The sequence below is a fragment of the Xyrauchen texanus genome, chromosome 43 (genome assembly GCF_025860055.1).
Source record: "Xyrauchen texanus isolate HMW12.3.18 chromosome 43, RBS_HiC_50CHRs, whole genome shotgun sequence".
Classification (NCBI taxonomy): Eukaryota; Metazoa; Chordata; class Actinopteri; order Cypriniformes; family Catostomidae; genus Xyrauchen; species Xyrauchen texanus.
The window spans coordinates 25470990-26046393 of record NC_068318.1 but is presented as its reverse complement, the minus strand read 5'-3'; the positions used below and the strand labels follow the sequence as shown (position 1 = coordinate 26046393).

The following is a 575404-nucleotide window of genomic DNA, read 5'->3' as shown; positions in this document are numbered from 1 at the left end:
GGCTGAGTGGATTTGATGTGAAATGTGTAAAGACATTATGAAGGGGTATTGGCAATGCATTTAAACTAACAGTTCACCCAAAAATTTTAATTCTCTCATAATTTACTTGCCCTCATGCCATCCCAGATGTGTATGGCTTTCTTTCTTCAGCAGAACACAAAAAAAGATTTTTAGAAGAATATCTCAGCAAGGAGTGGTGGTGGCGTAGTGGCAAAAGCACAGGGCTGTTAATCAGAAGGTCGTTGGTTCAAACCCCACAGCCACCACCATTGTGCCCTTGAGCAAGGCACTTAACTCCAGGTTGTTCCGGGGGGATTGTCCCTGTAATAATTGCACTGTAAGTCGCTTTGGATAAAAGCGTCTGCCAAATGCATAAATGTAAATGTAAATCTCAGCTCTGTAGGTCCATACAATGCAAGTGAATGGGTGCCAAAATTTTGAAGCTCCACAATCGACATAAGGGCAACAGATGACTCTGGTGGTTAAAGCCATGTCTTCTGAAGCTAAATAGTAGTTGTTGGTGAGAAACAGATCAATATTTAAGTTATTTTTCCTTAACTTTCTCCTATTTTTGGTGATTCACATTCTTCAAGCATTTCGCCCCTGCTGGGCTGGGATAAAAATTGATGACAAAATGAATTTAACCACTGGAGACATATGGATTACTTTTATGCTCCCTTTATGTGGATTTTGGTACTTAAGAATTTTGGCACCCATTCACTTGCACTTTATACTTTTTAATTTGTGATCTGCTTAAGAAAGAAAATCATACACATCTGGGATGCAGGGAGGGTGAATCAATCATGAGAGAATTTTCATGTTTGAGTGATCGATCATGCATGCTATTACACATTTCCAAGTGACAGAATATTCAGTGGGATTTAATGCAGTATGGGACTTGATTATATCAATTGGTCTTTATTGGATTGGTTAGTAATATTATTTTTCCCTGCTCACTTGGCCTTGGTTACATCAGCAGAGGCATAACAAAATTATTAAATTGTGATGAAAGGTTATGATAACTTTAATGGGGTCCAATTTAATTTAATCTTTATTGTTATTAAGATATCACTTATTGTGCATGTGTGAATTGCTGACTGTCCTTTTACGTTTTCTTAGAGGAGTTTGATAAAGAGACAGGGCAGATGCTCAGCGGTTTGGACAAACTCCCTCCTGACCTGAAGGAGTATGTGGAGGTAGATAACAAGCTCTTTGAAAAGGAGATGGAGGAGTGGGATGCTCTACAGGCCCATAAACTCATGCAGGAGAAGCTGGCTCTGGCGGCAGCCTCAAGTATGACCACCCAGCCCATGAGCACAGAGCCCTGCCCTCCAGACAACACAGGTGAGCTTTTTAATCTCGCCCATGTCCAAATATGCATACAAATATGTGTTAGATGTCACAACCATGACACATCGACGTATTTCTGCTGATATTTGCATATCAACTCTTATTCAGTATTCAATAACTTGGTGTGGGCATTATTACTACAAAACTAGGTCATTTCACATGCAAAAAGGTTGGCCAATCATAACAGAGGTCTTTACATAAAGTAGTGGCAAAAGCAGTCTGTATAATTCTAAGGGGGAAATGGTCATTGGTTTTGGTGCATGGAAACTTGAACAACAATTTAAGTAGGAAAAAATAAAATGCACTTTTCACTTATACCTTGCTTTCCCTGGCAGACTCCCAGCAGGACCCAGAGTACATGGAGCAGCAGTCACCCACTGGAGACTCCAAACACCTGCAGGAGGATACAGAGAGAGCCATCAGCAAAGCAGCAACTGAACATGATGAAAAGAGCCCAGAGGCACTACTCAACACAGTAAGACACACTCTCAGTGTTGTTATACAGTGTGTATAAATAACTAGGTCTGGGTCAACTTCTTTGGCGATCACTTTCACTGTTATTTGACTGAAGGTTGGAAGACTCAAAAACACTTTGAATGGTTTTGCATTAAAAATATACTTTCTGAATTGTGAGAGTCTTTAGAGGTGTTTTATAGCATTCTGCTCTTCATTATTTTGCAATATATGATTAAGTTTTATGTCTACAGGTAGTAGAAATTGTTTCTTTAGATTTCAAGATGTGAAATAAGAATTTTTCTTATCATCTCACGCTGTTCATGCTTTTTCATTTGTCTAATGAGCATCTTTGTCTTTGAATATATTTGATTCTGATTACTGTGAGATGTTCAAAGGAGCTCTCTGTCCATGCAGCATGTCATCATTTTCCTCTCTGTTGAAAATGTTGTGGTTCCGAGAGTTTATCACAAGCAACATTTGCACTTTCTTTTCTCCATCCAGATGACACACATTTAGCATCTTTAAAGCACCTAATCAGATCTAGAACAAATTAGTTTATCTGGTATAAAAAAAATAGATATTTGTCACAAAATAATTGAAATATTAATAAAGTACGCTTACTCTGTGCTGAGAAAGATGAACTGGATTTGCTTCCCCATGAGAACGCACACTTTCTCTCTGTTCTTTTGCTCCACTTTCTCTCCTGGCGAGCTCCCTCTCTCTTTTTCTCTCTCTGTGTTTCTCAGTCTCCATCTCATCCTGACCACCAGGTGTCCTCTGAGCCCTGCCCTCCCCCTGACCCTGAGCAAGAGGACTCCACCTCTGCTCCACCCGCAGCCCATCGGGTGGTGGAGGTGGCCATTCCTAATGTAGGAACATTCGTCATTCAGTCGAAGAAGGGAGGTTATGATGACGAGGTAGACGTCCTGGAGGCTCAAAGCCCCTGGGTGTTTGGTCATGAGTTTCTGTGCAGCCCTAAAACTCCCAGCATCGCCTTTATGACCCGGTTTGACACGCCAAACCCATTTCAGAATAACAATATTTGCAAGATGCTCCCAAACTACTAACTGTGCTTTCTTTTTTCCATGCAGTCATGCCATGTCAATGACTTTAAGATAAGAGTAGCCCCATGTTTTAAAAATAAGCAACATCCTTTCTCTTTGCCTAATTTAGTTTTTTCCCCTTCATACAGCATTAGCTTGTAGCATGAGCATCAGATCATTATATTAATTATTTTCACAACTACACAGCTAAATATAACTTTGAAAACTGTGTTAAAGGAACACAAGGCACAATAATGCAGCATGATTCTCTGAGTTTTGTTTGAAGATTTAAGTGCTGTGGGCATGATGAAAATTTTGCTTTTCTATTGGAATCTAACTCCTTAATTTCAGAGGGTTGGCCTACGTATGCGCGAGAGATGCATTTATTGGCTAGTGGCTTAGCTGTGGTGTGATTGGCCCGCGGACTGCCCAGTGAGAGTTTTGGAGGTGTGGTCAATGTAGTAACATCCTTCCCTCCTTGGGCAGGCAATGATGACCCCAAACATGCAGGGTGTCATAATGGCCATTGGCAAATCCAGGAGTGTTTATGACAAGTGTGGGCCTGAAACTGCCTTCTTCAAGGTACAAGATCTGCTGCATGCCACACAAACCTGTGCATCTCATTAAATGTTTGACCTCACCCCTTCCCTTTGAGCATCTCATTATATCTGAGCTCAGCTTTACAATATTTTATTCTTCAGATTGTAGAAGGTTGGAGAATATGCTTTTATAAACACCAGAGATCCACAAGAATCCACTTATTAGAAAATGGATTAATTGGTTAGTTGGATAGGATTCAGGATAACTTGCCCTAAACCCAGTTTATCAGCTTTGTTAACAGGGTGACGCATCCAACTTCTTAAATCTGCTTGCTTGCAGGCTAACTATTCTTGTAGATTATGCCAGGTTATCTTTTAACTTTACCAGCAAACCAAATAAAGTATGTTTGAAAAACTGTATGTAACACTTCTGACCTTGTTATGTTTTTTGTTTTGTTGTCTGCAGGTTGCATAAAACTCACCATATCTTGTTTTATTATTTTGGTAATGGTAATTACCAAATGTAATGTGTTTGAGTTATGCTTTATAATGTTTTGCCGAAATGGAAAAACACACCTCAAGGTGCTTTGGGCAATATGTTGCCATCCACTATCAGCTTAACATATTAAAAGTATTTTTACTTCTCAACAAATATTGTTTGGTAGCCTATGCACTATTACACAATATACAAACTAGAGGTAGATATATTGGTTTTAGAGTAAACGTGCCGATAGTTACATTTTAGAACTACCAGTTATCAGGCATGATATGTCATGTAAACAATGACTAACTGATTCACTTCACGTCACCAACTATATATATATATATATATATATATATATATATATATATATATATATATATATATATATATAGTTGGTATATATATATACACAAACACACACCGATCAGCCACAACATTAAAGCCACCAGCCTAATATTGTGTATTTCCCCATGCTGCCAAAACAGGGCCAACCAGCATATCAGAAAAGCATTCTGAGATGCTATTGTTCTCACCACAATTGTGAATATTAGCTGAATATTACCACATATTTCAGGTACCATGTCTGAATCACATTTAAGGTGCACTAAATTTTGTTTTCTGATGATCTTGTCTGGATGAAGAGATTGAATTTGTGAGGTTTTTAATTTTCTTGCTCTATTCTGTTCACTATTTAACGTCTCGCCACGTATCTAATTCTGTCTTTATCTCTTTCTTGCTTTCTTTGTCTTTCCCTCTGTCTCTCTAATAGGCAATGAAAGTGGAGTACACTCGTTTACTGAGGCTTGCTCAGGAAAAAACGCCCCCTGAGAAGGACTACCGTCTACAGCACGTCATTGTTTACTTCATACAGAACCAGGCGCCCAAAAAGATCCTGGAGAGAACTCTGCTCATGCAGTTTGCAGACAGAAACCTGGGCTTTGATGAGAGGTACAAATTATATCTCTCTCCAAACCATCTCTCAAAGTCAAAATGAAAATTAAATGGTTGTTTTAAAGATATTGTCACATTTGCATTAATTGCCTGCTCATGAACAGAATTTGTACCATAAAGTCAGTGTAGAGTGGAGGAGGGTGGGGCCGGGCTGGAACAACGCACGCCCGGTCCCCAATCAGCCTGATGGAATGGAACATGTTTCGAGCCTTGTCCTTTCCTAAAGGCCAATTCTGTTTTTGAAACTTCCAGACTAACACAGTCACAGTCATTATCAGTTCATCAAAGCGTCCGCCGCGGTTTCTGATCATTGTGTTACCGAACAGGTTCCTGTCTGCTTAGCCGACAGCCTTTAGTCTCGGTACACAGTCTTGTGCATCACCAGAGCAGACTGCACGCCCCAGTGTGGGACGTGATCTATATTCATAAGGACATTGATTTCTTTTTCCTCTATTTTGAGCAACGTAATTAGATTGATGCAAGAGCGACTTCAGATGTGACGCTCCAGAGAGCGTTTTTCCATTTTGTTTTGGGTAATAATGTATGATTCATGGCCATGGCCTGTGAGGACTCAGCTCCAGGTCTCGTCTCTTAGAGCAGCTCATGAGTCACACCAGAGCTCTAATGTGGTGGCCCTGTTGTTCCCTGCAGGTGTAAGAGCATCATGAAGGTGGCACGTGCTAAACTGGAGCTCATTAAGCCTGATGAAGTGAACATGGAGGAATACGAGGTGAGCAGTTTGTAATGATGGTTAGAGGTTACAAACAGTGGTATGCAAATGTCTGAGACCACAATGAAAATCTTATTTAAATTGGGAAATAAAGCAAGTTTTAGGATTTTAAACAGTTTAAAACAAAGAAACTTTATCATATAATGAACAGGATCAAATGAGCACATCACTAATCAAATGAGCACATAAATCACTTTATACAAAAGGTCAGATTTCCTTGTTCCATTGAAGCACACATGGTCTTTGAGACATTCTTAAATCGTGCTGGATAATTTGGATCATCAGGTTTCCAGAGTCCATACTAGCTCAGGTGCTTGCTTTCATTAAAACAAAAAGATGACAAAGCAAACACACAAAAACAAAGCAAATTAAAAAATATATATATTTAAAAATTGAGCTTGAATTTGTTCTGCTGACAATATAAATTGCAATAAAAACATTATATAAAATAAACGCACTAGTAGTCACTACACACTAGACGACTCAATCTTTTGGACACCATTGGATCTTCTGTTTTCACTTTTTCCACATATAGGTGTTTTACTTAAAAAATCGAAAATGACCTGAAATTAATTTACTTTTTCAATGCATGTTCCTGATATTATTGTAAAGGAAACATTGGTGCATGTTATTGCAAGGACAATGTGTCTTGTTGAATACGTTTAACTGAGTATTAACTAAATATGTCACATTATGTGAGAAAAATGTGTTGCAAATGTTGTTTCATGTTGACTAAAGTGAGTGATTTCCTCTTAATTTCTTTTTAATTAAACATTTCATTTACGCTTTTCTTGGTAACAGATGTGGCATCAGGATTACAGGAATTTCCGTGAGACGACAGCTTTCCAGTTGGTTGGCCTGGAATTATTCCTAAAGAAAAGGTGAAGCTTTAGTCTTTTATTTCTTAAACTTGCCTTAGAAGACATTCATTCTCTTTGAAAATGAGTAAACTGAAGAATCAAACACTGACACAGCCCTCAGGAGAGCTCTTTTCTGTCATATCACCACTAGATGGCAAAATACCCTCACTTCATAGCATAGCTTGCTTCAAGAAACCTATAACACTAACCATTTAATGATTGGCATACATTTATTCTATTGGTAAAAATGAATTGCCTCTTTTATTGTTTGTATTTAAATTAGGAATTAGTGTTGTGCAGTATTAAGATGCTCTTGTTCTGTTCACTGCAGTTACATGGAAGCGCTGATATACCTGATCTACGCCTATCAGTATAACAAAGAGCTCCTGGCAAAAGGGCCATACAGAGGCCATGATGAGGAACTGATCGCCCATTACCGCAGAGAGTGCCTGCTGGTGAGTGAATTATCCTCCCCATATTTGCCCTGATTTATGACCATCTGTTTCAGCACAAATTGTGTTCCCAACAGTTATTAGAGAAACAATAAAACTGCAATCAAATCAGTGCTAAAACAATACAAAGTAAAATCTCTGCAACCACTGCACTCACTTTGATGTAAACACTATAGTGTTTTTCATGCAGCACCGGTGACGAATCTGGATAGCTATTGTGTTCATTAGGGGCAATAGTTTGCATATGTTTAGTTTTGTAACGCAACTATGAATAAATATTTTATCTTTCCAGTCCAAGCACTATTCATTTCCAGTCAAACTTTCGATTGTGGGAAATGGAAGTTTTTCAAAAGCTTTTGAATAATGCCATTCAAGTTCATTTCAGATTTAAAATCTAAAAGTCAAGGTTTAAAAAGGCCCAGTTGTTGCTGTCACAAAATCAACTGTAATCAATTTTCAAAGTTTTGATTCCTATCTACTGCCATTCTCCCTGTATGAGTGTCTATGTCTAGTACCTCTTCCCTGCACCCGATGACCCCCATACAGCCATTGTGCTCATATTGTAATCATCAGTCCTGGAATAGGAAGCATGCAGTGCTCTGAGTGTAAACACATTAGTGGGAAGCACATCGGTGTCCTTGATTCACCTTTTTTTGAGCACTGCAGAGGCCTTGGCTACTTCTCAAGCTGTGCTGTTTACCCTCTGCTTGCTTTTAATTGAAAATACTGCTAACACTGACATGGCTAATGCACTGCGATGTTTTTGCGCATTGTAGCTAGTTGATAATTCCAAAACAGAGCGGCGAAATGGGTCAATGAGTTTACTGCTGCTTAAGCTCAGAGCATTTATGTGCTTCAGCAAGAACATCAGCTTTTAAGTCAATAAAAATGGTCTGGAACAGTCTTGTACATGGAGGACACTCGAACATGGAGGACACTGTTAAATAGACAAAGGCTTGTGGTGGCTGTTGATTGAATTTTTTTTTTAGACATACAGATTTCTAGGGTTCCCACGGGCATGGAATACTCAGGGAATTAAGTTGTATCTCAAAAGTAATGGACATTTCTACAGTTAGTAAAGCTATAGTATAGTTTTTTTCCAGCTAGATATTGGTCTTGTGAAGAGCTTGTGTAAAAATATTCATGTTCGATTTGTTAGAGAATCATTCTTATAAATTGGTTCTTTCAAATGAGTAAACATGTTCACAAATTATTAGTGAATCTGTCTGAATCATTTACTTTACAGGTGAAACTCGAAAAATTAGAATATCGTGCAAAAGTTCATTAATTTCAGTAATTCAACTTAAAAGGTGAAACTAATATATTATATAGACTCATTACAAGCAAAGTAAGATATTTCAAGCCTTTATTTGATATAATTTTGATGATTATGGCTTACAGCTTATGAAAACCCCAAATTCAGAATCTCAGAAAATTAGAATATTACATGAAATCAATAAAAAAAAAAAGGATTTTAAATACAGAAATGTCGGCCCTCTGAAAAGTATAATCATGCATATGTACTCAGTACTTGGTTTGGGCCCCTTTTGCATTAATTACTGCCTCAATGCGGCATGGCATGGATGCTATCAGCCTGTGGCACTGCTGAGGTGTTATGGAAGACCAAGATGCTTCAATAGCGGCCTTCAGCTCTTCTGCATTGTTTGGTCTCATGTCTCTCATCTTTCTCTTAGTAATGCCCCATAGATTCTCTATGGGGTTCAGGTCAGGCGAGTTTGCTGGCCAATCAAGCACAGTAATACCATGGTCATTGAACCAGGTTTTGGTACTTTTGGCAGTGTGGGCAGGTGCCAAGTCCTGCTGGAAAATGAAGTCAGCATCTCCATAAAGCTTGTCTGCTGAAGGAAGCATGAAGTGCTCTAAAATGTCCCGGTAGACGGCTGCGTTGACTCTGGACTTAATAAAGCACAGTGGACCAACACCAGCCGATGACATGGCTCCCCAAACCAACACAGACTGTGGAAACTTCACACTGGACTTCAAGCATCTTGGATTGTATGCCTCTCCATTCTTCCTCCAGACTCTGGGACCTTGGTTTCCAAATGAGATGCAAAATTTGCTCTCATCAGAAAAGAGGACTTTGGACCGCTGAGCAACAGACCAGTTCTTTTTTTCTTTAGCCCAGGTAAGACGTTTGACATTTGAAACCCATGTCCAGGACCCATCTGTGTGTGGTGGCTCTTGATGCAGTAACTCCAGCCTCAGTCCACTCCTTGTGAAGCTCCCCCACACATTTGAGTGGCCTTTTCCTGACAATCCTCTCCAGGCTACGGTCATCCCTGCTGCTTGTGCACCTTTTTCTTCCACACTTTTCCCTTCCACTTAACTTTCTATTAATGTGCTTTGATACAGCACTTTGAGAACATCCAACGTCTTTTGCAATTACCTTTTGAGGCTTTCCCTCCTTGTGGAGGGTGTCAGTGATGGTTTTCTGCACAACTGTCAGGTCAGCAGTCTTCCCCATGATTGTGAATTCAACTGAACCAGACTGAGAGACCATTTAAAGGCTCAGGAACCCTTTGCAGGTGTTTAGCTGATTAGAGTGTGACACTTTGAGCCTACAATACTGAACCTTTTCACAATATTCTAATTTTCTGAGATTCTGAATTTGGGGTTTTTATAAGCTGTAAGCCATAATCATCAAAATTATATCAAATAAAGGCTTGAAATATCTTACTTTGCTTGTAATGAGTCTATATAATATATTAGTTTCACCTTTTAAGTTGAATTACTGAAATTAATGAACTTTTGCACGATATTCTAATTTTTCGAGTTTCACCTGTATTATTCACTATTCATGAATGACTGGAAATGTCATGGACATTCATTGATCAAAAAGTGTGGAAACCTTAAGAGTCCGTGTTAACTCGTCAACGATAATCAAGATGAGATTAAAAACGGGCATCATAGTTTTTTTTCTCCCAATTTGGAATGCCCAATTCCCAAAGTCCTCGTGGTGGAGTAGTGACTCGCCTCAATCCGGGTGGCGGAGGACGAACCTCAGTTGCCTCCACGTCTGAGACCGTCAATCTGCGCATCTTATCAAGTGGCTTGTTGAGCGTGTTACTGCTGAGATATAGTGCATGTGGAGGTTTCCCACGCACAACTCACCACTTTATTTTTAAAGTAAGAAAAATCTAGAAAGAATTGATTCAGGATTTCAGTCAGAGTATGTTTGGGATTTCCTTGCTTGAGCTGTGTGATCTGAAAGAGCTGAACACCTGTACAAGAAACTTGACTAAAGGGTTCATTAGCTCACTCAAACACATCCTACATCTGAGATTAATCCGCTATATCACAACATAAACGAATTAAGCAGATTAACAGGTTAACTAAGTCACACGCTAGTCAGAATGTGAAACTTGTGTTTTAAATATGCTGTTTCCTTAAAACAGGCTACTTGTAACGCACATAATGCAATATCCTTAAAGGGATAGTTCTCCCAAAAATTTGTAATTCTCTCATCATTTACTCACCCTCATGCCTTCCCAGATGTGTATGATTTTTTCATCTGCAGAACACAAATTAAGATTTTTTGAAGAACATCTCTGCTCTGAAGATCCACACAATGCAAGTAAATGGTGACCAGAACTCAGAAGATCCAAAAATTACATAAAGGGGGCATAAAAGTAATCCGTATGACTCCAATGGTTCAAGCCATATCTTCTGAAGCAATATGATCGGTGTAGGTGAGAAACAGATCAATATTTAAGTCCTTTATTACAATCAATCTTCAATGTAAAAATGAAAGTCATTTAAACACCAGCATGTGAAAGTGAAAGTGTAGATTTACAGTTGAAAAAGGACTTAAATATTGATCTGTTTCTCATCCACACCTATCATATCACTTCAGAAGAAATTGATTTAACCACTGGAGTCTTATGGATTACTTTTATTCTGCCTTTTTGGCCTTCAAAGTTCTGGTCACCATTCTCTTGCATTGTGAGTACCAACAGAGCTGAAATGTAATTTTTTTTAATTATTGCGTTTGGCAGAAGAAATAGTCATACACATCTGTGATGGCATGAGGGTGGGTAAATGATGAGAGAATAAAAAATGTTGGGTGAACTATCCCTTTAACTGTATAAACCTAGAGTAATTTCTACATCAGTAGATTAATGATATGCTTTTTATTTCAGGAGCGCATGTTTTCAGGACAGTTTTCCTGTGCATATTAATCTTTAAAATTGTATTAAAAAATTATAATGAATATTTTGTTAATGTTTGTTCTGTTACAGTTTGATACTGATTTGTCATTTTGCACATTATTGTCAACTAAAATGATATTTTTGGTGATTAAAATTAAATGACATAAGTAAATTTGTCTAAAATCGATGAATTTGATATTATGAAATATTGACAAAATTTTAAGGACATTTTCATCAAACACCAAAAAATTACTAAAATAAATAAACGGTGAAAATGATCTCTGCTTGGAATTTCTTCTCTCGTGTCGCCTTCCACGTCTAAAGTGAATGTAACTTTTGTTTCCTTTTTGTGTTTGTCCTGCAGAAGTTGAACGAGCATGCAGCCGCCCTTTTTGAGACCGGCGAGGAGAGTGAGGTGAACTCTGGTCTTACTATCATGAATGAGCTGGTGGTGGCCTGTATTCCACTGCTGCTGGTGGACGAAATGGAGGAGAAAGACATGGTGGCCGTGGAGGATATGAGGAACCGATGGTGTTCGTATCTGGGCCAGGAAATGGAACGTAAGTCTACGTTAAACACAGGCATAGACTAGCTGGTATGTAAAGTAGCATTCGCAACACACTTCCGTAGAATGCTTTGTAAGGCAAGCGTCACTAATACTGTTGGTTGTACTTCATTTGTACCTGAAATCATGGGGTTTGATGAAGAGAGGTGTGTTTTACATTTTTATGTGATCAGATTTTTGGAGAGCGGACTATAAAACAGAGACTTAAATGTCATAAAGGATAGTTATGTTAAGTAAATGATAAGTTATGTTAAGTAGATGTAAGGATTTGAGCTATTTTTAATGCCTCAGCAGAGAGAACAGGTGCTGGTTTATCCACACTGTACCTCACAGACTGTGACATCAGCTCAAACTCTCTCCTGCTGTTTTCCCGCTCTCCCCCAGCTAATCTCCAGGAGAAGCTGACTGACTTTCTTCCCAAGCTGCTCGACTGCTCAACTGAGATCAAAAGCTTTCATGACCCACCCAAACTGCCATCTTACTCCACGCTGGAGCTGTGCGAGCGTTACAGCCGGGTCATGATGTCGCTCACCCTGAGTCGGACCCCTGCAGATGGCAGATGAGCTGCATTGTTGTCCTCTCCCTCCACTAACACGCCTTCCTTAAAGCAGGGCTTTCCCAAACCCACCAACCTGTCCTCTATCTTTTGCTGCTAGAGATTTGATCTTTACCCTTCTTGTATTGTTAATATTATTTTGAGAATTTTGTTATATTTTAAAGCTAATGCAACAGAAATAAAGGTGTGAAATTGTGGAAGAAAAAAGCATTTATGGGATAGTTCACCCAAAAATGACAATTTTATCATCATTTACTCATCCTCATGTTGTTCCAAACTCACAAATGATGGCAGATCTTTCATTTTTGGGTGAACTATCCATTTAATGCGGAAACTGAAATTGTGACATTGGAGCATGCAGCTTTAGCTTTGTGAAACGAGGTTTAGGATTCATTTGAATATTTTGTTTTATTTAAATGTTATCATTTTTGCCCCCCACCAATCCTTTTCACTTCAGGGTCTGAACAACTTACTGCTCTGCCCGCCCTAAGTTTGTTACAGTGTTATTGCATTTTTTTTTTTTTTTTTATTGTTGTTGTTGTTGCTTTTTCCTAAGGACGATGAAACAAAATGCTGGAGGTTCTCAAACAGGTCTTTTGATCTGACGACTGGGTCTTCAATACAAGTTTTAAGTGCTGTGTTTGCCGGCCACGGGACATACTGTGGCTTGTTAATACTTTGAGAGAATAAAGTTTTATTTATGGCTCTTTTAGGCCAGATATATATTTTTTTAAATGTTCCTAATCATTATTGAATTTTGCATTGAATGAAACTGTGCTGCTTTTGGTATTTCAAAGAGAACAGAGTATGTTTTCTCCATACATTTTGATAGATTTGGTTGCACCTAAATCCTTTATATAGTCTTCTTGAGTTAAGTTTACCATAAGACATTTAATGTAAAAAGAAATAGCCAGGTGTTAAGTAAAAAGGTAGAAACGCTATTACTTTCCCAAAGAAAATGGATTAGGATACAGTAATATACTAAATCTGTATTTAACAGTCCATGTGCAGACATTGTATAATGTGCAGTTAAAATGCTTTGTTTTTAAGTTTGTTCAAGCTGTTCACACTAGTGTAATTGGAAATTTGATGCCAAGCATCAACTAGAACTGAAATTTTATCTTTGACACTGGTGGAAGTTTCTTGGATGGGTGTTATCATTTTACATACCTAAACCATTATGTTTGTCTAAGAGTGTGATCATTTTATTTTCTGTTTTTGGTCAGAGCAGCTTGTTCAGTGCATTTGACTTAAAAAGCTCTTAAACAAAGCTGACACAAATAAAGAAACCAAAACCCTCTATAAATGCATGATTCTCTTTGAATTAAAACACTTTCCCAAGTGAGAACTTTGGTGGAGGAGTGTCTGACAACAGCCACATTCGGACCACACCCATTTCTTTATTCAAATTTTCCATTCTGCAAAGACCTGTATTATACAATTAATCTATATACATTTTTAGGCATCTTTTGGAAAACAAGTCATATAGTTTTTAACCAAATAAAGTGATGCCTACTGCAATCTATTACTCCCATTCATCATGAAAAACCCAGATTATTTCACAAATGTGAAGGTACAATCTGAGATTAATAAACTTCATCTGTTTCAGTAAAGCCATATCCAGCACTCCTACGCTTTGAAAATCCTATTTATGGTCATATCCTTTAGAATAAAATAGAAGTCGATTTGGAAGGAAGGAAACGCTGCCAGTGACGTAATTTTGTTTCCAAACACTGCAATCGGTAGGCCGCGGGAAAAACCAGCGCCTTGACCTCGCTAATCTCGCGATAGTACTTGATTTTCACCTTTAACGAGGTTTGATTATTTAACAAAATTTGGTTGTTTACCTTGTTTGAACACTATTTAGTCGTTGTGATGAATAGACATTTCTGCTCTGACTGACCTGCACATGTCATGAAGGTTTGTACAAGTAGGTGAAGAGTGAAATTTGTCGTTTGTTTACATTCTGAATTGAGAGAAATACTTGCATTGCTTACTTAAATGTGATTATAATACTTAATCTGCAATTCATTTAAAAGCCTTCTAAAATACAAACTCTTAACAAAATAAACAAAATATATTTCACAAATAGTTTATTAAACCCATATCATAATGCTTAACATATCAGTACTTGATACGTTCAAATATAAGTACGAGAACATTAAGCAGAGATTAGCCTATTGTTCCTTCTGACTATTTGAATGTACATTAACAAAAACTATTTAATGCATTATATTCTGTTTGTTAATGTTATTAAAGAAAATTATGCCTTCTATTATCCAGTATTTATTTGCGTGATTTGGCCACTTCATATAATTTTTTGAATTACTACACCTATTATTGCATTTTAACCTGGTTTTGCCATGTAAAAAAATTATGGAAGCTGGCATGATGTTAAATCACATACAAATAAGCGTTATTCTTTAAAGGTGCCATGTGTACTATATTTACTATACTAAAGCATAAAAATTATCATTATATGTTATCAGAGATTTGGGAAACATGCTAAATTGAAATACTGGCTTTGAAAACAATGCTACAGCCAGTAAATTCTACTTTGAAATGTCTGGGCTGGAATTTCTGTTTGTGTTTTGGCCTGTGAGATCCCACCCACTGCCCATTTCCCAATATTATTTCGAAACTCGGTGTTGCCAGATTTGAAACAAGTTAGCAGGCAAAAACAGTGTGCTGCAGCCATGGAAGCCAGCAATACATCTAGCTAACATTGACAGAGTTATAAAAAATCCACACGAGCAAACAATAAAAACATTGTAAACAAATACATTAGCTGATAAACTTAGAGTAAGCCTCGTTGCTTGCCATTATCAGTTTGCTCGTTCCTGTTGCGTGTCCTCAACCTGGCAACCCGCATGATCTTCGAGTCTGGGGAGGAGGGGGCAATGGAGATAACTCTACAATATATTGAATTTGGACTGCAGTACCCATTTTAAATGCTTGATGCCAATGTTACATATTGCTCCTCTGACAATGACAACAACAAAGAAAAACATACATTTATAAGTTGTAGTTTTTTCCCCATTGGATATTTAGGAATAGAAGTCCAGATGGAGATTGTCATCAAGAGAGACACATTCCCCCTTAATATTCATTAAATTCATTGTAGATTAAATATGGCATTTTCAGCAGTAGATTCTTGAGTTATTGCATTTGTTCCTCCCAATCCTGCATGAATAGGTGGTGTTTTCCTCTATAGATTAGTCTATAATATACATTTCCTGCAGAGAAGTTTTACTGGTACATTCTAATCTGCTTAAGTGTCATTATTCAACTAGTCCAAACAAGCAAAACGGCTACTTGCCTAGTTATTAGGCTTTTGTGTCTTTGTCGTTTTTCTTCACTTCAATGAATCATTGCTTTCTGATGCCTGTTGGGGCTTTTTTATTGGTTTTGTCTTCAAAAGGTCAGACGGAGTATCTGTTAAACATGACTTGTCCCAACTGTTGACTGTCACACTTCACTGATAACAGCCTGCTTGTTTCCATGGTGATATTTCATTGTCTGGCTGTCTAGACACTTGGTGACACCTGACACGAGCCCGGGGGTCGCGGTTGGCCATACAAGTCAAAAATCGAAGGCTCAGCTGCCCTCTGTGTCTGCTCTTCTGATTGCTTTTGTAGGTCCACAGAGACATTACTAAATATACTGCAAAATGGATGAGTCTGTTTAAATTAGTGCTCCTTTAAATAACATGAGGACAATTTTATAGTTTTAATTAAGGACATGGTTGTAGTGTTTGAATGTTATAGTAGTTCACCCAAAAATTAGCATTCTGTCATATTTTACTCCTCATCATATTGTTCCTAACCCATATGCTGTTATTTTTAACATGGAGCACAAAAGAGGAATTTTGAAGAATTTTTACAGTTCTTTTCCATACAAGGAAAGGTAGTTTTGGACCATGTCAAGAACACATTGGACATGTCTGTCAAGCAAAACAACCACCTTAACAACCACAAAACCACATTTAAAGAAGTCTATTTGATTCATGCACAATATACCATTACCAAGCCTTCTTAAGCCAGATGGCAACTTTTACTATAACAAATATGGTGCCATTGATGTCAAGGACGTTTAGTCGCAAGACATGCAAGAAACAACAATGTCTGACAATGTTATGTTTTTTTACAAAGCTGTTGTAATGTGCTATATTCCAGGGTTTCTCACACAAGAGTCATATGGACTGCTTGAATATTTGTTCTTTTGTAGTTAAACCAGCATGATCATTCACTGGATTACAGTCTGTACAGCTGAAAACAACTTGCTTTACAGCTAGCTTTTGGTACCCCTCCGTGGACATTTCATCTGGAAAATGGAGCTCACATGTGCCCATAAGTCCAACAATGCTTACCACTTTGGCTACTGGCAGCACTATTTTGAATTTTGGCAAGCAAAGACCAATTATGCCTAAAGAAAAGTAAACCTACTGTTTCCATTTTCACTCAGAGATCAGTCTGGTTGTTGTAAGGGGAAAAAAACGCTATGTGAAGACTTAAAAATGATCCTTTCTTGTTCCACTGAAAAACAGCACACAGGTTTGGAAGGGTTAGTAAATAATGACATGATTTTCATTTTTGAATGGACTACTAGTAGGAATGCCCCGGCTCTGATATAGATTTTTAACCGGATCAGTTATTGATCCGACAAACCCAATCCAAATCCGATACTGCATGTTAGTGATTGTTGTTACTGTCAAGCTCCGAAATTTTTATAAAACAACCAAAAAAAGCACCATTAAAGTAGTCCATATGACTCATGCATTTTATTTAAAGACTTTTGAAGACATATGATAGCTTAATGAATCTCAAAAGGCTGTGTTTAATAAATAAATATATAGGCTGCATGCACAGCATGCTTTAGTAAATGAGTGGTGTTCTGTTGTGTCACACACACACACACATAGATGTGGCGTGCAACATGTGAGCACTACAAAGGTACAATATCTCAGATGTATATGCTCAGTAGTTTTGGTTTGCTTATAACATACATTGAAATTGGAACTGGGAAAGCAATTCACCAGATTTTTTTATGAAAAGCATATTAAACTACTGTGAACCATCCCACAAATAGACTAACCCTCTTTCTGGAATGTTCCAGCAAAACAAAAGCCCCAGGACAGAAATTACAACCGTAATACTATTGTATAATACAATTCTAATATTTATTATTATTATTACACTTACATTTATGCATTTGGCAGATGCTTTTATCCAAAGTGACTTACAGTGCACTTATTACAGGGACATGCCCCAGAGCAACATGGAGTTAAGTGCCTTGCTCAAGGTTGTGGCTGTGGGGATCGAACCAGCAACCTTCTGATTAACAGTTATGTGCTTTAGCCCACTATGCCACCACCACTCAATATTATTAATATCATGATGATTGTTTATGTTGTTATTTAGAATAATTTTTATTCTTATTTTATATTAAATTACAATAATATTTACCATGACAGGGTTCCAAAAATAACTGTGTGATTGAAAAGTGGACTGATATCTTATTAAAATGTAAGTTTAAAAAAATGACAATTTTTTTTTTTTATTTTTTTTTTTAAAGAGATCCAACTTCTTTTTTTTACTGAAGACCTTCACTGGAATTACTGTACATGTTTTCTGCTGCATTACCAAGTAGAATACAAATAGGCTACAAATTACAGGCATTATTATTGTATAAAAAAAATTCAGAGCTACGCAGAATTATGTTGTCTGATGTATGCAAGACCAGTAGGGGATACAGAGCAAAACTGGATACTAAAATATTCCCGGTCCCTTGAGGCAGCCAATGGCTGTTCTCTGTGAACACAGCAAGCAAAAGCTTCAGAGGACATTCTGTTCAAAGCTTTTCAGTGGAAATATTTTTTGTTCAGGAGAGTTTTTTTTTCTTCTTGAACTGAATATCAATCAACGGGTGTCTCTTTAGTGTGCTAAAGCTTGCGAAAAGAATCCCCCCACCTCCAGATGAAAAGATAAAATGTGAAAAATAAGCTGAAATTGCCAGCCATCTGTTTTCTTCGTGTTTAATTAGTCTCGTTGGGTTAGATCTTGGTGTCAGAGACTGTAATTTTAGTGCAGACATTGCAGCCCAATGGGGTGCAGTTATATTGAGATGGGTCAGAACAGGGGGAGTCTGGGACCCTCTCAAGTTGCCCCTTCCATGGAAACGTGGCTGGTTAAACAAAATTCCCTTCAGCTGACAAATAAGAGACAAGCCGGCTCTGTCTTTACTGTTACTAGGAGCCCACAGCCAATTGGTACGTTTGCACCAATTCACTATTAACTATACACGCCGGTGTGTTCATGTTGACTTATCTTAACTGACTGAACGGGAATTAGCTATCAGCCTCAAAGTAGATGGAGATGTTCCTCTCTCAAGGTGCCCCTTCCATGGAAACATAGCTGGTGGAACAAGATTCCCATCAGTCGACAAGCCGGGCTCTATGCTTTACTGCTACTAGGAGACCACAGCCAACTGCGTCACCCTGACGTCCTGTTTCAATAAATGACCCTTTCCTTCGACCAATCACCGGCTTCGTTAATGTGAAGAATTAAGGCCTCGGCACACTTACATAGAAGTTCTTCCTAGTTATTCGTTCAGAGGTAAAAAAGAAGTTCGAAAAAGCTGGGCAACGACATAATGTTTGCGAACATTCAGACACTGGACACACCGCTGGGGGAGGCATTAAGAGGAACATTTAAATATGAGGACTCTCAAGACTAAATGTAAAACAACTAATATGATATTAAAATGTGTTATCAATGACTTCATGCCTCATTCTTTGAGTGGAATTCACAAGAGATCAGTAAAATAATCTGTTTTAACTACTCAATAATTAAAGTAATATATTTGTGGTAGGCCTAGGTAATTAGAGGTCTGCACGGGCCTTGAAAGGAGGCCCAAAACTAACTCGTACCTGAGAGAGCATCACCCGAACCGAAGATTTTAAACCTGATCGTGACCCGAACCCGAATTCACTCACTCTCTTTAATCCTTCACTCTCTGTCAATCCTCCTCATGAGCGTGGTACTTGGCTCCCACAGGATTGAGTTAAAAAAGCCTTCTCAGCTCTGCTGACAATGCACCAGTGACTCACCAGTTGACTATGGTTGGCCGATTTATTGTTTCATTAGTTACAAACCTGTAACCGACCCGAATCATACTTGGAAAAACTAACCTGAACCTGGCCCAAAACCAAAGACCTATATACGTAGATGATGTGTCATTTGTCATGTTTAACTTTCTGCTTTCTTAATATGTGCCGGTTACCTTCTGTTATTGTAATTTATGATGACACTAATACAACTGCAAAGATGGGTATATAAACGAGTGTTAATGGGTAGAATACAGACAAAATAATTATTATAGGCATATCTTACTTTGGGCAGATGTGTGTGTGGCATTCGCTTCACAAGGCACATGAGAGAATGGGCACTTAATAGTTACTGAGTATATTGGATTCCTTTTGTAAAATAAAGAAACATGCAAAAGTTTTTAAAGATGAAGGTAAGTTTGCACCAACTCGCTAATAAATCTTCACGCCGGTGTGTTTATGTTGACTTAACAGACTCCTCGAAGTACTGTAGGTGAAACTCAATGTCACACCTACTGATGCAGCTGGTATATTATTTTTTAAAGTACGCCTTGGCGATCTGTTTGGCCAGATTTAGTTCAAAACGAGCGTCACGCATTCGTTCTTCGATTTCATTGGAAGTGTGCAGGGGCCTTTATGACATCACGGAATAATACATTTCTTTCAAAGTTAAAAGCTTTTCTCAGCCATATCAGCTCTCCAAATTAGTGACATCGTTGACGAAAGGTGATCTCTTTCTGAGTTACGGGATTGCACAGTTGGGGCTTTTGATCAGGGTTTTGATCAGCCCCTTGTTTCCCAGATCCGCATTTGGTTTTACTGTGTAATTGTGCCAATCCTGGCCAATCACTTTCAATCACCGTTATTCTCTGATTACAGGAAATATGCCATGTGATGGATGAATTGTTCTTAGGTCATTTCAACCCTGGATGTGTTCCAGTGTTTCACTTACCTCTGACATCCCGTCAATCTCGCTCTCTTGCTCTCTCTCGCTCTCCCTCTCTTTCAGATGCATATATAGTATGGCAATCGATTCTTCTCCAAATAACACTAGAGAACTTTGAGACATTCTATGCTGAATTTTAGTAATAGACAAATAAAATGTTACGGCTGATTAATTGGCCGATATTTGGCTATTTTGAGATTGGCATCGATACCTGCGCCCATTTGGCAGGTTAACAGAAGTGTCTATGTCTTTTAGCAGCCTTGTCAAAAAAAATTCTGAAATTTGAGTAAATATTTGGATTGTTGTGTTATGTAAATCATTGTTATTACAGACGACCACCCTGCTCTCTAGATATAGCATTGGCATCAGCGGATGAAAAATCTATATCCTTCGACCACAACCAAAATTCCTACAGTTAGAAAATGTTGCCTAAATCTAAGCTAAATTCAAGCACAGCAAACCTGACAAAAGTTCTCTACAAAATCCAACATCTTTAATATAGGAGCTAGTATGCAGGGGTTCAACAAGGGCAAATGTGTCCTTTTGACAAAGGTGACAATGTCCATCTTTTAAACAAACAATTAGCTGAAAATGTGTTCCTTCATTTATCTTCCCAACTTACCTCAGTTCTTTTATCCCCAAAGTACCCCAATGCTTGGTTTTTATGGTTTAATTTGAAGCCTTTTCATTTGAACATTTTACAATGCATAAATGTAATTTTGCCAGCCAAACTGCACCATTACATGCATTAGTTAATTATGTTTTTAAGCACCTGCTTTTCTCTTTAAAACAAAGAATTGGGTGTCTTTATTTTAACCACATCAATAGTGACCATCAGTTCCAAGCTATTTTCTGCCAGAATATTCATTCATCTCCCTGTAATGTTTCACGTTTGACATTTTGGAATCATTCTAAGAATGTTTTGGGCAAAATGTGTGCAGCATTATATTGCTCAAATTTTAAAAGGGTTTTAAATGAATGTATCACGTGCTCAACTTTATATTAGATGTGAAGTATTTTAGTCTAGAGAATTGTTTAGGTGATCTAAATGATCAAGAATAACAGAAACAGAGGAAGAACGAAATGAAGAATGTTGAAGCTGCTCTTTTTTCCATGCAGTGAAAGTGAATGGTGATTGAGGCTAATATCTTTTGTGTTCACAGAAAAAAAAGAGTCATATTGGTTTGCAACAACATTATGGTGAGTAATGAGTTTTTGGGTGTACTATCTCTTAACCATATATTTTGTAGAAGCCTGCAAGAGGCCATATTAACTAAAATCACTCAAATTAAGTTATTCCACACGTTTAAAATTAATTCCAGTGCCAATATATTGCTTTGAAATGTATTTCATGTTATAAAATACTACCTTAGTATTTGGTCAGGAATTTAACAGCTTTTTTAAATGTTGATGTGTGTGAAAGGACCCACCGTCTCATTAAACATGATTTGAAATCTCCACATTCTCAAACTGGCTCTCCTCAAATGACCCAGCCAGCACAGGAACTCATATCTGCACATAAAGAGCTTCTGAAGGTGACTGAAACACTGAACACATTTCCTCCTTTTGTTTCAGTTTTACTACTTTTATTAGTTACCTACTTAGTCGCCATGAAACTATGTTTGCAACACTTTTTACTTGTGAAATGTGAGTAAAACAGGATTTGTTTTTGTTTTGGAATACCCAAATCCCACTACTTAGTAGGTCCACAATGTGGCGGGGTTACTCGCCTCAAGCTGGGTGGCGGAGGACAAGTCTCAGTTGCCTCTGCTTCTGAGACTGTAAATCCATGCATCTTATCACATGGCTCGTTGTGCATGACACCGTGGAGACTCCCAGCATGTGGAGGCTCATGCTACTCTCCACACGCCCCATTGAGAGCGAAAACTACTAATCATGACCATGAGGAGGTTACCCCATGTGATTCTACCCTCCCTAGCAACCGGGCCAATTTGGTTGCTTAGGAGACCTGGCTGGAGTCACTCAGCACACCCTGGATTTGAACTCGTGACTCCAGGGGTTGCTAGTCAGTGTCAATACTAGCTGAGCTACCCAGCCCACTTAAAACAGGATATTTAAGAGAAACTAATAAAGGTGAGACTTGATTTTATCTATTAGGAGTTGATTGGTTTATGGATAGTGGTAATGTGTATAATAGGTGTTGGAGGGAATTGAAAAATAAGAGGGCTTGATGATTTCAGCTGAAAAGGAAAGTCGTTTCAGAGGCAAAACAGTGACTGCGTTTAAAAAAAAACAAATCTGCATCTGTAAACTTTAAATGTGTATATCTGCTAAAAGTTACTTTTGGAAAGCTCAAAGCTAACAGATATGAACATTAAGAATTTCATAGAGAATGGGTCCAGTTTTGATTTCATGTTGACTTAAGTATTTTGTAGGAGTTATTAAAGAATTGTGGCATGTGCTTTGCTAAAAAAATTCTCATTCAAGCATAACCTTCAGGGAGATTTAGTTTCTCTTGACACATGTCTCTTTAGCCGTTATGCCTGCTCAAACACACACACACACACACACACACACACTTACACACACAGACTCTCTCTTACATACACTTGCCACGTCTGACCCCCAGGTCACGCTGAAGTGACTTTGTACCCTGTGTGGAACTGGGCCTCAGTTAAAAAAGCAGGCCTTGCATTCCTTCTCGCTCCGATGGGGGATGTCCTGCTTATTAGCATCGAGAAGGAAGTTTCTGCCGATAGGGATTATGCGCAGTTTCCTCGGCCAGAAGGTTTGGGCTTGTCCCCTCCCACACTTGAGAAGCAGCGAGTCCAGAAATTGGAAAATGTTGTGAACTAAATACCTGCCTCTCCGACCACCAGGCTTACCTCTGTGCCTCTGCTTTTCCGCCCCGCTCATCTGCGCTTGTGTGTTTGCAAGGAGGAGGCAGCCGTGCTCCGTCCTCTTTAGTGTGGCTGTACAGAAGTGCTCTGGGTGGGAGGAGGAGGAGGTTGAGAGGGAACAGCTGCTCCCCACACAGAAACCGGTTTCCCTGCCTGACAGGCACCGAGAGGCAGCCAGCGCCGGGCTGTTGTTCCAGGGGCCCTTGGTTGGTTCGCCGACATCTCCCCTCTGAATTTCAGCTCTGGCTGGAGTTTTTATAACAAAATCTTAACCCCAAATGGACCAAAACGAGCAGGATTCTTTCCCTCTCAAGGCCACGCACTCGCATTCTCGGTAAGTATTTTGTTGAAATCTTCCGAAATCAGGTTTCCAATTGTTCTCTTGTGGCTTTTGTTGTTGTTTTATTTTGGCTTCTCTCTGCTGCGTTGAGAGAATCTTCCAAGAACTCTTGTTTCCTCTGAGAAACAACTCTGGCAGTTTATCAGTCATACTGTGCTGCAGGTTTTCATGAAAAGAGAGCTTTGTTCATATTGCAGTTGGGCTAAAGAATCACAGCCAGAGGCATCGGAGCTGTGTGTGTGAGTAAGTGTGTGTGTGTGTGTGTGTGTGTGTGTGTATACATACCAAGTGCAGAATACAATCTTGTAAAGCCGGTTTATGAATCGTTGTAAGGCCTTTGGTATTGCTTTTGTGTTTTCACACATCTGAAAGTAACGGGACACAGCATCATGCTTTAAGCTTAGCAGTAAATGAAAAACTGTTTGAAGGACTGTATGTGGGCCGTTTACATAGTTACACACCTCATCGCTGCCGGGCATTGAATCAGTGATGCTTTTACAAAGTATTTAGAGGAAATTGTTAAATAGTCTTTGCACTAATTAATCATTTTGCTAGACTATTTTGCTGTAATTGGAATTTAGAAAGTAGTATTAACCTTCTGGAGATGAAAATAAACATTAGCCTAATATTTATAAATCATAGATTGAGGAACACATTGCAATAACTGATTCTTAAACTTATACATTTGGTCCCCCTAATCTTGAACATTTGTTACATCCTTCCTTAATGAAGTATTATTTGTTTTGTCTTCTTGTGTGATGGGTTTATTGGACCAGGATTTAGTCATTGTCAAGTCAAAATGTTTATTCATGCAAACAAATCTTAGTTTTTGTATGTTATTAACAGTCCAAAATCTGTGGTTGCCTTTATTCACATTTAGTGTTTTAGACAACTTGTCTGCCTGATGGACAGTGACCCCTTCACCTGTTCTTTCAAATTATTGTCAAATTTCTTTGTCTCTAAGAAAAGCTGCGGTTCACCTTTTCTGTCGCCCTCTTCAGACGACCTCGTGTAGCAGAAATGTGATATTTGGACAGGCATTATTGCACAGCTTTCTCTTCTAGAGTGCCATTTCAAAGCATGGCCAGAGGCATGGAAAAAGAGGGAATGCAAAAAAGGATAAAAAAGTAGCTTAGCACGAGTTCTGCTGCTGCTCACTGTTTCTAGGACATTTTGTTTTGTGTGAGATTGGCTATTGCAGTTTAGTTGTTCCAGCGTGCAGAAAGAGGGAGAGAGAGCAGCCACTGCTGAATCTAGTTCTCTATTTTAGGTATGTAGGTCACTATCCTCTAAAGTAGCAGATCTGCACACCTTCTTAATGAGGGCTTCTGAAATCTTTGTGGCAGATGTTTTATTTTTGGATCTTTGCTGTTCTATACTAAAGTTTCTTCAGGGCACATCAAGTTGATGCTTTAAAAACCACACACACACACACACACACACACACACACACACACACACACACACACACACACACATGTTGTGTTTCCATGTTTTATGGGGACTTTCCATAGACATAATGGTTTTTATACTGTACAAACTTTATATTCTATCCCCTAAACCTAACCCAACCCCTAAACCTAAACCTCACAGAAAACATTCTGCATTTTTACATTTTCAAAAAACATAATTTAGTATGATTTATAAGCTGTTTTCCTCATGGGGACCGACAAAATGTCCCCACAAGGTCAAAAATTTCGGGTTTTACTATCCTTATGGGGACATTTGGTCCCCACAAAGTGATAAATACACGCTCACACACACACACACACACACACACACACAAAAATCTCTCCTCTGTTCAGAACTAAGTATTTGCTAATTTTTGCTTATGCTGAGCAAAACATTTTTCTATTGGGCCACCTGACCAGAAACACCAGACCCATGCAAAGAAATAAAATGAAAAACCATAATACACAGTAATTACTTTATATACACTACCATTCAAAAATGTGGAGTCACTTGCTTGAAATGTTTCTCATGATCTTAAAAACCTTTTGATCTGAAGGCGTATGCTTAAATGTTTGAAATTAGTTTTGTAGACATAAATAGAATTGTGCCAACATTATTTATTTACAAAAATAACATTTTATTTTAAAAATAATTACCGATATATATATATATATATATATCGGTAATTATTTTTAAAATAAAATGTTATTTTTGTAAATAAATAATGTTAGCATAATTCATTTATGTCTACAAAACTAATTTTAGACATAATATATATATATATATATATATATATACCAAATAATTGGACCGAATAATTAAGAAAAGCAGCCACTAAGTGCCCAGCATATAGATGGGAACTCCTTCAATACTGTTTAAAAAGCATCCCAGGGTGATACCTCAAGAAGTTGGTTGAGAAAATGCCAAGAGTACATTTCTGTAAACCTAGGCAAAGTGTGGCCACTTTGGGATTTGTTTTTTAGTCACAACATAATTCCCATATTTCCATTTTTATTATTCCATAGTTGTGATGACATTACTACTATTATCCTTAAATGTGAAAAAAATTAAATAAAGAATTAATAAGTGTCCCTAAACTTTTAAACGGTACTGTAAAAAAAAAATGATATATATAATACAAATTTTATATATATATATATATATATATATATATATATATATATATATATATATATTAGAATAACTGTTAAATAATTATAATTATAATACATATTTTTAAATATTTATATTTTATTTATACAATTATATATTCATACAATTGTATATAAGTAAAATAATATATATATATATATATATATATATATATATATATATATATATATATATATATATATATATATATATACACACACAACATATTTATTATAAATATTATAATATTTATATAATTATTTATTTTTCAATTAGCCTAAATATTGATTTATATTTTATTTTACTTATATAAAACTGTATGTATATATAGATATGTATTATAATTAGAATTATTTAAGTTACTCTGTTTTTATATATATATATATATATATATATATATATATATATATATATATATATATATATATATAGCAGCCAAAGGTTTGGAATAATGTACAGATTTTGCTGTTTCGGAAGGAAATTGTTACTTTAATTCACCAAAGTGGCATTCAACTGATCACAAAGTACAGTCAGGACATTACTGATGCATAAAACAGCACCATCACTATTTGAAAAAAGTCATTTTTGATCAAATCTAGACAGGCCCCATTTCCAGCAGCTATCACTACAACACCTTATCCTTGAGTAATCATGCTAAATTGATAATTTGGTACTAGAAAATCACTTGATATTATATCAGACTAAAAGCTAATTGGTTTGTTAAATGAAGCTTAACAGTTTTTATTTTTGAGTTGCCACAGTATGCAATAGACTGGCATGTCTTAAGGTCAATATTAGGTCAAAAATGGCTAAAAAAAGAAGCAGCTTTCTCTAGAAACTCATCAGTCAATCATTGTTTTGAAGAATGAGGGCTATACAATGCTTGAAATTGCCAAAAAAGATTTCATACAAAGTTGTAAACTACAGTCTTCAAAGACAATGGACAACTGACTCTAACAAGGACAGAAAGAGATGTGGAAGGTCCAGATATGCAAATAAACAGGAGGATAAGTACATCAGAGTCGCTATTTTGAGAAATAGACACCTCACATGTCCTCAGCTGACAGCTTCATTGAATTCTACCTGCTCAACACCAGTTTCATGTACAACAGTAAAGAGAAGACTCTTTACTGCAAAAATTGCAAAGAAAAACAAACTTTTGAAACTGATATTGGACAACAGATAACTGAAAAAGAAAGTTGGTAACTTTTGTCAAAGTAACTCTTATGTTGATCACAGCTTTCTTATATTTATCATTTAATATTTGTAAATATATTATGATCTTGAGGAAACAAGACAGAAAAATAATAAAGTGTGGCATCTGTGGGCTTCTGTATGTTTAGAGAACAATCATTATTTTCTGTGATTTCATTTGTTGCTGCCATGAACCTAAAATCTCTGTTCTGTTATAGCAAACTTTAGCAACCAAATCAGTGCTTTATATTTATAATAAGATTTTGCAAGGTTTCTGTCAGCTTCAATTCCATACTGAAAATGAATGGAGATGTGGATGGACTCAAGTATAAAAAGTGTCCATTGATTTAGCTCGAATTTTAGAAGTCATTTTTTGCACCCACATATTTGAGTCTGCCTTCTATGCAGAATTTGTATTTGGTCTGTGCTGGAGCAACATCAGAATTGGTGCAGTTTAGAGGGAACATTGGTTTAGACAATAATGAGCAGTGCTGCTCTTAGCTTTACTGATTTTGACAGGAAGGAAAGGGACATTATTTTGTGTGTGTGTTCTCTGCGGTCTACTGCGGGTCTAACGGGCTACTTGGTGCTTTCAGTTGACAAGCAGAATGCTGAGTGCCGCATATGTTTAACTGCCTCACTGGCTGTAAATTTGTCACACTGTCATTTGCCGGTAGGAGAATGTAAACCACAGTTTGCCACAGAGCTTTATGAGCTTTGAGCTTCCAGGTGCTGTGTGGTCAGACAGTGCTGGTGATCAGGAACTGGGCCTGAAACATGTTTTTCTAGGTGTTGGGTTTCCTCTGAAGCTCCTGGCTTTGAGTGGCATGTTTTAAAGGTAATTTTGGATGGGACTGTGTGGATGTGCATTGAGCTGAAAACGTTTCACTGAGGGATGGAAATTCCAGTTTCTGGTTTAACTTTAGGAAAACATGCAGAACTGTATCTCTGCCTATTTTTTTTCTTTCTTCTAACAAAATATTTAGTTTTATTAGCTATCAGTTCAGTTCAAAGAAAGAAATGCTTAAAATCAAAATACTCCAACCAATTTTCCTGATGTCTCTTTATTTAAAACAGATTTATTTTCCACATACTAAATTCAGTTTTATTCTGTTTATATTTGGGGGGGGTAAATCCATGTTTATCTTAATTAAACAATTTTAAACAATACCTTGATACATTCAAAAGTTCAAAATAATATCCTTCAAAAGAACATAAATATAACAATGCTATAATTATATACTATTACCCAGCATATACTGGTTTAATGGCATTTTCATTATTGGACATAAATACTAAAGTTTCGATTTAAGATTTCAAGTGTTTACGTGCCAGAGATCTTGTTTAATAAATTTTTCCTTCAGGATTTAGTTCATTTGGATTCTGACACTCCTGACTACACAAATTATTACTCTGACAACATTTCTTGCTGTTAAGATTTCCAATTCTCAGTTTAGTGGGATTTATAGATGAAAACACACACGCATACACACACACACACATACACAGGTTTTGTTATCGAGAAATGGCACTAAAAAGCTCTCTCTCTCTCTCTCTCTCTCTCTCTCTCTCTCTCTCTCTCTCTCTCTCACACACACACAAACACACACAATTTGTGTCCTGGAGCGCAATAAAAGAGGTGATGTCATGTCTGAACTGGAGCCTGTGTGTGTTTGCACTGATCCGTTTCTCATTCAGAACCGTTGAATGGCTCTGATCACAGTGAAACACAACCAAAAAATGCCTTGCAATCCCCTACAAATCATATATAGTTAATAGTTCCCTATTCTGGTCAAATTCAATTTAACTCAGGCGTCTACAAAAAAAATAGACCCAGTTTGTGCATTTAAGGGATTATACCTTTTCCTGAATGATTTATTAAATGAAGGCTCATAGGAACATAAAAGAAGGATCGTAGGAACTGAAACATAAAAGAAATAGAAAAAATTTATGAGAGAGAGAGAGAGAAAATAGAGAATTTTAGAATAATTTTTCAAATAGCCTTTGAATATTGGAAATTATTTTAACTGTCTAAAACTAATGCCAATATATTGAAGTAGAACATTCTACTTTGTTACTAATATATAAAATGTAAAAACAGATTAAAAAGATTTGTCACAGGAAGACCTTTTAAAAAATTGCAGGTCTGATATATATAAAAAGGATAATTCTAGGGTTATATAATTCAACCTGATAAATCTGTTGGGAAGATCAGTATTATTGCACTTAAAGGAACGTTTGCATTTGCTTTAAATATCCTGGAAAAATGCAAAACAAACAAACAAAAAAAAAACTTAAAGCATTCTTTGTCCACGCATTCCAAGAATCTTGACAAATGTTTTTTAACGTAACTTTTACTGATATTTTTGTGAGTGTGAAGACCCTTGGTAGTGTGCCTGCATGTTAAAGAACAAGTGAAATAGTCTGTGTTTGATTACAGTTCCTTCACATGACATAACTTTCTCCTCATTGGCATGCTGACAAGCTGTGGAGGTGAAACACATCTACTTGTTTCTATAGCTGATGAAGTCCTTGTTTTGTCCTTGTTTACTTGTTTAATGTCCAGCAGTCTTTCATTCTTGCCTTTCTAGTGTACTAAAGGCACTGGGGTGGGACTGTCTTGAGAGCTGGTGCTCATCACAGGATTTTGACTGCTGTCTGAAGAGAGGGGAGTACTCAAGATACAAAAGACAAACACAAATATTTAGTGGGAGACAAAGACTGGCCTGAGTGGCCCAGTGAGGGGTTAAACTCTCCTATTGTTTGCATGTAATTAGAAGATTACTGGTTTGTCTTGTCGTGTCATCAAGACATTATATACAAAGCTGCTGTAAGCAGCAGGAGCAATACATCTCCTACAGTTGTCCTTTCTTCAGCCGTGCTTAGGACAATATACGGGCTTGTTTTTAACTGGATGGCATTTGGGGTGCCTAACCTTTACCTTACTTAGTTAGTAAGTTAGTTTTGGTTTACCCACCTCTAATTACTAAACCTTCTAAATTAAAAAAAAAAAAAAAGCACGTTTGCATGATGCAATTCTGCATGTAACAAATACGTCACATAAATAACAATTATGTTTTTTTTTGGTGGGGGTACACAGGGGAATGCATTGGCAAAGTGTATGTGTTGGACTAAAGCACCCTTGAGAGGCTGGTTTACAGGCAATAAAGGGAGATCTGGGGACTGGAAACACTAGCGACAGGTTCTTCTGTTGCTATTGTGCTCATGAAGTCTGCTGCATCTGTAGACAGCAGCCTGTGAAGTAATGAGTCATTTAGCTTTATATTGAGCGGTCTGGTGTGGTGGCCATGGGGACGATTACGTTTGCTATTGAGAAAGGATTACACATCTAAAATAATTGAAATGCAGGGAATGAATAGATTGAGGTTTAAAATGATGTGGCCGCTCTACTAACCAGCCTTCCCACGTCATCTCGCTTTCTACTTTTTTGTTTTTTGTTGTCTTCTGTGACGTCTCGAGAATAGAATGTTGAAGATTGTTGTTGTTTTTCTTTTTAAACATTTTTAAAGTGCAGATGTTCTATAAAAAGCAACATCTTGATTATCAAATTGTTTTTGTACTGATATATAAATAAAATAATAATACTGAAATATTCTTATATTTCAAAATATAAAAGTAAACTCATAATCATTTGTACGACTTGGCTCGTATGAAAGGCATGACTTTGCATAAAGACCAACCAGTCAACAAACAGAATAATACATTTATATAATACAGCCATAAAATATTTGTGCTATCCAACACTTTATTTGACGAAAGGAAACGTCTTAACAAATGTCAATAAACTGTAATACGCTTCCCTGGTCTCGTTCTTATCCCTGATGTTTTCTTTCTTTCTTGGTTCACTGAAGTTATTTTTACATTTACATTTTACATTTACATTTATGCATTTGGCAGACACTTTTATCCAAAGTGACTTACAGAGCCCTTATTACAGGGACAATCCCCCTGGAGCAACCTGGAGTTAAGTGCCTTGACACAATGGTGGTGACTGTGGGGATCGAACCAGCATCCTTCTGATTACCAGTTATGTGCTTAGACCACTACACCACCACCACTCCTGTTTTTCTATCAAAATAATAGTTAGGTTTGGGTAAGGTTTAGGTTGGGTTTGGGGTTGGGCCTAAATTTAAGAAAAATCTTAATAAAATTGTTCATTTGCTCATTTATTTTTATCTGTGGGGAAAATAAATGATGAAAAACTCATACTATGTCTTCACTTGTACTGTGAGACAGGGTTGTCTGCAAAAGTAAATTACAAGTATTCACGAAGTTCATGATAAGTTTCTTTCGTTGTGGAAGAATAATCTGGGTTAAATGCAGGGCTGGACTGGGAAGAGAAATCGGCCTGGGATTTTACATGGCAACTGGCCCAACTGTTGGGGGGTTGGTGTTCGCTGTCCTTTTCTGCATATCGCGGCGGCATTTTGTGGTCCATTCTGCATAACGCGGCGGCTCGTTGTTGCTTAACGCGACCCATTCGGCAATTTCGCACGATGGTCATTCCACCCCTTATCACCCCCAAAAGTGCGTCGGCCCAACGGGAAAATGCCCATATGCCAGATTACCAGTCCAGCCCTGGTTACATGCAAAGAACGCATTTGGGGCATACTGTTGATAACCACAGAAAAGTATTTTGACTTTTGCATCCTTTTTACTTTCTTTATTTAAATTGAATTAGCAGTCCTTTCTTTGAGCCAGAGAATTGATAACTAATATAAATGTCATTGCAAAAAAATTTGTTAACACTTATGTTCTATTATGTACGTTGTTAGTGCATTTCCATTCACACGTTTTTTTTGGTTTCACAAACTGTATAGCCTCACACATTTCTGTTAAACATGTAACCACAATGTTTGGATCATGTACGCGTATCTGATTTGATCCATAATTAATCTCAGGCTTTACCTTTTAAACTCAATAAAACTTGATTCCTCTCCGGAAAACAAAGTTCCTTGTTTGGACTAGGGCAATGTGACACAAAGTCTTTCTCTGTGAGTTGGAACCCGATCTGGGCCAGGACGGGCCTTCGGAGAACGGGGTTGGGTCTCCGTTTACGGGCTCTGTGATTGGTTTCACTCAAGGCTGGGCGGAGAGGCAAACATATTAATGTGCTCATGAGACTGAAAGCTCTTGAGGGGTCCGTCAGATCAAAGGGCAAGCATAATGCATCTGAGGGGTTCAGAAGTCTAACCGGAGCCACCTTTCAGCAGCCGAGTTTGGGGAACCCTGTGCCCCAGTGTCAGGGGGGAGAAAGGGGGATGGGACGCATTGGTCGAAATCCCCAGACCACGCTGTAATAAGATCAGAGCTTAATGGTGGTCAGTGTATATTTGAGCTCTGCTCCATATTGGCTATGTCTAGAGTGTCAGTTGCATAAATCAGGCGTTTGGGCCATAGAGGTTTGAGTGTATATTTGGGTTAACTAAGAGCTGATGCCATGTTGTTATTTTGTGTTTGTGTGTGCTATATCGGACCTGTTCCATCTCAAGATCGACACAATATTTAATGTGGGAGGAAACACAATCTCAGGGTTAGAGTAATCTGCATTTTCGCTTAACAGTCTCTTTGGTTCAATCCACAAACCTTTTTAACTCCCTCGTCCACAGAGCTGCCGTTGGGATCCTTTACTGTGATTTACTCTGACGTGCTCCGGGTTTTGTAATTCTTATTTTGTTATTCACACGATGATTAGTTTGGTTTGTATGTTACATTCAGAATTTCACTTCAAATAAACTCTGTCGTCTGTTATTTGCTTTAAGTCCTAGAAGACAGAGAAACAAATAGTTCTATTTTATTCCACAGAATTGTTCAGAAATGTATTCTCTTTATTCTTAGGGATAGGCCTTTTCAAGTAATTTTGTAGTCAGGTACTCTAACCCACAAAATATGAGTACCCGATTACTGGTAAATTAAAATGCACATTAAAAATAACAAGTGTGACATGTACATAAATATTATATTTAGAGTTATTCACAAACGTTACTGAGAACGGTTTCAAAATTAGATAACTATGCTTTGGTTTTTAATACTCAAGTAGCTGAAGGAGTACTATATTGCTTGATTACTCATGCACATACCTACATTTTCTATAGCAGTAAGGTTATGATCGCATTACAGTTCCATATCACTTCGCTACATTCTTTACATATCGTTGCAAAGCTTGAAACTAACAGGACTTTTAAATTAAGATCCATACAGCTTACCATAGCAAAAGAACCAAAAAAGAGAAATGCACTGTTTAAGCAAATCGGATAGCACTGACAATTTATGTACTATAAATATTTATATGATTATTGAGATTTGGTCATATATTTTTCTGCCTCGGCTTAATGGATCCAGAGGGAATCAAAAATAAATAACAAAAAATGATAGAGACAGACATGATTGATCACTAACGTTTATGAGTGTTTAAATACATGAATATGCAGCATGAATTGTGTGACTTGATGTGAACAGAGGTTTTAGAGACAAGTTAATGTCCCTATTTTAAAAGCTACTGAAATATTTATGTATATGGATACGTTAAAGGACGTCAGATTTATAGAATGAAGCTTCTGAATATTTCAATTGTTTTTTAGATTTATTACTCTTTTAAAAATGGTCTCTTGAACTAATCATGACACACACACACACATTGGTGTGGCTGTCCTTATGAAGACTCTCCATAGACCTAATGATTTTTATACTGCATGAAATATAGATTATATCCCCTAAACCTAACCCTCATAAAATAACTTTCTGCATACAATTTCCAAAAAACATATTTTAGTATGTTTTTTTTTTTTTTTAAAGCGATTTGAATTATGGGGACACTAGAAATGTCTTCATAAACCACATTTATAGCATAATACCCTTGTAATTACCAGATTGTAACCTAAAAAGATGTCCTCGTAATCCAACCAAACCCACACACACACACACACACCTCTGGCAGCTGGTGTTTAATGCTGTTTGGACCTAGTATTCGAGCCATGTGTCCTGCATTTAGTTCCACCCCTCTCATCTAAAAATTTTATTTAACTCTACATTCCTGTGCTTTCCAGGACTATGGCATCGCAGGAAATTAGGTATATTCCAAATAACACGGATGTGTCAACCAGATCAGCTCCTTGCGGTCTGGGCTATAACATGAATTCTAATTGTGTGTGTTTGTACAAGCATGTGATAGCGAAATTCATGTGCACGTGTGTGTGTTCATGTGGATTTGGTTGACAAGCTGCTCTGTTTGACATGGGGTTTGAGCCGTGTGTGTGTGTGCGTGTGTCAGGCTTACGTATGGCAAAGGTATTGTTTAGGAGAGGGGGTGCATTGAATGTATTCTATATGTAAAGACACAAGGCATTTTTTTGTGCCTTTTTTTTCTGTTCTTCATCCCTCTGTTGACTTCTGTGGTGACAGGATCTTGCACTGTCAGGCGCTGGTGTTATGAAGCATTCAGATGGTAATTGGAGGGGGTCAGATTCTCACATAAACTTGATTTGTCCATGAATAGCTGCTTGTGTTGGCCTGACCTCTCCACTGCCCAGAGACACCAACCACCCCGACCCATACAGATTCCCGGGATACACACAAACACAGATTTCCTCTTTTTTTTTTTCTCTCTCTCTCTATCTCACATACACACACACATACCGGTACTCATTAGCATTCTTGAAGACATACCACAACTCTGCTTCTTTCTTATATAACGTCGGTTTCATTATCCTTTTTCTTGTTCTCGCTCTCTTGTCCGATTTAAATGGAATCCTTTAGCCTTGCTTTACCGCTTTTTCTTCATCCATTCTTCTTTGAGCTGAGGATGGCTCTATTTTGTGGATTCTGATCAGGTTTCATATGGGGTTTTTCAATTGTTCTCCCATCACTCCTCTAATTATGGTCTCAATTAATGATATGCTTCTTGTTTTATTTGATCCCATGCTGCTTAACAATAGAACTTTAGGAGTTAGGAAATATATATATATATATATATAAATATAAAATACAAAGGGTAATCAATGTCAGTATGGAAAATAGTACTAAAATAAATGTTTACAATAAATGTAATTATTAAACATAAAATAAAATAGGTTAAAATATATATATATATATATATATATATATATATATATATATATATATATATATTATTATTTTTTTAACAAGATATTATGTCCACAAATTCAGCAGGTCAGAGTTAAAAAAAAAAATCCATTATTAAAATATATATTATATTCTAATATTCTATGATGTAATTCTTTTCCAGACACATCCAGAACAGAAAATTCAGAAGGAGTTTTTTTTTTTTTACATTGGCATATCATGTTTGTGCCTTAGGCTAAGTAAAGTGTTCCAGAATATAAAATGTTGCCTCAGGCTATATTTTTTTCCTGAATAATAACATTTGTCAACATTTGTCCACCGATCTGCTATGTTCTGCCACGTCATATTACATTTCTCTCTCTCACACACACACACACACACGTTGGTGCGGCTGTCCTCATAAGGACCCTCCATAGACATAATGATTTTTATACTGTACAAACTATAGATTCTATCCCCTAAACCTAACCCTTCACAAAAATGTTCTGCATTTTTTCATTTAAGCAATTTAAATTATGGGGACACTAGAAATGTCAAAGCACATTTATAGCATAATACCCTTGTAATTACCAGTTTGTAACCTAAAAATATTTCCTCGTAGATGATATGGGCTGAACCAGACATGAATCGTCACGACTGCAGATGACCCCAAATACCAAATTTTTCTCTGCCTACAAAGATAAGTCTTACCTTATTGTAGTAATAACCCGAGACATCCTGTCTATCTGAAATCAAATACACAGAGATGTCACTGGAATCCCCCTATAAATATGACAGTGAGATTATATGTGTGTTTTGACTGAGGGTATCTGGATCGTTTCACTATAATTCTAAAGGGGAGGACACTTTGCTGTTTCTCCATCAGTATATATATATATGAGTCAAACATTTTTATCACACACTCTCAAGGGAAAGAACTGTGCTACAGCGTTACTGCCTCCTAAAAATGTGGGTGTTTAGACATGGCAGGAGCTTTAGCATCCCGCTGTCTTACAGGAGCACATAATTAAAAAGCTCTTTGTGCTGTGATGATAGGCCAGCTCTTTTGTTCCTGTTGAGCAGAGCTCTGATCGTGAGGTGTGGGTTTACTGGAGTTTATCATCTCAAACCGCTTGCTTTGATTTGATCGTTTCATGGGTTGAACTGCGCTTTCCTGTCAATCTAATTGAGGAATCTCCCGTCTGTCTTTAGAAGTAAATAAACACACGGTTCCCACAGTCATAGAAAAAGAGATTGTAATTTTCAGGCCTGGCAAATCACAATCTTTAGAAGTCATGGAAATTTCTTTTTTATTTATTTTTTTATATTATTATTATTATGCTCTGTTCTTCTTTTTTTTTTTTTTTTTTTTTAAGCAATCCCTGTTAAATTAGTTTTAAAATATCTATATCCAATAATAATGACCAACTGGAAAAAACATGGAAAATGTATTTGGTCAAAAGTTCAAAATCTTGCATACAGTAAATGTATTCATTAATTTGCCTGATGGCTGATTTATTTTTATTTTTTTTCCCCCTTGTAAAACGTTTGGTTAATTTGACAGCAGTAATAAACTGTGTTAATTAGCTATTGTGTGTCATTAAGTTAACAATACGGCTTTTTTACAATACGTTAAAGAACAATAGAGCTGCCGCAGCAGTGTCTGAATGCAGGTGAATGAATGTGTGTTTGACCTGTGGGGGGTGGGAGGGGCTCTAAATGTCAAACCAGAGAGCTATTATAAAGTGAAGGAGATGCCGAGGGTTCTGAGTGTTGGCCCTTTCCAGCCCAGACAGAAAGGATAAAAATTATGTTTTTGTGGCTACTCTACGCCTTTAAAGACCAGTTACCAGAAAAGGGTTTCTTTTCTCATCTGTTCTTGTGCATTTGTTTGTTTCTCTTGCATTTATTCCTTCCAAAGCAACACATCGAAAGTATGTATAAATTGTCAGGAATGATTATTTTAGCAGGTAGCTAAATAAAACCACAAGTTTTGCTGTTTGTACTGGGTTTATGGTGCCCCTTAAAATGTCTCACTTTTACTCTCACCTCTCCATTCCATTGAATCAGTTTTGTCATTCAAGGACAGTGAGAAATAGATGACAGGCCATATACACATGTAGATCAGTATGCTCTTTCATTCTGTCTGGTCATTATTTGTCCTGATTACTTTATATGTTATCAATTTGCGAATTCCAGTCAGATTTTTAGTAGATTTTAAAATAAACACACACACACACACTTTAAAATGTTTCTGGAACATGTCGGTGATTTTTAATGGTCTGTGCATTAGTGGTGATTTGTATGTTGATGTATTCATGCGTCCGAGCGTGTTTGCTGTGTTTCTTTTCACCCAGGTGGATATCTGCATGTTGTTGTCCTGATTTCTCACAAATTAGCAGGAGAATTCTCCTTTAAAAACTCATTTCCTATGCTTTAGTTTTTTAACTGCATGCTACATGCATACTAGGAGTTAACAAATAGTACAAATGCTATTTTAATTATTGTAAAAATGTATAATAATTAGTATAAAATCTAAATAAACTAAACAACGCTACAATATAACAAATCTTAATAAAAAGAAAAAAATATAATGATTATTTTATAATTAAAATCAATTTGTTAAAATTGAAATAAAAGATGTTGAATTGTAAAGAATGCATACATTTTCTATGGTGATCTTATCAATCTGCAATTGCTGATATTTAAATAAATGTGAAGAGATGTAAATATGATTATGGTTATTATAAATGTGTTTATTGTGTTGGGTGAGTTTTTAAATAATGAGGTCCCTTAGGATTCTATTGTATAATTATTTTACAAAGTATATTTGAAATATTGTATGAAATAATTTTTTTTAAATATAAAAATGATAATTTTCCTCCCTGTATCTTGTACATGTAGACTATTTTGTATTTGCATGAACTATTTGCTTTGCATTAAAATGCTGATGAAACTACATTTAGCTGGTTCAATCATTCAACATATTTGATATAATTGAATTGTAATTAAATAGTGAATACATTTATTTTTTAATTATTAGAATATCAGGCTTCTCGGCATGATCCTCGTTGCAACATATTATTTATAGATGATGTGTTTTTAGAATAATACATGTTTTATATCATAGCTACTATATATAATAATATATTATTTGTATAAACAGAACAATTCATACTGCAAAATCTAATTTATGCTGTCTGAAATAAAAGATTTGCATTGCAATATTAAAAAAGAAAAGAAATAATAATTCCGATGCAACAGAATACATTTTATGTATCTAATTCTGTTTGCAATTTCATACCTGTATCAAATAATTGGGCTACAGCATATAGAGAATTGAAAAATGTGTAAGCCTTATAAATAACATCCACAATGTGGCTGCAGGGCAAAGCCTTTTCCTCCATTTAATTAATCCCTTAGAAGAATCAAACAGCAAATTCTATGTAAAAGAGCACATTTTTAATTTAATTCTGCTGTCTGCTCATATCTGAGAGAGCTGTGGTAAAACTGCTCTTTATTGTCAGTGCTTGTCTCTCCTTAGAGCAGATCAAATATTTTCCTTCTCTGCTTTTGCGGCATTGATTTTCTGCGTCCTGACAACAATGACATTGTCTTCTCACTTGGCTGATCTTTTTCCTTCCTTTGCTTTTGAATTTGCTCACTTTCTGCTGTGGTTTTGTCCTCAGTCCTCCACGTCTATGTGTCATATGGACAGCGAGCATCTTCGTCTCTGTGTCTCTAAATCATTTGAATAAGAACAGAAAGATTTCACGATTGACTTTTCTAAAAATCTTTGAGGGGAAATGCAACCAAAGAATAGATAATCAAATATCTCCCAAAAATCTTAAAAATGATATATTCGTTATATTTGTGCAAATATGGGTTTTTCTTCTTCTAATGTAAGAATTTAAATGGATTTAATAGGCATAGCTGTTCCTTAAGAAAATATGTAAATATCCTATTTGTGAAAATAATAAATATAGTGTTAACAATCAACAAACTAAATCATTAATGCATTTAGTTGAAGGATTTCAAATCCTACAACCAAAAATCTAATAATGCATTTAGCAAAATAAATATGTTTTTGTATAGGTATAAAACAATTCTGGCCTGTATTTGATACTAAGGAGGAAGTCTAATATCAGATTCAAGTATGTGTTCACATTCATATTTCTAATAATGGACATTTAAATAATAGTAGGTTATTTACTATCACGTTGACGTGTGCGTGTGTGTACGTGTACGTGTGCGTGTGAACTTGGAAAGTGAGCCATTTAAATGATGTTTAAATGACACATCATTTACATTGCTCACTTTCCAAGTTCACGAATGCAGACTCTTCTTGTTTAGTAAGAAAATTGAAATTTTTGTAATCTTTGCATTAATCAAGGATTTCAAATGCAATATAATGTTTGCTGGATGCATGTGCAGACTAAATGAAATATTTTCACTTAACCCAAAAAAAAAAGTACAAATTGTGAGTGTTATCTGGTGTAATAACAGGCAGGCAGGTGTTATTTAATGCTTCTACTTTTAAAACTTTGTCAATCTTACCTCATTTTATTTCCTTAATGTGTTTGTTAATTGCCCCTTTCTGCAATAAATAAGGAGGAAAATATAAAAGAAGATACAGATTTATTATATACTATTAAAAAATTTGAAAATATGATTATTTAAAACAAATTGTATTTAATACATTGAAAAAAACTCATAAGGCAGACATACTGTAGAACATGTCTCATCATTAAATTAAATTAGATATAAGGGCAAGAAAGAAGCAGTCCATCCTGACCGAAGGAAAAAAAAAATGCTGCCTAAGCTATCTGTTTCACACATGCACCGACAGAAGGTTCGATATGCATGCGATCGATGAATGAAAAGGCACAATGGCAAAATCGGACAGGGCTTCTTTTCAAATCCACGTCCCCAGCGTTCCCCACAGTCTGCATTTCCATGGCAGGCAGAGAGCAAGGGTTACATCAAGGCTGCTCTGTGGACCGTGCAAACAAGTCTAGACCAATAACCTGCTGAATAGCTCCTTTAGAAGAGCACGCAAGTTCGGTCAGGATGAAGAGAAATTGAGGCGGACCCTCTTTTGAGTGCGGAGCAGCCCGTGGCCGCTAGAAGGTAAGGGGCAGGGGAGATAGACAACATCTGCTTCCATGGTTACTGGCCGGGCATGGAGACCTTGCTATTGTGGAGAATCGGTTCTCATGCTCCCACCAAGGAAATGTCACGCATTTTAAGAGCGGCTAGTCTCTCTTCATCGGCCAGGCACTTTTTCTTTCCGACTGTAATCAAATGATAGCACATGGCAGCTTAGAATAAGCAGGGAAAAGGAGGGGGTGCGGAGAGGAAAGAATTTGTCACGTGATCAGAAAAAGAAAATCTTATTTTGGAGTAAGATATTTGGAGTGAGATTTCTGTCTGGGGGTGATTTGAAAGGGGGTGGGGTTTTTTTTTTTTTGTCTACTGCCTCATGTTGTGATGAAGGATCGCCATGGAACGGGCCAAAGGTCAAGGTTTATATTGTGAAGTCAGGGTCTTTTGTGGTATCGAGGTAATATTTATGTAATTTGGTTTCATTGCGGTTCGTTTGGAAGGTGGCGCTAAGGAGGTTTGATGGTTGACCGTGTGTTTCAAAGAAAATTGTCCCTTTTCTGTCTTCAAAGCCTGTTTTTAGTAGCAAAATTATAAAAGATAATTCACCTAAAAAAGTTTAACGATTGCATAATTGTCTCACCCTCTTTTTGTTTCCTAATGACTTTTTTCTTCCGTGACACACTTAAGGAGATTTTGGGCAGAATGTACCATTTACTTTCATTGCATCTTTTTCCATACAATGAAAAGTTAATAGTGACTGAGGCTGTCATTCTGCCTAAAATCTAATTTTGTGTTCCACTGAAGAAAGAAAGTCTTGTTGGAAAAACACGAGGGTGAGAATTTTCATTTTGCCGTGAACTATACCTTTAATACATATTGCACAATTGAAAGGCAGGTGAATATATATCATGATGGTGGATGTCGGGTGTGTGCGGATGGTTTTGGGCTGGGTGTTTGTCTTTCTGTGGGGGTTGTGGTGGAACGCTGAATTTGGCCGTGCAGCTGACGTCTGCCCTCCCATAGAGAACACAGAGGAGCCAGATGGCAGCACTCTGCCGAGGTTTCAGGGCAGAGGATTTGCCGGGGGATCGTGGGAAAGTCTTAGGCTGAGTTCACCTGCATAAAGAACAGCCTCGGGATTAAGATCAGCACGGATTTAAACCGTAGTCCTGAACACAAATAGATAATCAGAACACTGGAATACGTGTCTCATTTACTCTCTATTTGAAATTGTTCTAGCTATATTTTCTTTTTTTTCTTGGAAAAATCTCTCAAAGACTCTCAGAATAGATTTGATGAACAGGTTCAAAAGATATAGCTGCAGATCTGTTGCTTTAACCCTCATTTTTGAGATGTGAAGAATGGTGTTTTTGTTTATAAAACAAAATTGTATTGTTGCTATTATTATTATTAGCATACTATTCTGCATATTCCTGTTATTATAATTTTTTACTTAATTTTACTTAATCTTTTATATACAATATACATAGAAAAACATATATTAAAAAATGTCATATATATATATATATATATATATATACTTTACCGGTCAAAAAGTTGGAAAAACCTTACCTGATCTTAAAAATCTTTTGATCTGAAAGCATATGCTTAAATGTTTGCAATTAGTTTTGTAGACAAAAATATAATTGTGCCACCATATTCATTTATTTCATTATATAAAAAAAAAAAAATGTTTAATTAATGACTTGGACCAAATAATTAAGAAAAGCAGCCAATAAAAGCCCAACATAGATGGGAACTCCTTCAATACTGTTTAAAAAGCATCCCAGGATGATACCTCAATAAGTTGTTTGAGAAAATATCAAGAATACATTTCTGCAAATTCTAGGCAAAGGGTGACTACTTTGAAGATGCTCAAATATAACACCGTTTTGATTTATTTTGGATTTTGTTTAGTCACAACATAATTCCCATACTTCCATTAATGTTATTCCATAGTTATGATGACTTTACTATTATTCTAAAATGTGAAAATAATAATAATAAAGAATGAGCGTGTTTCAAACTTTTGACCGTGTGTGTGTGTGTGTGTGTGTGTGTGTGTGTGTGTGTATACCACCTGGTTTTTGTCAAATTTGCTGGATTTATCTGGATGATTATCATATTACTGTTATCTTCTCAAATTATAAATTATGTGAACATTAAGAGGTTAAATTATTGACAGATTTACAGCCATTTGGATGATGTTTCACATCTACTTGTTTGTTTTTTCCTCTATTTGCAACATTATTTTACTTCATTTGCATCATCCTTGTTATGTCTGTACAATGCCCGTAAAATCGCTTGTCCATGATGTTAAACATTTCAGAATAGCTGTTTTCCTGCCCTAGCTCAACTCTGAAATTAAGCATCCGTTTGATTGCATCGTAAACTTAAATGAGATTTGTGGTATTGTCAGAAGCTTGGCTAAAAATTCAATCACAAAGTCATTTTCAATATTTAAATAGATGCAAATCTAACCTGTTAACAAAGGTTTGCATCTTAGCATGGCCATTAGATGTTTGTGTTGGCAAAATCATGTTCTGAACAAGCTATCTTTCATTTGACTGGAGAGACAGAGGGACAAGTTCTTATCTTGTGTTTGGTCTCATGCTGAAGTGATTTCTTCAGCAGTTCCTCAGGGTTTGTGCTCTTCAGTGTGAGAGGTGGATCTTGGCGTGGGCTCAGGCATTTGGGCCAAGAGGTGAAGACAGAGAGCGCTCTGTTTGCAAAACCACGTGAGGACACTCATCTTTGTGTGTTTCGTCCAAGTCCCTCATGTTTCATAAAAGCAGCTGAACGCAGGAGCTATGACGGGGAGTTTGCCTGCTGACAGCACAGGGCCATTGTGGGTCAAACACAAGAACTCTCCAGCAGCTGAGAGATCAAACACATCCGCACGATGCTGAGTAATGATATACTGCTCGACTTATACTTTGAACTCAGGGAGTGTTTAAGAAGCCTCTTATGAGTTATGTCATACAAGCATTCGATTTGTTGGGCTTTAGCTGTAGTTGAGGATTTATATTGTGTTCCAGTTTTCGCTGTCAAGAAATGTGATCATTTAGTGGAGTTTTTGTTGACATAAATCATACTTAGTGGTGGGTGGAAACTTTGCGTTTTGAAATATGTATGAACCTTTTTTTTTTTCTCAGTTCTCTTCGAAACTACTTTCTGTTTTTTGGAACTCAGCCTAAGTTTGGTTAGAACGTTTTAGCGAGAACCTCTAGGGGTTCTTTCACGTATGGGGTGAAATCAGGAGAGGGTACTAATTGGGCAAGGTGATCTCTTTAGTATCAGTACACAATTTCGGACTATTTGGAAAGACACTGAAACATACAATATGAACATATTGACAGTATCTTGAACATAAACACTTTTATGTATGTACAGCTTTAGGGGCATATCTTTACGAATCCTCTGGTTACTGTTCAGAAAAGAAATTCCTGGAAACTTTACAAGTGTACAGCTGCAGGGGAACGAGTTCAACACTTCCCATAGCAGAACTCTCATTTATCAGTGAATGATAGAGAAGCTTTGTCCAGAAAAGGCAAATTTATTTTGAAATGAAAGCCAGATGGGAATAATAGAAAACAAATTACATCAAAAGTAAAGTCATTTGCACTCTTTGTTGGGCTGAATTTAATTATAATCAAACCTGAACTATTGTTAAATAAGTCAAATGTAGTTAGTGTTATAATATTAACGTGTTTCACTCATTGACGGTTTTGTGTGTGTTTGTGTTTGGTGTCGTCATAGGTGTAATTTTAGGCAGGGATGACCCAATCAACATTCAGAAAACTGGAAATGTCCCGACCAGATTTTACAGGCCTTGGATTTTACATAGCACCTGGCCCAAAAGTTGCTGTCGCTGTCCTTTTCTGCATATCGCTGCGCCATTTTGAGGTCTGTTCTGCATAACGTGGCGGCCCATTCTGCTTATTGCGTCCCATTAAGTCCGTTTCGCGGCCGACCAACCGGCCCGCTCGGTCCTGCCGATGGCCAGTCCGCCACTGATCAGCCCCAAAGTGTGTTGGCCCACCGGGAAAATGGCCGGTATGCCAGATTACCTGTCCAGTCCAGCACTGCGAAGAGAAATCGGCCCGGGATTTTACATGGCAACTGGACGATTCTGCTTTTTTGGCCAGTAAACGCGCTCTTGAGGAAGACCCCTTAAAATGTTAACGATTGTGCCAGAGGTGCAGGATTTTAAGATGCTGGTATAACACCTTCAACGGTCTTATTTTTTACATTGGAGAAGAGCATCGGGATTAGAAAATCGTTTTTTGTCAATACATGAAGGCATTTGTGATAAAAAATGTAATTAATTGTAGGTTAAGCCTAAAGCCTACTTTTTCCAGATAAAAATAATAGAACATATTAGCAATATGAGAAAAGATGATGTGGGAGTGAGGGGAGTTGGAAATCAGAAATTGGGGGAAATGTCAATGTTCCAATCTCCCCATAATATGTTTGTCTTGTGAAGTCCTTTTGCACATGTAAATTGTTAATTTACCCTACCCTTTGTTTAGATGTCCATTTGTTTAATGCTGGATAATACATATTACAGTATGTCACTTTATGTCCTTTGGATATTATTTTCTCGAGGTAAACCCTCTTAAAAAAGATAACATTTTATTTTGACCCATTAATCTTGGGTATATCGAATCGCATATTGCTGCATATTATACAAGTTCATCGCATATCACATTTTTCCTACTAACTGTGCATCCCTTGCAGTCAGTTCTTAATTTGTTTTTTCCTTGGAAAATTTTTAAAGGCTAATTTTTAATATGGTGGAACAGAGAAATAAAACACGAGACTTGTTATATAAGGTAATAATGCTATTTGTCCTATATTGCCAGAATAAGTTTTAACATTTTCTTAATACCAACATTTTGAATATTATCCTTGCTATATGTCCCTACCAACTTTCAAACCAGATCTACACCCTTGGTTGTCACAAATGATGACTGGATCAGAATGAATCCGTTATAATGTCCAGTTAGGTCAAATGTGTAAACTGTGTTGATGGTGTTAGACATACTGTATTATATAATCTCATTTACAATAAATACACTAAAATCAATATATTAATTCCATGAATGCAATATTCTATGACCCTCTTAGACGTAAATATTGTGAAATTAATGTGTTTTCAAACGAAAATGTATTAATGTGGACGTGACCTTATTTTGTTCAAACACAAAAGGGTTTACATTTAAGAAGCTGTTAATACAGAGATAAATGTTTAGTTCCAATTCAAATGGACGAAAACGTAGGTGTGCCTGCCTATAAATACATGCACCAATGATTTTTATGGTGATTTTGCAGACCTGTTTGCAACATGAACTGTATTTTTAACACCATAATTTGCCTCCAGTATTTGAACTTGGGATCATCCATCACATTGACACAGCTCTGCAGTGATTACAGTTGTGCGGTTACCTTTGGCCGCATTGGTTGAAAGTCAGTGCTGTATGCCAACAGCTAAACTCATGAAGAGGCAGACATTCCAATGGAAAAACTCCAGGTTCGATTTGACAAATGAAAGGCTTTTTCTTGACAACTCAAATTTCCTGCTTAAAGGAATAATTTACCCAAAAAAGAAAATTTGGCTTTTCAGACCCGCAAGGTTGACCAAAGTTTTGAGGAATATAAACGCTTCCTTTTTTTATACAATATCTTATTTCTCCCATCCAACATAGTTTACAAATATCATTCACATTTGTGTTCCAGTCAAATATTGCATCTTTAGATGCTTTGCACTAGGTTTGATTTCACTGATGTCAAACAGCATTGGTTTCGTATTTTGCTGCCTAGTTTGAATAAGCGGAATCACAAATCAGCTACGATGGAGTTGTATCAGTGATTATCAGATTATCAGTGAATAAGGATTTAAATTAATTTTACGGGTTCAATACAAGTTAAGCTCAATTGACAGCATTTGTGGCATAAAGTTGATTACCATAAAATACATTTTGACATGCCCCTCCTTTTCTTTAAAAAAAAAGCTCAAATCTGGGTTTCAGTGAGGCACTTACAATGGAAGTGAATGGGGGCCAATTTTTGAACGTTAAAAATACTCACTTTAAAAAATAATTATAGCCACATTATGTAAACGATATGCAACTTAACATGATTTTTATATGATAAAATCAATTACTAACCTTTTCTGTTGCCGTGACGATGTAATGTCAACAAACCCTAAAACGACCATACAAATGACAATTTAAACAACAGTACAGCTCAAATAACAAGTGCTTTAATAAAATGATAAGCTTCACATTTCTGCCTTTTAAACCCTCTAAAAATTGGCCCCATTCACTTCCATTGTTAGTGCCTCACTGTAACATCCATTTTTCTTTTTTTAGACTTGAACTACTTCAGTTGAACTACTTCAACACTATGATGTTTTAGGTGAATACTTGTCTTTGTTGATCACTCATAGCTTTGAAAAGTCACAGCTTTCTTGCATGTCAATAGATAATGGATAAGGTTTTTAGAGCAATAAGAATCCGTAAGTGTCTCGGCCCACTGGGGACCCATTGCAATGGTGTGTAACTCCTTTAAAATCATTGTTCTGAACAAAATGGCTCCCCGAGGTGTGAGACACTTTTCTCAAAGGCCTCTCACGAGGGGTTTAACGGGTTAACGGCAAACAAAAGAAACAGTGAACATGTAACTCAGCAGGGGTCCTGTGGAAACTCCAGGCAGCCATAATCTCGACCCAGTCATTTCCTGTTTGCTTTACCCACAATCAAGATTCTGTCACAGAGCTGAATTAGAGATAGCAGTCACATGTTGATTCAGAAGTATATTTACGTGCACATGAACTATTCTGGATTTTATTTAATTGAATCATTTTTTACCCCCAGTCCCTTTTAGTGCAGAAAAATATTGAGACAAACTCATTTATATAAGCTGTCGCTTAGATGCTAACTAATAAATAAGATGATGCTGATTGACTCTGTGTGTTGACTCTACCCATTTCTCTCACCTTCATAGGACTTAATAAATAGTTGTCAATGTCTTGTCTCTTTGATAATCAATAATTCACCCTTTAAGAGTTTCATGCTTCCAAATTCTGTTAGTTATTTTTAAAAGAATTGGGTTACTTTTTGTAAGCAAATGAGAGTTCAGTCATTCTGTCTTTGTGCAGTCAGAGGTGGACGTTTTTGTGTTGCACAAAAATAAAAATACATTTTGGTTTGGCAATTTCTTGCACGGTGCAGAGGTGAATCATAATTATGCCTTTCCATATCATTCCTGCTGTGCCCTTACAACGTTCTGCTGAATCAGCAATGGATCAGGCAGCGGAAAATGCCATGATTTTCATGCTTAACGCTTTTTATCATAGCTGCAGAAAAGTTAGTTTACAAACTAGACAAGACTGTATGTGTGTGTGTGTGTGTGTGTGTGTGTTTGTGTCTGTGTCTGTATGAGCACCTTCAGTCTAAATTGCACTGCAGTTCATATAATTTTTCAGGCTTTCATTAAACGTCCGAGCAAAACACATCCCGCACAAGCTTTATTCTCTCAGTTTGTAAAGCCAGTGTTGATTTTGTCTTGTCAGGGAGCAGAACTCTACAAAACGTTCTTTTCATGGTGCTTTTAGAAGCATAGAATTTTATATTCTTCTTGATTGTAAAGTCTAGCTTTTCGCTGGCTGCTATAATTGTAGATGATTGCCTCAAATGAGACTTAAATGTGTATTTTAACTGTGAAGTTTTTTTTTTTTTTCTTCTAAAAGCTTAAACACATTGGAGCTATGTCTGAGGTCTCCTTTCCATGTCTGTTGTGTATTTTCCAAAACAACAAAAGGCAGGGAAAAAATCTAAAGGGAAGTACCCAGAAATGACAGGAAGCAGAGAGTGCTGTAATGAGCTCTATCACCTTGTTGGATAAATGAAAATGAATTCGTGTTGAGGCACGTTTCAACGACCGACTATTTATCCAGCGCTGTCACCTTATGAAGGTGGAAACATTTATTAAGTGATGAGGAAACATTTTCACTTGCATTTTACTGATATAATAAAAATGGAGTTACGGCATGCCGCATTTTGTAAAATGTTTCCAATATATTGTTTATAAAGAAATGTGGAGTTGGGAAATTAGTTTTTGTTCTTACTTTGAAAGGAGTTCTATTCAAAACAAGTTCTGTTTATTAATAAATAATGGAACTGAATGATTTTCATGACATCTATTTCATTATGTCATGTTGCAAATGGAACATTACTAAAATAATCTGCAGTGCTATTTGAGTTTCTGCTACAAAATATATGGTCACAAAACAGGGCCCATTCGGCACGTTTCGTGGCTGATCCACCGGCCCGCTGGGTTCTCCCGCTGGCCAGTCCGCCCCGGATCAGCCCCAAAGTGCGTCGGCCCACCGGGAAAATGCCCGGTATGCCAGATTGCCAGTCCAGCCCTGTTACAAAATAATACAAAGACAATGAATGAACTGCTCCTCTTTCCATTGTGTTGTCCTAGCTGATTGCACACAACAACAACTACTGAGTCCAATACTGAGATATTTGTATTGAATCTGTCAATCGTTTAAAAAAAATTACTGAATTGGTCAAAGTGGTTCTTGACTTATTCACTGTGCTGCAAATTATTACCGTTGTCCAACTCAAAAGGAGAAGTGTTAACCGTTACGTAAGTATACTTAAGGTTCACGAGAGTTCAGTAAGAAATTTGTGTAATTACTCACTGGTTGTTCATATGACGACGTGTAGATAAAGATACACATTTATAACAGTTTTGCCATACAAAATGGTACTTTAAGAATAAAATGACATTATATGATGTGGTCAAAATGTAGTATGGTGTTTGTTTGGCAAATTTGATGAGAACATACAGTAGTTTGGGCCAATTATTATTCAAGTGCTAAAAGAGTCATTAATGGAATCATTAAGTGGAAACATAATCTGAACCAGAATCATTAAATTCCTTACGATTCCCATACCTTCAGAAAAATTGTTGTTAGATCTTTTGAGATTAGCCAATATCAGTCTGACAACCTCCTTTGTGTAAAAATCTTAGAAGCTTTAATGAATGTGAACTTCTATTTGTCTCCAGTCTGTTGAGTTCTAGAAGATTTGATGAGCTATGTTGAGATTTGCATTTTTCCTCTGGCTCATTACCTGGGGGTCTTGAGAGTAAGCAAGACCAATTAAGCCTGAAGTCATTTGAAATAATTTTAATGGCCCTGGTCAATTAACATGACGGGTTCTTAAGTCTTGTTTAATGCCATTTTTATTGATCTGGTCCTTTGTTGTGACATGCGGAATACTTTTGACTCTCCAAAGTTTAATATTCAGAATTCATAATGTATTGATTGTTCTTGGTAAACAAGTTCTATGCCTGCTTATCGCTCACGCTTTGTAGTGTTTCAGTAATCGATGTGTGCTGTTGTTCACGCATTACGTCATTTAATTAAAAGCCCATTTACATTACTGGACTGCTTAGAGTTTCTGCTTATGTTATTAAACCTAATTTAATAGAGAGCCCAGCTAAGGCCAACACAATCTTTATTATTTGTGATTTTCTTGAATTAGCATAATTGAAATGTAGTTTCATTTCTTGTGCAGTTGTATTAGTTCACAGAAACTCTAAATTAACATCTCAGATGCATTGTGGGCATGGTGCGAATTATGAGGGGCTAAAAATCTAATATGGGAATTCTTTTAGGGTCTCTCTTAGAATTATGTTAGTGAAATGCTTATTATGTTAGATGTCCTTACATAATTTCAGCCTCATTGTGGGATTTCCATTCTTGTTTTTAAGGAGGTGAATTGCCTTCAGAAGCTTTGAAAACGTAAGTTTCAATAAGTTCAGCTGATGCATCTTGGATGTCTTCATTTTGCAAATCTCAGCAAATTAGTGTTTGTGTTGTGATTGGTTAACCTGTTCCATGGTTGTAAAGCTGCCTAGCAACATACAAATATATTACAATTTCTTATTCTATGTAAAGACTTAATATTGTATTTATTGATTAAAGGTTAGCCCCTTGCCATAAATAAATTCATGAAATCAGCTTTAGTTTAATCAATGCCTTTTAACCATTTGTTCTATGTGTTATGTTGCTCCATCCTATTGGCTGTTTGTGTGCTCTGCACCAGCTCTCTGCTTCCCTTTTCCCCATCAACAACCTAGGTTCTTAACCCTCCCATCGAAGGCAGCTGCAGCCAATGAGGCTTGCCGAAAAACTGATTGGCAGTTGGGTCAAACAAAGTCATTTTCTTGGCTGGTTGCCTGGCAAACCTCTGTAAGCATTTAAGGAAAAGCAGAAAAAAGCATGGTCTCTCCGCACTGGGAAACCTCAAATCTCACTGCACAAATCCTATTCGTGCCTTCAACTTTATTTGTTAGTTGCCTTCATCTCCTGAGAGGTTAAAGCAAACTAAAGCACGAGTCTGACAGCTCAACACCAACTGCATTGAGACTAGCAGAGTTTTTTATCGTGTTTGGATTGATTAGGCTTTGCTTCCGCAGTTAGTAGTTGGCATAAAAATTATCTGATGAATCTGTTTGCAAATGAATACATCTCTGCTGTATTTGTTTTGTCATGTTACCTAAGATTAAAACTGATATTGGGAAAAGTTGGAACTTTTGTCACCAGTAAAGTAGATTCCACACTGTGCTATGACTTTGCACAATGTTGAACATTCACAACATTTTACATTTACATTCATGCATTTGGCAGAAGCTTTTATCCAAAGCGACTTACAGAGCCCTTATTACAGGGACAATCCCCCTGGAGCAATCTGGAGTTAAGTGCCTTGCTCAAGGACACAATGGTGGTGGCTGTGGGGCTCGAACCAGCGTCCTCCTGATTACCAGATTACCAGTTATGTGCTTAGACCACTACACCACCACTACGTTTTTTTCCAGACCTTTTTTCATGATAATTTTGCTGATGAGATGTAGAATATTAATCAACATTTTGAATATCACAATCATTTTAAAGGGGTTTTTATTTCGCCATTAGGTTTCCAAAAGAGCGTCATTGGGCATTAACCTTCCTTGTGTCGCAACTTGCGAGTATGAAAGTCATTTCATGGTGAGGCCATTTGAGAAATAATTTGAAAAGCAAAAAATGGCCTTGATTCAATTAACTGTTTAAAAACAAACAATTAAAAAAAATATTTTAAATAACAATGCAAAACATTGCATCATAGACACCTTTTTTTATAGCTGTTTTTTTGGGGGGGGTGCGTAAGCATGTAACAGACTGCGTACGTAAATTTCAACCCACAATTAGAAATTGCAAGCCATTGTATGTATAATTTAGTAAATTCTTGAATAGTCCTTAATGGGAAAAAGGTGACCCACCCCTGTTTAAGCTATTTCATTCACCCTACCATACGCACATATGTATTTTTTAACACATATGGTTCATCTTTGTGGCTAGAGAAAATACTATATCAGTTTCGATGAAGACCAGTTGCACGTCTGCTTGGCTTTGAAACAAAACTAACAGTTTTCCCACAGTGAGTTCTCTGGAATAAGAAATGGACAGTATACAGTCTTTGCCTCTTGAGCTTAGAGTCAGTGGTGCAAGTTTGCGGTGGAGATTAACAAGGCATGTAGAAATAATGTTTGACATTTCACTTTCCGCAGTAATAACTGGGCTTGGATATTCGGGGTGGTCAGTGGTCTGTAGGGGAGGTTGGCACTGCAGACAAATGCTGCTCTGGTTGCTCATCCCATATATTTAATCAAAAACATGCACCAGTAATGTGGAAGATTAAAGTCAGGCTATTCTACTGTGTACCTCCATCGGCTGACAGTGTTTATAGAGCCAATGAATAATTGCCATTAAGAATGAGAGCGGCGAGTGTTGATTTTCCATCTGGTTCTTTCAACCTTGTGCTGTGAGCAGCGTGTGCAGTTGGTTCACCCCACTGAAGGGACCGCATCAGGACTGTTTCACATTACTGTGACGTCTGTCTGATTTCCCCCCCGTCTGGTTTTCAGTGGTTCGATCTGTCCTGCGGGAAAACCTCTCTCTTTTTATGCAATTTGTTGCTGGGTTCAGTTGAACTTTGACCTCAACATCCTGCTTCTCCGGATATGAAATGGCCCTTCTTCGAGGTGATGAGGCGGCATGATTTCTGGAAAGACTGTTTTAAGAGAGAATATTTTATCATAAACATGTAAATGTTAGGAAGAATGTATAATATGTTGTATCTCAGTTATTTACATATACATATTTCATGTTATGGTGTCTTTAAGGCTTGATTTTGGAAATTGGGTAGAAGGTCTTTGTGCGTTCTTGTGTGTTGGGGGGGGGGTCTACACTTCAGATTTTGTACTGTAAATCTACACTCCAAATTTCTCTTTTTCTAAAGGCATGAAAAAAATGCCATATTATTACCTTTTTTTTTTTTTACGTGTATCTTGGTAATACCATGCAAATGTTTTGGTGTACCTTGTATATACTGTATGTACCATGTAAATACTATAGTACACAAATATGTTAATCATTCAGTTTTATGCTATATATCATAATACCATGGTATTACCATCTGATATGATTAATGCTGTATTAAAAGGGAGATCAGCATGCTGCAACAGAAAATCAGAAGAACATCCAAATGACATAACAGACATGCCCACCTTGCTGTGTTTTTCAATCATGCATGGATCTGATGCAGCCTAGTGATGTTTTAAGGCTAAATGATGTGAGAAAAACACATTGAAGGTGGTTTTGGTGCATAAATTAGATTCCCTGTTGAATGTAGGCTGTGTTTTAGTCCTGTGGTGCAACTGAGCGATCGCTCTGAACTGTTTGACTCCAGCATAAGGGGAGTATCTCAAACCCTGTGTGAGAATTTATTGGCCATGCAAGTTAAGAGTGACGTTAAAATAGTTTATCCTGCACCTAGGTCTGCAACTTCACAGCATATATCTTCTTACTGCACACCCTCAGAAAACACACACACATACACACAGAACTATGTACTGTACCTTTTTTCATTAAGTTTAGTATGAGGGAGAAACCTGGACTCTGATGTTCTGCATATGTTATCAGGGTGGAAGGTTTGGACATGTTTTGTTTAACAATCAAGCTGGCATTTGAATGTGATGTGCCTTTTAATCCATGTGCTATGTTGGATGCCATTTTTTTCTTTTCTTTCTTAAATGTGGTCCAGCATTCTTTTTTCTTCTTGTTTAAAAGATTTCAATATATGCTTCAATAAGAAGACGGCTGATAGTGGATTTTGCTAAGGTGGTGGGAAGGCTGATAACCAATTAATAGGGTGATTAGTTTTTTTAAATTGATTTATAGAATGTCAAAAACAATAAAGTCTTGTTCTTTTCTTACTGTGACCAGCACAGACAAAGAGTCCTAAATGAATAAAATAGCAGATGCGGTTTATTATTCAACCAATATCCCCACAAAAAACTGGAAAAATTAAGATTTGGTGCATAACACAGGACTTTTAAGTATTAACAAGCCCAAAATACACTGTGGACTCTTATTTTGAAATTACAAAATAATGAAAAACTATCGGCTAATATTGACAAAAAGCAACTATTGACACAGATTAATCGGTAAAACCAATATATCGGTCAACAGTACCTCTAGCTTCAATATATAATGTTACATCAGGTGCCAAAACATTATAATGTACAGTAGATAGATGGTACATAAATGTACTGTTTGAAATAGAAAACATAAGCTCTAATATTTCCCAGTTTGAACCTAATCAGGCTGATGCTAATAATAATAAAAAAACTCTAATATCGACTGAAATAATATGGTGACATCATATGGTATATCATATAGTATATTGTGCATAAAATATACATACTGTACATCTTCTGTAGCTCCCAGATTTGTTTATTTATAGACCTGTTTTAAATAACCCAATCATTTATTAGTGGCCCTGAACTCTTACAAGCAGTTTTATGTACACAACTTAATTAAGTTGGGTCTTTAAACTAACTTATTCTACAAACTGGGATTCTTCAATTTATGGATTTAAATGTAATCTTGGACCAGTCCTGCATCCTAGTTTTTCAGAGCAAGATACACTCACATGCATGAACTTGAACAGATCAACTTTTGTCATCAGAGAGTGTTGTGAAATGTACCCAGAAAAAAGGGTGAATGAGTCCATGGTGATCAAATCCAAACATCTATTATAAACTGATGATGATTCAGGGTTGTGTTTTGGGTGGGAATTTTGGCACATGGAACGATCGTAATCATAACCATTGACTTCAGTGAGAAGCATCCATCAAGTATACTTGTGTGTCAGAGAAAATGTTTTATTCAAAAGTCATGGCATGGTCTTTAACCGCATTAGTTCCAGCAGGTCAGATTTCTAATCCAGAGTTCTTAATGTTGATGGTGAAGCTTACAGTGGCCCCATGAAGTATTTGGATACTTAAGCCACACTTAAAATGCATTATATAATTTAACAAAAATTTCAAACCGAGTGAGATCTGCAAACAAATAATGTTAGACCCTTTTCTCAGAACTAACTTTTTCTCAGCCATTTTTGCAATTACTTTTAACCAGATGGTCCCTAGGTCATTTTTTGAGGATGTATTGCGGCCTTCAAGTCCTCCTGCGAAGATCCTTCAGAAGTCACATTCAATTAATATTGGTTGGGATAAAATGGATTGTGGTGATGGGGGTGTGGTCGTGTGTCTGTTTGAACAGTGATGGCAGAGAGAGCCCTTAAAAGCAGCCAAACATGCCAGAGAAGGGAGAGAGAAAATGACACGAGTGTGCAGCAACTGGCTTGTCTTATTGAGTGTGCTATTGTTTAAGTGTTGTAAAGCTGAAGATTTCAAGAAGTTTATGTTGACTGAGAGTTTTAGTTACACTAAACTGATTGGACTAAAAAAAAGCACAGCGAAGAGTGCACACAGAGTGTTGAAGGCAGAAAATAAAAGCCCACCTGAAGCTTTTCACTGCTCCCCGTTTTCTCCTTTCCATGGATATTCTGGACCATTTCATAATTCCTTCTCTCTTTTTGACATGGCACTAATCCAACATAAGAAAGTGCAAAGGATGTGCATGACACTTGTTAAAGAGGCTGAATCCACAGTATATTTTGTCATTCTTGTGCTGCCACTGAGACTAATGAATCTGTTGTTTTGTCTCACGAGATTATTGTCTCAAAAACTGGGAGTAGGATTTTCTGGCTAGCTTTAACACTATTGTACATCAGCAGAAGGTACACAAAATGCATACAAACTAAATTGTCTGGTCAACATTCACAAATAAAACGTAATTACTACCATTACCATTTTGCTTCTGCCATGATTGTTTAAATGACACACCTTCATCTCAGAAAGTATGGCATTAAAGAATATCTTAAGAAAGTTTCCCACTAGTAATTACGACATTCTGGTGGCTTTAATGGTTCGCTTATCTCGTAAATACAATAATTTGCACATGACAAGGCAGCATATAAAATCAGTTCCTTTAAGTTTACACAGGTGTCCGAAAGGAGTATCCATTGGTATAGTTTGAGAACTAGAAAACCTCCAAATACTTTTTTGTTATTTAAAATCAAACAAACTTCTTCTTGCTTGAAAAGTGTACTTGTGCTATCTCTCTTAAAAATAAATGCACCTTGCTTTTCTATTTTGTTATTTAATGCAGTGACCCTTTGAAACTGGGGTTAGCAAGTGTAACTTCCTCTTGTCCTTCAGTCCTTGCCTCATTAAAAAAAGAATCATTCTATCCATTAATGTTGGTGGTAGAGATGCTATGCAAAGGTCATTAATGACCTCATATGTGTGGTTCTAACAAGTGATGCAGGAAACGCCCACATGTGTGTGTCCCCATCTATCACACTTTTAAAGTCCTGGAAGGAAACTTTAGCAGCCCACTACAATCTCTAACCTACAAACTATGAGAATGGTTCACAGTGAATGATGAATCGATGTCTGTGTTTGAAATAAAGCTAAACTGTGTAACTCCATTCAAACGCACAGGCAACAAGAGGCACACACCCTGATAGGACGTCCTTCAACCATCTGCAACCAAATGCATTCTCAATTGCATTCCAGTGTGGCTTCAGATGAGAATGACTTTAGCAGTAGTCAAAAAGCGATATGAGCATCATTAAAATATACGGAGACGTTTCCTCTCTTGTAGAGTGACTTGCATCATTGTTCAAATTCAGCTCATCTCTGTGTACTCTGCACAATATTTCATCCTTGTGATGGGCATCGTGCCAGGTAGAGGTTGCCATGACTGCCAACGCAACCCCTTCCTCCCTCAGGAAGGTGGCGAATTTTCAGAGGTGTGCTCGTAGAAAGGTATTATTTGAGACAAAAGATGTCTACTCTGTGTCAGCTGAATGCTTTCGGTCTCAAGCAGAGCAGCATGTGACTCGCTGGCGAAGATTTTGTAAAGGTTCCAGGACAGAGGAAGGGACAAACTTGGAAAGCGATTCTAGTGAGAACTCCTTCTCCTTGTTTCCCTCTTGTATTTGCTAGCTGAGAAAATGGCGGACAAATCTGTGCTTCAGTGTTTTTACCTGATTTGACCTGGTTAGCAGGACTTAATATTGTTTTGTTTATTTGCTTGTTTGTTTATTGTACTGTGACCCGCATCTGTCAGTTCATTTTCCTCATTGTGAATCTCTCAGGTTGTTTTGGGTGGGTAGAAAATGTTGCCAAAGAATATTTCAGAAAATCAAACCAAACTATTTAGGCCACATCCACACTAATCTATTTTCATATGAAATCTCTGTTTTCAGTTTTTAATGTTATTATTTTCCAAAGCATGCAGTAATAGAATTTTTAGTATAGGTGGAGAAAATTGCTGTTCCAGTGTAGACTAGAGGAGTAAAACAAGGCAAAACCAATGCATTTTCAAACTAACCGTATTAGTGTGGATGTGGCCCTAAATTCTGCACATGAATGGATGTAAACGTTTCGCTCACTTTTGCATGGCTCAAGTCGACCAAGAGCTGAGCGTTGACTAGAGGTGTGATGGGGACTGGGGAATATGAAATTATATTGATATCTGTGTCAATATGATAATATTCCAATTCTTTGTTAATTATATTGTCATTTAAACTTGTGATATATTGTTTCTTTACTTCCATCTCTAATGTTGACATTTGATGAACACCAGTAAGCAGGGGTGGCAGTCAAAGGACAGCAGCTGTTTTTGAAAAGCGCCGTTTTACTACCATGACAGCTCTTTGTGTTGCTTTTTAAAATCAGCATGTTCTTGTCAAAGCTCACCCTCACTAACAAGTCACATATTATGTTCTTTGGCAGGGATGTGTTTAAACAAGCTGTTGACGGCAAACTTTTTGATAGTTTCCCAGAAAGAGTGGCTGTGTAGCCATTTAGTCATTTCACTTTTGATTATAGGATAAATCTAGTGGGTGAGTCATGTTTTCACTCTGATTCACCATCTCCATGTCTTAGACTTGTTAATCTACTTTATGCACATACTTAAAGTCAACATAAAAATAAAAATGAACCCCATTTAATGTCTTAATACATTTTCCTGGTCTTATTGTGAACCATTTATTGGTGTGTTATTTTAAGGAAAAAAAGATTTGTCCTCCAAAATTTTCATCAAAATAATAATAGAAATTATATCTTGCTCTACCTCTGAAACGATTTCACCAAGCCTTCTAATTTTTCAGCCCCTCCTGTTCAACCACCTGTCCTGTCATCAAGACACAATCCAATAAATGAAATCAAGTCCCACCATACAGTTTTTCTCGTTGAATATCCCGTTTCATATTATGGAAGTTAAATGGGTTTGCGAATGCCATTTCATATGGACTTTAAATGAATTTTTTTGCTGTATACTCTTAACTATAGATGTGTTTTCTTATGTTGTGATTTCTTTCTCTTCACAGCATGAAAAACAGGAACAAACTTGGATACATTTCAGCAACTCCACTGAAATTTGACCAGGTCAGTTGAATCTGTTTTGTCTTTCACGCTCTTTCTATACTTATTGAGATTCTATGACACTGTTTTCGTCATGCTGGGAAATATAGCTGTGGTTTATCTGATTTGCAATGGCTCATCCACAAAGACTCTGAGACATGAGTATGACTTGGGATTGGGTTTCATATGAAGCTTGGACCACTTGTCACAAACCCGTAGATTCGATCTTGTGGCATAATCAGCAACCCAAGCTCGATTCTGTGGGTCTCTGTCATTGTGGTGAACTCAACGAACTTTATGAACATTCCGTTTTTAAACACAGCGAAATCTCTCTAAAAGGATAATCCATTTGGCGTCATATCACTAATGTAAAAATCAGAATCATACCTTCCCTGAAAAATGCAGAAGATGATGTTTTGACTCCTGGAGCAGAAGAGAGGACGTGTGCATCCAGGCTGAGGTAGTAGGTTGTATGGTTTCGAAAGACAACATGGGAGTTAACTGTACAACCTTCTAGCTTTCCTTGGAGTACACTCATGTCATCAAGAAAGACTCCTTCTCACAAAGAGGAAGCCCAAAAATTGCACATAAACTAGAGTCCCATGGATTCCTAGACAGATGCTGGCTTAGATATCTGGTTTAGGACGTTTTGCTATTTTTTTATTATCCAAGTATGAAACAGGTTTGGGAAATGGTTGCGGGCTAGACTTCATGAGCACGTGAGCCCCATAGCTCGATGGGTCTAAACATGTGTGCTAACTGCTAGGCCACATAATACATCTTTTACTAAAAAGAAAAAAGATATATTAGGTGGCATCAGTAATCTTGTTTAATTCCATTTTCCTGTTTTAAAAATCTATAGTCACGTGTAAAGAAATATGTTTTCAAAAATAATTCCATTAATCATTTGTATTAATCAGTTAACGTCAGTTAATTACAGTATTCTATTTAGGTACATTAAATGCATCAGAGGTGTTTAAACACAGTTGCATGTAAGTAATGCTAACTATCTAAATTATATATTGTATAATTTATTCAAAATGTAAATAACACTTTTTGTTTACATGCAATTAAAATAATAAAGTGATTCAGGAACAGTTATTAACCTGTTCTGGATGTGTAGCTTACAAAGAATAAGGCATGCAACAGCCCCACTCAAAATAAGCATTTTAATGTCAAGTATATTAATCGAAATTAGTAATCGCAATTACAATATCAAAGGATATAATCAACAGTTATGATTTTTGTCATAAATGTGCAGCCATGGCAGATAAATTGTTTCAAGCAGCTTGGAGAAGTTTTATGTATTTATGTATTTTAGGTCTTTATTACTTCTGGCTCTTCATGTAATCCCACACTGACTCATTGATGTTGCGATTCGGGCTCTGTAGGGTTTTACAACTCCCTGTCCTACCGCTATTCTATTTGCAAAAGGAATGTTTAGAATTCTAAAATGTATAGTTTCTATTGACACAAATCTGTGTATATTTGTGTGTAGTGTATAATCTGTATATGTTTTGAAAATGTTTGTGAACCTATATAGATAATAGTCTTAAATCATTGAAAGCAGCCAAAGCTTTATAGCACAGGATCTATTTTCAATGTAGTTTAGCACACAGATGATTTATGCAAATTGACTTTTCCTATTGCTCCATGGGACAGACTGTCAATTTCTTTCTAGTGTTGTTCTTATGTTTTGTTGAAGAGAGGACATATTTTTAGATCTGTAATACACCACTGAAATGACTACATGAATGACCACTGAAATGATAGTATCCCTTTCAGCTAAGAGCACAGAGTGTGGCGTCAGATTATCTTTTGTATTGCCATCAGTGCCGAAAATCATTCCCAGATACATTTTATTATGGTAATGTTTAGAATCTTTGCCCACAATAAGCTCTGCAGATTCCCTTGGAATTTGTATGTAATTCATTATATGATGTAATTATTAATCATAATCATGAGTCATTTGAATGGTTGAAACAAATTTAAAGAATAATCGCATTTTCAAATTTCTTATAGATTATGTTCTATACAGCATGGTCTCATGAAACTTTTTCACAATGAGACCAGGTTGCTTATATTGCCTATACCAAATTTTCTATACCAAGATTTCTGTGTTAGGTTCATGTTGTTAGCATTAAAGATCCATTTCTTATTATCTGCCCTCTGCCTGTCATCCGTTTACCAATTTGGTTTCTGTGGCCCCAGACATCCACTGCAGCTTTATTTTGTCCCCTGAATCAATTGAGGATTTAAGGGATTTTCAGATGCCTGGGACATAAACAAAGTATGAAATATAACATCCAAACTGTATAATTTGGGAACAGCACCAGTGTTATTGGACCAACTTGTTCTTGTTATTATCAACTCTGATGCCACCTGTGAGAGATGTGGTGATGTGGGTTGATTTGGTCAAGACCCCAGGTTGACCGATTCCACACCTGAAGTGTCAATTTAATACTGATGTGTTGCTTTTAAAGCGGTTTTGAAAAATCAAAGAGGAGGGAGTATGAAGAAGGTTTTAGAACAATGTATGTCATTAAGCAACTTGATTATATCTCTTGAAATAAATTATAAAGATAGTTCACCCAAAAATGAAAATTGCACTCATGTTGTTCTGTTTTCCTTGGATACAACCACTCAGTAACTAACCAACCAACAAACAACCACTAATTAACCAGCTCACCAACCAACCAACCATTAAGAAACTAGCTAACCAACCAATAACTTAACCAACCTAGTTAATTAGTAGATCATTGTTTAGCTAGTTAGTTTGTAGATGGTTGGTTTCTTTGCTGGTTAGAAAGTAGCTGGAGTGAGTTTCCCGTACAACGATGTAACTCACTGCTTTACCACCAAAGTGCAATGCATCATTGGAGAAATTAACTAGCTAGTCATGACTGTTTTCCAAAACCGTCCATCCATTTTCCGATCCATGTAGGTTCAACAACATACTGTAGAGCCATTGTTAATGACTTTGATGATGTTTCAGAAAACCACTTTCTGCCAAACCCAGGAATAAACCGTTTTCTTAAATGCATAACACGTTCAAAGTGTTGACAAAATAATATGGAATGAAAGAAATAGAAGCCTCAGCAATGTCAAATGATGTCCACACATCAAACTAACAAAGAACTATGCTTCTAACCACAGGTAAAGAGCTGTAGTTCCAACCACACAATTTTGCGATGCTGTTTGCGAATGTTCATTGGAACTACGTTTTCAGGAAACACTAAATCGTTGAACTGTGTTGGTAACGATGTAACTTGTGACCATACTTGTCTAACAAGGCTTTTGGAAAACACACCCCGGGTTGGTTGGTTAGTTTTTTGATTAGTTGGTGAGTTGGTTGTTAGCTGGTTGGTTAGTTTGTTGGTTGGTTATTTAGTTTAAGGGTCTTCAACAGGGGGTCCACGATCTTCAGGGGGTCCGCGGTGGTACCACAGGGGGGCCGCAAATTATTGTTTGACCCACTATTGGCACTCATAATAATCACTCAACGCGAGCGATTGTAAGAGAGAGGACTCGGGAGTATGCATTTTAATCCATCGCATCTGCATGCCAATATGTCCTCTTTCTTTTAAATCCTTGCACATATTCGTGCCTCCTGCTGTATTTAGTTATGAACTTTTGTTATTAGTTGCATTTTGCTTTCAGAACAATAGCCTACTTGCCTGGTGTAAATAAATAATTACCGCTGAAAGTATCGAGCCAGCAAACACGGTCCTTAACGTTCCACTCACACACAAGACGGTGACTCTCAAATCAACATAATTAAAGGTGCACTCAGTCATTGTTTTTCTCCTAATTACATTTTATTTTAAAATATGTTAATAAACTGATCTCCACATGAGATGAAGACTCCATATTAGTATCCTTAAAAAAGTTGTTTTATTCTGCATGGACGGGGTCTGTCTGTATGCTTGTCTGTCTGTCTGTCTATCTATCTCTCTCTCTGTCTGGCTGGCTGAAATGTCATTTTTGGGTAAAAGTCAGAATTCTATGTTTGGGAATGTTAACAAAGTAACAAAAGTAATTTAATAAGAATTGTTGGGTATTTGGCAGCAATGCCAGACATATTCTTGGCATTTTCAAATCAAAACTCTTAATTTGTGTGTGTGTGTGAAGTTATATTTCTACTTGGCTTTAGAACTGTGCTTCCAAAACTTCTCATTTCTCAGTGGCGTGTAGCAGCTATGCAGTTAACGGCCTCATATATCTGCCGCACGTCTTGTTTTGGTGGCTCTCCAACCTGCATGCCTGTAGTCTTTGAGGCCCAGTGCTCATGCGGTATTTTAGTGTGGACTGAAAGACCCTGTTAGCACACATGGGCCCCACAGCAACACAACAACCAACATGGTGAAAGGGACTTAACCACTATCAATTAAGCACAGACAAATGAGCAGCATGTAAACTAGGATTCAGTATTCTGGCATGAGAGTTCCTGTCATTGATTCCCCTCTCACGTGACGACAGGCTTGGAGCAGGCTTAGCGTGGCCCCTCTGAAGCTTGAAAAGACGCGGGCTCCTCCACCCATGGCTTAAGTCCCCTTTAGTCTTGAGTCAGCTGTCTCTCTCGATCAGCCAAACCTTCATGCAGCTTACATTTGAATTTTGCTAGGGCTTTGTTGGGATTTAATTTACTATATATAAAAATTGCTGGCTGCAAGATGAACTCCTTAGATGTGTCCCAAACGACACACTATACACTATGCATTTACAAAATGTACTATGCTCTCAGCCATGTAGTGCATGAATTTTCAAAGAGTAGTATCGTCCCAAATGGAACACTTAATGTTTTTTTACTACACGGAAGCGTTCGCTGTTTAACCGCTGACAGGAGTGACGTTTCAAACCCAAGCGTTGTGTTGCCGCTAGCTTTAGCATGCTGGGTTTAACACTTATATCTCAATTATATACATATTCACACAGCATGGTATGATGGTAAAGTGTTTAACTCACTTTTGTAAGGTGCTGTTTGAGCAGCACTGAATTGAATCTAAGGGTGTGTTCACACTTGGCAGGTTTGGTTAAATTAAAACAAACTCTGGTGCGATTGCTCCGTTATTGCAGTTTATTTGAACAAGTGTGAATGCTGCCATCCGAACCTTGGTGCGCACCAAACAAGCGGGACCGAGACCCCCTGAATAGAGGGTCTCGTCCACTTCCAAATGAGTTTGACTGATATATGAATGCAGCATGGACCAAAGACATCTAAACTTACCAATAACATGATGTTGACACCGTGGATCACAACATCTTGCTCCATCGTCTCCAGTTTGAGGTAGGACTCTAGGGGACTACACTAAGCTGGTTCCAGTCATACCTCACAGGCAGGTTGGAGTATGTGGCTTTAGGACAGTCCCAATCATCACCTCACACGGTCAGCTGCGGAGTGCCACAAGGGTCTGTCCTCGGTCCGACCCTTTTCACCATCTACTTACTACCCCTTGGTCACATCATCCATAAACATAAAGTTTCATTCCATTGTTACGCAGACGATACACAATTATACATAAAAATGGACTCCTCACTCCCCTCAGCACTGCCGTCTGCACTTCAGGTTTGCCTGGAGGAGATAGGGGCATGGATGTCTGACAACTTTCTTCAGTTAAATAGCAGTAAAACCGAAGCTATTCTGATCGGTACACCACACCAAACCCAGTCCTCCTCTCTCAGCAGTATATTCATTTTTGGTCATCACACCGCCCTGTCTACCTCTGTTACAAACCTCGGAATCAGATTTGACTCAAATCTCACATTGGACAACCACATCCGCCACCTCTGTAAGGTCTCCTTCCACCACCTTAAAACCATTGCCAAACTCCGCTCTTCACGCTCCCAACTGGATGCTGAGAAGTTGATCCATGCCTTTGTCTCCTCCAGGTTGGACTATTGTAATGCCCTCCTCGTCGGGATCCCTGGCAGAAGCCTGCAAAAGCTTCAGCATATTCAGAACTGCGCTGCCCGGGTCCTGACGAGGAGGCGCAAATACGATCATATCACACCTGTCCTGAAATTTTTACACTGGCTGCCCATTCAACACAGAATTCAATACAAAATCTGTCTCCTTACCCATCAGTGCATACATGGAACTGCCCCTGCCTACCTCACTGAACTTCTCACACCACAAATCGCCACACGAAACCTCCGCTCCTCTACCTCTACCTACTGCCTGTACCAACCAAGGACTAAACTATTCTCTATGGGAGACAGGGCCTTTCAGGCAGTCGCCCCGTCTGGAATGCCCTCCCAGAGACCCTAAGGGTTCCACAAACTGTGGAGGTTTTTAAGAAGGGCCTAAAGACATTTTTATTTCAAAAGGCCTTTTAACTTTCACGATTTTTATTTTATCTTTGTGGTGTTTTATTGCTATTTATTGATTTTGTGATATTTCTCCTGGAATTGTGTTTAAATTCTTTGTTACTGTAGCACTTTGAGATTTAGTTGAAATGTAAAGTGCATTATAAATAATATGTATTATTATTATTATTATTATTATTATTGGATGTTCAGCAAGATCCGTCGCAAAATATACGTCATACAAAACTGTCCAATCAGGTTGTGACCTTATCTCCTATGCCTTTTGTTTTGTCTCTTTAGGTTCGATGTTAAAAATGTCCGTGTGAATGCTAAGCGCACCAGGACTAAATGTATCATTTTCTTTTTTGGTCCGGACCAAGAGAATCAAGAGAACCGAAATACAAGTGTGAACACACCCTAAAGGAAAGCCCATATATATTTAGTTTCCTGTTTAAGCTGATGAGCTGCTTTTATTTTAGATAGGATTTTTTTTGTCTTCACCTCTGCACTTGGATGTCTCTTCCAGATGTAGCAGAGCAAACCCACCTTAAAATCCTGCTTTTTCAGCAAAACTGTGTCCAGCTGGCAGCCAAGTCGAGCTGCAACTCGTTGGTTACAGCTGTGCTTAGATTTAGGTGATGGCTGAAAAAATAAATAAGTGGATTTGATCTAGAGAAATATTTATTTTTTCTTTCAGTGAGGCCCCAGAAAAGCAAAGAGCGTCCGTGTCCTCAGAGTTTTTCTCAGTCAAGTCAAGCGCTAAATTGTTGTTTTTGCATTTTCCAAATCTCCATGAATAGGCAGGGGAAACATTGAGTGTGTTTACATTACGATTACAGTTATGCTTAATCAGCCGGCAAAGTTTTAGATCATGTTAGCTCTTTAAACTGTGTTATTTTATCAGGGAATGATCATAACAAGTTTAAGCACAACCATAGATATCTGTTTGTTAGTTTAACTTCGCATATAAATGCCTTAAACAAATAGTCCTCCCAAAAATGAAAATTATCATTCGCATATCATTTACTCACCCTCATGCCATCCCAGATGTATGTGTATGACTGTCTTTCTTCTGCTGAACACAAATAACAATTTTTAGAAGAATATTTGAATAGTGAATGGTGGCCATTAATTTGAAGCTCCAAAAAGCACATAAAGGCTGCATAAATGTAATCCATAAGACTCAAGTTGTTAAATCCATGTCTTCAGAAGAGATAAGTTTGGGTGAGAAACAGAATATTTGTCCTTTTTTTTTTTTACCTGGTCTGACCAGTAGGTGGCAATATGCATGAAGAATTTGATTAAAAAACAAAAGAAGAATGTGGAAGTGAAAGTGGAGATTTATAATAAAGGACTTACATTGCCATTCAAACGTTTGGGGTCACTTGACTGAAATGTTCTCATGATCTTAAAAACCTTTTGATTTGAAGGCATATGCAAAATGTTTAAAATTAGTTTTTTAGGCAAAAATATAATTGTCCCACCATATTAATTTATTTCATTACAAAACAAAAAAAGTTTTTGAAATGGATGACTTGGACTGAATAATTAAGAAAAGCAGCTAATAAGTGCCCAGTATTGATGGGAACTCCTTCAATACTGTTTAAAAAGCATCCCAGTGTGATACCTCAAGAAGTTGGTTGAGAAAATGTCAAGAGTACATGCCTGCAATAGTTTTGATTTATTTTTAGTCACAGCATAATTCCTACAGTTCCATTTCTGTTCTACCATAGTTTTGATGACTTTACTGTTATCCTTATATGTGAAAAATAATAATAATAAAGAATGAGTAAGTGACCCTAAACTTTAAGTAAAAAATGTATTGTAAATATTGATCTGTTTCTCACCCACACCAAGTGTATGACCACATGGATTTATCCAATGGAGTCTAGGGCTGGATTGGTAATCTGGCATACCGGGCATTTTCCCAGTGTGTCAATGCACTTCAGGGCCAATCAGGGGAAGACTGGCCATCGGGAGAACCGAGCAGGCTGGTGGGTCGGCAGCAAAATGGTTGCATAAATGCATCACTTTTGGCACATTTCAAGATAAATTCAGAAAACTCAGAATGCATTTAAATTCTGTTCTGTCTTAGTTCTATGTAGGAGATGGGACTTTATTTAATCCAGCAGGATTTGATTGAATCGTGACACATTAGCTATGATATTATCGGTTAATATTATTTTTTTCCCCACTCACTTGCCTTGGTTACATCAGCAGAAGAGAACGTTATTACTTTGTGATGGAAATATTAAAACAAACCATTTTTTGTTCTTCTATTTAGGAAAACGTGCAGTAATGAATCGTTCACAATAAGACCAGTGACGTTTATTGTTAAAGTCTATAGGGTCAATTTTGATTTCACGTTTTTCAGACATATCTTCTGTTGGACAATCTGTCCTATTCTTCCACATGTGTGACTTAACCTTGCTCATCGGTTCTGATTAGAAGGACTATGATTGGTCGTTTACCCCGTTGCCCCCTGTACAGAAGCGTAGATGTACATGACCTCCTGGTCCCAGTCTGCTCTCAGTCTTACCGGGGCCACAGCTGCATCAAAAGCTGCCAACTGTTACCGTGGTGATGAGATTTATGACAGATGAATAAGAGTAATCTAAGTGTGGCAGACAGAGGTGTTATTGATCTGTCTGGAGTCAGGCCTGCACTGCTGCTGATGACGCTTTTTCCCGTTGATACGCATTTGACCTCTGACCCTACAAGGAGATCAATGAGTTCGATTGAGAGGGGGGGGGGCCTGCACACCATGCCGCCAGCCAGTCAGATGAGATGTTATAGTGGTTAATGTCCTGCATTCAGCAGACTCTTAAACTGTGTGTGTGTTCTAACTGTCTTTAAAAGGTTCTTTGAGTTCCTACGTTTACTGTTTTTGGATCTAAAACCAAAGTGGTCTGTATTTTCAAGTTAATGAGATGATACCTGTACTGTTGCTTTGCATAAGAAACAGAAATTTAATCTGTTATTCTCAAAAAGGTGTTGACATCCACCCTACGTTTCCATGGCATGTTATTTAGATAAGGAGCGATGTCTGATTTGTGAAGTTTTTTGACACCAAGGTACACAATCAATTCAACTGACTGTCTCTCACAGCATCGTTTAATTTTCATCAAATTAAATATGCTGTTTAACCAGACTAGGGTCCATTTCTGAGTGGATCTGAAGGCTTGTAAAGACAAAGTAACATTTTAAATGGACATCGGTCTCAAATAGTTTTTACTTGTGTAAGCTATCATGCGTTGTGTGTTGTTGAGTGTCTGTGTGAGTTGTTGTCTTGAAGTGTGATGACAGCCCTCTACTGATGGTGTGTGTGTGTGTGTGTGTGTGTGTGTGTGTGTGTGTGTGTGTGTGTGTGTGTGTGTGTGTGTTGATTGATCACCATCATCCATGCTTGGTCCCTGCTGATCCCAGCAACCTTCCCCCCATGACACACGCACGCACGCCTCTCAGTCCTGCGGTGTAGACTTGAACCTGTATGCTGCTCACTTATATCAACAAACCTGTGTTGAGACATTGCACAAGATGATGTGACTTTACAACAATCTATGTTGATTTGTTAGCTCTCGCACTTGACGTGTCTGTGTGCATGTGTATATGTGTGAGTTTGGAGCTGCATTGCAGTAGGGCAGACATGGTAGTTATAGCATTAAGCTCATAATCAGTGTGTGTTTGGTAGGCAGCCGGCACCCTGCACTCTTTCATGGCAGGGTCACGACTCTCATCACTGCAGCTAGAGGGGTTAGAGGTCATTCAGGGCCACTGCCAGACAGATTAAGATGCGTCTGGTGCTCGAAAACCCCCACAGGGCATGTCGCATGAATGTTTGTTCATTTTCGTGGAATATTTATTTGGTCAGTTTTATGTTTTAGCAGTGCATATGGTTTAATCACTAGAAAATATAATTTGTGCTTTTATTGTAGATAAATGGCAGGTTAGATTAGGCTTAATTAATTAAACCGGAGTAGCTTTCTGTGTAAATAATATGTAAAACTATCCTTGGAACAAATGACACCAACATTTTTTATGCTTTTGTTTAACCCTCTGGGGTCGACGCTGGATATTTTCAACATTACAGCAGAAACAACTTAAAATACTCTGTCATTTTGGGGCATAATAATAAGTGTAAGACATCATTAGAGACTATAAAGGGTCTACTTTTATTTGTGTACACTCACAATAACAAAAAAACCTTGTGATTTTGTAAAATAAAGAAAATAAAAAGGGTGAGCTTTCAGCAGTCTCTGTGTGCACGAGCATATTTCAGTAACACGTCACAAAAATTAACTGAAACTCCGCGAATACTTATCACACAAACATGAGACATATGTCTAAAGAAGGCTTAAAATGTATTTTAAATAAAACAATTCAAATTTAAAACAAATATTCTCATGCAATGTAATCTGTATGAAACAAAGCGATGTACATTTTTTACAGGCTCAGCTCATTATAGCTAATGTGATCACTTCCACCAGCAGAGCGCGCCATTCATACACTAATGTGCTGAGACGATCAAATCAAATGATAAACACCCCGACAGTGATGTTTTATGTAAACACAATTCATTCACTTTACTGCGCATTTGTAACAATACACAGGTGAGGAAACTCCTGGATAATGATGAAGAGTTAACATTTTCCTCAGAAGAAGAGCGAGACTCCGATGAATGTTTGTATTTTGAAGAGAGACTTGATCCAGCCGAGGATACAATTTCGGATGAGTGAGTCATTTAGTTTTCATTAGTTGACATGCTATTTTATATAAACGTGTACATATTTTACTAGTGGGACTGTTTCCAGACTTGCCAGCCAGGATTCAGAGTATTGAAATTTGAAATATGTCCTAATAGGCAAGTTTTAGTTACATTTTAAATGCTGTTTTGGCTAAAGCAGGTATTTAAATTGCAAGCTGTATGTAATATGATATAAAAATAATATGAATGTTTAGATTATATTTTATCTAGTGTTTATGCTGCCTCATTATCATCAACAAAGCTTGTGCTTGCAAATATGTGTTCAGGTTAAATGAGTAAAATGCACTTTAAATATGCTCATATTAGAAAATCAGCATATTATAATGATTTCTGAAGGATCATGTGACACTGAAGACTGCAGTAATGATGCTGAAAATTCAGCTTTGATCACAAATTGCATTTTACAATATATTCAAATAAAAAATTCAAATAGAAAATAGTTCACACAATGCTTTTTCTGTATTTTGGATCAAATAAATGCAGTCTTGGTGAGCAGAAGAGACTTCTTCTAAAACAGGTCTAAACTTAAGTAAACTCTTTATGTAAAGAAACTTGAAACTTGCTCCTCACATTCATTCTCTTTCTGTCACATTCCGCATTGATGGGCCCAGGGGAGGGGTCTTTTGTCTCCTCAGGTGTAAATCACCTCAATATTCATGATAGTTCACGTCTCCTCGCATATGACATTTCAACACTAAAATTGTCTAACAAACGTTTAATGAATGAGTGATCAGGATGGTTTTCACATCATTTTGTAGCAAAAACTCTAGGCTACAAGATCCAGTTCTCAAAAGGCTTGTGGACAAATGTTTAGTATGTGTTATATGGCCTTATTTCAATTACTTAAAATTTAAGTTTTTTCAAAAACCATGCATAAACGTTATTTTCTCAAAAATAGAAACCTGTACATACATGTTGCTCACGTATTATTGTAGCCCAGTTTGTGCTGAATACAGTGTTATTAGACTTTAGCCATTAATATGTTTTTAAGCAACTGAAAAAAGCACAAATGTCAAGGCATGTCAAAACTTCTCCAGGGCCCAAAACACCTCAGACCTCAGAGGGTTAATATATGAGGGCTATTCGGTTTTATTTGCATCACACACTTTTAATCAATTACATATTTTTGTATTGTTTTGGTTTATTTTGGCTTTTTGTTTTTCATCTCTTATGTTGTTTAAATTGAAATTGTTTTTGTTGCTTTGTTTCATTTAGTTAAAATGTTTGTTTTATTGTTTTACGTCTCTTTATTTTGTTTCAATTACCATTGTTTTTTTGTTGCTTCATTTCATTGTTTTGTTTAAATTGACAGTTTTTTCTTTGTTTCCTTGTTTTGTTTAAATTGCTATTGGTGTTTATTTTTGTTGCTTAATCTCATTTTTTTGTTTAAATTGCCATTGTTTTCTTTTCTTTCTCTTTTTTGTTCCTTACTTTAATTGTTTTTCATTTTTTAAACTCAACATTGATAAAATGCTATAACAACTAATGTATCGCTTGCTTATCTGTGCATGTTGTATAATTTCACAAAAATCGAGAAATCGTTTCACTGTTTGCTTGGGGGTGTCACATGAGTTGCGAAAATGTTGTCACAATATTGTGACAGACAGATTGTCGTGTGACTGTAGAGAGCGCTGTGGAGAGCCAGACACCATGTTTGGATGCTGGCTGGCTGCGTTTTTTTCGAGCCTTCTGAGAAAGTGAGGGATTGATCAGTGCAGAGGGGAAGAGGAGGGAGGGAGAGAGAGAACGACGGAGGGGGAGAGGGGAAGGGTTCTCGCTGCAGAATCCACTGCTTGCTGGCACTCAGTCACACAGAGAGAGCGAGAGAAGGTCTCGCAGATGGCCCAGGTACACAGATACAGAGACGCCCAGGACAGGTATCTGGACCAGAGGAGCAAAAGGAGGAGGTGTTTGGGTGAGTGTGTCACCAGCATAAGGTGTGTATCAGACGTGTATGTGTGAGGTGACAGTGACAGGAAGGATGTGCATTAATCTTGATGAAGATGATAATGATGGTTTTGTCAGGAGGGTTTCCCTTTGGTCACATCGGTCAAAAGTCGAGGACCTCTTGCTCTTTCCGTCCTCTCTTTTACTCAATCTCAGTTTTCATTTTCTTGAAGAAAGCAGATACAGGTTTGAAGGTAGACTGTGTGTGTGTGCGTGTGTGTGTGTGTGTGTGTGTGTGTGTGGGTTTGGACTTTTTATGTTACAAACTGGTAATTACAAGGGTATTATGCTATAAATGTGGTTAATGATGACATTTCTAGTGTCCTCATAATTCAAATCAGTTAAAAAACATACTAAATATTTTTTTGAAAATTTACAAAAGCAGAAAGTTTTTTTTTGAGGGTTAGGTTCAAGGGATAGAATCTATAGTTCATAGGTCTATTGAGAGTCCTCATAAAGACAGCCGCACCAGCGCGCGCGCGTGTGTGCGCGTGTGTGCGTGTGTGCGTGTGTGTGTGTGTGTGTGTGTGTGTGTGTGTGTGTACATGCACCTACATTCACTGTATGTGTGAGGCACGTGGCGGCCGCTATCATTTCCGGGAGTATCCACACTGTCTGCTCCCTAAGGATGAGCAATGCTGCTTGTTTGTGAGGGGGAGGAGTTTTAAAGGTGTGTGTGTGTGTGTGTGTGTGTGTGTGTGCTAGACGTGCATTTGTAGTGTAAATGACATGCAGGTTTTGGCTGCCGTCTGCACTATTGGATTTGCTTGCGGTCCAGCATTGTGTGTGAGGTTGCATCTCGACTGGGTTTCCGCACTCACAAAGTCTCAACTTATTTCTGAAGCTGGGTATTGCAGGTGCTGTGCATCTGGGTGGGGGGGGGGTGTCTTGCAGGGAAGACAGGGGGGTGGGGTGGGGTGGGAGGGTGTACATGGAGCTCTAACACAAGCCTTGTGGCGGCATTCGATCCGATTGTGCCATTTCTTTGTTCATTTTGCCCCAACTATGAATACATGGAAACAATCGCAGCTGATCAATTGTTTCTTTTCTTATGTTTTTTGGTGTAATGGTGTCAGTTGATGGAGACTAGAATGTAGACACAGACAGACAGACAGACACACACACACATAGAGAGACACTCATGCCTGAAGCTGCAGACAGAGTCCAGCGGTTTTACTAGTAAATGCTAACCAGATACCCTGAGGATGAGAATCACTTTCTAAGGACAAAAAGGACTAGGAGAGACAGACAGAGAGGGAGAAAGAGACAGACTGACCATTTGACCGGAGGGTTTTCTCAACCAACAAAGGCTAGTTTGAGCCGGGCTTCTCCTCCTGATCACTGTCAGCCCTTTTTAATGGACAGCTTTGAATCCGGTTTCCAGTTTTTTCTTTTCTGATGAAATTATGTTTTTGATTTTGCTTTTGTGTGCATGCCGTTTGGTGTATAACATATAACTGTTTGTGGCGCAAATCTCTTGTTGATCTACTGTGAAAACTGGGTGAACTTATTTGCATAGGCCGAACTATATTAGACGGAGACTAATAATTGAGCTGGACGGACATTTGTCGGACCGATAGGACAGACGAGGACGTGCGTGTAGGTGTAAACGTAGGCATACGTGTGTGTGTGTGTGTGTGTGTGTGTGTGTGTGTGTGTGTGTGTGTGTGTGTGTGTGTGTGTGTGTGTATTAACCTGTGCAGACACCGCTGCACTCTTCCTGGTCCCTGAGACCCTAACTTGTGAGCTTTATGTGCTAAAATCACAGGTTTGGCTCTCGGGACCTGGGCAGAGGGCAAGAGCACGCAATCCCTGACCGTGTTCCATCCGAGACAGACGTGGGACGGATGTCTGTGAAAGATAAGAAAGAGAAACAGGGAGCAATCCAGGAGGGAACAAAGATACTGCATTGGCTTGTGTCTCAGAGACTGACTGTTCACCATCATAATGATGATGGTGGTGGTTTCGTCTGCAAATTTTTCAATAAAGACTTGATCTTGTACTTCTGATATTTTTTGCTTGATCTCAAGAGGAGTACAGGAGAGGATCGACGTACTAATCGCACTGTCTGGCTGTCTGATCACCACTGCAGCTCATCTATAACGGTCCTTTATCGCATTGAAGGGAGGAGGAAGGGTGGACTTTATCAGTTTTTACCAGACATTACAGTCATTACTTGGGCAAATAACAATAGCCTTTTGGTCATGCTAAAAGTTTGTCTGATTTGTTTTTTTAGATTGTGTTTCCTTGAGAAAAGATACCTGATATTTTTATTTCAGTAATCTTTTCTCCTTGATTTCTGGAATATTGAATCCAGATTTCTTGCATTCCTCAACTTTGTAGAGATTTAATTTTAAACGAAGATGATAATTGTTAAGATATAGCCCTTGTTATTAACATGCTCTTCACACTACAGCATTTACAGTGTAATGAAATGCTTGTCTATATTCATACTGTACATATCCATAAGATGACGTTTTTTGTTTAAACCACTGGTGTAGCATCTGTCTGTTGCACGTACAAGTTTCTCATCTGTTTTATGTTGTTAAAATAAATGAGCAACATATTGCACCAACATATGCTGACTCCTCTTATACGTTCTGTTTTTTAAACTGTCTCTATGAATTGAGTTTGAAGTTTCTTTTTTTCAGCTTAGCAATTGAAGAATCGAACTGATGCTGAAACCATAAAGCACATTGGAAATCACACAATAGATGTGCATTATACGATTCCGGACCGAAGTCTGCAGCTGAACAGAAAGCTAGCAGATTATTTTAGTTATAGGCACACCACACAAACGTCCATGTTTATGAATTACAATGTGTCGACAAATTATTCTATCTTAGGAAATGACACTGAGGTAGTTTAAGGGGGTTCGGATGGCAGAGCACTGTGGGCTCCTTTCTGTCTTCAAGATGTGAACTCATTAAGTGTTATGTCTGGCTTTGTTCTTCACCTCCCTGGAGTGTTTAACTTTTTCAAACCTAATTTTGCTAAATTACCCACATTAGAAACGTAGTTTCAAAACAATTGATTTCCCCTATTACTCTATTTTCTCTGTTTCTCTCTCTCTCTCTCTCGTCTCTGTCTCTGTCTCTCTCTTTCTAATTATATTTTCCCTTGCTTGGTTTGGCGCTGAACAATGGCGGTTGCCAACTAATCAGGCTGGGTTGGTGCCACGAGGCTCCCGGCAACAGCTGAAGCTCTGCAGTGCTCTGTGCATACCAAGCAGTCAGCTACGACTGTTAAGTGCCAGCCTGGTGCCCACCGCAGTGCCAGACAGTTTTATTGGGACCTGTCTGACACTCGGCACAGGATGGCAGTGCCAACTTAAAGATGAAATCTTCCGAGCTGCTCACACTGTAGCGGTCAACTGAACAAGGCCATAAATACTCCCTCATCCAAGCAAACACACAGAGCCATCAGCCAGATGAGAAAAGGAACAAAGACTGGATCCAGCCAGGAAAAAGATTTTGTTATTTAATAAAGGGGCGAGCTCTGCTATGGTCCAGCAAGCGTCGGTTCTGATGTCTCGGCTTCAGTGGCATGGTATCATATTTACATTTTTGGCTGACAGCGCATCAGATTTGGGTGTATCAGAGCAAAAAATGGTTAGTTTTCAGGGTGATCATTTTGGCTGGCATTTTCAGACAGACAGACGTTCAGAGATAGATAGTCAAACCTGCTGACAGACAGATAAATAGGCATGCAAACAGACAAAGAGTCAAATTAAACAGCATACTCTATGTGCAGACAGGGTGAATCAATTAATGTAAAATATGAATTAACCCTGAAATGTAATTAAGCCTTATTGTAGTGTTACCAGAATGTACATGGAGAAACACAGCATGTACCGCCAGATCGTAAACAGTTTGAAATATGAAACTTGCATAATCTGATATAGGATTATTTAGTTAAAGGATCACAAAGTCGTCTTTGTTTTAGTCCACAACAACAATTTGCGCAATAAATGTCAGGTGATAAAACCAGCCACAGAGGATTGCAAATTAAAAGAGCTTGCAGATGGTGTGTGTGAGTGTGTGTGTTCTCCCCAACAGCATGCTGTTTAAATAAATGTAACATTTGTCTGGAATAAAGGTACTGAAATTAGATTAGTATCTGAGAGCTGAGAGATGGGAGAAACTGCAGGATCTGTATTGTATGAATTGACAGGATGTTTTTCTGCCGTTGGTTGTCTGGAATTGTTGTTCTGCATGTTATCGGTACAGGTCAGTGGAGAAAATGGGCAGTTCTATCTGCAGGTGTAGAAAAAAAGCAGGTGTGTATATGTACGGAGATGGGCTACAATGTCTGCATGTCCAGACACCAAAGGATAGACGAATACTGGTCTGCTGAACGAATGCTACAGGACTCACTTGCTTACAGAACTAGAGATGCATGATATATCTGTGACCATATCGGTATCTTTCAATATTAGCTTTTTTTCGGTCAAATTTCAGACGTTGGGCCACATTTGCTTACAGAACTAGTGATGCACAATTTATCAGTTACCATATCGGTATCTACCAATATTTGCTTATTGGATTATTTCAGATATCAAAATGCATTTGCTCGCATAACTAGAGGTGCGAGATATATCGGTGGCCACATCGGTATCTGCCAATATTTGCTTATTATCGAGTCAGATTTCAGATATCGGGTCATATTTGCTCATAGAGCCATATACATAAACATGGATGCCTGTGCACTGTGCCTATACCTAAAATAATCTGCTAGCTTTCTGTTCAGCTGCAGACTTCAGGGGCGTACGGGTGTTCAGTCATCGAAATAGTTCTTCAAAAACAAAAAACAAGATCTCCGTATCGGATACTATGTCAGAACAGAGAGAAAATTTTGTCATTATCCACCAATAATCTTCACTTCTGCCAAAGCTCATGTCTAGTCCACATCCAAAATTTCTAAAACAATGGTGCGGTGACATTATTAAAGCCAAAATGACATTGATTCTTATGTGTGTAGTAACTGAATGCAATGTGGCAATGTTTAATTCTCAACTCATTAGCTGGTTAGACAAAAGCTTTGATTGTCAGTGAATAATGGCTTGAAATTCAGTCTGTTCCTTACACAAAACCTATTGTATGACTTCAAAAGACTTGGAATGTAGCGCATGAATCCTTTAAGTAATGGTTAATTTTTGGCACCGCAAGTCCAGAGAAGCTATGTCCACACGGCCTGTCACTCATAAACTCTTTCGTCCCAGATTTCCCCTGCACTCTATACCTTGTGACTGCCTGCCTCTCTCTGTGATGTCTGCAGTACTGCTGTGGAGGCGTTGCCTAGGAAACGCAGTATCTGTCTGGGAGCTTGGTGGAGTTATTGAACCACAACTGGCTTTTTGCTTTAGAGGATAATTAGACTCTGTCTCACAGGTTTCTCTCGGCTGATGGGACTTCAGCTGCTCTGAGCGTCTTCCTCCCATCATAGCTTTTATCCCGTCAGATGGTGGTTAGCGGCGGCTGCAGGTGCTCCCTTTACCTGGACGAAATGCAGTGTGAGCCCCCGCTTTCCTCAAACACACACACATATACACACACTTTACACCAGGAGACATCTTTTTGTTCTTTAGCACAAATTGCATCTTAAAATTCTCTCTCTCTCTCTTTCTCACTCTCTTTGTCGCTCTCTCAAAAACAAATAATATATTCTAGCCAAACAAGCTCATTCCCTATTGTAAATGAGTGTCTGAAATAATCAGTCAGATTAATTTGTTACTTTGGACTAATAGCTATAATTAATGGTTGTAATTGCTGTAATTTTCTCATATTTTTTTTAGGTGTAGAGGGTTGATGATGCTTTATTTTCAGCATGTGGGTAAGTCATAGCATTTGTTTCCGAGGTACTGTGCAAAACATAATTTTGTTCCTGACCAGCTGCTGTTTATTACATTGTTTTTGCTTTTTTAAAGTAGGCATTTTTGTTGTGTACTTAATTTACTAATGTGCATTTGCGGGACAAAAATATGTATATATGTACTGTATGTTGACACAATGGGTTAAATAAAGACTTCTAAACCTATCACTGTTTATATATTATTTAAGCCGAATGTGTTTGTCTTTTGTTGTGAATTTGTTAAAGATCAAATAAAATTAGATGACCAATTTATGCCATGTAAACACAAAGGGTGCATGTTATTTTCCGGCAACTATATATATTCTTACATTACAATAAATTCATTATGAGTCCATAAATGGGGGACTTTTAGTTTGAATAATGTTAATGTGTCAAGTTTAGACACCTACGTGTGTTTGTGTGAAAGGGTTCTGTAGCAGTTTCAGTAGGTGAGTGAGATGCGCGCACACACACACACTAACACACTCCTGCATTAAAAGAGGCGGGGAATTGAGACAGACTCTTTGACATTCTGTTTTAAGACATAATGTACACAAAAATAGACCTTCACGCACATGCACTCACACAAATGCATGCAAACACATTTAAACACTCTCAAACCCAAACCCAAAACATACTCTAAAGCTGTTTAATATTGTGCATATTTGTGTGTTTTTTAAAGGTTGTAGGTGTTTAAGTCTTCCTAATAAATTCTATCGAAATTGCTGTTTAATTTCTTGTCTCCTTTTTTGTGCAGTTTTTTTGGGAGGTGCATGGGTTATTAATTTGGCACTGACTGAATATACACATCTTTGTAGATTTTAGTATTAATGGTCAAAGGCATAAATCAAAAAGGGGAAAGAATTTACTATTGCATTTGGTAACAGTGTTGTCTCCCTTCTTCATTAACACTTTATATCTGATCATAAAATATATCCCTCCGCATGTTTAAAGTGGAATATGTGCACAAATGAAGGTGGATGCGAGTTTGTGCGTGTTTGCACATTAAAGGTTGTAACAGCGACAGCACAGCATTAGTTACATGTGTGAGTGTGTGTGCACAACCTTGCTGGCTTTGGGAAGTTGTGTGTGTGTGTGTGTGTGTGTGTGTGTGTGTGTGTGTGTGTGTGTGTGTGTGTGTGTGTGTGTGTGTGTGTGTGTGTGTGTGTGTGTGCTCAGCGTGTCCCTCTCTCCCCACGTCGAGCGGCCGGCCAGGCTGCAGATATCATCCATCTCCTTGTCACAAAGCGCCGAGGTTGCTGGGTAGGCAGCAGACAGCCACTCGGCACTGAGGATGGGAGCTGAATCCTAATTGTGCCACTCCTCTCCCCCGCCTCCCACGATGGAAAATCGTTAACCTCAGGATTGGAGAACAAAGCAGAGAGCTTTAGCCAGCTAGCTGCTGTTGATACAAAACACCCCCCTGTAAGTCTCAGAAAAATACTGTACAAAAAACATGCAAAGTATCTCAAGATTTATAGCTTTTAGTTTGAGTTTTTTTGAAGACGATATTGCATCACTATTTTTAATTGGACATTTGAAAGCTGATTATGATGCTATCAACAAAGTTAAAAGTGGATATGTGCAGTTGTTACCTTTTGTTATTTTTACTGGATCTAATTCATCTAAATTGGGGGGATTAACTAATGCACTGGTATTGAGGCTCTTACAATACAAGTTAATGGGGCCAATTTTTTTAAGTTTTATAGGCAGAAATGGGGTTTATAATTTTATAAAAGCACTTATATTAACCTACACCTACCCTTAAACCTAATCTTAACCATCAAAAATTAATCATGGTTTTACTACAGTAACCATAATATCCCCATGATATTTTGTATTAAAAATCATAGTAACACCAAATAAAACATAGTTACTATAAAAAAAATATAAATATATATATATATATATATATATATATATATATATATATATATATATATATATATATATATTACTGTAGAAACACGATTAACTGCATTAAAACTATGGTTTTCACCAAAACAATATGGTTATTACACTATTACTAAAACCATGGTTAATTTTCAAATCCTTCTTTCAACTCCCCGAGCTTTACAGTGACAAAATCACTGCAAATAATACCTTTATTTATTACAAGTACTATTATAGGAAATATTAAGATATTTAATATTAAGGAGACGTGAGAAAAAGTATGACAAAAGGCAGGATTAGAACCCTGGTCCTCAGTGTGAAAAAACACATGTGCACTATCATTACACTCTGAGCCACTACAAAAGAACAAGGGGGGACAGTTTGTCATTAACTCAGTTTGTTTCCACCAGACTATTGTAGCACAAATAGTCCCTTAGTTCTCGGTTCTCTTAACCCACTAAACGTCTAAGCCATTAACCAGTTCAACGTCTCTGCCAATCATGAAAAATTCAATTATAAATATGCCCAACTTCATTTGATCAGCAGTGGACCAAAAGAAATTTGTTGTGGCCTGAGCAATGGTGGGCGGAGTTAGTGTAAATAGCCTTTGCCAACCAGATGGGCTATTTGCATTTAGTGTAAATAGACACTCCAAATTTGATTAAAAAAAATATATATTTTAAGTTTCTATTTATTTCTTAAGTTCTAAAACTTAGTGTGGCAGGGCGGAGGGCAGGGCGGGTCGTGATCATACACACCCGGTCCCTTATCAGGCTAATCAATCCTCCGCAGTTGACCTTTATCCCTCTCGGAGGCTTGATTAGCCTGATAAGGGACCGGGTGTGTATGATCACGACCCGCCCTCCGCCCTGCCACATTTAGTTAAAATTGCTTTGTGTAGCTTTATGCTAATGAGCTACTTGCGGGAAGGATTGCTTTCATTTTGTTGCATCGTCTCACCCTTACTCATGTCTGTTTTGGAGTGAGTTGAAGTCTCTTTTGTCATAGATCCAGTAATCTGTTTGCACAGGTTGTTAAGCGGCTATCTCCGTGCAGCTCTCTGCACTAGGACATGAATTCTGTTATAGCTCTTGGAAGTCTCTAGAGGCAAAGACCACTTTGTTGTTTTGAACTTGATGGTCCCTCCTGAGTCTGTAGGCCTGGGAAACAGATCCGGTCCACACACAAAGGAAACTTTGATTCAAGGGTGAGTAAAACAAATGCTCTGCTTATACGTTATCAAAATCTACTGGCCTTTCAAGTTCAATCCCAAAGGATCTCTCATGAAAAAACTGAATTATCTTCAATGCAAGCTAAACAATCATCTTCTAACAAACCCAGTGCATGAATCCATCCTGGACGTGAGTCCAAAATAAACAGCTGCAAGCAAGAGGAGGAAGAAGAGTTATCGGGGAATTCAGGTCTGTTTACTATGTAATAAACTCTTTAACCCGAGTGTTCAAATCCATATCAAATGACGCCTGATTGGGCTTGCTATAAAAAAACAATAAGTTAAAAGAATAGTTCACCCCCCCAAAAAAAACATTCATCATTTACTTACCCTGAAGTCATTTCAACCTCATATTACGTTCTTCTGTGGAATAATGTGATGAGGAGAAGAGCATGGCCGGGCTGTGAGGGTGCATGGCCGGCGCTGAATCAGATGATCAACAGGAGAGCGAAATAAAGGGGAGCTGGAGATGCCAGTTTGGAAGAGCATGTGTGTCTGTGTTCATCTTATGTTTTATGTTTTAAGTTAATTTATATCATTATAGTTTATGTTGACTGTTCACCTGGTTCCCGCCTCCTCCTTGCCCACCTTTACCTGTTACACTGGTATCGAAACTCGGGAGAGAGGAGGGATGCGCTTTCGTGGAGTCCTCAACAGAACCGCTCCTCTCCTTCTCGGCGTACAGCTGCGGTTCCTCTGGCTCTCGTGGCTGGCAGCGACCCCTCTGTCCCCTGGCAGATGGCCCCACTGCCTTCTGCCGAGAAGGGGAGGAGATGTTCTGTCCGCGAGGGTCGGAGGGCTCGCTGCCATCCACTGGGGGAGGAGCGAGCTGTCGTCCGCCAGAGGGGAAGATTTTCAGGGAAAGTTTACTCTCTCTTGTCTCTCTCTGTCTGTTTGTCTCTCGCTTGCCCTTTCCCTCTCCTCATCTCTCCCCCAGGTTCCCAGGAGCCGGGGTGGACCTCCAGCTGACAGGCAGCGTCTCCCCACCAGAGTTGGGGGGAGGGAGGTAGGTCAGTCCAGTGGCATCCCGGCCTTAATCGGGCAGGGGAGGAGTGTAATGAGGAGGAGGGCGTGGTCGGGCCGTGAGGGTGCATGGCTGGCGCTGAATCAGATGATCAGCAGGAGAGCGAGATAAAGGGGAGCTGGAGATGCAAGTTCGGGAGAGAGTGCGATGCACGTGACCGCGCTGCATGCGTGTCTGTGTCCTTATGTTTTATGTTGATTTAAGTTCATTTATTTCATAAAAATTTATGTTGACCGTTCAGCCGGTTCCCGCCTCCTCCTTACCCACTTTTACCTGTTACAAACACAAAAGGAGAAGTTTAGCATAATATTTACACTGCTCTTTTTCATACAATGAAAGTTAATAGGGACTTCGATGATTTTTTTTTTTTTAAATTGTCCATTTGACTCACAAATGGATTTTTAGCTGTCCGTCTATGCGCACACAGGTACGTCACGTCGATTCCTGAGTCCTTACTCAAGCGAAACTAGCCAAATTGACTTTTTAGCTAGCCATGACATTATCAGAACGATTTGACTTATCATAGACTGGCTTGGCCACTAATTCTATCACACCAATCGCATGCTAACACATGATGATGTCTTATGCTTATATTTTCAATACAGCATGATAGCAGATGATAACATTAACAGCCCCAGTTGGCATAATGGAGGGTTTTCCTTCGTTCCATGAGTCTGTACATGGGAAGAGAAGCTCAAAGGCCATGTGATTACTGATGCATGTTCTTCTCCTGGAGCTCTAATACAAACGCTCATACAGCTGTGTGTTAAACATGAGCACTCTCGTCTGCCGCAGCCCAGGATCTGACAGCAGAACCCAGCCAGAAGGAAACAGATGGAGCCGGCCAGCTGTGGTGGGCAGGCAACCCGTCTGATGGACAAGATGCTTGTTGGAGTGAGTGTCCTCACAGGACAGCTGTGAAAGTATAATGGTCTGTGAGATGAGGTCCATCATCATGTTGACTCGCACCTTTAAATTGCAGCTATTGGAAATGAAGCCTTGCTAGCTTATCCTGAAGGTTTATATCCAGCTTGTAAAGAGTCATAATTGTATGCCCCCCATTCTCTCTTCCTAAATTCTTTGTCCCTACTATACTATCTCTAGCAATAAAATAAAAAACATTTAAAGGGATAGTTCATCCAAAAATGGTAATTCTCTCATCATTTACTTTCCCTGCCATCTCAAAGTTGTATTGTATGACTTTCTTCTATGGAACACATGTGAAGATATTTTTAAGGATGTATGGGGTATTTTAGTCCATACAATGTAAGTCAGTGGGGTCCAAAACTTTCAGTCACCATTAAGAATATGCTGACGATTTAAGTGGTTAATCCATGACTTTTGAAGCAATACGATCGCTTCGGGTGAGAAATAGACCAAAATCTGAGTCATTATTCAATATAACTCTTATAATAATCTGCATTGATGAATCATATACAATATGACCTTTAATTAAGAATGTAAATAAGGTTATGTTGAATTCAAATACTTTCACATTTAATTCTATACTGGCTGTACTACAGAAGTCTTTTTAATGTGCAAATGTACAAGACATGGGCTACAGTGTTGTTGCCTGAAGACCGTTGACCTACGCTCCCACTTTTCCAGATTTATTGTTATGAAGTTTCTGTTGCCATGGCAATGAAACTGCTTTAGTGCTATTGGTCAGTTCAGGTGAGTTATCTGACCCCCAGGCTCTGGTTGACCAGTCATACCGATGACAAATAAGCTCTTTACACTTCAAATTCTACCTGGAACATAACCTCTGACCAGCAATAAAGCAACAGAGACCTGCAATGATATGAAATTGCAGTTGAATCATTCTCCGGTTTAATAGAAGTGACATTTAATGCACACTGATCAATTAAGTCTTAAAGGGATAGCTTATCCAAAAATTAAAATTCTGTCATTTACTCACATTACTTTCTTCTATAGAAAACAAAATATGTTAGGCAGCATGTTAGGGACTGACAGCATGAGACAACATTCACTTTTATTGCATATTTTTCTATACTTCTGCCCAATAACAAGAAAGTATTACAGGTTTGAAGCAACATAAGAGAAAATAATTGTTAAATGAGTTTTGAGTGAACTATCTCTTTAAAGAAAGCTATTGTTTCATTCCACTGACACCTGAGCACAGTGAAATATACATTAAATATGTTTTCTGGAAGATCACTAACAGAAATTCAATCATCTGCATCTTTCCTGTAAAAAGGCAGCAATTGTTTTTAAATGACATGCTGATTGTGTTCTTGAAACATGATGGTTATGACTATGCCACAGCAAAACTACAGGTAAAGCAGTCTTTGCAATGTGCATGTGTCTGATTTGACTGTCCATATGGTTTCACAGTAATGCTGTTTATCATTAAATAAAGTCACCAATATTTCACTGAAGTCATCTTATAGAACTCAAATCCAACATAAAGGGGAAAATATAAGCACAACTGATTGCAGTTACTGCTTTAGAAGTCTTTCTGTGAATAGAACATAAATAGGAAAGAAAATCAATTTAAAGCCTCATGGCTGGACAAATTGGATCTTCTCTGCCTCGCTTGGGCTGCTCACAATTAAAGGGAGGGTAACTACATTAAACTCACTGGTTTATTATAAAAAGGGGGATATAATGTCAGTGAGTATGGACTACAAATAAAATCTACCCAACTCTCCAGTGGTTTGTCGAGGGCACTAGAGCGTTGATATGTTCTTTTCTATTATAAAGAGGCTCTACTGCCATCTGGTGCATAAAAGGTTTGATTACAGCTGTTATAAATAAGGTCAAAGCCCACAGCTAAATAGTCCCGGCCATGCATAACCAACATTTATATAAGACAATTAACTCTTTCTATTTCTAACATGTCGTCTAGACATTGACTAAGATTCAAATAAACATAACTTGTAATAATAACTTTAATTAACACATTTTTTTTAATTGCTTCATAGATGAGTCAGAAGCTTATCCACATCTGTCTATATGAATATGCCTATATATGAACATATATGCATTTCTGAATGTTTTATGAATGTGTGTGTGTGTGTGTGTGTGTGTGTGTGTGTGTGTGTGTGTGTGTGTGTGTGTGTGTGTGTACATATATATATATTCTATAATATAGGAATGTTTGGCATTTCTAATTTGAAATTAATTATATAATGTAAATGTTAGTTAACGAAAGCAAGTTCAGATATGACTAATCTTTAAGCTCTGCTGGGATTTTGTGCTGCACACGCTTGTTCTGTCCAGAAGGGGGTAGCAGCGCGTCAAAATCTGCCTTCAGTAATTCATTTATAATATAGAATAATGTTTAATCTGCGAAATTTGGAATGAGAATCATGTTCCTTGTTCTCCATCATTGATAATATGACACTAATGTTAAAGGATGGTTTGATAAACCAGAATTCTGGCGAAGACGAGAAATTGAAATTGTAAAATTTAAATGATTGAAATTGTTGATGAATGGCCAGCAAACCTTCACATAAACACGCGCACACAGATACCACACACATAATGTCTCATCATTTAATCAAACATATTCCTCAAATCTGATCTGCCGTTTATGTGTCCCATGAGGTCTCTGGCGGCATGAGAAATGCTAAACTAATAGGAATTGATTAGAGACGGATCACTCTGGCTGCTCCTGATGCCCTGATAAATGCACCATGTCTGTCTCCAAGATGAAGACAGATGCACTCAGAATAACTGCGGCACAACTTCGCCTCAGTTTGCTGCATTTTAATGACTTTAATTCAAAGAGGAAATTCATATTATAATGACTGATTGAAGTGGTGGCAGATGGTGAACACAAGTGTGTGTTTGCGCGCGCATGGTTTGTCAACAGCATTGAAACACACAGGTTTTGCACCAATGGTGCAATGATGTCCTTCAATAGAGGGAATAGAATATATAAAATTACTTTGGACATGTCAAGGACAGATGAACGACTTTTCATTCTGTTCACATGTGTTGCCACAAGACATATCAAAGACTATAGCCCGAGACAAAGCACTTAAAATGAGGCAGTGGTGGCTCAGTGGTTGAGGCTCTGGGTTACTGACCAGAAGGTTGGGGGTTCAAGCCCCAGCACCACCCAACCACTGTTGGGCCCTTGAGCAAGGCACTTAACTCCAGGTTGCTCCGGGGGGGATTGTCCCTGTAATAAGTGCACTGTAAGTCGCTTTGGATAAAAGCGTCTGCCAAATGCATAAATGTAAATGAATAAGAGAAATTGGAACACTCGAAATCGTGAATTAAGAAAAGGAAGTCCTTACAGGTAAAAGAGCCAATCACATTTTAGATTCAGATCTCCTCTGTCAGTCATCTCTAAAACGCGCATGCGCATTAGTTGGGCCAACCTGGGTAAATAGCATTTTATTTATTTATGTTGAGTTAATAAAGCACGATTTATGATACTATTGTTGTCAGATTTTACTGCTGATTTGAAATATGTTCTTTGATCGTTATCTTGACCAACCGTTGTGGAGATTTCTGTCTTTCCCATTCAAGTAGATAGGTATACTTAGCATGCAGCCTGCTAACATTGCAAGCTCCCAGTCGAGTGGACTGACTTGCCTTGAAAGACACTTTGCTGCATATGAAAGCGATTCAGACCAACATAGCTACACTGCCTTTAGGATCTGGATGCAAGGGAGGAATAGTTAGGCTAACTGCCAGGGTAAAAATGAGCAAAATTATAATTTAATTGCAAATAAGTATCCAAATTATCAAACAAGAGATCAACAAACTGATTACAGAGAATTCTTCACACAGAGTGATTCCAGCAGCTTGCATTTGGTATATTTTGATTCACAAACAAGTGACTCTGAAGGGCCAGTTCTTTGAATTAATCACTCCAAACTTGTGTCGTGAGTTATCGGTTGGAATCAGTCTGATGAATCCTTCACTGAACGAACTCACTGAATCAGTCATCCAGTTTGCTGGCTGCACTTATAAGCAAATATACAGCACATGACAATCATATTTCCATTCCCAAACAATGAACTGGTTCTTTAAATTAATCGCTCCAAACGACTTGAATCAGTCTGACGAAACCTTCATTGAATGAACTCACTGAATCAGTCAGGCTCAGCCAGTTCACTGGGAGGGTTAGGCAGCGAGTCAAATTAGTGATGTGATTGTTAGGTTTTGATTTTTGGGAAAGCAACATCTATCCGTGGGCCAAACCACAAAGACAACTCTGAGAAGGTAAAATTATCATTTTTTTTTCTTCTTCTTTTAGCTTTGTTTGTTGATTGATTCCAAAGTCTTTTTAGCGAGTCAGTTCACTCGGCGGCCATCTTTGTTTGAACCGCACCCTGGCAGCTATTTTCTATGTAAACAAGCAGTATACAAGTGCAGCTTCTATCTAATTGAATGGGGAAAGACGAAAATCTCCAAAACGGTTGGTCAAGATTACAATCAAAGAACATATTTCAAATCAGCATTAAAATCTGACTACGCTGGTGACATAAATTGTGCTACTTTACGTCAGATCACGCTAAAAAATTATGAGTCTAAAAGGTGATTGGTTCTTTTACCTGTAGGGCAGGACTTCCTTCCTATATCTGTTGGGCATTACAATTTCTTCCATTCAGTTTCATCTCTGCTAAATAGATTCTGATTAATCCAAATTAAAAGAGAAAGAAACCCAAAATGCTTTCCAACCAAACAGCTTTCTGTCTGTTCTTGGACACACACACACACACACACACACACACACACACACACACACACACACACACACTAAATAGCATTTAAATAATTAGTATTCCATTTTAATTCTGTTTTTTCATGAAAGAGTGAGTTTTAAGATGGATTTGAGCACCTCGAAAACTATTTAAGACCTCCTCTCATAACGCAGAACATCTTCGAAGTCTAGACACGTGGAGTGACAGATGATAACCTGTTTGGATCAATGATTCATGCAGTCAATCTTTCATGAGCAGCTGAGCTTCTCATGCTGTCCTAAGTCAGAATGCCTGTCCTTTTACTGGGAGAATTTCACATTAAAAACTGCCTGCCATTTCTATTTAGAGAGAAATGAGAGTCCTCATTAATAATTCTATCAATCTAAAACCTTTCTGAAGTGATTTTATGAGCTGTTTTTGATTCCCACTCATCTGCAACAGCACTGGATGTGTTTTCTAATGATAAATGTGTCAGTATAAGGCTTTGCTTCCTGTGATGGCTGTCCCCAGTTTCACAAGGTTGTCATGGTGATCAAACATCCGTTGTGGTGCTTTCTGATGGTGGAACACAGCAGACAGCTTGCCATGACTGAAGTATGACAAATGCTTTGGTGTAAATTTCACAAGCTGACAGATGTGCTTTTCATAAAAAAACACAAATCTTCTTCAGTTCTATATGCTAAAACCTTCGGTTGCTGCATTTCATTGCTTATGTTTTCCCTGTGTTGGGATCTGAGATTGAATTTAAGCAGTTTGTACTTTTGTGTTTTGTTCCGAGAGCTTTGTGTAGCCTCATAGCTGATGTACACTGTTTACTTTTCTGTCCCTCCTGAACTGAGCAGAACTGAATTTGTGGCTTGCCTTGATGAGCTGGGAGCTGTTTGGTTTAGAGATGATTTCTTTGTTGTGTCTATGTCTGGACCTCCTGGCTCAGAGAGGAGAGAGGTGTTTGTTTTCTCTGAGGTGATATTGCCTCGTAAAAAAAAATCTGTGAACGAGAACACTTATCGACCATCTAAGTGAGAAATGTTTCCTTGCATTATTCTGCTTGAGGTTCTGGAGTTGGCTTAATGGTTCTTTGGGTTTAGATATTACTAATGTTCCAGAACTTTTATATTGTACATTCTTCAGATACTTCATATTGGTTTCTAGTTTCTTTCATTCATCTATTTTTTTTATAGAACAAGTATGATTTCCTAAAGAACTAGATTAATAAAAATAATTTTATGAACTGTAAAATGTTCTACTTTGGCATCAGAACAATGTCACATCCACACTAATACATTTTCATTTAAAAATGCATTAATTTCACAATGTTTGGTTCATCCTCAAAAAAAAAAAAACAGTGTTTTTAAAAACACTCTCCATCATGGTAAAAAACTGTAAATAGTTTTCAGACAAAAACGAATCGGTTACCTAACGTAACCTCGGTTCTCTCTAGATGAGGGAACGAGTATTGCGTAAGCTAGCTTACGCTCACGGGAAAGATTAATCTTTTCTGAGATATTGAAGCCAAAAAATTATCCTTAATTTTGTATCATTTGTCAACGCAGTGCAGCAACTGCAGACCTTGAGCCGGGCTAGCTAGCGAGGCTCATTGGTTGCTCTGCGGCAACTGCTGCAGCCTATAGAGCGAACTTGAGCGAACTTCGCGTCCAATGAGAGAGCGTCCAGCGCTACTGCATCAAAGCCCGCCAAAATGGGCGTGGCTAGAGTGCATATAAGCATAGTTCAGTAGGCTGGAACCCTGGTTTTCATTGAATGAAGCGAAAGTCGCTGCGTAGGCGCGAACACGGCCGGCTACGCAATACTCGTTCCCTCATCTAGAGAGAACCGAGGTTACGTTAGGTAACCGATTCGTTCTCTTACGAGAGGTTCTCTCGTATTACGTAAGCTAGCTTACGCTCACGGGAACCCATTGTCAGCGCCGTCGCGCTCAAGCATCCACTGCATGAGCCCGGGGGTGGGGGACCGGGGAGCCCTTGTGAGTGGGAAATAATATTTGGCCGGCAAGAGTGCGGGCCAGTGTGTGTGTAATACATAAGCACATAGTGGGAAGGAGCGACAAGCGGCGGTGCGGTCTGTGTGGAATGAGTCCCATCAGTGCAGCTCACCAGGGGAGCTGTAGCGTGATAAACCGCTAGTAGTTTTGCCTGCAGGGCGGGCACTTCCAGATTGTAAAATCTGACAAAGGTGGAAGGAAGCCCAGCCCGCTGCCACACATATGTCGTGAATGGAAATCCCGCTGGACCATGCCCGCGATGAGGCCATGCCTCTAGTGGAGTGAGCCCTAATGCCCAACGGGCATGGCAGATCTTTGGCGCATATCGCGGCAGCAATAGCGTCCACTATCCATCTAGACAGTGTCTGTTTCGGCGGCGAGACCTTTGGTGCGCCCTCGAGCGAAGCGAAAAGCTGCTCAGAGCGTCTGAAAGAAGCGGGCGCGCAGTATACAATCTCAGTGCTCTGACTGGGCAAAGGAGATTGGCGTCGCGTTCAGCTATCGGATGCTGGCAGCGCCGATAGGAAATGACCTGTGCTCTGAAAGGAGTACCGATCACCTTGGGAACATAGCCGTGTCTAGGCTTTAAAATGACCTTGGAGTCACTTGGTCCAAACTCAAGACACGCTGGCGCTGACAGACAGCGCGTGAAGGTCTCCCACGCGTTTGACTGATGACAGGGCAGTCAGAAAAGCGGTTTTGAGTGAAAGGTATTTCAAATCCACGGATTGAAGCGGTTCGAAAGGGGGCTTTCATAGTTTGAGAACTATAGAAAGATCCCAGATAGGAACCGATGGAGGCGTGGGGTTCATCCTTCTAGCTCCCTTGAGGAAGCGGATGACCAGCTAGTTTTTCCCAGTGACTGGCCGTGCAGGGGTTCAGCGAGCGCGCGACGGCCGCCACATACACTTTGGCGTGGATGGGGATCTGCCGTTATCCAGCAGCTCTTGTAAAAACACGAGCAGCGGCGACACCCCACATGTCCGTGGGTCCAGGTCTCTGTCGGTGCACCATTTTGAAAACACAGACCATTTTGGCGCATAGAGTCTTCTCGTGGAAGGGGCTCTAGCGTGTATGATGGTGTTTATTACCCCTTCTGGCAGAGCGGCGGGTAGTCGTTGATCACCCGCGTGCAGCGCCAGCTCTGGGTGGGGATGCCAGATCGTGCCGCGAGCTTGAGAGAGGAGATCTGCTCTCACTGGGATGGGCCCGCGGCTGTCAGTGACAGCTGCGTAAGCTCTGGGAACCATGTCTGATTCTCCCAGCGGGGCTATGAGGAGCACCGAGTGGCGCGTTTCCATGATCCTCTGCATTACCTGTGGCAATAGCGAGGCGGGAGGGAAGGCGTAAAGCGGGCGGTTGGGCCAGTCCTGGGCCAGCGGCGTCCTCGCTTCGAGAAAAATATTGGGCAGTGAGAGTTCTCTTCTGGCGCTAAAGAGGTCTATCTCTGCTCTGCCGAATATGCGCCATAACTTCTGGACTGTTTGGCGTGCAGGAACCATTCCCCTGGAGGAATATTGTCTCTGGACAGTCTGTCTGGGCCGTCGTTCAGGTGGCCTGGCACGTCGCGTCGCCCTCAGCGGCGCAGGTGGCACTGGGACCAACTCAGTATGCGTTTAGGTCAGATGGAAGAGGTTCCTGGATCTGACACCGCCCTGACGGTTTAGGTAGGATACCACAGATCTGTTGTCTGAGCGGACCAGGGCGTGGTGACCCTGAATGACCGGGAGAAAGCGCTGCGCGTACTCGACCGCTATAATTTCCAGACAATTTATGTGAAGGAGCTTTTCCTGAACTGACCATAGGCCAAAAACCGGAGAGCCCTCGCAGACCGCGCCCCAACCCGTGTTGGGAAGCGTCTGTCGAGATGACTTTCGGCGAGATACAGCTCCCATCGTCACTCCCCGCTGATACCATTCGGCCACTGTCCAGGGCTGCAGAGCTGAAATACAGGTCTGAGTCACCTTGATCGGCTGGCGGCCTGTGGCCCAAGCCTGGCGAGACGTGCGGGTGTTTAGCCAATGCTGAAGCGGGCGCATGCGCAGTAAACCCAGCTGAAGTACTGCTGCGGCTGAGGCCATGTAACCTAGCACTCTCTGAAATTCAAGAATGGCCTTGAATTTCAGATTCTGAATCTCAAGAATGGCCTGTGACGGGGATTTATCTGAATCTGAAAGTAGACATCTTTCAGATCGAGAGAGATAAACCAGTCCCCCTGGCGCGTATGCGCGAGGAGTTTCCTGATTGTAAGCATTTTGAACGGTCTTTTTGCAAGCACCTTGTTCAAACCCCTGAGATCTAATATTGGTCTGAGGCCGCTGTCTTTCTTGGGAACAAGAAAATAACGGCTGTAAAACCCAGACTCGCTCAGCGAGCGGCACTTTCTCTATGGCCCTTTTGCACAGAAGGTTTGCTATTTCTGAGCGAAGCATGCAGGCTGCTTCCGTGTTCACAATAGTTTCGAGCCGTGCTCTGAAGCGGGAGGGCGGCGATCGAACTGTAGCAAATAGCCCTGTTTTATTGTGCTTAACACCCATTTGGATATCCCTGGGATAGCTTCCCACGCTTTGAAGCGTAGCGCTAGAGGGTGAATGGCCAAATCACCCTGATTGCCGCACTAGCAGCTGAACAGAATGTGTGGCGCTTACTGTGCTTATGCATGACTGCTCGCAGACAGCAGGGACAGGCTGTTCTGTGAGTGACTTCCCGATTGAGGTGAATGGGGAAAGAGTCACATCTGTTAAGTGATCTTGCGAGCACAGTCACGAGCGCGGGACTTACATACAGAGAAGTGTTTGCTGGCCATGTGACAGAGCGGGCAGAGAATGGGCGCCGCGCGTATTGCGTGAGCGCGTTTATTGACTCTAACACTCGAGCGGTTTGTGTCCGCTTTATGTGAGTGGGCTCTGATCAGGACACGGGAAGTGTAATGCTTGTGTGTAGAGGTGAACACTGGATTGTGGGCACATTTTCTACACATAAGGCTGGTCGTGTGACAGAGCTGCCAGAGAAGGGCCGCGCGACGGATTAGGTGGGCGTTTATTGACTCTAACACTTGAGCGGGCTGTGTCCGCTTTATGTGAGTGGGCTCTGATAGGAACACGGGAAGTGTAATGCTTGTGTGTAGGGGTGAACACTGGATTGTGGGCACATTTTCTACACATAAGGCATGTTTGCTCTTTACAAGATTTCTTTGGGTCGCCGTGAAAGCGGCGTTTGAGTGCAGAGCAAGCGGGCAGTATCACCGGCTTGTTGGCTGCTGAATCCACCACTGTAGTAGCCTGAGAGAGGGGACTGACAGGGGCGAAGCTTTGACGGTGGTCCGGCCGGCGGACTGAGCCGTCGTTTTTTCAACAAGGCTAGGAGGACTTCGGTTGCTCAGGTTTCAAGCGCAACCTTAGACCGAGGCCCGCGAGGCGGCGGTCTCGCGGCGGCTGTCTGAGCCTCGATCGAGGCGGCAGCCCTGTCGGCGCTGAGAAGTCTGACTTTGTTGAGCTGGGCACTGTGAAGAGGCTGCGTGCAGGAGGCTGGTCACGTGGGCGGCCTGCAGAGGAGCTAGCGCGACGCGGCAGGAAGAGGTTCATGGCTTGGGTGGCTTTCTGGACTTCTGAAAGCGGTCAACAATGCCACTCACCGTGGAGCCGAAGAGACCGGTCGGAGAGAGCGGTGCGTTGAGGAACGTGGAGCGCTCTGCTTCTCCCATGTCGGCTAGCGTTAGCCACAGGTGTCTCTCGGTCACAGTCAGCGAGGCCATGCACTTCCCTAGAGCTTGGGCTGCAGCTTTGGTGGCACGAAGGCGAGGTCCATCGCGCTTCTTAGATCCTGGCCGAGAAAGGCGCTTCCACTACTTTGCAAGCTCAGTGTGGAGTTCGGCAGGAAGGGGCGGCCCGGCCGCGGGTGTTGCGTGGCGGCGGCTCTGAAGAAAGCAGCCGTCGAGTCTGTTGGGAGCCTGCTCAGGGAGAAGTGACCACTCGAGCCGAGGCGGTCGGCGGCCTGTGTGAGGAGGCGTGTTAGTTCCCCTCGACTCGGCGCGGGTCCTGCTGGATTCCTGGGCCGAGGAGGAGGCGTGGGAGCCTGACCACTCCTCGCTGTCCGAAGCCATGACGGAACAGCCCTTATCCTCCGCCTCGTCCTCCGAGAGGGCGGCAACTGCGCGTCCCGGGGGGGCGGGGAGGGTGAGAGCGATGCTCGAGGGAGAGGCTCCGGGGCTTTTTCCTGCGCGGCGGAACGGAAGGCGGCGCGGCGGCTTCGGTTCTGAGCGCTTCGAGTCGAGCCCGCAGGGTCGACATCGGAAGCTCCTCGCAGAGGTCGCATCCGCCTTCAGCGGGGCGAGCTCTGCATGCCCCAGTCCCAGGCAGAGAGCGCAGATGATGTGGCGGTCTCCGGCGCTGAGAGGGCGCGGCATGAAGCGCTAAGTGGTGCAAGGCATCTTAAAAGAGCGCTCGTTACTCTTTTGTGAAGTTCGTTAAGAACTAGCTTGCTCTAAAAAGGATACGTCGCCGGATGGCGTAGCTCGCAGGATGGCTGAAGGTGGCGGAGACGGCCGGCTTCTTCGGCGCTGTCCAAGCTTGCTAGATGCCCCTCGAATGGCGACGCGGCTTCCAGTTCAGAGATGCGAAGAGCTTCGCTGAAGAGATGAAAATCAGGGTTCCAGCCTACTGAACTACACTTATATGCACTCTAGCCACGCCCATTTTGGCGGGCTTTGATGCAGTAGCGCTGGACGCCTCTCATTGGACGCTAGTTCAGCCCAAGTTCGATCTATAGGCTGCAGCAGTTGCCGCAGAGCAACCAATGAGCTCGCTAGCTAGCCCGCTCAAGGTCTGCAGTTGCTGCACTGCGTTGACAAATGATACAAAATTAAGGATAATTTTTTGGCTTCAATATCTCAGAAAAGATGAATCTTTCCCGTAGCGTAAGCTAGCTTACGCAATACGAGAGAACCTCTCGTAAGAGAACAGACTGGTATGGATGTGTTCTGCAGAAAATTGTTTTCCTATTCACACTAATCAGTTTTCAGTTTCCTAACGTCATCGTTTTCCAAAGGATGCAGTAATGGAGAGTGTTTTCTAAATGCTCAATTTTCGGTGGAGGAAAATGGCATTCTAGTGTGGATGAGAGGCTTAAACGTAGCAAAATGAATGTGTTTTCAAACGAAAATACATTAGTGTGGACGTGGCCCTTGATCCTTTTAAAAAGATCCGTTGGATGAATTGCTTTTTTCTTCAGCTGGTTTGTAGGTTGCTTACTTGTTCACATGTTCCCAAAAATGTCTTGCCTTCAAATATTGTTATGGGAGATAAAAATTAAGCTTGGCATATTTATCCTGCACAGACCCCTGCACCTAAAGAGATTATGTGCAGAAGATATATATACTAGAGATATACAATAAGCCATGATCCAAAACTTAGTGATCTGCCTACCTAGACAGTATTTTAAGTTATCATAATGTATCACCATGTGAGGTGCTAAAAGTTAGTTACATTTTTTGATGCAGATGAGAACAGAGGTTTTTAAGGGCATTGCTCTATCGAGTTTAAATCAACAAATCCTACCTACCTTAAACCTAAACCTAACTGATAATTTAATAAAAGCAAATGTGAGATGAAAAAACCGATTAGGTTTTAAGGTTAATGCTCTATTGAGTTCAAATCAATACCACCCTAACCTAAACCTGGCATGAAATGCCTGGATGCTGAATGTCTTTGCTTGAGGTTTTTTTATTTTTTAAGATATATTGAGGTTTAGTGGCTCTAAGGTTTGAGATGCTCTGTGGCTCATGTAGGGTGTAACAGTCTCTGGTGTGGAGTTTGTGAGCTTGAAAAGGGACATCTGGAAACAAGTCACATATACAGTATTTCAGCGGAGAGCTCAAGGGAAACCTATCAGCTTAATAACCTTCAGGCCATAGAGAACCATAACAGTCAATTCCAGTACAGAGTTTCTTTTGCCAATATTCCGGACATCAATAACGTCCTACAGGGGACATGATAAAAAGAAACTATATTGATGGTTCCTCTCTTGTTGTAAAATTACTACTGTTAGGGTGACTCAAGCAATATAAATAATGCACTCTCTCTCTCTCTCTCTCTCTCTCTCTCTCTCTCTCTCTCTCTCTCTCTCTCTCTCTCTCTCTCTCACACACACACATACACACACTCAATAATGGTGGCAGTTAAATGTTACATACTGAAGGTCAATAATGACTGTTTAGCTGTTGTGTTTGCTCTGAAATGAGTTTGGCACCTTTGTTCCTTGCAGATGACCTTAGTGGATTAAAAAATTATCTGAGCTGCATCTGACTTTCTATGAATTAAATAATTGTTTGATATTTGAATTGTTGTTTGTTTGATTGATCGACTGGTGGTTTACTAGGGTTTTGTGGGTGGTTGTTTTTGGAGCTGGTAATTTACTGGCCAAAGTCTTAAAGGACTATTCTTACAGGCTCAATGAAAGTTATAAGGTCAACAGCATTTTTGGCATTTTGGTAATATTGTTTAAATGTCGATTTTACGGTCATTTTAAGGTTTACACTGTTACATTGTGTGAATTAAGCTGTAAAACTGGATATAGAATCAGTTAGTAAGTGATTTTATTACAGAAAAATCATGTTAACTTGCAAATTATCTTTTGGCCATACTTTTGAAACAGTGAGTGTTTACAGAATGGCCACATTCTCTTCCATTGTAAGTGTCTCACTGTAACCCAGATTTTTGAAAAGTCCAAATAAATTTTTGCGGTAAAAAACTTTGTTACAAATGCTGTTGATTGAGCTTAACTTGTATTGAACCCAGAATATTCCTTTAAGAGCCCACCTCCCCCAAGTCTCTATATATCCTGGTAACTAGATTAGGCTTGGGTCCATTCTTCTATATAAGTAATGATTTGTATTGTTTTTTTTTACCCAGTTTTATCGTCCATCAGGGTAAAAGTTGTAAGACTTATGGCTTAGAAAAGTTATAGCCACACAATTTTAAGTATTATTCATGTCCATTGCACAAATGATGGTGTATGTGTTTTTTTTTTTTTTTTTTTTAAACAATAATAATAAGATAAATAAATTCATTAAAAATCTCTTGTTCTATACCCATACTGTTTATTATGTAAATACTACTGCAATTTTGCTAGGACACACCATGCTTCAGACCTCTACCACCTGTCTGTTATTTATTTGGAAATAAATTAATTTGTATTTATTAATATGGATAGGACAGATCCCACGGCTCATCTGATGTTTCAGAGGCTGCAGCCCCCCTACTAGGTTTTTCTCTAATAATATCTTATCTGTTCTGGCTCGAATGAGGAAAACACATGGCAGCTCTCAGGATTTGCAGACCTAGCACACAGCCTGTTGCTGTTTTGAAAACTCATGGTTGTGTACATACACAATGCACAAGTCCATACTTTTTTAAACGCTTTTGCTGAAGGATTAGTGCACCCAATTTGAAAATTGAAAAGTCCTTATTCACGCTAGCGCCATCTTTGATTTTGAATGGGAATGACAATGAGGCTGTGAGGGATAGACTTAGGTTGTACTAGGCCCGGTTGCCCAAGCACGATTGTCCCCACTCCCTCGCTGGCCTGCACTCACATTGCACTTACCGTTCCGGGCCTGAGTATGCTTACATCATTACGATGCAATTTGTTGTTTTGAAGAAAACAGGAAGAAAAGCACTCTTGCAGAGCACAGTGTGGACCATCCTTGTAACATTACTTGATGGCTTATTTTGAGTCATTTGGTGCATGGTGACACATGGCCCTCTCACATGCCTAATTGTCGACAGCATCGTACAACTGGAATTTATCCTTTTCTTCCAACAAGCTGCCAGATTTACGGAGTGCACTCCGTACCTTCAGATATTGAACCTGCTGTTTTTTCAGCTTGTCATGTAATTGCTCAATGGTTCTTTGGTATCCACGAGCACAAAGATAGTCAGAAATTTGACCAAATATCTCGTAGTTCTTGTGTGTTAATTTGTGTTGTATCCAGTTGTTCCTGTATACTCTCATCTGGCCAAATTTCCAGTACCTATGCCATAGACCAAAGTGATCCTTTTGCTCAGTCGCATCATTAACGTCATGTCACACTAGATGAGTACCGTGCCTGAGCCAACTGAACCATGCCCGAACCCATCTCTTCAGCAGAGCGATCACACTAGTCAAACGAACTGGACTTTGGGGGGGTCAAACATGCTCAGGCATGGTACAGATTGCCTAGCGTGAGTACACCCTTGCAGTCTTTTCAGTTGGCATTACTGAAGTTTAAAGTGTTTTTGGATCATTCCCTAAACATTGATAAAATATCTGTCCAAGAACATTTAGTATACAAAGAACTCCAGACAACCTGAGTTGTGGAAAATCAGATGTGATGTAGGAGCTTTATACAGCTTTATACCAGTGTTCGTGCCATTGAAGAGACTGTAAGTCTATCCCTCACAGCCTCGTTGTCAATCCCGCTAATGATCAAAGATGCTGCTAGCATGAATAAAGTATTTTTCAAACATATTTTTGCCATTGAAAGTAAATAAAATTCAATATTGTTTAGATGGTGGTATCTGTGGTATTGAGCAGGTTGCCGAGCTGACAGGGAATCAGCTCAGGGAATAATGAAGATGTACTCATGCCATCCAGTGTCCATGATCAAGGTGACATCAGCAGCAACATCTCTCAGGCTCTTATCACAGTCCTCAGAGGTTTATAATGTCTGGGTGGTTAGCGAATAGTAGTAGAGTATGGGGAGATCAGTTAATGTTGCCCTCAGTAACTTTTTGTTTGTGTCATCTTGGATTTACAGTGACATCTAGTGGTGTGGATGCAGCATAATTCAAAATCAATCATTTTTAGTTAAAGATGCCATTGAAGAAATTCACTAGTAACAGTCAGCCATGATAATTGAGTCCAAGAGTGAAAGTGTCCTGTAACAGGTTCTAACATGGTAGCCTGCATGAGAAGACCCTCTCCATGTAGAATGCAAAAGCTTTTATAAGGTTACTGATATAACTGGACTCTTCATCTAATGTGAATGGTCATGAGTTTATACATGTGTCTCAAAATTACAATACATTTGATTTAGGAGCAAATCTTATAGATTTAATTATTATTAAGCACACCTATAAAATGAAAGGCTAAATGCAGTCAATTCATATTAGATTATTTATATTCAAATAATACATAAAAATGTTAAACAACAAATAGCATGTTTTTAATCTACTTGTATTTTACAACAGAAATAGCTTATTATATTGACATATTTAAACTTACTATATGTTAAAGTGACATGTTGGCTAAACTAGGTGTGCCTAGCTACTACTACTACTACAGTATGACTAGAAAGATAGGCTGTTTACGAACAATATGTGAGCTACTGCTCTAATGCATGGTATTATATTGGTAGCAAACAAGAGAATACTTTAAACCCTAATTCCTTATTAAAGAAACATTTATTTCAAAATATTATAAAAATATTTATTTCAATGTGTCAACCATTACCATGAAAGCATCATATAATAATCAGATTCTGTAATATGAAGGACACATTCTGTAATATGTCCTTCAATGAGTTGAGCCAGAAAACTCCAACTCATGATTTAATTTAGTTTTATGTTTTTGACATACAGTATGTTATGACAAAATGTAATGATTTTTAAAGGCCTATAAATGCTATTGTTAGCCATATGTCCGTTTTTACATTTCATGGTCGTATTACTCATATTAAACTATTCAAAATAAATAATCCATCATTGGTAGCCTGACTGTTTTGCACACGTTTTCACTTCTTTTGTTTTAAACATGTATTATTAGATCTGTTCCTCTAGCCCAGAACTGCACTCGTGCTCCACAGGAGGTAAATTACAGCTGGCCTTTATGAAATCATTGAGTTGTGTCACATGGTGATTGATTGTTTAAGCAGGCTTACCATCACATAATATTTCACAGATGGACAGACTGCTTGACGTGTTAGTGTGTCATGGATGTGTTTGGCAGAGAGCAAACAGAGCAGCCGTATGCCATACATATTTATGACAGTATCTTCGATTTATACATGCACCCTGCAGGAGAGAGCAGATAAACATGTGCACATATTTTAATGCAACAGCTCCTTTCAGAATGAGAATTTTAAGGGATAGTTAAAATCCTGTCAACATTCACTCACCCTCATGTAGTTCCAAACTCAAATTACTTTCTTCTGTGACACACAAAAGGAGATTTTAGGCAGAATGTTAGCCTCAATCATTTACTTTGCATATTTTTTTCATTTTGGGTGAACTGTTGTATCACTTTAAAGGGATAGTTCAGCCAAAAATGAAAATTATCTCATCATTTACTCACCCTCATGCCATCCCAGATGTGTATCACATTCTTTTTTCTGCCGAACACAAATTCAGATTTAATTTTTTTTTATTTCAGCTCTGTCCGTCCTTACAATGCAAGTGAATGGTGACCAGACCTTTGAAGCTCCAAAAATCACAAAGGCAGCATAAAAGTAATCCATAAGACTCCAGTGGTTAAATAAAATGTATTCAGAAGTGATATTATAGGTGTGGGTAAGAAACAGTGATTTTTGGAGCTTAAAAGGTCTGGTCACCATTTAATTGCATTGTTTGGACCTACAGAGCTGAGATATTCTTCCAAAAATCTATGTGCTCTGCAGAAGAAAGAAAGTCATACACTTATGGGATGGCATGAGGGTGAGTAAATTATTATTATTTTTGTATTTTTTTCATTTAAACTATCCCTTTAACATTTTAACGCATACAAGCACCTTTAATCTTCTTATTTTATAGTATAAAAATACATAGATGGAATATTTGTATTGGTCTCTGTGAGAGCTTTATCATCTGGGGACATTGTGCTCACTCGTCTCCTTCCTGAAACAGCTGGATTGTTTCTGTTTATGAAAGCAAGTTGAATGAGTTCTCATTTATTCAACTGATCAGCCACTGATGGAAACTTGAGAAAAAGTAATTTAGTCCAATCAACTTCAGCTATATACTGACCATGTAATGTCACTTTGCGTGAAAGTTTTTTAGTTTGATTATGTGGCAGAAGCCAAAATGTTATGTTCTATTGGACCATCCATTCGATTATTGTCCATTAGCTTTTCTCATCACAGTTGCAAATTGCATAATTCCGCTTTCTCAAACCAACCTCAGTGATTATGTCCAATCAAGACTTGAATCATGTTCTGTAGATGACTTGCAGATTTCAAAAACTCCATGAATTACAGTGAGTAACAATTCTGTACATCATGGCCCAAACTCACAGAGCAATTCTGATTTTAGTGTTTTCTTGCATCTTTCATCTTTGCGGCTGCAATCAGTGACATTAAACACTAATTGAATCTATAAAACACTCAAATTTAAATGATCTCTGTACCAGTTTATGCGTAAACTTCTCCAAAACATCACAGCGTGAGCATGCTACGATATGTTGGTTGCCAGCAAAACAAAGCATTCGTTTTTTCCCTTGACTTACAATTTTCAAAATAATATTAAAAGGGACAGTTCACCTAACATTCTGTCATTAATTACTCACCCTTATGTTGTTCCACACCGTATGACTTCCGAGGAGCACTAAAGGAGATCTTTGGCAGAATTTTAGCCTGTCACCTTTCACCTTTTTGTCTTTATCCACTCAATAAAAGTAAATGTGACTAAGGCAAGCATTCTAACTTCTTCTTTTGTAGTTCAAAAATAAATAGATACACAGTTTGGAACAACATCAGGGTGAGTAAATGATGAGATTATGAATTTTTAATGATCGGTTTTTCTATGTCTTGAAAAACCAATAATCTTCTATAAGTGCCTTGCTCAATGGTGCCTTTTATGGTGAAAAGAAACTTTGGGTTTCCAATACACCACAGCCTCTGCTACATGGTGGGCTGTCATATTTGTCCAGTCAAACACTGTTTATTTATTATTTTTATAACTGCTGTTTTGCAGTTTGTAGTTGCATTTTTTTTTTTTCAAAGGGCCTTTCAATCTAACTGAGGTCCTTTAATTAAACTACTGTAGTGCTGTGGCCTCTATTTATGTATTGGATTCATTATAGTAGGCTAATATAATGTTGTGAAGGACACAAGCTGTTTGCTGTGCAAGAACAAAATGTTTCATCTTTACTTATGAAGGAACATTTTCCGTGAAGCATCCCACTGAAATTATGCATCGCTATGGAATGAATGTACCTGTGCCCACATGCATCTTGAAAATCCAAAGAAACACAGGCGACAGAATGTTATTGACAAATAAATACAGAAAATAAACTAAATAAACATGCCTCAGTATTTTATAATACTTTAAGGTTAAGATTACAATTTATTTAAACTTATACTTAAAATTATCCAAAGTAATCACCTTAATGACACTATGTACTAACTAGACATGGGCTCCTTGGGCAAAAAAGACATCAAACTGCTGACAACAAAACTACAAACAAAAGCTCTTGCAAATGGTGGACAAACTAAACCATTCCAAAGGCATCCAGGCACTTCATGGTTCTGTTTTTCTCCCCTCTAGTAAAGGGCGATATCTGTGTATCATGTAGTCTCATCTGGGCATGTAGTCCTGTGGTAGACCGCTGAGGTTTCTGTCTTTGAGGGCTTTATCTACTGTGTGGATGTGTTCATCTATACTAGCTCTCATCTCGGTGGTGAAGGGATCAAAGTTTTGACCACGAGATCCAGAGCGTTTAAAATGCCCATCTCTGTTGCTTTCCATACATACAAGTCTTTCCTCTGGAATGCTGATGTTCAGGAAAGCAGTAATAGTCTTTAACTGAGGGACAAGATCTTTTTGAAGATTCTCAAAATGTACCACAAGCAGGCGATGGGCAAATCGCAGCCAGGCCAGAGCATGAGACACCCACCAGGAGGAATAACTATCCACAAACTCAGACCATTCTGTGAATGAAATGGTACAATACTTAAAACCAAATCCAACAGACTCTTTAACATGCTTAAAACAATTGCTATCAGATGTAAATGTAAGAAATAAGTTATAAGTACACTGTTCACTTAAAGGGTGAACCAAAATGTTTAATTCTGTCATCATTTACTCACCCTCATGTTGTTCCAAACACACATGTCTTTCTTTTGTAGACTACTGAAAGGGGTTTTAAAGGATGTCCCGTTTGTCGATTTTAATACAATGGCAGCTGATAGTGAATCACTTCAAAGATGAAAAAAGTGTCATAAATGTAATCAGTGTGGCTCATGTTTCATATTCCAAAATGTAAGTTATTTTACTGTGAAAATCTTTTTGCTTTCTCTTTTCACCCATGAACGTGCAAAGGAGAGCTATGGCAGATGTCAAAATTTTTACTGTAAAATAACGTGATTTTCAGCATGTTTATGACCAAAAACGTTTGTATGCCTTTTGAAGTCTTAGAATATGATGCATATGTCACATTGATCCTCTGTAAGCTTTAAAGTGAGTCACTCTTATATGTCTTTATATTGAAGTTAGCAAGTGGGATCCCCTTAAAACGGCTTTGCTTTGCCTTGGCTTTTGTGTTCCAGAAAAAGAAAGAATGTTTTTTTTTTTTTTTTTATATATTATTTTATTGTCCAAGGTTATACAGCTGTTGAAGTAAAGAGATTTGCTGCCAGACTGTTTTTTAGCCTCTTGTGCCACGAGAGTTATGTTTTTAAGATGCTAAGGGTGTGTTCACAGTTGTAGTTCGGTTCTCTTGGTCCTCTTGGTCCAGACCAAAAATTTAAATGATACATTTAGTCCTGGTTTGTTTAGCATTCACACTGTCATTTTTAACACCAAACCTAAAGATACAAAACAAAAGGCATCAGGAAAAGTCACAATCTGATTGGACAGCTTTTATGACGTATATGTTTTGACGGAACTTACCAAACATCCAAAACAATGCTGGCGAAATGCGCTCGTTGGATATGTATATATGGTTGTATTTTTACCAGCTGAGAACAAACGAAGAGTTAATAAAATGTGTAAAGGAGTCAGAACAACACCAGGAATTCCTCCGTTGCACACACAAACGAAGATATGCTGCAAGGACAGCTGACGGGCGGTTCCAACACCAGTACCGAAATGTAATGGGAAACATAGCTCCTATGATGACAAGAACCAGGTATGCTTGAGGTCAGTATTAGGCAAATTACTTCCTGTTTTTGGTCCATTTAGACGTCTTTGGTCCATGTTGCATTCATATATCAATCAAACCGTACCAGAGTTCTTTTGGAAGTGGACCGAAACCCACTTTTCAGACGGTTCTCGGTTCGCATGTTTAGTGTGCATCAAGGTTCCGGTAACAGTGTTCACACTTGTTCAAATGAAGCGCACTAACAGAGCAATCGCACCAGAGTTCGTTTTAATCTAACCAAACCTGCCAAGTGTGAACACACCCCAAGTATAGAACTCTGTGTCGAAACCTCTGTTGTGTCCCATCTACCTTATCAACACATTCAGGGGCTGTACACACAGGTTGCATTCTTGCATTAAAAAAACACTATACAGAGTGCAACAGAATGGAACAGAACAGAGGTTTTGACACAATGTCTTAAAAACACAACTCTAATGGTGTATGATACTATGAAAAGCATGACGTGATGCAACGTGTAAAGATGTGCATACAGACCAACAATCAATACTAAAGCCCAGATGGAACGCAAGAATGCTGGCTGAATTTAAATTCTGCTTCTGTCCTTGGTACCTTTGCCTTTCCAGTGAACATCCGACGCATAGCCCAGGTGTCCGGCACACTTGCGGTTGAACTCTGCCATCAGAGAGCGATAGGGGTTTCGCATTAGCAGAATGGCAGAGTCGAACGTTTCTATCTCTCGCTGGCCGCTCTCATGAGTCTTGATGCAGATGACTCTCCCACTCTGCCAGTAATCCTTCTCGCCTTTAAAACCTGCAGCAGGGTGGAAACACACACCTGTGCATCAAAGCTCCACCCCTTAATTGAGGTTACTTTTTTAACAGCTTGGGATATTTAATAAATTAAGTTGTTGATTGTTTCATTTCAGTATCAACTTTGTCTCAGATGTTTCTCCAAAATTGTAGCAGTAGGTTACTCTAACTTGTACAGGAAGAGTATAGATAAAAATAAGGTTATCATAGCTCAGATAATTTGATTGTAGAAGTTGAGAAATGTTTGAGTTCACACTGAAAGCTCTGACATGTGATGGCAGCTTGTGTTATCTTGGCAAATCTGTGCCACATTGTTGAGCACTTCTATCATATCACATTTCTTCTGAAACTTTAAAGAAGACACATTTGAGATTACCATGTTTTTTTTAATGTATTTTTTTTATGAAAAATCCAAAAGTCTCCATTTGCTAAGCATGTTTTTTAATTTCTACGAGAGTGAAAGAGAGTGAGAGTGATCCGTTTTTTCTGTCCTTAATCTAAATGTTCATCAAATATCTAAAAGAGCAATAGCTAAAAATCGTGCTTTTGAAGTGTTTTGTCTCTCATTCATGATCACAGAAAATCTCACTGTTAAAAGTGTTGAGAAAATTAGGGTTTAAACATGTGTTTGTGGAATCTCACCTTTGTTGTATAAAGAACCGTCAAAGTAATAACTGCCAGTGTAGAATCCAGTGGCCAACTCAATCAAATGACGTAACCAGGTGTTTCCTGCCCCTGGAAAGCTAGAGAGGGCTACAAGGGTGCGGGATTTCTGGGGCAGAAACGTCCGTTCTTTGCATTTTTTATCTGAAAGAGCAGATTTAAGGTAAGATGAATTCTTGAAGAGCAACAAGAGTAAGTTATGTGGCAGGTTGGAAATGCTCTATCTTTACAGTACCTAGCACAGGTGTGCTGTAGACCCAAAAGTAGTCAAGGTCATTAGTGGATGCACGATTTGTTTGGTTGGCCCTCCCACAAACGTGTTCCTGCTCACTCATCTGCATTGTTAAGAGAAAGGGGGTGTAGCTACAAAAACAGTCCCGCCCTGTCAATAAAGCCAACGGCAGCTCCTGATAAGGTCAGAAACATTTTAAAAAGGGTCAGAAAAGGGTTCATTTAAAAACAAAACATATGTAATGAGGTCTTGTTAGCCAACAGATGTTCTTATAGTGTTTAGACTTCATCTAAATAAATATGTACTTTAAATTTGCTACAGATTTACTGATATCAAGGAAGTTCCTGTAGCTAAACTGGCAGAGTATGGAGCTAGCAACATCAAGGTCATAGGTTCAATTCCAGGATTCTTAGGGCATCTATAAATTTACCTTGCTTTAGAGAATAGCATCTGCAAAATAAATAGATGTAAATATTTTGAACATCTGTGAATTAAACCTGATCTGTGCAGGACTCTATACAATGCAGAGGCGTATGTGTCGTCCCAAAGGTCTGAATCAGGAAGTCAGCGGTAGAGCTCTTTGACCTCTTGAAACAGCCATGGTAGTGGACCGTTCTGTCTGAGAAATATTGAAGAGAGAACATCGGACAGGCTTTCTTTTCCAGAGTATTTTCTGTACTTCTCTGTATTGCTGAATCACAGCACATTTAAAGAGTGAAGTAAATTGCAAAAGAATGAAAGAATGTAATAAAAAATAAAACATTTCTGTGCATAGCTGAGGCTACATGAGAGCGGTCAGTCTGCACGTGCATTCACAGAAACAGTATGTGCGCACATGCGCAGTCTGTCAATCAAAAATGTGAGATCTCAATGTCACTTGATAGTCACTAATCAGCAGGAATCGGTGTCAAACCCATTTGAACAGCTCATCAGAGATATATGCTTGTCATGAAAACAGACATGAGAGGAAAACTCTAATAGTTAATGTTGAGAAGCCTACGTGCAAATGCCTATTAGTGATTTGCATTACTTTAATGCAAAACGCCAAAGAGGGTGAAAATAAATCTTTAGTACTTCTCACTGGAGCAGTTTTGGAGTTACAAAGTTGGATCTCTCTCTTTTGTTTTTGAATATATCTCTGGTGAGTGTGATGTTTAAAACTCATGGTGTTTATTAGTTAGTTGGCAATATCTTTGACAGTGACAACAGAACTGATCATAACTGTTTATTACTGTATATTGCAATGAATGTGGCAAAAAGTGGCTCTCCACCAGGCTCTGCTGGTGGAGCCAGTTTTCTGTCTATATAGCATGAATACAATGCCAATGTCAGTTAGCTACTTTATGTGTAATTCAAGTCATGATTTCATTGGGAAAATGGAGTAGATTTTTGGTGCATTGTTTAAAAATAAATAATATTGATTGAACAGTAAGTTTCATGAAGTTTCTTCGAAACATGAATTACTTGTAGTAATATATACTGCACGTATATGAAGTGTCCTTTGTTCTTTGGCTGGTTAAGGCATGAAGTCCACAATCTGACACAGTCTTCTGTTTTATCTAATCTTTCTGAATCCAGGCTGGTTTTTGGCACAAGGTTCTGGCCTGCATCCAATGAACAACTTCTAAACAAAGTTCTCTAATCCATTAAGATATTAAGAATGCCATATGATTGAGGCATGTCCTATTCCAAGGACATCTGTGTGTGGCCTATTCAAGCAGATCTGTGATTATCTGGGTCTGCCGGCATTCTGTTCTCATGCTTGTTATATTTCTGCTTGAATGTGACTTACATCTCTTCTGTCCTGGAAGCCGATCTTCAACTCTGTATACAGACAGACGGCCCACACCGCCGCAGGGGGAGCCCTTCTCCCCCCTGCATTCCAGATTGCAGTCCTCTCCCCGAGCCCGACGGGCACAAACGCGATTACCACAATGGCACTCCGCTCCATATTCCAGCCCAGCGTACCGAAACCCACTGCAAAGAGGAAACAGGCTTCACTGTGGAGATATTACAAGCACATTCTATTCTGTTCCATATCATTCTATTCTATTCTGTTCTAAATTTGTGTGTACAGTTATCAGCATTAGTGTTGGCCCTTCACACTTCCCACGTCCACGTCCACTCTGTTTTCAGTTGCAAATGCATTGATTTCACAACATTTATGCCTCAAGTCCCGTTGACTACCTGCCCTCTCCAAATATTGGATAGGCCTAATTTGATGCACTTGCTGTATGCACATTTATTTTACATTGTTTTTTAATAGCATTTATTAATTAATAAAATGTAATTATTAAAAAAAAAAAATTATTATCCACATTGGATTTCTTAGGCTATTCTCTGACCGCCTAATCCCATCCACATCTCATGGAAGTACTATCAGCTCTCGCCTTCAACTTCCCAACAAGAAATCTAATCGGGTCACATAGATCCTGCGGTAGATCCACGGGAATGCAGACCTCTTATCCAAACTAATACATTTTACATTCTCTCTGTGGTTTCTACAGTAAGATGAATGTGAATCTTTCTGTTCATTTTGGAACTTTTATACAATTCACCTGAACGTTCCTGTTGGTATTTCTTAGATGACCTGTGTAGAAGGACAATCAAAGACAGAGTCCCTCTAGTTCTGAAAACCCCAGTCATCATAAAATTTCACTTTTATATATATATTTTCTGTTTGAAATTTTGAATATTTCTCTTTGTTAGATGGTCTTAAGTGTGTAGCATTCATATTTTTCTCACTCTGACTCTTAGTCTTAATATTTGGCTGGACTCCTTGTCAGCCAAATCAGCCAACTCTCAATTTGCCACCTGCCTCTGTGCATGAACACTAAATGCACTCTTCTGAAAGCACAGAGTTTCTTTCATTTACTCTATTTACTTTTTTTGGATTATTATAGGCATTACCTTTCTGAGCAGGTGTCCTGACATAACGCGCTGGTCATTTTTCGGAAGTCATATAGGACGGTCCCACCAAGTGCATGTTCCGTTTCGTTGTTTATGAAACACCCAATATAGGTCCCTAGTTTAAAGTGATTCAGAAAAATAATATTCAATTATAGACACATCTTTAAAAATAAATAAATTCAAGGGTAGGATCAAGCCTTACCTTTATGTCTTGCTTCCTTTTGTAATCGATTGCGTTCAGCTGAGCTTTCCTGTTCAGCTCCATTATTGTGGAACCAATGGCGTCTCAGATGCCTGATCTCCAGGTTACGGGATACGAGGTGGCTCTGGTCCATTCTGCTGCCTGATGGATCGAGAGGTCTGTTCTCCACATCCTGAATTACTCTGGCACCATTCCTCCTGTAGAACCATCTTGCACCAGGTACCTCCAGGGCTTGAGGTGGTGCCAGTAGGTAGGGGAGTGCGACCGTATCTGTTTCTCTCTGAAATGTTACCATACTGGATCGCTGAAGCAGTAACACACTTCCTGCCATGATATAAGCCACGCCCAGGAAGAGAAGGAACAACTGAGCCTGCCTTAAGAAGTGCTGTAGTCTGTAGAACGGTTTGGCCATACTCTTCTTGTACTTGTTCAGACCATCCAGATTGATGCCAAATAAGACTGGACAAATAAATAAGAAGTTCTAACAAAGACTCTGATCTTCATTCTCTTGAACTCTTTTTGCCCATTTGGGTCAAGAGCATCACAGTGTATTCACAGGACAGAGCCCTAAAATAAGGAGAAAATTCAGAATTAATACAAGCATTTCAGCCGTGCATTAAAGTCATGATCAGACAAAAACAACCACTGAACTTGAATCTCAATTTAATCTCAACTCAAAACAGCAATGCAGTGACAAACAACAGCCGCAAGGAATGAGATAAAACAGCCAGGCTTCTGATAAAACCAGTGACAGAAATCAAATAACTTTCAGTAGGCTGTAATATATTTTTATATTTGTCATATTTCTACACTATAAGCAGAAGGAGCTAAAATTGATATTTGAATTGATAAAGGTTCTGGTTCTTATGTTTTCTTTTTAAAATTTTTGAGAAAACAAGAAAAAAAAAGGTGTTAATCTGAAGAGAACAGCTAGATGAAACCCAAAATATTGATTTGCTTCTCATGTATCAATGTAAGAAAACAACTGCTTAACATCTACTAAAGAAATCACTTTCTTTTAGTGAATTTGCAGTGTCTCCTGGTCTTTAGTGTTGTCTGGTGGTTTATGGGATGTGAGTTTTCTATCAGAGTAATGGGCCAGAAGACATTTCTGCCTTTAGGAGGGAAACATCCTGCCAACGTCATGTCACAGATCAAGAGAGCTCCCTCGTACTGCAGACACATGTGAAGCATGTTTAATTAGTAATGATGACTTCGATTCCCATCAGAACTTTACAATGATGCATGCAACATAAGGCAATGCCTGTTGAAATGTATCATCCAGCCTGCAATGTTCGACAGTTTGTATAATCTCTGGATTACTGTCTTTGCTGTAAGAGAAATCTCCAACCATGGACAGGAAAACAACATTGGTCCTGGACAAAGACTAGTGTTTTGTGTCTGCAGACAGGATGGAAATCAGATGTTTATCATATGATCATATTCCAAAAAGACAGTGCTGTATCTACTGTTGTAGGGAAATCAGCACATGTGCCTGTGCCCTAATATCTGGCAGAAGCAGACCTTACAGTTTCATACATGATACTTTATTGAATGCTTGTTTGTTCCTTTGGATGTTTGCTGTTTATGCTCTTTAAAAAAACAGTTAGAGTGTACATTCAGAGCTATATTTAGTCTACTTTTTTAATTTAGTCTAGACTATTCTAGCGGGAAACAACAGAACAGCAGAATGCCAGTAAATATAGCTGTAAAGCACTCATTTGTTTCCATAGTGAACTACACATTAGCAAACTACACATTTTACCACATGCAAAATCTCTCATCAGTGGAGAGGGTTTGTGGACCATTAGATCTTAAGGATTGTGATTTTTAAAAACTCTAAACCATTTGCTTGTTATATTATTAAGGCTTTACAGTGTCAAATAGAAGTCTCATCAGAAATGTGTTAATTAAATCAGTCTGAAGTATAAGAGCAAAATACAAAAACATCTGAAACAGTAATTGTCTAAATACATTCAATTCAAAGAAGCAGATATTCTGAATAGCCTACAAGATATTAACACTAGATTGATCAATATGATTACTCATAAATGCATGAAATCCGCCTTTAAAGCCATCTTGAAAACTTTTCTGACGCAAACTAATTTCAGAGCGAGACTAATCATCACAATGTGGTTCATCTTTGGTCAAGCGCGTTGAGTCCGATTCCGGTTTCAGCACTACGGACAGCTCCTGTAGTTCAGTCCCAATAGACTTTTGTTCATATCTCTCTTTAAATATTGTTCGAAATATTTAATATGAAATCTACATGAAAGATGAAGCGAAGGAAATGTTATGTTCCTGGTATATCAATAGGCTATCTAGACGAAATCGTGATGGTTTTATAAGAGATTGAGACAAAACTTGCACATGCTCGTTTATGAAGAAAATACGATATTTGCAGGAAAAATATACTGATTCGGACACTGCGTTCACAAACACTACTCATGTTTTAGAGTATAGAGAGATATGCAATTTTACCTTTATAGTACGGCGTTTTTCGAGGTGATACCAACGATCAGGTGCGATTCTCGTGGACGTGGATGTGTCGAGCTCACGAGCTCTTTGCATCTCATCTCCAACGTTGATATGCGCTTTACAAGTCCAGTGTTTCCTCGTAAATTCGAGGATAGTCACCGCATTGTAAAAGTTTTGAGTTTACAAAATATTCAGCTGTTTTGGACGACTTTTTGTGTTTGAAATTTCCTTTGAAGCTTCCTTTGAAGCGTTAGTATTAAATGAGCGCGAGAGTTCTCTCTCAATGAGGCTCGTGCCGAATATTTCCCGAATAAACCGTGTGTAATGCCAAAATTTGACTCCCCAGTATTTTTATGTTTGGGGGTGTGTGTAGGGATGGGCTTTATTGGTTTGGACCAATGAGGTTTGGGTTAGGGGGTGGCTGTAGGGGTGGGCTTTAGGGATGAGGGCCAATCAGGTTGAGGGGAGTCAGAATCTAGCGGGCAGTAAGTTTCGGCACAGCACCTGCCCCTGTTGTTTCCTGGCAACGTATAAAACATGGACTGAATTAATGCGTTTAGAGAGCGTATTATAGAAGAGTCGAAGCTGTTATACTAGTGGATTATATACACCTAGAGCAACTTCATGTAGATTATTCCTTCTACTAATTTGTTTTATTGGTCGCCCTCTAACATTGTCACTAAACAAGCTCTCGATTTGTGTGACGTTTCTTTCACTCATTACTTTATATATATATATATATATTCATCCCCATATATGCTCTGAAAACCCCTAATAAGTTGACTCTATTCAACTGATTGATTAAACTCGTTGTTCTCTTAATTGAATTGAGTAATTTTGTCTCCAAAACTTTGTGTGATTAAGTTCTCCTCACTTGGTGTTCATATAGAATTAAATTAAATATTTAATTTAAGGTAACTAGATGCAAGTAGACTTAACTCAGATCTGCTATTTAAATACCATTGTTTCATCTTAATAATTTTAATTGATTAGACATAATTTAAAGTCATACAATATTATAGAATAAACAAGGAAAATTGTAACTGATTCTAGGTCAGTCATCAAATAAATTATAAATAAATACACATATGGCTGTACTTAAGTTGCAGATATACACAAGGAGAATGGCGATAGTGTTAACAGGGTCCAACTTGACCAAAGGGGACACAGATCATGTCTGCTACTGGGTAGTAATTACATTTTAAGCAGTTACAGAAGTATCATGCTATACATATCTAAACATAATCTCCAATTATTATTTAGTTGAAAATTATTACTTTGTTTTATAAATATGATGTATAGCATGTCACACAGCAGGGATTGGTTGCAACAGCTATACGTAATTTAAAACTTAACCTAGTTGTGTCGTAAATGTGCACAAAGTCACAGTTATAACCATGTATAAACTAAATATTTACGGAAGACTCCGACCAAGACTCTAATCTTCAAACCCCTCTGTGAGTCATTAGACATTTAGATTAACATGTTTTGCAGGCTTTCATTATCATTTCTAAGGTTTACAGGCTTATTAATACAGACAGAGAATGCATAAGGCATTAATGGGGATGTCAGTTAGTGTAGCCATCAGCTATGCAGTGTCATAAACACATGAGACAGGCAAAGGCTTGCTGATTTTGTTCTCTTGGGTTCTAGAGTTCCTCTGGAGCCTGAGATCTGACATATGTGACATATCCTTTAGGACATATGTGAGGTATCCAAAATGTGGTGCAAATCCAAAATACATCTGCTGTAAAAAAAGAAAAAAATATATATATGCACAAATCTACACAACAACTAAGTCATTTTATTCAAAATAATTCTAGGTCTGCCATATATCTGCCATTTATATCTACCATAACAGTAGCCTACTCTTGCTCATTTTACATTGTTTAAAGCAAATACATGATTACATTTAAAAGGTTGTAATATTATCCAAGCCTCTTGTTGTTGTTGTAGTAGGCCGTATGATGTTCATAAAACTGTCTTCTATGATCATTTGAGGGACATTGTTGTGTCCAGAGCACATTTAAATGATAGGCATCTGTACGAGTGAGTCATTGTGTTTTCCACTAGGGGCTTGTGACACATTGTGTTAATCTGTTTTTGAGGTTTGTCCCTCAACAACACTGACTGCAGAGCATTGCAGCATGTTTTCTAGTAATTATATTGCACTTATGTTCAAGGTCAGGGACCAATCGACAAATTTATTTCATTTGGTGCTGGCGACTCGGCCCAGTGGTGGAAAACCAGATTAAAACATCTTGCTTTCCAAACAATTTAGGCCTTGTGGCAAATCACAGATACAATCAGCACTGCATTGAACACCTATCTCTGATGAGAGCCATCTTCATTCCAGCTGGCTGTCTCTCTCTCTCTCATTCTGTCTGACTCTCACTTTCTCTTTTTTTTTTTTTTTTGCACCTGTTTCATTCTCTTAGGCTGATTAAAAAATCTGCTGTTAGTTTCACAATCCGTCAAACAGATTTAGTGCTCTGGCATGCAAGAATTTTGCTGGATTATCAACTTCTGTGCATTTTTCATGGGTGGTGGTTTATTAAATGATTTACATGTTCAAATTAAATTTTCAAACATTAAAACATGATGAAAAATTCAGCAGGACTGAATTTATAGAGAAATCTGATCCAGATGGGATGTTAATTAATTTTCAGTTTTTGTATGGTTGAGTTTAATTACCACTGAAGCTCAACAAGTATAAACTGGATAGGTGAAGTTTGTCCAGCCTTGTCTAGGTTTAAAAAATGGAAGATGGCAGACTCTTAGCTCATTGAACATTCTGTCAACCATAAGTCTGATTGATTAGAAAGATCATAGCAACCTGAGTCTGAACAGGTTAAAGGTCTGTGCAGAGTTTGGTGTGCTTGAAAGCTTGAAAGAGTTACAGTCAGAACTTTTGGTCTTGGTTTATGGATTTTAGAAAAAAAAAAATTTTCTCTAGAATAACAATATGTTAGCTTTGTCAAGCCAAAGATATTCCCCATGTCACCCTGGAAGGAAACATAAAACTCAAAAGTTACCCAACAAAAACAAAAGTTAACACTATAATGCATGCTGTATGTCAGACAAAAATGACCTAGTGTCTGTTTTTTACAAGAAGCAGCCCTTTGATCTTCCACTCCAGGTATTCCTTAATCAATGTGTCTTCCATCATGTGAAATTTATTTTAAATGTATTTTTATTTAGTAAATTATTTTTTATTATGAGAGAATTTGTATCACTACCCCTAGAATGCATACAGTATGTGGTTCCTATAAAACCCAATTGCGATTCAATGCATTTAACAATAGGATTTTTGTAATAAATTGATTGTTTTCAGTTTCCATTTATTATGTAATTAAATATTTTTTAAAAACAATGTTCATGTTCATGTTTATGTGTAGTATGTAAGTAAAGAAAGGAGTCATTCAGCTGATGCTTATATCCAAAATGCTTGTCATTACACCAATTACAGGGACAGTGCTCATGGAACAGCATGATGTTAGATGCCTAGTTCACCACAAGGGTACAATGGTTATAGCTCCTGGACCACTCATTTTTCAGTATGCCCGACCACTACAAACAATAAATACATAAAGGAATATAGAAATATAGAGTCATACGGCAATATAGAGTACATAAGCTTGTCATTTTACAAGTTTATAAAAAATGTTTTGTTGTTGTTGTTGTAAAAAAGAAAAATGTTTTATCTTAGTTTATTGCTCTTATTTGTATGTGTTTGTTTGGGTTGAGTTGTTGAAACATTTCGTATTTTACCACCAAACATGGAAATTGCCCAAAATGGTTTAGAAAGTGTTGTTAAGTTAAAGTTATTGATTTTCAAGTGCTTTATTTCACTCAGTGACCACTGAGAAAATGACTGTAGTGGCAGCCATTATTCCAGAATTTTCAGTTGTCAATTACATTAAATGCAGTTTATCTATTTATTTATTTTTTTAAATAAACAAGCAACAAACAGCCTTCATGTTGGGCTTTCGGCAGAAATAAACACCTTTTTTGTGTGAATAAATCCAGTGGTGGCATCTCTCTCTCTCTAACCTTTTTTACTCTTTAATGATGGTCCACTGTATGGAACCAACAACCACACTAATGAACCCCACACGAGTGAGGACATGACTGTCACGGCACAGACTAACACTAATACTGTGGTCATAATGTATCACAACACATAAAGATTCACAACATATCCTATTGGAATGGATGTGTTATGAAGTTCTATAATCTAAAACTATTAGAAATGTCACAGTTATAGCTGGACTAACATTACACAGACAGAACATCACTACAAAATTCTGTTGACCAGTGATGCATTATCAAGTGTTTTTAGAAAATCAAATACAGAACTAATATCATTCATAGAACAGTAGTAAGTTGAGGCATTAAATTCTGACGAATAAATAAAAATAAAATAAATCCACTAATGCATCTTACTGTAACCTTCTGGAAAGGCTCTAAAATGTGTCTACCTGGTGGTTTGTGACTAATGCATATTTGAACATCACTGTACTGGGGTTTGTTCTGGAGGATGGGCCAATAAAACAGGTGAAAAAAATCACAAATGCTTACGTTGAAGGACCTGAGCCATATCTAGGAACAAGAATATCATATTCCATGATATGAGATATTTTATGAGATATTCCCTTTGACTTGGGCCAATAAGCAACCACACAGAACATTTAGCGAACACTAGTAACCACTCAGAACTACCTAGAAACTGCAACGCAACATGCAAAAGCAACAACAACAAAATATTCATAACACTTTAGCAACCACAAACCAATGCCCTGGCAATAAATTCAGGTCTGAAAGAACCTTCTCCAAACTGCAGATTCTTTAAAGATTCATTATCTGTTCTTGGGTTGGAGATTTTGCTCTTCAGACAGACTGCCTTATGCATGATAAATATCCCTTTCTCTGCTCAAAGTGATCCTGCTGTAAGTGTCTCTCTCTTATCTGGATGACAGTCATGCTTTGACTGTGTTTTATTCTCTCAGTCCTGGAGGAAAAGCCTAAGGTCCTTACACACACACACACACACACACACAAACACACACATGCATGAAGTCACCTGGAAAATAGAGGCTTGGAATTTAAATGAATGAACGGGCCAGGCGGAAGTCTTTGGCCACTTCTGCGCAAATCCTTTATCTGTGCGGCATTTTAAAAAAAATCAAACCTTACATTTCTTGTGGGCTCCTGGAAAATACAAACAGTATGTCTGCTTTAAAGTCAAGCAAGTCTATGAAATCTGTTGGCATCATCTCCCCTTTTCAAATGACTTAAGGGCTTGGCTCTCTTAATTTGAAACTTTTTGGGTTACAATGAATGAAAATCAAATCCTCCATTTAAGATTAGCAGTTAGAAACAGTACACATTATTGTGCTTCCAGCAAACTCTTTGATTTCTGCAGCTGGTTGGAGAGATAAAAGTCTTGGTGTTCTTCAGATGATTCTCTCCAGAGACAACAAATAAGAAAAAAAAAGGCCATGACATTTTCACTTTTATAATTGTTTGTCCTCTTGTGATTGTTTTTGTGCCTTCAGACCGAAAGAAGTGTTTACCTATAAGAAGGTGCAACATTTAGGAGTCTGCAGGCCGAGTGCCGTAGGTAATTACAGCAGTGCTGATGTAGGGCCATATAGCACGATTGCGTGTGTGATATTGCTTATATACAACAGTTCAATAAACAAAAAATTAGGAAAACCCGAGTGTGGGCATAAAAACTAATTTGTGCATGGAACTACTTTCTTACGTGACGAATCAGAATCTGCCGTTGCTGGTTCAAAACATATGATGCATTCAAGCCTTCATTAGTAATTCAAAAAGTTCACCTCTGAAATAGTATCACGGCTTGTGCTGTTTCTAACAAGTTATTGCATAAACAAGGATGATTGATGGGTGCGTGCGTGCGTGTGTGTGTGTGAGAGAGATTGTGCGATCACCTGTTGCCACTCCCAAGCAGAAATACTGTCAACCTTCTGAAGGTCAGCTTTCTCAGTGGAAAAATAGCATCCAAGCGGGGGTTTCTCTCCCTATTTCGTGGTAGCTGCGCAAGAGTCCATCACCATAGAAACAGCGATGTCCTCCGCCATTTTAAACAGTGTGTATCCAATGTGGAAACTCGGTAAGTGCCTCAAGTTCTGTAATCAAACAGTCTGTTGTGTCTCTCAGCTGCGATGAGCCTTAATCCTGAAATAGTTCATTTAAAGCTGTTTAAAACAATGTCCAAGCTTAAGTAATGCAGTAGTAATACCAGCGATCATGGAGTGCTGTTCTATGTAAACAATGACTAATGGATTCACTTTATGTCAGTAACTGGCTCATATTACACACAAAAATTATTTTTTGCCACCACCTGCTGGCTAACATATGTAATTTAAAAAATAAAGACAGTAACTCCTTACAGATATGCACTACACTTACAGTTTAGTTTAGAACAGAATGAACACAAGCAGAGATACACACACACACACAGTAAAGTGTCCGAGTGCTGATGCTGTTAGACCATCAGTGCTCATGGAACGGCTCTCGTCCAATCAGATTTGAGGACCGGAACTAACTGTTATATATATCTATCTATACATATATATATATATATATATATATATATGGCTCATGTGCCACATTCTAAGTCTGGATTCAAGTTGAATTTATATATATATATATATATATATATATATATATATATATATATATATATATAACTTGAATTTACTCCGAATGGTGCCAAAAACAAAAAAACACCCAGCGGCAGTTCTGTGGACGGAAATGCCATGTTGATAAGAGAGGTCAACAGAAAATGGCCAGACTAGTTCGAACTGACAAAGTTTACGGTAATTCCGATAACCGCTTTGTACAATTGTGTTGAGAAGAATATCATCTCAGAATGCTACTCTCAGATGCAGGTTGGCGCTGTTTTGGCACCACAATGGGGACTACACAATATTAGGCGGGTGGTTTTAATGTTATGGCAGGCTAGCACCTTACATAGCAGCTCTGCCGCCATTGGTGTATGAATATGTGTGTGAATGGGTGACTAAGATGCAGTGTAAAGCGCTTTGAATACCGTTAAGTCTTAAAAAGGTGCTATATAAGTGCAGACCATTTACCATTTATTGAATCATAAAAAGCAATGTGGAAATTCTGCTCTTTTGTGTTCCAAGGAAGAAAGAAAATCATACGGGTTTGTAATAACATAAGGGTGAGTAAATTAGTTTTGGGTGAACTCTCCCTTTAAGATTCACTGTCATTCTTGACTTCTTTGAAATGTACCTGTCGTCCTGTTGAGGGTGTCTTAATTTCTCTGAAAATCCTCTGATGAAGAGTTGTGTTGGGGCATCTGACACAGGGCATCTGTGGGAGCTAAGACAGTAGCTCTGCTACGATGGTTTTAATATCATAACGCACAACTGCTTTACGATTGTGCTGGGAAAGTGTAATTGCAATCGTTTCCGTTTGGCTACTTGCTGCGTTTAATTGGTTTAGTTTATTAATTAAGTGGTTTGAGAACAGCTCTGCGCATGAGTGCATTTTATTCTGTAATTGAGACATTTGTTTGACATTGTGAGATCCCCAGGCATGTGGCATTCATACCATGTCTCACTCTTTTGAAAGAGAAATGATTGACAGTGATGGCAGTGGGTGCCGTGAGCTGTCACTGAGCTGCTTATGCGAGTGATTATCGATGTGCAAAACTCAAAGTTATGAATGTAGGGCTGAAGATGTGGAAAATCTGTTGGCTGCCAAAAAATGACAAATTTGAGTGTTAAATGTGAATAAAACCTCAGGTATGTTAAAGGGGTAGTTCATCCAAAAACTTGACCCCCAGTGAGCAAGCCAAAAGGAGACTGTGGCAAGAAACACAAAATGTTAGTTCATGTAGAATAATTAGCTTTTGTATTTATAAAGATAAATATAAAATAAATAATAAATAAATAACCTCACAGCCAGTTCCCCCTGTGAGGTTGGCATTGCATGCAGTATTAATTTTATGAAACTGTTAGTACGTAATAAATATAAAGGACACAAAATGTAATTAAAGAAATACTTTATTAAGCAAATTCATTAAGTGGTATCATTCTGCTAGATTAGAAGATAAAGGCCCTGACATGTAAATCTATTTAATGATATCTTTAGTAGTTCATTTCTATGGGTGCTACGCAGTGATACACACAGTAATTATGTGGTTCATATCATTGTTGTTACAACATTGTGTATTTTAGCACTGCTGGAATGCTGTAATGACCAATCAACATCCAGGACCAGAACTATTAGAGCAATATAGTCTCATAGAATGATTGTTAAAATAATTTTGTAAACTTAGTTTTACGTGCCGTGATCTACGTACTGCCACAATTTCCTGGTTAAATTAACACTAGAGGTGCTATAACAACTGTGTGTTTTATTCACTTTCACACAAATCACGACTACAACGGCTGATTATGACTTTATAAACAATTGTCCCATCTATTACACACATACTGCAATGTTACAATATCAAAAACTCTGACACATCACTCTAAAAACGATACATTTGAATGCTTGTATTACAGACTCACCTACATTTACATGCTTATTCCAATGTTATTAGCTTGTGCGGTAGATCACCAGATAGAAGACCAAGGCTCAAGCCCACTTCGGCTGAAGTGATGGTTTAGGGTAAGGATGTCTATTTTATTCACCTCTCATTTGCTTTTAGGACACTATTGGTTAGGAAGTTTTACTCATCTAAACCATCATATATCATTCACCTTAAAAACCTTGCCTCATTACAACACAATTTCACTCGCTTTTGGTGTCACTCACTGGACATTTAACTGGGAATCTGCAGCAAAAATTGTGATGAAGCATGTCATTTTGCCATGGTTTTATAATCACAATTGAAACATTTATGACTAAATGTCTCTATGGTATACAAATAGATTTAGCTAGCAATGTCCAAGCTGCATATTTTCCATATAGTACATGTTGACAACAACTGCTAAGATTTTCCTAAATGGAAAAAAGCACCATAAAAGTAGTCCATAAGTCTATATCACTACATTTCCAGTCTAATAAACCATACAATAGCTTTGTGTGTGGAACATGACATTTAAGTTGTTATTCACTGAAAATCTTGCCTTCTGCCTAAGCTTTCAAATCACATTTATGTTTTTATTAATGTTTATTAATGTTGCCATTTTTCACTCACAAGTGCTGCCAATGATGGTGAAGCTACTTGAATGAGAATATTAACATTAGTGATAACAGCAGTTCACCATTTCAATTCTGCACCCATTCTTCATGGCCGCTAAGACTGTAACCTTGGATTGGAAGATCAAATGACACAGACATGACATGACTGAGACAGATCTGTTCTCTGTGATTAATAGCCTCATATTGAGTCCTATTTAAATGATGGACTCAAGAGAAATGCTGTATGAACTTGCACACACTGTTCTGTCAATACCCACATCATCTCACAATTCAGTTCTATTGATTTATTGATATTCTGTGGACTTTAATTAAGAGATTAGATTTCTAAAGAAATACATTACTTAGGAAATGCCAGCACTAGTTTTCAGTTTCTGGTAACAGAATAAACTAATGCACAAACACATGTGTGAAAACATGTTAAATGAACATAATTACGAATATTTGTGTTCATACAGAACAAAATGGAAGAGATTAAAAGGATAATTCACTTCAAAAATCAAAATAATAATTCGGTATTCAATCACCTGCACATTGTTCAAACTTCGAAATGCACAATGACCAGGGGTGCTGAAACCACAGGAGAAAAAATCTAGCAGAAGAAAAGACCTGCAATATTGTTGATAGTTTCTCCTGTTAGTAAAGCCATTGATCACATGATCTATTTTAGCCATGGGAGAAGGGGAACCTGAGTTCTCGGTTGGTGGTTACTGATTGATTATGGCCTGTAAATCCAATGTTATGACAGGAAGAGTATATAATTCACCTGTGTGATCTGTGCATAAGCCACCCTGGGAAAATCTACAGGCTCTCTTATCTCCTGGAAGTAGCCACAGTAAATCCTATAAGGATGGTTTTGAACAATATAAAACATTTGGACAAATGTTAAGAGCACAGTCATCAATTATAGACAGAACTCTTGGGAGAAATAGTGGAGCAGCTGAGACCATCCATCCATCCATCGCCATACATCCATCCGTCCATCCATCCATCCATCCATCTGAAAAAAGTTATGCAAAATGATTGTTTTATGAGTATATGCATAAAGTATCTCAATGAACTTTATACTCATGTGTGAGCATTCCCTAATTAATGGCCTTCCATCAGATTCAATCTTCCATAATTTCATGGCACCGTGTCATGGAATTAACACCTCAACACTCTATGCAGATGCAGTGCAAAGCATGCAAATGCAGTTTTCATTTTATGCCTTCATGGCACATGCCATAAATATTTTCTGTCCCACTTGCCTTTTTTATTAGAGGAAATTTGATTTGATTGGCTGAAGGGAGAGTATATTAAAACTGTATTTCCTTGGTGCACAGTGTAATAACTGTACACCACATTTCTGGCGTTTGTGACAGATCCTATTATGTTTCCTCCTTTTTTCCTCTTCTCTGTTGACCGCTGTCCCACACAATGATGGGAGTTCATGGAAGTTGTCATCTGTGACTGATAATCCTCTCTCGTCCTTTTCCTATTTTAAAGACCAGTTTTCATATGGTTTTGACACAAAAAGGCACATGAGCAGAAATACATGACCCCTGACCTCCTGACCTGACCATGACCTACAGTAGCTCTCTTCCAAAACGTTTCAAGCTACCTCTATAAGAAGCATTTAAAGGCATTGTAGATGTGATGACAGTTCCAAAAGGCAACTTAATTATGCTGCCTCCTAAAATACCTGGTTTTAGGGAATATCACATGTATCATTGAAGGCAGCTGCCTATGTAGGCAATATCTGCGGCTGTTGTTTATTCAGACATATCAGTGCATTGGTCAAAAACATGCTGGGGTTTTCAGTTGATTTTTAATCCAACATCACAAACATTCTGTTTGTTGAACTGCTGATATCTTGTTTTGTCTGTGCAGTCAATGCTGATTGTGTCAGCTTGTGAATGGCAGAGAAAGTCAGAACTTTTTTTAATGAGTCGTTACACAGTTTCTGGCCTTGGGTGGGCTGTACACCTAAGTGTTCATCTACCTTTTTGGAATGTTTGTAATTATTTGCTGCTTGCACATTGTGCATTGTTTGATTTCTTATGTTTGGCATGTGCCAAATAGTATGCATGGCGATGTGCCACATTTGAACTCTTTCATGTTAAGTTCTAGGATGAAAGATCAGGGTGACATTTCATGCTCTATTAATGAGACATGTACTGTAGTGTGAAAGAGATGCTGTCTTGAGTCTACAAGGGAACTGGCCTTCATTAAAATCCCTCTTGACTCTCTTCATTTCACCCGCTTCAGTAGAGATTTGCTGTTCACAAGATGCTAAACATAGCCTGAAAAATAACATATATTCACACATTGTTGCAACGTGACTTTTCTAAATTTGGCTAATTCGTATGATACTGTGCGACTGCACTCGTTTAAATTCCTACAACTTTCACTACAACCGATGACATCGCTGGACATCGTTTCAGTCTATTAGGCAACAATTACTTGCTTCTGTCACACACAACAGCTTCCTATCAAGTTTAGATAAGGGGTTTGGGTAAGGTCATATTAATAAGTACAGTATGTCCTTAATGCCTCCTGCGCAGAACTAGCACTTACTTCCTCCTTACACATCCAGGAATTTGCACGTGATGAAGTCATACGAGTGAACAACATCATGCGATACTGGCACTTAACTTGTCCCTCATCATTTGTGCTACACATACAAACGATAACTCAAATTGTGTGGGTTATTGAGGAGAGCTGTGTTATTTCTCTTCTAAGCTATTCTCACCTGAAAGATAATGAAACAGGTAGAAAAAATCCGCTAGAATTACATTGTTGGAGGCACCCATGTCATATCTAGGGACCAGAATATCAAAGAGACATGTAGGGGTGGGCCCTGCCACCTGGAAACCACCCAAAACGCCTTGGCAACCACATCAAACCAACACTGACAACCACCCAGCACAACCTCTTCCTGGTGGGATGTTTTGTTCAGGCAAGCATTCATTTCAGAAAATGTACAAATCTGGTTTTATATATGGTGTCTGATGAATTTTTGAAAGAATGCATTCTGGGGAGTCAGGGGTGGAAATGTGTGCCATGTATGTCTGCTTTGAAATATAACATGCATTCAGCTCTGCTCCATCACAAGGCAGTTCTGTATGTATAACAGCTTAGGAAGCATTATCATTGACTCTCTTCTCTGAATCTGAAAGCTGTTTTTAACCGTGAGCTGTAATGATGTGATCAGCTGAAGAAAAGTGCACACAAATCAGTGTTATCTGTAAAAAGAGACCCACTATGTTTAACTGTAGACATATTGCTCATGAACAGCCCCATCTAAGGAGTTAATGGTGTGGAAAAGCTTATCATACCTCAAGGTGGCAAACTTGTCTTAATGATACAACCTTTTCTCTTCAGCTCTAATTAAAAGGCCACTTTGTCTGCTTCATTAGCCATGGAAGGCAGAAATGAGATAACTGATATGTCACTCTTGGCTTATCAACAGAATGCTGTGGGAAGACAATGGAGTTTTGGGCTCTATGCCTTCAGCATTTTTCAGATGTTATACTGTATGCATAACTATTTACCTCTATGCACAAATCTCTATTAAAATCTGATACAGTGTTTGTTCTTTTGATCACTTGCAAACTCAAAACTCAATTTCAAATTAATTATGTATTTGTTGATTTTGTTGTCAGTTCAGGAAGAATTGTTACTAATATAATCTTTTTGTTTGTGTTTTTATATGTACATGTCAAGCTACTTTTAAAAAATAAAGATTTTTATTATTACTAAAGTCAGCAACAGTCCAGCACAACCATGGTTTAACCTTGTGCGACCCTGCGTCTACATGTGGATGTAGTACTTTGTTAAAATTATATTGCACAGCATCACGTCAAAAGCATGACATCGAATTCCGTGAATCACTTCTATGTGAGCAGCACCAACAAAAGAATCTGGTAAGAAACCTCTTTAAATTGTTTCATTGTAACCTGTTTGTTTGTAAAGAGTAGCATCTCTATCATCTCTTTGGGTGATTCCACTTCATTTTAATATACATTTAGTTTTGTTTTATTTTGTTATCACTGTACAATATGGTTGTAATCATTATTAACATAAGAAAATGCATTCCTATATATTTACTATGCATTTCCACATTGAGAATCAATGGGTTCATCCAAAAGCTGAAATATTTAGCTATTGTTGTACTGTTGAATTGTGTGTGCTTTCTCTTAAGACCACATTACTTCTGGCTTTGGCTTCAGTAAAACGGGTCCATGATTTGCAAGCACTGTCAGTCGACAATTCATGTCTGGAGTTTGGTCGGGTCTTTCAAAAGCAACATTCAAACCCAGAGAACACTATGTGACTAAGGTTTTACCATGCCCTTCAGAGCGCAGGTGGTTTACCTTCAAGCCTTTCCCCCCCCTCCATTTAATTTGGATGAGGAACAGTCTTTGCATTTGTTATGCCCTGTGCAAGTGCTACACACATACATTGAGCGCATCTGCCAGTTCAGACTGTCTGACCAGCTCTTTGGGTGCTATGGAGGAAGCACAGAAGGAATGTCCATCTCCAAGCAGCGACTTTCTCACTGGATCATTGATGCGATCGCCCTGGCTTACGAGTTACAGGGGCCGAATTACCCAATTGTTGTTAAAGAACACTCAACTAGCATAAAGTATCAAAAAGGCATGGCCTCTTCATGGGCATGGACAAAAGGTGTATCCTTACAAGACATTTGTTTTGCAGCAGGATGGACTTCTCAAAACACATTCGCAAGGTTTTACAACCTATAGGTAATTTCTGTCTCATCGCAAGTCCTCTCTGTCTAGAGCACTTGCTATTTCATTGGACAAAAATATACTTATGTCCCTCTTTTTAAGTATGGGCTCCCAGTAATTTTACACAACTGCCTGAATTCAGACTACTGTATTTCTCAAATTCACATGCACATTCATTATAAATAAAATTTCTTCCCGACTGGGTTCATGAAGGGATTAATTCATACTAAAGTTCATATATCCATTCTGAGTGTTCCCCTCCTGGCTCACTATAAAGGTCATTCTTTTGCGGCACACTCATTTCAGTCGCCGTCCAGTGGGACTGCGGCATCATGTTTCCACTCTGGGAGGGTTATGTCATGTAGTGCGGCGTGATGGGACTGTGTTCCCCACAGCATCAGCTTAGTGACGCAATGTTAAGTGAACCGAATCAAAAAGGAAAGAGACTGCGCTCTTTGTCCCTCAGTCAGAGAATTCTGAGGAATGGTGTTCGCACTCGCTTTTATACCGGACAGCTTTGCACCTAAAATTTCGGGGCTTAAACGCCATAGCCAAATTTAGAACTGGCATTATTGTAGAAGGGTTTCAACTAGGTCATGAAGAAGGACACTGCCATAGCTTAGTGACGCAATGTCTTGTTCCCTTCATCTCAGGAAACCAAGGTTACATACGTAACTGAGACTTTTTTCTTTCACTGAAAACGGAGACTCTCCATAATCACATAATTTGGAAAACAATAACATTTTGAAAATAAAAATTTAGGTTTTCTATGGATTTGTATGGACGTGACCAAAGTTTTAGGGGTTTGGAACACTCTTAGGGTTAGTTAGTGATGACAGAACTTTCATTTTTGGCCTACCTATTACTTTAATGTGTGTATAAGTTTATATAAAGAATAAAAACCAAGAGAATCAGATTTTCTGTCTCTATTTCTGCATGTTTCATTTTTAGAGGCACCAAAAGTCCACGTGTTGATTACAATATTTGTTTCCAGTTTAGCATTTTAACATATTAAAAAACTCAAATGATAGATTGAGTTAAGCTGGGGCATGATAAAGATCTTGAAGCTACTGAATCATTTTTTCATGCACAAAAACTGAATTTGAAAAATGAACGCACTAAAGGCATGTGAGAGCTGTGACTCATAATTCACAATCTGAAAGAACTGTTTGTTTTGATTCAGTAAATCTGTAATCAGTCTTTAAGTAGAAGCCAGTCTCAGACATTCAAGAATCCTGAAATGTAAAATTCATGTGAAAATAAAATAGACAGCAGTTATGATTTGCCAATAAAACAGATGGCTTTATCCATTTTGGATGTATTAAATGCACATACATCAATCATTTAATTAATTGTGATGTGATGCTCTAACCGTGCAGAGGCTGATAAACCTACTGCAGGAATTTGATTATTTGAACGTGAGGGACTACACTGATGTGTCTGGGCCTCTGATGAGAGAGATTTGCATGTTAACATCAGATTTTATTCAATATCTGATGCTCATACTGATGAAAACCTCTCTCCATGGGTTTGTTCTCTCTGTCTCTGTCAAACTCATTCAGCAGAGCGAGAAGAGAGATGCATATATAGGTAATACATTGTAGCCTGCCATATTTCTGTTGGTGATGATTGTTTTTATTGCTTATTTAAATAAATGCTTCTTTAAATTTAAATGTAATTGGAAGCTGAATGTTTGGACACATGTTGTATACATAAAAAATTATGAATCTTTGTTTCTGCATAATGTTGCCCAAATTCTTGTGTTATGATGTCATGACGTTTGGTCACAAAATGAACCAATGAGGTTTGATGTTACTGAAATTTTGCCATACTTATTCATAATTTATTATTAATGATCTGAAATGAGAGTGAATAATGGTTTAAAACAATATTGCTGGTTTAATTCAAATTAAGACAGAATTTGTAGCGCAATGTTGTTTACCACAAAAAATTATTTTGACTCTTCCCTCCTTTTCTTATATATATATATATATATATATATATATATATATATATATATATATATATATATACTGTATAGGTTACAGTTGAGCCATTTACAATTGAAGTGAGTGGGGTCAGTTTTTGGAGTGTTTAAAGGCAGAAATGCGATGCTCACAAATTTATAAAAGCACTTACATTACATTAATGTGTTGTGGTTATACTTTATACTATAGGACTATAGTATTTTAATGTTTACTGTCTGGCCCCATTCACTTCCATTGTAAGTTCCTCACTCTAACCCAGATGTTTGCTTTTGTAAATAAAATGAGGGACAAGTCGTAATTCATTTTTGTGGTAATCAACATTATGCCACAAATCCTGTCGATTGAGCTTAACTTGTGTTGAACCCGGAATATTCCTTGAATTTTTGGTCTGTTCATCATACAGTGTGTTTAGATGCCTTCAAAAGACAGAATATGACACACATGGACAGCTTTTGTTGCACTTCTGGGTGTTTTTTAAGATTTAAAGTGAAACACTATCCACTGTTATTGTATGGAAATCAGCAATGGCACAATACTTTAAAATATTCCATTTTGTGTTACGCAGAAGAAAGTCATATGGGTTTAAAACGACACAAGGAATAATTTTGGGGTGAACTGTTCGTTTTAGCACCTGCTAGCAAAACATACTGCACAACATATGGACCACCAAACATAACTAAATTCAACAAGCTCAGGTGACCCTGTTTTCCACCATTATTGTCAGTTATTCTGCGGTGTTCTGTTACCACCTGCTGGTGTGTCGAGAGATTCAACCCCAAAAACTCCTATTATTAAAGTGTTAATAAAGTGATAGTTCACACAAAAATGAAAATTATGTCATTATTTATTCACCCTTATGTCATTCCATGTATGTTCTATATATATATGGGTGTCAGGCATTTCACTGCTGCATATTAATTGGACTGTGTACGGTTTTGTGTGTGTTTCTATATGTGTACAGGTGACTACAGGTGAGTCATCTGCTCCTATGTATCTTCGTCTTTCTCTCTCTCTAATGCTCTCAGAGTCTTGGCATGTGCCCTTCTTGCACATTCTTCTGTGAACAGTACCGCAGACATCATGTGGGCGGTGCGGTTCAGTCTGCAAAGCATCGTGGATCTGAAGTTTACGAGAGGTGTTATTGAGCCATGAATGACTCACTATGTTCTAAATCAAAAATAACATTCATAATATGGAGCCGAATCAGCCAGCCCCACTCTACATTTATTCAGTCATTTGTCTGAGCTGTGCCAGAGATGCCCTAAAGTCAACATGAACTCAAAATGGACCATATTTAGTATATGTTCCTGGTCTTATTGTAAATAATTCCAAAGAAAAAAAATACATGTTCTTAGTGATAATTTTTTTCATAGTGTAATATCATGCTCCATTTCTGAACTGGTTTTCCTTTTTGGCTGATGTCACCAAGCCCTCTTTTTTTCAATCCCCACCCATCCAACCACTTGTCACATGGTTGTGTCTAGATGGTAACCCTTGTTCTGTGAAATGTCACATTCACGTTCTAAATTCATAAATATATATTTGGAGTTCTACAGCAACCCTGGCCCAAACCCTAACCTTAGTAGTAGCTAATGCAAACCTTGAGAGAATTTAGCTGAATTAGGTTTACCATCTAGACACAATCCTATCCTATCAACCTAATCATATTGCCCAAGATGTTTTTTTCTCATTTACTATCATGTTTTACTTGAAAATATGTCACGTGTGTTGGGAATGCTGTTTTATGTTGACTTTAGTGTTTAAAGGGATAGTTTACCCAAAATGGTTATTTACTCACCCACATGTTGTTCCAAACCCATATGACTTTCTTCCATGGAACACAAAAGGAAATGTTAAGCAGAATGTTAGCCTCAGTAACCAATTACTTTCATTGCATAGTTTCTTTTATGCAATGAAAATTAAATGTGATTGAGGCTAACATTCTGCCAAACAGTTCTTGTTTTGTGCTCCATGGAAGGAAAAATCCATACAGTGTTGGAAAAATGTAAGCGTGAGTAAGTGATGACAGAACTCTTTGGGTGAACTTTTCCTTTAAAGCCCAGGGCTGGTAACAGTAAGGTTTGCTGGAATGGTTCTCACAAAGATTGAACCATAAGCCATCAACATTTTACCCCTGAGCAAGGCTTTTAGCATCAAGTTGCTCAAGGGCTATTGTTCCTGTAATAAGTTCAAGTCGCCATGCAATGGCAACTAGTGGTAGAAACAAATTCCACCAGCCAATACATGTCCCAGTGGCAATAAATAAATATTCCCCTGGATTCATATTCCGTTATTGTCCAGCCTCAACAAATAATGTGTATTGCCCTCTAGTGTTCAAATGCTCACATTCCATGGCTAATTATTTAAAGGGATAGTTCACCCATAACTGAAAATGTTGCCATCATTTACTCAACTGTGTGTCGTTCCAAAGCCATATGACTTTCTTCTATGGGACACAAATGAAGATGTTAAACAGAATGTTCATTCTCAGTCACCTTTCACTTTTACTTAATGTAATGAAGGTGAATATGAGTAAATGATGACAGAATTTTCATTTTTGAGTGAACTATCCTTTAAACTGCTGCTATTTGATTCTCAACTATTATGACAAATACAATGGTTTATAATCAAATGAGCAATGTCTGGTTTGATGGAAAAGATTTGCTCACTGCAGAAAACAACTTGAAAGCCTGCTGATGTGTTCGAATGAAGCCTGACTGGCTCGTTGCCACAGCAGATGTCGTCACCGTCACTCAACACATTCAACATAACCGTCACTCTGCACACGTTAGTCAGGAATATCTATGATTCATGTCTGTGGATGAAATGAGAGGATTAGAATTAATCCCTCCTCAATCTTACTCACCTTCAATCTTGTTTGTGTGCCCCTAATCGGCCACACCTGCAGCTCTCTGAAAGTCCCTGTGCACAATTGGTAGACATGGGGCTGCCGGACGGACCCAGGGGATTTTCTCTTTCTGTAGGACAGAGCTCACTCTTCCTTCGAGGTCATAACTCTGTCCCCATACAGCTTTTATATTCAAGCACTCTGGCACAGGAAGATCCCACTTGAGGCTGCTCTGCATCTAATATTTCAAAAATAAGGAAAGCTGTTCTGTAGTTCGCAAGTTAATGTAATCCTGCCATGAGGATAGTGTAATCGTGTTTGGCTCGCTGTCCCTGGATGAGGACTCGAGGCTCGAGACTTAACCCGTTATGAAATTTGAGTTATTAATTAATCGAAGGGAGCAGTTGGGGTGGCAAATTCGAACTAAGGGATCTCAAGATGTGTTTTAATTATTGAACTATATTTAACTTGACACAGTGACCTAAAAATTTTATGTTTATGACACAACGCACCCGAGACGCTACACAAGCTTGTTGAAATTGATGGGTCCTTAAACAAGCCCTTTGTGAACTGTATGCCAATGATTGGCTTATGTTCAATAATATGGTACAATACATTATATTCTAAAGCCCTAAACTTTTTGTGTTATCTTATCAATGATTAACTCATCTGCCACAAGAATGTAATACATTTTACATTTACATTTATGCATTTGGCAGATGCTTTTATCCAAAGCAACTTACAGTGCATTTATTACAGGGACAATCCCCCCTTAGCAACCTGGAGTTAAGTGCCTTGCACAAGGACACAATATTGTGGTGGCTGTGCAGTGGATTGAACCAGCATCCTTCTGATTAACAGTTATGTGCTTTAGCCCACTACGCCACGACCACTCCCACTCAATTTAACTATGTATAATTATTTCATTATCATATATTGAATTATTGTTATATGAGGGGCTTTCTCAGCAAATAATTGTATATGGGATTTAATTAATTGGGACATCTTGTAATTAATTCGATTAAAAATGTTAATCGATTGACAGCCCTAGTTTAAACTATATGCAGCTGAATTTATAAACTCATTATGAATACTCAATGGTTACTGAATATGAATACTCAATGACAGCAATATAAACCCTCACAAGTATGTTTGCATGCTTATGTGCATATACACTCATGCAGACACATGCATGAATGGGATTCTTACTGCTGGTTGTCTTGAAAATTAGAATGTCTTTTCATCCTGTTATGAAAAGAATAAGCAGTTTGGACAAAGATCAAAGCTCCATTCAACCAAAAATTAGTAGTGGTGGACAGACACTTTGTCTCTACACAAACACACACACACACACATGCGCGCGCGCACTCACACGCGCGCGCGCACTCACACGCACACACACAGTATTTAACTATTACCAGTACATTAACTCTCTCTCTCTCTTTCTCTCTCTCTACATGACTAATTTTAAGAATGAGAGACATCTAAGTGTCACTGTTTTGCATATTTTATTACAAAGCTGAAATGCTGAAGCTCCATTAATGCCGTGATAAGAAATTCCACTGAGACAGTTTGGATCAAACAATCTACAATCTTCAAGAGAGGCATTTATATATATATATATATATATATATTAGTTCTGTTTACCATGCCACATGGACAATAATGATACTTTGAAAGCACAAATGTCTTATCTGACATAAGTATTTTCTGTTGTTTTACATTTAACATTAATTCAAATTACATTCAAAATATGTACAGTGTGTGTCAATGGAGACCCTCACATAGGAATCCACCTGTTAGCTGCAAGGGTTCAGGCAGGTGTTTGAAGTTTTTCCCAGTGCTTGCTCTTTGTTTTAGATGAATGTATGAATCAGAATCTGTCCTGGCAATGTTGAGTTTCCTGCAGGTAGCTCATGTGCCAGGGAAGATGGGCTGTCTGGTGTGGGTCTCCATAATTGTCCAATTGACTTGGAGCACAAGAGCCCCAAAATCCTGGTTGATACCAGCTAAAGTCACCTAGCCTCCTGTATCTGGATGGGCTGGCTGTGTTGCTGGGAGGTGTCCCACATTGTCCTGCCTCAGGAAAGAAACAGGGGTAGTGAGGGGATGGGGAACAGACAGGGCCTGTGTGTCTTTGTCCATCAATTAAAATGTGTTGCTCTGAGGACAGTCTGTGCAAGGGGTTTTGAACATGGTGGGGGAGCTGCTGATGCCAGGACAGAATGTTCTGGAACTCTTGACGGAAAGGGGGCGATGACTCCTTCTCTGGCCACAAGCTGCTGGGATGACCGTGGCACTCTAAGTGGGTGCAGGCTTTTGCCACACTTGCTGGTGGGTTGTTGGTAAGGAAGACTGATAGAGAAGAGATTCGATTGATGGCCCTCTGGAGCGTGGCGATCTTTGATAGTCGTTTCCCGCTGAGGTCATGATGCAGTGTCACCCGAAGTGCGTTGAAGGCCTGGTTGTAATCCATGATGCGTTTCCTCTCTCTCACGTTGGCTGCCACTCTGCGGGCTTTGGAACGCACCGGCCTTCTGCGTTTCTTAGTCTGTCTTTCCTCTGACTCGTTTAGGGTGCTGTTGAGGTAACAGCTTTTTGGGCTACTGCCATCACTGCTGTCCAGACCCTCAGATCCCTGAGGACTCACCTCCAGTTCATCCTCAGAGAACTCAGAGCTGAAGCTGCCTCTGCTCGCCATGGTAAACCCGTAGACCGTTTCCATAGACTGTCATATATCTGCACACTGCGTCTCAGTGCTGAGAGTCTGGATGGCACTTCCTCACACAACTCTGACGACCTGTGATTTGCTGTGATGCCTCTCAACAGGTCCGCTCTTTAAAGCAGCTTGTTTAGGAGTCACATGGTACAGTCACCTATGAGAAATACTGCTGTTTATGAGCTCCCCAAGGCAAATTCACCTACTCCCTCACCAGACACGCCTTCTGCTGCAAGATATGAACAACCTCTTAAAGACAATGAAATAGTGAGTTAAAAACAGAGGCAGACAAATAAACATAAAAACAGACACATGGCAAGCTTTAGATTTGTGCATCCCATAGACTGTCGAAAAAAGTGACAAAAGTTGACCTTGAACTGTGGCAAGGCCCAAATAGAGAAAGTCTGAGTAACTTACAGTTTCTATGATTTTCTGTTGTCTTTGCAACACATACAGTGGTCACAAAAATCAAACTAAGAAGCATCTGCTAAGAAAGGATGCTAGAACTTTTCTTCTTATTTTCTCTTTTCGAGGCATTTTTGCAATGAATTGTAACCAACTAGTCCCAAGGTCATTCTAGTGGACATATTAAGGCCACATCCACACTAATACTTTTTTGTTGGGAACACATATATTTTGAATTCTTTAAACCTCAAATCCACACTACAATGTTGTTTTCCTTCACCGAAAAATACTTTGGAAAACAACAATGCTAGGAAACTGAAAAAGTTTCCAAATACTGTTTGTCTTATTTTTGGACATTATATATTTTTTATCATTTAAAACAAACTTCATTTTGTGAAATGATTTGCTTAAAAAAATTGCTTTTACTATCTCTTCAAATGACACTTGGTTTTATCTTTTGTTATATAATTCAATGGCATTCATACATTTTAAAGTGTTTTTTAAATGTTGAAATATTCATGTCCAAAAAACATAATTTACACCACCCTTATTTTTACCCTTAATTCTCTACTGATTTCAGAAATTGTTTTAGTTATAATAGCAAAACTTGCTAGTCTGAAAGGAGAGTGTCTAGCAGCACATTTTCTTGGTGTGTCCTGTGTTTAATCACATGGGGAGTTCAATCTAAATTTGTCAGTTATTGCTCATGACAAATTGTAGATTTATCAAATAACTAGCATTTTGTGGATATCCTCTCACGAGTAAAAGAGGTGAGGCCTGCTATCCATTATTTACATTTGTCCACAGATTCAATTATTGGTTTCCAGAGTGTGATCATGGTGCTCTGTTGATGCTGGGCCTTGTGGGCCGTATAATTTGGGTGTCTTTGTAACAAACCATAAATCAAGCCTGAACATCCCCTGAGGAAAAAAGCAGAAAGACACTTGGACTTCAAAGCCAGCAAAAAGAGAGCAAGTATTTGACAATTATAACATTCAGTGGCTGCTGGCTGCAATAGCACAACACTACACGCTGTGGTTAGTACTGACATGGGGAATGCATATTTTTGTTTGGTTTGTTTTTGACCAATTGCTTGATGGTCAGGTGTCTGGTTGTTCTATGAGACATCTGGTCCATATCTCTGCAGATCTCTGTCCTATTAGTGGCCCCAGTGGCATCATGTTTTTTTCAAATGTGTTGAAAAGCAGTGGCTACTTTTCTAAGTCAATAGTTCAGTGGTAAAGCATTACTGACAGCCTGTCACAGAGAGGATTGCTAATGTCCTCCCAATTGGCTTTCTTTTTTTTTTTTGCATAAAGTGGGATGCAAACAGGGCTGGATCATAGTCTTATGAGGCCCCTGGGTACATGTTTTTGGAGGACCTACCACCCCCAGTGGCAGACATTTGAGTAGATATCCTACTTAAAAAATATAAAAATAATGTGTCAAGGTGCTTGGAGGCTTTGAAGGCCCCAAACAGTTGGACACTCCATATTCCATAATCCAGCCCTGGTTCCAAAAGTCTGAGAGCACTTGTAGCAATGATTTTTTATGACATTTTTATTATTTAATTAAATGTTTTCATTACAAAAAGATATTATCAGGATAATAATTTGAGTGAAAGATGTACATTCATTTCAGTATTTCTTAGTATGTAGAAAATGACCCTTTTGCTTGACAGTATGACACTCGAGCTGGCATGAACTCCACAAGTTTGTGTAAAACCAGATGATCCATGTTATCCCATCATGATTTGAGAATGTTCAAAAAAAGCATTGGTGTGCTTTAATGAAAATAAAATAATAATATATGACCTTTTGTACAATGGAGTTATCATTGTAAATGTCAAATATTTCTTCATTTTGCATCATAACTCATCCTAAAATAATTGTATTATTTTTATGTTTCAATTTAAAAACAAATACTAGATTTTAATTGGGATCTCAAAGTTTTGGATCCTGCTTTATGTACTGTACATATGGCTAAACAACTAGCAAAGTACTATTTTGTGTCATCTAAATATTATAATAATTTTTTTTTTTTTTCCATCAAGAGGTTTTGGTACTTGTTCTTTTTTGTGAGACATTTTTAAAGCTGTATGATTCCAGAAATTATGGTTTTGCAGAAATCGCTTCTAGGTTTGTAGAATCTATATGAACTTTGAATTGTTATAATTTTTTTCTATTCTTAAGAGATAAACAGGAGGCAAAGTAAAAGCCTACAATACAAAGCACAATCACACAATGATTCAATGTATGAATAGCAAGATTATGTCACACCCCTGAATAGAATTGATTCCTGAGTGGAGTTGTCTTTATATTTTCCACAGTATCATCTGAAATCAAAGATTCTTGTTGCATAATGTTTCTAAAAATATCTGGATCCTGTTATAATTTTTGGATTTAATTAATTGTGGCACCTGTACTTTGCTCTGGGTTAGTTTAGGGCAGAAAGACAGAGAGAGGTCAGGCATCTTTCTCTGCTCCTCTTTTATGGAGTCTGTTTAGGCTGATTGACGACAGCTCCTAAAACAATTACACTACTAACAGTTTACAGTGAGAGTGTTGTTATCTTAGGACTATTAGTGTTTTTGACCATGAGAACAAAAGTTGGTAATTTTGTAATTAACATATGCTTGTCTTCATTAAAAAATAGCCTGGAAATGTTTAAATGTGTGCGATTAATGCATTCGATCCTAAACAAAAGCTACATTAAATATCAGTGTTTATTATTGAGGTCTTAGGGCCCTGTCTGATTGACATTACTCAACAAAATTCACATGAAAGACATGAAATGTCCTCTTACAGATGTGAAACAGTTTTTGTTGTTTTTTTTGTCAATGCCAAAAACAATTTTATTAATAATGAGTTGGTATCATGGAAATGTCATAATAAAATGTTTTACAGTCAAGTTCATCTGCGTTCAGCTCTGCAGACAGTTTCCATTGAGTAATCTGGCCCAGGAAGAGTTTAGTGCTCCACTTTGCCTCTGATTTATGAGGGGCCCCTTGAGAGATTTATTGCATTTCGGACCATCCAAATCGCTCCCCTTCTGACAGATGACAAGACACTAGCAATTATCAGCCGCCAAGAATAAATCAAAGTCTTTACTGTGCGTCCTGTGACGCCCTTAAAGAAATAACCGTTTTCGGGATGAGGGGAACCAACCCAACCACACTTTCCTGAGATTTGTAAATATCTGGCCTGAGCCCCTGTAATGAGTGGTTGTTACCTTCGTCTTATTAGAGGTCTGTAGAAAGCATTATAGATATTTATTTCCTGAGAGAACGTTAGCATAATGACTGAGCACAGCTCTGTCCACTAACCTTGGCTTTGAACTGGTATGTTAATGCATGTTTTCACAGTTTCCACAGGAATTTTCGCACCTCTATAAAAGCTGCTCTTTCAGAAAAGGATTTCCCCTTCCTCTTCACTGAAGCAAAAATATAACTTTTTAAATCAATCAAATATATTTGTGGCTTGAATTTAAGAGATTTCCCAGATTTTATGGGAAGTAACTGGTCTGCACTTATATAGCGCCTTTTTAACCTTGACGGTATTCAAAGTGCTTTACACTGACTCATTCACCCATTCACACACACACATTCACACACCAATGACGGCAGAGCTGCCATGCAAGGTGCTAGCCTGCCATTGGGAACAACTAGGGGTTCAGTGTTTTTCCCAAAGACACTTCGCATGAGTCGTGTGGGGCAGGAATCGAACCGCCAACCCTGCAAGTGGAAAACCCGCTTTACCACCTGAGCCACAGCCGCCCGGCAAAGTAGCTGGAAAACAATGAATATGATTTTACAAAAATCTAACATGTGGTGGTTCCTCTGATTGAAAAATTAATCTGTCTTTAATTAATCAATTTAAAAACAAATACACAAGAATGACAAATAAACAAGTATGACCCATGTTCCATTATCATAACTGCAGAACCAACAGACAAAATCAAAAAGGCCCTATTATGATTTTTGGGATTCTACCTTTGCTTTCGTGTGTCATATAGCTGTCTGTGCATGTAAAAGGTCTGAAAAGTTACAAAGCATAAAGTCCACTCCAAAGGGAGTTACTCTCTCCCACTGAAAACACTGCTCCTAAACTGCCTGAAATGCTTGGTTTGCAGTCCAGCCATTACTTCCAAGACATAGATCACTATGTAAACCATTTGCATAATGCAATTTCTCAGGAATACACTGCTTAGGTAGCCTCGGGAGCTAAAACTCGGTTATGGTAAGGGGTGTTACATTTCCAACACACACACTAAGTGGATGGCCAATCACAATAGACTGGGCCAGCTGACCAATCAGAGCAGACTGGGCTTTTCGGAAAGGGGGTTTTTAAAGAGACAGGAGCTAAAACAGAGCGTTTCAGACAGAGGGTGAAAAGAGGTGGTGCAGCAATGTACAGTATGAGAAACATTGCTGGACTATTTACATGGATTTTACATGTAAACTGGCCCAAAAGTTGTTGAGAGTCAGGGTGTTCGCTGTCCTCTTCTGCATATCGTGGTGCCGTTTTTTGGTCCGTTCTTCATAACGCGACGGCTCATTTTATCTTATCGCGGCCCATTTAGCACATTTCGCGACTGACCCACCGGCCCGCTCGGTTCTCACGATGGCCATTCTGCCTCAGCCCACTGGGAAAATGCCCGGTATGCTAGATTACCAGTCCAGCCCTGATGAGAAATGTTATGTTTTTTGTACATTAAAGCATGTAAACCTTTTCAAGTAGACCACCAAAATGTAATTATGAACCTGTAAATGAACATAATATGGGCTCTTTAAAATCACTCATTCTTGTCAACTGTCATAAGAATTATCTGAATTCAACACTGAATTGTCGCAAGAATTAAAATTAATTTACATAGTTCAGTTAGAGCAATATATCGGTTTTACAGATTAACTGGTGTCTATAGTTGCTTTTTGGACCTATCGTTATCGGCAAAAATCTGTGGCGATTGTTGCTGATAGTTTTTCATTATTTCACCATTTCAAATTAAGAGTTCCCAGTGTGTTTTGGGCTTGTATATAATTAAAAGTCCCACGTTATGCACAAATCTTCATCTTTTGTGCTTGTTTTTGGGACTTTGGTTGAACAATAAACTGCATCTAGTATTTTATTCATTTAGGCTCTTTGTCTGTGCCATCATAGTAAGGAAAGAATAGGATTCTTTTTTTTTTACATTCTATAAATCTCTAAAATCTATTGGCCAGTTAATCAGTCATCTGCCTTTCCCACCACCTTAGTTATCGCTATTGGCAAAATCCACTATCGTTCGACCTCTATTACTGTACATAAAAACAGCATTTGCATTTTTCTTCCATAATGTGACATATAAGTAAAACAAGTTTTTGCTCAAGAAAAATATCCATGAATTAAATTATGAAAACTGGTCTCTGTCTAACTGGTGGTTGGAGGGACAGGTTTGAAAAATAAGAGGGCTTAATGATGACACCCAAAAAGGAAAGTTGTTGGGGCAAGTTGATGACAAAGATTTTTTTTTTCTACATATACTTTTACAACATTTGTTAATCTGGATAAATGTTAATTTCAGCATTTATAATACATTCTTAAAATTAAAAGTTGTATATGTTAACATTAGTTAGTGTGATATAAACAAACATTTTTATCTGTTAACCAAGATAAATAATTGCTGTTTAAGAATATTGTTCATTGTTTGCTCATGATACCTAATACTTTATCTATTGTTAACAAATGGAACCTTATTGTAAATGATAACAGAGAGTGTTCATATGTTTTATTCTTCCAGTTCAAGTAACCTGACTCTGACTCAGTCATCACATTTTCCACTCTCTCTGCCAAGGTGAGAGTCCTATGAGTCACCATCAAGGAAACACTCGACGTTCTCATTGCATCATCACAGCCTGAGATCTTCTTACTGTCTGTGTGTGAAATTACTCAGGAATGTCTGTGGAAAATATCCTTATATCCTTTAACAATTATCAGTGTAAAATAATGTAAGTAGTCATCATGTGTGGAGTGCGTACCTCTTCAAGAGCTTGCAGGTATTAAATATGAAATGCCCTTATGGAGTTCATGTTCACACAAATGGCATAAACAAGGATTTGAAGTGTCAAGCTGTGACACATTTTTATTTGGTAGTAACCAACACAAACAATACAATATAATGTGCTTTACCCTATTTAACTGAGACCATAACCTGATTTATTATTTATACTTTTATCAGTGATGTGTGCATGGTGAAAATATAAGCATAACAAATATAAAACATTAAATTAGCAATTTGCCAATCATGGGTATATGTCGATTCTGTAGTTATTCACTTTTACTTTGTCTATGTGCAAGAACAGTCTCTGAACCATACCAACATGACTAATTCCTGTTTCGCAATTCACTCATAAGACACCTTGCTCTTCTCCAACAATACGGCCCTGAGTCTGGAGAGTACTGAGCTGTGTCCCAAATGACACACTGCAGTATACTCTATGCACTAACAAAATATACTATGGACACAGCCATATAGTGTATGAATTTTCAAGTGTTGTATCATCCCAAATTAAACACTTAACGTTTTTTTTACTACACGGAAGCATTCGCCATTTAACAGCTGATGGAAGTGACGTTCCAAGTGCACATAATGTGTTTCAACTAGCTTTAGCACGTTAGCCAAATTCAGTTCAACACATTTATCTTAAACAACATACATATTCACACAGCTTGGGGTGATGGTAAAGCATTCAACTCACATTTACAGAATAAGGTGCTGTATCCACTGAAGAATTCTTCATTATTTACAACTGTTTTGTCAGACCAGCAGCACAGCTAGGCAACACCACCACTTCCGCTATCTACGGCAAGCCGAATGCGTTGAGTGCATGAAGTGTCCAACATTCCACACTCCATTTTGACAAAAATGGAGTGTGGAAAAGTGCAGTTGAAAAAGTTGAAAAAGTGCATCATTAGGGTACTTAAAGTACTTGCATTTTCAGTGTTAACATACAGTACTACTTACACTACAATATGGCGCAGAATAGTGCATATGCGTGCAGTTTGGGATGCACTTTATGAATTTTCAAAGTGTGTCAGCCCAAATGGAACACTTAACATTTTTTTTTTACTACAAAGAAGCATTCGCCATTTAACAGTTGATGGAAGTGACGTTTCAAACGCATGCAATGTGTTGCCACCAGCTTTAGGTGTTAGCCATCCTCAGTTCAACACCTGTATCTCAAATAACATCTATAATCACACTCGTGGGGTGATGGTAAAGCGTTTGTCTTATATTTGGAAGATGCTGTCTTCACTGTAGTTTCGCTACATTCTCCATTTTACAATTGTTTTGTCAGACCAGAAACGCAGCCAGGTAACTACACCCCTTCCACTATGTACGGCAAGCCACGAGCACTAAGTACATTAAGTGTCCAGCATTCCACACTCCATTTAAAAGGTTGTTGCATCTTATATATATATATATATATATATATATATATATATATATATATATATATATATATAAAAATAAAAAATAAGTGGCTTTAGAATACAATGTATTGTTTACTACCATACTATTGATCATAAGTCAATCATTGGTATACAGTTCACAGCAATCCATTTCACAAGTGAATTTATCAATCAGTTGGAGATTTATTATGAGGGCTTGTTTAAGGACCCGTCAATGTTCACCTGCATCAGACATGTGTAGCGTCTCGGGTATGTTGCTTCATAAACATAATATTTTTAGGTCACTGTGTCAAGTTAAATATAGTTTCATACTTAGAACACATCTTGAGATCCCTTAGTTCCAATTTGCACTCCATCAAATGTTTTGAATGCAAGAATGTAACGCATGTTTGTGTTGTTGCTGCTGAAGGTTGTTTTCTTCACTGTATAAACTGCGCATTGCCACAAAGCTGAAGTTTCATTTACTGCCCTCTGGAGTAAACAGGTGGTACTACAAGCTTGCTTTTCTCAGGAATCTTCCATATTACAGTCTCTGGGGCATTGCGATTAATTGCGTACATTTTTTAACCCGTTATTTTTAGTAAATTAATATCAGTAATATATCAATATATATATATATTTACTTTATATCCTTTATCTTGTAACCTCTAACTGTTTTATGGCTATTTCATAAGTTGAATTTTCTAACTTACATCGTCACCGGTCATGAGACACGCGAGAGCTGATTGTGTTCAATGCAGTGATGTCCAGTTCGTGAACGAATCGTTCTTTCGAACCGGTTCTTTTTAGTGAACAAGTTGAACTAGTTCACCAAATCGAACTGAATCGTTTCAAACAGTTAAAAACTTAACCTATCTCTCGGAAGTGCCTCACACTCTGAATCAAAATGAGCCTATAACTGATAGTAATATGATCCTAGAACTGGTGATATCTACTTTTGCCAACTCTTCTTTGCAATCCGCTCCAACTAGTTCACAATAGTGATGGGAAGTCCGATTCTTTCCACGAACCGGTTCTTTTAGATGGTTCATTTCAATGAACTGGTTAAAAAAAATTATTCACCAGTTAATTTACGTCATCACGTAATGATGTCACAATATATAATACTAATATGCAGGCGTCGTAGAATACACGCACAAACACATTCAATAAAGCCATATGTAAGGGCATATTGCTGATTATAACATTTGATTTAATTAAGTTATAATAATAAGAGTGTTTATTGTCATCAGTGTTTCGTTCAGTGATCTTACAATACATCCTACATTAAAGTTTTGCACCTAAAGCACCCAATACTGACACTGATATACAAACGTGGATGTTCTACACATGTTTACAGCATAAAAAGTGATTAAACTAGTCTTAATCAGCTCACCCTTTTTTACAGAAACCACGATCACGTTACAGTACAATACAACAACAAATAATTATAATAATAATAATGCACTAATACACGCAAGTGTAGTTGTAACTATGCTCTTGGTAGATGTTTAGGAAAAATTTAATATCGCCAAAGTATTTACTGTCCCCGTGTCCAGTGAGTAACAGATATGAGTGCTGTTAGACTTAGTAATGCGATTAAAAATGACGAAAAGAAACGTTAACAACATTTATATAGCAGAAATCTATAACCGAAGCTATCTTTTTTCTGGAATTTCTCCTCACCTGAACGAACACTCTGGATGCCCAAGTCCAACAGTTTTATATATTTAGCATGTGTGTGTCTTAATACTATACTTTTACATAATTCTCGTGTTTTACACAATGAAAAGCTGAATAGTATCAGCTCTGACGGGGAAAAGCTTAAAAAAATCCTCTGTTATGAACTCTAAATTAATACATTATTTGTACTAGCACCCAGAGACAGCAGATGGCGCTGTTGTATACGAATGCTGAGTCTACAGTATTTGACAAAACATGCTTTAACAGTCTGTTTTTAGCTAGTTGGGCACAACTAACAGGTTGTAAGTGGGATATGTTAATGTGCATTATGACATACTGTATTTGTGACATGATTATCCTACTGAAAAAAAGTGTTTTTGAGACCTGTCTTGTCTTATGATTTGAGTTGAACAATGTCTGTATGGGCTAAGCCTTTATAACATCTTGTGCCTTTAACAGCAGTGTAATATTCTTATTTTTTCTTTTTCTTTTATTAAAGCATCATTACACTTGTGCCCCTGACAGATGGTGACCGTGATGACTCAAAATTCCTGAATGACCCCAAAGTGATCTGGCTTTGCTTCATCCTCCCTTAGATTTGTTGATATATTACACAACATCACAGCAGCTGTGTCCTTGTTAGATATGTCAAGGTGTTACCTTATTTTTTAAGTTAGTAGTTTTTAAAACGTTATCTCCACAAAAAAATTACTCTGCTTCTCTTCTGTACTCTGTTTATTTTTGTATCCTCTGAAAAACTGTCCCATTTTCTGTATGACAGCAGAAATCATGCCTTACTGGAACCTACATTAGAGATCAAATGTAATGGTCTGAATTAAATGGGAACAGATGGACTCAAATCTATTTTTGGAGGGTGATGCAAGAGAATCTGAAGGGTGCTTTGAAGTTTTGTGTTGCAATCATGGGCTCTTAACAAACCTTTGTTCACCATAAATAGTAGTGTTCAAATCACATTAATAGCAATTACCAGGACAGGCAACAGTAACTATAGAAGCTAGACATAAATGCCAAGGAGAAACAATCTAAAAAATATCCCTTGAACTCTATATGTGTTGACTTGTAACCTAGCCTTGAGTACATTTAATTTATTGTGGACGAGATGGTGTTCAGTTAAAAGAAGGTAACCTAAGTGTACATTTTTATGCTTGATTTCCCACTATTTCTCATTTCTGTTTGGTAGAAAGTCTTGATGGACATAGATGGTCTTTCAGTTTTTCTGTCTTGAGCATCTCAGTGCAGTGACGTACACAGACCTTAGCAGGGACAGGGGCGGAAGGAAAAAAAAGGCACTGATATATTTATTTATTTTGAATGATTAATTATTATATACTTAATTATTCGATATACTTATATAAACATTATTATGTACTGTATATAATTTATCACAAGTAATAGCCTATTCTGTTATATTTCTCACAAAAAGCACCATGCAATTACACATGTTTATTTATTTATTTTCAGACATGATCTGTGATAACCCCATGTTTATGACACCTGGCACATCAATGAATATGGAGTGGTGGTGGCTTGGTGGGCTAAAGCAATGAACTGGTAAGCAGAAGGTTGCTGGTCCGATCCCCACAGTCACCACCATTGTGTCCTTGAGCAAGGCACTTAACTCCAGGTTGCTCTGGCGGGGATTGTCCCTGTAATAAGGGCGCTGTAAGTTGCTTTGGATAAAAGCATCTGCCAAATGCATAAATGTAAAAGTAAATATGAGAATCATTCAGTACCATGGTATTACCCTGGGCTCTAATGTTTTCTTGTCTCATCAATCTTTTCTTTCTCTCATCTCTGCTCCCTCACTTCATCCAGTCATCATAACTGACACTTTTTTCTCCCCAAGTCCTCATGGTTGTGTAATGACTCGCCTCAATGCGAGTGGTGGAGGACAAATCTCAGTTGCCACCACATCTGAGATGTCAACCTGCGCATCTTATCACATGGCTTACATGGCGCGCCCCACCGAGAGGGAACAACATTATGGTGGCCTCGAGGAAGTTACCCCATGTGACTCTAACCTCCCTAGCAACCGGGCCAATTTGGTTGCTTTGGAGACCTCGCTGGAGTCACTCAGCACACCTTGGGATTCGAACTTGCAGCTCCAGGGGTGGTAGTCGGTGTCAATACCTGCTGACCTACCCAGCCCCCCTTAACTGACACTTCTTATATTACTTTGTCTTTATTTCTTTAATGTTCAATATATCAAGGGCTCTGCACTTCGGAGTGAGTATATGGCATAGGGAGGATCACTCCCTATGGTATCTGCCACTAATCTGCTATTGCACGTGCTCTAAGGCACCTCTGCTTGATTGTCATTAACACGCCCGCGATTTATAAAGAAACCTCTTAATAACATATCATTAATATTATTGTGAGATTATTACAAGATTTTGATTTAGTTTTAACTATTTTAATTTAATTGTTAAAATTTCTTCCCATTTTCTGGACGACTAAAAGGGCACCTTGTGAATGAAAAGGGCTTGCGCCCCTGCTGCCCCCGTTCTGTGCACGTCACAGTCCCAGTGGCACCTTGATTTCTTGATTACTGTTGTAGTTGTTCCAGCTTCTCAGTGTCATGACTGCATGTGTCCAGTAGGTGGTGCTTTGTGTTTAGTGTCAGTGTGGCTGTATCGTGAAGCCATAAAAGCAATAAAAGTCAGTCTCTCAGCTTTTCATGGAGTTTTCGAAGTAATTGTTTTAGGACTGAAAGGCAATAGTTTTAGCAGCTCTCTAACAAACACTTGCCTCATACGTGGGAGTGAAGATCATGTGAGACTTGGAGGGACAGGTATTTATTTGAGTGATAGAGGGGACTGGGAAATGTTGCAGTGCAGATTTAAACCTGCATCACTTAAACACTAAAAATGAAACCCGCCAATTGCATGAATGTGTTATCACTTCATCACAGCACTGACAGACTCAGAATTTCTCATCTGAGTGAATCTTCACCAGATGTCTTGACCCTTCTTTTATCAAACTCATGCTGTGAAATGCACTTATTAAAACCAAAGGAGCTTGACAGGTGCAGCCACTGTTATTGTGTAAGAAGAGCTGTTCTACATTTGTGATCCACTGAAAAAAAAAAAACATAAATAGCAGCTATGATGGAGTCAGTAAATAATGTTTTTTTTTTTTTTTTTTTTGCCAGTACTATTCATTAAATACTAGACGGACATTTTTGGGAGACAGTTAGCATGCAATGTCCTTTATCAAAGAGTGAATGTATTAGGCTGAAGTTTTTGAATTCTAAATTAAAGCATCTGTTCAAGGAACAGGTGCTTTCATCAGTCAGCCATGTATCATCACATGCTCTCCTGAAGGAAAAAGAAAAGTAATTACTGTAGTTTAACAAATCATGTTGCTCCAGCTTATTATTCAGTGGTACTCTCTTCATTCTGATTGCAAAGTCTGTGTTGTCAGTGTAGATGCCCTGATCTTTCCCTTGCATGAAGACGACCGAAGCCTGTTCTCCTTTTTCCACTCAAGTCCTTCCCTTCAGACGAGAACTGACAGCATCCCTCCTCCCTGTGCGGTCTTTCCGCTGACCTTTGCTGTCTGTTTTCTCTGTCCAGGCAAGAGTGATGAAGCCTCTCAGTGGGCAGGCCAGTATGACTAAGACAGAACAAGATTACCTTTGACATGGATGGGAGAACAGAGGCACCGGAGTGTTTGTTTCAGTGATACAGGCTCAATGCAGTGCTTTGTGGAGGCTGAGTCAAGGCATGTTCTCTCTTCCTAATGGGTGGGAATAACTGTGAAAAAGAACAGCTCACTCTGGTGTCACCTATTATTTCATTACCCTGAATGCTGACGTGTACAGCATTGTGTCAACATGGAGTGGATGTGGCATTTATTACAGGACCTAATCAAAAAGAAAATTATCCTGATGCTTACCACACAAAATTGTGTGATATGTAGATACACAGTGTTACATATATTTTAGTGGATTTCATACTGAAGGGCATCTGCATGTAATACAAACTAGAATTCCACCAGCTTATTTCACAAACTACATTTTTCAAACCAGCAATATTTTTTTTAATCTGCTTTAAAGTCAGCATCAATGATCTGTAATGCTTTGAGATAAAAAAAACTATTGGCTTTTTTAAAAGGAGAGATTCCTGCAGAATAAGGCCTTCAATTTACCAGGTGTTGGTCAGGATGGTTGAATAGTTGTCCAACAGCCGACTTTTTTTGGAAAAGTCTTTTGGATATTTCTGCTGACAAAAGATCTTTCCAAGAAATTTTAGTAGACAAAAAACTCCAGAAAACATGAGTTGTGGAATACTAGATGTGATCTAGGAACATTAAACAGCTTTATACAATGCCATTGAAGAGAATGTAAGCCTATCCTTCACAGCCTCATTTCTATTCATATCAAAAATCAAATATGGCGCTACTGTGAATACGGTATGAAGCAGCTATAGTCAGTTAGGATTGTTAATGTCCCTCTTAAAAAATACATCTCATAACTTATCCTCTTTGATAACAAATTCATGGCCCCAGACAATACATTTTAAGAAAAAATATATCTCCTGCTGTGAGCAATGTTCCCTTTAGTATGCATAATTTCCATCTTTTTGTGAGGACTATGATAGTTTTGTGCAATAAAAGCAATATATATTTACCCAGTACGTTTTTTTTAAATCTGACAGTTACCCTATTTAAGGGCTGTACTCAGCCGAAATATATCTCTAAAATACATGTTTCATCTGTGTCTGGTAGACATGAACCTAAACCAGACTAATTATACAGGGCTTCCTTAAGACAGTGTAGTTGTGCAGACAAAACACCGGCTAGTGGATTTTGAAAATATGTAGTTTTTCACATCCCTACTTTCAGTGAATATTGCCACGTCCTTGTGAATTGCGCTATTCCTTGCACAGCTCTCATTCTAAGTACTTATTTTTAGATTGATCTTACATATTATAGGATCAACATTCTGGCTGTATTTGAAAAGAGGCCATCGAGAGAATGGTAACAAAGCCAAAGGGTTAAACGTAGGGAGCTTTTTTATGTTGCTCACCCCTGAGGGAAAGCCACAGATTTTCCCTCCATTTTCTTCTGCCCTGTGCAGCTAACAAAAGAGGTATTGGAGATTTGGTTTGTTGTCATATGAAAGCGATGACCTTGCCTCTGCCTCTTATAAAGGGTCACACTGTTTTGGCACAGAACCACTCATCTAGATGCCTCGTCTCAGCGGGGCGACCCACAGAAATACCTTCATAATAATGGAAACAGTGATTGTTCACAAACAATCAACTGGAAGGCAATCTGGCTGATAAGAGAGATGGCTTTAGCAAGGAGATGGGTTATGAGCATGGCAATGAGAGGTGCTGGATCTGAAATAGGAAAGGCAGAGGCTGTATAACCTGTAATCCCAAAGCCCTCGGCAGTCAAGAGTGGCAATCACTGATGAATTACCTTACTGACCTGCCAGTCATGGCATAAATGGGAGCAGTGGTATTTCTTGCTGAGGTGCATGTAAAGTTAAATGTGGGCTGCTTGTCACCTAGTGGTTTAGAAAGTGGTCTAAAAATACAAAGATCATCGGTTCATCGTTTGGAAAGGGCAACCTAAAAAATTGTGTTCTATCAACATAGTCTTTCAAAGCGCCAGTTAAACAGCATTTAACCCTGTGTACTGTGGGTTTTGTGGTTAAGGATCTGTGCTTTTAAGGAGCAAAGCTTTTTAGCCACATCCTACTCAAGGATACTGTTTGAGAAAAGTATGTATGAGAGAAATACTAGTATAAGACTAAATGTGCTGACTATCTAGCACAAAGAAAAGTGTATGTAATTTCCTTCCAAGCAATAAATCCAAAAGTAATTTAACAGGAAATTTGTACAGGATTCCAAATGAAATTATCAGCACAATCTGCTTTCAATTCTAATGTATCCTAGTGGAATTTATATATATATATATATATAGGATTCCAAGATAACACAAAACAAATACATTATTTTTAAGAGCACTTGGTTACAAATAGGACAATTTTGACTACCAATAGGATTAATGCTGCCCTGTAGGACATCAAAAGGAATTAAAGAACATATAGCTGGATTTTAAATCCTTTGGAGGTCCCCCTGTGATTTCTTTCAAGATATTAGTCTAGAATCACACAGTTAGGTTTCTGTAAATATTACCCAGAATCCAATTCCATAAATAAGACCTTACTTAGGGTTAAGGATTTAAATAAAATGTAACTCATTCTGCAACATTTGTAGTACAGATGTGAATGAGACCTCAAATAGAGTTGCACTCGAGAGAGGTGTGATATTACTTTTATAAATGATCCGATTTTCACATTGTGGACGATAAAAAGGGTGTAAATATTCCATAGACTTACATTGAAGAAGATTGAACTTGAAATGTAAAAACGCAGTTTCATATTGACATCTTCAAAAGCCAATTAGTTGATAAATTGATAGCAATTGAGGCCAATAGACTGTCTTGAGTGCCAGAAGTAAGCCAGAAGTGAAAACTGAACAACTGAGTTGAACATCTTGGCACACCACCAAATGCTTTCAATATATCATTTTAAAAACACTTTCCAGGGAGGTAATTAAGTGTTCCGCTCAACTCCTGGCAGAGATATGGGACTGTAAATGATTCTAGTTGAGTTTGGACAGGAATTTAATTGATTGAAACGCAGTGCTCTCTGTCACTCCTGGAGACGGTGCTAGAATGAAGAGTTTATATCGGCTGGCTCACAGCAACATGCGGCGCAGGACTGAGAACTATTCCAGTTAATGTGACTTGAGCCCTTCTCTCATTATCTGTTTGAGCAGACAGAATTTTAATAGTTTGATCTACATTTCTTCTCTTTGACATTCTGCAAGTGCTGTTCGGCCACCAGATTGAGATCATCTCTGTACCTCCATCATGTTCATCAGTAACACTGATGAATGTTCTGTGTATTTCAAATGGCAGTGTTTGACTAGTTACATTAAGCATATCTGTTTTTTATCGTGTTTGTCATGACAGGAGTTCATACCCCCTGAGTTCATCTTTCTAAATGTGAACAACATTTGTTCTTAGCTTGTTCTGGAGTCTTAAACTCTCTTGTTCTAAGGTGGTTTCGTAACCAAATACTTGGCACGTTTGCTTCTGTCCGAATCCAAGTGCGATTTGTCCCGGTGCCCCCAGTTTTAGTCTGGTTTTAGACTTGTGTATGATTCTGTCAAACCCTGGTACTTCTCCATCATTACTTGCGTCATCACCAATGTAGTCATGATGGAGAACACAACACGAGTCACTATGAGTTTTTTATGCAGACCAGATTGAACGACACTTGTATCTCTGTGCGTCGATTGCCCTAATTCAGCAGTTACATGTCCAGGAGAAGGTGACCATATCTGATGCTCACAAATTGTGTTTTTCTGAGTATACAGCTGGTTGCATGCTCACTCACACATGTATGTTTGAGTGTGTTTGCTTAAATTTAAACTGGCAAAAATGCATGCGCAAGTTATTTTACATCCTGATCAAGTGTGGACCCAAGGACAGGATGCTTTCTCCCTCATGAGAACCGTGCCATAGTTCCATTGAAACCATACTCAGACCACCTTCTACATGTAGTCTCGGGTTCGGTACTACAGTCCGCAAAACAGCTTTCACATTATGCATTTTCATGCAAACCGTGCTCTGTTTCGGACTAAACTCCCTGTGTGAAAACCCTCTAAGAGTCCTAACGGTGAGAAACTGCCTGTCGTTTGCTTCCTGAATGTATACTGTTGCCTCAAAAAGTATTTTGACACTTAAAGGAATGTTTTCCTTACACTTAAAGGAATGTGGCTTTGAATGATTTTTAACCGAGTCGCACGGCTCACGCCCGCAAGCAGCTCTGTTGGAAGACAGAGGCAAGATCTTCGGATGACATGCAGATCATTTCTTTGTTTCTGTGAGTTACCGAAACCCCACATACTGTAAAACACAAGCGACACGCAGGTACAGTGCAGCAAGGCTCTCCCACATTATATGAAGTGCCAGACAACTAGTTGTCCAGTACGGTTCCCGAATAAAGAATGCGTTTGTCACTCTCCTAAATAACCGAACTGTGTGAACATAACTGTATTAACCACTCAAATACAGGACTGACAATCATATTCTGCTGCTTTGTGAACATGACCAGTGTATATTTAAATTTTTATGGACTGGCCCAACTGTAAGTGTTTTTGTGGTAATTAACGTTATGGCACAAATGCTATCAATTCTTAATTTGTAAAACCAGAACATTCCTATAAGCCACACTATTTTACAAATATCATTACATTAGAAAACAAAATATCTGTTACGATCCTGTGTTGTCTGCCCCGTGTTTTCTGTTTCACTCGTCACTGATCACGCTCCATGTCACGTTTTCCTTGTTGTCCACCCCGTGTTTCACTGTCCTTGTATAAACTGCACTTCCCTTCATTCCCGATCCTCTTCACTGCCGCCTCTGTGTTATTGTCCACACCTGTTTGTTATTTTGTTATCATCGTGTCTGGTTATTTAAACCCCGCTGTTTTCCCTTTCCTTTGTCGATTGTTGAATGTTGATGTTTTGTTCATGTTCGCTGCCACTGTATCTTCTTGTTTGCTCAAGGTTTCCTTGTCCTTGTGGATGTTTTTGCCCCTCTATGTTCTCCCGTGTTTTAGTTTCCTTTTCCCATTGTGGACCTTTTATTTTGTTCCTGTGTTTGTATAGTTATTATTTGTTTGTTAATAAAGCCGCGATTGGATCCGCACCTCCCGTCTGCCTTCTCCTCCTTCCCACACACGCATAACAATATCAAACCAAGTGTCATTTCATTTAAGGAAAGTTAAAGGGTTAGTTCACCCAAAAAGTAAAATTCTCTCATCAATTACTCATCCCAGATGTGTATGCCTTTCTTACACCTGATGAACACAAAAAAAGATTTTTAGAATAATTTCTCATCTCTGTAGGGCCATACAATGCAAGTGAATGGGTGCCAAAAGGTTGAAGCTCTAAAATCCATATAAGGGCAACATAAAAGTACTCCTGACGACACTGGTGGTTAAATCCATATCTTCTGCAGCGATATGATAGGTGTGGGTGAGAAACAGATCAATATTGAAGTCCTTTTTACTATAAATTCCCCTTCCTGCTCAGCTGATCTCCACTTCACTTTCACATTCTCCTTCTTCTGTTTTTGGTGATTCACATTCTTCATGCATATCACCCTCTACTGGGCAGGGAGGATTTATGATAAAAAATATTCATCTGTTTCTCACCCAAACCTATCACATATTGTCTAAACACATGGATTTAACCACTGGAGTATATGGATTACTTTAATGCTCCCTTTATGTGGATTTTGGAGCTTCAAAATTTTGGCACCCATTCATTTTGCATTGTGAGGACCTACAGAGCTGGGATATTCTTCTAAAAATCTTAATTTGTTTTCTGCTGATGAAAGAAAGTGATACACATCTGGGATGCCAGGAGGGTGTGTAAATCATGAGAGAATTTTCATTTTTGGGTGTACTGTCCTTTTAACGCAAACACACTTTTCAAGTAAAACATTGCAGAAAAGGTTTGTTAGGTTTCAAATTATAGAACAATAGATAATACTGTCATTTTAAAGTACAAATAAAAGTGCACCTGTGGTACACCTTGGCTGCCCATAATAAAGTACAACTGACTTCAAGCATCCACTAAAATTACCTTGAGCCCAATTAAAAGAAACTGGAAACAATTGCTCAGAAAATGTAGTTCATTTGGAGAGAAGGTCTGGCATTATTTGTGTGCAGATGCCATTTTGGTTTGATATTTTGTTATCTAATTAAATTAAATTAAATTCATACATTTTAAGTGTAGCTTAAAAGACCAAATATTTAAGAGGCCACTGTAAGTTAAATCAATTAAGTCATCCTAGCAATCTGTGTGTACTCAGCTATGCATAGTCTTGTCCAACTAAATGTGTGTTCAACAACCTATTTGGGTTCCAATTTTTCATTACCATAAAACAAAGTATCTGCTAATAGGCAGAAAAAGCCATAAAACAAACTTATGTGTGGAAGGGAACTATGTTGATTTTATCTTGTTTAAAAACAATGAGACAAAAACATATTTGGAATGAATGCAGACAGGGAGGGCTTAAACTATTTTTTGTGACTCGTTGATAAGGGAGTGCCTGTCACTCAGTTTGATTGACACCTCTGAGATGTAACTGTAAATCTGCATGTGCGTGTGTTTATTGGAGAGGAAATGGCTTTGAATGACTTGTTTTATCTTCAGGCTTATATTCTGCTCATTTTCACTATGGAGTCTCCCCCGTCTCTATCACTCCATCTCACTCTCTCTAAATAGCTTTGTCTGGAATGAATGAAAGAGCATCTCTCTCTTTCTCTCTCTCTCTCTTTCTCTCTCTTTCGCCTTTTCTCTCGGGGTTCTGGGCTGATTAGCTTATGAACTGTGAGTGACATTTGAGTGTTTGATATAAAGACTTTTGTGCACTTTTGTGTTTGTGGGTGTTAATGTTTTTCGCTCGACTGATTTGCATTGCTGCACAAAGAATGCCCGCATTCTCATGCATGAGGAGATCGTATCGAGGTATAAATGTCTCTGATAGCTATGGTGAATTTGATAATGAAATAAATTAATAAACAATTTGACATGTAAATGGTCTTTCTGGAATGGCAGTGAAAGAGATGATGTGTACACGCACACACATAAACCAAATGACATCTGTGCACTTTGAGCTCTTGCTATTTCTGGAGGATTGGATTGGGCCCTGTTGCTGCCAATGATGAGGTATTGATTGGTGGAGAAATGTCAGTGTTGAATAACAGCCTGGAGCTCAAAGGGAGACAGAAAGAAGATGTGGTGATTCTCATCAACCACTGGGGGAGGCTGTGAGCATTCAGTTCTCCAGGAAGTCACTCTGGAAGCTAGACCAAGGAGCGTATGGCCCACATTACTGAAGGGCCTTGACAGGCTGCTCTCCGAGGAACAGACGCTTTTCGCAGAACCTGTTCTCCTCAAGGCCTTGGCTGATGTGATCGCCAATTGGGGTGTTATTTCTTCCAGCTTTGCCTCTGAACATTCATTTACTGGGAGAGAGGAGATCAGGACAGTCATGAGAGCAGACATGCAGCAGTCACACACTGTTGGAGGTGAAGGAATGGGAAAAAATTGCAGGAATGATTTTTTTCTCTGTCTCGGTCTCCAAGAAGCCCAATGGAACACAAGTCACAGCTTTGTGTTTGTGTCAGAGCGTGTGATAAACCTTTTTCACACTGACAGTGATTTTATCACTGAAGGTAACCAGAAGGATTGTTTCTATTCCTGGTTGCTCTTAAGTTATAAGTGGGCTGCAAAATTGGCCATACTGTAGCTTTTGAAAATATGTTCACAAATGTGATTTATTTCTGGTAAAAACAAGATGCCATTCTGTTTTGATTGTCATTTACTCACTCACCATCATGTTGTTCCAAACCCATATGATGTTTTTTCTTCAATGGAACACAAAATGAGATGGAAGGAAGAATGACAGCCTTAGTTACAGTTCACTTTTATTCTATAGATAAAAAATGATGCAAAGAAAGTGAATGTTGTCTGAGGTGTGACATCTCCTTATGTGTTTCACTGAAGAAAGAAGGTTTGGAATGACATGAAAGAGAGAATGATGAAAGAATTTTTGGGTCTTCACTGCGATTGATAGACACTACACAGTATCGCTGCTCATTTGCATTAAGTTAAACTTCTAATCTTGGTCGCATCACTGAACAATGCCACATCACATTGCTAACAAATGTTTTTTTTCTCATGTTTTCACAAATAGCCAAATCTCATTGAAAATAAATGACAGTGTGAATGTCCCAGGGATAGTTCACCTAAAAATTATAATTCGGTCAGCATTTACCCACACTTATGTATCTCTCTGTTGAACGCAAAAGGAGATGTTAAGCTAACTGTTTGCCCTAGTCATTATTTACTTTCATTGCCTGATTTGTTAGTGTCTAACGTTCTGTCTACCATTTCCTTTTGTGTTTCAGGGAAGAAAGAAATTCTTATGGGTTTGAAACAACAGGAAGATGAGTAAATGATGACAGAATTTTCATTTTTGGGTGAACTATCCCTTTAATATGAAGCAGAGTGATAAAACCCATATAATTGTGACTGAGACGAAAAGTAAAGAGGAAGGCATTTTTAACACTAATGCTTTTTTTTAATGCTGCCCCTCGGCCTGTAATCCCTGCTGCCCCCCACTGTAAACCAGAATAAATAAATCAGAATACCCGTGACATCACAGGATGTGTGGTCGGTGACTGACATTGTCATTCATTCATTTCTCGTAAGACCACAAAAGGCAAATGCCAGAAGATACAATATTCATGCTGCCACGCTCGGAGCTCCACTGACAGGCAAACCCAAGGCCCCCAGTTCACTCTTTCTCCCTCCCTCTTTCTATTGAACAGTCAAACAGCCTTTTCAAGGATTCAAAGATGAGCATTTTGCAGCAAAATGTCCCCCTCACATGCAGACAAAATCTCCTGGGAAATATTTTAGGTCTGATTTTATGAAGAGATGCACATTTCTGATTTGGCTTTTGTAACCGAGCTCTCCTTAGCTGGGTGCTTTGCTCCCGGGAGATGATTCTGGGTGAAGCCAAGATTCACTTCACTGCATGGTAGATCTTCTACCAGCCTGAGCTCTCTCCTGAAAGAAGATTAAGCATTTTTGCAAATAAGTTGAATCATGTTAATGATGAATTATGCGGAAAACTCCCCTGGTGAGGCGACATGTGTGGGCCGTATATGAGAGCCCGCTGTCCTCAGCTGCTCTCTCCTCGGTCAGAGCTGAAAGTGTGTGGTATTAACATAATCAATGTTGGGGCAGCATGCTCAGCGCTCTACTGGAGATGCTGTTGTTCCTGGCAGTGGGCTGATCGCTGAAGGCTTTGTGGCAGTCGGCTGGTCAGTGTATTACAAGGGTTATTTGTCACGATTAAGAACACTTTCCCAAGTATATCTTGCAAGGAGAGCTGTACTACACTAAACCCTCACAAGCTGCTCCTCTATCTCTGTTAAAATAATGTCATTTTTGACTATTTTCATGCAAAAATGTCTAATTGGAGATGGTGCTTGTTGGTGAGTCTGCATAATGTGCCCAATCCTAGGGTACCAGAAATCTTGGAAAAAACTTGCCGACCTTCTGTGTGATCATTTTGCCATGAAACATTAACAGAATATGAAAAATGGCATATCATTACTTACAGAAGACGATCCTGATTAAAACGATTCCCAAAACAACATGCATAGACTTTGAAGTAATACTCTTATAGCAACGCGACATGCTAACTTGGCTTTAAACACCATGTTTCCTGGTCACACATGTTTTGTTTGTGCATGAATCTGATTAGGAGACAAGCCTGTAAACTAACAAATTATCAGCTAAAATATTGGTGGGTAATCGGGTACTCATGCAAACTTAAAAAAGGGAGCTCATTATTAGTTGGAGGACAAATTTAGATGCTTCTTGGATTTACATGACACTAACAAGGAAATACAATACTTTTCAGTACTGCTTTATTCTACAGCAACAGAAGAGCTAGTCATTATGATTGAGACTTTGATTGAATTTGACATGAAAAGCTAAACGGACACTGTGCCAAAACTCTGTTACGAGGTTCCTGTCAGTGGCTCTCTGAAATTAGGTTGACAGGTATTTGACAACATCTATTTAAGAAAAAGAGGAGGATTAATGAGTTAATGAATGAATGTAATTCTGAAAAAGACCCATGAAACGTGTCACACAGCACACTGCCCTCTTTTTAACATTTTCTTTCTTTTTTTGGGGAAAACATAATAGTTTTCAACAATATGCAGCAGCTTGTTATTTTGGTCATAGTTCTTAATTATGATTGGTGTTATTGCTCTCCAGAGCAGAGCAAATTGCTGTTATGTTGTTTGCCTGGGCCTAATCTCATTGGCACGTTGTCACAAAAGTAATTATCTGTCATTTAAATTGATGCCATAAGCTCAAGACAGAGGCACACCTGCTGCCACCAGCTAGGCAGAGAGGAGTAAAGATCAGCCCCCCCCACCCCCCTCCATCCATGTGTGCTGCTGTCTCTTTCTCCCTGGCTGAATCCCAAATCATATTTCTACAAAATGTGCATACTGTGCTGGTGACGATAAAGTATGTACTTGAAAGTAGAGAGTAAGCCAATACAGCAATATTGGAATGTAAAATTGTTAAAAAAGGATACAATTTTCTTTACACTGCAGCAGATAACCTTTGCTGATCATTCCTCTTGCACAAATAGATATGCACCAGAAAAAGTGGTTTATGTACTTATTAGGGCTGTCAATCGATTAAAATCGAATTAATGACATGGTGTCCCGATTAATTAATCTCGATTAATCGCATATACAAATATTTGCTGAGAAAGCCCCTCATATAACAATAATTAAATATATAAAGTTTATACATATTAATATCAATATATAATTATACATAGTTATCTTTAAATATTAAAAATTATATATATATATATATATATATAAAATAATACAAAATATTCAGTTAATTAAAATGTATTACATTCTTGTGGCAGAAGAGTTAATCATTGATAAGACAATGCAAAAAGTGGCTTTAGAATACAATGTATTGTTTACTACCATATTATTGATCATAAGTCAATCATTGGAATACAGTTCACAGCAATCCATTTCACAAGTGAATTTGTCAATCAGTTGGAGATTTATTATGAGGGCTTGTTTAAGGACCCGTCAATTTACACCTGCGTCAGACATGCTTGTGTAGCGTCTCGGGTGCGTTGCATCATAAACATCAAATGTTTAGTTCACTGTTTGAAGTTAAATATAGTTTAATACTCAATCTTTAAACACATCTTGAGATCCCTTAGTTCGCATTTGTGCTTCTTCAAGTGTTTTGAACACAAGAACGTAACACATGTTTGTGTTGTTCTGCCTACTGAAGTGTTTTGTTCACTGTAATAAACTGCGCATTGCCACACAGCTGAAATTTCACTTACTGCTCTCTAGAGTAAACAAGTGGTACTACAAGCTTGCATTTCTCAGGAATCTTCCTTATTATGGTGCGATTAATTGCGTAAATTGTTTTAAAGTGTTATTTTTTGTCAAATTAATCGTACTGAATTAACGCTTTAAATCGACAGCCCTAGTACTTATACTAATTTACCTGAATACCATATGAGGCATAATATTCTTAATGTGATTTGGAAGATTCCATTAGGCAAAGCATTTAGCATACACCTTTATTCAAAGCAACATAAAAATGAGCAGTGTTGGGTAGATTACTTCTGAAATGTATTGCATTACTGATTACAAATTACAAAACTAAAATTGTAATCAGTAATAGGATGGTGTGTATTACACATCTTAGGTAATCTAATCTGATTACTTTTGGATTACTCATTGCATAAAATCTAATTAATTTTAAATGTATTATGTACCAAATGTAATAAGTTTCATCAAACATTCATTAAACATTAGTAAGCATGTAATAAAACAGCAACACACTATTTGTTAGTTGCTGAGTAAAATAAAAAAAAGGGTTGCAAAAAATGAAACAGTTACGTTTAAATGAAAGACAATGATAAAATACATGCATTTTAAGCTTCAATAATGAGTGAATGTCTCTGGACAAGATTTTGAGAATTAAGTACTAGTTATTGTCGTTGGCTATTTAGTAATGTAATGAAAATATGTAATCATTTAATGCATCAAAGTAACTAATCAGGTGGCACTTTGTATATGGCAGCCTGTTGCAGCAGCTCTGTGTAGTTTTACATTTTGTTTGATGCTTTTTGTGTTTTAGGGTGTTTTTAGAGTGTTTTTTTGTTTTTAAGTTACTACAACTACCAAACACACTGAGCAAACATGACTCCATTGTTTACACCAGAGATCAGCTACTCAAGTTGTGGAAACCAGCAGTATTTATGGGACTAAGAATGGAAATTCCCAGCGAGTTAAAAATGTACAAGGGTATGCAGAGCTGGGGTAAAGCGTCGGAAGCAGAGAAGCAAGTTTAAACCCACTCTGCCTTCAGTTATTACTGGAACTGTAAGATGCCTCAATAATGAGATGGAAGTGTTCACAACACTGATGAAGAGTCAGTGGGAATATCGTGAGTCCAGTATTGTGTGTTTCACAGAGACATGATTGAATGGACTGGTCCCCGATGCAAACGAGGCCATTGAGGGCTTTCAAGTGGTGCGGACAGATCGGAAACCTAAAGAAAAGTGGCAAGAGGAGAGGAGGTATAATCCAGGGTGCATCGCTGTCAAAAAATAACTTTGTACAGTGGACATTGAATGGGGGATTTTAATCATGTTTCGCTTGCATCTGTTCTGCCAACTTTTACACAGTTTGTAAAATGTTCAACCAGAGACAATAAAACTTTTGACCAATGTCAATCTCAGTGATGCATATAGTGCTTCTACACTCCCATCGCTTGGCAAATCGGATCATAATTTGGTTAATTTGCTATGTAGATATAAGACATTTGTTCAGCAACAGCCAGTTATGACCAGAACAGTGAGGAGATGGTCAAATGAGATGAATGATGCATTAAAGAAGCTTGAGCCATCAGGGCCGGATGCCTTCCCAGCATGGAGCCTCCTCAATTTTCTCTCCACCTGGTCAGTTGTAATACACAAACCACAAGGAGTGTGGGGAGTGGGGTAATGAATGGATCGTATTGGTAAGTGTGATGTCAATATTTGAGAGGGGGAGGGAGGTGGCATTGCTAGTGGAATATTTGATGGTAACAGCATGGTTGGTACAGAGACAATAGATGTATCAGTGCTGAACTGATTAAAAAACATATTCAGCTCATTGGCTCTGTCCAGACCCTGTTCTTGTTGCTGGCTGCTTAATACTTTATATCCAGAAAGTTTTCTCATTCCATTCCACACCTCACTCACATTGTTGTTCTGAAGCCTCTCCTCTAGTTTTCTTCATATGCTTCCTTTCATCTTTTACTCTCACCTTCAGCTCCATCTGTACTCTTCTCTGTGCCTCCTTATCACCTACTCTAAAGGCCCATTTCTTCTCATTCAAAAGGGCCTTAAGTTCACTGATGACCCATGGCTTGTTATTTGGGTAGCAGCGCAGTCTTTGTTGGCAAAACACTGTCCACACAGAAGTTTATATATCCTGTGACACATTGAGTGAGCTCATCGATATTATCTCCATGAGAATCACAGAGAACGTTTCAGTCCATAATTCCAAAACGGACTCTTAAGGTATGTGCAGAACACCTGAGTGGAGTGGTTCTGATGATGTTTAATATGAGACTTCCTTTGTGGTGCCAGTGCCAAAAATTGGGAACTGTAAATATATGAATGACTTCAGACCAGTAGCGTTGACATCGCATCTGATGAAGACAATGCCCCACCTTAAATCCCAGGTTGGCACTTTCTTGGATCCCCTGCAGTTTGCCTACAAGTCACAAGTGGGAGTGGAGGATGCTATCATCAACCTCCTACACAAGGATTTCTACATTTGCCTGGGAGTATGGTGAGATATATTTTCTTTGATTTCTCACATGCTTTTAATTCTATATAGCCACGCTTACTTCAAGATATGTTAAGATCTGACTGGCAGACCGCAGTGTGTGCATCTACAGAACTGTATTTCAGGTTTGACAGTCAGCAATGTAGGTGTGCCACTGGGGACTGTTTTGGCACCATTTCTGCTCACTTTTTACACCTCTAATTTAAATTATGACATGGAGATGGGGGCCTGGGTAGTTCAGCGAGTATTGACGCCTACTACCACTCCTGGGTGTGCTGAGTGACTCAAGCAAGGTCTCCTAAGAAACCAAATTGGCCCGGTTGCTAGGGAGGGTGGAGTCACATGGTGTAACCTCCTCGTGGTTGCTATAATGTGTGGTTCTCGGTCTTGTTGGGGCACGTGGTGAGTTGTGCGTGGATGCCATGGAGAATAGTGTAGTCTTCCACACATGGTACGTGTCCGTGGTAACGTGCTCAACAAGCCACTTAATAAGATGTGCAGATTGATGGTCTCAGATGCAGAGGCAACTGAGATTCTTCCTCTGCCACCCGGATTGAGACATGTCACTATGCCACCATGAGGACTTTGAGTGCATTGGGAATTTGGCATTCCAAATTGGGGAGAACAGGGGCGAAAAAAAAGTATGACACTGAGGGATGCCACCTCCAGAAATTTTCTGATGACTCTGTGATCATGTGGTGAATTAGTGAAAGAAAGGATGATGTGAACAGGAGCCTGGTGGAAAAATGTGTGGACTTGTGGAAATGGAACCTCTTCCTTTTCAACACCAATAAAATCAAAGAGTTGGAGGTTCATATCAGGTGGGCAAAACCAGCACTGTCTCCTGTCAGTATAAATGGGGAGGATGCTACCTCCTATAAATATCTTGGAGTGCACTTGGATAATAAGTTGAGCTGGGCCACCAACATAGACATTGTATATAAAAAAGTCCAGAGCTGACTCTATTTTTTGAGGATGCTGAGATCTTTTGGAGTTCGGGGGGTAATGCTCCATTCCTTATATGTGCTGGTGGCTTGAACAGACTGATCAAACTGATAAGAAAATCCTGCTCTGTTGCGGGGATCAGTCTTGACCCAGTAGAGGTGGTGATGGAAAGAAAATGCTGGCTAAGCTCTCAGCCATTATGTACAACACCTCTCACCCATTGCACAGCTTTGTTGATGCACAGAAGAGCACATTTAGTAAAAGATTGAGGCCTCCTCAATGTAAGAAAGAATACTACTTTAGGTCCTTTATATCTGCAGCAATATTAAGCACAATGTTTTAATTGTGTATATACTGTGCAAATTGTTATAAATGTATCTATTTTTTTTTTATATTATGGGTTGAATGCATTGAGTAGCGCTATTATGAGCGGCAAGGTTGTTGGATATATATGGAATGACATTGTGTGTGGGTGTGTATGCGTGTATGTTATGTGATTTATAAGCATTGTGATTCTTACAGAAATTAATAATGTCCGCCATGCTTGCATAACATTTCTGCAAGTTAATTTTTTTACATTTATATTATTAGGGTCCGAGCACTGAAAGTGTGGAGCCCTATTGTTCTTCTAAGGATTAATTGTTCTTTTCAAGGTTTTCAGTACTTTTGGGGTACATAAAATGCGTGAAAACTCTTGAAAGTTTGCACACACACATCAGAGTCGCTGGCTATTAGGGCTTGGCAGAGATACAGGTGGTGGTGGGGGTGCAGAAGGGGCTCTTCGGCGCCACCTAGAACATGGGCATGTTTGGGGGTGGTATCTAGCACATCCCTTTTGCGGTACAGTCACCAAACTTTGTACGCATATAGATCTTATAAAGCCAGACAACTTTCGCGCTGACAGTCGTAGGCTCTGCCCAAAAGGAAGTTGGCCATTTTGGATTGTTTGAAAAAGGTATGCTGAGGAATTTGAAATACTCCTCCCAAGGATTTAATGTTACAGGTACCATATGTGGGCAACATCATGCCAAGATACTGACAATGCTAAATTGCAAAGGGATTTTTGATATATCGAACGGTGTTGCCATGGCGAAGCGACAAATTAACATAAAAAAAATGGAATAAGGAAAAGTCTCATATCTTCTGCGTGCTTAAAATTAAAAACATCAAAATTGAGCCAAATGTTTGTCCTTGCAGGCTGATCACATTGATGTGACTATTGTGGGTCACGTTCGTAGCGCCACCAACTGGCAGAAGGAAGTGTGTCACTTTTAACAGACGTTGAAAAATCCCTATTATGTTAGCCTGAATTGCATATTAATGTCAAGGCATTTCACATTTTAAATTCTGATGGGTTTCTTGATATCTTAAATACTGTTGGCATGGCAATGTATTAAATGTCCTGATTCCTTTTTGTGCATATTCACATGTTTTGAGGTATTTGGCATAATTACATTTTAAAGTTTAATGTTAATAAACGTACTTATTACATTTTATATAAATAAAATATAGTAAAAATATAAACTGAAATGTAAAAATACAAGAAACCCCCTGTCTAATCCACTGTCTGTTAATTCTCTGACTGGCAATTACAAGAAATGTCCAATAGAGAGAATCCAAGCTCCATTGATGAATGATTCCCAACAGTTCTGATTCTGAGTCCAGAATGGGCGCGGACTGAGTTCATGAGTTGGCTGAGGTCTTTTGCAGTCGAATCCCATAAAAAAAATGCAAACACATGTGTCCCCACTCAATATATACATCAACTGAGGTGCGGATGCAATCTTTTTTAATTAAAACATATCGTTTTATATGGACCGATTAGAACCTTTAACCCTTTCCAGCCGGAGCGTTCAAATTTGGGAACAATTATTCCCATGGTTCCTGTCTCAGTTTCTTCGCCGACCAATCACCGATTTTATTTCTGAAATCTGCCTAGATACTCATAACAATATATGCTAAAGGCACATGTGATTGGTTAAGGGGTTACTGGGCAAGAATAATAAATGTCTCGCCATCACCATCATCCTTCATTTTTCCTGGGAGGAGACAGAGGGGAAATCACAGGAGATTTACTGCAAGGTAAGAACGTTATTTAACATGTGTTTTCTATATTTTCTATTGAAAGTCAAAAGTCTTTTTACAAAGCATTTGTAGTAGTAATGCTAGTTATTTCTGGAAAAAAATTACATGACTGTATTTGTTCATCGGACAGGCAGCTAGACTTTTAAGCACATTTCGGTGAAACTTGCTAAATAAACATTAGCTAGCACTTTTTTTGCCAATGTTGTCACTTGTGAAAAATCCACCTGAAGTAAAGTGAGGCAGAGAGGTATGTTCGGAATTCTTGGTTTTGTGATTTATATTTAAAGAGGCCACAAAACATCCAGACATGTCGACTGGTATCTTTATGCCGACATATCTCAAGTAGCCTATATCTTCATAAAATCTTTTAATATATGATTATATAATATTATATAAACCATAATATCTACTTCATCAATTCACCTGGCACGCTAACAATTTCAGACCCCTTTTCCACGTAACGTTTAAAAAATAATAATAAATGTATATCCCTGTAAGCATTATCATATATTACAATATAATAATCAGTTTCTCCTCCTGGCTGCCATAGAAAATGAATGACATCCGGTCGATTTGACGCCTCTGGTCTGAACGCACCATATTTCTTATCCCTAGTACTCTGACATCAATTCACAGGCAACAAAACCTCTCCCATTTAAACCTAGCCATCAATTCTGTATTCACCTAGTTAGTGTGCATCAGGCTGTACAGTCAACCTCCAATATGATGTTGCGAGAAATTGACTTTTTCATGCTGTTTTTATACTCGGGCTGTAGTTGCTGAGATATGCAGCTTTACAAATTGCCAGGGGTGGGAGCTTGTCCTAAACTGTAGCGCCACCAACTGGTGGAAGGAAGTGTGTCACTTTAATAGTGTTGTCATGGCAGTGGATTAAATTACATGAAGTTGTAGTCAAACTGGAATGGTGGCATATATCTATTACACATTGCATGTTTAGATGTTTACATTCATTTTGAGTTGTTGCTGTGTCCATGTTTTGTTTTCTGAAAGTTAGCGAGTGGAAATAGACCTATGGTGCTTGGGCCCATCATCGCTGCTTGCAGCTATATTTATTATTATTACTGCAGTATGATTTTTTTTCCTTCATATTTATTATTGTATTATGTTGCATTTACTGTATTGCTATTGTTCTGTTTTGTGGTATCTATGTCTTTGCTGCTGTAAGGCCTCATTTTCCCTCCAGGGATGAATAAAGTAGTATCGTTTTGTATCGTGTCATATTCAAAATAATAATATCTTGTAGATGTCTCTTATTTCAAGCAATTTGATAGCACAGCAAAGTCCTTCATTTGGAATGTAAGTGTCCCAGATTACATTTCAATAAATAACACAGGCTGATTGAAAATGTTGGGCTACGCGTCCCCAAGATTTTATTTTATTATGAATTCGATCTCCGACGTTTGGCTCTTTGGTCTTTTACCTGAGAGAGCCCCTACATGGTTTTATATTAAACAGGAAGTTCTGGCCCCTATTTTGCACTGGGTTATCATGCATTTACACTAGGTGTGGACAAAAGAGTACAGAGTGTTTACAAACTTTACCTTAAAAAAAAAGGTTGATGACTTTTTTTTATAGACTTGAAGACTCATCTCATGAGCCTTCTGGTCTCCTCATGCCAGGGTCGGCAGGGGCAGAGGCTATAACATTAATGTGAAGAGGGAAATAAAACAAGAAGGCTAAACTGTTAATTCAGCCAACCCTAAGGATAAGTATGGTTTAACAAGATAACTAATTTAATGTGAGTTAAACTTTATCAGTTACTGTCAACCTTATAGCATTTTTAGCATCGATTTAGCTAGCTAACTATTGCCATACATCAAAACAATATCTAACATTATATAGGTCCCAGTTTATAGGACTATGTCACCGTGCACAGAAACGTTAATTTAACAAGTACACAAGCATGTACCACTACAAGTTAGACGATTTTGGTTGTTGGTTTGTTTGCTAAATGTTAACCTACCTGTCATAGTCCCAGTCATGGCGCTGCCTCATTCATCAGTAGTTTTGGAGGAGGAATTGTGGTGGGCATGTTCAAGGAAGCTCTGTGGCAGGAGGACACTGAGAGGATGACTGCACTGGCTCGGACATTCTGCAGTCAAAGACGGAGCAACTTTCTTCTCTTTAAGTTTATTCCGTGCACTCTCAATTCATCAGCTTCATCAGATTTGTCGTGTTGCCGGTCTTGGCAGCAAATATTTCATCACGCGTTGTTGGCATCAAGCCTGGTGAAATGTAGCCACACTTTTGATCTTTTCCACATCTTTTGCATCTGTGGGTGTTAGGACACATACACACTACCGCCTCTCGTGTGAGACGCATCTCTGGGCGTAACCCTTGGTCCCTAAACACAGCCAATCACCGGCACGTTTAGATTTGGGCACATCTAACATGCTACATGCTTTTCACTGATGTTGATGAGATTAACCCCTTAGGTATCGATATTTGGTACCGAACGACAAGACATTTTTTGATACTCGATTGTTTAGAGGCAATTCGGTCGGTGCCTAAAATGTATCGAACTCGATACTCAGCCCAAGTCATGAGGCATCAGTGTATTACTCTCTGTTAATTCAGAGTCTGGGGGATGGAACTTCAACTTGGTATTGGAGGAGGAAGTGTGGGCTAGGATTCTAAATAACATCAAGTCTGCATCTAGAGATTCAAGGGTGTGCCTTATACAATTCAAGATTTTACAGAATCTATTGGACCCCCTCTAGATTGTATAGGCTTAGTCTTAAAGACACACCCACCTGCTGGTGATATCAATCAGAAGATGGAGACACAACCCATGTCTTTTGGGGATGTTAAGATCCAAGAATTTTGGTTGAAGATTCAAAGTTTTATGTGTGAGGTTTTGGCTCTCAAATTTTATTTAGCCCCTGCCTCTGTATTTTAGGTGACAGGGCAGTCATTAATATGGAGAATAAGCACATAAAAAACTGTGTCCCACTAGCATTATGATCGCCAGACAAAATCATTTTAAGGGGTTGGCTGTAGCACCCCACTTTCAGGAGAGGTGTTCGGAGATGGGCAGGGTGGCAGCTTTTGAAGAGCAGTCATCCAGAAGATTGTGGAATTTAGACTTGGTTGTGGGGAAATGGGGCAAATATATGGCTTTTTTGGAGGGCTCTCTGGGAGTGACAATGGAGAGAGAGGTGTAGTGAATGTGTGTGATTTATTATATATATATATATATATATATATATATATATATATATGTATATATATATATATATATATATATATGTGTGTGTGTGTATATGTGTGTGTATGTGTATATATATATATATATATTTATTGTTTTTGTTTGTGTGTCTGTATATTTTGCTTTTCTTTGTTTAATAGATGAATCAATAAAACATTTTAATTAGAAAAAATCAAATAAAAATAACATCTAATATAATAAGTTCTTGAGTTTTTTAATCTGATTTCATAATTAAAATGATATGTAATCCGTTTCTACCCAACACTGGGAATTGAATATCCTACAACACAAGCAATTCATCCTATGAAATGGAAAATAGCCAACTTATTATAATTTCACATAATATCTTTTTTGCTTCATGTTTCTTATTTTGTTAGTTGCTTTGGTTAAATGTGTCTACTAAATCATTAAATGTAATATAAACAGTATGCGATATTGATTCACCCTCAGCTTTTTGTTTTCACAGAATTTGCAAAAGAGAGGACATAAATGCGCATATAGAAGCTCAGTACAGGTTACTGCATTTTAAGATGTTCTTGTGTACAGGGGAGTGTTTGGCATGAACTCCGGATAAGTTAATCCTTTTCAGACCTGAAGCTCTGTGAGGGATCAACTCTTGATGGATAATCTAACTCAGTCAGTGAATCCTCTTTTCAGCCAATGAATAACATAAAAAATTCAAGCAGCAGAAAAAGGAGACAGTGATGAATCTGACCTTATTAATTTTAACTTTGGATTAATAATGCAGGGCTTTCTGTTCAGCCCTCTCCCTGTTCCTACACCTCCTCCCACCTGGTGGCAGCGCCCCCGTCTGATCTCTGATGATCTATTAACTTCCTTTTCACTGCAGCCGAGTCTCTGTCTAAAAACAGCCACGTAACTTCAGGGTTTTGTGGAAAGGACTGTGAAAACAGGTTTTGATGCTGAGAGCATGAGGGTGTTCAGGTGGACAGATCTTTTCATTAGGTGGAAGTTTGTTTTTCTGTTATACAGAACAGCTGGTGTGCAAACATCTTGTTATTTTACGAATTTGCTGACCTTCCTATGCCATTTTCAGATTTCATATCTTTCAGAAAACATTCCAATTAATGTTCAAAATCACAATCACAACAAACTAGTAAAAAAACCTCATCCTTGGTTATTAAAAACACGGGAAATACACTTGACTGTAACACAATATAAAGTGCTTGTATTGACTTTAACAGAAATTTATAAGAAATGTATAAATAAGAAATATAAAGCATTTTAATAGATATTTTCTGAAGAAAATAGGTGTTGGCCAAAACTTGATGCCAGGTTGTTACTACTGTGGTTGCTAGGGTGTTCTGGGTGATTTCTAGGGCATTTCTGGGTGGTTGCTTGGTCGTTGCCTCTGTATTCTGATAAATGAATTTGAGGTATAATTAATATCTGTAAAACAAACATGTGTGGGAACAATTGTACAACAATTTATTTCTTACTCAGGTTAGGTGTTTGTTATGTTCCAACCCTAAGTATGAGCAGTCAGTAATGGTGATACTTGCCTTAGCAAGCAACACCAAATGTATAACCTGTTCTCTGGGAAAGTCCTCCTGGAATGTCCTGAGGTACACTGTCCCCTTAAGGATTTTTGAATAGCCCATATAAAAGACCTTATTCACAGTAGCATGTTTAATTTTTGACAGGAATGAAAATGAAAGAAATTATTGTGAATGAATGAAAATGTAAAGGAATAGACTTACAGTTTTTTCAATGAGTTGTTCTGAAAGGTTTTGGATCATTCTGCTGATGAAGAAAAAAAATTGAGGAGACAAAACTCTTGTGGAAAATGATTACAGCTTTATACTGTGCTTGCCACTGAAAAGAATACAAGTCTATCCCTCACAGCCTTGTTTTTTTATTCATGTCAGAATCAAATATGGCACTACTCTGAATAAGGTAAATTCACTCTGGTATCTGGTCTAAGCTGGCAAAGGTGTTTCTGTCAGTTGCTCTGAGGTCCACAGAGAAACGTGGTTCACCCTTCACAAATTGGGTTCTAAAAGACGATCTCTTTATAAATGAAGACTCTCAGCTTGACGGGAAAGAGACCCTCTGCTTGAGACAGTGACATAATAAAATGACAATGAGGGGAAAAATATATCTTTCTCGTTTCTTGTGCAGCTGAGGTTGTCAGTGAGGCTGTTCTGTTCTGATGACCATTTGTGGGATTGGACGGAGGCAGCCATGCCTGACTCGGGGGCTGATGGTCTACTGATTGCCCAGATGTCCCTAAGAAGGCGAGCTGCTGTGGAAATGATGAATGATGCGTGTCCTGCCCTTCTGCCCTTGGCTATCAAGCGCTGTCTGGAAAACAGCAAAAAACTTCTCAATCAACAGAGTGTCAGGAAGTTTAAAATTAAACTAGTTTGTAGACAGAAAGGATGTGCTGCTGTAACCCATAGAGAGCTTAAGCTAGGTGTCTACAGGAAGTCAAGTATACCCTTGCAGGTTTTTAGAATAAAGTATGTAGTCTTCATAGCAGAAAGATGAGAGGAAATGAGGGTTAGAAGAGGAAAAACGTGAATTGCAAAATTTTATGAGCTGGATTCTCAAGGGGCTTTTACACTGATATTTTCTCTGTCTTCAATCCAATTGGTAATCACATCGCAGCATTGTGCTTTGCTAAATTTTGTTGCATTTGGCAACACTAGCTATGTTTTCATCAAGGTTTTTTTATGTGCATTTTGGGATATTGCATAAAAACTGCTTTAAGGAAATGCCAAGATGCGACTGTGCGAACTTTAAAAGTGTATCTAAATGTACTTGGTGTGTTTGCAAGTGGTGAAGTCTTACAGTATATGTGTATCCAGACCCAATGGGTGGCAGTGTTTTCAATATGTCTCAACCGGAATCCATAACATCTCTGCCAGTGCTTGACTGTGGCTGCCGGGCTCCCAGCAGTACATCTGAATTCTGACTTATTGACCATCTTCTTGGCTAATCAATATTTAATGCCTTTTTTGACAAGATCACATTCACCAGAGAGAGAGATTTTACCCTTCTTGGCTGCCAGTCCAGCATACAATGGGATCTTTTCTGTGTTATTACATAAAAGAACAGTGTTTGCAGGCCCTCTCTTCTTGCCTCGCTGACTTGTGTGATTTATTTTTAGAGATGACAGGCAATGTCAGAGCCACAGAGTTAGTGGTTTAGACCACACAACCACAGATCACTGACAGTACATGCCCACAGAAAGGCTACTGTACATGTTAATTATATAGAAGAAATTCTCTCATTGGGACCCATGACAAAATAAAGTTGTTTCCTTTTATCATACATATTTTAACATTTTTCATGCAATAAAGAGCTAAAGAAATAGGACTAATCTTAAGAGAAAAATGTGATGTTTGACTGGTTGTTTGGCAGTCACGTTGCAGCTGATGAAAACAAATATTTTCTTGCGATATGAAAATTGTTATCTTTTTCTCACCCTCATGTTGTTTAAAAAAACAATAGTGTTGTTTTTTTTTTCTGTAGAACACAAAAGTAGTTATTCTGTAGTTTGTCCAAGTTGCTCTTTTTCATACAAGGGAAGACTGACTATGACAGTTACAAAAAATTACCATATAAGTAGACTATGTTTAGTGCACTATATTCCAAGTCTTTTAAAGCCAAACAATATCTTGTTGCAAGGGCAAAATCTTGCAACAATAAAAACAATTTTGTTTGCAGAAAGTCAATTGATATCGATTCTTAAAATCCAAGATCTATCTTTTTTAATCTATGCCTGCGAGTAAAGCACTCACATACAGGATGTGACTAAATTTCATCTTTGTGACAAAAAAAAATTGGTAATTAACCACTGGCTGATAAATTTTCAGATTTAATTCACTTACCAGTGATTGAGTATAGTGGCAAAGAAGGTCAGTATCATGATCCTTTCATATTTCTTTCCTTTTTTGTACCATGTCACCTGACACAAGGCTCAGAAAGAGACCCAAGCACTGGCTAACATTACATGACAGTGGTGCTCTTGTATGTGTCAGAATGATAGAATGATTTTGCCATGTTTTGCAAAGAGAATTCACATGGAGTGGCGTAACAGAGCAACTCTGGTGCACTAGATGACAAAAGTAGCTGATCGCCTCATATTTTATTGTTTCGCAGATCATTAGTTTGAATAAAACTAGCATGCTGAATTCTCTTGAAGCAGAAAAAGATTCAGGGTGCAGAGATTAGAAAAATATGCTCCATTTCAGTCTATTGAAGCATGAGGAAAGTGCAGAATGCCGTAGGGGAGGGACACTCCAGTCATTTAGCTGAAAACACGAGAGGGATGGACTTTGGCCCAAACTAAAGACCAGGAGAGAAATCTTACTGAATCAGGGCCCAGAACCAGACACTAATGGAGTATTAATGCTTATCCAGTAGTGTGATGAAGGCGATGAACCCTGCTGTAAAATCCAACTAAAACTGTAACACGACTACTGATTTTTGATAGTCGGCTAGTCAAGCCCATTACTCGAGTCGAATTAAACTAGTCATAATGTAATTCCTCCAACCATCATTTTATCTCCCCATAAGCATTTTTGATTAGAAATGGAGTGGTGGTGGTGACTGTTAATCAGAAGGTCGCTGGTTCGATCCCCACAGCCACCACAATTGTGTCCGTGAGCAAGGCACTTAACTCCAGGTTGCTCTGGGGGGGGTTGTCCCTGTAATAAGGGCTCTGTAAGTTGCTTTGGATATAAGTGTTTTCCAAATGCATAAATGTAAATGTAAATGCGCAGCAATAGGCTGGCAAACATCAAGCTGTACTGTATCTAAAAGTTAACATAAGTGTCTGAATATATTTAGTGTTGCTTAGGCTACCTGTTTCTACAGGCGGTTCCCCCTACTCTAGCAGCTTGTTCGGATTATTACGGGTGGCCATAGGATTTAGCGAACAGGCTAGAATGGGGATGCATTCTGTCATCAGATGTCTTCTGATTACAACTTGAAGTACTTCTCTAAACTGTCACTAAATCATGTTCTTTAAGCGAACAGCAACCAGGTCAGATTTTAACCTCAATCAGAACACACACAGTCGTGGTGATGATGTTGAAAATCAATAATTAGCACCATCACCTTTTAAATGATTATGTATAGCACAAGTATTTCTGCTAATTATCTGAAGGCCACTTTGCATATATTGAAGGTTACTGTGGCATTTGTGTTGTCTTTATCAAACTATATTTGAACCACTTCGCTTTCCACACCCACTGGAGAGTTTTTGAAACATAGGACGGCAACTGAGGAATCGTTTATTTTCATGAATAAAGCAATAACTGATTTGAAGATTCAGTCATATTTATCAGGAATGTGCTATTTTATTGGTCAGAGTAACTATAGCCCAAACCTAACCATAACAGATCAGGTAGCTTTCCTCATAAATTAGACTTTTCCTGACATTCTAACTTTCAGAAATCCACCACCCTGTATTTCCTACAGAAGCGTTTTGTAAATCACATGGAAAGCATTGAGTCAACTTTAGGCTGACACCGTTGAATATACTATAGTTGACTAGTCTGTGCAACCTCTACTAGCATCTAATGGTAGCTGGTGCACGCTGGATTATGAATGAATGAATGAAAGTTACACTTATTTAGCACTTTTCCAACACTACACTTAACATGGTGACCACGGGACAAGAGGATTAGATGGTTGATCTGCTGAATTACCAGCTAGAGGTCTTTGCTTCTACTAGACCATCTTGGTCAAGCTGGTTAGAGCTGGTAGAATTGAAAAGAAAATGACACCGAGTGTGTGTGTGGCTTGCCATCTGCTCCTCTCTCTGTCTTAGTTTCTTTTACTTAAAATGTTGTTTATGTATTGTTATTCTTTGCTGGTTTATGATCACCAATCACTACTTGATATACATAACTCAGTAACTAAGATTTCTACACAGAACCTGAGTGGACCTCGCTTCTGCTTGCCTCCCCTCACCAAACATCCCTGATTACCTGCATTGGAGGGCTTTTGATCTTCCGTGGAGGAAGCACCACAGGAGACGTGGCAAGCGAACAGGTGTCACGGTTAGGTGGAAGTACGGCCTGGTTTCAGATCTTGCTCGCCCATCCGGTTCGGCCCTTCCAACACCGGATCTCTACTGCCGACGGTGCGTCGTTCTCTCACTGAAGAAACCTCATCGGTGTATTCGCTCACTTTCCCCTGACTCACCTGCTGGGACCCCTTGGTGCATCTCACCCAGGACACGCCAAGGAGGAGTGAACCACCTGAACCACCAATCTCCGCCCAGGAACCACTAGTGAACCATTACCGCTCAGGATTGCACTTACCAATGGTCTTTGGTAAACAAAAATTTTATATTACATTAATTTTTTATTTCACAAAGTTTGGATCTTCTCTTTGTCACAGAGACTTTGATTAAAATAGGGGACTTAAATCAGTTTTCTGAACTAGTCCCTCCGTACTGCTCATTTTATAATTCCCCTCGAACCACTAGTCGCGGCGTAGGTCTGGCTTCTGTTATAAAAAACACACTTCACTGCTGCTATATAGCATAGCTTTGAGGTTTTGTTGCTCCATATGGAATTTGGTAATCCAGTGTTGTTCATATTGATCTGCCGACCTCCACAACCAAACAAGGATTTTATCAATGAATTCGCTGACTTTCTGGGGGGGATTGTGACAAACTATGATAGCATTATACTTTTGGGTGATTTAAACATTCACCTATGCTGTGCTTCTAACCCACTATCTAACCAGTTTTCAACCCTTATCTTGGATTTTGTTCAGTGGATAAATAGCTCCACTCATTCACATGGTCATACCCATGACTTGGTATTAACGCATGGAATATCTGTTGACGACATAGAAATCTGTGACAATACTTTTTCTGATCACAATCCGGTCTTATTTTCATCCTCTCTCTCTGAGTCCCATCTCAGATACGTTTGTCAAGTATATTTTCTCCACGTTCCTCTACAGACTACTCAAATGCATATGAGGTCTGGAAACCTCTGAATTTTGCATCTTCATCAAATAACTTTTTCAACTCTATTGCTCCACTAAAGGCACATCACCGCTAATCGAAATCAGAGCTCTGGTTTAATGGCACTATTATGGAACATAATAATGGAACATAAATGGAAAATGGAACATAAATGGAAAAAGGACCATCAATATGTATCTTACAAAATACTAAAGAATGCACTATCCACCTTCAAAAAAGCTGTCAAATCTGCTAAATCGAAATATCTGAGATTATAACTAAAAGTTTAAAACCATAGACTCAGAACTCTTTTCTCCACCATCAATGCAGTTTTAAATCCTACTACAACTATTTTTCCTGAGACATCAGCAGATCTGTGAATTATTATTATTATTATTATTTTCTTTTTTTGTTTTACCGAAAAGGTTACCAGTATTTGATCTCAGCTGCTGCCAGATGTTGAGACTCCATCTTGTTCAGCTAATTGGAGTGAATTTGATCCTGTTTCTCTCCAATTATGCAGAGAAATCACTGAACATCTAAAGCCTATCATCAACCAAATGATGTCGTAACACCACGCTTTTTCAAGCAAATATTTGACACTATTGGTCCAGATTTACTGTCTGTTATCAACAATTGTCTCTGCACTGGGACTGTCCTGACTTGCCTTAAACTTGCAATGGTGAAAACCCACTTTGGATCCCGCTATCTGTACTAATTTTAGGCCTATCTCTAACTAGCCTTTTATCGCGAAGATGAGAAGGCAGTTTTAATCTAGTTGCAATCATTTTTAAATATGAACTATCCTTGAACCTCTCCAGTCGGGTATCAAGGCTTTGCCTAGTACAGGATCTGCTCTACTAAAAGAACTAAATCATATGACTACAGACTCTGGGAATGCCATGGCCCTGGTCCTCTTAGATCTTAGCTCAGCATTTGATGTGGTTGACCACAATATCCTTATTTCATGCCTTGAGTATTGTGTTGGTATTCGAAGTACAGCTCTTAATTCTTACCTGTGGTGTTTCCGCTGGGCTCGATCCTCGCTCCAACCCTATTTTCTTTACATATGTTTCCTATGAGCACTATCTTTAACAAATATGGGGTCTCATTTCTCTTATGCTGACAGCACACAGGTCTATGTATGTGCATATAAAACGTCATGACAAGCAAGCTCTTGACCCTCTCTTAGTTGGTCTGCAGGAATTCAAAACTTGGCTGAGAGATAATTTTCTACACCTTAATGAGCGTGAAACAGGAATTATCCTGTTTGGACCAAACAAGCTTAAAACAGTGAACAACAATGACTAAGGTATTCTCACGCTAAGAACTTAGGCTTTTTCTTTGATAGTAGTAGGGTTGCAACAGTATGAGATTTTCACGGTATGATAACCGTCTCAGAAAATATCACGGTATACGGTATTACACAATTACTATTATCAGTGAAAACGGAAGCGTTATTTTATTTATTTATTTTTGAGCAAACGCTTTATTATAATTGAAACTTGAAACCATTTATTTTATTGAAGTATGTGTAAAAAAAAAGTCTCCCTTTTGAAAATAAATAAATAGAAAAAATTAAGAAAGCTAACAGAATTATAAGAAACAGAATTATAAACATGATAAAAAATATCATGTAACTATAACATGTTATATAACTAAAGCTTGTTAGTTTACATGTTATCATAGCATGTTAAACTACTAAATGAAAAATAACATCAGCTGTGTGAGCTTTTGAAGTAATGTCCTATGATTATTAATAATTAACATATACTGTAGGTGCACGACAGCGAGGCCAGACTGCTCCTGTCTGTACATTTAACTCGGTGCTTATCAACTGGTTTTGCTTCAGGAAACATTGGAAATCAAGTGTCGACCTGTCATAGATTAAACATAACTTGTATTTAATGTATCCTGTGTTGCATTTCCTTTTATGTTGCATAGTTTTGTTCATGGTTTCCAGTACAAGGATATGCCTTAAGTGACATTTATTTTTGTTGTTGATGTCAAAATCTACAGGATGTTGTCTCTCCCGCTTTTAAAAATTGAAGAGCATATTTACTTATATGGGCCCATTATTATCCCGTTTGTTACCTAATATTACATATTTATACATATATTACACAGAAGGAAAGGCTCTTCATTACCATGGTCAGTGTGCTAGTCTTAAATAATAGTAATAATTTATGTATTTATGAAAAAGAAATACTAGCTGAAACACAACTACAACTGCCTAAAAATTTAAAAGGTCTAATAGATTCTACCTTTTAGATTATTTCATATGAAACTGAAACATTTTGTCAAAATATAATGGCTACTTTTACTCATGTAAAATCCTGAAACAAATTTGTAAAGGTGATCGTGTGTAATTGTTTTATTTATTAATTTTTTGGCACATAGCATAGTTTTGCTCTTTTCCTCCTCAGTGCTGTTTGGCATGTCAGGGCTGCTACTGTTTGAGAGGTTCGAATTGACAATCTCCGTAACCCTTTATACTAGAAAAGTCTCGCTAGGATTGAAATTGGTCACAGTTTTGATATCTGCGCTCCGCAATATCGAGGGAAGCCCAGTTGTTGAACGCGCGCGCCAGAGAGAAGAGCAGATCATTAGCGCGAGCTCGTTACACTGTGCAGATGAGAAGTCTTTAGCTGTTTGCGAGATTATCATTAAATCTGCCTCGGCATAGTCGATCACTTGGGCGGCCGCCGAAATATCTTCAATGGGAGAAGTTACCATGGCATTGTTATTTCCCTGCTGTCCGCGACCCGTTGAGAAACACTGCTTTAACTCACGCACTCATGTCAGAACCCCTCTCCTCGCTTCTCTCTGACATCTGCTGCATGTGTGTGTGTGTGTGTGTGTGTGTGTGTGTGTGTGTGTGTGTGTGTGTGTGTGTGTGTGTGTGTGTGTGTGTGTGTGTGTGTGTGTGTGTGTGTGTGTGTGTGTGTGTGTGTGTGTGTGAGCGTGTATTTATCACTTTGTGGGGACCAAATGTCCCCATAAGGAGAGTAAAACCCAAACTTTTTGACCTTGTGGGGACATTTTGTCGGTCCCCATGAGGAAAACAGCTTATAAATCATACTAAATTATGTTTTTTGAAAAGGTAAAAATGCAGAAAGTTTTCTGTGAGGGTTAGGTTTAGGGGTAGGGTTAGGTTTAGGGGATAGAATATAAAGTTTGTACAGTATAAAAACCATTATGTCTATGGAAAGTCCCCATAAAACATGGAAACACAACATGTGTGTGTGTGTGTGTGTGTGTGTGTGTGTGTGGTGCAAGTTGACGAGTCTGACAGACAGTCGAGAAGGAAAGGAGATGCGCACGCGCATATGAGAATCTTCGTCCGGTTGCATTTTTTTCTCAATACCGTAGATAAGTAAATGTATATGGTATGATAACCGTCAATTTTCAAACCGTGGTATACCGTGAAACCGGTATACCGCTGCAACCCTAGATAGTAGCCTAAAGTTCGACAAACAAATTAACGAAGTGGTTAGATCGTGTTTTTTCCACCTATGTCGCTTAGCTAAAACTGTAGATGGTCCAAAATACTGCTGCATGACTTTTAACGGGCAGTCGTTGGTTGTTTTTGCACAGGTTGTTTTTATCAGATTTCAAATTGATTTTAAGATTTCTCTATAAATCCTTAAACAATCTGGCACCTCATTATCTCTGTGATTTGGTTCATCTTCATAACCCAACCAGATCACTCATCGTGGACTACTGTCTGTTCCTAGATCCAGGATGAAGAATAGAGGTGATCGTGCTTTTTGTATCACTGGCCCCAAACTTTGGAACCGTTTACCAGATTACCTCAGAAACGCCCCCCTCTCTATCGTCGCTTATAACGTTCTTATTTTCCTTAGATTTTAATTTACCATAAATCACAATTAAGCTGTGAAATTACCCTTCTACCTATGTTTTATTTATGTTATACTGTCCTGCCTGTGATGCCACTGTACACACTTTGGTCAACCATGGTTGTTTTTAAATGTGCTATATAAATAAATGTGATTTTGATTTGATTTAGACAGACCAGATTTTCCCCAGCAGGCAACAGACAGATACATAGGTATGTTTTTCAGGATCTTTCAAAAGAGGTGTTTCATTAGCAAACATGCTGCTGTATGTGACATTGAGTTGTTTTTAAACATTCACAGCTGTGAGAATAAACACAAGGCAATTGCTTTATTCCCCAGCTCTATCATCTTTTCCCTTTTACAGCTGCTGTGTCACGGAGTGAAACTCAAGTAAAATCTGTCTGCTAAACTCTAACCTTTCTGTCTGTCTCCAAGTATGTGCACATTTGCTAACGAGATACAGAACTGTTACACCCGGTCTACACCGGCCGCATCCAGTGAGGTGTCGCAATGGTTTGAGGCAGTGGTGTAGTGGTGACTGAAGAGGTGGGCATACTGCGGTTTTAGCAAGGTGTACAGTACACATTTAAACCTTGATATTAAATATTGATTAAAATAAATACGTTTGATTAACTGTTCTTTTAAGTAACAGTAAAACAGGCTTTATACTTTAATTAATCAACTAATACATACATAACCTTATATATAATAAACTGTTAAGCATTTATTGGTATGACTGAGTTTATTAATGTTAACTTTAACACATTAACTTATATTACGATATACAGTACATAAGAGTTAATGATCAAGCTATTTTTTCATTTTTGTACAAACATTTTCTTTTCTGCGTATAGTGAAATAGCTATCCTATTAAGAAATATGATTGGTTAGAAAATATCCTACCGCATTTAAAACGATCATTCTGATTGGTAGCTCAGCTAAGTCAAACTGTCTTCTTATGCCTACAATTTCGGTCCCGCCTCACGCTGCTCTGTGAAGAGAATCTCTGTACACTTATAACATTTTTTAAAAAAAATGCGTCGACGTGAACATTAAAAACCGGTTATTTGTCTTGTTGGCACAAGTAGTGCCAGTGTGTGCAGCACAAAATGGAATGGGACATCCATTTACCGTCGCTCACGTCCAGTGTAGCTGTGTTATGTAGCTGTGCAAACTAAGATCGTCAACCATTTTTTGAATATTTATGATAAAATAAATAGTGTTTGTGGTAGCATGTTATAAGTAACATGTGTTGACTTGTTTTATTTAAATAAATGCTGGGCTTATATAACAAAAAATATTGTTATAAATTTTAAATGCAATAATAATTGTTTTTTGCTATACTTTACTAAGTTGACCCTTTGCTAAGCCCACCTTAACATTTCTGACCAATCATATTTTAGCAATTCTATTTCACCGACAAGCATTTGCTTTTTCCCAACAAAGTATGGGAGTAATATGTGTTTTGAGTAGTTTTAATTATAATTTGTATTGCTATTGTTGCCATGTCACTTGTAGTAGTGACACAACATACCTAGAGAGGATACATGCAGGTTTTTATTTATTTGTATATATTTTATTTATAAATACCCAATTTATAATGTGCCCTAAGTCCTCGTGGTGGCATAGTGACTCGCCTCAATCTGGGTGGCCGAGTACGAATCTCAGTTGCCTCTGCATCCGAGACCGTCAATCCACACATTTTATCACGTGGCTTGTTGAGCGCATTACAGACATAGCGCGTTTGGAGGCTTCACGCTATTCTCCGTGCCATCCCCACACAACTCACCAAGTGCCCCACCGAGAGCGAGAACCACATTATAGTGACCACGAGGAGGTTACCCCATGTGACTGCCCTCCCTATCAACCGGGCAAATTTGGTTGCTTAGGAGACCTGGCTGGTGTCACTCTCAGCACACCATGGATTCGTACAGGACTCCAGGGCTGGAAGTCAGCATCAATACCGCTGAGCTACCCAGGCCCCCTTTTGCCCCATAGGGCACCAACTCCCTTAAAGGACACCATCATACCCTTAGGGGGGCACCAGAAACTCCACCGGCTACCCTTACTCACATGTTATACGTTATTAAAGGACCCGGTATTATTTGCGGAACATAGTTGATCGCCTTGTGGGTGTGCACAGTGCACACATCACACCTTTGATCACTGAGCTCTACATAGGACAGCAATTTGACCAGCAGTGGCCCTACACCTACATTTGCTCCAAGGTAATTTAAAATAACATTACTTTAATTAATTTCTGTATTTATTCAGGTGATAGTAAAGACGATAGTAAATAAAGAGTTCACAGAATCACAGTGATTGTTTTATGAGATGTTATGAGTGGTTCTGTTCACTTAAACTAATGTTATTAGGTGTGTTATCACTGTTCAATGAAGCTTTCTCTTTTCAAGTGACTGTGATTTATATTTTGATTCACAGTCTCCACAGTTTAGAATACAATTACTTTGTAATTTGACAATTTATTTTACAAAAACGTCAGACAAGTATGCTTAACAATGTCACTCTTCATTCCAACCAATGTAAGAATGTTATCAGTTCCAATATTTTGCCCAAAACAGCAGTGCCATTCACTGCAATCTCCCATTCATTGCCATGGGAAGTTCTCCTTTCCTTTAAAAGTGATTTGTCACCAGACAAAATGTCATCATGACAAGGTATGTTGTGGTAGATTTTTGGCTAACTGACTATGGTGTAATGGCATTAGTGGATTGGTTAAAACCTTTGCTATAGTATTAACAATAGTTTGTTTGCTGTGTTAGCTTTAGCAGTTCCTTGTGCTTTCACCTGCACTTACATCGACTGCTCAACCCTCAGGTATGGTTTATAAGTTTGTTTCCTGTATTCGCCAGTGTTATAGTGATGTTTACGGGGCTGAGTGAATTGTGCTTTTAGCAATATGTAGCCTCATGTATACCAGTTAATCGTCGATTTGGATATACACATTGAAGTACTTGCCCTGGAAGGACTGCATCCTTGGGGTGTCATCCTTTGGGTTAGTTTACTTCTCTTTGTCTTATGCAATCGTGGCATTATTGGGTGATTGCATGCGTCTGTAATTTTTTAGATCTCTTGTAGGTTGCGAGGCTGACGGGATTTCCCCCTGTTGCTAGTGCTACACGGCCATCCTTGCAGTGCATACATGGATCGTTGCTCTCTTGCTCCATTATAGTTTCATTTTGAGTTGACTCTTCAGTTGTTGAGGGGCTTGTTTTTTGTTGTATGTTTTGAATCTTTGTCTGTTTTTTGTTTTGTGTTTAGATCTTGTGTTTCCTTTTTTTTTTTTTTTAAGGAGCTGAGGACCCCGGACAGAAAAGTATTTTTGGTATTATGAAAAATGTAGTGTTTTCTATTTGTATTTTGCACCCACGTCTCTTGCCTTCATTTGGAAGCGAACCTGCGCGAGATCTAAGCTTCTAGCAAATTATTCCCAGGGTGGCGTAGTCGAGTATCCTCACTTACCTTAGCACCCCCAGTACTCCGCCACACTAGGGATGGGACGAGATATTGAATTTCGAAATTGGCAAAAAAAAGACCAACCATATCGAGGCAGAACTCGATATTTCAAAATGTTAAACCTTGTTTTCAATCCCTGTGATATTAAATTAAATGACCCATCAAACATCATAATCTCTTTTTCGCTTAATTTGCAGCACTTTGTTTCTACACTTTTTACATATTTCGCACAAGGTCCCTGAAGTGCTTAATGTTCCTGAATTTAGCTTTTGAAATTAAGTACTGGAATACCTGGAAAATTGCTTTGTTTTGTTAAAGTGCTTTGAGATTAAAACCATGTAACTGTGTTCAAAGATGAAATCCCACACTCCTATTTCATTGAATAATGTTTCTTTTAACATCCTTTCTGTTCTTTACAGTCAGATTAAATATATATATATATTGATCACAAATAGCATACATGTGCTAGAAATGTTCTCGTTAATAAATGAACTGCAACACCTGGGTGGGTCTGTGAGATGCGCATTAAACTTTTAAACTGACCATACCATTATAGCGCTTGTTATACCAATGAATGTAAACCTAATGTGTAGAATTTACAAGTAATAACATTATTTCAAACATTGACCGCTCATATAATTATATATACAATTTCAAGAAATAATAATATTGATAGAATTTGGAATTTTTATATTTTTAAAAAGTTAAAATGTGATTGTTATAAAGACAAAAAATTATTAAAACCAACAATTTTCATACACTTTTTTTGGTACTGGTTCTGTTCAGTTCTATTTCTTGTTCTGAACCTGATCAGCCTAAATGTAGTCCACTCTTTTTGAAGTCTTATTTGTTTGTGATATTCTTATAGTGAAAGGCATATGAGAAACTCTAAACTTTTGAGCATTTAAATAGTGTTAAAAAGAACTTTAATGAGAAATTGTGCATTTTGCGCTTTCATACTTCGTCATTTAAGAATTATTATTTTGAATTGAGAAAATTGAATTGTGAAGCTTATATCGTACCGAATTGTGAGAACCATATCATCCCATCCCTACACTCTACTTATACAAGGTAGCAATGCCCTGAGTGCTCTTTTTCTCAGGACACATTTACTATCCCGTTAGGGGTTGTCATAGTGGTTTTACACCATTTACTATAAATTAGAAACATTTGGATTCCCTTTGAATCTTGTTTCCTATATGTTGTTTAAATTAGAGGAATTATATTTGGATAACTGTTGATACAATATTTGTAATATTCCCATTAGTTTTAACAATACTTTCTCTGGAAGTAAGTGTCGTGTTTGTGTATGCAAGAGTAGAGCTGTTGCATTCAGACAATTAAATCTGCACTTTTATAATCACCTCTGACCAAGCAGGGGAATATTGTTATTCAGGGCTGGAATTAATTAAACTTGTGCCATGGGACAGGATGACACAGTTTGATAATATGTTTTGAGTGATATGGGCCATTGACTGCCTTTCCATCACTCAGGAACAATAATGAGGCAGACAATAAATAAAAAAAGAAATAAACTATAATATCTCTGGATCCATTCACAGCGCTGATTGTTTGTGGGTATTAAATTGTGCGTACATCTCTGAATGCCACTGAAAAGAGAATCCATTGTCAAAACGTTTCTTGGTGAATTGCTGTCGCTGCCATTGTGCCCAGTTTGATAGATTCTGTTTTTTAAACTAGCAGAATAGAAAAGGGAAGATTCTTCTGGCTTGGTCAGCTGTCCACTGCAGGGATTTGATTTGGGTATTTGAAATGCTGATTGTTTTTGGCAGATGTAACTGGAGGTGAAAAATGTAACAAAAAGATTGTATCACTTTATCAAGGTTCTTTAAGGCATGAAAAGGGGCTTTGAAAGAGGCAGAAAGGGCTGGAATGGGGCGGCAGTGAGCTTTGCTGATGCTGCATATTCAAACACACGCTGAACTCCCCAGCTATTTTCTTGCCTTGAATAAAGCATTAAAATAAGCTGTTTTAAAGGCTGATTTCGTATATCAGCACTTGCATGGCATCCCCAGGCTCAATGTATTTCCTGTGCTTTATTGTGTAGAGGACACATAGCTGCATGGGACCCCTGATAATGTATGTATGTAATATATGGGCTGGAAGGACAGAAAGCAAAGCAGTACAGTAAACTGTAAAAAAGATTTGTATTTTCCATTTTAAAATATCTTAACATCCTTAAAATAGGTAAATTTATTTGATGCAAAATGATGTCCTGTAGAAGCAAAAACGGTAAGACTTGTTTTCAGAGAATACACTATATGAATCTTTCTTTTTCTCATCCTGTTGACAAACAGTTTTTATCTTGTTTTAAGCATAATCACAATTTCTCAATGGTTTTAAGAAATACATTTCATTCAAAATAAAAATTAAATGTGAATGTATAGATAATTTGGAGCGTAATAAACACAATGATTCCGGTACATTTAAAGATCTTGAAGCCTCAATAAAATCTCACTCAATAGAATGTCAATCAGGGTTTCTAAACTTACCTATGGAGTGTTTTATCCCTGCGAGAGGCAGGACCACTACTGCTTTAAGGCTGCTTTGAACTTTCTACTTTCAGGATGGCATGATTGATGCTCTCTCAAATTCCTGTGTGTGTGCCTCAGTCATGTTTGCTCCAAGGAAAATATTGATTTGGACGAGAGAAATCGTTCAGGCCGATAACGTTAATGAAGGAGCTGGAAGCTTTATTTGGAAGTTCAGCCGGAATTATATAATGTTGAAAAAGAGGAAAGTGAAGAGAGACTGAATGTTTGTGTTTAAATAGTCTAGTCTAGTGGACCATTATGTGAATGCCGGACCAACATTTAAAGTGAACACAAGCACTGGCATTTTGTTTTTTACTTCCTGCTGAAGAAGAAATTGAAATGCATCAACTCCAACATCCCTGTTGAAAAGCAGGCATGGCTGGTCACTAGTATATGTTGTATTTTTAATGCTGGTGTGTTGGTGTCACCATTAGGCTGGTAACGAGCTCAACCAGCAAGACATATTTGGTCAGGCAGCATCATCAGAAAGGTAGAAAGAACGACCATGTTGGTTGACCTGCTTCACCAGTCAAGTGTTTTTGGAGTACAACATGGTTATGCTGATCCACCAGCCAGACTACAACCACCAGCATTAAAATTCATGATTTTCTTATCAGTGGGGATATATTTTCTTAAATTATGCATTCTTACCAAAAACATTATTTCAGCAGGAAGCCAAATGTACAAATCAAGAACTGATATGAAGTTATAAACTGCCAATGAAAAGGTGACTCTCTTTGTGAAAGTTTTGCGTTAATCTAAGTTCACACTCAACAATTATGGCCACGATTTTGACGTCTGAGAGAAATTTGGGGATGGTGAAAGATTTCTCTTGTTATAGGGCAAAACTAACAGTCTTTAATTGCTTTGTATTAAAATGTAAACATGGTCACACGAAGTGTTAGGCCTATTAGTTGCTTGGCAAATACTTGCATTCATTGTCCGATCTCACAGAGAAACCATGAGCACACCAGTTTTATATGAACGCTACATTACAACTAACAAACATGCTCTCCTGGGCTGATTTTCTGTGATAAAGGTATTCATTTACAGATGAAATGGATGTTATATTAAACAATTTGACAACACTTGTGCTCCATTGATTTTAAAGCTTTCGAGGGAGTATAAATTTTTCAAAATAAACAGCTATGAGACCTTAATTATTTCATTGGAATAGGGTCAAGGATGAACTGCAACAGCATAATTATATTAGATCAGCCAGAACTCAAAGGTTAGTTTAAACATTTGGCAGCATGGCAGCAGGGCTGCTGAGCCAAAGTGGATACACTTATTTTTCGAGTCTAAAACCGCTCATGTACAAAGTAAAAATGTATGTGGGAACGGCAAAAACAGCATAGTACCAAAACACATTTTAGAACATTTTTAAAAGAACAGAAATTATGTTTAAGATTCAGTTCTCCATAACAGGAGGGCTGTTGTTGTACAGGAAGGGGACATCTCTTCCCAGAGAACTTTGCCATCACTTCACTCTGGCGGCAGGGCTGTTTTTCCACTCCCAGAAGGTCATTTGGTTAATACACATTTTGGTCTTCACAGGCTCTTAACGGCTTTTTAATCAGTGATTATTAGAGAGCTGGAAGGCTGTGCAGGAGCCGGGGCCCCCAGACGCAGGAGAGTGCCTATCAATATGTCATGTCAATTAGCCCACTGCGAGATGGCCCCCTCCATACAGATCTCATCTAACACTTACCTCTGCCTGCACAAGGAGTGAAATGATCTCATCTTTGGGTATGATTGGAATGACAAATTAACCACTATTTTGAATAAAAGCAGTTTGCACTATGTATATTGTTCACATTATGGACATTTACTCTATGAAATACCAGTATGACCTACTATATTTGCCAAACTGTGCAGTAGTATGCCAGGGGTTTTCAACATTTTGGATGCTAAGGACCCCCATATACAGTATGTTGATACTTTTGTAAGGAACTCCCTTCCTAAAATACATATAAAGGCAGCTTTAAATATACATATCCATTCATAAATATTGGTTTTGATTTGTGAGAAAAATAGTAGGTCTAAATGTGATATTATAAAGACAACATGTAATGAAATGAAATAATTGGCTTTTATATTGTCCCGGCTCAACTGGGCCTATGTGGAGTTACCATGTTCTCCCAGTGTTTGTGTGGGTTTCCTCTGGGTGCTCCATTTTCCAACAGGTTAAGTTAACTGGAGACCCCAAATTGCCCGTAGGTGTGAGTGAGAAAGTCTGTGTGTGTGTGCCCTGTGATGGACTGGCCACTTGTTCAGGGTGTTTCCCTGCCTTCATCCTGTGACTGCTGGGATAGGCTCTAGCACTACCTGCAACCCTACATAGGACAAGCGGCTGTAGAAGATGAATGAATAACTAAAATGTTATCTGTAAAACGTTATGTATATCTAGACTGCGTGTTTGAATACCTGTGTAGAGTATGTTTCTGGCCTGGCTGTATGTGAGTGGCTCTGATGAGGTTGGTCTGCTTGCTTATTTACCTTAATGTATTCCTAAACATAAACCTGACACACTCACCCTTATCAAACATATCGTTATTTGCTAATTAAGCCTGAGCTTCAGACGGATGCTTAATTACTGTTAACGAGAGCGGAGTAGATGTGCGGTCTGCACACCTCCCACGCATCTTTACTGTGGGTAACACTCATAAACGCACCATGGCCACAGCTGATCCAACTGTAAAGTGCATCATAAATAGTCATGCTAAATTGGACACGCCTCTTAAGCTTTGAAAGACGAGGTCCTGGCGGGCCACCGCAACTTGACGTTGGCAGACCTCGGACCTGCCGCATATGTGCAGTTACTGTTGTGGAAGTTAATGTGTTTTTCAGTGCAGTGACAACAGAAACAGGACAGCTGTCAATACACGCTGGGCTGTGACAGAACACCAATCTCATGATACACTTATGACACTTGCATATGCAAATCACAGCACTGTGGGCCAGTGGAGAATATGTCATCATGAGCTCAGTTTTAGAAAAGAAGAGATTTTTTTTTCTCCAGTTTCTGACCAAATACATTAGTTCAGTTATTGTCACTACAGTAAAACTATGGCATTAGCAGTCTATGGCAACAGTCAAAAATAAATGTATCTTAATGACATAGATTCTAAAAGCTTTTTGCAACTGTTTGAAAGAGATGCCATAATAATTTATTATGAATTTAAAGTAGTAACTATAACTGTAGTAATGATGGTATTTTTTTTTTTTATACTTCCCATGGTACATTTTTGTAAGGGTTGCATTATAGTTGCCCTCCAAACCTGTTGACACATGGATTTCTATTCTAGAATATCATATTGATTAAAATCACAGCAGTTAATTCATGTGGAATTGTTTTTCACAGTATGCATCATATGGCCAATATATTTCTATAAATTAGATTATGGGATGGGTAAGTCATTAAATTCCGGTTATGAACATCATCTAAATTCTATGTATAGTATTTTAGTATCCTACAAACACAATTAATGCAATGGAGATAAAAATGTTTGCTTTTGTATTATAAAAATAACTGGGTATCATTTCAGGAAAATGTGTATAAAAAAACATTAACGCGCACATGACGCTAAAATAATATTCTCTTTACATAGGAGCGATGGTATTGGTTTTCTCATTTTTGAGATTACATCTCATTAACCCTCTATTGCACTTTGAAATATATTATTAAACAGTACAGTAATAGAGATATCTTAGCAGGATGAATAATCTGTATATCTGATGGAATAATATATTTAATTTGTCACCTTGCCTATATGAATAATTCTATAGTCTTGTGCAACATCTATATTTAATACTGTTCAGCTATTTTGGTAAAGCTTGACTCAACAAAGATGAAAGTTTAATAAGGCCACTTTGACAGCATATATATGAGAACTGTTGATCAGAGGAAATATTTCTGAAGCTAATAAAATGTGTAGCATTAGGTTTTATATCACAGTCGATTATTTGCGGAGTTATTGTTCATTTTAAGCTAAATTAGAATTTCTATTATATTCCACTGGCAAAGCACAGCTAAGCGTTAATATCTATTTATGAAGATATTGATTTCATATTCACCAAAATTCATGAGGTAGAAAAGCCAAAATGAGCCAGTTGAGAAAGTTAGCATGTGGGCTAATGCTACGACTGTGCAGAGCAACATGGATTTAAACACAAGACAACAATTCAACAACTGAAGAGGGAAAAAAAAGCAAAACAGCTGAGGAGACCTCCCAGAAGAAAATGTTATTGCTCAGAGGTAGCTCTTTCAAAGCTCAGACTTATTGGAGATCTATAGTGTTTCATTTAACTATCATCTTTGCCTTTGTTTCTCCTTGAAAAGAGACACAAATGAGACAGTTGTTAACATATAGTGAAGTATAGAGCTAAAAAAATCAATGTGTATAGCATAGCACAGATAATGTGGACTTTTCTGATTAAAGACATTGTTACAGAGTCACAAACTATTATAGTATCATGAGATTACTGGATCTATTTCTCATCTGAGAAACACAAGACTTCAATCGGACCTCTGTTTAGTCTCATTGTCTTAAGAGACTCATTTGCAGACTTTGGATCAATGCCTTTTTCATGCATCAATAATCAGAACATTTTCCAGATGATTATCGATCAATATCTGCATTTTTTTCAAAGATAAATTGGACTACTCATTGCAAAATAGTCTTTGTCTCTTCATACATTCTCAACACAATGTAAGTACAGTGTGAGCAGCAGGCTTCGGTGTAATTTCCTCTAACATGTTTCAGGAAACGGGACTCTTCACCCCATTAAGCGGTTGCACTGGAAGATGGATCAGCCCCCCATGATGGTAACTGTGTGCTTAGGACAGGATTTATACAGTATAAGGTATAGTTCAACCCAACATTAACATTTTGTTATCATTAACACTCATTTCGTTCCAAACTCATATGACTTCTAATGAGGAACACAAAAAATATATTTTAATGAATACAATTTTTCATTACAATGGCAGTGGATAGTGCTTCACCTTTAAAACTTGAAAAGGACTCAAAAAGTAACAAAAGTAGTTTGTGATTGCTGCGTCATATTTCAAGTCTTCTGAAGCTGAACTATCCCTTTAAACACCACAGTCTGAATGTCCAAATCAGACCCTCATAGACCTGTGTCTTAATTGTAACTGAAAACAAAAGGCATTATGGAGGCAGTATGATGTGTTTGCTTGGTGTGCATCTGCAGACGTATTATTGATCAGTATCATCTTTGCAGTAAATGACCCATGCTTGGGTTGATTTAGCATCTGCAGTCTGTTCTGAAACCCTGATAAATCCAGGGCTCCAACACCAATGATATGCTTTCAGGCAAGTTTGAACAGAGTAGAATTAGATCTTTTAAAGAGATGGAAGAGCTGCTGGTACTGGCAGCACAAAGACAGCAGTTTCATTGAAATGAGGATGAGGTGGTCTTGACAGAGACATGGGCCGCTTGGTGAGATGAGACAGCTGTACAGGCTCCGTGACGTGTACGTTATGAATCAGAGCTGACAAGACAAAGCCAAATATAGTTACTGGTTTAAAATTCATGGCCACTCAAACTCCAGATAGCTGAAAGTGTTCACTGGCTGCTGTCTGACCAAAACCACATCAATTTCGCTATTTAAAATATTCATTTTTAAACACAAATCAGTGTTTGCAATCTTTGACTACAACAGATAAAAAAAAAAACTATAAATGTTATATTTAAATATAGGCCTATATGTTATATAATATACACATTTTAATATATTAGTATTTGAATTAATGTAAGAGGTGGGGGTATTTCAGATATTCTATGTATATTCAAAGCTTGTTTATGCATGTAAAACTACCATATCAGATTTCTCATGTCTTGGGGTTTAAAGTTGCCTCAAATGAATTAATTTGGATGAAACTGGAGAAATGTTATTATGAACATCTGATGCAGGTGATTTTCACAAGCTTAGGTTATTAAGTGGTATATGCATATGTGTAGGGAACAAAAAGCATACTCTGGGAATTTCACTGCGCTAAACTGACATTTCACTATGAATCTTTTAAGGCTGTGAAACACAAATGACCAACATAATAAAGATGTTCAGTTGCCTGTTGACAATTTAAATATATCACAATCAATGTTTTTTTTTTTTTTTTTGAGTTTGATACTTTTTATATTTTTTTTATTTTTTAAATAAGCTTAAGCAAGCAGTACAAGAGGACCTGAAAAGTGTTTTTAGATGTTTGTCAGCTCCATTTGCCTCTTGTGATTCTAAATAATTTGAGAGAAAACAGAAGTGTTCGTGAGACAAAGTCAAGTAAAGGACAAACATGAAAACTTTACACCGCTATACAATGCTGTCTGATATTCCAACATGGACTTTTAACAGCAGCTGAACAAAGTACCAGTTTCTCTCTCTGTAAACCTAACAATCTATTTGAATCATCTCTGTCTATATCCATATCTAATGCAGAGCAAAATAAATAGTGTAAAAGAAAAACTGGTAATGACAAAAGCTGATGGATTCATCATATTGAGAGCTTTGATTGGTCATTGCAGAGGGTTTTACTGATTCTTTAATGACTCCGCTAATTTAACTCAATTGTAAAACTGCTACTTAGTATTTAAATTGTATACTTCATAATGAGACTGAATAAAAAAAACAGGTCAGTTCAGACAAGCGCAATCCTGAGTCTGAACGTTTACTGAAAATTCAAAGTGTGTGAATCACAACATCCTATAAAATGGTTAAAATAAGATACAGTTCTTCAGGGAGTATTCTTTCAAACCTCTGCTAAATGATACCAGGATTTCTGCTGAACTTACACTTAGAGTAGACTAATAAGACCAAGATAAATAGAGAAAAAGAGAGTCATGTCTCTCTAGCCAGTTTAATGGATTACACAAAGAAAATAATGCACATGGAGAGAATGAATAATTGGATGAATGTGTGAACCTCAATTGTAGAATTAATTCATAATATCAAGAACCACAAAAATAAATTAATGTGTTGAAATCGGAGAACATTTTAATGTTTTTTTTTTTTTATTTCATTTTTGTTTACATTTGAACTTTACAATAGTTTTCCTCTGTTCTGACCTTTTGTTCCTTTCATTTGTTTAAATATTATTAATCGACTGGATCTGTATATCTTTTAGAGGCTTCAGCATTTAGCATGTGTGCCTCTGACCACCAGACTACATCAAATAAAACAGAATTCATGAAACAAAACAGTTTACATTGGCAGCAGGAAAAAAGACACATTTACATCAGAATATACATATCAGATCGTTAACATTAAAAATCAGCATTTTTTTTTATGCATTTGACCTAAACCAGCTTTTAATCATACAAGAAATCAGAACAACAGTGCCAACATTTTTTCAGTGTCTTCAACTGGCTGTATATTAAAATGTCAATATTTCAGATAAAAGGTTGGCTATATCCGAGAAATGAAATGTGAGCACATGAGTAATAGATTGCTTTTTCTCGACCTGCGTTCTGGACGCCAGCGGCAAAAAAATAAAAAGCAACATTCACTAAACAATATTTCGTACGTCAGCTCTCCGTAAGGTCACTCATGACAGCTAGCATGTGCAAAGAGAAAACCTTCGTTCTTACAAACACGGTGCAAAGCTTCATCGTACACTTATCTGCACATTTTGTCTGTTTGCTCTCTGAATAAATTAAATCTCACAGGACTGAGGTATGATTCATAAAAATGTTTGTTTCCTTCACTCAAAAGAGAAATAAAATGCTTTGTTCATGTACAGTCCACAACAGGTTCCAAAATCAAGAGGAACTTCCTCTAATAGACAACACTGACAACAACAGACAACATAGCAAGTTTCTTTTTTTTTTTTTGTTCGCAGGAGTATAAAAGTGTCAGAATGTGCAGAACACAGAAAAATGTAAGTCCTTTCATTGATCACTACACAGTGTGCTTTGAATGAGTGTTCTTTTTAAAACTCCACAGCAAACAATATAAAATTTGACGCTGTGAGTGGTGTCCTGTAATCACGTGTGAGTATATGCTGGTATTACGGCTGTAAAATGATTCAGCTTGTGTGTTTAGAGTAATTGAGAAATCATGTGTTACCAGAGTTCTGTTTATACCATAATTTTCTTTGATTATTTGAAACCTGAATTTTTTTTGACATACCATCAGAAAAATATGTTTGAACTGGTTATATGCAGTGAAAGATATTTACATTTACATTTTTTTCTTTTATATTTGAAACCACAATGTTTTCATTTGAAAAATGTTTACAGTATCCATTTTTCCCTAAACGACAACATCAACGACACCGATATATATACGTATATAGGTATATAAAAAGGACCATAAAAATATTGGAGTCCTCTCCCTCTGTATTGCCCAAAAATAGGTCATTATGATCAACAATGAGACTTCACAAGAATTAAAAACAGCTACTAAGCTACTTTTTTTTTCCTTTTTTTTTTTTTATGGATGAACGGCATGGTTTCTTCTTCTTTCAGAGCTGTGTCTGTCCATGTGGGTGCAAAAAATGATCATGTTAAATCTGCTTCTCAAATCAACTGGCACTGAAAGTGAATCCAACAAGATTTGCAAACAATTTGAACTAAAAATGCACAACAAAACCACTTTTGACTCATAAAAGAATCCTAAAATAATCGCAACTGAACAAAAGAATTGCTTCACTCATCAAAGTATTTTTCTCAACTAAAATCTAAAGAAATTTCAAAAAGCGTACAGAAAGAAAAAAAGAATGAGAAATGGGAAGGAGTCCTTCAGTGACAGGAGGGTGGGATTACGGTAACAGCAGGGTGATGTTTTCTCAGATGATCTTGAGTTTTCCTTCTTATTTATTTGGTTCCATCCCTTTGTCTCTTTTCACCAATCAGAGCTTGTAGTGCTTGAAGTCTTATGACATCAACTGTACACAAACCTATCAGAGACTCCGGCCATTTTCCCAGGGCCTCCTGACAAACTGGCGAATCAGAGTGGAGACGAAGATAGTTAGAGAACAGAAGCCAATACACACTTCTGGATCATTTAATATCAGCTACATGACAGCTTGAACTATTAGAGAATTTCTGTTGAACCTCCATCAATTTTTTTGCTCTGCAAAACCCCCAGACAAAATGCAATACCAGCACATATGGGTCTGTATTCAGATCGAGAGGCAATATGGCAAAAATCATGTCATAAACGAATGCAGTTGCAATGTATTTTCAGACAAGAACAGCTGGTGATTTAGTTGATTATCAGCAGATCTGTTTATGGCATTATTGTATGTATTCTTCCGACTTTGGTAACAGCTGACTGTATCTCTGCTATTGAAGGAACAGTTCAAAGTCTTACATCATAGTTTTATACCTTCAATTTTTAAAATATAATTTTTTTTGGACCAGGTTTGACATCAGTGTTGCCAAAAGGCTCGTAAACGTTCACAATGAGCCACATTGGAATATGTGAAAAAGCGAATGAGTTTTGAAAGCTACAGTGGGGAGTGCAAGATTTTCAGTGAATAACAGCATATATTTGACACATTTCAGTCTGTTCGTACAGCTATCATGTGGCTTCATAAGACTTGGAATATAGAACACAAGTCATAGACCACTTTTATGATGTGGGAATTGTTCTTTTTGGAGCTTTAAAAAAGCTCCTGGTCACTGTATGATTTTTTTTGGATGGAAAAGAGTGTTCCAGATATTCTGTAGAACATGTACATTGGTGTTCCATGGAAGAACACAAGTCATACGTGTATGAAATGAGACTCTTATGCTTACTAATACAACAAACAGCAACTTAATGCTGTAGTGAATGCTGCAAACAAATCAAAAGTTTTACTATTTAGCTGAATTGGAGCATGAAAATAATAGGGTGAATGACTAAATTAAATGGAAAAATGTTCTCAGAAGGGATTTAGAGTGAAACAAATTCTTTCAAAACAGACAAAATGAAAGACACAATACCTCCAATGAGATGGTGCTGCACCTCCGGTTAGCGTTCAGTGGTATCCATTTGTAAATGCTGTGGCGATCAAAGGGCCCTGAAAACACAGAGATAATGTGTGTAAGCCAGCGTTCATTTGATCAACAGAATCATTCAAGCAGCATGATTCAGACAGTCAGAATAATTCACTTTTCTCTTTTATGAACAGATTGAGGTCCATTATTCTCATTTACAAAACAAAGAACATTGTGAATGACGAAATTCATTTTAGGGGCCATTCTGTTGTCTGTAAAGCAAATGATATTGAAAAAAAAAATTTGAGATCTGACCGATATCATGGGGAGAGATTATGACAGTAGGCCACTCTGCTGAAAAGGCTAATAGCTAAGAATCAACATATGTTGTGTTTTGGATGCTGGTGTGCTGGTTTGTTACCAGCTAGTCTCTGCTCAGATGACATGCCCACGGACTACCCACAGTGGTCCTATCTCATGCGTTTATAAAAACTTTTTTTCTTTTTTTTAAGCAATGGTCACACATCCATCTGATGCGTGTTTACACACACAAAAAAAGTGTAAACAGCCCCTTAGTTATCTGTTCACATTCATTGTTTTTTTTTTTAAGTACAAACATGAAAGTTATATTTTAACCCGAAACCAACTCAGGCCAGTTAGCAGACCTCAAGCTTTTACTAGTCTGACAACATTTTTGAGGGAAAATTAATCACTGGATTTGCCAGAGTTTGCAAGGTTTGTGGAGTTATTATTGTGACATAAACAGTACTTATTACTTTTAGATGGACAGAAATTCTAAACAGACTGCTGTGCAATTATTTGAATAAATTATATGAACTCTGATCTCTGATTGTAGCATCAATGTTTTCAGATTTACCCACCTCTGAACATCACATAGAAAACAAAGCCAAATGTGTTTGGTCACTTTTAAATATCAGCCAGATGGTCTCTCCCTATTTAAAGCCTGGTTTATACATAACATCTCCCTTCGTTCATGCACACAAAGTGATGTCATCGAGGCTGTCGCCTAACCTTTGCCAGGCTCCATTTCACGCGGTCATGCACATGCCAATTATTTTTTGTTTTTTACTTTTCATGAAATGCTTCAATCCCACTGGATGAATCCGAGGAAAGGGGCAGGGCAGGTGTCCCTACACTTTTGAGCCAGAGTAAAACAACTGCATATAGTATTAAAAGAACAATGTTTCACTGAAATTACCTGTTGCAGCTCCTCAGTCTTTGTTTAGAATGTTAAGTAAGCCTGTTTATCCATCCTCCTTTGCATACTGAATAAAAAGGTCTAATCAACACATTCAAGTTTAGCTTCAGTAATCTATAATTAAACAGCTCTTGTTCATTTTGTGCTGTGTAAAATAAAAGCATTTTTATTAGTTTGTGATTGACAATTGTTTTAATTGACAATTATCTTATATGTAAAAGTCATCATCCTGACTAGCTCTAACTATTAAACACTAGAAACTTAACTGTAAACTTAAGTGCATGATTTTTGACTGGTTTTGTTATGTTCCCTTTTTGTATATTACCTGTGAACATGAAGTATTATTATTATTATACCTGGCTAGGTAAATATAAAGTTTAGCAAAGCACTTTTTCACTGCGGTTTATTGCTGGATTAGTTGCTATTGTCTCTGTACTGGCATCTATAGTTTGAAGAAGACTTCAAACAGTACACACAGTACACAGAGTACAAATGCCTCTGATCATCGAGAGCTGTGTGCGAAGGAGATGATGTGGTGCCAGGCAGAAGTATAAATAAGGCTCAAGTGGGCGGTTCTTGGCCAGAATAAACTGAAAAATGGACCAGATTTATGCTGATAGTCAAAAGTCTGCAATATACTAGTCCTCAGCAGACTGCTTTATTAGCAAAACTTGGTCAATCAGTTTCACCATAAAGACATTGCAAGTTGACAGTTAGACCAGCACTAACCATCCTTCACCAGCATGGAAAAAGTTCATTGCAGAATCTAGTTTAGTCATAAGTCGCAATAATGGATTTGTGCTCTCAAGTTGTCATCAAGAGGTTCGTAAATTTGTCAAATCTGTTTTAGGATATGAAAGCTTTGGGCTTTTGAGCTCAATGTGGCCAAACATCTGTACTTCATAAATATTAACCATGTGCATGAAAACATCTTTAGAAGTCTGTTTAAAAGAACACTTTCATTCATGCTACCAGGAATTAAACCAATACGGCCACAATTCACACCAGAGCAACTTGAAGGCCTTCAAAAGTAAGGAAAGTGTAGTAGAAAAAAAAAAATGGTTTTGCCTGATCCCTCTTCTGTAAAGCTGATCAGTCTTCAATACATAAATCCTGCCCATTGTCTGACTGCATTTGTGAACTCGCAAACCCATACCACTAATTTAGACGGCAAAACGGCAAACTGTCAAAATGCTTTTCGGGGAAACGCAGCTGCTTATCTGGCCTGTCATCGGCCTATTGTGTGCATGGCAGGAGCGGATCTGTCTAATCCATATGAATAAATCAAAGTCAGTCTCGCACCAGAGGACAGGAAGGAAAGGCTTTCTTAAGTTTATATTGGCTTTCCTTCCATGTTTCCTCATTTAAGTAGTGTTGGTATGAAAACTTTATTTCATCTTAGACGTGTGTTGATACTAAAAGACAAGTTTGAGATGGGGAGAGTGAAAGAGAAGGGGTTCCAGTAGGAGGTGAACTGGTGACACATGTCAGAAAAATAAATGGAGAGGAGCATTTTAGTTCTGCGTCATTTCCTGTGTTAATGTTCTGCACTGAGATATCAAGAGCTATACACACACACACTAGCAGTCCAGCTGAAATAAATCAAACTAAATTTAGATTTGATCACACAGGCACTCACTCAGAAACATGCTAATGTCAGTCATGAATAAAGTTATGAATTCATGCACTGACATGTTTTATTTAGATGCCAGGAGGCAGTAATAAAGTTAAAAATATCAGGTTTTTGCTCACTTTATAATGTTAATATTTCTGCGTTCACTGAATAGCTTTGTGTCTTTATGCAAAACAAACTGGAGCAGTTGTTTAATATTGCCATTTAACAGATGTTTTGTCATTTTAAAAGTAACAAATTCCCATGGAGCAACCTGAGGAAAGGCACAATGTGGTCTTGAAGGGGTCTTCAAGACCACAAGGCCTTGTTAAGGGCACAATGTGGTGAGTCCATGGATCATCTCTTGTGGATCTGAACCTGCAACCTTTCAGTTATCAGTTATTATTGTGGTTGGTGACGAGACGTGCAAAATCCATATTTGATGTCAAATCTGGAGACACAACATCAATTATCGTTATGCAGAAGTGCAAATCAGAGTTAAAAGCTACACTACGACTTAGATATCATATTAAGTGTCTTTTAATAGACTTTAAATATAACTCAAGTTGTTGGACTACTTTTAATGAATCTTTTTTTTTGTTTATATAATCCTTTTAGGAGCTTGAGAGCCCCTGGTCATTGTATGCATTGTATTTGAAAAAGCAGCATGAAAATTCTTCAGATTTCTCTTTTTGTGTTCCAAAAGTCATACAGATTTGGAACAACATGAGGGTGAGTAAAAGATGACTATGATGATCATCAAATATTTTTATTTTTGGATGAACTGTTCCTTTATTCACTTACCTACCACCATATCAATCTCTATTACAGTTTAGGAATGTTCTGGGTTCTAAACAAGATCCAGGTTTAGTAAAAATGTTAAGACGTTATTCATTACATATAAAGCACTATATGGTTCGGCACCAGAATATTTAGCCGAACTTTTAAGACCTTCCGAAACAGTAAGACCTCTTAAGCCCCGTAAACACATGCAGTGACTTTATCGCTTGATGTCGCTAGTCTCTGTACTGTGAAATCTCTCGTGGGTGTTCCTACAGCTGTCATTCTAATGTTATTTGCGGGCTGCACGTCTGGCCATATCTTCAGAAAATCTGATCACAGATTAGACATTTTGCCAGTAAAAATATGATATTACTCTAATTTTACAAGGATTCAGTTTTCTTGTCCCTAAAAATGTACATTCTGCAGGGGAGATGCTCAATGCATCGTATAATTAACAGCGAAAGAAACGCATGTTACGTAATCAGATTACTATTTTCAATAACAAATAAAGTAACACAATATTTTTTATTTTAGACCATAATATCTTTTAAATAAAGAGTTACTTTTTAAAGAAAGTAATGCGTTGCTTTTTTACACCTACTGTCCCTGTATTGTGAGAAATGAGGAGTAAAAGTGTGCAAACTTGGGGGAGGAGACATAGGGCATGATTGGCTTTGTTGTTCTATAGAGTGTGAGGCCAGAGACTATTTAGCAGAGAGAGACACGTCACTTCTATTTAAATGAATGGGAGAAATTGGAACACCCAACCAAGTAGCTCTAGCACCCAACAGTCAATGGATGTAGAAGGATGTCCCTACTTGCAGGGAAAAGAGCCAGTCACCTTTTAGATACAGACATCGCCTGTCAACTAACTCGATAACATGCATTTGCATTTTGTGTTTTAGAGTAATATGAGGTCAACATTCAGTTGAGTGAAACGTGATTGATTCATGTGTTAATACACACTGCATTTAAAAAAAAAAAACTGTAAACACGTTTAGGCCGAGTGATTATAAGACTAGTCTTCCACTGGCCACAACATGATACACAAGGTGAAATACTCGCTCAATTCACTTATGCAGCCAAACTGCTCCGTGTTACAGCTCCCTGTAAGTAGGAGAATGGGATGAGAAAAGTTGAACCTGGATCAGTGACTCCAAGCAACATTCTACATCGATTTTGTACGCAGAAAAAATGTCTTGGTTTCTAAAAAGATTCAACATTTTTGTTTAATCCACCTTTTTCCTGTCCTGTGATGCTTAGCGAGAAGTATGGGCATTACATCCGTTGTCAAGTTAACACAGCAAATAGTCACTTAGTTATCCAATCTCTTAATCCACTAAATGCCTAACCCATTAAACTGTTTAATGTCTCTGCCCCATCGCGACAAATTCAAATAAACCTGCCTTCATTTGATCAGCAGTTGACCCCAAATAAATCTGTCGTGGCTGTCTTGAGTTTGGTCTGAGCAGTGGTGGGCAGAGTTAGTGTAAATAGCCTCTGCCAACAAGATGGGCTATTTGCACTTAGTGTAAATAGACACTCCGATAATTTAATTTCAATTGGGCACCTCATTATACATGCTTTCTCAGTGAAATTAAGATCAGCGCTGACACAGAGCAGCAACCTGATGTCCATGACATCTGCAGACAGAATCCGTGAGCTCCCCGCCAAAAGCCAATTAAAGCAATTTTTGTGCAATGCAGGGCTTTTGTTTGGAGATGGTGTCAAGAGCATCTGCTAGTTACAGGGACATCTGATTTGGACAATTTGCTAATTACCAACCGTGGAAGCTTTTCACTTCTTTTAAACTATTTGTTATGCTTTTATTCCCCAAACAAAACGTCAGTGACAAGGAAAGTGTCAGTCTAACCGAGGCTCATGACTCATCGGTGGGAGAGTAATTTTGAATGTGTAGAATGGAACTAATTCCTCTGATATTCATATTCGGAACATAATTTTTAGGTTGCTGTGCTGACAATCAAATGTTTACAGAAAAGTGAGTCATATCGGATGAAGAGCCAATCAGAATCAGACTTCTCAGCTGGAGGTTGAATATAAATAAAGTTGACAATGGACAAAAAAAACCCCAGACAAACCACAACAAATAGGAAACGGTTCCTTAACTCTTTGGATCTTTTGGTCACTCATCAAGTCTTAAAAAGAGTGAAAAAGGGAATAAGAGAAATATACTCACCGCAATACTATGATTGAACCCAGAGCCCGGCTGGGGGCTGGCAGCACTGATGTAATTTCCCACAGCTGAGTCCTGACTGCTGGGGCCGTACAGGTCTACCACAGGTCCAGGACTGTTGGCACCGGGAAAACCTCCAGGCCGAGGAGGGTTAGCACCTGTAAAGGAGAAACCAAATTTCTGATAAATCAACTTTACTAACATGATTGTTGAGGTTGCAGAGACAGCAACTGTCTAGATTCTACTAGAGAGAGAATATATGTCAATGGACACATGTGGCCTTCATTGTATAAAGTATAAGCAGTGTATAGATAACAATCATATTCTAATAGATAAAACATGCACACAAGCATGCAAAAGAAGCAAACGATAGGGCAGGGAGTATCCAGACTCTCCTACTGTGCTGAGCATGCTATGTGCAGATTTAAAAAGTGTGAAAATGCATGTAAAGATCTAGCTTCCTTCGTGTTTTTCCTTTTTATCTCTTCAAAGTGACAGAATACAGCTGGAATAATAAGGAAAGACACCAAACAACTGAGCATCAGCAACTGCAGGTGTATAAACCTGCAGTAGATAGAGGATAGACAGATCGGTCATGAAATCACATGCATCACAACTTCAAGCCTGTGTCAGATAGTGTTGTCACGGTACCAAAATTTCAGTAGTCGGTACCAATACCAGTGAAATTTCACGGTACTTGATACCATTTTCGGTACCAAAGCAAAACACAAAAACAGGTTACTGAACAACACTCTTTTATTAATAAAGTTAACAAATTAACAGCTGAACTAAGAACAAAAATATACCATTGAGCAACACTTCCAAGTTAAATATATTATTTTTGAATTATAACAAAACTGTACAATGTATGCTTCAAGTATTTTTGAACACTTATATAAGATTTGCTTCAACTTTCATGTTTTTACCAAGTACAAAAAAAACCGAAATAAACAAGAATACTATAGAATGAATAAAAAACTATTTCCAAACTAATGCGCAAAGTGCTCTCATATTAATAATGCTGCATATTGCCAATTTTCTTCACGTTAAGAAATGCACAGTGACATATTATAATTAAATAAGCCGCAAGCCATCGCGTTCTAATCTAGCTGCATTAAGCGTCCACGCTCGAGGGATGAGTGTCCCTGAGGCAGAGTCTCTCTCAGCAGGGTGCAATTTCAATCTCTCCAACTTAGATCGGGACATTTTCTTTTCGACAAGATTAAGTTGAGACTCTACAGCAGCAGCTACTTTGCTTGTCATCATCTTGTGCTTGTTGTGAGCGTTCGAAGGTTCCCGTACCTTCAGAAATTCTGGTATCGTGCTTTTTTTATTTTTTGTTTGAGTACCGACTTGGTACCAGAGTACCAGTATTTTTGACAACACTAGTGTCAGATATGTCTTGTTTTACCCAAACCACTTTACAGATAAATTTTTTGCAATCAGAACCGCTTGAGAGCTCACAGTCAAAACAGGCCTATGTTGTGAAATAGGCCACACAAGTTAAAATATACTTTCTCTGATTCACACACAGCAAAATCTGATAAACCAGCGCTGAATATCCGAATATCCACACTTCTCTATGATATAGTATGACAAAAACAGTATGCAAACGGAGTAGTATGTCAGAATCCACAGTGTTCGTGAAGCAGTAAGCAAGATGTATCCAGATGACCTACTATTTCATGCGTGATTCTGAAATGCGGATTGACTGGAAACTTAACGATCCCACAATCCCTCGGGAGCTGAGGCGCCATCATTTAAAAGAATGCCGGTAAACAGTGAGTCAGAGGGCTCTTCTCAACTAAGTGCTACATATACCAAGAAAATTGTTCCTTGTGCTTAAATGGTGCTTGTTTAACAACACAAGCAGATAATTTTTGCGGTTGTTGTTCTTACGTCATATACAGTATTCGGGGTCACGAGTCAATGCCCATGTCCCCGGATGAAGTATGTCTGAAATCTGTTCATACTACTCACATGCATACCTAAAATAAAGTACTGTACCGTCCTCCAGAGGTCACATTTGTCAGCCCCATACGTCATCGAGGCTGTCTCGTTCCAGAAAAGGGAGTAGGACACTCCGAATGTGACCTTCTTTCATGGAAATTTGGAGGATGTATGAGGTGTATCCTTCATGGGCACTCACAACCCACAATTCTTTGCTTCAATGGAAATGAATATAATTTGTCTAAATAAAATTACACCAATTTGCTCGAAATATGATATTCAAATGCAAGTAATGTTAATTCCCAAGTTGAAGTAACTCAGTAGACAGGAGCGGAGTATATAATATGTATAATTATAGCAATATATGATTAAAATAAAAAAGTATTATAGACCTGTAAAATCTATTTTCTTTTCGCTCTACATCATTATATATCTCCTAAAATGTACCTCATACATTCCCTTCCAAATGGACTTTGTTCCCTTCTCATTCAAAGTGCTCGTGCTGTTAAAGAGTGGCTTTCTGTCATAGCAACCACGTTCTGTTTCCGCTTGTCCTACGTAGGCCATCCTGTTTAAAAGAGGCTTGTTTAAAAGGAGGACGCTCGGTATACAGCAGCCTTCAAAGGATGCGTCCTACCTAGCGCACTGCCATCGAAACGAGACACATCTAAAGTGTCACTCAATAAGATGTCTCCTTGCTGCAGTTTACATAATTTATTATTTTTATTTTTTTGACTGAAATTTAGCTAATTTCTGCTATTTATTACTGTTTTCACTAGGTTAATTTAACTGATGTTACAGCTTACCAAGATTTTACAGCGGTTTTATATTTCTACTGTACTCCTTATTCCATATAATTGTTGGATTCTGTTAAGGTGAATGCCATTTTCTCCCTCTCTCTGCCAAGAAAAGTATTTATGCTCCAAATTAGACCCTGGGGCTAAACCGTAACTGCTATTAGCTTTAATAGCTAAACATGACTTATATTTATTGGCTTTGACTGGTAGCTTAGCAGCACCCATGCTAATTAATCTCACCGGCCTGTGATTACACAGCATGTTTTTAAGACACAGGTGACTCATCTGTCCCACTCCAGCACTGGGTTTTAATCAATGTCACCCTCTACATTCTTCTGTGCTATAACAGTGTTTTTGCTGAGCAGGGACAGATATGCAGACATAACACAAACACAAAGCTACACATCAACATTGCTAATATTGACCCCTGAAAGACCCACAATGTGTTTATGTAGCCACAGCAACAAGCGTACAGAAGACATTTGGACAAATCCTCATATCAAGTTTCACCTGTATTTAATAGAGCTCTACCTTTAAACTCTCTAAACCTACACTAAAAGCAATATTACGGTCATATATTGCAGGACTGGGGTAGATGAGTTTCTGCTTTCAACACAAAAGATAAAACTAAGGGGTGTTTTTTGTTCGCTTGGTGAAAGTTGTCAAAATCTAACAGGAACCATCAGAGAAAAGACTGCCATTGGGAAAAGGGAAAGCCAATATCATTAAAACCTGCAGCAAATCAATGCTTGATCTTATAAACTCACAGACTGATAAACGTGAGACTATTGCAGAAAACTGCTTACTACAGCCAAAGAAAGGATGTCCATTTAGTGATCTAAAAGGGGTCATAACATAACATTTTTATTGTTTGATTTCAAAAGATTAAGAAAAGTTTCTCATTAAATTACTCATAATTTTTCAGAGTTTCTGGTTTGGTGTGTGTACATGAGCAGATACCCTTTGTTCAGAGCTCTCTGCATTAGAATCAGCACAGGTTGGGCTAGGGTCCAAACCTGGATATACATGATCTGGTGTATATCGGGAGGACTATAGACATTTTCTTGTTGGCTGCCAAATGAAATGAGGCAAAAGAAGAAGGACAGAATGAGCCAAATCTCAAAGATCCACGCCACTTGGTCTGGCTCGAGTCTTGTCGCCACAGTGATTAGAACCGTACCGCAGATGGGTGACACAATGCATGACTTCACTTGCTCTTTCAGCAGGCAGCAAGAGAGCAGACTAGAGGGACAAACGACAAGACAATGAGGCTTGACGTGCTTCAGAGGATTCACAGATTCAAACCGCTACTGGAGGGTGGTTTTATATCAGATTTCTCAAATAAAGGCTCAACTTACTAGCACAAAAGCATCTTAACATCAATGGAGGAAAATACTGCAATGACAGTCAACTTCACATTACACTTAACAAAATGTTCGGCAAATTCCATTTTAAAGTGATTATCATTATTACTTACTCTGGAGGGAGAGAGTAATTCAAATGAGTGCTCTTAAAGAGTGCAGGGCATTACTTTATCAAATGTACAGGTTTGGAATACACTACACAAAACTATACGTTACTGCCACTTAAATTTTAATATTTATCTTGAAAGATGGCAATAAAATTAAGAGTTATCATCTTATATGTACTTTACTAATGGCCTTGTAGAAGGGTCATTTGTTAAGGGATTCTATTACTCACCTTCATTTGGAACAAACCTAACACCCTGTCTACAACAGATGTGATTGTCACAGTTAAATGCAACAAAAGCAGGTCACTCCCTTTCTAAACAATGATGCTGTCTTCACTGGATGTGTCTGTTGCATCAAGCCAACAGTAAACGGATGCTCTGTTCTATTTTGTGCTACATGAAAAGCACTTTTGTTAACAAGTGAATCTAGAAATTATCATGCTATCACAGCACGCTCCTGAAACAGGTTTAAATTTAGATATGTTGAATTTATCAGATGTGAAGAAATGAGTGATCTCATTGAAAAAGAAAGGAGATAGATGGACATTCAGCATGCAATGTGACCAAACACTGGGATACTCATACATTTATGTTTTGAGATTGAAAAAAAAAAGAATGTTTGAGAAGGATATTCAATTTTGTAATCCATCACAATGAATGGGACGTGATCAGCGGGTGTTAGAAGCAGAACAGGACAAAATGTACCATACACACCTGAGCTCTTAAAGTGGTCCGGGCTTGGGTGGTGCTGGGAGGGTGAGTTGCAGGTAGAGGTGACGTGCTCGCTTTGCAACATCTGACCTGTATGGGGCCCCAAGGTGGCATAGTCGGCAAAGGAGCAGGGAGCTCCCCGCTGGTCACCGGGCCCAGAATAAAAGTCGTAATCGGGGAACCCTGGGAGATATGTAGAGGTTGGATGTCGTCATTGAAGGAGATGTGCTACTATGATATACCAAGGTTAAGTGACTGATGTGGTGAGATATGGTGGTTTGTTTGACATGAGACTACAATTTATAATGAGGCTGAATGTTGCGCACATACTGTACACACTAACACGGACAAACACAAACAACTGGACAGAAAAGCTTGCAAATGGTTCTTAGTGGTTACCCAAAATGAAGACCACTAAACCAAGCTGACTGTATCTCGATGATTCTAGCAACAACCTGAGAAAAGTAGTGTGAGGTGAGACTCAGTAAACTCTCAGAATGATGGATCTACAAGCAGACAGTATCTGTCCTGAGAAAGCACTTTATCTGAGTTTGAAGAACAGTGATTTAGAATGACATTAAATGTGTTCCATTCTGGTCACATTTCAAGTGGCTTTCTCACCCACACACAACATCATTGATGTTTACAGGCCTTAAACATTAGAACTGGTGAGGGAAGATGGACATCAACACACAAACTATCCCTTTCACCAGGATGGTAGATTATGAACGCCTCAGAGAATGTAATTTGACGGCTCCAACTATGCTGAAATTTATAGCTTATGTTAGCAGGTTTGATATAAAAAGGGCATTGAAATTCTTCTTTGCCCGTTTAGAAGCAGCAGACAATCTAATCAAAAAGAATACCCAGATCCGCTGCATGGAATTTTCATCTTCTATTTCCACACCAAACGCTTGCTTTTCATTGGGGTCTGGGACCTGAACATCACAGCGCTGATTACACACTCAACAGCTGCCAAGAGTAATCAGAAGCTGTAAGTAGTTTCTCTGTCATCAGCTCTGCAAACTTCCCTCACCGTTCACGGTTTGTGGGCAAAACGCCTGCCTGTGAAATGACGCTCAAGCACTTGAGGAATGGCACGACTCCAATACTGCCTCCTTACTGTAATATGTGACTTGACAAATCAAATGATGAAATGTGCAGCTCAAATTATTCCATTTTAATCTCTATCTAAACTGAAGGAATTGTAGGGGTTCATGCATATAATTCAGTTAACACCTAAACCCAGGCAGGGAGAATCTGCTGACTTTTTAATTAGCACTTTATAGACAGATTTTGAAGAAAATCTGGGGAATTCTGCAAAATGCAGATCTGCAAATATTCCTCACTCTCCATCTCTTCCCACCCACCCTGTTGTTGCAGACTAAAATGACTTTCACACTCAATCTCAACTTTCTGTCCTCTATTTACAGGCGAGAAACAAAAACATACTAGCAAAACAATGGCCAGAGACACCCTTTTCTTTTCATAATCCATTTTTTCAATGTGCATTCTAATCTTCAGTCATTCTTGAATTTCAAAGTGGGTCTTGTGCTCCTCACTAATTACACAAGCTTCCGCTGGCTTTTCTGCACTCTGTAATTAGATCTTTAACAACAAACAAGACTCGACCTCTACAAAGGCTCCTCCATTTGTTAAATGGCTTAGTAGGGCACGGGTTGGTGCACACACAAGTTCCCTCCTCCCATGCCGTCTTAGCGGAACCTTGCCACACACATTCCACAAGTCTGAAATTGCCAGGACACCACAATGGTGGCTTCCTGTTCCATCTGCCTAATTCTGTCGATTATAGGATACTGAGAGAGGCAGTACACAAAGCTGGCATTCACACGCACAACGGATGTACACAGCTCCTTTGTTTATGCTGACACAGACAATTAGCCCTCAGCTGCACAAGGTGCTCAATTGGGAAGGTCTTATCTAATAAAGGCAGGGGAAATTACCTTTATTGTTCAGGTAGATTGCCTCTAATGATAGTGCCATCAGTGTAAAAGGATATGAATAAAATGAGGCTGAAAAGAGCTCTTCAGTTGGATGGCAAGACAGCAGAAGCAGCCATCTGGGAGCATGTGGTTGCCTGATTATCTTCCTCTGCTCATTTTCTTTTCAGAGAATACAAATGATTTACTTTCACTTGAGCAAAGGTGAGAAATAGAGAGGGATCAGGCAACATTTTTCTGACATCAAAGTTAGAGAAATAATAGCTTTCCTGTGATCTTTTTAAAACAACACATGTTCAGAATGCATTCAAGAGGCAGCTTGCTAATTAACACCAATCAAACTCTGTGTTTTAGTTGTAAGGACATCTGCTGTAGCGCTTCATCTATAACCATATTCAGGCACATCATGGGCTCTCAGCTTTATGCAAATGAACATGTAAATATTTTGAATATTTATTTATTGCCACATGACCAGGGCAAGTGTAATTTGTTTTGGTAACTTTTACATATGGAGGAAAAGAAAAATTCCATAAAACACTGCCATGAACTTTATTGAACAATAATTTAACCTTGAAGAAACATGGGATTAAGCGCCTTGCTCAAGTGCAGAATGGTGATGTCTTGCTCTGTATGAAGATCGAATGAGAAACCTAAGAGCTACCAACGCTGAGCACTAACTTTTACATCATACCATCCCATGGACAGCATAACGAGTCTGAGAGTCCCAGAGTTGACATACCAGAATAATAACTGAATGGGGGCAATAACTGACAGCAACTACACAAATGCCATTTTAAACAACCATGCATCGGCCCACATTTAGCTCGATACATCTAGGTAAGGAGAACAGTGTGGAAGAAAGTGTGTGTGCATAAGTGATGCCCTCAGGTGTGAACCACTGAAGAAAACTGGAAGAATTCGTCTCCTCTCCCAGATACTGTATTACTGCAGATCATATCTTCAGCCCAATTATTAATATTCCAGCTATCAGTGCGAAACAAAAGACCCCTTCTTCCATTTGTTATTTTTTTTCCTCTCTCTCTGTATTCTAATTGGATGTAATTACTCATCTGCAAAACAAATGAGTGGGTCGGCGTTGCCGTGGTGACCAGATCAGCAGGCCCAGCAGTGCAAATCTTTCGCCGAGCCTCATTTCTGACGATAATTACCCCTCTTTCACTCTTCCAGTCTCACCAACTCTCTCTAGAAGAGCAGAGACAGAGAGGAGGCGACAGTGGAAGTTCTGACTCCACTTATCACAGTTTTGCTCGTTTTCATTCTCAATTTTTTTTCCCTCTCTCCCAGCATGCGGCCATCAGTGGGGTGGCTCTCAATGAGTGGATAACGACTAACGGCTCCCCTCGTTTCCACTTTACCAGATGATAGAAGTGACCTCAAATTGTCTCTCTCACACACTAACTCCAGAGAGGAAATCCACTTGTCAAACAGTCTAAGAGCTTTTGGTCACATTCATGATAAAACACAGGCCAGTGTCTCTCCCACTTACTTGACTGAGCTGGTTTAGAGTGCATCACCGAACACACACACACACACACACACACACACACACAGACACACACACACACACACACACACACACACACACACACACACACACACACAAATACTCTGCTCCCATTGAAATCCCTGGTGGCCATCAGAACAAGCAACTTCATGATGGATGTCAGTAAGTCAATCATATTGGCCCCCAAATTAGATTTGAATTTTATAGCAGCTGTAATTAGCCTCTCCATTTCCGCCTAAGTCTAGTTAAAAGGGGTGAAAAAAAAAACACCCATGCCCGGTGTTAGCTTTCACTTTCCATTTAAAACAGTCATTATTGGCCGAACGGCTGGCTAATTAACGTCACTAGACCTCTCTTTCAGTAAGTTCTGACATTTAATAAATAATACATATTTAATGTCTTGTCATTTTGGTGCTCAGAAAGGCTTTGCTAATGAATTATAACACGTGATTTATTTTGGCATTTTCTGGCATATACTCAGGTCTCTTTGCTTTTATCTTGTTGAATGCCAAAGTATCTCCAGAAATCAAGGGCAGTAGGTCTGAATTAGTGACAGCTCAGTTACAATGCTTTTGACACTGACTGTTATGATCTGTAGATGCACACAACAGGAAGAGGCTCAGAATGTTTTAAATATAAAAAAAGCTGAGATCTGACAAAGATTCTAAAGTTTTCTTTATAATTGAGGAAAAAAGGCCCTCCTTCCCCACTGTCCAAAGCCTCTTTACATTGGATTTTTGAAAAGCAATTTATTTGTGTTATTAGTTTGAGTACCATCATAAGTATTTGTGCCAGCTGTTTACCACTGCAGCTAGGGAATGTCTGATGTCACGACTCGTGTCTGCACCAAAAATTCTTAAAATCTTTTTCAGAGTAGTACCATATTAAATTTTTTATGTGGATGAAAACACAACAGCCTGTTTTCATTCCCGTCAAAAAAAAATCAAATATGGCGCTACTCTACATAAGATCACTGTGAAAACAACCCCTAGATTCACAGTGGTTTTCCCATTGTGCTCAGCTGTGGGGATCTGATCAGTGTGACTAATAAGATGGGGGGGGACTCACTACTGTAACCTTAGGTGCATTATTTATTTTATTTTGCAGGAGGCCTTGGGAAACCAGAGCCTATAGGGGCCAAAGAGCCAGTTTTATCTTACCTCTAAAACATGAGCCAAAAAAAAACCTTTCCGCAGACATGCTTTTCAAGGCTTGAAAAGCTTGTTGGGATGAAATGGATAATGATCTCAGATAATGTGAGGTATTTTGCCAAACAGGAGTATATTCATGCCCAGGCTGGCGGGGGGCAGCTCACCGCAGCAGAGCGGAACGCAACAGCATAGCTCTCATCTGTTTACTAAGATCCAAACAAATTGTGCAGAAAACTGGGACTGGAGGAAGAGGAGAATAACAGAGATGGTTTCCAAAGAGCGTTACTCACTGAAAACATGCTGTATCTCTACCATGCTTCAATTTGTTAATTATAACGAACGTACCTGACCCCATTTGTTGATTTGTTTCTCAGTACTGAGTGTCGTGTGAAAAACTCGAAGACCAGCAGATTTAGTAGGACACTGGGGTTAAACGCATCAACTGCTGGCCATTGAAAACCCCTGACAAAGGATTACTTATTCAAGATAACACAGCACAGCAATGTTGAACCTTTTGCAGACTCCCACAATACACCAGGGTACAGGAAACTGCCTCCACTGCACTCCATTTACTGAGCAAACTCATCCCTTTTCACTGATCTGTTAGCATCTTACGCCAACTACCAATTCACCAGGGAAAGAGTAGATAAAGACAGACAAAAATAGAAGATGTGCAGATGAAGGAGAGACTGAACATGGTAAGGTAAATCAAAAGAGAAAGACATGAGTCCTTCCTGCCTTAATGATCATGGATGGATTGATCCGCATACAGCAACCTCATGGAAAAACAAGAAATATCCCTGGCTCCACCTCTGAGAGACCAGCTCATTGCTCTAAAAAGGACAGAGAGATCCAGAGGGAGATGTCTCAGCAAAGAAGGAAAGGACAATGCACATCAGTTGGACACACACGCTGCAGGTTTGTGCACCTGGGAGATCAGCTTCCAGAAGGCTGGGCGCCTCCCATGTCTCCTGTCTCTCTGTTAGCTCCAGGGAGACAGACCTGCATCTGAATCACTAAAACTCTCCTTACCACAGAAAACAGTAGGGGGGAAAAACTCCAACTAGAGTCAAGTCACTTAGATGTTTAATCATTAATTAGTGGTATCTAGTGCCATGACATTGTTTATTCACACAATGCACTGCTTGTGTATGTTAATGTCAGCCACCAAAACACACACACACACACACACACACACTCCTCCTCCTCCTCAACACTTTCCTGTAACTTTTAACTGTCTTGTCTAATGATAGCAATACAACTTATATAATATATTATCTGCAAATATGTAGATATTTTGTTTTAAAAAAAAAAACTGAATTTCTTTCAAAGATTTACTTCACTAACCTCACAAAACATGCGCAAATCCAGCAATTTCTTCTTGTGAAGTGCATAATCCTGTGGAGCGCTCATATTTCTTCCTCTGAAGCATGTATTATATCAGTCAGGATCTAAACTGTGTACGTCTGGCTCACGAATGATGTGTGACGGTCAGTCTGACACTCAGAGAAGGCTATCCTGGCTGTGTCATGGTGAAAGCAAAGTGCTGCAGGTTCACTCCTTCACACAGTTCCAAAAGTCTGTACCTCTAAAATGTATTATACAAATCTAAAAGTTCACACAGTGGGCCTATCACAGAAAAGGAGGCAATGTCAGCGTTTCACCAGACTTACAATGAGGAAAATTGTAAACTGTCAAATACACACCACGCTTTCATTTTTCCGTCAAAATAAAAGCTACAGGAGGTAAAGTAAATATGACAGAAATATGTTGCATAAAACAAATCTAATCCTCAAATAATGAGCTTATAATCAAACAGTATTATATTATAATAATAATCTTCACTGGGTCCCACGTTAAGAATTCAGTATTATAACAACATTAAACTGACTTCAAAGAAGTGAGTTAAGTTGTACTTTTTGCAAAAAACAAAACAAAACAAAAAAACATTTTAATAAAAATATAAGTTGGTAAATAATGTTCAAATGGTGAAAAACTGCCATATATGGCTTCAATGTTTTTAACTAGATTTTTATCACATTCATTTAACATTTAAAATATATTCAAAAGGCTGAAAAATTGGGAAATATAATTTTTGTAGCCATATCGCCCAGCCTTACATGACTAAGCAAACCAGGAGAAGCTGCTATCTACCATCTATTTAAATCATTAATATTTATTTTAAATTTTAATAAAGGTGAAGTTGAGTGAAATTGAGTACAAGTAATGATAAATAAAAGTTAATAGAATTTTTAGCAATTTTCCGTACATGTCATTTACTATTATATTCAATTATGTGATATCATATTTATCGGCATTTCATGAGTCTCTCAAGATATTGGCATTGGCCATTAAAAGAGCATGATGAGTGAACATACACTATGAAGAATGTAGACATTTATAAAGGACAGATGGTGAGTGTGTGCGCATGTTTTTGAAGTGGTCGGCTGGGGAGAGCAGTGGCCACTCAGAACACAGGTGGTAAAGAGTTTTTACCTGGCCCTGCGTTCTGTGGGTACGCCATGTAGCCGCCTCTTCCCCGGGTTGCCCTACCTGAACCTCGTGCCGCTGCCACTGCTGCTGCTGCCACGGGTCCGTACGCTGTTGCTGGGAAACCTGCCGATAGAGGAAAAAGGATGATTTACTGGAGCTCTTCATCTCAATAACATTTACAGCCATATGACCATAGCACAGCTGCAGGGAACAAATCCATTCAGACTAAAGCAACACACACAAGGGACAAGCTACATCATCTTTCAAATAATTAAATATAAATCTAAAGATCTTAAAAATAATTACTCATATAAAATCACTTAGAGCATCTGGCAAGACATATTTATTGAGATAGCTGGCCTACAGCACTCTCTATCTTTCTTTCTCAACACCATAATCACACGCAGCACAGGAACATGTAGGGACCGTTGGCTTGCTTTTTTTTTTTCATACACAGGAAAATGACTGCAGACTAAAGTTCAGTTGAGCTCACTTTCACAAAAGTCTTTCACAATACCGCTTTAAATGTGAGGCAGGCAGCATTGATTTCTCAGTATTTGTAAAAGCTATCACTCCACTAGGAAGAAAATGTACTTGTTTGCCTGAATAGGAGATAGAAATCATATGATTTAAAGGAATAGTTCAACCATCTGTTTGGATGAATGATAGCCTCACTTTCATTGAATGGGAAAAAGATACAATGAAAATGACTGAGGCTAAAATCTTCTTTTCTGTTCTATGCAAGAAAAAATGTAAAATAGGTTTGGAACAATGAGGGTGAGCAAATTAAGACTTAGATGAAAATTAAGGGTAAAATATCCCTTTAATACACATGGTGCCTGTCCACTCTCATGAGTTAGTAGAGTTGATGGCTAATATCAGATATAGCCTGATTCATGAGTGTGATTATTAGTATGGTGGATATACAGTATGGCTTCAGCGAACCAGGTAGTAAAAACATCCTGGAGGATAGGGGCATCTCAGTGACTCTCTATGGCAGAGCTCAGAGCAGTGGATTGGTGGATTAATTGCTTGTAATGGAGTGCCTATTATCACACTGAAAACCATTAAAGGACATGTGGCTCTCTTTAAGGTCCATAATGGTAGGTAGTAATATGTGTGTGTGTGTGTGTGTGTGTGTGTGTGTGTGTGTGTGTGTGTGTGTGTGTGTGTGTGTGAGACTCATTTCAGTGAGCAGCTTATGCAAGCAGTGACTAGCTCTTCCATACTGCTCATCTTAATGTGCTTCATGTGTGTAAATGAAAATTCATCAGTTGGGAGTCAATGACTTTTATGCAACTAAATACTGAACGACTACACAAAAGACAAATGCAAACTCAATTGCATGACATTGTGATTCACAGCATGCAATATGTTCGTGGTAAACCACGGCCACTGAAGAATCTACATATTTAACAACAGCAGTGATTTTACAGTGTTCAAACAATATAATCAAACATAATCATCATTATTGTGGAAGCCAATTAAAGAAATCCACTAGGCCAGAATATCTCTGTTCTATTATTCCATAACAAACTTAATTATAATCTTGGCACCTTAATGAAGGCATATATCTGCCTTTGACTGCTGCTCATCAGAGCAATAAAGACTTGAAAGACCCATCTACAGCATATTGGTACTCTGCCTTTTAACCTATATTTCTGGGGGTGTCTTGGTAACCCAATGTTTGTAGGTTAAAACCCCAGATGGGGTGATCTATGATCACCATTATACCCTTGAGCAAGGCAGTTAACCCTTGGTTACTCAAGAGGGACTGTCCCTCTATTACACCGTTTCCTAACAAGGCAAGACACAACAAAGTATCAAGCAGTAAATCAAATCTCATCTAAATATTTTGACTTTATTTAATGTTATAGGTGTTTGTGAAAAAGTGCTCATTCTAGAACAAATTCTTACTTCGTATCATCAAACAGCCAATGAAAAGAGGCTTAAGGAAAAAAATAAAACAGGTACAGATGAAGGATGGTTACTGTTAATCCCGAACCTCTGTGGTCTCTGTGGTTCAAATTACGCATGTCATTTCCTGTTTCTTTCCTCAGCTCATTAATCTCTTCACAAAACACAAATCAGTATGCTAATGCTAATAGTGGTCACACGTCCTTGCCTCTCTTTCGTGTTGCTCACTCTTGCAGAGCAGAAGTGTCCTTCACCAAAGTGTCACAAGTCATTTGTTCCCCCCACCTCCACCCTTTACTCTGCACAGCATCGTCTGTCCCCCAGTGGTCTCTCCCTGCTCCAAAGTTAGTTCAGGAACAAAGTTCTTGCAAGAGATTAATTTTGGAGGATTAGTTGGGTTAATTATTAGATCTCTGAGGCTCATTGTTTGGTGTTTCCGCCGTGAGAGGCTGCTTGAGAGAAGCGCTGCAGCATTAAATCAATTTCATGGGCTTTTCATTACAGAGATAACACCAATATTTAGCATTCAGTTTCATGGCGTTATTTGAATCTGCTCCAGCGAATGGACTGATGGGAGAGAAAAACCCAGCTGAGAGGGCACAAGGACACAGTGCTCTCCCTGCTGCTGCCTAAACCCCCAGAGCACCGTAAAACTGCACACATGGACCCGGAGGGACCCAGAAGGGTTCAAAGAGGCTGAATTGTTTTACTCTGTGATGAGAGAGGAAGAGGGTCATGGACAGGAGGAAGAATGATGACATTTAATATCCAACATGAGGCCTGGGGAACATCAACCGCTGCATATGACAAATTTATGCTTTCTAAGACCGGTTTCTTTTTGTTTGTGAACTCCCAGGTGAATGTGAATATTTTTCAATGTTTTATATTACATATTTTCTATATTTTTCAATGGGATAGTCTGTAAACTTTTCTATTCTTCTTTCATTTATGCTGTTCATCTGTCCTTCCGTAATAAACAGCAGATTGCAGAGCAGTGAGGGAGTTGGAAAGAAAGCTTGTTCTTTGGTCAGACTGGGCTCGAGCACTTTAGGAAAAGGTACTAAAATTAACCATACGTCCTAAAATCAGTACCTAAAAACATCTCATATGAGTTCAAACACAGTGTTTGATTCCTATCAAGCAACAAGGAGCTTTGAAATGACAAAATTTGTTCTATCATCTTTCTCTCATTGCTCACTTTGACAATGAAAATAAAAACAATGGGGAAAAAAAATCAAACAGCTCTCTTCATCTGTGCAGTGTGTGACCTGTTTTTACTGTTCATCTGAAAAAGTGCTCCTCTTTTGTAGTTTTACAGAAACCTTTTCATGACATATCAAAAATGGAATTAAGGTAGCTGTCGACACAGTAGGTGGCATCTAAAACAACATGTGCATGAGTGACCATGTGTTTTGGCATGTTTGTGGCCTGCAAGGAATTAGGTCTGGGCGATATATAGAATATTAATGATATAATCAAGATAATTTTGCTGACGATGTAAAATTTCCAATATCGTGATGATTTTAATGTGCTTTAATTTGTCCATTAAGTTTCACAAAGAGCACATCAGTAGACTAATTTCACAATCCTTCAGGGCTGCACATTTAATCAAAATAACATCAAAATGGCGAGTTGGTCATATGTGATTATTAATCCACAAAAGGCTGTGATTTAAAGACTGATAAAGATGGTCTGTGTGTGATTCAGAATAAATCTGCGTGCACGTGCATGGCAGCGCTCTCAGATCACTTCACGTGCATTGTGAAAACACAGTAATGCAGGTTCAAGCATTTGTGCAATTCCAAACATTAGTAACTGCTACAAGATATTATATAATTCTACTGTACAAACGCGGCATCATATAACAGAGGAGGAGATGTGGAACAGCGTTTCAGGAAATGCGGAACATTGTAAATGGTCAAATACAATTAGCCTTTTCTAAAAAGAGCCTTTTATATAAAAGCACCTTGTGAAGTTGAAGTGAATACGAAAGAACATTTGCTGTCAAAATAAAAGCCCAAGTTGGAGGTGAAGTAATTAAATTACTTTTGTATAACGCAAATCTAAATCAGAATAATAATAATTCAGAATTATATTATAATAATAACACCTGACGTGTCCCACAGTAATAATTTTGTATTATGCGATGTTCAACTGGGGTTTCAAAAATAAGTCAGTGAAGTAACTTTGCACACCTTGTTCATTCACAAAAATGTATTAGTAAAAAATATTTGAATAATAATTTTAAATAATTCATATTTAAACTTATGCTTTTTATTAAGATAAAATGTATCATTTGAAATGAAATATAGTTATAAAGTGCATATATATGAAAAATATTGAATTTCATTCTCCCTTGTATATTTTTAAATATATATTTTTTAATGTCTTTAAAATATTGAATCTACTTGGCCTCAATGGCTGTTTGGATGAAATGATGGTTCATCTGATTAAAAATAACCAAAACATTTTAGAGCAAATACATAATTATTGAGATATAGATTAGATTGAGAATATCATCAATAGGCTAAACAATATTGAGATATATTTTTATTAAGACATCGTCCAGCCCTACAAGGAATATTATGCATATTTGTAGCACGGTGCCCGTGAATCCAAACTAAAATCGAGCTTCATACTTGCATGGTTTTGCCCAGAATAAAACTATTTGGTGCACTGGATCTTCATTATGTGAGTCTTCTGCCATTTGATTAGGGGACGAAAAGTAATTTCGCCTGGCAGATTGAAGGGCTCAATCTTTTTTTAGCCCTTTCATACACCATTAAACTTAACGATGAAGACAGGAGTACAAATCTCCAGACAGATCCCTGTATATCACAAAACCCCTCAAACATCACCAACCAACTGCAAGCTTCACCCTACAGCATAATGAGGGATGATTTTATGGGCAGGAGGACAGCCGTGACCGTGCAACCCCAAAAAGTCTACGATCTCACTAGAGAAAGGTAAAGCACTAAAATCTGCAGCATTAGTTCAGTTCTGGACACATATGGGCCGTGAATCAGGTGTGTAAGCTTGTGTGTAATGGAGAGAAGTATAGTTTCGCTTCTATGGCGTAGTTACAGCTCTGAAGCAGATGTCACGGAATTGACACTTGTTTCCTACCACTCATCAAATCGTTAAACAAAACCATCTCTCTGCTTCCCTTGACAGATTGGGCCCTTGTGTGTCGTAGAGCGAACAAGCCGCCCAAACTTTGTTGTCAAAAATATATCATTCCTCACCCATCCACAAAAGAGACAAAGCGCTTGGCCTGTTTCTAATGTAAGTTTTTTCAGGTTGATGATCTCCTTCGACCTCTCCGTCCATCCTTCAGTGACTATTTTAGATGTGTGTACTATAGCTCAAGATCACTTCCCAAGAAATAAAAGAAAAGAAAAAACTTCTTAATCAAAACACCTGCTATCTTGGGAATGGAATACTAGCATGCTGCCTTGTCTCTGCTTTGCAGCATATACTATATACAGCTTTTCACAGTTTATATCGCTTTCAGTTCATGAGTAACATTTGAATTTTAAGGTCATTGTAAGGCATTCTGGGATACAATATTCCAAAGAGTGTGCTCTGGCCATATACTGCACTTTTTGGCAAATGTAGTACATCATTTTGTCATTCCATGCATACAGAACTCACATACTGTGCACAGTGCAGCCCTACATACCGCACACTGTTTTCTTTCTAAAAACAGTAGGTAGCATGCCATTCTGAACATTCCAATATGATGGGATTTTTATGGGAAATATCTCAGAATCCCTCTTTGTATAATTTCACATTTACTTCCATAGATACATAAAAGAACTGAATAAGGCTGAATATGACAGAACTAGGGCTGGGTATCGTTCAAAAAAATTTGATATCGATACCAATATCTTGACTTCGATTCCTAAACGATACTTTTTCGATACCAATTTTATGAAATCTGTTTTAACAAGATTAGAAACATTACCTAAAAAAAACATTGGTTTTATTTTTTCAGTTTGTTGACTTTTTTTATAGACTCAAAGACTCATCTCCTGAGCCTTCCAGTCTCCTCATGTCAGGGTCGGCAGGGGCAGAGGCTATAACATTAATGAGAAGAGGGGAAAAAAAAACAAGAAAGCTTATCTGTCAATTCAGCCAACCCTAAGGATAAGTATGGTTTAACAAGATAACTAATTTAATGTGAGTTAAACTTGATCAGGTACTGTCAACCTTATAGCATTTTTAGCATCGATTTAGCTAGCTATCTATTGCCATACATCCAAACAATATCTAACATTATGCGCTGTTGGCACTGAGCCTGGTGAAATGTAGCCACACTTTGGATCTTTTCCACATCTTTTCCATCTATGGGGGTTGAGACACATACAAACTACAGCCTCATGTGAGCCGCGTCTCTGGGCGTAACCAGCGTAAACCAGTGTTTTTCCTTGATCCCTAAACAGCCAATCACCGGCACTTTTAGATTTGGGCAAATCTATCATGCTACATGCTTATCATTGACGTTGACGAGATTAAGCCCTTAGGTATCGAAATTTGGTACCGAACGATAATTTTTTGATACTCGATAGTAATGACGCAAATAAGGCTTGATTTAGAGTCATCATTGGTATAGATCCTGACGTTTGATCCACTGAGCTCAGGGTGTCAGCAGAAAGAACTCCACCCTCTTAATGAGCAGCCTGTCTCGTTAGCTAGAAGCACTTTGCATTAATTAGCCTGGCCACCTCATTATTACCCATGTAAACACTTCTAATTTGTTATGCATTTTAATGGACTTTACCAAACACTTAGGAAACACCTTTAGGCTTTGGAAAAAACTAAGATATCAAGACTGCTTGGACATAACTGGAAGACGTTGACACCTTATGCATCTTAGCTGTTTTTTAAAGATGTGTTCTGGGTTCAATAATAGTTGAACTCAATTAATAGCATGTGTGGTATAATGTTGATTACCACAAAAATAATTTTTACATCTCTCATAGAATAGAATCCTTTATTTTGGTCACACATTATACACACAGTTTTTTTTTGCATATATACAGTGAAATTTATTAGTTTTCACATATCCCAGCTAAGCTGGGGTCAGAGTGCAGGGTCAGCCATGATACGGCGCCCCTGGAGCAGATAGGGTTAAGGGCCTTGCTCAAGGGCCCAACAGTGGCATCTTGGTGGTGCTGGGGCTTGAACCCCCAACCTTCTGGTCAGTAACCCTGAGCCTCAACCACTGCCCCCAAAAACCACCACTGCCCCCAAAAACCACCACTGCCCTCATTTAATAATAATAATAATAATAATAATAATAATAATAATAATAATAATAATAATAAAACATGCAAAAAATAAAATAAAAAAATAGCTGTTACAGTAAGGTAAAATGTACATGAATGGAGCCAGTCAATAAACAATAAAATAATGATCGTTTCAAAAGCATAGCTTAGCCACAAGATGTAAACATACATGTTAAAATGATTTAAGTGTCAAATTGATTTAAGTGTGATAAAATCACTTTTAAACTAATCTATTTAAATTTATTCATGATATTTTAACCTTGCTCTGAGGTTAAGCGATACAATAAGCCCCTTTAGAAGTCACAAGTCATTGTGATTTAGTATTTAATTGCATAATTCCCAGTAAAGCACTACATTACCCACAATTCTGAGGTGGGATTCACCAATCAGAGAAGCTACCATGGAGACATTTTTGCAAATGAATATTTTACAATTAGTAAATAGTTTTTTGCATCAAAACACAAGTTCATTCAACTGATTTTGGTCTGAACAATATGGACACGTTAGGCAATTTTATATTTACTTTTCTTATTCTAAACAACCATACAAAAACAGGATGAGTGTGTAATCTTGAGGTCATCATTATGTGTGTGCATAAATAACCATAAACTCTGCAATCAAAATGCAACGCACAGACAAGATGAGAAAATGACAAGATGAAGAGCATTAAAAAAAGAAGAGGGGCACAACGGCTCTCCAAAACTCTCCTTCCAGATGGCTGATTTCCATAATGACAGCAGAGAGGATGAGAGTGAGATCACCAGATTTTGTCAGTGGCTCCATTCATGCTCTCAGAAGGATTCAGACCGACTTCATGTGTGTCGGATTGAGAATTACTGACTTTAAGATCTATGTGTGTGAGTCGCTAACCACTGCACTGTTTCAGTGTTTATATCTAGTTAAGAAGGAAGACTAGGGCAGCTATACAATTTTTATTAACGTTTGGCCTCATAACTCAAACACTCCTGAAAATCTACCTGACATTTTTAGGTATGTGAAACATACACATGCGGCAACAATAATAGTACCTACTTTAATAAAAGGATGTTCATTGCAAGATTCAAAAAACTAATATTTGTGTTACAATTGCTTCAAGCCTCCCCTACAAATGAAAGGTGGAGAGGGAGAGAGAGAGACAGATGTTGTTGTATTGTGATTTGGTGGTATTTCAGTGTCAGGTGCTGTCACATAAAGATGAGTAACTGTGTGAAGTGTTTGAGGGTGACCCCAGAGTTACTGACTGCCAGCACACACACAAACACTGACAGTACTCCTCAAACCAAACAGATCAGATCTAGTGTGAATGATTGTGTATGAGTTAATGTTTGTGTTTATGTGAATGTGTGACTGTCAGTTGGCATGTTCTGCCACGTGAGTGTCTTTTCAGGGTTATCCCTGTCAAATATAGTTTGACACATCATTTCTGCAGCACTGAGATGTTTCATAACTACATAGAATGAGTAGACAGATCTGTGTGAAAGAGAAAGTTTGGCTCACAAACACTGGATATTTGATTCAAGCGTTTTATTAATATGACTTGATTTGAGAGTAAATAACGACTCCATTCTGTTTATTGCACAATGTGATAATAAACTTGGAAAATTGATTAGGCTGCTTTTACTGTGATCTTATGAGGTTTTTTTTGACAGAGTCTCTATTCACGTATGTTAGATTAATAAACCCAGTGAAGACTTTAAAAAAAAAAATCGCCATAGGTGTTTCACTGAAAAAAGTAATATAGTAAGGAGAAACATTGGGAAGTAAAAATAATGACAGAGTTTTCACTTCTGGGTTAACTATTGCTTTAATCTAAAAACATATATTTACACATATACACAATCTGTGAAACATGATGGGAAAAGACCAGCATTCATCAAAACATCCATCTCACTCACATACCCCCCACGCACACACACACACAGAGAATAAACCCATTCCAGAGGTGTGTGCTGCTGTTACATATTTTCCAGCAAGTCTTATCAGCTCTGCTCATGAAACCTGCAGGCAGGTGGCCATCCGCAGGCCACTAATATCAACACTAATATCTGCCAACAGCTGCAGAGCAATGTACTCACCTTCACGCCTCTGACACGACACCCAAACACGAGCCTTTCACTCACATTGTCACACACTCGTATCATACACACCTGCATGTAACAAGCTCCCAATATCTCAAAATAATGCTGAATTATGTGTCAATTTGCAGAGTTATAGCACAGACAGACAGCCAAATGTAACTATAAACACACTCACCTGGAAACTGGTAGCTGTAGCTAGGAGAAAAACCTGCGTATCCTCGACCGTACGTTGCCACAATGTTAGGGTAACCTAAATGCACACAAAACTATATCATTGAACATGCTGAGGTCCAATCCTGTTCTATAGATCTCCCTTCAAATCAATATCGCTTTAGTCTGGGCCCAATAACAGGATATAAAGTGTGTATACTGTATGTCTGTTCACACTATCAAGAGCAACAGAACATTCAAAAGGAAGATGAATATTACAACAGTATGTCTTCAAGCACATGAGCAGCTTAAATGAGGCAACTTCAGGGAATTTCACTGCCATCTGTTTTTCTCTGAAGCTGTGTGGCGAGACAGTGATATAGTCAATGTGTTATTCTTGGCCTGATTTTCTCACTTTTCCCTCTTAGAAATGTACATGCTGTATTAATTGAATGTGTTTCCAAAACAAGAATGTGAAACACCAGTCACTGCATCTCAGTTATCACAATACATACAGATTTCAGAACACAGTCCAAACACCTCTGTGCCGAGCTTGCACGTGTGCAGTTATGATTTACTGAACCTGTCATGAGGCACTCAATATCAACTGACAGCAAATTGTCAGGATAAACTGCTAAAAAAAAAGAGGATTCATCTAGAGAAGATGAGTTCACACACACAGAGGTATCCAAAATATTTCACTAAAAAATCTCCCCTTCCCTGAATTATTAGGACATTTTCTGGGTAATGTGTCTAGATGTCCAGAAAACAAAAGAGAAGAGATGAGACAAGAAGTGAGACAAAATGAGAAGGGAAGAGAAGAAACAAGACAAGAGGATATGAGATAAAGCACAAACAGACAAGAAGAGAACAAAGGAGAAGAGACTGAGAAGAAATGAGATGAGAAGAGAACAAAAAGAAGAGACGAGACAAGAACAGTACAGAAGAAATGAGACCAAAAAAAAATAAGAGACAAGAGGAGAAGATGAGAACAAGAAGAGAAGATACGAGGCAAGATGAGATGAGAAGAGTACAAAAAGAACAGAGATGAAACAATAAAAAATAGAAGAGGAGATACGAGACAAGAGATAAGAAGGGACAAGTGTTGAAGGGACAGTGTTGTTTTTTCATAATCAGTTTAGAATATCTATACCTCACTCTGTGATACTAATTGGGGGTACTCTTTTATATGTACAAAATGCAAACCTTTGATTACACATTATTTCAATATAAATGTATAGCCTATTATGAAAAACGTTATCATTTAGTCCCACCAGGAATTTGCTATCTTGCGGTCGGAAGAATTTATGCAAAAATGTGCATTATTTGCGGTGATATTCCGATCGATTTTATCCATATTGACAGCGGCAAAACAATCGCTCAAAAAGCTCGAAACAGTCAAGACATCTCTATTTGCACATGCAGCCACCAAAATCTTCACTAAGATTTTCACTAAGCTCCGCCCCCCTTGGTTACAGTTGCTTGCGCTGACAAGCTCTGCAGAACTCCCCATAAGAATGAATGAGAGATTGCCATAAATGATGCAGTTTATGGCAAAATATTCACATAAACGGAATGTATAATATTTATGTGGGCTGGTATGATGAGTGACATTGTAATGCTTATTTATCTGAAGTTTTTTGTAAATGAAATTGTTAAATTACACAGCAATTTGATAAAAACAGTAGACTGTGAATCAGAATCAAGGCAAACGATTATTATGGTCACTTGAAAAGAGAAAAACTTAATTTAATAGTGATTACACATCTAATATCATTAGCGTAAGTGAACAGAGCTGTTTAAAACATCTCATAACACACTCATTTTGATACTGTGAACTGTTTATTTACTATCGCTTTTACAATAACTTCAATCAATACTTAAATGAATTAACGTTGTTATTAGCTTTAATTTACCTTGGAGTAAAAGTAGGTGTCGTTGCAGATGTTATATGTTAAGTTGGGAATGAAGCCTGACAATTTTATCCATAACATGCTCTTATCCAGATTTATTTTAAAGATTATTTTGAGAGAAAAAGAAAGAGAAACACTGCATGTATCCTCTCTGGGTAACTCGTTTCACTAGTACAAATGGCCCGGCAACAATGTGTTTTACATTTTTTTTTTTTATTATTTTGAAAAAATCCCTCTTATAAGTACTCAAACACACATTACTTCCATAAGCTGTCATTGGAAAATAGCAAACTTGTGTCAGAGAAATGGTGGCAGGGCTACAGTTGATAAGACAGGATTGTTCAGAAGTGCTTTTAAGGCGGGGCTTAGCAAAGGTTCAATAATCACAGTTCTCTCAGATGATCGCGGTTAGAAAATTATCAAGATCATGTGAAGCAATAATTGCAACAGGCCTCATATGTGTTTTTAGTTTACAGTTTTATTGTAGTTCTACTATTGTAACGTTAACAAAGTTAACTTGTATGAGGCAGAAAACTTCCATTTAACTCATATTAGCCATATATCGGGTTTCACATCTTAAATGTATTGTACAGTATTTTTGTGCAGATTTATTATTTTTGCTTTCTGGCTGCATTTTCAGTTGCTATGCAGCAAAATAAATACAGGCAAACTTATTCCGTCACTGACATGAATGACACAAGTATACTATGATTATTTGAGTTTTCACTGCACAAAAACACCACAAATGGCAACATCATTTTTGAGCAAAGCCACAGAAAATTCTGTCATTTTGGGCCGCAATAACTGGGAAAAGGAGCTGTGAAATCCTGGTGGGACTGATTGTTAACTAGTCTACTGGATAATTTAGCTGAGAAATTAACAGTAATTCCAGTGAAAGTTTTCAGTCCTTTAAAGGAATAGTTCACCCATAAATTAAAATTCTCTCATCATTCCCTCATCCCATCCCAAATGTGTATGACTTTCTTTCATCTGCTGAACACAATTGAAGATTTTTAGAAGAATTTCTCAGCTCTTTAGGTCCATACAATGTAATGAATGGGTGCCAAAATGTTTAAGCTCCAAAATCCACATAAAGGCAACATAAATGGACTCCAGACGACACTGATGTTAAATCCATATCTTCAGAAGCGATATGATGGGTGGTGGGTGAGAAACAGATCAATATTTAAGTCTCAGTCAATCTCCACTTTCACTTTTACATACTACTCCTTCAGTTTTTAATGATTCACATTCTTCATGCATATCGCCACCTACTGGGCAGGGAGGAGAAGTTATGATAAAACTTACTTGAATATTTATCTGTTTCTCATCCACAAATATCATATCTTAAAAGAGTCATTTGAGTAATTTGAATTACTTTTAAACTCCCTTTTTGGAGCTTAAAAAATGTAGCCCTCATTCACTTCCATTGTGAGGACCTACAGAGCTGAATTTGTTTTCTAAAAATCTACTTTTGTGTTCTGCAGAAGAAAGAAAGACATACACATCTGGGATGCCAGGAGGGTTAGTAAATCATAAGATAATTTTGTGTGAACTATCCCTTTAAAGTCTTCTGGACTTTTTTTTTGTTCACATTAGTTCTAAGATTTCAGTCCACTTTTCATTCACAGTTATTTTTGAAACCCTGTCAACATAAATATTGTTGTAATTTATAAACAAATAATAAAGATGATAATGATAAATCATTATTGACTTTAAGAATTTTTTAATACAATAATAATATATTTCAGTCATGCACCTTTAACTTTAAAACCCAGTGGATACAAGTGGATTTTTAAAGGGGCAAGTGAAAGAGAATTTTACTTGCCCGACCGGTCAAGCAGACAGATTAAAACATCAATAACTAAACAATATCCGGCCATATCTGTGATTGCCTACGCCTGTGTCACTTATTAGGAAGTTCATATTTGTATTCTGCTGTTGAAAGTAATCCAGAGCACACAATTATAGAATTCCCTAGCGATCGAACAGCTGTGACCTGTCTGATTGACAGGCAGCGTATGTGTGTGTGCCGAACATGCACGTGTGTTCCTAAAATGCTTGTGCTAATACACACCTGAACGGTCAAATACATTAAAAAATTCTGCCAAAATGCCCATCTTTGTGAGGTATTAATGTAAACAGAGAAAAATGTGGATTTGTATTAAAATGTTGGACTTTAAATGTAAGCTTACAGACCTACTGCCGTCTAGTGTAGTGTGTCAATATAATAATCAAACAACCATAACAAGGAGAAGAAAGACTCTTGACTGGGTAAATTTAGTAGCTTTAAAACATAATAATATTTTATAATCATACAGTAAAGACCAAGTTTTATGTTGCATTTCATTCTGAATGTTTACTTTAATACTTGAAACCGCTGTTAAAAACATTTCTTAATTATTTTTTGTTCTATTATCTTTTATTTATTTCTATTCATTGATGTTTTTTTATTGTTCTTTAATTACTGACTGTTTACTAGTCTTGAATTATTACTTAAGAACTTGAAACTTTCATAATTAACATATTAGTTAGTGTTATTATTTATTGTGGTTTTGAAGCTGGTATTGAGAATCGTCAAATTAAATGCATGATGTTTCCAACGTCAATGAATAATCATGTTAAATAGTCGTGATCTCAATATTGACCAAAATAATCGTGATTGTGATTTTTGCCATAATCGTTCACAGTAGTTCGCCCTCGTTCGCTTCATATTCAAAATCTGGTGAAATGCACATTCAATGCCGTTCTCATTGCATGTTATGTGTGAACCAAATGTATCGGATCGGTGCACCCCTAATGAGAAGTGACTAGATGAGATGAGCGGAGATAAGAAATGAAATGAGAAAACAAAAATAGGCAAGAAGTGAAACATGAGAACAATAGAGAACAGATGAGACAAGAAGAAGACAGAAGAGAACCAGCTATGTGCAACATTACTGGCACATAATGTCATTTTTATTGTTATTACAGATATTATTATTATTATTATCATTATTGTCAGCATACAACTTTGGTTGTATGTAAAGTACTATGAATTTGAACAATTGAACAAATGAACAGAAGAGAAGAAATGAGACCAGATGAGAAGAGAACAAATGACAACATGCAAGATGAGGAGACCTAAGTGTATTGTGGATACAAAAGGCTGTGTCCTCCCTAGCTGCTGCTGTCTCAGCCTCTGAATTGCATTATTAATGTTCAGGCTAATATACCTATTTTATGCCTCAACAGCTCAGATTCACTTTAAAATCAATTATACATCTGCTGCAGCTGAAGCGAGCACCAGCTCAAATGTGTATTAATCTCAGCAAACATACACACAGCTCCCGACTATAAAGATAAATGACACGATTAGCTGCGGTAAACAAAAGCTTGAATGCGGCAGCTTTAATGAGATCTGGCGTCTAAGAAACTTAAAGTTCCTTAAATAATGAGCCCTGATCAGCAGCATTTTTCATATGCAAATTATACAAAGTTCTGTCTGGTCGTCCTGTTCACTCCAGTTTCATTTAGATAAGACACAAGTTAATATTTTCACATGAGTGCTTCATGCTCTCATTCTCTCTGTCTCTCACTCGCTCTCGTTCCTCCTCTCTTGTATTCCATTAGAACTTTTACCATGTTAAAAGTTGAGTATAAGGGAATAAACACACAGGAATATTCTCCTTGTTTCAGGGTCAGATGTTAAGAAACCGCACAGAGCAGCAAAGAAAGAAAGAAAGAAAAAGAATGGAAAGAAGGAAAGAAAAAACACTTAAACATTTATAAGTTAATGAAAAACACAAACAAGTTAAACATTATAAAATGTTTCACAGACAATTATGTATGTGTGTTTTATGCTGATCTTGGCAGCATGTTTGGCTCCTGTAGCTGATGGTTTATTCTTGTTCGGTGCTGCTGTCATTAGCGGGTACAGAGGTCAAGCAGATGGCTGCACTGAACATTAGCTTAATTTTCCTCTTCATTTGAGCCATTAATACAGATGTTTATCTGCTCATCAGGTCTGAAGGATCCCATAGCACCTGAGCTGGACCGACTCGACATGGTGAGACACACATTACTCTCTGATCAAACAGCCAATCAGAAGGCATCACCATGAGATCTGCCCATTAGCCATCCCTCAGTGCATCAGTGTGTTTGTTTGTGAGTGACTCACTCAGCATGCCCATGCCCAGCATGAAGGCGTCCATGGTGTAAGGAAGACTTCTCGCCCTCCCCCTCGTTCCAGGAGGAAACATCACTTCTTTCGGCTGGGCCTTCTTACATTCTACCTGTGGACAGATGACAGGTGGGCACCATTTTAAGAGTGTTAAGCCTTAAGCACAGTGCTATGTGATACATCATTCATGCAAAGTCAGTGGGCATGGCCATGAAGTTTTGATATTTTGATGTGAGCATGCGCTAAGTGTAGGTGTAAGTGGATTGCAAAATCGTGCGTGCAAAGGGCTAATGTGCTGGGTCAAGTGCAATCATACTATGGGGTTCTTCTCCGGTTATTGCACATCTGTGTCCTATTATATATTCTATTCCCTGTCAAGCAATGAAAAGCCTATTTATAATTTTGTAGTGTACTGTAAATTGGCTGTGCGCAAAGAATCCCCTGCCCTGTGACTGTGTTGTCGCTTGCACTGCTCCGGAACGCAATGTATGTGTTTTATATGTTCTCTATCAGCCTCTTTGGGACAGTTGGCTATAATCCTGCTTGCCCTTGCCTCACGTGTTTGAAATATGCTTTGCTTCTCTCCAATTGTTCATTGTTTTGTAATGTATATTTGTTATGTTTCTCTGTTGAAAGTTTTTCTTCATGTCTGTACAGTGCCCTTGAGCTTTGGAAAGGCACTATACAAAATACAAATGGAACCTTATTGTAAAGTGTAACCAATGTTTCTAAGAACAAGTTTAATTTTCTTGAAGCAAAAATGTTTCCTTTCCTTTTATTTTATTTTTATTTTTATTTTTTTCATGACATTTACCCACCTATTGTTTGGAAAAGCCAATCCCTTTATCTTTCAGTTTTGTATTGCCAATTTTTTTTAGACAACAATAGACAATAGTGTAAACTAAAACAGTGAAATATGAATAATAATAATAATAATTTAACAGTGCAAAATAAATTCAGTCTGTTTTTCTGGTTCCACCCAGTGAGCTAATCTGTGCCCCCTCCTCCTATTCCCTCGTTTACGCTCCCTGTCTATGATTGACATTTTAACCTCCAGAGCGGAGCACATGAGCGGACAGCCGACAGCAGTCGCTGCCTGAAAGACGGAGAAATATTCCTCCAGAGAATTACGAGAGGAGAGACAACATGTCTCTAGCAAAGGGGAGGAAAAAAACAAACACACAAGCAGAAAACATCAAACCCAAACAAAAACGCAGACGCTCACTCTCTCTGGTGATATGAGCAGAACCGGGTCAGATGAGGAAAGGACTTTCCTCCTGACAGGCCTGACAGCAAGAGGATCCTATTTACCAAACACATCTGCATGTTTATGTGTGTGTGTGTGTGTGTGTGTGTGTGTGTTATAGAGATGTGCTGACTGTGCCTCTATGGTAAGAACAGGATACATTTGCTGTTGGCTGAATTTGTCTGCCCTCTGCATTGATCGACTTGTCTGCGTCCCGTCCATCTGTGTGTGTGTGTGGCTCGGCACTCCAACAGCCCCTTATTCTCCATTCAAAGGCAGTTAATTGTGCACCTGTGAGCATACTAAGTGATCCACATCCATGTTTGATTTTGCCCTGATTTTGGCAACTTACAAAGTGCAACTGACTTTAGCGTGCAGGAGGGTTATTTCGGCCAACCTGTTCTACAGCAAGTCAATTTCAACCAGTCTAATTCTGGATGGCAAACACTCTGTCCAGACATCATCGAAGAGATAGCATCAAGGGCCATTATTTCCACTAAAATACACAAACACACACACACACACACACACACACACACACACACACACGCCACCTTTCTAATGTGCAAATAGAAAACAAGCATAGATTTATAAGTGCACTTGTTCAAAAACAACAGCCTCAACAACAACAGCCTCTACTTTGCAGATGAACCACTGCTTGTAGAACAACTTTGAGCTATTTTATTACTACAACCAACTCTAAATACAAAAAAAACAGAGCTTTTTCACCAGTCTAATGTACTCATTCATCCACTCCAGCTTTATGTGTTTGTGTGAGAGACAAAGAAAGTGAGACAATCATCAACCAACTTTTTAGGATTTAGGGCTATCACAACAATCTCAATTTATCCTCAAAACATAAATACAAATACAACTAAATCACACATAAAAGATGTGTTCAAAGTTCAAAGTCCCATAAAAAATATGAAGACAAATAAAAGACAGACAGCATCTACTGGTAGACTTCCCTTTGGGAGCCACAGAAGTGAAATATACTCTCTGGGCTGTAACTGGTCAGTAGCTGTATGAACGAAATGGACTAGTAAGATAAAATCCCACTGAAATAGATCATAAATGACACGTTTGAGAACAAACCAGTTTTAAACCAGTATGTGTCCATTTACAGGCAATATCAGTTCCTCCTGACTAACAGAAAGACAGTTTTATCAGAAATAGAAAAGCTTACCAACTGTGATATTACAAGCAAGAATGATTAAGCTAGAATTAGTTCTCCCTATGTCTCAGCCCAATCATGCACAGAACATCTGAAAATGACAAGAGCTGGCTGAAACTGACAGTTTCAAATCTCATTGGCTGGGGGCTGGGGGCGGGGGACTACAAGAAGGACTTCAGAGGGAGCACTAGATGCTGGTTTTGTCAAAGTAAAAGGTCTTTGTGACATTCTCTACTATTTTCTTATGTGTTGGTGTTTACAATCTTTCACAGAAATGCTGGTGGCATTACTTGAATGAGTTAGCAGCATGCTTGCTATTGTTGTATCATCAATTTCAGTTTTACCTGCCCGTAAATGGCACATAAAGACATGTTTGGACATTTTACATATTGGCCAGATGGACCTTTCTTGCCTTCTTGGGCTAGAATAAACAGCAATATGGATCAGACATATACTGTCAGTTAAAAGTCTGACTATGCAAAATAGTTTCTGTCAAACTGGATACAGTGAACAAGTCACTTCTGCCACTTCACTTAGAAAATATTGTAAGCTAAACAAGGCATTCCGATGATAATATCAATACCCCCTAAGAAAATATGAATGGAGCTTGTCTGTGTAGAACTCGGCACTATGACACTATGTTCTGTATGTTTACCAAGGCATTGTTAGATGGCAGAAAAAAAAAGATCTCCAAAGAAAAGATTAATACTTATGGTAAGGGGTGGTTAACAAGCACTGCTAATAATAATAATAATATGCTAAACCACACATTGTGATAATATGTTCATGAGTTCATTCATCTCTGACAACAACTCAGAATTTTACAGGCTTTTAAAACATTTGAGAGATACTCCAGTTTGTAAGCCATAACAGAGTGTATTGACTTGAGAGGTTTGGGACTGAATGGATTATGACTGACTTGAGGAAAGCTGTGACAGAGACATTTTTTCATTGTTTTTAAGAAAAATTACTGTGACAGAAGCTTTTATTATTTTCATCCACCCAACTCCAGAACACAGAGAAGAAAAATCAACAGGACCAGTAAGACACATCACTTCACTGACCATAGGAGTTTGGACTGAGCCAAAGAAAGCACTCGGCAAAACACAGTCTCCACTGTGTCACAGTGTGACAAACGTGGTAACGCAGGAAGTTTCGAAGCTGCGTGCCATCTCAAAATGTTCACTAATAATAGGTCAATCAGCTTTGAGCTTAAGGCTAGACTTCAGCAACAAGAAAATAAAAAGACTTAAAAATATCTTATTTTTAACAGAAATTAATTGGAAAACATTGGAAATTCCAAAACAGACTTTTAATTTTGTATTACAGAATAGCCAAATTATTTTACACATAATTTACACCTTATTCATAAAACACACATAGAATTTATAATTTTTTATGTAAATCCTTCATGAATACATTCTTATTTAAATGTATTTGCTCGCAACTTAGGGCAGTGGTGGCTCAGCGGTTAAGGCTCTGGGTTACTGATCAGAAGGTCAGGGGTTCAAGCCCCAACACCACCAAGACACCACTGTTGGGCCCTTGAGCAAGGCCCTTGAACCTATCTGCTCCAGAGGTGCCGTATCATGGCTGACCCTGCACTCTGACCTCAGCTTAGCTTAGCTGGGATATGTGAAAAATAAATAATTTCACCATGTATATGCAGAAATGTATGTATAATGTGTGACAATTGATCAATTAAATTAATTTACACAGATTTCTTTTCAGCTTGTGCTTCGTTGATTGCTACAACTGGGAATACGTGTTGTTAAACAGATATTGTTAAAAATAAATGATTAAAAAGGTCAGAAACCACAAACATCGCAAGTTGCTTTCAAAGTAACAGTCAGAAATATAATTTTAAATATAAAAAAAAAAAGAAATTCTTATTAAAAATGTTACATGTTTGATATTTATAAAAAAATCATTTTCATTCAGAACGACTGGGAAAATTATGTGGCTGAAGGAGCTGTCAAGGGCATAAAAAATAGAAACAGGGTTTCTGTCACATAAACACTTTGGCACTTGCCGTGTAGACAGCTCCATTGACTATAAAAGGAGCAAACTAGTTTTATGGCATTAACTGGAAGCTGTAGATAAGGTGTACCCTCCGTCTCTTCCGCTCTTTGTCTGTCTTTCCTTTTCTTTCTGTTGTGTCATTTGGTGTTTAAGGACTAATTTTTCTGTCTATCTTTTTGTCTGTCTACAGTGGTAGTGCTGTGTTTGGGTTCTTGATGATGGGCATGTGAAGGAGGTAATGAAAGAGAACAGGCCATCTCTCCATGGAGCTTCTGTAGCCCTGGAGAGAGAGACAGCAGGACTAATCAGACTTGAAAAGCCAGTGGATTGATGGAGAGATCTCAATTTTTTCACTTCTCTCTCTCTCTCTGATAGACACCTGAGATGTTCAGCCAGGTAAACAAGTTCAGAATGGCATGGACTCCTCTAGTGCATTTCTCTGGGTCAGGGAAAAGTCCACATCTTTGTATTCTCTTCAACAGGATGTAAATAATATCTAGTGATTAGAGAGAGAAGTCTGAGCAGGAAGCTTGTGTGACTGTGGTGGGTTTGGGGAGTACGTGTTTTGTGTTCAGGAAGCCTGCGTTGAGGTTTGGTAAAAGTGTGTGAGTTTGTGAACAGGAAGCTGGTGACAGGTAATATGTGAATATTTCAGGTGGGAACAATCACAGCATGGAGTTCCATGGAGAGCAGTCAGGGGAACAAATCGTTCCAGAATAGTGCAGGTCAACAGAGTTTCAGAAGAGATCTTCATAATGTCTAAAACAGTGCTCAAATATACATCTGCATCCAAAAGCAGAGATTTCAATATGAACTAAAATATCTGAGTTATGCATGTCATCCTAATTTTATAGCTTAATACTCTTAAACCATTGTTTTATTTGTGTTTATTTTTTACTTCTCTAAAGGAATTGTAGGGAAAACATTGTAGGGACAAAGCTGATACTTAAAGGAAATGTCATTCAAAATGACATTAAGTCTCCTGAGTTATACAAGAGTAACTAGGAATGTTACTATCGATTATTTTGGTAATCTAGTAATCTGATTATTATTCTGATGATTAATCGAGGAATCGATTAGTAATCTAAATTATTTCATGACTCAGATTGCAAGTTGTTGAGGTGATGTACCATTTAGCTAAAATGCATTAATTAGCCTAAGTTTTGATATATTTTACAGTTGAATAACAACAACAAAGCAATTGTGCAAACAATATCTAAAGCCAACAGACACCCAAAGCTGATCTATAATATAAACAGATGTATACTCAAGCTGACATAGATTGTTTTCTCCAGGTATGCCATACTTTTTAAATGCAAGATATTCTTTTTACTTTAAATAGTTCAACATGATCTACCCATTTAGTTTAGAACTCAAATTTGGGAAAAGAGGCCATGGAAATAAAATATTCTATCTTTTCAGAAACAATGTCTGCCCACCAATCTTGTTTATTGAAAATAAGTTATATACACCGACCAGCCAAAATATTAAAACCACCTGCCATCGTGCCATCAAAACAGTGCCAACCCGCATCTCAGAATGCTATTCTTCTCACCACAATTGTATAGAGTGGTTATCTGACTTACCGTAGACTTTATCAACAAGGCATTTCCATCCCCAGAATTGCCCCTCGCTGGATGTTTTTTGTTTTTAGCACCATTCGGAGTAAATTCAAGAGACTGTTGTGCATGAAAATACCAATAGATCAGTAGTTATAGACATACTCAAACCAGCATGTCTGGCACCAACTATCATTCATGCGATTATCTAATCAGCCAATCATGTGGCAGCAGTGTAATGCATAAAATCATTCAGATACGAGTCAGGAGCTTCGGTTAATGTTCACATCAACCATCAGAATGGGGGAAAAATGTGATCTCAGAGATTTGGACCATGGCATGATTGTTGGTACCAGATGGGCTGGTTTAAGTATTTCTGTAACTGCTGATCACTTGAGATTTCCATGCACAGTCTCAGAATGCCTTTGTTGATGAGAGAGGTCAACAGAGAATGGCCAGACTGGTTCGAACTGACAAAGTCTACAGTAAGTCAGATAACCACTCTGTACAATAGTGGTGAGAAGAATATCATCTCAGAATGCTATTCTTGGGCATTGTTGCGCTTATGCTACAGGTAGATCACAAAAGCTTGTCACTTGCCACATACCATGTGAAATGGCCTTAAGCATCTGGACATTCAGTTCCTTACTGAGTAAAAATGTAATAATTTCACATGATGTGGCAGTGGCTCGCGTTGAGCTTTGACTGACAGACCTGCTGTTTTATTCAGTAAATAAAGTTCTCTGGATTCCCACAATGAGTTTTACCTATAATAATGGCCACAAACTATCAAATATTTATCGGAAGTGGGGCAATGCAATCTATTTTTTTTTTTTTTAATCATCACAAAATCTAATTTACATGAGGAGAAGGATTGCATTACATTCAAATGGTAATTAATTAAACAGAACAGAAATAAAACAATAATTTGCTGAAAATAACCAGAACTCAAATGATAATTTTCTTAAATGACCTACTTAGATTGTCTGGATTCAGTCAGACTTATTGAACAGAATGTGTTTATGTATCCGTAACTGCATGTGTAACTTTAATCAAGTCCGACGGACATATTTTATGTTGCTTCATAAAAGCCTATATTGCAAAACGATTGTTTTGATACATTTGAAGTCAGAAGTTTATATACACTTAGTTTGAAGTCATTAAAACAACTTTTTTAACCACTCCACAGATTTAATATTAGCAAACTATAGTTTTGGCAAGCCATTTTGGACATCTTCTTTGTGCATGACAAAATACATTTTTCCAACAATTGTTTACAGATAGATTGTTTCACTTTGAGTTGACTATATCACAATTCAAGTGGGTCAGAAATGTACATACACTAAGTTAACTGTGCCTTTAAGCAGCTTGTAAAATTCCCGAAAATGATGTCAAGCCTTTAGACAATTAGCTTCTGATAGGAGGTGTACCTATGGATGTATTTTAAGGCCTACCTTCAAACTTTGCTTGACATCATGGGAAATCAGGGGAAATTAGCCAAGACCTAAGAAAATAATTGTGGACCTCCACAAGTCTGGTACATCCTTGGGAGCAATTTCCAAATGCATTAAGGTACCACAATCATCTGAACAAACAATAGTACGCCAGTATAAAAATCATGGGACCACGCAGCCATCATACAGCTCAGGAAGGAGATGCATTCTGTCTCCTAGAGATGAAGGTAGTTTGGAGCAAAATGTGCAAATCAATCAAAGAACAACAGCAAAGGACCTTGTGGAGGAAATGGGTAGACAAGTATCTATATCCACAGTAAAATGAGTCCTAAATTGACATAATCTGAAAGGTTGCTCAGAAAGGAAGAAGCCACTCCTCCAATGCCAGACTGTAGTTTGCAAGTGCACATTGGGACAAATATCTTACTATTTGGAGAAATATCCTCTGGTCTAATTAAACAAAAATGTAAATGTTTGTCCATAATGACCATTGTTATGTTTGGCGGAAAAAGGGTGAGGCTTGCAAGCCAAAGATCACCATCCCAACCATGAAGCATGGGAGTGGCAGCATCATGTTTTGGGGGTGATTTGCTGCACGAGGGAGTGGTGCATATATTGATATACATATTGGATTGAAGCAACATCTCATACATCAGCCAGGAAGCTAAAACTCATTCGCAAATGAGTCTTCCAAATGGACAATGACCCCAAGCATACCTCCAAAGTTCTGGCAAAATGGCTTAAAGACAACAAAGTCAAGGTTTTAGAGTAGCCATCTGAAAGACCTGACCTCAATCCGATAGAAATTGTGTGGGCAGAACTGAAAAAGTATGTGCTAGCAAGGAGGCCTTCAAACCTGAATCAGTTACACCAGTTCTGTCTGGAGGAATGGGCCAAAATTCCAGCAACTTATTGTGAGGAGCTTGTGGAAGGCTACCCAAAACATTTGACCAAATTAAACAATTTAAAGACAATGCTACCAAATACTAACAAATTGTATGTAAACTTCTGACCCACTGGGAATGTGATTAAAGAAATAAAAGCTGAAATAAATCATTCTTTCTACTATTATACTGACATTTCACATTCTTAAAGAAGTGATCCTAACTGACCTAAGACAGGGAATGTTTTCGATGAATAAATGTCAGGAATTGTGAAAAACTGAGTTTAAATGTATTTGGCTAAAATGTACTTCAACTGTAAATACTGTAGGTTTCATTCCAATGTGTTTTTTGCTGAGTTCAGTGTGTCCCACACGGCAATGAAGGGCTGAACTTCTCTCACGCATCTGTACATGCAGCACAGCAATCACATGCAGATGAACTTACTGGGTGTTTGTGTCTGGATGGTTTGGGAAAACTGGATGTCATAATTTTATGTGCTGTTGCATTGCTGAAGAGAAGTTAGGCCCTGTATTGTTTTACAAATCTAAAGTGAAACGCTGTCACACAGCTGAAAACTCTCATGTGTTCACACCCATTTTTTTTTATCAAACAATTGAATTAAGTCAAGTAATCGTGACAGCCCTAAGAGTAACTTTGAGCAGTAAAATTTTCCTTCATCTTACATTAATGGTCCAGGGGCCTCATATTTAAAAGTTTGCGTAGATTTCAACCTAAAAACTCATATTACAATGCCTTATTTTTTATGCATAACCTCATCTAAATATCATTTCCATATCCAGACACTAGAGCAATATTTAATGTTACAAAAAAGTAGGGAAATAGGAGATACTATTGATTATAAGTGCTGCCAGTGTCTGCAAGATAGATATTACACTGCTAAAATAATTTTCTTGTATATTTGTCTTGTTTTAGAGTAAAAATATTTAAACATCTTTAAAAGAATCATAACTGTATACGATATTAAGACTTGTTTTCAGAACATGTAAAACATATAAGTGTTTTATTCTCACTGCATTGGCAAACTATTTCTTAAATTGATATTTTAAACACCCATTTTGTGTGAAGGCGATGTTTATACATCAAGCCCTTGGTATGCGAGAAAGGAGTTGAATGGATGGTGGGGGAGAGGATCAGAATAGCTGCAGAAATGAGAAATCATTTTGCCCTCTGAACGATAGTACTGCATGCTGGACTATCACAGAAAAATCGATCACATGACCCCATGCTCACGGATCGGCAGCCAAACACTGTCCGTTTATGGGCTCAGGAACAAGCTGTCTGTGATGGTACAGGATCTTGAGGGGTTTGATTCACAGCACCTGATAATATGTGCTGCCAGGTCTGTTCCATCCTCTCGGGACCTGACTGCTGTCCTAGGAGCCCGGGGTACTCATTGACAGCATACAAGAACAGGTATCAGTGAGAGAGAGAGATTCTCAGAAAAAAAGAGAGGATGAGGAAAACCAGTGCTTTCCACCTCATGGCTCCTGCCAATCAGCAGAGAGCCCTACAGGAGCAATATACAGCCAGCTCATCTTTTTCATTCTTCTGCTCATTCAGGCATCTCTATTTGCTGACTATACATTTAAATACAGTTTGCAACTTCTATCCAATAGAACAGGGCCAGTACTGACCTCATATAAACAGACCATCGGTATACAATCTGGTCCACATTGCAGCTCCAAATGCTACTAATGTCCACATGTCATTACCCTGGCAAACTTTGGCAAATCCTGGGACTAGTTCTTTGTCATAAGCACTCAAGTGTCTGGACTTAATTTCCTGACAGACTGCTAAAAACATGTTTACTCGTACTCAGTGGCAATAGAGTAAAGCCAACTAATCGTATCGGAACTGGCCATTTTAGCCCGTTCTTGTGGCTTTTTGTATACAATAACCATCAGATGTTCCCTGAAAAGTCCATGAACAGTTTGAGACTAAGTCTGAGGCTGAGATTATCGCTGCGTGGATGCGGAATATTCCTACATGATATCTGTAATCTCTGACTATAATGTTGTCCAGAAAAGTTCCAATTCCCAATATTTGGAAGATGACGTACAAGGAGACAAAACTGCAAAGCTTAGCTTAGCAGGGTCTTTCATTGTCAACGGGTATATCTCCTAGCAACCAAATGGATGAGAATAAACAATGGTATGCATTGTTAGCATTTGTTCTTCAAGTGTATGATTACAGAACATAATTTTCATTATTTTACACAACTGATTTTTTTATAATCTATTATATTAACTTGACTTATTGATGCTTCTTTATTTGTTTATGTAACGTTTATCATTAACAGTTTAAATCTCCTTGGGTGCTGAAATGTTTGCATGACATCAAGCACCTGCATTTTAGCAAAATCAGATTTCTAGATTTATGCATGAGTTTCCAAGTTGGAAGTCTGAGGTGGTGTTCCATTGCACTTTCAATGGAACACAAGTAGGAAGTTGGAAATTCTGAGTTTCAGAGTTTCACTGAAAACAGTATATGTTTGAACTGGTTTTTCCCATCTGATTCCGAGGTGAAACATTTATTTGAGAACTGAAAGTTTACATTGGCAGCCCATCTGCTGGTTCTGCTCAATACTGGGGGGATGTCTGCCACATACCTCACTTCCTCTCTCTTCCTCTCTCTCTAGCCCAGTCTGTCATGATGTTGGGATTTATATACTTGAAAATGTGAATAGGGAAAAGTTTTGGACTCTCCTGCTGATAAAATAATTTACTCACACACACACACACACACACACACACACACACACACACACACGTGCAATTTCAGGCTTTCTGGACACTGCACAACACTTTCCAGTGTTTACACACACTGACAGCATTTACAGACGCATGCAGTTGAGATTTCGCTAAATAGGAAATAAAATATTAATCCCACAAACACCTTCAGAAATTGAAAACTGGAGCACTTACCATTTTATTATTGATTTCATGAAAATGAATTTCACAGACTTTCTCGACAATTTCTTCATTCTCAAACGTTACAAAGCCAAAGCCTGCGGAAAGAGAGAAAGAAAAAGAGGAAGAGTGAGTCGTGTACCTTTAGAAGCCAAAGTCCGACAGATTTTGGCCTCTTTCAGAGGAGAACATGAAGAGTTTGTGCACTAGAATTCAGACCTGAACAGACATTGTCTTTTTGAAAGCAGAGCGCTGATGAAATCTCTTTCATGACTGGGTGGACGAGGGGGAAATCGGACAGCCGAAAAGCACAATGACTGTTAATGAGATTCATGGAGCCACATCTGAATTTCATTAAATGCGTTCTGTGGGCCCTTCATTGAAATTTCACTGTATAACAAGCTCCCATTTTAATGTAAATGCAGAGCTGGAGATCCCTGAATCTGTCTCTGACCATGGGATTGTCTTCTTTATTCATATTTATGAAATAAGAAGTTTAACCTGTTCAACTTATCCAGGCTTAAAATCTGCCTGTGCTTTTATTATAACAATAGAAAAAGAAGTGCTTCTTTGAAAGCTTGCAAACTCACAAGATAAAATTATTTTCTATTGCTGGGTGGTAAGAGAATGCCAACAGTTAGAAAACAAAGGAAAACAACCCAGAGAGGAAGATAAACACTTTACTCACTGTTTGTTTATAAAAAGAGGATGCTCTTTTAGTCGCACAATACACATACACACTGACATATGATCCTTCACAAGAACGGTGTTACAGACATAAGAGACTCACAAAAGAGGAAAACAGAGTGAGCGAGAGTGAAAGAAATGTGTGTTCTGAGGCTGCTAATGGCAGACCTTATCTGAGATATGGTGTCCATATTTATTTTATATTTCTTTACTATTACTATGTCATTGTCAACAATTGACTCATTTGCCTATTGAAACATAACTGACAACTCCATTCAAGTCTCATGAATTATGAATTAGTAACCATAGAGCAATACAATTTTCCTGTGGGATGGCTCTAGTTTTAGACCAACTGTGATGTGTGGGGTCCATATATACAGAAGCACATACTAAAGGACACAACCACACATTTCTTGCAGTCCACATGGGGAACCTGCTGGAGTCATTTTTCATAGGCAGTGCTGGGTTTTTCCCCGACCCTAATTCTTATCTCAACTTTTTAAACGATGACTATTCTATGCTGGACTCCCCTCTCCTTTCAGCAGTCAGAATAAAAGCACAGGGTCAGAGGTCAAGCGCAGTAGACTGTAGCAGCATGAGAAACACTTTGGAGATGTGAGATAACAAGACAAACACACAAATATACACTACTCTAGATAAAGAGATGAAAACAAAAAAGAGACTGTCTGTGATTTGTGTGCTGCTTTTCTTTTCTTTTTTTTTTTTTTTTCATTTTGGAGCTTGACAGCCTGGATCCCAAATCACCTTGATAATAAGGAAAAGAGTAGCCATTGCATTCTTAAACATTTCTCCTTATATGTTCTATGGAGGAAGAAACCCTGCATTCCAAATAAATCAGCTTCCAAAGGGCACTCCAAAGGGAGAACAATTATGGCCGCAATGTTGAAGGGCCAAACTGAAGTGTTCATAAATAGCTGCTTCAATGGGCCCTTCGAAATGAACATTTCCATACGTTTCAACTGATGGACACTTCGCTGTCAAGAGGGCCAGAACCAGACAATACATAATAAATCTGCAGGCTTGCCAAGTGTAATGTACATTAAACAGCTGCAACTGCAAACACAGTCTGGTTTTATCACTAAAAACATGTGATCCATTAATCTCCGTGGTTTATAAAAACTTTGAATTATTATAATGAATACAAATAAAAAAAAAAAAAAATCAAACGCTGGCTTTTTGTTTGAAACTGGTTGTTACTTGTGTTGTTTTACTGTGAACTTGATTGATCTGGTATTCTAATAAGACAGAAGTATACACTGTCACATTTTCTTTATAATGAGTAAAAGTTTTAAAGCTTTTTTTTTTGCATTCTGAAAGATATTAATAGTGAGGCAAAATCATGTGTAAATATTTTCGATTAGGTACAATGGATGTTCATTTGCATCAGCTTTTGTGCGATGATAACAGTGGCTTATTTGGCTTGGATAGATGACATTGAAGTGTGTTCCGAATGACCAATATTTTGAGCCCTTTGAAGCTCTCACTCTGGAAGGGATACTCTTTGAACGGATTAGGGTATATATGTATGGATGAGCCCTTCGGAATGGAACACACCCAAAGTATTTCAACAAATATAGGTACTGTAGCAAAACCAGCACTCTCTTGTTTATCTCTCTGATTTTTTCTCTGCCTTTTCTCTGAGCCTTTGTACAAAGCAGCTTTTGCCTATTTTGTAAAATTGAGAGCAGCAGAGAGCGCACATGTGTGTGTGTTTGGTACCTGGAGGGTGGTGGTAGGGGTGTGATCTTGAAAATGAAGAAGACTGCTGACAAATCAACCATCAGGAGCCATTTTTCACCATAGTTCTCAGACAGAGAAGCACACTAGAGGTCTCTAGAGAACTCTTATGTCACAATGTGTCCACAACACACACGACTAAATCTGTTCGATCACAGATTTTATGCCACTGTGCAGTTCCATCAGGGGTCTGAAGGGGGCAGTGCTGTGCTAACTGCCTTTCTGGCTCTGGGACAGTCTGACCTCTGTTTTAACAGTCACCCACTCACTTTCACACACTTACAATCTCACAAACAAACCGCAGAGAGTAGTCCAAGTCCCTGCACACATTGAAGAGCTAACACTTTTGAGAGGAACCATATGTACAGCGGAGTGTGGTGTTCTCTCCGTTCCCTGGTGTAGCAGAACCCACTCGCACTTAAACAGACAGATGTGAGAGGGTTTCAGAAAAATTGGAGACATCTCCGTTTAAGTTTATGATGATGCAAATCAGCTACAGGACAAGAACAAGATACACATTTTATCCCCTCTCTATAGTGTCAAACATTCAGACACCAGTCTCAGCCTAAGATGGCATGTACATGGACTGCCCAAAGGTAATTTATGGACCGTTTGATGCATATGGCTCACAAAAAAAATGACAGGAGTTTTCTTTAAAAAAGGTTCACAGCCTAAAATTTTGAAAGACATTCAGAGTTTTGTTCAAATCACTTAACATTAAGTAAACAGTACATCTTTGATTAATCAGCCAATATTTTGACATTTTGAGATCAGCTATGCCCACTCTGCAAATTAACAAAATGTTGATGTTCATTTAACAGTTGCTTAAAGGATGCCTGTTTTCTGATTTTAAATGTTTTTGAGAAAATATTATGAAAATAATTGTTCAATTAATTTCAGCAATTTTGTTAATCTCAATAAATCACTGTCATTAAATTGCATTACATATTCAGTACTGTGCATTATATGTTTATATTAGCATTAAATAAGCCAATATCCACTGTGATCTCAAGATATTGTATTGGCATTATAAAAAACCCAGGTCGACTAGTGGTGTATCACCGATTTCTGATTTACCCTCCCCTTCAATGTCATGTAAAAAAGACAAGCTGTGGTCGGTCATTTTTCATGTCAACAGGGTGCAACATTGTGTTTCCAGAAGTAAAAATACCATTGATTTTCTCCATTGGGAAGTAAATCTTTAACAATAACTTACAAACCTTTAAAGACAGGCCACCTGCGAGTTTGCAAGGTTGTTAATCGATGGCATATGATTCTGTTGAAGCAATCAGTCTTAATACATTTAAAAATAGTGTTTAATAGAGGAATTTCTGCTTATGAAAGACAAAAGATTTTTTTGCTTCAAATCAAAGCTTGTATACTTATGATTCACCTTGGAGCTGGCTGCTTTGATTCATGGCTTAGAACGCTTGTGTTAAGCATTTTATGGAAAAAAAATTAATGGGAAAAACACTACCGGAACCAATGTGGGCAGGTACAGTTGCGCTCTATGGGCACCTTCCTGTGGGTGGTTCTTGGACAGAACAAGCAGCAAAATAGATCACACATATATCAACAGTCAAAAGTCTAATTCTGCAACACTGTGCAGACACATCTCAGATGTACTCTTGCATTAGCTCGTGTGTGTTTGTGACTCACAGTGAAACCAAACATCAATTTTGCTCTGTCCTCTGCGCTTTTGACCCATCGGCTCTGCAGTCTGACCTCCACGATTCCTGCTGTGTTCACCCCCTCCAGGGCCTCTTCATCACAGCAGATGGCTAAAGCCCCAACCATCCATGGTTATTAAGACCAAAAACATCCCTGTGGCTCTGAGCACAATCAACACCTCTCTCTCTATTTTTACAACTTTCCCTTCACCTTAGACAATCTGCTTTGACTCCAGCACTCCTTGTCCGCTGTCGCAAGTGGCAAAGTCATTTTGACTAAAATGCATCACACACAAGCTATCTAAGAGCAATCATCCCACGTTCATCTTTCTCTCTCGGGTTACCAGGTTTCCTCCTCGGCACATAGCGCTAAATCCATTAAAATGCTAAATCAATGAGACATTAAGTGATCTTTACATAAAAGCAGATTTTTCTGGCAGCGGTTCAATGTATTTAAAGTAGAACACTTCAGAGAGAAAGTTCCAGAAGACCATAATTTGCTCGCATAAGATGAAGAAGAGAGAAAGCAGCAGCAGCTAAAGTTCATGCGCTGTCAGACTCCATTTTAAAGCGTCGACTCTCTCTCTCATCTGGGGATTTTTAAATTGATTTAAATTCTAAATAGCCTCCCAAGAACATTTACAAAATCACACATAAGTTGGCTAGTGTGCTCATTAAGATAGTAGAAGTTGTCATCTGTGAAAGCACATCAGAGTGTGTAAAAAACACACTTGTAACACACTCAAGTTTAGTGTATAGTATAGTCTCTGGTGTGTGCAGGCGCAGATGGGGGGAGAGAAATCTAATAAACACTGAGGTATGGAGATCCATTATGCACACAGGACGATCACTGCTGTGGGACAGTTTTAGATTACACGCATGGAAAGAAATCATTAGTACCTGTTGGAAGCATGGGGTGGGCTGTGTCCTCTGTTCCGGACACAATGGCAGCTACATGAACTAGTGAATGGCCACAGTCAGAGATTAAGTTTTGGCAGTTAAAGGTGCACTCAGCAACTTTTTGTTTGTATCATCTTGGACTTACAGTAACATCTAGTGGTGTGGATGCAGCATCGTACAAAATCAATAGTTTTAAATTTCAGATGCCATTGTAGAAATTCACTATTCACAATCAGCCATGATTAGTTTAATCCAAGACTGAAAGTGTCCAATAGCAAGATGGTTACTGAGATTAAGCGAGTAGTATTCAGCTGGTCATGTGATTCTAAAATGGCAGCACCCATGAGGGCACCCCTGCCCCATGTAGACTAAAACAGCTTTTATAAGGTTACTGATATGACTAGTCTTCATCTTGTGTGAGCGGTCATGATTTTATACATATGTTTCAAAATAATTAATTTCTTTAAGTGTAAATCTTTTATTAATATGGGGAAAACTACTAGTGCACCACACCAGGAGAAATAAATAGACAAAAATAGAGAAGGACCATTAATGTTTCAGTCTTTCAGAGATTGCAATATAAACTTCTAAGGACTGGATTAACCTTTAAAGTTAACAGGAAATCAAAATGGACCCTATTTACTTAGTTAATACAGACAGACAGACAGATATGGGATTTTTGATGGCCTGTTATTAGAAAACTGTTAGCCCGATAAGTTAGAAAAGATATTAGGTCTCTCCAAACCGTACACTTCTGCACTATTGTACTTCATTTTGAAGTCTAAGTAGTGCTAGTATTACACTGCAAATGCAACAAAAAGATGTGTACTACGATGATGGACTTCTTCAACCATAAAAACAGAATGTGGACTGTTGGTCACTTCATACACTCATGACTTGCTGACTCGAGTGGACTTACCTGGCTGCATAACAGCGCCTTAAAAATAAGTTGAATGCTCATCCCACGCTGTATGAATATGAAGGTCATTTGAGATGTGTTTATCTGAGGATGGTTAATGCACTAAAGCTAGCAGTAACACATTGTATGTGTATAAAACGTCACTTCTGTCAGCTGTTAATAAATAAATAAATAAATGTTGAGTGTTCCATTTGCGACGATACACTTTGAAAATTCATACACTATCAGGATGAGTACATAGTGTATATTGTAATTGCATAGTATATGGTGCATCATTTGGGACACATCTATAGCATCCTAACACAGAAAAGCCTAAAGCTCAGTGCCAAGTTTGGTGGATGTATTTTTAAACCTCTAGGAGCAGTTATAACTGATAATTTGTAGTGGTGCATCAATCAGAAAATTTGAGGCAGATCACTGATATTTTAATGTCAGTTTTATCAGATCACCAATATATATTCACTGGGGGCCAAAAGTTTGGAATAATGTACAGAAATTGGTACTTTAATTCACCAAAGTGGCATTCAACTGATCACAAAGTACAGTCAGGACATTACTGATGTAAACAAAACAAAAAACAGCACCATCACTATTTGAAAAAAGTCATTTTTGAACAAATCTAGACAGGCCCCATTTCCAGCAGCCATCAATCCAACACCTTATCCTTGAGTAATCATGCTAAATTGCTCATTTGGTACTAGAAAATCACTTGCTATTATATCAAACTGAAAGCTATTTGGTTTGTTAAATGAAGCTTAACTTTGTTTTTGTGTTTGTTTTTGAGTTGCCACAGTATGCAATAGACTGGCATGTCTCAAGGTCAATATTCGGTCAAAAATTGCAAAAAGGAAACAGCTTTCTCTAGAAACTCATCAGTCAATCATTGTTTAGAGGAATGAAGGCTATACAATGCTTGAAATTGCCAAAAAAAAAAAAAGAAAACTGAAGATTTCATACAATGTTGTAAACTACAGTCTTCAAAGACAATGGACAACTGGCTCTAACAAGGACAGAAAGAGATGTGGAAAGCCAGATGTACAACTAAACAGGAGGATAAGTACATCAGAGTCGCTATTTTGAGAAATAGACACCTCACATGTCCTCAGCTGACAGATTCATTGAATTCTACCCGCTCAACACTAGTTTCATGTACAACAGTAAAGAGAAGACTCATGGGTGCAGGCCTTTTGGGAAGAATTGCAAAGAAAAAGCCACTTTTGAAATAGGAAAAAAAAAAAGAAAAGGTTAGAGTGGGCAAAGAAATACAGACATTGGACAACAGATAGCAGATCAGCTAGACTGTAAGGTGTGTGAGAAGTGCCCGACAAGACAGCCACACCTATGGCAAGTGCTACAGGAAGTGTGGGGTGAAATGTCACCTGTGTATCTGGACAAACTGACAGCTAGAATGCCAAGAATCTGCAAAGCTGTACATGAAGGATTGTTTGATGAGAACTCTTTAAAGTAGTTTAAGAAGTTCTGAATTTTTTTAATTTTTATTGTGATAGTAATGTTTTACATTATTAATGTCCTGACTATAAATTGTAATCAGTTGAATGCCATTTTGGTGAATAAAAGTACCAATTTCTTTCCATAAGAGCAAAATCTGTACATTATTCCAAACCTTTGGCCCCCAGTGTATATATATTTTTAAATGAACACTGGTTTATTTTAGGGATGTGCATAAGTAGTCGAATACTCCAGTATTCGTTCTGCAATAATTATTTGAATAGTAAAAATACTATTCCTATTTCGCCAAGTTTATCTTTGCTGGCCATATATACAGTGAGATGCATGTTAAATCCTGAACACACAAACTAAAACTGGCAGTTATAACATAATGCACTGGGTCGCGCTGTTGAGAGTGGACACAAGTTGATCACATTTGATGAGCAAACGGTTCTGTCAGTACATTCAGATGGACACCACAAAAGCGGGTTATTGTGATATGTGGCTTACTGTGAGAAAGCTGGGTTTGTGTTTAAATGTATTGGATAAGCGGTGTACACTTTGCTCTCGTATATGTGCAGCTCATCAGAAAGCAGCATCCCGGTAGCAACGTAATCCCCTCAACGCTTCTGTAAACAACAAACATGGCATCCAAGAAAGACTATGCAAGCTGAGGTATGGGGCATTGCTTGTTTAAATATATATATATATATATATATATATATATATATATATATATATATATATATATATATATAAAAATAAAATAAAATAAAAACAACACAGGACAAGATATAAGCTTGTTTAGATATAATTATAAGCCTGTTTTTGGTGGCAACCTTATGACTAAAAAAAGTATTTTACAATGTCTCTTTCTCATTAATTACTTTCAAAAAATAAAAAATTATATAACATTGAAGCACTTACAATGGAAGTGAATGTGGCCAATATTTGGAGGGTTTCAAAAGGCAGAAATGTAATGCTTATTATTTTAGAAAAGCACTTACATAAATGTTTGTTAAAACTTGTGTACAGTATTATTAGCTGTTAAGTTGTTTAAATTTTAATTTCTACAGGCATTTTAGGGTTTGTTGACTACATCATCATGGCAAGAAATTGGCTTTAACTTTACACAGAAAATGTTAGTAAGTAATTTTATCATACTGAAATCATGTTTACTGTTTGCCATGTGGCTATACTTTTTTTTTTTTAACTATTTTAAAATTCAAAAATTGGTCCCGGTTCACTTACACTAGTTAGTGCCAGTTTCAGAGTGCTCATAATTCCTTAAATTGTCTCTTTCACTTCACAAACCTCATGACTATCGCCAGAGGTTACATCACATATATGCCTCTGAAACAACATTCTTTTTTGGTTGATGTTACCAAGCCATCTTACTGAATTTTTCAACTTCCTCCTCCATCTGATTATACAGATTTATCATTGATTTTGGAGACCAACAATATCAGCAGTTTAATGTCTGTTTGAAATGCTTGTTCTAGATTAAGACCCAAAAGAATGTTACCAGTCATCGTGTTGCCACGTTCCAACCAACATTTCAAAACTACAAATAAAATAAAGAAAATAAAACAGGAAAACATGGTTTCATGACAATGTGAATTGTCACACTCACTGTGAATGGGGTCCGCAGGGATGCAATGTTTTGTTATAACATCGTGTTGTGGTGAAAATATGTGCTCAGTGTGAATAGGCCTGAGGATGTCGAAGGAGACAAATTACACAGAGAGAGAGAGAGAGAGAGAGAGAGAGAGAAAGATGATTCCATCAGATGATATATCAGTGCTGTTACTCTGGCATGTAACGACTGTTTCATTAATAAAAACAAAAGTGCAAATAGTCTGCTAATCAGAGAGACCATTGGCACACCATCCGTCAGAGTTCACCAATGGTGGGCAGTGGTGGTAACCAGCAGATCAGAATAGGGCCATGACCTACATGTGTATCAGATTGACATGTGCTGCTAAATATCACCTATGACCCACTGTCAATCTAACACAGAACACAGTGACCTCAAAGCACTGCTGGAAATAACAAAGACAAAAAAGGAGCAGCTTCTGAGGAGGAGCAACAAACTGCAGCAGATATGAATTAATAACGTGGCAGCAAACAGCTCCATTCAGAACAAAACGCTGATGTAATGGAGTGTTTTGTCTGAGGATGTCGAAGGAGACAAATTACAGAGAGAGAGAGAGAGAGAGAGGAGAGAGAGAGAGAGAGAGAAAGATGATTCCATCAGATGATATATCAGTGCTGTTACTCTGGCATGTAACGACTGTTTCATTAATAAAAACAAAAGTGCAAATCAAAGCTTAGAGCTCAAATAATCACCCGCAATGTGTTCTGTGGAATCCCCTGCGATGAACTACTCTCTAACCTTTCACAGACTAAGAGTATTAACTGTGCTTTTGGTCATCAGATTCATTGACTTCATCAACATTAGACCTGTGGCCTCTACAGCCAATTAAAAGGAGAGAGAGAGAGAGAGAGAGAGAGAGAGAGAGAGAGAGAGAGAGAGAGAGAGAGAGAGAGAGAAAGCCTTGGGTGTATTTATTTCCCTGAAAAGCCTCCAGTGAATCCAGGCTATTTAATACAGATAGCTGCATCAGCTCAGATCAGAGCATTGATAAATAATGGCTTGCAGAGGATTTTATTGAACACACACACACACACACACACACACACACACACACACACACACACACACACACACACACACACACACACAAACAACATTGTCCTGTTTCACACTGACACCTGGTTTGACTTTTGTTTGAGAATGTTAAAATGTTCGAAAACAAGCTATGCTAAGCCAAGCCAACTTCATTACACTTAACATATTTCGATATTGCATTATATTTCCAGGTGAAAAGATAGGTGAATAGGTCAAAGAAAAAAAACTTTAGGTGGGACTTGATTTGATTATGAAAAGGGAGCGTTCCATACCGTAGTCTATTGTGAAGGGCTTTTACCCTCAAAAAAGACCATGACACACATTTGACCGGAACAAGAAAGCTGAAGTTCAAGTTAACCCTCAAGAGCATCTTCATGTACCCCAATGGTAAAGATACAATAGATCTTTTTCAAAGCATCATTTGCTATTTTTCACAACACTCTGGAATGCTCGATCACACCATTGAACTGTTCAATTCAGCTGTTTCTGGAGTCTCTTTCTTCTCACATAATTCATTTATTTACCTAATTCGTAATTTCAACTCAAATAATTTTTTGATGCCCATTTATTTACTTATTGGGAAGGTAACTATTTAATAGGTGAAATAATGTACAGTCAGCCAGTAAGGCTGAAATGATTAGTCGACGTTATCGACAACGTCCGCAATAAAAAATTGACGACAAAAATTTTAATTGTTGAATAGTCGTTTGATCTAGTTTAACGTAACATGAGATCATATTAAACTCTAATGATGACACGTGAGAGCAGCACTGCAGCCCGCGCCTGATTGAGGAGCAGAAGGATTTCACGGATCACAGACCAGATGCACTCTAAACTTTCCAAACAGCTTCAGGTGATGTAGATTGAAAAGTACAAGGGAATTATACAAAAATACCAAATAAGTAAATACAGAAGCACTCTCGTTGTGGAATAAGTGGGGTCGGAGCTTTTTAAAGGAAACACCCCGGTGTTACATCTTAAATGCAGTTTTATTAAAGTTCAAACAATAAGGAAGCAGGTCATGTAATTAACACTGGCATTTGTCTGTGCGGTCAGCGCCACTTCTATGAGTCTAAGGGGGAGAGATTGAAACTCCACCCGGCTGATGCACATTCTGTTACGGAGACGCTCATCCCTCGAGCACACACTTGCTGCAGTTAGATTATAACGTGATGGCTTGTGACTTATTGAATCATAATATGTCACCGTGCATTTCTTGCATGGTGACATTGTGAAGAAAATTCCCAATACTCAGTTTTATTAATAAGAGAGAGTTTGTTTTTTGTGAGTTAAAGATGGAATGAAGTGAACAAAAAGGTTAGAGAGGGTAGACTTCGACCCATTATACACTGCATCAAAATACGTTTATGATTTGTTTTGGCTTGTTTTTCCAATAAAAATATCTAAAACTAATTTTAAAAAAGTACATTTACGTTAGGAACTATATTGCAGAAGAATTTTCTTTTATCTGAGAATGTTGAATATAACATTAAAAATACATATATTTTAAAATATCTAAAAATCTTTAAAAAAAAGTTGCATTCACCTGAGCAGCAGCATATAAGATATTTAGACTTGCTTTTAGAGAATAGATCTTGAATATATGTATATTTTGTCTTTACTGCACTCGCAGAATTATAACCAATTGAAAAAAATACGCTTATATTTAAGATACATCCTCTTAAAGCAAGTCTAAATATCTTAAATGTTGCTTCTCAAGTAAATTTATCTTGTTTTAAGGATTTTTAGACTATTTCAAATGGAAGTCAAGGCAAAAACACTTGATAACAATAGGTTTATTTGCAGTGAATTTCTTTACTGAATTAAACTTAATCAACAGTATTTTTCCCTTTAATTCAGAGAATGTCATTTAGAGGTATTTGTAAAATATTATTTTGTCCTCTTTATTGTTAGTACATTTAGCACATTTAATACAACCTTTTAAGTCGGGGCACAAGCTGAAAAATCGGTAAAGAGCTAATGATTAATCATTGCAATAATTGCTGAATATTCGAATAATCGTTCTAATAATTGTTAGATTAATCGATTATCAAAATTATCGTTAGATGCAGCCCTATCTGCCAGTAATTATTACAAAACAAACCCTGTGATACAAGACCACTCTGCTCCACATCTGGGTTCTGATCACTCTATCAGGGTTTATTTTATGATAATGACTAGCTGACTGTAGATTGTGCCATATTTATAGCCGTAACCTTTATTATAACATTATTACATTAATGTTAACTGACATTAAAGTGTTGCATTAACTAGCAAGATTTTAGAAAAGCTGCATTACTTACGACAGTACACTTTAACAATGCCAAAAGAGCAATTGAACTATTGGTTAACATTATTTCTAGCCTAGGCAACATCAACTGAGTTTGAAAAATAACAAAAACAAATGTTTTTTTCTTCTTCTATGGAATAATGTCCACAGATGAATTGTGCACAAAAAGACCAGGAGCATATATTCAGAAAGTAAACTAATATCAACTACAAAATAATCCTGATGCCACTTATAATTAAATTGAGCTCTTAACTAATAATGCCCCTCACTGAGCAGCAGTCAAAAGTTACAGGTGGGAAGGAGGGTAGGGTGCAATGCTTTCTGTTTCCTGTGGCCTGACCCTGACTGGGATAAACTACTGTATTTTATGCATGTGCAGCTGTGTGTTTTTATTTGTCTAGGTGGAAAAACAGGTAAGATCTTGTTGCTTTACCAATTTTATGTATGTCTGTCATAAGAAATCTGCCAATAAATCTGTGTTTGTTTGTATGTGGGCCACCTGCTTGCAAATTCCCTAGAAATTTAATGACTACCTCATCTTGGCTTTCATCCTGTCGGCTTCAATCAGTGTATTCCAGATTCACACATGTGAATGTGCATGTATTTATGTATGTGAGTTTAGCAACAGGAAGCTATACTTGTAAAGGAAACAGCTTTCTTTCACACTTTCCATATGTTAAAGTGTGTGTTTTTAATGCTTTTGTCTATTCAGTAGTTTAAAATGTATTGTATACTTTGATAGCTCCCCAAGTTACAGTCACAAACACAATACAGTAAATTGCTTTGATAAGAAACTATCTACCAGGAACATTATGGTAAAAGCAAATGCAAATGTGTATGTTTGTACTGTATGTTCTGCAGGTGAGGTTGATTTTGTCTATGTCTCAATGTAGGTCAGCTAACAGCACAGGCCATTCATTCCTGTGTCCTACTTCCAAACTCTCTCTCTCTCTCTCTCTCTCTCTCTCTCTCTCTCTCTCTCTCTCACACACACACACACACGCACACACACGCACACACGGTTCTGCCTCTCATTTGAGCAAACCCTCCTCCTAAGATCATGAGAGTGAAGAATAGAAAGAAATACAAAATTAAGAACATAAACTAACAAAAACAAGTGATCAGGTGAAATGAACAGAACTTTGTTCTCAGCAGTTTGAATCAAAATGGACTATTCTACCTTGCATAATAAATGTCCTTGGCCTTACTGTGCACGTTTCAAACTACCAATTAGACAAGCTACATTAGGGATGGGACGATATGGTTATCTCACAATTTGGTTCGATATATGATATGAGATTCAGGATTCGATACAATCTTGATTCGATATAACACTTAAATTCCAAAATATTACAGAAGGTTTTTTTTTATTTTCTGAATTTTTTTTTTAGGAAAAAACATGAAATACATCAAAATAAAGTTTTTTAATACACAATATAAATGCTCAAAGTTTAAATAATAAGAGTTGCTCATATACCTTTCTCTGTAAGAAAATATCATAAACAAATACGTTTTTAAAAATAGTGGTGTACATTCAGGCTGATCAGGTGCAGACCAAGCAATAGAACTGAACAAAACTTGTCCTGAAAAGAAGTATGTGAAAGGGAAAATGTTATTTGTTTAATCATTTGTTCAGCTCAAAATACCCTACAGATCATTTATTATACCAAATAAATGGCAATTTATGGGTGGGAATAAAAATTAAATGCAAATGAGCTGGTGCTCCCTGTCCCGTATCCAGAATAGGGTGGAGTTTTGACATCTCTGCTTCGGATAACTAGACATCATAAGCAATATGACTGACAGTGAAAATAGTGCTGTTCAGCCATTTATGTTCGAACCGGAGTCAGACACTGATGACTGATGTCAGAAGTAACAACTTTGAGAATGAACCAGGAAGTTTCCGAATGGTTATTTGATCAATTTATTTATTTGCTGTAGAGTTTTTCAGCAGTTTTTCAATGATGGATGAGTAACACACACACACACACACACACACACACACACACACACACACACATACACATACATACAGACACACACACACACACACACACACACACACACACGGTAGGAAACTATCCATTTTATTCTCAAGCACTTTTTATCAAAACAAGGTGATTTTCCAGGTATTAGAGTACTTAAATTTCTAAAAGCTAATTCAAACTTGTGTGAACTATGTAAACAGTGTAGAAAAAAAGCACTGTAGTCGTAAAATCAAGCAATAGAGAGATTATGATATTTGACAGTCATTTAATTTATTATCACATGGACAGAAAACGATTCTATAAATTTCGAAATATCGAGTTATGCCGCAATATGGTTAGGCATTTATTTGGTTTGCGATATATTGACATTTTATATATTATCCCAACCCTACTCTACATTATTTCCCACTGAATATTGTTAATAGCATAGATCGCCCAAAAACTTAAATTATAATTTCCGTACCCTCATGTTGTTTGTTTCTTCCACTCAAAGCTCAATGTTAGGCAGAATGTTAATATTAGTCACAATTCACTTCAAGTGTATGGGGCCAAAAAGATGCAATTAAAGCAAATGGTGACTGAGAGACTGCATTCTGTTTAACATCTCCATTAGTGTTCCTTTGAAGATAGAAAGTAAATGTTTTAAACAACATAAGGGTTAGTAAATCGTGACAGAATTTAAATTTTTGGGTGAACTTCCCCTTTATGGTAAATATGCTATATATGGATAATACAAAATACATTTATTCTATTTTAAATAAAATGTACATTTATGCATTTGGCAGACGCTTTTATCCAAAGCGACTTACAGTGCAATTATTACAGGGACAATCCCCCCAGAGCAACCTGGAGTTAAGTCCCTTGCTCAAGGACACAATGGTGGTGGCCGTGGGGATCGAACCAGTGACCTTCTGATTAACAGTTATGTGCTTTAGCCCACTACGCCACCACCAGGAAATACAGGCATATTGTACATCTGTGCAGAAATGTTAGCCACATGGAAGAAAATATACACCAATCAGCCACAACATTAAAGCCACCTGCCTAATATCGTGTAGGTCCCCCTCGTGCCATCAAAACTGTTCTGATCCGTCAAGGCATGGACTCCACAAGACCTCTGAAGGTGTCCTGTGATATCTGGCACCAAGACGTTAGCAGCAGATCCTTTGTCCTGTAAGTTGTGAGGTGGGGCCTCCATGGATCAGACTTGTTGGTACAGCACATCCCATAGATGCTCAACTGGATTGAGATCTGGAGAATGTGGAGGCCAAGTCAACACCTTGAACACTTTGTCATGTTCCTCAAACTATTCATGAACAATTTTTGCAGTGTGGCATTATCCTGCTGAAAGAGGCCACTGCCATCACAGAATACTGTTGCCATGAAGGGATGTATGTGGTCTGCAACGATATTTAGGTAGGTGGTATGTGTCAAAGTAACATCCACATGAATGCCAGAACCCAAGGTTTCCCAAAAGAACATTGCCCAGAGTATCACACAGCCTCCTCCGGCCTGCCTTCTTCTCATAGTGCATCCTGCTACCATCTCTTCCCCATGTAAACAACGCACATGCACTCAGCTGTCCACATGATCTAATAGAAAATGTGATTCATCAGACCAGACCACCTTCTTCCATTGCTCCACAGTCGTTCTGACACTCAAGTGCCCATTGTAGGCACATTCGGCGGTGGACAGGGGTCAGCATGGGCACTCTGTCCGGTCTGCACCTACCCAGCCCCATACGCAGCAGGCTGTAATGCACTGTGTGTTCTGACACCTTTCTATCATGGCCAGCATCAAGTTTTTCAGCAGTTTGTGCTCCAGTAGCTCTTCTGTGGGATCGGATCAGAAAGGCAAGTCTTTGCTCCCCATGCAAATCATTGAGCCTTGGGCACCCATGACCCTGTCGCTGGTTCACCGGTTGTCCTTCCTTGGACCACTTTTGGTAGGTACTAACCACTTTATACCGGGAACAACCCACAAGACCTGCTGTTTTGGAGATACTCTGATTCAGTCGTCTAGCCATCACAATTTGGCCCTTGTCAATGTCGCTCAGATCCTTATGCTTGCCCGTTTGTCCTGCTTCCAACACATGAAATTCAAGAACTGACTGTGCTGCCTAATATATCCCACCCCTTGACAGGTGCCATTGTAATGAGATAATAAATGTTATTCACTTCACCTGTCAGTGGTTTTAATGTTGGCTGATCAGTGTAGGTCAAAACTGATGTATAAAGTTTCTTTTCTATATGATAATCTAAAAGCAAGACTTTTAATTTGTTTCCACTCTTAGAGAACCTCACAGCAAACATCTGTTTATGAAAATGTTGTTTCCCCTGGAGCATTAAGTAGCTTTGATTTGCCATTCCAACTACACAAGATTGACTCTCTGTTGAGAAGGCATAGCCCCTGCTGCACATATCCCAGACCCCACAGATTTCCTATCTGACATCTCCATTCCTCCGCAATACAAAGACTAATACGGCATCATTAAAGGACTGTGAAATTGTTGGGCTCCAAGCCAAATGCACATTCAAAGTTCTGATGAGGTTCTTTTGGGATGGAATCCCTTTTGAATGCACATCTTTTGTGAAGTTTGCTGCCGGATATAGATATCGTACATGTTTTTTATTCATTTGAGATAAGGAACAGAGAGAAGATGGATTCTAAATTAGAGGAACAGAAAGATTCATAAAAGTAGATGATGTTTCAGAGGCCATGGAGGAGAGGAGTGGATGAAAGGAGAAAAATGAGACAAGAAAATGAGAAATACAGACTGAGCAATCACACTCTGGCTATAGAGACGGGCAGATATTGACAGAACTGGCAGCCCAGAGAGAGCAGAATATGCCCATACTGTCGCCAAGGAGATGTAGAGACAGAGCAACAATCACCATCTGCCCTAACTATGCGGAGGTTCGGAAAAAATATATCCCAAATTTGAAACAATTTGCCCTGACTTCAGAAAGTTGTACAAAACTTCAGAATTCATTAGGTGAAAGAAGAGATTGCATTTTACTAGAGGCATGGTAAATTGATGCCTGCCACAAAAATATGTTGGAGACGAAAAATCTGTGATACACGCACGCACGCACGCACGCACGCACGCACACACACTCAATTCTACATTATACTATATTGATCTTTTATTTAGTCATTTTATAATTTGTTGTCATCTGTTCAAAATTAATTGTAAACATTGCAAAAGCTTTGGCAATACATTGCAGCTTTTCTCATAGCAATAAAGCAAATTTGAATTGAGTTGAGAAGACAAGACAATCATAGAAGAGGAGACAAGATGAATGGAGAGGAGATGAGAGGAGACCAGATGGATGAAGAGGAGATGAGACGAAAGGAAATAAGAGAATGACAGAGAAAAGAGAGGAGACAGAGGAATCAGATGAGAGGATTCAGACAAAAGGAGAGGAGATGAAATGAGATGAGAGGAGAGGAGATAAGAGAATGGATGGAGAGGATACGAGATGAGACGAGATGACAAGAGATGAGACGAGACAAAAGGAGATAAGAGAATGAGAGGAGACAGAGGAATCAGAGGAGAGGAGACTAGATGAGAGGAGACGAGATGAAAGGCAAGGAGAAGAGACAAAAGAAGATGAGATGAGACGAAAGGAGAGGAGACATGAGGAGGAGATGAGACGAGATAAACGGAGATAAGAGAATGAGGAGAGAACAGATGAGAGGAGAAGAAAAGAGACAAGTGAATACGAAGAGAGGAATCGAGACTAAAAGAGAGGAGATGAGACAAAATAATATGACAGGACAAGAGAGGAGACAAGAGAATCAGAGAAGAGGAGATGAAACGAAAGAAGAAATGAGAGCAAAGGAGATGAGAGAAGAAGAGAGGAATCAAGAGAGGGGAGAAGAGATGAAAGGAGATGAGACATGGAGACAAGATGACGAGTATGAGAGTATGAGATGATAGGAGAGAAGACAAGGGAATCAGAAGAGAGGAGACAAAACCAGAGGAGATGAGATTAAAGGAGATGCTGAGACAAGATGAAAGGTAATGAGAGGAAAAATATTTGAAGAGAGAAGATGAGACAAGACAAAAGTAGAAGAGACAAGACAAGACAAGTTGAGAGAAATGAGGAGAAAGGAGAATCAAAGGAGATGAGACAGGAGAATCAGAGGAGAGGATGAAAGAGGTATAGAGGATACAAGAGAATGATGACTAAATGAGACAAGAGAATGAGAAAAGGAGAGAAAAGACAATGGAAAGAGAGAGGAGAGGAGAGAGACTTCTCCATTTATGCATTCAATCTCTCTTTCTGTAATTACATTAGAATTTCAATGATGCTTTGAAAAGCACAGAAAGGGAGCAAACCCTTTAGCTGATTCAGACAGCAGTGAAAATTTAAAGTGAATCACATGCAAGCTCGCCATAAAGTAGCATTAATTAAACTTAATTAGGCTTTTGGTGGGCACTCAGACTCAACTCTGTGTGTGCGCGCATCGTAGCTTTTAAAAGCCACACAAAGGATCAGTGTATCTGTAATGAAGAACATCGACGTTGGCACTCGTGTGCAATCAATGGATCTAGAGAGATGACCTCCCAATGCCGGAATGTGACAGTATTAAAACAATAACTGACTGGAATGTATTAAAAATTAGGCCAACACAGCGCAGACAAACAGAGAATTAGTGCAGGAAACGAGAATTAATTTGGTTTCACAGACCAGACCTGATCGGAATGACCACTTGAGCAAATACATGCACACCCGGGAAATGGCACTGGTTGTTTGAAATCATAACTTCACAGCGTTCTCAGCTTGCTCTGTTTTTAAGTGGAGTGGAGTGGAGTGTAATTGGTATAATTTGTTGTTTAAATCAAGTGCCAGAAGAGTCCCAGAATTGGGAGGTGTCCATTCTGCAGTCAAAGCAATGTGCCTGCCGGCCAGGAGGAAATAACTCCATTTTAACTGATCTAATTCTTCAAATAGAGTGAGATTAGTCAGAACATCCACATATTCATAACACACACCACAGCCTCTGTGCATTCCCAAAAACTCTTGATTTCAGGTTGTCACAAACTCAAAATGTTGTCATGTCTAATAAATGTAACTGTAAACAAGTGCAGCAAAAAACACTGATACAAACTATGATATATTTGCTGAAACAAGTGCACACAAATGTGTTTTTAACGGTAGGACTTTGATTCAACATCCCACACTGGTTTCACTTAAATACAAAAAGTAGAGAGAAGAGGGCAAATTAAATGGCAAGTCAAGTGGATAATCGTCATGGGTTCTCGCTAGAGATGGACATTTTCATGTAACCTTGTAATGAAGTTCTCTAACCCACAAAATACACAAACTATCTTCAATAAACTGCATTTCTTTTGGGAAAAAATAAATGAACAATATGTATTAATAAAAATTGAAAAAAAGAAGATTTAAGAATAATAGTGAAAACATATTCTCTTACTCAGAGTTTACATAGAAACCAATACTGACGGCATGAGGGTTATGCACAGATGAGTTTAGATGAGGCCATCATACAGTATTTTTATCATTTCACATGTTATTATTCAGAAAAACAAGTAGTAAAAGATTGCTTTTTATAAAATGTGCTCTGCTGGTGTTCAGAGATGTAACATATACTGATCTGATCAGCTTCTGATTACGCTTCACATTTTCTTTCCACCATAAAATCAGATCCTCGTCTGTTGATTTGCATGACTCCAACAAGAACCGAATACAAATAGAGCAGAATTAAATAAGAATATTTAAATATAAATAATATCAATAAGTATTGTCACACTTCACTTTTATAAGCACAGAAACCATTAAATCTTCTCTCATCCAACAACTCAACGTTACATAATTTACACTTAATCCAACAATGAGTAAGAATATGTAAATTAAAGAGTTTTTCTTTATCAGGATATGGTCAAACTGTTTTATAAGCAAAAAATTACCCCGATCTTGCTCTGCATGTAAACAACTTTACTGGCAGTCTTATTGGCTTATCCAAAGTGCACAAGTATTGTATGCATGCCTGTTTACGTTTTTGATTTAGTCTCTTAAGTTATCAAATTTTTTTTTATTAAGCTGATTATTTTAGTTAGCAGCATATTGGTGTGCTTATAACTGCACTTTTTATTGACAGAATTTTCATTTTTGAGTGAATAATTCCACTAGGCTACACCAACAAGAAGCTACACAATCAGATGTTTTCTCATTATCTTTTTCTAGGAGTGGTTTGCAGGTAAGTAGCTACTCATCAGACACTTTCTATAACATACAGGCACAACAAACATCGTCCGAGCAGTTCAAGAGTGCCACTGCCATGATGCACAGAATTAAAGATTCAATACAGCAGCCGCTAGGCCACTGGAGTGAATCAGAGCCTCCATTCACTTTCCCTTTACAGACCACAAGACATTACTGACAACGAGAGATCAACGGTACGAGAAAAAGAAATGTGGAATCACTCGAGTGACATTAGTGCTGGTGTGTGTGGGCTTTAAATGTCAGCTCTGTCAGGGATCAGGCTCTCTCTTTTCCGGAAGTAAAGAACAGAATAAAAATATAACAATGCCTCAATGTTACATTCCTCAGATTCAAGAGGTGGCCTTTTCTTAAATAAGTGTTAAAGAATAATGGAGCCCACTGTGCAGTGAAAGAGGAGAGATAATTCCAGTTAAGTTGCCTTTTCACTTTTATAGCGATTAAACAGTACTTTTTTTTTTACACAGATCATTGTACAGTATCAATCAAAAATCACTGGTGATCAGGAACCACCTAAACAATAACAATTACATGAGGGATTCACATCGCTCTCAAACCCCATGGATCAAAAACCACCACCACAACAACAATAAACATTTGTGGTAATTCATGGCATCCACTCATATTATCGCTTTGTGCATTGCATGCCACATGTTTACTATAGCTTCTTCCATCAGCAGTAAGAGATTCACATGTGATAAATGCAAGGAATTAGTCAGGCTGACAGAGAAGCTAAGAGATATGCATCCGAGCAATACACACACTTTGTTTCTGGCTGAGCCACTAGAGCGGTGTGTTTGAGGTGACGTCTCGGTGGCATAAACACCACTCTCCCATTCCTGTTACAATTCGATTCTCCCCACTCAGTGATGCACCCACTGAGAATCATGTTGAAAGTGACCTTGTTATTGGTGACTCTATTTTAAGGAACGTGGAAATAGAGACTCCAGCCACTATTGTTTAATGCATTTCCGGTGCCAGAGTGTCTGACATCAGATCAAATTTACAAGTGCTGGCTAATGCTAAATATACATATTCTAATATTGTTATTCATGTCATCACTAATGACGTCTGGCTTTGCCAGTTGGAGATCACTAAAGATAATGTTAAAGAGGTGTGTGAACTTGCAAAACTATGTCAGACAATGTAATAAGATCTGGCCCCCTCCTACTCATAGTGGCGCCGATGTTTATTATAGATTAGTGTCACTGAATGGGTGGATGTCTGAGTGGTGTCCAAAGAATAGCATAGGATTCATAGACAATAGGAAGACCAGGTAAAGAGAGACAGACTCCATCCCTCCAGGGAAGGTGCCACTCTCCTCTTTTGTAATATGGCTCATAGATTTAATAGTGATAATATTTTACTAACTGGGGCCCAGATCAGAAAGCAGACAGACTGGCTAATCTGAACATCTTCTAGCTGCCTTGAGACATCACACAGGTCACACAAACTACAACTTATAGAGAATGAATCACCTGTATAATCATATAGAGACTGTGTCTGATCCCTGAACTACCAAACACAAAAAAATAAGTCATTTAGAAATGTTTTATTGATGTCAAACTTGAAAAAACAAAACTGAAGATAAACATCATAAAATGTAGGACTACTAAACATTAGATCGCTTTTATTCAAATCACTAATGTAATGTAAAAGTAATTCTTATGAACTGATAATGACGTCTTTTGTCCTTGCAACAGTATATTGACCACCAGGGCCATTTTCTTAATTCCTTCAAGAATTTGCTGATTTTCTGTCAGATCTAGTGGTTGCAGTGGATAGAGATTTAATCATCTGTGACTTCAACATCCACATAGATAACGAAAATGATACACTGGGATTAGCATTTATCGATAGTATTCTTAACTCTATTGGGATTAGACAAAATGTGACAGGACCAACCCATTGCCAAAATTATACACTTTATCTAATTTTGTCATATGGAATTGATGTTGATAATATAGAAATTCTGCCACAGAGCAATGATATGTCAGATCATTACCTCGTCTCTTGTATGCTGCGTTTAGCAAACTCAATCTACACAACGTTATCATTCAGGTAGAACTATTCTTTCAACTACTTAAGATAGTATCACTAATAATCTTCCAGACTTGTCTCAAATACGCAGTACACCAAAAGGTTCAGAAGAACTTGATGTTGTCATAGAAAATATGGATACAGTCTTCTCTAGCACTATAGATAGTGTCACCCCACTTCGATTAAAGAAAGGTAAAGAGAAAAATCCCACACCATGGTAAAATGATCACACTCGGAAAATGGAGAGTAAGTAGAAGAATATAAAATTTGGGGTATTTCACAGTGCATGGAAGGATAGTGTCTCTAACTACAGACAGGCTCTAAAACGGCCAGGTCTGCATATTTGAGCAAACTCAATAATCGTAGGTGTTTATTCAGTACTGTGGCTAAATTGGTTAGGAATACAAATTCTATTGAACCAGATATTCCATCGCAGCACAATAGTATGACTTTTTGAATTTCTTTACTGATTAAATTGAAATCATCAGAAACAAAATTGGAATTAAACATCTGTCAACCACAGCACACCAGAAGACTAAAATTATTCCCTATGAGCAACTTCAATCCTTTGCTGTTATAAGTCAGAAAGAACTAATAAAAATTATCAAAACATCAAAATCAACAACATGTATGTTAGATCCATTACAGACTAAACTCTTTAAAGAGGTGTTTGCTGTAATCTCAGAACCTCTTCTTAATATTATTAACTCCTCATTATCCAAGAAATTTCAAACTGGTAGTTGTCAAACCACTTATCAAGAAACCACAGCTTTATCCAGGAGAATCGTTAATAATAGACAAATTCATTCTCCCATTTATGTCGAAAATGTCCTCCCAACTATGTTAATTTTTACAGAGAAATTTCAGTCAGGATTTAGGCCCCATCATAGTACAGAGACTGCAATTATCAGAGGAACAAATGACTGCAAAAATTGACCGGTAGATCGAGAGCTTTGCCTTCCGGCTCAGCTCTCTTTTCGTGACAACGTTGCGATAAGAGCGAGTGCAATACCGCCCCCGCTGCCCTGATTCACTGGCCAACCTCCCGCTCCATTGTCCCCTCACTTGTGAACAAGACCCCGAGGTACTTGAACTCCTTCACTTGGGGCAATACCTCCTTCCCTACCTGGAGTACGCACTCCATCAGTTTCCTGCTGAGAACCATGGCCTCAGATTTAGAGGTGCTAATCCTCATCCCAGCCGCTTCACACTCGACTGCCAAGCGATCCAGTGAGAGCTGAAGGTCACGGACCGATGATGACATGAAGACAACATCATCTGCAAAAAACAGCAATGAGATCCCAAGCCCACCGAACCGCACACCTTCCCCAACCCGACTACGCCTCGATATCCTGTCCATGAATATCACAAACAGGATTGGTGACAAAGCGCAGCCTTGGCGGAGACCAACCCCCACATGGAATGAACTCGACTTCGTGCCGAGGACCCGGACACAGCTCTCTGTTAAGTTTCGTATTCATTTTGAATTTCTGTGAATTACTTAAAAAGCTTTGAATGGTCTAGCTCCAAAGTACTTAAGTGAACTTCTGTCACGCTATAATCCATCTCGCCCATTAAAATCGCAAAACTGTGGTTTGTTAACAATACCAAGAATATCAAATTTCACAAAAGGAGGGAGATAATTTTCATCTTTGGCACCTAAACTATGGAATAGCCTTTTAAAGTCTAGACTAAAGACTTATCAATTCAGACAGGCATACACCTAATTTATGCCTAAATTCATAGCTATGCTGCTTTAGTAAGGTCTGCCAGAACCAAAAATACTTATCTTATTCTTTAACCTTGCTTTAAATTGAAAGGCATCTACACTAATTTTAATCTATTTCTTTCCCTGTCTAAACATCTGGTTTATATCCTGAGGTTAACAGAGACTGCCAGATCCATCTCCGGTCCTGTATGATGTCTGATTCCCACTTTTTGGTGATGATGGAGTGGATGTGATGATGACCAACTGCAGCATGTGCCAGCCAGACTTCCCTTCAGCCAACTAAGATGGACTTCACAGAGGATGAATTGCAAACTCAAAGAAATGGGACTGTTCATGAGCCACTGTCTGAAGCATGGGCTCAGGGTGGAGTTCACATAAATTACCTGCCATAAGGTTCTAGCTGGACTGCGATGCTCCTCACTGAATGATACCTATATCAGCTTGGTTAAAGTAGGGACAACACTGTCTAAATCTACATAGAAAATGAATTACCCACAAAAAAAAAAGATTAATCAGCCAAAATCAAAGGACAATGCATCTACGGGATGAGTTCAAGGACTTTAACACTAAAACTTATAGTTTATATAAAATAATTGTGTTTAATCATTGATCTACAACAATTAGTTTACTCATTTTAACCACTAATAGTCCTAAACATAAATAACTAACATTAGTATTATATTCATTCATTTTCTGTTATAGCATAATTTCATGCACAGCTGCTTTAAAACAACGCCTGTTGTGAAAAGCGCTATACAAATAAATTTGACGAATTTAATTACTCATAAAACACTATAATTTGTTTTTAAAATCTATTTATTGATGATAGAGAGATCAGTCACTTCAGCCATCCAATCGTCCTGTTGTCATGGACACTGGATTGTTCTTAGTACATATGTGTGTGTGTGTTTTTCTGATCTCTGTCCAAAAGCAGCAAAAAAAAACTGCAGCACAAGGAATCTTCATGCTCTTTATTTAAGGTTGCTGGGCCATTGAGATCACAAAACACACAAACCAACAAATAATGGGCTGGAATCTTCAGTCACATAAAAAACAAACAAACAAAAAAATAGATAGATAAACAAACCTGCAGGATGATTAGCAGAGAATCTTGTCCTGAGATCCACACATACACATACACCACAAGCTAAATTAGAGCCAGGTGAAAACGCTGAACACGTCCAGAGCTGCACGGAGCCTCTCAGGTTCAGCAATTAGCACTCAAGAGGGACATTTCTGCTAATTAATTCTGAATGTAATTAGTGAGAGAAACAGGGAATTTGTTGTGTGCATTGAGAGATTATTAGTGTACAAGTGTGTTATACAGTAGGGCGTTGATCAATTTCATTCCGATTCACAAGCTCTCAATTTCAGATTCAAATACGATTTATTTGGGTATATTTCAGTCAATGCCTATTTTGTCTTCATATGAGAACAATTTGACATATCTAAATATATATATAAAAAAAAAATGAACTAATTTGAGTAAACATTGTTTTAAATTGAAATTAATTATTCAATACAAGTAAATGGTAGGGGTGCAGGGAAAAAACTATTCAGTTACAAATTGTGATTCTTGAGACAAACGATTTTAAAATTGTCTACCTGATGAAAAATCGTAAAAAAAAAAAAAAAAAGAAAAGTTTTGACCGGTAGTGTATGTATATATATATATATATATATATATATATATATATATATATATATATATATATATATAAATTACACATTTAGCTTAATGCTAGTAGAATGATTGATAGATAAATATAGGAATATATATTTGTGCAGATTTTAACACAAACAGGTTTTTGCTCGTAGAAATTTCTTCTCTTTAGTTAATGCACTGCAGTTGCGACCATCAAAGTGGCGCTTGTTAACCGTTGGACGTAAAATCCTCTGCTATGGGTAATGTTACTATTACTCTGCAAAATCCACAGATTTATTTGTGAGGTGCTGTGGAGAGTATTTGTATCAGGAGTCATTCTGCAGATTCTGTTTGACACTGCTTTAATAAATAGTTTAGCTGTTAAACTGTTGAATGCCATGAGCAACATGTTCAGCTGTGTTCAGCTGTGTGAATGCGGAGGTGATTGCCATGTGACTTCAAGTGCTCCGGTTACTCGAAGCACGTCATTCAGCATCTGGGATGCGCATAAGCTGTTTTGTGCCGCTCTGTACTGGAGATTTCATGTTTCGTACTTCTCTTACTTTAGTAGTTTTGTGGGATATAGGTTATAGATATTTAGCCCCACACAAACTCATGCATGTAGCTAAGCACCATGCCAAAAAAGCAACCAATAATAATAAAAAAAATTAACACAGATCAGGTTTCTTGTAGTTTTTGCATTGATTTGCAATGTAAAAAAAGATATAGATGAGGCAATGGCTGGAAATGCATTTTCTACATAGTCATCAAAGTATTGATTCTTTGAAAGATATATAAAGCAGTTAGCATCAAGTGAACAAGATAAACTTGAGCATATAATCAGGCTTATATATTTCACTTTTATCTTAGAATTATCCCATTTGTAACTCAGATGGGCATCTTCCTGCCTAAGTAGACAGCTCTTGTCCTGAACAAGTTGTAAAGTGGACCAAAGCTTATGTTTACAGACAAAAGTATCTGTTAGACTATACAGGCAATAACAAAGGTTATTAAAGAAAAGCAGATGGATTCCAGTAATGTCAAACCATTAACTACATCATCTCTAGACCTCTGAAATCATCCTGATACATGTACAAGTTTTTGTCTCCACCTCTTCCATCCCATCTCTCTCTCTCTATCTGGGTTTTGTTTCAAATGGGTTCACATGTCAAAGCCTTCATCATCTCCTCTACTGCTAACGAGGCTCTTCATTAGACCAACCTGCTCATGTTCTCACCTAACCACACACTGTTGTCACTCTCAGCTCTGGACGTATTTATCAGCTTCAGCAAGAAAGCTTTTGCAACAGAAAGCCCAGCAATTGACGTCTTATCAGAACAATCCCTTAGTGTAAAAATAGAAAATGCGTGTGTGCAGTATGTGTGTGTATGTTTGAGAAACCTGAATCCATTCTCCATCTCATGACATTCACACAGCACAGAAAAATCTCACTTTGAGTAATGAGCCATGGCTGGAGTGACAGAACATGCCACACACACATGCTCAGTTGTTAATGGTGATTAATGCTGTGAGGGTAGGCATTTCATAAAAGCTCATATTGGTCTTGGTCATGTAAAGTAGGTCATGTATGTGTGTTTTTGAGAAGCTAAATCATATTCAATACGTCTGCACCATAAATGTCAATTTGTCTGCGTCCAATGCAATGTTGTGTTAATTATTTCAGTATTTTATTACTTTTAAATCCAATTTGTGTAAAAATGTTGGGGTTCATAAATGTTTGGGCTCATTTCTCATGGTGTGTTTGTGTATAGACCATTTCAAGGATGTAAACAATAACAAAGGAATTAGTACACTACTGACCCTCAAGCATTTCCAGTGTCATTACTGGATCCTTTAAATAAGGCTCTGTGTTAATATATTTTTCAAAGAACATTAAACTTTTACCTGAAGTGACTTATCCAGAAGTATTGTTTATATTATTATTATATATATTTTTTGCTATTAACATTTTTAGTGATTCTTATGTGAAATATAGAATAAAAAGAACATATAGAAAGAGAATCAACTTAACTCCCATTATATACCCCTCCCAAAACCCACCCTGTCCCTCAATAAATTTTCCTGTGGTCAAAGCCTAAATTACACCATGCACAAATATAAGCAAACAAACAAAAGAAAAATTTGAGAATCAGAATCAGCTTTATTGCCAAGTGTTCACACGTATATAAAAAGAGAAAATAAAGAATTTCACAAATAGAATTTACAATTACACCATGATTCTGTTTCTCTCCACATGGTCCTCACTGAGAGCCCTCCAGAAAGGCCAAATATCTGTGCAATTGCTAACCATACGTGTCTATTTTGCCAAACTGTTTATATGACATCTTTTGAAATGCCGCCACCATGCCCAATTCGGTGGACCTTTCTTGAAATGAGGGAGTGCAAATTTACTTCCATCCTCAATAATTATTTCTCTGCCAATCATATCACTAGTTTGGACCTAGCTTTTTGTATATTTGTCCCCTATTTTTATGACTGACCCAACACCCAATACACTGGGGCAGAATGAAATTTGAGTATCTAAAACCGCAGATAAAATTCTGGACCTGATAGCTGCGTACTATCACCAAAAATAGTAAAAAGTAATTGGCATAACGGTAAATACCAGAAACATTGAGACCCTAGAAATCGCAAATTGCTGGTTTATATTTTCAAATTATCTAAAAGCTCAGTTTTCATAAAGGTCACCAAGTGTATCAACACACCCCTCAATCCATTCTTTCCAGCAAAAGGGGGACTTGTAAATACATAATCTGGGGTTCAGCCATATACTTGAGGAAACATTCAGCATTGAACATGCGACAAACCTTTGTCCATACTGAATGCAAATGTGAAATAGTAGGATAAATGTTTTCTTCTCTAAGCAATTTAATAGAAAGATTGGGGCAAGGACAGTTTTTACAATGATTTATCAGGGATGGGCTCTCTCGTGTTAAAGAGACCAATGGGCCAGGTGTCTGAGATTAAAATCATAGTAATAAAAATTTTTTGGGGGAGGCCCAAGCCTCCTTTGTCAATTGGTTTATGTAACTTACAGAAATGCAACCAAGGTTGTTTACCATTCAAAATAAATGACTTTGATATTCTATACAATTGTTTAAAATAAGAAAGAGGAAATTCTAGAGGGAGAGACTGTAGTAGACAACTGAATTTGGGAATACAATTCGTTTTTATAACACTGACCGTAACACTGACATAGACAGATGTAATGAAGCCCACCTATTCACGTCATACGAGAACCTTTTCATTAATGGGTCAAAATCAACTTGCTAATTCTCTCTAATTTGCTGGAAATAAAATTCCTAAATACCTAATACCTTGCTTGGGCCATTGAAAGGTGCCAGGTTGGAAAGCCATGGCCGGGCAATATGCTGTCAGAGGAAGAGCTTCCGATTTAGACCAATTCAACCTATATCCTGAAAATTTTAAGAAAGAATTATAATTATATGGAGGATAGACATAGATCTTTTAGGGTCGGACACAAATAATAATATATTATCTGTGTAGAGTAGAACTTTATGCACAACACCTCCTGCTACAACACCAGGAAAATCATTCTCTTTTCTTATTGCGGCTGCTAATGGTTCCAGGGCAAAACAGAACAAGAAAGGGGAGAGACGACAACCTTGCCGGGTCCCTTAACAAGAGTAAAAAAAAATCAGAAATGAATCCATTAGTTTGCAATGCCACTACTGTAACTTAGTCCACCCAATAAAAGTGTTTCCAAAACCATAATTTCCAAAATCTTAAAAAGGTAGTCCCATTCCACCCTATCAAACATCTTCTCAGTGTCAAGAGAGATTGCAGTGATCGGGGTCTGATCATTCGCTACTGACCACATAATATTTATAAAATACAACGATAACTTTAACATTCATTTGGGTCTTTATCTTTTTTAAGAATGAGACTAATTGTGGGCCTGGGTAGCTTGGCGAATATTGACGCTGACTACCACACCTGGAGTCACGAGTTCGAATCCAGGGCATGGTGAGTGACTCCAGCCAGGTCTCCTAAGCAACCAAACTGGCCCGGTTGCTAGGGAGGGTAGAGTCACATGGGGTAACCTCCTCGTGGTCACTATAATGTGGTTCTCACTCATGGTGGGTCACGTGGTGTGTTGTGTGTGGTAACACGCTCAACAAGCCACGTGACAAGATGCGCAAACTGATGGTCTTAGATGCAGAGGCAACTGAGATTTGTCATCTGCCACCCTGATTGAGGCGAGTCACTACACCACCATGAGGACCTAGAGCGCATTCTGATTGGGCAACCAATTGGGCATTCTGAATTGGGGAGAAAAGAAAAAAAAAAAAAAAGAATTAGAAAAGTACTGATCAGGGCTTGCGCCATGGTTGGCAGAGGTTCACCTTTCTTTAATGACTCTGTGTAAACTTCTAACATAAGTGGAGTCAGTTCTGTGACACAAGATCTAAAAGATTCTGTGGCAAAACCATCTGGCCCCTGTGCCTTACCTGTTGGCAAGGCTGTAATTACCACAACAAGCTCCTCAAAAGTAATATCTGAGTCAAGAAAGTCAAGTCAAGTAATTTTTATTCGTATAGCGCCTTTCACAACACACATTGTTTCAAAGCAACTTTACAGAAAATCATGCATTAACAGAAAATTCAACCGTAATATCTAGAGTCATCATTGTGCAGTTTGTTAAAATATGATTGTAAATTGTGTTTAAAGAAGTCTAATTGACCATTCATCAATTTAAGAAGTTCTAATGGCTCTACAAAGTAGCTAATATTCTTATCGGAAGGCATGGGCATGGAACTATAGAGATCGAAATAGAATTATTTTAAGGCTTTTTTCCACCTCCCCTTTTCACCCCAATTTGGAATGCCCATTTCCCAATGCTCTCTAGGTCCTCATGGTGGCATAGTGACTCGCCTCAATCCGGGTGGCAGAGGACGAATCTCAGTTGCCTCCGCATCTTAGACAGTCAATCCGCACATCTTATCACGTGGCTTGTGGAGTGCGTTACCACGTAGACATAGCGCATGTGGACACTTCACACTATTCTCTGCGGCATCCACGGACAACTCACCAAGCGCCCTACCGAGAGCGAACCACATTATAGTGAACACGGGGAGGTTACCCCATGTGACTCTATCCTCCCTAACAACCGGGCCAATTTGGTTGCTTAGGGACCTGACTGGAGTCACTCAGCACGCCCTGGATTCGAACTCACAACTCCAGGGTGGTAGTCAGCATCTATACTCGCTGAGCTACCCAGTCCCCTAAAGGGTATTTATTAATATCTGTGGGAGAAGTAAATATATTGTCTCCAGAAGACTTCATTGAAGGAATGTTGGGGAAAAAAACACTCTGTTTTATGTATCTGGCAAGAAGTCTCCCTGCCTTGTCCCTCGACTCAAAATATGTCCATCTTGCCTTGAAAATCCAAAACTCTACCTCTGTGACAAAATAGTATTATACTCTCTAAGACCACTGGATGATATTCGGCGCTTCAGCTCTGTTTCAGCACTTTTAATATTATTTTAAAATTCTATAAATTAATGTGGTTTGATCTTTTTAATGAATGAGATATATCGTATGATCCGCCCCTAAGAACTGCCTTAAGTGCCTCCCATGCCATGCCCAAAGAGGACACTGATATCTAATTGGTTTCTACATAAGCATTAACTTCTATTTTTAACATTTGTTTAAATGGAGTGGTGGTGGCGTAGTGGGCTAAAGCACATAACTGTTAATCAGAAGGTTGCTGGTTCAATCCCCACAGCCACCACCACTGTGTCCTTGAGCAAGGCACTCCACTCCAGGTTGCTCTGGGGGGGATTGCCCCTGTAATAAGTGCACTGTAAGTCGCTTTGGATAAAAGCATCTGCCAAATGCATAAATGTAAATGCTGGGTCCTGTAGAAGGGATCTATTAAAGCGCCACCTATATGATTTCCTTTTCTCTATATGTGGCAACATCTAAACACACCAAAGCATGATCTGAAACTAAAATGTTCCCAACTGAGCAGTCAGTGGCAGATGGAATAAGTGATTTAGATATAAATTAAAAATTAATAAAGAAATAAAGAAATCTATTCTAAAGTAGGGCTGGGCGATAAGCAAAAATCATTTTAACGATAATCGCCTTAAAAAATATTGCGATATCCGATTACATCATCAACCCCCCTTCTGAGGGTTGATTAATTTTTTTGCTTCATTGATTTTGTTTTACTATTTTAATTAATTTATTGAAACATGAAAAACATTAACAAAAGGCATTTCTAAATGATCAAAAATATTTCAAAAAATCTTACTCGCCTCCACAAACCCATATATTTACTGTCTCTAACAACTCTATTTGCCATCACGTAACCATCCTTCAATGACAACAGGTGGAAAATGACTAATAGCCTAAGATTAAGAACTAAAGACAATAATAATTAAGTCTAATACATTCCCTTGTGTTCCCAAAATACAGCTGCCAAATGTGTGAAAAAAAAAGAGTGAAAATTCTTTACATGCACTTGTTCCACGAGACAGGCTTGCGCTGCACGCTGACATGCATGTGTTCCACATGACAGGCTCGTGATACGCGCCTCGCCATCGTTCATTCTTGTGATCAGGGTGGAGACTAGTCTGTCCATTTCAAAGTTTATTTACAATCCTATGTGTGGAGGATTCTTAGAACTTCCCGCACAAAATAGTGCATGTTTAATCATGAACTTTTATATCTTGGATACAACTGACCATATCAAAGATTAATTAACGTAAACATTCCTGAAATGCAGAAAGAATTTCAACAATATTAAGCATGAGGTTCTTTATCCTGAATAGTTCCATTCTTAGTAAAAATGCATGACATGAATAATACAAGATTAAAGATAATAATCATTGATTTGTCAGTTATAAGTTATTACAAATCCTTAAACATATTTTAAAATGTACACTGGCTATAATCATTAATTTGTCAGTTATAAAAGTGATCATAGGTCATAGTCATTTTCAGAATTATCTAGCAAGGCTAGGTTTTGTATACATTGTGGGTCCATGCGGTCCGAGCTAAGAGAGAATGTTTTTGGAATGTGCTGATGGGGAGAGGTGTCCCGGGGGAGGAAAAAGTGTCACTGTGTTAGGTCTATGTTGATTTTGGGCCTTGGGACTGTCTTCACGAGCCTCCATTTCATGATATGGCCGTGGATTTATGCATTAATGTCACAAGGTGTTATTTGGCCATTTGTCTTATAGAGGGTTTAAGTTAGTGGAACAAAGTAGGGTTTTCTTTATTGGTCAGCTCTGTCATTACAAACCCTAGTTTGATATTAAGCAGGCATGGGAGAAACTGTCTCCTTCAGCAATATATGCGCCATGGATTTGTTTTTATGACTCTCTAATGGCTCGTTGAGGGATCTATTTGATCAGTGGATTGTGGTGTTGTGTTCATTTGATGGCTTCATTCAAGGATATTCCTACAACATTCAGCAACTTGACCCACTCTGACGACCCTTAATTTGCAGGTGCGTGGAGGTTAGTCAATCATTAATCAATCATATCAGGTCATTTATGCATGTTTAATTCTATTCACTTTAATTCTAAGACTGGAACACCCTATTTTCCCTGATCCAGTCGATTTCTGATGGATAAAATCCCAGCCAATATTTTTTTTCTTATTGAATATTCTGTTTCACTTGGAAATACAATACATAACGGAAGTAAAATGAGTTGTGAACGCGGTTTCATGTTTAATTCTATTAAACTTTAATTCTTTTAATTCAGAGTCAGAATTTTTTTTTAAACTAATTTATGGCTGTTTTGGTGCATGAAACCTTAACTAATCATATCAGATTTCTAGAAAACAAACATAAAATACTATAGTGTAGAATATAATGTGAGAAAAATAGAACAAAAAGTTCTGACAAAGATAACTTTATCAACGATAACTGCAACATCAGTAAACACAAAAACAATTAGATATCAAACAGGTGAGTAGAATCTATCCATGGCCACAGCTGTGTGTGTGTGTGTGTGTGTGTGTGTGTGTGTGTGTGTGTGTGTGTGTGTGTGTGTGTTGGATCTGTTGAAGAGGAGGATGGAGAAAAAGGTCTTCATCCTTCAGTCCATCAAACAGCTCTTGACAGCTCTCTCTAGACAAAGAGTGTGTGTGTGTATGTGTTATACGTGTGTGTGTGTGTGTGTGTGTGTGTGTGTGTGTGTGTGTGTGTGTGTGTGTGTCTCTCTCTCTGATAAGGGCCAGTGGGCTGCTTTGTCCTCTGGAGATAAAAGACCTGAAATGAAATCTGAAGACTGACAGGATGCTGGCCCGCCCCCAGAGCTTAGAGAGGGAGCGAGAGAGACAGAGAGTAAATGGTCTATTGGGGAAAAAAGAGAGAAAAAGAGAAAGAGAGAGAATGCAAAAGCATGTGAGAGAGAGGAAAAAAGAACGAAAGTCTCAGGTACTTTCACAACTTATCTATCATCTATTTAAGGTGGCGACTTGATGCTTCCTGTTCAGTCAATCTGGATTAAACACCTGCTATACCAATCACTGGCACAGCCGATGTAAAGACAAAACACACACACAGATAACCTATAAAACAGACCACTTTTCACATTTGGTCAAATTCCATTTAATACTGTGCAATGTAAATGCATTAACCTGTTTGCAATAAACCTAATAACAATAAACCTGAGAAAAAATTCTGGCTTCTATAAATCCTAGTAAATAACTGTATTTCAGAATTCTGTGACATGAAAATTCTGAATATTCAGAAAAGTCCGGTAATCGATGAAACACATTTCAAACAAATATCAATATACAGATGGGTGAAAGCATCATAACAGTCTTATGGCCTACATTTTCCACTTTGTAATGCTCTTGTGTGTTTTTAAGGATATAAATAAGACTTGAAGTTGAACTAAATTGACGAACTTTCTGTGCAAAATAAATACAATGCATCGTAATAAATGGCAAGAGCAAGCACCTTCATTATTTCATTAGAAGTAGAATTTTGGAATAAAGGCTTAACCAAAGTTTGAATTTTTTTATAGGAAAACATGGACAAAATTGTGGTCAGTAGGAGTGTGCAGAGCCGGCCCAAGGCATAAGCGAACTATGCGGCTGCTTAGGGCCCCGGTAGCCACCAGGGGGCCCACAAGAGCACATGAAATGACAGTTTTATTTTTTATTTATTTATTTATTTTTTTTTGTGATTATACTGTCAATGGACATTTGCAGACAGCAAAACAGCAATGTCACAAAAAAGGACATATCCTCTGGTGCAAAGAAAAGGAAAAAGAAGAAAACAGAGGAAGATAAAAAAAACAGCATGATAAAAGGTATGTTAAGTAGCTAGGCTAATTTACGAGCTAACATTAGCTGGCTAGTTAGTTAGGTAGCATATCTTCTTTTTTAGGAAAGTTTGATTAAACATCCGTAAATAGCCTTGACATCTTAATATATTATTAGTACAACATATTAATTAGCAAGTTTTAGATTCAAGTTTTTGTCTTCTATGTAAAAATAACTTTCCTGGGTGTATATTTTTGTAATAAAAATAAGCTTCTGTTCCATAAACTTGATACTGATAACAACTTAACATTATTTACATTAGTCTACCATTTTGGGGTCTTCGCTATTATATTCCAATATCATTATGCCTCAATTAGCTAGTTATAGATTAAGAGTTGTTGTTTAGGTGTACAGATGGTTTGCTGCTGTGTATAATCATTTGTGTTGAGAAAATAACATATTTTGTCAAATATTCTGTCAAATATGTACTCTTATGAAGCTTCCCTAGGTGCACTGTTGAAATATTTTGGACATGGGGCACAACCAACGGCACCTGCCCCAAGTTCCAGTGCTACAGCTGATGATGATTTTTTAACAATCCCAGATCATTATATTTATATGGATAAACCATGCCTTTGTTTTTGACAGACAGTTGCATTACCTTCTAATATGACATCTAATATATCTTTTATTATTATTATTTTCATCTTTCATCAGGTCCATCCTCGGCAGACGAGGAGCACTTCCCAGCACGTACATCCATTGATGTGGTCATCTATCCTGTCTGACTCAGAAAGGACTGATCTGGTAAGTAGTGGGCCACTGCCTATAAAGGAAAACTTCACATTCCCTGAAAATCCTGATGGCCGAAGCTTCCACTACACCTCCAGAAAGTTAATTAATGGGGAAAAAATGTAAGTGGAGCTGCTCACTTATTCAAAAAGAAATGATGCAGTCTGCAGCTTCTACTGCAAATTGTTCTCTAGGAAGTACACAAAACTGGTAACAGAGGATCAACAGGATTGGGTAAATATAGGTGTGCTACTGTTACATTTAAAACTGTAGACGGGTAAAATCATGCCAGGCAGACATTGGTATGCTGTAAGCAACACAGATACAACTAATACAATTGATAAGGGGTGTGTTAGATTTATAGTGTGCGAATAATCAAGCATTGACAATATTCAATCATATTGGCGGCACCGAAGGGCCCCCAAATCAAATTCTGCTTAGGGCCCCATAAAGGCTTGGGCCGGCCCTGGGTGTGTGTTTGTGTTAATGGGACAGTTTACTACCACCCCTTTGTGTTCCACAAAGAAAAGAAAGTTTTACATGTTTGGAAAAACATGGGAGGCAAATAAATAATGAGTGAATTTACATTTTTGGGTGAAGTATCCATTTAAGTATGCGTTTGTTGTGTTTTCTAGTGTAAGGTAGGGCTGGGCGGTATACCGAGTTTTGACAATTTATCGATATTTTTTCTCAACGCGATACAGGATGAGACAATATCGTGTATATCGATATGGTTTGATGCAAACCTCTCCCGCTCAAGCTTCAGTTAACGCGCGCGAACCGGACCACTCCCACTCCATCACACAAGTTCGCCTGACAACATGAGAAAACACAGTGACGATCAAACCATCCGAAGACGATCTGGTTTGTAAAAAGAAAAACACTGGTTCGTTTATTTGGAGATGGTTTGGATTTAAAAGATCCGATGAGCAGCAAAACCAAGCTATCTGCAAAGAATGCCATAAAACGGTCGTGTCAAAAAGTGGAAGCACATCAAATCTCTTCCACCACTTACAACGACACCATAAAGTGCAGTACGATGAGTGTTTAAAACTTCAGCTCGTCTGCTACAACCTCAGCCACGAAGAATAAGCAGCCCGAAAAGTTTTCTGTCCCAAAACAAAGCTCGTTGGAAGCAAAATCTGTAAGTAATATACACTATAAAATACTTTGTTTATTAAAGAATGTTCTACCTCAAATAACCTACTTGTTCTGATAAAGTAGTTAAGTGTTCTACTGTTCTGTTTACATTATTTGCACATCAGACTTGTGCAGCTGTAAAGCTTCAAACAAGTAAAAAACTTTGTTTTGTATGTTATTTTGATCATCACTGCTTTAATAAAGGTGATTGTGAAATCTCACATAAGGCTTTGACTTTTAGAATGTATTGTGATTTTAACTACCTTTTTGCACATAATATATTGCATAGCCGCCATTACATTCACTATATTTGTTTCCATATTCTTGAATATCAACATTGTTTTGCAGGATATCATTGGGCAGGATGTGAAATAATAATAAATAAAAAAATACAGATTTTCTTTATCCAAATAGGAAAAACGTAGAAAATACCGAGATATATATCGTATATCGCCATTTCACCAAAAAATACCGAGATATGATTTTTTGGCCATATCGCCCAGCCCTAGTGTAAGGTATGTTTTTCTTATAAGGAATGAGTCAATCAACAACCACACACACGCACACACATGCACACACACGCATAATGGAGGAAAAATGACTTACAGAGGAATAGATGATGGAGAGGGATATGAGAAAGATGGAGAGGGATATGAGAACAAAGGAGCAGAGGAAAGACGAAAAAATATTTTGTAAAGGGGCACAGAAGAGACGTGATATTTACAGAAATAAAAAATGAAATATGGAGAGAGGGAGAGAGAGAGAGAGAGAGAGAGAGAGAGAGAGAGAGAGAGAGAGAGAGAGAGAGAGTGTCTCTGGGGAAGACTTTGAGAAGATACGAGAGGTGGAGCGTTTGAAGAAAGGGTTATAGAGAGAAAAAGAGAATATAGTGTGAGTGAGTGTGTGTGTGTGTGTGTGTGTGTGTGTGTGTGTGTGTGTGTGTGTGTGTGTGTGTGTGTGTGTGTATAGATTAAGGCAGTGCTGGTATATAAAAGCCATTCCTTCAACTCTGACAGCAGTAAAGAGAACAGAAACCGAGACCTCCCTACATTCAAAGACCTTTCCTCTTCATTCTCACGGCACACATATGTATCAAATAATCTCTGTGATCTGCTGTGATTCCTGCCATAGACAGAGAGGGAGAGGTGGGAACGTTCAGAGAGACAGGCAGCCGAACACATTTGTGCCGCCACACTGAGTCCTAAACATCCAGTAGAGGAGATTGCAAGGTAAAACTTGCCTGCTGCTGCCAGAGTGAACATAGAGCAGCTTAAAAGACAAACTAGTTGATTTTCTCATCTGGGCAAAGACCCTCATTCAATGTTGGGGAAGCTACTTTAAAATTGCAGCTTGCAACTTTCTTTTTTTCAGATCCTCAGAGAGTTCTTTGCCATGAGGTGCCATGTTGAACTTCCAGTGACCAGTTTGAGGGAGTGTGAGATCGATGACACAAAATTTAACACACCTGCTCCCCATTCACACCTGAGACCTTGTAACATTAACGTGTCACATGACCCCGGGGAGGGAAAATGGCTAATTGGGCCCAATTTCGACATTTTCACTTAGGGGTGTACTCACTTTTGTTGCCAGCAGTTTAGACATGAATGGATGAGTTATTTTGAGGGGACAGAAAATGTACACTGTTATACAAGCTGTACATTGTAGCAAAGTGTAATTTCTTCAGTGTTGTCACATGAAAAGATATAATCAAATACTTACAAAAATGTGAGGGGTGTACTCACTTTTGTGAGATACTGTGTATATATACACACACTGGCAGCCAAAAGTTTGGAATAATGTACAGATTTTGCTCTTATGGAAAGAAATTGGTACTTTTATGACAAAATGTCATTCAACTGATCACAATGTATAGTCAGGACATTAATAACGTGAAAATTTACTATTAAAATTAGAAATAATTGTGCAGAACTTCTTAAACTACTTCAAAGAGTTCTCATCAAAACATTCTCCACATGCAGCAATGACAGCTTTGCAGATCCTTGGCATTCTAGCTGTCAGTTTGTCCAGAGAGACATTTCACCCCACACTTCCTGTAGCACTTGCCATAGATGTAGTCTTGTCGGCACTTCACAACGCACCTTACAATCTAACTGATCCCATAAAAGCTCAATGGGGTGAAGATCCATAACTATTTTCCAATGATCTTTTGTCCAATGTCTCTAACCTTTTCTTTTTGTTTTTCTGTTTTAAAAGTGGCTTTTTCTTTGCAATTCGTCCCATAAGGCCTGCACCCCTGAGTCTTCTCTTTACTGTTGTACATGAAACTGGGGTTGAGCAGGTAGAATTCAATGAAGCTGTCAGCTGAGGACATGTGAGGTGTCTATTTCTCAAACTAGAGACTCTGATGTACTTATCCTCTTGTTTAGTTGTATCTGGACCTTCAACATCTCAGTTGTCTTATGTCAGTTGTCCTTTGTTATTGAAGACTGTTGTGTACACCTTTTAATAAAATCTTCTTTTTTTGGGGCAATTTCAAGCATTGTATAGTCTTTATTCCTCAAAACAACAGTGAAAACAACTTTATCATTAATTTTAAAAATGTGTATTTTTTTATTTTACAATATGACTTTTTGAGTCACAAATATCAAAGGTTTAGGTTACTCATAAAAATGCCAAAATGTAATAAAAAAAAAATTTACAGTTATGAGGGTCCCTGTAATTTATGTTTTTTGTCACATGACAACAAAATGGCTACCTGCATGTTGGTTACACCACCTGACTTTGAAATGACGCACAAAAGTTTTTCAAATAGTAATAATATTTTAAAACAAGAGCTGTCAAAATGAATGAGTTAACTCATGCGATTAATTTAAAATTTTTAGGGCGTTAATTTTTCGTAATCACAATTAACACATTTACCAATTTGACATTAGATTCTGACATTTCATTCAGCTCTGTGTGGGTTGTAAAAACTGATTGGAATAGGGTAGAACCTTTGCGAAGTGTCCGTCAGGGGCACAGACTGTATATAAAAATGGACAACATGACAACTTCACAAAGTGAAGCCAAAACATCTCGATCACCCCCTAGTTGCTGCCTGCAGTATGGGTCATAAACTCCACCCCCCTCCATGTTAGCGGTTGGGACAATCAGTAAATGAATGCTATTAGCTAAGACAACAAGCAGTCTAACATTAGCTATGTGGAAAAAGCAGGTGATCAGTAGCTAGCAGTTACTAATAATTTTTTATTTTAGAAAATAATATGGTAAAAATCTGAATTATACTCTGTCTAAAGATACCGCGTCTCCACCCCATGATCACTACTTTGCAGACTCTTGAGTAAAATTTCTGCACTTACAATATCTGTGATTTATTGCGATTAACTATAAAAAAAATTATGTGATTAATAGTAATTAACATTTTTAATGAACTAACAGCACTGTTTAAAAATTGTTTTCAGTGCTTATATTATTTAATATTCATCTCTGGAGTCTCCGCCCCATTCTCCTCCAAATGTGCATACAATCAAGCCACTTAATTGCTTCATGGAATACAATACTGTAGATTTTTCCACTGAATCACTCTTACATGAAAAAGAGACAAGTGGGGAGTGTCCTCATCAAAATGTAAATGACAATGAGGGGAGATCCCAGAGAGACCACACACTCACGGTCTGAGAACCTGTCAATCAAATCCACACCATTGACAAGAGTGCAACAGACTCACTCGGGCAAGAAAAAACCCATTCACATCCTGGTCAATTAGTGGAGCATCACCATCGTCATGCCAATTGCAATCACCATGCTGATAAGACATAAAACCTCAAAATGACTGACAGCCTGTCATGTTTGTGAAACAATATTACTGTTATCAACAACAGAGAGAGAGAAACCGAGAGAAAGAGAAATTATGTTTTAACAACAACTTTCAACAGTCGTTAAAATGAGTTCATTTAAAGATGCAATTATGGAGCCAGAATTAGATTCCTAAGCAAATCAAGGCTCCATTAAATGTTGAATGAATCTAAGTGTGCAAACATAAGCAGTCTTTTTAAAATCTCTTGATACTGATAGTCTGACAGCTCTGAGCAGCATAGCAGATCTTTCTCTAATGAAGTGAGTAAAACTCCCATCCTCTAGATCTAATTTAAATTGTCTATCAGCATTCACAACAGGTCCAGAAGATGAGCTGATGAGTGAGGTCCAATTCTACTGATTCACCCTCATCTGATATGTCTGTTTCACTGAAGACCAAAGACCAGAGGTCCAGTTCTCTCAGAACCACCCAGAGCTTTCCAGCTCCTCTTGCAGGATAGAGATGTGTTACACATGCATTTGCTAAAGAGTTTTAAGAGATATAAATAAATTAATATAAAGTGTATCCAGAAAGTATTCACAGCGCTTCACTTTTTCCACATTTTGTTATGTTACAGCCTTATTCCATAATTTATTAAATTCATTATTTTCCTCACAATTCTACAAACAATACCCCATAATGACAACGTGAAAGTAGTTTGTTTGAAATCTTTGCAAATTTATTACAAATAAAAAATGGGGAGAAAAGAAAAATCACATGTACATAAGTATTTTGTATTGTATTTGCTCAATACTTTGTTGAAGCACCTTTGGTACCAATTACAGCCTCAAGTCTTTTTGTGTATGATGCTACAAGCTTGGCACACCTATTTCTCACCAGAGATGTTCGATCGGATTCAAGTCTGGGCTCTGGCTGGGCCACTCAAGGACATTCACAGAGTTGTCCCGTAGCCACTCCTTTGTTATCTTTGCTGTGTGCTTAGGGTCGTTGTCCTGTTGGAAGATGAACCTTCACCCCAGTCTGAGGTCCAGAGTGCTCTGGAGCAGGTTTTCATCAAGGATGTCTCTGTACATTGCTGCATTCATCTTTCCCTCGATCCTGACTAGTCTCCCAGTTCCTGCCACTGAAAAACATCCCCAAAGCATGATGCTGCCACCACCATGCTTCACTGTAGGGATGGTATTGGCCAAGTGATGAGCGGTGCATGGTTTCCTCCAGACATGACGCTTGTCATTCAGACCAGAGAAATTTGTTTCTCATGATCTGAGAGTCCTTCAGGTGCCTTTTGGCAAACTCCAGGCGGGCTGTCATGTGCTTTTACTGAGGAGTGGCTTTACAATTTATTGTCATAATCGTGAAAGCCATAACACAGAAAATTAATCGCCATAATCTCAATTACTTGTTTGACAATAAATAGTCAGACGAATTTCATAATCATGACAGCCCTACTCTGTACTTAACGTCTTTGATGAGGAGAAATAACTACAATCCCTTGAAGCATTGTGGATGATGTAATCGAATGAATAATTATGGAATCACTTGTGAGCTCTGTTGATGCGCTTCGTTTGCCACAAATGTTTGATTAGCAGTTCTTTCTCTACATAATCATGCAGTTTAGTTATTCAGCACAAATTCCACTATTAAATGTGACTGATGACTTCAGCAGACGCATGTACAACTGACCATTGATTATTCAAAAAATGTATTTTACAGAGATTGTATGGAATTGCATTAAATTTCTACTTCCTATACCACACTGTTTTACTCTATTTCTGCTAGATAGCTCCGCCCACAATACAATCTCATTAGTCCAAAATCCTGCTTCACAAAACTGTACATTAAGAGATTCAAAATTTGAGATTTATCTTGAAAAAATGCATTAAATGAATTACAATTATTCAACTCACAGGCATGTTCAAATTGTTAAATGTGTATTGTTAAAATGTATTCATAAAAAGATAAGGAGACTAGACCTTTTATATTTGGATTTCATCTGGGGCCATAGTACAGAAACTTTAGTCTAATTTAAGGTCTGATTCCTGGTCTACTTTCATTTTTCCAATATTTTGGCAATATTTTAATTTCTTTCTAACGAAGGAATCATATGATGTCAAGAGGTGTGTATTTTCACTCTCTTTCTGCTGCTGGTAGGGAACAAGTGTTAGTGATGCTCACTGCATTAGAAATGTATAAGATTTGCCCAGATTAGCTGCCAGAACTTGTTTAATAAGAAAATGGCTCACCAAAGTCTAAATGCACATTTCCACTGCCTAATATTTACACACTCCTCGATCAACAGAGTCCGCTTCACCAGCAGAGCAGCGCAACCGGATGCACGTCATCAGATAGATGGATAATTTTGCACTCAAAACAGACAAACACCATTTTATAACTAGCTGTACAGACTTGTATGATGCCACAACTACTGTCCCTCTGTCCCCCTGCTGAAATAACTTCAGTAGCAAAGACAAAAATCTGTGATCTACCAGCCATCAGCAGTTCCAACAATGTGTACGGGCAAAGTTCAGCCATGTTGAAGAACAACAGAGCAGGAAAAGGAATAGTTTTCCCTTGGTCAAATGTTCCAGGCTAACCACTGCAGAATTTAAGGCAATATAATGTACTTACTCCCAAGCAAACATACTGTACAGTATATCTCTCTGATGGCATATATGCATTTCAGCAAACAGGGATTTGATGGGGCATATTGGACAGGTCAGTAAGCTATTAAAGATACAGCACAGAATAAGCCAGGAATGTAATGTGTTTGCACCAGCAAGTATTTGATAAACTGAACACACTGTAGACTCAGCATTCCTTGATGCTGGCCTCAATCTAAGGGAGACTTTAACCTGTGTTAAGGTCCCTGATTCCTTCCCAGACGTCTGTCTATATACAGCATATACATTAGCTCCAGGAGATTAAAAGGTCAAAAGGTTGCATACAATGACAATTGAGAGGCAGTATTTCAATTTCCTGAGTAGATGGCTCCACCACACAGCCCGTCTTTACTCTTCTTGTCATATCTTTTCAGACACTCATTCAATTGTAACCAGGATCAGAGGAAACTGGTTATAAATACAACAGGCATGTATTTACTTCATGTTGATGCAGAGCAGAGGGAAGCCCATTTCTCTGCTGTCTGTCTGAAGGTGATGAGAGCAGCAAGACAAACCCTCAGGTAAGGACATTCTCAAGTGGAGGTTAGGTAATGTGTAGAGATTTTCATGAGGAGATGAGGTCTGGAGATATTCTGGTAGAGGTGAAATCTGGAGGTTTTCAGTTAGAGGTGATGTCTGGAGGTATTTAGGTGGAAGCTAGGTCTGGAGGTTTTCAAATGGAGATGATGTGAGGATGTTATCAGGTGGTGATGTATAGGGCTGGATACCACTATACAGTATATTCAGAAAGTATTCAGATTTTTTCACATTTTGATATGTTGCAGCCCTATGCTAAAATGCTTAAAGTTATTATTCACATCACACTCCATACCACATTATGACAACTTTACAACTTTATTAAAAAGAAAAAACTTAAATATCACATTGACATAAGTATTCAGACCCTTAACTCAGTACGTAGTTGAAGCACCTTTGGCAGCAAATACAGCCTCAAGTCTTTTGGGGTATGATGCGACTAGCTTAGCACACATGGATTTGAGGATTTTCTGCCAATCTTCTTTGCTGATCCTCTCAAGCACTGTCAGGAGACAGTCAGTGGACAGCCATTTTTAGGTCTCTCCAGAGATGTTTGAAGGTGAACATTCAGCCCAGTCTGAGGTCTCTGAACTAGGTTTTCATTAAGGATATTTCTGTATTTTGCTGCATTCAGCTTTCCTTCAACCCTGACCAGTTCCCCAGTCCCTGACGCTGATAAACACCTCACAGTATGATGCTTCCACCACCTTGCTTTACGGTTGGGATGGTATTGCACAGGTTAGGGGTGGGTGACATGACAAAAACGTATATCACGATATAACTAATTTCATATCACGATAACGATACACTGTATATCACGATATACACTCACCTAAAGGATTATTAGGAACACCTGTTCAATTTCTCATTAATGCAATTATCTAATCAACCAATCACATGGCAGTTGCTTCAATGCATTTAGGGGTGTGGTCCTGGTCAAGACAATCTCCTGAACTCCAAACTGAATGTCAGAATGGGAAAGAAAGGTGATTTAAGCAATTTTGAGCGTGGCATGGTTGTTGGTGCCGGTCTGAGTATTTCACAATCTGCTCAGTTACTGGGATTTTCACGCACAACCATTTCTAGGGTTTACAAAGAATGGTGTGAAAAGGGAAAAACATCCAGTATGCGGCAGTCCTGTGGGCGAAAATGCCTTGTTGATTCTAGAGGTCAGAGGAGAATGGGCCGACTGATTCAAGCTGATAGAAGAGCAACTTTGCCCGAAATAACCACTCGTTACAACCGAGGTATGCAGCAAAGCATTTGTGAAGCCACAACACGCACAACCTTGAGGCGGATGGGCTACAACAGCAGAAGACCCCACCGGGTACCACTCATCTCCACTACAAATAGGAAAAAGAGGCTACAATTTGCAAGAGCTCACCAAAATTGGACAGTTGAAGACTGGAAAAATGTTGCCTGGTCTGATGAGTCTCGATTTCTGTTGAGACATTCAGATGGTAGAGTCAGAATTTGGAGTAAACAGAATGAGAACATGGATCCATCATGCCTTGTTACCACTGTGCAGGCTGGTGGTGGTGGTGTAATGGTGTGGGGGATGTTTTCTTGGCACACTTTAGGCCCCTTAGTGCCAATTGGGCATCGTTTAAATGCCACGGCCTACCTGAGCATTGTTTCTGACCATGTCCATCCCTTTATGGCCACCATGTACCCATCCTCTGATGGCTACTTCCAGCAGGATAATGCACCATGTCACAAAGCTCGAATCATTTCAAATTGGTTTCTTGAACATGACAATGAGTTCACTGTACTAAAATGGCCCCCACAGTCACCAGATCTCAACCCAATAGAGCATCTTTGGGATGTGGTGGAACGGGAGCTTCGTGCCCTGGATGTGCATCCCACAAATCTCCAGCAACTGCAAGATGCTATCCTATCAATATGGTCCAACATTTCTAAAGAATGCTTTCAGCACCTTGTTGAATCAATGCCACGTAGAATTAAGGCAGTTCTGAAGGCGAAAGGGGGTCAAACACAGTATTAGTATGGTGTTCCTAATAATCATTTAGGTGAGTGTAGTTACATTAAAAAAAATCTATAATATATTTTTTTATATATTAAATAATCATATTGTAATGACAATTTTTTTTAAATCCAGTCATTGAAGTAAATACTATAAATCTTGTTGCAGAACCATACCCAAAAATCTCTACGTCACTCTAACAGACTGAGTTGTAAAATTTCTGTCATGGTCTATTTTTATCTGTCATACTTGTTTTAATTTTATTAGGACTACATTCAGGGGTGTAGCATCCATTCTATCCAGTTCTACCTGTCAATCAACCATGCTATAATACGATTTTTTTAATTTATCAGTTACATGCAGCTTTTAAAGAAAATAAACATCCGATTTGAAAATGCGCATACATACATGCATACAATTTCACAGAAATTTTAGGTAAGCCTGATATCATAATACATTTTCACAGATGAGAAGCACACAAATCTCTAAAGCTCTAATGCAGATACTCCTCTGAAATGACTGACAAATTTATATAAAAAAAAAACAAATAGCACTTTGTTAAACATATTAACACTCTAATCATGCAGAATCATACTAATGTAATGACTGATGAATGCAATCATTAATTAATTCAGAAACTCTCTCTCCTCGAAACCCGAACAAAATTGGTCAAAAGACACGCATCTTACAAAGTGTTGATGGTGATGGTGATGGAGCCTGTTAATACATATCTTAATTCTACTAGGCAATAAAAAGGGCACACACACATACTGCAGTGTGCGTGAGAGAAACAGTGAAGTAAAAACTGATGCATAAGGTTAAAATATTTTTGTTTTTTTTGTCTGTCAAAATAATGGACAGCATTTGAAATTATCTGTCAATGTTAGAAAATGTTCCATTAATGCAAACCCTGACCATACTGTTTTGAATCGATTGGGCTCGTTGGCACAATTACGGTTTCTTTTTCCATTATCGTACAGCAAAATCAGGATTAGAATGGACTCTCAGAGTTAGTGACCAACCATGGGTCACCATGTTAGTAGAGCTGATCCACCAGAATGGTTCTGTTGAGTATGGTTAGATATCTGTGTTCAGAAATCTGTGCTGGGGACGGTTCGTATTCGTACTGGAACCATTACTCACACTGCTCACAACCGTTCAGCCAGATGGTGGAAAAGTACCTTGAGTCCTACATTTCCGATTAATTTATCCAAGCTTTTGAGAGAAAGCATTATGTACCTTTACAATGGCTATATCACTCTTTCAAAAGGTGAGGAAATGGAAGGAATGGAACCAAAAAATAGTAAACCGATTTGGTAAACAAGTCAATCCCTGTAGTGGCAATTGCAGGCTGTTTTTTTGGTTCAGAGATGGTAATAGAGAAAGATATGCAGAGATATAAATAATGACACTGAGAGCTAAAAATTACCCTCTCTTGATTGTGTATCTGACCGTCTTGTTCACCACAATCAGTCCAAATGAAACCAGAATATCAATGACACAGCTAACACAGCACACGCAAACAAATACTGTAATAGGGCACAAAGTTATCAGTCTCAAACAGACTGCCATACACACACACAGGCTGGGGACTGTGTTGAGTCCCAGGAAAGTAGAACCAGGTAAGTAGATTACAGACACACACAATACAACCTTTTGTTCATCTTCCAGGAACAAACCAGTCCTCTGAAGCATCCAGGAAATTCACACATAAAACAAAACCTCGTCCACGGCCAAAAATTCCTAACTCAGACTAACACCTGCTCCGTTCTCTCCCTCTTTTTCCTCGCTCTTTCTTCACTACACTGCTCAACAATAAAAATCATAATTCATGCTCTCTGTTGATCAAACCGAGACGCTGTTACTTTTACTTACATCATTTGAAAATTACAAAGTTCCAGCTATAATCAGACGCTAGTTCAGAAGCCTGTTGAACGGGACTATCAGCATCCATGACATTACAGCAGCTTTCATCATCCAGGCAGACTTTTATATTCAGCGAGATTGGGCAAGGAAAAAGCACAAGAACTTCTGCCATGGAAATTACAGGTGTAACTGTGCTACACTGTTGTTATTTGGTAAGGGAATAAAGTATGTTCCTTTTAGGAAAATGTTTTTGAGACAGATGAACAAATGTGTTACAGATTTACAGAAAAATGTTAATGCATGTATTATGAGAAAGTGAGATTTATGAGAAAATAATGTTTATACATGGTTTTTCAAAAAACAAAACATTTTAGTCATTGAAATAAGGCCATATAACACATACTAACCATTTGTCCACAAGCCTTTTGAGAACTGGATCTTGTAGTCTAGAGGTTTTGCTACAAAATTTTATGAAAACCATCCTGATCACTCATTCATACAAAACAAAATTGTCATTTAACTTTTGTAAGACACTTTTAGTTAGGGTGACCACCTGTCCCGCATTTTGCGGGACAGTCCCGGAATTGGAAGCTTTGTCCCTCATCCCGTAAGTCATAAGTGTGTCCCGCATTTCAATTTTGTCTGTATTACTTATTATTATTATTATTATTTCTGCATCATTCTATGTCATCGTCCTTTAAATTACAATTCCACTATTACATTTTTTTAAAAGAAAACGCACCGCAGCCGTTTTTGGTTCTGGCCAGAGTGGAAAACACTGAAAAAAACTAAAAAAACTAAACTGCAACAGAAAAATGTATCTATCTGGGGCTCCTGTGAAGACAAAGCTTCTTTGTTTGTATAAAAAAGAATGGAAGAAAAAATATTCATGGTTAAAACCAGTTACAGGTGACCCTTAAAAAGGAGAGTGCAGTGTATGCCACCGAAGTTTCACGGACAGCTCTGCTGAAGCATTTCAGTGCTCCAAACATGACAGCTCTGGTATCTTTGGCTTTGAGCATTCCTGTCACCAATACGTTCGTGGAGAGGGTGTTTTCTCTGATGACCGCTGCGTGGACAGAGACAAGGAACCGAGCAACTGTGGACCTCATAAAAAGTGAAATCCTGGTGAAAATGAACTATAGCTACACCTGCCAGTAGTTCTACAGTCATGCAATGAATGAGAAAGCCCTACTCAAAGCTGCCAGATCAGACAAAAAATATATAAATTCAAGATGCACTAAATCCGGTAAGAACGCATTTATTTTTTCTAGTCTTTCCTAATGGAATTTATGTGCTTATTTGGAAATGTGCTTTTTAACGATAAGATTATTACCTTATGCCAAACTGAGTGAGGTTCACAGCGCCGGTCAGCGCAGTCATTAACATTTTATAAAGCCTATTAGCGATTTTAAACAATGTAACATCACTGCAAAAAGACATCTAATATAAAATCTGTATTTATTCACCTAGTACAATAATACTAAGTTATCTCTCCCTCGTTTCCCACATTGTCCCGCAAAATCAGGTCTGCTGACCTGCAACAGAGCAATAGCCAGGTGGTCACCCTACTTTTAGTGTTAGAAAGGTCATATGCAAGGAGGCGTGAACTATCATGAATATTGATGTGTTTCACACCCCTCCCCTGGGCCCATCAATGAGGAATGTGACAGAAAGACTTAATTATCAAAATCAAGTTTTAAGATAAAAGAAGTAATATGACAACATTTTCTTTACATAAAGACTTTACTTAATTTTTGACCTACACTACCATTTAAAAGAAGTCTCTTCTTCTCACCAAGACTGTATATATTTGATCCAAAATACAGTAAAAACATTGATCTTGTGAACTCTTTTTACAATTTAAAAGAACAGATTTCTATTTTAATATATTGTAAAATGCAATTTGTGATCAAAGCTGAATTTTCAGCATCATTACTGCAGTCTTTAGTGTCACATGATCCTTCAGAAATCATTATAATATGCTGATTTTCTAATATGAGCATATTTAAAGTGCATTTTACTCATTTAACCTGAATGAGGTTAACCATTTGCATCGATCGCCTCAGCGCATTACCGTATGAATAGCGCCACTGCCCATGGGTGTGATCATATTAGTGATAATTAGCAGAGCCAGGAGAAACTGTACATCGTTATGTTTCATACAGATTACATTGCAGGAGAATATTTGTTTTAAAATTGAATTGTTTTATTTAAAAGTAGACATTTTAAGCTTTCTTTAGACATATGTCACATGTTTGTGTGATAAGTATTCGTGGAGTTTCAGTTCATTTTTGTGACGTGTTTCAGAAATATGCTTGTGAACACAGAGACTGCTGTAAGCTCACCCTTTTTATTTTCTTTATTTTACAAAAGCACAAGGTTTTGTTGATTTATTTGAGTATACACAAATAAAAGAAGACCTTTTATAGTCTCTAATGATGTCTTACACTTATCTGTATACCCCAGAATGATGGAGTATTTTATGTTGTTTCCACTGTAATGACGAAAAATCCAGCAGGACGCACCGGCACGTCCAGCGACCCCAGAGGGTTAAAGGGGTCATGTCATGCATTTTTCTTCCTTGAGATTCACTTATAATGTTAGTAAAGTTTTTCTCACAAATATCATAATGCAGTATCATCATGTAAAATTACATTGCTTTATTTTTTTGACCTTGTCTGTTGCCCTCTGTCTGAAACACTCTCTATGATTGGCTAACCTCTTTGCAGAACAAACGCACCTAACCTTTTTTCCCCTCAAAAATAAAAAGTGCAAGCAATTTACAAAATCACTTAAAAGCACTCAGTTCATGTAATCATTGATAGTTATACAGTGTGTCCCAATTTATGTGAAGCACACAATTAAATTTCAACAGCTTTTAGACTGAAAAGTGTTGGCACACTGTTGCTCCACAATACTTGTATTATTAGGCATGTAAGATTTGGTAATTATAAAATAATGCTATATAAACAGTGAAAATAGTCCTGACCAACACATGCAGCAAATGTGAAGGATTAATAAATCTGTATCCTGCTGTAAGGAGAGTTATAAGGGATGGTTGGCCCTCTGGTATACCAGTCTCAACTCATCGCTTTAATACGCATTCAATGTTGGGAAATATGAGATTGTTCAAAGGGTAAGGGTTTCATTTGATGGAATCGCTGCTTAAATATGGGATAATGGGCATCAAAATGCATTCATTGCGGCCAAAATACAGGTCGTCCTGGCAAACACCAGACATTTACAAGCGTATACTTCACCATTTTCTTTCGTTGTGCTATGCATTTTTTTCCATAACAAAAATGACTTAATCTCAAATCAATATTTCATGAGCAATACTTTGTTTATTTGGTAAGTAACCATGTAATAAGCATGATTCACTTTGCAATAAAATGGATGAATAACTCCTTACATATCCAACAAACACAGGCACATAAACAGTAGTATTAAATTTGATACTCACGAGCATTACTGTCATATAGCTACCACTACTCCATCTTTTAATATAAGTTTCTTTGCAAAGTCTGAATCATAATAGTTCTGGTAATGGAGGGATCCTTCAGAAAAGCTGTGCAGACATGCAGTTTTTCGACAACCAGGAACACAACAAAGTCTGGGGATCTTGATCTGCATCTTAATCTTTTCGTTGGTCTAAAGCAACCTATAGTAACAATAGTACTACTTACAGTGTTGGGTAAATCAGCCACTCAATCGGTTAACAGCAACGATAACGTAATTTGTGGAGGTGGGAACTATTCAAATGAGCCCTTTCCTATGTCAAAATGGGGCCGATTTCAAAACAAGTGGCTTTTGCAGGGTGGAAACAATAAATGCTCTTTTGGGGTAGAAAATGTGTTCTGAAACTTAGAATGTGTTATACAGTGCAATGAATTCTTATATGTCAAAATATCCAGGAAAATTTGATTCTTCATGCAATGACCCCTTTAAAGCAGTATCATGAAATTGCAATTACTTGTTTGCTACGATCATGATTCAGCACTGCATCAAAACTGTCTTCATACACAAACAGACAAAATACAAATCTAGTGTAAACCACCTCTAACAAAAGTCAACGGCACCTTCTGTCAGATGCTGGCGGGGTGTTTGACAGGGAAATGAGGGTTTGGATTGCACAACTATTTTAGATGCCAAGCAGAAATATCTGAAGTACTTCAGTAAATAGATGTCCAGAGACAGAGATGCTGCCTTCAAATCCTTCAGTGAAGTTCAACTTTTGAGTTTAAATATACATTATCTTGTGCAATTACATCCCTAATTCCGAAAAAGTTGGGACAGTATGAAAAATGCTAATAAAAACAAAACGGAGTGATTTGTAAATGATATTAACCTTTGCTATTTGTAAAGCTCTACAACTACATTATATGATGTTTATCCATGTGAATTTCATTGTTTTTTGAAAATGTACAGTAATTTCAAACCACATGATTGCAACACACTCAAAATAAGTTGAGACAGGGGCAATTTAAGACTAATAACAAGTTGAAAAAACAAGGTGATTGTAAAGCAGTTCAATGGAAAGGAGGAGGTGAGAACCGGCCTGGCGATATAAATAATATTTTAATGATTAACTTAAACAAAAGACAAACACACACGTATGACGGACATGTCCGTAAACGATCTCTCTCTCGACGCGTCTCCGTCTGCAATTCTGACTATTGACAAAATGACTATTTTGCATTCATCTGTAATGGATATCATGAACATGGGCTTGGGATAACTTTAGTAAACCTTTGTTAGTCAACACCGCTCGCCGCTAAATCCACAGATGCAAGTTAAGACTATGCAAAGCAGAAGCCCTACATCAACACTGTCCAGAAGTATTGCCGACTTCTCTGGGCTCGGTCTCATCTTAGATGGAATGTAGAACAGTGGAAGTGTGTTTTTTGGTCCAAAGAGTCCACAATTCAAAAAGGTTTTTGAAAAACACAGCCATCGTGTTATCTGGGCCAAAGAGACATGGGTAACTCACACATCTGTGAGAACACCATGAATGCAGACAGATATGTAAAAATGTTGGAGCAACATATACTGCCATCCAGCACCATCCCTTCCAGGGACATCCATGCATTTTCCAGTAGGACAATTTCAAACCACATGCTGCCCGGATTACAAGTGCATGGCTGTGTAAGCAAAGAATGTAGGTGCTAGATTGGCCTGCCTGCATTCCCGACCTGCGCATTATGAAGCACACCATATTTCAATGAAGACTCCGAACAATTGTGCAGCTAAAGGATTATTTGGGGAAAATTCCACTTTCTAAACGTAGTCTTCAGTGCCCAAATGCTTAATAAGTGTTATTAGAAGAAATGGTGATGTTTCTAAAAATGTCAGGAAAAAATCATGTTTTATTTTAATTTAAAATTTTAACTTTTATACTTTTTAAATTTCTTTAGGATGTTTTATCTTTAATAACTGCCTGAGGACTGAAATAATGGTTGTGCATTGAACCTAAACTCTGACTTCTCTCCCATGGGAAAAAACGTCATGTAGACAACAACCTGACTACGGTAAAGCATTCATTGTCGCACATTGTGAACTTTATCACAAACCATTTTAAAAATAACATGCCATAAATGCTGGTTTGTATTACGGCATGCTATTTCAAACACAGTGTGAGTTTAGGCATAGCCAGGGCTGTAAAGCCTTTGGGTATTCACAGTAACGGCACACAACCGGCTCACAAAAGCAACCAGCAGAGCCCTGATGAAAATCACACCATTACATCTGTAATTAACAGCATGAAATCCTGCCATAAAACCCCTTCAAATGTCTAAATAACATCCCTGATCCACGTGCCCACAGGAGAGTCCATGCATGTTCCCACAATGCACTGGGACAGCAAGTCTGATGGAGCTTTGGAGCTCAATTTCTAACACAATCATCCTCATTTCAGCCTGCAAATGCCAGAAAAAAATCTGCTGCAGTATCTTTAGTGAAAGGAGAGAGAGAGGAGAGAGAGAGAGAGAGAGAGAGAGAGAGAGAGAGGGAGGGATAGTTCAAGAAAATATATTAATTCATTCATTATTTACTCAATCACCATTCACCTTCATTGTTTGGAAGGAAAACACTCATTAAAGTGGGGACTGTGGCCAACATTCTGCCTTACACCTCCTTGTGGGTTCACAACAGGTTTGGAACAATATTGGGGTGTAAATGATGTAAGATTTTTAATTAAACTAACTTATTAATTTAATTAATCTATTTCAGACCATTTTTGAATCGTCTGTGCTTTATAGATCTCTCTTTCTCTCTCTCTCTCTCTCTCTATCTCTCTCTCTCTCTCTCCAAATTAAAATAAAATGTGCTTTATTGGCATGTCAAAAGGTACAATGTATTTTGCTATGCATTTGCAAGGAATACAAATAATAAGAGGGAAGAAAAATAATAAAATGAATAAGAGCAAAGAGCAAACATTGCCACAACAGCTTTTGTGGCGTTCCGCTGGATAGCTTCACCCACAGTGAAATCTTATTGGTCAAAAATCTCGCAGCACACAGCTGTATTTAGACATCAAAATTGGCTGTGAATTTGATGCTCATGTCATTTCGCTTATAGTGAACACAGAAAATTACTTGATGCATCACTCATAGTTAAGACGAGGTGTTAGTGTTGCTCTGCTTCAAGTCTGAGCATTAGTAAAGACCATAAAATCATCTTCAATCTTTGCATTCAAGAACATAATTGAACAAACTGAACAGTTAATGCAGTCAGTAGGGTAGCAGTACGGTCCATGAGTATTTCTGTACACTAGAGCCTGTTCCCATGCTATCAGCACTGTGGAGATCTACAGTATACAGTCTATTGCACTGTATTCCCAGAAAAGTGAAGATCAGAGACAGAAAGCAGACGGTTCTTCTCAGCAGTTATCACAGACACAGCTCTTTGTGTCAATCACATTACAGAACACACAAACATCTAATACAGTATAATTTATAGTCTGATGGTCTTACCTCTATGTCTGTTTGTAGTTTTGTCGAACATTAACATGGCATCTTCTACCTGCAAAAACAACAAACACACTCGTGAGTCATCAGCAGTATTGCCAACTATTTCTCAAGGGAAGTCAGCAAAGGCTCGCTGAAATGTTGCTAAAAGTAGCTAAATCACATGATGACATAATTTATTATTCAAGACATCAAATTTACATATGTAAATTAATTGACATAAAGAGCTATTGCAATTCTTTAAAGGTGTAGAACCATTTTTTTTTTTTTTTTACAAATGATTTACCTATTAGTAGTTTACTACTAATCATTTTGCGAACTTGTCAAACAGGAAAGACTGTCATTTTGGGATTTCTTTTGTAATTAAACTGCATTATCGAACTATGTCAAAGTCCAAAATTATTCTAGCAATAGGTAGGGTAGGCAGTCGTGTAGTGTTGGGGATGTTTTTATTTGTTTATTTATTTTTTTAAACATGGATCTATATGCCTAATAATGCCTCATGTGGAGCTGTTTTGGAGATAATATGTAATATATATATATATTTTTTTTTTATACATATCTGTTGTGTGATGCTGAACCATTAGTGTGTATTACTTGTGCCAGTGTTACTGTGTCACAATTACTTTTTGACAGTGACACCTCATCTGTTCATATCACTTATCTCTACATTTTATTATAGATCAGGGGTTCATATCCATTCTCTCTCTCTTTCTCTCTCTCGCCCTGATAAATCATTTCTCAATGCTTTCATCGCCGTAGGCTGACTTTTCTTTTCTAAACGGAGAGCATGCAGGTGAATTGAGGTTGAGATTATCGCAACAAATATAAACAAAATGTCAGCTCATCAGTCATTCCATTTATTGAACATCCGTATGCACATAAATTGAACTCCTGATGGCATGCATGTCAGTCATAGTAAAGATATTAAAATTGTCGCTAGTCGCTAAATGGCTCTTTTACACGCTAAGGGGGTCAAAAAGTCATTGAAACTACAGATAAAGTCGCTAAGTTGGCAACAATTTTCTAAAAAATAAACAGATTTTTCTCCAGTAAAAATGGAATATTTCTATATGGTGGAACTGAAACCTCACTGTATTTTAGTTTCTAGGCTCAACAGGACAAATGCATGACATGAAAACAGAAAAAGGAAACTTAATTGAGGGAATATCTACTGTCATTATATATATGTACATGCACCAACAATCATACCACAGTCCAAATCACTGAGATCACATTTTTTCCCCATTCTGATGGTTGATGCGGACATTCACTGAAGCTCCTGACCTGTATCAGCATGATTTTATGCACTGCGATTGGCTGATTAGATAATCGCATGGATGATCGTTGGTGCCAGACGGGCTGGTTTGAGTATTTCTGTAACTGATGATCTGCAAGGATTTTCACGCACAACAGTCTCTAGAATTTACTCAGAAAACATCCAAATACATACAAAAAACATCCAGTGAGCAGCAGTTCTTTCGGACAGAAATGCCTTTATGAGAGAGGTCAACAGAGAATGGCCAGACTGGTTCGAACTGACAAAGTCTACGGTAACCCAGATAACCGCACTGTGCAATTGTGGTGAGAAGAATATCATCTCAGAATGGTTGGCGCTGTTTTGGCGGCACGAGGGGGAGCTACAAAATATTAGGCAGGTAGTTTTAATTTTGTGGCTGATCGGTGTGTGTGTGTGTATAATATATATGTGTGTGTGTGTGTGTGTGTGTGTGTGTGTGTGTGTGTGTGTGTGTGTGTGTGTGTGTGTGTGTGTGTGTGATTTTCAGTCTTGACTGGTAGATTATGAGCACATCCACACAATAAAGAGAATCCTGTTGAGAAATCCAAAACATATTTTCTATCGAAAGAGACAAAGTGGTCCATGTGTCTGTGAACCACCTGCCTCCCAGATACGGTTGCTAGGTAACATAAGGAACCATTTGAGTGTAACAGACAGACTGTCCAGCACAGTGGTGGACCCCAGCGTGAGGGTTCGTTCACTGTGTCCACTAAGTCCGATATCAGCTTTCAGTCAAATACCAGATATGCCCAAACCAGATCAGCTCATATATTAAACCAGATCAGACTGGACCAGACCAGGTCAGTTCAGACTGGACCAGATCAGATTAAACCAGACCAGATCAAATGGCTCAAACCAGAGATTCTTATCTGACAGCTCTGTGTGCATATAACAGCTTAAATACCTTAAAAATAGGAATGGAGTTCCCATTTACCTGTATATTCTCTCTTACACACATATAAACGCGTCAGACAACAGTAATCTTTAGAAATGCGTCACGCACAGCAGCCTGGTGAAATCAGTGTAGTGCTGCAGGTCTTTTCAAAAGTGTCTTTCAGTGGGCTCAAGACACTTCTATGCTTCTCTGCCTCTATCTGATGGGAGGTTAAGGACCTCTTCACACAAACACACACTCGTCAACCTGTGCTTGTGAAAATAAAGCAAGAGAGGTAGACAGACGGTGCATCACTCTTAGAGGAGAAGAGAAACTCAACTGGACTCTCTAGTCTTTTGTAAGAAGTCGTATTGGTAGCTAAATAAAATAGATGCTTCCCTAACACACGCGCGCACGCACACACACACAGGCCCTGAAAGGTTTTTGGACACTTCAGTGGCATCTAAAAATATATAAATAAATGTAATTGCATTAGACCAACAAAATATCAAACCAAATGGCATCTGAACACAAATTATGCTAGACCTTTTCTCAGAACTAAATTTACTTTGAGCCATGTTTGCAAATACTTTTAAACAATCACATGGTCATTTGTAGTGGACATATTTTATAATCTGAAAACAAACTTTTTGTGAAATGTTTTCTTTGAAAAGTGTGCTTGTGCATCTTTAAATTAAAAAGTTATAATAAATGGTATTTTGTTTGATAAAAGGTTAGTATACGATTTATCACACTAAAATAATTTTAACATGTACAATCTTATGACTACACTTTTGGTTTCAACATTTTATGCACTGGGCCCCATTCACTTCCATTGTAAGTACACTCCATTAACTCTCAAAAAAACTACCCCAGGGGTAGAAGCTTGAATTGTATCTGTCATACATCAAGTGGGCTGCTGTGGCTTAGTTGGTAGAGTGGGTCGGCCACTAATCGCAGGATTGGGTTGGATTCCTGGCCCACATGACTCCACATGCCGAAGTGTCTTTGGGAAAGACACTGAACACCAATTTGCTCCCTGGAAGGTTAAAAAAAGCACTATATAAGTACAGACCATTTACCATCAAGTTGATTTTAAAAGCTTCTAAAGTAGAGCAAACACAATCATACAAGTGAGATCAAATATGAAGCACACCAAACAGACAGGAATTGTGAATAATTAATCAGAGAAACTGCAGTATTATTAAAAGAACAGAGGAGAGATAAGATTTTACAGCCCAGGAAACACATCCTGACAGCTGAAAGATCAACACACTAGTATTTACATTCAACACAGACACACACACACAAGCACAAACGCACGCACACACGCAGTGCTTCCGAACATTCGACTTCCACAGAGCGAGTTGTCTGCCTCCACAGTATTTTGGGGCATTATAGGCGCATTCCTAAAAAAGCTCAAAAACAAAACAAAAGGGCAGTTGAGACGAACGTGTTCTTGTGCAGAAAACAGCTAGACACTGTGCAATGCATACAACAGAGACCAGGTATTTTGACATTTATATTTACATTTATTCATTTGGCAGATGCTTTTATCCAAAGCGACTTACAAAAGAGGAAAACATAAGTGAATCATCTTAAGGAGACAGTGGTACTAAAAGTGCCATACTACAAAGTTTCACTATCATCAGAATAGTATACAAAACAGATTTAAATGCAAGTTGTTTTTTTTTTGTGACCGGTTAGGCGCTTTTGGAAAAGATGTGTTTTTAGCCGTTTTTTGAAGATAGAGAGTGAGTCAGCTTCACGGATTGAGTTGGGAAGGTCATTCCACCAACGTGGTATGATGAAACTGAAAGTCCGGGAAAGTGTTTTGGTGCCTCTCTGTTTTGGCACGACAAGGTGACGTTCCTTAGCCGACCGCGGGCTTCTGGTGGGAACGTAGCTCTGCATAAATGTTTTTAGGTATGCTGGAGCAGAACCAGTGACTGTTTTGTATGCCAGCATCAGGGCCTTGAATTTAGTACGTGCATGAACAGGCAGCCAGTGGAGAGAGACAAAGAGTGGTGTAACATGTGCTGTCTTAGTATCATTAAAGACCAGACGTGCTGCTGCATTCTGGATCATTTGGAGAGGTCTAATAGCACATGCAGGGAGGCCTGCAATGAGAGCGTTACAGTAGTCCAGTCTAGTTATGACAAGTGACTGAACAAGCAGTTGTGTGGCATGTACAGAGAGGAAAGGTCTTATCTTCCTGATATTGTAGAGTGTAAATCTACATGATCTTGCATTCTTTGAGATGTGGTCTGTGAAATTTAGCTCATCATCAATGGTTACCCCTTGATAGTTGGACCCAGCTGCAAGGTGATGTTGTGTTCAACAGCAGGGATGGCTGGAAAGACAAGGAGTTTGGTCTTGGCTGCGTTGAGTTGCAGGTGGTGTTCCTTCATCCAGGCTGAGATTTCTGCCAGACAGGCAGCGATTAGAGTGGTCACTGTGGTGTCGTTGGGCTGGAAAGACAAGTAGAGTTGAGTGTCATCAGTATAGCAGTGGTAAGAGAAACCATGTGACTGGATAATGGGTCCCAGTGATGTTGTGTGTATGGAGAAGAGAAGTGGCCCAAGCACTGATCCCTGAGGTACCCCAGTAAGTAACTGATGTGGCTTGGATACCTCCCCTCTCCAGGCTACCTCAAAGGACCTTTCTGAGAGATAGGAGTTGAACCAGCCAAGCACAGTTCCAGTGATGCCCAGTTTAGAGAGGGTGGAGAGTAGGATCTGATGGTTGACTGTGTCAAAAGCAGCAGAAAGGTCCAGCAGAATCAGAACGGATGATCTGGATTCAGCTTTCGCCTGTCTCAGCGACTCCGTGACAGACAGCAGGGCAGTCTCAGTGGAGTGTCCACTTTTGAAGCCTGACTGATTGTCATCCAGCAGCTTGTTCTGTGAGAGATAGGCAGAGATCTGATTGAAAACTGCCCTTTCAAGTGTTTTTGCCATGAATGGGATGAGAGAGACTGGTCTGTAGTGTTCTATCTGTGTGGGGTTAAGTCCAGGTTTTTTCAGCAGTGGGGTGCAGTGAGGAGTGCTTTTAAAAGTTTACTTTCTTTTTAGCTAACACATGTCTAAAAATAATGCACTGGGTTGGGAGCCGAGAACTAGTTCTTGTTCAGTGCCGGTTCCATTCTTTAAAAAATACCAGAATCGTATGATCTTCGTGACTTTCGGTTCCATTAACGGTTCTCAAGTGTGCAGTTTTCCGCCTATGTGGCTGGAACACCATCCTCAATTCTTTGAGAGTGTTTCCAGGAGCGATGCCCTCTAGGGCGTAAAAACACAGTTCTACCAGTGTATTTAATTCCAAATGGAATGAATGTCGATCCGGCTATTTTTACAGCGCGAAACATACGCACTTCTGGTACAGTTCGATTCACGAAATAATTATTCAAAGGAGCTGGTTCTTTTGAATCAACAGCGCAAAACATATGGTGCTTCCGGTATACAAGTAATCTTATACTGATGTGCAAGTTATGATTGTCCAACTCAAAATTAAATAAGAACTGTTGAAGTCTTACAAGCCAGAAATATAACATAAGGCTACAAAACACAGTCTAGCTGTCTCTGGAACTGTTCATGTTTATTTAATGATGACCTGTGTGTCTATTAAATCAAGTATTGCAGTTAGTGACTGGTTGTTCATATGATAATGTATAATTAAAGATAAACAAGTTTTGTTGTAATAAGTGGAATTTTATAAATTAATAAATGAATTAATGAAATATGCCATCACATTTGAAAATTAGCTCATGATTTGGTAACAAAAAGCAGAGGGTCGTAAATGCAATTAGAATTGCATTTCTCATTTCTAAATAATACTTTGTTTTAAAAGTACTTCCTTACTATTCACAACCCTACTTCTGCACGAGATGCTGAAAAAAAACAGCTGAACACGCTGCAACAGTCAAAGATGTCTGTTAATGGAAAAAAAGCAAAAAATGTAAACGATAAAGTTATTTTTGAATGATCTATCCCTTTAAATGTAGATTATCTATGTTCGTGGAAAGAGAAACCCCTCACTTTCCTCTTCCTCTAAAATCTATCAGCCTCTTCAGGGATTGCAGCTCAAATATCAATAATTCACCTTTGTGAAAGAGAAACACATTTGCGATTTGTATTTGAAATAAGTACAGGAGAAGCACTGTAATTAAACCAGACTGGGCCGGATAGATTTCAGAGATGCCCAGGAAATGAATGCTGAGGAATTCCCGGTCTTATTGGCTCAGGGTGAGAATGTAACGCATGAATGAATGATCTCTCTTCTGATCCGAGATCAGGTCGCCCACATTCCTGAGCATCGAGGCTCTGCAGAGAGCTCAGCATGTGCGTGATACAGAAATCCACTTCCTGTGTGTGTCTCCTTAAGAGTGTACCGGTAGAGTCACAATGAATCATTTTAAGACCACACAAACAGGTTTGGTTTCCCTCAATGAAACTAAAATCAGAAGGGAGGAATAAAAATCTTTCTTACACTCATTTATTTGTTTGTTCGTGCATATGCGTCATTCTTTTACATTCCGTTGTTCATTAATTTGTTTTGTTCATTCTTTCACTTTCTTTCATTTATTTATTCATTCATTCATTCATCCTCACTTTCATTTTTTCTTTACATCGGTTTTCTGTTTTGGCTAGTAGGTGTTAGTAGGAGTCAATGACAAGTAAAGTTGTCCGAGATAATAAAAAATAAATGCCCATTTTGATTTCATTATATTTTGCAAAACATTTATAGCATTTTCTTAAAAATAAAATAAAAATAAATTATATAATATATATATATATATATATATATATATATATATATATATATATATATATATATATATATATATATATATATATATATCATCAACCATCAAGAAAAAAATGCATGAATACTTATCTTGCACTTTAAATATTTATTTTACTTTTTTGTTTTACAAATATCATGAATTTCTGAGATGCAAACATCAAGATTACTTATCAGTGGTTTTAAAGTTGGTTACACCACCTGACTTTGAATTGGTGAAAAAGGGGTTTTGAAATAGTAATAGTTTATAAAAAAAGTTTCACAGCTTATTTTTTAAAGAAATAATAGCTTAATCCAAATTCCAAATTGACATTAATTGTGAAATGCTAACATTTATTTAAATTAAAAACCGTTATGAATAGTTCTGCTGTCACTATTAAAGATCATTTTGACACACTGGCAACCAGTAAACACATGAGAGCATCACCACACAGCAAGGATACATTAAAAAATAAGAGAAATATATGCTTCAAAACGGCTCCAGCGAGAAATCATTAGTATCAATGAGTTAGGATTTGTACAGTCTTTTGCTTATTTTTAAGAATCTGCGCGAAGATGCAATGCCATACTTTAAGGTTAAACTGTTATTGCTGTTATTAGTGAGTAACATACAGATATATCTGATTTAAATCAGGGTTCTCACAGAATAGAGCTGGGATGAGTGACTGATGAGCGATTTAGTGACTGATGTTTGATTGAGCATGATCGCTCAAGAGTCTCTTTCGTTCTCCACACACTGTCTGATTGTCATGATAACGTTACATCAGTTATGAGGGTATTATGCTATAAATGTGGTTTATGAGGACACCCCTAGTGTCTCTGTAATTCAAACGGCTTTAAAAACATACTAAACAATGTTTGTTTGAAAATGTCAAAATTTTTCTGTGAGGGATAGCTTTAGGGGTTAAAATATATAGTTTGTACAGTATAAGTGTGTGTGTGTGTGTGTGTGTGTGTGTGTGTGTGTGTGTGTGTGTGTGTGTGTGTGTGTGTGTCAACAGAACGGTGCACGTACAGTGAATTACGCTGCACATGCAGACTGAATACGTCAGTATTGGAGAAGATACCCATCCTGGTAATGCACGTTTTTAAAACAAAGTGGCAAAGTCATCTGAATTGCATCATGTCTGAAAGTGTACATTTGCCTCAGAACTGCCTACAGCTCACCCTCCAGTGGCCACAATGTCATGCTTTGAGGGCTAAGCAAATGCACAATTCATTAGTGTATCAGTGTCCTGTATGTGTGATATTGACAAAGATTAGACCTGAATCTGACCTGATCGACGATCACAGATTTAAGATGAAAATTGGCCAATTTAAATCAGTGGTCGATTGATCGGTGCTATTTCCAAACTACCTACACCAACATTTATTTTATCAAGACTTGACATTTGTTTCTATTTTTAAGTCTCCAGAAGATTACAACAGTTGTAAATGTTTTACTTTTAAGCCCCAGAAAATCAAAAATCTAAACTACAAACTTGAAAACATGATCATCATAAAAGAGGCCTGTTGCAGTAGTTATTTTTGTGAATTGCATTTTAATTCTTTTTGAACTTAAAATACACTAATGGTGTATCACAAGACAAACATTCTGAGTGTTTTCTGTCTGTTGCAGTAATCAATATTCAGACACCGGTGACTGATTCACTAAAAACTTGCTGACCATTGTATCCGCCAGAGTCAGACGAGACAGAAATTACAGTCCTCCCAACAGACTCTCAAAAATAGACGGATTGCATTCAAACTCAGACTCTTGCAATCAGTTATTATAATAGCCAATTATTCTTAGCTTAAGGTAATCAATTAATAGAATAAATGAAAGGAAATTTAAAGACTCTAATATTTTCCTTTCATAGTGTTAAAAAACACGTGTGCTTTTTAACTCCATTTTAAATATTCATGAGCCCTGTGCTCCTCAACCAACCAAGGTAAAGATGAGCTGGTGCATATTCTATAGGAGACCTTGGCATGTCCATTGTTACCAGGGTGACAGAAGGCTAAGGAAAGGCAGAGATGCTCAGTGTGAGGTGTTTGACTGGGGCATGAGGTGAGACAGCAGTGGGGGGTTGGGGGCAGAAGTTCTACTCACAAGGGTCTATAAGGGACAGATCTGCATGCAGAAAACGACAGAACCATCCATCAGTGTGTCTCTCCTGCCAAGGAAGATGGACAATTATGCGTCATTTTATTAAAAGGCCTTTAATGTATCTCCCATATCCTGAGCATACACATACACTAGGGGTAGGGTTGCAACGGTATGAGATTTTCATGGTACGATAACCTTCTCAGAAAATATCACGGTTTCACGGCATCACGGTATTACACAATTATTATTATCAGTTACAATGACCCTTAATGGAGTGAAATCAGAAGGTTTTTTTTGCTTTGTTTTGGTTTTTTGGGCTGAAGAAACGCTTTATTATAATTGCAACTTGAAACTTTTTTTTTTTTAATTGAAGTATGTGGAAAAAAAAAAGTCTCTCTTTTGAAAATTAATAAAGCTAACAGAATTATAATAATAAACCAAATTATAAACATGATAAAAAATAGTATGTAACTACAACATGATATATAACATGTTAGTTTACATGTTAGCAGAGCATGTTAAATTAACTACTAAATGAAAAATAACATCAGCTGTGTGAGCTTTTAAAGTAATTTTCTATGATTATTAATAATTAACATATATTGTAGGTGCGTGACAGCACAGCCAAACTGCTCCTGTCTGTACATTTAACTCAGTGGTTCTCAACTGGTTTTGCTTCAGGACAGATTTTACATTGGAAATCAAGTGGCGACACACCATAGTAAAAACTTAACCTGTATTTAATATATCCTGGGTCGCATTTCCATTTATGTTGCATAGTTTTGTTCATGGTTTTCAAGTACAAGGATGTGCATCAAGTGACATTACTTATGTTGTTGATGTCAACAACAAAATCTACAGGAAGTTTTCTCTCCACACTTCTAAAAATTGAAGAGCATATTTACTTATATGAGCCCTTTATTATACCATTTGTTTCCTAACTTCAAACATAATTCAATCAGAACATACATATTACACAGGAGGAAAGGCTCCTCGTTATAATGGTTAGGTCAGTGTAGCTAGTCTTAACTAATAGCAATAATAGTAATCAATTATATTATTGATGAAAAAAATAAAACTAGCTGAAACACATCTTGAAACTTGAACTACAACTGCCACTGCTGATATAAAAGGAGGTCTAATAGATTCTACCTTTTAGATTATTTCATATGAAACTATAAAATGTTGTCAAAATATAACAGTTACGTTTACTCATGTAAAATCGTAAAACAATTTTGTAAAGGTGAAGAAACTAAAAATAGTGTATAGCACAGTGTTGCTCTTTTCCTCCTCAGTGCTGTTTGGCATGTTTGGGCTGCCTACTGTTTGATGGGTTCGACTTGACTTCCTCCGTAATGCTCTGAACTTGAAAAGTCTCACTAGAATTTAAATTGGTCACATCAGTTTTGATGTTTGCAGATCATGATCGCGAGCTGGTTCTGTTACACTCGTACGAAAGTGCAGATGAGAAGCCTATAGTTGATTGCGAGATTATCATTAAATCTGCCTCAGCAGTACTAAATAGGCTATCACTTGTGCGGCCGCCAAAATATCTTCAATGGGAGAACCATGGCATTGTTCTTTCCCTGCTGTCCATGACCCAGTCCAAACAGACCCGCTACCCAATAGTGACCCACCAATTCAGAAACATTGCTTTAACTCACACACACACTCACTTATGTAAGACCTCCTTGCCTCTCTGACATTTTCTCCGCTGCATGTGTGTGTGTGGCACAAGTTGATGAGTCTGATGAGGAAAGGAGATGCACACGTGCAGGTGAGATTCTCCATTCGGTTGCATTTTTTTTCTCAATACCATAGATAATCAAATGTACATGCTATGATAACTGTGAATTTTCATACCGTGGTATACCGTGAAACTTGTATACCGCTGCAACACTAACTAGGGGTGGGGTCTCTGTAAAAAAAAAAACTAACTGTGCAGCTTGCCACGCACGGTTCGGTAAGCATCGGCACCATGGTTCACATCAAGTTTAATGATGCGTCTGAAGCACAAGATTTGATGAATAAAACAAAGCGTCAACAAAACAAGCGCAGTTCCAACCTCCGCTAACACCCCTGAATGGATCTGTAAATGGATACGCTCCACGTGTTTTTCACGTGGGTCAACTGGATGAAAAACAAAATACTGCACTCCTATCACACAATTGGCTGATTAGACAATAGCATTAATGATTGTTGGTGCAAGATGGGCTGGATTATGTATTTCTGTAACTATTGATCAGAAAATGGTGCCAAAAACAAAAAATAGTTTTTGAGAAGAATTTTGATACCTGGAGTTCTTTTGAACTTTTTACACTGTGCCTGTGAGACACTGAAGAATGGCGAGACGACGTGCAGCAGGTATGGACGTTTGTCCAGTGTGTGTTTACATAGGAAAACAATGGAAAAACAGAGCAGACGTGGGCAAAAAACACATTCGGTATGAATGGCCCCACCTCATCCATTAGCATGTATCTGTGAGTGAGAGGGCGTGGGCAAAACAAGTTTGGAAGGCCTGTATATTCTTTTCATAAATTACAAAACCAAACTAAAAAGTCCTACTTGAAAAACGAACCCAATCCGGTGGAACTCTAACATGAACAGCTCTGAGAGCACTGGCAACAACGTATTCGCGTGTGAAAACAGAACAACATGTGACATGCCACCCTTCAAGTGGTTAAAACCGCTAGTGAGGGGCACAAATGGAAATGCATGTTGATGAGAGAGGTCAACAGAGAATGGCTAGACTGGTTCGAACTGACAAAGTCTACTCAGTCAACTCAGATAAATGCTCTGTACAATTGTGGTGAGAAGAATATAATCTCAGAATGCTGTTATGAGATGCGGGTTGGCGATGTTTTGGCAGCACGAGGAGCACCTACACAATATTAGGCAGGTGGTTTTAATGTTGTGGCTGATCGGCACAAGGAGCCACAACACTCCTCGTATGTTGAGTTGAGATTAAATGCACTTCTTTTGTTACGTATGTAATCATACAGGTATTGCGTTAAAATGTTGATTAAGTTATAAGAGAAAAGGTTTTTTTAGTGAAGGAAAATTAACCATGGTTTTACTATAGTAATGTTGTAGTAACCATGACTATAATAATGACTGCTGTCGCAATGATTTTCTTAGCAGAAATCATGGTTATGATACAATTAACCATGTGTTTACAACCATAATACTGTAGTTTCCATATAGTAACCTTGATTTTACTATATATTGTAACCGTGACAGTAACCATGTTGATTTTGTGGTTACTATGATTTTACTAGAAATACCATGATTAAACTATGGTTACTGTAGTAGTAAAACCATGATTTTTATTAAGGGCAAACCTGTTAAAGTGTTTACCAAATAGAGTATTCTTACTTTGGATTTGGCAGTAATACTTTTTTTTACTGAACAAAGCAAATACCAAAACTGTGACACCAAAACCGTCATACAAACCGAACCATGAGAATTTTGAACTTTTACACCCCTAACATACACACACTCTCAAAACCCAACACACACATACCATCCTTTTTTTTTAAAGGTGAATAAAATGTCCTTTCTGGCAGAGAAAAGTAATTGGAGAGGTGAGAAATTCCTTTAGCCATGAGGAAACGGTTTAATATGAAATCCTCATTCTGTTCTGCTTCAGTAATCAGGATTTCTTTTTTTATTTAATTCTTTTTATACACATCCATCCCTCCCCTCTCACTCTCTTCATTTATCTGCATGCTAATTATATTAATCAATGGAAAAGCGCTTAATAAACCTGCTAATTGCTATGTAAATAAGATCCTCCTGACACTCGCGGTGCCACAACAGTTTTAATTTAAATAAATATAAATATGTCAGTATTCATTTAGCTCTGTGATGACTGCCAGCAAGCGGTAAAGGAGCTGATATCACCCCCTCCTCCCCCTGCAATCTATTCATCTCATTTTTCTTCATTCCTCCATGAAAATCGTCTGACAGTATCCAAGAGCCTGAACCGTCTCCACCAGCAGCAGCCAGTAAAAGCACATTTCCATCAGAGCTGACTGATCGATAGCATAGAGACAGACAGATGTAGAGAGAGACAAACAGACACGTGGAACGGACATAGCAAAGAGACAGACAGATGGAGAGACAAACAGACACATGGAACAGATAGAGGCTGAGAAAAAAGATGGAAACGGAAAGAGACAGAAAGACAAACAGACATCCAAGAGCAGAACAAAAGAGGGAAATCTTTCTTTCTAGGGTATTTTCCTCAGCTCCTGAGGCAGTAATATGTAAGTTTCAGATCTATGTACATGTTAATGCATACTCTCTAGGGCCCCCAATATAAAAAAGGTAACACTTTATGATAGCTTTTAATTAATGACATTAAACCATTAAGTCTACAAAACAAATTCCAAGCTATGAAGCGTAAGACTGCTAACAAGTTTTATTAAGATAATGAGAAACATCAATTAAATAAAACTTTTGACTCTTGACGTTTTGGGAGATCACAGGTCAGAAGGCTGACGCTGACTCAGACTCACAGACAGACAGACAGACAGACAGACAGTAGGGCTGGGCGGTATATTGACTTAATATATATTGATATATTTCCAAATGAGTTATAGGATGAGACAATACTGTTTAAATCGATATATTTTGATGTTGCGTTACATAACCCGTTTCTTCCGTAAAGCCATGCCAGTGTGTGCATCTCTCCTCTCTCACAATCTCCGCCCAACCTCGTCCCCAACTCTCCCTCTGCGTCTGCTCGCAGACCCGGCCTGACACGCACACTTGCTCGCAAGTTCTCCTGCAACATGGAAGGAGGCAAAGTGCCGGTCCACACTGCCGAAGAAAACTCATCGTGTCTCAGTCAGCTCAGTATATCATGAGCATGAATTCTGGCACTGGTAAGGGTACTGATGAGATGAATGATCCACTGAACATTAGGACACTTATGATTCAATCACTCGCGACACGTTAACGAGCTTGCACATTGTAGCGAAGCTGTTATTAATCAGAACCATCAATGTATAAATGACACTATCATTAATTTTCGTTGAAGATATTCAAACGTACATTGTTATAGACCTTTTACACACTCTGGGTTTTGGAACGCCGAAGTAAATGTTTGCAGGGTAAACTTCTACAGAGGTGAATGGAAGATCACAGCAAATATTATTTTCACTTACCCATTTTCTCCAAGGCCAAAAGAAAAAATCCACTATTATGTTTGAATGACTTTCCAAAAGAGGAAAAATATAGAGAGTGGTGGATTAAGACAGTAAAATGGGAGAAGATGCCAAATTTACTTTCACTCTCTCAGCAGCTGTAATAAAAAAACCCTCACAGCTGTGGTAATTAATTTTTATAAACTAATTCCAGTGTAATATAACACAAAGCATTATGTTTTAAATTTACACTCAATACAAACAAATTATAATATAAAAACAAGATTTACACTGATAAATATGATGCAAACACCTCATCACAGTCTACGAAAAAGGTCTATTATAACAAATAAATGGCATAAAGAAATAAAAATATAAAGTGTACTTTAAACCTTCTTTTAACAACTTAAATATTTTGTATATTTTTTGACTTGTATGGTAATTATGAATGAAAAACATTACAAACAACATCTCTTTTTAAGAGAAAATAATGTTTGGACTTCATAGTTGTACACTTGTGCTCATCATCTAAACACTTGAGACTTCAGAAGACACAAGGACGTTTCCGGTAAGGGAACATAGAGAGCAACAATGCTCTCTTGTTTTTACAGTGCATTGTGGGATTTTTTAGAGCGCAAACATAAACTGCAGCACGGTGTTAAACTTGTAACACCGCGTAGCCTTCGCAGTCCAAAAAGTAATCTGCTCCAAAACAAAGCGCGTTGCAAGCTTCATTTACAATCTCACTTGTGGCTTTGACTTACAACTGAACATTTCCTCACTTTGTAGGAAATACAGAGATTGTATAACGTGTATTGCCATTCATCCTAAAAATAGCCCAGCCCTAACAGACAGACAAGAAAAGAAATGGAAAGATAGCAAAAAAAGGAGACAGGCAGATGGAAAAAAGATGGATAGGAGAGAGACAAACGGAAAGAAGAAGAGAGACAGAAAGAGTAAAATAAATTGACAGATGACAGAGATAGACACATGGAGAATGAGAGAGATGGATAACAATAGAGAAAGACCAATGGAAAGAAAGAGAGACAGACAGACAAAAACAGACATAGAAAGAGAGAGACAGATAGAGAAAGATAAAAAGACTGAAAAACACACAGAAAGACATGGTCAGAGATGGCGAGACAACCGTAGAAAGGTAAAGAAACAGCGAGAAAGAGAGACAGATGCGAGAAAGAGAAGGACTTTGTCATTTTCTATATAATGAGAAAAGTAATGGCATCTTTACTCTTTTCTCTCAAGACTGTGATTGGAGTTGAGGGCCAAACAGTAGAGAAATACACATCAATCCTCTCTCTCTCATTGGTTCTGTACCAAAAGGATGAGAGATGCCTACTTTAGCAACATTTTAGGCGTCATCGGCGCAATCCTGATGGAAAGGCTTTTCCAAACAGTAGTCAGCCTATAAAATACCTCATTATATCCAAAATCTAAAACAGCATCCTATTTATCCATCTCAGATAAGGCAATTGCAAAATGCATTGCGACAACTAAAAACGCTCATCCAAGGTGTTAAAACTGTAGCTAACTAGGTAGACAGTAGTGAGCGAGGCAGCTCAATAGGGTTCGGAAAAGCTTCTCTCTCTTGTCGGAAACACCTGTGTTCCAGTGGAATCCCTCTCCAGCAGCCATCTTAAACAGTTTAGATCCTTCAAGACCTATAAGAGGATCACAATTTTTATCGTCTAGATCATGGACATGCAATATGGCTCGAGACAAAGCAAAAATAAACTAAATCTCTCATGTGTCAGTCAGATAATCTGCTCTAAAATGGAAATGCATAAAGAGCTTAAGAAGAAAAGCATGAAATTCAATTATAACTGCTTAATTACATTCATACCCAGTGTTCTCTCAAATTTAGTCCTAACCTCTTTTAAATGCCGTTTTAATAATAAAATGACATTTTCCATCACAGTGGAAAAGAATAAATGTCAGTCAAATCTTTTCTTTGCCGTCTTTGACATATGGAGACCGTGCCAGCTGCTTTTTAATTGCACATCCCTCTTTGTCACGGCAGACACAGGAGTTCTTATTTGAATCCAGCATGACGTCGCTGTATTTATTTCATCTTGGATTAACATGACAGCTAGTTTTGTCAGGGGGGTCTTTAATACAACGGAGAGGAGCCGTTTGTGCTGCTGTAATACACACCGCTAATATTCAAGAGTGATGTTGCGTTCTCTGCCAAGAGTAGAATGATAGAAGGAAATATTTCTTTCAAGCCCCTGAGGCCGTAATATGTATGTTTCAGATCAGTGTGTATGTTAATACAGACTATCGAGGACCCCCAATATAAAAAAGGAGCAATTTGTTAACGGGTGTTAACGAGGTCCAAAACATTTTTCCACTTCAACCTCAATCAGAGGTCGTTGAATGTGGTCAAAAACATGTGACCACATTGGGCGTGTAGTGTAAACATTCATCTGTTTAAATACGTTCAAACCACTGAACGTATTTAAATGCTTTACGATGGCAAAATTCTGGGCTGTTAATAGTTCCTAGAATATCAAAATCCACAAAAGGAGTAAGATCCTTTTCATATTTGGCTCCTAAACTATGGAATAGTCTCCCTAACACTGTTCGAGATGCAGACACACACACTCAATTAAAGTCTAGACTAAAGACTCATCTATTTAGCCAGGCATACACATAATTCATCCTTTATCTCACAATTAGGCTGCTTTAGTTAGGTCTGCAAGAACCAGAAACAGTGATCATGATCTATAACTCTGGAATTAATTGAATGGCATCTATGCTAATATTATTTAATTTGTTTCCCTGTCTCAACCACGGGACTCCTATCCTGAGGTCACCAGAACCAGCTGGATCCAGCTCATTCCTGTTTCGTGTTGGACTCCACTGCTACGTGTCGCTGTGTGATGATGACTAATACCAGCCGGTCAGAACACAACATCAACAACATTGCCAGCCAAACATCACTTCAGTCTATTACGATGGACTTCAGAGGATGAACTGATGCCAACTCCAACCATAAGACATGGTACACTTCATATGCCATTGGCTGAACCTTGGATTTAGGATAGACCTCACCGAAATTACCGGCCAGGTTGAACTGTGGTGCACCTCACTGATCTCTGCCTGCATCACCTCAGCCTAATGATGGACTACACTCTTGAAATGGAATACATAGTCTATCAATTAATTGCCAACAAAACCCTTCATCAGCCAACTAACAAGAACAGTTGCATCTATGTGAACTTCTGCAGTTAATCCAGGATGAAAGACATTAATCTTACAGTTCATCCAAAATCTTTGTTTAAACACTGACCCTTAACACTTACTTAGTTGTTAAACTATGACTTGCACTACACATAAGTAATACTGGCATTATATTCATGTTGTTTAGCCAGAGGGGAACTGGCCTCCACAGTGAGTCTGGTTTCTCCCAAGATTATTTTTCTCCCATTAACCAACATTTTATGGAGTTTTGTGTTCCTTGCTACAGTCGCTTTGGGCTTGCTCACTGGGGTTATAAATACAATTATTTAATTACTTATTTTTATACACAATTCACAATCGTATTTTATCAAACTACACAATGATGACTCTAAAACATTATAGATATTACAGTTTTATCTTCTGTTAATGCCTGATCTTCTGTAAAGCTGCTTTGAAATTATGTGTGCTGTGAAAGGTGCTATACAAATAAAAATTACTTGACTTGACCTTCTAAACATTTAAGCGTTTGCACTTAGATTATATCTAAATACAATTTAGAGAAACAGTTTACACTTTCCTGCACTTTCTTTTTCTTCTTGTGTCTTTTCACGCTTTATTATCAAGCAATAATACACTGATGTATGCCATGAAATCTGACATCCACCTCTTGAAATACAAACAGCAATGGTCAAAAGATATTATGACCAGGTGTAAACAGTGAGGTGTCTTGCCTTACCGCTTGTGATCGGATCACTCAAAACACATAATATCAGGTGTAAACAGGGCCTTAGTATGGTGAGTATGTGTGTGCCAAATTTGTTTCCCTCAACAGGTTTGATTGTCAAGCGTGTGTGTGTGTTGCTTCTGGACTTCTCCTGATAAGCTGTAATTCACACCCGTTCTGTGTCACATGATTCCACCATAAGAAGGTTTATCATCTTCTGACACCCCCAATTACCATGACAACATTAAAATTCTCCCACCAGACAACAGCTTTAACCGGTGTCATTTTCTCTTCAATTTATACGCCATGTTAGACTGAAGACTGAGTGTTTTCTCTAGGCCCACCCACTGCTGGCTGTGACTGAATGGGTTTCAATGTCTTTCATCAAAGCTTTATAAAACAAATACAAAGCAAATAAATAAAGAAGATCAGTGTTTAATGGCAGGAATGACGAGAAAACAACAGTGACCATGAGTGCATAATATTGTTCTCTGAAGCCTGGAAGCCTCCAGATTTCAATGCCAGTGCATAATGAATCTCTGTTTAATTCAGAGGCTGAAGAGTCTTGGAATTTTATAAAAGATGTAAAAAAGAAAGTGTATTGTGTAGGCCATGTCATGTATCTCTGTTAAAACTTTCTTCTGGGTCAGACTTAGCAAATCAAGATTGTTGGAGTCACTTAGTAGCAAGTTGACTAGTAGATATCAACCAGCAAAATATTCACTAAAAGGTTTGAGTCATCTTTGTGAAATAATCAGTGCTTATTACGTTTGGAAGAAATGAAATTCAGATGACAAAATCTACACACTTAAATCGCTCACTACTTTTATCCATTCTGCATCATGCCACTTTGTTCACTCAGGAAACAAATACATCAGTCTCTGCACCACAAAAACATGGCAAAGAGTCACACATTCCCTCTTAAACATAAACACTTAATTTTAAAACATATCTTCATAAAAAAACTATTTTGTGAATTATTCACACAGTGAAATTTACATTCACTGTGAGATCTACCTGCCATTAAATGAGGCGCTGTGACTCAGAACATCTAAACACAGCAGGTGTCCGAAAGCTTTCCAGACGTTTAAAGGTGAATTAACGAAGACCAAAGCAGAACATTTTTAAGATCATTTGCCTCTCAGCTGGCACTTTTCTTTTTTTTTTTCATAAAGAGAACTCGTCAAAGAAAAGAGTGTGTGAGTGTGATTCGCTTACATCTGGCCCACTTTTGTGAACCTGCTTATAGGCAGGTTGCTTTCAAAGAGAACATTCTGTGCTCTGAAGTTTCTCGCAGATTAATCTGAAACATTAAGCAAATGCAGCGTAAATTGTAAAAGCAAAGCCGTTTGGATAACCTGCGAGAAGCAAACAACTCCCTTGGAATATAAGAAAGGGAGAAAGACAAGTTGGTTGCCGGTTGCTTATATTGCATTTGATCATACATCTATAACACACAGCCGATATGAATAAAACTCATCCAAGCTCAATCCCTTCCATACAGCTTTGGATCAATCCTGACATATACCTCTAACAATGACTACATATGATCCACAAACAGAAAAAAAGTTTTACAATATTCCAGCATATTCCTTCATCTGAGATAAACAGCTTAACCTTGAGGAAATCCCTAGTGGTGTCAATAAATTGCAAGGTGTTCAAGGAGTCAAAAGTATTCCGTATTTTTATATTAGACAGATAACGTCAAATTCCAGCAGAGAATTCTGAAAAATAATCCTAGGGAAGCATCAAGGCCGAGACCTTAAATTACCACACACATATCACACAGATAGAGGCAGTTACAGATCCTGTAGAAGAGTGTCTATATCAATTTCAGTGTTTCCTCTTCATGCATTCTACTAAATTATGAGTGCCATTTCTGAAATTCCACATGGTCCATTAATATTCTTGAAGCAACACAAAGCTTGCTAGTTTTGCTCAGACAGGTTTGTGAACAGCAGGGAAAGAACACTGCCATGGTTCTCCCTCCATCGAAAACTTTTCAGTGGCCAACCAAGCGAAACTTCAGGCCATTGTGACAAATTGAATGATAATGTTTAGTTTGGTATGATTTTAAAAAAATGTTTTCCCGTGGTGCAAATGAAGTCTGGTTTTCACACAATCCCATCACAAAACCACTCAGGCTAATGATCTGCTCTGCGTTTTATCTCTGGAACGCACGCATTGGACGAGCAGGCTTCCATCAATATCGCAGCGCAGACCACAAAACTGATGCAACCTCTTTGAATTCTAGTGAGTATTTTCTAGTTTGAAGCATAATGGAGGAACTCAAATCTCTCGAACATTAACAACCCTCTACGGATACGTTGGAGAAAGGATTTTTGTGTTTACTCGGCAGGATTTTGACAACTAAGCATAATGAAACTAGAAAAGATATTAAGCAAACTGAGAAAGGGGCATCTTCTCAAAGAGCGCACATTAACTGGAGAGAAGTTGTATGGTTGTTTTTCCCTCATCCGCACAATGTACAGGGTTTTTCCTACATAGAGAATTACGTCAAATTCCGTGCCGCCTCCGGCTATCTACAAAATTCTGGTGGGTGTCTTCATGGAAAACAATAACAAACATTGCTCTCGGTGGATTATCATGTGTAACAAAAATCTCAGCAATAATAATAAAATAATTCCATTGTCAAACAGTCGCTTGATGTCATTTAACATAACTTGAGATCATATAAAACTATAATGATGACATGCGAGATGAAAGAAGTGCTGCTGCTCGAGTGACTGATAGAAACACAGATCACAGCTTGGCGATATATCTTTATTTCGTCCTTAATTAACCCTCTGGGGTCTGAGGTGTTTTGGGCCCTGGAGAAGTTTTGACATGCTTTGACATTTGTGCTTTTTTCAGATGCTTAAAACATATTAATGGCAAAAGTCTGATAACACTGTATTCAGCACAAACTGGGCTACAATAATATGTGAGCAACAAGTGTGTACATGTTTGTATTTTTAAGAAAATAACGTTTATGCGTGGTTAAAAAATAAATACATTTAAGTCATTGAAATAAGGCCATATAACACATACTAAACATTTGTCCACAAGCGTTTTGAGAACTGGATCTTGTAGTCTGGAGTTTTTGCTACAAAATTATGTGAAAACCATCCTGATCACTCATTCATACAAAACAATATAGTAATTTAACTTTTGTAAGACACTTTTAGTGTTAGAAACGTCATATGCGAGGATGCGTGAAATATCATGAATATTGATGTCTTTCACACCTGAGGAGAAAAAGACCCCTCCCCTGGGCCCATCAATGAGGATTGTGACAGAGAGAACGAATGTGAGGAGACTTAATGATCAAAATCAAATTTTAAGTTAAAAGTAGTAATATGACTATGCATTTTCTTTACATAAAGACTTTACTTAAGTTTAGACCTGTTTTAGAAGACGTCTCTTCTGCTCACCAAGACTGCATTTATTTGATCCAAAATGCAGTAAAAACATTGATATTGTGAACTATTTTTACAATTTAAAAGAACAGTTTTCTATTTGAATATATTGTAAAATGCAATTTGTGATCAAAGCTGAATTTTCAGCATCATTACTGCAGTCTTCAGTGTCACATGATCCTTCAGAAATCATTATAATATGCTGATTTTCTAATATGAGCATATTTAAAGTGCATTTTACTCATTTAACCTGAACACATATTTGCAACCACAAGCTTGGTTGATGATCATGAGGCAGCATAAACACTAGATAAAATATAATCTAAACATTCATATTATTTTTATATCATATTACATATTACACATATCATACAGCATGCCATTTAAATACCTTCTTTAGCCGAAACAGCATTTAAATGTAAATTAAAATTGCCTATTAGGACATATTTCAAATTGCAATACTCTGAAACCTGGCTAGTCTGGAAACATTCCCACTAGCAAAATATGTACATGTTTATATAAAATAGCATGTCAACTAATGAAAACTAAATGACTTGTTCAAAATACAAATGTTCATCGGAGTCCCGCTCTTCTTCTGAGGAAAATGTGGACTCTTCGTTACTATCCAGGAGTTTTCTCACTTGTGTATCTTGCGATATTTCAAACGCACAAAAAAGCGAATGTACTTGTTGTTTTTAAGGCACAGTCGGGGGCGTTAACCATTTGCATCGATCGCCTCAGCGCATTACCGTATGAATAGCGCCCTCTGCCCGTGGGTGTGATCACATCAGTGAGAAACTATACATCGCTATGTTTCATACAGATTACATTGCAGGAGAATATTTGTTTTAAATTTGAATTGTTTTATTTAAAAGCATTTTAAGCTTTCTTTAGACATATGTTTCATGTTTATGTGATAAGTATCCGTGTGATAGTATTACAGAGACTGCTGTAAGGTCCCTCTTTTTATTTTCTTTATTTTACAAAAGCACAAGGTTTTGTTGTTATTGTGAGGGTACAAAAATAAAAGTAGACCCTTTATAGTCTCTAATGATGTCTTACACTTATCTGTATGCCCCAAAATGACCGAGAATTTTATGTTGTTTCCGCTGTAATGACAAAGAAATCCAGCAGGACGCGCAGGCGCATCTGTCGACCGCAGAGGGTTAAAGTTTATATAATACAGGAGCGTGACGTGTAAATAAGCACAAACTCAAAAACTGTCATTCTCTGTGCGGTCAGAGCCGCTTAAACCAGTCGCGGAATAGACCTGATCTGAGCAGGAGTTGAGACCAGGAGAGATTTAAAGTTCCACCGGGTGATGCGCACTCTAACATGAAGATGCTCGTCTCTCACCCCAGCGCTGTCTACAGCTCGCAACATGTTGCATCATTGATGAGATCATCATGATAAGATCAATCTTATGTGAAAAATAACACTAAAATGACAACAACAATAAAATGTGTGTGTGTGTGTGTATGTATATATATATATATATATATATATATAGGTTTTGGATAGACAAGATTGACAAATGCTTATCAATAATACTCTTATGGCTAAAATGTTTATATGACTAAATGTTACTAAAATGTCAACAGTTTTCATTGACTAAAACTACATTAAAAAGCCCAGACTTTGTCAACTAAAACTTGACAATTTTTTTTTAAATAGGTTAAGGTTGACTAAATATGATAAAAACTAAAAAGGTTTAGATTAAGACTAAGACTAAATAAAAAAAAAAAAGCTGACAAAATTAACACTAGTATAGAGTTGCAAGTTCATTAGTAGTGTATTAACGCAAAGCCAACACTAATGGCACTTTCTTGATGTATGGTACCTCCTCCGCCTCATTTTGAGCCAGGAAAACCCCTTTCTTTTTATCTTTTGATCACCAACTGACTGTAAATAAAAAAGGATATTAAAAGAGATTTGAAATGAAAATGGAATGCCTGGGTCTCATCTCTGAACACACAACACACAGAACGAAGCAAAAGGAAACTTTTTACTTGCATAATGTGTATGACTTGCTTGTACAAGCTCTCAAATTCAAATCTACAAGCTCTCAAGTTTTTCAAAATGTTTTACTTTTTAACAGACGTCCAACAGGTGTATTACACTGGTCTCTTGCCATGATATAAAATGGAGAATGTTGTAAAAACACTTAGAGGAAATCAGAGATGATGTTGATGGAGTGTAAATCTAATTATGGCATATCACGGCTCAAGCAATGGTGGCAGCATGATTCACAACACCTCAAGACCCACTGCAGCCAAATAAGTTACATTTCCTTCAGGGTGTGCACTCACGAGACAAAAAAGGCAATAAAGACGAGGCTGAATCCAGCTTCTTAATCGCCACCTTCTTATTCAGTAAAAGGATTGTGATGCTTAAGTTCTTCTTCGTCACTACACAACTTAATCTCTGGCGAGTAAAATCGGAATATTTACAAGCCAGTGGCTAATAACAGATATATTTTAGTTGCATAGTGTGAAATTTAGTCCCATATGATTTACTCACAATGTAGAGGGCTGAATAAACAGCCCCAACATGCTAAACAAGACTGAGGTGGAAAAGAGAAACACTGTGTTATGCATCAAAATAAAGGTTCTTTCAAATTACACATCATCATCATTATTACATTTTAACAAGATTTTACAGTAGTAACAGTAACCGTGATATTTTGATATAAATCTTAATTTCATTTTAAATAATCTACAGATAGAATCTATAAGACCTCATTTATATTACAACTGTGGCAGTTGTAGTTAAAGTTTCTAAATGTGTTTAGGTTACAATTTTTTTCGTAACAAACACTATAATTGATTATTATTATTATTACTACCACACCACAGTAATGAGGAGCTATCTATGGTCTTGCCTGTACTTATGGCATTGCAGTGTAAATATAGAAGTACAAGTAAAAAAAATACTGTCTCTTGATACAGGCCCGTACACTTGAAATCCACAAGCAAAAATATGCAAAATAAAAGAATATGCCACCATTAAATGCAGGTTACTTTTTTTACTATGTTGGGTTGCGACTTGATGTCCCATGTGAAATCTGGGTCACAAAGCAAAACCAGTTGAGAACCACTAGTGACGTGACTGAGTAGTGATAAAAGTTGTTATATATGTGTATGTTCTGTTAAAATAGGCTTATATTACCCATTTGTATTTATGGTGATAAGTGTCAAGTGTCAAAAGCTCCCAGTAATTAAACACACATGAGAGGGTGAACATGATGATTCTAAGGTCATTTTAAGCTATTCCTCTACCGACATGTTTAAATAAGGTACTGGCATTGCAGACTCGTGGACACGCGCACAACAGCACAGCAGCTGAAAGAATCCTTGGGGAAACACTGCCTTGACAGATGCCAGTAAACATCTGATAATGCGTTCTTAAAGATAAAGGATTGAAGGTTTGTGGTAGAAAAAGCGAATGAGATGTGAGAGAGATGGAGAGTGAACATGTAAACACCAAAATATTTAAATGCATTTAGAGATGCTCAGAATCTCACCACAGTGATCTCTTTGTCAGAGAATTTTCAACTCAATTGTGACTCGAAAGAAGGTAAAGAAAGAGAATGATTTGTGTGAAATGAGTTTCTGCAAGGAAAAATAAACCGTACAGTCCTGATCAAAGAGACTAATGGCTTTTATTGATCAGATTTTTTCTATCTCCATTCGTAACTGACATCAGATTAATTCATTAATTGATTAACTCAATTAAAGCAACCTCTAACACCCCTGAACCAGCTCCACCAGCCATCTGGCTGGACTATGTGTCATTACCCTCTCTCCGGTCTAATGGCATTTGTCAATCAACTCAGAATGATGTGTCCATGATGGAGGACACAGGTGTGACACACCAGCAGCATTTCTGAATTCAAGCAGCAGCATTCTCAACTACAGAACACAAAAAAACCCCACATATGTTTACTTCTATATCACAGTGGGTACTATTAGCGATAGGATGCAAACAAATAATTATTTGAAACAGTATAAACCATACAAATTAACGATTCACTAAAATGAAACTGACCCAGCAATGCTACCTCCCACTTACTTTTATATTGTTCTTAAATGAAGCTAAACAAAATTACAGACCAACTCTAACAAAAACCATGACAGAGTATCTAAACTTTTTTAAAACATGTTTGCAACAATAAAATTAGTACAAACAAACCTCAAACATTTGGTTCTTATTTGAAGCCGTTTTCTTCATGGGAACGTTTTATTTTTATATTACTACTTTTTATATTTTTCATCTAAAAAATAAAATAATAGTGCAATAGGCTGAAAAGAACTTTAAAATGCTTCTTCAGGTCAAGAGTGAACTCATCACACTATTGTTTCCTTCATCCATCAGAAAGTGCTTCAACCCCTCTCTTATTTCCTGCAATGGCTGAAAAGATCCCGAGACCTTGGGCGGGTAGCCATCTGTTCTCTCGCACAGACAGAGGACACATGAAACTCCCTCAGCTGTATGGCCTGATTAAACTACAGCACAGCATCTGCACACAGAGATCAGATTCATATACACTGTTAGTCAGCCCTGCACCCCTTCCTGACTGTTATATTGTGAAATATCAGCTCGTTAAGAGTCAGAGCTATCTGATTCTGATGGCATTGGGGCCTCTGCCAGTAAAGAAACAGCTCTTCGTTACACTTCCTTGTCACCCCAGAGAAGCAGGGTACTGTGGGACTGCTGACATGAATGCACAAAATCCATAATTCATGAGTCATGCTGAACAGACTGGCAAACATGCTGCTCACAGCAACTACAACCCACCACTGAACTATGCTTCCCTGCAAAAATTCTTCGTCTGTCGGAAGAGAAGCAGGAATTGTGCCGCATGTCTGAATGAGTATGAAGATGGTTGTTGTGAGGGGAGATCTGTTCCTCACCTGCTCCAGCCACTGACTTCTAAAAATCACACTTTGTAATGCAAGCAGACAGACCATGCTTTTTGTCTTCTCTGCGATTTAAAATTTTGTAGGCCTGTGAATGATCAAGAGCATCAATAGAACGAAAAGACTTTCATCTTCTGACAGAGAAAGAGAAAGAGAAAGCGTCGTATCATGAGCACATGGTAATTGTACAAAGCCTTCCTGTCCTCTCTTTGATTTTTGCCCACTCTGACCACTGCCCTTACCACCTCTTTATCTATCTTTGGAGCTCAGACTCCCAGCTGCAAAGCTTTACCTCAGTGCACAAGAGATATCAACTCCACTCTAAGACACAGCTGGTGAGACAGACCAAATATCAGAAAAAATAAGCAGCAAACCAGCAAAGGATGCATCAGAAATAATCCACTGTGATCAATATATCTTGGCTTTCATTCAAACTGTCTCTTTTAGTTAAAGCAGATGAAATCATCGCTGAAATACCGTCTTAAGTATTTGAATTAAGTCATTGTCATTAATTTCCACACAAACACATCAGCTTTCTACATGCAAATCATTCTTAGTGAATGCCACCCTCAAATATTTGTTTAGGTAGTTAGAAGCAAGTACTTGCGATATATCAGAGCACAATACATTTAACTTTGTTAAAAAAAAAAAATCTTTTGTAAAAAAACAATAAATAAAACTATTATTAATTAATAACTTCCAGGTAGTTTTTGTTGCAACTCTCCATCAGTGTGGATGACCTTTAAGTGGGTGGTTCTTGGCCGAAAAAAAGCTGTGGATCAGACGCTATGTCAAGAGTCTATGCCATGCAAGATTAAGCCCTACCTATCTCAACTAAAAGACTAAGCCAATCAACTAACTGGACCTTTAATACCCTGACAGCATTGCCATAGACCTCCCATTGAAAAGTGATAGTGCTAAACAGGCTCTGAAAACAAAACACCATTTATAATTTCTGAAATCCTGTGTGAATAAAGGCACTGGAGTTCAAATACTGTTGATCATAAGACCAAGCCTGTAGCCACAGTCTGCTGCGCTGCTACCATGGCAATTAAGGCATTTAATAAGATGAGAATTTTATGATAAGAATCAATTAGAGCCCTTTTAACTGAGGAAGAGTTGAGAAAGTGCCACTCAGCTTAGATCAACAAACTCTCAACTCTCACAGGAATGAGTTGGGAGTGATTTGTTTTCCTAGTTTAAAAAAATAGAAGCTCTTCATAAATAGAGAGAAAAGGGGGCCAATCAGAGACAATATCAGCCGAGATGGACCACTCATGAATAAATGAATTTAAGACACCTTAATGCTAACTTCTGCAGCTGTAATCCCACCTTACAGTTAAAAAGAGACCAATCGCCCATATAGCCTAATTTCCATCCACTTTCCATGCTATTTTTAAAGTGATAATGCATAAAACTAATTTTGTAAAATTTTCTGTCTTCTGCCTGTTTCCATTAAAAAGGCCTTTCATTGATAAAAAATGGTGTGCGTGATGACGTCATGCCTACAAAATACAGTTTGTCGCACAAGTTTTGGTTTATTGCTAAATAAATCTGCCCATAAGCCGTTTCCATACAGAAATGAGTGTCCCTCATTTTTTTCCTCCAAATTTTGGTAAAATGGGGAGAGTATTGAGACAATTCATTGAAATTAGCCAGCTTACTGTCATTTTAATTTCACAAATAAATTCAATTATATAAGAGTGGGAGAGTGTCCTACTTGTGTAAAGTGCATGTTTACTCTAATCTCCTCGCACATACAGTAAGCATCCACAGAGCCTGTGCTGAGGTCTGCCTGTCCTGTTTCCGGAGCAGTTTGAGAAAAAAAATCACCACCAGCAGGTACGCAACAGAGCAGCATCATAGGAACCGATGTACATGGGAACAGAGTGGCCTGGCTATCTCACACAACGTTAGACAGGTACACAAAATTAACCTCAACAGGAGTTCAAGAACACAAACTGGCTCTCTAACGTCTGATCAGAATCCGAAATGTTCACTTGAACGTTTAACATTTAAGAGTTGTTAAGAGTCTAGACACGAGGGGAGGAAATATTAATACTAAAGCAAGAAAATGTGTGAGTATATGCACCTCATGCTGAGAAAATTCGGCCCTCCATCAATATCTCTGTAGTTCATTGATCACTACTAAATGCTCCAGCTGGCAAGATATGAAATATTCATATTTCAATTTTGACAGCTGTTTTTAGAAGGCTTAAAATTATCACCCAACTGCTCAAAATAAGGCTTTTCTTCTCAATTCAGGGCTACAGAAACTCTCTCCTAATTTTACCATTTAAACCTGATATTAACATTGGTTGCAGAGAATCCGATCGCACATAGACAGCACTAAATACAGCCACATTGCAATTAAAGTTTAAACAATAATGCATCCTTATGAACCCTAGACAGCATCAAAGGACCGCCTTCTCACCTAACATGTAATTATTGTGCCAAAACAAGGACTTTTTACTGAACATTTTCAGTATCCCTGACCAGGGCACAGAACTTTTGCATTAAAATCATGTTGAAAATCATGAAAAACATAAATTCAGTCAATTGTGTCCAAACTATTGGCTGATAGTGTATGTGTGTGGTGTGAGATTTGTATATTTGTGGCCACAGTGTTCAGTTACAGCTGTCTGGTAATTCTGATGAAGGCTAACAGTAATTGCAGCTACAGGCTGGAAGATGCTGTTTACGGCTCAGATTTTTCTTTCCTTTCTGCATGCAAACATTAGGCTGATGGAGATAATGCCAGGGTATGTGTTGCCTACGGTAGTTCACTCTCTCTCTCTCTCGCTCTCTCACCATCTCCTCTCATGCTGGTCTCAATTTCTTTCTCTGACTCTCATTAAACATACACAAACCAGCTACTTTACTCAGAAATTACTCTTTTTAGCCGTCTGATATCATTTTCGCTTCCTGCTTATCCTTTCAAACATACTGATTATAGTAAAACAACCAACAAGCATCTGATCATGTGTCTACAGTTTCTCTGTGGTGTGGAAGAGAGTGCCGTTTGCCTCATCTCTGACTCCTCTAGGAGTGACTTGCTAAAGAGAGGCTGAGGGTTCTTCTTCCTGAGAGAGAGTGTTAAATCAAACCCTCTGAGAATTCGCACAGCACCACCCACATGGCAAACAGCTTAACAGAGCGACTCATGGCTGCCACTATTGACATGAATGTGTTGCATCCTGATTTAATGCTGCCAGAGTTCTAAGAGCATACAGAACACAATGTGAGAATAAACACAGCTCTCTCTCACTTCTGCTAAAAGAGTTTTATTTGGAGGACAGTGAGTGATGGCAGGCGATGATGGCTCCTCGCCCTGCGCCTGGTCATGTTTAGTGTTGCACAGCAAACTTAATTGTGTCCAAAAACCCAATAGTATTGTAGATTCCTCTCACACACAAATTAATCTTTCACCTTAAATCACTCTTTAATGCTTCTGTTTTAAATGCCCTTAGTGTTGGGGTCTGAAAAGCATGGAAAGGTGGGGCCAGAGGGTGTGCTGAGTGAGCCCTCAACCCTTCATTTACATATCAGCTTACTGAAATCACCTCATTTGATTCAAAGTGTAAGGATTTAAGAGACAGACAGACAGACAGACAGAACAATAGATCCCACTCCTGTTTTACAGAGGGACCATCTCTCAATCTGCAACCAAGACAGATGCTCAGTACCATGGAAAGAGACAGGGGACAGACCCAGCAGACTCCAACAATATTAAAGGGATATTCATTTTAAAGGGATAGTTTACCCAAAAATAAATGCCATCCCAGATGTGTATGAGTTTTTCTTCTACAGAACATAAATAAAGATTTCTAGAAGTATATCTCAGCTCTGTAGGTCCATACAATGCAAGTGAATGGTGACCAGGCCTTTGAGGCTCCAAAAAGGAGATAAAGTCAGCATAAAACGTAATCCATAAAACTCCAGGTGTTTAATCAATGTCTTCTGAAGCAATCCAGTTGGTTTTGGGTGAGAACAGGCCAAACTATAACTCCTTTTTCACCGTACATCTTGCCATTGCTGCCTCTAGGCACGATCATGATTTCAAGCTCAATTACACTTCCTAGTGTTTGCTAGATGGTGCTAAGGAAGCATAATCAAGATTGAAATCATGATCCCCAAGGAGACTGCTGTGAAGATGTTCAGTAAAAAAAACAGTTCAATTTTTGTCTGTTCTCGGTCTGTTCTCTTGGATCTCTTCAGAAGACATTGATTTAACCCCTGGAGTTTGATGTATTATGTTTATGTTGACTTGATCAGCTTTTTGGAGCAAGTAGGATTGAACGATTAAGCGAAATAAAATCAAAATCACGATATGAGTGCGATTATCAAACCACAATGGCTGTGATTTATTTAAATAAATAAATAGTTTGCACATGCTGCTCACTGTATGTGAAAAGCTTAATTCTCTGTAGTTTATTATATATCCTAAAAGCATTAAAATCTGCAGCACTCTAGATTAAATTATTGCACATTTGTGTAATTTCAAATGTACTTGGCTGCTAAAAGTTATTATCCAAATCTAAAATAACAATGGTCTTCCTGTGCCACCAAAATAAACTTATAGCAATGCAGCATGCAGGTTAAGTAAATATTACATAAATATGGTACTGTTTTATAATAATAATAATAATAGTAACAATAGTAATAATAATAACGTTGTTGTTGTTTTTGTTAATATTATACAAAAATCTATATCCAAAACTTAATAATTGGGTGTGAACACTAGGGATACTACTTTTTCTCTTCCGATCTGATTTTTTCAGCTTGTATATGGACTTAAAAGGATTCACATCTCTTTTTTATTCAATTTATTAGTAAGAAATCAGCTCACTTTTCATTCACAGTTATTTTTTGGAACTCATTCAACTTAAATATTATTATAATTTGTAAACAAATTATAATAATAATAATAATAATATATTGTAATAGTAGTAATATATCTCAATCGTGTACTTTTAACTTTTAAACCCTCACACTTTTTTTAGACATTCTGAACTCTCCAGGAAGTCCTGTAAGTGTGTCTGTTTGTAGGCAAGTTCACAGTTGTTTAATTCACCTCCGATGCTGTTCTAAAAGAATATTATAAGTGAACCAAACTTTTGAGCATCTACATCTGAGATGTTGTTCACGAGTAGTGCTCAAATATTGCGCAATGCTGTGAAGGCTAAAAATAGCTGCGAGTGTGTGTAAACAGAGCAGCGCCATTCACCGACGTGCTGGAGCTGCGTGTGCATTTTAGATATTTACTTATTAAACACAGCCTTTTGTGATTCACAGAGATAATGCACATCTTCAAGTGGCTTTGAATAAAATGCACGAGTCATATGAACTACTTTAATGGTGTTTTAATGGTTCTTTTATGTCATTTTATGAGCTTGACAGCAACGAACATGACTAACACACAGTATCGGATTTAGATCTGGCTCGTCGATTACCAATACCCAATCCGTCTAAAAGCTTCAGTATCAGAGCCGAAACCGATCCAGGTATCGGATCGGTGCATCCCTAGAGAACACCCTTTCTTGAACAGTATTTCTATTGGCAGTTCAGCATGTATGCCCATGGCTTAATTTTGGTCAAAGGAAACACTTACTAGGTTTTTTTTTATGTGGATGGATGGCCAGACGGGCAATCATAACAAGATAAAAGTCGGAATGCCAGACAATTTCTGTACTCTCACAAACACACAAAATGATTTGTGCTCATTTTAGGTTCAGCGGGTGGCAAAAGCTGTGTAGAAATGATCTCTCCTCAATGCCATCATTTTGGCTGAGTCAGTGTCTGATCACTGGCTCAGGTGTAGCCAAGGGGACATCGCGTGTGTGAATTTCATAAATAAAATGGCGTCATGCCTCGTTGCTGTGCCTACTAACATAGGACAGGCACAAGGACCCTCCGTCACTCCCTGAGGTCACAAAGAGGCCCGGCTCTCATTCCCGTCCGTGTGATGATTTCATCCTCAGGCTGAGATGCATCATCCTGTGCCTCTCAGAGAGCAGATGGCTTGATGAGTGGGGAGGGGCCTTTTTCCCCTAAGAATGAGAGGACAGATCTCCGTCTCCCTATCCAGAAAGAGAGAGCCTTCATCTCCGCTTGGCTTGATGAGTTTTTAAGAGTCTTAAATGGGTTTCTGGCTCTGTTGCTACAGTGGAAGCAGCCCACCTGAAGCACAATTGACTAAACGTTTAAACGGAATGGAAATCCCACATACATACTAATGTCTCCGACACAGATTTGGGTCTCTGTTAGTCTCGGGAAGCCAGGCTTTTGACACTTGGTATACATTTTGGCAGAGAACTACCCAATTAGACAGGGAGGGACCATCTCAACATGTGAAATGAATAAGCGCTAAGGTTGAGAACCAATAATTTTCACGACTCTCAGTTCAGTTAACTGTTCTCAAACAATCATTCTTCCACCTATTTAATGGAATTGTTAAATTCCTTATGATTTCCATCCCTCCCAATGCAGAAGAATCTGAAATCAATAATATTAAATAGACCGGCATTCAACAAATAGTCTCTACAAAATGTTGTACAGACAACACCTAAGAAATTAGTGGGAAATGTGTGTCTGTGTTATAAATTTTACATCTGTCCAAAATTATTTGGTGTAAATTATATGACAAAACATAGATTGCTTTTTCTGTAGCTTTTAGGTGCAATCTAACATCAATAATGGGGTCATCAGGTTTGTGAGCTGATACAATGACCATGTTTACCCTATTAAGAGATTCACTCTGAGAACTGTAAAGACAATCATGTCGGAAGGCTGAGTGAGCCACACCCGCACAAAAAAAAGAGGATGACATCACCGGAGATATGAGAGCAGCTGAGTGTAGATCTGAGTGAGACATTAGACAAGTTTTTCTCCACAGAACACAAATCGCTCCACAAAGGGCATCTCAGCAACAGCTTGTGTCTCTTTTGATTGACAAGTAGCTAAAATAAGAGAACATTTTTGGTATCCATGCTAGAATTCTTGCATACACAAAAGCTGCAGTTTTCTATTTAAATAAAGCAATAAACAGCATTAACATTGCATTTAACTTAATTAATTCCCGTTAAAATCAAAGCTGGCGTTACTGTGAATAAGAGCTATTTTGCAATAATAAACGTTTTGTTGAGAATTAACGAATGTAAGAATAAGCATTTCGTTTTTCTTTAGAATAATGTAAACTGAGTTTAGCAAAGAAACTAAGCGTCAAATAGACAGGCACAGTTACAACCTCTGCTAATGCATCTGTATGGCTCTTGAGTCTCTGCCTGTGTCTCAAGTGGGTCAACTTTAGTATGCTACAATTAGTATGTTAAATCAGATGATGACATCACAGTTCTGCACGCTTTGGTGTCCATTTTAATGGCAAGCAGAGAAAACGATTTTAGTTTATGATTAAAACACTCGAGTTGTGTTACAACATCCCTTCTCGTATCCATTTTAACAGCCAGGTTATTCCCTCAATAGTGATGTACAGTTTCTGAATGTTAAATATTTGTTGAGTTGAGTTTGAAATGCACTTTATGTAGATGCATGTAGCATAATAATGCAGGTATTAAGTTAAAATGTTGATTTTCTAATTAGTTAAGTTAGTAAAGGTTAGTAAAGACCCTAATGAAAATTAACCATGGTTTTACTATAGTAATAGTGTAGTTTCCATTACAGTAGTAACCATTTATTGGCCGAAACAATGATTTTGATACAATTTACCATGGTTTTGCTACAGTAGTACTGTAGTATCCATGTAATAGCCATGGCTTTACTATAGTACCATAACTATAAGCCGCAACTTTTTTCCCACGCTTTGAACCTCGCGGCTTAAACAACGACGCGGCTAATATATGGATTTTTCCCGCTTTCAAAAAAAAAAAAAAACATTCTGTGACGTGCTCAGTTTTTTGGCGGCATGAAGCTTTCATAAGACCAATGAAATTGCCGAACGGGTTAAGGTCAAACAACTTTTTTGTTTACTGTTTAGATTAAATTGAGCGCACTCAAACTTCCCATCATTCTGATTACGGTAGTCATTTTGTCACCCTCATCATGGCAAAGACACGGAGAAATGCATATGATGCAGCTTTCAGTTGAAGGCGATTGATCTGGCTGTTGGAAAAGGAAATAGAGCTGCTGCACGGGAGCTTGGTCTTAATGTGTCGATGATAAGACGTTGGAAACAGCAGCATGAGGAATTGACTCTAAAGCTAAAAGACAACTAAAGCTGAGGCTATTCAACTCCGACACCGAAGGAGATGACTTCAGTGGTTTCATGTGCACAAGAGAAGGAAGATTGTGACCAATGACTTTCTTGCTAGGCTACTGTTTACTGCAAATTTTTTATTTTTTGTTACAAGCCGTGTGTGGCAGCGGGGGCGTGGTCAAGCACCCGTCCGGGAGAGAAAAGCGGTAAGGGCGCTTACACCTAAGCTAATGTCTAACACCTGTGTCTAATTTCAGTAAGCGTGGGAAGAGCGGCATAAAAAGGCAGCAGAGAGTGAGTGAGTGAGTGAGTGAGTGAGTGAGTGAGTGAGTGACAGACACACGTCAGTCTAGTGTTGGCGCATAGAAGACTAAGAATTGAGAAACTTTATAAAATTGATTGTAAACATTGCTGTGGCCATTAAAAGCCTTACCTGGAACGTCAAGTGCCCTGCGTCACGTGTCCTTCTTGGGAAAATTGTCACACTTGCACCAGTGTGACAGTTTTCAGCACTTGATCTAAGCGCCCTTACCGCTTTTCTCTCCCGGATGGGCGCTTGACCACGCCCCCGCTGCCACACCATGTTTCATTAAAGCCTGTGTAAAGTTAATTTGTTTCAATGTACTGGTAAGCACCTGCGGCTTATAGACACGTGCAGCTTATTTATGCTCAAAATAATATATTTTTTTAAATTCAGTGGGTGCGGCTTATATTCAGGTGCGCTCAATAGTCCGGAAATTACGGTAATAGTAGCCTAACCTTGACTGTAGGGTAACCATGGTTAAGTTTGTGGTTACTATGGTTTTACTACAAATACCATGCTTTACATTTGGTCATTGCAATAAAACCATGGTTTTTCATAAGGGCAAATCTGTGGAAGTGTTTTACTCATTTACTTTATTTATTTTTTCTTCAGAACATATCAAGTACCAAATCATACCAAAACTGTGACCCTAAAACCGTGATACAAACCAAACCATGAGAAATTTTAACCTTTACACCCCTACTGACTACGCAGACATTTAAAAGTTTTTTTTTTACTGATGTGTGAACAGACAAGCTTTCTACAGAGGACTATAAGTTAAAATGAGAGATGAAGAGCGTATTTGATACGTCCTTCCGTATAGACCTGCTGGCCGAGGCCAAAACTCACCCCTGGACACAAAGGATGGTGGAAATACAAAAGAGCCAGTGCCGAATTTTAATTAGCCACTTAAAGAATGAAAGATTCTGCTCCCAGTTGCCCTTGCCCTCTTAATGACAACAAACTTTGAGCAGCTTTTCCCAGGCACTCCGCCAAAACACTGTCTTTTCTCTATCTATTCTTTAATTAATCTTCTTTTCTCATTTGTAAGGTTTTGTTCCAGTAGCTTCACTGTTTGTGCTCAGAGAAAGAGAGAATGTCTCTCTAACACGAGAGAGAGAAAATGCCAAAACCACAATTCTCCCTCTCTCTCCTCTATTGTCACTCATGGCATCCTCTCTGTCAAAACCATCTGTTCTCAGAGAAAACGGTGTCATGTCTGTGAAAAACAGCCCAATTCAAGGCTTTTTATCATTGGTCGTAAAACTTAATGTGGCTGGAATGCTCTCAAATCAGAGCAATGCTGCTCACCAAGCAGCATTATTCCAGATAAAATGTGGGCGTTCTATACCAAAACTGAGTCAGACCTGAATGCAAATTTGCAGTCAATTGTGGAGAACTGCCCCATACTGAAACAATGCCCAATTTTGAGGATACTGTCTGACGAGGACCAGGCTGAAGATCAAGTTCACCCTTCAGAGCATCTTAAAAGTATTCCAATTGTAACACTTCCAAGTCACATGAACTCTCTCTCTCTCTCTCTCTCTCTCTCTCTCTCTAACCCCACTGTTGTCCTTCTCTCTGCTCTGATGGAGGGATGATGGAGAAAGATGTATTTATTGATATGTCCTGTTGATTACACACTTCACATCTTCTATTCTATTTGTCAGCATAAATATTATCACAAATAAACACAAACCAATCCAAACCACCAGGCTCATGAATGACCTCACTTTCAGCCTGCTAGAGGACACAGCAGAAAAGATTATTTTAGACTGATCAATGGTAAAAAAAAATAAATAAATAAAACGCAACCAGAATCATTAATACAAATGGAAATCAGAATGCCCTGAACTACCAGCCTCTCATTAACTCCTTAATTAAAGGAGCTTCAAATCTGTGGCATAGACAGAATTTCCAGTATAGCTAAAGGTCTCCTGGAATGAGAGGAAGTGTCAGGAAGGAATGAAGCGATAATATTTACACACTTTCTTTAAATTAATTTGTTCATGAGTTTAAATGTCACAATTGTCCAGAGTGCTACACACTCAAACACTCATACACAAACTTAATGTAAATACTGCTGCAAACCAATGTTTAATAGTTATTCGATTATTTTTAATTCCTTTTTGTATTAAGTGAGTGTTTTAAGATTTATTTAGTTTTTTCATGAACTTTGCTTTTATATTTGTATGAAAATTGTTTATATATGAATATGAATAAATACAAATGTAATAATAATAATAATTATTATTATTATAATTATACTTAACTCCAGGTTGCTCCAGGGGGATTGTCCCTGTAATAAGTCCCTGTAAGTCGCTTTGGATAAAAGCGTCTGCCAAATGCATAAATGTAAATGTAAATGTAAAACACTTTAATATTTTTTGTTTCAGTTCAGTTTTATTTACAGCAATGATTTTCAATCATTGTTTTAAGTTACAGCTTTACTTTGTTTTTGTTTTTTTTATTTGCATATATCATAAAGTATATATATATAAATATTAATATATTGCTATTAAATATATTATTATTAAATAAATAATATAAATAAGTACTATAAGTTTTATTACTTTTGTTTTAAAAAATGAGTGTTAATTTTGGACACTGACTTCAAGTCTTCCTGGCCTTTTTTTCGACTACCTCCTGTCCCCTCTGAAGTGGCTGCAAGAACATTCATGCCAAGGAGACTAATGGTACACCTTCCCTGTCTGTCTTTCTCCCAGTAGCTGTGTTAGCATTGCCCTCAGTGTGTGTGCCGGGGTCAAATCATTCTGCATCAATCAATGTGGCCACTTCTATTCCTCGTCTCAAAACAAGCAAAAAGACCGTCCAGTCCTTCAGAAAATGAATCCTCGTAAATTATGAAACTGTAAGTGGTGCTTGCCCATGCACAAAATACCATCTTAATGATAGGGTGTTATGGACGGTGACATGGGCACTGCTGTACTGTTGCTAAGGTGTTCTGAGAGTTTTTTAGCATTCTGTTGTTTACTGGCCCAAGTCAAAAGAGCACACCCTCACCCGTGAAGGATACTAGCAATGCTGCCTTAGATTTAGGCCAAAATGAGAAAACTCATTAGAAAGTATAGTTTTGCTGACTACTGTTTGAAACAACCAACGCAGCACACCTACGGTACATAAATACTGTCTAGGTAGGTAGCTCACTAGGTTTTAAGACACACCAAGTGTGTCATTCCTGACAGATCTGCAGTCTGGTGCGAAACAGCCTAAACAGACTAAAATTTGAAGGGGTAGTCTCTCATCATTTACTCACCCTCATGCCATCCCAGGTGTGACTTTTGACTTTTATTCTTCAGCAGAACACATTTGAAAAAAAAAAAATAGAAAATATGTTAGCTCAGTAAATCCTTAAAATGCAAGTGGATGGTGATTAGACTTTTAAAGCTCCAACAGACAGTCAGCACAAACGTCATCCACATTACTTTAAATAGTACATAAATATTGATATTTTTCGTACCAAAAGTTATCGTGTCACTTTAGAAGACGTTAATTTAACCGCTGGAATCATTTATTCTGACTGTCTGTTGGAGCTTCAAAAGTCTGATGACCATCCACTTGCATTGTAAGGACCTACTGTGCCAAGATATTTGTATATTTTTCTCTCTCATGAACAACGCGTTTCCATCTGCAGAACTGTCTCTCACTGGATGTGTTTTGTTTTTGGCACCATTCTGAGTAAATTCTAAAGACTGTTGTGGCTGAAAATACCAGGAGATCAGCAGTTACAGAAATTCTCAAACCAGCCCATCTGGCAAAAACTGTCATCCATGCGATTATTTAATGAGCCAATCGTGTGGCAGCAGGGCAGTGCATAAAATCATTCAGATACGGGTCAGGAGCTTCTGTAAATGTTCACATCAACCATCAGAATGGGGAAAAATGTGATCTCTGTGATTTGGACTGTGACATGATTGTTGGTGCCAGATGGGCTGGTTTGAGTATTTCTGTAACTGCTGATCTCATGGGAGTCTCTAGAATTTACTCAGAATGGTGCCAAAAACAAAAAACATCCAGTGAGCGACAGTTCTGCAGATGGAAATGCCTTGCTGATGAGAGATGTCAACAGAGAATGGCCAAACTGGTAAGAGATAACAGCTCTGTACAATTGTGGTGAGAAGAATATTATCTCAGAATGCTATTCTGAGATTCAGGTTGGCGCTGTTTTTGCGGCACGAGGGGGACCTACACAATATTAGGCAGGTGGTTTTAATGTTGTGGCTGATTGGTGTGTGTGTGTGTGTGTGTGTGTGTGTGTGCGTGTGTGTGTGTGTGTGTGTGTGTGTGTGTGTGTATACATATACACACACACACAGGATGAATCGAAAGTATTATTTTGTGGTAATCAACATTATGACAAAAATGCTTGTATGCAGTTCTTGAACTGCTGTGACCTACAGTGACTGACCATAAAAACTAAAGGATGGAAACTAAGCAAATGTTTTAATATGCATGGCAAAATTGTACTATTATTCCAATTTTCATGGTGTGTGAGAGTCTCTGTGAGTGCAATGGCCAATTAGAGCAGCTTACACAGCTGAGAATAAACTCAGTTTCACTCTGGAGACCTTTCAATTACACCGACCAGTGCTCTCTCTCTCTCACACACACACACACACACACACACACACACACTCACATATGTATGCATGGTCATCTGGGAGCTCAAACCAAAAACCATACTGGAGTTTATAATCTTTTCTCTGTCATTCCTCTCAACACACACACACACACACACACACACACACACACACACACACACACATTGTCCACAGAGTGCAGATCGAGGATGAAGAGTGTTCATGCCATTAGAGGGGTGGGTGTGTGTTTGTGTGTGTGTGTGTGTGTGTGTTTGTGTGTGTGTGTGTGTGTGTGTGTGTGTGTGTGTGTGTGTGTGTGTGTGTGTGTGTGTGTGTGTGTGTGTGTGTGTGTGTGTGTGGATACTAAGGTCAAGCTGGTTAATGAAGCAGTCTGTTAGCTTTAACAATGATTATCTTTCCCCATTTAAACAATCATTCACTTCAATCACCACACACACTTAAAATGGGCACCCATGCCCCAAACATCAAACAAAAAAATATTTAGCTAAAAGGTTTAGGAAAATGTTGTCAACATTTACTCAACCTCATGTTGTTTCAAACCTTACAGACATACATTGTTCTAATAAACACAAAAGGAGGTGTTACGCCTGATTCACACATACCCTGTGAGCGGGGCGTGAGTGAAGCATGAGCAGGCGGTTGCGTTTGGCTTTCACATTTGCTGCATCTCTAATGCGAAACAGAGCTGTGGCTCTGCACAGAAAAAACTGTTATCACTGGGTTCTTACAGCAAATATTTTCTTACATTATAATTTTTTTGAGAGGCATTAATTGGTAAGTATAACACATTTGGTCTTCATGAAATGTATCTACATGAGTAGGACCATATTTTCATCGCAATGTTAAATAATTTACGGTACCTAGACGCCCATCCCATACAGTATAGGCTGCTTCAATCATCTGTATTCAGTCAGAGAAACAGTTGTGTGTCCCTGCCTTGAGTTTCCATCCAGCCCGACAGCCCATCAATTATTAAATAAGTAAAAAATTGAATAAATAATAACAACATTTCTTTGTTAAAACACCTGACAAAACCGTGTTAGGTAGACAATTTTTACAACATGATGGCATTACACGCATAACAGTAAATTGAAACATTAACTTTTTACTGCACATAACTGCCAAAGCTACTGCTTCCCACACCTTCTCCTTGCTAATAAATCATTGTATAATAAATGCTGAGGGTTGTACTGCACTTTTTAATTCTCTACCTTCGCACTCAGTCACGTATCGTCCATTGTTGTTGCCTATAAAATCTGAATGAGGTCAATTGTTGCTTCAACGACAACGAAGGGCAGTCACTTGTTTATGTTTATCAGCATATTTGGTCATGACTGGTTAATGTTGTATGTATCTTAATTATGCTGTCTCCTAAGATATCTAGATTTATAAGATATCTATATATAAGGTTTCTTCATAAGTATCCTTTCCCATGTAGTCGATCCCTGAATGCACTGTGATGAGCTCGGTGGAAAAATAATTGCAGAAGAAACAAGATACATTTTTATTATAAATATGCTTATAATCCATTTAATAATGAAAAGTATTGATAAAAAACTGTTTAATATGATAGAAAAATGTGTGTGCTATGCATGTCTTTTAGCGACTAAAATGCACTTCATTGTTTCAAACACATGTTTTTTCCAGATTAAGCCAACTTCTGGGGACATTTCTCAGCCATTTTATCCCTAAAGTATTGTGATGTTAGAAAAATACACACACACAGTTAAAATGTTCTTTAAATGTCACACTAGCACTTAAGCAGCAGGAATAGTCAGATGCCATCTTTCCGTTTTTCTCTCTTGCCACCAGCTGCTTCAGGTCAAAGACAATCTAGACCATTCCAACATTCTTAACACACAAAGACACACGCATATCCTGTCAGTGTGATTATCTGAATAACCGACAAATTGAGGCAGTGAACAGAATGCTGAAAATTACTGAAATGATCCAATTGTGAGTGACATTAACCCTTGAGGGAGGCAGAGACAGATTGCATCAGAACAAAAGGGCCTGGAAAAATAATGGAGAAAACCAAATAATGGTAAAATGATTTTGCACCCGTAGTTGCAGAGCTTTTATCAGTGAACTAAAGACCCAGCTTGTGTGAACAGCTGTTACAGCACAAAAACCTTGTGGAGAAGTGCTAATTAAAGATGTTGAAACAGGCCTTATCCCTCTGTCTAAATAAAGAAGACAGAAAAGCTTTCAGATACCGTGTTTCTCAAATATCCAATTTTCATATTTTCAGATTCACAAACTAAAAAGAGTCATCAAGACTTTTGAGGATATAGCGGCACTGGCTGCAAGTACACAAACACACAAGCACATACACACTCTATGGTGGTCAGGTAGCTGGACCAGCAGGAGTTGGCCTTGTGCTCCACTCCCAATCGAAAATCAATTACCCAGAATTCTTCTGACAGCCTCTCACAGCCACAACACAAAAGCCTGTAACAGGGGTCCGGGCCCCCAGAACTGCATGGGTCGATTTGGGAACAATAAAGAAGAAAAGGAAGATATATTGTAGGTGGATGTCAAAAGTGCACATTGAAGCCACACACACATATCCATCTCAGAACGGCATACCATCTTAGTTTTGGACTAGTGATAGTAGTCACTCCTATCTAATCTCTATGAATTGGACTTCACATGGTATTCTACAATCTTTAGTAAGATTCCAAATTGTAGGGAGCATGAATGTTCTGTCCAAGAGGCATTGTAAACGGCAGAGGGAACAACTGTACATTGATATATAACTTCACAGGAAGTGAAGAGGGAAATTAAGTCACCAATTAATGCACTACGCCTCAGTATTACATAAAGTTTAGCTAAAAATAAATGCTTAATTCAGTGTAATTCATCTCAAGAGCGATTGTCACACCATGGCCTAACCAGACCTGACGTGACATTGTGACATGCAATAAATTGTATTTTTCCTAACCAGCTGCCACACGAGACAAGCGAAAGGGCATTCTAGTTTTGGAATGGTGTCTATATCTGCGACGTAGCGCCAGGCAACAAAGTCAACAAATGGATCTAAAATCTTTCTCATAACATTATCTTAAAGAGGTCACATGGATATTGGCAAAACAGGAGTACCCCGTGAACATAAACATTGGTAGAAGACTGAATTTTGATGCAATTCATTCATTTGTATTTATTCCCTCAGGGTTTACTGTAAAGGTATGTCCATATGCAGCTTCAGTGAGAAATTAGTTACATTCAATAAACAGACCGTTCCATCTGACTGTTCTGATTTGGTCATCATCATTTTAGTGTATGAATATCGCTGTGTAGTGTTGTGTCTAGTATGGACAGACAGATTGCTTGTTGCTGGAATCTTATCGCATCGCTTCTGGTTAGGACAAGTTGTCAGGCAGTTGTGGGCACAAATGAAGTGCACAACAGGGTTCCCACCCTTTTGGACTCATGAGAAAAACAAGATAAATATATATTCACTATAGAAATGTCCATTACTTTTCCATTACTTTTAGTATTGTATCATTCTCCATGGATTTTCCAGGCCAGAAAATCACAATCTTAAAATTCCCTGAAATTTCCAGTATTTACATGACCGTGGGAACCCTGGCCCAAGATATGTGATCATTACAATGCATCACAAGGACATAGGTAACATATACAAATTGATTTATAATACTTTCATTTTTAATATCACAACACTTATTTATCACTAAATGTTGAAATATCTGAATATAAATCAAATTTAAGTTTTGATTATGAAGAAAGATACCAACCATTTACATTGTTTAGACATTAAAAATATGTTTTTCCAGAAAAGATTATAGTGGACAAAAAACTATGGAAAACATGAGCTTTTTTAAAAAAAGGCCCATCTTACAAATAAAAATGAAACTAGATGAATTACATCTCAGTATGGGCTATGAATAGAGAGAGTTAAAATTATTTCCCCTGATTGCCTTCATCTAAGCTGCATTAGAGGATCAGAGGTCATCTCAGACACAGAAATGAAACCTCACCCGCAAACTTCACCATAATTAAAACCTTTTCATAGTCACAGGGGCCACAGACATATTGAAGCCATCTGAAATGTCTCCCCTTGGCAGAAGATCCCACCAGCATGCATGTTATTTTCTCTGCAAGAGACTGCACAAATAATTCAATCGTAAGTAAAACTTAGTGACAGCTCTTTAAAATGCCTAAATAAGAAACCATTGCAGTTTACCTGCTTACTGACAAACGTTTCTAAAGGAATAGTGCAGCCAAAACTAATTCTGTCATGATTTACTACATTTGAAATGCTTTCTTTCACCCATGGTGCACAAAGAGAGATATTGTGAAGAAGTTATTCGTTATTCGTTATTCACTGAATTGCTCTCTGCAATAGCTCTCGAATTTAATTTGTGCATGGCATGCACATATTCAGTTTTCAGTGAATGCTGACTTGAAATATAATTTGGACTATATTTATTATCCTTTTACAGTGATTTGGTGTAATTTTGAACTTGACAGCCCCTAGTCACCATATGCTGTATGGTTACAGTAATATTTCTCATTTTCCCCTTTTGCATTGGGTTTGGAGCAATATTAGGGAGAGTAAAATGATGACAGACGTTTAATTTTAGAGGGGAACTATTACTTTAATGTCTTTGTTCATCATAGTTATTCCAATAACTGAGGAAAGATGAAGCGTGAATGACTGTGAAAGGGTTTGTGAGACTGAGGATGTTACTTAATAATGTCTTTAAACTATGTGTGTGTGTGTGTGTGTGTGTGTGTGTGTGTGTGTGTGTGTGTGTGTGTGTGTGTGTGTGTGTGTGTGTGTGTGTGTGTGTGTCTCAGCCCAAATTTTCTGATATTACAGGGAAGGGCTCCGTTTACTCTAGATATTTACACAAAAAAGCATATACATACAAACACGACAGCACAAACACAAGCGTGTTCTAGTATGGGAAATAAGAGTCTTTAGACAAAATCCTCCTAATCTGGAGCAAGATGTTAATTCATCCACTCTGGCTTTTACTCTCTCCCCTGATAAACACACTCACTATTTGACCCCGTTTACACCTGGTATTAAGATGCATCTCGGGTGATCCGATCATGTGGTCAGGTGAGATACATCATGTTCACACTTGCTCGCTTAAATGCTTCTCCTATGATCACTTGTGATTGGATTTTACTGCAATGTATGACATTAAAGCGCAACAAAGTTAGAAAAGACAAAGCGCAAAGAAAAAGGCATGCTGTTTCTCCCAGATGCAGTTGAAATTTAATCTAAGCACAAACGCTACATTTCAAGCAGAATTATCCGTTATTTTAGTGGATTACCTGTATTAACAAGAGCTGCAGATGTTCATGCTTCTCTAAAGTATCAGACATACTGAAGAAGATCAGCAAAGTTCTCGTGCTTTATTTTTTTCTGTATTAAGCGCTGATTACAATTGAACGGATCACCAAAAATGCATCTTTTCTTTTTCTTCCCAATTTGGAATGCCTGATTCCCAATGTGCTTTAAGTCCTTGTGGTGGCGAAGTGACTCATCTCAATCTGGGTGGCGGAGTACGAATCTCAGTTTTCTCCGTGTCTGAGACCATCAATCCGCATATCTTATAACGTGGCTTGTTGAGAGCGACATCCACACACAACTCGCCACACACCCCACCAAGAGCGAGAACCATATTATAGCGACCACGAGGAGGTTGTCCCGTGTGACTCTACCCTCCCTAGCAAAAGGCCCCTTTTTGTTTGCTAAGGAGACCTGGCTGGAGTCACTCAGCACGCCCTGGATTCGAACTCGCAACTCCAGGGGTGGTGGCCAGCATCAATACTCACTACCTAGGAGCTACCTTGGCCCCAAACTTAAAAAATGCATCTTAATATCAGATGTAAACAGGGTCTCTCTCTCTCTCTCTCTCTCTCTCTCTCTCTCTCTCTCTCACACACACACACACACTGAACAGAGGAAGAGGGAAAACAAAGACAAAACTCTTTGCCTTTTAAGAGGACAGCCTAGAGGTGGATGTCATCTCAGGAGAGGCAGTGAGTTTATGTGCCAAAGTACGTGACCAAACAAGCCATATAGGTTGAGACATATTTTCTGCACAGTCAGCGTACACACACACACACACACACACACACACACACACGGAGACTCTCACTGAACACAACTAATTTTCAGTTCTGTCAGAATAGTTCAGACAGCCACACTTCAGCCGATTCTAAAAACATAATACAAATTAAAAAACATCTCTACCTTTCAAAGCTTTGCAAAACCTTAACTTTGAAAAGACAGATGGATTAGAGTAGATTCAAGAAAATATCCAAAATCAACAATTTGGAATGTCCCTCAGTTTGTAAATAGACTGTTTAAGGGACTACTTGTCCTTTCAAGGAAGTGAACATTTGTTCCATGAACATGTCCTACTAGTTGTCAAACTCATTCAAAATAACAGCAGGAGGCTCTTCATTCATATTGTCTTTGACACGATTAACGTTCCTAACGTTAACATGATTGTCATAAAAATGTCATTATTAAATATTGGACCATGTTGTTCGGTGGGTGGCTGCTCCTTGGATGCCTGAAACTAATGGAAATTAAATTGTAATTTCTTTTTATCCAAAACTTCTTACAAATTAGGAACACCAAAAAATGAATCTTTACCTTGTCCGCAGGTATCGCAGACAGCTTCACTGAACGGTTTCATCGATTATAATAGGATTCATTCAATATTCCCGTTCTCTCAGCAGAGGAAATAACTGTGAGCATCTAAACTACGATGCAATTTCATAGCCTCACTTACGTAGACACTAAGCATCGACTGCATAAGTCACTTCATGTAAACATTTTATGTTCTTTGAGAAATATGTTAACTCCTTATATAAAGGATCCTGTAATGATACTGGAAGTGGTCCCAGGCCAGTAGCATTGTAATTCGTTTACTATATAGTTTACATCCTTGAAATGGTTTATAGAAACAAAAAATGGCATTTACAGTAATGGACTTATAATGGAAGTCTATAGGGCAAGGCATTACAGAGGGTTTAAAAGCAGAAATATAAAGCTTTTCAGGGCTTGACATTAAGCATTGTCATTTGCTTGTCCTTCAGACAAGTAAATTTGACATTCACTTGTCCAAGTAAAAAAGTGACTTGTCCAGAGAGAAAAATATTTCTGTTTTCTGTTGACAGATGCCCAACCTGCAAGTATACCAATGCAATTACCTATAATGTTGTGCGGGGGTAAAATACAAAAAACAATTACATAATTTTTTTTTTTTAATTACAAAATTTCACATTAATCACGAGGTGGGCTACTTTTCTCAATTCTTACCTCGTTTTATTCTGATGGAATTATTTTTAAAGTACTGTATGTAGCCAACATTATGGAGTACTTCTGGTGCATTACAAAAAGCATTTTTGATATTACTGCCCCTCTTGCAAATGTGCTACATAATGACTTATGGGATGTACCACGTTATGAAAGGCAGCATAACGTGATCATACACGCCCAGTCCCGTATTAGGCTCTGCCACAATCACATAATAAAATATTATATACATAATTAAATATATATAAATCATTTACATTTTTTTATAAAAATGTTGTAAAAATGTAAATGTAATATTTACCAAAAAGAAAGACATATTGTTAGTATATAGAAACATTTTGTTATTTAAAACATAATAATTCATATTTAAAACATCATGTCATTCTTAAGCTTTTAAAGCCTTACAGGAAATCCCATATCCCTATTTTATTATTTAATTTATATATTTCAGGTTAAATGTGTAAAAATGACTTCTTAAGGTGTATGAAGCACTCATGCAGAAAAAAAAAACCTTAAGAAATATGACAATTAATTGTGAAAGCCCTTAAAGAGACAATCATCACAGCCCTAAAACAGACAATTAATTGCAATTATATGTTAGACAATTAATCGTCAGCCAAATTTCATAATCGTGACACCCCTAAAGACAATATTATTTATTTGATTTGTTCATCTGTTTGGATTGGTTTACTAATTATCAGCTTAAAGGGCCGAATTTCAGGCCTTGTAGATTATTTTCAAAAGCAGAATAATAATGTGATTTATTTTTTGTTCTTGATGTTTTAATTACTCTACTTGTACGGTTGGGCAAGTACAATTCTCTTTCACTTGCACCTTCAAAAATCCACTTGTCCCGGAGAAGAGTTAAGGCTGAGCCTTGCTATTTTTAAAACAATAATTATTCCATGCAAACTGTTTTATTTGATTTGTCTACACAACAAAAACCCAACTTTGTACCACTAGCTGAAGCACAATAGGTATAAATAGTTACTTGAAATTTGTGTCTGGTTTTGGTTGGAGAGCTGCTGTCAGTCACAGGCCAGTCATCACAATTCTCAAAGATACATCTTGGTAGTGACTGCTCCTCAACAAACACATGGGCCAGAGAGCTACCACTGTGTATTATAGATTTCTGCTGTATCACTGTCCCTATTTTAGGATCAGTATTTTACTGAAGAATCAAATTTTACAAAAACATCTGTTTGAATAGGGTTGACTTAATCTGTCTAATGCAGCAGATTGGGGTCTGGTCCTTTAGTCCCTCTGCACACACAAGAATACAGGTGATGAGTAGATAGGTCCTCCTGAAAGCTCTTCTAAATGTCAGAGATCTGAGAGAGGGACACCGTCTCATGTCTGTCTAGAAACCCTGACACTCTGAGCGCCCGTAGGAGAGAGCCGCTTGAAATCCTGTCCAAACAGAGTCTTTGTCTTTACCTTTGTATCATTAGACAAGACAGTTAAAAGTAACAGGGAACATTTGAGGTGAGAGAGGGAGAGTGAAACACGTAAACACTTTAACATTATGATCTCATACGCATCTGTCACGGCCATGATATTTGGACCATTTAAATGAGACTGTGTTGCACAGTGCTATTATTGTGGTAACATAATGGCACATAACAACAAAACTGTGATTAGTCATATACATGCCTCAGACGGCTCCTTCACATGCAAGCACATGATTCTCTGCACCATCCCGGCCTTAAGAAACAAATGGCCAATTTATCGGCCGATGCTGATATTAAAATAAATTCTGAATATCGTCCAGTTTATCAGACTCTGCGATATATCGGTCAACCACTAATAAAAACTTGCACCTGTACCTGAAGCAAAATTAAAGCTCTCCAATGCCAGACATCAGTGCTGCCCTGCAACTCGTGATATGCAAATAAAATGACACCCCTCCAAACCAAAGAATATGAGGATCTTAAGCATTGGCTTGCATGTTTATCCATCTTTTTAGACCTCAACCATACAAATAAATCTTTAAAATTGTAACTCTCCTGAATTTGTCCTGTAGTTCACTGTTAAAAATTTAGTTTGTAAGTCATTTTGGTGGTAGCTGGGGACAGTGAACATCTGCTAATGGTCATTATATCCATTTGTCTTAAGTTATTATTATGCATTCATTCCACTGAATGAACGGATACACATATTCAGATGCCACACAAACAGAAGTAGTAATTAGCTTTTTTTAATTACTGGCCTGCTATTAACAAAAATTAAATGTACAAAGCATCTGCCATGATATTAGAAAACACATTTCCTGTCTCTAACCTCAACATCTATATCTCCTTCTGAAAAACATTTATTTTTCATTCTCTGTTTCCTCTAAGAAGAAGAATACAAGCACCCTGAGGTGGCAGCAGTCTCTCTCACTCTCTCAGATTGTCTCTCTCTCTCATCTCTGAAGGGAGTCCTTCTCAGCAGTGCAGCTATGTTTCGAAGTGATGTTCAGAGCTGCACTTGCGTGAACTCTCTATTATGCACTCATGTATGTTCTTTTCTCTGTCTGATCACACATCTGAGTGAAGAAAATGTGTGTTTTCTACTCAAAGACAACTGTAGGGCTCCAGACTAAAAAAATGGCTTAGGAGCCATTGGCTCCTAAACTGAAACATTAGGGAGCCAAATGGCTGTTGTTAGTAGCCAAATCACATAATTGCTCGATTTATATTGCTGTTCAGAAACAAGCTAGAAAGCAGAAGAAAAGACAGATGATAACCCATTCATCAAAGATTTAATAAACAGTATATAGTTGAGAAGATAAGTGTGCATTTCCTATTGTCTCATAAATATTCACAACCCTTTCATAATTTATGTAAATATATGAGATAAAATATATGTTTTTATTTAGTACTGCTCTTCAGAATCTACATTACAGATAATTAAATAAAGTATTGTAAGCATATAGTAGTCTGTGAGTAAATATATACGATTTTTACACAGAGACTACAAGAGTGCCAATTGAATTAAATTGCAGATGCAGTTTATTATGCTACTCCAATGCTAATAAATAATGTGGTCACAATATGGGACTTTTAATTATAAAGAAGCCCAAAATACACATGGGACACTTATTTTGAAATTTCTACACTCCAAGTGGTGAATAGTATTCAAACTGCTAACCTGAGCTCCACAGTTCAAACCCTATTCTTTTCGGGTGATTCATGAAAAAGACCTGGTTCAAAAGAGTCATTTGTTCATTACTCTTTCTTGCTGTGTTTGTTGCTGCATGCGGTGCAGCGAGCTCATCAAGTCAAGTCATGTCAAGTGGTTCAGAAACAGAATGGGTGAAAAGCAGCACGAGACACACTAGTGTGTGCTCTAAAGATGTATTTAGAAAACTCACGAAACCGCATACGAACACACAAGCCAATGGCGACTAGATTTAAAATTATTCTTTTATCAATTATTTTTGGTCGCATTTGTGACCATTTTAGTCACAGTCTGGAGCCCTGAGCTGCTTTCATCTCTCCTGTACAAAGTCTGAACATCCACTCCTTCAGACTGGGCCAAATGTACCAAACCATTTAGAGCAGACCAATATAACTCACAGTACACATTATGTTTAATTTGAACTGAAAAAAGAAATGATGCTTTGAGGGATAGAAGTCAACATGTTCTAAAAATTTTTACCTTGTTGATCATTCAGTCAATGAAATGTGATGTTTCAGCCAGTTATATGACTTTGCACAAATATCAAAGACACAGAAAAGCAAAAGACATACACACTGCAACATCAGTTTTGCTCCAACAGCCTAAATAACCAACTGCACAACTCTGTGTGTGAGTGTGTGTGTGTGTTTTATCTGAAAGAGGTAGGAAAATGTGATTTGTGTAAAATCACCACCTGTTTCCTCTTCTCAGTTCTTAACCAACCGACACAACTACTCAAAACACACAGATACAAACAAAGACATCCATGCAAAGACAATTTCACCTTAACAAGAGCTACACACACACACGGACACACAGACATGCAGACACACAGATACACACACACACTTACACACACACACTAAGGCCTTGTACTAAGAAATTCCAAACATATCCAATCCAGACATTTAAACGGCCTGACCGCATGCTCTCTCACTCTCTCTATGTTTGTCTCTCTTTCTCTGCAGACAAGTCTAAAGGATTGGGTTACCGTTTGAGGGAGTCTCAATGCAGCACAGACAGAGATAATGGCAGAGTGCAGCGGAAGGGTATTTTTACTTAATAAAAATATAAATCCACCTGACACACAGCCTCAGAGAGAGAGAGAGAGAGAGAGAGAGAGAGAGAGAGAGAAAGAAAGAAATGGAGCAAGAGAGGGAGAGAGAGAACAGAGGAGGTAAAGAGAGGCTCTGATTTCAGATGACATGCTCAATCACACTGATTTGTTTGTGCTCTTAAAATTTTCCATGAGAAGATAAAAAGACGAGCCACAAGAAGCTAGAAAGCTTCATCTCATATAATCAAGTCAATCAAATCCTGCTGAGCCTCGATGATTGCGGCCAATTTGGGGAATATTTAATCTCTGATTCATTTTTATTTATATAAGCAGTCAGGTAATAGCAACAGTATGCAGTCTTTTATCCAGAACTGAAATTTCCATAATTATGCAGTCAAATATCCGTATAACAATCAAGTCAATCTCTGCCTTTTTGCTAACCCCAACCAATCAGGCCCCACTACAATACCTAACCCTATCCAATACAGTCCCAAATGTCCATAACTATGCCATCAATATGTGTATAATACTCCAGTCCAACTCCACCCTCATCGCTAACCCCACCAAATCCAGTCCCACCACCACAACTAACCCAACCCAATCCATCTCCTACCACCTTACCTAACCTCACCAATTCCAGACTCACTGATAACACTATCACCACCTAATCCAGCCACCCCCCACAAACCCCACACAATCCAGCCCCATACACATCTAATCCAGTTGCATCCCCACCTCCTAAACTCCACCCAATCCAATTTTATCCCCAGCTCTCAATGCATCCAATCTAGCTCCATATCCAGCCTTTACACTACCCTTTCATGCTCCTCCCCTGGCCTTAACCCATCTTTACCTTAAAGGGTTAGTTTACACAAAAATGAAAATTATCCAATAATTTACTCACCCTCAAGCCATCCTAGGTGTATATGACTTTCTTCTTTCAGGCAAACACAATCGGAGTTATATAAAAAAATATCCTGGCTCTTCCAAGCTTTATAATGGGAGTGAATGGTACCTTAGATTTTGAAGCCCAAAAAAGCACATCCATCCATCAAAAAAGTAATCCATACAGCTCCAGGGGGTTAATAAAGGCCTTCTGAAGTGAAGGGATGCGCTTTTGTAAGAGAAATATCCATATTTATAACTTTCTAAATTATAATCACTGGCTTCTGTAACGGCCGTACGCACGTTCACAAGAGAGTCAAGTTCCGGCGTATGACACAGGAATAGCGTAAACTCCGGTGAGAAGTGAATAGAGCAAAACAAAACACCGGTCACAAATTAGAAGACAACAATGTGGATTTTTAAAGAAAAATGTCACAGGATTTCGATATAAGAGAAGAGGAGATTGAGTTTTTTGCCCGGCACTATTTGTTTGCAGGAAATGCGAGGTAATGCCAACAGAGGCTGAGAGTGTTTGCTGCCATGAATGGATGAATGGAATGAATGGATAGATGCATGAATGCACCATATTAAGACTTATACAAATCTACAGTATAGCTAAAACAACTCACTTCTTTTCGCCGTTTTCCTTTGCTGTTAACAATGTGCGCTTCAGCATTTGTCACTTCTAACCAGAGTTTACATTATGCCTACATCATACGCCGGAACTCGACTCTCTTGTGAATGCGTGGACGGACGTTACCGGAAGCCAGTGATTATAGTTAAGAAAGTTATAAATATGGATATTATTCTTACAAAAATGCATCGCTTCACTTCAGAAGGCCTTTATTAATCACCTGGAGCCGTATGGATTACTTCTTTGATGGATGGATGCGCTTTTTTGGGCTTCAAAATCGAATGTACCATTCACGCTTGGAAGAGCCAGGATATTGGAAGAGCCAGGAACTCCGATTGTGTTTGGCTGAAAGAAGAAAGTCATGTACACCTAGGATGGCTTGAGGGTGAGTAAATTATGGGATAATTTTCATTTTTGGGTGAACTAACCCTTTAAACCCCACCCAATCCAGTAACATCCACAGCCTCACCCAATCCCTTTTACATATATTTTCCTTGGTGGCTGCAGAAGTGTTTAAATCAATGTCAGCTACTTGGCAGTAAATGTTACATTTTGTAAGTTTCAACATTACCAAAAACACCACTGCAGCAGAGCAACAGTTTGAATCAACCACACCATCTGCACACATCTGTGCCCTCATTTCCAGCACTGTAAAAATAAAATCCGGAGTAGACATGAGTGTGTGTATGTCTTTATGTGTTCATCTAGGCATGGAGATTTGAAAATGCCCATACTGGGACCTCAGGCTGGGAGAGATGTGCAGGTCTTACCTTTCCAAACTGTTCAAAATACTGTTTCACGTCTTCAACAACTGTGCTCGCTGCTAATCCACCCACAAATATTTTCTTTGTTCTTGTGACCATCTGGTGAGAAAAAGACACAAGAAAGAGAGAGAAAAAATTTGCAAATCATTACACCTTAAGACCCAGCTGATCAATAGTCAGACTACTGAATGATCCAATCACTTCATCATGTCCATTCATTTGATGGGTATCTAGGTAAATAAAAAGAAAGAAAAAACAAACATAGAAAAATAACAATTATGTATGTGTACACATACCTGAGGGGTATCCCAGAAAGCAAGGTTAACCTACCTAAGACATAAACCCTGAACTCTTGGTTGATTAACCCAAACATTGCCTTATTGTGGTATTCCGGTTCCAGAACACCTGTGAGGAGTTAGTTTAATCAACCTCCTATTGGTAACCCAGAGTTAATGCGAGCACATTTTGATTACAAAAATTCATTGTCAATGGAGCGTCGATTTCAGGAGTCACCATGGAAACAGACGCTAAAAAGGACCTTTTTATGTATACTGAATTAATGCATGACATTTTAAACTATAAAGTTTTACCGTACTTTTAAAACTTTAATTCAACATTAATATTAGACCATTCGCCTACATTAATGTTTAATAGGTTGACTAGGTTATTTTATTTGTTTGCATTGGACTACATAATAGGTATTAACATTCATATTCTTTTGGTTTTATAATAACAATGTAGGTATTTTAGCTATAGATTTGGGTTTATTATATTTTTATTTTAAGGTTAATTAAAAAAAGCAGCCATGGTGGCTCAGTGGTTAAGGCTCTGGGTTACTGACCAAAAGGTTGTGGGTTCAAGCCCCAACACCATCAAGATACCACTGTTGGGCCCTTGAGCAAGGCCCTTGACCCCATCTGCTCCAGGGGCGCTGTTTCATGGCTGACACTGCGCTCTGACCCCAGCTTAGTTGGGATATGTGAAAACAACTGCATTTCATTGGCTCTGTACCTGTACTCTGCACAATGCCAATAAAGTTGAATCTTAATCTTTTACTAGTATTTAGCTTGTAATATGCATGCTAATTTTATGTACTTCATTTATTTTGAGTAGCATTTGATGTACCCAGTTTAACATTGGGGTTTCTGAAAACATACTTTTAATTATCATATCATCTTCCATTTCCCACTGATAGTGTCATTGTATTAATAGACCCTATGTCATTTGTAGGATCTCCCACAATTGTCATAATTTTCCATGGATTTAAAATGTAATGTTTTTCAGTAGGCCACACATGAATATTCATATGCATTATAAGATGAAGATCTGATGTGGACAATGATAGGAGTTATATGTCCATTATTTTATTTTATTATTTAGTGTGGTATTAAAACAAGCTAGTTGTCTTGTCCCCTAAAAGGCCATGACTGGGCATTATCATGTAGAGGAGGGTCCATTATACATTAGAGGTGTTCATGATCTCAGCATTAGGGAACAGTAACTAGGGAACAGTAACTAATCTCTTCCTTGTTAACAGGAAGCTGTAAAAGATCCCTACTGAAAGGCAGAATAAAAATGTAATTTAGAGAAGGACCATGTAAATCTTCTGATGGTGTAGAGGAGCCTGATCACAGAAAAAGATGCATCTTTTCATTGAATCACTTGCCCACCAGCTAAAGGAGGGTGACTAAATAACAGCATGTTCATTTATATTTCAGATAACAGAGTACAATGAACAATGAGTACAAGTCTGGAAATAATTCAGTACATGAATTAAAGTGATAAGAAATACAATCTGCTATATCTGTGGTTCATGAAATTATCACATATCTAGTTTGTGAAGAAGAATGACTGATTTGTTGCTTAAGCTTTTAATTGGCAGATATTACCTGCATATTGATACTATTGAATGTCATTTTTATAAATAACCTTAATATTCATTGGCTGAAGGAACTGTAAATAGAATGTGGGTGCTATAATCATTTTATTCTATTACATTTAAAGAATAAAAATGATTTATTAGAAGGGCTAAACATAAATACATAAAGCCCTGTCTTTACAGTGAAGAGTGTAGAGGCCTTTCCAATGTGTTCTATGTTAAAAATATTACTCTTTTAATTACTCACTTTTGAATGCAAATCTGTGGTGTGTGAGACTGGAAATGTCAGAGTAAAGAAGATTTGTGACAAACTAAAGATGCAGTTTTCTGTAATAATTGCTTTAAAACTATAATATTGTGCATAATCTGAACTTCCATGCCCACTGTGAAAGCTATTAAAAAAGGCACACATGCGCTGACATCCTCTGAATCTACCTGAAGTAAACTAACTCTGGAACATAACCTACTCTGGAGGAGGTTATGTTCAGAAAGTAATTTGCTTTGGCTACTAACATGCCCTGAAAGTTACAAAGGAACCAAAAGCTGAGGTTATCCGCTTAGCGTTCCAGCGTTCTAGTTTACATGACGTTTCAGAACGCTGCTTTTTGCTAAAATCCTGGAATCACTGACGTGCGGTCTGGGTAGGCAAACTAGGCACTGCCTACCCTGCCAAAATTCAAAAATAAAATGTTTATTAAATAATAAACTTGTATTTGTATTTTTACTTTTTATTCTTGTGATTTATATATGCAATATGTGTGTTATTCCAATTGTTTAGACGTTATGATGACAAATGTAGCAGTTACGCATAATCAACTAAAAACAAATGGTAGAATAAGCAGTGCTTTTACGGTCCATTCATTGCAGACGACAAGCGGAAAACCCATGTTGCGCATGCGCACTTCGATCCTGTATTCTTTAACATGTACGGCAAAAAGCACAAATCTGCTGTGCCTTTTGACGTAAATATGTTATGCCCGTAATCATCTCCGTTACGTATCAGACATGGACCAATTAAAATCGAGATATTCCTGGACATTTGCGTAGCTAACGTCATTACACCACAGCTAGCGTACATGCCTAATCCCCGCCAAATTCAAAATGACAGCACACCGGCCGTAATCACGGAATTAGGAAATTTTATAACCAAATATGCGTTAATTGCAAGAGGGAGGTCTACGCCAGCCTTAGATGGACTAGCACAGCAAAAGGGCCCAAAAATTATCCGATCATTTCAAACTGATTGGTATGTAAGAAAAGATTGGCTATGTGGCTGTTCTAACAATCAGCGGCTGTACTGCTATCCCTGCCTGCTTTTTTCAACCTGTCAGACTGTTTGGACTTCAGCGGGATATTGTGATTTGAACAACCTGCCAGCAGCTTTAACCAAGCATGAAAAGTCGTCAGCTCACATCCAGTGTCAAATTACACTGAAAACCTTTGGAAAATCTCGGATCAACCTTGCACTTGATGAGCAAAGGAAGCTGAATATAACCTACCACAATGAAAAAGTAAAGGAAAACCGTGAGGATTTGAAGGATCTGATAAATGCGTAACGTTCACTGTTTACGCGCTTGTGTGTGTGTGTGTGAGAGAGAGAGAGAGAGAGAGAATACACGATATACATCCTGATTTGTACATTTCTTGATATGCCGCACTTGTGCGTAACGTTCACTGTTTACGCGCTTGTGTGTGTGAGAGAGAGAGAGAGAGAGAGAGAGAGAGAGAGAGTGTACACGATATACATCCTGATTTGTACATTTCTTGATATGCCGCACTTGTGCGTAACGTTTACTGTTATTACGTATTATTAGCTTAAACAATAAATCAGGTAATCTGGCTTTCATAACTCAGTGCCTAGCCTCTTTAAGACATCACCGCACGTCACTGCCTGGAATAAGCATCTTTCTTAAGTGCATGTAAATGTGGTCAGTGACTTCATTTTTGAAGTCGCTAAACTATCTACTTCCTTGCTAAATGAACTATTAATGAAAGCTTTAGTGCAACAGTGATTCCCGTCAAAACAGACATACCTCCACGAGAGTTCACTTCCAATAATGCTGTTGCAAACACTTTCACTTATATCACACACGCACACGCACGCACACACACACACACACACACACACACACACGTTTGGCACCATTAGCGCAGCCTTCCATTCAGTTAAACCCCTGACATGTTTACTTCTGCTCTGACACACATCCAGATGCTTTTCAGCTCCAGTCGCACTTAAAAACAATAACAAAGAAAGAAAATCCTTCCTTTTCCTCTCAAAACACAATTAAGAGACGTGGAGGGGAAGGAGGGGGTGCTTTAAAACCTCAATTAATTCCTTATCAGAGTAAATAGGAACGATATTTACAGCACCCAGGGAAAAGTGACATGAGCGAAGAGCTAAAGTGCAAGAGAAGATAGAGACACAAGAATGAGGAGACAGAGAAAAAGGAACAGAATCAAAAAGAGAGTGATTTCATGACAAAAGGCCAACCAGTAAAACAAGACCAGCAACCAGACAATGAACCAGACACAATGCTTAGACTTGCACAGAAATTCTTGGAAACCTGGTGGGGGATGTGCAATGATTTGGGAGTGAAATGCCATCACGACTAGTTGAATTCGAATGGACTAATGGGCTCAACTAGTTGTGAAACCTCTAATATACATCCCTTCCAAGAATATATACAGAGTCAGACACATTAATAGAATCAATAGAGTGAGAAAGGAACAAAGAGAAAGAACATTATAACAATAAATATACTGTAGGTCTTCTTTCACTGAATAAGCACATCCACAACCCAACACACAAATCAAGAGTGAACTAAAAGTTAAAAGTTCACTCACATGGGTGTGAAGCAGAGAGGTGACTGTCTGTCCATCTACATGTATATTTGCATCAGCGCCACAAGCTTGTATATGACACTCACTTCCGATACAAATCAAATTTAGCGGGCGCAAATCAGACCCAAAAAGCAGAGTATATCCGCCCGGCAGCCAGAAGGCTTTTTGGGGTCATCAAAGTTGTGTCTAACTCCATCATTCTGCCTGGATATTAACCAACATCCCTGTTTTATCAGCACTGATCTCACTAAGGGAAACAACAGCTGACTCAGTTCCTGCACTACCAGCAGCCATTTCATCTACTTGCTGTGACAACTCTGCTCTATGCAAGAGGCGTTTCCCAACCTGCCGCCACTGCTGCTGCCCTGTCGGTAGATGCTTACGTTTTTAGCCAACACTTTATGTTGTGTGACAGGCCTGCCCAGAGGGCTGATGGGAATTCTACAAGCACTGCAACAACGCAATTATTTTCACTCTTGCTTTCTCCATGGTGACAACTCAATACGACTGTCTCAGTCCTCCTGGAAAAGAGGAACACTTCTGTCCTCAGAGAGAGAGAGAGAGAGAGAGAGAGAGAGAGATACAGCATGGTAAACAGACAGCGAGGAAGGAAGAATGTGAGCCTTTTTGCTAATATGATTCTCTCTTTATTTGTGCAGAATTTGCTTGTGTCACTCATTAAAATGGGATCTGAGTTATGAAGATGTATTCCCAGCCCAGCTCAAACAGACAGGAGTACTGACGAAGGGCTCCAGGGAGGAGCTAGAGAAACAGAAGAGACAAATAACTTTCGTACCGATCTGCTCACACACCTGCTGGTGTCTTAGAGCAGTAACACTGAAGGAGAAAACAACAGCATGAAAGAGGACACGCTCAGAGATTAAATGACCTCTCTCAGTTTCCCAGAAGATCACTGTCTCCACTGCAATAACAGGTAATTTCTCATAATTATGAGGACACCACTAGTGATATCAAAAGTACAAGTACTTTGTGTCCAAGTCCATACTAAAATAAATAATTTTGTCATGACACCAGTGCTTCTGCAGTACCAGTAGTACAGAGCACAGACTTAATTCGATACTGCACGTTGTCTGACTGACACAAAACTGCTTTCAATGCTCACACACTTATTTGAGCATGTTCTCTGTTACTCCTTTTACACCAAGATTGACAATTAATCAAATTAAAACCGTGATATGTCCTAGTGTGATTAGTAAACCGCAATCTTAGTCTGCATGAGCTGCATGCTTAAAATAAATGTGTGAAGCTGACCTCTCATCCACTAGAAACTTCACAGACATTGAGAATCATTTGCATAGAATGAGATAAAGCAGAGCACTTATCCATGGTGAAGTGCACAGCACATGTAGACTATATGTTTATATAATTAAGTTACAGCATTTATAGTTGGTGCAAACTACATTTAGTTTTGGTAACAAGCACTAAAATGGTACTCTCTCTTTAGAGAACCGGCAGCTCTGAAAAAGAAGTTGCACAGTGGTTTTTCCCTCATCCATGCAATCAATGATTAGAATTAATGTTGATTTTTTACTTTTTGATCACAAACTGACAGTAAATAACAGAAAGGTTATTAAAAGAGACATGAAATGAAAATGGATTGCGTGTATCATCTTTGGACACCCCTTACATGGATCAAAACAAAAAAAACTTTACTTGTAAAAAGTGTATTGACTTGCTTGTACGAATATTTATTGAACAAGTTCTCAGATTCAAATCTACAAGCTCTTGAGTTTTGAAACACTTTTAGATATTCGCTAAAACTGAGAATGCTGTGAAAAATTTTACCAAAAGAGTTGATGTCATTAAATGGAATATTATTTAATTATGGCATATCATGGCTAAACTAAAGCAATGGTGACAGAATGATGAACGACACCTCATGACCCACTGCAGCCAAATAAGGTGCAACATGCAGTAATTAAAAGGCGGACTCCAGCTATTTGCCAGCTTCTTATTCAGTAAAACGATTGTTCTGCTTAAGTTCTCACAACATAACTCAATCTCTGGCATATAATATCTGAATATTTACTAGCCAGTGGTAAATAACAGATGTATTTTTGTCGAATAGTGTGAAATTTATTCACATATGCGAAAGGTTTACTCGCAAGGTAGAGGGCAGGCACATTACCATATTAGCATATTTTTGCTGTGGTATTACAATTGGTATCGAGATTTGGGAACTTTCTCTGGTGTCGTATCGACTGCTGACATTTTGGTACCATGGCAACACTAGTCACAACCATTAAAACATCAACATACAGTACTGTGAAATGCATTCGCCCCATCCTGATTTCTTTTCTTTTTGTGTATATCTCATACTAAATTGTTTCCAAAATTCAAACATAAGGCAATCAGAGTGAACACAAAATACAGTTTTTAAATTATAATGTCATTTATTGAAGTAAAAAAGTTATCCAATACCTATTTGGCCTGTATGAAAAAGTATTTTTTTCTCTAATTTACAAAATAAAAGCAAAATCTATGAAACCGCATTCATAATGGGGTTCACCCAGGCCTGACTACTGCCAGCTCCGTTCAATCAAAAAAGGAATAGATAAAATAAACAGAACTTTTTCAGCAGCATGAACTTGGCTAAAAGGTCTCACCCAGTAGCACATTATGCCAAGGTCAAAAGAAATTCCAGAAATTATGAGGAAAAAGTTGTTTGAAATACATCAGTCTGGGAAGGGTTACAAAGCTATTTCAAAGGCTCTAGGACTCCAAAGAACCACAATTAGAGCCATTATCTCCAAATGGAGAAAACTTGGCACAGTAGTGAACCTTACCAGAAGTTGTCAAAATTCCTCCAAGAGCACAGTGAAGATTCCTCCAGGAAGTCACAAAAGAGCCAAGGACAACATCCAAGGAACTGCAGGCCTCCTTCGCATTAATAAATGTCACTGTTCACGACTGCACTTTTTAGAAAGACACTGGCCAAAAATGGCATCCGTGGAAGCGTGGCGAGGCATAAAAGCTAACTGAGAAGAACATTAAGGCTCATCTGAATCTTGCCAAAACACACCTTAATGATCCTCAAACCTTTTGGGAGAATGTTCTTTCAAAAGTCAAAAGTGGAACTGTTAGAAAGACAAGGGTCCCGTTACATCTGGCATAAATCAAAAACAGAATTCCACAATTAGAACATCATACCTAAGGTCAAGGATGGTGGTGATAGTGGGATGGTGTGGTGTGGGGATGCTTTGCTGATTCAGGCCCACGGTGACTTGCAATAACTGAGGGAAACATGAATTCTGCTCTCTATCAGAAAATTAGGATTATGCAACTGGATTATGCAACAAGACAATGATCCAAAGAATGGGAGTAAGTCCACCTCTGATGGCTCAAAAGAAGCTAAATTAAAAATTTGGAGTGGCCTAGACAGAGTCATGACTTGAATCCATTTGAGATGCTGTGGCAGGACCTTAAACGGGCTGTTAATGCTTGAAAACCCTCAAGTGTGGCTGATTTCAATCACAGCATTGTGAAAGACCGATCTCAAGTTATCAGAAACTTTTGGTTGCAGTTGTTGCTGCCAACGATGGCACAACCAGTAATTAAGTTTAAGGGGGCAGTTAGTTTTTCACATGTGTGATATAGATGTTTGATAACTTTTTTACTTCAATAAACTGTATGTTGTGTTTTTCTCAAGACCCATGTCACTCTTCAAGAACTCTTGAATCAGGACAGCCTTCATGCATGCAGACAGAATCCGTCAGTTGGCAGGAAAAGCAAAAAAACAAAGAACCAAATCATGAGCTCATACTCTTTGAGTTCACCATAAGAACCAGAGCTGGAGAATGGACTCTTGAGAGCCTCTCTATCACACACACACACACACACACACACACACACACACACACACACACACACAGACTCTCATCAGCCATGAAAAGAATGAGAGCCTCTCTCTTTCTCACACACACACGCTTAGCCTCCATGGCCCCAGATTTAGTGAATGACGGTATTTGTGGACAGCTGATTACAGTTGTCTGACTTTGGCTTCTTCCCTCTCAAACAAGACCACTTGAACCATAGAGATCCGTTCCAGCCAATACCTCTTTCGTGTTTATCTATGCTTCGTCCTTCTCATAATCAGAGCTCTTTCTCCCTCTGCTTTTCTGACTTCTGTTCATTTTCAAAGAGAAGTGATTAGAATGTGGCCGTAGCCATCAGCAGTCCATGGCTGCTCTTACTTTCCTAGCAGTGATTACAGGGTTAGACGTCCACCTGCCCCTAAAAATCAGAACAACACCAACACAGAGAAACACATAGGAACCTTTAAAGTAGACTTTGTAAGGCACACTTCCTTCCAGTTTCTTAAGTATAGCCTGTTCTGAATAAAAGTGTAATTTCCGACGCTCTAACAGAGATTTTGACATTTTTGTTTTTGTTTGAATAAATAAAAATAGCCTACATTTAAACAGTAGTGTCAACACTATTTTTACTTCAGACTTTTGTTTTGTTAGACAAGAAGACAAACTAGCTTCATACCATGTGCCCCCAAGCAGGGGATGCGGGTTGTTCTGTTTTGGAGGCACAAGGGGGACCTACACAATATTAGTCAGGTGGTTTTAATGTTGTGGCTGATCGTGTGTATATCTATCTATATATCTATATATCTCTATATCTCTATATCTATAGATATAGATAGATATATCTCTATATCTATATCTATAGATATAGATAGATATATCTCTATATCTATATATATATATATAGATAGATATATCTATCTATATCTATATATATAGATATAGATAGATATATCTCTATATCTATATATATATATATATATATATATATATATATATATATATATATATATATATATATATCTATATCTATATATATATATATATATATATATATATATATATATATATATATATATATATATATATATATATAGATAGATAGATAGATAGATACAGCACATCCTAACACAGAAACTGATTGTGTGGAGCAGTGCACTTTTAATCATTACGCACAATGCATGTCTCAGGCACTAAAACTGGAGCCGATTTAGTGTATTGAGAATGAATACTTTATTCGTAAGCAGTGAACCAGGCATGCAAGAGATATGGGCAAATCACCGGAAAATACCTACTGTAATAACTTTCATCTTAACCAGTTTAAAAAGCGATACCGTGAAAGAGAGACCCATCGTGTGCATGATAGAGACTAAAAGAAGGACCTGGACATTCAGAAAGCTGCAGGTATACTTGTAGCAACTGAACAGCAGCCAGAGAAATTCATAGTTTTGAGAATTTTTACTTCAGCAAATAAAAATTCAACATTCAATATGTTTTATGTATAACGTTTAATAATGCATTGGCAATGTACACTTAAGTTTATCTCATTTGATCCGATTATTAAAAGAAAGTCCACTATAAACATCAGAAGATTTTGCCCAAATTGCCTCATGCTGCATTTAGGTTGAACTTGGGAGTTGTAACAATTTAACACAAAATGACCTCGACTGTAATACTGCAGCTTTCTCACTGGTTCCTCCCTCTCTCCCTATCTCTGCACACACTTCCCGCTGAGTCACCATACACCACATCTGGAGAAGAGAGACAGAGAGATAGAGAGAGAGTGATCTTTTGCAGGGAATGTGCAAAGAAAGTTGGCACGGTTGCTTCTCCCCCTCTCCACGATGAGGCTCACAGATGATTGGGCACCAAGCTGGCACTGCCATCCTGCGGTTTTGCCCTGTGCTCTGCAGAGCACCTTCACGGTTGCTGGGTTCAGATCAGCTCTCTCTTGTACTGCAACCCCACTAGACTCATGTAGCCTCATCACAGCAGGCTTTTAAACACTGGGCCACTGAACAAAGACACCAACTCACCAAACCTGCCAGGTCAGATCACGAGAACTCACAGGCTGAATCAAACAGCAATAATTCTACACAAGCAGAAGAACAACAGTCTGTATTCTGAAAAAAATTATACAAATGGGAGCACATACCAGTCAATATGAAATCAAAACTGTCCTGATTTACTGACTAAATAAATGTCTCTGGTCTTATGCTTCATTCTCTTTAACTCAGAAAGTCAGAATTACCAGCTTCATACTAGTAAAAGTGCAATGGAATGGCAAAAGTCTGAATTCCAACTAGGAAACTCATGTGGAAATCTTCAACTCAGATTTTGGCAAGATGCTGGTGCGTTACGTCACACAAACATGTCAGTACCCAGGTAGATGTACAAATTTAGTGATAAACATTCACTAAAATGGATATTATTAAATAATATCCATCAATGAGTCAATTTCTACATTAAATGAAATTAAAGCTTGCTTAACAAATGCCTTCAGAGACAAGTGTACAAAACATGGTAAATTATGCTTTCTTTTAATATTCGTACACCTGTAGTACAAATTCTAGCGTTGCAGCATTGTTTATCATTTGAGTTGCTAGGAGACATCTCTGGCGACAGTCGAACACCTGCTAAGCTAACAGGAGCGTTGCAGTTTTGTTACCTTACAAGTTATCTCCAAAGCATCTGGCAATGGAATGCATTTATGGTTGGAGATAGGAGAAATTATGAAGGAATATGCCACATCCGACTTTGCAGATGCTTCCGTGATTATGTTTTCATTTCTCAGCTGATTTGGTCCATACAATGCAAGTGAATGGGTGCCAAAAAATGTGAAGCTCCAAAAAGCACAAAAGTCAGCATAAAAGTAATCCATAAGACATCAGTGTTTAAATCCATGTCTTCAGAAGCAATAAGATAGGTGTGGGTGAGAAACAGACCAATAAGACCAATAAAGATGCCTTTATGTGCTTTTAGGGCATCAAAAGTTTGGCACCCATTCACTTGCATTGTATGGGCCTAAAACAGAGCTGAGTATTTCTTCTAAAAAAAAAAAAAAAATTCCATTGTCGAATAGTTATTTGATGTCATTTAACGTGAGATCATATGAAACTTTAATGATGGCGTGAGGGCAGCACTGCAGCTGGTGCCTGATTGAGGAGAGGAATAAAACACAGCTAATAGTGCAGATGCACTCTAAACTTTCCAAACAGCTTCAGGTGATTTAGATCGCAAAGTATGAGGAAATTATAAAAAAAAGTCTAAAGTAAATACAGATGCACTCCCTTTGTGAAATACAGCAGAGATACAAAAATTGTATGTCAGAGCATCTTTAAAGGAAACACCCTGGCATTATATCTTTAATGCATCCTTTATTAAAGTTCAAATAATAAGGAAGCAGGTCATGTAAATAAGTATAAACTCAGAAACTGGCATATCTCTGTGCGGTCAGCGCTGCTTCTATGAATCGTGTGTAGTGACCCAATCTAAGGGGGGGAGACTGGAAATGCACCCGGCTGATATACACTCTGGCGCGGACACGCTCATCCCTTGCGCACGCTTGCTCCAGTTAGGTTATAACGTGATGGCTCACCATGAAGTGAATCATAACACATATGTGTAGCAGTATGTATCTTATCGTGAAGAAAATCGGCAATATGCAGTTCTATTAAGAAGAGTTTTTTTTTTTTACACAATATATTTAGACTTGATTTCAGAGAATAGATCTCGAATATAAGTATATCTTGACCTTAAACAAGGATAAAAATAAACAAGTGAAAAAATACACATATAAAAAATTAATTTCGATTCAAGATTCTCTGAAAGCATGTCTAAATATATTATATGTTGTTTCTCAGGTAAATGTATCTTGTTTCAAGTGTTTTTAGATATTTTTAAATGGAAAACAAGACAAAACACTTGATTAGAATGATTTTTTGCTGTGAATTTTCTTACTGCATTAACCTTAATAAAAACTATTTTTTTTCTTTAATTGAATGAATGTCATTTAGAGTAATGATGATTTGTCCTCTTTTATAAGCAAATTTATTACAGCCTTTTAAGTCAAGGTACAAGCTGAAGAGTTGGTTAAGAGCTAATGATTAATCGTTGCAATAATCACCCTAATAGTCGAAAGATTGTTCTAATAATTGTTAGATTAGTCGATTATCAAAATAATCTTTAGTTGAAGCCCAAGTTGGCCAGCATCTAGTGGGACAGCGGAGTGCATCAAAAACGTTCACTGGTGCCATCAGTATTTTCACAAAGTTTAATAGCATAAGTTGTTTTTAAATGCATAAATATGTTCAAGTTTAACAGCAAAGTGAATTAACAGTGCAATTTATGATGACTATCACTGGGTGCTGGCATTTCAGCATTTCACTATAGAGGCTACAAATGTCCCACCCCTTCCTGAAATGGAAACTACGATTTGTTAGCAAATATCTCACTCCGGCCAAAACAAATGTTCTTATTTGTTGCTCAGCTGAGTAGGACTGTCTATCTTGCCCATGCCTTCAATTAAGAGCTCGCTCCTCCAGCTGCTCCATGCACATTAAGAGAATCTTTGATGGTACACTTGAAAAAAATACAAATAAATCAATCCACTTAACAGTGCTGCAGCATCACCTCAGAAGATTGAAAAGTTATGGGGGAAACGTCAACTCATTGTTCTTCGTGCTAAACTACACTACTGGATTCTACCAAGATACATAAAACATTATATGTTATATGAAAAGATGTTACATTTGCATATCTTCAAGACTCTGTCGTTTCCACCAGCCAAGCCATCATTCATGTCCCTTGTCATCAGTATCAGCTAACCTCACACGCATCACATGCCACATTGCCATCTGCAGCTTCTCTTCCGGAGGTGGTTTAAGTGATAGTATTTATATCCATCTCAAATCCTTCTTGGAGGGCATTTACACTTGGTCTTTTCATGATTGGATAGAAATCCAATCAGCAAAAACACATGAAATTACCAAGTGTGAATACCCCCTCACTCTATGCTGTATACAAATCAAATGCTTTTTTGTCAGTGAGTAAAACAGGTTTGTGTACCTTTCAGATAATTTTTTTAATTAATTTTTTTTTGTCTTCAAAACGAAATAACAAATAAACAAACCGCTTCCTCATTTTTCATCTAGAAATAAGTTATAAAAATTTAGAAAACACCTAGTCTTTTTTTCCATTTTATATAAGAACTAGAAAAACAGGAATTCAGTTCGATTTCTTGCTTTTTCATTCAAGTGCTTAAAATAAGTGTACTATCCTATTATTTTATTTGCACAAGTGGACTTGACACACCCATTCTACTGATTGGTTAAACTGCAGTGTCATCTGTCCTTCCTCATTCCTTTTCCTCAGAATAAAAGCCTTTTCACACAGGACATGGCAAGTGCTAAATCACCACAAATTACATCGTTTAGCCTACATTGAGGACAGCTCTTTTTTCTTTCTTTTCTACAGTCAATCCGGTGCTCGCAATGCAGTTGCGCACATTGCCATGGCTAAAGTCAGAAAGGACTTTATTTTGTCCAACATGTCTATTTGTATGCCTTTTTAAAAGTGAAATATCGGTGGTGGTGTAAATATGTGTCCATATACAGTAGGAATGAACCTTACATTTTTAATGGCTACAAATATTTTTCATTTAATTTTAGGATACAACAACTAACCATGAACAGATTGAATAAAATTACACCCCATCTATTTTGCGTTCAACCATTATACTATAATATATTATTTATGGACAGCGAATGTGTTTAAAACTTAATAGGAATTAAGTAAAATAATTGTTGTAGGCTACATAAGTAAGGCTCTTCTAGCAACAATTTGTTTATGGTTTTTTTTGATTACCACATGCACTAATTATCCAGTTGACTGATTGAATGTTTTCACTACAAGTGTGGTGAAACGTCATTTTGTGGGCAAGTGAGGAGTTGTGTTTGAAAACGGTCTAGAATGTGTTAGCACAATAATGGAAATATTCAAACTAGCTGCATAAAATTATTTGTAAAGACAAAACACTCTGAACTGGCTACTTTAAAACACTTCTACCGCCTCTATGACTGATGTTTTCATGTGTTTGGTTGTGTGTCCACCAAAGCATTTTTTCCTGAGGCCAGTGTATTTTTTCAATAGTTTGCAATGGGAGTGCTACGCATAAAAAAAAAACCAGCAGCATGAATAGGTGCTGAGCACCTTTTCAGAAGAGCGCCTGGCATTTTCAGCTGGCAAAAAAATGCTTTGTGCTAGCATACGCGTTTTGGTGCCACACGTTTGACCAGTCGGCGGCGTGTCACAGCATCCTCGGACTGAGCTTGTTATCATTGCAGGCAATCTCAACGCTGTGTGTTACAGGGAAGACATCCTCCTCCCTGATGTGGTATCCTTCCTGCAGGCTCATCCTGACATGACCCTCCAGCATAACAATGCCACCAGCAATACTATATGTTCTGTGCATGATTTTCTGCAAGACAAGAATCTCAGTGTTCTGCCATGGCCAGTGAAGAACCCGGATCTCAATTGAGCACATCAGGGACCTGTTGGATCAGAGGGTGAGGGCTAAGGCCATTCTTCCCATAAATGACCAGGAACTTGCAAGTGCCTTGATGTAAGAGTGGGATAACATCTCAAAGCAAGAACTGGCAAATCTGGTGCAGTCCATAAGTAGGAGATGCCCTGCAGTACTTAATGCAGCTAGTGGCCACACCAGATACTGAATGTTACTTTTGATTGTGACCCCATCCCACATTATTCAATTTCTGTTAGTCACATGTCTGTGAAACTTGTTCTGTTGAATCTTTTTATGTTCATACAAATATTTACACATGTTAAGTCTGCTGAAATAAAAGCAGTCAAATTGAGAGGACGTTTCTTTTTTTGCTGAGTTTATGTATAAAAGTCGCTCAGGACTATAGGAGATTATGAATATTCTGTGACTTATATTCTGGGAAATACTGTATTTCTTTGCTTTCTCTGTCAAAAAAGCACACAACACAGCATCTGGTCAGCCTCTGGGGAGTCAGGACCACTGAATTATCACAACACACACACACATTTTCTCTGACTAACCAAATCTCTTCATCTTTCAAATTTTTACTGACTCACTCGCTTCTCCTTATCTCTCCTCCGATTGCGTCTCTCCTTTCTCTATCTTTCCTAATTGCTCCCAAATCTCTCATTTTCTCAACCACGCTCTGCTGCTAAGCTCTTAAAGATTTAGACACATCACATAAACCCCATCCTGTCGCACACCTCAACCTCTTTATCTCTTGTTTCTTTATTCTCTTCTCCGTCACTTGTAGGTCCAATTGGTGATTAAACTCACTGTTCTTGCCAAATGACGCCCTGGGCTCATAAAATTGTGGGTCATTTAAGACTAACACAGTTGTGTGTACAGTGTGTTCTATTCAGAAGGATGGAATTATAATTTTTTAACTCAGTACTGTAAATGAAAATAAGCCTTTTAAAATACTCAAAGTGAAGCAGCACTTCAGCGGACAACAAAAACGGGTAACAGTAAGTACCCTCATTGAAATGCCATCATAAAAATGAGTTCAGTAACAAACTAGAGTAAAACAGGTTTAAAGAAGAAATTGCTCTGCTTCCATTTGGAGATTTCAGTTGTTTTTACCAGAGCTGTGTTTGAGACTACTAATCCTTTTCTGAAAACTACATGCCTGTGTTCTGAGAAATCCAAGTGTGATGACTGTTGGGAGTTTGTTTGGTCTTAAATTCTTTCTTTAATTGTATGTGTGGCACTTTTGCCACTTTAACTGACAGTTATATTGGAGAGAGGATAGGAAATGATGGGAACTCCCTGCAATTTGTTTTATTCCGTTTTCCCACTCATCACTAGAACGGTCATAACTTTTAAACAATAGATTATATTTCTAATCTGTTTGCTATTCTACGTTGCCCACAAAATGATGTATATTTCATACACTCTAAGTTTCCCTCTAGCTTGTAATTAAAATGGTTGAAAATGCAGTTGTCTGATGAAGTATGGTGGCCGGAGACATTTTTTGTAAAAATTGCTATGTGAAATCTTATTGATAAAGGATGCTTATACTTAAATAACCATACATATATTTACATTATTTGAAAGCCCTAGTTCTTCTCTTCAATGGTATATAGAGCTCAGGTGTGTGATGTTATATGAATATAATATGAATTTGGATATGCACAGAATGGAATTTTCAGAATTTTGGGCTCAGGCTGGAAAGGGTTAAAGATAAATTAGGAAGAGTCATTATTGTTTTAGCAGAAATTCAGGGGCAGTCTTATTTTGGCATATATTTATGCACCTAATGCTGATGATTAGGGCTTTTTTATAGATCTTGAAGGGATATTGCAAGTCCCTGGCACCCCTCATGATATAATATTGGGAGGAGAGTTTAATCTTTTGATGGACTCAGTCCTTGATCATAGTGAAACAATAGTGTGTAAGCCCCCTAGACGCATCACATGATGTGTAAAAATCTAGGTCTTACAGATATTTGGAAACTTTATAACCCATCCGGTAGGGACTATACATTTTTTCATCAGTTCATAAGATTTATTCTAGAATAGAATATGAGAAGTCCCTCATTTCATCTGTTGTTAATTGTAGTATCACATCCCACCCTGGTGGGTTTAGAGGTGTGGCCACATACGAATAAAAATAAATTATTTATTTGCCACTTTAATGTATCCCTTTTGGAAAATCCTGAATTCCAACAAATGTTAAAGGCTGAAATCAATGTTTATATGGAGACCAAATGGTCAGTCTCCTCTGTGGGCATGGCTTGGGAGGCACTTAAGGCAGTTCTTAGGGGTCGGTTCATACAGTATGCCTCATTCACCAAAAAATTCAAAGCACAAGAACTTGTGGATTTGGAGGGAAATATTAAAAGTGCTGAGGCAAAGCTGAAGTTCCGAATGTTGTATGATGGCCACAGAGAATTGACCTGATTCAAATACAGATATAATACTATTTTGTAGTGGAAGGTGGAGTTTTGGCTATTCAGGGTAAGACAGTCATACTTTGAGTTGAGGGACAAAGCAGGGAAGCTTTTGACTAGATATATAAATCAGAGAGAGTCTTATTCTACTATTCCCTTGAATGGTACAAATGCTTGTGTCAGGTGGGGGAGGGGGGTGGTCGGGGGGACGGATTAATGCATATAATTGCATACATATTTTATGTTGTGTTTGTTTGTTTTATGAATGGCATCAATACAAATTGTTAATAACAAAAGAATTGCGATTTGCAACAGAATATATTTTTTGTTCAGAGCTCTAAATAGAAATATGATTTTTTTTTTTTCATATTTGAAGGCCTTTCATGGAGAACTTGTACATATAATAATCCAGAAAAACCCAGGAAGGGCTTGAACCCCTAAAATCAAAGTAAAATAAAAAAAAAAAAAAAAAGAATGGATCACTTCCTTTGAGTCTTTCCCTCTCTGTCTTTCTGAATCTTTGTGCACATCAGAGCAGTTCATGCCTTCAACAAAACAGAATTCTGAGTTTATTTTAAAATGCTGCTTTGTTTAGGAGGGAACAAAAACAGCAGACATCAAAGTTCATAAGATCTGGCCAGCACCTCCACACTTCAGCCACCGCAGGCCTTGAGTAGAATAAGAAGAAGAAGAAGAAGTTTTATTTATATAGCGCCTTTCCATAGCTCAAGGTCGCTTTACATTGTACAAGTAAACCTCAAGAAAGGATGTTTTCTTTATAACACATCAAACAAACTAATTTTTCCTTTGTTATTCTCTGCTGAGGACAGGATTATTAACTGAGAACACTGTGATAATGTTTCATGTGTGTTGGCTGTGAGTTTGTCAGTGCTGAGGGAACACAACACATTGTCCTCTGCTTTCCACTTGATTTGGTCACCAAACAACAAATACGTCCATCGTAAAATTGCTGAAGAAACATCATCATCTTGAATCACAGTACACAGGGTGGCTTGGGCTCATAGTTTTGAGTTGATCAAAGTTACAACTTTTAGTCCATCAGAGGACAAAGTTCCATATTTAGGGTGTATTCACACTTGTAGTCCGGTTCTCTTGGTCCGGACCAAAAATGAAAATGATACATTTAGTCCTGGTTTGTTTAGCGTGTCATTTTTAACACCGAACCTAACAATACAAAACCAAAGGCATCAGGAAAAGTCACGACCTGATTGGACAGCTTTTATGATGTATATTTTTGGACGGAACTTACCGAACATCCAAAACAATGCTGGCGAAATGCGCTCGTTGGATATGTATATATGGTTGTATTTTTACCTGCTGGGAACAAACGAAGAGTTAATAAAATGTGTTAAGGAGTCAAAACAACGCCAGGAATTCCTCCCTTGCACACACAAACGAAGATATGTTTTAAGTAAGGACAGCTGGCGGGCGGTTCCAACGCCAGTACCGAAATGTAATGGGAAACATAGCTCCTATGATGAGAAGAACCAGGTATGCTTGAGGTCAGTATTAGGCAAATTACTTCCTGCTTTTGGTCTGTTTAGACATCTTTGGTCCATGCTGCATTCATATATCAATCGAACCATACAAGAGTTCATTTGGAAGCGGACCGAGTCCCACTTTTCAGTCAGTCTCAGTTTGCTTGTTTAGTGTGCACCAAGGGTGTATAAAATCAATAAAATCAGGAAAATTTATTAAGAAAGTAAGGGTGACATTGTTCACACTTGTTCGAACGAAACGCACTAACAGAGCAATCGCACAAAGTTCGTTTTAATCAAACCAAACCTGCCAAGTGTGAACACACCCTTACTTTCTTAATAAATTTTCCTGATTTTATTGTTAAATGGCTCAATGTATGTTATTCTAAAGAAAACTAAACATTTTCAGAATCCTTTCAAAATGTTCTCACGTTTTCCGCCTCTAAGGAAACTTTATTTTTCTGCTTATGTAAACAAGGCTGGGTGGGCAGGAAGAAACACTATTAACTATTATCATAACTAAACATGTAGCTTGCAATAAACAAGAAACAGCTATCCTAGCTGAAACAAGACAGTCACGTCTGGCGGACGCTGATCTGAACGATGTGTCCTCCTGTAGACAAATTAGTGAAAGTCAAAATCCAACAGAGCTGAGAGAAAACAGGTCGCGAGAAGCGAATGTCAACTGAGAAGCAGCAGCGCATGCAGGTTGTTATATGCTCTTAGGTAAGGGGGTGGGTCCTTACCGAGCATAGGTCACGCGCTTCTGTCTGTCTAGCCAGACTTGGTGCAATTGGATGCTTCTGCAGAGGTCAGGTACGGATGCCCTTCCCATAGGTGGATCTCGAACACAAGATGATGAAAGAAAACCGGGGTTACGTGAGTAACCTATTGATTTTCATGATCCAATCAAATCCCGATGGATAAAATAATTTCCTGATGAATATTTAGTTTTACTCTTAAATAGGGATGGGAATCATAAGGAATTCAACAATTCCCATTACGATTCCTCTCAACAATTCCAGTTCCTTGATGATTCCATTAGCGATTCTTTAAGAACTTTTGAAAAATAAATATATGGAAATAAGAAATGCAGTTATTGTTGGATTTACTGTACTCAGCAGTCTGTTACCAAATTATGAAATATTTTCATATTTTAAGAGAACGGATTATTAAATTTATTTTTACAAATAGTGTGCTTACATGCTTAAGAATGCCCAGTCGAGAACCATTAACAGAACAGAAAGTTCTGAAAATCCTTCAGTTTTAGTACTTAAATAAAAGAATACAACCAGTTTTTTTTTTTTTGTATAAGAACTACTACTCTTAAATATGTAACACAGAACTTAAGCTTCAACACAAATGATGTTTCATGTTATCTTTAAATGATAACTAAATTATTTCGGCTGCACCTGATAGAAGGGAGAGGGCACAGAAAAAGCAGGACATAGCACAAGAGGAAATTGAGATCAAGGCCTTGTGTCCCTGTTCATGCATGTCACCTCTCTCTAAAGACCTCCAGCGTGCAGGCAGCAGAGCAGACGCCAACCGAGTGAGCTGCATTCACACTGCTTGCAGAGCTGCTGTTCCTGGGCTTTGCTCTCAGAGGGATTTCAGCTGACAGCTGTTATTAATAAACAAGAGCTGGAGGTCAGTTCCTTCCTCCGCCTCCTCTCCGCCTGACTACAGCACAGCTATACATCCCGTAACTCACCAGCACCTCTGCAGGAACCATAGACTTAGAAACTGTCTTTAATCAACAGCTACACTGACTAGGCATGTGGTAAACACATCCTACATGGCTGGGAGGAATTCCAATAGGACTTTTTGAAGAGGTGTGTCCTGGTGTCCTGACAATTCTCTAAACATTGTAATTATGTCCTGGTTTCAGCTGGTAGGCTCACTGATTTTTTTCTACTTATATTTGTACTCATTTTCCTTCTCGCTATTGTCTTTGGTATTGTTTGCAGAGATGAGAAGCAATTACAATGCGTTGTACATTAATTTGACAATACTTTCATCCTAGTCTTTCTGCAAATCTGCTGAAATGTATCTGGATACCATGGCAATGACGTCATATGCTTGGCGCGCACTCTTTGTTATCCTGTCATTCAGCACAAGCAGAAATGCGTCAATAAAAATGTGTTTTCAGCAACGAGCTGAAAGAAGCCGATCTTTTCTTCGTGCAGCACGTGAATATGTAAGCAAGTTATTTCTGTAATGTTCATTTCCCCACGAGCACGGAGGTAAATCAAACAATATCACATTTAGACTACTCTGGACTTTTTACATAGTATAAGCACTTATATGTTCAGATGTGGGGGTTGTATTTAGAATTTTTGGTTACAATGTTGTGAATTTTTGTGAAGTCATTTCATAATTACAAATGCAATATGACATCACATGGATAGGATATATAGAATTGGTACATTAATAAAAGCTAAAATGTGGTTAAATCGTCAAAATAATAAATCCAAAATAAAAATGTATAACAAACTTTACAGCCTATACAGTTAAGTGCAGAAGTTTGCATAACCCTTTTGTTTTTATAAGTTTCCATTTTTTATGTAGTACTGCCCTTCAAAAGCTATATAACACAAAATGTACTCTTATTTACACAAATCATACTGTTCAAAAGTTTGCACCCCTTGGTTCTTTTTATATTGCCTTCTTGAGCATCAATAATTGTTTACACCTTTTGTAATAATTGTGTATTAGTCCCTCAACTGTCAAAATCAGGACCTCATATATAGACACTGTTGGGAAGAACTCAAATGTGCAGAAGATGCTGAGAAATCGAGAAAGCAACACATCATATTATAAACCAAGGGAATGTAACCTTCTTAACAGGATCATGCGTGTAAATTCAGTTACTATTTTGTCGTGTGGAATATATGTGAGGATGTGTTATGTCAAATAGCTTCTTCGTAGCAATACTAAATAAAAACTAAATGCAATTGATTCCTTAATTGATTCCTTACATTTTCTTTAGTTGGTCTTAAAAAAAAAAAAGCTTCATAAAACCTGCAGAAACCCTAATTTATTTATTATATGGATATTATTGATAATGCAGTGTAATGCATAATTAACGCTAATAATCAGTTGAATGTTCTCAGTGGTATACATTACACAGCATGGCTATTCATATCTTTATCTTTAAAGAGTATAATGCATTAAAACCCATGATGAAAATTCAATTTAATGTGTTATACAATTTTAAAATGTATTATAATGTATTAAAGGTGTAATCATGAATGGAAAAACATGTTTGTGCATTATTTATAAATGTGGTTACAATGTCTTGTGAAAATATATAATGCAGTACAAAGTATTATAGAAGGCATTTTGATTACCTAATGTATCATATACAAAGACTTCAAGTGATCAATATTTGGTTAATTAACATTATGTACTCAAATAAGAAATCAAACTTGTTAACTTTTATTCACATATTTGCATACTATATATACATTAATATTTAAATATATATGAACAACAGATCTATGAAGCATGATCTAATGTTAATGTTGACTACTTATTGATAAAAGTTATTATTACTTATTAAAGTAATATAAATTGTATTACAGTAAGTGGCTAAGAGCAAGAGTGACTGGCAGCCCCTGTAGTGTCCATATGAACTGGAGCACAGTTCCCCTGCTGTGGGCATCTATTTCTGTTTCCTGTTTAAATGCCATATATAAATCAGGAGTGCGGATGAGCATCAGGACCACTTGCTGACATGTTTAACTGGTATTCCTTACTGTCAGACTGTTCTGAGACCAAAGAGTTGATGTTTTAATATGTATGGATGCACATTCTTACTAAACATATTACAGCGCCCATGCCATTGTAAAACAACTGTGGCTAATCATTTCCAGGAGATCCTCATCACAAAATTTTCTGTCCTTTAACCTGAAAACAGACTCCATAAAATCAATTTCAATATTACTGTGAAAATGTATATTAAGGACAGAACATCAAACTCTACACTGATGATCTAAGGTCAAACCAAACACTAAACACACAGCATGTAGGTGTGTGACTATTCACTCAGACAAGGATTCGGTACGATTACAATTCTCTACCTAACAATTGTGATGCATCGTGATGCACTGTGAAATCTGAAACCAATAATTACAGATGAAATGTCATGAGCAGGCAGATACAATCCAGGTTTTAATCAAGCATGGTCATAGAATGAATAACTGTCCATTAGTAGCATGTAAAGGCAGTAACATGGGATGTGGTAACCGTGAGTTCCCCATAAATTTTGGCATAGGGAAAGAGGCACCAGGCAGCTAAATGGAGACAGCTCCGCTTGTCAAGCCCGTTCACAAGAATTTAATCGCATTTTCAGGCAGGACTGTTTGCGGCACACTGCGTAAGATCAAAATGTTTCATCTTTTCATGGCTGCCGCGTGTCATTGACCAATCACAGGTGACTTTAATCAACTGGTTGGTTTCCTTCAAAACAGTCTGTAATTTCTCCCTCCCCATTCTGTAGCATTCACTATAAAGAGGATGAATTAATAAGTGTTTTCGTTCACAGCCAATGTCTGCCCACCATTCTCATTTATTTAAGTGGAGTTCAATTCGTGGTTAAACTGTTTTATGGAGTAATTACACATTTTATGGAGATACAAAAGCAATATTAACATAATATATATCGTAATCGGGGAAGAAGGCAACAACATTGAACATACGTTGGTCAAATGGATGCAAACAGTTTTAAACAATGACACAGAAAGCCGAACTCAGCAGCATCCATCCTATCTTATGAATACATCTAGATTTGCAGGTTGAACTCGGCTGCGTAAACGTTCTTTATTTCAAAGTGCGCTTCTTTTCCCTTTAATCTCATGTGCCCTGCTCCGTGTCTGTTGCGAGAAGGTTTGTGTGATACGAGACGGACACATTGGGTATTAACAAATAATGATAATCGATTCTTAAATTTCGCATCAACATTTTTGATAGCTGGATGCACGCAATGCATCAATGCATTTTTCCACCCCTAATGACATGTGATGTGGCTGAGGGGCTTGCAGAGCTTATTTCTGCAGTTAACACTCTATTATCTGCCTGATTCAACTAACCAGCCACACACACACACACACACACACACACACACACACACACACACACACACACACAGATGCCTTGCTTAAATAGAGGGTGATTCATCCTGCAGTGCCTTTAGCTCTGAATTAGACTTTTATAAAAAGTTTCCACGGGAATAACAATGCACTCATCCTAAGATACACACATCTCTTTATTCTCTACCTCTCTCCTTTTCTGATCCTGATATTTAGCCTTCTGTCACTCTCAGCATTAAAATGCCCCCCAAAAAAAATCACTGACAAGGGCAGTTGACATCTTCCTGTGTTCGCATAAATATCGTCCCCTTTTTAAAATAGCAAATAGACTTTAGTTTACGTCACAGCCATAAACCATCCCTGCTAGGACTGGAAATTGCCACAGACCTCAGGACATAATGAAGGGATCATCCTTTTTTAAAACAATAAACAGTCTTTTAGTTTACACAGAATTTGTACATAATGAACTTTATTGGGGAACGTGTGTATTGACCCGTGACCTGAATATACAGAATGACGTATGAAATAAACTGCTCTGGTTTGGTTGAACAAGCACCATTTAGGCACAAGGAACAACTCTCTTGGTATTGACCTGTTTCAGTGATGTCACTTTTTCCTCGCAGCTGCCATATTTGTGACCAGAGGCAGGAAGCAATGGCAGTGAATGGAAAAATACCTGTGAAACAATATCAAGGAATACATATACTTAATATGTTTATACTATTTAAACATTTTATCACAGTACGCCGGCTAGTCTGATGTGCCATCTCTTATTCAGAAGTTACAAATGTTTTCGTGGTTTTTTTTTTCTGGTCTGATTTGGTAACAATGTAACAAAACGGCTGTGATGATCCTGTCTGTATAAATGTAAGACCTGCTTTTATCTCATGAAATCTAAACAGAAAGCAACTGAGGCATATTAGTGTATATAATTAATATATGTTTTTATTGTAGTCTGGTGGCGTGACTAAAGTCTGTGCTTCATAATCTTGTGATTTTTGTTTATTGGCTAACATTAGTATTTACACATTAAATATATAGGATATATAGTTTTTTATTTATTTCAATTATTTCAATGTGCATAAAATGGCATTCCTTAATACAGTCTAGATGAACATGAATTTAACATCGTCCTTTGTGCATATCCAGTTTAATTGCATCCAACTCAATTATATTATAAATATAATTGGCATGTGTACAGGTCAATGACAGGTCAATTTCTCAATTACTGCTTCATGAATACTAAGGATTTGGAAATAATGCTCCTTTGGCATACTGTCTTTGTTGCAGGAGGTATAAGGGGGAGGACAGTCTCATTCTAGAGAGCATTTAATTGGTAACAAATCCATGGATTTTATGCAGAGTCATCAATAAATCAATCTTTTTTTCCTGAAGAGACTGTATGTTTAAAATGTGTATATTTAGTTTTAAAAAATATACACATAATAATTTTCATCTGACTTTACAGTAATATACTGGCTTCAAAGCTAATAGACTTGGAATAGAAACCACAACATTTATTGTTATTATTATTATTTAATAGTGTCTTTAAGCATGAAGCAGTAATGTCTCAAATCAAATGGCTCTATAAAGGCTCTTTAGCATCACATATTAATTACTGTATAACAGGCCTGGTCATGGACTAAACCTTCATTCATATTTTGTTTTGTCTAATGTTAACAGATCATTCAAGGGGCACAGAGCATAAGGTCTGCTGTCCACAAAGGAAAAAGAAACATTTTCATTTAGCATTAACCTTCTCTTTCTTCTCACCTAAAGAATGTCCAGTGATAATAAGAGAAACACAAAAAGCAGGGAAAGTCATCATTGCCCTGACATAACCTATGATGTTCAGTGAGTCAGAATCGGTCAACATGAACACATCGATGTGCAGCGTTATTAGTGAGCTGGTGCAAATGTACCAACATCTGTAGGATTGTTTTCTTAGAGACATTTTCCAAGACCAAGTCATGTGATATGTTTTTCTTTTGTCTATTAAAGGAATCAAATCATCTCAAGTGCCCATTCACTCATGTGCCATGTACAGCAAAAGCCATTCACATATCTGTCTAAAGTAAAATATACGTGTAGCATGTTAACGCATTAGCGTAAAGAATTCATAATGTAAATTAAACATTTTCTACTGCATATATATTACTTTAAATCATCATCAAGTAGTTAAAGCTGCTTCTTTTACTGACCTCATGTGAATTCTACTCAGAATGAGACATAAAGTCATGGATAACAATTTTTTTGTACTTCTAAATGCCTCCCACATTGGTGTGTCTGAGTGTTCGGAAACAGTATACTGTTGCTTGGCTGTTTAGAATTTTTTTTTACCCATGAATGAAGAAGGACTTCTACGGAAGTATATCGAGGCCTTTACTCATCACAATTACAAATTACATGCATAATTGACACGTCATTAGCAATGAGTACTGACATAACAAATGGGGAATAAACAAAAACTGTAGAGCTCAGGGTTGCATCTGTAGGAAGACAAACTTTCTCTGCACACTGTTTCTTCACACACATAACAAAATGTCATTCTCCAAAAAAGGCATTCTGGCTGCATCATGGTTATTTTGGAAGGTAACGAGAGCTAGACATTAGCTTTGATCCAAAAACCAGTGAAGTGCCTACCCAGACAGCATTTTAAGACATCGTAGGTGTGCTCCTGACATGAAGGTTGTTCCAAAAGTAACCAAAAAAGTGTTTTGGTCAAATGTTAAGGCAGCTTTTGCATGTATCTTTGGCTAAAAATGCACTGAGATCAGTAAAAAGAGAAACTTGTCGGAATACTAGCTGGGTATTAATACAGATTTCCCAAATTGATTTGATTAAGGATGATGCTTTAAGAGCCGTACAAAGCAAGTACATTTTTGTGCATAAAAAAACAACAACACTAGAAACAGCGCAACAAACAGAACATAACGCAGATGTCTAAAGTTTTTAAACGTTTTTTCATTTTACTTGACACGGCATCTAAAAAAAAGGGGCTCCAGTGCGAATACTGAAAAAAAAGCAAGGCGCCAGTCAGTCAAAAATCTATTTCATGTTTACATATAAAAAAAAAATAAAAGGAAAAAAAAAAACAGAGAGAGGGATGCAAACACCTGTTCAGTGTGAACAGTCCATTAAAAGGTAGCTGCCTCTGAAGGCAGTCGACGCATACTAAGTTTAGAACAGAGCTATTGTCCAGAATTAGAGAAAGATAATGAGTGAGTGAACTGCTTTTGACCACAATTAGGCATATGAAGGCATTCACAATTGCTGAAGCTTTTATTACGGTATACGGTTTTATTGAAACCTTGAATTACAATGCAAAATCTCTGCGATATTATCGGTCGACCACTAGTACAGACCTTGTCTTGCTTAGGCTAATGTTAAAGGCTAGACTAATGTTATCAAGCCAGCTATAGTCTACAACAAGTATTCATGATTTTCATGATAGCAAGCCAGTTGCTAATATACAGCTAGTCACTAGCTACAAATGTAATAACCGCAAGATCACAAACACTGCATGGAAACGTACAATTGCGTTGCATTCCTACTTTACCATTATTACAGGACTTAATGTTAGCATTAGCTACATGTTATCTGCAAGTGGCAACAACAGTTCACTTTATTTGTCATCTTAATTGTCACTTAGTTCTGTGTCTCTTAGTTTTCAAAAACAGTTTTAAAAAATGGGCAGAACTGTCAAAACGTACTTTTTGCACAGGATGATTGTCCCGAAAATGAGAGAAACATGTTGCAGATGTTCCCGTGATTCGCTGCTATTTTCTGCCACATGTTTTCAACCAACAATACCTCAGCATTTTGTCGGCCCCAAAATACTTCCACACTTCCGACTTAATCCTTTTAGAAGGCGGATAAAGTGTCGGCTGCGTTCCTCCTTCAGCCATGCATCTAGTCCACGCTGGTTTGTTTACAATGCGCATGTGTCATTTGTGCCGCGCAGATGTTGTGAATCTTGATTCGATGATGGGATAAAAAATACTGTGCCAGCAGTAAAATAATTTGGCAAAAAGGTTATCTAGAATTATTTACGGTATTTTGGAATGCCCACAATATCAATATCTTGCATTTTCATTACCGTGATTATACATGTAACAGAATACAGTCACACACCAAACCACAATGTTATGATTTTATTCAGGAACACAGTCACACTTCTTTGTATTAAAGAGGAGTGTGACCTCATGCGGAGTAGAGACAAATGCTTAATTATCACCCACACTTACAGAGTGACTGAACATAGCTCACACTTTGTACGTCACATTGTGGCAAAAAAAAGCCCTTTAAATAATAATTAACTGGGCCATTTAAAACCACTCTGCCCCACACAGCTAATTACCCCAGCCGACTTCTGCCCTCGCTCTCCCATTATGCCCCAGAATAGCGCTATCTCAGTGGCTGTGACATGGACTGACGTCATGCTAGAGCTCCTGTGTGCATTTCTCAGTGCTGGCCCATGAGAACGACAGATTGAACCCAGCTACCCGAACGGCATGAGTGCACGCAATTTCTCTGCTGTCATCTAATTTGTCTTCATGTAGACAAAGTGAATCTGCCCTCAAAGGCCAAGCAGCACTGAACAAAGACCATGTTAATATGCCTGTTTAAACACACAGAGTTAGACTCAAACAAACGGTCTTAGTGATTAACCACATCATTCAGTTTACAAGGGGTGGATACGAAATCAACACAACTTCAGTGACCTTATGGAGTGTCTAAACTGGAAGCAAGGCTGAGGCACGCTTGAGGCTTGATGTGACCATCTACACATCAAAGCTGCATGTCTCACAATGTTTAAAAACAGACCAATCGACTGTAAGCTCAATGTTACAATTCAGCAATAGTAAAAATAGGGCCCTATAATTCCAGATGATGCAGTAATAAACACGGATCAAATCGCAAAAAACAAATAACACAAAATATACAATAAAATGCAGAACGTCATGGAATTTGAATGTATAAATGCACAAAATTAATCAAAGTAAAATCATGCTATGTCCTAGTGTGGTGATTAAACCACAAAGGGCTGAGATCTAATTAAATAAACATACAGTATGCATGTACTGCACCCTTGTGCGTTAACCGTGAAGCACGCAGCACATGCCGACCAAATTTCTATCAGTTAAATTGCAGCCGATATAGCAAACTGCTTATCCGATAGTGAGAAGCTGTCATCATAAATATACAAACTCAGGCTGAGTAGGGCTGGGTATTGATACAGATATCCCAATTCGATAACAATTCACAAGCTCTTGCTTCAATATGGATTTTGATTAATTTGGGTATATTTCAATTATAATGTACAATTATTTTGCTTACATCCCTCAGCTAATTCTGTTAATTATACGGCTGACCTCCTAAATAGGTACAATACGGAAAAAAATTATTGTATAAAATTTATTTTATCATATTGTTTTTTATTATATTGGTCACATTTTATCTTTTTTCTTTTTATTTATAAATCCATATATTCCATCAATAAATATGATGTCTTGAAATTGCATATATTACATTACATATTACATTATATGCATATATTAAATATATAAGTATATTTTGGTTGAGTGAACATAATGAGGGTGCATGGACCATAAGCACATCTGCATGTGATTATAATTAAATGTAAATGTTTTATTGTTTTTGATTAACAACTTACTGTAAAGAACATAAATGATATTAAGAGTGACATTAAAGAATTAAATATGTTGAAACATTTCTCTGCCACTGACTAATCAGTCATTTTTTAATAGCATAGCATGATATTTGTTCATATATGCGAGGTATTTACTCACATTGTAGACAGAGTACCTTAAAAGATCAATTTTAGGTTTTAAAAATGAATATTAAGATTGTTCAAATGAAGATCACGATCTATATTTTTACCTAGTCCTAGCTGTGAGATCTGTAAAGCAACACTTATAATAAATAATGCAGTGGTATGTTGAAAAGTAATTGTTTTGTTTTCATTGAAATTTAGGTTCAATTAATTTATTTGATTAGACAGTTTTTTGGATGATAAAACTTTATTAAACCTAAAAACATTAAAATTAAAATAATAAAGAAAACAGAATTTGGAAAAATAAACTTGTTTTATAGGGCCCTATGAAAATTAAAATCTAATCTGTTGAAAATAAAATCCTACTTTTTTTTTAACTAAAATATATTTCCATTGCATTTAGAAATCCAATTTAGAAATACATCTAAATTGACTGCAACTGTTATCGTAGGATAGTGAAATAATTGTACACAATGGTACTGTTACTGCTAATTGTGTATAACTATGGAACAGTCAGAAATTATTTAAATACATTAACAAAACAATTCACAGTAAAAGCAAAGTACAATTTTTTTTACAAAAAGTCAAATCTTATTTTAGTCAGACAGGGAAAATTGGGACTGGAATGCTCTGCAGCGTGTCAAAAATAGAAACAGGGCATCTGTCAACTGAAGATACATCACAACACGCTAGAGCTGGCCAATATGGCCAAAAATATTATTAAATAGTTTATCATATCGTTCAATATTTATCACAATATACATTTCATACAATTAATGGGGGAGGAAATGGATTCCACATGTTTGTTAGACCTCAAGAATGAAGCATGACTTTGTTAAGAACTTTGCTTGTTTATAACTCCACAGGGTAAGCTACCTTTTAATTTGAAGTTCAAGAAGAATATTATTTTAAGATTTAATCAAGATGCGTGATCTCTTTCGTCTTCAGTGGACGTTTGACTCCACCGACTTGTGATGCTCCCACAGGCTCATTAGGTGGCGGTTGGCAATCCAGCTTATGGTGCAATAAAAATCACATGAAGTAAAAACGCTTTCTTGCCTGTTTCAACAAATGGACATAACAGCACTTTGGATCATAGAAAACATGTTTCACTAAATAGTACATAAATATACAGCAATGAAGTTGATGTTGGAGTTGTTGTATTACAGCTGTATTGCATTGTCAGTGCTGTCTTGTTCGGTACACACCAATATTATTTTAGCCGGTTAGCTAGCTAGTGGCTACCGAGCCTCATTGCCAGTTTCCATGACAGCAGGGCGAGGCAGCCTGCTAATACTTCCTAACAGGCTGATTTCATGACTGATTCAGTTAGCTAGTTGTTGTATAACTTTGCTGAACTGCTTGTTTTTTTGAGACACGCACCTGTTTGTCTAGATGTACAACATAAGCTAAATATAGAAAATTATTCAAAAGTTTATCATCTATATCTAAAAAACATTTTTCCAATAAATATCGATATAATTTTATCACCCAGCCCTACAACACACCGAATTGGATGTGAAATGAGAGAGTTTAATTGATAATAATAGAAGCAATTATAATAGATGCGATTGATTGTAATAGAAGTGTTTTAGTATAACTTGGTTCTAAATTGCTGTGTAGACAGTGTTAAGCTCAGAAATCAAAGTTCAATAATAAAGAGTCTTTTCTCGTCTTGTGTTTCACTTCCGAACGGACCTCAGTAGAGCAAAAACCAATCTTTCTTCTCCAAACGATAGAGGCTGATTCATTCCAACCCCTCCGAGTCAAATACACACAATGAGTTAAAAATAGAACTCTTTACTTCCTGCTCCCATTAGCTCTGTGTCTTAGAATAGAAGCCCCACGTTTATAGAAACGCCAACACAAAGGAGACAGACAAAAATGGAGAAAGTGTTCTGCTCTGAGCTAAAACGACAGAGTGGGAACACTCAGCAAAATGACAAGATTATAATGGACTGTACAAAACACATACAAAATGTTAGCATATAAAGCATACATAAAATATGGTAATATATATTATATATGGTTGTTTTCCAAGACAGTAAAGTCTTCTTAAAACACTCTTTCACACTTCTGTGTCAAACAGTGTATGTACATTCAACAAAGGTCATTATGTCATTTCTTTTAAGAAATTTCCCACCAAAGTGTCATTTCCACCACATCTCAAATTATGTATAGTGTTAAACAGATTTCCATGGTGAAAATATTGTTATGGAAATAATTTTCACAACATAAATATTATAAAGGTTTACTGTATGTTTATTTTACTCTTTGTTTATATTATCATAGTTTTAAACATAATATTTGTATTTTATAACGTATTTACATGGTTCATATGGAAAATCTGGGTTGCGGACAAAGTAACAAAATCTATAAATAAAAGGCATTTGAAAAAGAGCAAAAACTGTGACCTCCATGTAACAAAAAGAACAGATTTAAACTTTTTTTTATATAAAAATCAACCCCCAGAACTTTAAATTGTTTGAAGTTGAAGAAACACCCATATTTATTAGTGTGCAATACAAAAATCTAATTTGAGATACTTACAAACGAAAGCTTACACATAGACGGACAACTCTGTCTGAGAATGCTGCAAATTAATTTATTTTAATGGGGATGGTACATCTTAAGGACGTAGAGGAAAAATCAAGGGTTTGCAAAGAAAATGTTACATTTTGTTGCAAAATTTGATTTTTTGCTGAATTTGATTGAGAATTTCAGACAGGTCAAGTACTGCTTTTTACTGACGCTGACTACCACCCTTGGAGTCATGAGTTTGAATTCAAGATGTGCTGAGTGACTCCAGCCAGATCTCCTAAGCAAACAAATTGGCCCAGTTGCTAGGGAGGGTAGAGTCACATGGGGTAACCTCCTTGTGGTCGCGATTAGGGGTTCTCTCTCTCGGTGGGGCGTGTGGTAAGTTGTGTGTGGATCGCAGAGAGTAGTATGAGCCTCCCGTGCTGTGAGTCCCCAAAGTGTCGTGCACAGCGAGCTACCTGATAAGATGCGTGGATTGACTGTCTCGGAAATGGAGGCAACAGAGACTTGTTCTCTGCCACCCAGATTGAGGTGAGTTACCACGCCACCACTAGGACCTAGTAAGTAGAGGGAATTGGGCATTCAAAATTGGGAACCGGGCTAATCAGGGAAGCCTGACTGGTGTCACTCAGCATGCCCCGGATTTGAATTTGTGACTTCAGATGTGGTAGTCAGCATCTTTACTTGCTGAGCAACCCAGGCTCCCCTCTCTAAAAGCAAGTGCTGCTTCTCAGGTGAATGCATCTTTTTTTAAAGATGTTTTATATATTTTAAAATATTTTTATTTTTAATATTATATTCAACATTCTCATACAAAAAAAATTTCTTCTGCAGTATAGCTGCTAAAGAAAATGTACATAATTTTAGATTTTTATATTGGAAAAGAAGCCAAAACAAAAACAAATAAAAAATTTATTTTGTTGCAGTGTGTAATGGGCAAAGACTACTCTCAACTTTCTGTTCACATAAATTCATCTTAAACTCTTTCTTATTAATAAAGCTGCGTATTGCCAATTGTCTTTACAATAAGAAATGCACAGTGACATAATGATTCAATAAGTCACGAGATATCATGTTATAATCTAGCTGAAGTAAGTGCGCATACTCGATGGATGAGCGTTTCCACGACTGAGTGTGCATCAGCCAAGTGCAGTTTCAATCTCTATCCCTTAGATCGGGACACTTCACGCAACACATAGAAGAGCTCCTTATAAGAATAAGCATCTAGAGACACTCCTTACTAAAGACTTTCCTCTACAGTGGGCTGACATAAATCACAACAGAAGGTGGCATACAGCTCTGATCCCTAATTAGCATGATGCTAGAGGTCCAGAGTGAGTCTAGTCATAACACTTTTAGACTACGCTAAAATCAGTTCCTCTTTGTAGCAGGCCACCATCAAACAGGAAGGAAAAATGTGACTCAGAGCTTCATGACCTGAATGTAAAGGTCAGGGTCAGGTTAGCAAGATGTAGTCTTCAGAAAAGTGAACACTGTAAAAGCAATTAACCGACTGCAATTCTGGTTACTGTTGCTTGGCACCAAACGAGCACCAAAAAACACTCTACCACCAATAATAGCTTTACTTTAATTTAATTTAATTTAATTTAATGATAAATGGCTATAATAACTAGGACTGGGCATGAGTACTTGTGTACTCAAGTAATCGCAAGTGACAGCAATGACCGATTATGACTATAACTATACACAAACAACGTGTCAAAGAGGGGCCTTATATTTAATTTTTAGATCAATTACGCTGTGATTTTCAGTGGTGCCTTGATTGTCAACAGAGACAACTCATAGCAACAAAACTGATAAATGATGCATCAATGTTAGCATTTGTTCTACAGGTTTTGGATAATCAAAAGAGAGTATAATTCACAGTTTTGAACACCTGTCTCTGCAAACATTAGTTAGACTCCATAAATCTCCCTAGGTGTCAACACGTTTGCGTGATGTCACACACCAACATCTTGGCGAGTCATAGATTTCCGCATGAGTTTCCAAGTTGTCAGTTCGACATAAAGTGGCAGTGGCTGTGGCTGTGGCTGTGGCTGTGGCTGTGGCTGTGGCTGTGGCAGGGCGGAGGGCGGGGCCGGGTCGTGATCCTATGCACCCGGTCCCGTATTAGGCTAATTATGCCTCCATGAGGGTTAAAGGCTGACTGCAGGGGGCCGTGCGGGAGAGAGAGATCGTTAGCGGACATGTCCGTCATGTGTGTGTTTGTGTCTTCTTTTAAGTTTATCATTAAACTATTATTTATATTGAAAAGCCGGTTCTCGCCTCCACCGGTTCAGTGCGGCTGTCGTCCGATAGAAGGTGGAGGAGTGGCCGAGGAACACGCTGCGGCGTATCGGAGAACTGGCGAGTAAGAGGTTTTTTTCCATCTCTCTCTCTCCTCTCACTGTCGCTCTGCGTTGGCCTTTTCCCTCTTTTAAATTTTACAGTTTTTTGGGGGGTACTACACTGTTACAGGAAGTACCCCCCATTTTAATTATTTCTGTTTCCCTCCCCTTGTCCCCTCCCTCGTCCAGTTAGATGGGGATGACCTGCCGGCAGACGGCGCAGAAGGCACCCGGTCCCGTATTAGGCTAATTATGCCTCCGTGAGGGTTAAAGGCTGACTGCAGGTGGCCGTGCAGGAGAGAGAGATCGTTAGCGGACATGTCTGTCATGTGTGTGTTTGTGTCTTTGTTTTAAGTTTCTCATTAAAACTATCATTTATATTATCAAGCCGGTTCTCGCCTCCTCCTTTCCATTGAATACCTTTACAGTGGCATTCCATTGCACTTTTCCAGGTAGGGTGCTTGAAACTCCAGCATAAATTATCACAGCAACAAACTCAAACAGAGCGCAGATTGACTTTCTGTCCAGGTCAGAGACAATGCTGAACACTCTCGAGAAGTGCACATACACCAGACGAGTTCTTCTTTCAAACAGTTAGATGGAGCGCAGCTGATTGGAAGAGAATACAGGGTCTTCAAAACTATTTTCACATTAACACAGATTTTTAAAAAACCGGTCAAGCCAACAGCGGTTTGAAAGTACACATTTCAGACAGCCGAGACAAAAACAGTGGTGCGCACTTACTAAGATAATTACAGTAACCTGACAGAACAGATATCACCACTAAAGGTGATGAGCAAAATTTAAATGTAAAGGGGGTGTGATCAGATATAGGTACACTCCTACTTTGAAGTGCAGACTCTGCCTCCCTGTTTTTACTGTAGACACATTTTGATAACTCAGTATGTTAAGGAGGATGATAATCCATTGTATTCTGTTTGCTGCATGAAGAACTTTCTGGCAAGATATCCGTCAATGCACAAAAACAAAAAATATCTTGTCTAGACCAAGAAAAATCACATGGCAAGAGAGTAAATGTGAACAACACAGGGAGAGAGACGGCTGGGATGACCTCTGCCCTTTCAAGCGGCCACTGAAACAACTCGCCCCGGCCAGCCTGTCATACCGAGCATCTGGATCACGGTGCTGGTCTAATCAGAACTGATGAATGTGGGCCGGCTTTAATCTTGCCGTGTTGAACTGATTGGAAGGCAGACTCTGCTTTGAAGTGGAGAATTCCATTAGCTTGGGGCACTCTGATCCGACTAGTCCCTGAAAACCATAACACACACACTTTTCCACCATCTCACGCCCTTAAGGCACCCGGAGAAGCCCATTTCCACAAAAAAACAAAACAGTAAATATCTTTTTTATTTTTTTACCGAGCATCCATATGAGAGAGATTCTCTGTTTGTCCAGCCCATCTAGGCAGCACTGTGGCATCCTGAACAACTTCAAGGACTAGCCTTTGATCCAGTCAAATATGACAACTGGCTGTTAAGGGATCACAGACAGTGGAGCAAAAATGAGCAAAGAGCCAGTGAGGGGAGAAGCAAGCAAGTCACCATCTGGGCTGACCACCAAATCTCTCTACTCACAACAGGCAAATGGACTGAACCGTCTACTACATGAAACAAAAAACAGACTGTACTTGATGTTCCCGGCCACCTAGTTGTATTTCTTTCAAACCATCTCGAAACACCTATTATGTTTAGAGTAGATTGATATCTCCGCACAACACCTGGATGAAATTGGAAATATAGGTATAGTTCTCTACGAGGTCAACACTTAAAGGCTTTGGTACATAAAAATCTGTGTTTTTAAGTCATAAAAATGGAGAAGCCCAAGGCACAGCCGTTATGAACCTGCTCCTTCCTGAGATGAAGAGGGAAACAGAAGCATAATCAAACCCCAAGACCTTCTCATTTCATTGCAGTTTGTATTCAAACAGAACGAAGACCAGCAGTCAGACAGTGCGGTCGTGTAAACAAAGCCTTGATTGTTTTGTCTTATATTAACACAGGGCTGGCAGTGGAGAGAGAGATGATAAATTGGACACAAAACTGCGAGGAAAGCAAACCCAAGTGGTTACCCCCTGGTGCACTAACCGTGCGTTCAGACCAGAAGTGGCGAGAGCGTAAAAAAAAAAAAAAAATCGCTCTGGCTGCCCTGCCAACAACGCTATGGAAGATTCTTGGATGCTCTAACGTAGTTGAAATATGTGGCAACGTTCATTCGGAATGCTTGGTTTTGTGAACTATATTTAAAGGGGCCACAAAACATCCAAACCTGTCGACCGGTATCTTTTTGCCGACATATCACAAATACATTTACATTTACATTTATGCATTTGGCAGACGCTTTTATCCAAAGCGACTTACAGTGCAATTATTACAGAGACAATCCCCCTGGAACAACCTGGAGTTAAGTGCCTTGCTCAAGGATACAATGGTGGTGGCCGTGGGGTTAGAACCAGCAACCATCTGATTAACAGGTGATTAACAGCCCTGTGCTTTAGCCACTACGCCATCATATTTTACTTGGAAATTACACGATTTTGTCTTCGGAAATAATGTTAGGTGGGAACCAAGGTTTACACTGTTGTGTTCTCTAGACTTCACTAGAGCGGAGCACTTCTATACTCCAAAAGGTTGCAGCTGAACCCGGTCAAAGCTCATTTGCATGATGTTGCCTGCACTTGAACTTTCCTCTGACGGCCACACCACACAAGAAGTGCCGCACCGCTTCTCGCCGCCAAGAGACACTGGCTGCCATAGAAAATGAATGACTTCTGGTCGATTTGACGTTCTCGACACCTCTGGTCTGAATGCACCATAATCCAGTTGAGAACCATTCATATTCAACAACATGATTTTAATTTTTATATTACGGTCAAACAAAAGCAAACAGGGTCAGATTAAACAACACTCCACAAAATCTCTCCTCTCCGGCAAACCTCAGGAAAACCACTTTAATTTTGTTTAAGGTAACTGTCAGTGCTCAAGTTAAGGGAGTAGGGAGTAGGGATGGGATAATATATAAAATTTCGAAATTTGCGACAGGTAAATGTCAGGGCTCAAGGTAAGGGATTAACTCTTTCCCCGCCAGCGTTTTTAAAAAAAGTTGCCAGCCACCGCCAGGGTTTTTGACGATTTTCGCTAAATTTAATGGCCCGCAGAATATTTTCTTCCATGAATATATGAAGATGCTATATATCAAAATAAAGATCTGAGCCTCTGCTTTTAGGCAAAAAAAACGATTTTATTTTATCTTCATTTGTTCTTTTTTATTGCCACTTGAACAGAGGTAGGTTTTGTCAAAAACAACATTTCGGACAAAAAGCTGAGAAAAAGGCATTTTTATCAAACACGTGCTTTAGTATTAGTATGGTGTTCCACTTCACGTTTGAGACGATCGCAGTCTGTTTCTTTGATCAAAGAGTTGCGTACTCTTTCAAAACATGCGTGCGGGTCTTCCTTACCGTATACCACCTAAAACACGGATACCCGGAAAATTCTGTGTTTGGCGGGGAAGCGTTTTTTCATAAAACCCGGAAAATTCCGTGTTTGGCGGGGAAAGAGTTAAGGATGGGACAATATCTAAAATTTTGAAATTTGCGACGTTTCTGTCTTTGTGATCATGTATGAAATGACCCGTAAATTATTAAAAGCTTTCTGTTGCTTTATTCTACAATATTCAGACCATAAAACAGTGACCGCAATCTCCATCTTGTGTGCAACAGTAAGCGTACTTCACCAAACTCATTTTCATTATTTGAAAATGGCTGCAGACGGCAGCAACACACTGACACAGAGATTGACAATGCTCTGTCTAAGCTGAATTTGCCAAAGTGTGGCAGCACTGTGAGATAAGAAAACAACACACAGGTAGTTTACAAGATGCAGACTATCTGTAAGTTATGTATAACCATAAACCGTATACAGCTGTCCCTTGCATGTTATAGAGGTTTGATTGAACCACTCATATTTTTCAGGGACGTTCTGTTGTCATATTGCTTGTTCTGACCCTGTTCAGCCTGAATGTAGCCAACTCTTGAAGGTTTTATTTGTTTGTGGCTTGCAATGGCCCCTAGCTTCTTGTTTGAAATTGGCTAATGCTTGTGTTATTTTGCTGTAAATTTGCTGAATCTGTTGTTTTAAAGGAGTTTAAATAAAATAATTATACAAAGTGGCATTATATTTATTTAATAATGCACTGTACGTTTATTTATTGATTAAAATTAATAGAACACCTTTATATAAATGAAACTTAAATTTCTTCATAAAAGACAATCTTTTAAATCATTTATTTTTGGTTTGCTTGCTGAAAGCAGATAGTGTGGCAAATGATGTGTAAATATTTCTGATTAGGTGCATCAACTTTTATGAGATGGCAGCGGCTGCTTTGACTTGGATAAATGACGCTGAATTGCATTCCGAATCACCTATATTTTTTAGCCGTACAACCCTCCGAAGCTCTCAATCTGAAGGGTAAACCCTTTGAAGTGATGGGGCATAGTGATGAGCCCTTTGGAATGGAACTCACCCAGAGTCCTATGCTGTATATTTGGGCTGAAGAGAAAGATAAAGCAAATCGCACACAGAAGAGCACAGGAGGGAGTCTGGCTGCTTTATTGCACGATATTGGGTCATGCCTCTGTACACATACGTCTGGGAGAGACAACACATCCAGCCCCGGCAGCTCCAGTGTCTCGGTTAGCCGTGGGCATTCATTCTGGGCTGCTTTGAATTAGTGGTTTCATTCTAGTGCTTCTCAATAGCACGAGAACTCGTTAAATAACATTGCAATCCAGATCTTTTCTGCAACAACATAATGCAGTTAAACACCAAACAACAGCCATCTTCTCAGGTCACCAAGTCAGCACGCAGTCATAAATGATCTAAAGTAAATATCACAGCCATTATGTCTGCGGAAATGTGCAAAATCAAAGCATCAGATATCTAGTGCCATTAGAGTCTGTTGCCCTGGGTGGAACCAAGCAAACCTAATACTAACAATTAAACCAAACGCATAGAATTAAACAATCAGCTTAAAATGTCCCTGATTACACAAAAAAGTCAGCTGATGGATTTGCACGGGTTCTTTTTATTTAATTGCCAGGTATAGCAATAACTCTTTAAAACATTTGATGACATTAAGATTACATTTTTTGCAAATCAGTAATTCTGAGGTGAGCCTCACACTTTGATTAGTCAGCGAGAACACTCGTTATATTGTTATCTTGATTGTAGCGTCATTATTGTAAAATGACATTACATGGTTCCTTACACATATCGCAGCATTTCTGTGGTGAAAACCCCACTATGTGGTGCTAAAAGAGTAAAAAAATTTCCCAAACAAATTAGGTAAGGTCAATCGAGTTTTAAATCAACAAAACCTACCTCCCTACTTTTAACCTAGTAAAACGAACTGATAGTGGCATAAAAAGCAAAGTACAACATGAGAAAGGCTTTTTGTGGTTCTTCTATGGCACTTTGCCTCAGGTGTCGATTCGCGTGTGTCGCCCACTAGAAAAATGGTAAGCAGTATTTAATTTTATTTTATTTTTTGCAATGGACTAAAGACAAGAGCAAGATCTTTGTAAAGAAACACTTTTGAATATTGTATTTTATTTATTTTATTTTCATTGTATACATTGTATAGAAATCTTAGGCTACTTAGAGGGTGCACCCTAGGGTTTTACATTCATGCTGTATACTATTCATTCTGTACACTATTCATGCCTACACATATAAAAATATTGTAATTCTTTACCTTAATAATTGTGTCGTTACTGTCATTGTTTCAGTCCACTACCTCCTACGTATCTAAATCTTCTGAAACCTAGTCTAGACAGATAACCTATATAGTAGATATTTAATAAATGCTACACGTGCCCTTCAGGGCTCATACCCCGGTGCTTACATCACAAGTGCAATGCTCTATTAGTTCAGCTGAAGAGCAACTTGATCGCGCCTGAAAAAAGTTGTAAATATAGATGGTTATTTAACTCAAACATTAAAATGTATTGCCTTAGAAGTTATGCGCTTCAGTAATAGTGTTTTGTCAAAAGAAAGCACTGTAGTGCTGTATTGTAAGTAACAGGGCGAAACGTGTGTTTTATGAACCAATAATCTGCCCTTTTACTTATGGTTTGTGTGAAAGTGAATGAAAGTCATTGTTGTTGTAGCGCTTCTAGTGTTTATTTCACCAGGAGGTTGCTGCGATATGTATAGTGAGCCATGTAAAAAATTATTTTGTAAAAATGTAGGTTCAGTATCAGAGTTCTAATGGCTGTTTTCGTTGCAGTTTAGTGCAGGTTTACAATGAACAATTATACGATATTACTTAAATGTAGAGGCAGAAACTGACATGTCAGGGAAGCTATGTTGGAAATGGATAGTAGATCCTATATAGTGCTTATTATTTTTTAAACCTATTTGAAATAGTATGCAATATAAAAATAAACATTTCAAATCGTCATTTTAAACTGTTTACCTCTCTATGTTGGACATTTAATTCAACAAGTTGAGCTCAGAAATCATCTTGGAAACATAAATTTTATTTGCATTTTTGATACAAGTTTGTTTAAAAGTACCTTAACTTTTGCCAGCACAAAATCTTTTGTAAAAAGATGTTACAAACTGCTGTTGATATTAGTGTATTGAGCTGATTAGTCACACTGGAAATGAAAGGTGAAGTCCAGAGCATACAGAATGCTTCCAGGGGTGAAATGCATACTACTGTATATACTGTACTACATTTTGCAGAAATATGAAAAGTAAAAGTAGAGCAGTAGAATGTTATTTCATACATAGCCAGAAAGACAGAAAAAGGAAACGGGTACATCTGAGTCACGGAATGACAGTGGGAATTTTTTATTAATATTTCCACAAAATATTTCCACAAAAGCTGATCAGAAAGATTTTAATGAGTATGGAGTTGAAGGTTGGACAGACAGGCAGAGAGAGACAGTGACAGTAGCGGTAAGATTGACAGCCCAAAGAGAGAGAGAGAGAGAGAGAGAGAGAGAGAGAGAGAGAGAAGACAGAGAGGCTAAAATGAGTGAAAACTCAATCACACAGGAGGAGGCACAACACAACGACTGATTCTGCCTTCCAACAGAGAAACATAAAAAAATCAAAATAACATCAAAATAAACCATGAAAACGGACATAAAAATGAGGGAACAAAAAAATGCCATCCAAACACTGAAATAACAGAAACTCTCTCAAACACAGACAAACATCATCCTGTTTTACTGCAGTGCTAGTTTGAAAACTGATTATAACTCAAGAGTTTTAGCTGTGGAAGACTCTCTCACTTGTACAGCCTAAGTTTTGCTGGTGTAATTAGTTATGCAGATGCCTCTACACAAACACACACACACCCGACAAGAGCAGATGTACAGAATACTCATAGGTGCTCGCTAACAGCACTTGCCCCTACAGTCTGTTAAGGCTAAATGGGGGATCTTTGTCTTTGTCTTTGTGTATGTTCAGGTATATAGTATTTACAAGGACTATTCACTAGCACTATTCTAGATTATACACATGTAATTATGCTATAAACATGGTTTACACCTCAAGTGTCCTCATGAACCAAAAGACTTAAAAAAAAAAAAAAAAAAAACATACTAAACTATGTTTTTTGAAAATTTAAAAATGCAGGACGTTTTCTGTGACGTTTAGGTTCAGGGGATAGAATATATAGTTTGTACATATAAAATACATTATGGCTATGGAGAGTCCTCGAAAACCACAAATACCAGCGCATGTGTGCGTGTGTGTATGTGTGCACGTGTGCAATAGTCCCAGAAAGAAGCGTAATGCCGGTTTCACAACAGAACAGCAATAATTCCACAAACCACAGCAGCCTGACATCAGCATTCAGAGTTTCCGCTAGAAAAAAATGGTGGGTTTCGTTTTACGGACATTTTGATGATATGCCGGTCAAATATATCGCCTCTTAATTAGTCAAGTTGAGGAAAACTGGAGGCAGTCTATGTAACTTAAAAAATGACATAATCAGGCCGTATAGAATGCAACATATTATTATTAGCTTAACTTTCAAATAGACGAAAAAAAAACATGAACGTCCGATCATCTGTTTTTTACTGTGGTTTCACACACATTCACTTTTTGAAACATTGAGGCACGGATGTACCTAATACAAATAAATAAAACATCTCCAGTTAACTAGCAGATCATTCATTTAGTCCGTTATTAAATAAGAGATCTAGCGCTAAAATCTGTTGTTTTTGAAATCAAGCTGAGCGCTCGTGTCCGCTGCTATCAGTTGCATGGACGACGCGCTGCGCGAGTTGCGCAATCTTCACTAGGACGCGCGTTTCAATCTATCGCCGTTGCGGAGACTGCACACAAACGTGTCCCTGCTTGATATAGACTGTAACCATGCACTGATGAACATGGGCTATTCAGTTTTGATGATAGAGAAAAAAAACTGCACGAATGCGCGGATTAGAAGCACTGATCTATCTATAATGAGATGTTCCTGATTCACCATCGTCTGGCCTCTGAAAAAAGCTTTTAAAGCTAGTCTGCCTGGGCCTGGCCATATTTGAAACGTCTCACTCAATCGTTCGTTGTTTAGGTCTATATTGCAGCCGTTTTAGGCGTGCGCTTTATTTGAAATGCAGCATGCGATGTTGTTTCATAACTTACAAACGATAGAGCCTGTTCCTTTATAACATACAGTGAGGAAAATAAGTATTTGAACACCCTGCTATTTTGCAAGTTCTCCCACTTGGAAATCATGGAGGGGTCTGAAATTGTCATCGTAGGTGCATGTCCACTGTGAGAGACATAATCTAAAAAAAAAAATGCAGAAATCACAATGTATGATTTTTTAACTATTTATTTGTATGATACAGCTGCAAATAAGTATTTGAACACATGTCTATCAGCTAGAATTCTGACCCTCAAAGACCTGTTAGTCTGCCTTTAAAATGTCCACCTCCACTCCATTTATTATCCTAAATTAGATGCACCTGTTTGAGGTCGTTAGCTGCATAAAGACACCTGTCCACCCCATACAATAAGTAAGAATCCAACTACTAACATGGCCAAGACCAAAGAGCTGTCCAAAGACACTAGAGACAAAATTGTACACCTCCACAAGGCTGGAAAGGGCTACGGGAAATTGCCAAGCAGCTTGGTGAAAAAAGGTCCACTGTTGGAGCAATCATTAGAAAATGGAAGAAGCTAAACATGACTGTCAATCTCCCTCGGACTGGGGCTCCATGCAAGATCTCACCTCGTGGGGTCTCAATGATCCTAAAAAGGTGAGAAATCAGCCCAGAACTACACGGGAGGAGCTGGTCAATGACCTGAAAAGAGCTGGGACCACCGTTTCCAAGGTTACTGTTGGTAATACACTAAGACGTCATGGTTTGAAATCATGCATGGCACGGAAGGTTGCCCTGCTTAAACCAGCACATGTCAAGGCCCGTCTTAAGTTTGCCAATGACCATTTGGATGATCCAGAGGAGTCATGGGAGAAAGTCATGTGGTCAGATGAGACCAAAATAGAACTTTTTGGTCATAATTCCACTAACCGTGTTTGGAGGAAGAAGAATAATGAGTACCATCCCAAGAACACCATCCCTACTGTGAAGCATGGGGGTGGTAGCATCATGCTTTGGGGGTGTTTTTCTGCACATGGGACAGGGCTGACTGCACTGTATTAAGGAGAGGATGACCGGGGCCATGTATTGCGAGATTTTGGGGAATAACCTCCTTCCCTCAGTTAGAGCATTGAAGATGGGTCGAGGCTGGGTCTTCCAACATGACAATGACCTGAAGCACACAGCCAGGATAACCAAGGAGTGGCTCTGTAAGAAGCATATCAAGGTTCTGGCGTGGCCTAGCCAGTCTCCAGACCTAAACCCAATAGAGAATCTTTGGAGGGAGCTCAAACTCCGTGTTTCTCAGCGACAGCCCAGAAACCTGACTGATCTAGAGAAGATCTGTGTGGAGGAGGGGCCAAAATCCCTCCTGCAGTGTGTGCAAACCTGGTGGAAAAACTACAGGAAACGTTTGACCTCTGTAATTGCAAACAAAGACTACTGTACCAAATATTAACATTGATTTTCTCAGGTGTTCAAATACTTATTTGCAGCTGTATCATACAAATAAATAGTTAAAAAATCATACATTGTGATTTCTGGATTTTTTTTTTTAGATTATGTCTCTCACAGTGGACATGCACCTACGATGACAATTTCAGACCCCTCCATGATTTCTAAGTGGGAGAACTTGCAAAGTAGCAGGGTGTTCAAATACTTATTTTCCTCACTGTAGCAAGAGATCGGTGTATTTTTGCTTTATACATTTTAGGCTTATTCTCAAATTCAGATTGTGTTAGGGGGACGGGATTATTAGGCAATTTTAATCGGACAATTTGACCGGAGAGATTTAATTTTGTCGGACATTTAATTTTTTTACCGGTAATTACCGGACAACGGAAACCCTGTCAGCATTATATATAAAAAAGACAGGAAGAGACAGATAGCCCATTTCCACCAACAGGGTTCGGGTGTGGGTTCCTGGGCCAGTGCGAATTCTTGAACTTTTCTGCGCATTTCCACCACAGAAAAGGCAGTTCCGGGGCCTAAATGTTTGCTGGTCTCTATGCAGGAACCGATTATGTCAGGGGACGGAGGGTGGGATAATGTTTCGTCACCATGGTAAAGTTTTCCCAAACAACAACATTACCTACCGTCTCCAGCAAGGAGTACTTCTTCACTCTATCACAACAATAAAAAAATATATATATTTATCAGACATCAAAAGCATTCAGGTAGTAACATGACAAAATGTGTGCTCTACTTGAGATATGGTTTTATAAAGATCAAGGAAAAAATATCTACGAGAATGAAGATACAGCATGAAATGATACACACCACCTTCAATTGGACAATTGACCAAATCATAACGTTTTCGACTCGAACACCGACCAGCCTGCTAACTAACTGGGGCACTGAATTCAGCCAGTAACCCTCGTGATAAACAGTGAATCATCAGTGTCCTCTGCATCTGATCTCTTGGATGTTGTCTGTCTTATTGTCTACAATAGACAAACGCTTTTGGATATTGGTTCTGCAATAGCAATCCGAAAACTGGACTTTAAATACCTCAATGCCGACCCATTGTTTTCAAACACACCAGCGTTGCCCTTTGTCTAGGCAGCCCGGCTGCGGAAACACAGCCAGAAAAGAGGAAGGAGAGCCGGCGTTCTCATCAGACTAAGAAGTCGCGCAAATCCACCCCTGGAACCCAATATTCTACTGGCAAATATTCAGTCTCTGGACAACAAGCAGTGTGAGCTGATACCGGGGATCTCTTTCCAACGAGAGATGAGGGACTTGGATGTCTGCAGAGATTCCAAACTCAGGCATCAAACCTGTGGGGTTCTCCGTGCACTGAGAGGACACAGCGAAAGACCTCTCAGGTAAAAGCAGAGGTGACGGTGTATGTTTTAGGATCAACAAATCCTGGTGTGATGAGAGGAACGTATGTTCTATCAAGTCTTTCTACTCTCCTGATCTGGAATTTCTTCTTTGTCGACCATTCTGGCTACCGAGGGAATTTACAGCGGTCATTATCACAGCTGTGTACATCCCGCCACAAGCCGACACAGACCAGGCACTCAAGGAACTGTATGGGAGTATAAGTGAGCACCCTGAGGCTGCGTTTATTGTGACCGGGGATTTCAACAGAGCCAATCTCAAGTCTATAGCACCAACATACTACCAACACATCACCTTCAACACACGAGGGGACCGGGTTTTGGACCATTGCTACTCTCCCTTCTGGGATGGCTACAAATCCGTCCGCCACCCACCATTTAGCAAATCGGACCACACTTCCGCTCTACTTCTGCCCGCTTACAGGCAGAAACTGAAACAGAAAGCACCCACCCTCAGAATGATCCAAAGATGGTCAAACCAATAAGATTCTATGCTACAAGAATCTGCTACAAGAATGATCATGCAGACTGGGAGATGTTGTGGTCCACCTCTGATTACAATATCGAGGTCCACGCTGATAGTGTAACGTGTTTCATCAGGAAGAGCGTAGATGACGTAGTACCGACCAAAACTATACAGATTTACCCGAACCAAAAATGGTGGATTAATTCCGACGTTCAAGATTCAAGACTCTCAGGTCAGTGGAAAAGGGCGGCCGGTTCACGATAGGCTCCAGATTGTCCCCGACGTGAACCAGCGGAGCACAGGTTTGGCATCGCAATTTAGGTGGAAAAGGGCTAAATCAGAGTGAGGAAAAAATTCAGTATTAAAATTTATTCTCACTATGCCCTGATTTTACCCTGTTGCACTAAGAGAAGCCCACGCTAGAGTCCAGGGAGAGAGAGAGAGAATGGTGCACAGGAGTGTGATGCATTAAGAGTTTTTACAAGCGTATAGTGTTTATTTTGGAGTTAATAAAAGAGTGTGACATTACCTGAACCCTGCTTCCTCAGTCCTTCAATGACCAGTCCTGTTAGATTACCCTTTAATTTTTATTTCACTTTTATTTATTTCCTATATAAGTATCGTTAACTACTAATATTTTCATAATGTGCCAAGTTTGAAGGTTCCCTGTATGAATTATAGCATTAGATGAGAAAGAAGCTCTTTCATATGTTAGCAAAATGGACATTATAAATGAAATATGTCCCAGTGAATCAGAATTGGATATGAATCGAGAGCTTGTGAAACTGAACCAAATAAAATCTGGAAATCTGTATCAATACCTAGCCTTATCCAGTCCAGCACCTCATTGTAGCGGATCTGACTGCACTAAAAATAGCTGGTTTCAGAGTTTTCGCTTAGACAACCTGCTTCTCAATCGAACTGTAGGAAATTATACAAATGCACACCTAAATAAATAAAAAAATATTGATACAAGGACCTATATTATTAATGTTATTAGAAAAACAGGAAAATGTATCAGAAGTTCTTCATTGTAATACATATTGTAAATGTTAGCAATCATGCCAATACATTTTGTTGACTGACTCAGAGAGAGCGAGAGAGAGAGAGAGACAGGAGAGAGAGACAGAAAGTGTCTGAAAGGCAAAAATATTTAGAAGAAAGATGCAGCCAGCAAACATAGACACGGCACACACACATTTAGACAGAGCACACAAAACAAACAGCGACAGCTACCAGAATCAATAGATCCCCTCACAGACGGGTGCCATCTCAAATCCATCCTGTACACCAGCAAACAAACAGCTCATGCACACACATGAATCAGTTCTCCCTGCCTGGGATTTATCTACTCTTTTATTGCTCTTTTTACAGGCTATTTATACCAATTGTTACATTGTTTGATTAATAGAAATGGCTCAGAAACAGAGAATTCTTTAAAATAAATATTTGAGCATACAAACACTTCAGAACTATTATTTTTGGATGGAAATTCTGATTTCAAAGTCAACACATTTCCACTTAGGCTACTTCTGTTTTCCGTACATCTTTTTGCAGAGAGTGCTTTGTAATTTTTTAATGATATATCATATCAACATGATTGTGGTTTCAGCTATTTCAGACTGACCTAACCCTACAAAGCAAGTTCACTTAAACTGTGGTTGGTTGCTTGGAATGTCGGTTAGAGTGTCTCTTCCTAAGTGAGAATTAAGTGAGAATTGCTTGGCCTGTATGAGCTGCAATGTGAATCAGACTTTCTGCCAATAGTAAAAGTCTGGCTCTGTGAGACCATAGACAGAGAAAAGCATTAGCTCGCAAACAGTAATCTCCCTTCTAATTGTGCAGCTGAATTTCTTTATACCTGTCTTTAATGACAGCCATGAGCGTGTTTAATCCTGCATATACACACTACATGCTATAGATAAACCTCAGTGTCTTCAAGAATAAAATGAATCCCTGCCCTGTTAGGCAGAACCAGAAGACTTGGAGGGTCTAAATAAACCCTCTGATCGACGGCTCTCCTCATTGCTGGAACAAAGAACTCAGTTTCATAGAGAGAGGAGCTGTTAGTAACTCATTCAGACTACATCTGTAACTACATAAGTAAATACATTCCACCACACGGAAAGGCTGCACGATATGGAGGAAAAATGTGATATGTGATAAGTTGTTTGACAATTTTATATGCAATAAATGTATCCGACGTTGACTCGGAGCGGACAAAACATCAGAAAACCCACCACCAAATAAAAGTTTATTGGGGAAAAAATTTACATCAATCCAAAATCACAAACATTGTCTTTTCATCCAAATTGCATATAGACTACATATAACACGAACCGTTTTACAATTAGCTATGTAGCAGACATTAAAATTAATCTATAAAGTACGTTTTTCATATTGTAGGTTATCCTAAAAGAATCTGTGTTGTTGGATATCTTATTTTTAAACTGTAAATAATGTTTAAAAACATATTAATTTAAAAATGAGTTCATTCAATGTGGGACTTTTATTTTGAATAATTACGTCCAGAATCGCTTTTCATAGACATTCACTTTCAGCTTTGGTTTAACGTTAACACTAACTGAAACTAGGATTGCACCGATACCACTTTTTCTCTTCCAATCCGATTCCGATATCAGAAATCTCAGTAACGGTCGATACTGATCCGATACCAGTATTGTTGTTTTTTTGCATAATCCATTTAGAATATCTTTGCATTATTGTGTGGAACTAATTGGGAGTATAATATGTAACAAAACACAAACCTCTAACTACACATTATTTTAATATAAACGTATAGCTTTTTAAGAAAAACTTTATTGTTACTAGTATACTGGATAACGTAGCAGCAAAATTAACAGTAAGTCATCAGTAGAAAATAAGGCATTTTTTATCTGTATCTGGACTTTAAAGGATTCAGATCTCTTTTAAATCTTTTGTTCGATTTAGTTGTAAGATATCAGCTCTCGGGATGAAACAGTTACCGGTTTCATGGTAAACCACGATAAAATTCCCTGACGGTTAGTATTACCATGTCCCATTTAATAATAATTACAACTGTGCACGATTATCGTGATTTGTAAAACCCGTGGTAAATGCTGTCCACACACACCCAGCTTGAGTCTGACGCATGGGAGCAGCATGCAACATTGTTATTGTTGTTTTTTTAGCATGAACACATGGCGGAAGGCAATGAAGGAGTTTCAGGATGAGCGACCAGAATCAAGAATTTCAGAGAGCTATGTGATAACATGTCGGTGTAGTTTAGTTACCCAACCAACATATTTTGATCATTTAAAATGTGTAAATTAATAATAATAATAATAATAATGTAACCACACCAATAATCATAATCATTATTTTTATTATTATTATTATAATACTGCATTTGCTATTCACTTGTTTACTAATTTTAGTTGTTGTTTGCTGACTTTCAAACATAAAACCTGTGTGTGTATCAGTACTTTTTGCAAATTTTAAACATTTTAACAATACCGTGATAATACTGATAACCGTGATAGTTTTGGTCACGATAATCGTGATTAGTGTTGTCACGGTACCAAAATTTCAGTAGTCGGTACCAATACCAGTTAAATTTCACGGTTCTCAATACCAATTTCGATACCACAGCAAAAATATGCTATTATGATAATGTGCTATTGAACACACCAGTTTAGTTATTTGTAATTATTTTAATAATTATAATTTAATAATTATTATTATTTTTCAGAACTTTCCAGATTTTTTTTTTAAAAGTTTAATTTAATTTCATCATCAAAATGGTGTCTAATCCATATATTCTTAAAACTTTTAACAAGTGATCATAAAACTTTTTAACATGTCATTGCTTTTTTTTTCTGCAAACTTTTATTCAACAGATGTCTTGCTTGTGATACTTTTAATTATTATTATAGAGAATGTCAAATTTTACTATAAAGTTGTAATATATTTTTATTCAATTTCAGGCAACTAGATTTTATTTTAAATCGTGCTTCGACTTGTTTTTTGCCATACGCTTCACTTTTCTGGATAAACAGTTTGCGACACTGCGCAGTGTGATCATTGAAGACTTTTAAGAAATGTCTGAAATCTCATATCTTTAAACTGGCCTTTAAGTCTGATGAATGAAATGTAGGACCCAGTTTTGGAGTGTTTGTATTTTAGATTACTGGTGCTGAGCTGAGATTAGAGCGCAGATGCTGTGACTTTAATTATATAAATATATATTTTACATGATTCACAATGGATAAGTACTCTGCTTTGTCATCTCATACAACGTGAATTATTCTAGTGAATGAGAGGTTGGATTTATTTAACGTACACATCTCTTCCACAGTAAGATTGCAGACTTTATCGGTTTAATAAATCATATTAGGGCACGTCACGATTTTAATTTGATTAATTGTCCGTTTCAGTGTACAAGAAGTAAAAGAGCACGCATTCAAAATAAGCCTGTGAGCATTTTAAAGCTGTCGTGTCTCAGTCATACTGTGCGCTGGTACCGGATAGATTCGGTGCTCTGTACTACCGGTACTGCAGAAACACTGGTACCGTTACATCTTTTTTATTTTAGTATTAACTTGGTACCGAAGTACCGGTACTTTTGACAACACTAAACATGATATGAAATTTTCATACCATTACACCTCTAATCAGCTTACTTTTCAGTCACAGTTATTTTTTGGAACCATTCAACTTAAATATTATTATAATTTGTAAACAAATTATAATAATTTATATAATTTGTAAACAAAAAATGCGAACGAAGTAATTGTGCATATTTAAGATGACATCATTGTTCGTGTAATGAAAGCTACTAGTAGAAAATACACACTGGCTTCCGTGCCAGTGGGCACATACTGTTAGCAGTACATCTCGATGTAAAATGAAAGCAATGTTCAGGAGCGTTCATTCCATCGGGATAAAGGGAAGACTCTTGTATTTCCAGTGGATGTGTGAATACGTTTTAATTACCCACAACCACACAAATTGTCTGGTTCTAAAAATCTAATGATTTTCATGATGTTTGGTTTCCTTAACAGTTCTTGAACATTCATTCTTCCAGTGATGTGGACAGAAAACCAGACTAAAATACTCACAGTCTTTCCTTTATTACTATTAAGTGCCAAAGCAACACAGCAACTAAATCTACAGCATGAGATGAGACATAAAGCGCAACCAGTAGATCAATTCCCAAACAAACTTTGAACCGGTTCTTTTGAATCTACAGCACAAGACATAACAATTGACAGTGTAATCTGATTTACAAACAAAAGACTCTTTTGAGCCGGTTCTTTTTAGTGAATCAACAACTGTTGTCTGATTTCCAAATGCACGACACTATGTGTCAGCTCTTTTTAGTAAATCAAAGACTAATAAATCCGGTGGATCTAACTGAATAAATTGACTCACTCCAAGTAAACCCAGAATTGTAACTGTGTTGTGTGTACTTAAGGCTCATAAGAGTAACTTAGTAGTCGTTCATATGACAACATGTACATAAAAATACAAATGTAGTTTTGTTGTAATAAGTGAATAATCTGAACAATTTATTCTAAATGGACTATCTGGCAAATACATATTTAAAAAATAATAAAACGATACAATTCTTGAAAAAAAGCAGTTCATAAACATGCATACAGTATTGTTTATTTGTCTCATCTGTAAAATGAAATGAAAAAATTTCAAATATCCGGAAAAAAATCTGACTGGCAGATACATTTTTTCATCCCGTTAATTATTGTGCTCAAAACCGTTCGGCAGAATGGTGGAAAAGTGTCTACAGTGTCTACACTGAAAGTGTCCTGACAAAATCAGAACGCTTCCATTAAAATCACCAAAGCTGTCTACACTGCAACCCAGCAATACTGACGCAGTGTACCAGATTAATCCCCACTGAAACCTTAATAAAAATAAACTAGCTACAACAGCAGAAACCAGGCAAAATGGCATTCATGACATTCAGCAATCATTACTGTTCAGAGATTTGCATTGATTCACAGCCAAAACCTTTTAAACACACAGACTGAAACAGTACAAGCAAATCATCTTTGAAGAGTTTACTGAGGCCTGGAGATGACCTGACTCCCATCGATCACATTGCCATGGCAATTCTCTGGAGATCGAATGAGCAAAGGTCCAGCCAGTCTAATTAATCCATTAGTTCAACAGATTTAATTAAGGAAGCACTTCTGCCTGAGCAGCAAATGGTGAAAATACTGAAACTCACTCTTTGTCTGGAAAGATACAAGACAACATCTAAAAAGTCTTAGCTGAAACCTACAGACTAGTGATGGGAAGTCTGATACTTTTCCATGACCTGGTTCTTTCGGAGGGTTCGTTTCAATGAACTGGTTCAAAAAACCAATTCACCAGTTAATTTACGTCATCACGTAATGACATCACTACATATAATGCTAATCAGCAGACGTTGTAGAATACAAGCACAAACACATTCAATAAAGCCATATGTAAGGGCATATTGCTGATTATAACATTTTATTTAATTAAGTTATAATAACAAGGGTGTTTATTGTCATCAGTGTTTCGTTCAGTGATCTTACAATACAACCTACATTAAAGTTTTGCACCTAAAGCACCCAATACTGACACTGATATACAAACGTGGATGTTCTGCATGTTTACAGCATAAAAAGTGATTAAACGAGTCTTAATCAGCTCATCCTTTTTTACAGAAACCACGATCCAGCTCATCACAACTTCAGGAATAATCTCCATGCACAATCCTCAATTGTAAAATTTGTTTTCATCTCTCGACTGAAATGTTTCGCCCTCTCATTCAAGTCCTCAGTTCACACATGCTCATCAGCTGTTCACTGATGTCCGAAAGAGGCAATTCAGTGTACAGTGTACGGACTCGCAAACTGCTGTGATTGACTCAAAGTACTGCTGACGCGAGAGCTGCTGTCCTCGGATCAGTGTACTGTTGAGTTGAGAACTTCTGCAAACGACTAAATGTACTGTTGACTCGAGAGCTGTAGATTGGATCATCTTCATACGCTGATAAAACGGTAATACAATCAAGTCATAAACATATTTCCAGTATGTTTTATTTGTTACACTCTCTGTTGTTCAGCAAAATACACCTGAAACATAAATTTCACCCCTTCACACACACATGCTCAATGTCAGCAGCTCAACAGTACTCAGTATGTCGTCACCTCCGAAAGAGGCAATTCTCAGTTCAGTGTACTGTTGAATCGAGAACTGCTGCGAGCGACTCACTGTACTGCTGACTCGAGAACTGTTGTGACCCAAGCGTTCAGTCCGATTTGTGAGTTGGAGCGGTTCATTGCAAAGAAGATTTGGCAAAAGCAGATATCACCAGTTCTAGGATCATATTACTCCCGGTTATCAGCTCATAATCGATACGGAGTGTCAAGCACATCCGAGATTAGAGACAGGTTAAGATAGAGTAACATGTGGATCAGTGTTGACTCGAGACGCAAACTGTTTCAAATGATTCAGTCCGATTTGTTGAACTAGTTCAACTCCTTCACTAAAAAGAACTGGTTCAAAAGAACGATTCGTTCACAAACTGGACATCACTACTACAGACACAAAAGTGACATTTTGTAGGCCAATATGTTTCCCAAAGGCAGAGCAATGACAGTGTTTGTTCTCCTAACATACTTTTTTATTATTATTATTTGTTTATTTTATTCAGAGGCTAGGTACATTTTTTAATTGTTTGGATGTCAAATGGGATTGACAACAAGGCTGTGAAGGATAGACTTACAGTATCTTCAATCACACAAGCAGTGTAAAGCTGTATAAAGCTCCTAGATCACATCTGATTTTCCACAACTCATGTTGTCTGGAGTTCTTTGTAGAGAGAATGTTCTTGGACAGATATTTTATCAATGTTTTGTTTTTGTTTTGTCCAAAGACACTTTAAACTGCAGTACAGCCCATTGAAGATACAATAAGTCTTTCCCTCACTGCCTCATTGTCATTCGCATTCAAAATCAATGATGGCGATAGCGTGAATAAGGTCTATATTGTAAAACTATTTATATATATACTGTATATATATAAATTTATATATGAGATCAAGCTTTTGACACTTAGGAAATATTGAGGGACTTGTTCACAACTATAACACAAGGTGCAAACATTCAGAGATGCTCAAGAAAACAACAAACTAATCTATGCATACTATACTCAATAGTATAAACCGTATGTAGATTGTGAGGAGCAGAATTAAATAAAAAAAAATATTTTAACTTTTATTTGTAGGAATTATGAAAGGGGTGTGAATATTTATGACAAAAGGGAATGCAAACTTATCTTCTCAACTATACACTGTATACTGTTTATTAAACCTTCGATTAATGGGTTATCAGCTGACTTCCTTCTGCTTTCTATCTTGTTTCTGAACAGCAATCTAAATCGAGCAAGTATACGCTTTGGTGACTAAATACAGCCATTTGTCTCCTTAATGTTTCGTTTAAGGAGCCAATGGCGTAAGCAAATTTTTTTTTGGTCTGGAGCCCTATATATAAAATCAGAAAAATGCATAAATCCTGCATTGTAAATAGTTATGGTGTGAATAGGTATTGATTAGTGCCGATATTAGCCTTATATCGATAACGGCGTATTTGTTTACCGATATGCGCCGATATGAAAACATTTTTCAGAACATATTATGTAGAAAACAATGCTTTAGAGTTGGTGTCATAATGTAGTTTGTCCAGCAGAGTGCGCTCCGACACTACTGTTTACAGAGCTGACTCTGAACTGACAGTAGCTCTGCAGACAAGGCGGAGTTAAGCGGTGTGGAGTTAAGCGGTGCGGTGCTAAGCTGTGTTTTCTAGGTAAGTTGCTTAATAGTTTGTGAAATACATACTGGAAAGTTAATAAACAATGACCCCATCATTTCCCCTTTTCAATACAACTAATATAACGTTAACCCTGTCCCTGACAACATGTCACTCATGTTTATTACAGCTGTTTGATGTTAGCCAGTTATAGATTGTCAGTGCAGTCAGAAATGTAGCAGATTGATTTTGCAGCTATTTTCATTGCTTGTCAGCTGAGTGGAAGCTAATGAGTAAACATGTATTCACCAAATTGTTTTGTTCAGGATTCACAGATTTTTACCCCCTTCAACCGAACAATTCCAGTTGTTGCATTTATAAAATGTAATATTTTGAAAGTTTCCCCCTGTACTCCCCTGAAATATTTGTTTAATCTCTTTCTCTTGACTCAGCAGCTGTAAATGCTTCTTGATTTACATCCTGCCCCTATTTGACTGGCAGTATTATTATAGTCAGCATTTGACTAATACTAAACATACAGTACTGATGTTTAAGAAAGCAGCCTTCTGAGGACCAATGCATAGTCATATCGGTGAACAATCCACATAGAAAAGGTCTGTTTTCATTCCAGCTCAAAAATGTACTATATTGACCACCATATCGGTAATCTTTGAATTTTCCCCCTCTAAAATCTGTATCGGTCTCAAAAATCCCATATCGGTCAGGCTCTAGTCTTGATTACGCTTCATGAGAACATTGGTCTATCCTGTGAAAGAGGAAGTTGATGCAGAATCCAAATTTCTTTGCAGCATCATTCCCACAGACAGACATGAAACAGCAAAGAAAGGAACAAGTACTATGGTAAAAGAGAGCTGAACAGAAAGCCTAAAACTGGTTTATCTCCCAGAAATTAACATGAACCTCTGAGAGCAGCCCTAAGATTTTAGCCCTAACACAGCACTGACTTTTCTTTCATTTTGAAATAATGACAGGAGGCTTGTCAAAGTGAATCACCCTATGGCTCTGCCCAGGGCAGCCTGCGATCTAATCCTATCTCGAAAACCTCAAAGAAAGCCATTGAATGCAACATAAATCACCCCAGAAAAAATATATATATAAATATAAATATAAATATATATATATATATATATATATATATATATATATATATATATATGTATATGTATATATAGAGATAGAGAGACTGCCGTTGTTTGTTCAGTCCCATGGTCCATCACCTTGATCTGGGTTGATCATGCAGCTGTGTACTGGACAAAATCTTGGCTTAAACACCCTGTCTCCATCTAATAAACCCAAATCCTGCAGACGGATATCAGCATCTCTCTGTGTGCCCTCCTGCTGCTGTGGAAATGTCCTGTTATTGCTGCTCTCTCTCTCTATTGATCGGCGTGTAATTGCTCTAAAACTCTGCTGTTTGAATGCACTTACACTTTCCATGTGGTATGGGGCATACTGGTTTCTAAACATCTCGAACCACAAACCACAGTATTTCCCAGAGATTTTAAACCCCTAGACAGACGTGCTGCACAATTCTGCCTGTCGCATAGAGGACTTCAAATCGTCTTTGAGCACATCATTCAGGTCTGAGTGAGCCACCGAATGTGAGCGGTCTTTCCTATGAAATCCTTGGAACTTTCCTAGGAAGTTGTCTACTTCCTGCGTGAAGACTGTTGTTCCTGTGCCATCATAGATAGGACACAAGATACAGCAGCTTTAAAGTTATAGTTCTCTCAAAAATAAAATTATGTTTTCGTTTTCTCACCCTAATGTCATCTCATACCTGCATGACATTCTTTCCTTCATGAAACACAAAAAATACATATTAAACAGAAAGTCTGCACTCCTCTGTCCCTGGTCAACATTTACTTTCACTGTCATTTTTTGACAGATAAAAAATAAACAATGAATGGTGACCAGAGACAGAGTAGCTTGGACAGTCTGCTGGATAAATCCAGTTGTGTTTCTCACAAAAAAAAACAACAACAACAAAAAGTCACTTTATATAAAATGTAACAAAAATGTTACATTTTTGGTGAACTATCTCTTTAAGATCTCTTGCATCAGAAGAGCAAATACACTTACAGACACTTCACAAATGTGAAAGAGAGAGACAGAGACAGAATAATGTACATCATGAGTCATGTTCAGACAGACCAAAAATGCATCTCCACTAAAATAGCACAACACAATGACACACACAAACCAGATGAAAAGTCCCCCAGCAAGATCACAGCAGAGGAGGAGAAGATTATTACTAAAATAAAACAAGAGAGAAAAACAGAGTTAAAGGAGAAGAGAGAGACAGAAGAGTGAGGCTCTGTAACCATACAGGCATATCATCTCACTCTATGGTTTGTTGATCTTACATGGCATGTAAATGTTGGTGGACTCTCATTGGTCCAGCTGGAGGACACAACCATAAATCAGTGCAGTTAGGAGTAGAACAGCACTGCATTACACCATCTCTCTCTCTCTCTCAAATTCAAATGAGCTTTATTGGCATGACTGTATACAGTGTACAATGTTGCAAAAACATTGAGAAATAAACACATTACAAACATAAAAACAACAACAAAAAACCTGTGTATACAATAAATGAATAATAATGATAATAATATAAAATATAAATGACAAAGTAAAATACAGAGAGCAATGAGGAAGGGAGGGAAAAAAGTATGGTATATTAAAATATCAGTTTGAATAGAGCTGTAATATGATGAGGGGTCAGTCGCTCTCCCTCATGTGATGACAGGACGCGCTGCCAGCTGAACACACTCTACTTTCTCTCATTTATGTCCTGGAATTCAACTAGAATATGAGCTATTTGTGTAAAATGTGTGTTTCTAATGATCTCATATTTACTGCAGTGAGTGAGGAAGTGAAGTTCATCCAAGATTCATAATTGAATTTATATTTGGGGCCCCAGAGTTCACAGCATATAGAAGTATAGGTTTCATGATGCTGTCGAAGCTGTCGAAGACTTTCAGCCACAGTTTAAATTTAATTTAAATAATTATTTTCTTATACTATAATATGTCCTACGGGCTTTGTCAGTCAGATCTTTTATTGCCAAATCAAACTGTCCTGAATCAGAGATTGTAAGACCCAAATAATTATAGCGGTTGGCATGATGAAGGATTGTTCCCCTGATTGAGAATATATATTTATTGTTCATAATGCGATTTGTTTTCTGAAAGATCATGACTTTGGACTTCTCCATGTTTAATGGTAAAGCCCAATCACTGCTATATGTTTCTAAAATGGAGAGGCTTTCGTGTAGTCCCTCTTCATTAGAGTACAGCAGCAGGAGGTCGTCAGCATAAAGGAGGCATTTGATTTCTCTGCCATCTAAGATCAGTCCAGGGCAAGATGACTTTTGAAGGGTTGTGTAGAGTTGGGCTGAGGCTGCAGCCTTGACGAACTCCCTTGGTCTGATTGAAATAATTGGTTCTTTTGTCATTAATCTTCACACAGCATTTATTGTCAGTGTACATGTCTTTTATGACATCATATGTCTTTCCTCCTATTCCACTCTGGATGAGCTTCAGGAAGAGTCTGTTATGCCAAACAGAATCAAAGGCCTTTTTAAAGTCAATGAAGCAGCCAAATATTTTGCCTTGTTTTGTTTGCTGAACATATTTCTGTATAAGTGAGTGAAGTGTGTAGATGTGATTAGTTGTTCTCTGTTTAGGCATGAATCCAATTTGACATTTATTTAGTGTCTTGTGTTCTTGAATTAAGTTCACTAATCTGTTATTTATAATGCAACAGAAGAGTTTCCTGAGGTTGCTGCTTACTGTAATTCTGAGGAAAGTGTCCTGATTTTAATAAGATATTGAATAATTTCAGAATAGCATCTTTACAGTTTCAGCATCTCATTATATATTCCATTCAAGCCACAAGATTTTGTATTTTTGAGGGATTTCATCTTTTCAGTCAGTTCATTTAAAGATACGGGGTGTCCAAATGGTTTAATTTATCTTTTATTGTGTGTTCCAGATTATTTAGTTGAGAGGTGAATGTTTTTGGCTGGGGTTTGGTTCATTTTGTGAATACAGGTTTCAGAAATGTTCTGTCCAGAGTTTTGGGTTACAGATGGGAATTTTTTTTCCTAATTATTCCATAAATCCTAAAAGTAGTTTTCATTGTTCAGCTCTTTTCCTTCTTAGTAGTGACTTGTACATTTTAAGTGTTTTGTGATATGTGGATCGTGTGTGCTGGTTTGCGGGGTCTCTGTGTTTTTCATTTGATAATGATCATAAATCCTTTCTTGATGTTTGAAAATCTTTGTCAAACCAATCGGCTTTAATTATTTCTTTCTTTCTTTCTTCTGTACATTTGTCTTTTCTCAGAGCTTTGGTTATAATATTTTGTTAACTGTTCTGTTGCCGATTTGATACTTTTCTTGTCTAGTCCAAATTTGGTGAAGATAAATGTGTCTATCATATTCTGAACACGAATGCTGTGGAGCTCAGCTTCATACTGTGCAGGACTGTCATTTTTCCATAAAAATTGGGTGGGGAGGGAATACAATTGAATTTTCTGATCAGAAGATGGCAGATTTGCTGTCTTGTTTAGACTAATGACCATGATCTAAGAAAGGAAGGCTGTGATCTAAGAAAGGAAGCTGTGACATCACCATGAAGTAGTTGATCTTATTGTGGTCTATATCTGTAATAGCATAGTCCACTGTGCTGTTACCTCGAGGTGAGCAGTAAGTAAAACGACCCAGAGAGTCTCCCTTTGTCCTGCCATTAACTATATAAACCCAGGCTTTTACAGAGCTGCAGGATGCGTTTCCCATGTCTGTTTATCATGTTGTCATAGCTCTGACGGGCTTTAGTACAGTTGATTCTGCTGTATATGTGCACTATTAATATATTTATCTCCAGCTGAACTAATCCAGTCTGGTTCCTTTCCAGTTCTTGCATTCAGATCCCCCATTAACAGTACAGAGCCTAGAGACTGAAACTGAATGATCTCTGATTGTAGTGTTGGTAAGGTGTCCTCATTATAATAGGGGGACTCGTATGGGGGGATATACACTGCACATAGATAAATGTCCTCATCTGAACAAAATACTTCCTTAGTGTGTTTTCCCTTTTTTTTGCAGGTTGAATATAGTGTGAAAGATGCACTTTAAACCAAACTATAATTCCTCCTGAATCTCTTCCATTTTTAACATGAGGTTTTTTTGATTGAAGGTATAAATAACTCTCTGTAGTTTAAAACGGTGTAGGTTTGAGACTCTAAACTACTCCATGTCTCAAGTAATATAAATATATCTGAACTATATACAATATTTAAAAAATAAGGGTTAGTGCTTTTCTCTCAAAAGATGAAGAGATCATCCCCTGAATGTTGTAGCATGTTATTTTAAATGAGGACATAGAGAAATTTTCTATTTACCAGAAAGAATAATATATGATTTTACGACCCAATATTGATTTGAAATATAGTAAATCAATTCAAATGCATCACAAAATACTAATAATAACAGTAATAATAAAGGATTAAAGAATATGCTTGACTAAACTCACATTGTAGTTACTTAAGTTAATAGATTGTCACGTATAATTTTCAGCAGGTTTTTTATCTGGCTGAGGTCACTGGTGTCTGAACTACCTCTACCAGCCACAACAGTGGCGTAGCTGTCCGACTGTCTGCCGGGATGCCGTTTGACCCTCTCCTCACTGACAGGACGTGTTATTTGGGGGCTCCTCAGAGCCACGTCCTTGATGGATTTCGCAAATAGTCTCATGCAGTCTCGATGAAGGTGGAGACGGTCATATAGATGCGCATGAGTGATGCGCTGATGATTTGATATATGTACATTTGGCATGAGTGCACACACAGAAGTTATCTCTGCATTAACGGCATTGATGATGTTTTATGGAACATCTCTGCGAGGCAGAATTGTACAGATGATGTCTCTGGCACTGGGGTAGATCCCTCTAGCTGATTTCACTACGTTGATGAGAGCTTTGGCGACGTCCACTCTCCTGGTGCTGAGGTTGTTTGTCCCAGTGTGCGGTATAATGTGTGAGGGTGCACCCAATTCCCCTTCTCTCAGCAGTTTCAAAGCAGAGTGAGAGGTGGGACACCAGAGTTTCCTCACAGTTCTCCCTGAAAACAGTTGTCTCTGGTCGAGTTGGTTGCCACAGAGTCACAGAGGATGATGAGGTGTTGTCTCTTCTCTTCTCTGTTGCTGCTGATGTGGTCTGTAGATATCTCTGTCTGGTGCTGATGTCTTTTATCTTGGAGTTCTGAGAAGCTTGAGAGACCTGAGAAACTTGCGTGGTTGCAGGGGATGGGATGGTGCGTGTTTGTATGTTGACACACACTGCTGGTACACTGTTGTTCTGTGGTTGTGATGTGTTCAGTATTTATGTGTAGCTGTTGTCTCATCTCCTCCAGTTATTTCTCCAGCATATTGCGGTGTTGATCTCTCTTGATCAGCTCCTCTCTCACCCTCTTCAGCTCCTCTCGCAGCTCCTGATTGGTCTCCTCCAGCTGTCTGACAGCAGAGCAGAGCTGTTGAAGTTGTTGTGTACTGGGGTGGCTGGTCTGGTTTTGGAGCTGGCAGAGGTTGTTGGTAGTTTCCTCTTTAAACAATAATTAGTCCTGCTCCAGCTCAGCGATGTTGTCTCTCAAGGCCTTGATCTTTGGAGATGCTGGAGAGACAGTGTTTCTGTGTGCTACAGGGGAGCTCGAGCTGAGGTCAGTGTTTGTGGCTGTTTTGTTGTAGGACTCTTCACGGCTCTTCACCACAGGATCTTCCTTAAACTTCTGAACCTCTATTTTAAAGTCCATGAAATTCTTCTGGAATTCATCAAGGCTGGGTTCTGACCTCTGGACCATGACTGCACCATTGTGATACAGGTTTACAGTCAGCTTTATCTCCTTTTCTCCTTCTAGAGTGATTTGTCTACCTTTACTGATGCCACCTTTTCTGCTGCAGTGCATGGCAGTTATGAGGGTGCTGCGCCAGGCTGATGGGTGATCAGTGAAGAAGAGCAGGTTACACCAGACTCTGTTTGGTTCTGGTCCACTGTAATCAGACAGAAGCATCTCTGGATTCTCTCTAAGGATCATCACTTCTAAGCTGTGATCAACTGTTTTAACAGCCATGGAATGTTAGCTTGGCTATCAGTTAGCTTGATGTTCAGGTTATATGTAATATTTTATGTGATCTTTACATTTCTTAGAGGTCTTACCTTAAAAATCTTCTGCCTCTTTTGATATTAGTTTAGTTTCCAATAATTTAAGTATCGTTTGAGTCATAATAACATGAGTCATAATAACAAAAATTATAGTTACAGCAGGAGCTGATATGTTTAGCTGCCAACTGCCATCGGAATTCTCTCTCTCTCTCTCTCTCTCTCTCTCTCTCTCTCTCTCTCTCTCTCTCTCTCCCACAGAGCACTACACCAGTAGTATTACATGCTTGAATGAGAGTGGGGGAAAAAAAATAAACTGTCCTTCACATTCATCTCCTAAAGATTCAGCACACAGCCGCATACCAGTCTTCATCAGCATTAGAGGACAGGTCTTTATCTTCCAAGTACAGACGGGACAGAGCGGTAGCATCTTATAGGAGCAGGACGTACATTTGAAAAATTCTACATTTAACTAGGGATGTGCCAAGGTGGTCAACTTATGAACTAGTCGCTCAAAAACTGACTAGTCAATTAGTGGGGTCTACTATGTTGGACCCTTTTTTGGCAAATGAAGGGTGACCAAAATTTTGAAGCTCCAAAAAGCATGTTAGGGCAGCATAAAAGTAATCCATATCACTCCAGTGGTTAAATCAATGTCTTCATAAGTGGTATTATAGGTGTGGGTGAAAAACAGATCAAAAGTAAAGTCCTTTTTTACTATAAAGTCTCCTCCCTGCCCAGTAGGTGACGATGTTCGAATGCAAACTGCCAAAAACAAAAGAAAAATACGCAAGTGAAAGTGGAGATTTATCGCAAAAAAGGTCATAAATATTGATCCGTTTCTCACCCAAACCCATCAAATCGCTTTTGAAGACTTAACCACTTAAATTTGTAAAATACTTTAAAATGTAACCATTGGAGTCATAAGGATTACTTTTATGCTGCCTTTATGTGCTTCTGGAGCTTCAATTTTGGTAACAATTCACTTGCATTGTATGGACCTACAGAGCTGAGATATTCTTCTAAAAATATTTGTTTGTGTTCTGCAGAAAAAAAGAATGTCATACACATCTGGGATAGCATGAGATTAAGTAAATGATGAGCGAATGTTACTTTTTGGGTGAACTCTTCCTTTCCTGCCAGACACAATTCTCAAATAAATGGCATTTTCTCATCTGTCCTACGCGTGTTTTGAATTAAATGTTTCTTTTTTTGTTGTTTTTGATCAGCAACTGCCTATAGAGAACAGAGAAGGTATTTAAAGAGACATTATTCACAATTAATCTGTGAAATAAAGTAAAGTAAATATTTTTACCCACCCCTAGTGGAGAGATTAAAGTCTTTGCTGATTCTGTCTGACACTGCTTAAATAAATAGCTGCAGAAAAAAGTTTTAGACTGCTCAAAGTCGTGAACTAGATGTCTACCAGCATCATTATTTTGCAGTTCTGCGCTTTCGAATGCACAGCAAGGATCACCCTGAGACTCTCAAGTGCTCTGGTTTCATTGAAGCATGCATTTGTGCAACTCTGTATTGGAGCCTTTCTTATTTCTTCTCTTACTTAGATAGTTGTGTGCAATAAAATGTTATAGTTATTTTGCCTGAATCCCTCTGAAATGTGTCTGACCAACTAGTAGATTAGTCATTCAAAAACTATGACTAATAGTCCATTATTTGGTAGTTTTGCACATCCCTATTGGAAACAATAAGGTACATTTTTATGAATAAAAAAACAGTTTTTAAATATTTCTTGTTGCTTTTTAATATAAAAGACACAATTTTTGAGTCAAAAACTTGAAAAATCACTTTGTGTAAAGAGACCAGTTATTGCACAGGCAAGCTTGGCATGCATGCAATATGCTTGGTGAACACAGCGCTTGACACACCCTGACGTTGAAATTTGATTCCATATAGTTCAATGCATTATATTTGGCAATGCTGATGCAAGTCACGTGGAAGCGCCTTTAGAGTGTTGTTATGTATATGTTATAGGCAGTTGCTTACTGGCCGAAGTCAAAAGATTACCCCACGTCTCTATTAGGGATGCAGCGATCCGATACTGGATAGGTATTGACTCCGATACTGAAGCTTTTAGACGGATTGGGTATCGATCCGACGAACCTGATCCAAATCAGATACTGTGTGTTAGTCATGTTCGTTACTGTCAAACTCCAAAAATGACATAAAAGAACCATAAAAACATAATTAAAAGCAGTCCATATGACTCGTGCATTTTATTCAAAGCCACTTGAAGATATGCGATAGCTCTTTGAATCACAAAAGGCTGTGTTTAATAAGTAAATATATAGTATGTGTAGCATCAGCGCATTAGTGAATGGTGCTGCTCTGTTGACACAAACTCACGCACAGGCTGGTGATGCACTCCTGGTTATTTTTAGCATTGACAGCAGTCTGAAATATTTGAAAGCTACTCAAGAACAGCATCTCAGATGTAGATGCTCAATAGTTTGGTTCACGTATAATATGCATTTTACTAGAATTTGAATAAGAAGTGAATTAAACTTCTGCCTACAAACAGACACATACAGGACTTCCTGGAGAGTTCAGAATGTCAAAATGAAAGTGTGAGGGTTTAAAAAGTGCATGATTTAAACATATTACTGTCGTATTTGTAATTAAAAGTCAATAATAATAATAATAATAATAATAATAACAACAACGTATTATTATTATTATTATTATTATTATTATTATTATTATTGTCATCATTAGTATTTGTTTACAATTTATAACAGTATTTAAGTATAATGGGTTCCAAAAAATAACTGTAAATGAAAAGTGGACTTATGCCTTACAACTAAATTGAATAAAAAAAGAGATCTGAATCCTTTAAAGTCCAGATGCAAGTTGAAAAATGTTTGGAAAACAAAAAGAAAAAAAAAAAGGCAAAAATAAAACACTGGTTTATTTTCTACTGAAGACTTGAAGAATGGAATTACTGCTAATATTTTCTGCTACATTATCCAAAATACTAGTTAATAATAAAGTGTTTATTTATAAGCTATACATTTATATTGAAATAATGTGTAGTTAGAGGTTTGTGTTTCTTTACATATTAAAGAGTACTCCCAATTATTTCCACACAATAATGTAAAGATATTCTAAACTGATTATGCAAAAAAACACCTCTGGTATCGGCCGATACGGAGATTTCCAATATCAGAATCAGAAGAGAAAATGTGGTATCGGTGAATCCCTAGTCTCTATGATACTCTGGTCCCTAGACATGTCTCGGATTCCTCCTTCCATATAGTCAAAGCCTGTTTAATCGTCCACCAGGTGAAAATCAGGTATCTTAAAGTGAGTCCACTCAAGCACAGTTGTGTGAATCACTGCAGACTCACAGGAAGTAAGTTAAATAAATAATTCAATGCTGGCCATTCTGCTAAACTTAGAAATACAGTCTAACACAATATCACATCTAAAATCTGCACCTCCACAGGCAACATCCTATTGTGGACGTCTGACTGTGGTGTCATGACACAAAACGAGAAAAACATTTTTGTGTGGCACTACAGCCACTCCTTCACAATCCACTCTTCCACATTTTACATTCAAGACTACAACACCATTCACCCCACCACCAGATTGTTTCCATAACAACCTTTTTTACTGTTAAGTGAGAGTGAGGTATCCCAATACCGTGATCTCATCAGCTCAGTGCTGACTGATTGACTTTTCCCTCCCTATGATCCTGGCTGCCTTTGCCAGGTATCGGATTGTTTCTTGTTTTCTGTGAAAAGTCAATGGGCGTCCTGTCTGTTTTGCAGAGCCATTTTAAAAGTGCAATTCATTTCTTAACTAAAACTCACACACGGCAGACACACTCACTGCTGGAGGGCTTGTGTTTACACATTTGGGTGTTTTCTGCTTTTAAGATGGAAACAGAACTGAGAGTTTCAGTTTGGTTGAGGCACTGCAACACCACGAATGTAATACTGCAGCTGCAGAAGTCCTGTTCGATTCAGAGACAATGCGAACCACAAAATTACTCAGAAAAACAGAGTTGATGAGAGAAATAGAGGCGAGCAGTCATTTCGTGATGCCTTTGATGGCAGTTATAGAAGAAAACAGGAAATCAAGAAAGATCCTGAAAAACTTCTTCCCTTCACTATGGGTAAGTTTGTCCCTCTGGCATGTGTGTGTCAACCCATTCACTGTCAGGGAGAGTGTGTCTGTCTGGGTCGTGACTGGAAGCTCCTGTGGTGGCGCTCCTTTAGTCTAATCATGCTTCATTGTATTCATGCTTAAAGGGACTGTTTATCCAAAAACTTGAATTAAGTCTTAATTTACTCATGCTCATGGTGTTATAAACCTAGGAGATGTTAGGCAGAATGGCAGCCTCAGTCACCAATCAATTTCCTTATATGGAAAACAGATGCAATGAAAGTGAATGGTGTGTCCAAGACAAACATAGAATCCAAAATCCCCTTTTGTGTTCTGCTGAAGAAAGGAAGTCATACAAGTTTCTTAAAACACTTATCCACAAGTTGCTACAGGGGGAAGTTACCTATAATACATTTCCTCTAGTGATGTCCCGATACCATATGTTTGATAACGAGAACGTGTATCGATACTTCCTTATTGGTACTTGCCGAAACGGAGTTTGATACCACTTTTGTTTTTCTGAATTCGGTATCAACAGTTTATTGCAATTTTAAATGAATGAATTCATTAAAACTTTAATCAAGTTAAAACATAACAATTTATTTTAAACATAATATTGTATTATTTTTATCAAATGAAGTGCTTTTACATAGAACCTCACAGCACCAACCATTACAACAATGGAGTTATATTTTGTAAAATAATGTACTGCATAACAGAGCATCAAAGATGTGAGATATTGTTTAAATATAAAACAATTACTATTGGTAGTATTATTAGTAGTAATAATAGAAGTAGTAGTAGTATTACAGGGAATATTACACAACTATAGAATAGTAGAATAGAGCTTTTAAGTGGTTATGTGTTATGATGGTAGCTTCTCAATTTGGAAAAGCCGGTCCCTACATGACTCAAAGGGATTATTAAACAGCACATTTAATTCTATTTAATTAAATAAATATGTAGTTTGTATGTGCCTCATGCTAAAAAGTGAATTAGCGCTCTGGTCACTGTCATATGCTACAAACAGAGCACATAATGCTCATAATTAGGGCTGCAACTAACGATTATTTTGGAAAAACTACAAAACAAACAAAAATAATATATATATATATATATATATATATATATATATATATATATATACACACACACACACACACACACACACACACACACACACACACACACACACACACACAGTATCTCACAAAAGCGAGTACACCGCTCACATTTTTGTAAATATTTTATTATATTTTTTCATGTGACAACACTGAAGAAATGACACCTTGCTACAATGTAAATTAGTGAGTGTACAGCTTGTATAACAGTGTAAATTTGCTGTCCCCTCAAAATAACTCAACACACAGCCATTAACGTCTAAACCGCTGGCAACAAAAATTAGTACACCCCTAAGTGAAAATGTCCAAATTGGGATATATAAATAAATCAAGCTTTTGACTTGTACACAACTATTACACAAGGTACAAACATTAATTGATGCTCAAGAAGACAGCACACTACTATATGCATACTATACTTTATGTAAATATCTGTAATGTAAATTCTGTAGGGCAGCACTAAATAAAAAAATATATTTTATCTTTATATATATTTATATAAATTATGTAAGGGCGTGAACATTTATGAGACAAAAGAGAATGCAAATGTATCTTCTCAACAATATATGCTGTTTATTAAACCTCAGATTAATGGGTTATCAGCTGTCTTCCTTTTCTTTGGCTTTCTATCTTGTTTCTGAACAGCAATTTAAAATCGAGCAAATTTGTGATTTGGTGACTAAAAACAGCCATTTGGCTCCTTAATGTTTCAATTTAGTAGCCAATGGCTCCTAAGTCATGTAACTGGAGCCCTGTTATATGTGTGGATGGTGTAATTTAGGCTTTGACCACAGGGACATTTGTTGAGGGACAGGGTGGGGTTGGGGAGGGGAGGGGCATATAATGAGAGTTAAGTTGATTCTATGTGTGTATATGTTTTTTATTCCATATTTCACATAAGAATCAGTAAAAATTTTAATAGCAAAAGACACTTGACACGCAAACTCTGCTTATACGGAACGGCAGCTATGGATCCGCTTTATTTCACAACGATTGCGCTTCTGTATTTACTTATTTTGTTTTTGGATTATTCCCTCATGCTTTGCGATTTACATCACTTGAGATCACCTGAAGCTTTTTGGAAAGGTTAGAGTGTGTCTGGACTCTGAGCTGGATCTTTTTTCTCTCCTCAATCAAGTGCGAGCTGCAGTGCTTCTCTTGCACGCTGTCATTAGTTTCATATGACCTCATGATCATGTTAAAATTTTATACGTCGACTAATCGTGTCACGATCACATGCGTTTACAGTATCTAATCTGCAGTTTCTAGTGTAGTGCTCTTTTCTGTTAAGTTTTGGTTCCATGTGGTCCCGTGTTGCTCCGCAATTTAATTTTTATTTTAGTTCTACACGGTTTGTGTTGTTCGTTATATGTTGTTTTAATATATTACGCGTGCTAAGATATGTAATCATTTGTGTATCATACCGAAGGCCCTGTATCCGCTCAGTTCGGTGCATATACTGTTGTAGCCCTACAACATAAAGACAACAATATATTGTGCTGTCCTCATGAACTACACAACAACATGCATACAGTGAGACCAGTGTGGTCTGATTCAAGAACAAATGACAATTCTTACGAGCTGGTCCTTTTTAATAAATTGGTCAAAAAGACTTGCAAATTAGTCTCAAAGTCAAGAGTTATCAGCTGAAATCAGTCTAACAACTTGCTCAACTATCACTGAATAATTTACTGAATTAAAATGCAGGAAGAAATCGTTGGATTTGCAAAAGCTTTTAAGGTTCATGAATTAAATCTCTGAAAGATATTCAATTATTTTGCCCAAATAAGAAATATGCATTTTTTTCAAATGGTATAGAAGTTTTATTGCTATTTGCTTTTTTATAAGATAAGAGTTTATAGTTAAAAGTTGCACAAAACTGTCTTGGAGAGAATGAAACGCACGAGCACTGTAAACATCATGAGATTGCGTCTGCTGAGCTGCATCTCTGATAACTGTTTAAATGAGAATTTGTTGCACATCAGTCTATACTTTTGGTAACACAATTGCATGTAACAACACAAGGAACCGTGATTGGTAGTTTACATGTCACAATCGGCTCCTTCACATCCAAGCAGGTGATTCTTGCCACCTTCATGGCTTGCAAAACTAATCCGCCATATTAGAAAATGTATTGGCTTCAGCGATATAATCACTCGACCACAACAAAATTGTATTGTTTTTGTTTAGTATAGAGTTAGAACAAATTATGAGCAAAAAGCTCCATGAAATATGTGGATGGACTAGGGCTGGGCAATAGGACAATGCTATCGGACATCAATGATATCTTACAAAGATCCCAATGCCAATTGCGTCACTCGTTGACAAACGATGATCGACAATATCGGGAAATGGCAAAACCATGGATCTGGGAAGTTGACAACTATAATAAACAGTAGCCCAGTGTGTGAAACTAGCACCCGCCACCAGCAAAATGCGATGAGGCTGAATCAAGTCCACAAGCGTCCAAATGTATTTCATGCGCAGGTAATTTGCTCATCTACCCACAACAGGCGGGCCAACTGTAAGACATCTCGGAGTGGCATATGACAAGAAATTCTGTTAGTCACAAAGACACGCAATTGAAGAATCTTTGTTATATTTTATTATAAGAACAGACAAAATAAAAGCTCATTGCTCATGTCTGATTTACTGTTTGTTCAGAGGTGTGCAGCACAAGCCCGTCTTTTGGAACACATGCATGTAAAGAGTTTACATTCTTTTTTGTCTTTCATTCATCTGAAAATTTTTTGCAAGAATAATGTCCTTTTTGAGAATGCTGCAAATTATCTCTGATCATCTCAGGAGGTGCTGTAAGTTTAGCTTGCTTTATTTCCACACGTTCAGCATGCATTGTGAACGCAACTCTGCAGGTTCAGTAATATATATCTGTGACAAGAAGGTGGGTGTGGTCGGGCCGTGATGGAGCATGGCTGGTGATGAACCAGCTGATGAGTGGGAGAGCGAGATAAGGGGCAGCCGGAGGCACCAGTTCGAGAGAGACGGATGCAATTGCTCCATTACGGCCGGCCATGCCCTCCTCCTCAACACAATATCTTTGTTTTAAAGAAACAAAGACTAAAATTATTAAATCATAAAATAATACAAGACACATTCACCTTGAACCGAACATGGAGTTCCATTTTCTTTTCTTTAGGCAGCATTAACTGTATTAACAAAACGCAATACAAACAAATTCGATAAGAACACACATTTGGCAGCAATATTTTGGGAACACAAGGGAATTTATTAGGCTTATTTCTAATGTTTATTATTGTCTTTGCATTTATGATTGTCTTTAGTTCTTAATCTGTAGGCTATTAGTAATTGTCCACATGTTGTCGTTAATGGATGCTTATGTGATGGCTAATGGAGCCGTTGGGAGATGGTAAATGTTTGGATTTGAGAAGGTGGTTAAATAAGATTTTTTTATCACTTTGTTATTTTATTGCTTTTTTAGTTTAGTTTAAAGTGCAATTTGAATTTAGAAATGTCCTTTATGTTTTTTGTGTTTCAATAAATTAATTACATTTTTAAAGCAAAATCAATAAAGCAAAAAAAATGTACCGACCCTTGGCAGGGGGGTTGAAAACATAATCGTATATTGTGATTTTTTTAAGGCGATTATCGATAAAATAATTTTTACATATTGCACTGCCCAGGGATGCACTGATCAATCGGCGACCTATCACAAACATGTATAGATTCAGGGCCGTTCTTTTTTAATTGCAGCACACATAAAATCACACACTGTAACTCTAATGAATGCCTAACTTGCCTAGCCCTCGAAGAATGACATTGCAGCCACTAAAGTGTGAATTACTGATAATTCTAAGTATTGAAATTTACACTTTCAGACATGCTGTAATTCAGATGAATATGCCAGTATGTTTTAAAAATAAAATATTAAACGTGTATAAATTATATGGTGCACATTTTCAAGAGTCATTACAGTAGTAATTCGGACTCATGGTACAGTTATGAGAGATGATAGAGATAGAGAGGATAGAGATTTTGCAAACGGATTAAAAAAACAAACAAATAATAATGATGCAAATCTAAGTATAGTTTACACTGTATACGTGTCATGACAATTTGAGCGATTATGAGTGCTTTCAATCACACCAACATATGCATTCTCAGTGTCACTCAATCAAGGCGCTCGAAATCTCTCATCAGTCACTCAGAACACTATTTTGTGAGATGGGGGATTTCAATCAGAGATATAGGTTTATCGCATTACTACTAATGACAGCAATAACAGTTTAAAGGAATGTTCTGGGTTCAATACAAGTTAAGCTCAATCAACAGCATTTGTGGCATAATGTTGATTATCACAAAAATGTATCATGACAAATCCCACCTTTTCTTTAAAATAAAAAATAATTACAGTGAGGCTCTTACAATGGAAGTCAATAGGGCCAATCCGCAAACATAAAAAATAAATATTGATGATTAGATTGGTATCAGCCTTAAACTACCTGATCGGTGCAAAACTAATTGGACTCGATAAAGCAGGGAATGAATCTGGAACTGAACAACTTTTCTCGTAGTAAGCGAAGTATCTGCTCTGAATTAGATGGCTATGTCTGGCAATCAGGGACATCTCAAAACTGAGTGGCCGTTCTCAGTGTGCACATGCTAATGAGGCAGACAGGAAACCATTAATTACACTGGTCACCTCTTCTGTAGAAACTCGAGACTAGCTTCCATTTCCATAACAAGCTTTCAAAGCTCTTTTAACGACACAAGAGGCCACAGTCCCAGTGGAAATTAAAAGCATGTCGAGACACGCCATGATCTGTTGTGATATCACAGTGTGACACAACGGCAGCAACAAACATTGAATGGAAACCATCTCAGGAGACATCAGTGGCAATGGCCACATTGGCTACCAATGACAAGCTCATTTCTAAGACTCTAATATATCTCAAGAAATTAAACCGAAAAAGGAATTAAGAGGAGACACAGGAGCTGGGGAAAAACTCATGATTGTAGAGTGTAAATGATACCACTGTTGACTAAGAATGTGCACAAGCACTCAACTAATCGAGTAATTGTTCTGCACAAGCTATTCAAATATCAAAATGCAACCCGAAAATCGCAAATTGATTTTCCTTTCCGCAATTGCCTGCCGTGAGCTACACTGTATTACTACCCTTTAAATTTCTCAACAAATCTTGCAGTTACAATTGAGTCCATGGGGGGCGCTGTGGATGTATGAAGAAGATGTGATGGCATCTGTGCTTTCAGCAAAGCCAAGAGTGGCAATATATGTAATATTTGTATTCATATTGAATTCTACTCCGTTGGTGTTCTATTCTTGTTGGACTCCAACCAACCGATAAGGTTCTAATTCTATGGTGGGAAAAAAAAAAATGCTAAGTGGTGTGAGAAAAAACGAGAAACTGAAAAGTTTATCAGACCAGTATGCATGTACACTCACCTAAAGGATTATTAGGAACACCATACTAATACTGTGTTTGACCCCCTTTCGCCTTCAGAACTGCCTTAATTCTACGTGGCATTGATTCAACAAGGTGCTGAAAGCATTCTTTAGAAATGTTGGCCCATATTGATAGGACAGCATCTTGCAGTTGATGGAGATTTGTGGGATGCACATCCAGGGCACGAAGTTCCCGTTCCACCACATCCCAAAGATGCTCTATTGGGTTGAGATCTGGTGACTGTGGGGGCCATTTTAGTACAGTGAACTCATTGTCATGTTCAAGAAACCAATTTGAAATGATTCGAGCTTTGTGACATGGTGCATTATCCTGCTGGAAGTAGCCATCAGAGGATGGGTACATGGTGGCCATAAAGGGATGGACATGGTCAGAAACAATGCTCAGGTAGGCCGTGGCATTTAAACAATGCCCAATTGGCACTAAAGTGTGCCAAGAAAACATCCCCCACACCATTACACCACCACCACCAGCCTGCACAGTGGTAACAAGGCATGATGGATCCATGTTCTCATTCTGTTTACGCCAAATTCTGACTCTACCATCTGAATGTCTCAACAGAAATCGAGACTCATCAGACCAGACAACATTTTTCCAGTCTTCAACAATACAATTTTGGTGAGCTCTTGCAAATTGTAGCCTCTTTTTCATATTTGTAGTGGAGATGAGTGGTACCCGGTGGGGTCTTCTGCTGTTGTAGCCCATCCGCCTCAAGGTTGTGCGTGTTGTGGCTTCACAAATGCTTTGCTGCATATCTCGGTTGTAACGAGTGGTTATTTCAGGCAAAGTTGCTATTCTATCAGCTTGAATCAGTCGGCCCATTCTCCTCTGACCTCTAGCATCAACAAGGCATTTTCGCCCACAGGACTGCCGCATACTGGATGTTTTTCCCTTCTCACAACGTTCTTTGTAAACCCTAGAAATGGTTGTGCGTGAAAATCCCAGTAACTGAGCAGATTGTGAAATACTCAGTCTGGCCCGTCTGGCACCAACAACCATGCCACGCTCAAAATTGCTTAAATCACCTTTCTTTCCCATTCTGACATTCAGTTTGGAGTTCAGGAGATTGTCTTGACCAGGACCACACCCCTAAATGCATTGAAGCAACTGCCATGTGATTGGTTGATTAGATAATTGCATTAATGAGAAATTGAACAGGTGTTCCTAATAATCCTTTAGGTGAGTGTATGTGCATTATATCTCTGAACAATAACATGTGAAATAATAAAAATGTAATAGATTTTATGCAGTTTACATATGTGCACTATGATACACATGTGTGTACCTAATGCCTTCAGTATCGCACTGCGTCTGAATTCGCCTACTTATACCTACTATGCCCTTAAAGTGTGCACACTTTTTGTTATGGAAAAGTTTTTACAAAACATTACCAAACTTATTAAAACCACTTTTCTTATCATTATCTCTATCCAATGTGTGATGTTCACAATGTGTTGCAGATAAAATCAAGGATCACCTACTTAACTAGGAACAAAGTCAGGAAGACAGAACACTTGAATGACATTGTGCTGGATTACTTTATTTATTTTTTCCTTTGGCGGCATCACATACAGTTTACATTATTATAACAGTACCTTGAAAGAAAATCTGACCTCCACTATATTTCAGTGATAAAATAAATATAATTTTTTTGGCTGAAATTTCTAAAGATTATTTTTGAGAAAGAACCTCTTAAGAACACAAAAGCGCATCCACAATAAGCAGTAGAAATACAGTAGATGGACATTAAAGATGGTAAGATGAGGATTATTAATTACTCATAACCTTTTCTGATTTATGTAATTGGAGCCACTTGATCTTTCGCAAACATTAACGAGCGCATCAGCATCTTTGTCCTATAGCGAGAACAAAGTAGTTTCTCTCTTCACATTGTTCAACCAAACTTACATTACATTTAATGTTGTAAAACATAAAGCAATTATACGGCATCTGTCTTACCGCCATGTTTGTAGTATTTCCACGTAAGACAATTGTATTTCTGAAGCGAATGGTCAAACATCTCTTCTGTCGTGCAAGGAATTGTGGGCAATATTAGCCAAAAACATGTTCACAGATCAAACGGATCTAATTCTAAAGTCTACCAGAAATAGTAGACCAGGGCTCTTCAACTACTTTCTTGCAGGGGCCAGATTATCCAGATGAAAACTTGGTGGGGGCAAAACATATCCCTGTATTCATCTTTGCCATTTTTGACGCACGTAGCATGTTACTTAAAAAAAACAGCTTTAATACTGTGCATTTATTCATATTAAAATAGTCACAGGGTATACTGAATTATCCTTTTTTAAGGTCTGGCCATAAATTCCTTCATAAGATCTGGCTGTATAGGTCTATACTTTCATTTTCTTTATAAAATATCATCCTATTCAGTGAGGAAAAATATAAAATTGCAAATATTGTGAATTTGCACACAATAGCCAGTACAGGTGCCAGATTGTTGTGCAGCTAATCATTGGCAAAAGAAGAACAAACTGAGTTGATGCTGTTCGTGATTGAGAGGGCTGACTCACAGCTGTATAGAACCAAATATAATCAGGATAGTTCAGTTTCACATATCACTTTTTTATGAGCCATACAGACCCTGAACCGATCAAACACAATCGTTTGACCCTTCACGAATAGTGAATAAAAGCATAAAAGCAACTTATCAGCGCATTTTCTTTGAACGTTTGGTTTTCATAATAGCATACAGTATGTGCTGACAAAATTTTTGTAATAACTGCATTGAACATTTTTTACATTACTGTTTTGTAGGTTTGACAGCATTCCACACAACGAAGCAATTTACATAAATACACTACATTTGGCCCTGCGATGGACTGGCGACCTGTCCAGGGTGTCCCCCGCCTTTCGCCCAATGTTAGCTGGGATAGGCTCCAGCCCCCCGCGACCCTGTACACAGGATAAGCGGTTGACGATAGATGGATGGATGGACACTACATTTGATTGAAAAAGACACTATCAAAAGCTCACCTTAATGGTACGTCCATGTTTAGCAAAGCAGTGTAACTAAACTATCGCAAGAAAAGCTTAAACATGTGCTCCGGTGTGGACAACTGAGGATGGCTGAATGCTGTTGCACGTGCCATTGAGCGTTGTTAAACTCACTTCTGAATGCTGAGGCCTCAGTTAGTTTTACACAGAGAGTGCTCTGGTATTTCAGATGGCAAGTCATTTTAATCAAAAATAAGTCAGGGTCCAGACAAAGATAAATGGCAGTCCAGATTTGGCCTGTGGGCTGCCAGTTGACTAGCCCTGTAGTAGACCATCCAGGCAACTTGGGGAAACTCATTTCCAAATACTACAATTTGGGACACCCTAATTCTAATCTCAGATATTGTTTAGAGTGGATATGGACTGGATAGAGATGCAGGGTTTGTTTCTATGTATGCTCTGTTTGAGTGTAAATGTTTTTAGCTGTTTTTTTTTTATATATTTTTCCCCACTTTTATTAATGCATTATGTTCATTTCATTTATTCTCCCCAAAAGGATTTTTAAACACTTCTTGGTAATGTTTGTGAATAAAACAAAATATAAATTTTACGTACCTGTCATACTTGTTATTTTTAACTTAGTATAAGAGTAATCGAAAATCGATTTCCTCCAGGTTGCGGAGGACGAATCTCAGTTGCCTCCACGTCCGAGACCTTCACCCTGTTCTCCGCGGCATTTATGCACAACTCACCAAACGCCCCACCAAGAGCGAGAACCACATTATAACAACCACGTGGAGATTAGCATGCCCTAGATTCGAATTCAAGACTCCAGTGGTGGTAGTCAATGTCTTTACTCGCTGAGCTATCCAGGCCCCCCTAGAGTCCTTGACTTTACTAAAAAAATGCCCATTCCTACGGAGCACTACCATTCACACAATGTGCAGTCAAGACGTGTGACAAGAACGATTAGCTGGCTACTTACGGTCTAAAATCAATTTTACATGTACAAAAAAGTCTGTGCAATGCCAATAGAACTGTCTTAATCCTATTGCCTTAGGATCCTCTCAAATCCACGTTCTCTGCTTCACACGAAAATAAATACAGCTCTTTCTGCACTGATGAGCTCTGCTTTCCATTTACTTAAACAAAACAAAAAAAAAAAAACGTAGAATACATTATTTTTATCTATCCCTGTGGTATAAGAAAAAAAGACACGGCAGAAATGATGCGAAGGAATGAGTGAGAAACCCTTCCGTGTCTCCCTGAAATTGACAATTCAGTTCTCATAACCTGCCGTCTGCTGGGGAGTTCATATTGTTTTAGGAGATACAGGAAAAAAAATAACAGTGCTGCCTTCGAGCAAAAATGTTTTTCTTTGTTTCAACAGGATTCCAGGGACCTGCAGGGAGGAAAACGTCGGAGCCATTTTTGATGTTCAAAGAAAAAAGGTTAAGAGACCAAAACTGGCAAATAAAGAGAAAGAAAAAAACCTGTCTGGAAATTTTGGGAATGTAACAGACTTTGAAGACATGTCCTGTATCTGAACACTTTTCTTTGTCTGAAACCTGAGCCATTCAACATCAACAACAAAAACCCTCTGCGAGTCACTCAAAACCAGGAAAAATCTATTATCGATCTTAGCTTGTTTTGGGACCAAAAGAAGAATCTCCCAGAGTGGGAGATACTCTGAGCTTTAGACCAATTTACAGAGTAAAAGAGGAAGAACTGCATTAGCACAAAAGATACGGACACAAAGACACCTATTCATAGCACTATCCACAAATCCCTGCAAATCACTTCAGATGGACAAACACATCACTGACCACGAACTCATCATAAGTATCCCACAATGTGATTACAATTTCTGTCCAGGATCAAACCTCAAATGCATCAGTCTGCACTACAAGTGCTGAAATTACAAAAAATAATAATAAAAGCAAAAAACAAAAGACAGCCTTTTTAATGCATTGCAAACAAGAGATCAGCATCAATTAATTCTGACCTTAGGTTGGGCACGCCGAGGAAAGGCAACCTTAGGATCAATCTGTGCAGAAAAACAGAGAAAAAGAGAGACAGAGGACATTAAGAGACAAAAATGTATGTTTTAAAGGAATGTTATGGGATTTTAAAACAATTTAACCTCTGCCAAAGATGCTATCGATTACCCCAGAAAATAATTCAGACTTTTCCGTCAATATGTATAAAAAAAAATAAAAATTTAATGAAAAAAATAATAAATTCACAATTATAGTAAAACACGTTACAGAGGTATTCCAGAGGGTTTAAGAGCAGAAATGTGAAGCCTGTACTTTTGTTAAAGCGCTATTGATTCTTTCGTTCAACGTTGTCATAAAGATACAGCTATAAAGATGTCTTAATTGTCCTTTAAGCTATGGGACCACTTTTTTTAGGCAGATAAACTTTTAAAGTAACAGGTAAAGTTATTTTAGCAACATTTGTTAATAATGCATTGGCAATTTAAGTTTCACTCGCCAAAACATTTACTGGAAAGCGGCAGAAGAATTTGCCAAAATTGTAATTACAACACATTCACTGATTTTATGGCACGTGTAAATATACTTGTAGCAAATATTAAAACCTGTAGAAATGTGTCTAATTAACTATATGCAAAAAAAAGAAAAGTACATTTTAACATCCACATACTTAAAATAAAGTTCTTTGAGACCTTGTTGTATTTCCAGTATAAAGTACATATATTTATGATTATTTGTAATGTTTGTTGTAATGTATCATGTACCATTTTTTAATCATGATTAATCACATAAAAATGTGTGATTAATTAGTTTTTTTGCAAATAAAAAAATGTAGCGATTTACAGCCCAACTAAACAAAATTTAGCTTGTCAAAACGAATGTCTGTGTTACCAGATGGCATGCTAAAAATGCTGTCGAGAGAGCTTAATTTGTATAGAATCCAGAACACTCTTCTAATGCACAATAATCACAATACACTTCATACTTTAAGAAATCTTCAACATCACCAAGCTGTAGAATGAAAAATTATTAAGAGCGGATCAGTCATTCTCAAGCATTGATTTTAACTTTAGGGTTAATCTGATACACGGTTTCCATTTTTAGCTTGTCAACTTGCTAATTTCAGTTTTTGTTCCATCTTACTGTTGAACTTGTGTTGAAGTGTACACAAAGAAAGAATTAGAGAAACCATTTCAAGCTACACTGTCTTGTCTCAGCCTTAATACAGCCTCTTATAAAGAGAGGAGTTTCAACAATCTCATCCAGACAGATGTAGTCAAGAGGAAAAACATAAACAGATCGAAATTGGGCTCTTGCAGGAAATTACTTGTCCATGTTCAGCAAGGCAAAGGCTTTAGATTGTAGCAAAACTCCCAGCGTAGATTTTAACGCTTGCCTGAGGGCTTTACGGCATATAAGTGTGTATCATTACAGACCCAGTGCCTTTCTGAATAAAACACACACACAAAACACACACGACTGCTTCCCGCTGAACACCCTGGACATACGCATAGTCTCAGATGTCAACTTATATTTTTTGTTGTGCATATGAGGTTGAAGGGAAAAAATATCAACACCCGTCATTCTTTTTTTTTTTGGTGTTAGGCTGTTGGCAAAAACAAAATGTTCATATATAGAGAGAGAGTTCACGTAAAGAGATCAGTGAACATGACCACCAACAATAGAGCTGCACGATTATAGCAAAAATCATAATTGTCAATTATTGCTCTTTGTATCTTTTAAGCATTATATTGTATTGTATTTTATATTGTAATAATGTTTGTTAAGGTAAGGCAAATAAAAATTATTTTAAATGGATATCTATGGTATAGAATAAATACAATTATTGATTTCTTAAATTATTAGTTAACATACAGTAAATAATATGGCATTTTTAAGTAAATCAGTAAATTTTACTGTGTTTTTTGGGGGATACTACACTGTTACAGGAAGTTTATTATTTCTGTTTCCCTCCCCTTGTCCCCTCCCTCATCCAGGTGGATGGGGATGACATGCCGGCAGACAGGGCTTCGGGCACGCCCTCCCTCAGTTGTCATTACAGATAGGACGGAGGACTAATCCAAGCAGCTCTGATTGGCCATTGCCTTTTCATTGCTCAATGGACATGTTAGAGATTGGTTAGAATACTCAACCGCTGCAAAAACACATTGTAAATATAAACCATTGATGCAACAGGAGCAGACTTAAATTGAATGCTGTAATTGTCAGTGTGGCAGGGTGAAGGGTCACGATTCTACACACCCGGTCCCTTATCAGGCTAATCAAGCCTCCGAGAGGGATAAAGGCCGACTGCGGAGGGTTGTGCGAGAGAGAGAGATCGTTTACTGACATGTCCGTCATGTGTGTGTGTTTGTCTTTTGTTTAAGTTTATAATTAAAATATTTTTTATATTGACCACCTGTTCTCGCCTTCCTTCTTTCCATAGAACTACGTTACACTGGTGCCGAAATCCAGGAAGGGTGAGGGATACGACGTAGTAGAGTTCTCACCACTACCGTCCACCCCAACGGAGCAGCCACGGCCATCTGCCGGGGGACGAGGAGCCCGGCGCCTGGAAGCGGAGGACAGCCGCTGACCGCGAGGGGAGAAGGGGCTCCTAACCAACCGCCTGGAGCGGTCAGGGCCACTGCCAGGGGCGGAGGAGTCCCCTACCAGCCGCTGAAACACGGCGGGGTCTGAGACCGCAGACCGCGAGTGGGGAGGGGCTCGCTGTTGACCGCCTGGAGCGGGAGAACCGCATCAATGGGCAGTGGAGATTCCTTCTGTTCCCCAAGAACACGGCGGGGTGTTCTGTCTGCCAGGAGCTGGAGGACTGCCTCCGATCCGCCAGAGAGGCATGGCTGTCGTCCGTTAGAGGGTGGAGGAGTGGCCGAGGAACAAGCTACGGCGTATAGGAGAACTGGCGAGTACATTTTTTTTTTTTCATCTCTCTCTCCTCTCTCTCACTCCCGCTCCGCGTTGGCCTTTTCCCTCTCGTTTAAATTTTACTGTGTTTTTTGGGGGGTACTACACTGTTACAGGAAGTACCCCCCCCATTTTTATTATTTCTGTTTCCCTCCCCTTTTCCCCTCCCTCATCCAGGTGGACGGGGATGACATGCCGGCAGACAGGGCTTCGGGCACGCCCTCCCCCAGGGAAAGGGGGGGGGGTGTACGTCATGCCGGGGGCTCCCCTGCCTGAGCGAAAGAGGGAGGAATGTGGCTGGGCGGAGGGAGGGGCCGGGTCGTGATTCTACACACCTGGTCCCTTATCAGACTAATCAAGCCTCCGAGAGGGATAAAGGCAGAGGGTTGTGCGGGAGAGAGATAGTTTACGGACATGTCCGTCGTGTGTTTGTGTCTTTTGTTTCAGTTTATGTCGACAAGCTGGTTCTCGCCTCCTCCTTTCCATCGAACTACGTTACAGTCAGTTTTAACGATTACATAATTGTAGCAGCCATACTCGTAATTGCGATTCGTTTTTCGATTGATTGTGCAGCCCTAGTCAACAGTGTCATTTTCACAGAAATGAGACACTTTTGTCTGATGAACTAATTTTTCATCATAATTCCATTTGACTGGGCCATGATTGTTATCTCCCCAAATTAGGTCAATTAGAGAAATGGATTTTGTAACACCTGGGTAGGGAAGCCCTCTCTGTGATGAATTCAATGTAACAATTCATTTTTGCAATTAGCCTGAGGCTTAACCAGTTCAACCTCAATTACTCCATAGAAACAAGACCATGTGAGCAGAAACAATATTATACTTTGAATTTCAAATAGGTAAAAAAATATATATATATTTTCCCATCCATTTCCAAATGTTGCAGTTGTCTGATCAGATCTTGTATAAATCATAAGACGCATTTATGGGGATGGGATCATGACCTTATTCTGAATGTCATCACTAATTACACCTATAGGTACAACCTCACCATTTGTCAACATTAAAATTTGTCATTAACATTTGCTTGTGCTGTATAAGACAAGAGTTTTATTTTACTATCAAGACGAATGCTTAGTTCAGGCCATTCAGTTAGACGACCTAATCACAGCCATTTCAAAAAGTATAATGACCATCTTAACAGCCAGCAATAACAATCTGAAACAAACTGCAGACAACTGTCATTAGGCCAACATAGAATTTAGACCAGAAGGCACGATGTATAAATAAAGTCTTTTGTGTGTGTTTATTTTCAGATGAAGTATTTAATGAGGCTATTTCAGCTAAGCACTAACAGTTTAATATGTCAGTTGCCTTTTACTGAGTTCAGTGAGATCAATTCCTTAGACAAACAAAGAATCAAAGTCCAGACCTTTCAACCAGAAATGTGTTAGGAAAACACAAAGGCAGCAAGATGCGTGTCTAGACAACATATTCAACTATGGTACCCTAAAATGCTAGCTAGGTAGGCAGCAATAAGACCCCTTTTCCACCTGGAATTAAGAAGCATCTCAGGTGATCCGATTACATGTGGTCAGGCGAGACACATCGCTGTTTACACCTGGTCGTTTAAATGCGTCTTCTGTGACCACTTGTGATGTTTCATGACGACATACATCAATCACCATGTTAGTATGTAAAATAAATTCAGAAAAGACAAAGAAAGTGCGTAAAGAAAATGGTGCACTATTTCTCCCTGATGCATCTGAAATTTTATCCAAAATACAGCATTTCAAGCAGAATTGTCTGTTATTTTAGTGGATTAGTTGAATTAACCTGAACTGTAGATGTTCGTGCTTCTCATAAGTGTCCCTGCATGTTGACATCAGACACAATAAAGAAGATGTGTGAAGTACACATGCTTGTGTGTGTGTATATATATATATATATATATATATATATATATACAGACACTTATATACATACAATGTATATATACACAGTATATATGTGATCCAATCCCCAAAAACACATCTTCATACCAGGTGGAAATGGGTCAAAGACATTCTAAGACACTGCTTATTACTGTTCAAATATGTCTGGAATATCTATTCTCAAAGTAACACTTCAAGAAGACATCACTCAAAGTGTTTACTGTTCCCGTACACTGTACAAAACTCTGCACTCATGGCAGGAGACGAGATAACAACCCCCCACAGTGCTAAAAAGCTCAGAAAAATCTGATTTCAGCTGAATACGAGTGACGCAGCACAGCCCTGAAACCTCAATGCCAGTCATAATTATTCATTACTGTTAGAGTTACAGACAGCACCACATATGCAATATTTTCTGTAGCACAGAAGACTTGAAAAGTGAAAGCAGCATGTGGTGTAGTCAATCCAGGTGCTCGTGTACAGTTTGTGACATTTATGATTTTTTTTTGTTTTTTTCTATGAACTAAACAAACTAAAGAAATCAACTCACAGCTGAGAAGTGTTATTTACAGAATGCCAGCAAACCGACTAATGTAACAATACATTTTCATTATAAACCTTCACATTTCCCAACACGCTTGGGGTCATTTCTTTCAAGTCAACATTAGTTTTTAAATCTGTAGACATTCTAAGTGATAGGGGGGTATAGTATTTAACTAATTTTGTTTAAATTTGTTAAAATACAGACAAACAAAAACAGACCTGCACAGTGAGAGTGCAAGTTTATTTTATGAAGACATACACAGGGAAACATCAAATTCCATGTGGGTGTAAAATATGTGTCCATGTAAGTCTAACGTAGCTGTGAATAAAAAGCAAGGGGAAACCCAGAGATGTCCATTCAAAATGAGATCACATGTGAATAACAGTTCTCTTGAGTGATTTCCCAGCCGAACAGGAAAAGGACACATTTCATCTCAGAGTCCTTGAGTAAATGTCAGTCTAAACACCATCAACACAGATGCCAAATTAATCTTTCTGCACAACGTTCCATTTTACGGCTGATACCATTTGCCCCCTGCACAAGTAGGAAAACTCACAATCCACTCAAATCCATTCCAACTTTTTAATAAAGAAAACAGAAATAAACAGTGAGGAGAAAAGAAATGAAATACTATTTGGGAAATAACTACATCTGAATGGCATCTGTTTCACTGGATATAATACCTAAATAATCACTAAGCAGCTGTTCATTTCCAGCACCATGAAATATTACACAGTTAGATACATGAACAGATTAAACTATCAGACGTTATAAAGTGACATACCATCTTGGAGTCTAATTCGTGCTGTGGTTGAGCCAAGACTTTATCTACACTGGAAACATCTGCAAACGTGATGAAGCCAAACCCTCTGTGGAACAAAACACTGACGGTCAGGAGATAACGGCATAAAAGAGACATAGTACATTATGTATATTTGTAAATCTGCTCAGTCATATATAGTACACAAATGGTCAGGGGTGTAGCAATCATTCTATCTACTTTGTACATTTTACATTCATCCCCCACTTTTGGCAGATAATCAGATAATCAAAGACAATTGCTTTTGAAATTGTGTCAGCCATACCCCCTCCCCCTGACACACACTTTTTAAAAATTCCTACACACCCTGGTAAACAAGTATACATAAAAGTATATATATATATATATATCTTAATCAATTTCCTCCAAAGGATTAATAAAGTCCCATTCTATCCCATATATAGTGCACTTATCATATGCACAATAGTGCACATAGTAATAGTACACACATAAAGTACAAATGCATAATGTATGTATAAAGTACACGTAAAATGCTCATAGGGCCTATATTGTTTTTACATTTCTTTTATACACATATAAAGCATACAAATTTAGTGTACATTATAGAGCACAAAGTATGCATGTATAGTGCACATATAAAACACATTGTCTGGTATGTTTGCAAATCTGCTCTGTCTTTTATTATGTGCAAATCTGTTCAGTTTATTTTGCATGTTTAAATGAGTCTCTCTCTCTCTATCTCTCTCTGTTGCTGTTCAGTCTTAACTCAATGTCAGATTTCATAATGGATCAACTTTCTATCCAGCTCTTCTTGATCTGCCCTCAGTGCAAATGTACTGTGTGCGTACTAACAGCTGAAAACAGAGGCAGTAAAGCAGGTGTGTTTACCTGGAGCGTTTGGTGGTGGGGTCGCGCATCACCATACATTCTCTGATCTCCCCGAATTTACTGAAATATTCTCTAAGGCTGTCTGAACACAAACACAAGGACAAGGACAAAAAAGGGTTACATCGCGTCTCAACAGCAAGCGCCGCGACAAACTTAAACTGCAAGTTCTGCTATGTGAACAGCTTCGCTGATTGTTATGAGAGCTTTCAAGTTTTGACGCGTCGCTCGCTCAAATCACAATAACCTTGAATGCAGTGACACACACCTGCACTTACAAACACAAACACATACACAAACACACACACACACACACACACACACACACACACACACACACACACACACACACAAATACTATACAGCTCCTAGTGCGTGCAATGGATGGAAATGTGACAAACAACACCAAAAACATAAGTTCTCCTTACCTGGTGAGGTTTGCCAGCTGAGGCCACCAATAAACATTTTACTGTAAGAAGAAAACACAGTATAAGTGAGTCCAGATGTCAAAACGGCATTTTTTCCGTGTGAATTACTTAAGATACGCGACCTACGAACAGCTCGAGCTGAAATGAGCCGTTAGAAATGACCTGTCAATCAAACATCAGTAGAACTGCGCGAGGAAGGACACTCGCACGCGCTGAAACAGAATCAAACTACAAACACACACGGGCGCGCGCGAACACTCGTCCTGTCTTCTTACCCCGGGTCGTTTTGCGAATCGTTGGGGCTTCCAGAGGTGACTTGACTCGCGTCCGTTTCCATAGCTCCAAGCCCAACCAACTCCGGACACACGCATTCACACACACACTCACACACACACAAGCTCTGCAGACTCAGCTCAAGGTATTCTACCGAACCAGGAGCGCGAGCGTCACACGTGGGATAGGCGCAGCTTCAGCCCCTCTCACGCCCAGTGAAGAGAAGGGGTAGGTGGGACAGGGAGCGTCACCCAACCAATCCGATTGACGCAATTCGAGGATCCCCGCCTACCAGACACGTAAAACCACGCCCTCTGTTGGCCAACAGCAATCGTGGATGGCAGAAACCTCAAAAGTGCATCCAGTTCTTTAAAACAACTTGTAAAGTTTACACATGCATCTCCTTCTGAATAAAATACGACGATTTAACATTGTTTTAAAATTCAAATCCAGTGTCGCTTTTTGTCATGTTGACATATAAGTTTGAAAGCTTATCAATAACCCGAAGCATAAATTATTAAATCACACATGGAAACATAATGTTTCTTAATATTTCTTTTAACTTTAACTCAGGATTTGAATATTTTAATCCAATATTGTCCATTAAAACAGAAGATGATGGAAAATATTTTTTGGAAAATATGACTTTCATCAGTCATATTGAATGTAGGGGTGTAGTCGGGTCGACACGCACGTATATGCAGTAGCCTACTTCTTTCCCAGGGCTGTTTGTGTATAACAACTTCTGATCAGATCAGAAGATCAGAATGAGCTTTATTGGCAAGTATGCTTACACACACAAGAAATGTGTCATTGTGACAGAAGCTTCCAGTGCAAATGCAACGGTATATACACATACAAACATGTACATTTTAACATATATACATATAGTGATATAAAAATAAAAAATAAGATATAAACATAAAAAAAGAGAATATACAATGGAGCAATAATGTTGTTTAAATATTTTATACAGATATACAGTTATGTGCAGGCAGGGTTGGGAAGAGGTTACTTCTGAAATGTATTCCACTACAGATTACAGAACACATGCTGTAAAATGTCATTTTAACATATTCCGTTAGATTACTCAAGGTCAGTAACGTATTCTAAATACTTTGGATTACTTCTTCATCACTGGTAGAGTGTTTCACTTTTGACTATAAAAATTCTGCCAGAACAGTAAGACAAAAAACACATGTTAAAAATACATTCTCTGAAAAAACGAAATATCTTATGCAGTGTTGTTTCTAAAAAAAATTTAAAATAAAATGATAAATCTAATTGATCTTGTTTTAAGGATTTGTAGATATTTTACAGGAAAACAATACAAAAATTTGATTCAAGAATACGATTTTTGCCCTAATATCAAACTTCTTACTGGAAAAAAAAAGAAAAAATTATGATCCAATGTGAATTTTCTTGATGAAAATATATGAATGTGCCTGGTAACATCTAAAATGGCTAGAAATAGCATTTTAGCTTAGCATAAAGCTAACCATTTACATAAGGTTTATTACTTACTTCTCTGTCTGCTTGAATGAAAGTAACACATCATAAGAAAGTGTTTCGCTGCTGTTCAAATGCACTTTGGATCGCATCATTTAAATATGTATAAATGTTTTCCATCTAAAAGGACAAAATAGTAAATGAAACAAATGACAATAAAATGCAAAGTAATCACTTCATTAATTAAAATACTTTTTGAATGTAACTGTATTCTAATTACCAGTGATTTAAATTGTAACTGCAGTGGAATACAGTTACTTGTATTTTTCCTCAACACTGTGTGCAGGTGATGTAATGTATTCTAAGGATCAATATTTGCATATACTCTTGGTATACTTGTTTTGCTGCTTCAGAAGTCAAGGGCGTAGATTTGACTTGAACATTGGGGTATGCAGTGTGAAGCATTTACATCTTTCCTCCCCGGAATCTACACCCCTGTCAGAAGTCCATAATCTACTGTCTTTCCCTTTAATTGTAAACTAAGCTGCTATTTTGGGAAACTGGAGATTCTTTGATGTAATTGGTGCATTATCACTTGAATTAAACCACCCCCCACCCCTGACATCCATTGTCACCGCCATCATCGACTGAGGGAATTTTTGACAGTGAGTTATATACATGTTTCTGCTCTGTTTGATTTGATTATAACTTGTGCTTTGGCAACTTTGTAACATACAGTCATGCCAATAAAGCAACTGAAAATGAATTTAATTGAGTGGCGAGAGTCAGCCGTTTGTTCCGTATTTTAGCATCACACACCCAAACTGCAGAGAATGTTTCACAAATTGAGAGAAATTGACCTGAAACACACACATCTTTCATGTGGATTGTGTGAGATATCGGCTGTTGCTTTACACAGATGACCAATGACAATCAGCATATGTTTTCCGTCAGAAGCTGTATAATTTAGTAAAAATCAAGTGCATGTTAATTGTTTCCCACCATTGAGATTTTAAAACACCAGTAAACACACCTATTCCTGGCATGCCATTGCCTTTTATTGCATATGGCATAGCTCATTCTGGAAGAGAGAGGTAATAAAAACTCCATTAATTCAAAATAAAAGTACAGTAGTACAGGTGCAGTTAAAACACAATGTTTATTTCCCTCATGATAAACACGATTTACTGCCAAAAACAATTACACTAATCCAAAGAGAAATACACTATCTTCATGTTAAGCCTTTTCTCTCCCTTTCTCTCTTCTTCCTGGTCATTGTATTAAAGCATTTTTCATTTTAAATTTAGTAGGGGACATTCACACTGAACGCGTTTGTTTCCGTCCAAGCTGTTATCCAATGTAAAGCAGCATCTCGTGCAGGAACACCTGTAAATAAGGGTAATTCCTACAATTCTGTGATATTTAAGTTCCCATTAAAAGTGTACATATATTTATGTTGTTTAATTTAAGCCAATTACAATTTTGATAGGCTTGTTAAAAAGAAAATACTATTTATAAATGTTATACACTTCTATTGGATTAAAAGTTACATTTGATTTAACTGAAATAAATGAAATCCGTTTCTATTGCACTCATTTCCTTATGTCCCAAAAACTGCACGTCAAGCATCTTTGACAAAAATAAATGCTAAATCGTTGGATTTCTATTTTTCCCCCAGATACAGTTGAGTTTAGTATTACATTCTCTCTCTAGCAAGTATTCGTTTGTGGTAAATGTGTCATTTTAACACTTATAGTGGAGGTTTTTTGTGTGTCACTTGCTTTATTGTGCACCCTGTTATGTCATGATACCATGACCTTTCATGGAAGATATATGTTAGGAAATTACATCACACACACACTGGAGGTGTACATCAGCCATTCTGCAAAATTACGTTTTTATTTTTATTTATAATTCTATACATATACATATATTTTCCTTTATTTTGTTGTGTAAGTCATATATGGTCAAGCTTAACATGCCCATCCTGTTATGGGAAGATATATGGGAAATTTATATCCATCCATCCATCCATCCATCCATCTTCAACCGCTTATCCGAAGTTGGGTCGCGGGGGCAGCTGCTCCAGCAGGGGCCCCAAACTTCCCTATCCCGAGCCACATTAACCAAGTCTGACTGGGGGACCCCGAGGCGTTCCCAGGCCAGTGTGGAGATGTAATCTCTCCACCTAGTCCTGGGTCTTCCCCGAGGCCTCCTCCCAGCTGGACGTGCCTGAAACACCTCCCTAGGGAGGCGGCCAGGGGGCATCCTTACCAGATGCCCAAACCACCTCAACTGACTCCTTTCAACGCAAAGGAGCAGCGGCTCTACTCCAAGCTCCTCACGGATGACTGAGCTCCTCACCCTATCTCTAAGGGAGAAGCCCGCCACCCTTCTGAGGAAGCCCATTTCGGCCGCTTGTACTCGCGACCTAGTTCTTTCGATCATGACCCAACCTTCATGACCATAGGTGAGGGTAGGAACAAAAATTGACCGGTAGATCGAGAGCTTTGCCTTTCGGCTCAGCTCTCTTTTCGTGACAACGGTGCGATAGAGCTGAGTGCAATACCGCCCCGCTGCCCCGATTCTCCGGCCAACCTCCCGCTCCATTGTCCCCTCACTCGTGAACAAGACCCCCAGGTACTTGAACTCCTTCACTTGGGGCAAAACCTCATTCCCTACCTGGAGTACGCACTCCATTGGTTTCCTGCTGAGAACCATGGCCTCAGATTTAGAGGTGCTAATCCTCATCCCAGCTGCTTCACACTCGACTGCCAAGCTGATCCAGTGAGAGCTGAAGGTCACGGACCGATGATGACATGAAGACAACATCATCTGCAAAAAGCAGCGATGAGATCCCCAGCCCACCGAACCGCACACCTTCCCCACCCCGACTACGCCTCGATATCCTGTCCATGAATATCACAAACAGGATTGGTGACAAAGCGCAGCCTCGGCGGAGACCAACCCCACATGGAATGAACTCGACTCGTGCCGAGGACCCGGACACAGCTCTCGCTTTGGACGTACAGGGATTGGATCGCCCTAAGAAGGGATCCCCCACCCCATACTCCCAGCAGCACCTCCCACAGTCTCTCCCGGGGACCCGGTCATACGCCTTCTCCAGATCCACAAAACACATGTAGACCGGATGGGCATATTCCCAGGCCCCCTCCAGGATCCTTGCAGAGTAAAGATCTGGTCCGTCGCTCCACGGCCAGGACCGAAAACCGCATTGTTCCTCTTCAATCCAAGGTTCGACAATCGTCCGAACCCTCCTCTCCAGCACCTTGGAGTAAACTTTACCAGGGAGGCTGAGAAGTGTGATACCCCTGTAGTTGGCACACACTCTCTGATCCCCCTTTTGAAGAGGGGAACCACCACCCGCTCTGCCACTCCTTAGGCACTGTCCCAGATTTCCACGCTAATGTTGAAGAGGCGTGTCATCCATGACACCCCTCCACATCCAAAGCTTTCAGCATTTCTGGTCGGATCTCATCAATCCCTCGGGCTTTGCCACTGCGGAGTTGTTTGACTACCTCAGTGACCTCCCCAGGGAAATAGAATCTGATCCCCCATCATCCTCCGGCTCTGCCTCTACCATAGAGGGCGTGTTGGGATTTAGGAGTTCTTCAAAGTGTTCCTTCCACTGCCCAATAACCTCCTCGGTTGAGGTCAACAGCATCCCATCTTTGCTGTATACAGCTTGAATGGTTCCCCGCTTCCCTCCTAAGGTGGCGGATCTGCTTTCCAGAAGCACTTTGGTGCGGACCTAAAGTCCTTCTCCATGGCTTCTCCGAACTTTTCCCACACCCACTGCTTTGCCTCCCTCACGGCCGAGGCCGCAGCCCTTTGGGCCTGTCGGTACCTTGCAACTGCCTCCGGAGACCTCCGGGACAACAAATCCCGGAAGGCCTCTTTCTTCAGTCGGACGGCTTCCTGACCACCAGTGTCCACCACGGTGTTCGAGGGTTACCACCCCTGCGGCACCTAAAACCTTGAGGCCGCAGCTTTCCACCGCGGCTCGGCAATGGAAGCTTTGAACATTGCCCACTCCGGTTCAATGTCCCCAACCTCCGCAGGGATGCCTGGAAAAGCTCCGCTGAGGTGTGAGTTGAAGATCTCATGGACAGGGACCTCCTCCAAATGTTCCCAGTTCACCCAAGACTACTCGCTTGGGCTTCCCAGGACTGTCCAGAGTCTTTTCCCACCCCCTGACCCAACTCACCACCAGATGGTGATCGGTTGACAGCTCTGCCCCTCTCTTTACCCGAAGTGTCCAAACATATGGCCTCAGATCCGACGACACGATTACAAAATCGATCATCGACCTTCGGCCTAGGGTGCTCTGGTACCACGTACACTTATGAGCATCCTTATGTTCGAACATGGTGTTTGTTATAGATAATCCATGACTAGCACAGAAGTCTAATAACAAACATCCACTTGAGTTCAGATCAGGGAGGCCATTCCTCCCAATCACGCCTTTCCAGGTGTCCCTGTCATTTCCCACGTGTGTGTTGAAGTCACCCAGCATCACTATGGAGTCCCCTACTGGGGCCCTATTCAGGACTCCATTCAGGGTCTCCAAGAAGGCCGAATACTCTGAACTGCTGTTCGGTGCATATGCACAGACAACAGTCAGAGTTTTCCCCACAACCCGTGAGGCGTAGGGAGGCGACCCTCTCGCCCACCGGGTAAACTCCAACGTAGTGGCGCTCAGCCGGGACTCGTGAGTATCCCCACACCCGCCCGTCGCCTCACACCCTGGGAAACTCCAGAGAAGAATAGAGTCCATCCCCTATCCAGGAGTATGGATCCAGAGCCAAAACTGTGCATCGATGTAAGCCCCACCAGATCCAACTGGTAACGCTCCACCTCCCTCACTAGTTCCGGCTCCTTCCCCCCCAGTGAGGTGACATTCCACGACCCCAGAGCAAGCCTTTGCTGCCCGGGTCTGGTCCGTCGAGGCCCACGGCCTTCACTGCCACCCATATGGCAGCGCACTGGACTCCTGCGGTTCCTCCAATGGGTGGTGGGCCCAAGGGATGTAGTGGGGGGTTCCATGTCGCTTCTTCGGGCTGTGCCCGGCCGGGCTCCGTGACAAGCCCGGCCACCAGGCACTTGCCGACAAGCCCTCCATCTGGGCCTGGCTCCAGACGGGGGCCCCGGGCTTCCTCCGGGCAGGGTAACTCCTCCTCTTGCCGTTTTATCCATGAGTCATTGTGAACCATTCTTAGTCTGGCCCCTCACCTGAGACCACTTTGCCTTGGGAGACCCTACCAGGAGCACATGGCTCCAGACAACACAACCCTCAGGATCATAAGGGCACACAAACCTCTCCACCACGATAAGGTGCTGGTTCCAGGAGAGAAATTTATATAATTAAACATTTCAATATACAGTATTTGTTAGCAGAAATAAAATCATAAATATTAGTTTACAAATATGTTTCCTAGATAACAATCAGACCATATAGTGGCTAATTTATCCACTGAATGTCCACCCTGTTATTGTCCACCCTGATGCTGCAAATTTAACTGGATGTACATCAGAATTTTTTTGTAATTTAGTTTGACCAGAATGACTAATAGCCTACAATTACAAATGTCCCTGGAATGATGAAACATGAAGAAACTTGTAAAAGTATGTTTCGGTTATCAAAAGTTCCAAAGCCAGAATGTCACTGAATTGTAGCAATGACCCATTTACAATATGTACAGAGTTGCAGTTCCGCCTCTCTCTCTATATGCAGATTACGCAGTCTACAGTACAGTAGTCTATAGTAACAGACACCCCGAGTCAGACAAACACAAAGCACAATGGCATATAATGTTCACAGTTATTTGGAATTATTGGTCAAATGTAATCACCATGGTGGTTAGGATGGAAGATCATATTCTGAATGGTTAAAAACGCCTTTTAAAAATCTTCCACTGCAGTAAACACATTGGATGACATCAGAGGTTAATGACAGTGTTATAAATGCCTTGGGCTGAAACACGAGTGTAGTCATGATTGTTAATTACCTGCAAAAATAATCATTATAAAGTGAATGAATAGGATTCATAGATACATTTATTGGCCAATTTTGTTTAGTTTGTTGCCACGTCTCATTAATTATCCACATTAAGGTGTGAACAAAATGTTTATACTGCACGAAACACATGCACACCTACACACAGAGACGATATATGTCTCAGTCTTTCCCTGCTTTGCTGAGTGAGCAGACAGAATGGATAGATCTGTGTTAGTGTGACATCTGCTGACTTCATTGATATGGAAATTCTCAAATAGGATGTTTATCAAATGACTGCAGAGCTGTTTTCACACCTTAAACAGATCTCTATGAAACTCAGAAAACAAGTGTTCTTTCACCTAGTATCACCACAATCTCTATACCCATCCAATAATATGACAACATTTCTCACCTCACATGTTAAACAATAATGCCAGTCAGAGATCAGTGCTGCACATGATCTAACAAACTCTCTCGAAACCAAACCCGTCCAGAAGTGCATCAATAACAGTATTGGGTGGGTGTTCAAAATGCATTTGCCAGCAATTTTTGCAGCATGCTAATTGTTGGCCATTTGATAAATACATTTTGATGCGACTTGAAGGGAACGCAGCAGAGACTTTTAGATGTTTGGATATTAACGACTAGGAGTGTTCCACATATCCAAAGCAGTAAACTGCATTATGTTGCACTAGCCCAATCTGTGAGAAAGACACACAGTCACAGCAGCATCTGTGTTTGATTAATGACTAGATGTTCTACTTACTGAAAGTCTCATTTTTAATGCTGTGCATCTGTTAGCTGCCAAACAGATCAGTGGAGTCTTTTTAGGATTATACACATTCATCAGGCCACTCTGGAAACGGGATGATTTTCTGTTCACGGAAATAGAAATATCAAAATCGCACTGGAGAATATGAGACTACACATGAAACAGAATCTACTGTGGCATTCAGCTTTCCCGGAGCAAACCAATCAGACCTCCTGTTGTGGTCAAACACCATGTAAGGGGCAAATAGAAGCAAGTTTACTGAAGAATGTCACCACTCTCTTTAAATATTCAGCCCATTTTGAAATGCAATTCCATCATCTGTCATGCAACAATTGCAGTATAAATCACTTTCCCTACAAAGTGCATTGTTGTAATCATGTGTAACCCTTTGCATTATTACAACCACCATGTGCGAATCATTTTGGTCAACTGGATATTTTCTCTGTTGAACATTAAGCATTACACAGTCTTACAGGTAAATAAGCTTAATGATTGGGCATGTTACACAAGGCCAGTTTTCTGCATTTTCTTTACTGGCCGATCAAACACATCCTTCAACATCCTTTGCCTGGTTTAATCATGACAGAATAAAGTTAGGGTGAGATTAAGATACGGTACATGTCAATCACCGAAAAACATCTACATGGCCAGGTATAACGGGGGGCTGGGCATTGCCCCACCAAAATACTGCATTCTAGTACCAGCCCTGATCAATTAACATGCTGACTTTTGAGAATCCAACACCATCATGACAACATCCTTAAACTAGCCCTTTTGTTCTCTCTTGCCCTCTCAGTATTCACTCTCAAACAACTAAAAACCCCAGAAACTTCATTCTTCAGAGCCAGTGATGATGAAATATGACCATGTTTTGGTTTTATATTGCCTTGTTGAAAGGTTTTAGACATAACACACATATTACTGTTCAGTTGTATTAAGCACAAAAGCTTTACACAGAGTGACATCTGTTGGCCAAAAGTGGCTGGTGCATGTTAATATCTCAAAAAGGACCAGACTATCCAGTCAGTGCAGGAGGATATAAATTACTAATTTATCAAACAAGGCTTTCAAAAACAGAAATCATCATTATGGACGATTCATAATAACCAAACACACTGGAAACAGAGTCCCACACATACAGTGCATCCGGAAAATATTCACACACATTTTATGTTATATTACAGCCTTAATCCAAAATGGATTAAATTTATTTTTTTCCTCAAAATTCGGCAAACAATACCCCATAATGACAACATGAAAGTTTGTTTGAAATCCTTGCACATTTATTAAAAAAAAACAAAAAAAACAAACCTAAGTATTCACAGCTTTTGCGCAATACTTTGTTGAAGCACTTTTGGCACCAATTACAGCCTCAAGTCTTTTTGTGTATGATGCTACAAGCTTGGCACACCTATTTTTGAGCAGTTTCTCCCATTCTTCTTTGCAGGACCTCTCAAGCTTCATCAGGTTGTATGGGGAATGTCGGTGCACAGCCATTTTCAGATCTCACCAGAGATGTTCAATCGGGTTCAAGTCTGGGCTCAGGCTGGCCACTCAAGGACATTCACAGCTTTGTCCCGTAGCCACTCATTTTGGCTGGGTGCTTAGGGTCGTTGTCCTGTTGGAAGATGAACCTTTACCCGAGTCTGAGGTCCAGAGTGCTCTGGAGCAGGTTTTCATCAAGGATGTCTCTGTACATTGCTGCATTCATCTTTCCCTCGATCATGACTAGTCTCCCAGTTTCTGCCGCTGAAAAACATCTCCACAGCATGATGCTGCCACCACCATGCTTCACTGTAGGGACGGTATTGGCCAGGTGATGAGCGGTGCCTGGTTTCCTCCAGACAGGACACTTGCCATTCAGGCCAAAGAGTTCAATCTTTGTTTCTCATGGTCCGAGAGATCTTCAGGTGCCTTTTGGCAAACTCCAGGTGGGCTGTCATGTGCTTTTACTGAGGAGTGGCTTTTGTCTGGCCACTCTACCATACAGGCCTGATTGGAGTGCTGCAGAGATGGTTGTTCTTCTGGAAGGTTCTCTCTCCAAAGAAATGCTGGAGCTCTGTCAGAGTGACCATCGGGTTCTTGGTCACCTCCCTGACTAAGGCCCTTCTCCCCTGATCACTCAGTTTGGCCGGGCGGCCAGCTCTAGGAAGAGTACTGGTGCTTCCAAACTTTTATGGGTGGAGGCCACTGTGCTCATTGGGACCTTCAATGCTGCAGACATTTTTCTGTACCCTTCCCCAGATCTGTGCCTCAATACAATCCTGTCTCGGAGGTCTACAGACAATTCCTTGGACTTCATGGCTTAGTTTGTTCTCTGACATGCACTGTTAACTGTGGGACCTTATATAGACAGGTTTGTGCCTTTCCAAATCATGTCTAATCAACTGAATTTACCACAGGTGGACTCCAATCAAGTTGTAGAAACATCTCAAGGATGATCAGTGGAAACAGGATGCACCTGAGCTCAATTGAGTGTCATTGCAAAGGCTGTGAAAACTTATGTATATGTGATTTTTTACGTTTTTTTTTTATTTAAAATTTTTTTTGCAAAGATTTCATGTTGTCATTATGGGGTATTGTTTGTAGAAAATAATGAATTTAATCCATTTTGGAATAATGCTGTAACATAACAAAATGTGGAAAAAGTGAAGCGCTGTGAATACTTTCCGGATGCACTGTATGCATTTAGCAGCCACAAACGTCAATAAAAAGCTGGAATTTAAGATAAGGCTTTGTTGATAATAGAAAACAAGTGCTTAAAATACACACATAATAAGTTGATATGGAGATAAGAGAAACATTCTCTCCTTTTTCAAAGCATTCCCTCATAGTGGAAGCCAAACCGTTGAAAGACGACAAAATGCTGCCGTCTAAAATCTGAATCGTGGAGTGGAAACCATGAACTGTTGGGGTTAAGTTCAAAGTCCTTCAGAGGGATTAATTCCTCCTGCAATTAATGATATTTTAGTCACTTTGAATAAAAAGCTTCAGCTTGATCAGCACAAGAAAAACACAATATGTTCCTGATATCCACAAAGCTTTTACTTCAACAGCAGTGAGATGTTTGGCAGTGTAAATGTGAGAGTACAGAGCAGTGAACCACAAGTATATGGTGCTCTGACAGAAGAGCTCTTCACTGTTTATTAAGAGTGCAAAACTTTCCTTCAACCCTTACAGATGGAAATTAAACAAAATACAAAGCCCATGAGAAAAAATATTGGTAATAGAGAACAAAATCTAAATAGTTCAATGTCAAAATACCCAAGCAAAGCTTTTAAACACAATCACCATTCAGGAGTTTATCTGAGAGAAAAACACAATCAAATCTGTATAGAGATCAGCAACCCTTTCTAATCTCTGAGCTGTTCACATATACAGTAATAATCTTGTTTAGCATCTCAGATGTACTCTGTAAAGTAACATTTTGAGAAAGAAACATTCAAATTTATATAATTCTTGAAATAACATCAGAGCAAAAAAAAAAAACAAACATCTAAAGATAATGGATTTCAACATATTTCCAAAAAACAAATTGCATACAAAAAAACAAAATGTACACATATATTTATATAAATTAAATAAATAATTCATTTCCTGTGCACGTGGAGAAGATTAGAGAAAGGCTGTGACATCACAGTTTCTCAAACCAGGAGCAAAGCCCCCGTTCAGCCAGTAAGCTGTTCAACAGAACCACCTGCAGACAAATGCAGCATAAATCATTTACCAGTGCATTTATATTGGTGGAGCATAATCACAAATCAAATAAGTGTCAATTAACTTAGGTCAGGGTAGATATGCATTTCATTTGACACAAAAGTAAACAAGGCTCTGAGGAAATAAATAAATACTGTTAAATAAAGATTTAAAATATGTTTTGAGATGAAAATTGTTTGTTTGTTAAAACAGATCAATGAAAGGAAGTTAATCCTACCAGATCTAATCATGTTCATTATACAGAATTAAAATGTGCACATAATGCTTTATCATCTTTTATGTTTAACTCAGCATTCTCCAACTTCAGTGCATTGTCCAGCAAGGTCCAGCTAACACAGGACAGGAGTACTTCGATTGTCTAAGCTTCTTTTCGCACAAGACAGTTAAATTGGTGTGAACAAGGTTTACCTTAGTTTGAAAGAACAATCTTCATGATGGTGACAAATAAAACACCATCATTTAAAGCTAAAGCTACTTTCTGAATAGGCCCCCCCATCTGCCGTTGGTCAAACAAAGAGATAGTTTCGATCTCAAATCACGCCATTGTTCAAGTAAGTGTCATTGTGTTTGTATAGAGGGGTCGCTCAAAACAAACAAAGGATTTTCACATCACCACAAAGACAAAGAGCTTACGGTTTTCGAGAAAAACCTATGAATGGCTCACTTAATGTTGTCACTGCATAATATGGTTGGATAGGAAAAAGTATTTTAACAGAAAGTTACATACTTCAGCTTTACCACTAAACGGGGCTGCATTTCCAAAAAGCATCATAAGCCAAGTAGATTGTAGAAACCATTGGCACCAATGGTCTCTATGATCAACTTAAACTTGCAATGCTTTGGGAAATGCAGCCCAGAACATTAAATACAACCACAACCCATATTAATTACCAACAACCATTTACGCTTCGCACAAGTTGCCTGGGACTCCCCTATACATTGCCTGGCCCTACATAATTAAATATTTGGGTGCAGTAATCTATGGCCACTCCCCCAAACATGCATCAACACATACAACTTCACGTACAATTTAGAGGGCCAAATTCTATATATTTTTTTCAGTGTACCACTCATTAAACCGATGCACAGAGCCACTCATTGTTTTCATAAATATTAAATTAAATATGCCATCTCCAGCCTGACTAGGGTCCATTGGTGGCAGCTGAGGAATTTAAGAATCAGAAATCTTAAACATCTATGAGAATATGATTCATAGGCACCTCATCTCCGGTCTGTTTCCATATGTGCACCAGGGGAAGGCCATCCTGACTTCCAGTCACCTGATCATAGAAACAACATCCCTCATATTGAAAATTATTATAGAAAAGCTTCTGAAAACATTACATGGAACTGTTTTTGATCAAATACATGCTGCAATTGTGTGGAAATTACACTTTGTTTACATAAAATACAGAAATTATACAAGAGAGACAGCCAAAGGTGTTTGTTTGCCATCGCTATAACCTTCAGAATTAAGGCCACATTTGCAGTTAACTCCTCCAGTGCTACTCTGGCCTCCAGAGAAAACGCCACCTCTCCTATCACAGCAAACAGATACAATTTTAGTTAATCTTTCAGTTTTAATTAGGGCTGTACATTTAGGGGTTTCATTTACAGCTATTAATTACATAAAAAAAATAATGCATACATTTTTTTTACGCAATTAGTCATGTAAACTGGGGCGTATGCAAATTCTGTAATAAAAGCATGGACGTTCATACTATACAAGCAAATCAAGCTTAAAGTACATCCGTTTATCACAAGCAGCACAGAATGAGAACTGCTCACTTAGGAGGAAGCACAACAGATCGACAAAGCACAACAGAATACAGGAATCTTGAGAAGTGATTTTCAAAGTTTCCACTACTTTTAACATGACAATGCGTCCCAAAAATGCGGTGTTTATGTCGCTGAATACTAGTGAGATACTCAAAGCGCATCGGTCTGAGGCACACACATGTACATAGAGCGACAATTAAAAATAGCAGAGAAGGAATGCAAAAACTTGTAATTTGAGAACTGGACATATTGACTCAATGCAAAACAGATTGCTGTGAACTGTTGGCTTGTTCTATATATTGTTTTATTTGAGAATAAAAACAATATATCAAGTTCTTAAGCCAGTTTTTGTCTAATCAATGCTTTATTCATCTGCCACAATAATGCAATTTATTTCAAACTGAATTTCAATCCACTTTATAAATGTATTACAGGCCCTACATTGAGTATCATTTATTAATCTTATTATTATTATGCTATTATATATAAAAACTTGTACGCAATATTTAAAATTAATTATCTTTATTTGGGGGCCTCTCAAAAAATCATGTATGCGATTAATTCGATTAGATAATTGACAAGTCATGCACTTAAATTTTTTATAAAATTAATCGATCACATATTAAACTGAAGGAGGCTTGTGTTTTACCTGGCAAAGGTGTGATATTATCTAACAAAATCTCTGCTGCCTGGAATGGTAACGTCACAAAGTCCGATCTGTCAAAATAATCAAATATCAGACTGAACTCACTCCATGAATCTTGTCACAAGAGAAACAAATCAAAATTGAGGCGTCTGACCTGATCTGCCTGAGAGTGGCACTGTTTACGGTATCATAACCACCATTATCTACATATCTGATCTGAGCCGTTACAAACTCAGTGTCGTACTGGATGACCTGGGCTCTCTGCCAGCCACATCCTGCTACTGGTGCGGCACAGACCACCCCCACTGAGAGAGAGAGAGGAAGGGAGAAAACACACACACACACACACACACACACACACACACACACACACGACTATTTTAAGAGATGATCACACTACTATAATTCAGCTTGCAGGGCCAATTTATAGCACACCACACACAACACTGCTATCAGTGTGAATATTTAGACCTTTCAGTACTCTGCTATGTTATGTTATAAAGTATAAATAAAAGAGAATAACAAAATGGGACAGAGACCAAAGACACACTCTACATACCCTCCACGGGGGTGGGCAAGCTTGGGCATCCAGGCTGAGAATAGCAAAGCTGCATATGCTGTGTGAGAGTGGGCAAGGCCTGATAAGATGGATGCTTGTGCTGCAAGACGAACAAATGATGACCCGCTTCCACCCGTGACACGATGACATCCACAAACACATCCTGAGGTAGCAGAAGCTGCAGAAAGAACAGGCCAATACACATTTACAATTGAATACACAAATATTCCTCATCCAAACTGACACAATTTTCACTCTCATGTCCAATTTGGGTTTGTCTTTAAGTGGCCCAACCCAGGATGTGATTGGCAGGCAAGGAAGAGGGGCACAGTTACTCAGGTCCAGATCTTTAAATTTCTTCCTGATGAGTGAGAGAGCATCATCCAACTGCTGCTGTGAGCCTGCAAGACCACAAAGACAGCCAGGAAGTCAACAATTGCCTTCAGCATGAATGTTTGATGGTCTCTGCTGTCAAACTCACCCTGAATGTGGCAGATCTGAATATCCTGAGTGAACGGTAGGGTGGAGACATATATTTTTGCTCCAGAGCTCTGCTTCAGAAAATTCACAAACTTGCCCTGCTTCCCAATCAATCGACCAACCAGATACTGCAAAAATAAAGGAGGATACACAGTATACTTAGCGGAGAATGCAGCAGACCACTTTGATCTGACTCACTCTGCTTGGACTGTACAGCATCACTTGACTATTTATCAGGTAAATGACACCATGCATGTGGATACATGCCAGGCTGTAATGTCTTAACCATCAGATGATCATTAGAAAGCTGCTGCCATTATCAATAGAAATTTAAACAACAAATATAATAAAATTCAGTTTATCCCCTTGTTTCATCAGGCGACATTTAAAATAAAATAGCATAGACAATAGCATGACGTTTATTGCGGCAAAAAAATAGCTCAGAGTTTTATGAAGCACAATCTATTTCTAATTTACATACGTAGAAAGGAGGCTTATTTGAGTGGTAACAGTGTCAGTGCAGTTTAAACTAAATTGCTGTGGGTTTTGCACTGAAATACCATGTGCAAAATGGGTCAAAGTGTAAACTTCTCTAGCATCTTCAGCTTTAACACAACAGGGCTCTTTGAGGTCCTGGGCAAAGAGAGCCCTCTTTACATACCTACTGTAAAACAAACTCATCCTAAACACACAAATAAACACTCTATACCAGTTTCTAAATGCCCTGTAACCTGAGCTTTTCTTAAGCGTGTAATATTTCAAGACCACATATTGTGTTTCCGCTGTGGAAACTCTGGCGTAATCACTTATCTATGAATACATTGACACATATAGATGTGGGGCTTACCGCAGGCACTTCTATATCCCAGAGAATGATGGGTGGGGCAGGAGGCAGAGTTACATCAGCACTGCTAACCTGGGTATCAGCACTAATGCAGCTTAAACTATTAACAGAAGAACCTGGAAAAAAATGCCACACATGGTATTTTTTTTTTTTTAAGCATCTCATTTAAACCAACAACAGCAAAAAGCAAGTGTGATACACCTCAAATTTAAATCACAGATGTAAATTAACACCCAATCAATATTGTCCCAGCTAAGTGAAGACATGTGTTTTCCTCATTGGATAGCCCAATGAAACAAACTACTATTTTACAAATTTTTTTTTTTTTTTAAAGTAAGTTCAAGTAAGTGCTTAATTGTTGGGTCACATTTGTAACTAAGAGAAGCAACGGAGTAAAAATTAGCAGTTTATAGTAGAACCCAGTAGGATATTTTTTTTCCACTTTAAATTGTTGGGGAAAAGGAAATGATAAAAAGAATAAATGCATATTGATTTTTTCATTTTCAATTATTATAACTATAATGTATATCTGCAATTTTATAATGGGAGTCAATCAGTCACCTATTCAAAAATGAGAGGAAATGAGTTTTTCCACTGATCAAAATTCTGACAACTAACATGTTTACTTGTCCTGCAAGCATGATTTTAACATGAGCCGGAGCAATTTTATTAATAAGTCAACAATACACACTTTAAACATAATATGTACCAAATATGGTATTTGTGTGAGTGTATGATGACAGGGTTTACTTAATTTATAAAGTCTTGAAAAAGACATCATCTTTCAAAGCGGCACAGTGGAATTAAATGGCTCTGGTCAGGTGACCATTTGCACCACCCATGTAAAAATGTTCATCAAGACACTGCACTTTAATTTACAGTTAACAACTGTGTGTAAAATACATAAACAACTTAACAGTTGTCATAACTAACGTATACCCTTGAAATTTCAAGCTAAAATTTGTTCACAAATGTAACTGGTTGGATTAAATGGGTTCATTCTATCCATCTACACTGTATACAGATGTGCAAATCCACTTGCTCGAAAACAACACATCCTGTATTTCTCAGTGTGGTTTTATAATACAAAATGAGAAAAGAAAAAAACAAACCTATGTGATGTAAAACTATAAAGCAACAGACTTTTATTACATGTTGAGAATGTCGAATTCAAATTAAAGCACTCAGCAAGTATTTGTTCATGTTATCTTGGACTTACACCAACACTGTTCCACCTAGTGGTGTGGATGCAGCATAATTGAAACAATCGTTTTCAGTTGAAGATGCCACTGTAAAAATTTACTATTCACAGTCAGCCATAATTTATTCAATCCATGAGTAAAAGTGTCCAATAACAGGGTGGTATCTGAGATTAAGAGAGTATAGTATCTGGCTGATCGTGTGATATTAACATGGCAGCCCCCATGAGGGTACCCTCTCCATGCAGGCTAGAATAAAATGTGCATACGTTTTTAAATTGCAATTAATTTCTTCAGGTATAAATGTAGTGAGGAAAAAATTACTGAGTCCACCTTTAATACACAAAATGGCAAAGCCGAGAACATTAAACATACTAAAAGCTGAAAAAACAGTTAATTCGGTCACAAAGACTGAACGAGAACTTAATTTTACCAAGTCTGAAAAGAAAAGGAAGCTCTTATAGAAATATTTATGTTAGACGTACCTCTCCAGGCCTCATCCACCACCTCTTCCACTTCATGGATACTGGGAATCACTTTGCTTTCAACATATACAGTGTCCGGCCATGTGGGGTTCACAAAGAAATCTTGACCCTCTTCAGACAGATCACCGGTGAGCCCCTCTGCAAAGGATGCATCTTCTGAGAAGCAGGAACTGCATCCAGAGTCTTCTCCAACTGAAGCTCCCAAATGGCTGAATATTTTTCTCCTGAATGAGCCAGTGTCCTGATGAGGGTCCTTGCTGCTGCCATCACTGCCATGTTCACTGAAGTTTTGCTGCTGAAATAAAACTTGAGATTGAACATCAGACTGAACACCATCTTCCAGCGGTCTTGAAACACAAGCAAGCTCAAATGGTTCTCTGGGTTGCTGGTTTTTCCATTCCTCTGCTTTTATGACCTGTTGGACCAGACCAGAACTGATCTTCTCCATGTCCCCCTGGTTCAGGCCTCTGTCAAGGGAGAGATCAGACAGGCTGTTGCCATCATGACTAGCCAAATGTACAGAACCTGGTTGTTGCCCTGGTGAGAGGTGAGATTTGTTTGAAAGGCATATTGAAGAGATCGGATCTGACTCAAGCCCAGAGTCATCTTGGTCAGTAATGTTGTCCTTTTCTTGCTGGGTTCTGAGAGTCTCAGGAAAACGAACAGACACCTCTCCTTCTGGCTCAGGCCTTACTCCCTTGGTGAGGCCCATCACTGGAGAAGTGCTGGTAAGGTTTTGCAGGTCTGTGGCTGTTGTACCAGTCAGGACAGCCAACACATCTGTGGAGTTACTCATGTCAGAGGATCCCGAGATGCTGTGGTCCATCTTCAGGTTACTATGAGAGAAAAAAAAACAAACAATTTCCATTCGTCTTAACTCTAGATAGAGAAACTACATTTCAGGGTCTATTCACTGAATGGGACTTTAGCACATTAAACCACTTAAAAAGCTACAGTAACTGAAGTATAAAGTGACAAGCAATGAATCCAATCTGTTCCATGTTAATTTTTTTCCTTACCAGCCACAAACGCAGCAATCAACAAGACATATTGTTGGTCGCTTGGTTTCCGTTGCATCCCAATAGATAGCCCCACCCACAGTGAAATCTCATTGCTTCAAAATCCCACTCAACATATCTGTATATAAACATCAAGATTGTTCTGATTGACATTGACTTTGTCATGCCTCACTGGCATGTCAACTATTTCAGCAGATACCCCATACACGTCAAGTAATCCTGAAACATGACTAAGTTACTTACTTTCAAAATAGGACACACCTCATGCAGTGTGTTTGCAGCAAAACACTCTTAACTACTTGCCTTTCCCCCAAAAGACAGGTGTCATCAGGAGAGCAGTGAACAGGGATGCTTCCATCCGAAAAACACACCTCCTCTTCAGTCAGGAGACCAGGTGTCCTCCTCCTCCTAAAGCTGTACCAGCACCAGCCCAGCAGAGTCAAAACAGAGACAGAAACCAGAGGCCTAAACGACAGCAGCATTCTCCTTCCACTGATGCCACTGGAGGGAGGGAGGGAGGAAGAGAGAGGTTAGTAACATCTAATAAGACTCTTTCTAGACTGGACTGTAAGGAGAGATGTTTGAGCTCAGAGGGGGAGTGAGTCTTGACACCAATACTTTTGCAATAGAAGACCAAACAAGAACAATCTCATTACCAGCTCAAATGTCCCACCCAACACCTAAACAACACAAGCCACCCTTTCAAACACAGCAGCAACACCACCTGTCACCAGGAACACATTAGTTTCAGCTCTGTTCTTGGTTGCATTTATGGTGGAGGGGGTAGCAAAATTTTAAAGTACAGGGGGTGCTTGCTAGAAACACAATCAACAGCATTTGTGGCATGATGTTGATAATGAATAATCTATATAAAAATATTTAGACTCATTCCTCCTTTTCTTTAAAAAAAAAAAAAAAGCAGCACAATCTGAGTTACACTACTTATAACGGAAGTGAATGGGGGCCAATTTTTGGAGTGTTTAAAGACAGAAATGTGAAGTTTATTATTTTAAAGAAGCACTTACATTAATTATTCTGTTAAAACAAGTGTATTATTTGAGCTGCATGTTGTTCATTTGGTTTTAGTGTAGATTTCTGGTTTCCAAGTAACATCGCCATGGCAACCAATTATAAAATTGGAAATAACTTTACACAGAAAATGTTAGCAAGCAAATTTATTACACTAAAATAATTTATTACACTAGATTCATGTTAACTTGCATATTGTTTACATCTTGTGGGTAATTTTGAAACCGTAATTTTTATAGATCGGCCCTATTCAATTCCATTGTAAATTTCTCAATGTAACCCGGATATATTTATTTATTTTTTAGAAAAATGAGGGACGAAATACATTTTTGTGGTAGGCTACTCATCATTATGAATTTAACTTGTATTGAACCCGGAATACCATTTATGACCATCCTCTTAACGTTAGGGTTTTCCTAACTTAAAATGTTTGTTGCACTTTCAACAATGCAATGGACACAAAAATGAAAACATTTTGATTATAAAACACACATCTTTCAACGAACCAGTGATATAAGCCTCAAAATCAATGAGAAGCTTCTATTTATGGGCTAGAAAATTAAAGTTTTGTCTTCAAAATATACTACACTGACAATTCAGCATACTGTACTTTAAATGCATAAACTAACATACACAAATGTCAAATTAAGACATTTAAATTATCCACACAAGTACAACCGCACTAAGGAATATGAAAGCTGTTGTGCTGAAAACTGTTTGAGAACTCACCTCACCATGAGGTTCAGCAGCGCCGGTGAGTTCGTGACATCACTGTAGCGCAGGTGTGTCCGAGACAGTAATCAAATGGCTGCTAATCGGCAATCAGTGATCTCAGAAATTAATCTTTCTTTCTTTTTTAATTTAAATTTTTTAATAAATATTTATTATTAAATCCGAGCATTAGTTCTAACTTATTAATAATAATAATAATAATAATATTTTGAAAAAAGTAATATTTTTTTGTATTACTCTGCAACTTGTGACCAATCACAGATCATGACTCAACTTCTGCAACGAGTTACGTGGGAAAAGGGTTCTGATTGGTCTAAAGTCATTTGATAGGTTGAGGCCTGGGGCACGTTCAAGTTCAAAACGTTGTGCAACGTTTTGTCGGCGCTGAACGCAGCCCTGTTAAGTTCTCAAACTGTCAGGCGGGGAAACTGGAAGTGTCTCTGTAGAACAGTAATGGGGGTTTTCAATCCAGGATGGGCGTTTCTAAAATGTCCAATGAAAGTAAGAAATCTCAGTGTAGAAATCAGTGGGCGTTTCTAAACTAGCCAATGAAAGTAGGGAATCTCAATGGTGTAAAAACGCCCACTGATTGGGAAAAGCCCATTTATGTTCTGCAGATATTCGTCTCGGAAACTAAAATGGATAAAGCTTCAATAAAAATCAAGGTACCCTTATATAATTCTACGCTTTAAAAAACTACTTTATTTTAATGGATTTAATTTTCCTGCAAATGCGTTCACTTGAACCATTATTTGCATCTTTCAGGCAAAGAGGAACATCCTTTAATGATGATGACAATCAGACAATTTTCATTGTATTGTTTCGGCATTCACACTTTATTTTAAATAAATTCATGCTCACAGAAAACCTGGCATGATAGGAGAAAAGAAAGTTTAAGGGCAGAGATGAGAGAAAGAAGAGGTATGCGATAACAAAGGGACAATAAAAGAGTTGCTCTGGTATTAATTTGAATAGGTCAGTTTGGCTAGGGCTAGTGGTTATTGCAACATGAGGTTTTAAGATGAACAATGGATGTATCACCACTTACTTTAAATTTACTTTCACAAAACAGGTCAGGATCCTTCAGTAAAGTCTTCAGATGTGATTTGTCCTGATACAATGATTGTAAGATTCTTATCAACAAGATTAAAAACTGTTATATGACATAAAACATACACAATGATGAATAATCTGGACATAAATGGACTTTATTAGTGTTACAGCTGTAAATATGAAGTCAGATGTATATTTATATAAAGTCTGGAGGACACAAAGGTTTTTTATCTTTATTTTAACCCCCAGTATTTCCTCCATGTTAATCGACATAATGCAGTAAACGTGATGGATAGACAATAATTAATATTTTATGTTGTACATACTAAGCAATTAACAATTAACTGCTTTACAAAAAGCAAAATAATACAATGTCATAGTCACTTGTATTTGCAGTGTAGTAAATATACTTTCCTTTCTATTTTTACACAAAAATATTTACAGAGATGAAGCTGTCAGCATAAAAAACACAAAAGAACGATTATGTAATTCTTTTTGCTTAACCTCAAGTGTCAAAAGAGGAAGAAAAAAAGTCACTCTAGTGTTTGAAATGTCCATCAATCTCTGCCATTACTAAACCCACATTCACTTTCTATTGAGACCAGATACACTTACTGTCCCATTACAACCAAACTTGAACCCTCAATACATGATCACGTACCAGAAATGAGAGGACTGTTACTCAAAAAGCCATTGTACTTTCAATGGAAAAAGACCAGAACAAATAAAAATTCCCATTGTATATGGGGTGGGAATAAAAGTTAGATTGGATTTCATTTCAGAAAAATGAAATAAAAACACATACATCAGCACACAGAGCAGAACATTTACGTGACCATGAAAGAAAACTTGGCTGCAGTCTGGAGGAGCCCATGATATTACAATTTACTCACCAAACTGTAACATAAAACACATCAAGAAATCATGAATTCAATTAGAATCCATTTGAATCGCAAGTGGAATACTTTGAATACTGATAGCCTGGAGATGCAAGATATTACCATTTTACGGTAAGCTCTTTTTAAAGTATCTACATCTGTTCTGCCCATGGGTCTTTTGCTCATGGAGCTATATCATGTCTCCCTCATTTAACATATTGGAAATTTTTTAGATGATTTTCTTTTATTTTTCCAATAGAACTGATATTTCTACTCCAATTTACATTTAATCTTCAAACTACCCTGTCTAATCCAACACTGGCAAACATAGACAAAGTAAATAAAATACAAATACAATTAAACAAAGGAATGCCACTCGGTTAATAGTTTCATCTGTTAAATTTAAGGAAATTAGTGTTTTTAAACAAAATGTACACAGGTCGCCATCTTCAAGCAATGTCTGTGAAAAATGAAATTTCTGTTATGCACAAAAAATAATAATAAAACAAAATACAAATTACTGCTTCCTCCCATTGTGTATCAAACAGTGACTGGTTAAAAAACAGAGGCATTCAGTTCATCTTATTCCTTGCTATCTGAAATTGAGGAATTCGAGGAGAACCTAAAAATGGCCGGATGCGCTGGGTTTGGCAGGAGTGAAGAGAAACTGCGTAAAATGCAGCGTGATGTCTGTTGGAGATCCAGCAGGGGCTAAACCCTGCTGTGCTGCAACTCTCAAACAATCTTTTTGATGCTGGGTCTTTTAAAGCTGCCGGTACTGCGTTGTTTCTGGACCTGGCTGGCCGAGCCATGGCGTGTACGTCCGCTGGTTGGGGACAGGTCCACCTTCTCTTTATTAATTCCTGCTGAAACAAATCCACATGATTAAACACAGCAAACACGACTGACATGTAAAATCAAAGAGAGTGCTTGAATATATGAACTCAGCAAAAAAGAAACGTCCCTTTTTCAGGAGTCTCACGTGTATTTTAAAGATAATTTTGTACAAATCCAAATAACTTAACAGATCTTTATTGTAAAGGGTTTAAACAATATTTTCCATGCTTGTTCAATGAACCATAAACAATTAATGAATATGCACCTGTGGAAGATGGTAGGCAATTAAGGTCACAGTTATAAAAACTAAGGACACTAAAGAGACCTTTCTACTGACTCTGAAAAACATCAAAAGAAAGATGCCCAGGGTCACTGCTCATCTGCATGAACATGCCTTAGGCATGCTGCATGGAGGCATGAGGTCTGCAGATGTGGCCAGGGCAATAAATTGCAATGTCTGTACTGTGAGACGAAGAAGACATTTTAAGACAGCTACAGGGAGACAAGAAGGACAGCTGATCATCCTCGTAGTAACGCCTGCACAGGATTGGTACATCCGTCTATCACATCTGCGGGACAGGTACAGGATGGCAACAACAACTGCCGAGTTACACCAGGAATGCACAATCCCTCCATCAGTGCTCAGACTGTCCACAATAGGCTGAGAGAGGCTGGACTGAGGGCTTGTAGGCCTATTGTAAGGCAGGTCCTTACCAGACATCACCAGCAACAACGTCACCTATGGGCACAAACCCACCATCGCTGGACCAGACAGGACTAGCAAAAAGTGCTCTTCACTGACGAGTCGTAGTTTTGTCTCACCAGAGGTGATGGTCGCGTTTATCGTCAAAGGAATGATCGTTACACTGAGGCCTGTACTATGGAGCAGGATCGATTTGGAGGTGGAGGGTTCATCATGGTCTGGGGCGGTGTGTCACAGCATCATCGGACTTAGCTTGTTGTCATTGCAGACAATCTCAGCGCTGTGTATTTCAGGGAAGACATCTTCCTCCCTCATGTGGTACCCTTCCTGCAGGCTCATCCTGAACATGACCCTCCAGCATGACAATGCCACCAGCCAGACACAGCTCGTTCTGTGCATGATTTCCTGCAAAACAGGAATGTCAGTGTTCTGCTATGGCCAGCGAACAGACCGAATCTCAATACCACTGAGCATGCCTAGGACTTCTTGGATCAGAGGGTGAGGGCTAGGGCCATTCCCCCCAGAAATGTCTGGGAACTTGCAAGTGCCTTGATGTAAGAGTGGGATAACATCTCACAGCAAGAACTGGAAAATCTGGTGCAGTCCATGGGGAGAAGATGCACTTCAGTACTTAATGCAGGTGGTGGCCACACCAGATAATGACTGTTACTTTTGATTTCGTCACATGGTGGCTGCGTGGGGTACCGACATTCTCGGAGTCCGGATGCAACATTTTTGGATTCAATTTGAGCTTTGGCTGGATTTAAATATTTCAAATTGTGCGATTAGACTGCATGCGACCGCTTGACCGGATGTGATGTATTCATGGAAAACTATCAGCACATTGAAATATCAATGAATTTGACCTAAACTTTATATTAAATGCCTGCTACATCTGAATTTTGAATAATATTAACTATAAAAACAGTTTTTTTTTATATATATATTTAATTTTGAATCCATTTTTCTCCCAGTTTGGAATGCCCAATTCCCACTACTTAGTAGGTCCTCGTTGTGGCGCAGTTACTCACCTTAATCCGGGTGGTGGAGGACAAGTCTCACTTTGCCTCTGCTTCTGAGACTGTAAATCCTGGCATTATCATGTGGCTCACAGTGCATGGAGGCTAATGCTATTTTCCGCAATCCACGCTTAACTTACCATGTGTCACACTGAGAGCGAGAACCCCTAATCACAACCACAAGGAGGTTACCCCATGTGACTCTACCCTCCCTAGCAGCCGGGCCAATTTGGTTGCTTAGGAGACCTGGCAAGAGTCACTCAAATGCCCTGGAATGCACTCATCTGCTCAACAAAATTACATATAGGAATGTCATTCTGAGGTAAACCTTTGGTTGCATCTCCCTTAGTAAATAAAATCTATGCTCGCAAAATGACAGTTCATCACAAAGAAATATGACAGTCTTGTGTGAACGTCAGAGACAGTGAAATGGTGGCTTGATACAACAAAATGACTAATAATGCATCAAAAATAAAATAAGTGTGCAAAGACACCCATCACCTACAGAAACTATCTGGGTACAGACTTACAGCTTGAGAGATGGATCGAGAGGCGCAGCTTACCACCATTAATGTAATGTACAGTCCTAGTCTGTTGAATTGTAATACAGACCTGGTGCATGCTGGGAGGTGGCCAGTGACGTCATTGAATTGGAGAGGTTGAGGTTGGCAGTGATGCTGAGCTGGCTCTGGGCAGGTGGTGGATACGGAGATGTGGGCGTCCTCAGACCCTCCTCGCTCGTTTCTTCATCGATGCCGGGCAGATAAGTGTCAATCAATGCATCCAGAAATTTCACAATCAACTCGGCGTAGTCTGGGAACTGAGTTTGCTGTGAAGAACAGAGAGAAACGTTCAAGGGTCTGCAGACATCATCTACCATATCTTCTGTGCTCTCTCTCCAAATGTCAATTTCAAAGCAGAATTGATGTTTAGACTGATTAAGGTCAATGTTTTATTTTTCTTTGTGGCATTCAGAGCCGATTCAGTGTTTAACCGGTGTTAGTTAGCAAGTAAACTTTAAAATAATTTACTGTTTAGTAAGGACTTAAAATAAAAAAGAAACCAAATACCTTAGAGAAAGGACCAGCAAACCTCCAGAGTCCATTAAAACCAAAAGCTGTAGAGGTATAAGATAGAAACTTTATTTAGAATGAAAGTCAAAGTACTTGCACCTTCCCTGGTCAGACTCTCACATCCAGATACTTACTCTACTATTTAGAATTTCACTCTAGTCATACCCACTGACTTGTACACACTCTTCTACACACACATCAGACACTCTTGCATTCACAGATCAGACTCACAATCACTGATCCTGCAGTGCTCATATGGTGAGGTTGAGGATCATTACAATCACCAGCTTAAAGACGAGAAAGTGTTTTGACTCTCTAAATAGCCTTAGACCCCGTTTCCACCTGGTATTAAGATGGGTTTTTGATGATAGGATCACATGTGTTCAGAGCTAAATACAGGTCTAAACAGGGTCTAAAATGTTTTGCGTTCGGATCACAAAAACCACATACGTATGTGCTCAAAAACGCATCTGAACGCATCGCATTTGATGTGTAAACACTAATCTGTACTGTATGCATCCCGGCAGCAACGAAGCAACACCCCTCACCTGTCAATCAACCACTGCGCTAAAACAAGAGTTTAATCTTTGCCATTATGAGCGGCTAGAAATATCTTAAAAGCAGATACCAGGGGGAAACGGGGTCTTAGAGCAGGTTTGCATAGCAGTGTGTGCATGTGAAAGAGAGGTGAGCTGCTTTACTCTGCAAATAGGAGGTCTGGTACTGAGGCGGAGACTCCTCATGATAAACTACGCTTTGCACAATTCCATGGACTGGATTCAGAAGATTCGGGTCCTGGCACAGCGACAACAAAGTGTTAATTTTTGAATCCAGGAGGTTGTGACTGAAACACAATAGAAAAGAAGCAGTGACGATTCATTCTGTTATTCTGTGCCAGTGAGGAAAAGTTATTGAAGTGCAGGAGATTGGACTTACACAACAGGAAAGACCTTTGGGAAGACGACACTGGCCTCAGCAAGAAACTCATACAGGATCCTCTGTTCAAATTCATCCGATGTGTTTTTCACCTGAGTGGCCTGAAAAATCATCCATAGGAAGAAAAAGTCAAGGACGGGTGGAGGAAATGACACTTAATACTTTGGAGGAACAGAAATTTACAGAAAAAGTAAATGAAAGCAAATTTCAGTCATAAATACAGAACTGAACTCTGAAAAAAAGAACTGAAAACATTTCCTTATTCATTTTGAAAGAGAGAGAAAGACAGAGAGATATTACTGGATGTCTGATCTTACCAGTACAGTCAAAAGCAGCGCCTGGATTTTGGGATCTGTGAGAACTTCGTCGTTAAGCAGGATGTTACACTCAGATACAGAAACATTCCGCATGTGGTGATGTTGGGAGATTCTTTGGGTTTCTTTCAACAGGAAAGGAAAAGTTTGAAATGAGTCCAAACACAGAGTCATGAGACTTCTCTGAGACAGTAGAAGTGCTCTCACCAATTTCGTATTCGTTTTCAGCAACTCTTCTCATCTTGGGTGGTGTTGTGATGCCCGATTCCATTTCAGGCCTCTTTGGTGCTTTGGTGTCTGATATCAGATGATCAAAGCTTTTTCTGGTACCTTAGAGAAAAAATATAAAGATTTTGATATTTATAAACATATATATATATATATATATATATATATATATATATAAACATTAAAACCACAAACTCAAAACCAGGAAGGTTTTTAAGGGGGAAGAATTGGTTGGGGTGAGGGATTTGTGGTTGTGTTCATAAGGCATGCTACTAACAGTCATTTCTAAATACTGTTTGAATAAGATGACCACAAGTAAAGCGACAGGAATTAGTAATCCAGGATAAGGGTTCAAGGTTAGGTTTACATCTAGAGCTCGATTTAGGAAAAAGACATGGAGTTACCCAGTAGCTTCTTGGTGTTGACCTGGGAGGGCTGTCCCATGTCCAAACTCATTGACTTGCGTGTTCGTGGGCTAATCTGTCCCACTATAGGGTACTGGGCCATCAGGTACCGCTCTGAGACTTTTGGGGATGCCCATGGCTGGCTCTCCCGCAGTGTCCTGGACGACAAAGATGAGTATTTATTAGACACGATGCAAAGATTACCTACTTTTGTTACATGCTGAATGATTCTAAAAGCAACAGTTTGTAGTCAAATCTAATCTGTTCTATAGATGGTACCTGCAGCTGGGATCCTCATGATGTACAGAGTATGTATCCATGGGGACATCAGAGAGGAGCAACAACTTCCTGTGTTTTAGGCTGCAGCGACTCCGTACTTCCTCTGACACTGGCAGCAGGGCTGCACACATGCACATACACAAACATTACTTACTAGAGTACACATAAATAACTAGGGTTAACAACCATCACCCCGGTTAATGTTCATATTTTAAAAAAGACAGACAGGTAGATGGATAGACAGCTCAAAACCACAATGGAAGAAATTAACTGAGAAGGAAAGCAGAAAGCAGTGATTTTCTTACCCGCCAGATATGCCACACTCTGTGTATTCACCTCAAACTTATCGCAGTTCAGGTGTTTTCCGACCAATGCTAACAGCATGTGCAAGATACGAATTGTCCGAGCCACTGTGGTGGGGGAGGGATGCCTGAACCCTGGCAAAACAGAATTGCAATATATTCTCAACAAGAACACAATCACACCAAACCCTCAAAGTTTGAATATTTCTCTATAAAACAATAATTTACCTTTCAGTAAGTGCCCAACCAAAGCAAAATTAAAGTTTGAGTTGAAATTGAGACCCACAAAATGGTCCATTTGTTTACAGTGCCATTCTAGAGGCTGACGGATCTCCATAAACACCTGCTCGGGACTCTGAGAGACACAGAGAGGACAAATTGATCAATGAACTCTTTAAGTTACTTGTACAGATTCCATATGTGTAGGCCTACACAGAATTGACAGTTGCATAATTGCCCCAGGTGGGCTGGTTTTTTGTATTTCTTTAACTGCTGATCTCCGGGGATTATCATGCACAATAGTCTCTAGAGTTTACTCAGAATGGTGAAATAAACAAAAAACATCCATTGAGTGACAGTTCTGCGGACAGAATGCCTTTTTGATGAGAGATCAATGGAGAATGGCCAGACTGTTTCGAGCTGACAAAAAGGCTACACATAACCACTCTGTACAATTGTAGTGAGTAGAATGGCATCTCAGAATGCACAACATGTCGAACCTTGAGGCGGATGGGATACAACAGTAGAAGACCAAGTCAGCTTCCACTTCTGTCAGCCAAGAACAAAAAGCAGAGGCTCACTGGATGTTTTTTGTTTTTGGCACCATTCTGAGTAAATTCTTGAGACTTTTGTGCATGAAAATCCCCGGAGATCAGCAGTTACAGAAATACTCAAACCAGTCCGTCTGGCACTAAAAATCATGCAATGGTCAAAATCATTACGATCGTGTTTTTTCCCCATTCTGTTGATTGTCCATATCTGCATGACTTTATGCATTGCACTGCTGCCACACAAATGGCTGATTACATAATCACATGAATATGTAGGTGTACATGTGTACCTAATAAAGTTGTCTTAAGATTTTTCCCCTACAATCTGTGCAGATTGTATGAGGGCCTGCATACGTGTATGCATGTTGTGATTTTAATTATTAAAGTGTGCAAGAACCTTGTCGTTGAAGACTCGTAGACTGTCGAGTGTATGCAGGTTCTGTTCCAGCAGAGCAGTTCCTGCTGAGTACAGATTAACTTCATTCAACTGGAGCACGGCAACAGCAACCCAGAAAAGAGCTTTGTGCATCGGTGAGTCCTGTGAGGCACCATAGAGTTAAACAAGTCTAACACACACATTCATACCAAGAAAAAAACTGTAATTTGATACCTTGTTGAGCAAAGGCTGTAGTTTAGTGAGGGCGATGACTGTAGCTTCGATCAGCACCTGGCTGTTACAGTTATCAGGACCCTTCAGGCAGCTCTCTAAACCCTGAGAAAAATACAGTTCTTCTCAAACAACAGAACGCAGAGAAACAAAACTGTACAGGTAGTTAGCTATAGTCAATCAGCAGAGGATCTCAATTCATACTACATTCTAAGTTAGATCTTATGTTATGCTTGAGATAAGGGTCTGGTGACTATATATGTGAGAGACAGAATGGACAGTTTCTGACCCTGTCAATGCTGAGAAGGGGGCAGGCCTTGCTCAAAATCCGTATGATTTGTTTGATCTGAGCATGTGTGACTCGTTTACTGATGCATCCAAAAACCACAAGAGCCCGTGGCTGTAGAGATGGATTATACTGAAATGCAAACCTGCACACATACACATATTCATAATGAATCTGAATTGTTTTGAGGTGTAATTTATTAATTTGAGTAATTATACAAAGACTGACATACTTTTGCGCTAGATCGGTCCACTGGTCCAGCCATTTACAGCCCGGAATGTCCCTCATACATGCCTGAAATAGAAAGGGGAAGACCCTGTAAACACTTTTAACCAGCACTTCAAAGTAAACACTGTTATATAGAGAAAAGAAACAGACAGATGTAAAGCATGTAATCTTTATTTCAGGTCTGAGTATTAGAAAAAAAAACATTTGTATACAGTCCTTTGAAAAAGTACTTGCCCCATCTTGATTCCTTCTCTTTTTCATCTCATACTAAATTGTTTCATAAATGTAAACAAAATCTAACATAAAACAAAGGCAATCAGAGTAAACACAAAATACAGTTATAAATGATAATGTTATTTATTTAGGCAAAAAAAGTTATCCAATACCAACTGGGCCTGTGTGAAAAACTATTTGCTCTTATGCAGAGAAATGTGTACTTGTATTCACCAAAGTGGCATTCAACTGATCACAATATAGTCAGGACATTAATAACATGAAAAATTACTATTACAATTTGAAAACAAAAAAACAATGTTCAGAGTTCTCATCAAAAAATCCTCCACATGCAGCATTGACAGCTTTGCAGGTTCTTGGCATTTTAGCTCTCAGTTTGTCTAGATACTCAGGTGACATTTCACCCCTCACTTCCTGTAGCACTTGCCATAGTTGTGGCTGGCTTGTCGGGCACTTCTTACGCACCTTACAGTCTAGCTGATCCCACAAAAGCTCAGTGGGGTTAAGATGCATAACACTCTTTTCCAATTATCTGTTTCTTTGCCCACTCTAACCTTTTCATTTTGTTTTTTTATTTCAAAAGAGGCTTTGTCTTTGCAATTCTTCATATAAGGCCTGCACCCAGGAGTCTTCTCTTTACTGTTGTACATGACACTAGTGTTGAGCGGGTAGAATTAAATTAAGCTGTCAGCAGAAGACATGGAAGGCGTCTATTTCTCAAACCAGAGACTCTGATGTACTTATCCTCTTGTAAATCTGGGACTTCCACATCTCTTTCTGTACTTAATAGATCCAGTTGTATTTGAAGACTGTAGTGTACACCTTTTGTATGAAATTTTCATTTATTTGGCAATTTCAAGCATTGTATAGCCTTCATTCCTCAAAACAATGATTGACTGACGAGTTTATGGAGAAAGTTGTTTCTTTTTTGTCATTTTTGACCTAATATTGACCTTAAGACATGCTAGTCTATTGCATACTGTGGCAACGCAAAAACAAACACAAAGACAATGTTAAGCTTCATTTAATGAACCAAATAGCTTTCAGTAAGGATAAGGTATTGGATTGATGGCTGCTGGAAATGTTGCATCTAGAGTTGATCAAAAATGACTTTTTTCAAATAGTGATGGTGCTGTTTTTTACATCAGTAATGTCCTGACTATACTTTGTGATCAGTTGAATGCCACTTTGGTGAATTAAAGTACCAAATTCCTTTACAGCAAAATCTGTACATTATTACAAACTTTTGGCTGCCTGTAACAACCATTTACCATTAGCTACCACAGTTACTGTATTGCTAACAGCATATATAAACGGCACAATTTTACAGCTAGCACATTCAGATGTCTGGAAGTAACGCTGTGTCCTAACCAGGCACAATACAGCAAGTTCCTAGCGTCAAGTAATTTTTCTGTCCACATTGAATGTGAAACGCTATGCAAAGCAACAAAATCAGAGCCTGCTTGTGTATGTGTGTGTTTTTTTTTTTTTAAACCAATTTCACCTTGAGAAGGGCTATCCAGTACAATGTGAGAAAAAACAAGAAATCAACTAAATGTCTTGTCGCTCATTTTGATTAGGAAGACATACATACAGATAAAAAAGACAAACATGTAAGAGCATACACCCTGTCTACACCAGACGTGATTGTCGCGTTAAAAGCAATAGAATCCATTATAACCAATGATGCCGTCTAAACGGTGAACTGGTGTCCCGTTCCATTTTGTGCTTTATGTGCTGGCGCTTCTACTGCCAACAACACAAATAAATGGTTTAGAACCATTTGTCGATGTGTCCAATGTAGACAGCCTAAAGCCATTGCGTGGGGTCGCATCAATCGTCACACCCGGTGTAGACAGTGTGTCATATGTATTGCTTGGTGCTTTGTTGCATCATGCCTGGTTAGGACATGATGTTAGTACAGGTCCTACCTCCATGATCTCCAGCAGTGCCTCAGTAACAGTCTCCAAAGATGACAGAGCAAAAGTCTCTCTTTCGTAGGAGCCTGGGGAGAAGGAACGGTCTCTGTAGCTGGAACGAAAGGCAATGACTGCAGCTGATTTGACCTTGCTGATGCCAAACAGCAGGTAGAACTTTGGCAGGGAGAACTCCGTCAGACTTAAACGCAACACCTGCTTGGTCTCCTCTGCACAACAGAAGAATTAAACAATTCAATTAGTTAGCAATAACTCATTGTTCCATTAAACCATCTCTCTTGATGTCTTCTTACCGCTGAAGCTCAGCTGGGAGCAGGTACAAAGGGAATGGATTATGTTGATGACCAGGCCATGGGTGGATGCCCGCAAAGACAAAGGCCCTGTGGCCACCAGTAGGGTCACTACGTGGAAGAGGTAGGGCAGATGGGCGGCCACATCCAGAGAGTTGTTGAAGGAGAGCATGAGCATGTACCTGGCCAAGATGGCAATATCATCCCACATCAGGTGCTGCTCCAATGTGGGTGTGGGTGACAGACACGTCTTATCAATTATTTTACACATCCGAATAATCACCTGTGAATCAAAGTGAAGACAAAAATCCTCTCAGTCTATGAACCATGGCCCTGTTTACACCTGGTGTTAAGATCTGTCTTGGGATATCTGATCACAAGTGGCCAGCTGAGACACATTGTCATTTACACATGGTAGTAACATGTGTCTCCAATATGGAATTCGTAAAGAGGGTCTCTGATTTTATCACTGCATACATCACTCACTACATCAGTGTGTTCCTGTACTTACTGTATGTAGACAAAGCACATTTGTTGAAATTAGCTGAATATGTCTGAAAGATAGCGTTGTTTGTGTGATCGGAGATAAAAAAGCACAATTTCTCATATGATTGTTGTCAGATTTTATTGCCAATTTTAGAGCTCAATTTTGAGTGTCTTGGCAAAGGCTGTGAATACTTATGTACATGACATTTTTCATTTTTTATTTTGAATAAATTTGTAAAGATTTCAAACAAACGTCTTTCATGTTGTCATTATGGGGTATTGTTTGTAAAATTTTTAGGAAAATAATTAATATAATCCATTTTGGAATAAGGCTGTAACATAACAAAATGGGGGAAAAAGTGAAGCACTGTGAATACTTTAAGAAGAAAAATTATAATCGAATTAAACGTAAAAAACCACCCATTAACAAAAAAATGCCATCAGTCAGGAAATTGTTCTGCTTATATACTAGCAGGAACTGTATTATGAACTGATAAGGGACCAGAGAATTAGGAATTTGTTTGAATGAACTATTCAGATGTGAAGTCTGTCCAGATCACAGAACCCTGCTGAGCTCAGTAAACCAACCACACAACCCATGACTTGAGCTCCATCACTAGTACCCCTCAAGAAAGAGTGAGTCAAAAAGACAGCTAGAGCAGGGTGGTTAAAGGAGTGAAAACAATAGTTAGAGAAAAAGAAACCCACAAAGCCACATCTTTAATTCACATGCTGTTTTTATATTTAGAGCTACTTTTACAGCATCACACCATGCAACATGTTTCACGCTGCTTTTTTCACCTTTTCAAGCTCGGAAACACTCTTATCCTCTAGGTCTCATGTCAGACAAGTTGTCCTTAAGAATGTTAAGAAACATCATTCCTTTATATCCCAGGTATGCAGTTCTAAAACCCACTCTAACTTACTAACTTCAAAAGGCATCAGTAATGTTTTGTCATGTCGTTTACATTCATATTCATTCTTATAAATTGTGTGTTTGATGGATCACCTTGCTTGACACCAGCTTGACATTGCCAGAGGCCAAAGCCACTGCGGTGTCTGCCATCACTTCAGCTTTGATGGAGCCGAGACCTCCCGTTGCACTAGTTTTTATAAAACTGTCCAGAACTACGTCGAGTAGATCTGTAATCTACAAAGAGAGGAAGCAGAAATCAGTTCAATGTGGATTTGACTAAATTCGAAACTCATACTCGTATAAATAAAACACTGGGGGTGAAAATCTTTAAGGAAGTGAGAGCCAACAGCTGCAGATAGCCTCAAATAATCCTGCGTCATATTAAATAGTGTTTATTTGAATATGATTCAGTTGAAGCATGACAAGGAAACTACAACTGGAACTTCCTGAGTCTTAATAAATTTCACTGTTCACATATTTCTTGTGTCATTTATGAGGTTTCGTCATGACTTCAGGCTACATGTGTCATCTGCTCAATGGGAATACACAATCTCAGATTAGTTCTGTTACCTGTCCCAAGCTGCCCCAGATCTTGGCCTGGATGGATGGATACATCTGGTTCTCATTGATCGTCATGGTTATGAGTTTGTCTAGAATGGCAGTGACTCGTTGCCGCTTCGCATCATCGCTGTGCTTACAGAAGCGAACCAGGTTCAGCAGCCAGGGAGTTATATACTCCAAACAGAGGTGCTTTAGTTCTATACCTGAATACATAGAGGACAGTCATCAGTTAAAACATCTTAAGTGCTCCTGGGCCCTGTCATATTAAATATCCCTCATCTTTATCCCTAGAGAAACCACCATTCTTGCAGAAATAAATACATAGAGATTAAACTGCAAATACACGCAATCAGAATAAACATACGTGCGGACCAAAATCCTGTTCACCCAGGACACGTTTTTGTGTCCATCTGAAAGATTTTTCTATGTAAACATGCACTAGATGGATGTATTTGACCATTGTGAAGCATCTAGCTGCTTTTTCAGAATCTTGTCACATTTTAGGATACTGTATCAAGTTTTAAAAAAAAAACTTTTACTGAGTTCCATTTAATGTGCTGCATTTATTTTTTTATGTCTGAACATAAATATGCTGACCCAAATGTTTCAAGTGATGTTGGAATGATTGTTCTGTATTTATGGGCACATAAAAGCCACCATTAAGTTAAAAATACTGATTTTCTCTGAGCACCAATTAGGGAATGAGTCAATCAATGAATCAGTGTGGAAGAGCATTGGTTTAGGTCATAATTGTTTTAATTGGGAATGTTGTCTGTACAATTTTGTTTGAAGGAATAGCTATAAAGCTTGCCAAAAATACTTTTTTATTTAGCAGGTTGTAGGATTATCCATGAACGAAGCCATCAAATGAACACAACACCACATTCCACAGATCAGAGAGATCCCCCACCGAGCCATTTGAGAGTCACAAAACCGAATCCATGGTGCCTAAATTGCTGAAGGAGACAGTTTCTCCCATGCCTGCTTAAACTAGGGTTTGTAATGACAGAGCTGACCAATAAAGAAGATCCTTTTTCTTCCACAAACTTAAACCCTTTGTAAGACCAAATGGCCAAGTAACACCTTGTGACCTTATTGCATAAATCCATGGCCATATCAGGAAATGGAGACTCGTGAAGACCTTAACATAGACCTAACACAGTGAAATTTTTTCCTCCCCCGGGATACCTCCTCTCCCCATCTGCACATTCCAAAGACATTCTCTCTTAGCTCAGCAGAGACCGCATGGATTCCACTCTCATGGTTTTCATAGGCAACAGTCTCAAAATTGCTGCCAATAAGCTGCATTAATCACCAAAACATGCACTATTTTTGAGCAGGAGTTGAAAGGATCCTTCACACAAAGGATCGTAAATCAACTTTGAAAAGGACAGACCAGTCGACCATGTGACTCTGAATAGTAACTTCTGATTGGCTCAGGACACCTTTGGGGTGCGGCCAATTTCAGTTCAAATGTTTCCAAAACAGGAAAAACTCTCTACTCTGATTCTTCCTTGCAGAAGGCCTCGCTCCATCCAGACAATAACTATCCGCGATCATAACATGACGAGTCCAAGACATTGACGGAATAAACTTTCTTCAAACGCCAAAGAACCAAGCAACACGAGGAAACGCAATGCAAGGAAATGTAATGACACGCTAGTACATCTCCAGACTTTGGCTCAAAGTGCTGGTGTATTAGTTAAAAACTTTGGGTCATCCGATTGCAAATCGATTTAGACTCAAAGAAGGATAAATGGTTCTTAAGGCATTGTCAACAGACTCCGTAAAGTTAATTTGATCTGTATTAATCATTTACTTCACATTCTGTCACTTTACTCACCAACCTGTTTCATGTTTTATTTGTTTGATTAGTTTATGTTTAGAATAGCAATAAAGTTTGTCTGTATTCAAAGATAATTTGACTGTGGTAATTTGATAAATAATCTCATCCCTGTTTTTAAAAGATTAAGCTTAAAAACTGTACCTAAATATGTGTAATATTATTTTCAATAAGCCATGAGAATAATATTACTCCAATAAGTGAATTAATCATAATTCTCTTATTAAAGAGCAACATGCAGGTTGAATTTATAACTGAATTAATACTTTATATTGTCTGCAGAGGTCTTTTAAAAACACATAAGTAGAAATTACTAATGAAATCTCATTTGATGTAGAGATTTTGATGAAAATGTGCTAGGCTCTGGAATATGCCTTTCCGCTATCAACAGCGTCATATGGCGTAGAGGCGAGGCAAACAAAAGAGCTCATGGTCAGCTCTCATTGTGGGTGTTGATGTAGTTAGAGCAGTAGTGAGAGACAGAAAGTTTTAGAGAAGCCATAATGGTAAATTATTGTGTTTGTGCTGGTTGCACGAATTCCAGCATGTCAGGACATCGTGTCCATCATTTTCCTTCTAGAAAAAACAAGGCTTTTCGGTCTTGAGAGCGTTTTGTGCAGGTGAAGAGAGCAGACTTCACTGCCGCGTCTGTTACCACACACTCGGTCGTTTGTGGCGCACATTTCACTCCGGAGAATTATCGACCTGGAGATTTGTTGGAGTCTCGGATGGGATTTCGGAGTAAGGACCACGTGAGGCTGATTACTGATGCTGTTCCTCGGTGCACTCGATGGAATCAAGTCCACCGTCAAAGTTTACACCGGATTTTGGCGCGGGCTGGACTGGAGGACAAAGTGCTAACGTTAGCAGACATTCTGTGCAACCAAAACGAGGACTTAGCAGAGTAAGTCTTACTTTTAATTATTTTAACTCTTAATTTGCACATAATTATAGGCCTGTGGGCCATCATAGGCATGTTCGTCCACACCGGAGAACTTCGGTTTCTTCATTCGCATACATTGTAACCTGAGCTTGAACTTGACCAGACTCCTCGCCCATCGTCACTTCGGTTAGTGCTTTATAGACGCGGAAGTTATTTTATCACAATTTATCTCAAAATATCGTTAATGGCTAAATATATATTACTCCAGTTCAGAAAATCTAGTTGTTTTATCATCAACATACACTATGCTATATAGGGGTGTCCAACCTGCATGTTGCTCTTTAAAGCAAATTCCTTGCAATAGAAATTGTGAGCGGATACAACAATTTAATTCATAGCTCACACATACAGTTTCCTACATATAATGGTGGGGGAATTAAATCTACATCAACTGAAATTTCCAACATATAATGGTGGAGAATGTGGGCACTCTCTCAACAGCCAAGGCATTACAAGTATCGTACAATTGACTAACTAAACAGAGGTTTAGTATAAACTGTGAAGCCCTTTGTTAACAAAGGTGCTTTGAAGTAAGAAACTGATGGTTCTTTCAGATGGTTAAATTACTCTTTTCATAGCTTCCGTTCTGTTCTGGTTGCATTCACTTTCACTTTTCCATTTCCCATGTATGCGTGATTTGGGTGTATGTGTTTGTTTAGATTAGTTCAAGCTTTTGTGTACATTCTTGCAAGTTGATTCTGGTCTGTCTGTAAATCAACGTCAATTTAATGTTTTTATCACAGCTACATGCTAAGAAAGAGTTATTTTTCTGTGGCCACGAAAAATATCCTTTCTGAAAGTTGATAGATGATCAATCCAGATTAAATGATTGTAATATTAATTCAGCTACATCAAGTTAATTCTATTAACTGATACAAATATTTATAATGAATTAGAACGAGTTGTGTATTTTTTGCTATTTAAGTAAGTAGGAACTTCCCAAAAGGAATCAAAGGCAGCATAAAGAACCCTAGTAATGATCTGAAAGGACTGCCGGATGTGAAGGGTGTGTTGAGTGTTTAATTGAGGACATAATGAGGCACTAACTGGACTTGCTGAAGCCAGAGATACACTCCTCCAGGAACTCCAGAGTCAGGTGAGGTTCATTAGCTGCAAGAGTCTTGCTGATGGACACGATGAAGAGGGTATTATTGGCAGGGATGCAGAGGCCGGAGGTCTCTAAAAGTTGGCCTTCAATTTTCAGGTTAAAGGTGCAAGTTAAGGCACAAAGCAGGTTATAAGCTGCAGACCTTACGAAAAAAACAAAGCGATGGAAAAAATCAGACATGAAATCCCATTACGAAAACAACCTTATTAAATTTCAAAGCTTTGTGGTGAAACAGCTGATTTTAATTCAGCTGGCAGATTTAGATGTACAACACCTTAAACTTGGGTCAGAGCTGCCCAGGTTGAGCAGGGCGATGTTAAGCAGGGTGCCTGGAACATCTTTGGGCCTAATCTTGGTGTGCTGGGGGATGGAGTCTGGCTGAGAGAGCTCCCAACGTGTGCGGATGTGGATGATCGAGTGAACGATACTCTCACACTCCTGGTGCATAAAGGTCAACGGCGTGCCCTGGTTGGCAATGGTCAGTGTAAACTGGTTCTCGTCCACCAGGCAGATCTCCTCGATCTCTGAGGCGTAGTAGATATCATTGAGGAAGACGGACTGACCCAAGACGCGTGTACGCTCAGCTGAGGTCACCTGCACTGCTGTACTGCCCACCTGGAGAGGGCCATGGTAAAGGGAGGGTCAAAAACATTTGGATAAAGCATAAATTACTTCAGATTACTTTCAACACCAGTCAAAATTATGCTCACATTCATAAAATTCACAAAAGGAAGCAGAGATTTAAGTAGTATCTGCACTGTATCTGTTTTTCTGCTGCAGGTTTTTCCACACACACCTTAATGGACACTTTGGTGTCTTTGTGGGCCAGTTTTAGGGCATTGTGAAAGACCTTCAAGTCTTCCTCCAGTGCAAGAGTTGCAGCCGGAAGCTTCTGTTGCTCTGGTTCCACATACTCAGCCAACCGTGCAGGCGAGTCAATGAAGAGTAACTTCTTACTGCCCTTCAGCCCCGTCAACAGTCTCTCATGGTATTTGGTGTATTCCCGTACCCATGTGTTACAGTTATAGATGTATATGGTGGCTACATTCTCGTAAGCAAATCCTGGGAAGACAACAAACCATTTGGAGAGGAAGTCCGTCTTGAAGCGGTTGCTAGGGCCAGCGTGCGTCAAGTCCACCACTATTTCATAGGGTTTGACATAGTAGGGTTTAAGGGTGAGAAGGACGTGGTATATGAGTAAATCCCCATTTATCTGGCCCGTTTTGAACCTGTGGGGGAGAGGTGAACAGATGAGTCAGGGGGGATGTAAGACAAGGTCTGAAAAAGATGACGTGCAACAAAACCCACCAAATACAGCAGTTGATAGAGGAAGTGCCAGAAAAGACATGATAGAATTTTTCTGGAACTTGATCTAAATCTAACAAATATCAACACCTATCACACTTTTTCAGCAGGCCCTCGCGGAATTTATACAAACAGAACTCTGCAGAAATCTCTGCAGATTTCCACAGAATTCAAAGGCCCATTATTCACAAAGTTGTATTCACCCACTGCACCTTGCATGTTTCTATATAAAATATTTTGGATAATTTGATTATGCTTTAAAACTTAAGACTATAGTACTCTCAGCTACATTAAACACATTTTAGTATGTGTAAATCCATTTTACAGAGTTACAGAAATTCCCCCCACAAGGGTCTGCTTATGAGCTTATGGCCTCTTTTTTTGTTGTCACCATTACACTGATAAAACATTTCAGAATGTTGAACTGCAGTATTGAAACATTCGTATTTTATGCAGTTCAACAGCTACAGTTTCTGAGCAAATAACTGGTTGCTTCAGTGAGCCCAGAAAACAAAACTGACTGAAAACATATGCAAGGCCGAATCGCCCACCCAAATACCAACATGGCTGATATGCCCTGGATCATGATTCAAAAGAAGCCCTGTCTAATGAGGACAGTTCAAATGATACTAGTCAAAAATAAATATGACAAAAGCCACATGCTGACTCTAGCCACGAAGTGGTTGATGTGCATGTCTAATATAATACCTCAAGCAGAAGTGAAAAATAAAAAAATCAGGCAGGAAACTCATTGCTGGTTAACTGGTGTGTATGCACCTGCAGCTTTAGCTGTAAAATGACCACTTCTCAAAAACTACTCTAGAGCGTGCACACACTCACGCATAAGTCATTCGAGCATCTTCAGACAAAATATCTCAGACCAAACTAGTAACACTCTGAAAAGGTAAGAAACCATTTACTTAATATTTTATTTACCAGGGTCAAGCTATTCCATTTCAGTTCATCCATTTTAATAAATGACTCATAAAATATAACAAGAATGACTGAAAATAGGTGTCGATTTAAGCAATACATTCAGTTTCGAGTCAATTAATCTTCAATGGGGCGTGAAATGAGGGGGAAATTAAAACATTGGTAATCTATTTTACAAAGAAAAACAAAAGAACAGATTAATTAATGGCTATGGGCAGAAACAAATATTATATTCCAGCATACAAAATTAAATGAATACAGAGAAATTAAATAGTTTATGCATTCTAGATGCACACATTTGTTCATACTACGATTTTCCATTGGGAAGAATTAGTGAATGGGTAATTGCCAATTTTTAATTGGTAGAATGAATTAACATTTTATCTGCAATATATGTGCGGGCCTCCTCCAAACGTCCTCTTAAAAAAAATAGAAACACATGTTAAATTCAATCGACAGCATTTGTGGCATAATATTGAGTACATTTCAACTCTTTCCTCCTTTTCTTTAAAAAAAAAAAAAACAATAATCGAAGTTACAGTGAGGCACTTACAATGGAAGAGATTGGGGACAATGAAAGTGATTGTGGAGGGTTTAAAAGCAGAAATATGAAGCTTTTCATTTTATAAAAGCACTGTTAAAACTCATGTATTAGGAAGTCGGATGGAGCACCCTCATGGTGGTGTGTGGTGTGTTTTTGGGGAACTGGGGGATGTGGAGAGTGAAGTTTAGTTTAATTATGTATGTTTATTATATTTTCTTTTTTGTTTTCTTTTTTTGTGTGTGTGTGTGTGTGTGTGTGTGTGTATTACATGTGACCACAGGGGTGTTCGTAAGGGGTCAGGGCAGGATTGGTGAATGGGGAGGTAAATTAGTGGTGGTTGAATGTTAAATGGTGATTCGTTGTAAATGTGTTAGGTTTCTCTTTGTTGTGTATATATGAATCAATAAAAAAAATTTAATTGCAAAAAACAACAACAACAAAAACTTACGTATTATTTGAGCAGTAAAGTTGATAAAATTGTCATTTTTACACTCGTTTTATTTTTTATTTTATTTTTTACAATAACATTACATTTCCATTGTAACTGCCTCACTGTAACCCAGATTTATTTTTTAAAGAGAAGGATGGACGCGTCTAAATACATTTTTGTGGTAATCAATATTATGTTACAAATGCTACCAATTGAGCTTAATTTGTATTGAACCCTGAACATTCCTTTAACAAAATAAATAGAACCAAAACTTTACTCTCTCTCTCTCTGTCTTGCAGAACCATGACAACTCCCAGAACAGTTTGTTTCATGTGCTTTGCCTTACTCTTGGTAATGGCACATGCTAACCCAAATAGCACTGGGTCAACAATTGCAACAACCAACCAAACTATGCCATATTCTAGCACACCAACATCCAATGAAACTTCAGAGACCTCATCTCAAGGATCTACAAAATCAACAAACCAAACGCCAAACTGTACACCAACCCCAACTGAACCCAAGAATGGACAGTGTATTTTTGTTCTGCCAAATAAGCCAACAATGGTTCTGGTTCTGGCTGCTCTAACAGTGGCCTGTTTTGCACTGCTGCTGACCACACTGATTTGTGCCTGCCAGGTTTGCCACCTGAGAGCAATCATCTCCAGGCTCAAGCCTCATCGTGTCGATGCAGACCTGCTTGCCTTCAGAGAGAGGAGCGAACCGCCATGCAACGACAAAGACCATGTAGACAGGAAGCCAACTGAGACCTGCTTCATGCTATCAGAGGTCACCACAGAACAAGATGAGAGGAGAGAGGATGAGGAGAGCATTCTGGAGGCAAAGGCTGAGGATAAAGGAGACACCGAGCAAACCAATGCAGAGTCATCTACAGACGGCCTAAACGGTGACGTCAACCAGGCGAACAGTACTGGAGTCTAGATGAAAGCCACAGGAGCGCCAGAAAGCAAGGTGGTGTGATCAGTACCACACTTGAGCAAACTGGTGTCACACAGCATCCACTAGTGGCATTCAAATCTGTACCTGCTTTATTTAAAGGTATAGTTCATAAAAAAATTATTAACTCACCTCCATGTTGTAAAAAAAAAATAATAATCATCCGTAGAAGATTATAAGAGATGTTAGACAGTATGTTAGTCCCAGTCACCATTTACTTTCATTTAATTTTTTTCTTCTGTACATTGAAAATTAATAGTGGCTCAAGTTGTCATTATACCAAGTTTGGAACAACATGAGGGTGAGTAAATGATGACAATTATTTTTGTGTGAACTCTCTCTTTATCTGTTATGGCTTTGCAAGTCTTCTGAACATGATGTGAGAAAAACTTTTGTAATCTATGAAAATGGTTCAAAGACTGCTGTTACTTCATGAAAATGACATAAAAAACCAATGTCTGAAGAAGGAAAAAAAAAAAAAAAAACATTGTTGTCACTTTCAAAAATGCTTTTCTTTGTTAAGAGTCCCATGATGCTTTGCGGGTTATGTGGGCAGAACTTCCGGTTAAGTGTAAACAATCGTTATGTTATGGACTAACCCAGCATTAAAAATGATGGAAAATTGAGAATGAATGATCACAGAATTATAGCAAGGCGATATTGTTCTTCCTCACCTATCTGTTAACGATTATGGATTTCAGGATGATGGCCAAATATTGCAAATATAGAAGCATTTTAGTGTTTTTGTTGAGTCTTTATCCATCAATGGAAGAACCCGAGCATACTAACCTGAAAACTATGTTGCCAATTAGCACATTTACATCTGTAAAGGTGGACATATTTTGAGAACTGTAGATAATTATGGTTATTTTAAAGCATATATTGAGTCTATCAGAACCTGAAGTTTTTGTTGTACCGTGATTATGTGCTTACTGCAGATATAGGGGAGGTCCAGAGAGCAGGATGCTCATATATTGCAGGACTCAGAGATGATAATGTTATGCTGCCATTTTTCATATTAAATACAAATATTCTAGCTTTAGAATTGTTAGTTTACATATATATCTCCGTATCTAATTACATTAAATGTTTAATGTTGACTGAACAACTGGTCCTGTTGATAAATTGAATTTATTGTTCTTATGTAGGAAATAACGATGTCTTAGCAGCCACACAGTAGTACCGTACAAGAAGAACTACATACAATACAAATAAACATATTTTTTATCAAAAACACTGTACAAATAAATGTAATTGATACTGATACTGAATTAATGTCCACACGGTTTCCAAATCACCTTTTCACCTTCCCTTAACATGCACATTCTGCAAAGACACTCAAAAGAAAGTGAAATGCAGGCAGGAAAAATGCAGAAAAGAGGAAAATCATAATACAATTAATTTCAAATGTGATAAAACATCTCGCTACTGTACATGTCTCATCTAATAATTATGGTCTTCCACTGTAGAATTATCCATTTAGCATCACAGCATGAAAACAGTTGATGTTCAGAAAACATCATCACTACTCACAGACAGCTCAGGAAAAAGAGTTCCTTTTTACACTCCGTAATAATTCCAATAGGTGAATAGAAATTAACAAACTCTCAAAATGTCTAATGAACCTTAAGCACATGTACACACATCTGCCAGCAAAATAATGCTATCGTTTATGTAATTCACTGCACTCAGTTTCTGGACGTCTGTCGTAGCCAGACCGCAACGGTGGATAATATAAGTAATCCCCGCTGTTGACTTGCCAATATAGTGAAAAGAGCACACAAACAAATTATTCCAAGCTTTTTCAAACAGATGTTCCTAAGTCAATCCTTCTGTAGGCAGCCGATGGAAGAAGCAGCATCTGGAACTGGAGTGCTGTGCTTTGCCAGTGGTTTTTGATCATAACATTGCTGTTTTAGATAAAACTTTAGTTTCTCTTGATTAATAGGGTAACCATTAACTGCACACATTGTCTGGGGAATTTTAAAGACATCTTATAACATTTAAAAAGCAAGAATCCAACCGCATGACATGCAAGCAAGCAGAGACCGGCTACACACAAAACACCAACCAATCGTACTTCCGCTAGCCAAATGGAAATTCCACCCACCTAGCGAAATTCAGTGGACTCGCTGAGAATATTGTGGATAACAATTCTTTGTTTGAAAATTGACCCTTTGCTAAACCCCGCCTTAAAAGCACTTCTGACCAATCCTGTTTTAGCAACTGTAGCCCTGCCACCATTTCTCTGACACACGTTGGCTATTTTCCAATGAAAGCTTATGGAAGTAATGTGTGTTTGAGTACTTTTAAAGTGGGATTTTATCAAAATAATAAAAACAAGACACGAGTTACCCAGAGAGGATACATGCAGTGTTTCTCTTTCTTTTTTGATTTAATCTTTAAAATAAATCTGGAGAAGAGCATTTTATAGATTAAGCTGTCGGCCTTCATTCCCAACTGAACATATAACATCTGCAACGACACCTACTTTTACTCCAAGGTAAATGAAAGTCAATAACAATGTTAATTCATTTAAGTATTGATTCAAGTCATTGTAAAAGCAATAGTAAATAAACAGTTCACAGTATCAAAATGAGTGTGTTATGAGATGTTTTAAACAGCTCTGTTCACTTACGCTAATGATATTAGATGTGTAATCACTATTAAATTACGTTTTTCTCTATTCAAGTGACTGTAATAATCGTTTGCCTTGATTTTTATTCATTGTCTCCTCAGTTTTAAAATCAAAATACTGTGTAATTTAACAATTTCTTTTACAAATGAACATGTATATAAATGAACTTCAAAAAAACAAATGATAAATGTCACTCATCATACTAGCCCACGTAAAATATATTCTCCATTCCGTTAATTAGAATATCTGGCAAAAAACGTGCCCTTCACAGCAATCTCTCATTCATTCCTATGGGGAGTTCTGCAGAGTTTGTTAGAGCGAGCAACTGTAACCAAGGGGGGAGGAGCTTAGAGGAGGGTCAATTGTCTGTATGGCAATGTTTCTGGAGCCAAAATTGTGCATGTATGCTGTCTTCTGTATTTTAAATCAGTATGTATTTTGTTCAGTTTTTTTGAGAATAAATTTTTTAATGGTGTCTTAAGTTGTAGTCTTTTAGTCTTCATTTCAAACCTTGGAACTAACAGGATTGATGTTTCTTAAAACATATTTATAATAAACCAATAGGCTTTTAACACAATGTACAGCCACACCTAACAGTCTAGCTTATAACTAACACTTCATCTGAGTCACATGATCAAGCACAATATATTCTCAGCCTGTTATACATAAACAAGCAGCAAACCATTCAAGGGAGCTCATGAATGGACTATCTCCTCTGATACAATGATTATGGTCTTTATGCCGGTGAGCAGAGGAACACCCTGAGTACTGCTGTGGTAAGATTTACTGTACATTGTCGAATAAACTCAAAATAATGTCTAGGTGTAACTTTTGGACAAGAAAAAATTGTAAACACTAAATAAAATAGAAAACAGAATCCTTTAATGAGAAGGAACAAAAATGTGATGCTTGAAAAATAGGTTTACAAATTAAATATTATGCCAAGAGATGATGATTGGAGGGAATTTAAGGTGCTTACATTTTTGTGGTGGCATAGTGGGCTAAAGCACATAACTGTTAATCAGAAGGTCACTGGTTTGATCCCCACAGCCACCACCAATGTGTCCTTGAGCAAGGTACTTAACTCCAGGTTGCTGCTGGGCAATTGTCTCTGTAATAAGTGCACTGTAAGTCACTTTGGATAAAAGCGTCTGCCAAATGCATAAATGTAAAATGTAAATATAAAAATTGAATTATATATTTAAAATTATTTAAAATAAATATGATTGAACAATATACAGTATCTGATGATAAGACTACTATGCACAGTCTATAACTGTGGTTACTAGAGCAGTTTTATGTGAATGGACACAATAATTAATAAGTATTAATTTGCAGATGCTTTTATAGAAAGCCCTGATGTTTAGTGCCACACCACCCTTCAATATTATATGTGAAATATAAGCCCTATCATACTGTATGTCTACAGTACATGTTTACATCTTACGGCTGTTTTTCTCTCTACAGCGATAAAAGAAAATCAAATACTAAACATGGAGCTGCTCAGACCTTGTTTGTTCATTTGTTTGCTGTCATCAAGCATCTCATCAATCACAAGCTCTGACCCCACCAACTCAGCCTCAGAACCACACAAGAGGAAGGGTGGAGATGGTGTGAAAAGATCACGAGTGAGAAGACAGAACAGAAAATTTGCAAATGCAGGACTCTTTCTGGAAAAGACCCTTGCAGTCTATGCTTTATGGAGACTTCTGGACCAAGATTTTGACAATACCAGCATCAGCATAACATCAACACTCGAACCAGACAAACTGGAATTTGTGGCATCCGAAGGATCAATCACAAATACAAATGGACAGAATGATCAAACAACTTCAAATGCAACAGGAATGACACAGTCAACAATGCCTCAAGAATTAGAGATTACGCCGATCAGACATCAGCAGACCAATTCCACAAGAACACAGAAAAAATTGATAGCAACTCCAACCTCAGCTACTCTGCTCTCTAATGTGAAGTCCATTAATACTTTCACTGGCACTACTCAATCACTCCTAGACACCACAGAAACTCCTCTGAACAACATAGCGATCACTTTTAAAGTAGTAGAGGACCCTCCAACAGCTATCACACAGGATCAGAGTTATGGCCTCATTGGTATGATTGGAACAAATGATTTGATGCTTCTGACATCTTTCCCCATTGATCTATCATCACCAGAGTCACAGAAAACAACTCAGTCAGGAGATCCACAACTATTCGAACAACCAAATAAACACTTCCAAACCAACAAACAGGAAATTCCAGAATCCAGTATAGTTACAGAGCATTACATGCCTGATTCCACTACATTTGCATCAATTCCTATTGAAATCCCCTCCAAAGCAGCAGAGGAACCCTCTTCTGCAACCACACATGAACAAAGCACTGGTTCTACTGGTACAATTTCTACATTCAAATCTGTGGTGTCTTTCCCCACTCGATCAGGACCACCACGATTACTTGACCAATCAACCAAACACTTCCAGACCCACAAGCAGAAAATCCCAGAACTCAGAAAAATCAATGAGCAGCTCACCCCAGGATCTACTCCATTTATTTCAACAGCCAAGAAAGACATTCTAGAACCCACCTCAGTCATGCCCACCCCAGTCTCTTCCTCTAGGAGTTTAGTACTCCTAGACACCACAGAAACTCCCCTGAACAACATAGCGATCACTTTTAAAGTAGTTGAGGACCCTTCAACAGCTACCACACAGGATCAGGGTTATGGCCTCAATGGTATGATTGGAACAAATGATTTGATGCTTCTGACATCTTTCCCCATTGATCTATCATCATCAGAGTCACAGAAAACAACTCAGTCAGGAGATCCACAACTATTCGAACAACCAAATAAACACTTCCAAACCAACAAACAGGAAATTCCAGAATCCAATATAGTTACAGAGCCTGATTCCACTACATTTGCATCAATTCCTATTGAAATCCCCTCCAAAGCAGCAGAGGAACCCTCTTCTGCAACCACACATGAACAAAGCACTGGTTCCACTGGTACAATTTCTACATTCAAATCTGTGGTGTCTTTCCCCACTCGATCAGGACCACCACGATTACTTGACCAATCAACCAAACACTTCCAGACCCACAAGCAGAAAATCCCAGAACTCAGAAAAATCAATGAGCAGCTCACCCCAGGATCTACTCCATTTATTTCAACAGCCAAGAAAGACATTCTAGAACCCACCTCAGTCATGTCCACCCCAGTCTCTTCCTCAAAACTGGCCACAAAACAGAGATTTCCACAGGGTACTTCCCTTCAGACTGCTATAGACCCACACAACCTGGAACCAACTTTATTTCCACAAACAATAAAGCATGAATATTCAAAAACCACATTGGTTAAGCCAGTGATGATTCATGGAGTTTCAAAACATGCTCTGCTTGCAAGGACAGAACAATCCACCTTGATTCCATCAACACTCAAGCTAGAAATTCAAGATCCCAATTCACACACACATTCTGTAACTTGGCATGACATAAAACACAATAGACTCGTAATGGTACGGCAAACTAAAGACGCCACTACACTTTTGCCGACAGCAGAGCGCCCCATTTTAGAATCCACTGCATTTGAACCCACATCAGAGGCAGCAAATCAAAACTCCATACAGACAACAGAGCCTAAACGTTCACATACTAAAATAAACACACAGATCAATACAGCAAAATATTCAACCGCCAGTTTAATAGAAAAATTTATGACAATGAAAACTAGCATATTAACAAATAAAGTAAACAGTAAAACAGCTTCCATATCAACACATAGAACCTTGAATGTGGAACCTACTTTTGACTCAAATAGGCTAGGCAACATTTCTGTGCCATCTGTTGTGCCAGCCAGAACATATCAGAGTAGTTCAAAGTTTACAGCTCTACCAAAGATAGGATTGCCAACCAAATACAGCGTAGTCAGTCAAAAAACACATTCACAGACACAGAAGACCACAAGCACTTATTCAATCCCTATCATCCAAACAAACAGGTCTACAGGCAGAACGACGGTGTTCCATACAAGTTACCAGTTAGAGGAGGACGTGTCAACTCAAGCTTCCACAAATGGTCTGCAATCGTCCCAAACGGTTCCAGCCATCACGGACAAGATCACAATGCCTAATGCCGCGCCAAGTTCAAAACCTTCAGAAAAAACCTTCCCTACAACATCGGTACTGAGACAAGTATTTCTGCCATCATCAAGTGTACAGAAAGTTCTATCTTCGATTTCAACAAAATGGTCAAATTTCAACCCCACTGAAACAGCGGGGCCTCGATCAGAGCAGGCAAATCAAGGATATACTGCTGGTACTATGTCAAATGAACCTCTTAGCAGTAATTATCTGCAAAGTGACATGAACAAATCAACTCAAACCATAATGGGACATAAACAGAGTATGATGACTCTCAAAGCTACAACTAGTCGCCACACGTCAAAAACTGAAACTGTTTCAGACAGAAGAAATTCCAAGACATTCCTTTTTCCCAAAAAAATCACTACGCACAATCCAGCCAATCCCATGAATAAACACGACCTGGAGACCAGTGGAAGTGATATCAAATTACTCTTTATCTTTGGTTGCCTAATTTTCCTGTTAATATTAATCTTTATTCTGGTATTATGGAAGAGATGGCAGGCCCAGAACTGGAGGAACAACATGTGGGTGGCAGGTCCCCCTCTCCTGAGGGGAATGTATCATTCAGTCTCACAGAACAGCAGATACAATCCACACTCTTCAGTGGAAATGGTGGAGGTGAACACCCATAAGAGAAAACTGAAAAATAGTTATGTTTATGAGAGCACTCGCCTCCAGCAACAGCATGAAAACATTATATGAGATTCTGAGGATAAAAAAGACATGTGGACGTCACAACGGTCTAATACTAAACATCAATGTGACAGTTTTCTTAAATAAACAAATTCTGTATTAACAAATACTACTAAAATGTGAGTCACAACCTGGCAGACAACATCACCACTTTTAGCTTCTTTGCACTGGTTTCCAATTCATTTTATGGTTGATTTTAAGATTTTATGAATTAATAATAAGGCAGTTTGGCACCAGATTATTTAGCAGAACTTTTAAACCTGATTAAACAATTAGATCTCTTAGATCTTCTTGTCATGAACCGTTGGCTATTCCATGATCCAGATGCAAAAAAAAGAAGGTAGAGCATTTGTAGAGATAAAGTTTTGTAGTGATGGCCCAACGAATATGGAACAGCCTGCGCTGGGAGATTAGATCTGCTTAATCTGTGTCTGTTTTTAAGTCTCGTTTCAAAACTCATTTGCTTAGATTTCTTTATGAATTTCTATTTTTACCTTGTGTTTTACAGAGTGTGTTTTGTTTTGTGAAGCACATTGTGCTAGTTTTACTGAGTGTTTTGATTTTATGTTTTGAGAATCACTGTGCTAAATTGCTAAAAAGTGCTATAAAAATAAAGTTATTATGTGGCCAAGCACCAAAGGTACGCATTGGCATATCATTACGAAGCTCAGTATGTGTCATTGCCAAAATGCCCTGAATTCTTTTTTGATAATTTTTGCTAGGGATGCACCGATGTATCGGCCAAACATTGGTATCGACCAATATTTGCCTTGTTGACTGACATAAGCCTATCGGCAAATACAATGTCATTCACCGATGGCAGTGGTCGATTTTTATCTGTTGACATGTCTTGTTTATTTGTGGTTGACTTGGACAAACGTTGCCTAAACTGCTGCAGTTTCTGAGAAGATCCAACAAGTGGAACTATAAGACCACCAACAGGCCCAGAATTTCACAATTGTTCCATTCCTAATTTTAGCATATTGTTATGACACTGGTCTTGATAGATTCCTTGGGTAAAGTGGAGTTCAACCACATTTGTCATGGTCAGCCAAACTTCCTGTTGGCCATTATTAATTTAATTGAAAACATACTTTTTTGAACTCCTCCCACAGCGATAATCAAATTTTCACAGCCCAGAACAGTTCATAAATGAACATCTGACTCACTGCACTGCATTTCTTTACTCCCAGTCATCTCTGACTTAAAAATAACAATGTTCGGTATACTGTCCCCCTAACTGGCACTCCCCTTTTTTATCATTTACCAGAAAATTACATTTTCAGCTTTAAATATTTGTTACTCTTGAATGCTTGGGACTAGAGACCTAGAGGTTTAAAGAAGACACTCGGGAGATTATTGTGCAAGTGACTAAATGCACTAAATTATCTTTTTATTATATTATTAAATTATTGTAGACTCCGTACCAAATGTGGCCACAAGATGACAACATTTTTTCCAAGCATGACATAATTAGATTTAAATGCCTGTCATTCTGAAATGCCTGGATATACATACCTAATTATAGACTCTTTCTAAATCAGTTATTGAAGTTATAGATGTTTAAGTTTATTGAAATGAAAATACAATGCACTAAACTTTTATTTAATTCATTCAAAATATAAGAAATATATGTGGCACCCTAAGACCCCAATTTGTGTCCCAAATTTGAAGTAAATAAATGATAAAATACCATATTTATCAAACATTTACTAGCGCAGTACCAAAAGTGGCCATTGGTACTCAGAACTCCATTGGGCAAGAGTGAATAAAACTTATTTCAGAGTAAAAAAAAACAACTACATTTCAGAAACACCACATATGAGGTAAATCTGTAATGAATAAAATTCATTACAGATTATAATTATATTTATAATCCATGTTATCAGTATAAGTATTGTGAGCAGTGGAAGCTGTAATTATTCACATTTCTAACAAATATATATATAATATATATAATATTTTTCTACCATAAATTATAAAACAGTAAAACAACTAAATAAAATAATAAATTATCCAAAGAGCTCATTCATTCACACTGATCAGTGCCTGTGCATTTAGCTTTAGCCCTATAGCTGCTATGAGTCCAAACACAGAATATACATTCCTACAGGTTTGGTGTTTATTTCTCTAAGAAGTAATAATAAGTAATAATACTTCTATAAGAAGTAATCTGACTATATATTTTCTTTACATAAAAACTTAATTTTAGACCTACACTACCATTAAAATAAGTCTCTTCTGCTCACCAAGACTGGATTTATTTGATCCAATATACAGAAACAACATTGATATTCTGAACTCTTTTTACAATTTAAAAGAACAGATTTCTATTTAAATATATTGTAAAATGCAATTTGTGATCAAAGCTGAATTTTCAGCATCATTACTGCAGTCTTCAATGTCACATGATCCTTCAGAAATCATTATAATATGCTGATTTTCTAATATGGGCATATTTAAAGTGCATTTTACAAATTTAACCTGAACACATATTTGCAAGCACAAGCTTTGTTGATGATAATGAGGCGTTTACCATTTGCATTGATTGTCTCAGCACATTAGCGTATGAATGGTGCGCTCTGCTGGTGGGTGGGATCATATTACAGACAATTAGATATCCAAGTAAAAACTGTACATCGCTTTGTTTCAAACATATTGCATTGCAAGAGAATATTTGTTTTAAATTTGAATTGTTTTATTTAAAAGCAGAAATATTAAGCTTTCTTTAGACATATGTTTCATGTTTGTGTGATAAGTATTCGTGGAGTTTCAGTTAATTTTTGTGACGTGTTTCTGAAATATGCTTGTGAACACAGAGACTGCTGAAAGCACACCCTTTTTATTTTCTTTATTTTACAAAAGCACAAGGTTTTGTTGTTATTGTGAGTGTACACAAATAAAAGTAGACCCTTTATAGTCTCTAATGATGTCTTACACTTATCTGTATACCTAAAAATGACGGAGTATTTTAAGTTGTTTCTGCTATAATGATGAAAATATCCAGCAGGATGCGCCGGCGAATCCATCGACCCCAGAGGGTTAACAGGCTAAACTAGCTTTTCAGTATACTTACTGTCTGATTGTTCATATGACAAAAAAAAACAAAAAAACATTTGCAACATTTTGGAAGGAATTTATTTCAATTTTAATGTACTGTATTTAAATATTTTATCAATTTTATTATGAAATGGGAAAAAATTGTTCACATCTATCCAAGTATGTATTTTGATCAAATTATTTAAATACGATAATATGTATCATGCTGTATCAAAACTTGTTTTATAATCAAATTGTAATGATGGTTCTAAAAATGCTAATAACTTGATAATTTTAGTCTGTTGTCATTGATAGACTCCTTGGTAGATGCCAAGTGATACTATTTATTTCTTTTCGAGCAATTTGCCAAAAATCTTCACAAAAATGCTATTTTCACCAGTATTTGCCATTCAAGTGCTTAGCCCTGATAATTGCTGCTTGCAGCTATATTTATTATTATTATTATTATTATTATGTTTTTCATATGCAAACACTGAACCTCTCCAATTACTTTTATGAACATGACTTGTTATTACATTGTCTCCAGATAACTATCTAATGGATGTACTTGTTAAGCCATTACTATATACTTTATATATATATATACTTGGATTTTGAACATTTGTAAAAATTCAGTTATATTTTGAGTTATTATAGGCCTACTCTGATTAATCAAGCAAAAAACTCTGCTTGTCAAAATTCCCACAAAAGTTGTTTTCGTTATGTGTAAACGGCAATAAGACCAAACGTGTTGTGCTAGAGGCAGCACAACAAATAGAACTGAACTTATGTATCTCCAATATTTTATTAACTTGACACGGCATCATAAAAAAACTTAGTGTTCCTGTGCAAGGTGTGACAGTCAAAAACGTCCATCTGGGACATGATTACAAAGAAAAATCAGCATAGATGGATGCAAATATGTGTTCGGTGTGAACGGTCCCAAAGTCATACACAAGTAAATTGTTTTCTACACAAGGCATACGGCTGACTTTATTTTCCTGTTTGAAAGTGCCAGATTAACAAACCTTCAAAAGGAACCTTCAAAAACTAGAACTAGAGCAGATGGCACAGAATCAATTGAAATGGCTTAGGGTCTGTGTTTGTGTGGTGTAAGATGAACAAATGAATAAACTAAGAGATAAACTGGACAGCACATGTAAAATAAGAGCTGAGTGCAAATGCTTGAGCTGAGCTCTTTGACAATACCAACACAAAAATACAGCATCATCTATCGACACAAACACAGAGCAAAGCCACATTAGTAGGCAGAGGATGTGGCAATACTGGGCAGAATTAGCAGGCTCTCAAAGAATGAAGCAATTGAGAAAGAAACAGGGAGAGAAAAAGAGGGAGTTGGAGAATGGCAGAGAAAAGGTTTCCAGAGTTCTACACCAGCACACTTTTGTTCTGAACACACATACACACCTGCCAGGCAAGAACATTGACATGGTGAAGAACTTGGTGAGGAACCTTCAAAACAATTAACCAAAAAAGCGTGCTAAGAATTTTACTCCACTTAAAGCTAAAGTGTGTAATTTCTGCACTTGTGTTAACAAACAGAATTCCAAAAATAATGATTGTTTTCAAACAGGATTCCTGAACACAACCTGTCTTCCATTGGTCAGCAAACAGATAGTTCCAACCCAAATTTACACCAATGCTACTGTAGTGGGCCGGTGCCACAGCATTTAAACTTTTAGCCACAGTCAGTATTCCCTTTCATTGCATCTATTTGCCATATTAAGAAATTAAATGGTGACTGAGGCTTTCCGTCTAACATCACCCTTTGTGTTCCACGGAAGAAAGTCAAATGGGTTAGGAACAATATGAGGTTGAATAAATTATGACAGATTTTTTATATTTAAGTCCAGAAGAGTTTATCCTGCAGCAAAAATAATAGAAAGAAAGAAAGAAAAAGAGGGAACAAAGCAGAGGAAATGGATGCTGAATGAGGGAATACTAAAGAGGAGACAAAAGAGTCAGCACTTCCTCTCTCTCTCTTTCTGTACCAGAGCAGAATTTCCTCTACTACAAGCCCCCTCCCTGCCGGTCTCTCTCGCCTCCACTACCAGAGTGATACCAGAGAGGGACCTGCACAGAGATACACAGGATCTGGATTTTACTGCAGTAAAAGCCAGGAAACAGAACAACCACAGAAAAACCAGGTAGAACTGCACTGATCTGCAGAATAAAGAAGAAAGAAAGAGGTGAGAAATGTGGAGACATTAAACAACAGAAAAAGGCCAGGAAAAAAGGAGCTCAGAGTCACCCCAAGGAAAAGGTAAGTTATTCACATTGCAAAATGGCTTACCTAAGAAAAGATCACAAACACTGACATAGATCTATCTTCCTGTTCTGTGATATAACACACATCAAGCATATTATATAGCACAACATTTATACAGTGAGTTTCTTTTTTCTAAGTACATGCTTGAATAAAATCCTGCAGAACGAGTTGCAGTCAGATCTGCAGAGATACTGCATGAAGAGCTTCCACATCTCGGCATAAGCGCGCGTGTGTAATACTGATTGTGAAACTCAGAATTGATACTGCTACTTTGACAAATCCCAGAATGGCCAACAAGAAGCAGAACAAATGTGACAAATTTCAAGTGCACAGCATCCAAATACACTTAAATAAAAATATTAAAAAACACTGCAATTACCTATCCATAATCAGAGTAGGTGTCATCATCACTATAACATCACTATAGTCACTGTCAGTCCCAGTAAGGTTCATACTTACTATCATAATCATTATAATCCGACTTACAATAATTAGATTTGCTTAAGTTAATTTACTAATTGTCATCACTTACTATAATCAGACCTTCTGTCATCAGACTCACTTTCATCATTGTTAATGGGACTGTGTTGCTAAATTTCAGACTAGGGCTGAATGATTCATTGAAATAAAATCGAAATCGCGATATGACCCAGTGCGATAATTAAACCAGGGGCGCTTTGATTTAATTAAATAAATAAATAGTCTGAACACGCTGCCCACTCTGCTCTGGTTATGTGCGCTGCTGTTTTGTCTGTAATGTGTTTTGCTTCCTTGAACACATGTAAACGGTGTCAGTGTATGTTTTTCAGTGATTTCAGAGCGGATTTGTGCTCGATACACACAAATTATATCTATCTGAAGCCCTGAGTAAAAGAAGTGCTCGGGAGTTCGGTTCGGTATGCTGTACACATAGGACAGATGCAATGTGATTGTGATGTTTTTCCCTCAGTTTCACTGTTTTATATATTTATTTAGTTTCTTTCTTTTTAAGAGAACTCAAGGGTAAAAATCCTATTGTGTAAGAACAGTATTTCTGGTCGGCAGTAAAGCATGGGCAAAATATAGTTTAATTTGAGTTAAAATCATACATTTTTTATTTATGTTTATCATATTGCAGTTCAAATCGCAATCGCAATATTTAAAAAAAAATCATAATTCGATTTTTTGGTCCAAATAGTTTAGCCCTAGTTCAGTCTCACTATAATAAGACCCTCAGTCATCAGACCTCCCGATGTTCAGACTCACTTTCCTCGTCATTCTAATCAGACTCAGTTGTCACTCACTTTATCAGACTTGCATTCAGACACACTAATCAGTCAATACATTAAGATTAGCTGAAATTCAGACACACTAAAATCAGACAAAGTCACCATGACTTTATTTAAAAAAAAAAAAATGTTTTATTGGATGTTGCTGTTTTAGTTATAAACCATTTATTTGCCTATTTTTAAAAATGGAAAGAGGCGTTCGACATGTCCCGTCCCCAATTCCTATTTCAGTAGGAAATACGTCAAAACAGTATTGAACAGAATCGAACAGGGCTCTTCAAGGCACCTCAGTGTGACTTTAAGATCAGACTCACTAATGTTGTACTGTTTGAAAAGGCCACCAATACACTGATCTAAATACACATAAGATACTATCTGCGCATATCTCAATGTTTGATGTAGTTCGTAAGTGTACTGTGTTCAGTATTGTTCTAGTATTAGAGACACCTCATTTAAAAAAACTTCTGTCATGCTGTTGTCCACAGGAACACCCTGAAGATGCATTTGTCTGCTGTGCTGCTCAGCCTACTCTTACTGCAGTTTATCTGTACAGAAGTATACACAGAATGTCCCACTATTTGCTCGTGTAGTGAGAGCCAACGGACTGTTGACTGTTCCTGGAGGGGTCTTAGACACCTACCAGTGGGCCTGCAGAGAAACATTCAGTCCCTCAACTTGACCCACAATCGGCTATCTGATCTGGACCACCACCTAAGCTCCTTCACACACCTGCGCATCCTGGACATTTCCTACAACCGACTGCTTCACTTACCAGCCTCACTGCCTCGGGCGTTGTGGGAAATCAATGTATCGGGGAACCGTCTGCGTGTACTAAACAAGGATGACACAGCATACCAGTGGAACCTCAGAGTTCTGGACCTGTCCATCAACAAGTTGGAGCGTGTGGTTTTTATCAACAACACGCTCCCTAACCTGAAGGCTCTCAATCTCAGCCACAACAAGTTCTGGACAGTACCCACCAACATGCCCCAAAACCTGAATGTGGTGGATCTATCCCACAACATTCTGGCTCAGATTCTGCCGGGGTCGTTGATTCGGCTATCCAGGTTGACGCAATTCTACCTACACGCAAATCGCTTCACCACTGTCAGTGAAGGAGTGTTCGAGCATCTGCAAGGTCTGAAGCTCATCACTCTAGGAGACAACCCCTGGGCTTGCGAAGAATCGGCCAATATCAGCCACCTGTTGGTGTGGACCAAGCACACTTCTGCCAGAGTTTTGGGCTGCCCCTGCCACACCTGGCACACCTGTGGGGAAGCTCACCTCTCTAGTACCAAGAGCTGGCACTTTGGCACGTACACATTGTTACCATATATCTTTGGAACCAAGGAGCCAAACTATCCATCCATACAAGCAGTCCCCACACACTTCTGGTCCAAGACATCACTCCTAAACACACATCACACTGGGGATGACCAAACGGCCTCCTATAGCCCAGAAGAGCATGAATCCTTCAGGCACAATCTCTTCTTTACCTCGACATCAAAGGTTCCTTATCCAGACATCCATACAACTACAGAAGGCCCAGTCAGGACAGGAGACTTTTTCACCACCAATGAGATCATGATCTCCACCACACGTAGGACCACCACTCTCCGAACCCGGAGCGTGAAGAGGGCCAATCAGAACCTTGGTAGAAGCACAAGCTCAGAACGAGTGTCTGGCTTGTTCTACACAACAATGTCCAGTACTCTCCTCCTAATGGCCATGATGCAAGGTCTCTGAGGGGTCCAACAAAGTCAAAGGGTCCTTCTTCAAAACTGCTTCATCTAAATTTTCAAAGACACTTAAAAAGGATAACTGTTTAGAAGAATATTCTCTGAATTTTCTGTTATTAGCAGGGTTCCCACATTTAATGAATGATTTTTTCAGATGCTTATGATTACTGGATAAGAATTTTAAAAATAATAATAATTTTATAGAGCCTGCACTCACAAAAGAGCAATTTCTATCTGATACAATACTTTAGAGTGGAGCATAACTAGTAGAAAATTTTACTTTAGAATTTTCAATTACTTTTCCATTACTTTTCATGACTCTACTTGATGACTTTTCCAGGCCTGGAAATCTAAATTTTAAAGTGATTTTCCATGACCGTGGGAACCCTATATTAGTCTCGCTAACATCTCATACGACATAAAATACACAAGAATAGTCTCACAGTATAAGCTGGTTGATATGTTTAAATGACAAGGGTGCCACATCATTTCAGATTAGCAAAATTTATGTTTCTTTAAAAATTATTCTCTTTCTATTCTATTTAAATGCATATGTCTTTGTTGTTTCTCCCATAAAATGTTAATAAAACATTTAAAAAATAAAATAAGTGAACAAATTCTGTTAATGTTATGTGGACAAACTTTAATTTCACAATCTTTAAAGGAAAAATGCCTTAGCTACCAAACAAGGAGTCAAGAGATGTCCAGTGTGTTATAACGGAGTACTTTTGAATGCCTAATTGTGTTAAGTAGTTGAGACATAACAAATAAACCGTTTAAAGTTTCAAACTAAAAAGCACGCCCCCATTTATTTATTTGTTAATGGTGGAATTTTAATCTGTTTGATGACTTTACACATCACTGTTACAAAGTTATTGCTATTTAAAAAATAAATAATAATAATAATTAAATGTAATAACAGTAATTTTCTAAAAATTTAGGAAAACTCTGCTTGGATCTCTAATGTAACTAGATACCATTATGACAACCAAGTTATCACTATAAACATACCAAATTTGGAAAACATTCAAACTCAAGCCAGTCCTTCAGATGATATCATGCTAAATCATGCAAAACAAAATAAAATACACACACTAAGCACTTTATTAGGAACACCTGTACAGCTACTTATTCATGTGATTATCTATTCAGCCAATCATGTGGCAGCAATGCAATGCATAAAATCATGCAGATACAGGTCAGGAGCTTCAGATAATGTTCACATCAACCATCAGAATGGGAAAAAATGTGATCTCAGTGATTTTGACCGTGGCATTATTTTTGTTGCCAGAAGGGCTGGTTTGAGTATTTCTGTAATTGCTGATTCTCCTGATATTTTCACACACAACAGTGTAGAGTATACTCTACAAAACATACAGTGAGCGGCAGTTCTGCAGACGCAACCTTGTTGATACGAGAGGTCAGCTGAGAATGGACAGACTGGTTCAAACTGACAGAAAGTCTACAGTAACTCAGATAACCACTCTGTACAATTGTAGTGAGCAGAATGGCATCTCAGAATGCACGAGGTGGATGGTCTTCAACAGCAGATCATGTTGGGCACTTTATTAGGACCACAGTGTTCCTAATAGTGTTTGGTGAGTGTATTTGTTAAACAAAAGACAATCTTTCCAGCATGATCTACATTGCTGAGCCTCCTTTTCCAAAAAGTCCCATTCATGTGACTTCTTATGCTGGTGTCATTATTAACAGCATCAGCATGTTAAAGAGACATCACCACTCACAGAGGTTAAACAAACAGCATCAGTCACTGGGAACACTGAAGGTATGTACCCAAGGAATCTTTGCTTATTTTTTTACATTTTAACTTAACTTGAAGGGGTTTACTGAGCAAAAGAAATAGTTGGAAAACCCTGTTCTACAGAATTTTACGAGTTGGTCTTTAATGCAATCTTCTACAAACTTTCTCAAAATAAAGTTTGTTGATTGTATTATACATGTTTTAGATACCTCTGCCTAGCTATGGGGTGTGCAAAATTACAGTACATGTTTTTAAAATCAACTAGTTGGAAGCCTTAAATAATCAGGCTGGTTTGTACACCTGACCCTTATTGGACACGTTTCTCAGGTGACAAATCACATAAAATGTGTTCTTCCTTTTAAAATCAGCTTGATGGAGTGCAACGGAATGGAACAGAATGCAGGAGTATCGAGGCACTTTAAAAAAAAAATATGTCTGAATGTGTATGGGGCGTTTTGTATCTTGCTGTTTTTAGCTTAAGAGCGCATTCATTCTGAACAGCCCCTCAGACTGTAGCTGTGGTGTTTTAAAGGGGGCTTTCCAATAGGGTTTCCTATGCAAACTGCTTAGCATGCTTACATTACACTAATTCAAGAACCACTGCTAAATGTATTGAAATTATTTTTTTTTTAAAGAAATATATATATATATATATAAAAAGAAAAAATAACTAATCAACTAGATGATTGCTGGGACAGAAAGTTTACCCTGTTGGGCTAGCTACAAATATAAACCTGAAGAACTCTTGTAATAACATGATTTTAGTTTGTATTGTTCAGATCGGAGAAATGGCTGTAAGAGTGACACCATGTTTCTCAATAACACCCACAGCATAATTCAGAAAACGAACAGTACTTTGTCACTCGATTTCCCCTACAGCACAATCCAGAACATGAACAACACAGCTTCATCCAACTCCACCAACAGCACAGCACAGAACAGAACAAGTATCACTTTATCATCCTTTCCAGCAATGGCTCCTCTTCCTCCATGAATGGCGGTTTCAAGCTTCTGCCCATGTTCATGCCCCTGAGCTTATTATAGATGATACAGCGACCTAGCAGCAATCCGGTAAACTTTTGGTCCCCATCTGCTTTATGCATAGACAATCATGGGCATGCAAGGTTTTTCAGAGAGTGTTAGGTTCCTCCAGAGACTCTTCTGAAAATGCTATGAAACTTTTGTAGATTTTACTGAGCTCACGAAGCAATCAGATTTTTGCTTCATAGTGTTGTAATTTCTGTGGTGTTAAAAAGCTTTCTCCTGTCCCACCTTAATATTTAGAGTCTATAAGTAAGTTGTAGTAAGCCATTTGCCATTAAGCCATTCAATTCCCCTGAAAAGTTCAAGTTTTTAAAACCAATTTGAAACAGGCAGTCAGGCTCTTTAAAATGATTGCCATACTTGTAAAATATAATAAACATACTTAAAGCTAAATCTATGGACCTGAAGTTTGTTATTGTTTGAATTAGAAATACGGTAAACTCTGGACAAGAAGAACTTTTGTGTTTGTCTGTTAGTGCCAGTTGGTCAAGTGTAGTGACGCCTTACCTGCGAGTCACATAGTAAAACACAGGGTTTCCGTTCTTTGAGGTTCCGGCCTGATAAAAGATATTGAGGGTTTTCAGCGCTTTAAATTCTTCTTTTTCATGCACCTGGTGTCTAAGGATAAAACAGAAATAGCTCTGAACCTTTTACTGACATACTAAGATACTGCACATCAAGAAATAATAATAATGCTCTCATCATTTGCTCACCCTCATGCCATTCCATATGGGTACGAATATCTTCTGTGGCACACAGACAAAGATTTCAGCTCTGAATGCCCATGTAATGCAAGTTAATGGTGGACGCTTTGATGCTCCAAAAGGACATAAATGCAGCATAAAAGTAATCCATAAGACTTCAGTAATTAAATCTATATCTTCAGAAGCAGTATGATAGTTGTGTGTGAGAAACAAACCAATATTTTTGGTATAATATTTTGGTATTTTTACTATAAATTCTCCTCCCTGCCATTAGGTGGCGATATGCAGGAAGAATGTGAATCACCAAAAACAAAAGAAGAAGAATGTGTACGTGAAAGTGGTGATTGACAGTAAAAAAAAAGGACTTAAATATTTATCTGTTTCTCACCCGCACTTATCATATCGCTTCTGAAGATTTGGATTTAACCAATGGAGCTTCAAAGTTTTGGTCACCATTCACTTGCATTGTGAGGACCAACAGAGTCGAGATAATCTTCTAAAAATCTTTGTTTGTGATCTGCAGAAGAAAGTCATACATCTTGGATGGCATGAGGGTGAGTAAACGATAAGAGAATTTTCATTTTTGGGGGAATTATTTCTTTAAGGTAACAACGGCAGGTGTGTATTAACAAGTTATCATAGAAACGGTTCAGTTTATAGCTTTAAATCAGAAAAGATTTTACCTGGTCATGAACTCCTCAAATTTGGAGCTGGTGAGATTTAGACTGGACCAATGAGTATCGGCCACAGGTTTGTGTTCTGGAGGACCCAGATAAGCAAGCAAGGTGGCCATCTTATCAAAGGGTCTCCTTCCCACAGCTTTATGGTCCCTGAATAGATAATAATGAAAGTGATCATTGAAAAATGTTGCAACCTCATGGTTTCTCTAAAAAGTTGATGGACATGAAATATAAATGCAATGCATTCCTGACATTTTTATGTAAATAACTGGAATTCTTTTTCTGAAATACACAATAATTTCAGTAATCAATTTCTTTCAGACTAGAAAGAAAAGGGCTCTGGATGAAAAAATTATAAATCTATTGCAAGTGGCCATCCCCAGGAAACAACCGAACTGCTTTTGCACATGTAATCACATTTGTTTTGATAGTGACCCCATGAGCTGGATGCTAACACCATTCTCACACCTGTTACTTGACAAATACTGGCCGATTTTCTCCTGGTTGTTCCACAGCAGTCTGTGCAGGGCCAAAACGTTGCCATCACTAATGAAAGACAGACTGTGATTGAGAGAGTCGCTCGTTGGGCAGTCAGAGGCGATGTCCAGGAAAAATCTAGAAGGAAACCCAAAGGCTCGGATGAGCTGATGACAGGATCCAATTCCTGAAAATATCTCTGATTTCTTACCTTCTAGCTGCATCAAAATTACTCTTCACAAAGTCGTTAAATGGCCTCATATGCTCCTCTTTTGTGAACAAAACATGGTTTGCGATACTTTGCAGAATCTGTGGATGGGCAAGATATTAGATTAAATGAACCAGAAGTTAGCGAGTTAATAAACCCTGCTAGAAAATCCAGTTAACGCCAGTCTGAGATAAAAGGTAGCAGGTTTTATATGGTTTTTAGAAGGTTCAAGGTGGCCATTTATTGATGTTAGATCAGCTGGACTTCGAGCCAGTGAATCTGGTTTTGGACTGGAAGACCATCTTGGTCAAGCTGGTTAAAGCTGGCAGATCACTTTGGAGCAACAACAAACCAGCTAACATACTCCAAAAACCAGCTTAAAAACCTTAAAAGAATCTTCCGGGTTCAATTCAAGTTAAGCTCAATTGACAGCATTTGTGGCATAAAACTGATTTCCACAAAAATGTATTTTGACTTGTCCCTCCTTTTCTTTAAAAAAAAGGAAGAATCTGGGTTACAGTGAAGCACGGTGGAAGTGAATGGGGCCAATTTTTGAATGTTAAAATACTCCCTTTTCAAAAAAGTATAGCCACAAGACATAAGGAATATGCATGTAAACATGATTTTAGTGTGATAAAATCACTTTTTCTGTGTGAAGTTATAGCAATTTTACAACTTTGTTGCCATGATGATGTAATGTCAACAAACCCCGAATTACTGTAAAGAAATGATGTATTACAGTAATGAGAATCTATTGAGAATCCTCATTCAGAATAATGAGAATCACAAAAAACACAGCAACAAGAATTGGGTGGATGTGCTTCATTGTCATGAAAATAATCAAGTCACAATGCAAAAAATCTTAAATGGTCCAACAAATGGCTTCATTTCACTTACGCAAAAAAAAAAAAAAAATTCTCATGGGCATGTTTTTGTGAGTGGTATGAGCTCACCTTTGACATGAGTTTAAGGCCTCTTTCTATCTTGGGTGGAGGCTTTTTGTCGAGAATACCAGCTTCATAGGGGGACACTATAGCCGGGTTCACAAATCGCAAAAACATGGCGCTACCTACAGCTCCAATCCCGTTCTGAGGAAAACGCTGACTCACCACCTGAAACCAAGACACACACATCCACATAAGAAGAACTAAGTTGGGGGTTATGGCTGACTGTAGTGGTTGTAGCTTGTATGGCGCCCTGGGTGAAACCCGCTTCAGCAGGCCCCCAAAGTTGTTGACCGGGCACTGTGCCGCCCTCCCCAAAAGATGCCGCCCTGGGCGGCTACCCATGTCGCCCATGCCTAAATCCGCCACTGATGGCTGAAGTAACATGGTACCATTTCATTAGGATAGTTCCCAAAAAATAACAAAACCTCTCACATCTGCTGATTTAAATGGATGACCGTAAACCTCCATACACCAACTAAACCATAATAGGGTTTAGCGTCCAAAATAAAATATCCATAGATACATAGATTACTAACTATAAACTGATTCGGAAGTGAGGGAACTATCTGAATGAAATGGCACCAGAGGTTAATGAATTAAAGTGTAGACAGCTGTTTTAAGCAGTTAAACGGTGATGGCAGATGTCCTCGATAGCAACCTTTAAGAGTGTTAGAGAAGAAGACAGGAAAGCAAAAGCTTTAAAATGATGCTTGGCGAAAATGTGTTTTCTTCAGAATAAAGTTTTAGATAACCATTTGGCTTGAAAACATTCTGGCACTTAGGAAGGGGTGAAGTCTGCATTATTCACAAAGCACCGCTGCAATCATTGCCTCCATAAACAACCCTCGGTCCTGAAACCAGGGCCCATGCAAAGATGTTGTCTGGAGCAAACTAATTGTCTTTTCCAGGTGGTGATGCTAAGAAGGGCATTCAGTGAAAACTTCATCTTGCCAGAAGTCAGAATATTAGTAGACATGATTTAATGATAGTAAAGCAGGCCAGAGGTGCACAGGAGCCTAAGATTAATAAAGTGATTTGGGACAGGAAGCAGATTCACCTGTCATTCACACTTACTGCTTTTCTCATTTCCTTTCTGTCTTTGACAGATGCTTTAGACAGGAGAGAGTGACAAGTAGCCTACAGGACAGAAATGAGCATAAACAAGTCACAGCACAAGCTAACACACACACATACACACACTCCCTAATAACCAACGCTGCACAGAATTGGCGCCCAAGGATACCGCAGAGCCTGAAATGCCTGGTCCTCGCACGCTTCTTGCAACCTCATTTATTCATTTGTGCATATCATAATTGCACTTTAAAATGGTTTAAATAAAAAGGTAAACTGTAAGTATTTTTGGTTATGCTTTGATAACGGTTACCAAAAAGAGTGTAGAACTGATGTTAAATATGTATTTTGAATAAACCTGTTTAAAATGTTCTATTGAAACTATTAAATATTTAAATGGTTTAATGAAACAATTGTAATTAATCTCCACAGTGTCATATAAACTGATGGATATTTGACATTAGTGACACAATCACAGATCCAAAGAATATGTGTATACAAACGTCCTCAATAACGGCCTGAACAAACTCCACATATTGGGTTCTCTGTGTTTAAAGCAAGCACTTGTGCAGGATCCTTTAGTCTTACCTGAAAGAGACAGTGGCAGACACTGCGGAGCTGAGGGGGGAACTCGCAGGAAGAGTTGATAATGGCCTGAAAGAAACGATAAGTCATCCGTAACAGATTACGCTGGTTATCCTCCAAATTCTCACCGCTCTCCAGTCTGCAGAAACAGCACAACAAAATATACTATAATATATTTACATGCATACATGCAAACATACAAACAAATACATCCAGTGAGCGGCAGTTCTGTGGATGAAAATGCCTTGTTGATGAGAGAGGTCAACAGAGAATGGCCAGACAGTGACAAAGTCTACAGTAACTTCGATAACCGCACCTTGCAATTGAGGTGAGAAGAATATCATCTCAGAATGCTACTCCAAGATGCAGGTTGGCACAAGGGGAACCAACACAATATTAGGCAGGTGGTTTTAATGTTGTCTGGCCATTCTCTGTTGACCTCTCTCATCAACAAGGCATTTCTGTCTGCAGAACTGCCACTCACTTGCTGTTTTTGTTTTTGGCACAATTCAGAGTAAACTCTAAAGACTGTTCTGTATGAAAATCCCAGGGGATCAGCAGTTACAGAATTACTCAAACTAGCCCATCTGGCACCAACAACCATGCCATGGCCAAATCACTGAGATAAAATGTTTTCCCCATTCTGATGGTTGATGTGAATTTTTTGTTGTTGTTGTTGATTTTTCTCATTTTCTCCCCAATTTGGAATGGCCAATTCCCAGTGTGCTTTAAGTCCTTGTGGTGGCATAGTGACTCGCCTCAATCCGGGTGGCAGAGGACAAAACTCAGTTGCCTCCGCGTCTGAGACCGTCAATCTGTGCATTTTATCACGTTGCTTGTTGAGCATGTTACCGCGGAGACATAGCGCGTGTGGAGGCTTCACGCTATTCTCCGCTGCATCCACGCACAATTCACCACGTGCCCCACCGAGAGTGAGAACCATATTATAGCGACCATGAGGAGGTTACCCCATGTGACTACCCTCCCTAGTAACCGGGCCAATTTGGTTGCTTAGGAGACCTGGCTGGAGTCACTCAGCATGCCCTGGATTCGAACTCGTGACTCCAGGGGTGGTAGTCGGCGTCAAAAATCACTGAGCTACCCAGGCCCCTGGTTGATGTGAACATTAACTGAAGCTCCTGACCCGTATCTGCATAATTTTATGTACTGCTGCCACACTATTGGCTAATTAGATAACCGAATGGATGATTGTCTCTTATGGAAGATTTCCTCTTATGGAAAGAAAATTGGTACTTTTATTCACCAAAATGGCATTCAACTGATCACAATTTATAGTCAGGACATTAATAACATGAAAAATTACTATCACAATAAAAATAAAAAAAATTCAGAACTTCTTAAACTACTTCAAAGAGTTCTCATCAAAACAACCTCCACATGCAGCATTGACAGCTTTGCAGACTCTTGGCATTCTAGCTGTCAGTTTGTCCAGATATACAGGTGACATTTCACCCCTCACTTCCTGTACCACTTGCCATAGATGTGTCTGTCTTGTCAGGCACTTCTCATGCACCTTACAGTCTAGCTGATCCCACAAAAGCTCAATGGGGTTAAGATCCATAACACTCTTTTCCAGTTATCTGTTGTCCAATCTCTGTGTTTCTTTGCCCACTCTAAACTTTTCTTTTTGTTTTTCTGTTTCTAAAGTGGCTTTTTCTTTGCAATTCTTCCCATAAGGCCTGCACCCATGAGTCTTCTCTTTACTGTTGTACATGAAACTGGTGTTGAGTGGTTAGAATTCAATGAAGCTGTCAGCCGAGGACATGTGAGGTGTCTATTTCTCAAACTAGAGACTCTGATGTACTTATCCTCCTGTTTATTTGAACATCTGGCATTCCACATCTCTTTCTGTCCTTGTTAGAGCCAGCTGTCCTTTGTTTTTGAAGACTTTAGTTTACAACTTTGTTTGAAATCTTCAGTTTTTTGGCAATTTCAAGCATTGTATAGCCTTCATTCTTCAAAACAATTATTGACTGACGAGTTTCTAGAGAAAACTGTTTATTTTTTTGCCCTAATATTGATCTTAAGACATGACAGTCTATTGAATACTGTGGCAACTCAAACACAAATACATTTTAAGCTTCATTTAACAAACCAAATAGGTTTCAGCTGTGTTTGATATAATAGCAAGTGATTTTCTGGTCTCAAATGAGCAATTTAGCATGATTACTCAAGGATAAGGTGTTGGACTGATGGCTGCTGGAAATGGGGCCTGTCTAGATTTTATTAAAAAATTCCTTTTTTCAAATAGTGATGGTGCTGTTTTATGCATCAGTAATGTCCTGACTATACTTTGTGATCAGTTGAGTGCCACTTCGGTGAATTAAAGTACTTATTCCATCACAGCAAAATCTGTACATTATTCCAAACTTTTGGCCGCCAAAATATATATCTATATATATAATAATAGACATCATATATTAACTTCTAAAGCAGCTTTTTGTATATAACTGATCTACAATACACAGCAATCATGTGTATCAATCTATCCAATGTAGACTTAGGGGACGATCACACAGAACACATTTTCGCACTCCATCTGTTTAATTTTTTAATTGTTGGTCTATGAACATATTTTCATATTTTTCACACTTGGCTCCTGCTCGATCCAACATCCTTGTGGTTTCTAGACCAGATTAAAAGATATAAAAAACTTTTTTTAACAGGTGAACTAGACAGATACCTGGTTGAATCCACTTCAAAGCTCAACATCTGCCACTCAGTACCCGTGATCACCCCCCTGAGCAACGGCTCCAGCAACTTCTGTAGATACGTGGCACCATATACCTGAAGGGAGGCGGTTCCGTGTTAAACAGAGGAAAATGCATAGCCACAACTGATCCAGATTGTGACAGAGGAAATGTAAAAGTACCTTAAAACAGAAAGTCATGATTTTACTGGCCAGACTGTTTCCACGGAACAGAGTTTGCATGGAATCTGCCAACTCAACCTCCTTAGAAAACATGTTCCACAGGAGCTGATACAATAGATGCCTTGAATCGAAAAGATTCACCAGAACACGGGCCAGTTCATCCTGAAAGACCAACACCAGACTAAATAAAGAACCATTTAGATTGGATGTTTATAATGAATATGTGTTATTTAATAAATGTATTTACATAGGCATTTTTTACTATGATAAAAAGGTCAAAGATTTGCAATTACTCCAGGAAATTCTTGTTATTGCAAAGACGGTAAAATAATAATATTCCGGGTTTTGGTATAAAAATAAAATAAAATGTGTAAGCGCAAATATAGATATAGGGGAGAGAGAGAGACTTTAAATGTTATATAAAAGCCAAAACTGCATAGCATAACAAATTCTGAAGAAACATAATGAATCAAATTCAGCAAATTTCAAGGGATGCTGTACACTAAGTGGTTGGAGCACTTTATAGAGAAGAGTAGCTTTATGCAGATTATTTGCATAAATATACCCACCCATTGGGAACAAGGCACCACACTGGCCAGCGCCATGGCGATGGGCAACTCCCCCTGATCTCCCATCATTGTGACAAGTTCCACAAGTCTCTCAAAGCGATCGGCCAAAGCAGTCTCAGCCAGAGTGTCAAACTCCGTCCCCTGCTGCAGGATCTTAGTGAGGACCTCCATGAAAGTGGCCCTGGTCTGCAGGTCTTTATGATAGCCCAGTCCTGCAAGAGACCAGCAGATATTTTTTAAAGTATGTGTGAGAAGGTATTTAAAAGATGATGCTTTTATCTGCTTCAGTCATTTACAGGGTTCCCACTTTATTCAAGTCACAATTTTCCAGGACATTTCAAGGACATTTTTTGTGCCAAATATTTAAGGAAAAACACATGTCTATTTAAGTGTTAATTGACCTTTTATTTTGGTGTTTCCGTGTGTTTTTGATCATAGTTTCTAATCTCCAGATATGCAGTTCGCTACATGGCCCAGTGTGATTATTAATTCTCCTAAAGATGTGATTAAATTAAATAAATACAGTCTGTATGTGCTGCACACTTCAGAGTGCTCTGCTCTCTGTCATCTCACACATCTTGATGATCATGATGAGGTGTTTTCAGTGTATGAGTGGTATCGCACATTCATATTTAAGCATGCATGACTTGCAGATTATGCATTTATTTCATTAAATCACAGACTTCTGCAGTTTAAGTATCACACTAGGACATATGACAATTGTAACTTGATTAATTGTGAATTCAAACATAATTTTTTTGTCCAAATATGTCATATTCCATGATATTCTGCGTTTTATAGTTAATTCCATCTTCATGACTAGATTCTGTGATTCCGTTCATGTTTTCCCACATACTGCATGTGGTAACCACAGTATAAGCAGACTCCAATCGTTGAATTATTGAAAATGAATTCATATCCCGAGGTCTGAAGGCCAATTCACCACTCTAACAACTCAGGGTGTGAATTCATTTTCCAAAAAATCAGCGGTCCAACTGTCATCTTTTTCTAAAGTTTATAACTCAAATGTTTCAACAGCAATGTTGGAACAAATAAATTGTATTTTGTACCATATCAATGCTAAATAATTTTTTTGGAGCAAATCAGAGATGAGCTGAGAATGTACGTGACAGATATTTGTTCATGACAGTTAGCCGTTGACATTGTTTCACAATGCGCAGCCACTAGCAGTGACAAAATATTTGACTCCTATTCCGAGTCCCGATCGTTACCATGTTTTCGTACATGTAACAAAAACCTTGTTAGCAACACAGTCAAACAGTTATTATATATTACACTTAAATATTTTCCAGGACATTTAGGTATTTTTCTAATTTTCCATGACTTTTCCATGACTGAAAAACTGCACTGCCAAATTCCAGGTTTTCCAGGACACTTGGGACCCTGATTTATTATCAGGTATATTATATAACTAGGGGTTTACAACAGAAGTGTGTAATTTCTGTATCACTGGTGCCACAAAACTCCCATTTTCAAACAGATTCTAGAAAACTCCCTTACGTCATCCATTGGTGGTCCAACAGATAATCCTACCCCAAAATCATGCAATTGGCAACACAAACAGATGGCCCCGCCCCCAATTTACACTACTGGTTGAGCTAATGTTGCAGTGGCAGTCTGAATGGGCTGCTCAATCAAACAGGAATATTTTGAAAGTGCCACAGAGTCACAATCAACCTACAAATGGCTTACTTAAAATTTACTGTGCATTTTAAGCTAGGAAACGACAAAATATTATACAGTACCATCGAAAAATTACACACATTAATGTATTAATTATTATATATACACTCACCTAAAGGATTATTAGGAACACCTGTTCAATTTCTCATTAATGCAATTATCTAATCAACCAATCACATGGCAGTTGCTTCAATGCATTTAGGGCTGTGGTCCTGGTCAAGACAATCTCCTGAACTCCAAACTGAATGTCAGAATGGGAAAGAAAGGTGATTTAAGCAATTTTGAGCGTGGCATGGTTGTTGGTGCCAGACGGGCCGGTCTGAGTATTTCACAATCTGCTCAGTTACTGGGATTTTCATGCACAACCATTTCTAGGGTTTACAAAGAATGGTGTGAAAAGGGAAAAACATCCAGTATGCGGCAGTCCTGTGGGCGAAAATGCCTTGTTGATGCTAGAGGTCAGAGGAGAATGGGCCGACTGATTCAAGCTGATAGAATAGCAACTTTGCCAGAAATAACCACTCGTTACAACCGAGGTATGCAGCAAAGCATTTGTGAAGCCACAACACGCACAACCTTGAGGCGGATGGGCTACAACAGCAGAAGACCCCACCGGGTACCACTCATCTCCACTACAAATAGGAAAAAGAGGCTACAATTTGCAAGAGCTCACCAAAATTGGACAGTTGAAGACTGGAAAAATGTTGCCTGGTCTGATGAGTCTCGATTTCTGTTGAGACATTCAGATGGTAGAGTCAGAATTTGGCGTAAACAGAATGAGAACATGGATCCATCATGCCTTGTTACCACTGTGCAGGCTGGTGGTGGTGGTGTAATGGTGTGGGGATGTTTTCTTGGCACACTTTAGGCCCCTTAGTGCCAATTGGGCATCGTTTAAATGCACGGCCTACCTGAGCATTGTTTCTGACCATGTCCATCCCTTTATGGCCACCATGTACCCATCCTCTGATGGCTACTTCCAGCAGGATAATGCACCATGTCACAAAGCTCGAATCATTTCAAATTGGTTTCTTGAACATGACAATGAGTTCACTGTACTAAAATGGCCCCCACAGTCACCAGATCTCAACCCAATAGAGCATCTTTGGGATGTGGTGGAACGGAAGCTTCGTGCCCTGGATGTGCATCCCAGAAATCTCCATCAACTGCAAGATGCTATCCTATCAATATGGGCCAACATTTCTAAAGAATGCTTTCAGCACCTTGTTGAATCAATGCCACGTAGAATTAAGGCAGTTCTTAAGGCTGAAAGGGGTCAAACACAGTATTAGTATGGTGTTCCTAATAATCCTTTAGGTGAGTGTATATATATATATATATATATATATATATATATATATATATATATATATATATATATATATGAGTATTTTTTTATAAAATTTTTCATAACAGATAATATCATTCAAAGCAGCTTACAAGTGCACTACAGAATCGAATGTAACCAAAGAGGTTCATTTTAGAGATTTCTGTGAGTAGATTTAGTGGTTTGTGAAAGTAAAGGTGTCAGTTTAGACATTTGTGTCTAGTGAAGGCGTTCGTTAGAGGATTGTGTGTTAAGTTGTCAGTTTAGTGGTTTATGAATTTAAAGTGTTAATTAGAGGTGTGAGTGTGTGCGCAAAGTGCAAGATTGTAACCAGGACAGAGATTGAGGGGACACGTCACCCACAGTATTCAGAATAGTGGTCAATTAATATGGGTTTCTCACTGGTTGATTCATAAACTTTTACACTCTCTCCGCCCCCAATCTTGAATTTATTATTACATCCTTGGCAAACAAGCTAAATTCTCTCACCGATGGAATGCATTAGGCCGCTGTCCACGTTAGCATTGAGCAGGTTGGACATGGCCAGGACGGTACAGTGCCGTAACGATGCCAACCGCCTGGACATCCCTCTCTTGCGTCCGTCCACCTGCTGCCCCTCATCCTCCACCTCACTGCAGTCATTCAGCAGGTTCATGAACAGAGTGAAATACCTGTGGAGGCCAGCAGGGGGTGGAATGAGCACTAAACCCCAGACTGGTGTACATGAGGTGTGGGATGTGAGGGTCTTACTTGAGGAATAGTTGAGATTTAGCCTCCATCAGCTCAACACCATCTCCCTCTTCTGGCTGCAGTGGCAGCCCAGCCAGCAGAGACACCACCGCCTCCATGCTTGCCTGGTCCAGATCCCTGTTATTGAAAACCACAGAACTCAGAGCTAAAATAAGACATCTACCAAACACAAAGTCATGTTCTGGTTTGTGCAGCCTGACATTAAAACCTATCATATACCGTTTATCCAAAATAGTGTTTACTTGCATTCAATACAAGTTAAAGAAACAGATCACCCAAAAACCTTTCATCTCAAACTAGGATGACTTTCTTTCTTCCACTGAACGCAAACGATTATATTTTAACAGAGATATGATGTCTGTTTATCCATACAATGCAAGTGAATGATGACCAAATTCTCTATCTCTAAAAGGACATAAGTGCAACATAAAGGTAATCCATAAGACTCCATTGGTGTAATCCATAATTTCTGAAGCGATCCAGTTGGTTTGGGTGAGAACAAACCAAAATGTACCTCCTTTTTCACTGGATATCTTGCCATTGCAGTCTCTGGGAATGATCATGATTTCAACCTTGGTTACACTACTTAGTGCTTGACTCATGCAAAGTGTAATCGAGCTAAAAATTATGATCGCCAAGGAGACTACTATCTAGATTTAGAGAAAAAGGAGTTATATTTTGGTCTGTTCTCCCACAACATCGATTAGACTGCTTCAGAAGACAAGGATTAAACCATCAGAGTATTATGGATTACTTTTATGAGAATTGTTTTATTTTGGGTGAACTTTAACATCCAATGTTCATGAAATGTTTATGGTGTATTACCTGGTGAGGCACTTGACGTCATCATCAGCTGCCTGGTTGGATGTTCCCATCACCCAGTCTGTCAGATACTCCACCATCTTGTTCCTGAGACACAAACAAATCTATGCGTCTCTAGTGCAATAACACAACAGGCTAATCTGATTATTATATATACAACAGGGCTTCAGTAGGGTTTTGTTGTACCTGAACTTCATCTCCTGGCAAAAGGAGAGGTCATCTCTGCGCTCCATCATCACTTCAACCAGCTGGCACAATTTGGTTTTAATCTGGATGGCATGGACCATGTTGCCCAAGATGCGCACATACCTGCCAACATACCAACAGGCACATAAACAGTTCAATTTCACTGACAATTCCTCAAATATCTCTTTTAAAGGTGCACTTAGTAAGTTTTTAGCTGACTCTTACTCATCCCATGGGTCCCATTAGAACATGTGGTTTTGGACTCTATACTGACACCCATCGTCCTGGATACTGGGAGTTTGTTTACTAAGTGCTGTCGGTACACACCAGAGATGTTTGTTTCTCTTCTGTCTTGTTACTTTAAGTGTGTGTTTTTCTGTCTCATTCTACACACATTCCTATTGTGGACATTCTTGGATTGAATCCAAACAAATTTTGCATTGTTGCCCGCTGGACTGTGACCAGACACCCGACACTCGCAATCTCTTTGGCGGCTGAACAACACTGTGTGGTCGCGCTTGATGTTTTATATTGCGCAGTTTATCCATGATCAGAGCCATGAGAGCTGCAGGGCGTTGTTGTTTACACCCTCTTGTTTGGACATTTTAACTTTTCACTTGCACTCAATCTGTTCGGACTGTCTGGTGGATCACACTCTTTCTGATACCATCAATCTGGACTATACTGTTGACTCAGGCTCTGTTGTTGTTTGTTGTTAGCATATTGTGCTTGTTGTTTATTGTTTGGTTTGCTTGTTTTGTTTCTATGTACTTTTAAGATTATATAGCACTTTCAGCCAGTGTACAAAGTAAACATGTTATTATTATTATTGTCATTATTAGTGGTAGTAACTCAGTCAATTGCATTATACAGGTTGTCATGTGCTGTCAACATGGCAGTGAACATGGGGGGGTCGACCCGCTCCATGTAAAATTATACAGCTTTTATTGGGTTTTTGATGTGACTGGAGTCTTCATCTCATGTCATTTTCAACATATTTCTTAAAAATGCTATTCATGTATATCTGTGTATAACTTTTTATTCAGCCTGATCACACGAAATTTACGTGAACATGACAACATTTTTGCAATTAAAATTGACATGCTTTATAATACGTTTGGCTGCAGTTTTCCAGTGAAATGTCCAACTGGGGGCTCCAAAAGAGAGTAAAATGGTGTTGTATTCAGACAAGTGTTTAAGGTGAATTTTAGAAGGATGTTTTTAAAACATACCTACCTAACCTAAAACTTTGCCTAAACCTAACCAATAGTGTTTTAAAATGCTGAAGCGAAATGAAAAGCACTTCTATGACTCTGTCGTGTCACGTATCAGCTTGAGTTCATGATGGTCTTGAACTGTGATCCTCCGACTTAGAGCCCAACGCACTATGAGGTGAGCTACCGTGCAAGCTAATCATGTCGGAATAAGTATATAAATGTAGGTGGGTCTGTAATGCAAGAATTAAATGTATGGTTTTTCAAATTATGCATAGGAGTAAAAGTGTGTCAATATCATAAAATAGCAGGGCCTAGAGAGAAAAATTTGTGATTTGAGTGAAAGTGACACTAGTGTTCATGTCACCTGGAAACTGCAGGGAATTGTACATAGAGACACATATTACAAGTTTTGTAATAAAGTCCATGTTGACTGAGACCAGGTTGTTTTTATTAGCAAAACATTACTTAGCGCACCTTTAAAGGGTCCAAATCATTGGTCATCATTTATTCACCCTCATGTTGTCCACCCAAGTCATTCAGGTTTGGATCAACATGAGGGTGAGTAAATAACGACTGAATTTTTGGGTGAATTTTTCCATTAAAAGCTCAACAACTATGATAGACAAAAATATATATGGAAATATTTAATGATAACAAGAGAATGGCAAAGATGCCACAATCAAGTAAATCACTTACCTGACTAGGTTGAGCATCATGGTCTCAATGCTGGCTTGACCCAGGTGTTCAGAGCTGCCCTCTGTATGGTTGTCCAGAAGATTCTTCATAATGGCGATGGTCTGCTCCACAAACTGCGTGTTGGTTTTATTAATTGGCACCTAAACATATGATCACACTGGCCTAAGATATTCTGTGCGATCATGTGACATACATTAGATTGTTGCATTACTTTTGGTGCTATATGCCTTAAAGGAATAGTACACCTAAAAAATGATGGTGTGGTCCTCATACAAAGCTATTTTTATGGCTTCATAAGACTTGGAATATATTAGCAAATAAGTCGTAAGGACTACTTTTAAGGTGCTTTTTTTCCTTTAATTTTTAGTGCTTGACACATCCTATATATGCTGTGTGCATTACAGGGAAAACAACCAGAATATTTTTCATCTTTTGAATATGATGGAAGAAAGAAAGTCATACAGGCTTGAAACGACTTGAGATGATGACATAATATAAGTTGATACTGTAGATGAATAAATTGTGAAGAGCTCACTCACCGGTCCCTGGGCATCAAAGAATCTGCTGATGCTATTCTTGAGTTTGTTGAACAGCATCGGGTAGAGCGCCGGACTGAGCTCCAGCCCCACCAGGTCTTTGATGTTAGTACGGATCTGATGACCCTTCTCGTGACTGCACACCATCAGCGATAGCAGACGGTCCAGGAACCTGCTCAGCGGCGTCTCTGGGTTCCCCTCACACGAGGCCATGGACACCATAGAGGCCTTGCGATCATTCAAGGTACCCATGGGAGGACTGTAGGTGGCGAGAGCAGACATGTTCCTCTGCTGCAAACATACACCACCCAGCGCACACAGGAAACCTGTCATATTGATCCATTCCTGAGGGGCAAGACACAGAATTGTATGCGTTTATAAATGTAAACAGCCAATATTTTCTCATATTTTTATACACTACCAATCAACAATCCGAACGCACTTGATTCAATTGAAGATTTATGATCTGCTTAGGGGTCATCATCGTGTCTGCACTTGGACAAATGTGTTAGACTTTATATAGCATAGACGTTAATGTGTCTGGAGTAAAACGTATTTGAATTGATTGGAAAATATATATATCAATTTCAAATTATAATGCTTGTTAATCGTAGTGCTTTCAGTCTGAATAGACACATTTAAATGTTATCTGTGCAAGGAAATGTAAAAGGGATAATTCACCCAAAAAAGAAAATTCTCTCATAATTTACTCACCCTCATGCCATCCCAAATGCATATTCTTCTGCTGAACTCAAATATTTTTAGAAGAATATCTCAGCTCTGTAGGTCCATTCAATGGACCTCAAACAGGGTACAAACCTTTGAAGCACAAAAAGCACATACTGCAAAGGCAGCATAAAAGTAATCCATATGACTCCAGTTGTTAAATTCATGTCTTCAGAAGTGATAAGTTAGGTGTGGGTGAGAAACAGATCTTTTTTTTTTACTATAATCTACACTTTTAAACCGTCCCCCTAAGCACTCTTCTATCCCCTAAGAGCTCTTCTTTTTGGGGGGTATTTGTGCATAATGCCACCTACTGGCAGGAAAGAGAAGTTTTAGTAAAAAAATTACTTAAATATTAATTTCTCATCCACACTTATCATATCACTTCTGAAGACATGGATTTAACCCATGAAGTTGTAAGGAATACTTTTATGCTGCCTTTACATGCTTTTTAGAGCTTCAAAGTTCTGACCACCAATCACTTGCATTGTATGGACCTACAGAGCTTAGATATTTTTTCAAAAACATTTTTTGTTCAGCAGAAGAAATAAATTCAAACACATCTGGGATGGTATGTGGGTGAGTAAATGATGAGAGAATTTTCATTTTTGAGTGAGATATTCCTTTAAAGGTTGCGCAATATAGCCCGTATTCTCAGAGTTCAACAGACAAGCTCCAATCAAACAAAACATTTTCAATGGCCTGATTGATCAAGCTAAAATGATCAATCTGAAGATGTGGAATAAGGACAAAAAATAGAATGAGTATGTGCATCCATCTAACTTTTGACCGGTTGCGTATGTCCAAGTCCTTGTAACACATAACATTCTTTTTAATGATAAATATGTGCGCCCCATTAAAGGTGGCGAGTGTAGCTGGCTCTGACCTGACCGTCCTCCAGTTTCGTTTTTGGATGGCTTAATATTAATTTAGTTGCATGTTCCCATTTAGCATGTGTGTCCTCCCAGGCCTAGAAAGACAACAAAATAAAGTTAATTTTTATTTAATGCTTGTGTAAACAGCACACAAATACTTAACTGTAATCCAACCATAACAACTGGAAAACAAATCAAGTTTAACATATTCAGTGATCAAACATTGATTATAAAAAATACAAATGGAAGAAAATCACTATTCTGAAGGCAGGGAGGAAGTAGAGGAAGTTCAAAGACAGACAGAGAGAGAGCTGCACAGAATGACTCTACAACTGTCCAATGGCAGTAGAGGTGTAAATGTGTGACCTCTAACCTCTGTATTGCCTGGAGTAGGCAGCTCAATTCTCCGGAGCAAAGCCATTACTCTCTTCTGTAGAGCTGAACGACCTAGGAAACAAAGAAAATCACAAAATAAGAATGCTTATGCTAGCCTTTAGTAGTGGCCAATAAGCTCACTCACAATAAAACATTCTCAAATATCAGTGTTCGGACAGGTTCATCACCTGTGATCATCATATTACTGAAGGAGGCGAACTCCATGAAGGTATTGTAATTGGGCAGGAGGGATTGAACAGGGATGTCATCTGCACTGCAGCGGATGTCCGCCTCTTCACACAGGTACCGAAAACAGGACATGGCCACCAGAACTGCCTCCATATCTGGACTCCACAAGAACATGTAAAGACACACCTCCAGCTTGGTCTGGGCCTGCCTGCAGATGGCGATGTTGCTGCCTGCAGAGGCACGTTCCTGTAGAAAAACAAACAAAAAAGGAGGTATGTTCACACAAGCACATAACTTTGTTTTGCATTATAAATACTTTGCACACTATGGCTGTTTTCTGAATGCATGGAATACCAAGATGACCTACTACTTTTGTCAAAATGTGCAGTATATAACCAGATCTCACTGCCTAACAGGGTATTCCACAATGCAAAGCAACTTTACTTTACACTTGGAGCTTGAACATGTTGGACCCCAATGACTTTCATTGTATTGGCAACATATATCTACAAAAATATCTCCGTTTTTATTCCGAAGAAGAAAGTCATACATGTGTGAGATGACATAATGGTGAGTAAATGATGAGAATTATAATTTTTGGGTGAACTATCCCTTTAATCTTTATGGACAAGCCCCATTCACTTCCATTTTAAGTGCTTATTGTAAACACGGTTTTTGCATTTTTATCTAAACAAGGGATGTCAAAATACATTTTTGTGGTAATCAACATTATGCCACAAATGCTGTCGACTGAGCTAAACTTGTATTGAAGCAAGTAATGTAGCAAGCTACTGTTTAAAAGTATATCAGTTTTGGTGTATTATCAGTTTATAAGAGAGCTTGTTTGAGAGGGCACAGCTCTTGGACTAGCAAATTGCTCCCCACGATAGCTGTGTCTCGGGAAAATACACCGGATTTACACATAGGAATTATATATCAATTTTCATCGGATTCAGATACCAGACTTAAGTGTTGGACCACGTGGATCAAGTGCTAGAGAACCCAATTTTTATCCAGGGTTTTTCATTAGAGGCATTCACTAACCAGCGATATTGAGGTGAGTGTTTTTATCAGGAACTCAGTGGTTAACCAGGGTTCTTACTGATACCGCTTTGTCGCGTTACAATATATTGCCTGACGGTTGCTCCCTGGTAGACCAGAGCGTCATTCAGTGTAATGTGCAGTTACCGTGACAACGGTGGTAATGTGCTTACTAACTGTGACAGGGGCGGCAGGCGGGGCCGGGTCGTGATTATACACACCCGGTCCCTTATCAGGCTATTTAAGCCTCCGAGAGGGATAAAGGCCGATTGTGGACAGTGGTGCGATGAGAGAGAGATTGTTTACGGACATATCCGTCATGTGTGTGTTTGTGTATTTTGTTTAAGTTTATCATTAAAATATTATTTATATTGCCAAGCCGGTTCTCGACGACTCCTTTCCATTGAACTGCTTTACACTAACAAACAGCGCCTCTTTGTTGCTGTTTGGATTAATATTTTGGTATTTAATTATTAACCCATTGGTTGACCAGGGTTCTCCATTTATTATATAGGTGAGCAATGGCTGCCTCATGCTCCGTCTGTTCATGCCCAATGGATCTTATGGATGGCCATATTCAATGTCCTACCTATCTAGACATTGAACACCTCAGAGAGGCCTTAATAGATCCCTTCCCTGAGTGTAGTTTAATGCCTTTGGAGTTAAGGCAGCATCGACATGTTAAGTTGGACCCTGATTTTCAGAGTATTCCAACCAGGACACCCACTCATCAGACCAGCAGTTAGCGTCCAGCTATTAAGGCTGAAGGGCCTTCAAAGAAAAAAAACAGACCTCCTCTGCTACATTAGCTCACCGAGTGTCTGAGCTTACAAACACAGTTCAAGGCATTCATACCTTATTGGCGGCTGAGGGGATAAGAGCGTGTATTTGCCTCTCCCTTGCCCCGGTGCGAGCCGGTGTCCAGTTTTTCCAGGGAGGAACTGGACACTGTGTCCCTAGCAGGACTCATTGGTTACAGCTGAGCAGGACCATTATCCCGTTTTGGATGATTCCATTTCCATTCTCTGCATTCCAATAGTGATGATGTCTCAGACCTCCATGGTACTGCACCTTCAGTAGTGTTTTCACTGCAAGGTACGTTTAAGATGGCACTAGTCAGGATTAATTTTCACCCACCTTCTCATGTGTTGGGACCTTCAAACCTCTTGTGCCATCCAGTCTCCCGGCCAGAGGAGTTCCTAATTCCAAGCTGTCCGGAGGTAGTTTTTTTTTCGATCAGCTCCCTCACCCAGGCTTGATCGTGTGGCGCATACGCTAGTGGCAATGGCTGAAGCTCAGTAAAAGGGCTTTGGTAATATGCCTACAGAAGAGCAATATACTGTATATATCTTCCTTCTCCACTGCCCCAACCCGTAATGATGACACTGATGACCTGCTGGTCAGGACCTTTAATGCAGTCTCAGGCTTGAGTCGGGTAGGGAATTCCATGGCCCACCTGTTACTTGCACTTCATTCCGCCATGACTGCTGCCCCACCTGACAGCACCGCTTCAGAGTTGCTTGACAAATCCCTCTAGTGGGAAGGCCTTTGGGTTTATTATGCAGGCTAGATGACAAGTTTGGATAGCACAGCCTAAACTTCTGGAAGCATGCCGTAACAGCCTTCACCAGCTACAGATAGTGCCTGGACAGGTTTTTGGATCAGCCATCCAGGAAGCTCTTGAATGCAGAGCGTGTGCGGCCAAGTCTCCCAACATATTGAGCACAATGTGAGTTGCCCTGTCTGTCATCACAGCGGATGTCTGTCTGCCAAGCGATCTCGCTACAGCGCAGGCAGGGGTAGTCTTACAAGCCTTCACAGCAGACTGCTCGACTTTGCGCTCCCTTGTCGAGAGGTGAGGGGACCTGTTCTCATTTTTGGCAACCTGTTTGTCCCCCTCCCCAGGGATAATGAAACCGCTCTTTGGTTTCTCATTGACGGCTCAGGGTCTGTGACGGGTCATTTCTCAACCTCTCAACTACAGCATTGGAGAAGCGTTACAGATAACAGGTGGCCCCTTGACACACTTGAGAAGAGCTACTGTCTTCAGTTCCATCACAGACCCCCACTATGCACAAGTACTCAACCCACAGTGGTTCAGAACCCCACCAGGCCCTTTCCCTATCTGCGGAGGTCCAGAAGCTGTTAAAGAAAGGTGCAAAAGAACCAGTAAACCCCCAGATTCAAAATATTCAAAATACTTTCTTATCCACAAGAAGGATGGAGGGTTCAGACCCATCCTCGACCTCAGATGCCTGAACAGGAGCCTCAAACATCTTTCCTTTTGCATGCTGCGTGTGTCAGATGTTCTGCGTAATGTCGAGCCCGGCATGTGGTTCACCTCTGTGGATTTGAAAGAATGCATAATTTCGCATCCCTATTGCACCTTACCACAGAAACGTTCTTCATTTTACATTTCAGGACAAGTCATACCAGTATCGTGTCCTCCCATTCGGGCTGTCTCTTTCTCCCAGGTTTTCACGTGGTGCATTCAGGCAACACTGCACCTCCTGCCGAGAAGGCATTTTGATTCTCCCGTACTTGGATGACTGCTGCTGTGCACCGGATCACCTCAGAGGGCCACCGACAATACGAGGCGCCTGCTAGAAAATGTCAATGACTTGGGGCTGAAGGTGAACCTACAGAAAAGTTGCCTTATTCCCTGCCAGTCTGTGTGCTCCCTGGGGATGCATATGGACTCCAGATTAATGAAGGCTACTCTCACAGCACACAGGAGGTGGAATGTACGGAGATCCACAGCAAAATTCTTACGGCTGGCTGGCCTTCTCACGGCAGCCTCATGGGTCATCCATCTAGGGCTTTTATACCTTTTCCTGTACCAGCATTGGCTAATAGCCAGGTGATTGTCAACAGTTCACAATCGGCTTGCCCTAATTTGAGACACAACCAGCTGTTCTGCTTCCCTGATGCTTTGGAGGCGGGAGCGGTTTCTTCGAAGGGGTGTACAGATGGGACCACCCCCAGCATGCAGGGTGATTGTAACCACAGATGCCTCCCTCATGGGCTGGGGAGGACTATGGCAACATCAGGGCATACAGGGCAGGTGTTGTCCATAGCTAAGGACCTCTCACATCAGCCTTTTAGAACTGTGGGAGGATTTCTCACCCTGAGACATTTCAAACCGGAGCTGTCAGGGTGTCACATACTGGTACAGACAGAGAACACTACAGTTGTGTTCCTAATCAATTACCAGGGTGAAACATGGTCTCTACCTTGTCTTCAGCTGACACGAGTACTGCTTCTGTGGGCAGACAGGCACTTCCTGTCAATCAGAGCAGCGCACATTCCTAGTCACTGCAACAGTTTGACGGATTCTCTCTCCTGTTTTGGTCCGAGGCGGGGGGAGCGGTGTCTACACAGAGCGGTTGTCCAGTCAATTTGGGAAATTTATGGGACCAGGTCAGTAGAACTCTTTGCCAGCAGGGCATTGACACATTCTCCGCTGTAGTTTGCAGCACAGGAGGAGCAGGGTTCGTTAGGTCAGGATGCCCTGGCTCACGACTGGCCAGATCTCCTTCTATATGCTTTTCCTCCCCTTCCGCTTCTTTGCGCCATCCTGCTACGAATGCATGAGAGACGCCCCAGGCTCATCATTGTAGCCCAAGTTAGCTCTCATGACTGGTCCACCACAACCGTTGCCGGTTTGGAGGGACCTATTGTCACAGATGAATGGCGTGCTTTGGCATCCTTCCCCGTACAGGTTGAAGCCAGGCGTCTGGCCCCTGGGGTTGAGCAGACACTCTCACAATGTTCGGAGTGAGGAACACGGTCATGAATGCCAGAGCTCCATCAACACGTCTCATGTATGCCAGTAAATGGAAAATCTTTGTTTCATGGTGTACTATTTGGGCTCTAAATCCAGTTGACTGTCTTATCAGCTCAATGTTGGACTTCCTGCAGCACTTACTGGATGGTCCCCAGCCCTGCTAAGGGTGTTCATGGCAGCTATAACAGCTCATCAGAACCCTGTAGAGGAGGTGTCAATTGGTGCAAATAAACTGGTGGTGACATTTCTTAAGGAAGCTATGCACCTTTATCCACCGGTGCACATAGCACACACTCAGTGGGACCTGCAGGTGGTACTTGAGAGCATATGTTCAGCACCTTATGAGCCTATTGAACAGGCTGATATTAAGAGTCTTTCTATGAAGACTGCTTTTCTCTTGGTTATATCATTGATGAGAAGGGTCAGCGAGCTACATGCCACAATGTCCACAATGCCCGGAAACGGATATAGCTTCCTACACGTCAAATGTGTGACAAAAACAATGCGAGTTTCTCGATATGATGCGCAAGCACATAACTCCTTCCATCTCTGGCGGTCTTCCACTATTCATAGAACCACGGTTGCACCAGTAACCAACGTTTGTTGACATTAAGTCGTCATGGAAACAGAGTTGTAAAATTGGCTATAACTTTACAAATAAAATGTCAGTAAATTATTTTATAACACTAAAATCATGTTTACATGCATATTGTTTATGTCTTGTGGCAATACATTTGAAAAAGTGACTATTTTAATAAACTGGCCCCCATTGACTTCCATTGTAAGTGCCTCAGTATAACCCAGATTTTTCCTTTTTTTAAAGAAAAGGAAGGATGAGTCAAAATAAGTTTTTGTGGTAATCAATATCATCCCACAAACGCTGTCAATTGAGATGAACTTGTATTAAACCTGAATATTCCTTTAAAGAGATGAAACTTCTTGCATGTGTTTTACTCTGCTTACTATCATTCACTTATAAGCACAGCAAGTTTTATCATACAAAAACACTCTGCATTCAAAAACACTGCAAGAATTGCATCTCAATTAATTTGAGAATTGTGTCTCCCATTAAAACAACCACCACTAAAAACATTCATGTTTGCAGTCGAACACACTAATTGACTAGTCAGTTGGACGAATAGTCGATTAGTCGGATCACCGTGGCATATCTCTAGGCAGTATATACTGCACAGTAAGTAGTGTGTTAGTTCACTTTGAAATGTGTACATGGCTCTGAAATTCTCTATACACCATGTGCTTCATCTGCTAGGCAACATGGTTCTGATTTGGGAATCCACATATTTTACCAATAATCCCTTTGTGACTCTTCACGAGTGACGACTCACCTTGTTCCTGAGGAGAAATTTGTTTCTGCAAATGAGAATCTCTCGTAGCCACTTTAGAATCTCTGTACTGTTGACCAACTGATGACCAAATAACTTCTCACAGATGAAGCACAACACATGAGAACTGAAAAACAACAAACAATCAATCAGCCAATCAGAGTCTTAGGTCTGTCAGCAACAAATAACCATGATGTACTTCCTGAAACTGTGGAGGTCTTCTCCGTTGTGAAAATCTACCTGATATCCCAAAAAGTTTCCATTGAAGCATAAGGGTTCCATAGCTCGATGCTTTCAGGCTGATGTAAAACCAATAGAGCCTGAGAAAGAGACAGATTCTGATCAATAACTTGCAGACAAACCAACTAAACACAGTGATACTAGACTCACCACAAAGAAAGATTAACAGACAGAGAAAGAGAGACAGAGTCGAGGTCTCACCTCCATGGCCTCCTGGGAAATGTCCCCCATGTTAGAAAGAGGCACAAGGTGCACCAGACCTGTGATAAGATCTGCTGTGCTGCTATGGACTTCCAAACCCTGCTTACCTGGATTCTGATTCATAAACACAAATGGGACATTAATATACAGCAGGGTACCTTCATAAGGATCAGGATGTGGTTTTACCCAAGAAGGAGAAAGTGAAACCTCCTCACCAAGAGCGTAGCCAGAAAATTACTTTTGGGTGGGCCTCAATAAAAATAGACGTGCCAAAATTTCACCAAATGTATTTTCTCTACAAATTTTCCTTAGCAACAGAAAGGCGGTGCATTCAAACTGTTTTCTTTTTTCACACTTTCAGAAAGGAGAGTTTATGCATTGTGTGGCTACATCACTGCTGCTCACTCACATGAAGCATCAGTTTGGGATCTGCATGGATGAGTTTCACCAAAGCCAACAGCAGATACTTATGACTCCTGGTGTCCAGATCAGTGGTTTTCTCTTTAAACTTCAGACTGCTCATTTTTTCCTTAAGTGTCAAACTCTAAGAGGAAGACAAAGCAAAAAAGATATAGGAAACTGTAAAACTCCATATACCATACTACTGTATTCTGTCACATCATAAATACCTTGATGACCTACTGCATTAACCAAAATGTGCAGTATATTTATTATCTGTATCCCACAACGAAATGTGCTCGACTTGACCTTCAATTTTAAGTGTGCAATATCAAGCGCAATTATTACTTCTATCTAATTATTATCTCTTCACTGACTTTTAGACTTTATTATTTTTCCATAAAGGTTTGGGAAAAATGCAAATGATGCAGTGAGGTCATGTGACAACTATAAATGCATTTATATGCACACCAATTTGTGGAACTACCAAGAATTCACTTTTCAACAAATCTGACAACGCAAGAAACTAGCATTTACATGAGCTTTGTAATCATCTGATTATTCTCTGCATTTGAGGTCAAAGCGTCATGCACAAAACACTTGCGCACATTGGGTAAGCCGATAAGAATCCCAGCAAAAGTGTTTACATCGCACGCAAAATCAGGGTAATTGGCATATATTTACACATGCTGATCAATTTTTGCCTAATCCTTTAATGTTTTTATCAGAATAAAATAAAATAATTTAAGGATATTGTGCGTGTAAATGCACTTAATGAAACATACAGTACTACACTGATTTGGAGAAGTAACCCTTGCACACTGTGCACCGTTTGTCATTGTCCTTTTCTTTTCTATATACTATTTTAAATACATCATAAAATGCACAAGTAAACAGTATACTGTAAGGCTTTGTCAATTATTGCAATTGCAATATGAGCATGTGCAATTTCTAAATAGTAGCAAGCTGCAATTTAATAAATATTATTTTACTCTGTGATGTTTAAAATTGCCATAATGATCGGTGCACATCATTTACACATTGATGAGATCTCTTCAATCAGAATGCAATGCACAAAAAAGGTCCTAGCTAGAGAACAGAACACAAATGGGGAAGGTGAAAAAGAATGAAGAAAAAAAAAAAATAACCAACACTATCTTCTATCATTTATGCAAAGACCATTTTCCCTACTGAAATGTGTTTTTGAACTCTCTTATGCATTTTTAACTGTAAAATGTGCGAAAATGGAAAACAAATCACAATCTCAAAATCTATCAACAAAAAAAACCAATGTGATGTGCTTGTCCATTTGCACAGCCCTAGTATACAGTAAGCCAGTGCCAGCCCGAGCCTTTCGGGAGTCCTAAGTGAAACTTTATGTGGGAGGCCCACCATCGCGTGGGTTTTGTATGGGTGTCCGTAACCCCCCAAATATCCCCCCACCCCTTAAGCCTTTCTCGCAGAGCAGTTTTGCTGTAAAAAAAACAACATACAGTGAGTTAGCTTTAAGGAAAATTAGTATTTATTACTTTTATACTGACAATAGTCCAATGGTATATAATGTTTTAAATTTCAGTTACATAAGGCCAGTCTGCAGGGTCAGTTGGCAGTGCACTTGCTGGCTGTACATTATTGCGGACTGCACTTGTGCCTGCTTTAGCTAGCTGTACATTACCAGTGTCTGTGCTGGTGCTGCTGGTCTCACTGATGAACTTGAGAAATGTCCCTGAAGGTAGATAAAAACACAATTTGATTTTTCATTTAAAATGCACAAACAGTGAAAAGTAATGATACCAGTTAAGTTTACATTAATGACATCGTTTTTGCATTTTATTTAGAATTTCTAATTAAGTCAAGTTTTACATAGTTCTTTAAAAACAACAAAAGCTCAGCCAAAGTTGAAAATATAGTTAAAACTATATACTGTATATGAAACAATCTGTAAACAAAGAACTAAACCATAAAAAAATGTCAAACATGAAACAATAAACAGAAAAAATGAATGCAGACTGACAGAATAGTAAAAAAGAAAATATTAACATTACAGTAAGACAAATGAACAATTCATTAAATAAAATCACATTTTGATTGACATCTAAATACTTGCTGAAAATAACACTCTGTTAAAAACTTATCCGAGCACAATATTTCCTGGAAAACCTTCAAGGTATCTTTCTCAAAAAAATCTGAAGTAAACATACGAGAATCCATCAATATTTCTTTAAATATGCAAACTTTGGACTAAAACATATAATGGATATTGTTTATCGAAGCACTGACGTGACATATTCAGCAGAGCTTGCATGATTATGAAGCATGTGCTTCTTTATTACATTCTAAAACAAATATTATGTCGTGTTTGATTTTGCATGCTTTGATGTGAACTCCTGACACAAATTAAGAAATGTGTCTTGCGTGTGTCTTACTGGGGTCATACGGAGAGGGGCGTGACTGCTGCAGCCCTGTACGACTCGCCCCACAGTCTCTGCAAACATGAGACGCAGCTCTCCTGAGTAACAGTACACCGTATCGATCTTCGGCCACCAGTCCAGCTGAGACTACAACATGATGGAAGACACACAGAGGACATTAGGACACCCTGAGGGTGAATCAGACACTATTTATCAGAGGTAAACGAAGGATGTCAGGAAGTCTTACATTAGTGATGATTCGGTGCAGAGAATTCACCAGCACGAAATGGAATGTAGGGGGCGACAATGGGGCCAGACACACCTATAACATGCAGAAAAAGAGAGTTGGTGAAAGCAAGCACAGTGCATTGTTTAGATCAGGGTCTATTTTTGTGGGACAGTGATCTACACACCTTAAACTGCTGATTGTTGTGTGGGTTGATTCTGAAACAGGAGACGAAACAGTCGATCATCAAATCCACGTCTGCACTCTGGCTTCCTGCCCCTCTGGAAAATGGCTTTCCTGGGTTAAAAAGCAGTCCCTAGAGTGAAGAAAAATATCAACTTGACACACTGAAGATGAGTCTTTCACCACCCCTGCTGGGTTTCTCAAAGTGTTCATTTACACCATAATTTAATCAGGGTGAAAAAAAAGGTCTCAGGCAGACAAGCCATGGCACCAGTGGTTACCATGGTGCTTATGTGGTCATGCAGATTCAAGTCTGGCACGCAACATTTCCCAATTTCATTCCTCCACTCTCTACTTTACATACTTCACTGTCCAAAAATGAACTTGATAGATCCAAACTGCATCTAAGAGCAGTGTCTGTCCATACCTTCAGGTCTACCACGATGGACTGCACCAGGACAAAGATGAAAGAGTGATCCTCCCAGTTAATGTATGTGGACGCTTTACACAGTTTAACACAGGCGATGGCTGCGCTCTCCGTCAGCTGCTTGCTTCCACCATGACCGCTCAGAGCTTTCCGCAGATTCTCCAAGAACAGCTTCTAGAGGATTAGACAGGAAACAATTTAAAACACTAACACACAGGCTATATAGTTTGGTTATTTTATAATATTCCTCTCTCATAATTTTATTATTAAAGGGGAGATATCAAGTAAAACTTCTGGAATAAAGAGTTTGATGTGGGCTAATACAGTATGTAAATATGCTGTAATGTATCATTTAATCAATTATGAAAAGAAATATGCAAAATTAAGAACACTTCCTGGTTATGGTGTCAGAAGTTTCAGCATATTCATTTTTGACTTATCGCGTTTACATTTCAGATGCCTATTAAGTATTCAGCACTTTAGCAGGGCCACTGACACATAGACGCATTAAAGGTATAGTTTACCCAAATATGAAAATTCTCTCATCATTTACTCATCCTCATGCAGTCGCAGATGTGCACGACTTTATTCTGCTGAACACACATCAAGATTTTTAAAAGAATATCTCAGCTATGTTGGTTCATACAATGCAAGTGAATGGCGGCCAAACTTTGAAGCACAAAAAGCGCATAAAGACAGCATAAAAGTAATACATACGACTCCAGTGGTTTAATCCATTTCTTCAGAAGTGATATTATAGATGTGGTTAAGAAACCGATCAATATTTAAGTCCTTTTTTACTAGAAATTCTCCTCCCTGCCCAGTAGGTGGCAATATGAACAAAGATTGCAAATAGCCAAAAACAAAAGAACAATTTTAGGAGTGAAAGACTATAAGTTTTATATATAGTAAAAAAAAAAAAGATTGTATATTGATCTGTTTCTCACCCCACACTTATCTTATCACTTCTGAAAACATGGATTTAACCACTGGACTCTAGATTATTTTTATGCTGCCTTTATGTGCTTTTTGAGCTTCACTTACAGAGCAGAAATATTCTTCAAAAAATATTCAGCAGAAGAAAGAAAGTCATACACATGTGGGATGGCATGAGGTGAGTAAATGAGTAAAAGTACATTTTTGGGTGAACAATTCCTTCAAATGTACTCCATCAATTCTCTGAATTTCACCTTGTAATACTCTGAACAAAAGAGTCAGAAAGAGGGCAGAAAGTACAACTAAATTGTGACTGTTTTTGATGCAAGAAACCATGACTGAATAATGCTAGGGTACTTCAGGAACAAAAATAAAATGCTACAAAACAAAAATGTAGGATTTGGCCCCTTTACAAAATGGATTACACAAAGAAACAGTAATAGCATAATACATGTAATAGCATGTGAGACTTAGCTGTCCAAACAGATAGATCGGGTGTGTGTGTGTGTGTGTGTGTGTGTTCTTGCCTTGTTGTCTTTGGAGTCATCTGGCGTGTCTTTGGACATGTCTTGCATGATGTCAGGACAGAGGATGAGGAGGATGATCTGTAGGGGCCACACAGCTGCCTTCCTCTTTGTACTCTCAGCAAAACTATCCACAAGATCAAACAGCTTCTCTGCACAGTCTAAAACATACACACATACAGATTAAGTACAAAGATCCTCTCCAAAACATTTTTTTTTGTTTAGAGGACGCACCAGCCATGTCTGCCTGAGGTCTCTTATACAGCATGGTGAACTCATCAGGATAATTCTCCACCCAGTTCCAGAATGCCTGAAAACAAATTAAATGCATTATATAAAAATGTGTAACAGTAAGGCCAACAGTAGGAAGCAGTAGAGAGCATTCAATTAAAATACCACAAATTATGATAATTTCTATACAAATGAAAATCCATGTAGGTGATCCCTGAGTTATCCCCTTTTCTCCCAATTTGGAATGCCCAATTCCCACTACATAGTAGGTCCTCGTGGTGGCACAGTTACTCACCTCAATCCGGGTGACAGAGGACAAGTCTCAGTTGCCTCCACTTCTGAGACAGTCAATCCGCAAACTTCAAACTTATCACGTGGCTCGTTGTGCGGAGACTTCACATGTGGAGGCTCATACTACTCTCCGCAATCCATGCACAACTTACCACGCACCCCATTGAGAGCGAGAACCATTAATTGCAACCACAAGGAGGTTACCCCATGTGACTCTACCCTCCCTAGCAACCAGGCAAATTTGGCAAACACCCTGGATTCAAACTCAGCATCAATACTTGCTGAGCTACCCAGGCCCCCTGAGATTATGTCATTCAAATGACAAAATATGACATATCTTATCTTTTAACAGAAACAAGTGTGACTGGTCCATTTTAGCCATGCTAAGGCACTGACAAATGCCATGAGTATCTAGTGACAAAGGTTCAAATACAGAAATCAATATGCGCATTTTGGTTTTTAGATAACTAATGCTTTTGTTTTCTCTGTCACATGATTTTAAACTTCAGTTTTCTATTATCACATCTGGCCAATCAAAACTAACTGTTAAGATGCTGAGCTCTCTTTGGCATCACGCTTTTCCCTTCTCCTAGTTTCCATTCTACAACACACAAACACACTTACCTTCTCTAGATTGTAGATGACGCTCAACTGGGCAGGCTTCTTCAAGGTTTTAAATTTAAATACAGTTTCTACAGGGAGAAAAGACTGATTCTTAACACATTAATTAACAACAAAATTAAAACAATGCACTGATTTAAAGGAATAGTTCACCCAAAAATGAAAATTGTCTCATAATTTACTCACCCTCATGCCATCCAAGATATGAATGACTTTCTTTCTTCTGCTGAACACAAACAAAGATTTTTAGAAGAATATTTCAGCTTTGTTGGTCCTCACAATGCAAGTGAATGGGTACCAAATTTCTGAAGCTTCAAAAGCACAAAGGCAGCATAAAAGTAATCCATACAGTATGTCTCTGGTGGTTAAATCCATGTCTTCGGGTGTCACGTTACACCATGCGAGGATCAGACGCATCCAATGGCGAGCTCTTTAGCTCAGTGATCGCTTCCACCTAAGAGAGCCCCTCCCTGGTTTTGTATTGAACAGGAAGTTCTTACCCCTATTTTGCCATTGCAAAGCCTTTCTATTAAACTAACCGAATAAGTTAGGTTACACCCCGATATCTCACATTTGCAACTCGGTATGGACATAAGAATGTTTAATTTTGACATTTATTTAAATGTTGCCTCGCGCATATGGCTGAACCCAAAATTATGTATTAACAAATCCTCTTTTTGCTGGTCAGTGTGGATTGTGTGTTGAGATACTTTGAAACAAATTTCAACAAATTGGGATTCCCAGATCTAATTTCTTTAGGTATTTAAAGCTGTGCCACCTGCTCTGTACTATTTTTGGGAGTAGCATACACCCCCCTAAAGCGGCAGATATTCTGGGAGTGGTGAGAAGTGCTTTTGGAAAAGGTCATGAGGCATCAGTGTATTACTCCCTGCTAATTCAGAGCTTCAACTTCTCTCAAGAGATTATGGTGGGCTAGGATTCTACCTCTAGAGATGCATGGGTGTGCCTTATGCAATTTAAGATTTTACATTTATTAATTTGGACCCCCTCTAGATTGTATAGGCGTGGTCTGAAAGACACACCCGCCTGCTTGTGATGCCAATCAGAAGATGGGAACACAACCCTTGTTTTTTTGGTGGTGTGTTAAGATCCAAGAATTTTGGTTGAGGGTTCAGAGATTTATGTGTGACGTATTGGACACTCAATTTTCATTTAGCCCCAGACTCTATATTTTAGGCGTTGGGGTGGTCATTAATATAGGAGATATATATATATATATATATGGGTACTAGTCGGAGTTATGCCTTTATGTGCTTTTTGAGCTTCAAAGATTTGGCCCCTGTTGTCTTGCATTGAATGGACCTACAGAGCTGAAATATTCTTCTAAACATATTTGTGTTCAGCAGAAGAAATAATGTCACATCTGGGATGGCATGTGGTTGAGTAAATAATGAGAACATTTAAATTTTGGGGTAAACTATCCCTTTAAGCTCATAGTATTAGAGCTGGACTTGTTTAGTATGAGTTTATCGAACCTTGCAGGAGTCCTTTGAGTTTACAACAGTCGACATTGATGTACTGAATGAGCTCGATGTCGTGCACATCTACATTATCTTCAGAGCAGACTGTCAACTCCTGCAACCTGCAGAGAAAGAGACAGACAGGCATCGGTTTGCAGAGGTCCTAAAGAAACAGTAGCAAAAGCAATCTGTTTCATTCAAATGATCAGAGGGAAGGTAAAAAAAATGGTAATGAAAATTAATTTGACAGATTTTTGATTCCAGAGACCTTGATTGAAATTATAAGTGGAATCGAACACTCTCAGCAAAGCAATGCACACCATCACTTATTCACTTTTTCATCCAATCACTCTCTCACTCTTTTGTTGAGCGTCTGTACCTGGTGGAGATGCGGCTGAAGACGGCGTTGAAGTTACTGCAGCTGAGAGAGAACAGAACCCCACAGGCAGATTCCCTAAGCTCGGCTGCATGCTGGTTTCCTTCACGGTACGTGTGGATGAAATGACAGATCTCAGGCAGTAACTGCTTCACAAGCATCGTCTCATCCAGACGCATACTGTCTTTTGGTTGCTGTAGTGAGAAAGACTGATTACACGCTTGTATGATTTTTCAGCAAGACAACATTTCTGAAGGGAAGGCCTTTTATTGTAAGTACACATTTAGCAGAGAGACATTCTGAAAGGACAGCATCTGTCACTCACCCCTGCCAAGCACTTCTCCAGTGTGTCCATGATGATCAGCTGGGACTGGTAGAGGTTCCTCTCAGCAGAATCTCCAAATATTCTCTGTAAGAAAGAGAAACAGCAAAATGAGACACAATGATGCAAAATGTGACGCCATATAGCATCTATTAAACAACACTAATATGTTCTGCTGTGATTTTGTTGCTTTACACAGTATTTTGCTTTCAGCGAGTACAAAAAAACCTAAGGTGTTTCCTCTATTAATGAATTAAATCACTTTAGAGTATATCTGAAAATCTCACACACAATCTAAGAAATACTCACCATGTTATTGACATTCTTCAGGATGTTGGTGAGTCCACTGATGACCAGAGAGAATTTGTACCTGGAGATGTTGATCAGACATTCCTTATTGTGCTCTGTGCTGATTTTAGTGTGAGTGTTCTGAATGCCAACTTTCACAGGAAGCTGAAAACGACAAACACACACAGTTAAATTTCATCCATTTGAATCCAGTGGAAGCTCCTGTGGTGAGTTTTGTGTTCAGATGCTCTTTTGAAGACACTTAAAGGACACTAAACTCCCTTTGTTTTTCAAAGTATTTTTAAGTGAATTTTGAGTAAATATTGTGTAAAATAAGTGTTCTTTCAGCAGTTTTGTATACATCCTATTTGCAGTCATTGAACTGTATTATATATCCATTATACATATATCATTATTACACAGTGCTCTGGAATACTTGATTCTAATTGGTCAATGACGCCATCTAGCTGTCTGATATGGCTGAGTAACAACCGCACATCCAGGGATTAAGACATATCAGACATATTGTTCAACACAAATCAGTATTTTATGTCCATTTATATATTTATTTCCTTAGTAGCAATGTAATAAGCGGGTAACGTACATTATTATATAGAAGCAGCTGGTTATTATCGCAAAATAAACCCCTTCAGGCAACACGAGGCCTGAGTTTATTTTGTGAATACCATTGGCTGACTGTACATTATCCCTTTCATATATACTGTATATTAAGGTGACTCATAACGGTCATCTTTGAGTTGCTTACTGGGGTTTGTAAGGCCAAATTTGGAACAATATTTATTGTGAAATCGCAGTAAAAATACATTTTAATTTAATTAAAAAAACTCTCCTCAGGTTTTTTATATAGACATTAAAAGTTAAAATAAGATAATGTGGAGCGGAGGGGGGCAGGGCCGGGTCGCAAACCAGCAACAACACTGAAGACATGGAGGATGTTGCTTTACGTGAATGCTGACAAAAAGGTAAACGGAAGCAAATACTTGGTTTTAAAAAGCTAGTGTGAAAATTGCTGAAGTCAATTGGCAATACAAAATCCCATTTTGGGATTATCCTGAGTTTAGACGAGGTTTAGCAATCAGAAAACAACCATAATCTTTACTAAACTTCAATCAAAGTGCAATAATCCCGGCCCATAAGCCATCCTCAACCAGACCCTGCATAACGGCCCCCTCCACCAGCCCAAGCTGTTGTACACACCGCCACTGAGGGTCTAAAACTGGTCAGTTTCCATTCACAGGACAAGCACTAAAGATAAAGGTCTGGTGTTACATGAGTATAGGAAATCAGCCCAGAGGCTGAAGACTCAACGTGCGTGGACCAGTTTTGTGTTTTAGAAGTATTTGTTGTTGCAGTACCAATCAGAGCCTTTGAGGGGGAGAGTGAAAGCTTGTGCCTTTAATTAGCATAGTTAAAGGGATAGTTCATCTAAAAACATTCTGTAACCATTTACTCACCCTCATGTGTTCTGTGGAACACATAAGGAGATGTTAGGCTGAATGGTAGCCTTAGTCACCATTCACGTTCATTGTTTGGACAAAATATGCAATAAGAGTGAATGAGGCTGTCAGCACTCAACACTCTGCCTAACATCTCCTTTTGTGTTCCACAGAAGAAGAAAAGTCATACCGGTCTGGAAAGACATGAGTAGAAGTCAATGACAGATTTTACATTTATGGTTGAACAGACCCTTTAAATGAGGTGTAACTTGATAAGAGAGAGAAAAAAGAAAAGTCAGACTAGTCCTTCTTAAACCCACCTATGTGACCAGATTAAACCTGTTCATGTATCTTTCTCCTGATGCTCACAAACCTTTGTTCTTAAAGGCAGTCGACAGTCCACAGTGTCTTAGAATTTGTTTCTGTCAATGTTTCTTCAGTTTCCTGGTAAAACTTTAGTTAAAGGCCTCCAAACGTTTGACTAAAATTCTTCCAGAAAATGCAAGAATCTGTGTTGTTGAAAAAAACAATAACTCACAGACACGTTTTTGCAGTTAAATCTTTGTATAAAGAGGACAAATAACAGAATTAACTAGTTTGACCATTACCACAGAAACACACTTTCCTGACACAGAAGATCCTGGTGACCCGTTTGTGAAACTCAGAAAAGACTGATTTCTGCTGTGGTAAACAATGGGTTACAATCAGAGCCAGACAGAATCTGCTGAGGTTTTGATAAAAAAAAAAAATTCACATTCTGTGGTATTTTCTTTAAACTCAGTTAAAGAAATGGTCAAAAAATGAAAATTCTCTCATTATTTACTCACCCACGTGCCATCCCAGATGTGTATGACTTTCTTTCTTCTGCTGAACATAAAGATTTTTAAAAGAATATTTCAGCTCTATAGGTCCACTGAATGCAAGTGAAAAGTGAAAAGCTTTAAAGCTAAAAAAAAAAACACATAAAGGCAGCATAAAATTAATTAATACGACTCCAGTATTTTAATCCATGTCTTCATAAACTATATAATAGGTGTGGCTGAGAAACAGATGAATATATCAGTCTTTTTTCCTATAACTCTTCTCCCTGCCCTGTAGATGTCAATATGCACGAAGAATGTGAATCACCAAAAACAAAAGGAGACTGTGGAAGTGAAAGTGTACATTCATAGTAATTAAGGACTTAAATTTCATATGGATTAATTTTGTGCTGCATTTATGGGCTTTTTTGAGCTTCAAATTTCTGGCAACCATTCACTTGCACTGAATGGACCTACAAAGTCAAGATATTTTTCTAAAAATCTTTGTTTGTGTTCAGCAGAACAAAGAAAATCATCCACATCTGGTATGGCAAGAGAGTGAGTAAATGATAAGAGAGAGAATTACATTTTTGGGTGAACAATTCCTTTAAATGAGTTAAATGAAGCTGAGAGGACTACACTCTTATTGGTAGATTAAAATGCTCTCACATTAGCCAAAACATTTCATGAACATACAGTGCACACAATGAGCAGGAGACATGTTGAACACTGTGAATTACAGGACTTCCAATTCTCTTTCGGTAGAGTTCTGAGGGCACAGATTCTGCCTTGTTGTAATTTGTAAACTATAACCAATTTCATTGTGACATTTGCAGGTTAAACCGGTAGGATACACATTAAAGAGGGAGAGTCATCATTGCATAAACCTTGAAGGGACTTTAAAAGAATAGTTAATCCAAAAATGAAAGTTCTTTCATAATTTACTCACCCTCATGCCATCCCAGATGTGTGACTTCTTTCTTCTTCAGAACACAAATTAAGATTTTTAGAAAAATATCTCTGCTCTGTAGGTCCATACAATGCAAGTGAATGGTGACCAAAACTTTGAAGCTCCAAAAAGCACATAAAGGCAGCATAAAAGTAATCAATACAACTCAAGTGGTTTAATCCATGTCTTTAGAAGCAATATGATAGGCGTGGATAAGAAACACATCTATATTTAAGTACTTTTTTACTATAAATCTCCATCTTGATCAGCCCCGGCCAGTAGGTTAGCAATACGCATGGAAAATTTGAATTGCCAAAAAAACAAAACAAGGACGTGGAAGGGAAAGACTGATAGTAAAAAAAGGTCTTACATTTTGATCTGTTTCTCACCCACACCTATCAGATCGCTTCTGAAGACATGGATTAAACCATTGAGGTCATATAGATTACTTTTATACTGCCTTTATGTGCTTTTTGGAGCTTCAAAGTTTTGGTCACCATTCACTTGCATTGTATGGACCTACAGAGCAGAGATATTTTTCTAAAAACTTTAGTGTTTTGCAAAAGAAAGAAAGTCATACACATCTGGGATGGCATGAGGGTGAGAAAATTATGAGAGAAACTTCATTTTGGATGAACTATTCCTTTAAAGGAATAGTTTGCCCATAAATGAACATTCTGTCATAATTTACTCACCCTCATGTTGTTCCAAGTCCATATGACTGTCATCCATGGAACACAAAAATGTTAGTTAGAATGTTCAGTCTCAGTCACCTTTCACTTTCCTTGTAAGAAAAAACATGCCATGTGATGCAAAGTGAATGGCGACTGAGGCCAACATGATGACAGAATTTTCATTTTTGGATGAACAATCCCTTTAACCCTACATGTAATCATACTAAGCATGACAAAATGAATACTAATCTACTTCTATCTATGCATCATATAATGTACACCACCAGCTCTAACCCTAACCTTTCCACAAAGGTCAAAAGGCCATTGATATCAGAATCAGAATGAGTTTTATTGCCAAGTGTTCTCACCTACACAAGGAATTCTTTTGGTGATAGGCGAAACAAGTGCACACACAACATTACAGTGAGACACAGAATATAAAACAAGGTAAGAGTATAAATAGACATACAAATAATAGGACATATAACAGAATGGTGGCGTATGTACGTGTGCGAGTGGTAATGTATGTGCAAGGTAGGGGTATGTGCAGTTATTGAATTAAATATGTGAATTTACATATGTACATGAGATATGTATTTACATTATTGCACTATGGGGGAGTGCATATGAAATATTGTGTCGAGATCTACAAAGGACGTTGATCCAGAAATATGTCCTGCTTGGGTAACTCTCATTGCTGTAGTGACTGCACCCCCCTATCCAGTGCATTTAATATTGTTTTGGACATAAATAGGACAGAAACAGAAGTGGATGCACAGCTGTTGAATGGATGCACTGTGATCTGCGCGCAGGTCAGAGCGCATCCGTGCAGAAGAGATGTGCGGAGATGTTTAGATGTGCTCTGACCTGCTCGTCGAATCGGCTGATGACGGCCTGGACCCACTCCACGGGTTTCTGCGCCGCCATGACCGCTCACGCCTGCTCCTCCGCGGCCGCTGATGATGATGATGAAGCGGGAGATGAGAGGACGTCTTATCCGCCGTCTGCAACCCCTGCGGTCCTGGATACGTGCCGCGCTAAGGGCCGAATAACGGGCGGCTCGGTATTCGGACTGCTCCGTGTCAGAAGCAGCAGCATGCCGCCATGATAGTGCCGGAAGTTTGAATCCTCCGATCCAGCAAAGCAACAGCAGCAGCAGCACAGCAGTGGTGCAGATGAGAAAGATGAGAGCACGAGTGCGCATGCGCCCGCACAGAGAGCGAGTGTACGAAAGAGAGAGAGATTTAATGTTTATTTATTTCATTGTATTTTTCTCTATAATGTAGCCCTATGTTATTATTTATTAGTTTTATTATTATTATTTAGGCTAAAATATAGGATAAAATGCAAAAACATTCAAACAAAATTGAATAAAATAAACAATATTATTAACAATGTAATTCATATATATTTTATTCAATTTTTTATTCTATAATGTAGTCCTATATTATTATTTTAGTATTTATTGTTAATATTATTATTATTGTTATTATTTATTTTATAAAATTTTATTTTGTTCTATATTGTTGTACTATATTATTATTATGTATTACCATTACTAGCACACTTTTTCTGTCAAGGTTTTTATTATTTTCAATATTGTGCATAAAAAGTCTTTCCAAAAAGAGACATAGATGCAAAGAGGAGAAATATGTTTCCCATAGGATGAAAGCGGCACATTAATATATTTGTTTTTCTTTAATTAATTTGTTAAATTAATTTAATCACATTTATTTTGTTACTATTTTATTAATTTAAACTACATTCTGTATGCAACCTATTTACTAGGCTGCAATGCTTTCACAATACTGTACTGTACTGTAGTGCAAGGTTCGCTTAAGTGAAATAAATAAAAACACATTGTGTGTTTATTAAATATTACAGCTTTTCCCATGTTAAAATCTTTTTAACATGCCAATAAAGCTTCATGAATCTTGTTAGAGGCATATTTTTGTTCTGTTATATATATATATATATATATATATATATATATATATATATATATAAGGATATTTGATATTATCTTTTTGTATTCTTATGTTATATTATTATAACTTATCAGCAGCTATATTTACAAAAAATAATAAATAGGCTATTATTGAAATATATCTTCATATTGATATTTTTAGCCCAAAAGATAACAAACCTTTTATATGGCCTGATATAAAATAGACTAAAATACTCAATAACACAGATGAGAATAGCACACATTCACTCATTTTCCTACAAAAAATCTGAAAGAAATTCAAAACAACCGAACCAGTGATTTTTAGATCGTCATTGCTCATGGTGAGCAAAAGAACTGATTTACAAACACTACATGTATTCACTGATCTACAGTTTTAAAACTTCATTGAAGAAATTATTTATAAAACGTTTTAAATAACTTCCATTAATTTGCATGCATTTATGATTTTCTCTTAAATCTTTCTAATTTATAAATTTTTCATGTACAGTATGTTACTAATTAAACAGTCTAAAACAAAATAATTTCATAGGACTGAACTTTTAGACTTAAACAGGAGGCAAAAAGTATATTTTTGATATAAAGTATATATCTGTTCAGTAGTTCATGCAGACACTTCTGGTAAGTCTTTTGTCCATTCAGCCATTTTCCAGTCACATGCTGTAAGGAAAACAGATTCATGAATCTCGGGAGGGAGAGAGAGAGAGAGAGAGAGAGAGAGAGAGAGTGAGCAAAAGAAAGAACAGCTTGTTGCAGGCAGAGTGAAGCGCTGTAGGAGTAAAACTCAAAGAGATGCCGGAAACAGCATGGTTGAGGCAGAACAGTGAATGCTCTTAGATACAGAGAAATTCAGAAGCTGCCTCTGAGAAACAAAGCAAACCTTTGTGAACAACTCTTCAGCTCAAATCTCTGCTTTGGAAATAGTGAATGGACAGTTTTCTCAAGAGACTAAGGAGCTGCTGGTGTTACTCATGAGAATATGGCCTGCTGTCCTCAAACTGCTGGAATCACAGATGGGTTTTTTCTGAATATTTACTGAGAGTGACAAGATGAAATGAAACTAAACAAAGCTATTACAATTACTATTTTTATACAGAGTTTTGTTCATTAAATAAAAACAACATTATTGTGACGAACATAGACATTATGGGGGATTCAGCCTCCCAATATTTTGATTACTGGTTGACCAATATGGTTTCAATGGTTGATTTGTTGATTTGTAGACCATTAAATGTGGTACATCCTAATTATGAATACAGCCATGGCCAAAAGTATTGGCAGTGACATAAATGTAGTTTTTCGCAAAGCTTTCTGGTTCAGTTGTTGTGGTGTTGATTCACATTTTTTCTAGATTATTGTGCAGACTGATCAGATGCATTTTAAATAATTGCAAAACGCTTCATTGGCCAAAAAAATTACTTTACCACAAAAACCCAAATTTCACAGTTTTTTGGCCCTGGCACAAAATGACCAGCTAACATCATTTCACTAATCATATCAGCAGCACCTGGGAAAGTGTGAATGAGTACTAGTGGGGTGAAATCACTCTATCATTCTGATTGGATTATAAGAGCAGACTGACTGCTATAAAAGTAGGGAAGAAGTGCTTCCAATCATTTTGTTCTTCTTCGCAATGGTTACCTCTAAAGAAAGACGTGCAGCCATCATCGCTTTGCATCAAAATGGCCTCACATGCAAGGAAATTGCTGCAAAGAATATTGCACCTGAAAGAACCATTTACTGGATCATCAAGAACTTCAAGGAGGGAGGTTCAACTGCAGTGAAGAAGGCTTCAGGACATCCCACAAGGCAAGAGTGATAATGAAGTGGCTTGGAGATCATTACATTAACATTTTGGATCTGTGGCCAGGCAATTCCCTGGATATTAATCCCACTGAGATCCTGTGGTCAATCCTCAAAAGGCGAGTGGACAAGCAGAAGCCCACAAATTGTGATCAACTCAGAGCATTAATAAGGCAAGAATGAATCGCTATCAGTCAGGATTTGGCCCAGAATTTGATATCCAGCATTCCAGAGTGAATTGCAGAGGTTATGAAGAACAAGGGTCAACACTGTAAATTTTGACTCTTTGCATATATTGAACGTTTTTGCCAACAAAAGCCTTTCAAATTCATGAAATGCTTATCATTGTTTTCCACTATACCATAGAAACATGTGAAAAAATAATCTAAAAATACGTAATTTTTTTAAAACACAAAATTGATGTCACTGCCGATACGTTTGGCCACTGCTGTATATGCTTAGTCTTACGAAGTCTCTAAACTACTTTTAAAAGGAATGTATGGATTTCACTGTGCTAATGAAATTGTGCACAGTCATTATACCTACATTTTGGTACATATTACCCCTTGAAAATAAAATATCAATAGGCTTCCTGCAGTAAAACCGATCAACACTGCCCTCTACAGCATTTCAGTCATAAACACTGAGAGAGACCAAATGAACAGAATGATTCCAGATTAGTGCTCTACATTCTATAACTTTTATATTTGGTCCCTCAATCTAGAATATTTGGGTACATCCTTGATTGAACCCTGAACGTTCTGTAAATGTGTGATGTCGAAAAAGCAAAAAGAGAAAGAACAAAGATAGAAAGAAAGAACATCCAAAGATCACCTATGACATCACGTCACAAGTCTCTGCAAATCCCAATATTTGTGTTCTTGTGAAAAGTTACTGACAAGTATGGATCTGACCACAGTCACATGACAAGCTTGGTTTTATTGTCTTTCAAAGATGAGAACAGACAACGTGTACAGTAGCCACATGCAATACAAAAATATGACTGTACAGGACATGTATCGACCCATTCTAAAAAAAAAATTCTGTTTACAGTTTTCTTTTTCTTTACATGAAAAAATATAAAGAATATTTACATCTGGGATAGGATAGCAGTACCTATTCAAAAATGTCATGATGTACATTATATACTGTATATATATGTATATATATATATATATATATATATATATATATATATATATATATATATATATATATATATATATATATATATATATATAAAATGTCCATATAAAAAGAATTCTGTTCATTGACTGTACAATAATAAAACAGATTTATACATAAATATTTTACATGTCATTGATATTTTCACACCACAAAGTGCAGTCTTTCACAGAACAAACACACACCCGTCCACAACATTACAAAACACACTTGAGAGTTCAGGTTTACACAACTTTATGGAACACTGTTCTGCTGGGTTCATATAATGCTCTATAATTCGTACAAAGGGATCCGCTTTTAACATCCTTGATATTAAAAGACCTATAGTTGGGTGAGAAGACACACACACTTCTCTTTGGCTCATATTCGCAATCTGTACCAGATATTATAACACTGAAAGGGTGAAGTTCTCCTTAAAAGAACCCTATTAAAAGGTACACCCAAAAAATTTACATTCTGTCATCATTCACTCACCCTCATGTCATTCCAAACCTGAATTACTTTCTTCCAAGGGTGAGTGACTCAGTTTTCATTTTTGAGTAAACGATCTCTTTAAGATTCCGAAAGCTTTCTGTTTTTAGGTCTGACCATATTCAAGGGACCCTCATGTCTAAATAACTCTCCATTGAGAACATTATCATTCGTGAAACGAAAACATCTACTAATGGACACTGTGGAGCAAGAGTCACAACTAAAAGTATGTTTGCATGAACCAAACGGTCCATTCAGAGACATAATCGGCTTATGTCACGCAGGACTAAGAGGCACCAAGTCCACGAGAGAGGGAGAGAAAAGGAGAAAAAGAAAAGGAGAGGAGCTTGGCATTCATCTTCACCTAGTGTCATTGAATCCGGTGAATCCAACAGGAATTGCATCATGTGACATCACAAACTGGAGCATGAGAGGAAGAGAGAACCAGTCGCTCACTCCAATAAAGGAAATCAATAAAGAATAAACAAGGCAAAGCATTTTATTTAACGCATCGCCACAAAAGTCGTCCCCACCACCACCACCACCAGCACCACCCTGAGAACCATAGAAAGTTGGAGGCGGAAATGCAGGTGATGGTTAGTTTGCAAGTCCAGAGGAGGGCCGGGTTTCAGCGGGCATGCAAGGCAGAGCCAGGGTTTGTGGGTTTTGCATTGCACATGTTTTAGGCACACAGCTACAACCTACAAAGAGAAATAAATAGATGATAGAAGAGAGAGAGAGAGAGAGAGAGAGAGAGAGAGAAAGGAGAGATTAGGTAGCTAATGTTTAGTTCTAAGTTCTGAAACAAGGAAATCAAGTTTTCAGAAGAGGAAATTAGCAGTAAGAGAGAATATGTTACAATTAGCAGTATCTCTTTGGAAAAGAGTCTAAAGAAATGTTTCGGAAATCCGGGTTCAAAAGTTAAGGCTGAAACATACTCTATACAAGTATGTGAACACAGAAGTTTCTCGCAAAGCAAGCTCGATTTTATACGGTGTTGCGTTCCGAAATGTGTCAGAGCACAAGTACACTGCAAGTAGGCGTTGTATTCTCAACGTTGGCACAAGGGGCACTACAGTAGACATTAGTGTTAACTATCCACTTTTACGGTGAGTTTTCTCTTTCAAGTCAACTACTGTCAAGGCGGAGCAACAGTTTGAAGAGAATATTAGTCAATATATTTATAGCAACTTACCTGGAAAATAACACATCCAGTTTAATGGCACAGACTTTTGAGTTAACTCTATTGCCCTTTTCAGCACTGAGGTTTGTTATGTAAGAACACACATTAGGTATTAAACTGGACCGCTTTTGGCAACGCTTTGGCCAAACCCTTGTATCGGCATACGCATACTTTTGTGAAGTATGTTTCTGGCCTTAAGCTAGATGGACAGCATCCGTGGCATGCTGTTGATTACCACAGACAATAATGTAAACTTGTACTCCAAACAAAAATTGTTTATTCAGTAACGCACTTACAATGGAAGTCTATAGGGCGAGCCACTGCACAAGAAAATTACTGAAATACACACTTTTTAAAAGTTTAGAAAGACTTGTAATACTAGAGTGTAAAGCCACCAAACACTGTAAAATGATACAAACAAGGATGCAGACATTGATGTGACATATCAGCAATGTACTGTTTACATGGAGCAAACTCCACCCACAGGAGATCATTAACTTTAATCGCTATATAGTCTGTAACACATATCCACGAAGGACAAATTTACAACTCAAATAACTCACAATTGTGTACAGATGTGCTTTAAACCTTGTGTTGTGTTCCAGTCATTTTCAGACTACTTTTTCCACAATCTTTTTTTTTTACTTCCAATCCAATTGGAATAAAATTCCTTGACTTTGTTCAAATATGGTATCAGTAAACACACACACACACACACACACACACACACACACACACAAACTTTGGACCATTTTCACAGTTTTTTTTCTTTTTAATTTCACTTTGTTACACCTGTTGAGTTTTGGGTAAAAAATGACCAGCCTTTGAAAATGAATTGATTAGACAATAAAATACAGAAATATGAAGTGTTCAGGAGCATCCCAATCCTTTAGATGAGCACTTGTGGATATGTTAGAACACACAAAGTCCTTAGGCATGTGCACATACACACACACACACAACATGTGTTGAGCGCCCTTTTGTGCATCATCTTTCCATGTACACTCTTTGAGGAGTATTTCAAGATCTACTTTCATATTATTTTATGTTTGGGCTCGTTTTAATCGGGACAGTCTGCTGTAATTATGATATATCATTGTCTATGTTATATGTATCTTTTAGGAAGTAAAAAGGAATAATGTGACATAAAGCCGTACCTGTTTATTATATTTATCAGCTTTAAAATGACACCTACTGTATTTTGTTTAGATCAAGCAAGTGGTTATTAATTTAATCAATTATTATTATTATTATTATTATTATTTGTTTTTTGCAGGGAGTGCCCCAATATTCTTAAATATCAATAAAAAAATGTTTTTACTGTAAATATGTCCAAAAAAGACGTACATTTCACCGTTCACAATTAAAAAGAATTTGACAAAAGGATCTAATGCAATATCCTGGGTAATAGATGCAATATGAGAGATTTATTAACAATCCTATAGTGCTGGTCATTTTTGACAGGGAACACAAAAGGTGTTAGCACAAACGAACACAGCATAAGGGTTAAACAATCCTGAACAGCTTGCCCCACAGAATTTCATTGTAAGTGCATTAGTGTAAAACATTTTTTTACACAAATTTAACTAACTATATTGAACCTAGAACATTTCTTTTAGAGAAAACTAAGCTTAATGGCATCAAATAGCTCTTCATAAATTCCTACTGTATAATGTAAAGGACTATCATTTGTCATCATTTACTCACAGTCATGTTGATACAAACCCCTATGACTTTCTTTCTTCATTGGAACACAAAACGAGAAGTTAGGCAAAATGATAACCTCAGTCACCATTGATTTTTTTAATTGCATCTTTTATATATATATATATATATATACAATGAAATTGAATGGTGACTGAGGCTGTCAGACCACAACAATCTACTTTTTTGTGTTCTATGTAAGAAGCAAAGTCATTCAGGTTTGGAATGACATGATAGCAAATAAAGATGACATCATTTTCCTTTTTGGGTGGACTATTAATATAACAACAGAACTAAAAAAATTGGATCATGAGATGGTCAGCTTATTGCACTTTTTAGACAGAGGGAAACTTATCAAAACAATAATAGTAAAACAATCAAAAACATCATAGATACAGTAAGTTTGGAATAATTTTTTCCTAAAAGCTCGTCATTTGTAGAAAGCACAGTGCTCATGTGCATATTAGACAGGTACTGCTTGCAAAGATCATGAACTAAATGACTGAAGATGGTGAAATTCCGTCACAGTGTGAGATAAATTGTGGTGTCTCTGAGCTCATCACTTCTGTCATTTCTCCAGCATGTAAAGCTTTGTAAAGTGTTTCGGGGTTCTAGGATACATACTCTGCAGACTTCCAGAAGTGGCCAGGGTGAGACAGTCGTCGGTTGAGTTTGGGCAGTTTCTCCAGCATGTCAGCCAGCTGGGTGAATGTGGGCCGATTGTGGGCGTCATACGACCAAGAGGCAGACAGAATCTCCTGTGGCACAGACAAAAGACTAGCAGTCAACATAAACACAAAGTTTATACACAAACGGAAATTGATTCCCTTCAATTTATTACACAATCATTTAATATTTTAGGTGTATTTTTAAAACTAAGGTAATACTATGTTTGGACACCACAATGATGGTAATACCATGGTATTCTTTGAAGTTCCATGTAAATACCATGGTAAAGGTATATAAATATTGTTATCATTCATTACCATAGTATACACTCACCTAAAGGATTATTAGGAACACCTTTTCAATTTCTCATTAATGCAATTATCTAATCAACCAATCACATGGCAGTTGCTTCAATGCATTTAGGGGTGTGGTCCTGGTCAAGACAATCTCCTGAACTCCAAACTGAATGTCAGAATGGGAAAGAAAGGTGATTTAAGCAATTCTGAGCGTGGGATGGTTGTTGGTGCCAGACGGGCCGGTCTGAGTATTTCACAGTCTGCTCAGTTACTGGGATTTTCACGCACAACCATTTCTAGGGTTTACAAAGAATGGTGTGAAAAGGGAAAAACATCCAGTATGCGGCAGTCCTGTGGGCGAAAATGCCTTGTTGATGCTAGAGGTCAACTAGAAGGCTAGAGGAGAATGGGCCGACTGATTCAAGCTGATAGAAGAGCAACTTTGCCTGAAATAACCACTTGTTACAACCGAGGTATGCAGCAAAGCATTTGTGTAGCCACAACACGCACAACCTTGAGGCGGATGGGCTACAACAGCAGAAGACCCCACTGGGTACCACTCATCTCCACTACAAATAGGAAAAAGAGGCTACAATTTGCAAGAGCTCACCAAAATTGGACAGTTGAAGACTGGAAAAATGTTGCCTGGTCTGATGAGTCTCGATTTCTGTTGAGACATTCAGATGGTAGAGTCAGAATTTGGCGTAAACAGAATGAGAACATGGATCCATCATGCCTTGTTACCACTGTGCAGGCTGGTGGTGGTGGTGTAATGGTGTGGGGGATGTTTTCTTGGCACACTTTAGGCCCCTTAGTGCCAATTGGGCATCGTTTAAATGCCACGGCCTACCTGAGCATTGTTTCTGACCATGTCCATCCCTTTATGGCCACCATGTACCCATCCTCTGATGGCTACTTCCAGCAGGATAATGCACCATGTCACAAAGCTCGAATCATTTCAAATTGGTTCTTGAACATGACAATGAGTTCACTGTACTAAAATGGCCCCCACAGTCACCAGATCTCAACCCAATAGAGCATCTTTGGGATGTGGTGGAACGGGAGCTTCGTGCCCTGGATGTGCATCCCACCAATCTCCATCAACTGCAAGATGCTATCCTATCAATATGGGCCAACATTTCTAAAGAATGCTTTCAGCACCTTGTTGAATCAATGCCACGTAGAATTAAGGCAGTTCTGAAGGCGAAAGGGGGTCAAACACAGTATTAGTATGGTGTTCCTAATAATCCTTTAGGTGAGTGTATGTCAGATTACCATAGTATTACCAACTGATAGACAGATATATATAGATTGATAGATCCCTTAATGCATCCTGCTTACTCTTGCTAGAAAGGACACTCCCATCCCATTGAGCAGATGACAAATATTAAATACATTTAAATGTGGCACTCACCGTGACCTCTTTACCCAGGTTGATCTCTGCCAGCACCCTCCTGATGCCCTCTCCACTGCCCACTTGCCAGATGGTGGCCTCTACAGGCTGACTGGTAATAGGCCAGTCTCGAGCCTGCAGCTCGTACCAGATGGTGCTAAAAGAGATGAGCGAAAGACTGTGGATCAAGGTGCTTCTGTTCGAGGGGATTTGTGTCCATACTGTGCATTGATTCTATACATACGTTTGGGGATTTTAGACATTTTATTTACAGCTAAAGTAGAGATTACAGAATTGTTTTATTTTCTTACCCAAAGGCATAAACATCAGCAGCATTAGAAAACGGAAGTCGGTCCTCGTTGTTTCCAGGACTCATCTTGCGTACGATTTCTGGAGCCAGATAACAGATCCACCCATGAGGAAGTTTCAGTTCATTTTCTCGTCTGAAAAGACACGTAGTTGATTGATATACACATACAGTTCACTGATGGATACACAGCGACCACCCCAAGACCAGTGCAGTAAATTACCTTCCCTCCTGAACCACACCAGAGATCCCAAACAGGCCAAAATCCGTGATGACTACTTTGTTTGTGTCATGAAAGACATTTTTAGATTTTAGGTCTTTGTGAACAATGCCCTTAGCATGAAGGTAGCCCATACCCTGAGGAACCCAGAGAACAGAAGAAGGGCTTCAGTTTTACGCAACTGTACAGATATAAAACACATCCAAGCTTTAATCACACAATCATAACCTTCACAATCTCCTGTGCGATCTGTCGTGTCTTATTGATGTCCAGTGTGTTTTTCGTGTCCCTGACAACAGAGTACAACGTCCGGCCTTTGCAAAAACTGTAGGGAACAGATCGATTTTATACATTATAGATGTGCTTTTCAAAGACCATTTGCAGGACATTCTTCATCGAAACTGGATAGTAAAGGCTAATGGTCAACAGATATCTTGACTAGGCCAATTAATTGGCCAAACCTGCATCTGCATTGGTGACTGATAAACCCATATCATGTATATGGGTTTATCTTACTTGAAACACAGCGGACGACGTTAAAAGATGTTACCTGGTGATGATAGCGAGATGAGGAGGGGCCATGCATGCTCCCATGAAAAGGACGACATTCTCATGACGTGTCTGTCTGTAGTTCATCACCTCCTTCTTAAAGAGCTTCAGATGGTCCTGATTGTTTCCATCGATCTCCAGGAGTCGGATGGCCACCTCTCCATGCCAGCGTCCACGATGAACCCGACCCCAGCGGCCCTTACCGATGAGCTCACCCATGTCCAGCTGCTCGAAGGGAATGTCCCACTCCTGCAGGTACACGCTGGTCTGACTGGCCTTACGGGAGATAGGTCCCTTCCAATGGGTTCCTCCTCGTGTGCTGGGCAGATCGTCCAACTCGTCTCCTTCACACTCTCCCTCTGAGCCGGCATTCAGTTCTTCCATATCCTCATCCTCTTCTTCCTCAAGCTCGTCCTCTTCTTCTTCCTCCTCCACTGCTTCGTCCTCTTCCTCTTCTGCCTCTATTTCCTCCTCTTCCTCCTCCTCCTCTAGCTCCTACCAGATAGTCAGTGTAAGAGCTTACAGTTTTTATTTTCTATTTTACAGTAGTCCTCATTATTTGTCTTTTGATTAATTTGTCCTTTTAATTTATATTTCATCGTGGAAAATTCATTCATTTTCATGGCAAACATAAACCTATCATTGGCTACAGTCCACACCAATCCATGTTGCAACTGAATGCGAAATTTGTCTGAGATAAATTTATTATAAAGTCTTGTCTAAGGGCATGCCAATGTACACATGTGTCAGACGGACGCTTTTGGAAGGTGTCAGTTTGGTTGCATCATGTCTTAAACGTAGTTGAAAACAGGTGGTACTCAGGGCTGGACTGGTAATCTGGCATACCGGGCATTTTCCCGGTGGGCCGACGCACTTTAACACCCCCGCCCAGATCACCTTCACACTCCCCCCAAGTTTTGGGCCAGTTGCCATGTAAAATCCTGAGCTGATTTCGCTTCCCAGTCAAGCCCTGGTGGTACTTCAAGCTTGAATTGCTTCGATGGTAGGAATATTCAACAATATGTTTTTTAGCTTTACAGCTAAAACAGATTATTATTATTATTTTATCAAACAACAATTTAATTCCACCCACTTCTCACCTCTCTTTCTTCATCCTCATCTTGTTCTGCGTGCATCTCCTCCACAGATGGGTCGATCTCATTGCTGTACAAAGACAGAACCATTCAACCAAACCACAGAATACAGAAGTAGTGAGCATTTTCAGTAGTTGCCACGTAACAAGTCCATAAACTTTTATTACATTTTAGGTTAAAATTTGTATACATGTATAAGGGAAAATGTATATATTTACTCCTGTAACTGCAGGTCACCATTTAATTTAAGTTTTTTACCATTTGCAATTCATTTTCAATGGCCCTGCAGTGTGAAACATTTATTTTTAAAGGTACAAATATTCCACATAGTCTCTCAATTAATATGAGGTCATGAAAACACCACAGGCATGTCAACTTCCTGTCAACTACCCATTTCCAGTGCTGAAAAGTCGTTACTTACACTGTATCTGGGAGTCCATCAGAATGAAGAAGGCTGGAACTGCACACATCTGTGAAAAAGATGAAAATACGGAACAATCACATTTCCAATTATGATTTAGTATTGTCTGTACTCACACTTTGTGTGCAGGAAATAGCTTTGCTGTCTGCTAGCTGATGAACTGATGCAGAATTTCTAGCATTAAAGCTAATATGCAGTGTCACAAATCACCAGCAGGAGGCAGATCAACTCTAAAGCAAATCTAAACCAAGCCAGCTTGCAATACAGATTACTTTAAGCAACTGTGATGCTCAGATTTGTAAAATTGAGTCAGGACCGATCACTGAGAACTTTACGAAAATAATATTCAGTATTTTGTGTTCAACTCACCAGGAAAGATAAACTGTTGTCTGTGCTGGAAATAACAGGCAGCTTTGTGAAGGAATACAGGAAAAGAGGAAGACAGGAAGAAAGGGGAAAGAGAGACAGACTGAGATTAGAGGTGAGGTCTCAATGACGCTTTGCGTATGTACATGGTTTATCTTGAGTTAGAGTGTTACATACAGATGGAGCGATAAATAAAGTGTCTATAGCTTTGTACCAAAACCCAGTGAGCTGCCTACTTAGATGGTATTTTAAGGCATCATATATGTGTTTCTGATGCAAAAGCTTTTCCAAAAGAAAGGCAGCTAATTATGTTGGATCCATAATTATGCTACCTTCTAAGATACCTTCTTTGGCTGAAGGGCTCATCTTTCTTTGAAAGCAGCTCACTATATAGGTAATATACAGCAAAGTCTCACTAGGTTTTTGAACAGAGATCATTTGTGTTAGTTTGCCCAGAATGAGTGCCATTGTTCATATTATTTATGTGTTATCAGTGTAGTATTTGTTCACTTTTAGGTTTGTTCCAGAATGTTAATGTTCAGGTGCTTACCTGGAAAGTGGAAACGGTTTTCACGGTGACCCTTTGGGGAGGGGTTTGGGGGTGGAGTTACACTAGGGGGGTTACTCAGCTGGAAGGGGGCAGGAGAAGAAGGTGTAGAGGAAGTAGTGGAGGACGGATTACTGCTGGAGTCCAGTTGATTCAGTGCAGGCGGCTGATCCTGCCAGAAGAAAATCAGATTGATGATTTTAGTGCTCTATTAAGAATGACCTTACAGGCCAATTTGACCAGTTTGAACTGTTAACACGTATTAACGTCAGTTTATCTTTAGCCTTTTCAGCTTGAAACATCTTGACATCCTCCACAAAAAGGTGAACCTGGTAATGTAATGTTTTTAAAAAAAAAAACCTAAGACGGTCCCCTGGGTCAGTTTAATCCCAGTTCATATAAAGACTTACAAGGAACAGTACAAAATTATATTTTTAAGTATACCAAAAATGCACAAACAAACATATCCCCTACACATATGCACTTCCACGGCACACACACACACACACACACACACACACACACACACATTATGTACATGCATGTATTCTAAAGTAAATTTGAAGCATTTAATGTATATTAAATTAGTACATTTTACATTTGTAAGTTAGTTATTGATGATTACGTTGTTGGGGAGAAAATGTGCAAATTGTGAGTATTGAACTGTGATTTAATGAGTCGGGTCCATTTGACCCAATGAGATCAACCGTTGAACTTGATTGTTAAGACAATGGAAGCATTACAAGAATATTCGATTAAAAATGTTGCTATGATTGGAATGGAATACTAGAGTATACTGTATCCTGCATGCATAAACAGTATGTAAAAAGGTATGCAGTTATATTGTTGACTCATGACCTCATTATGCCTGAGATAAGTAATTATCTTGGAAATAAAAGTATTTATTTTGCATTTTCAATCCAGTTTTGTTAAAAATATCTAAATTCTTTGCAGTCCAATTAAATAAGTCAATAAACAGATGTTAAAAATCACAAACAATATTTATTTGTTGCACAGGAAATACATACATCATGCTGCAAAAATAGTACAAGTTATATTGTTGTTTGCCCGTCTAAAAATACCCTTTGTCTTATATCATTACCTTCTTTGTTATTGCCTTTGGTAGCGTCCCAAATTGTGGCGCCTCGGGTGGACGGTCCACAGGGTTATTGATGTCCGAGGGTACAGACTCAGTCCTACGAATCTTTGTGACTGAAATGCAAATTAAAAACATTCAAACTTTTGCCAAAGAAATTTGATATATTCGTTTATGTTCTGAGCATAAGATAAGATGAACTTACTGGGCAGGAAGGAGATTCTGCAGGGTGGTGCTTCTTTAGTGCATTTGTTATGACACTTTAACCTACAGTAGTAAAAGATTCTGCTGTGAGTTTCTCCGCCGAGTGTTTGATATTTACATGGATGACTTTGAGGAGATATAGCAGCAGTTAGTAGTTGTAGTCTCGTAAACGCCTGTAGAAACCCACCTGCAGTGTTTACATTTTACCCCGAAGATCATGTTTTTCTGGCAGACCTGACAAGTCTGGGAGAGCCATGACTTTGTGGAGAACCTGTAAACACACACAAACACACGTTACTTAGCTGTCTAGGTGTGGACATACCATACACATATATCTATATATATATGGTACTGTATGTTTTAATAAAGTTTTAAAGGAATATTCCTGGTTCAATACAGCGTTTATGGCATAATGTTGATTAACGCTGTAAAATAATTCAGACTTGTCCCTCATTTATTTATAAAAAGGCAAAAAATGTGGTTACAGTAATGTAAATACAATGGAAGTGAATGGGGTCTATAAACATTAAAATACACAAAAGTTTAAAAGTAGAGCCACAAAACATAAACATTATACATGTAAACATACACATTTTTGTGTTATAATATTGCTCACAGAGTTTGCCAGTGGTGTACCATCATGGCAACAAAGTCGTAATATTGGATATTACTTTACACAGACAGGGTTAGAAAGTGATTTTATCACACTAAAATAATGTAAACACACATAATGTTAATGCCTAATGGTTATACTTATGGTTAACAATGTGTATTTTACTGGTTATGAACTGGCCCCATTCACTTCCATTGTAAGTGCCTCAATATAACACATATTTTTGCTTCTTGTTTTTTTATAAACAAGGAACAAGTCGAAATAACTGTATATTTAGTTGTAATCAACATTATGCCACAAATGCTGTTGACTGAGCTTAATTTGTATTAAAACCAGAACATTCCTTTAATATAGTTTTAATATACTTGTTTAGATACAGGCCTGAAACCCTTAAATGATAACTTTTTGCATTTTTAGAATCAGAAAAACAATGAAAACATTTTTTTAATCCAAATAAGAAGGTCCCCAACCATTTTTTTACATTTATAAAAAATAGTTTTTTTTCTAAATAGTTACAAAATATACTGTCTCTTTATATATAAATTGTTAAACCTAATTAATTAAATGAATATTATGGGTTCAATACAAGTTAAGCTCAGTCGACAGCATTTGTGGCATAATGTTGATTACCACAAAATTAATTTTTGTATCATTCCTCATTTCTTTAAAAAAAAAAAGCAAAAATTGAGGTTACAGTAAGGCACTTACAATGGAACTGTATGTGGCCAGTGTTTGGAGAGTGTAAAGGCAGAAATGCTTTTAATTTTATAAAAACACTTAAATTACTTTCTGTTAAAACTCATGCATTATGGGGGCCTGGGTATCTCAGCGAGCACTGACGCTGACTACCACCCCTGGAGTCGTGAGTTAGAATCCAGGGTGTGCTGAGTGACTCCAGGCAGGTCTCCTAAACAACCAAATTGGCCCAGCTGCTAGGGAGGGTATAGTCACATGGGGTAACCTCCTCGTGGTCGCGATTAGTGGTTCTCGCTCTCAATGGGGCACGTGGTAAGTTGTGAAAGGATCGCGGAGAGTAGCACGAGCCTCCACATGCTGTGAGTCTCTGCGGTGTCATGCACAATGAGCCACGTGATAAGATGCGTGGATTGACTGTCTCAGAAGTGGAGGCAACTGAGACTTGTCCTCTGGATTGAGGTGAGTAACCGCGCCACCATGAGGACCTACTAAGTAGTGGGAATTGGGCATTCCAAATTGGGGAGAAAAGGGGATAAAAATGATAAAAAATTTAAAATTAAATTGCATTGCATTATTTGAGGTGTAAAATGGTTTAATTGTAATTTTTACAGTCAATTTAGGGTTTCAGGGTTAGTTGACATTACATCATCATGGCAACGAAGTTGTAAAATTGGCTATAACTTTACACGGAAAAGGATAGTAAGCAATTTTATTACACTAAAATCATGTTTAGACGCATATTGTTTGTCTTCTGGATATACTTTTGAAAAAAAAAAATAAATTATGTTCAAAAATTGCCCTATTCTATTGTAAAGTGACTCAAAATATTTTATGTGATAATAACAATAACTAATAACTAAGCTTATTATTAATTATTATAGAATATTAAGAACTATTATTAACAGATGTTATACTTTTTTTTTTTTTTTTTTTACAGAAACTGGTGTTTTTTGCCCCCACATTTTGATTTTTTAGGGGCATTTTTGCCATGAGCCCCCCTAATTTCTGACCCTGTCCCCAACTGTCCCCAAAGAGAGTTTTTGTTATATCTAGTTAAATTCTAGGGACAGATTTGTCAACAAACTACAGCCAAGTACACCCAAACACACCCAAATTTACATCTACTATAAAAAGGATTATACAATCATTTGCACCTGTTGCATTTTGAGAGTCTTTGATTGGTAAAAGAGGGAGAGGAGGCGGGATTACCTGTGATTGACAGCCAGACCGATGTCTCTCCGCAGAGCCTGAGGAGAACTGCGGTGGACAGTAACATTATCTAAAGAGAAACAGGACAGACAGAGACAGAAACATGTGTTTCAATTAGATCTTCTTCAAAGGAAGAAATTCTAAACAACTTGGTCCCAGACATAGCAAAACCCCCAGACACATTGGAACTCTAAAAACACAACAAATGCTTGTTTCCACTCAGTAAACAGCAGTTCTTTTACAAATATGCACAACCACAAACACATCATTGTATCAAAGCTCTATTGACACAGAAGTGTGAATCATTTACTCTGTTCCTATAAAAACAGAACCACCAGTCATAACAGGAGTACTTGACTGCATAGAGTGCAGGTGAGAGCTTCCTCTTCAAACTGAGAGGCTAAACTTTGACCTTTGACCCAGACTAAACAGAATTCAGCAGGCACTTTATTGCAGTGTGTTCTATTTGAGCTTAAAATCTTTACAGTCAAGAACCGTGAGTATGTATGAAATGGTGTAATTCTGCTGTTGAACTCACTCCTCAGTCCGCTGTGCTCCTCCTGAAGGGTAGGTGTGCCCGGCAGGGTGTAAGGGGCTGTGGCAGGTGCAGGCCCAGGGGTCCGTGCAGAGAGAGTGGGTGAGCGAGACAGAGAGTCCTCACAGCCGTTTCCATTAATCTGGACATTCAGCAACAGCTTGTTCTTCTTCACACACCTGAGGACAATGAAAGACAGTCAGTGTAATCTGAGAGAATAAAACTAAGATCACAATCATTAGTGACAGGCTAGGTTAACTTATTAGGGTGATATTTCGAATCTTGGGATTACAAGTATTAATAAAGATAACTGTCAAGATAAATGCTTGGATAATTAATCGAAGTCACACATATTTAAAAAATATTTTTGAGTGATTTTGGAGAAAATATTGTGTAAAACTTTCATTTAATTGTCAATTGTACATACATAGCATACAAATATATAGTTTTTTATTAATATGCTCTATAAATATACTGTATCTCTTTTACAGTATATAATCTATATATTCATAATCTACATATACTGTATATCATATATAATAAATAAATATTATATACACAATGGGGTTCAAACATTCTACACTGAAAATCTGGGATTTAAATTCTAATTTAAACCTGGAAATAAACAGGCAGTTTAAAGATTTTGAAAAAAAATATAAAAACGTTATGATGTAAAACATATTTATTATTTTGCACTTTTTTTTGTCATAAATCAATTAAGCACATTTGTTACACTGACCATGTTAACTGCTTCATACAAAAGGTCAGATTGCATCCACTGAAGCATAAGTGCAGAATTAAGTCTGCACTTACTTTCATCTTTGTCACTCAAATTGTTATGTTGAAAATATAAAACTGAATTCAATTAGGACAGAGATAACAACTCCTAACCCTTAGCACTGTATGAAGACATAATAATGGTCACCCTGCTCTCTAGATATCAGCATCATCTATTGAACAACCCAGATTGTTCAAGCAATAACAAATGTCATGAAACAGTGGGCAGGAAGTGTGTTTAAATTCTGTGGTCACAGAGTTGGCGTTAGTGGTTATGACATCATCACAGATTGCTATTAGTCACCAGCATTTCAACCTGATTCAGTACACAATTTAAGAGAGAATTTATTCTCATTGGAGCATGACTTTAACAGCCTTGCAGAAATGTTACTGATTGTATTCTGTGGTTTATACTCTCATAAGAGGGCTAAACAGTAAGGAATCATAGTTAAAATAGTTCAGTAGTTGAGAAGGTTTGTAAATGTACTTGCTCTGCCAACATTTTGACAGGCTATACCACATAAAAAGATACATTTTATTAGTAACACTAATTAAAATAAGGTTCTGTACCATGAACTAACAATGAAGTAATATTTTTAAAGCATTTAATCATCTTGGTTCATGTTAATTTATAGAAATGTAACATTAATTGTTAGTTCATGTAAGTTCATCATTCATTAACTAATGTTAATGTATACAACTTTAATGTTTATTAGTATAGTATATATTAACATTAACCAGTTTAACATTAACAAGATAATTAAGTGCTGTAAAAGCATTTTTTGCTTTCAAGCTTTTAATTTGCATTACTAGCTGGAAATTAACTCCATGAGAGCAATAAATTCATAAACACTTTGGCAGAAAAAGATGGTTCTATGTTAGATAATGTTACCTTGAATGAATACCAGAAATCAGAAATATTTGCTACAATATTATTCAACAGTATCATGGCAATTTAAGGCATAAAGGTGATGCTGATCCCTGTCATGACCTACTTGTTTGTGGGCGTGTCCTCGATGCGTTTGCCGAGCTGACTCTCGTGGCTTTTGCTGCGGGTCAGTGTGATGTTGGGGAGTAGATGTAGAACTTTGCGGGAGGGGGGAGGAGGGGTGCATGGCGGCTTGAGGCGCTGTCTCCTCCTTGAGGGCGGAGTTATAGGCGGAGTCGAGGTGTGTCCGTGAAGTCGAACAGGCCGAGACGTGTAGTACGGGCTGGGGTCGGTCAGACTCTCTGCGTAACCATGTGAGATATGAACCTCTCCGGGTGACAGGATGTAGCGGGGGTACGGGCAGGAGGTGAGGGGTGTTGAGGGTGTGGTAAGGAGCCGGGCTAGAGGAGAAGGACTGTGTGGTCGTAGGGAACCTCCCAGTAACGGAATCTGATCCACTGGAGTTAAGCCACTGTCCCGTCTCGTAGGCTCAGAGAACCAACAACAGCTGTCCTCTTTAAACTCCCCTACAGTTCATAAACACACTCTGATTAGATAAAACAGGAAGCCTGAAAAAAAATCTATAACATATCAAATATAATGAATGAATCTGACTGGAGAAGTAACTTAATAAAGATATCTTCTCAGAATTCGAGGTTTTAATTCCTGGTTTAATGTGCCGTATTTAAATTCTGTGGCACTAGTGGCAAAAAATGGAATAGCAATTAGTTTGTTTTAGTGGCCCAACTGCAATATTAGCCAACAGAGGGAGTGTTTGGGAAAATGTATTTTGTTATGCTGGAGCTTTAGGACAAGTCAAGGAAAAACTGTCGGCTACTCACCTGACTCAGAGGCACTCTTTAAACAGTTAAGAGCAGCACACAGCCTTGTACACTCGTCTGAACTAGAGCCCAGCCTTCTCATGGTTTCCTGCACCTGACTGCTGGGCATCTGCAGCAGAGCGTCCAATGACAAAACTGCCTGGAGACAAAATGACGGTCAGCCCAATCTAAGATATATGGTGTTAGAATTGTTTCTAGTTAAGAGACAATTGAAAAGAGATTCACAAATAGAAAGTTGGTTCATAAATAAATTGAATGAGATCCACAAAGACATGTAAGGAGTTTCACAAAAATAAAGTGAATGAACAAATAAGTAAAATGAGGAACTCATCAAATGATTTGCAAATATATTTTTTAACTCACAAACACAACTATGTCAGCATTTATTTGGGAATCGCGCACATTTATGTGTGGACGTCAGCTCACTTTTGTGAATTCCGAAACATTTCTAGCGTGAGAGCTGAGGGCAATCCACAAATAGTTGGACTCCACCCATCGTCTACTCAAGCCAATCAGATAACGGCCACATTACTCTGGCATATCGTATCACATTCTATCTTCAACCAGTCATGCTTCGTTTTACAATCAGGGCAGGACCAGAGTCAGAACACTCTCATGAGCATGGAATCAAAAACTTACAGATTTGCTCCAAGGCTGCAAACTTTTAAAGAAATGGATACCATCAGAGGAATACTGTGACTTTAAATTTGTATAATTTGCTCTCAGTTATAAACATGTGTAGTGTCTTGTTAAATGTCGAAAGCAGAAAATTGCCCATTTGTAGAGTGTCCTGATCATTAGCTTTATAGCTAATATAGCTTAATAGCCAGAGTGTGATTGCTTAGTCTGTACCGTTTCACTGTGCTCAGATATTCTGCTGTTGCATCTTCTCTGTTTAGGGCCAAATAACATTCAAGTTTCATTTGTTTTTGTGTTGTTTCAGTCCAATAAGTCAGATCATTTTCTTTTTGTGCTTTGATAATTTGGTTAGGGTGAATGTGTCAGTGTCCTGAGGCACAATTTGTTATTCACGTTAGTCTGTTTTTGCAGCCTCAGGACCATCTGAACAAAGGGGCTTTTTTTCAGTATTCATTTCATGGTTTTTAAGGGATTTAAAATGATAAGAGTTAGGTTTGCACATTTTTAGACGTTTCCAAAATGTCATGGCTCGTTTCACAATGCAAATCAATAGAGGGTATTGGCCTAATTCCACCCTGCATGCACTGTTTTGTGTGTTCCTCTGGACTCTGAGGATACTCTCAAAAATCTCTACATGCAGACTCTCAAAAATCTCTACTCTCATATCATTCAGATCAACAACTGCAAGGAGAACAAATGAATGGCCACTGTTTGTGATTAATTTTATCGCGGTAGCCATCCGTTTATTTATTAAAGATGATTTTTCAACACCATTCAAAATAATAGACTGCAGTCATGGAATTAGCACACAAAACATATAATTTCTATGCACAAAGATGTTTTAAATTAAAAATAAATACACAATACTAAGAGAAAAGCTTCAGTGTGCTTTTTTGAACACTAAAATATAGCACAATTCTATTAAATTATTGTTTAGTTTACTTTTGAAGAAATGCCAGCAAAATTCCCTGTATTTAGTTCAAAATAAATTATCTTAATTATTATAAATTATATAAATTAATTAAATAAATATTCAAATTAAAAAAGTATTAAATTAAAAAAAAAATTCCAAATTAACTTAACTTTTTAGACCTATATTTACCTTTTCTTTATACAAACTTAAATTAGCCTTACCCTGTTCTGTAGATGGAAATTCTCAGAATGTTCTACACTTTTTTCAAGACTATAAACTATCAGAACTATTTTTTCCAATGCCGAGTTCATTTTCAGAAAATGAGCTTTTGAACATTTGAAAACATTTAAATATTTTAAATCTAACCCTCTTTACCTCAGATCGCATTTGCTGAGCTTCTTCAGAAAATGTAAATTCCATAATGACTCTAAAATAAATTTTAGATGATAATCAAGTTCAGTTGGTTGTTAAAAGTTGCTGGACAAATATGCGGGACATAATGCAGTTGTGATGGCGATGCTTTAGATTAGATGATTCTTTAAAATGGCCTGTTGAATATCAGGAATGTATCATATATGTAAACCCTGATATTACACCGCATCAATTATTCTTGAATAGCGGTGCACACAGCATATACACATCTATTGATGGTCCTTATACTAAGACTGATATAGGACCAATATTACAGTCCTATCAGAAGGGCAACTGTTCCCATTTGATTGCAATTCCTCCTCTTCTGATTGCTTTTATTTGTGACATTAAAATGACAGTAAACTGGCTAATTTCAAAGAATTGTATCAATAATCTCCCCATTTTACCAAAACTTCAGAGGAAAAAAATTAGAGACATCTTGGAGGCGAATTTGCGATAAACACATATTTCTGTATGGAAACGGCTTAAGGGCAGATTTCTGTTGCGATAAACCAAAACTTATGCGACAAAGTGGTTTTTAGGCATGCTGTCATCACGCACACCAATTTTATAGATAAAAGGCCATTTGAAAACAGGCAGAAGACGGCAAATATGGCAAACAACATTTTACGCATTTTCACTTTGTCGATAACAAAACAGCGCGAAAAGTGGATGGAAACTAGGCTACTGTTGACTTGTGCTCCATTGTTGTGTGTAGTAAGTATATTGTGTTTGTTGTTATATTGTTTGGTTTGCTTGTGTTGTTCACATGTACTTTTATGTTTGAGCGTTGGCTGAAAGCGCTATATAATGTAAACATGTTATTATTTTCATTATTCGAGGTAGTAACTCAGATAATTGCATAACACAGATTGTCATGTGCTGTCAACATGGCAGGGGCCTTGTGGGGGCAACCCATTCCATGTAAAAAATGTTGGACCCCCCCAAAGATTTTCATGGGTTTTCTTAGATTTATAGAATTTTGTTGCGGCAACATATGGCAGACTACACTCACCCCAAATCTCTGCTGTAAATAATGCTCACTCTGCCTCTCTCTTTCACTACCCCACTCCAAATTCCCAAGACACGTGCCCCTTTATACTAATTAATCCGAGTCCCTAATTACTAATCGGTCTGATTAACAGAGGAGAGGAGCTCCTGAGGCTGGAGTGATATTAGTATCATATTAGCTGAGAATTCTCCCTCTCACTATCTCTCTCTCTTCTAAGTGATCACAAAATGAATTGAATCTCACCTTCACAATCACATTGAGCTTGGACATATGCTTGGACTTCACTTATGACCTGACCTTGTGTTTTAATGTTTTTTTAGCCACTTTTATTATACAGACAGTAGAGACGAGAAAGGAAATGATGGGGCGAAAAGGGGGGAACATTATCAGAAAATGTACTTACAGAAATTAGATACTAACTAGATAATTAGATTATCAAATTCCAGGATATTTACAAGCAAATCAACGTGTTACATTTAATTGGATATGTATTTCACCTTTAATGAATCCAGCTTAAAAGATACACAGCATTACGATTCTCTCTCTTCCAAAAACACACACTCATGCATTACCTCTATGAGCTTAGGTCTGACGTTGATAATGCGTAACCAGTCCTCCAGCCTTGGGTAGCTGTACAAGGCAGCCGGGCGCTCTGTGTCTGGCACCTTCTGCTTACACTGCAACTGTTTACAGATGTACTTCATGAGCTTTACCTGCAGGGGACAGCAGAGCACACAACACATGAGGGAGGGGCTTTCAGAGGGGGTGGAGCTTAAGAGAGGCCTTTATTGCCTGTACAGGTTTCAGGACATTTTCACATAGAGCTGTATGAACAAGGATTTATAAGGAGCGAGACACAAAAATGTTAAATAAGCATGATGGACACCTCTGAGCATTTACATTCATGGATTTTGTCAATTAATTCTGTAGACAATCCAAATTGATTCACAGTGCATTTAAGGCAGCGTTTCTCAACGTGGGCGGTACCGCCCCCTAGGGGGCGTTTGGACAGTGTTGGGGGGCGGTGTGAACGAGGCAGCAGAGAGGGGGCGCTCAGGCACAAATGGGGGGCGTTACTCAGAGGTACTCAACAGGCGGCCTGCGCAAAAATCTTTTCAGCTCTTCTCCTTAGCCTATGTCTTCGTCTTGCTCGGATTACTGCTGCCACTTCACCAGGAGGATATGCCAGGAGAGCCGCTTCCTAAGTTACACATGCTTTTAAGAGGCGGAGAATTTTCAGCGCAAAATAGAGGTGCGCTTTCACCGGCTTTTTCTGTACATAACGCGGAATACATAATTAGGCGCATAATTAGTGCTCAGGGCTCACACTAATGACTGTAATTATTAAAAAAAATTGGCTGTATTTGACGTCGTTTTTTCTTCGGTTGAGTTCAGGTGGCCGAGCTGTTGTCGTCTTTGTTCGTCATTTGAAATCAAATGACCATTTGTAGGCTATTCAAATTTGAAGCCTAGTATATATTTCCTAATTGAGTGCGCGAACGACCGCTGCTTTTTCATTGGCCATTTAGGTTAGTTACGTTATTGTTCACGTGATTGGTTCATCTTAAAAAAATGTGTGTGTGAGCCTGAATTTGTTTGAATTTCTAAATACATTTGCAATACCTTTCAAACGATCCATGTGTTTTTGCATTTTTTTCCAAACACAATATTACTCAACTTGAGGCTTTTACATGTAGTTTAAATACAATAAGAAACTTCTGTTTCAGTTTTTTTTTTTTACCAAAAACTCAGGCTTCAGGTATCAGTGTTGCAATTGTTTGGCTGTAATAGTATTTCTGAAGTGTTTTTGTTTTTTTTTGTTTTTTTTTTTGGGGGGCGTTAAGAGGATCATGAAGAGGTCAGGGGGGCGTTTGTTCAAAAAAGGTTGAGAACCACTGATTTAAGGTATACATTTTATAATTACGTAAATTACCTGGGAATGGAACTCATGAACTTGGACTTGATGCTATAATTCCACAGCGCTTTAGTATATTGACACAAAATCTCATCACACATCACATCTTTCTATATTTAATTTAAGTTTAATTGCATGCCAAATGAGAAACACCCTTTAATGAGGTGTGTGTGAAATCTCCAAGGATGCATGTTCTCTCTGGATGAAATGCAGTATGCATGTTTTTCCAGTAGGAACAAAAAAATCAAAGTCACAAACATGTTGAAATCAGCTCCGATCCAGAGCTTTGCATCACTGCAGTGAAAAATTCTAAAGGGGAAACATCTCTTAGAATTTAGAAAAGGACACAACATGGACAGATTTCTGCCTCAACCACAGATTAATAGAAGCACCTGCTAGTCTGATAATTAACATGGCATCTGAGCACATGCAGTTTGAAATCTGACTGGATTTTCTCTTTCTCCCATTCTCTTTTTTGTGTTCCCCTTTAGCAAACAGGGCTGTCAGCTATAAATAACTGTTATTATATGGAAGGGAGCTGTAGCCCTCCTCGTGGGGGCGACTTCACTGCTGACATGGCAACCGAGTGTCATCGGAACATTGTGCTGGCGGTGGGAGCATTCTGATATCACGGCTCCGCGAGACGCAGAGTTCACATGGAGGCTAAGACGCCAGTCCGTCTCGTCAAACGCCATCACCATCTGTTCCCTGCAGCATGTGCCAGCAAATGCGTTCGGTCAGGCAGATACCTCTAACACGATTGCAGAGATCTCCCAGGACTGCAAGATTTTCCCCAATCCAGAATGCTGGTATAGATTTGTATAATCAACATAGTGGGAAACATTCCCAAATCTTTAAAGGTAAAGCTCTAACCCTTTAATAAACAAACTGCCCTAGCTAACATAGGAGGAATTTTACAGATCGGTGCAGAATGCTGACCAAAGCAGCATATGAATAACCCGCCTCAAATTCACCAATGCACTCGACGACAGCAAGGACTTTATTTCAACCATGGATAATAAAAACGGGATGTTAAGCAGAATGCTAGCCTCAGTCACCATTCACTTTCATTGTATATTTTTTCCATACAATGAAAGCAAATAGTGACTGAGGCTGTCATTCTGTCATGATGAAACTATCCCTTCAAAAAGGACAGGACGCACAGACAACTCAGCAGAACAGAAGCATTGATGATGTTATGACGCAGAAAGAAGGAAGGAGAGGTGGAAGAATTAGAGAGAGATAGAGAAAGAGGGAGTAGGGTGAGAAGAGGGCTCACCTGCTGTGACAGTTCAGGTCCACTGACGCACAGAGGAGGGCCATTACCATGAGGCCGACGGCCATAAAACAAGTCATCCTTTCACACCTCCCCCTGCCACCCCCCATGCCACTGCTGCTACCTGCAATCACTGAACTGAGTATATAAGAATGCATAATTGATTCTATATACTCAAAGTGATCCCTACATAGTCAAGCTCAAACTCATGCCCAAAACACTCAAGCTGATCGGTATACATATAGATCCCAAAATGATCAAACTGATCCCCTCACACCTATGTATATTAAAACGTATCCCTGTATCATCAAATTTATAACAAAATACTTAAACTAATACCCACATACCCTGTAAATGCAAACTGATCCCCACATACCCAAAATGTGGAACTGTAGCACATCCTCGGACTGATCCCTAGAAACTCAGATGCTTCCACCCCCATGCTTCACTGTTGGGATGGTGTTCTTCGGCTTGCAAGTCTCACCCTTTTTCCTCCAAACATAACGATGGTCATTATGGCCAAACAGTTAAAAAAAAAATTATCACACCAGAGGACATTTCTCCAAAGAACTTTGTCACCCTGTGCACTTGCAAACTGTAGTCTGGCTTTTTTTATGGCAGTTTTGGAGCAGTGGCTTCTTCCTTGGTGAGCAGCATTTCGTGTTATGTCGATATAGCTCTCGTTTTACTGTGGATATAGATACATGTCTTCCTGTTTCCTCCAGCATCTTCACAAGGTCCTTTGTTGTTGTTTTGGGATTGATATGCACTTTTTACACCAAACTACGTTCATTTCTAGGAGATAGAATGTGTCACCTTCCTGAGCTGTATGATGGCTGAGTGGTCCCATGGTGTTTTTCATACTATTCTTTGTACGGATGAGCGTGGTACCTTCAGGCATTTGGAAATTGAGACTTTTGGTTCCCATGATGTCAAGCACCTGGGTAGCTCAGTGAGTAAAGATGCTGACTACCACCCCTGGAGTCATGAGTTCGAATCCAGGGCATGCTGAGTGACTCCAGCCAGGTCTCCTAAGCAACCAAATTGGCCCGGTTGCTAAGCAGGGTAGAGTCATATGGGTTAAAAAATACCCAAAATACTCAAATAGTGCCCACATAACTACATAATTAAACTGATCCATATATACTCAAACATATTCTTGCATACTCAGTAAGGGTAAAAAAATGTATTCTCTGATGCATGGAGAATCCCCATATAAATTTCTTTCTCCAACAATTCTGAATCGATTCCAAAAAATTCGGAAAGTTTCTGAGTTCAGTTTAAACCACGGCAGCGCAATGGTGCCAGAGACAGAGTGAGATGCTAGAAACAAATGGTCAGAAACAAATAGGCCTATACTAAAGCCAAGTGTACATTACAGAACAGATTGCAGACTGGATGTATCAACCACATGACTATCGTCCCAAACTGAAACTATGATTCAGAAATTCATTCACAAACAGATGCACATAGCAACATTTTAAACTACTTAAAACTAAGTAAAACTGCTAAAAAAATATTTGGAGGACAAGATGTATTGTGATGCATCGAAAATCCTTTTGTAATTAAATCATTACCCTTTGAATCGAAACGTGAAGCCAGTGAAGATACACATCTCTAATACTCAGACAGATCCCTACATTCACAAGATGATCCCCAAATATTTAAAGGTGGGGTACGTGATTTTCTTTTTTGACCATTTTTTCAAAATAACTTGAAATCCTATTCCTAACCCACTTACTGGCTGTAAATTAGAAGCACTGAAATGAAAATTAAGCAATTTAATCATCTGTGGAATGGGCAGGACTCGAAAAACTCCAGCCGATCATTTTCAAGACCATCTAGAATCATTGGACAGAAAATGTGTCAATCAAACGGTCGTACCATGGCCCCCTCCCCCCACCACCCTGGCGCGCGTGTCCCGTTCGTGCGCATACTCAAAGCTCGTGACCCAGTAACAGGAAGCGATTGTATTTATGTATGGAGAATAGAGCTTTTATAGTGCTAGTGGGGTTGTTCCACATTTCTATGAATCCTGTTTTGAATAGAAGACCGCTGTACAGACGCCAGGGCTGGCGATGTTCTTTTTTTTACAGTTATGAGAAAATCAGCTCTACACCTTTCAAGAGTGGTATGCGACCCCCTCCTCCTGCTGTGTCAACAATTTGCTCTGAAAAATTGTCTGACAGGTGAATGCATTGTTTGACTAGTGAGTCTAGAACACTGCTAGAACACTGCGCATCTGAGTTTTCGCTCGTGCATGATTGCGCGTCCATGTTTTTCGAATGGGTGGAGTCAGGGCCAGCGTTGGAGGAGAGAAGGTAGGACCTTAGAGTTGTGTATTTTCAAAATCTGCTGGCCGTTTTGCAAATCACATACCCCACCTTTAAAATTATCCCTACATGCTCAACCCAATCCTTTTTTACACAAATGAATGCCCTCATTTTCAAAATGATCCCTACATTCTCAAATTGTTCCCTATATACTCAAACTATCCTCACAGTGAGTCATTTTCCTTGCTTTGTTGTAATAATCTGATCATTACATTGGGGAATTTGTGGTTGAAGGATCTGTCTTTATCTCCATTACATGAACACATGCATATTGAACAGGTGGCTCAGAGCATCAACAAATACCTCTCAAGAGACATCAACTCACACACGGTCTCTTTTGAGACCTCTTTGCAAAAGACCTTGAGTATGCTGTCACGGCAGAAGCTAACAAAAGACTCGAGCACTGAAGGCGAGCATCTCATAGCAGACAGCACAACAAACGCCAGCCAGGGTCAGAGGTCACGGTGTGTAGGAGGACAAGCAATGGAAAGCTCCTTGCAGCAGATCAGAGATGATAAACAACCAATTAAAGCTCTGTTGCTAACAGCTAAATGCTAATTACACAGAGGACATTGAGTACTCCACTCAATAAAGCTCAACTGCCATTGAAAAGCTTTTATCAATTACAGTCAATATTGTAATTTGTGGCAAGTGCTTGAGGTCTGGGGGTTTTTAAACAGTGCTCAGATTTCAGCATAATAAAAAAAAAGCTTCACACAAGCATTCAACAGCACAAGGTCTGCTCTCACACTGCACATTTCACACTGGAAGCACCCGAACCGCACCACTAAGCCAAAGAGTGATTTTACAGCCATTATCAAAGTGCTTATATACAGATTCTACATAATGTTATTGGGACAACAAGTATTTGCAACAGTTCTAAGCCACTGTTCTGTTTTTTTTTTCTGGTTATTTTTTGGAGAACCAAATTGTAACATCCAAGGAACACATTTTTGTTTTTGGTTTTAAAACTAATGCCATAAACTAATATTTGCAGAACGTTACTGGGAAGATTTTTTTTGTCTGACAACCAACTAAGAATTGAAACATAATGTTCTTTAATGATCGTGGTCAATGCTTTTTTTTTTTTTTTTAAATAACCACAAACAAAAATGGTTGCTCTGGTTCATTTTAAATAATGTAAATGGTTAAGAGAGGAAATTTACGTTTTATTGCAAACATGGCAGTTCTATAGTTTTAAAATTTGTCTCAGCTTCTATTTTTCATAAAAAATATAGTTTAACTATAGTTTATACAGTTAAACCTAGCTGAAAACATTTTGTCACAAGCTGGGTTGTGGAACAAAGTATCTTTGGTATTGGTCCAAAGTGATCAATTAGCTCTATCCTCCTTGACTAAGATGGTTTACCAAGCCGAAACTAGGTCCACTAGCTAAGAGATCAGCTGATTAACCATCTACATGAACATGGACAAGCTAGATATCATGAAAAACTGATACATAAAACAGATATGTCAGCTGTTTTAAGATAGATTCTAGCTGGATCAGGAAAAAATCATGGCTGACTCCTCATTATTATCAGAATGAGCTTTATTGCCATGTATGCTTATACACACAAATAAATTGTCATGGTGACAGAAGCTTCCAGTGCAAGAGAATGCAACGTATATATATATACAAACATTTACATTTACATTTAAACATATATACATATAGTGACATATAAATTAATGAAAAATACGATATAACAAATAAAAAAGAGAGAAATATGCAATAGCGCAATAAAGTTGTTAGAATATTTTATATACAGATATACAGTGCAGGTGAGGTAATGTATTGAAGAAGAGGTAGGATATGTTAAAAAATAAATTAAATATGGATATAAGTAGGAATGGATGGATTGAATATTGCACAAGGATGTATTGACCAAAGGAAAGTATTTGGGTGCCACTTTAACTGGTCATGAGGTGGATGGCCTGAGGGAAAAACTGTTCCTGTGCCTGGCTGCTCTAATGCTCAGTGCTCTGTATCGCCAGAGGGCAACAGTTCGAAGATGAAGTGTGCTGTCTGAATGGGGTCAAGAGTGGTTTTGCCAGCCCTTTTCATCACTTTGGATGTGTAAATTCTTGGAGGGTGGGAAGGTGAGAACCAATAATCCGTTCAGCAGTCCGAACTATCCTTTGAAATCTTCTGATGTCTGACTTGGTAGCTTAACCAAACTAGACAGTTATAGAAGTGCAGAGGACAGTCTCAATTACTGCTAATAGAACTGTATCAGCAGCGCCTGCGGCAGGTTGAACTTCTTCAACTGTCGAAGGAAGTACAACAACTGCTAGGCCTTTTTCAATATTGAGTATATGTGGGTCTCCCACTTCAGGTCCTGTGAGATGGTAGTGCCCAGGATCCTGAATGTCTCCACTGCTGCCACAGTGCTGTTCAGAATGGTGGGCGGGGTAAAAGTTGGGGTGTTCCTCCTAAAGTCTAAAATCATCTCCACTGTTTTAAGTGTGATACAGCTCCATGTTGTTTTGACTGCACCAGAAAGCCAGCTGTTCAGCCTCCCTTCTGTATGTAGACTCATCGTCATCTTGTAGTAGGCCAATGACTAGTGTCGTCTGTGAACTTCAGGAGCTTGAAAGAGGGATCCTTGGCGGTGCAGTAATTTGTGTAGAGGGAGAAGAGTTGAAATCGGAGTGGTGGTGGCGTAGTGGGCTATAGCACATAACTGTTAATCAGAAGGTCGCTGGTTCGATCCCCACAGCCACCACCTTGAGCAAGACACTTATGATGTAGCCTGTTACTTTGGCACACAACTGCCTGCCCGCACCTGCGTCAGCAGCTCACGAACACAGTTCAGCACATGGTGTTATTGAATAGGGACCCCCCTAGTGTCACTCCATTCGAAACAACGTCGAGTGAGTGACAGACGGGGAATGTCTAGGTTACTGTTGTAACCTCCGTTCCCTGATGGAGGGAAGGAGACGTTGTGTACCCCTAGCCACGGCGCTGAACCAAGGCACTGTAATAGCCGAACCTTATTCTCGGCACTTCAGTGCAATACCTGAATGAACGGATTCCTTCCTTTTATACCCATATGTCCAGGGGAGGGACATGCAAATTCTTTCTGCCAATTTCTCATTGACCATTTCTCAAGTTCAGAGGTAACCTAGGCCTTCAAAATAGTCCCCTAGTGTCACTTCATTCAACACAACGTCTCATTCCCTCCATCAGGGAACTGAGGTTACAACAGTAACCTAGATGTTTCTGCCTGTAGGTCAGAAGTAGATGAACCAGACAGTGATCAGAGTCCTAAAGCTGCATGTGGGACTGAGCGATATGCTTCCTTTATTGTTGTATAGCAATGATTCAGTGTATTTCTGTATCTGGTGGGGCATTTTATGTGCTGTCTGTATTTGAGCAGTTCACGTGTGAGATTTGCCTTGTTATCCCCAAGAATAATAATAAGTGAGTATGGGTGTTGTTGCTTCGTATCTGTGATGTGTTCAGCCAGCTGTTGCAGCGCTGTTTTCACACAAGCATGTGGAGGAATATAGACTAATAGGCTTATAAGAATATACGAGGAAAAGTCCCACTGCAAGTAGAAAGGCATTCAGTTTATGAAGAGAACCTCTAAATTAGGACAGCACATCTTCTTCAGCATTGTTACATCTGTGCACCATCATTCGTTGACGTAAAAACACGTTCCGCAGCATCTCGTTTTACCCGTTAACTCCACAGTTCGACATGCTCTGAACAGCTGGAAGCCCGGCAGATGTAATGTGCTGTCCGGAATGGATTCACTTAACTAGGTTTCTTAAAGCACAATGCAGCAGAATATGCAAAGTCCTTATTTTTGCAGGTGAGAAGTAATTTGTCCATTTTGTTAGGAACACAGCAGAGATTTGCTAGATGGATGCTTGGCAGCACAGTTCGAAAGCTTGACCAGCGCACCAGCTCGCTTCCCACATTTGCGTCTAATACCGTTTGTACAGCACCGCACCTCCTCAGACTAAAGTGTCCAACAGAATGTCCGAGTAATCAAAAACCGGTAAAAGATTGTCTGGCATGTGCTGCTGAATATTCAGCAGCTCGTATCTGGAAAAATATTAATAAACACAGGACAAACAAACAAAAACAGAGAACATGTAGGCTTTTCTGCAAAATATCCTCTTTTATTGTGCACAGTAAAATGTATGTACACATTACTTTTGACCAATGAACTTCCATGACTTTTCAATGAACTTTCCAGTAATTAATGGATACAATTAATTTAAAATCATTTTTACAGAGAAAGCACTCACAATAAGCAATTTTACCATTGACCCTGACCTTATAAAGTTATTTTATTTAAAATCACAAAATATCTCTGTATTTCACTCCTTCTCTTGCTGGCATAAGCAGATACATATACATCAACCTAAGTGCTCTCATTTCTCATCCTCATAATGCACACATCCAGGTTTAAACGTTTTAGGAAGGTTCTGTTCTGTTGCTGACTTGTCCAGATCCTGCTGTTGCTGCATGCAGACAGTGAACACACACACACACACACACGCACGCACGCACACACACAGATGCACGCGCATCATAAATAACAATACACTGGTGAATGTGTGACGTCAGGTTTCCTAGCAACTACACTCCTGGGTCGTCAGCAACGTTTTTTTGTTTTTTTTTTTGTTTAATTTTGGTTTTCAGTGTGGGATTTTCCCACAGACAGAAAAACATGGTGAAAACTAGGCATCTTTACATGGCATACTGGCATGCAGTCTGTAGATGTAATCCACACAACATCAGATTTTCAATAAGTTTTAGTAAGAAGAAACTTATTGAGAAATATCTGGGGCAACCTGTTTCCACACTGTGACACAACAAAATGCAGACAAATGAATCTCCCTCAAGAGAAAATCACCTCAAAGTCAATAAATACGAGTATAGAAACAGTGAGCAGCCATTTCACAAGTCAACCAAAACATCTTTCTATAATGATTTCATTGATATGGCAACACTGGTGGTATTTTGGGTGCGTGTCACACCTGCTCAACTGCAGATGAGGGTAAACATGGGAACCAGGCTGTTATGACAACGGCTCAGTGAGGTCAGCAGGTGTGATTGAAAGCCAAATGGCTGGAATACACCCAGCTACTCAGAGACAACAGATATATTGGTATAAAATCATACAACAAGACCCCAATTCAACCCAACAATACAGATGAAAGCTATACTTTAAAGCCATGATCCACATTGATTAGCATGTCTCTGGCCAATTTCACCTGCAAATCTAACCCCTCCAAACCGGGATGAAACGAGGGTGTTGTTATTCTTTGTTCCCTGTGTTGGCTACATTGCAAAAAGTTCCTTAGTAAGTATATGCGATAATTAAAAGTATGAAGAACTGAAAATGTGGCCATCAAGGACACTATTTAGACTAAACATAAAATTAACCTTATCTGATCATCTACACAGAATATTTTTTGATTGATGACGGTTCATCATCAGGCTGCTGTGACGTAGCTCTGATGTGTTGCTGAACCTCTAGGAAAGAGCTCCGCACAGAGACAGCCAACGTGTAATGATGGAACAACTCTTACCTCCTCTGCTTGGCTGAATCTGTCACCCCCTCCCTATCCCCAGTCTATTGGGAGCCCTCAAACGGATGCAAGCCGATTGGCTGGCAGTCATCCTCTCGCTTCCCCTCTCCCCCCTGCACATGCTCTTCACGTCATTATTTTCTTATTTAACAACCAACCCTGAAAATGCGTAGGGAGGAAGACATCTAAATATAGCCACAGCCACGACAGCACACGACACAAATGCGCAGCAAAGCTCAAACATCACTGCGGGGGGGTGGGGCCCAGACGGATGAGGCCTTCAACAGCTGACCAGTCTCCCAGCATGTGCACCCTCTGGAGCAAAGCTTGCAGACAATCCAAGTCTCTTTGTTATTATCAACAAACTCCTTTACCCAGAGAAACATGGAAGATCTCCACATATAAGTAGGTCACGCTGTTCCTGAGACAGCATCTCAGAGTCAGATCATGCTGTCAGAACAGAACATCACAGTCCATCAAAATCTTCACAAAGAAAATATATGATTAGACATATAAATCTCACTCAAGTGGACACATGCACTTCAGACCAGCTGGGGAAACAGCTCTGGTGCAAGACTAACATTCCCAAGTCCTGAAAAAAGACATGCTGGGGACATGCTGTCTGTGTGTCTCTGATCTATAACGAAATAGTGCTGATGATTTTGGTCATGGAAAAACATTGCTCTCACCCACTTATTGCCATAACTCTCTTCCTTCTCTTAACCATAACTTTTTTCTTTTTTTTATCCCCTTTTCCTCCCAATTTGGAATGCCCAATTTCCACTACTTAGTAGGTTCTGTTGGTGCGGTTACTCACCTCAATCTGGGTGGCGGAGGACAAGTCTCAGTTGCCTCGGCTTCTGAGAGAGTCAATTCATGCATCTTTACACATGGTTCGTTGTGCACGACACCGCGGAAACTCCCTGCATGTGGAGGCTCATTCTACTCTCCACGATCCACGATCAATTTACCACGCACCCCATTAAGAACAAGAACCACTAAATGTGACCACGAGGAGGTTACCCCATGTGACGCTATGCTCCCTAGCTACTGGGCGAATTTGATTGCATAGGAGACCTGGCCGGAGTCATACCATAACTTACTCTCAATCAGAGAGAAATGATAGGTTGATAAGAATATTGTTGAAGCTCTTGACCTCAGCCTTAAAAGTTCAATACAAGTTAAGCTCAATCGACACCATTTTTAGCATAATGTTAAACAAAATAAATTGGTTTCAACTTGTCCCTCCATTTCGTAAAATATATATTTTTTGAATACTGTTGTTTCAGAAACAACAAGAATGTCCAACATGTATAGGACCTTGTTAGGCAAACAAAGACTGCCATGTTAGTAAAAACAGAACTGCAAAAACAGAGCGATTGGATGGGGTCCCGAAAACAAGTGGCGAACGGCAGAATGGCAGAACAGATTAAACTTCACCATGCAATCATTCAGCCAGAGAGAGGAATGATGAATTATTCCAAAGAGAGGAATCATTTTCTCCTGGCCAGAGTTGCAAGCTTTAAAAAAGATGTGAAGTGATGTTATAAAGAGCTTTCAGTGATAATCTAATGTGAGTTCAAGTCTCTCTTGATTGAGCTAAGTGTAGGGGAAGTGGTGAGGGTTTGAATCTCACCACTTCATATCTGTTGTTCTGCACAAGCATTAACATGCATACAGGGCCTGTTATGCATCTGTCCATCTGAATGAAGAGTATGAGATTATTAGAGTATGTTCTCAATGCATGGACCTGTTTAGTCAGTTAGTTCCCAGGTGAGCAAGCATCTTCTCAGAAATACAGAATTAGCTAGATGGAGAAGCAAGCCAAATTAAAATCGCACATGAGGTGTGTTTGTCATTCACCACCTAGTATGCATTACAACTAATCAAAAACTTGAAAATGCAAAGATAACCAACCATCTACAGGCTGTGAAGGAGTCATAACCCGTAGAGTTGCAGTATAGAGGAAGTAAGCTTGACCGATCCCTCCCCAGAAGTGACTGCACCATTTCCTGTAGACGTAAGAGCGAAGGGCCCAGTGGTGTCTGATCTGACAACGGTAGAAAAGTTGACTTCCTGCTAGAACAAGAAGTACAATTGAAGGAGCCAGTTTGCATCATTATACTAAAACACTTTTGGTTTTATTTTGGGATTAGATTTTATTAAAAAATTCGATTTTGGATCCTAATATGTCCTACAACAAATGTACTTAAAACTACTTGTGAAAAAAAAAAAAAAACAGGTGAAAAAAAATACCATCAACTCACATTGAGGGAGGAACCTGAGCTTTATCTTGAGACAAGAAGATAATAGATACTTGAGGTATTTTTGAGACAGTAAGTAACCACCTAGCAACCACTCCTAAGACAATAGCAACCTCAAAGCAACCCCATGGCAACCACCAACAACACCATGTATAACCACAGAATCGTAACTCTTAGTTGTGTTGAAAACCTCAAAATCCACAGAAGAAACATCTAAAATTTAAAAAAACATCTTTATCCCACTGTTATTCTAGGCCATGTGTTCCCAACATTACCTAGCGCCTAACGCTCAAACTACATGCCTCCAGGGGCCGTTTGCACAGGCCGTCCATACCATGACACTATTGATTGCTCATTAACTACCCCTGCAGGTGGAGCATTGGGGCACTTTGCAGGTGCAGCGCACATCAATACTGACACTTAAACGCCAGTGTTCTGCAAGTTGAGGGTGAGACACTATCGGCAAAACATCACAATGACCGATAGTCCAATTGAGGCTATGATACCTGATAACCCACAGAACCAGGTCAAATAAAGACCCTCGCTGGGTTGGTGTGCTGAAAATTTCATGTATCCATGAAGTATGAAGTATGTACGTCCATGCTCCATGCTTATTCTTGAAGGTCCTTACAGAAAGGTGCAGTAATGGTATAATACAGTAATACCATGTTACTTTCACATATAGCCTATATATTTCATATCACCTATATAGTAGGTCTACTGAATGATATGCCGCTGTATATATCATATATAGATAGCATGGTATTAAAATAATCCAATAGTCCAAAGTACATGCTGCTGTTTGTATTACAGAGAGAGAAATATGGTAATATCAAAGTAAAAGCAGTTCCCATATTAATGTGTCATTCATTTACAGTAACGATAGCACCTGGAATGTGCTGATACCATTGTACATTTTTGCAAGAGGAGTTTTATTCCCAACTCCGCGCGCTCCTATAATGCACCGCAACAAACAGCTGCAGTGCAAAAGAGAGAGAGAGAGAGAGAGAGAGAGAGAGAGAGAGAGAGAGAGAGAGAGAGAGAGAGAGAGAGAGAGCTCGGATCTTTAATGACGGTGCACTTCGGCCACATTTACCTTGGGCCGTTCGATTCCAGAAATTTTGGAATTGACTCCTCGGACACGATTCCAAGAGTCGAATACAGACTAATTGTCTCGATTCTTTAGAATAAAAGGGAAAAACGGTAGACAAAGTGAAATCTTGCAGTAATTAAAAGCATACTTAATTTATAGTATGAATGACAAAAGATCATGTCACGCTCCTGAGCGGAATCGATTCCCTTAGACGGAGCGACGTTCGATTCCCAACGCATTGGAATCGAAGAATCGATTCTTTATGGAATCGACTCCCAGCCCTGCTGTTACCTCTAAAGTGCGGATCTCTTGCTGTGTGAGATCGTTGGACGCCGCGCATTTGGTCCGGAGCCCTTGTAAACTGGAGATGGAGATGTCGATCATGTTTTGGATCAGTTCACACTGCTGTAGCGCGGCCATCGCTGCGGCACTGTTGCCGCTGTCCCTCTGTTCATCCCTCTCCTCCACCATCATCACCCCCACTCTAACACCATCCATCCCACTGCATCGGGCTCGGCGTGGATGGAGAGATGATAGCAGCTACAAATAATAATAGAATCCACATGCACTGATACAGTTCCATGCCATTAGACTGCACTGAATGCCAAATGCACAATAGCTAAAGTCAGTATTGGGATCCAGGATAAGTAAAAAAAAGAGAGATCTTGTTTAAGGTAATTCCAAATCTAAGTGTGCTGTGCAGGCAGCGCGGATGATCGGGTCGTGCGAGCTGCGCGTTCTGCTGTGCGTCTCTGCTGCTCACTGTCTGTCAGCTGTGGGGAAACATCCACGCAATGCGCGCTGGGAAATGAAGTCCATAAGCACGTCAGATAGATAGATAGATAGATAGATAGATAGATAGATAGATAGATAGATAGATAGATAGATAGATAGATAGATAGATAGATAGATAGATAGATAGATAGATAGATGGATGGATGGATGGATGGATGGATGGATGGATGGATGGATGGATGGAGAGATGGATGGAGGCATGGATGGATGGATGCGGCAACATTTGTGACCATTACTCACATTATGCTGTATCTCCATATAGATACTCTATACCATTATATAGATAAAAATCTTTTTATGAAATTAATGAATACAGCATGAATTAAACACCGTCACATGACATATTATCTGGCAAATGGTCAAAAGCTCTTTCTAAAGTTTTTAAACATCTATAGTCATTAAAATAATTTAGAAAATGAGTGAGAGAGTCTTCTGCAACTTTAGTTGGCTGCAAGTTTAGGAGGGTTAGTGTAAAAAGCTTAAAACCAAATAGAGTTATACAATTGGTGCGGAACTTTGGGATAATTTGGTCTTGGAAGAATTTGATAAGAAAAGTTTTTGATTCACAAATCTTTGACATGATTGATGATGTATAAAGGGATAATTCACCCAAAAATCTCATCATTTTCTCACACTCATTCCAACCCAGATGTGTACGAATTTCTTCTGCTGAACAAAAAATAAACCTTTTAAAAGAATATCTCAGCTCTGTAGGCCTATACAATGCAAGTGAATGGTGACCAGAACTTTATATCTCCAAAAATCGCATAAAGTCATCATAAAATAATTATTACGACTCCAGTGGGTTAATCCATGATTTAGAAATTATATGAAAAAGTGTGGGTGAGAAACAGATCAATATTTTAGTCTTTTCTTTATTTACCATGAATCTCCACCTCAACCTGACCAATCCCGACCAGTAGGTAGTGATATGCATGAAGAACGGGAATGGACAAAAAAAACAAAAGAAGAGGAATGAGGAAGTGAAAGTGACTTAAATATTGATCTATTTCTCACCCACACCTATCATATCACTTTAGAAGACATGGATTTAACCACTAGAGTCTTATGGACTACTTTTACACTGACTTCATGTGATTTTTGCAGATTCAAATTTCTGGTCACCATTCACTTACATTGACATATGGACCTACAGAGCTGAGATTTTCTTTTAAAAATCTCCATTTGTGTTCTGCAGAAGAAAGAAAGGGACATCTGGGGGGTGAATTATCCCTGTAAGATCTCTGAGATACATGTGAGTTTGCTGGGGTCTTCTGGAAATCTAGAAGGATTTCTCATCTCAATCAGGGTGTGATGTTCCTTCACAACAAACACTTAATTTGTCTGCTGAGTCACTCTCCAAATCTCACCTCCTTTCATCTCTCCTCCAACTCTCTCACTCCATCTGTGTGCTGTATAACACTACATCCTCACCGACCAACTAGAATTGTACAAAGTAGAGGAAAAATGTAAGTCCAGAGCAGCAGAGAAAATTTATTCTTTTTATTAAATGGTTATAGAATGTTGACTTAATTAATAAGCTCATTTAAAGGTGCTGTAAGCGATTTTAGCATTCTGAAGCTTTCACGTGACTGAGCCATTGAATTAGCCATGCCCCACGCCCCTCATCCCAAAACTCCACCCTCCAAAGATAATTTTGAGACCAAAACGGAGTAAAAGAGCAGCATTGCTTGTGGCTGTCAAACTCAACAGTGGCACAATAGCACCCTCAACTGACAAACATTATGAATAATAGCCTTAATGATCCGCTTAAAATACAACACTATAAGAACGAGCAAAATTATTGACAGGTGAAAAGCATCAATGTCCATTGCACACATTTTTGTTTGCTGTTTACAAAGTCTACAGCTGTCACAGAGACTGGTGAGATATCTCTTATTTCATTAATATCTTAAGGAAGGGAGTAGGAACATTTTGTTGCATGTCCATGAAAAATCGTTACAGCAACTTTAAATCAGCACTGCAAATGATATTTGCTGTATTTTTCAAAGGTGTCTTACTGTAGAAACCATTTACAGTATATTGCTGTCGATTTGTGTTAAATTCCTTGAAATCATTTATAGCAGGAAAAGACAGTAATCACCAATTTACTGTTAAAGTAAATGCAGGAATATTGACTGACTAAATTTGAACAGAGAAGCTCACCAACAATAACATTTTATGATTAAACATTTGTTTACTGCACTAGATTCAGTGTGAGCCCACATACAAACACTTACCGTAATTAATTTAACAGTACAGTCCAAATGTACTATAAGTCATTATACTGTATACTGTTAATGACAGTCATTTGCACTGTAATTTTACTGTGGTATGAAATACAGTACATAAACTCTAGCTACAGTAAGTTGCTGGCAACAAACTTTTTACAGTGTGAAACTACACTGTAAAAAGTGTGACATCATAATTAACTCCTAGTATTTCCTTTTTGGTGTTTTTTTTTTGATACACTACCACTCTCACCTGTTAGGGTGTCAGATGCACATCTGCTTCATCCTGATGACTGGAACTTCTTGAAGAAACTAGACCTTGCCATGCAGACAGAAGAATTAGCATATTATGATCCCAAACATTGATGAAGCAGATTTACTGGGTTTGATCTAGTATTATTATCAGAATGACACAGGACTCTCAAATCCCCCAAAACTAGAAACCTAGCTGATAAACTACAGCACTTTTTAATCCAGGTGAGTTCTGTGACAACATTTCAGAGCTCAAAGCCGAAACAAAGCCTACAAAGTACTACAGCCACAAAGTACACCTCCCAACTGGCTACTGCTTTATCGTCACATACTGAAACGCTATTGGTTGGCCCGAGGAATCCCTTCCCAGGATACAGCAGATTAAATTGGATTTAGGGAAATCTGATGGCAGAGATCATCTGTGTGACTTTGGGTAAGTCCCCGACTGACATGTAGTTTTGGTCAGATATCAGACAGTTTGTCTCTGAGGGTCCAGGTGATACAGTTTGTGCCTCTGTTCTATTTATATTTTTGTGAGATCATATTTTTTATTATTTTTGGGACCCAGGTAAAAAGGCCACCAGACTCAGGATCTGGAAGAGGTGCATCATAGTATAGAGGTAGACAGGCAGGGCTATAAATAAACCCCCAAAATCTGTAGACACCAGACAATGAGCAGGATGAGGCATTTGGACAGTTGAGCACTCAAAGCCAGAACACACACACGCACACACACACGCACACACACACACACACACATGTTGTGTTTCCATGTTTTATGGGGACTTTCCATAGACATAATGGTTTTTATACTGTACAAACTTTATATTCTATCCCCTAAACCTAACCCTACCCCTAAACCTAACCCTCACAGAAAACTTTCTGCATTTTTACATTTTCAAAAAACATAATTTAGTATGATTTATAAGCTGTTTTCCTCATGGGGACCGACAAAATGTCCCCACAAGGTCAAAAATTTCGGGTTTTACTATCCTTATGGGGACATTTGGTCCCCACAAAGTGATAAATACACGCTCACACATACACACACACACACACACACACACACACACACACACACACACACACACACACACACACACACACACTCTCTCTCTCTCTCTCTCTCTGGCAGCGACTGCAAGCAAATGATTGTCATGTATCACAGTAATGACAGATTATTTACAAAGAGAGAACCCGGATTGTGTTTTCGATGAATAAACATGGAACAGATTATGGAGCGCTGGTATATTTCGCCATCTACTGGATAGTTGAAGCAATTACTGAGTCAATTTCTTGTTTGTCTTTTGATGCAAGTTCTACATTTCTTGCTATATAATGTTTAATATTTTAATTGCACAAAAAATGTATAATGCAAAAATGCAATATTTTTCTGATCCATGAGATTGTTTGCGTGTGGTGTACAAAGTTTGATTTTTGTTTTATGTTGAAAATGTATGTAGCTAATGAAAATCCCTGAAATTAACACATTTATTTTGAGACAAAATACGTATTTATAATTTGCAGTTTTAAGGACCTTAAATCAAACACATCTGTCCTATAAGTGAAATTTGAAAACGTTCAGAGTGGGCTCAAATTGACTGATTTAATCACAATGGAGATTCATTTGTTTATAAAATACTTGAGACGTAATGAAATTCCAAATGTGTTGGAAATATACAGGAAATGGTGCACCCTTTTCTGAAGTAGCAAGCATCATCATAACTTGTTCTCACTATCTCAAAATTGTTTGCATTAGTTGACGATTAACTTATTAAAAACCTATTTACCCTATATCTACACAATATCCCTATAACCCCACCCCACCCTAGGGGCCTTTTACGCTACCACCTTTTTTTTGATGGATTTGAATCAGAACAACCTCACTCAACTTCATTCAAATCATGTTGCTCCATAAAAATTCAATACAATTTAATACACAACCAGGAAAAAGCACATGTTCCTTAAGGGGTGTCTTTAGCCCTGTTGAACCCTACTAGTAAATTATTTTTTCATTTTTGGGTGAACTAGCCTGATGGCCAGGATCTTGCAACCTCTTCTGGTTCTTATAGGAAATACAGTTCTGGAGCAGAACAATAGTTGGAACAAAAGGGTGATTTATATACTGCTATAACCGAATTTGGAACCTGCTGTTTACCCCAGAAACCTGACTTCTGATTAATTATGTGCAAACACAACCAGAATTTAGAATCAAAATAGCAGAATAACAAACATAAATGAACATGCTGTTCTTTTATCATCAAAGTCAATTTGTAAAGCTTTTTCAGTATATTAGGTGTAAACTGGAATCTGTTTAACAGTGAAAAGAGAAACGAGTAAGTCTTGATATAAAAACATAATTTATTAAGAAACAAAATGATACCCCTGAAAATCAATCTTGCTGATTCAAACTGTGAGAACAACATATTTGATACATATGTTTTATCAATCAATATTAATCAATAAAAGTAATATTACAATTAGATTTTTGTGATTTAAAATATATTTAATAAAGAGAAGATCAATTATCTGTAAATATGAGAGAAACTGTACATGATATAGAGGCCTTCTGGCCATTTGAATTCTCCTGAGATAAACACAGATCTTCTTCTCAGGCTGAGCAATGAGGTTTTGTGCTTGTGGATGTTCTGAGTTGCAACACAGCATGAACACTAACCCAGCACGGCAGTCATCTGAGCACACCACCTGACCTGCGACACTCCATGGCAGTCAGACACTAAAGCAGAGACTGTGAAGTACAAACAATAGTTGAACTATGATGATTTCATGATTGAGATGTAACTTAAGGATTGCAGGATGATTATGAATAAAATCTTGATGATGTTTTATTCATTTTCAGAAATGATCCTGGTCCGACCAGGTACCGTACATCTGTCAGTAAACAAACAGGAAGAAATGGAAAATAAAATATATATTTTTAATAATAATAATAAACAATAATATATTTATACTGTGTATATCTAGGTCATATGGGTATTCAATGCATACTGAAATTCCACATAAAGCACACAGTACTGTTTTGCAGTAGGTAATACTGCAAAAATAGAAGGCTAGAATGTATGTTATAGACCTTTTTCACAGACTTTGATGACGTGTTTCCACATTATTTAGCAGCGAAAATCTCTTTTATGATCCCTTTTTTAAATATTGAGTGTAAATTTATAACATTATGCTTATTCTTGTATTACCCTGGAATTAGTTTTAAAAATTAATTACCACAGCTGCGAGGGGTTTAGATTACAGCAGCAGAGAGTGAAAGTAAATTTGACATCTTCTCCCATCTGACTTGCTTAATCCACTGCTCTTTTCTTTCCTCTTCTGGAAAGTCATTCAAACATAACAGTGGATTTTTTCTTTTGGTCTGGGAGCAATTGCAAGTAAAAATAATAGCTGCTGTGATCTCCCATTCACCGCTGTAGAAATTTACCCTGCAAACATTTACATCAGCATTCCAAACCCTGAGTGTGAAAAAGGTCTATTATTCTAAACATGTATTTGTGTCCTTGCCATGACATCACCTCACTTATTTGACTCCTCCCCTTCCTCTATTCCTGAGAGTCTGTTGACCTCCTCAGCTTACAAACACATATACATACAATTTACATGAACTGGCACTAGTACATTTCACAAAGAGAAAAATAAATGGAATATTTACTATTATCCAGTAGATTGACAGTGGAGATGGCAGAGCCCAAACTGAGAGAAATTCAAGGCCCAATCCATGTATCAGGTTGTTCACATTCATAATTTAACTGAACTAATCAGATATATTTGACAACCCGCAATTTTTTATATAACGTATTTTTAAGGGCAGCGGTATCTGTGCTTTGACATCAGTGTAAATCTATAAGCCAATAGAACCAGTCAAGTTAAAAGCTCTCATTACATTTTTAAAAGTACGATGGTATTACCATGTTTTTAGAAAATGTACCAAAGTAATGCCAGTTTTTTAATTTAATTTTTTAATCAATACTAT

At 38.3% G+C, this 575404-nt stretch overlaps 7 protein-coding genes across 9 annotated transcripts; 2 read left to right on the top strand and 5 right to left on the bottom strand.

Moving 5' to 3' along the window:
• Positions 1-835: 835 nt before the first annotated feature.
• On the top strand, positions 836-13491 carry LOC127635755 (ubiquitin carboxyl-terminal hydrolase 25-like). Its single transcript, XM_052115982.1, has 11 exons — positions 836-929; positions 1120-1344; positions 1686-1825; positions 2553-2723; positions 3336-3431; positions 4642-4820; positions 5475-5553; positions 6355-6434; positions 6745-6868; positions 11399-11594; positions 11984-13491. Exons 1-11 carry the CDS (start codon positions 836-838, stop codon positions 12160-12162), a joined length of 1563 nt encoding a protein of 520 aa, XP_051971942.1. The 3' UTR covers positions 12163-13491.
• Positions 13492-101538: 88047 nt separating this feature from the next.
• LOC127636128 (WSC domain-containing protein 1-like) lies at positions 101539-108294 on the bottom strand. Its single transcript, XM_052116537.1, has 8 exons — positions 107880-108294; positions 107678-107792; positions 106560-106744; positions 105265-105386; positions 104771-104942; positions 104515-104679; positions 103673-103873; positions 101539-101891 (listed from the first exon to the last, which is right to left on the bottom strand). The coding sequence occupies exons 1-8, from the start codon at positions 108289-108291 to the stop codon at positions 101539-101541; spliced, it is 1725 nt and encodes a 574-aa protein (XP_051972497.1). The 5' UTR covers positions 108292-108294.
• A 22390-nt stretch (positions 108295-130684) lies between these two features.
• LOC127636129 (class A basic helix-loop-helix protein 9-like) lies at positions 130685-131911 on the bottom strand. Its single transcript, XM_052116538.1, has one exon. It carries the CDS (start codon positions 131856-131858, stop codon positions 131007-131009), a length of 852 nt encoding a protein of 283 aa, XP_051972498.1. The 5' UTR covers positions 131859-131911; the 3' UTR covers positions 130685-131006.
• A 57110-nt stretch (positions 131912-189021) lies between these two features.
• LOC127636126 (RNA-binding protein Musashi homolog 2-like) lies at positions 189022-431326 on the bottom strand. Of its 3 annotated transcripts, XM_052116534.1 has the most exons (15): positions 431153-431326; positions 430878-430918; positions 430453-430534; positions 429568-429652; positions 423429-423470; positions 345056-345148; positions 291631-291679; positions 236624-236706; positions 225337-225451; positions 219290-219364; positions 209889-209951; positions 202702-202881; positions 197773-197927; positions 191968-192044; positions 189022-190979 (listed from the first exon to the last, which is right to left on the bottom strand). In XM_052116534.1, exons 1-14 carry the CDS (start codon positions 431212-431214, stop codon positions 192003-192005), a joined length of 1167 nt encoding a protein of 388 aa, XP_051972494.1. In that variant the 5' UTR covers positions 431215-431326; the 3' UTR covers positions 189022-190979; positions 191968-192002. The 3 variants fall into 3 exon arrangements, with proteins under 3 accessions (XP_051972494.1, XP_051972496.1, XP_051972495.1); XM_052116536.1 differs by lacking the exon at positions 202702-202881; XM_052116535.1 differs by lacking the exon at positions 423429-423470.
• A 21380-nt stretch (positions 431327-452706) lies between these two features.
• nf1b (neurofibromin 1b) lies at positions 452707-530754 on the bottom strand. The gene is made up of 58 exons (XM_052115908.1): positions 530517-530754; positions 525791-525934; positions 525485-525568; positions 525163-525353; positions 524799-524905; positions 523306-523373; positions 522394-522469; positions 522163-522320; positions 520700-520873; positions 520277-520405; positions 520111-520185; positions 519879-520010; positions 519128-519178; positions 517463-517597; positions 517054-517167; positions 516853-516932; positions 516616-516739; positions 510441-510687; positions 510251-510324; positions 509889-509972; positions 508280-508621; positions 507741-507880; positions 505828-505950; positions 505645-505728; positions 504820-504936; positions 504559-504740; positions 501039-501250; positions 500470-500631; positions 500281-500384; positions 497580-497715; positions 496995-497057; positions 495927-496085; positions 494977-495074; positions 494757-494903; positions 494292-494438; positions 493412-493522; positions 470911-471343; positions 470389-470729; positions 470054-470256; positions 466230-466423; positions 465753-465893; positions 464261-464540; positions 463962-464176; positions 461801-461862; positions 461572-461713; positions 461286-461387; positions 461073-461213; positions 460134-460260; positions 459909-460040; positions 459604-459724; positions 459325-459482; positions 458900-459022; positions 458696-458817; positions 458379-458479; positions 458144-458286; positions 457440-457486; positions 456982-457198; positions 452707-454676 (listed from the first exon to the last, which is right to left on the bottom strand). Exons 1-58 carry the CDS (start codon positions 530574-530576, stop codon positions 454546-454548), a joined length of 8310 nt encoding a protein of 2769 aa, XP_051971868.1. The 5' UTR covers positions 530577-530754; the 3' UTR covers positions 452707-454545.
• Positions 486891-490854, top strand: LOC127635696 (oligodendrocyte-myelin glycoprotein-like). Its single transcript, XM_052115909.1, has 2 exons — positions 486891-487085; positions 488845-490854. The coding sequence occupies exon 2, from the start codon at positions 488858-488860 to the stop codon at positions 490103-490105; it is 1248 nt and encodes a 415-aa protein (XP_051971869.1). The 5' UTR covers positions 486891-487085; positions 488845-488857; the 3' UTR covers positions 490106-490854.
• Positions 530755-534613: 3859 nt separating the features above from the next.
• On the bottom strand, positions 534614-568863 carry LOC127635435 (kinase suppressor of Ras 1-like). The gene is made up of 20 exons (XM_052115486.1): positions 568421-568863; positions 554271-554411; positions 550724-550862; positions 549949-550408; positions 548180-548355; positions 547642-547711; positions 545311-545394; positions 545125-545186; positions 544926-545035; positions 543827-543995; positions 543280-543321; positions 542911-542959; positions 542496-542559; positions 541397-541890; positions 541075-541171; positions 540850-540983; positions 540631-540762; positions 540341-540476; positions 538586-538719; positions 534614-535775 (listed from the first exon to the last, which is right to left on the bottom strand). Exons 1-20 carry the CDS (start codon positions 568625-568627, stop codon positions 535769-535771), a joined length of 2907 nt encoding a protein of 968 aa, XP_051971446.1. The 5' UTR covers positions 568628-568863; the 3' UTR covers positions 534614-535768.
• Positions 568864-575404: the final 6541 nt, after the last annotated feature.

Excerpts from the sequence above, each read along its gene's own strand:
- LOC127635755 (XM_052115982.1), top strand. The coding sequence starts at position 836 with ATGCATGCTATTACACATTTCCAAGTGACAGAATATTCAGTGGGATTT. Across the intron at positions 6,435-6,744 it reads GAATTATTCCTAAAGAAAAG|TTACATGGAAGCGCTGATAT; the intron begins GTGAAGCTTTAG and ends TGTTCACTGCAG. Across the intron at positions 6,869-11,398 it reads ACCGCAGAGAGTGCCTGCTG|AAGTTGAACGAGCATGCAGC; the intron begins GTGAGTGAATTA and ends TTTGTCCTGCAG.
- LOC127636128 (XM_052116537.1), bottom strand. The coding sequence starts at position 108,291 with ATGGCCAAACCGTTCTACAGACTACAGCACTTCTTAAGGCAGGCTCAG. Across the intron at positions 106,745-107,677 it reads CAGGACACCTGCTCAGAAAG|TGGGTTTCGGTACGCTGGGC; the intron begins GTAATGCCTATA and ends TCCTCTTTGCAG. Across the intron at positions 101,892-103,672 it reads TGTTCACTGGAAAGGCAAAG|AATGGTCTGAGTTTGTGGAT; the intron begins GTACCAAGGACA and ends TTTCATTCACAG.
- LOC127636129 (XM_052116538.1), bottom strand. The coding sequence starts at position 131,858 with ATGGAAACGGTCTACGGGTTTACCATGGCGAGCAGAGGCAGCTTCAGC.
- LOC127636126 (XM_052116534.1), bottom strand. The coding sequence starts at position 431,214 with ATGGAAACGGACGCGAGTCAAGTCACCTCTGGAAGCCCCAACGATTCG. Across the intron at positions 429,653-430,452 it reads CCCACCACCAAACGCTCCAG|AGGGTTTGGCTTCATCACGT; the intron begins GTAAACACACCT and ends TTTGTTCCACAG. Across the intron at positions 291,680-345,055 it reads ATTTTGAACAGTTTGGAAAG|GTAGAAGATGCCATGTTAAT; the intron begins GTAAGACCTGCA and ends TTGTTTTTGCAG.
- LOC127635696 (XM_052115909.1), top strand. The coding sequence starts at position 488,858 with ATGCATTTGTCTGCTGTGCTGCTCAGCCTACTCTTACTGCAGTTTATC.
- nf1b (XM_052115908.1), bottom strand. The coding sequence starts at position 530,576 with ATGGCGGCGCAGAAACCCGTGGAGTGGGTCCAGGCCGTCATCAGCCGA. Across the intron at positions 510,688-516,615 it reads AATTTCTCCTCAGGAACAAG|GAACGTGCCTCTGCAGGCAG; the intron begins GTGAGTCGTCAC and ends GTTTTTCTACAG. Across the intron at positions 495,075-495,926 it reads GCCTTAAACTCATGTCAAAG|ATTCTGCAAAGTATCGCAAA; the intron begins GTGAGCTCATAC and ends GCCCATCCACAG.
- LOC127635435 (XM_052115486.1), bottom strand. The coding sequence starts at position 568,627 with ATGGATGGTGTTAGAGTGGGGGTGATGATGGTGGAGGAGAGGGATGAA. Across the intron at positions 550,863-554,270 it reads TCAGACCTAAGCTCATAGAG|GCAGTTTTGTCATTGGACGC; the intron begins GTAATGCATGAG and ends TTTTGTCTCCAG. Across the intron at positions 550,409-550,723 it reads AAAGAGTGCCTCTGAGTCAG|GGGAGTTTAAAGAGGACAGC; the intron begins GTGAGTAGCCGA and ends TATGAACTGTAG.